This window comes from Rhinatrema bivittatum, chromosome 6, assembly GCF_901001135.1.
Source record: "Rhinatrema bivittatum chromosome 6, aRhiBiv1.1, whole genome shotgun sequence".
NCBI lineage: Eukaryota > Metazoa > Chordata > Amphibia > Gymnophiona > Rhinatrematidae > Rhinatrema > Rhinatrema bivittatum.
This window is the reverse complement of record NC_042620.1, coordinates 76,251,407-76,828,122: the sequence shown is the minus strand read 5'-3', so window position 1 is coordinate 76,828,122 and position 576,716 is coordinate 76,251,407. Positions and strand designations below refer to the sequence as shown.

Below are 576,716 nucleotides of genomic sequence, written 5' to 3'. Positions count from 1 at the left end.
TGTGTGCACATGCATGCATGGCAGCCTTCCTGGGATGAGCAGGAGGGGTGTGTGAATGAATGGGAGCCTGCCTGGGATGGGTGTGTGTGTGTGAGTGAATGGGAGCCTACCTGGGATGGGTATGTGTGTGTGTGTATGGGAGTGAATGGGAGCCTGCCTGAGACGGGGTGTGTGTGTGAGTGTGTATGTGTGTGTGAGTGAATGGGAGTCTGCCTGGGATGCATGTGTGAATGGGAGCCTGCCTGGGATTTGGGTGGATGTCAATGGGAGCCTGCCTGGGGTGTGTATGTGTATGCACCTGTGATGCATTCGTGCCTGTTCTTGCCCTCGCTCCACCCTCTCTACCTTTGTGGTGACTCCCTTCGGGTCTGACGGACAGATGCTGCCGCGGCTTCTTCTCGCCATACTTCCTGGAATCCCCGGGCTGGCCTGACGCTGCGGATCCGCCATGTTCCTGATGACGTAAAGGTGTGCGCGTGCGCTCCAGAGTTTGTACTGACAAGGGTGCGAACCTCAGGGGCGTCCCCCCATAGTGACGTCATCCGCTTCCACTTTAAAAGGTCTTTGCTTGCTACTTTGAATCGAGTTAGCAAGGGGAATTTTTCTCCTCTGCCCTGCCTCCACCACTTTACCCAGGGGTACCCGCTCCTCGGGGGCCTCACTCTCTCTCTTCTTGATTTCAGATTGTTAGGACGGAATCCGGTACTCGCTCCACGAGGGCCTACGTCCCTGAATGCTCAGAAGACTCCTGACTACCTGGAAGCGATCGCAGATATGAACACAGTGAGTTCTATTACAGATAGGAACCGGTACTCACTCGCAGGTACGGAGATCATGAGTCATTATTGTAAATTGCAGATAGGAACCGGTACTCACTCCATGAGAGCCTATGTTCCTAAAACCCTCCTAATACTCTCTTCTATTCTACAAGCCATCTCCTACACAGATAATGTGAGTTCTCATTTCAGACTGCATATAGGAACCAGCACTCGCCTATGACTCCTGTTCCTGAATATACTGAAGACTCTATTGCATAGAAGCCATTACAGATATCTACAATTGTGAGTGTATCATCTTCTACTGGTTATGTATCCAGCATACCCTTTCTACTCACTACCTAATGTCTCTCTCTACAGCTCAGCAACCCAGAGACCGCAATTCCAGTATTGAAGGGACTTCAGCCCTGCCGGGCTCATCAGCTCCTACTGCCATCTCTGGTGGTTCTACTTCCTGTCTAATAAAGAACTATCTGTGTTTGTCTCCATACTCCAGCCTAGCTGGTGGTCCGTCTCGGGATATTCTCCTGAGGGCGCTGTCATCTACCATCGGCCCAGGGATTCACCATTTCCTTTAGTGCCACTCCGTGGGAGCCAACCACTACAGACCACTAACCCCGCTTACGGAAGTATTATCAGATAGCTACTCTTCTTTTTATGGGACTTGTCAACAGCCTAACATATACAGAGTGCTACTCCGTAGCGGAAGCGTGATAGATTGCTATCCCTGTAGTGTAGTACAATAGATAGCGAACTCTGCCCTCCTGGCGGGCGCATCACTATAGATTGCTAGCTCCGCCCTCCTGACAGGGTAAGATTAACTCCTCCTCTCTGAGGGGTTGATCACCAACAGATTGCTATCTCCTCCTCTCTGGGGAGTAGTTCGCTACAGATTGCTAACTCCTCCCCTCTGGAGGTAGATCATTACAGGGTGCTGGGGTCAGCTGGTTTTAAGTGTGGGCCTCTGTGGAGATGTAGAGCCATTGAAATGAAATCGTTGCAGGCCAGCATGAAGAAGGAAGAGAAGTCGGAAAAGCAGCGGTCGGGGCAGACAGCAAGTGCCAGGGTCAGTTTCAGGCTGAGGTCAGAGGCAAGCAGCATTCAAGCAGTGATGTGGTCTAGGCAATTGTTGGGGCAGGTGGAATACAATCAGAAGCAGAAGCAGGCAATGGTCAGAGGCAGGCGGAGGTCAAGCAGCATTGAGGTCCAAACTGAAATCAAAAGCCAGGAGCCGAAGAAGAGAGAACAAGGAACCACAGTTCATACTTAAAGCAATAGGTAATTCCCATGTTTTCCTATGGCGGTCACCTTTCTAGGCATCTCTCCACAGTATGCCGAATCCACGGATGTCTTCTTTAAGAAAAATGCCAGTTCTCTACCTTCTCACAGGGAATACGATTGCGCAATCAAACTGTTACCCGGTGCAAAACCTCCTCATGGTAGGGTATATCCGCTGTCACTCCCAGAGACAAAGGTGATGTCTGAATACATCCGAGAAAACCTTGATAGGGGATTCATCCACATTCTACCTCTTCAGCCGGCGCAGGCTTCTTCTTCGTTCCTAAGAAGAACGGGTCACTTCGCCCCTGTATCGACTACCGGGGCTTAAATGCAATCACTAAAAAGGACCGCTATCCCCTGCCTTTAATCACAGAACTATTTGAACATATGCAAGGAGCGAAGATATTCACCAAACTGGACTTTTGGGGGGCCTACAATCTAAACCGAATAAGCGCTAATGATGAATGGAAAACAGCGTCCGATATGCAAGATGGGCATTACGAGTACCTAGTGATGCCCTTTGGGTTATGTTACACCCTGACAGTGTTCCAGAAAAGGATGAATGAAATTTTCATGGATCTTCTTTATGTCTATGTTGTGGTGTACCTTGAAGACATCCTCATTTTTTCCAAAGATCTAGCTTCTCAACATTGGGATGTTCGACAAGTATTGCAGCATCCCTGGGACAAACTGGAGAAGTGCCTTTTTGAAAAATAGAGCCTTTCCTTTCTAGGGTACATTGTCTCCAGTAAGGACTTCAGCATGGACTTGGACAAGCTCAAAAGTATTAAGGATTGGCCCCAGTCAAATGGGTACGAGCACTTCAAATGTTCCTAGGCTTCACCAACTATTACAGACACTTTATCGCTAACTACTCCAAGATCTCCGCTCCTCTCACTGCCCTCATGCGAAAAGGGGCTAACACCAAGTTCTCGTCACTTGAAGCCATAATAGCTTTTCGAAACCTGAAGGATGCCTTTTGCAGAAACCATGTCTTTAGCACCCCCTTCATTATCGAAGTGGATGCCTCCTCCGTGGGAGTAGGGGCCATCTTGAGTCAGCACTCCTCCAAGGGCATTTGCTACTCATGCTCTTTTTTTCGAAGAAATGCTCTCCAGCTGAACACAGAACTCTTGGCGATCAAATTAGCTTTGGAGAAATGGTGCCAGTGACTGAAGGATGCACAACACCACATAACCATATACACTGATCACAAAAATCTCCATCAGGCCCAACATTTAAATGCTCAATAGGCCCGCTAGTCTCTATGTTTTGCCCATTTTGATTTTGAGCTGAGATATTGGCCTACACTCAAGAATGTCTGGGCAGATGCACTTTCCCATTCCTTCCAGTCAGAGGATACTGAAGAACCTCCCAAGCATATCATTGACCCGGCTAGGATCCTCCTGGCCACTTCTATGACTGACCTACCAGGAAAGATGGTCATTCCTTGCAGACTCAGAGAAAAGGTACTAAGATGGTCCCACAAATCCCGGGTTGCAGATCACCCTGGCTGGGCTCGGACTCTCACCCTGCTTCAACAGTATTATTGGTGGCCACAGATGCAATGAGACATCTGAGCTTACGTGGACTCCTGTCCCGCCTGCGCACATCAGAAACCCTTGTTGGGATGACCTTGAGGGCTGTTACAGTCATTGTCAGCTCTCAAGGAACCCTGGACCCATTTGTTCACAGATTTCATAGTGGACCTCCCTCTCTCTAATGACTGCACTATTATTTGGGTCGTGATCAACCGTTTCTCTATGATGGCTCACTTTACTCCACTACCTGGACTTCCTTCAGCGCCAGAGTTGGCCCACCTGTTCACGCAACACATGTTCCACCTGCATGATCTGCCTAGACACATTGACTCAGATCAAGAAACTCAATTCATGGCCAGATATTGGCACTCGTTGTGTAAGAAGTTTGGCGTTTCCCTGGACTTGATGACAGCATACTACCTTGAGGGGAACGAGCAATCTGAATGGAACAACAGTACCCTCAAAACATTTTTCAGAGCATACATGTAGGAACCACTATGTAGACTGTGGACCCCTAGGCTGAGTTGGGGTTGACGCTACCTGAGGGGGAAACCCCCCGCAGGTCCCCAATGTCAGGAGGCGAGGCCAGAGGAAGACAGGGGCCAGCTGGAGCTTCACCAATGCCAGCCCATGTTCCCCGCAGGTTGAGCCCTTGGGTACTGGGGCTGGCTGTGGAGATGCACCGGCATAGGGTCCGAGGGTGAAGCTGGAGCGAGGTTCAAGGACAGATGGTTGGCTGGCAGGAAGAAGCCAGATCAAGGTCCGGGTGCCGGCGACTATCCAGAGAGGTGAATGCCTGACCGAGGTCAGATGGTAGGTGGCAGGCAGGCCAGGAGAGGTCCAGACCGAAGGCCAAGGGCTAGAGGCTAGCAGGCTAGGTGAAGTCCAATCTGAGGTTCACAGGCAGGCGGCAGACAAGCAGGGTGAAGTCCGATCCAAGGTTCAAGGGCAGGTGGCAGACAAACAGGGTAAAGTCTGATCCAAGGTTCAAAGCCAGGAAGTCCGTCCGAGGGAAAGAGCACTGGAAGCAGGAGACAAGGACCAGGAACTGGAACAGGAGTCAGATATTGGAACAGAAGTCAGATACTGGAACAGGAGTCCTTCCAGAAGAAGCGCAGGATCCTGAGAGGAAGCAATGCAGGAGACTCATTGCCAAGCCATCTGGGTACGGCCCGAGGGAGCCTTAAATAGGCCTGAGATGATGACGTCATCCTCCAGGGTGGGTGCAGGTTTCCCGCCGTAGGCTGTTTAAATAGTGACCGGCGCTGTATGTGCGCCTAGGGGGAATCCCGGATGGGGCTGGAAGCTGGTGGCGTCCCATGCACCGGCGAGGCCAAGGAGGCCCCAGCGTAGCCAAAGACCCAGGCATGCCAAGGAGGCGTCACCGGCATGGGGGTTCCGCGGATGGTGAGTGCAACCATATACTAATGAGCAAAAGGATAACTGGGCATCTCTCCTACCTTGGATGGAGTTTTCTCACAACTCGCACCCCTGCATGGCCACAGGATCCTCACTCTTCCAAATAGTCTATGGAAGACAACCGTTACTCCCCACCTCGTCCTTTAACCATTCTTTCACCAGCGGCCGAGTTGTCCGCTCGGGAGCTCCAGGATCTTTGGACCTGCACTCATGAGATGCTCCAAAGGGCAGCTCAAAAGGCCAGGAGGTTCACTGACATTCACTGGCAATAGGTCGACTCCATTTGGAGTAGTAGGCAATGGCTGCTCAGCATCCACATTCGCAGTCGTGACTACCTCTTTAATCCAGCGAGCTACTGTATCCCTCAAAGCTGGCTTGCCCTGTGTAATTCCACCATGGAAGACAAATAGGAGATCCATCTTCCTGAGAAGTTTAGAAACCTCCAGATACCTCACGATATATCTTTTGACATCCAAGCTTCACAATAGATTCCTCCACATCTCTCTCCCTATCCAGAGACAGCAGGGAAATGGACTGATTCAAGAGAAAATCCAGGACCACTTTTGGCAAAAAGGAAGGAACAATACACAGCTGTATCATCCCCGGAGTACTCCCAGGAAGACAAGGCCTGCAGCTCGGATACTCTATGCGCAGAAGAAATCGCCACAAGAAACTCCGTTTTCATGGTCAATAACTACAAGGAAAGGTTATGCATCGGTCAAAAAGTGAGGAGCAGCGCAGCCCACAGGGTACAAGAAGCATTGACCTCCTTTCTCATTCTCCAACCCCATCCCCACAAGGAGGTAGGAGCAGCAAACCTGGAAGCAAGAAGAAAGAGAAAGTCTGGTGGGCCCTAATTGTTACGGGGAGGCTGGGAAAGCAGTCCCCCTTAGAGGGAGTGTGCCCTTGGGCCCCTGGCACGATCCTGCGCCAAGGGTAGGTGTAGCATGGGTGGCGAGAGGCAGCCCGACCCCCAGCCGGACCTGCATGCCTCTGGAACCAACTGTGGAGTGTTGGTGATGAACAGTCCTCCGACCATTCCCGGACCTTTCGGACCTGCTGCTGGGATGGCAAGAGGCAGCAGGCCGGACTCAGGGCGTGGGCAGACGAAGGTTCAAAAACAGACGACAAGACTCAGGATCCATAGACTGTAGACGTAGACTCTGAAGCAGGATACTGTAGACGTAGACTCTGAAGCAAGTAGGGAAGTTCAGACATTGGCACTTCCCTCAGGGCGCCCTACACAGCCAGTACGACTGGTCTGGTCATGGACCACCTTGTCCCACATCCGCGGGAGTGGAACCAGCGCAGGAAAGGAAATATGCTGCACAAAGCAGTCCAGGGTAATGTACTGCACACCGGCAGTCTGAAGCAGGAGGCTGCCCACCGGCAGTCTGAAATAGGTTACTGCACACCGGCAGTCAAAAGCAGGTTACTGCACACCAGCAGTCTGAAGCAGGTTAAAACATCAGGGTCAGGAACAAACATCAAGGAACATCATGAAACATCAGGACGTGCAAGACACCGGACACCAAGCTGAAACAAACAACGAAGGCCTGACGGCGCACTTGAAGAGGAGACATCCAGAATCGTATAACTCCAATGCAAGGCAAAGCATGAGTCCTGGAGCAAAGCTTTTATAGCCCAGGAGCAGGCAACTCCCTGGGAGGAGTCCAGATGGGCCGTCCCTTGCTGGCTCTATAAGAGTGGAGAGGAGCCGCGGGCCTGCCCCTTAGGAGAAGGGAGTGGCCCACACCAGAGCATCCAGGCTGCAGTGGAGCAGGCCTCGAGTAGGCCCCGAACAACACCGAAGGCCTCCCAGGCCGTGGAGCAGGATCAGGACACATGCTCAGGCGAGGCCCTGGCTTCAGAGCGGCCTCCAGAAAAAGGTGAGATGCCTCCTGTGGCGCAGCTACAGGAGGAATCGTAACACTAATGGCTGAAGGAAGAGGTTGCTGCTCCTTTGCTTCCAGAAGAGAAAATAAAGAGCATATGTGTGAAATATGATTGTGCATGTGACAGAGAGCATATGAGCATGTGTGTATGATTGAACATAAGAGAGAGTATATGAGCATGTGTGTATGATTGAGCATGTTAGAGAGTGCATATGAGCATTTGTGTGTATGATTATGCATTTGAGAGAGAGTATAGGAATGTGTGTGTATGATTGTGCATGTGAGAGAGTGTATGAGCGTGTGTGTATGATTGCACATGTGGGAGAGAACAAACGAGCAAGTGTGTGTATGATTGAGCATGTGAGAGTGAACAAGTGTATGTGTGTGTTTGACTGAGCATGTGAGAGAGAGTGAACAAGCATGTGTGTGTGTGTGTGTGTGTGTGTGTGTGTATTAACATGTGAGAGAAAGCGAATGAGCGAGAGGGTATTTTTGAGCATGTAAGAGAGTGCAAATGAGTGTGTACGTGTATATGAGCATATGAGAGAGCGCACTGATTGTATGTTTGTGTGTGTATGATTGAGCATGTGAGAGAGAGCAAACGAACGTGTGTATGTGTGCATATATGGTTGACAAAGTACGCAATAATTTCCTCCCCTCTCACTGCTCATCTCAGGACATCTCATCTCAGGACATCTGGATACAAAATTTCCCAGGTATGGACAGCAGATTTATTTTATCTTTATTTTTAATTATTGGGTGTTTGATGTATCAGCTGTTTTGAAATATTTTATTGTCATTTGGAAAAGTTTAACATGAATTTTTAATTACTGGATGTTCTATTAGTCAGTTTATTAGAAATATTATAATTTTTATGAATATGGTTTTACTATTATGCTTTATATTTCTTGATTTTGCTGTTTGATGTGTTATGAGGAATAGTGATATTTCTGGTTTTCCATAGTTGTATTGCATATAGAGTCTGGCTTGTTGCAGTTTCCAGTTCAGTTTTTGTCTGCATATTTCTATTTACACTATATGGTCTCCTTATTTAGTATTTAGTGAGGGTCTGTCGGTGTTCTGCATGTGTGAGCAAGGGGAGGTGTTCTGCTATCATGTAGTTTCTGTGTTAGTATAGCCGGGTTTAAAAAGGTTTGGATAAGTTCCTGGAGGAGACGTCCATAAACTGCAATTAATCAATAGGGAATAGTCACTGCTTGTTGCTGGCATTAGTAGCATGGGATCTATTTAATGTTTGGTTCTTACCAAGTGATTGTAACCTGGATCAGCTACTGTTGGAAACAGGATGCTGGACTTGATGAACCCTTGGTCTGACCCAGTATGGCAACTTTTTATGTTCTTATTATCTTTAGCAGCCTGGCTTGTTCTATTTTTCTAAACAGAGGTATATTTGTGTTTTAGGGACTGGTGTAATACTTACAGCATTGCCTTTTCATAGGTAAGTTGTTACTGTTTGAGTGCTGGCAGTTAGTAGTGTTTTGGTATGGGAGATATATTATATTGCAATTCAGTTTATTCATGGCTTTCTGAGGGCCAAGCCTACACCCAACACATGTTACCATAGTCCTAGTACACTATGGGTTCCAAATGCCTTATTTTTTCATTTTTTTTGCAGGGTTTTCTGGAAGTGCTATTTTTACCTCAGAATGTCCTTGTTCATGTAAAATCTGGTATTATAAATGCATCATTTTTAATTGTGTGGGGAGGAGGCATGACTGGGAAGGAGTGACACCTAGTGGTTAGATTGGGGGCCTATGATTGCAGGGTTCTGAAGAGAGCCCTGGTGCATGGCCCCCAGTCCAGAACTGACACTGCAAAGCCTGGAGTAAATAAAGTTGGGAGAGGCTATAAAATAAAAGGGAAAAAGATCCCTAGCAGTTGTGAATGAAGGCTCATGGCTCCAGGATCACCCTATTGGTTCAGATTGAGCTGGAAGCCGAAAGGAGCAGGATGAAACTGCTGGATCAAAATAAAAATCAAAATCCCCTCCATGCAACAGAGTATCCCAGCCCCTTGGTGTTGTATGTTGTGTTAAGGGTGAGGGCGCCCTTTTTCATTTGGCCATAGGTGACAAATGGCCTGGCTATGACTCATGTTCTCTGCACTGGGATTGGAGGGGCTGGAGCAGCAAGCATAAGAACATAAGAACATAAGAAAATGCCATACTGGGTCAGACCAAGGGTCCATCAAGCCCAGCATCCTGTTTCCAACAGTGGCCAATCCAGGCCATAAGAACCTGGCAAGTACCCAAAAACTAAGTCTATTCCATGTTACCATTGCTAATGGCAGTGGCTATTCTCTAAGTGAACTTAATAGCAGGTAATGGACTTCTCCTCCAAGAACTTATCCAATCCTTTTTTAAACACAGCTATACTAACTGCACTAACCACATCCTCTGGCAACAAATTCCAGAGTTTAATTGTGCGTTGAGTAAAAAAGAACTTTCTCCGATTAGTTTTAAATGTGCCCCATGCTAACTTCATGGAGTGCCCCCTAGTCTTTCTACTATCCGAAAGAGTAAATAACCGATTCACATCTACCCGTTCTAGACCTCTCATGATTTTAAACACCTCTATCATATCCCCCCTCAGTCGTCTCTTCTCCAAGCTGAAAAGTCCTAACCTCTTTAGTCTTTCCTCATAGGGGAGAATGCTGTTCTACGCTGAGTGAGATTCAGCACAATTGGGAGGCAGCAAATCTTCAGCTGGCCTGCTGCCCCACAGACTTTTGCCACCCTAGGCACAGGCCTAGTGTGCCTATTCGGAAATTCAGGCCTGGGTGGTGGCAGTGACATTGTGCAGGGCTGCAGAAAGAGCTGCTGTACGCACCTCTTGCATTCCCCCTCTGCAGCTGCACAAGCCAGATAGTTTCAGAAAAGGCACAACCACTAGGGAACTGATGGGGGAGTTACACTTGCTCCGATTGCCTGGTGCCACTACAGAATAATTTCCAAGGCTGAAATGTGCGTGCCTCTACCTGGGTCTTGCATACGGCCATCTCTGATGTCCTGGAGCCAAATTATGACCTAGAGCCCCAGACTCTGGGCTAATCACAAGGACAAGCTCTCCTGCCGCACATTTTTTAGCTTTACGTACACCATTTCCTTTCAGATTCTGAGCTTCATTTTGGTATATATAAAATACAATTCATAGTAATGCACATACACTTAGGGCCAGATGTACTAAGTATTAATCCCATAGACATAAAATAAGAAAAACACTATAGTATATCGGGTCCTAAACCAGATGGGCATATCTCTGACCTGGGGAGTGAATTACAAAGCATTGTCTTCCATTTAGGGCTGGTGGAAGGGTATGAGGTGCACTAGGTAAACCTTCAATCTTGCACCCTCCCTCTTACACACCTAAAGGGGCAGCTGTGGCACAGCATTCCCCTCCTGCCCCCTGTCCAACATTTTTCCTCTCTTCTTCTCCTTCCCAGCATCCTCTTCTTTCTTCCCTTCATTCCCTGATCAGCACACCAACATCACCCCAATCGTTTTGACCCCCCCCCCTTTTTGCAGTATCCATCATCCTCTGTCTCCGCCCTCTACCTGAGCAGAATCCTCTTGCTTGCTCTCTCTCTCTCTTTCTCTCTCCACTCCACCCTCACCTCCCCAGCACTCTCCCCCCTCCCCAACATCTGTCCAGCATCCATTACCTTTTATCTTGTGAGGCTGTGCTTTAAAAGGGGGTAGGTGGCACCTAGAGATTTTTGCTGACCCTCCTATATTTTTGTGCCTTAGGTGACCACCTAGTTTGCCTAATGGAAGAACCGATCCTACTTCCATTTTGTTTTGTTTTGTTTTTCTCTTCTCACTCACACTTTGACTCTACCTTTAAAGGCCTTTTCTAATTTGTGGTTCTTGTGCAAAGGCTTCCTGTGGTCAGGCTTTTTATACTTATACCTCTCGACAACTGATCTTGTTGTCATTCTTGATCACTAAGGAGGTAATTTTCAAAATGATTTATGCACGTAAAACTGGGTTTTATGTGTGTAAATGGGCTTTTGAAAATTGCTACGATATATGCTACTTTTTAATGTGTAACTCCTTTGAAAATTCACTCCTAAACTAGTTCAGACAGGATATTCAGCAACATAATTTCTAAAATTACACCATTACAAGGTTTTACAAATGACTGGTGACAACCATTATAACTTGCTTAGGGTATGGATATGAACCGTGACTGGCACTTTTAAACCTATTTAAAAGAGGCAATTTTGACAGGTCATGAATGTGCATGTCTTATTGTCTGTGTCTGGTTGCCTTTACCTTTCTAGGTTTTGACAGCTTTTTCCCAGATCCCTCTTAATCAACTAAGGGCTACTAAATGCACCCCCTTGCTCATAAAGCAGTAATGTATCCCTGGGGCTTTGCACTCTGTTGATCATCCATCTGTTTCATGACATGGTTGACCATTATGTAGATGTTGATAAGGATCAGGTCAGAGCCTGATTATTACAAGCAAGCATGTTTCTAGTCATGTGATCTGTCACTGACGAAAAATAATCACTGCAGAGATTATTATGCAAAGCACCTTCTCTGGAGCCTACAATGTTCTACTGTGCCATTGTTGCCAGCAGCTTGGCAAGTGGCAGAAGTAGTTACCCTCTGAGGGATACATGTTACCTTCCAAAAATTACAGAAGCATTGGTTGAAAGTGGTAAATGCCTTTATCCCATTCATTCTTTTCTATGTTTTTTTTTTAATTTGCTTTTCATATTTTTGCAAATTTAAAATTATGCATTGGACTCCAAAACAGCGCTTTCTATGAAAACATTCCATGAGTATTGTAAATGATCATGCTGAAGGGTTCCTGTTTTATTTAAAAAAATAAAAAAAAAAGATTGGAAAAGGTGATATGGAAAATAAAAGAAGTGAAAAGGATATACTTGCAGAGCTTCAGCAATTCCACAGGCATTTTCATAGGGATGAATTGGGCAATATTAAATTCAAGGTTTCTTACAACATACATCATTGAGATCCATTTTAATGATGAAGGCTTCAGTTCTAGAGGTGTGCAAAAACTTTAAACACTGGAATAAGCCTTTCTGACCCAAATATCTCTTTTTTGCAGCATGAGAAAAAGATGCCATGAGTTGACTATCTGGATAGTCAAACATTTACAAGGCTTAAGAATTTTCTAGAACTGAGATCTATTTGAGCTGCTCCATGTTAATTGACTAGGAATGCCTCACACACTGAATTCTCTATTAACATAGTAACATAGTAATGATGGCAGAAAAGGACCAAATGGTCCATCCAGTCTGCCCAGCAAGCTTCTTATGGTAATATCTGCCGCGCCGTGCAGGATACCCACATGTTTCTCTTAAGTGTAGCAACTGCTGCTCCACGCAGTTATCCCCAAGCCATATGATAACTCATAAAAAAATGTACTGCTAGCAATATTTTTACTGGGTGAAGAGCCTTCTTGAAAATTCAGCCAGTACTGCTTGATGTGCTTTGCTTATGAACTTGGCCAGAGAAGCAGTCCTGAGCTTTTCCCCTTATGTCTGCATATCAGTATCCCAGACTGTAAAAGTCAGAGCCCATGTTGGTTGTCGTCTGAATCCCATTCCTCTCCTCCCCCTCACTGTCAAAGCAGACAGTGATGTTGCAGTTGCGTCTATCAGTTTCCCAGACCATAAATACCAGGGCCCTTGTTAATTGTTGTCTAAATCCAATTCCCCTTTCCCCCCCTGCCGTTGAAGCTGAGAGCAGTGTTGCAGTTGCATCAAAAGCATCAAGGCTTATTGGTTAAGGAAGTAATTGCTGCAACAGCAAGTTAGCCCCATGCACCCTTTTCTTCATTTCCATCCCTTAGCCTTTAGGGATCCACAGTGTTTATCCCATGTCCCTTTGAATTCTATCACTGTTTTTGTCTTCACCACCTCCTCTGGAAGGGCATTCCAGGCATCCACCATCCTCTCCATGAAGAAATATTTCCTGATGTTGATTCTGAGTTGTCCCCCTCTGCAGTTTCATTTTGTGACTTCTAGTTCTACTGTTTCCTTTCCAATGGAAAAGGTTCAAAGTTTGTGCATCATTAAAACCTTTCAGATATCTGAAGGTCTGTATCATAACTCCCCTGCATCTCCTCTCTTCCAGGGTATACATATTCAGATCTTTCAGTCTTCCGATACTGACTCCACACCATTTTTGTCACCCTTCTTTGGGCCACCTCCATCCTGTTTCTATCCTTTTTGAGATACAGGCTTCAGAACTGAACACAGTACTCCAAATGAGATCTCACCAAGGACCTGTACAAGGGGATTATCATCTCCTTTTTCTTACTAGTTATTCCTCTCTCTATGCAGCCCAGCACTCTTCTGGTTTTAGCTATCACCTTGTCACATTGCTTCACCATCTTCTGCTAGCCAGAGACCATCACCCCAAGATCCCTCTCTTGGTCCGTGCACATCAGTCTTTCACCCCCCATCACATACAGTTTTTTTGGATTACCGCATCTCAGATGCATGATTCTGCACTTTTGGGCATGGAATCCCAGCTGCCAAATCTTCGACCACTTTTATTTATTTATTTAACAGTTTTTCTATACCGATATGAGTAGACACATCATATCGGTTTACATCAAACAAAAGATGGAAAATACATTAGAACGGGGCAGGGGATAACAAGTGGCACTCTTCAAGCTTTCTTAAATCACTTTTCATTCTCTCTACTCCTTCCAGCATGTCCACTCTGTTGCAGATCTTAGTATCACCTGCAAATAGATAAACTTTACCTTCTGTCCCTTCCGCAATGTTGATCACAAAGATATTGAACAGAACTGGTACCAGTACCGATCCCTGTGGCACTCCACTTAACATGGCTCTCTCTTCAGAGTAGACTCCATTTACATTACATGCTGCCTCCTATCAGTCAACCAGTTTGTAATCCACGCCACCTCCTCAGTGCTCACTCCCAAGCTTCTCATTTTATTATTGTCTTCAAGATGGCAGAATCTGAGATTCCTCTTGAACAGTGTTGAAGATGTTAAATAGAAACATAGAACATGACAACACATAAAGACCGTACTGTCCATCCAGTCTGCCCATCACATCTCTTGTTCAGCGTTATAGACCCGTTCAGATCAGATTAACTAAAATACTAAACTCAAACAAGAGAATTACAGTTGTGAGAAATGATGATATACTTTAATACTAATACATTCCTGAATCAGTCACCTCCCAATGTGTATTCAAACTTTTGATGCATTGTTCAATATTTCAGTCAACAAAATCTTTCAAATAAAGAATCACCCCCCTTTTACAGTGATAAAAGGTTTGGGGAATTTGCATTAAAAGAAAGAAACCAGCAAAACTATTGGTGGATGACTTCCTAGTTAACTCAGGCAGCCATGTTACCTGCCTTTAATTCCTAAAAGACTCAGACCAAGAAGAACAGACAGGAGTGAGTGAGTGACATGCATTATGTACTGTATACATGTCTGGAAGGGAACAGAATTCCAGTACCAAAGAGACTCTGAAGTCACTTCAGTTCTTAAAATTATTCTATCATCTTTTTGCTTTTGGCCTAAGAAAATAATAAAAGAAACAATGCAATAAACATCCATAAATACAAAGTAAATCCAGTAAAGTACTATCAGTGCTGCCTTAATGTATGTGCAATATTAGTAGTAGTTTAAGGAAAAGAGTGTGTTCTGCAAGGCACAGCAAGCAAACACCAAAGAATGCATTATTTTTTTAAATCATTAATTTGTAAAAGGGACCACGGCCTTGCAGTGGATGCAATTCACCCCACTCCGTTCCCACCTCTTTTCTTCATTTCCCAGTTCCTCCCTTCTCTCCATTGTCCATCTCACCCCTCCCCAGCCACTTACCCCTCTTCCCTGTCTTCCTTACCCCTCTTCTCCCTGAGCTCATCCTCCCCTTCCCTTTCCTACCCTCCCTCCCCTTCCTCAGTATACCACCAGGATTTCTATCCACCTCAGGCAGGCCATAGCACTATCCCTCTTTCCTACCTCTCAGAGCACTTCCTAATCCCTCCTGTGGCCTGCACAGGCCGCTTCCTTCACCACAAGGGCCTCCTCTATCTTCTGATCTGCATGGGCTGGTGCATGTGTCTCCTTCTTGCCCGGATAGCCATCTGGCTGTGCCTTGCCCAAAAGTACTGTGATGTGTGCCGACTGTATGCATTCCAACACTGTGATTCAATGGATGGGATCCCATGTCATTATCCTGTGTGCATAATAGGGACAACCAGATACCATGATTTTTATATATAGGAGAATAACAAAAGTCACTATAACTGTTTCCTTTGAAACTAAAAAATATTTGTTTCCAGTACTGGTCTTATCCATGATTTCTTAATTTCTTTGCTAACAGTGCTAAATATATGGCACCTCTTATGTTCTTATGTTCCAGAGTCCCTAGAAGGTAGCTGTGAGGCCCCAATACCTAATGTACAGTAGCTATAGTGTGGTAAGGAAAAAAGATTATTGTAACCTGCAAAATACACATTTTATCTGAAATAAAGGTAAATACCTAATATCAACCTTTTCAATAGATAATATTTTCTCCACCCAGCAGCAGGTGTTTGCAGGACCTTTTGGAAGGAGAGAAATTCATCTGTCATAAGAACATAAGAAATTGCCATGCTGGGTCAGACCAAGGGTCCATCAAGCCCAGCATCCTGTTTCCAACAGAGGCCAAAACCAGGCCACAAGAACCTGGCAATTACCCAAACACTAAGAAGATCCCATGCTACTGATGCAATTAAGAGCAGTGGCTATTCCCTAAGTATAATTGATTAATAGCCATTAATGGACTTCTCCTCCAAGAACTTATCCAAACCTTTTTTGAACCCAGCTACACTAACTGCACTAACCACATCCTCTGGCAACAAATTCCAGAGCTTTATTGTGCATTGAGTGAAAAAGAATTTTCTCCAATTAGTCTTAAATGTGCTACTTGCTAACTTCATGGAATGCCCCCTAGTCCTTCTATTATTCGAAAGTGTAAATAACCGAGTCACATCTACTCGTTCAAGACCTCTCGTGATCTTAAAGACCTCTATCATATCCCCCCCTCAGCCGTCTCTTCTCCAAGCTGAACAGCCCTAACCTATTCAGCCTTTCCTCATAGGGGAGCTGTTCCATCCCCTTTATCATTTTGGTTGCCCTTCTCTGTACCTTCTCCTTCGCAACTATATCTTTTTTGAAATGTGGCGACCAGAATTGTACACAGTATTCAAGGTGCGGTCTCACCATGGAGCGATACAGAGGCATTATGTCCCAGCTCTCCCTGCTCCTTGAGGGTGTTCCTGGTTCCTGTTCCAGTTGCTTTGGCCCTGGCTCTGGTGTTTACCTGCAGACTTCCTGATGTCACCAGAGGCTGACAATAGGTAAAGGCCCGCTGCTTGTGGAGGCTGCCATGGAAGGGGCATTCCAAATACCAAAGGGGGTGCATTTCCCCTTTGGGACCTGCTTCAGGAGTGATCGGGAGTATGATTTTTCCTGTTCGGATGGGGAATTGATAGTGAGTGCTTACCTTAGTGGGAGAGGGAATTGATGTCTGTATGTATTGATATACTTTATAATATTTTAATGTTATTATTTTATTGTGTTTTGATTTATTATGCTGTGAGCTGCTCTGAGTTCTCTTTTGAAGGAGAGTGGTAGATAAAAATAAATTGTATTTTTTTGTATTTTGCCGGGGAGTCCAGGGAAACAGTGGCCACTAGGAAGAGAGAGGAGGTAAAGGTGGAAGCCAATATCTGCAGTTAAAGGGAGGTTGGAGAGAGGAGTCAGGTGGTATTTTGGGAAATTGGAAGAAGGAGAGAGCCATTGTCTGTGGGAGGTGGGGGCATTAGACAAAAGAGAAAGCTGATGTCTGGGGAGGGAAGTCAATAACTAGCTGGAGTGGGGAGCAAAGGAGGCCTGTGGCTGGTTGATGGTATCGGGAGGGGATAGGGGAGGGAAAGAAAATTAAAGGAGAGGCTGACAGCTGGATTGGGTGGAGAGACGAAGACACCATCTGGTGAGTGGTGAGTAGGTGAAAGGAAGATGAAGGGGGCAACAGTATCTCATGGGTGTGAAGCTCCATAAAAGAAATGGAAGGAATGAAATTGTTAGGATTTGTAAGTATGTGGGCCCTTTGGCTGAGGTGAGGGATGGAACCGCCCAGGGGGAGAAGCCCCGCTGAGCCTCACCGTCGGGAGGCGGAGTCTCGGCTGTGGGATGGAATACAGCAGAGATAGAGAGAGAGAAAGAGAGGGTGAACCCAGGAGGCGGGCCACGGAGTGACAATGCAGGTGCTGATGTCAGACTCAGCTCAGAAGACTGGAATCAGGCAATAGCTGCAGCATTACCCGAGGAGCTGGGGTGCCGGGAGATAGTTACAGTCACTGAAGTATACTGGGTACGTAGAGATGGTACACAAGAGGGTTCCTCGGTGGGGAATCATAGTAGTGGTCTGCAGAGTGGGGTACACCGGCGAGGGTCCCTCCAGGGATATTGCGGTCAGGTCCACAAAGCAGGGATGGCTCCTCTGATGATATCACAGCAATGGTCCGCAGAGCGGGGTACACCAGAGAGGATTCCCATGTAGATATCACAACAGGGTTCCACAGCGTGGTACTCACAGCGACTGAAGACAAGTAGAAGTAGTTCTATAGAAAGCCTCAGGAAGCAAGGCAGGCAGAAGTCCGGGTGAAAGGCCCTCCGAGGAGTGGATAGCCAAAAGACGAGGAAGGGCCCCTGAGGAGCGGGTACCCGATAGCCTCCCACCACGGAAGCAGGAACTGCAACAATGCTGAAGTGAGAGTAGGTAGATACAGCAAAGTGAACTCATTGCCAAGTCACCGGCTATCTGGGCTGGCGAGCTTAAATATTGAAGATGAGTGATGTCATCTGATGGGGACGCCCCTGAGGTTCCCGTCATGACGTGGTTAAAGCCGGTCAGGGAGCGAGCGTGAGCACCTAGGGAACCCCGAGGGTAAAATGGCGGTCGGCAGTGTCCATGCTGCTCAGGTAGGTCCTGGAACGGAGGCCGGGAGGCCGGTGGTAGCTGGCAGAGGCCGTGAGTACGCCCAATGGAGCCAAAGTAGTAAAAAAAGAGGTGAGCAGCAGCGGTCGCAGCCGTCTGCAGCCGCGGAGCGTAACAGTAGTATTAGTAGCATGGGATTTATTTACTGTTTGGATATTTGCCAGGTAGTTGTATCTTGGATTGGCCACTACTGAAAACAGGATGCTGAGCTTGATTGAACCTTGGTATGACCCAGATTGGCAACTTCTTAGGTGCTTATGTTTTTAAGTATTTGCAAATTTAGGCAGATATGCCACAGAATTTTACTCAGAGCTGCTGCAGAAAACTTGGGGCCTTTATGACGGGTTATATTTGTTAGGCTGGGCTTCCTTTCTTTACATTTGGCTGAAGTGGTAAGTCATGTGGTGTATCATCGGATCATCTGTTCTGTACTGCAGAGTTCTAGCAACAGTATTGGGTCTGGAATGAGCTAGATTCATTGCAGGTGTAAGAATTAACCAACAATATTGTACGATTTTCTTTAAGACCATATAGGTTCCTCTGCTACATTTGAGGTCTCAGAAAGTCACATATAACATCTTGGTTCACCGAAAGCTATCACTGCCTGCAGAGAATCCAGTTTTGTCCACAGCAATCTGGCCATGAGCATTCCATGCTACACATTTTATTCCTCTTCATGCCTCAAATAGCACATTAAGCTTCTACAAGAGAATGCCACTGCTGTCCATCTGTGACCTGCATGATAATGATGTTCCATCTCTTTCTCTATTGTTCGTAGCCACGTCTCCTCGGAACATCCCCTTTTATGATTCCTGTCTAGTATTCAGCAAAGGGTAGTTCTGAGGAGTGTATCAGGTGACATTTAAAACATGCCCAAGGAACCTCTGTCTTCTCCTTTTCACTATTTAGAGAATGGATTTTGCATTTGTCCTCTGTTGCAGCTCTTGATTTGAGTTTCTTCATGGCCAAAAAATCCCAAGGATATTCCACAGGCACTAGCTTGTGAGCTATTGTTGCCCTCCAGGCCATACCTATATATTAATCCAATGCATTGCACCATATGGCACCTGATTATTCACCTTTTTGGGGCACTCACATGCTCACAATCCAGAATTGCTCATTGCCTGTTCATTTGAATATCTTAGACTGATGTTAATCCTCTCATAGCTTGTGTAAGGAACTGCGAGAGTCTCTCTTGCCGTGACATAGCCTCGTAGGTAGAGTCCTGAGACCCATGCCAATAGTGGGTGAGCAAGTCTTGGTATGGGCCAGACTATCATAGATTCCAAAATTCTATACAAAGACCAATCTAAAGCCAGGCAAGGAGAAGAGTGACAGCTTGAGACAAGGCTGATGGCTTAAGGCAAGGCTGAGGGCTGAAGTAGAGCTGAAGACTGCAGCAGAGCTGAAGACCACAGGCAAAGACTGAAGCAAAGCTGAAGGCTGAGAAGATGTAACCAGGCAGGAACCAGGCTGGAGCTCAAGACAGGAACCAGGCAGAAACTAAGAAACAGACTGACATAGAAGGCAGGAACCAAGCTAGCACTGAAGGCAACAACCAGGCTAACACTTGTTACTGTTCAGCAAGGCTCTAGCAGGCTCCCGCGGTATACAGCTCAACGTCATCGCTCGGCTCAGCGCGGCACCGCACAGCGTGACACCACCCCCTCTTGTCATCAGCAGCCCGGCCAGAAGTTCCTGGGTAGCACGGGAAAAATACTGTATTTAAAGGGAGCTTTCCAGCAAAGCATCGCCTCAGCTACAGGCTTGCTTGTGCTGAAGCTTCGGTGGTTCCTGCCTACATTCTTGTCTGCTGTTTGTATTGACCCGGATTGCTCCTCGGACCTGCCTTACCTTGCTGCTGGCCTTTGGATCTGTTTGCCTCGGTACTCTTGTCAGCTGCCTGCCCCGACCCAGACTGGCTCTTGGACCTGCTTTGCCTTGCTGCCTGCCTTTGGATCTGTTTGCCTTGGTTCTCTTGTCTGCTGCCTGCCCCGACCCGGACTGCCTCTTGGACCTGCCTTGCGTTACTGCCCGCCGTCGGATGTGTTTGCTCTGGAACTCTTGCCAGCTGCCTGCCCCGACCGGACTGCCTCTCGGACAACCCTGATCATCTCAAAGAATAAGGTAAGGTGGTTCTCTACATTGGTTCCACTATCAGATCTGTAACAACACTGAAGGCAGGAACCAGGCTGGAGCTGAAGACAGGAACCAGGCAGAAACTGAAGACAAGACCAGGCTGATACAGAAGGCAGGAACAAGGCTGGAGGGCTTGAGCAAACCAGAATACTAGAAACAGGAGGAGTAGGAACCAGGAGACATTCAAACTGAGGCAACAAATCGAAGTCCAGGCAGGCTGAGTAGTCTTGAGCGTGTGACATCATCATCGGGGTGGGTGCCTAACTCTCCTGCCAATGTGCGCTGAATCGTGCACACCGATACTCATGCACATCCCAAGTGTCTCTGCCAGATCCTAGTATCTCACGCATTAGAACCTCATGGTGAATGTTCGTCGCCGAGGAGTCTGAGAAGGCAGCTGGATTCTAACAGTACCCCCTCCTCAAGCCTCCTCCTCAAGCTTCTTCTTTTCAGCTTCTGAGGAGATGAAGGTACTATTTTACCAACTGAGGGCTCAGGGATCCAGACCCAGGATCCAGAGATTCTTTGGTTTCGAGAATGGATCGAAAAATCATTCAAAGCAGAAGACTTAACCGAAGAAAAGACTGAAAGCTTGGACAAGGACTGAGACTGGTCCTGATTAATGGACAAAGGATTTTTAGCAGGAGAACAACACAGTTCAGAATTCACATAGGAACAGGATGTACACTGAAGCAGCAAAACCGGCACTTCAGAAGAGGTGGTTCGAAGTGAAGAGACTGGAGACAAAGATGAAACGATACAATGTTCTTGGCAGGACAGACCCCATTAGTCAATCTGTAAGGAATTTCAGTCAATAGATGGTTGATGAAAACCCAGCCAGGGTAGTCCAAGTACAAGAGGGCTGGATGCTTTAGATAATACATAGAACTGAATATTCTCTTGGTGAGACCCAATCTGCATCGTGATGGGCGAGGAAGCTGTAGTCACACGACCAGGTAGGGGTTCTCGTAGATGGACAAAATGACACAGGAGGTGGTTAAGCTGGTAGTAGGGAAACCACATTGATTTAGCAGTGAATCTTGAATAAAATTGTCCCCGGCTCCGGAATCTACTAAAGCTTTGGTCTGAATTGAAAATTTTCTGTAGGTAAGACACACCGGAACCATTAGTAGCAGAGAGGAAGTAGGATGGTGCAAGGCTGCCTTCCCGATCAGACTGCTCTTTATAGAGTTTTCCGGTCTCAGGGGGCACTGATGGACAAAATGATCTTGTACGGCACAGTAGAGACAAAGATTTTGCAATCTTTGCCTTTGTTTCTCATCAAGCGAAACTCGGGTATTACCCAATTGCATGGGTTCTTCAAAGGCAGCCACCTTCAGTGGTTCCAGGATGGTTTGTGAATGATTCGGAGGTCTGGGAACCACTAGTGAGATCTGCCGAGAGTTCTTCTTTCTCGAGCCTGTTCCTGGAATCTCAGGTCAATACGAATAGCCAAGGCAATGAATGCTTCGAGGGATGGAAGAAGGTCCCAGGGTGTAAATTCAACTTTTATTCTCTCAGATAATCCCTGCCAAAAAATGGTGGTTTGGTTGTCTTCACCCCAGCTGAGTTTGGAAGCTAAGGTATGGAATTCTACCACATATTCACCAACAGAATGATTGCACTGACGAATACGAAGGAGTTCTGTGGCAGAGGACATGACACACCAAGGTTGATCAAAGATCAGACAGAATTGCTGAATGAAATTGTCTAAATTCCTGAGGTGCAAATCATCTCGTTCCCACAAGGGAGAGGCCCAAGCGAGAGCTGGACCATCCAACAGGGATAGGATATACGTGATCTTGAATTGGTCGGAGAAAAAATGAGCCAACTGCAATTCAAATTGCAACTTGCACATATTAAGGAATCCTCTGCATGCTTTAGGATCACCCCCCCCCCCCCCCCAATCCGGATCAGTGCCAGTGCAGGCTGGAACTGCCAGAACTGCCAGAACTGGAACTGAGACTAATGCTGGAGATTGAACTTGTATTACATCTAAACGCTGTGAGAAGGCCCGTAATGAGTCTTTTACTTGATGAGTTGCTGCTGGGCTTGTTGTATGAACTGGTGCAGGGGACCAATCAATTCTGTTTTTTGCTCCTGCATCTGGGTAATCAAGGCAGCGATGGACCAACATGGAGACGCATTCGCTGAGCTCATGGCCTCAGCAAACTATAAGGAACTGCGTATATGTGAGTCCCTCTTGCCGTGACGCAGCCTCATAGGTAGAGTCCTGAGACCCACACCAATGGTGGGTGAGAGAGTCTTGGCACACCCCAGACGATGACAGAGTGCAAAATCTATACAAAGACAAGGCTTGCAGTTTAAGCCAGGTAAGGATAAGGCTAATGACTTGAGGCAAAACCTTTGGCTTGAGACAGGGCTTATGGCTTGCAAAAAGGCTGAGAGCTGCAGTGGAGCCACAGGCAAAGACCGAAGCAAAGCTGAAGGCTGAGAAGACATAACCAGGCTGGAGGGCTTGATCAAGACAGAAGACTGGAACCAGGAGACCTTCATGCTGAGACAACAAATTCAACTCCAGGCAGGCTAAGTAGTCTTGCGTGTGTGACATCATCATCGGGGCTGGTACCTGACTCTCCCACCAACATGTGCAGAATCATGCACACCAATGTGTACGCATGCCCTAAGCATCTCTTCGCGGGGGTCCTAGTATCACATGAGTCACAGCGTCCAATGGCAGCTTCCTGCCTCACGGTGAACGTCCACTGCTGTGGAGTCTGGGAAGGCAGCTGGATTCTAACAGCTTGCTCTGGAGGGTTCTCTACAATTGCTGGAAGCATCCAGTGCTGGAGCAGTCTGTGAGACTTTTCTTCAGTAGAGCAAGCATTGTGACATGAGGCTTTGAAGAAGGCAGCATTTCACTTCACTGAACAATTGGCAGAATGAATATTGCCCTGGGCAGGATAACTTTTAAAGGCATTTAACCAAATAAATAGGTCTTTACCTGTCTAAAATGGATTGAATGAAAATTGCCCTCCTCAAATGCAGCTAAAGATACATATGGGTTGCACAGTGTATGCACTTTATACACACAGGTTACACGGTGTGCGTACTTTGTACATGCAGGTTACACAGTGTGTGTAATTTATACACGTGGGTTACATGGTATATGTACGTTGTACATGCGGGTTACACAGTGTGCGTACTTTATATGCATGGGTTATATAATGTGTGTACTTTGTACTCGTGGATTACACAGTGTGGGGCGGATTTTCAGAGCCCTGCTCACCTAAAACCGCCTAAATCCGCCCGGATTTAGGCGAGCAGGGCCCTGCGCGCCGGTGCGCCTATGTTCAATAGGCGCACCGGGGCGCACAGACCCCGGGACTCGCGTAAGTCCCGGGGTTTTCCGAGGGGGGCGTGTCGGGGGCGTGTCGAGGGGGTGGGCCCGATCCACGCGGTGTTTTCGGGGCGAGCCATAGCGTTTCGGGGGCGGGCCGGGGGGCGTGGTTACGGCCCGGGGCGGTCCAGGGGCGTGGCTGCGCCCTTGGGACCCGCCCCCAGGTCGCGTCCCGGCGCGCTAGCGGCCCGCTGGTGAGCGGGGATTTACGTCTCCCTCCGGGAGGCGTAAATTCCCCGACAAAGGTAAGGGGGAGGTTTAGACAGGGCCGGGCGGGTGGGTTAGGTAGGGGAAGGGAGGGGAAGGTGAGGGGAGGGCAAAAGAAAGTTCCCTCCGAGGCCGCTCCGAAATCGGAGCGGCCTCGGAGGGAATGGAGGTAAGCTGCGCGGCTCGGCGCGCGCCGGCTATACGGAATCGATAGCCTTGCGCGCACCGATCCCGGATTTTAGCGGATACGCGCGGCTACGCGCGTATCTACTAAAGTCCCGCATACTTTTGTTTGCGCCTGGAGCGCCAACAAAAGTACACGAACGCGCCATGTTTGTAAATCTACCCCAGCGTGTTCTTTGTACACCTGGGTTTCACAGTTAGTGCAATCCTTTGAGCCACAGGAAGAAGAGGCATTCCTGTGGGTATCCTTAGGTCAGGAAGCAAAACAGCATGCATACATTTGATTTTCAAAAACATGTGCTCTGTTTTGCTCTTGTTGCGACCGTCGCTGCCCGACGTCTCCACTCCGCCCACCTTACCTCTTTTGCGACTCCCTCTTTGGTTGATGGAAGTTTGGCTGCCGCGGCGTCATCTTGCCGTTCTCCGGCATCCCCGGACCGGCTAGACGCTGCCTTCCGCCATGTTCTCCTGAAGCCTAAGGGCGCGTGCGCGGTGTAGCTCCGACTCAAGTACCCCTGAGATGACGTTACCAAGCCCAGATATTTAAGGTCTTTGTTTTTGCTAGCTATTCGAGTTAGCAAGGGGGATTCCTCCATCAGGTATCGCTGCGGATGGGATTCGCTCTCTGCATACCTTGCTACTCTGCCTCCTCGGACTTTACCAGGGGTACCCGCTCCTCGGGGGCCTCGCTCTCTCTCTTGCTTTTCAGGTCGCAGTCTGGAACCGGTACTCGCTCGAGGGCCCACGTTCCCGGACCTGCTACCAAATACTACTTCTGCCAGGAAGTCACCGCTGCTTACAACACCAGTGAGTTACCATCTCCCTCTCAGAGCTTTCCCTGGAACCAGGTACTTGCTCTTCGAGGGCCTACTTCATTCCAGCCTCTGGGCTGCTTCAAAGACTATTGTGTGATTGTGTGAGTGTTACCATCAAGGTTCTGTTCCTGAACTCTGCATACTCTGCCTACTCACTATATTCAGTTTCTCTACAGCTCAGCCATCCTGGGATCGCTGTTCCAGTGCCTGAGGGATTACAGCCCAGCCGGGCTCTTCCAGATCACTTCTGCCACCTCTGGTGGTTCATCATACAGTTTAATAAAAGATCTAGTGTGTGTCTGTCTCCCAACTCTGAACCTGACCGGTGGTCCCTCTTGGGATCTTCCCCCGGGGGCGTGGTCATCTGTCACCGGCCCAAGGATCCACCCACAAATATCACAAATAATAACAGCTCTCCTCCCCCACTGCCTGCACAAATAGAAAACGCAAAGTTCACGGATGCTTTTAAATGCTCAGAACTTGCACTCGCTCATTTTCAAAGAGAAATGCATCATTACTGTCTCTTTGAAAATTAGCATAAAGTGTGGGCATTAAAATCCCGTGTAGTTTGCAACTCCAAGGCAGGGACTGTGCAAGAGTATTGGCATCCTAGGCGAATCTTCGGCCATGCACCCCCTTCTCCAATTTACCTATTGGCAATGGCTCCAACACAGTTTTCCCTCTTACTAATGGTAGTGGCTCTGACACAGCTTCCCTCTGGACCCTGAGCTGGCAGAATTTTGCTGCCCCCAAAATGTTTTGTGCTCTAGGTGTTGCGGTCCTGACCGCCCCTCTCCTGATAAGGCTCAGGCCCGCCTGCCTCCGCTCCAGTAGTCGCCGGATTCCGCCCGGTCCGGGCCCCGGTGGCCTCTTTCCTCCCACGTGGCGGTCGCCATTGCGGGCCTGCTCCTCTCCGGTCTCGCGCGCGCGCGAGGACGTCCATCTTGTGCGCCCAGCTCCCGGAAGCTCAGCCCTGCCCTCGCGGCTGACGTCACGCCCAGCTCCCGATATAACCTGCGTTCAGACGTTCCCTAAACGCCTTGCAAAGAGGTTCCCAACTTCTTAGTTGCTTCCAGTTGCGTTCCTGTTGACCTCCAGCTGACTGCCTCTGACTCTGGTTTGCTTCTGACTCCGCTTCAGCCCGCTGCCTGCCTCTGACTCCGGTTTGCTTCTGACTCCGCTTCAGCCCGCTGCCTGCCTCTGACTCCGGTTTGCTTCTGACTCCGCTTCAGCCCGCTGCCTGCCTCTGACTCCGGTTTGCTTCTGACTCCGCTTCAGCCCGCTGCCTGCCTCTGACTCCGGTTTGCTTCTGACTCCGCTTCAGCCCGCTGCCTGCCTCTGACTCCGGTTTGCTTTTGACTCCGCTTCAGCCCGCTGCCTGCCTCTGACTCCGGTTTGCTTCTGACTCCGCTTCAGCCCGCTGCCTGCCTCTGACTCCGGTTTGCTTTTGACTCCGCTTCAGCCCGCTGCCTGCCTCTGACTCCGGTTTGCTTCCGACTACGCTACACGCCTGCGGCCTGCCTCAGACTCCGGTTTGCTTCTGTCTCCGCTGCAGCCTCCGGTCTGCCCTGCTTCCGCCCGACCTTCTGCTCAGCTCAGCCAGCTCCCAAGCCTACCCGGATATCACGAACTCTATCTCTCTCTGCCTGCCCTGGGTTCGGCATCCCTGCTGGTCCAGTCCTTCGACCCGCTCTTCCTCTGCTGCTGCTAGGCCTCCGGCCTTCTCTCCGCCTCAGCCTTTCTGGACATTCTCTAACAGCGCCTAAGTCCCAAGGGCCCGGGTCCCTACGGGCTCCTCCCGGGGGGTCCCCGGCTCCGGGTGAAGCTTTGCCAGGCTGCGTCTCCGCCTCCCGGCCTACCCTGTCACCCTCGGTAGGTCGGCCCAAGGGTCCACTATCCTCTCCAGCAGCTGCAAGCCGCAACACTAGGTGACTGCCTAGTTTGCCTAATGGAAGCACAGGCCTTGCTACAAGGGCTGTTTGCACATTGCCCCCTTGATCTCATAAATCTTCTACGCTGAAGGGACTGTCTGTCTAGAGCTATTTGTATGCAGTTCCTTGAAGTGTCTGCCGTGCCTTTGGTTGTCTGACTTCTGTGAGCACTCCATGAAAAAGATGAATGAAAGGTTATTTCTAAGTACAAAATACCACATCTATGTGCAAAAAAATCATTACTAAGTGTTCATGTCTATTGTTGCCAACTCTTTTATTTTTACATGGCTGAAGGAATAATGAGTAGATTGGCAAGCTTGGACATCACCAGTCTCTGCAGAGCGAGTGATGTCTGAGAAACGTACGAAGGATATCGTCATTATAGTTCACAGATCATTACTTCGTCTCGAATGTCTTACTGTATCCTGACTTGGAGAGATCAGGAGCTGGCATCTCCCTCCTGCTATAAAAAGAATAACAAAAAGCATTTGTATACACGCCAATCCTTAAAATTGTACACAGGAGGGCTAGATTTTGAGGGAACAGTCTTAACTCTCCATCCGAGATGCACTGAAGAAAGGGAACTTTTTCAGTAGAAAGTGGAAAGAGGCGAGAAAATGGAAAACAGGACAGATGTATTCAGTAGAAATTAGAGAGTCTCCTTCAAATGAATGACTTAACTCAACCTTTGGCAGGAAAGTAAGAGTTAGACAACCCCCCCCCCCCCCCAAAAACAAAAAAAAAACCTAGAGGTTTGGACTCTTGAATTGCAGGAGGCTTGCACGACTGACTTACTGGTAAATGCAGGCAGTGGAGGGGCAGAAAGTGAAGAGCAGTGCACCAGGCACCCACTGTTCAGGTATCCTCCTGACAAGATTCAGACCTGTCAGATAAAGTTCGTGCGGACTGTTAGATGGGGGGAAAGTTAGCCTTTGGCAGACTACGGTAAATATTTTCAGCATCAGCAAACTTTTTCCAGGATCTGATCCTAGGCCAGTAATGAGAATTATTTTTCAATCCTTCCACTCCCAGGGCAGATCCAACAGGATAAAAAAAAATAACAGAGGAAGTTGCTGCACAGCCTCCATGGGGTCCAGAGGAAAAGTAATGCTGAAGTATTATAAACATCTGCAGAACTCTCTGCAGGGAAGAACAAAGGAGGCGCGCGCTGCCGCTGCTCCCTAAGGGGCTGAAAAAATAAGCTGCACTATGCACTTGTTAGCACTAGTTTAGTGTACTGTTTTATAGTGCTAAAATTACCTTTGATGTAATAAAGGATTTTAGTACTGAAAAAAAAGGTGCGCTAAGTCCCGAAGCTGGCAAGTGTGGAAAAATATTGCACTTTCTATGCAAATGATGATGGAAATGAGGTTTACCATTAAAGTTAGGTACGACTTCATGTGTAAATTCAGTGGTAAATAACTTTGGGGCTTTTTTTACTGAGATAAGCAATTCCTGCGAGATTTACTAAAGTGCGGTACCTGAGTAATGCAGTTTAGTAAATCCTGGGGGAATTGTCCATGTGTTACTGTGGCCAGGATAATTGCATGTTCTTAGCTGTGGCAATATGCAGTGGCAGTTTCCCATCCCTGGGTAGCTGTCTTAAATGGGGTGTAAGGTCCTTTAACATGGCTCCCACCCACCTGGCCCAAATCCTTGTCGTCCCGGTAGTGCAAAGTTTCCAGGTATCCCTCCAACCTGGCACATAAATATTAATAAAAAGAGAAGTAAATTAAGTCCTCCTTCAACTAGTCCCACCCTGTGCTCAAAACTACACCCTGAATTAAATTTCCCCCTCCCAGCTTGGCTCCCCCAATCCCTTATACCTACTAGGGTCATCTTTCAAAATGGTGATGGCTTACCCCAGGCTCAACTTTACCCCTCACCAGTGAGGTAAAAGAGCCACGGGTCAGCTGGCATCATTTTGAAAGATGGTGCCAGTGAGGCAGGAGTAAGAAGGGATTGTTCCTCCCTTCACTTGACCACAAGAACAATAGAGTAAGCTGGGAGGGCCCTGAGGTAAAAGAGGGTGGCGAGACAATCTAAGTAGGTGGGAGTGTAAGCAAATTAAAGATATTTGTAGCTAGGAGGAGACTGTCTGTTCTCCCTCCCCTTCCCTCTCTGGGGGATACTGGCCATGCTATGAAAACTTACCACTTATTACCTTATATGTGATCTGAAAAGTCTAGGAAATGATACATGTTTATCTCAGAATCAGACTGCTTTACTTTCAGACATTTCAGGCTGAGCAGTTAGAATAAGATAACCACATGCCTCTAACATCCTTAATATAGCATAGGTTTATATTGGGTAAAGCTCTATCATTAATAAAGTTATCAGAGACTTTGACTTGCTTTGGCTATATTAATAAATGTAATTAGCTAACTACCCCCATAACTTGAGGAGATTATCTTCCATTTCACTCTGGAGCAGTCTCTGGCTGGAAGTCTCGTAGATGGTCTTTGCTGAAGAGAGTTTATGTTGTTGGTGGGCTGAGGAGGCTTGTCTCAGCCCTGGAGAGGAGCAGCCATGTAACAGGCAAGACTCTCTTACATTCAGACTTCTAGGACACAGGAGCTCTTCTGCTTTGCCACAGGAAGGGGCACGGGTTCGCTTCGGGCGTCTTCTGCTGGTGTGTATGGAATTCTTCTGCCAGTCACCCCCCCCCCCCCCCCGAGCCCTCTCTCCCCTGCTGCTTTTAACAACCCAGACATGCATATGTAAACAGTCAAACAGAGGGATGGATGGTGGTGTTTCTTAATTTCAGATCACTAGCCCCCCCATCCCATCAGGGGGGGTTTACTGCTCCTGCTGTGTGGTGACCACAGACCGTGGTACAATCTTGGTCTGGAAACCTCTTGTCCAGTGCTGCCCTGCTGTGTCAGCGCTTTTCTGTGAGCTGACCTGTCTGATAAAACTTGCCCTTTGGATAGGCTATCTTTCGTCTCTGTGCAGAATTGGGCTGTTTGCATGTATCTGACCTGTCCCTGTCCTGGGGCAGCTTACTTTATTATTTGTGGAAAGAAGCTATAGCCCTTAAGTTCACAGGCATAACGGATAACCTAGGCACATATTGTTATTTTTTTTCCAAAGTTCCTCATCTTGTTTTTCTATTGAAACATACATGTCAGTGTTCTTTATATGAAGTCGGCGTCCCTCTTGCAGAGTCAATATTCATATTTGGTTGCATACAGTAGTGAAACATCTGGTATCTCCTTTAGGAGGAATTTATATTTGGGAAGTAGTTTTGAGGCTGAAGCAGGACTAGTCGAGGGGGTGGGGCTTAATCTATAACAATTTTTATACATTTTTGTGTACCAGTTTGAGTGGCAGTGGTAGCCCAGGACTTTAGCTTTGCCCCCATGGGCCACCAGGGATTTGGGTCAAGAGGATGGGGAATAGAGATGTGAATCGGAACCGGAATCGGTTCCGATTCCGGTTCCGATTCACATCATTAATTTTTTTTGTGCGGCCTGATCGCGGTTTTGTTTATCAACTGCGCCCGAGCCGATAAACAAAAAAACCCACCCGACCCTTTAAAACTGTTCCCTTAGCTTTCCCCACCCTCTCGAACCCCCCCAAAACTTTTTACAAGTACCTGGTGGTCCAGTGGAAGTCCCGGGAGCGATCTCCCGCTCTCAGGGCCATCGGCTGCCACTAATAAAAATGGCGCCGATGGCCCTTTGCCCTTACCATGTGACAGGGTATCCGTGCCATTGACCAGGCCCTGTCACATGGTAGGAGTAATGGACGGCCGGCGCCATCTTTAAAAATGGTGCGGGCCAGCCAGTGCTCCTACCATGTGACAGGGGTCGGCCAATGGCACGGATACCCTGTCACATGGTAAGGGCAAAGGGCCATCGGTGCCATTTTGATTAGTGGCAGCCGACGGCCTGAGAGCTGGAGATGGCTCCCAGGACCCCCACTGGACCACCAGGTACTTGTAAAAGTTTTTGGAGGGTTCGGGAGGGTGGGGGGAAGCTAAGGGAACAGTTTTAAAGGGTCGGGATGGGTTTAGGGATTGTTTTGGTGTGCTATTTTTCCCGCCCTCCCCCAAAACAATAAGAGAACCCCAGGAACAAAATCATGGGGTTCTCTTATTGGGAGCCCCCGATTTCTGACGATTTTGAAAATATCGTCCGATATTTTCAATCGTCCGAAGCCCGATTCACATCCCTAATGGGGAACATGGTAGACTTTTACAGCCCCTTTAAGACATTTGGTCCAAGAGCATTGTTAGGCATCATAGCCTAGCATTACTCCCTGGACAAAGTTAACTACAACTCTTGAAGTGCAGATAACTTTCCTGGAGTAGCATGGCTCTGGTTGCCAAGGTAATAAGCTGCTTTGCATATATTTACATGTGACACAGTTCAGTACATTTACTTCACTTTGCGCCTTTTTCTTTGTGCTAAACTGTGAAATCAGCAAATAACGTATGCTATCAGGAAATACATTCTATTGCAATTTTGCAGCACAGTAAACTGGCCCCTTCGGAATTTACTATTGAATTTTTACTTTATGGTTGGAAGTGAAATATAGTTTAAAGCTGAGGTCTGAGGTGTGTGATTGACAAGGGACAGATACTATTGCTGTGCCTTTGTTGTAGTTCACTGAAATAAGAATGCTTAAAGCCAACAGCTGTAGAGAAAACAAACTTATTTTATTAAAATGCTACAAAATAATATACGGTATACCTTAAAGAAAGAGGCAGCATGCTATGCAAAGCACCAATATAACACTCTCTCTCAAGTGATTTTACTGATAGCAAGGCTATACATAGGATTTCTACACTTGTTTCATCCACCCCTAAACTAGATTACATAATTGCCAAAATATCTCTGATTAGTTTTCTATTATAAACAAATAATCTGAATGGACATATGGTAATTTGCTCTCTGCTTTCCTGTTAATTATCCTCATCTCATATGTAGATGACGTTATCTAAGGCTCACAATTAGAGGGAATGTTAACTGGCCTTGTTTCTGTTAAAAAATGTTCTATAACCTTGTAATTCAGCATCTTTTATCTAATTTACAGAGTCTTTTTGTCTAAGAAAACAAGTACAAGGCTGAAATTATAATATATAATATAATATAATATAATTATATAGTACTCACAAAACTGCTTATGATCAAAAATAAAAAACTTAGGAGAACAAGACTAATGACTTCATGTGTGACATGTCAAAACGTTTCACTACTTCTTCACCGCTTTCATGTCTGTGATGGGAACTTGTAAGCACCACAATACCTGCTGTTTTTAACATTTCTGCTGTGACCACTTTGTGACAGACATTGCTGGAGATTTTATTTTCTTGGGTAAAATGGATTACATTACCATTTTTATATTCCTGATGGAAATTTTGCACCAGGAATTATTATTATTATTTATTTAATTTATTTGTTTTTATATACCAAGGGTATCACATCAGTTTACATGATATTTAGTGAAATAGCGTGATTACAGCTCATACTATCTTTACATTGAGGCATTATAAATATACAGCAAAGTATAGTTTTGTGAAGGATAGGATTATAATACAGTGAAGAATAGTTTTGTGAGGGATAGGATTATAATACAGCTTTGTGAAGGATAGGATTATAATACAGTTTTGTGAAGGATAGGATTATAATTCAGCAAAGTATAGTTTTGTGAGGGATAGGATTGTAATATTGTAATAAACATTGTAAAGGATAGGATTATAACATTGTAATAAGACGGCTTATTTTCATGATAATAAAATAGCTTGACATTTGATTTGACTATTAAGATTACTCATTGTAGGATATCCGATTGGTATCGGTCATTGGGGATGCCGTGAAGTTAACTGTTGGCTGGGTAGGCTTTTTGGAATAGCCATGTTTTTAGTGATTTCTTGAATATTTGTGATGAGGGCTCCATTCTGAGATTTGCTGGTAGTTTCTTCCATAGTGTGGGTCCTGCTATTGAAATTGCTCGTTGACGAGTTACAGCCTAGACAGCAGACTCAGGCACCCCTAGCTTGGGCTCCCAGGAGGGCAACAGGGCACCCATCTTTCAGCCTTGAACCACACTACTGGGCTCCCAGTAGTGAACCAAGAGCCATACCAGCTCAGCTCAAGGCTGATGTAGATGTTATAATAGTTTGTGGGCGTGCTGTAGCAGGTCTGTTTAAACTACTGAGCAGACTGCAGTTTTTGGCCGCTGGATCTTTTCAGAACATTGTGGCTGTAGTGAATGGAATGGACCAGTCTATTTTCTCCTGTCACTTTATGCAGGTGCTACAGGCAATGAAAAGGCAGCTCTCTCAGTACGTTTTCATACCCTCAGGAGAGGAGGAAATAGTAACTGATGGAGTGGGCTATCTATGGTATTGCTGGTGTGCCTAATGTGATGGAAGCAATAGACTGCTTCATTTCATTTTTCATTTCATTATTAAAACTTAATATCCCTCTTGATCAAACAAGTTACCCAAGTGGTAGTACAATAAAAATACAATCATAATTACTAAAATTATCAAATATAAAACACATAAAAATATAATTACAAAAACAAAAAATCCCTAATCACGATTCCATCCTTGTTTAGGAGCCTGTTCTACATAACTTTAAGGCAAGCATATTAGACTTTCAACAGACAACAGATTATATATTCCATGTGGCTGTCGTGCCTCCTGCAGAGCAAGAGATGGCATAACAAAACTGGATGCATGTTAAATTCCTGAATGTTCAGGTCGTACTACATCTTCTCCCAGTCAGCAATTGGTGGAAATTTTGCTGAGGACAAGTGCAGCCATGGATGGGTAAGCACTTTATATGGATGGCTGATATGTCCTTCATGTACCTCGTTGTGGGGCCCACCTTCCATGTATCCAGGATTCCATCACTCAGCACCCCTTGTCTCCCAGAACCTGAGGGCTCTGGAAACAACATTTTCAGGCCCGAGTACACTGCAAACAGGATCCTCAGATCTGAGAGCACAGGAAGATGCACCCTCATGCATGGCAGCACCATTTGTCCCCTGCAACTCTTGATACAGCCCCCACTGTCAACAGTACATAAACAGGAGACAGTGAACCTTTTTTTTTTACCCATAGTAAATGCAGGCTATGGCTGGAAGCCATGGCTTCTTAACCTAGTTCCAGTTCCACATTAGGCTGCAGAAAGTAAATTCAACATATATTGGGTTGGTGGTGATTGAATGGTGTGTGAAGGGCAGCTGGAGAAGGGGGTGTTGTAGACACTACCTGCTGGAGTGGTGCAGGACTGGAACTGGGAGTGGGTGTCCGGTGTGACTGGAGCAAGAGTAAATACAGGCTGGGTTAGAGCTCAGGAATGGAGTAGAGTCTGTAGTGGAGGTCTGGACCAGAGTGCAGGTTAAGCAGGATTCCTGGAAGGCTGGAACACTGGATCTGAGTGCAGGTAAGGGTGAACTGGAACACACTGGAGCTGAGTGGAGGTAGGTGTGAACTCAGGAACTCAAAGGACAGACTGGAACAGAGGACACAGACAGGACAGAACATAAAACACAGAGCCAGAAGCTGCAACACAGGAACAGAGAAGCCTAGTAACATAAAAGAGAGCTGGGAGTCTCAGGGCTAGGCCAGGAGCCAGGAAACAGAGAGGCCTAGAGTAGGCCACAAGATAAGGAAGGGTTAGAAGGCCCGCAGGCCATAGAACAAGGCAGAAGACAATTACAATGAAAGGCAGAATTAGAAGGCCCAAAGGCCACAGCAACATGAAAGGCAGGACTGGGTACAGAAGGACCAGAGGCCATGAAGAAATGCCAGGGAAAGGCCTTGGAAGGCCCCAAGCAAGAGTGGCTAGAGCAGGGAGTCAAGGACTCTATGCCAAAGCATTGAGGCCTAGGAGAGACAGAGTTAAGTAGGGCTGGAATCTGGGTGTGGTGCAGGTGGGAAAGAAGGGCTTGCCCAGCCAGGGGACAGAGCTCTTGGAGGTCCCCTGCTGGCATGGAGACTGTAGGACCGGCTGAGGTCAGGAACCAGAGACATGCTGGAGAATGTAGTTCAGAGCCAGGCTCACTGGGGGTCCTCTGGTGGAGGGGAGGCTGCACAGCGACCAGAAACACAAAATTGAACAAAATTTGGTTGAAAAGCCAGGTACAGTGCTTAGATCATACTGGGGGTGCCCTGATATATGCACCAGAGAGGGTGACAGATATTGTGGTGGGGTGGTGCAAGCTGCACAGTGTAGCTCTGAACTATAATGACCCTCTGCGGAAGAAGATCTGCCCTGCTCATGAGTTGAAGCTGCTGACACCATGGTCAGCAGGAGGCTGAGTGATCAAAACTGTAGTAAAGGCAGAAAAGGAGGATGACTGGAGATCACGTAGGGCTTGCACTGACAGGACAACCAGACAGCCTGAATGGGACAAGAGGTCCTTACCTGTCAGCAGCTACTCTATGTCCTACTCTTTCTTCTCATCTGAAAATAATGGACTGCTGAAATTTCTGATTCATTAGGCAAAAAAAGAAAATCCCTTCCGCAATTTTCCATGGCAGCTGCCCCTGCATGCTTCTCCTTTCTGACAGTTTTCTGCAGAGTCTATAAACAAAGCTAGGGAAACTATTAAAATGTCTGTTCTCTTTCCAAAAATGTGAGCTGGAAATGATCAACAGTTTCCAGGTAAACGCTGAAAACAAAAGAAGAACGATGTGCCAGGTGAGGAATTAGCGAAGACCCAGTCCCCTTCCCCTCCTCCAAAAGTTCCTAAATCTGACAACAAGTCAATAAAAATGACAGGAAATAACATTACACATTTTTTATTTACAACACACTTATACACCTGCATAGCTATGCACATATAAAAAGTGTTTGTTTTTACAATTAACTTCAAACTAAAACTTTAAATTTAGACACCACTGAGCTTTTCATTGCAATATTCTTGCTTTGTCTACAGCACGTGCTAGTCCTCTTGTTATTATCTCTGCTGTACATAAGAACTACTCTAATATAATTCAATTATAATTGTTAGTTGACCTGCTTATTATTATACTATACTGTACTTGTTTGATCTAAATTTAATTATAATCCACCTTGAGTTCATTTTTGGAAAAATGTTTATAAGTTAATAAAGAAGTACTGTGATATTATCCAGGGAAGCCTCTTTTGTTAAAAGATCAACTGTGGCAAACCTTCCAATTATTACATTGCTAGAAACACCCATTTTAAAGTCACATTTTTGGAAATCACGTCAACAGTCAGATCTGAGCTCTTTGCTTGGTGGAAAAACCCAAATCCATGTACAGAGTCTTCATAAACACAGGAACCAACTTACCTATGTAGTCACATTAAAAAGGCAGAATTACCCTTATCCCTTAAGGATTCTTCTGAATTTTTGTTTTTAATTTAAAGCAAATTATATCTGAAAAATCAGGCTCCTTAAACTGTTACAGTAATTAGTTGACAGAGAATTCTCTATCCTAATATTATTAAAAAAAAAATAAAAAAATGCAGGCTACATCCTGGCTGAACAGAACCACTAACTCAAATCAAGAGAAAATAAAATAAAAATGCAAATAAATGCTCTGTAATTCATCTTATCGCTTTACTTCTGTCACTTCAGCCTCCTAATAGCAATGTTTGCGTAGAGTGATTGATCGTTAGATAGCACAGAGAATGAATTTTTAAAACCCCAGGTACAAATGGGGACGGGGGACCAGATGAAGTCAAGCCTTTTTCTCAGCAGCCAGCATGAGCTTGCCCCATGGACGGTGCCCATGTAGCAATATCGCCACCTGCTGATCGCTCCTTGTTATCAAGCACAAGAGGAAGCAGCGGAGAGATCATCCTTTAGATTTGAGTGTAAAATTCATCTTCAAAGCTACCTCCTTCCCAGTTTCCCAATACTATTAGAATGCATTTTATGATTCCTGAATATTTTCTGGTAACGTCAACTTCTACTTATTCCATTCTGACCTGAGCAAGGGACTATCAGCTCCCAAAAACTAGTCAAGAAATGTACTGTTAGTCCAAAAAAAAGCATTACCTTATATAATTTTTTTTTACTTTTATGTTAACATTTGTTTCCATAAATTCAAGTGGATTACCACGGCAACCACACTGCTTTGAGTTGTCAGATCATCAAGTGAATTAAGATCAGCTGTTTACCACTACACATCATTTCTTCATGAGACCCTCTTTATAAATGAAACTTTGCAATTAGAGGTGTATGATAGGAAAGTAAAATTCTACTATTTATATTTATAATATTCTACTATTTATAATAGTCCTCTACTATTCTTCACAATTTCCACCGTCTCTCTTATATTGATTATATTCTATTAATACAAAGTTATACATGGTATTGTATTCGTTCAGTTACTATGTTATATTGTAAAGCGCAATGCTGAATTATTGTTTGAATGTAAACCGAGGTGATGTTACTTACGTACCCCGGTATATAAAAATCTGTAAATAAATAAAATAAATAAATAAAATTCTGCATTTATAACAAATGTAGAAATGATTTCAGTTTTCAGCAAAGGTCTCCTGCCTCTCTATTTCCTCAACATTCTTCTATCTTCCTGCTTTTTCCTTTGGCACACTCTCTCCTGGTTTGGCCTCTGTTTCCAACAGAGGCCAAACCAGGCCACAAGAACCTGGCAATTATCCAAACACTAAGAAGATCCCATGCTACTGATGCAATTAAGAGCAGTGGCTATTCCCTAAGTAAAATTGATTAATAGCCATTAATGGACTTTTCCTCCAAGAACTTATCCAAACCTTTTTGAACCCAGCTACACTAACTGCACTAACTACCTTCTCTGGCAACAAATTCCAGAGCTTTATTGTGCGTTGAGTGAAAAAGAATTTTCTCTGATTAGTCTTAAATGTGCTACTTGCTAACTTCATGGAATGCCCCCTAGTCCTTCTATTATTCGAAAGTGTAAATAACCGAGTCACTTCTACTCGTTCAAGGCCTCTCATGATCTTAAAGACCTCTATCATATCCCCCTTCAGCCGTCTCTCTTCTCCAAGCTGAACAGCCCTAACCTCTTCAGCCTTTCCTCATAGGGGAGCTGTTCCATCCCCTTTATCATTTTGGTTGCCCTTCTCTGTACCTTCTCCATCGCAACTATATCTTTTTGAGATGCGGTGACCAGAATTGTACACAGTATTCAAGGTGTGGTCTCACCATGGAGCGATACAGTGGCTTTATGACATTTTCCGTTCTATTAACCATTCCCTTCCTAATAATTCTTAACATTCTGTTTGCTTTTTTGACTGCTGCAGCACACTGAGCTGACGATTTTAAAGTATTATCCACTATGATGCCTAGATCTTTTTCCTGCGTGGTAGCTCCTAATATGGAACCTAACATTGTGTAACTACAGCAAGGGTTATTTTTCCCTATATGCAACACCTTGCACTTGTCCACATTAAATTTCATCTGCCATTTGGATGCCCAATCTTCCAGTCTTGCAAGGTCGTCCTGTAATATATCACAATCCGCTTGTGATTTAACTACTCTGAATAATTTTGTATCATCTGCAAATTTAATAACCTCACTCATCGTATTCCTTTCCAGATCATTTATATATATACTAGCCGTTAAGCCCATAACAACGGGCTACATTAAAATAAATTTTCGGTCCATTCCCCCCCCCCCCCCACACCTCCCCACCTCATTCTCCCCTCACCCTTTATTCTCCCTCCCCCCTCCCCCCTCCCTCATTCTCCCCCTCCCTCATTCTCCCCCCTCCCACCTCATCTCTCTCCCTCACCCTTATTCTCCCTCCCACCTCATTCTCCCTTTATTCTCCCTCCACACCTCCCCCCTCTAGTCTCCCTCCCTCCTCCCCTCACTCACTCCCCTCTCCCCCTCCCCTCGGTCACTCCCCTCCTCCCCTCAGTCACTCCCTCCTCCCCTCAGTCACTCCCTCCTCCCCTCTCCTCCCCTCAGTCACTCCCTCCTCCCCTCAGTCACTCCCCTTCCGGATAGCACAATGGAAGATCTTCGGGGGAGGTCCTGGCAGCGCGCATGCCGCTACTGGTCCTTGCCACCGCCCCTCGCCACCGCCCCTCGCCACCACTCCAGGTCCTTACCGCCGCCCTCGCCGCTGTTCCTGGTCCTTGCTGCCGCTCCTGGTCCTTGCCACCGCTCCTCGCTGCCACTCCTGGTCCTTGCCGCTGCTCTTCGCATTCCAGCGCCATTTTTGTTATGGGCAAGCTCTGGCTGACGTGCTCGCCCGCGCATGCTCGGTAGAGTTGCTCTCTACTGCGCATTTGCGGCATGTCGGTCCGGGCTCCCTTATCTAGTAGATTGAAAAGCACCGGTCCAAGTACAGATCCCTGAGGCACTCCACTGTTTACCCTTTTCCACTGAGAAAATTGACCATTTAATCCTACTCTCTGTTTCCTGTCTTTTAACCAGTTTGTAATCCACGAAAGGACATCGCCTCCTATTCCATGACTTTTTACTTTTCGTAGAAGCCTCTCATGAGGGACTTCTGAAAATCCAAACACACTACATCTACCGGTTCACCCATTAGCCACATGTTTATTAACCCTTTCAAAAAATAAAGCAGATTTGTTAGGCAAGACTTCCCTTGGGTAAATCCATGTTGACTGTGTCCCATTAAAACCATGTCTTTCTATATGCTCTCACGATTTTGATCTTGAGAATTGTTTCCACTATTTTTCCCGGCACTGAAGTCAGGCTCACTGGTCTGCCGGATCTCCCCTGGAGCCTTTTTTAAATATTGGGGTTACATTGGCCACCCTCCAGTCTTCAGGTACAATGGATGATTTTAAGGTTACAAATTTTAACTAATAGATCAGATATTTCATTTTTGAGTTCCTTCAGTACCCTAAGATACATACCTCCGGTCCAGGTGATTTGCTACTCTTTAGTTTGTCAATCTGGCCTACTACATCTTCCAAGTTCACAGTGATTTCATTCAGTTCGTCTGACTCATCACCCCTGAAAACCATCTCCGGAACTGGTATCTTCCCAATATCCTCATTAGTAAACACGGAAGCAAAGAATTCATTTAGTCTTTCTGCAATGGCCTTATCTTCCCTAAGAGCCCCTTTAACCCCTCAGTCTTCTAATGGTCTAACCGACTCCCTCACAGGTTTCTTGCTTTGGATATATTTTAAAAAGTTTTTATTATGAGTTTTTGCCTCTATGGCCAACTTCATTTCAAATTCTCTCTTCGCCTGTCTTATCAATGTTTTACACTTAACTTGACAATGCTTATGTTTTATCCTATTTTCTTCAGATGGATCCTTCTTCCAATTTTTGAAGGATTTTTTTTTTTGCTAAAATAGCCTCTTTCACTTCATCTTTTAACCATGACTGTAATCATTTTGCCTTCCTTCCACCTTTCTTAATGTGTGAAATACATATGGACTTCGCCTCTAGGATTGTATTTTTAAACAATGTCCATGCCTGTTGAACACTTAATCTTTGCAGCTGCACCTTTCAGTTTTTTCTATTTTCCTCATTTTATCAAAGTTTCCCTTTTGAAAGTTTAGTGTTAGAGCTGTAGATTTACTTATTGTCCCCCTTCCAGTTATTAGTTTAAATTTGATCATGTTATGATCACTGTTGCCAAGTGGCCCCACCACCGTTACCTCTCTCACCAAATCCTGTTTTCCACTAAGAATTAAATCTAAAATAGCTCCCTCTCTTGTTGGTTCCTGAACCAATTGCTCCAAGAAGCAATCATTTATTACATCCAGGAACTTTATGTCTCTAGCAAGTCCTGATGTTACATTTACCCAGTCAATATTGGGGTAATTGAAATCTCCCATTATTATTGCACTGCGAAATTGGTTTGCTTCCCTGATTTCTCTTAGCATTACATCACCAGTCTGACCATTTTGTCCAGGTGGACGGTAGTATACTCCTATCACTATACTCTTACCCAACACATATGGGATTTCTACCCATATAGATTCTACTGAGCATTTAGTCTCTTGTCTGATCTTTATCCTGTTGGACTCTATACCCTCCCAGACATAAAGTGCCACACCCCGCCAAGTTGATCCTCCTTATCATTGCAATATAATTTGTACCCTGATATAGCACTGTCCCATTGGTTATCCTCCTTCCACCTAGTTTCTGTGATGCCAATTATGTCAAATCTCATCATTTGCTGCTATACACGCTAACTCTCCCATCTTACTTCTTAGACTTCTGGCATTGGCATACAGATATTTCAAAGTGTGTTTTTTGTTTGTTTTAACAACCTGCTTTTTAGTTGTTTGGGATAATTCGGAAATCATTAGCTTTGGTGATTTAGGCCTATGGACTATGTTTGCTTTTAATGGAACCTCTCTGTTGGGATGCCCTAACTCTCCTGTTTCATTAGTATCCTTCAAGGATACATTTCTCCAAACCATGCACTGCTGAGTGACTGTCGGCTTTCCCCCTTGTTCTAGTTTAAATGCTTCTCAATCTCCTTTTTGAAAGTTAGTGCCAGCAGCTTGGTTCCACTCTGGTTAAGGTGGAGCCCGTCCTTTCGGAAAAGTCTCCCCTCTCCCCAAAAGTTTCCCCAGTTCCTTACAAAGCTGAATCCCTCTTCCCTGCACCATCGTCTCATCCACGCATTGAAACTCTGGAGCTCTGCCTGCCTCTGGGGACCTGCATGTGGAACAGGAAGCATTTCAGAGAATGCCACCCTGGAGGTTCTGGATTTCAGCTTCCTACCTAAAATCCTTAATTTGGCTTCCAGAACCTCTCTCCCACATTTTCCTATGTCATTGGTGCCCACATGTACCTCGACAGCCGGCTCCTCCTCAGCACTGTCTATAATCCTATCTAGGTGACACGTGAGGTCTGCCACCTTCGCACCAGGCAGGCAAGTTACCAGGCAGTCCTCACATCCACCAGCCACCCTGCTTTCTACATGTCTAATAATCGAATCACCAACTATGATGGCCGGCCTAACCCGTCCCTCCTGGGCAGTAGCCCTGGGAAACTTGTCCGCAGTGCGAGAGGACAATACATCACCTGGAGAGCAGGTCCTTGCTACAGGATCACTTCCTGCTACACCAGGGTGATATTCTCCTACTGGGAGACCTTTCTAATCCAAGGCAGCACTAGGGCTGCCAGACTGGATTTGGGACCTTCACTATGTCCCTGAAGGTCTCATTAATGTACCTCTCTGTCTCCCTCAGCTCCTCCAAGTCTGCTACTCTAGCCTCCAGAGATCGGACTCGTTCCCTGAGAGCCAGGAGCTCTTCGCACCGAGTGCACACATACAATCTCTCACTGGCGGGTAAAAAAATCATACATGTGACACTCAATGCAAAAGACTGGAAAGCCCCCTCTTGCTGCTGGACTGCTGCCTTCATCTTTATTTATTTATGTATGTATTTATTTATTTAATTTATCTTTGTTTTATTGAGTTCCTAGTTAAATTTAGGATACTAAGGGAGTTGGAATGAGAGTAGTTTAAATTTACAGGTTTACTAATTAATCAGCTAGTGTCCTACAAGGGGATAATTAAACTTTCAATAAGGGCTGGTACAATAGTATGATTTAGATAAGACCCTGATTGATGTTTAATGAGAAAAGTGTCTCGTGCCTAAAAATCAGGGTTGAGTGGGTGGGAAAGACACACACTAGAATTAACTATCTCTGGCTTGCTTATTATCTCAGACACACACAACTCTAAAGAATATATCCCTTAATTTCACCTTTCACCAAACTTTATAAGCCCAAAAATTTCTGAAATCTATACTTACCAATCCTCTTTAAACCACCGTTAAATTAATCTTCACTCAGTTAATGGAAGGGTTTTGACTTCTGGACTCCTCTCCCGGGGGATGCTGGGAGCAGATGAGCCTTTCGGTCCCTCCTCTACTGCAAAGGGTGCGGGGCTTCTGGAAGCTGGGGCCTATGGTGTCAATCCCTGGATCACTTGCGGTGACTTCTTGACTCCTCTCCCAGGGGATGCTGGGAAGCAGTATGCAGATGAGCCTTCTGGTCCTCCTCTACTGTAACGGGTGCGGGGCCTCTGGATGCTGGGGCTATGGACGTCAATCCCTGGCTCACTTGCAGTGACTTCTGGACTCCTCTCCCAGGGGATGCTGGGAGCAGTATGCAGATGAGCCTTCTGGTCCATACTTTGTACTATATTCTTGCATAAATAGGGAGCCAGTGCAATGTTTCCAGAACTGGAGTGATATGATCAAAAATTTTTTTCACCTCTTAATAGGCATGCTGCTGAGTTTTGGCAGGACATTGTAATGGACAAAGAGCAATGGGAGCTGATGAACAGTGGCAAAGATAACCTTGCCTCAGCTGCCTATGCACTAGAGTGGGACGCTGCAAGAAACCATGATGAGGTTGGGCCAATATCACTGATTCAGTGATCTGTGAGTGTGGCATCAACTATCTTACTGGAGGTGCTCACTGCTTGAAGATACCTGCAAAATGAAAGACTGGTAGAGTGCAGTGAAAGAACTCAAGCATGTGTGGTAAAATGGGTGGGTGTTGTGTAGCCTCAAGAAGATCAATCAAGGTTTGCCTAGATCAGTGTCCCAACCCTCTCCTGGAGGCACACCTAACCAGTTGGGTTTTCAGGTTTGCCACAATGAATATGCATGATATAGATTTGCATATGTTGGAGACCCAGGGTATGCAAATCTATTTCATGCATATTCATTGTGGCAAACCTGAAAAACCCGACTGGTTAGGTGTGCCTCCAGGAGAGGGTTTGGGAACACTGGCCTAGATTGTATGGTAGGGTCGTTGTTTGACACTAAGCCATCAAGGACAAGCTAGGTCCATCCCCATTTTATAGTGGGACTTTTTGTTTCAATTTCAACCTCCTTTTTTCTTCATGACCTAGTGGCATAAATCAACCCTACTGTAATCTCTGGTATAGGCAACGGCTGCCACCTGCATCTCTTTACTTTTATGCTCTTTGCTTACCAGTTATTAATTTGTTTCCCTTCTCTTGTACAACAGGGTGTAGAATGATGGCTTTCATAAATAATGTACTAGGTTAGACATGGGCTGTGGATGTCAGAAATACAATTAAATCCTACATCTGCTGTAAGTGCCATGAGTATGTCATGGGAAGAGACATGCATGGCTCTTTGAAGGACAGATACAGTCTTTTAGACAGCTGATGTTACAGACTGTGTGGAATTGTGAAATGGAACATTTTCTCGTGGCAGTAAAAAAGGATGCCACGAGTTTTAAAACCTGTGGGCTGAATCTATTTGCACACAGATATACAGCTACATATTGAACTAGATGTATTAAGCATTGCTGTATTAAGCATTTTCCCCATAGAGCCTCTTGCTCAGTATGAAATAATTTAATAGAAAAGACTGAATCAATACATAGTTTTTTGGAAATGGGGGTTCCCACAAAATTAAGGCTACATGACTGCATACTAGATGTAGTGTTTGAAAGCATCAGTCATTTGTAGGTCCACAAGACATTAAAGTAAGTCCGGAAAATGCCAGGTTACCACAAATGCTCATGTTCATATATTAAAAGGGAACTGTACCATTCATAATTCAAGAGGCTGACTGTCTAGCCGGTAAAGGTACCCCTTTGCCGAAAAGTCAACTTACACTCAAGCAGCTTATAAGCTAGCTTACGTATAGAAGAGGATACCCTGCTGTTACTAAGAATATCCATTTTGAGGTGTAACCCTTTCCTGGGGAATGTGTCCAGTTCCAAAGGGCCATAAAAGACTCTATTAACCGTGGTTTGCACCTCTGTCCTTCTCTGTCCTTTCCCCAATTCTTCTTTCCCTCGGAGGGCGGGGGATCATCGTCTTGGCCCAGGCACAGCAGTGTTTATCCCAACGTGTGTGTGTTACAGCGGCTCTTCGGGACAGATACACTTACAAACCAGGGGTTGGACACTCTGGATGGGTGTTCAACTAAATTTACTTTGATTGAAGCTCAAATAAATCAGGAGATGCGACAAATGAAATGGCAGTTATATCCAGGGTCCTTAGATTTCCATGAGCCAGGATTTAGTTGATCCCTAACTCTGTGGATGTCTCCCTCCAGCGGGGCTTGAAAACTGGCTTATCCTCCTTGGCAGGGAATAAGTGTCACAAGGGGGTTGGGGGGGTACTAACCGTGACAGATACCCTACCCAGTAGCTGAGGTCCATGAAGAATCCCAAACCTGGCAGTGTCCTGTGTCCCGGGGTGGAAACTGTTTTCGGGGTCTCCAGATGTCCTCCTCCTCTTTTCTCCTTCCCATTCTGCTTTACAAACAGATGCAGCCCTCCTTGGAGGAAATTCCAGCTACTGAAAGCAGAACCTTCAGCTTCTAGCTCGGGGCAAGGAAGGGTGGCAAGAAAACAGCTTCCTTCCTTCTTGGTGGTAAAATTCAAGTCTTTTTATCAAAAACACTTCTTTCTGCACGGTTCATTGCAACCTCCTCTTAGACTGGGCAAAGAGGTATACAGCTCCCTCCTGACCCACTGAGCAGGGGGCTCTGCCTGCCAGAAGGCACAGGGCAAAACTGTGAAAAAAAAACTTCAGAAAAACTGCAAATATCCTTCTGTTTGCTCTCTTCCCTCCAGTCCTCTTCTGGGGGCATGGCAGGGCAGTGCCTGACCCTCTTTGTGCTGAGGGCCTAACTTTAAAGAGCACACTGAAAACACTCCCCCCCTTGAAATCAAATCTTCCACTGCCACGCTCTAATAGGGCTAACCCATCCTTGTGGACTAAGAGATCATCGTTCATAGACGGCCTCTGGAGGAGGGCCTGGGCCTATGCAGGGATGGCTGTCTCCACCTAAGCTGATGTACAATCCTAAGGGTTGAGAGCTAGGGCTTTGTGATGACTGACCGGGGGGGGGGGGTCAGTGTCAGAGGGGCGACAATGATGGCACCATGCCCCTCATTTTCCAGAATGGGCATGCTGACAGCATGCAGGTACTCTGATAAAATCCACAGGGTATTAGAATAACCTAGGGAAAGAACAGAGATTCTCTTGCCAATGTGCCAAGCCTTAAAATTCAGACCAAAGCAAGTTTTGACTAACAAGTTACATTTTCCTGAAGGTATATAGTCATCTAGAAAAAGTGCCCAGTGAGAATAACCTGCCATCTGAATTATTTAAATTTGGCGGCCATCACTTGGCTTGTCAACTGACAGTTTTTTTCTTTATATATGATGAAGGCAGGAGTGTCTTAAGATTTAAAAAGATGCTCCTATTATCCACCTTTGTAAGTGATCAAAGCATATTGTGATGCTCATCGTGGTATTGCTTTGCTTGACCCTACCTGGCAATTGTCCTTCTAAACAGGTTGTCAAGCATGTGACCACAAATATCATTCCTGAGCTAATGTGGCATCTGTGCTGGGAGAGGCAGCAAGGATATGATATTTACAAGCAGACAGTTTGCAGAAAAATGTAAACGAGCTATGCTGTATTTGTAGAGCTAACAAAATCCTTTATTCTATCAAGAGGGATGGATTTTGGCAGTACTTAGGAATACTGGCTGCCCAAGTAAATTTAGTTTCAACAATTTTTTTTTTTTTTTTTTGCCCAAGTACATTTATAAATGTTATTTTCCTTTTCATGAAGGCATGAGGGCTTGTTAGCTGAATGCAGGTGAGGTGATCAGAGGGTTTCCTAGTCTCAAATGGAAACAGACTCCATTTCTGTCTGGCATTTACTTCTGAATGGTACTGCTTCACTGACATCAAAAAACTACATTGGGCACCCTTATTCAATTTCATACTGACAGTGACATCCTCAACCATAGGCGGCTGCAAGCCAAAACAATGGGTACCCAATACTCTGGGATCCTCTTTTTGCAGATGATTGGTCCATTGATGGTTAAACAGCTATTTTAATGTTTTATGTTATTCTTTGGCATCTGAATTTGACTGTCAGTCTTTTAAAAAAAACAAACCAAAAACCAACCCAACTTGCTGGGCAGTCTGGATGGACCCTGGGTCTTTTTCTGCTGCCATTTACTATATTATTAAAATAACTGTTATGCATTAGTCCTTTCCAGATAGCAATCCACCTGGTGCCAAAGACCCCAGGTTAACAGCTGCTTGAAAAGTTCTGCTATCTCAGTAATTTCTCGCCTAACTCTGTTTTTCCCAATATTAGTCTATTATTGAGGCACCTTAGGGATCGTGGTCCCTGGAAATTTATCCCAATGCTCCCAGACAATAAAGATAATAATCCACAACACTAGAACCAAAATTGCTACCAAAACATCTAAAGGAAAAAACAAAAATCAACCTTTCCTCACCGAGTCCTTAATGTTGCGAATGTGGACCTTTGAGCCGAGACGAGGTTAGTGCTACCACCTGGAGAGGGCCCCTGTTGGTCCTCGTTGTCGGCAGGCGGTGCAGGCTGAGAAGACCCAACTGGAGCTTCACCTTTACCAGCCCTCGTTCCCTGCAGGTTAAGCCCTTGGGTACCGGGGTCGGCAGGACTTAGGTGCGGGTCTCTCGAGGCGCGGAGCCAGAGGAAGAGGCTGAAGCTGCGTCGGGCAAGGCAGAAGTGGAGGCAGGCGGCAGACAGACGGATCCAGGAACAGGCCAAAGGTCAGAACGGCCAGCGAACAGGCGAATACGTTGAAACAGGCTGGAGGGTCAGGGCAGGTGCAAGTCAAGCACAGTCGGATTACCAGGCGGAGATCAGCAGGCCCAAAACCAGGAGGTCCGTCCGGAGGGGCGAGGAGCAGAGCAGAGAGCAAGGCAGGAACGCAGGATCAGGAGGTAATGCAGAACTCGCACTCTGAAGAAGAGCAGGACGGCAGCAGCAAAGATAATACATAAACAGCCAGTCTGATGCCATTCTTCTCTCTTCCCTGGCTCGTGGATGGTAGCAGAGTAGACGCTGGTCTTTTCTTGCCCTCCTCCTCCTTTCTTTAAGAGCGATGGATTTGTTTCATTTTGATGTCACACTCATTGCTGTTTTTTTAATTATTATTTCTATACTTATTGGTGTATAATGCTTTTTATTGTAAAGCAGTATAACAAATTTAATAAACAAAACTAAAACCTCCTTATTTAATCATTTGAAAAAAAGCTATAGCGTGCCTGCCTTTAATCTCAGCTCTCTCACTGCTTCCTGCCCCTACCCATTCCCTCACAAGCAGCCTGCAAGAACAGGAGGGGAAGGGATGAGGCGAGTCCAGAGCAGACAAAGGAGAGAAGAGGCACTCTGCTTCCTAATTCAGCATCCTGAAGGAAACTGGGGGCGAGAGGTGAGGGAGTGAACAGAATGTTTGATCACGAAAGATCTCTCGAAATGAAACCAAAGATAATTTTGATATTATTCCTGGATAAAGTGATAAAATTATTCTAAATTATTCTAAAGGGACATCTTTATAAACCTGCAAATGTGGCCAACCATACACTACCTATAAAGACCTGGATGTGTTTTGGAAGTCTGCAACAGCTGGTATCCCACAGCTGACGACTGGCACTACTGCTCACAAATTTCAGACTTGTGCTAATTCAACCCCTTTTTATGTTTGTAACATGCGTCCAATATATTGGGATCCTGCTAGGTTTTTGTGACCTGGCTTGGCCACTATTGGAAACAGGATATTGGGCTTGATAGACCTTTGGTCTGACCCAGTATGGCAAGTCTTATGTTCTTCTATGTGCACATATTTTTCTGTGTAATTAACACAATACTAATAGCAGCTCAACTTTGGGGAGCTGGCCAGGTGTGTATGCATGACAAGCTTTCTCCTTAGGCAGCTGGTAAATGGTCAGCAATTGCAAGGCAGACAGGATCAATAACGCTCTGTGCAAAGTCAGTGGCCATGCACCACAGCCACAACCAAAGTTTTATAGAACTAAAGCAAGGCTTTATAGAGATGATCTTTGCACCCATAGAGGCAAATTGTTTTTGGGAGCCGTTTTTTTTATCTCTATCAGTTGTGGACCTGCTTTCACTTACATGCCTTGTTCTTTGTGAATAGGTGTGCTGGTTATCTGGATTTTCTTTAATTTATGGTTTTAATTAATGTTTATTGTGGTGAGTGTTGATCACTAATGCAGACCTTATTGCCAAACCATGGCCATGTTGGGTCTTATGTTTTAATATGTAGGTGTTACATTTTAATATACGTATATTGATTATTTAATAAACTAATGAATTTTACCCCCATTTTTGTATTTAAATAAGTAACTCCTGGCTGGGAAGGCTCCTTTACTTGGCACCCAAGACCACATAGAAAAATAAAGTAGAGCTGGTTCTTTTCTGCACCACTGCCCCAAGTCTCTATACAATTCCTTCTCCCTACTCTTGTATTTCCTGGCCACGGCAGGCCCGCAGCTGGCTCAACTCACCCCCGACGCCCAGGATCCGGACCTGGTCCTTCCTCCTTGGCAGCGGCAGGTAGTCGCCTACGCGCTCGCACTCCTGCTATGCTCCCAGGCTCCTCCGGCAGCTCCGCGGCCTCCTCCGGTTCTGGTCGGGTCTCCCCAGGTGCCGCGAGGGGAGACACCGCCATCTCCTAGTTCTAGCCTGCCCGCCTTAGGTGCGCATGCACCTTCGCTGACTTTAAAGGGGCCTCGGCGGGAAACCCCACGGCCCCGGAGGATGACAACTCGCAGTCTTACTATTTAAGGTAGGCTCCACCATTCAGTTTTTGCCTTGGCAACAGGATTCCTGGCTTCCTGTCGTGTGCTTAGTTGCTGCTTGTTCCTGTTCCAGTACCTAGAACAAAGGGGAAAGCCGACAGTCGCTCAGCAGCGCATGGTTCGGAGAGAGGTATCTTCAAGGGATACTAATGATGCATTAGAATTAGGGCATCCCGAGAGTGAGGTTCCAATTATAAGAAAAGTAGTCCAAGTGCCTGTAACTAAAAACTCACCTGAGCTAAAAAATTCTAACTTATCTCTATCAATTAAAAAGCAGAATGAAAATACAAACAAAAAACAATGTTTGTATGCTAATGCCAGAAGTCTAAGAAGTAAGATGGGAGAATTAGAATGTGTAGCAGTGAATGATGACATAGACTTAATTGGCATCTCAGAGACATGGAGGAAGGAGGATAACCAATGGGACAGTGCTATACCGGGGTACAAATTATATCGCAATGACAGAGAGGACCTCCCGGGAGGTGGTGTGGCGCTTTATGTCCGGGATGGCATAGAGTCCAACAGGATAAACATCCTGCATGAGACTAAATGCACAATTGAATCTTTATGGATAGAAATCCCTTGTGTATCGGGGAAGACTATAGTGACAGGAGTATATTGGTAGTGCGGTAATAATGGGAGACTTCAATTACCAACCAATACGATAGTGCAAGTAAATGTCAGAGACCCAAAAGCGTTCAAAGGGTATGCATTTTATTTTCACATTAATACACGGCAACTCCACTGACTTAGAACAACATCCTTTTCACAGGGGTCCCCCGACACGGTCCCGGGGAACCCCTGTGAAAAGGATGTTGTTCTAAGTCAGTGGAGTTGCCGTGTATTGATGTGAAAATAAAATACATACCCTTTGATGAACGCTTTTGGGTCTCTGACATTTACTTGCACTATCGTATTGGTTGTCACTTGCTTAAGTGCAGGTTTTGCTCTTTTTGTGTTTGAGACTTCAATTACCCCAATATTGACTGGGTAAATGAATCATAGGTACATGCTAGAGAGATAAAGCTCCTGGATGGAATAAATGACATTTATTTTAGATCTAATTCTCAGTGGAGCACAGGATTCGGTGAGAGAGGTAACGGTGGTGGGGCCGCTTGGCAATAGTGATCATAATATGATCAAATTTGAATTAATGACTGGAAGGGGGACAAGTAAGCAAATCCACGGCTCTTGTACTAAACTTTCAAAAGGGAAACTTTGATAAAATGAGAAAAATTGTTAGAAAAAAACTGAAAGGAGCAGCTACAAAGGTAAAAAGTGTGCAAGAGGCGTGGCCATTGTTAAAAATTACCATCCTAGAAGCACAGTCCAGATGTATTCCACACATTAAAAAAGGTGGAAAGAAGGCAAAATGATTACCGGCATGGTTAAAAGGGGAGGTGAAAGAAGCTATTTTAGCCAAAAGATCTTCATTCAAAAATTAGAAGAAGGATCCAACAGAAGAAACTAGGTTAATGCATAAGCGTTGGCAAGTTAATGTAAAACATTGATAAGACAGGCTAAGAGAGAATTTGAAAAGAAGTTGGCCGTAGAGGCAAAAACTCACAGTAAAAACATTTAAAAATATATCTGAAGCAGAAAGCCTGTGAGGGAGTCGGTTGGACCGTTAGATGATCAAGGGGTTAAAGGGGCACTTAGAGAAGATAAGGCCATCGCGGAAAGATTAAATGATTTCTTTGCTTCGGTGTTTACCGAAGAGGATGTTGGGGAGGTACCCGTAATGGAGAAGGTTTTCATGGGTAATGATTCAGATGGACTTAATCAAATCACGGTGAACCTAGAAGATATGGTAGGCCTGACTGACAAACTGAAGAGTAGTAAATCACCCGGACCGGATGGTATACACCCCAGAGTTCTTAAGGAACTAAAAAATGAAATTTCAGAGCTATTAGTAAAAATTTAAAACCTATCATTAAAATCATCCATTGTACCTGAAGACTGGAGGATAGCTAATGTAACCCCAATATTTAAAAAGGGCTCCAGGGGCGAACCGGGAAACTACAGACCGGTTAGCCTGACTTCAGTGCCAGGAAAAATAGTGGAAAGTGTTTTAAGCATCAAAACCACAGAACATATAGAACAGGGGTGGGCAGTTCCGGTCCTCGAAGGCCACAAACAAGTCTGGTTTTCAGGATAGCCCTAATGAATATGCATGAGAGAGATTTGCATGCACTCTGCCTCAGTTGTATGCAAATCTATATCATGCATATTCATTAGGATATCCTAAAACCTCGACAGGTTTGTGGCCCTCGAGGACTGGAATTGCCCACCCCTGATATAGAAAGACATGGAACAAAGTCAGCATGGCTTTACCCAAGGCAAGTCTTGCCTCACAAATCTGCTTCACTTTTTTGAAGGAGTTAATAAATATGTGGATAAAGGTGAACCTGTAGATGTAGTGTACTTGGATTTTCAGAAGGCGTTTGACAAAGTTCCTCATAAGAAGCTTCAAGGAAAAGTAAAAAGTCATGGGATAGGTGGCGATGTCCTTTCATGGATTACAAACTGGCTAAAAGACAGGAAACAGAGAGTAGGATTAAATGGACAATTTTCTCAATGGAAGGGAGTGGGCAGTGGAGTGCCTCAGGGATCTGTATTGGGACCCTTACTTTTCAATATATTTATAAATGATCTGGAATGAAATGCAATGAGTGAGGTATTCAAATTTGCAAAAGATACAAAATTGTTCAGAGTAGTTAAATCACAAGCAGATTGTGTTAAATTGAAGGAAGACCTTGTGAGACTGGAAAATTGGGCATCGAAATAGCAGATGAAATTTAATGTGGATAAGTGCAAGGTGATGCATATAGGGAAACATAACCCATGCTATAGTTACACAATGTTAGGTTCCATATTAGGTGCTACCACCAAAGAAAGATCTAGGCATAATAGTGGAAAATACATTGAAATCGGTTCAGTGTGCTGCAGCAGTCAAAAAAATCAAACAGAATGTTGGGAATTATTAGAAAGGGAATGGTGAATAAAACGGAAAATGTCATAATGCCTCTGTATCGCTCCATGGTGAGACCGCACCTTGAATACTGTGTACAATTCTGGTTGCCGCATCTCAAAAAAGATATAATTGTGATGGAGAAGGTACAGAGAAGGGTGACCAAAATGATAAAGGGAATGGAACAGCTCCCCTATGAGGAAAGACTAAAGAGGTTAGGACTTTTCAGCTTGGAGAAGAGACGGCTGAGGGGGGATATGATAGAGGTGTTTAAAATCATGAGAGATCTAGAACGGTTAGATGTGAATCGGTTATTTACTCTTTCAGATAATAGAAAGACTAGGGGGCACTCCATGAAGTTAGCATGTAGCACATTTAAAACGCACAATTAAACTCTGGAATTTGTTGCCAGAGGATGTGGTTAGTGAAGTTAGTGTAGCTGTGTTTAAAAAAGGATTGGATAAGTTCTTGGAGGAGAAGTCCATTACCTGCTATTAATTAAGTTGACTTAGAAAACAGCCACTGCTATTACTAGCAACAGTAACATGGAATAGACTTCGTTTTTGGGTACTTGCCAGGTTCTTATGGCCTGGATTGGCCACTGTTGGAAACAGGATGCTGGGCTTGATGGACCCTTGGTCTGACCCAGTATGGCATGTTCTTATGATCCTGTTCCAGCGTTCGTGTTCCTGTTATGGCCGTTGGCTACGGCATCCCGCGACCGGGGCCAGGCCGCACTGTCATGGCCGCCGGCTGACTCCTCCCCCTCTGTTTTACTAGAGCCACGCGCTCGGCTGAAGATATTATTTAAAGGGCAACGACAGGAAGTTGTCGTGGCTCCTTCCTGAAGAGATCCCACTGGCTCATGTATTTAAGGCAAGGTCTGCTCCTCAGACCTTGCCTTGGGATTGAGGCTCGTGAGGTAGTTGCCTGTGCTCCATGTCCTGGTTCCGTTCCTCGTCCTGCTCCTGATTCTTCTTGGACTTCTTCCTTGGCTTGGATCTTCAGACCAGTTGTGGTGTTTCCCTGGTTTGACCCTGGACTGGCTCCAGACCTTTCTCCTGATTTACTCCTGGACTGGCTTATGACCCTTCTTTGGACTTCGACCCTGGGACCAGCTCTTGACTATTCTTCGACTCACGCTCCTGGACTGTCTATGACCTGCTGGAGGTGCCAGCCATCCAGAATCCACGACCTGCAGCAGGCGCCTGCATCCAGACCTACCTTCAGTTTTCGGTGAGTCTTCTATGTCCCAGCGGCCGGGTTCCTACGGGCTCTTCCTGGGGGAACCACGAGCTTCCAGGGCAAAGTCTTCAGTCTACTACCGTATCCTTAAGCCTTGCCCTCTGACGGTAGGGACCAGAGAGGGTTGATTCTCTCTTTGGTAGCATTAACCTTTCCTCGGAACAAGGGTCCACCTCCGGACTTGTAACAGTTCCAGTACCTGATCCTGTTCCAGCGTTCGTGTTCCTGTTCCAGTACCTGATCCTGTTCCAGCTTCCTGTTCCCACTACCCTTTGGATGGATTCCTTGGCTTTGACCCTCGCTTGTACCTGACCTTGTCTCCAGCCACCTGCTTTGACTTCAGCTTGGACCTGACCTTGTCTCCAGCAACCTGCTCTGACTGCAGCTTGAACCTGACCCTGTTTTCAGCCGCCTGCCCTGACTCCAGCTTGAACCTGATCTTATCTCCAGCTGACTGCCTTAGGACTTGTCCTTTCTTAAGCACCTGCCTTCTCACAAGCCTGGACTGAACTTGTTGCTATCTGCTCGCCTGCTTCTGTCTGCCGGAATTCTGGAACATGGCCTTGTCTTCAACCTTGCTCATTCGGACCTTGTGTCTCCGCTGCTTCCTGGCACCCTGCCTTGGACTCTCTCTCTGGGATCAACCACACGGAGGCCCGCCTAAGACCAGCCGGCCCTGGTACCCAAAGGCTCAACCTGCGGGGAACAAGGACTGGTATTGGCGAAGCTCCAGTTGGCCTCCGCTTCCCATTCGACCCCGCCTCCCGCCTCCATCTCAGGCCAAGGGTCCACCTCCGAAACACCTACCAGCTTCAATCTGAGTCCAAGACTTCCAATATGTGGGGACGAACAATAATTCTTATATCCTGCTTCTTTACAATCAACTCTGTTTCCGTCCTTAGTTCCCAGCATCAATAATTATACAGTCTCAGCATCCAATAAACACACACACAGCAGAAGAATTGTGGTTTCCAACTTCTTTACTGATAGTTTGGTTAGATGATTGCATAATATTTACATGTCTTTCATTCAATTAGCAGCAATAAATAATAAGACAGCAGATAGACAGAATAAACTTGTGACTTCACATCTTCTAGCAAAGTCTCTTCTTCTGGTGGAAACTCTGTATTTACTCCCAATTCTTTATTTTCTTCAGTTGTGCAGGTTAAAGTTAGTTTAATCTTCATTTACCTCCCAATTTATTTCCTTCTTGCTCTTCCCACTGGAGGTGGTCAGAATATACAAAACTTTCTCAGTCAAAATTCAGTCCCAGATTTAATACTCTTCCAATCCTCCTTTTGCAGCATCTGACAGGTACTTTACTCTCTCTTGTATTTTCCTGAATTCTTTTCACACCTTAGGCAGTGCCAGATGGGAACCTCTCTCACCTTTAAATAACCTTCCCAATTAGCAACACATTTCTTGTTACCTTTATGTTGTATCTTCTTTGCTTCTCCTATCAGTGCACTGTACTGTGATCTCTTGCTTTAGATGTAATTTGTAACACCTCTGTATCTTTCTGGATAAAAGTCTTCCCCTCTTTGCTGACTCCCAGGTACCTTGAGTTATCAGCTCCTTGTGGGAAAACTATTAGTTGAACTCAATTAAGCAATTAGCAGGAAAGACAGAATAAAAATTCTGTGTCTCCAACATAAGAGATAGCTCAAAACAATTAATGCAAAAATATGCTTCCTCTGCAGCAGGTTACTGTCACTGTGCATGCTCGTTAGGAGACATAGCACAAGCAGGTCTTCTTACCCCACTTCCAGCCTTGAATACTGGGTCACCCCAATAAGGGGGATGGGCTCTCACAGGGAAAGCTAAAAAAAAATGAGCTTAAAAGAGTCCAAACAATCTTTAAAGATATGTAGACGAGTCAACGGAAGGCTGACCCCTAAATGGGAACTTCTTTACTCCTTTTCTTTCACATAAATTAGAAGTAAAAATTTGAAGACATGAGACAGAGAACTCCTACTCGAACAAACATCCTTACTATTCCAAAACTTCCTGAAAGTGTCTTAAAATGGCTGGACTAAATAGAGTTGAGGCACCCAACCATAGCCCTCCAGGTGGGAGTGACTGAGGGGATGAATAGTGTGTTCTATATAGGGTCAGCGACATCTAGTGGTCAACCATGGGGGAGGGGGGAGTCTGTTGTCACACAAGGAATCATTTAGTTGTTTTACTATGGCCTCGTCTTCCCTGCAAATCCCTTTTACCCTTTGATCATCTAGGCGTCCAAACGACTCTCTCACAGGTTTTTTCCTTTAAATATACTTGAGAATTTTTTAAAAATTTTTGCCTCTTCCGCAAACTTAAAAAAAAATATTTTTGACTTGCCTTATTAATGCTTTAAATCTAACTTACCAGTGTTTATGCTCTTTCGTTCATTTGGATCCACCTTCCATACCTTGTGTAAGGAAGGAAGGAAAACTTCAACTTCTCCAACCCTGACACACAAACTAACCAGACATGACGTCACTCATGCAACGCCTTTAAATTTCCCAAACAGTGATGACGTAACCACTCGCGCTTCTTCTTTGGCGTCCTCGTGACGTAGGTGTACAGCCAAACACGGTCACGCGCCTTCAGAGCGTCCTACTTCCGAGGACCCTTCGTGATCGGCTGTTGCCCGGCTCAGAAGCAAAGGCTGTCCGTGGTGTCTAGTGTATAGCCTGAGTCGTACCCTTCAGAAAATGAATTGCCAGCCTGAGCTTTACTGCGCAAGTTGCGGTACTTTGAATGGTCGAAAACAGTGGCGTCCTTAAGGGGCTTGCCGTGACGGCTCCTTTTGAGGTGACATTGGGTCAGGCGGGCGGCGGGCAGTCGCTCATTGCGGAAGTAGCAGTGGCGAAAGTTGGCAGGAGGAGGAAGTGGCGAAGCGGTTCAGCTGAGAGACTTTGAGCGAGCAGAGTGAAAATCGGCGTTGCGCTTCTGCCCTCCGTCGTAGGAAGTTCTCGTATTTGGAGCCCGCGGTCGCTGCCGCTAATAATAATAGCAGAGCGCGATGCCGCTCTTCACTCCCAACCCTTTCGAGCAGGATGTGGGTGAGTGTATAAGCGGAGGGTGGGCCTCTAGCAGCGGCGGTTTCTTCAGCAGAGCACCCGAGATCATCCCCCCCCTGAATATGCGCGGGGTGGAGGAGGAAGGGTTTGTGTGTTCCTAGCGGGGAGACATTGTCGGGCTGTGTGCGGGGATACGGATCTGCCCCCGACCTTCCCTCTGCTCTTCGTACTGTGCTGTGCCTGTCATTTCTCAGTCTCATCAGTCCAAGGAGAAAGGGTAACGTGAAGGGGAAATTAAAAACATAATATATTTTGTATAGTTTATGATCATAGTTAATGTGGGTCAGAAGACTGAAATAATTATATGACTAGATTATTTGAAACAAGCTGCTACTTAAAATGCAGAATAAAAGATGTTTTATTCATGACCCTGATCAGTTTTCACTTATTTCAATTTGAAATGTCATAACCAGTGCGAAAATACTGTTTTTATGAAATCTGGATAATACTTTTTCCACAGAGTGCAGTAGTAATGGGCCCACGGTTATCTTGACTTTAGTACTGCCTAGTCTGTTATCATAGGAATGCACTTGGACACCTCAAGGAAAAGCCACAAACAATTGGAGAGATTTTTTATTTCTCCATAGAGTTAAATTTATATTTTTTTGTGGCAAGTGCTAGAATGTTATGTGTGCATTTGTAAAGATACATGCATTTGAAATGGTCGTATTAGCCTTACTTCCAGTGCTAATACAGGTGCTGTTTAATTCCATATAGTTAAGTGGACAAAAACAAGTGGTATCATTTTTATTGGATTAGTTTTTCAGAAATTACCTTTCTCCTTATCTCCAAGCTGATTGAAACCTATACCAAATAATTTGGGCATTAGCAAATGGGTATAGGCCGCTTGGTTGCAATCTCATATCAGAAAATTGCATTCAGGAACACTTTGGATGTCTTGTTATATTTGAATATTGGGTGAGGTTTTATGGTGTGATTGTCAGTCTTGATTACAATGTGTATCTCTAAATATGTATGATAGAATAGTGTTCTAAAGTGGTTTGGGGAAAAAAGAAAAAAAACCCCCAAAACTTTTTTGACCAAAAAAATATTTTGGATAAGTACTGCCATTTAAATAGAAAAATTAATTCTTGGCATTTAGTTTAGTCACTAATTGTGTTTAAAAAAAATAATTTCTGTCTTTTTATCCATAATGCTGAAAGGTAAAAGTACCTCCTCTGGAGGGGAAGACCTTGAGTATACTACTGTGGGATGTGCTGACATACTTTGGAATTTAAAAAATACAAATATATTTTATATTCCGCACTGTCTTATAAACACATTTTCAGACAGACTACTGCAGCTCCCTTTTACTAGGCTTCCCCTCAAGTCTACTAAAACCACTACGGTTACTTCAAAATGCATCCGCAAGACTCTTCTTAGGGACAAGGAAATTTGAACACATCACTCCCGCCTTGATTGCCCTGCACTGGCTTCCTGTACAATCCAGAATTCATTATAAAGTGTTATCCCTAATTTTCAGTATCGATCCATGCTTATTAGGAGTGACACTTCAACCCTACACACCAGAGACTTAGATCACAAAACAAAGGACTTCTAATGATAGCCTCCACTTGGAACACACACCAAATGCAAATAAGAGACCAAATGTTTTCAATAGCAGGCCCCAAGCTGTGGAACTTACTTCCAGAGCCATTACGTTAGATAATGGAAAGAGTTTCAAGCGTGAACTGAAAACATGGCTCTTTAGAAGGGTGTTTGATTTATCGTAAAATGCCAATATGCTGATAATTGCAATGACAGTACTAGAGATAATGCTGGTCGAGCAAGCAATATATATCGAATGATGTAATGGGTATTGCAAGTAGAATTTGTATTTACTGTTGACCTAGAAAAAGTATTAATATGAACTAAATTATTTTGATATCCTAGAATATGTATGACTGAATATGTACTTGCTATGGTGTTGAATTACAAGGTGAATGTTGATACAAAACATATGATCATAGACCATGAATATGAATGCTGATACTGTAAACTTGTGATCTTCTTTTGGAACAACAGTATATAAAACACCTAAATAAAAAATACATATTTAAGAACATTTCTATTCTGCTGATCCTAATGTAAATTATCCTTGACAGTTTACAAACAATACAAATAAGGTAAAAACATTACAGTACAACATAAAACAAGCAGCATAACGCAAAGACTTAAAAAAATATATCCATAACATAGTAAACTAATAACCAAAAGGTTTAAATGACTGAATGTTTAAACTAGTTTTGTATAGTTTTTGGACTGAACAAGAAGTTTGATTTTTGTTTCTACAACTTCTTTTTCCTATAAAATTGTTGACTGAGATTAAATCTGAAATGGAAGTCATAAAATGAAGTGTTAAAAAAACTTCTTTGACAGGATTCAGGCAGCTAGGAGTGTTGCAGATCTGTAGAGGGATAAAAGCCAACAACAAGCTGACCTATTTTTTTTCTTTCTCTCATCTCTTAAATCTTTCCTGCCAGGCTTCTGCAAAATCATCCCTGAGTTTTGCCAAGTGAATTACTGGCATCTCGGTGGGTAGAAGTTCATTCCGTTTTCAATCGTTCAATACTCTGTGATTCAGAAATCCTATTACTCATCAGAGGGTTCTCTTTCTTCCTGTGCTTCTGGAGATGATTCTCGGCCCTTGCTGATGACATTGCTAGCTGCCCATTGTGGCAACCATTTTCTATTTCTGTTTTTGACTTAATCCCCACTGTGCCAGACTAACAAAGGTCATCTTTTATTAAATACCACAGTTATGCCAAAATGTACTTTTTAGTATTACTATATGGAAGTGGCCATGGTAACTGCTTCAGGTTTTTAAGAAGGCTGGGGTAACCTACATGGTGTAGCCATGGTTATAATCTTACCATTGACAAACATGGGAAGGTCAACTATTTTGCACAACAGCCTCACTAGTCTTAGTGGCTCTATGGCTTATTATAAAGTGTGGAGCAAGATCTTGGGCAATAGAAAACGTCTGACGATTGTGATGTATTTGGTACAGCGAGGTCCTTAATCTGTATGAATGTATGTATGTCTGTGTAAAATGTGTATATTTACTTGCACACACCTGTAACAATCACATTTTAGTCTTTACATTAGATTTTTTTTTTAGCCCATACTTATTTTGTAGTTATTGTGCTTAAAATTGAGAAATATTTATGTGAGTAACTTAGTGAATGATGGCAGATAAAGACCAAAAAGGTGAATCAAGTTTGCCTAGCAAACTTTTTAAAAACCATTGTGTTTTTTTTGAGTAGTAGCAGCTGCAGCTCCATGCAGGCTACCCCTAAGTCATAATGTAACGGAAAGTTACCCCATTTCTTTATTTCCATTCTCTAACTAGCAGAGATCTTCTGTGTTTGTCCCATTACTGTTTTTGTCTTCACCACCTCTTTGGGGAAGGGCATTCCATGCATCCACCATCTTTTCCTTGAGAAATATTTTCTGACATTGTTCCTGCGTCTTCCTCCTTGGAGTTTCATATTGTGACTCAAGTTTCACAGCTTCCTTTCCATGGACACAGATTTAATTTTTGTTCATCATTAATTTCTTTCAAGTATTTGAAGGTCTGTATCATATCTCCCCTGTCTCTTTTACCTTCCAGAGAATAAATATATGGGTCTTACTTGAGATTTTGAAATGTCTTTTGAGTCTGCCGTGGCTTGTATTTTCTCAAGATCACAGAAAAAGATAAATGTGTCTTGTAGTATTGTGCTATACTGTACATAGGCCACTGCAATTAAGGGTTTGTAATACTTCCTCATGAACTTTGTACCATTTGTCAGTCAATTCTTCATGCCCACTTGCTGTGGTATGCAAATGGTTTGAAAAGGAAGATTATAAACTAAACAATTTTTATTTTAGGTAGTGTAATCTCTTTTGGGCATATCGCATTTAATTGGACTATTTCCAATTGGTTAATGTGTCCTTATTGTAAGGAATAGTATTTTGTTCCAAGGTTACATCGTTATGGTTTTACTTTTGTTTTATTCTTTGTACATTGTTTTTGTTTTATTGTTTTATTGTATCACCCACCTGAGTTCTTTGTAAACCGGCATGATGTGCTGCACGAATGTCGGTAAATAAAAGTTAATAAATAAAATAAATAAATAAATAAATTTCATTTTTGCTTGGTATTGGTACTGCAGTTTGCTAGATACAGTTAAACTTCGAGCTCCATGCATATAATTTCTTTTTGTCATCAAATTCGTGAAACCCAATCCTATCAAGTAAATTTGAATTTAGACACCACAAGCACTACTAAATCACAAACTTTAGAAAAAATTTTTTTTAGGATGAAGGTGGTGGTTTCATATATTTCAAAGGTAAAACCATCCAGGTCAAAACCTTTTTATTTTGAATCATAAACTCACCATCCGACCTCCCGTGTATTAATTTTTGTTGTGCTCAAATGTGTGTCAATTCACCTAATTTAATATTTAATTTCATGGCTACCCGCCACTCCTGCATCTATATAGAGCCAACTAGGCTTCTTCCATAAATGGCCACCGCCGCCGCTGCAAAGTACTTAGCTTAGTTGGAAACAAAAGAAGTTTTCAACTAAGCTAAGTACTTTGCGGTGATTTAGTAGTGCTTGTGGTGTCTAAATTCAAATTTACTTGATAGGGTTGGATTTCACGAATTTGATAATTTAGGGATGACTGAGCCCAGACCAATGGATCTTTCTGTAGTTGGTTTGTCATATTTTTTTTTTTTTGTGACATATCATCTGTGCCAAGAGGCTTTATTATGTGAAGACGCATTTAGTTGTGACTTGTCAATTACTGTCCAGAGTATTTTTGTTCAAGAAATATTTTTTCCCCGTCGATAGCAGGGCTGAATTAGCCATGCTGTCATGGGAACTGTCAATCAGACCCGGGAGGCTGAGCTTCAAAGTAGGTTTCAGATGTTTGGCTCTGAGGCTGCGCGTGAGTTCCCGTGCAGGAAAACCAGAATCTCCTCAGTCTGTTTTTTTCCACATGCGGGAACGCACGCAGAGCTTAAGTCTCCTCAGACTTGAAAATTTTGTCTGTGTTTTTTCTCAGCGTTTCTTCATTTTTTGTGGGTAAAAGATTATGCCAAGGCCTTCTGGTTTTAAACCCTGCTCCTGCGGGAAAATAATGTCCATAACAGATGGACACGAACAATGTTACCGGTGTCTGGGTCTAGACCACAGGCAGGAATCCTGTCAGCACTGCGGAAGGATGTCCCCGAGAGCCCGCAGGCAAAGAGCTGATAAGAATACAGGCTTTGAGAGCAGCGGTGGCAGGATTGTATGCCCTCACTCTTCCCCGGGGCTTGTGAAATCAATGCCCTTACAGGTGCATAGAGCAGCGTCATTGGAGCTGACCGCCTGAAAGATTAAGAAACACGGCACCGGTAGTAAAGAGCGGGTAGATGCGTCAGAGCGTCAATATCTGAGCGTTCATGCATTGTCAAGCAGTGGGGATCAGACTCCCTCGACGCACAAAAAGGCCCATACCAAGACAAAGAAACCGATGCATGAAGCGTTGCGCCATCACCTCTCCGACTCAATGCAACAAGAGTCGGCATTGACATAGGCGGAGCCGGTGCCGGCAGCGCTTGTGTCGACTTCAAAATCATCGCACCCGAAGCAAGACCCGACGCCAAAAGCATCGGTGCCGAAGCACTTGGAACCCGACCCGAGGCGCCGTCAGCCATCTGCGACGCAATCCAAGAGGTCTTCGAAGCAGAGATCACTGACATCGGCGTGCTCATCGACACAGCTGAAACAGGCACCAAAAAGGTCGGCGCAATCAGATCCACAAGCAGCCAAACGGAGAAAGACGACATCCCATCAAAGTTCTTCTATGCAGGAACCCCTACAATCCACCGTAGGTAAGTTCACACAATCGACTCGTCCACAGTGGAGTCCTCAACACTCTGCAGGGTATGCATCCTCGTCTGAACATGACTCCGTGGAGGGATCTGATGCTGAGTGGGTGAGGGTAGCTTCTCACTCATCTGCGTCGTCAACTTCCTCTGTACAAGTTTATTCGGATTTGTCTTCCACTTCTAGGCACTGTGCCTCTGCTTATACCTTACAGGAACCATTGACAAGGAAACAAGAAGCAACGGGAGAGCTACTATATCAAAAATGTCAGCGTCCAGCACCTGACGCAGATATCTTGTCGGCAGCACTGCCACCGCAAGGCAAATCTAAGTCGGAGAAGAAGAAGATCATGCCTCCTCAAACCCGAGAAGTGTTTACACAGCTTTCTGAGGCTGTATCAGGATTTATCCACCTTTGATCTGACTTCCTCATCCCTGAGCACAGTAGTTCCATTGCCAGAACCCACGCGGGTTCCATCTCCTGATAGACCGCTATCTCCGGTAACCGGCCTGCATTCCCCTCCGCCGATGCAGCAGTGGGAAACCTGAGAGATCAGTCAACGACCACTTACCCTAACTTCTCCAGAAACGTCCACGGGATATCCTTCGGACACTCCAGATGAGCCTTCGGAACACTACTCTCCGCCGGAGGATTTGACATAACTGAAATTTTTGGAGAAACTCGGGTCCGTTCTTAATCTTGAAGTGTAAAAACTTCCGGATCCTAGGGCAGAAACATTGAATCTCTTAAAGATCTTTCATCTTCCATTGGAGCCCTTGTCTCTTCCCGCTCATAGTCTTGGACTGTGTGTTGGAGGAGTCATGGGAGACTCCATATACGATTCCAGCGGTCTCCTAAAAGACAGATCTCAAGTTTAAAATGAAGCAGTCTGCCTACTATTCAGTGAATCAGTTACCATACACGTCCATTGTTGTAGAATCAGAAATGCACAGAGCAAAAAAGACTCGACTGCACTCCGCCACTCCTCCAGGGAAGGAACATTGCTACTTGGATGAGTTTGCACGCCGTTCTTTTCAAGCAACTATGTTAAATGCAAGAATTAATCGTCGTCAGTTCTACATAGTGCAGTAGCTGCATGAATGTTTGCAAATGCTCAAACACCATAAGAACATGCCATACTGGGTCAGACCAAGGGTCCATCAAGCCCAGCATCCTGTTTCCAACAGTGGCCAATCCAGGCCATAAGAACCTGGCAAGTACCCAAAAACTAAGTCTATTCCATGTTACCATTGCTAGTAATAGCAGTTCTAAGTCAACTCAATTAATAGCAGGTAATGGACTTCTCCTCCAAGAACTTATCCAATCCTTTTTTAAATACAGCTATACTAACTGCACTAACCACATCCTCTGGCAACAAATTCCAGAGTTTAATTGTGCGTTGAGTGAAAAAGAACTTTCTCCGATTAGATTTAAATGTGCCACATGCTAACTTCATGGAGTGCCCCCTAGTCTTTCTATTATCCGAAAGAGTAAAAAACCGATTCACATCTACCCGTTCTAGACCTCTCATGATTTTAAACACCTCTATCATATCCCCTCTCAGCAGTCTCTTCTCAAAGCTGAAAAGTCCTAACCTCTTTAGTCTTTCCTCATAGGGGAGCTGTTCCATTCCCCTTATTATTTTGATAGCCCTTCTCTGTAACTTCTCCATCGCAATTATCTTTTTTGAGATGTGGTGACCAGAATTGTACACAGTATTCAAGGTGCGGTCTCACCATGGAGCAATACAGAGGCATTATGACATTTTCCGTTTTATTCACCATTCCCTTTCTAATAATTCCCAACGTTCTGTTTTCTTTTTTGACTGCTGCAGCACACTGAACAGATGATTCAATGTGTTATCCACTAAGATGCCTAGATCTCTTTCTTGGGTTGTAGCACCTAATATGGAACCTAACATTGTGTAACTATAGCATGGGTTATTTTTCCCTATATGCATCACCTTGCACTTATCTACATTAAATTTCATCTGCCATTTGGGTGCCCAATTTTCCAGTCTCACAAGGTCTTCCTGCAATTTATCACAATCTGCTTGTGATTTAACTACTCTGAACAATTTTGTATCATCTGCAAATTTGATTATCTCACTCGTCGTATTTCTTTCCAGATCATTTATAAATATATTGAAAAGTAAGGGTCCCAATACAGATCCCTGAGGCATTCCACTGCCCACTCCCTTCCACTGAGTAAATTGTCCATTTAATCCTACTCTGTTTCCTGTCTTTTAGCCAATTTGTAATCCACGAAAGGACATCGCCACCTATCCCATGACATTTTTGCTTTTCCCAAAAGCCTCTCATGAGGAACTTTGTCAAATGCCTTCTGAAAATCCAAGTACACTACACCTACCGGTTCACCTTTATCCACATGTTTATTAACTCCTTCAAAAAATGAAGCAGATTTGTGAGGCAAGACTTGCCTTGGGTAAAGCCATGCTGACTTTGTTCTATTAAACCATGTGTTTCTATATGTTCTGTGACTTTGATGTTTAGAACACTTTCCACTATTTTTCTTGGCACTGAAGTCAGGCTAACCAGCACCTGATCTGTCTACTTCCCTTCCTCAACCTATCTTAGATATGGAAGAGGGAATTCGCCACTTGTTGCGTACCGTATATGAGGCTTTCGAGACCTTATCATGAGCATCGGCCTCTGCAATTGCGGCACATTGGATGGCATGGCTGAGAGCCAGTGCCATAAGGGAGGATGTGCACGGTAAACTGGTGTACTTGCCTTGTAAGGGGGACAGTCTTTTCGGAAGCCGCTTCCAGGAGACAGTGGCTCAGCTGAAGGAGCAATCGGTTGCAGTACAATCACTGATGCATCCTCAATCCTATTCTACATCCTCCAGATGTTATGCTTCATCTTGTCGACAATCATTCCACCATCAACCATAACGCCGTATGCATTTTATAGGCCACAACCATACCAACTGCTGGAAAGGGTACCACAGCAACAGATACAAAACCGAAGGGGCCAGCCTCGAGCTCAGAGAACTCGGAGCCAACCACCTGCTTCTGCCCCCAAAACTCCTTCCTCTTTTTAGGAGTCGCTCAGCCACCACCATCGCCACAGTTGACCACGGGAAGAATCACATCATATATCCAGGAGTGGGAAAAGATAATTACCAATCAGTGGGTTCTAGATATAGTCCAATACTGTTACCAACTTCAATTTATAACATGGCCTCCACTCCCGTCGATATTCACCAAGGGGAGAACATCGAATCAGGACCAATTGGGGGTAGAAATATCATCCCTATTACGACAACGGGCGATACATCTCGTCTCCCCCTCTTCCCAAACTACGGGGTTCTACTCTCTATATTTCCTAATTCCCAAGAAGTCGGGCAATTTACGCGCCTTCCTGGATCTTTGAGAGCTGAACAAATATCTAGTCAAAAATTCAAGATGTCCCTCAAATCCATTCTCCCTCTGCTGCAGCACAACGATTGGATGTGTTCCATAGATCTGAAGGATGCATATACACATATTCCAATACACCAGTCTTACTGGCATTACCTATCCTTCCAGTTCAAGGCACAACACTACCAATACAAAGTTCTGCCGTTCGGACTTTCAGCGGCACCCAGTACAAAGTGCATGGCGGTGGTGTTGGCATTCCTTCGACAGAAGGGTATCAAAATATTTCCAAACCTGGACGATTGGCTCATAGTAGCCTCCAACCCGGAAACGTTACGTGTTCATCTGCAGGACACTATCGGTTGTGTGAACAATTTGGGTCTGATCATAAACTACGAGAAATCCAACCTCACATCCACACAACTGATACAATTCATAGGAGCTCGACTGGACACGACCAGGAACAGAGCTTTTCTCCCAGAAGAGAGGGAAGTCATTATATGACAGCTTCTACAGTCACTTCAAATCACTCAATCACCGTCAGCACGTCAGGTTCTGACAGTTTTAGGCCACATGGCCGCAGCTATTCATACTGTACCAACTACCAAACTACACATGCGCCGTCTACAGTGGGGTCTAAAGTGGCAGTGGAGTCAGCACTCTCAACTGTTAACATGGAAGTTATCCTTAACCTAAGAGATGTGGAAGGGCATATATTGGTGGCTGAACAAGACCACGCTCAACAAAGGCGCCCCGTTCAACCTCTTTCCAGACAATGCAGTACTAACCACAGACACCTCTCCCGCAAGGGATGGGGTGCACACCTCGACCACCTGGAGACACAAGGCCTGTGGTCCTTGACCGAATAACATTTCCAAATCAATCTGCTAGAACTCAGAGCAATTCGATACACATTGTAGACCTTTGTCTCCCACCTACGGGGCCGACGAGTCATGGTCTACACGGACAATAAAGTGGCCATGTTCTATATAAAGAAACAAGGAGGGTCCGGTTCTTTGAACCTTTTGCAGGGAAGCGATCATCATTCTAGAATGGGCAGCCCGTCATTCCATTCAACTACAGGCAACATATCTACCCGGAGTGGCCAACATTCGGGCAGACAAATTGAGTCGGATATTTCATCCCCACAAATGGTCGCTTCATCCACGAGTGACGCAAAGGATTTTTGCGACATGGGGAGTTCCGACCCTAGATCTCTTCACTACGGAATTCAACAGGAAAGTCACGCGCTTCTGTTCAATTTGGCCCAGCAACCAAAGGACAGCACAGGACGCTTTCCTCATTCCTTGGACGGAAAAACTGCTATATGCGTTTCCCCCAATTCCACTGATAACCAGAACAATTTAGAAGTGCATGCGGGACCGAGCACAACTCATTCTCATTGAGCCCGCATGGCCAAGGCAATCGTGGTACACACACCTCCTGCAGCTCTCCATAGACAACCCAATCCGACTGCCCGACCAAGAGAATTTCCTGTCTCAAGAAGAAGGAACCCTCTTTCACCCGATGCATTCCTCCCTCCACCTCACAGTGTGGAGATTGAACGGGTCCTCCTAGCGGAACAAGGGCTGTCGTGTGAGGTACAAGAAGTGTACCTCACACGACCAGAAGGAATTACTCCTTCAAATGGAAAAAGTACGCCGATTTTGGTGCAGATCCAGGGGCCTGGATTCATTACTTTGTTCCCCTGAACGCTTATTAGACTACCTTCACAAACTATACGTGGCAGGCCTAGCCACGTCATCAGTTAGGGTTCATCTCAGTGCCATTGCGGCGTTCCACAGACCACATCAAGGTCAGCCAATATCCGTACATCCAACGATATCTCATTTCATCAGGGGTCTAACACAATTAAGGTCTCCTGTCTCCAAACCTTCACTAGTGTGGGATCTGAACGTGGTCTTGGAACAACTAATGTTGTTTCCATTCAAGCCCTTGGACTCTGCTCACCTTAAATACCTAACGTGGAAAGTCGTCATCTTGGTAGCAGTAACGTCAGCGCACAGTCAGTGAGTTGCAGGCTTTAGTTCACTATAGCTCGTACCTTCAATTCTGCCATCACAAGGTCATCCTTAGGACACATCCATCCTTCTTACCAAAGGTGGTCTCACAATTTCACCTGCATCAGACAATAGAACTACCCATTTTCTGTCCAAAACCACACCATAATGACCGAGAGCGGCTCTTATACACGCTAGACTGCAAGAGAGCATTGGCCTGTTACAAGCAACGGACCGCTTCACCATCAAGAGAGCCTCACAGTTGTTCGTCTCTTTCAATCCAATTGCCTCTGGATTGCCAGTGGCAAAATGGACTATTTCCAGCTGGATTGCTCAATGCATCCAGTTTTGCCATCAGAAGTGGAATGTCACCCTCTCTGCTCCACCCAAGGCGCTCACCAAGTAAGAGCAGTGGCCACTTATTTTATTTATTTATTTAGAACTTTTTTATACCGACATTCAACTGACATGTTCAACCATTGGACATATGCAAAGCGGCTACATGGTCATCCCTTCATACATTCACGTCCCACTACTGCCTGGACCAACACACGGCTGAAGATGCTACGTTGGGACGGGCCATTCTAGATTCACTAAATACACGGTCGACTGCCACCTGAGCAGGATCATGCTTACAGGACTAATACAACTACAAACTATGGCGTGATTGGGAGTTTAGGACTCCCTTGACAGCATATCTTATTCAGCCCTGCTATCGACGGGGGGAAAAGCAAGCTTGCTTACAGTAATCGGTGTTTCCGTAGATATCAGGATGAATTAATGCTGACCCACCCACCTTCCTGTACAGTCAACATCACTCTATATCCTTCTTAAGCTTGCTTTCTTACAGTCTGAGGAGATTCTGGTTTTCCTGCTCTGGAACTCACGCGCAGCCTCAGAGCCAAACATCTGAAACCTACTTTGAAGCTCCGCCTCCCGGGCCTGATTGACAGTTCCCATGATAGCATGGCTAATTCATCCTGCTATCTATGGAAACACCTTTTACGGTACACAAACTTGCTTTTATTCCTTTTTTTTTTTTTTTTTTTTTTTAAATGGTATGTTACTAAGTGTTTTATTTGTTTTCTAGTTTAGAAGAAAAAAGAAAATTCTGTTGTGCTGTTAGCACCAAAAACCATTTGAAAATGGTAAGGTCACCGTATTAGACTCTCATACAGGTACAAGGATTACAGCTATAGCTCCTAATCCAATGTGCATTTATCCATCAGAAGCTGGACATCTGAAATCTCAGCAAGAGTGCTGGTTTTACATGATGCCACCTGACTTTGAATACTATTTTTTTTGTTTTTATTTTGTAGTTGGTCTTTAAGATAAACACGATGATGTGGACAATAAAGTGTTGGCCTGTTTTCTTCTGCCTCCTCCCATCCTCCTTTAGGCTTCTAGCTCAGTTATTTCCAGTCTGTTTTGGGCTACCGAACTATGAGCTTTCATACACAAGTATGGGGCAATTACCTCCATTTTTATATCTCCTCCCAACTCGACATACCCATCATAGTGACAGTCCTTGGCCAGGACCCATAAACCATGGTTCCCTGTAAAGCTTAACGAATGTGTACCCTAAGTCTGGCCACTAGGTATTACTGTTGTACCATGGCTAAGACACCTTCCAAAGACCGAACATTTTCTTCTCTGGCCAGTCTTTGGTAAAAGAGTTCTGGCCTGAGAATGAGACCTAGGTCCTTTTGCATGCACTTTCACTGAGCCATCAGGCTTGTCCTCATTCTGCATTTTATAAAAATGTTTGCACTTTTTCTGCTTGTAAAGACTTTTTGATACTAGTATCACAATTGGATGAGCATTTCTTTGACAAGACTCCATAGTTGTTGGAATTGTTTTGTAGTTTAGACACAAACTAGAGCTTGAAATCCAGTGTTGATGTCATGAGATGTGGTCTGTAGTAGAATTGCATATAATTAGGGGCCTTCATTTTTGGTTTATAATTTTTCTTGGGAATTTATCAGGGTTTTGTTGGCAGAAGCCAGAAAGATAAAACAGTATTAAGCAGATTCTTTCACTTCCGCATGCAGCAGCATTCCACTCTCTGCCCGCCCCCCAGTATTCATCCTTACCGGTGGTGGTGGCTCCAGGTTCCTCCTCCCTCTTTTTGGTAGCATGCTTGTGTGATTCCCATGCACTGTACTTTTGGTTTTGCTGGGGGCCCAGGCAGTGCTTCTTGTGAGGGATCTGGGGTGGGGGAGTCTGCTTCAAATACCGCCTCGGTGGCACCAGACAACACGTGCTTTGCGAGGTGGGGGATGAGAGTCGGGGCTTGAAACACATTACCAACAGCACTGAAGGGCAAGCTCCGTTGGCTGGTGGAACCTAATTCAGAGCACATGCTTTGCCCACACTGACTTTCAGCAGTGCTGGGAGGACTTGAAATGCTGCATCTACATCGCTAAATCTGTCTATAATCAGGCTAAAATTAGAGTGAAAATTGGTTTGTATCAATTGTTACTTCTGGAAAAATCTGGGACTTGAAAATCAGTTTAAAATGAAAATGAAGGACACTACATCTCTTTTGGCACTGTTTTTTTACCCATGTTGCTGCTATAACTTCCTATGACATTTCTCTAATCATTTACTGCACCTTTCAAATTATTTGTAAACCAATGTGATATGTAAATCGAACACTGGAATATAAAAACAAATAAAATTAAATAAAACTACATATAATTAACTTCAGAATCCTCCAACTCCTGAGCTCTGCAATAGTAATTTGCTTGATAGAACTCCAGATCTGTGCATTTTGTATGCATAATTATCATTACTGATGGTTTTAAGTCCCATAATTTTCTATGACCTTTGCCCTGATCCACCTTCAACCTTGAGCTATCACTGGCAAGATGTAGAATAAATCCAAGAATTTTATTTATTTAAAATGTATATACTACATATCAAAATTTCTATGCGGTTTACAGATGAATGTGTTGCATCCGTCTGTCCTAGATCGCTTCGCCCCGTTCGCCTCACCTTGTTCATGGCTCCTCCTGCTTACCTTGGGAAAATGGCTACCTCCGCATCTGCAAGCCACCCTCTCCGGCGTCCCCGGAATGGCTATGATGCTGCCTCCCGCCATGCTCCTCCCAAGGACCTACTAGGGTGCATGCTACCCTCATCTTTATTCCAGCTACGGCGCGAACCTCGGGGGCGTCCCCCTCAAGTGACATCACACTGTCCGGGTATTTAGCCTGCCCTTACGTGCTAGCTAATCGAGTTAGCAAGGACTGGATTCGGACTTGGAATCATCCGGTCTCCTCAGGGGCCCTCTGCTTTATTTCAGGTGCCTTACAGGGATCAGGTACTTGCTCCTCGAGGGCCTGTTCTCCCTGCCTCTGTGCCAGTACCATTTACTTCAGCCTGGTGGAATCGTATACCTACAGCTACCATCTAGTGAGTAATCTTAACTCTGTCTCATCTACAGCATTGCCTTGCTGGGAAACCTACACCGGAATTCCCCTATACCAACGGAGTTAGAAGGGTACCTTCTGCCAAGGGTCCTGAGACTGCTACATTCAGACTACCTTACTACTGCCACCTCTGGTGGTATACATCAAGCTGTACAATAAAAGATCTAATTCTTTGTTTGTGCGTCCTGAGTCTAGCCCAGTACTGTGGCTCCCCAAGGGGCTCCTCCCTGTGGGCGTGGATATCTGCCACAGTACCCAAGAATCCACCCAAACACCGCTTTACCATAACAGAATGTGCCATTCATAAAAACAATAAAACATAAATAACTAAAAACATTGAATAATAAACATAAGACAATACAGATAAAAGTAAGTCCTTTCACTCAATCCCACTAAATCTTCTCCCTGTTCAGATTCAAGTCAAAGTTCTCATTGCTATGCTTTTCTTCCTTCATTCTCCCTACTTCTATGACTCCTGTGTAGTCCCTCCTGGCTTGTTAGAATAGATGTTTGTTAATCCATCTCACTTTACCTACTTGTTTCTTCATCTCCTGTCAAAGCTTTTTGTGATCTGGTTTATTCTGTGATGGAGCTGTCATCCTGTACATTTGTTTATCTCCTGGAAATAAGGTGGAATAGCAATTTGGGAAGACTAGGTTTAAAAAAAAAAAAAAAAGTGAGTCTGTGCAGGAAGCCAAATAGTGATATTTTGTGGGATAAAGAATACCTAGTGAGGCTTTTGTGTCTTAGAGGTATGGCGTGCATCCTTAATATAAAATACATGAATCTCATGCCTTTTGAAGTTGGTCTCCTGTAGGAAAAACAGCAGTGGGCATATGCAGGCCATGGCATCAGTACAGACTAGAGGCAAGAAGCTTGAAACAGCTGCTCATGCTTCAGTGACAAGCCTGTGTGATTAGTATATGCTGTCCATGACTTATTTGTCCCCACTCCATGGAGATCAATGGGAGAACTCTGCATTCCCAATACTAAACTATTTAATCCCTCTACGGAACTGAGACGGTTAACTGCAGTTCTAAGCAAAAAATAACAGAATTCTAAAGCTAAGACGTAAAGGCCAGGGCGAATTAGACTGAAGTGAAAAAGACACCGCACATCAAAGGTTTACTCTACTTACTACAATGAGAGAAAAAGTGAATGGCTTAGCTAGCTGTAAATGTGTGGGGAATTGCCGGCATGTGTCTAAAATCACCTTTTACCATCTACACTTTGTTTATTCTGCAGCCATCATTGATGGCTGCTGTGTCCATAAAAGAACACCTTTCACTTTCTCTCTATCACTCTGCAATCCTTCGTCTCTGCATTGTTGTCATGATCTTATTACTCGGCTTAAGATGTGTTGTAGCAATTCCTGCCAGAAGTCATGGTGCTGGCAATAAGCATATCTGTAAGAAGAAAATCTTTCAAAATGTTCATGTAGCTATGAAAAAATGCTTATTTACTTCTATATTATAGCTTATCATGGTTTTGAAACATGTGCCATTGTCATGTTGTTTTTGATTTGAGTATCTTGTTAACTCCTAGCATATCTTTGTAAGACGAAACAGATCTCTTGCAGTCTGCACTGAGCTGGAAGACAGGATGGTGACCTATCGTCTACAATCTGGTAAATTGCTGGAGCTGAGGCAGCACAGATTTACCAGGGCAAGGTCTTGTCAGAGAGAGCTGATTTTTTTTTTGATTGGGTGACTAGAGAATTGGATCAAGGAAGAGTGTTTTGATGTGATCTACTTGGATTTCAGCAAAACCTTTGATACAGTCCCCATAGGAGGCTTGGGAGTGGGCACCAAGGTGGTGGCATGGATTACAGACAGGTTGACTGACAGGAGTCGGCGTGTAATGGTAAATGGAACCTACTCTGAAGAGAGAGCCTTTAGTGGAGTGTCACAAGGATCGGTTTTGGGACCGGCTCTCTTGAATGACATTGTGGCAGGGATAGAAGGTAAAGATACTAAGATCTGCAACAGAGTGGACATGCCTGAAGGAATAGAGAGAATGAAAAAATGATTTAAGAAAGCTTGAAGAGAGGTTGAAGATTTGGCAACTGGGATTCAGTGCCGAGAAGTGCATAGTCATGCATCTGGGACATGATAATCCGAAAGAGTTGTAGGAGATGATGGGATGAAAGATTAATATACACGGACTGGGAGAGGGAACTTGGGGTGATGGTGTCTGGTGATCTGAAGGTGGCAAAGCAATTGTGACAAGGTGAGAGTGAAAGCCAGAAGAATGCTGGGCTGCATAGAGAAGTGAGGCCTTGGTGAAGCTTTCATGGAGTACTGTGTTCAGTTCTAGAGCCCGTATCTCAAATGAATGACAAGGATGGAAGCAGTCCAGAAAAAGGTGACCAAAATGGTGTGGGGGCTGTATTGGAAGACTTATGAGACGAGGCTAAAGGATCTAAATATGATTACCATGGAAGAGAGGAGGTGCAGGGGAGATATGATACCAACTTTTAAATACCTGAAAGGTTTTAATGATGTACAAACTTTGAATCTTTTTCATTGGAAAGGAAACTTTAGATCTAGGGGTCACAAAATGAAACTCAAGGGAGGACGACTCAGAACCAACATCAGGAAATATTTCTTTATGGAGATGGGGTGGATGCCTGGAATGCCCTTTCAGAAGAGGTGGTGAGGATGAAAACGGTAAACAAATTCAAAAGAGCATGGGATAAACACTGGATTCCTAAAGGGTGCATGGGAGGTAACCTGCACGGAGCAGCAGTTACTCCCCTTATCTTATTAGACGGCATGGGGATTACTGCCCTTAACCTTTAGCCTTGATGTTTTTAATGCAGTTCACCATTGCTCTCCGGTTTGGCAGGGGCAGAAAGGGGATCTGGATTCAGACGACAGTCAATGCTGTGCCCCAAACTTTACGGTAGAGGGTACTGAAATGCAGACAGTCAAACACAGAACTGCTTCTATGGCCAAGTCCAAAAGCAAAGCATGTTCAAGCAGCATTATCTGAATTATGAAGAAGGCTGTCACCCCGAAAAATGTTGCAAGCAGTAATTTTGTTCAGAGTTTGATTTTGGTTGTAAATATTATTACCCTTAACATAAGGCTTGGGGATAATTTGCATGGAGCAGCAGTTAGTACCCTTAACAGAAACATGAGGTAACCTGCATGAAGCAGCAATTACTACCATAACTGTCTGGACCATTTGGTCCAGACAGTTTTCTGCCATCATTACTATGTTCACCATGACTGATAGCCAAATTCAGAAAGTGATCTTTCAAGTTTCATCAAATTCAACACTGTCAAGTTACGTCATTTTAGTACCTGCACTTCTTAAGCTAGGAAACTATCTGTTATTGCTGGGCGTTGTCTTCAAGCATTGGAATAGGATCACGCATTTTTCAGTTCGAGAGCAAGCTTGATTGGGTTTAAATGCCCAGCAAACTTTAAAAAAAAATTTTAGTGGGCTGTCAGAAGTGTAGGTTTTGACTTTAGTATAATTTTCTTCAAGGGCCATCTTAGCCAGCATGTTGTCAATCATTTAATTGAATGACTTTGCTCAGGTGGCAAGATTTGCCAAATTTGCCATCTTGTGTGCTCAGAAGTATGGTCTTTCAGAAGAAGGGAGTGTTGCTATTTTTCTTGGTACAAGCACTATTGGTGCAGCTGCTTTTACTTCTGTTTATTTTCAAAAAGTTAACAAATTTCACCTTTGCTAATACCCAGTCTCAAAAATCCAATAATCCTGCTGGTAATTTGAATGGAAATGGACAGCTTCAAGACAACTGTTCCATCTTGTAATTACTGGTGATGGTGAAGCTGCTGGCATATATATTTTTTTCTCTTGCAATGATTGGTGGAACAGTTCTTTGGGCAGGGCAGGCAGTGAATGCATGGCTCACAGCAATCACCAGTTCATTCACTTTTCCAAAGGTTTTCTCCAGCCAGGTAACACCTGCTGAGTTTAAGAAGATGCCCAATGCATGTCAGGTGCACTGCATTTAGAAAGTGCTATTAGACTTTGTTCCTGCATTTTGTTCTTACATATTGTGTTGTCAGTAACACAGTTGGGTATTTTTGAAAACACAAAATCCATCTATTTGGATGCTTACCTGCAAAAAGGTAAGCATCTATATGGATGCTTACCTTTTTGCAGACTAATTGACTCCTCTCTTGACCATAAAAACCTCTTTAAAATCTTTATAATCTTTGCCCTGCCACGTTCTCTGTTTTCTTAGTGGTTGGTTTGCAGTTTTATTCTTTTTCTCAAATCCATAGTTATTTTCAAACATTTCCTGCATAGAACTTTATTAAAAGACTCTCTAAACTGAGCAGATTGGTATTTAGTAGTAATATAAAAGGGAGCAAAAAAGAGAGGCATAGTTCGAAACTCATGAGTGGCAGTGAAGAAAGGACTGAGAGAGTGTCTATGCTGCTTTGTGGAGGAGGGATTGATTTAGGAGCTACCATGTTCAATGGTTTAACTTTTTTTTTTATTAAATAGAATCATTTCTGTTATGAAAAGGACTTCTTGAGGCTGCTTCAGTGGAAATCTGGTTTTGTTATAGATCCCATAATCTACCTTTTGTAGCTGTCATAACGTTATGTGGACATTGCTTTCAAGAATATTTTCTTGAAAGACACTGACTGGCAGCAGATGCTGCTGTCTCCACACTTCCAGCTTCCACCCTTCACATACAAGAAGGGCCATTATTCGCAGCCAGGTAAAGGTTATTGCCGTGCATCACCATATATGCTACGATATCTATCTCTGGTATTACCTTTTTAAAATATCCTTTTTTTTGCTAACCTTTAATTTCCATATATTCAGCTGACTAACATGGCAGCCACACTATGATATCCAAGAATGTTTTAGCAATTCCCATGAGAAGTCATTAAGTGTAAATTTCCTGAGCAGAAGACAGTTTGCATGCTATATTGTGGTGATCCCTGCTTGTTCCAAAAAAAAAAAAAAATCAAATTGCTCTTCCCAAAAGTAATAGCATAAGAGTGAAAAAATTGAGACAGATAAAAGAACATGATCTCACCTTACTGTTCTGATATTTCAGCTGTGATGCAGCAAATTCTACTATAGAAGGAAAAACTTTTTACCTGCTTGTTTCTTAGTTAGAAATTCTCCAGTTACTTAAGTTGCCAGACACTAAAACTTTATATGTGCTTTATGCCACGGAGTTTATATAATAATTTTTTTATTTTGAAACCATTGAAATAAAAATGCCAGTGTTTTAAGCAAGAGCAGTAGTTTTCTATGGCAAAAATAAGCCAAAATCATAGTTAAGGAGGTGAGCAGTTTGGTTGGACGCTTTCTGGCCTTCAGGATCCAGAGCACCCAGGTCCCTCCACGTGGCAACGTGCAGCACTTGCCATTGAGTTACTAGGGCTGGTCCTGAGATATTCTGTTAATACATGTAAAGCAGAGCTCTCGCATGAGACTAAACTTGGAGGTTTTAAAAACTGGATGTGACAAGAATAAAAGGAGCTCACTTTTTATTCTATAGAATGTAATAACCTGGTAAGTAAAATACTGGACCTAGAAATAAGACCCAAAAGAGGCCGCAGCTGTCAATGGTACAAAAAGCTTTTTGTTTTGAGGAAGAAATATTGCTACTCTGTGCTTTTACATCTTTCTGTTCTTTAATGTAATAGCGGCTACAGTGACATACTCTGTCAATTATTCTGCATTCTATGAAAGTTAATAAAATTGAATTATCAAACCCTCTTTCCTGAAAAAGGAGCACACTGAGTAAAAGCATGTGCAGAGAACCAGACGGGTGCCATCATTTATGAAAGAATCTGTTTAAAGTCTGCCCAGAATAGCGAGGCAGGAAATGCCCAACTTCAACACTTGAGTGCCTGATTTCAGTCGTGTTTTGTGTTTCTCCTGCCAGCATTAGAGCAACATCTTGCCTTGTTTGTAAGGTATTCTTATGCTTTAAAGAGGATTTCATTCATTAGGAAATTAAGCCATCTGATTGCTTGCTTGCTTTGAGGTTTGGATTTACTAAAGTGACTCTTATGCTCTACTTAAAAGCTGCTTGCCAGAAATGTTCAAGCCTGTTCTTGGTGGTGCATGTGAAAAGTAAGTTAGGAGTCAATGGGGACGTTTCCTTTTGATAACCTAAAGGAAATATGCATTAATGCTGCAAAGAGTTGGTTTTTTTTTTTTTCATGGTGTGTGTTGCATTACAGCATCCAGGACTCATCTGAAAAGAAAACCCTCTGGTTTCACAGACTATTACCATCTTTTAAGTTCTTTATACTGAATATTTTAATATGAATTTAAAGTGTTCAAAAATAGCACTGAAAGGAAAGAGTTTGTTTTTAAGAAACATATTCTGAATTGAAAGCAAAGTAGATAGTTTGATTTACTTACTAAAATTTGATTACACCGCTCTTCCCTTAATGCATCAAAATAGTACACAATAAAAAAAAAAAAAGTCCTTCTGCATCATGCATATAAAACAAAACTCCCTCCTCCCATCAATTTGTGCAACAAGATTTAGAGCATACATAAAAAGTCCCCTCTTCCCACTGCTTGCTGCCTTCCCCCACTGAACTATGTCCTGAACTCTGAGCAGCAGAGTCTGGAGCAAACAACTTAAAAAGGTCTTAGTTTCCTAATGTACCACTGACCCTATATAAAACCTAGACAAAAAAAGGGGGGGGGGGGGGGGGCAAGGAACACTATAATAATGCTTTAACTCCCTGTTACTGGCAGGATCTGGCCAAGCAGCCAGCCTTTCACTATTTTCCTAAAAGTTCAGATTGTCCGGAATATTGAATGGAACAGAATTTTACAGGACCAGACTAAAAAAGCTGAATGCCATCCATCTCGTTGCAGTTCGATGCAGGAACAGCAAGCAAAGTTTGCTGGGAAGATCTCAATCGCATGGCAGGAGTGTAGTGTAATAATTACTGTGCAAGATATTTTGGAGTCCCATAATGCAGGGACTGAAATACCTTGTGCAGCGATTATCATATGAAACCTGTGGGGTGGGTTAATAGTTTTGTTGCAGGAGCTGATTCCATGAACATCAGTATGTTTCCCCCTCAAATTTACTTTGATTAGTATAGTGCATGGTCGGTTCAAAATGTCCATAGAGATCTCTGCCTGAACACAAAGGATGAATGATTAATTGTCTATTGTTCCTCTCTGCAATGACCACATTATTGTACCCGATTCTGCCCTGTGTAGTTCTTTGGAAGTACCAAGGTCTTTTCATCCGTGCAGTGAGGTGCAAATGAGAGACTACTGCTTAGCTTGACCTATAGTAACAGAGCAAATGTGTGTGCTTTGTGTGTCTGGTGCTGTCATTTAGCTTCTTGTTTCTAAATTTTTTCCACTACCTCTCATTGTGAGTCAGTTGATAAAACCTTGGTTTAATTTGGTTTACTTTGTCGACAAAGTTCAGTTAAAAGCTTGTACAGCTTGCAGGAGTTTGTACAGGAATCCCGGCTTACTGGGGAGAATTTTTTCATTGTTTTTTTTTTTTTTTTAATAGAAAATAGATTGAATATCAGTATCTCTCTGACAGTAATAATTTTGAGTTTTAGTTGCATCGTCTGTTCAGGAATAAAATAAATTAAAAGAGAGCAAAATAATTGGCCAGAGCTGATACTTTGACTTGGCTAATGAATCTTTGAAGAAGTGAGCTGGCAAAGCTTTCTCCAGAAGTATGCCAAAAGCAAAACCACGTCGTCCCCTCAGACTTTTGGGTAAAGTGACACCGGGTGGTGAAACTAATTTACTGAAGTTCTGATGGGGCTGGCACTGAAATCAGAGCCCCTGGCCCCTAGTTCTTTGCGTTACTACTTTTGCTCATGGCCTGTAGCAGTTTGTCTTTTCCCTTTGACGAGATTACATTACATTTCATATTTGATTTATGTGCTGCCTTCTTCCAAGAAGGACTCGGAGTGTAACAGCAATAACATAATCGAGCATTGACCATTTCTTGTTATGACTTTCTGTGTAAGAAGTAGGGATGTGCATTCATTTTCGTTTTCAACAAATGTGCAATCCGCAATGAATAGGTCCCTGTTTGTTTGATTCGTGGGTTTGCGAAACGCATATTCTTTTGGTTTGCAGTGCTTTCTTAGTGGCCGTTTGAAATAGGAGAATGCCATGTGGGAGTATCCATAGCAACAACCAGCCCTTTCCTGTGAATCATAAGTGACCTCGCAGCCCTGTCATAGAGCAGGCGCGGGGAAAGGCGCTAGGTACTTGGAAATTGTGGAGGGAAGGGTGCCCTGCTGGATGGCTCTGCGTCCTGTGGGGCGGGGAGGAAGGCGGCCTCTGCCTGCCGATTTCCCCACCCCGGAACGTCGATCCGTCCGGGGCGCCGAGCAACCCGCCCGCCCCCTTTCTCCCTTTTGGGGAAGCCGGCGTTCCCTCAGCTCCTGGCTCCCTGGCGGGATGAGAAAAGGAGGAGGCAGGCCCGCCGGTCAAACGCGCTGCGTATCCGGAGGTGTGCGATGGTTGCCGGGGCTGCGGAAATGTGAGGACGTGGACTCCCTCTCTTGAGCTCCATGCTTGCGGCGGGTGGCGTTGCGGCAAGGTCTTGTGGTGTTCTTGCCACTATCATGATTCCTCAGTGTGTTGGTGCTAGTCTTTTTGCTGCTTTGTCCCTTTATCGGCGCCTTGTGGTTTTTTCTGACACTCTTTCTGCTTGCTGTGTTCCCCCTTCATTGTGCTGTAGGATGTTGATGCCACTTGTCTTGCCACTTTGCCTGTCGTGCTGCCTTTGAGGGTTCATGCAACTGTTATTGGTGCTCTCTTTTGAAGCTGTGGTGTGTTTTTGAAACTCTCTCTGCTGCTTTGCACCTCTGTTAAAGCACTCTTGCCACTCCTGGTACCCCTTTGCCCCTTTACAGTGCCTTAGGCTATTCATGCCACTTTGGTGCCACTTTGCTACAGTCTAAGTACCTTGGAGCTCTTTTCTCGTTCTGATGATTGCTCCCCAGAAGTTTCATCAGAATTGATAAAACCCCAATTCTGCAGCCAAAAATAGGCTGTAAATACTTCCCCCATTGACTTTAATGACAAGCGAAAAACGAATGAAACTAATGAACGAATTAGTTTTTTCCCCTATGAAACTATTGAAACAAATTTGGGTCCTGGCGAAACGAAAAACATCTTCAAATATCTTACAATAGCTTCAGTGATTTTCTTACATGCTGCTTCTCTTCCCTTTTTTGATGCTTTATGGTTTTTACCTCTTTTACTTCCAGAGAAAGCTACAAGTGAACATAACACCAGCGAGGACTGGGGCCTTATTATGGACATCTGTGATAAAGTTGGAAATACCCCCAATGGGTAAGGCTGACATGTGGCATTTCTTACTTTTTTTTTTTTTTTTTCATTTTGCTTTTGGTTCTCCCCCCCCCCCCCCCCCCTCCTCATTTTGTCAGCACAATGCATGTTTCAGAAAACATGCCACAAGCTGGAGCTGGATCTCTCCAGCTTTAATTGGCAAGGATGGAGAACTTCCCAGACAGAAGAGTGGTGGGGCATTTTTGGCAGGTTGCCAGTTTCCACACAATAGAATGGGCAGGACTCACAATCAGCAAGGGATTGTAAGTAAATAGAAATCAGCTGTATGTGTTTTTTTTCCTAGAGGAACAAGCTTCCAATCACTGGCTGCTTTTCCTTTTAAATTAAAAAAAAAAAAAAAAAGTTCCTGAGCCAAGGTCCGTGCACAGCTTGATCGTTAACCCGTAGTGCATTTACTGTCCTGTCCTGACCCTCATCCCCCCCCCCCCCCCCCCAAAAAAAAAAAATCTTCAGCTGCTTTTTGGTCAAGTGCTTGACTAATGGTTCTGACTTGCGCAAACAGGGTTAGTGTATTATTTGGATAATAATGAAAATATTCTGTTTTACAATGACCAAGAAGTGCAATGTGCAACTTTCAAAACTTTATTTAAAAAAACCCAACTTGTTTTCTAGGTCAAAAGACTGCTTAAAAGCCATTCTGAAAAGAGTAAATCACAAGGTCCCCCATGTTGCTTTGCAAGCACTAACTGTAAGTAGATTTCTTGGAAATATCTATGGAACATGTTATGCTAGAACCAGACAAGGTTGTTAGTTTTTACATTCTGAGAACAGTGCATATATTTGCAAGCTTACCTCCTTTTTTTTTTTTTTTTTTTTTTTTTGTGTGTGTGTTGGTTGATAACTTGATTGCTGTGTTTTATGACTCTTTAGCTTTTAGGTGCCTGTGTGTCAAATTGTGGGAAAACGTTTCACTTAGAAATATGTTCACGAGATTTTGCAACTGAAGTACATGGAATAATAAACAAGGTAAGCTACTGGGGATCTGGACCGCAGATGGCTCAGTTTTTTGTTGAAATTCATAATAGTGGAAGTGACAAACTAGGGCCAGCTTTCAAGAACTTCCAATATTAATATCTCATCAGGGATGAAAGAAAAGATAGAACCAGAGATTTTCATGGTTTTGTATGTTTCCACTGTCAACTGAATTGGTGTGTGGGGGTGGGGGCAGTTCTACCTGGAGTGGGGATGGGATGCAGTGTGTTAGAAGGTAAAAGGATTTGTGGGATGGGTTAGCGGAATGGGATAGGAGGTAATGGATTTGTCGGTTGGGTGGATTTGGAGATAAGGGATTTTAATAGGTTTTTAATATATATTTAATTGTGACTTTTGTTATATTTCTATTGTGTATGATAAATGTGTACGTTGCCTCAGGCTGGTGGTATGTACATAGGAGGGATAGCAGATCATTTTATTTATTTTTTTTGTCTTCCTCTGCTTACTTCCTAATAATTCTGCTTTAAATTATTGCACAAGGTAGATGGCTTTTTCTGACAAGAAAAGCGTGCTGAGTCTGCGATTTGATTGCACACTTTAATTTTAATTCAGTTTTCTAAAAGTGGTAGTCAACTAGCCATCATGTTCTGTGTCTGTGGAAATTGTTTTTGACTTCATTAGCTGCCTTCTGCTGCAGTTTGGAATGCAAGAGCTTCCTTTCCAGGCCTGAAGTTCTTCTTCTCCCAGCTTCCTTCTACAGAAAAATACAGGGGTCTTCACAGCATCACCTCAAGTCGTATTCAGCATGGTGGAAGTAGCTTAGAAGGAAGAGCATATAATAGCATTTTACTGTATCTCCTCAGGAGAGGATTCAAATTTGCTTGGAAAAAGGAAATTGTAATTTATTTTGATTTTAACTACCTACTGAATTATCTAACTGCTTTTATTGCTAGAATTGCTACTTTTTAATGAAGCATTTCAGACCAATTGATCCAAAAGTCAGCTGAGTTGAAATGCTATCTCGGGGCATATGCCACTGAAATAGAATTGTGTTTTCCTGAACATACCCAGATCAGTCCAGGCAAGTGGATTTTGCATTTCTTCCAGCAGATTGAGTCAGAGAAACAAAACTTTGAGGCACTGCTACATAAGAGAGTGCCACCTGCAGCCTTTTCAGTATTTTTCTGACTCCAGCAGATGGTAGAGGTGCAACCCTGCAGTCTGAGAGAGAGAAAAAGAAGCGAAGGCTAGTAGAAGATTCAGAAAAAGCTCCCTGAGGTGTTAGGCTCCTTGGTGGACTATCCCTCAGGTTGAGCTGGGTGTCCGGGGGATTGGGAAACCCCTGTCAGTTGCTCGCCTGCATCGTGCCAGCAATCTTGATAGCCAGGGGACTGGCTCCCTCAAGACTGCCCCAGGCCCTGGATCCAGGAAAGTATCCCTGCTTGGTTTTTGGTTGTTTTTGCCGGCAGGTAAAGGTTTTTTTTTTTTTTTTGTTTGGTTTTTTTTTTTAAAAAAAAGGAAAACCGCTTGAGAGCTGGAGGGCAGATGGCACGGCCTGCAGTGGTTCCAGGAGCCTTTAAGTAGCGGGAGCAGCTGGTTGAGGCAGACAGCGAGATGCATTGGGGCAGGTAACACGCCCGGCAGTCCCAGGAAGGAGTTGCACTGGTGGTCGGTTCAGCGGCACGGTGGCTTTGACATGGATGTGTTTTGGTTTCCCGTGCACCACTGGGCCTGTGATAGGTTCTCCTTGTGGCGGCAGATGACTTTTTATGTTTTTCCCCTACACATTGGTCCGTGTGGAGGGTGTGAGAGGCTCGGGGTGAGTGCTTAAGGCTGACCGATTGGGAGACTGCATGGCATTCGGCGGTGCGGGTGCAGGGCGACTGCGCCAAAACCGCGCATGGAGGCCTGCCACGCATGTGGCCTGTAGGCAGCGCACTGAAACTCCCTCTAGTCGGTTGAATTCTGAGGTGGACAGAGGCACATCCCAGTTCCGTGGTGCTGGTAGCACCTGAGTGGCCGTGGCGCCCATGGTTTGCAGATCGAGTGCATCTGACAGTGGGCAGACCACTTCGGCTGGCTCATCTGCCAAAGTTGCTGCGTCGGGGTCCCATATTTTCGGATCGGGAGGATCACTTTTGTCACGATGGCTGCATCTGAAAGGATATTCGGATCAGGTTGATCTCCACGCTTCTCTAGGTTCGTCAACCTGCCACTTCCTTGGTGTATGTTCACGTCTGCAGGGTATTTGAAGACACCAAGACTCAGAGATAGGTGGATCCCCTGTCAGTGGAGGTTCCTCTTATCTTGGAATTTTTGCAACAGGGCTTGTCTAAGGGCTCGCCTATACTTCCATTCGTGTTCAGGTATCTGCATTGGGTGCTCTTCGGGGCAAAGGGTGAGGGAGGTCCTTAGCCTTGCTTCCGGATGTGGCTCGTTTGTTTTAAAAGGGGACAAGCATTTGCAACCTCTGGTCTGGAAGTTATGCCCAGATTGGAGCCTTAATCTGGTCTTGCATATTTTTGTGTGGGGCTCCATTTGAGCCTTTGCGGAGAACGATGCTGAAGGACTTGATTCTGTTCCTGATGGCGATCTGTTTAGCTAGGCAGGTTTCGGAGTTACAGGCTCTGTCTTGCAGGGATACCTTTCTGTGAATTTCCATTGATGAAGTCTCCTTGGGAACGGTCCCCGTCCTTTTTGCCTAAGGTGGTGGTCTCCTTTCATATTGATCAGTCGGTGGACCTTCTGGCTTTCCCGGAGTGGTCTAAGGATTCCCCGAGGGACAGGGAACTACATCTTTTGGAAGTGAGGCATACTTTTATGTTTTCTGGAGGTGACAAATAGTTTCTGGTGCTCTGATCACCTTTTTTTTTGTCCTGTATGGGGTTAGGAAAAAGGGAGAGAAGGCCCCTAAGGCTACCCTTTCCAATTGGTTGAAGGAGGCTATTTGCACGGCCGATATTTGTATGGGCCATCAAGTTCCAGCGGGGCTGAAGGTGCATTCCGCAGGATAGCTGGCCCCTTCCTGGACGGAATGTCAGTTGCTATTGCCTCAGATTTGTAGGGTGGCGGTGTGGTCCATGCTGCATATTTTCACCAGAGATTACCGCTTAGATGTGCGGGCGCTGGAAGAAGCGTCCTTTGGTGAGTGTTCTGCGTGTGGGTCTTTCGGGTTCCCGCCCAGTCTAGGGGTGCTTTGGTACATCCCACTTGTCTGGACTGAGCTGGGTATGTCCAGGAAAGGAAAATTTGGTTCTTACCTGCTAATCTTCGTTCCTGTAATACCACAGATCAGTCCAGAGACCCAGCCCGTCACTGCTGAAAGACTGTTTTTTGTCAACTGGTGGTTCAGGTTGTTTGCTTTTCAGAGTATGTGGGCAGTTTTTGATCATGGGTTGGGTTTTTCAGGTTTAGTTTTTTGGGAGTGTTTTGAGCTCCAGTTTTTGGGGGTTTCCAACCCTATCGGTTTCCCTGTTCGCCCGAGAGAGGAGTTTCGAAGATACATCTTGGCTTGGGTACAGGTCAATACTGAAGAGGCTGCAGGTGGCACTCTTTGTTATGTAGCAGTGCCTCAAAGGTTTGTTTCTCTGACTATCTGCTGGTAGGGATGCAAAACCCACTTGTCTGGATTGATCTGTGGTATTACAGGAATGAAAATTAGCAGGTAGGAACCAATTTTCCTTTCTTCTTTTGCAAGATGTTTAACTTTTAAGTTATTCTTTTCATGATTTGAGGGTTGCTCCTGACTGCCTTCTAGCAGGTCCTTAAAGCCTCTGCTGAGCTGTCTGTTCCTGAATAGTCTTGGGGTACCACTGGGGAGAATACGAGGGTTCTCTTGTACATGGAGGAGGTCTCTCTTACTAATGTTTGCACCAGTTTCATTTTGGAGCATTGCATTTGTTGCAGACACAGCGATGTATCTTCCATCTGTAGCAGGTGTATATTTTACCTTCTGTTGTAGGTTCATCCAAAAGTATGTGAGAAGCTGAAAACACTAATGGTAGAGTGGTCAGAAGAATTTCAGAAGGACCCTCAGTTTAGCCTGATATCTGCTACTATTAAATCCCTGAAAGAAGAAGGTGTGACTTTCCCTACAGCAGGCACGCAGGTAATTCTGAGGAAGGGGATAGGAGGAGGGTGAGAGCTTTAATATGATTTTTTGTTATGCTTTGAGATCTCTTTAGCACTTCCTTTTTTTTGTTTTGGTTTGTTTATCCCATTTGTGACATTGACATCAGAGATGTCATAGGAGGGTCTAGCAGGCAAACAAACAAACTAAAAACATAAGTGCTGCCCATGGTGGAAGAAAGGAGCAGAAAAACCTCTGATCGGGAGGGCAGGCCCCACCCTGTCCTGCCAGATTGAAGAGGAGAGCTGGTGGTGGCTAAGGGGGAGAGGGATAGAAGGGGGGGAAAGTTATCACTTCCCTCCACACACCTGTCCCCTTGCCCAAACTCACACGCACATCTGGACTTTCTGTAAAAACATATGTACAGGTCATTGGGTCATAACTTTGTGAAGCACTGTGTACTCCTGGTAGCACTATACAAATAATAAATCATGCTCTTCAAAGCTGCTTGTTCTGCATGTTACACATTTATCTGTATAAGTGATTGGTGTAGTGAAAATATATACTGTGTAACAATGAAACAGGAATGAGAGAGCAAATTTATCCAGCTCTAGAAGGGTTAAGTACATGAATCTTCAAATTATGATTGAGTAGATAAGGGTGGGGCAATCTGAATGTTTATAGTATCCAAAAGTATGACTACCGATGTTTCAGCCACTGGATTATTGCAGAGAAATAAGTAGCTCGTTTATGGGGTAGAAAAATCACCAGCACTGGCGCTCCCCCCCCCCCCCCCCCCATATGAAATTGTATAGCTATTGATGAAGGAACTGACATGCAGGTAAATAAATTGCCCTGAGAAAAGTTTTAGGTAAGTACCCCTTCCCGGCGGCATGCCAGGTGACGCAAGTTTCCGTGCAGTGTGAGGGCTCACTTCAGTAATAGCAGCTGTCCGCCTTCCTTCCCGGGAGCGGGAGTACATCGCTTCTGCGACACGCTCGAGCTCGGTCAGACAAAAGGCTTTATTCCAATTCTCTTGTACAATAGGTCAAGTAACAGAGCCATTCAAGTGAGTACGTTTGTTTTTTTTAAAAAGATAATGAATCGGTTCTGCTGTTGTCATGGAATGCTTCCATCGGATCTATCAGAAATGGAAATCTGGGAAACGACAACAGTAGTTTTGCATAACATATATATATATTTTTTTTTTCACTGTGAAAGCTTATTACTATTTCTGAAATAGGGGCTGGTAATAAAGTGCCAAAAACTCTGCAGCATTTCCTAAGGAGATGTTGGCACACCAACTCCTTCCTGGGGTGGGGGTTTGGATACCTCCTGCTACTTCCGGCCAGCCGCCTGGCTAGCCACGCTACTCCTGCTCTGATAGTGATGCTGCATTCTTGGAACTTGTGGCCTGCCTCTGCCAATCCCACATGTCATAAGGTTAGCTTATCCAGCCTATGGATTTTGAAAATGAGGATTGCAGAGGGGGAAGTATTATGGTGCCATGCATGGTGTGTATCACCAACTCCTGATTTTAAAGTATTTCATAGCATTGGCTGGCATAATCATTGTGAGCGCCTGTTCAGGATTTTGTGTAGTGAATTTAATAGCCAATGATCTCTACCTTCTGTGCAATTTGTTACATATTTATTTTAACTAGAGCTGATTCTGCTATTGTGACTTTATCAACCTTCATTTTGTAGATTGGCTCAAATCCTACCAAGAATGGTACAGCACCTGTTAATAACAAAGAAGATGAAGATATCGCTAAAGGTATGTATTTATTTATTTAAGAACTTTTACTATACCGACGTTCGTAGGGCACATCACGCCGGTTTACAAATAACATGTAATGTAGCAAACTAGTAACGTTTGAACATTTAGTGCTAAAATGCAGGATTTTGTCTTCCATTATTTTGACCATTCATATAAAGCTGAAAGTTTAATTTATAATTAAATGCTGTACATCTTAATTTTGAATTTGGCCACAATTTAGCTTTTCTGTTTGGTCACAAGTAGTCCTGAGCTAGGGACACTAGACGTTTTAGGAGACATTTCCCTTAAAATGCAGACACAAAATCAGATAGAATTAACACAAGTCAATCATTGAGGCTTATTCCCCTTAAAAATATCAAAATTGTGTTTTATTTTTGGGAGGCGGTTCTGATGAGTATTGGCAATTGCCGTTAAGCTAGTCTCAAGCGCCTGGTCCTGTTTATGCCTTACTTGTCTCCTGGAATGCTGAACACCTGCAGAAACTTTTCCTAAAAGCCATGGGAAAATGCCCACTGTCTTTTTGAAAACCCATGGTGCCCTTTTCACTCTTGCAGCTATCGTCTCCAATAGCAACTGCTGCCCACCCTAAAACAGAGCTGCTGGTTCCAAATTTCAAGAGGTCCATGAAATTGTAAGCTAGGTGCTTCTCGGAGTACAACCTAGCGAAATGCAAAGTTTTTTATGGAGGCAGAACAGAAGCATGCACTGCTTATAACTTCTCGTGCAGGAGTGACCAAACTCACCTTGCAACCTTGGAAAGCTTTAGTCCTTTTTCTTATTTTTCCTCCTGTTTTTAAGGTGTTTTCTTTTCTTCCTAGGGTGGGAGCCTGGGTGGACTAGAGAGCATCATTTATTTATGCCCACTTTGCTTCCTTTTTCCCTTCTCTCTTACTCCTTTCTGAACCATAGCAATTGAACTCTCTTTGCAAGAACAGAAACTGCAGTCGGCGGAAGTGAAATCCCTGTACCCAAGTGTGGAATCGCAACACGATAATCAGAAGATGGCCAGGAAGGTTCGAGCCCTCTATGATTTTGAAGCTGTTGAAGACAATGAACTCACATTTAAAAGTGGAGAAATTATTATTGTGCTGGATGATAGGTAAATCACAGCCTGTTTTACAGGAATGCTCCATTTTTCTTTGAAATAAATCTGGTTCCATTTGCCATGCTGTACGTGTTGAGGAATTGGTGTGCAAGGAGTTTGTTTCTTTTTATTTCTGTTTCTTGGGCGTATTAGTCTATGCTTTAATCCTGGGTGCATGTAACATAGCGGGCACCTCCTGTATTCTGTCTGGACAGGAGTGAGGTATATTCCCTAGGTGGTGGTTTCTTTTTTTTTTTTTTTTTTGAAACAAGGTTAACTAAATACAGCAAATGAATCACATTACTAATACCTAGTTAAACCTGTTTTAGTAATGTGTGGTATGGTAGTAGGCATCCTCAATTGTCTATGGACATAGCAAGGGGGAAGGGATGGTTAGTGATTGGCATGAGAACGTACAGATTTTTGGGTTTAAATCCTGGCTGCTACTGAGTAAGGTCGCTTTTTTAATTTTTGTGTTAATTCAGCACTTTGTTTGCTTCTTTGGGCTTCCAATACAGAACTGGACTGGGATCTGGCTCTATGAGCCTTTATTCCAAACTAGGTGGGAAGATTTTCCCCCCTTCTTTTTCTATCCCTTCCTAACTCAACCAGCTCAGTAATCACAGCAGCAGTCCTTGGGGGCCCAGGGGGCCATACACCAGGGCCCTTTCCAGAATCCTGCAGTCTGTCTTTGTCACTTTTGTGAACCATGGACCGAAATTTAATTGAGTACTAATAATGACTAGTGCTAAAAATTGGAAGTACTTTGATGCGGTTTTGTAATTGCTTGCCAGTGATACCAATTGGTGGAAAGGAGAAAACCACAGAGGAATAGGGTTATTCCCATCGAATTTCGTGTCATCTACCTTGAATGTAGAACCTGAAGCAGGTATGTTACGTTTTGCTGAATGTTAAGCCCAGTGTTTTATTTCATTTTGTTAAAGTTTGGACAGTGTCATTTGTTGTTTCAAAACTTTTTGTAACTGTAGCTCCCTTAAGCTAAGATGACAGCACTTTCTCAAAGAAAATAGATAACGTGTTTAGAAATTGAGTTATGACTTTGTTTAGCGGCTGGTGATGATCAGTGTAGCAGAAATAATGGTACAGGTAAGCAGTTTCTTTCTGGTGATTGTAACAGACCCAAATGTCTAAAATTAAATAGAATGTTATTTTTAGAAACATAACTTCTCCCTTATTAGGTTTCCGACAATGTTCATTTAATGGGAGTACTTGATCATTGGAATGTTTGACAGGCTTTTATTCCTCTTAGCTTACGCTTGTGTGTGATGGAATGGAGTTGGAGCAGTTTTAAAGATGTCATCTAATATTTTTGGGGAAGACCAAGCTGCTTAGCTGCACTTCATGGTCTTTGCTTCTCTTGTACTTATCAGATAAATGCTTTCCCTGTACTTACCCAAATCAGTCCAAACTCCTGGGTTTGCTTCCCTTCCAGCAAATGGAGACAGCGAACGTTTCACAGACACTGCTTCTTAACCTGGTGTGCTACCTGTAGTTCTTCAGTGTTTCTCTTTCTCCAGCAGATGGAGGTGGTGCAAAACCTACTGTTCTATACCTGAGCTTAAAAAAAAAAAAAAAAAAAAAAGAATTTTTGTACGTTTTGAGTTTTTTCCTCCTAGGAGGTTGGTAGGTCCTGGTGGGGCCATCCCTCCTGGTAGCAGGATAAGACGAGCAGGGGTTGGGGGACCCTAAATTGCTTTCTCTCTCACGCTGAGGGTGAAAGCTGGTGGTCCAGTTCCCCTTCAGAAGGATCGATGGAAGCCTCTGTCACTCTTCTATCACGGAAGTGAGCTTTTTGTTTTTCTAATGAAGTTTACAAAAGGAAAAAGAGGAGCAGTAACCGTTTCTTTATTTTTCTTTCGGCTCTCTCTGTCACTGGGGGCAGACAGAGGTAAGCCGGTCAAGGGAAATCAGTTTTTTGGCTCTCCCAATCCTGTCTCTGTCTCGGCATGTGCCACGTGGTTGGGGTTGCGCCGAGCCATGCCAAGTGGGAGCCGCTGCTCCGAGTGTAGGGAGCACTGCTTGTGGCTCTCCAAGGCCGGCCGATGCCTCTCCAGTGCAGAGGGTACCTGGCGGGGAACTGCAGCGGCATCATCAAAGCAGCGCGGGCCTGGCAGGTCGCTGGCCACATTAGAGGAAGCGGCCGACCCATTCCCACTAAGCACAGGAATGGCGGCCATTTTGAAAACATTCACGGCTGCTGAAGAGAGGGTGGCAGGGGGAGGGGCTCTTCTGCCAGCACTGTCACCAGCGAATTATAGCCTCGATGAGGCGCGGGAGGGCTTGGAGGGGCAGTCAGGAAGGGATCCTGATCCCCTCGAGAAGGATATGTATGGTCCTTCCCCCTTTTCTCCAGAGTTTGTCCCTTTAATGCATGAAGCATATCTGGTGCGGCTGGTTAAGGGGTGGTGCTCCCCCAAGTGCAGGCCTTCTGAGGGCCCGCCCAGAAAATTGCCCAGATGTTCGGAGGCTTTGGGGGCTACATGGATCTGTAAGGTCAGAGGTCCAACGGTGCAGAGGGCCACTGATGACTTTTTTTCCGAGGAGTCCAACCAGGGGTTGCCCTTGGGGGATGGTCCTCGCGATGGTGTCCTGCCCAAGAGTGGTCAGGATCCGGAGGAGGAACCTGGAACGGTTCCTTCCATGGAAGGGGACGATCCCAAGGCGGTTTGCCTGTTTCAAAAGGAGGAGCTGGGTCCTGTGATCCCGCATGCCCTGGCGGAGTTGAAGATAGCGGTTCCATAGGATGAGTCGGACCAGGACATAGTGGACCCGGTCATGGCTGGCTTACGGGCATAGTCAAGCAATTGGTGGTCAGGGAGTGGGACACTCTGGAGAGTGGCCTTAAGGTTAGTAGAATCAGGGATATGCTAGTATCTAAAGTAACAATTTCTAAAATATAGCTAGTGTACATAAACTTCTACTTTGTTCAATAGTAAACATTTTTTACCATTTCATCTTTATTTCTAATTTTTGGTTTTTAATTTTTAATTTGAGATGAAGACCTCAACACTGGTTGAAAACATAACATGTTGTATGCAAACCAGTAGTTGCAATCATGGGTCTAAAAAACCTCTCTTTTATTCATATTTATTAAAAGTCCATCGTTCTTTTTTTTTTTTTTTTTTTTTTTTTGTTGGTTACATTTATTAAAAATTGTTTCACAGCTTGTTCCTAATTGTAATGCGACCCATTACTTCTTTCTTCTTTATTTTCACAGAGTTACTGCATTGCTGTGAACATTAACTCTTTCACAATATATTGAAACAAAGATTCCCCCAGCAAAATTGGCTCTTATATAAAATAGACTTCACAGCTTTGTACTAATCTCAGTGCCTCCAGATATTTAAATCTTTTTCTCTTTCTCCTGAGGATTGCTGCAATTCTATCAATTCAAGTATTTAAACGCTGACATTGCCAACATTTCATCAATTCTGCATCAGGGCAATCTATATAATACAAAAAATGAATAGTTCCAAAACATTTTTTTTAAAGGGCTCATAGTCTTTTTAAATAATTAAATTACTCAGTCGTCCTTAAATCTTAGAATAACATGTCTGCTTTCAGATTTTGTCAGGCTCGAATGTTTTTAACATGGCTAAAACATCTCTTATAAAAACTCCCAGGTACTACAATTTTGACCTATCACATCTCTTCCTTACTTACATGTGCACGTTCTCAAAATTTGAACTAAAAAAAATGTCATTACGTTCTCACCTTTTGACAAATCAATGCTTATGTTTGCTGGCGACTCTTCCACTCACAATTTCCTAACACATATTCACATTACCAAAATTCAAATTAATGAGCATCATTGTATTCTCTACATCGTTACAACAGTTATTTCTTATATCTGTCTGTATCTGTCAAAACTTGCAGTAATGATATTTGTCTAAATTCATCTTGATTGTATATTTATTTTTCAATATTAAAGCTTTCAATTACTTGTTATTTCAAGCTGTTCCACTTGATTTTACTATTTAATCCAAGTGGCCCTTCTGCTCGCAACCTGAAAATCCATTTCTGTTCCCTCAGATACAATGCTTGTTCCCAATCTCCTCCTCTACTGTTTTTGTATAACATGATCTATTGCAAACCACCATAAATCCTCTATTCAATGTTTTTCCTTTAAACAATGTTGCACTATCTGTGCAGTTTCTTTTGCATTGTATAGGCAGCTCTTATGCTCACTAATGCGTGGTCTTAAAGATCTTCTTGTTTGTCCCACATAGATATATAACAAAATTGGTTATGCAAGTAGGAAAATGTTGGAACTTGTAGATGTATTGTGTTGTCGGGCATGTAAATTCTTTGATTTGTAATGTTTGATTAATTAAAAATTAGAAATAAAAATGAAATGGTAAAACATTTTTAATATTGAACATGAAGTAGAAGTTTATGTACACTAGCTATTTTTTGGAAATTGTTACTTAAGGTTAGTAGAGCCATAGATAAGCTTTATCCCTTGCCCAGAGATACACTGGAACTCTTGAGGGGTGCCGAAGGTGGATGCTTCAGAGTTGGTGGTTACAAAGAGGACCACCATTTCAGTAGCTGGCATGGCAGCTCTGAAGGATTTGCAGGACAGGAAGTTCGAGGTGCACCTCAAGATTTTTTATGTTTCTGCTCTTGACATCAGCGCTGCAGTGTGTAGCAGTTTTATGCTTGCGGCTAGCTTGAGATGGGTGCAGCAGTTATAAGGTTCCAGGGATCTGTCACCCCAGGAGTCTGAGCAGGCGGAACCCTTGGAGGCAGTGGTTGCTTATGGGGCTGATGGTTTATATGATCTTATTTGCACTTCTTCCTGGACAGTGGTGTTCACAGTCTCAGCTGGGAGGCTCCTATGATTATGAAACTGGTCATAAGAACATAAGAACATGCCATACTGGGTCAGACCAAGGTCCATCAAGCCCAGCATCCTGTTTCCAACAGTGGCCAATCCAGGCCTTAAGAACCTGGCAAGTACCCAAAAACTATGTCTATTCCATGTTACTGTTGCTAGTAATAGCAGTGGCTATTTTCTAAATCAACTTAATAGCAGGTAATGGACATGGTCAGTGGACGTTTCGTCGATGGCTCAGTTTGGAGCCCTCCCTTTTAAAGGCAAGCTTCTTTTTGGAGACGACTTAGAGCAGCTGATAAAGCATGTGGGAGATAAGCTACTGGAGGATAAGCCCAAAGAGCCCAAAGGATTTCTGCTGGTTCGCTTTCGAGGGCAAAGGCATTTCTGTCAGAGCTGAGCTCTGGGCACGGGCCAGAGGCAGACCTCGGGGAGATCTCAGTCTTGGTCCCAGTCTTTTCATGGATGCAGAGTGAACAGAGAGGGTTCCTGCCAAGGGGCTGACAGAGCCAAGTCTGCACAATGAAGTGTGGCCAACCCCACTCATCGGGGGTCGGTTGACTCTTTTTACGCGGAGTGAGTCAAGATCGCATAGGAGCAGTGGGTTCTAAGCATGATAGGACAAGGCTGTGCTTTAGAATTTGCTCGGACCCTAAGAAACCTATTCATGGTATTTCCCTGTGCTTTGTTGCCAATGAAACTGATTGTTCATCAGACTATCCAAAGACTGAGAATGCTGGGAGCCATTGTTCCCATTCCCCAGGAGGAGCGGGGGATGGGACGTTATTCCATATATTTTGTGGTACCAAAGAAGGAAGGAACCTTTCGTCCAATTCTGGAATTGAAGAAAGTAAATGTGGCTCTCAAGGTTCCCCGTGTCCAGATGGAAACTTTCAGGTGTGTCATAGCAGCGGTGCGAAATGGGGAGTTCTTGGCTTCCCTGGATCTAACGGAAGTGTATTTACACATAGGGATCTGCCAGGATCATCAGCAGTACCTCCAGTTTATGGTCCTCGGGAGGCATTTTCAGTTTTGCGCTCTACCGTTTGGTCTAGCCACGACCCTGAGGACCTTCACCAAAGTAATGGTGGTGGTAGCGGCAGCTCTCAGGAAGGAGGGCGTGCTGGTTCATCCATATCTAGATGACTGGCTCCTCCTGGCAAAGTTGGAGGACCTTTGCAGTCAGGCGGTGGAAAGGGAGTTACACCGCTTGGGGTCCTTGGGCTGGATAGTGAATCTGGCCAAGAACCACCTTTCTCCTTCATAGGTCCTGGAGTAGTTGTGTGTGCGCTTCGATACCCGAGTGGAGAAAGTGTTTCTCATGGAGGCGTGGATTATCAAGTTACAGTCTCAAGTTCTGAGCCTAATGGAGGCCTGATTGCCCATGGTCTGGGATTACTTGCAGGTTCTCTGTTCCAAGGCTTTGACCTTGGAGCTGGTCCCGTGGGCCTTTGCTCATATGAGAGCACTGCAGAGTGTTACTTTCCTGGTGGGATCTGATGTCTGAACAGTTTCATCTCCTGCTACATCTTACAGATTCAGCCAGGTCTAGTCTGTTGTGGCTTGGTTGACACCATTTGGACTGCAGGGTGGACCTGGAGGTTCTGCAGTGGACGATAGTGACCACTGATTCTAGTCTCTCTCTGGTTGGGGAGCAGTATGTCAATCTCAGTTGGTGCAAGGCCAGTGATCAATGGAGGAAATGTGGTGGGCCATCAATTGTTTGGCGATGAGAGCTGTGCTCTTGGTTTTGAAGGAGTTTCTGCCCCTTGTGCGCAACCATCCGGTCAGGAACCTGTTGGACAACGTGATGAAAGTCACCTACATCAACCGCCAAGGTGATACCAAGAGTCTGGCGGTTGCTCTAGAAGCAGAGATGCTGATGGACTGGGCAGAGCAGCTTCTCGCCATGATAGCAGCTTCCTACATAGCGAGATCCGACAATGTGCAAGTGGATTTTCCCAGCAGTCAACAATTGGATCCCGGAGAATGGGAGCTATTGGAGAAAGCAATGAACCTCATTACTGGCAGATGGGGCATCCCTCATATGAATCTCATGGCAACTCAATGGAAAAGTTCTTTTTCACTCAACGCACAATTAAACTCTGGAATTTGTTCCCAGAGGATGTGGTTAGTGCAGTTAGTATAGCTGTGTTTAAAAAAAAGGATTGGATAAGTTCTTGGAGGAGAAGTCCATTACCTGCTATTAATTAATTAGTATTTGGGTACTTGCCAGGTTCTTATGGCCTGGATTGGCCATTGTTGGAAACAGGATGCTGGGCTTGATGGACTCTTGGTCTGACTCAGCATGGCATGTTATGTTCTTAAGCCAAGGCACCCTGCTTCTTCAGTTGCAGAAGGGGTCGATGCCCTGTTTCTTCCTTTGCCGCTCAACATCCTGATCTACATGTTCCCGCCATGACCTCTAGTGGGCAAAGGTATGAGGAGAATAATGATCCATCCAGGGAAGGTGATTCTCGTGGCTCTAGAGTGGCCTTGGAGGCCTTGGTTTTCAGATTTGGTCAATCTAGCAGTGGACGGCCCATTAAGACTGTGCCATCTGACACATTTACTAAGTCAGGGCCCCATATTTTCATTTCAAGCAGATTGCTTTTGTCTAGCGACTTGGCTTTTGAGAGGAGGCAATTAAGGAAGAAAAGAAATCACATCCTCAGGATATCCACTTACTTGCAGGCTCGAAAGACTTCTACTTCCTTGGTATATGCCAGGTTTGGAGGGTCTTGGTGTATAGAGCATGGGGTCGATTCTCGGCGAGACTCTGTGGTGCAGTTCCCTGAGAGAGTACAGGTGTCTGCGCTGGGCTATTTGCGAAGCAAAATCAATAGGTCTTCCCTTGTGTTGCATACGGATGTGGTATGTTTCCTCTGAGGGGGCAAAGCACTTGCACCCCCCCCCCCTATTCAAAAAGTGTGCCATTCTTGGATCCTTAACTTGGTCCTAATCTAAAAAGAGCCACCACAAAGGATCTCACTTTGAAGTTGGTTTTCTTGGTAGCGATTTGTTCCGCTAGACGGGTGTCAGAACTTCAAACCCTGTTGTGTCGAGAACCTTTTCTGAGAAGTTTAGATTCCGGAGTGTCTTTGCGGGCGGTTCTGTCCTTTTTGCCGAAGGTGGTTTCAGCATTCCACTTAAGTCAATCAGTGGAGCTTCCGGCTTTTCCAAATCTGGAGATTGGTATACCTCATGCAAAAGAGTTAAGAAGTCTGGATATCGGGAGGGCACTGTTAAAGTTTCCAGAGCTCACTAACAGTTTAAGATTGTCGGATCATCTTTTTGTGTTATGGAGTGGTGCAAAAAAGGGTCAGAAGGCATCAAAGGCCGCGATTGCACGTTGGTTAAAGGCTATAGGTTTCGCATACATCTATTGCGGTCATCCTGTCCTGGAGGGGTTAAAGGCTTGTTCTACCCGGTCGCAAGCAGCCTCCTGGGCAGAATGTCAGCTAGTGTCATCACAACAGGACGACTATTTGGAAGTCTTTACATATTTTTGCCAGACACTATCAATTGGCCGTCAGGCCTCAGATGTTGGCGATTTCGGTGAAAGTGTACTTTGAGTGGGATTCTCGCAGTAGTCTGGACTGATCTGAATATGTTCAGAGAAAGGAAAACTGGTTCTTACCTCCTAAGGTTTGTTCCTGTCGTACCACAGATCAATCCAGAGTCCCGCCTGGTGGGAGAGAGGAGATTTGGGGAGTCTGCTCGATCAGTTTTTTCTCTATGATAATTCTGAAGAATGGCACAGGTTTCTGGTTAGTCTTAATCAGAGTTCTAAAAGTGGTTATAGTTCTCAATTATACATTTTCCTCTCTTCTCTGCTCTTTGGGGGATATTATAGAATTAGCGTATTAGATGTTCTCACAGGACAAGCAGGATGGTAGTCCTCACAAATGGGTGACATCGAGGATGGAGCCCTGTACGGAAAACTTTTCTGTCAAAGTTTCAACAAGCTTTGACTGACACTGGCACACTGGGTGCACTGAGCATGCCCAGCCTGCAATTATCCCTGTGAGCCACAGGTGTCTCCCTCAGTCTTCTTTTTTCCGCTCTGCAGTCAGCATAGCGGTTGGAGCTCTGTGAGGATTTTTTAACTAATTACCTCATGGAAACACTTAACTTTTCACTTCAAAAAACACTTTTCCCTGCACAGGTCTCCCTCCGCGTACGTTTTTACGACGCTCGGTGAGTACTAATTCTTATTTTTCGGTCGGTTCCTGTCACTATCTTAAGGCTGTTAACTGACTGAAGCCTTCCCTTCCCCCATTTTTCAGTTAGCTTTAAACAGCTTGCGAGTATCTCTGTGACACTCTGCTTGCTTATGCTAGTGGGGTAGGGATTTTTTCCTTAACTTTAGGACTTCTGTAGCTTCAAGTCCTTCGTTCCCTGGTACCCTCACGCAGTCGATACCCTATCGCTACACCGGGACCCTCCTAAACCGCCCTGGGCTTTTATATGTCATCAGCGCCCCTCCCCCCACGGTGCCCTGATGCCTTTATCCATGTTTTTTGCTTTTCAGTGCTACCAGGCTTTTTCCTCTTACGCACTGTTTTTTTCCTTGGGCTTCCTCGGTGCCGTCCCTACCCGGATGCATGCCATTGACGCACACGCTGTTAGTCACTGCCATGCATACTCGGGTCGCCGCCACCGCTGCCCGAGACACTTTTTAACGATCCCAGGGTCACTTCATCGATGCCACCCCCCCTTTTGGGGATGCCATCGATGCCCCATCCTCCCCACCGATGTCCAGCCCTTTTCCATCGGTGGGCATCGGTGCCACATCGATTCGTCGGTGGGCATCGATGCCGGATGGTCCCCATCGGTGGACATCGGTGCCGGATGGCTTGTCCGTCGATGGCATCGGTGCCGGGTCCTTTTGCATCGATGGACACCGATGCCCAGGTGTTTCATCCATGGGCATCTATGTTAGAATGCATCCATCGAGGGCAGTCGATGCCAGGCTGCTCCCATCGGTGAAATTCGATGCCCAGGTGGGTCCCATCGGTGGGTATCCATGCCGGCTCGATTCCGTGGATGGGCGTTGATGCCAATGCCAGCCTTATGGCTGGCATCGATGCCCATGCCGATTCCAGGACTGGCGTTGATGCCGGGATGGAATTCATCGACTGGGAGATCCATGCCATCGATTCCATACGTGTCCATATCGATGCCACCGACACACGTGTCTGGGGCACCGATGCCATGTACACTTGGAAATCTGAGTCTGTCCAAATCGATACAGTCAACGTCTGTGGCCCTATAGTTGATGCCCGTGGCCATGCCACAAACGGCATAAATGCCCGCCTCCATGCATCGATGCCCTCGACACCTCCGTTTTCCTTCGGTGTCCTTGACGCCCTATTGATTCGACTTCGACTCAGTCGATGCCGGTATCTTTTTCAATAACGGCAATGTTTTTCGATTATTCGATTCCACATCGTTTCAAAGATACCTATGCCACTGCTGTCAGTGCCCGTCACTGTCATCATTCTCCTGGCCAGTCATCGACGATTTTTCATACCCATTTTGATGATATCCTCGAAGCCCCTTAGGTTGCCTTCAATATCGTCAATACCGACATAGCACCGCCACATAATACCCTCGCCTCCTCACATTGCTCCACGCTTTGGGTTCTTTTTTAAGCCCCGTATTAGCTTAAGACACTCCATTGTGTCAGGAGCAGAGCAGGCATGCTGACAGTTCGTCATCGATCGCCTTCCAGGACGACGAGGGCTTCCATCTCGGCGCTGGGGAAAGACCGGGCCGAGCACCGTGGCACCCATCATCGCCGACATCGTGATCGTCCGCCGCTGACGCCATCCAGCACATCGGTGCCATCCTTCTCCAGGCTGGACAACGCTCGGGCAGAGCGACATCACCACTGCCATCAGCACTGTTCCTACAGTTTTGGCAGTCCTTGGTGATCCAGAACTTCCGGATCCAGGTCCGACAGCTTCTGCATTGGCGTCACGACACATCGAGCCGCTGTGACGAGGGAAGGGAACATGAGTTCCGTTAGGGCTCCTCTGTTCCTGGCGTGCCCCACCGTCAAGTGGTGTGGGACTATGGCCATCTGTTACACTTAGCAGTCTAAACGCCACTCACGCCTGGCCTGTCTCCTCTGTACCTGTGCCACCATACCGGGTTTCAGAGCGAGATGGACGTTTACGTCCCCGGCCTTACCCTCGAGGACTCCGGAGACCGTCGGGGTCAACAATCTTCACCGGCTCGTCTTGCGGCGATCCACGTCGGATGGTAAGTACCCGCTTCGGCGGCATTCCCATAGAGTTGTGTTCTCCCATTCGGACCATGGTTCGAAAAGTTCTGGGTCATGTGCCTTTTAGAACTGTATTAGTGTCACATATCACTATGTTAGCTATGTTAGCCACAATATCAGGAGAACCCCTCTATCTTCTTGGGATTGCAGCAGGGCTTCTTCTCTTGTCAGTAACAAGTCCCTGTGCCGACCAATGCTCTGACTCTTGGTTCCCTCCCAACCAAGGTCCAGCTGCATTGGCTGATCTGTTAAACATGAGATTCAGCAACCATTGCCCCATGTACAAGTCCACCTTGAGGCCTGGCCACAGGTCTCAGTGTCTCCTTGTACAGCATACAGAAATGCAGGTACCACTTACCGCTCACACACCTGCAGGAGCCTACATGATATCCTCCATTGGGACACCTCCTGGTCTCCCATCTGGTCAGATATCAGAGCGGCCACCCCACCTTGTACCAAAGTCCCGGTACACTCCCCCAGGCGCTACGAAGTGCAGAGGGGAGAAGGGCGGGGGGTTGGGGAGTTTTAATTGCACTATTCTTTCTTTTAACAGAAAATAGTTACTCTCCGCACATCCTGGACCTAAGAAAATCCAACTTTCTTTAGACGTCACAGGTACAATGGTATCTTTGGTTACCATCACTCCATACTGCAGTAAGTACATTATTTTAATGTTTCTATGTGCTTTATGGTGAGTCAACATTACAACCCCAAGCTCTGCCGCCGGCACCAGCTTCGGTAAGTGAACTGTCTCTTGCATCACTGTTGGTGAATGCTGTTTTCTCTGCGGAGTGTAACATCATTCACTTTCCTTGCATAGACTACTGCTAACCACTTTCAGTACATGCAAGGAGCTCTCACTTTTTTCAGGACTCACTATACATTTACTAACTGGGATTACTGTCACTGCCATAAATCCCTTCTGTAACACTTCTGGACACCACAGTCTTAAGACCTTCTTGTCCAGCATGCGCACAGACATTCTGATACATTGTTATATGTCCCTGCGCATATTTTCCATAACCTCAACCTTTCAACTTTTCATGGTTGGGCTATGGGGTTTCTTCCCACTATGCATTTTTCTCATAATTCAAAACTGCTATGGGTTATATTCAGTGACATTCTATACTCAATGGACCTAAGTGGTTTCTTTGCTTTCGTCCCTGATTCTTATCCCAGTTCGAACTAGGACCTAGTCTCCTTCGACTCATGCTCGCAATTCCTTAGGGTTATAAAGTTTCTCCTGAAAGCTGTCAACCCATTATGCATCTATTGCACTCCAGCATAGTTTCTCATAAACTTCCTGGACGTTGCACCCATGAGTTATGCCCTTATGCCTTCCAATACTGCTTTTGCAACAATTCTTTGTGCATACAGACAGACAGCATAGGGACAATGTGCTTTCCAACTCATAAGCACGCACAACCTCTTAGCTGCTCTGCTAGACAGCTGCGCAGCTCTACCCTTGGCCCTTGTTCACTTCATGCGTCCTTGGGCCACATATCTAAGAGATTTAATGAACGCTCTATCTGACCTTCTCCACGTAGGTTCTATCCTCTCGAATGGTCTCAATTACATGTGTACAGGGCAAATCTTTTAACGCTGAGTTTAACTAAACTTTCCTCTGCGTCTGCATCATTCCATACGATGCACAGGTTCTGCTCCCTACACATGTTTCCTATGCGTTCCCTTAGATGCCTTTTCTTCCATCAAAGGCCTCTTCAATATATCTCTTCTGCTGCCTCTCGTAGCCAGCATTCTTCTAATGTTGAACTGGGATGGGGTTCAGTATTCTTTTCCCCTCTCCCTGACTGAGATCAGTATGCTTCCCATACTTCTCAATCCATCATATCAGTAACCTTTTATTCCCTCACCAGTCAGTCCCAAATCATAGACTTACTGATGTTCTTAGGTTCTGGTAGCGTCACAAAACCTTCTAAACATAAATCTTGCCGTTTAATATGGCAGGCTTTACCTCCTGACGCTAAAAAAAAAAAAAAAAAAGAGGTATTACCCCTTTTACTTTTCCACCATTTTTTCTTACTCCCTCGGATTCTGTTCTCCAGACATCCTCCACATAGATACACCTTTCTCTTAGGAGGTGTATCGTTTTGGGAGTTGGGTTCCCGTTTTCGGTAATCCTCTCTGAGTCGGCTTACCATGGATTATCCACTGATCAAGCCGCCTCTATTTCTCTAATCACGGAATGAACATATATATTCTCCTTATAAGTCTCATACATTCTACGTTTGAGCCTTTCCATTCCTCTCTTCCACAGTTTGGCAAGGGAACTTCTTTCCCTCTTAATGTCATTCCTGCCAGCAGGGTCCGTGAGTTATGCACTCTTTCCATACTCACCTGACTCCGTTCCTCTGCCACTGAGTAGTTCTACGCATTCAACTTTCTATCCTTTTCAGGTAGATGTTGTATCTCCTTTCCTCAGGAAATACTCTATTAATTTTTCCTAACCTCTCTCTCTCGCCCTAGGGAGAGACTGGGTTTTCCACATTCCTGGACAGTAATGCTGTGCTTACATTCTATCTACATTGCACTGCATTCCATGTGAATTCCACTTGACTCTTTCCTTCATGCAAGGGTCAAGCTGCTACTTCCAGTGGCCACACAGACCTAATCCTTCTGATTAAGTGGTCTATATTTCCTTTCCTACCAACAAGCAGACATTTCACTACAACACTGTGGGTATCCACATACTGTTGTGTCCGTCTTAGCCTTAACAGCTTCCCTTTGGTTACTGCTGCTTGTACTTTTTTATCAGGTTGCAGCCTGGAGTCCTCTCCATACCTTCGCAGCCTATTATTGCTTACATTTGACTAGCCGGCATGCTCCATGTTTGGCCAGTCCGCCTACTCTTACTTTTTTCAATTCACTACCCAACATCCTTCCACGAACCCATTATGGTGTTGCGGATGCCCTCCGTTCCCATTTCCACCTCAGTCGTTACGCCTTTGCGCATCTGCGGTGTATCTGGTGCATTCCCGGGCATCCTCAGCTCGGTACTCACCCATTTGTGAGGACTACCATCCTGCTTGTCCTGTGAGAAAGCAAATGTTGCTTACCTGATGTAACAGGTGTTCTCACAGGACAGCAGGATGTTAGTCCTCACGAAACCCGCCCGCCACCCCGCGGAGTTGGGTCTGTATACTTTTATTTTAGTTTCGCTTGCGCTTTTTAGCTATAAGACGAGACTGAGGGAGACACCTGTGGCTCACAGGGATAATTGCAGGCTGGGCATGCTCAGTGCACCCAGTGTGCCAGTGTCAGTCAAAGCTTGTTGAAACTTTGACAGAAAAGTTTTCCGTACAGGGCTCCATCCTCGATGTCACCCATTTGTGAGGACTAACATCCTGCTGTCCTGTGAGAACACCTGTTACATCAGGTAAGCAACATTTGCTTTTTTTGACTATTTTTTGCTTGGGCACTTAATAATACTGAGGAACTACAAGTGGCACACCAGGTTAAGAGGCAGTGTCTGCGAAACTTTCTCTGTCTCCATCTGCTGGAACTACAGGAATGAAAATTAGCAGGTAAGAAACAATTTTCCTTTTGTATGTTTTAAGATGCTGTTTGCTACATGGGGGCCTGTATTAAGGGTTTGCACCCATGGAGGGAATGAAGCCCACTTATAAGTCAAGCTTTAAGTACTTTGAGTCCCCAGTGTAATAAGTGCAGTAGGCTATGTTCACATGTTAGTGTATGGTTCTGCACATATTTTTGTGCATAGAACTTTATTCAGGAATTCTGCACACAAAAAATGTTAATGTGTACACAGCTTAGCGCTCCTCCATGCAAATCCCATGTTGTTCAAGGCATTAGTTATTACTCCCCAATGCAGAGAAGTGCACAGGCTTTTAACTTATATTTTCTTAACAATGGAAATTTAACTCGTGGTCAGAGATGGAGTGCATTTTCTATGGCTAGTGTTAGTCTGAACTTGGAGTTCATGATGCGGGGGTCCTGTGCTCAATGTTTATGCACATAAAACATTTATTCAGTTTTTTTGTGCTTTTAACTCATGCTTTATGCATGCAACATTTTTCCATGGATAAGCAGGGCTGAATTAGACATCATCTGTGGGTGATGTCATCAGGCGGTACCAAATGGACTTGTCTCTCCAAGTTTAGTAGAGCTTTGTGCTCTACTTAGTATGTGTGGGAGTTCCCATGCGGGTGTTGCCTTGAGAGCCTCTTCAGTCTTTTTTTGATTGAGCACAGCTTAAATGTGACTCAGTCTTGCTAGAGTTTTTTTTCCCAGAATCCTTTAAATTTGTATTCTTCTCTTTAATTTCTTATGTGGAGATTTAAAGAAATTCCCTTTAATTTGTTCCATAATAAAAATAGACAAATATTTTGCAGTGCAGTGAATTACCACTTTTATTTTTAAGCAATGTAATATATTACATGAGCAACATCACACTTCAAGCAAACTCTGTGGATATTCCTAAAATCCAATGCATACAATCAGGCTTATATATTGTCCTCAAAATCATGGTCAGCAAAAATATTTCAGATTGACTAATCCCAGTTTCACTTCTACACTTTGCTTCAGTTAGATGTCTTATATGTCTTAGATTAGGACCAGTTAACAGGTCAGCATGACTGCATTTATCTACAAGCACAGCACATTTTTGTTACCATAAGAAGGGATCACATATCATCATATCTGTTTTCTACTAAATTAATTCTTCAATTTTGGCATAGTGGTACTCTGCATATCTAAGGATTGTTTATACTTCAGTATGTTTCTTCATTATATTTTATAATGAGGCACTTGCAGCAGCCGTATGCAGACCACTCTAGGCAAGGAGCACGTTTTTCAAAAAATTGTATATCTTTTATTCTTATAATAATCTTTACAGATTCTTGCTATGAACATTTTTAGATTTTAATAAGTTGAATTGAACTATATTGAACAGAGAAACACAATAAAACATTTTACATTGTCACTTCGCTTTTAGTTGCCTCGCTGTTCTGCAGCACTCACAACAGCACTTTCCAGTGCTACAAAAAAAAAAATTGTGCTGCCTCAAAATAGCTGAAGAACAATATACATGGTAAGATGAAGTTCCTAATGGTAGGTTAACCCTGCTATGCTCCAAATATGCCAGTGAACTTCCTATGTTCTCAACCCTCCAGGGCGCCGCACATAGAGGAACTGTGGAAGTCTCTCAAGTGGTAGTAAATAATCCTCCTTCTGCATTGCAGTATCATCTGCCTTGTTGGGAAATGAATTGAGTTGAGCAATGGCTCCTCATTGCCTCCTCCATCAGCCTAAATCAAAGCCACAGAGTCCAGTGTTACAATTACTCTGCATCAAAGAAATATGTCAACCCGAGGAGCCACAGTGTGCCAATGGATGCATTCGAGGAGCGGTGCATCGGAAAGTTCGATGCAGCCTGCACCACAGGACATGGCTTGGTGCATGGTACATCGATGCATTCAGCACTGGATGCAAAGGAAACATCGAGGCACTTGGAGCAGCTGTATGCAGACCACTCTAGGCCAGCTGCTTGAAGGTCTTATCTACATCTTTCCATTACCACGGCCCTCATTTGTTCTGAGTTGACAGCGTAGGTCTTCTGACAAGAGAGCGAAACCTTCTATCGAAGTGCAGGAACCTATCCTTGCCCTCTGAGAGGATATTGCACCTTCTGTGCCAGGGCAGAGAGCACGTCGGTCACTTGCCCAGATCTCAGGTTTATTGTGAAATTTCTTTGCCTCTTTATTTTAAGAGACCAAAAAATTAAAATAAAATAATCAATGCTCCTCTTCAGCATCACTGCAATGATTTGTTAGACCAGCATCCTAATATCACCTATCGTGGTGAAAACTTCCTCAGAACCCTTGATACTGGGTTCTTTATCTTCTCACTCGACGGCAGCGGAATCAAACTAATCAGAGGTGGTTGTCCAGGGGTTTTCCCCTCTGGCAACCAGAAGAGCCCCTAGGTTCGCCTTCATCATTGGAGTCCTTGGTTAGTAAATCCTCACTTTCATGTTGAGGGTTCTACAAATACATTCGTAACCCATTTCCAAATACTCCTGATGGCACTGGAACACCTATCATATTCAAAGTATGTGGGACCGGTGGGGGCAAGGTTTACCGCCCTGATTTTCAAAATCATTTTCATGCTTTTAACTGGGTTTTATATGTGTACATACACTTAACCCATTCTAAATCACTTTCTAAAGAATGCCACAAGATATGCCTTTGAATTGTCCATATGTTTTACCTGCATTAAGTGCATTTAACATGAGTAAATAACTTTTCAAGCTTGCTCGATAATGTTGCATTTATATGTGTAACTCCTTTTTAAGATTCACCTGTTAGTATCAAAGATCCTTGAGAGAAATATTCTGATCTCTCCAGATATTGGATTGCTCGTCTGAGCCAGTGGCTCTCCCAGTCTACAACAATCTGAACTGATTGCAGATGAGAATTTTGTAACTTCTATCTCTGGCATTCTTACAGCTATAATACAAAGCTGAATCTTGAATGCAGAGTTCACACTCCCTGGGGTTCGGAGTTGTCTAACTGCTGCATTAGTTTATTGTTGTTGGGTCTGCCCTGAATAATGCTGATAGACATTCTTGGTAGGAAATCTTCCAAACCTCCATGTTGCTGAACATAAGTTGCTATGATGGGTCAGACCTAGGGTCCATCAAGCCCAACATTCGGTTTCCAACAGTGGCCAGTCCAGGATACCAGTACCTGGCAAGTACCCAAACATTAAATAGATCCCATGCTACTAATACTGGTAATATGCAGCATTGGGAGTTTCCTAAGTTAACTTGACTAATAACAGTTTATGGACTCTTTCTCCAGGAACTTGTCCAAATCTTTTTTTTTTTTTTTTTTTTTTTTTTTTTTAAACCCAGATTAGCTAACTACCTATACCACATCCTCTGGCAACAAATTCCAGAACTTAATTAAATGTGAGAATTTTCTCTGATTTGTTTTAAATGTGCTACTTGCTTACTTTATGGAATGCCCCCTAATACTTATATTATCTGAAAGAGTAAACAACTAATTTACAGTAACCAGTTCTGTTCCTCTCATGATTTTATAGACCACCATCATATCTCCCTCAGCCATCTCTTCTCCAAACTGAACAGCCCTAATCTCGCTAGCCTTTCCTCATAGGAGAGCTATTCCATTCCCTTTATCATTTTGGTCGCCCTTCTCTGTACCTTCTCCATCACAACTATATCTTTTTTGAGATGCGGCGACCAGAATTGTACACAGTATTCAAGGTGTGGTCTCACTATGGAGCGATATAGAGGCATTATGACATTTTCCATTTTATTCACCATAGTGAACTATTTTTATGTAGTGGTCTGACTCTATTATGGGTCCCCGAGCACATTCTGTAATTACCAATAATCATACTTTCATAGGAATCGGTTCCGGCCTCCTCAGCAATACCACCTTACCATCTTTCTGCCCAACATTAGCAACCACCTCCAGTCACTCCATGAAACCATGTGCGTCATCAGCCTAGTGTTACACGGCAGGCCCGGCACATGCCCAGGCCCAGTTTTTTATCCTTCCGAACTCTGTTCCGGAGGAGGACAGGATCCAAATGATTTTAGAGGCATGGTGCAAGGTAACAAAGGACCTCCAGGTTCTGTGAATCATGGAGTTTGGATAGAGTTTGTGTTTCTCCCAGCTCCTATCTTCTCCACACTGCTCAAATCTTGAGATCCATATCTATCTCCCTTGATGCGGTTTTGCTGAAGAGTGCAATCACTTCCTCACCTACAAACAAGGAAACCAGTCTCTGCGTACCAGCATGGATGAGTTTTCTGCCCCCCCCTCCCATATTTTCTTAATCACCAAGAAATTGGGTGGATCCAAGGCCCTTGAACAAACATCTGTTGATAAGAATCCAAAATGAATTCCCTTGGTAGTCGTCTCCCTAACATCCAAAACCAGATATGGATATGTGCTTTCGATCTGAAGGATGCATATGCTCATATACCCATCCATCCTTCCCATTGGCATACTGCCTTCACTTCAAGATGGATTTTTCCCTCTACCTGTACAAGGTACTCCAGTTTGCTTTATAGACAGCTCTGAAAGTCTTTACCTAAATGCCTTATAGTGGTAGCTGCAGGCCTCTGTCTCTAGGGGATTCCAGTTCTTTCTTGTACCTAGACAACTGGCTCAATCACATTAAGCTCTCAAGAAAAATCTTTTGTTTTCTCTGCCCAATATGACTGGTCTTCTATAAATTTAGATTTTTTTGGTCATTTTTGAAAGGACAGATCTAGTACTTGCTCAGATAATAAAATCCATTAGACCATGGGTAGGCTTGCTGCAGGAGAGAGTGCTTCTGATGACCGATTGTGCACACATGGTGATATCGCTCATGCCCAAACTACTGACCTTCCAGTGCGTGATGGCTGGAGCGATTTTCCTTATGTCGGGACATACTGTGGCACCTGTTGCACGTGGTCACACTGACTTTCCTTTATATCTGTTATCTACACGGAGGTCTTTATTTTCAATGGGATCAGTGGATCCATCCATTATCCACCACAGTCCAGGTATCAGAGACAAGAATTACTCTACTGGTGGTAACCCCTAGCATGGTTCAGGACTAGTCACAGCTTTGTACTTTTTCTTATCAGTTCTTGCTAGCGGCAGACACATCCTTGAAAGGCAGGAGGCACACTCATGAGATCATTTTGATCCTAGGGCACCTGGACTCGCAAATAGTCACTATCAGATCAATCTATTCGAGTTTAGGGATATTAGATACACTCTTTCAAAGTTCACCCACCTTCTTTGAAGGAAGAGCATCTTAATTCGAACGTCTTACCAAGTTGCTGTGTTTTATGCCAGGAAACAGAGACACAATCTCATAGCCTCTTTGTAAGGAAACATTCAAGATTGAGGAGTGCGCATCCAGACATTGGCCTCTCCTACGAGCTGCCTGAGAATCTTCAACATGCTGACTGATCACATCATCAAAAGTATTTCAACTAGGAGAGTGGTCCTTGTCACAATCAACTGGTGAACGATTAATTTTATAGAATTGACGCCTGTTTGCACAGATACAGAGTGGATAGAGTGGATTTCTACCCAGCAATCTGATTGGCTCAGGATGCTTTCCTTCTCAGTTGAGGGCGGGGGGGCGAGCCTCAGGGATGCTTTTCCACCTCCTCTTCTAATTGCCAGGCAGTGTGAAGGTTGCTGCAAGACCATGCTCACTTACTACCTATAGCTCCAGTATGGTGCAGACATTCATATTTTGCTTATCTCATACAACTTTCCTGCAGTGCACCTATATCCCTGGGGACAGACCCTATGTTGTTAATTCAAGATGAAAAAAATGCTCTGTCGTTCAGGTCTTCCATACTTCAGTCTGAGGGTTTGGATATTGAATACTCTGTACTTGCTCATCTTTTCTTGTCTAGCGAGATTGAGGACTTTTTAGTTCCAGCTGAAGTGCAATCCACCAAAAGTGGATTGGATATTCTTGTAGATTGGATATTCTTGTGAACACAAGCACTTGCTAATGTACTTGCTCACCCTTTCTGATGCAGGCTGCCGCACTGCTGATGAAATTACATCTGTGTCATAGTGGCTTACCACATTTCAAGTACACACTAAATTAATCTCTACTCATCCACTGATATCTAGCTATGTGAAAGGCTGGCCCCACTTTTACTCTCAGCACAACCACCTCTCCTTCCATGGGGCTGACTTTCAGTTCACTGCAGATTAATTCTCTTCAGTTTTGATATGAAAAATAGTGTTTTTCACTGCAGTTATCTCAACTACAAGGTTTAAGCTCATGTCCTCTATATACCACACATAACAATTTTTTTCTGTGATCAGGTGGTCCTTCCCACTCAATTGACATTTCTACCAAAGGTTGTCTCTGCTTTCCATATCATTTAATCCATCATATTTTATTCTGAGATCATGTGTCCATGAACGAGTAATAGTCTTTATTAATTTAGATTATAGAAGTGTCTTCATCTGGTATAAGAAAAAGCTTCAATCGTGATACCAGGCTTCTCATTTCTTGGTCACAATTAACATTAACCAACTTAATGTCCAAGTCGCCTACCATACTATCAGGTTAGTGGAATATGGTTAACACTGCTACATCTTAGGAGGATTGCAGATAACAGACTTGGTCGAACTTCATCAGCTCAAAGCTCTAGCGTCTACAGTTGCTTATCTTAGGGTAGTACCCTTCGAGTACGTTTGAAAAGCTGCAGCTTGATCACCAGTTCACACCTCTACATTCCATTGCTGTCTGAACAACCTGACAAGGGCTGACAGCAACTTTGAACAAGCAGCTTTGCGTTGCCTATTCTCACAGTAGTTTACTCTTCACAGAGGAGTCTGGGTTGCTTACCCAGTAAACACTCTGCTCCATCCTGAAGCTTGGGACTCCCCACAGATCATGTCTAATTCAGCCCTGCTTATTAATGGGAAAAAAGCAAGTTTGCTTACGGTGTTTTCCATAGATAGGATGAATTAGACAAGAGATGCCCACCTGCCTCCCTGGAGAGTTGTATACCTAGCTATATTTAACTATATATGAAGAGGGTCTCGAGGCAACGCCTGCATGGAACTCCTGCACATGCTCAGTAGAACTCAAAGCTTTACTAGCTTGAAGAGGTAAGTCCATTTGGTGCCATTGGATGATGTCACTCAGATCATGTCTAATTCATCCTTTCTATAGAAAGCACCATTTATAGTAAGCGAACTTGCTTTTATGCACACAAATCATGTTTTCTGCATACAATGCACATATCATAGTTATGCTGCTAAATCAAAATATACTCACAAAATGGAGTTTCTGCAGAAACGATGTCTTTTGCTGCTAAATCATGGTTTATGTAGAGAAATCATATAAGCATAATTTTTTGTGGCATTAAAGATGAGTTATGCATACTGCAGTTTTTTTTGCGCACATTTTTAGGTTTATATGCCGTTTTTTAACATCTGATATGTTTGCATATTAGCTTATTGCATCAGGAGCTAACAGTTTTTTTTTTTTTTTTTTTTTAAATCTCCTGAGTTAGCCTCCTGTACTCTAATTTTTTTTAAAAGTCAGCATTTGTGCCAAATTAAATTTGTGTTACAGAATGGAATTTCACATTTGGTTTTTATTCTTGACATTGGTATGACAGTAAAATTGACAAGAAAATGTTTGTTTTCAGTATCCTCTACAGCTGTTGTAGATAAAAGCAGGGTTGCTGAAGAAGAAACGAGTAAGACAGAGCCTGAGCCAGTTTACATTGATGAGGTATTTAAGCAATGTTCATACATGCTCAAATAAGCACGTCCAAACTTTTTTTTTTTTTTTGATAGATACATAAATGGGCTTTAAAAAAAAAACAACTGACAGCTGAAGAAGCAAATCTTGTATATTAGAATTTTTTTTCCCATATTTGTTTTATAAAGGAGAATAGTCTGGTTGCAAGTCAGAAACTAAATTTTACAATTCATTCAAATTCAACACTGAAAACATTTCCAGTATAAAGATATTCGCAAAGTTTGTCAACTAAAAATATTTGCTCAAAATAGTGAGTTGAAGGCCCTGTTCATTTCAAGATGACTAATAAACCTATGTTTTTGGATTTAGTATTTGCCCTGTGGTCTGTATTACAGAACTGACTAAGAAAAATGACGACTCACTATGTGAAATAATGAAAAGCTATATTTTCTGTATAATATATGTACAAAACAGTTGCTTATGAGAATACCTGAGACAAATTACAAAAAAAAATATATGCAATATATCAGCACAATTGGCAAAAGTAATTACCCCAACTAATAGGGTATAATTTATGTACAAAAGCGTAATGGAAGCTGTCACCTTTTCCTGAAAGGGTGTCTCCATGTCCACAGATGGGTGAATCAGCCAAGTGAGTTCTCATTTTGGAGACTAGTCAGCACTGGAGACTCTTAACCTTGGTTCTAGGCAGAGAATCAGCCTAGGGAATGATGGGCTGGGGTTTTTATGCCTTGTGGGATAGGACATGCGCAGTCTGGATCTTTGTGTAACGTTTCTTGATATATTGCCAACCTACTGATTAGGAAACTTTACTACGTATGTCTCAGGACCACTCATAAAAGGTTAAATTATTTTTTTTGTGCATATTCCTTATTTATCATATGTTACTATCCTCTAGATTCATCAAAATACGTTAACGCATGGATAATGCCCATGATAGAAAAAGGGGGGTGTGTAGCCCTGCGATAATTCCTATTTTGCATCTTGTGCAGACAGAGAGAGACTATGACTATCCACAAGGCCTTCATAGAAATAAAGTATTTATATCTCTATAGGAGGACCATCTAATAGCTTGAAGTGAGGTGTTGGTGGTGGATTAGGGTTTAGGGGACAGTTTCGTGTAGAGTGAGACATACAAACAGCACAGTACACCTCGGTGAAGATTTGATTTTATTTGGCGTGAGGAAGGTCTCACAAAGATGACATTTCTACTATGTTCTGTTGCCCTAGCTTGATGGACTCTGTAACAGGGTACCATCAAGCTAGGGTGAGATAACATAGTACAAAATTTCATCTTTGTGAGACCTTCTTCACTCCAAATAATATCAAAGTTTTGCCAAGGAATACTGTGCTGTTTGTCTCACGCTACATGAAAAACTGGCCCCTAAACCACCACCACCACCTCACCTCGAGCTATTAGATGGCCCTCCTATAGGCATATAAATAGTTGAACACTGTGAGGGCCTCCCTAGAGTCTTCTCCTCTTTTCCCCTTCCCAAGCCCAGAAATGGCTGAAATGCAATTCAAAAAATCTATCGTGAATTGCGTTACGGCCATTTCAGGCATATATCGCAGCTTAATGCCAGGAAAAAAGACGTAGTTATTTCTGGCGTTAAAACTGTGCGATAGTGTCCCTCATTTTAATAATTCCCACCCAAACTATTCCCTTATCCCGCTCCTTCCCGAAATTTGCATCTGCGCCGTGCGATAGCATTATCGCATGCGCTATGGCATTAATGCACGCGTTAACGCCATAACGCATTTTGATGAATGACCCTGTGTGACCACTATCTAAAATATTCATTAAACTTATAATCTGTTGTCAAAATAATATCTAGAATATTTGCATTAATATAAATGAAGCAATCATATAATTCAAGCAAGAACACTTACTAGTAAATCACTTAAAAAAAAAACAAAAACAAACAAAAAAAAACTGTAAAAACGGTATGCAATTCTATAAATATATATTTCTCAGTAAAAAGTTTTACTGAAACTAATCGGGGGTATATGCCAGGTGTCTCAGTGCAGCACTAGTGAAGCTTGGACACAAAACCTTTTAGCTCTCTATCTCTTGGCTCGCTCTAAACAAGTGGTTTTCTTATACTTTTAAGTCAAGTTTCCATTTTGTGCCCAGAATCTATCCGTGACCTTGGAGCTTGGATAAAAGGGGGAGGGCAGTGTGAAGGCAGTAAAATGTGGCAAGCAGCTTCTAGCAAAGGGAGGGGAAAAAGAGGAGGGAGGCTTCTACAGCCCACAAGCTTGTCTGGTATATTTACCTATGTAGTACACCCTACTAGCTATGTGCCTGCCTGGTGTGCAGCAGTGGAGTCTAATGAAGGCTGGAGGAGACTGCAAAGCACAAAGCAAGAACTGCCTCACAGTGAGACAAAACTATATGCAACAAATCATAATCATGACTATTTTTCTCTCAAAGATCAGAAAATTTCACACAACTTCCTATTTTTACCCTGGATCAGTCCAGACAAGTGGGATTTATTCGTCCCTACCAGCAGATGGCGGCAGAGAACAAAACTTTTGAGGCATTGCTACATAATCGAGTGTGCCACTTGCAGTCCCTCAGTATTTCTCTCTCTCCATCAGATGGTAGAGGTGCAAATTTGCAGTCTGGAGTTTTCATTAAAAAAAAAAAAAAATGTGTAAGGAGATTTCGGCTCTTCAAGGTGTTAGGTTCCTTTGTGGGCCATCCTTTGGGTAGAGCAGGGGGTTGGAGATCCCTGGTTTGGCTCAGCCCTCATGGGGGGTGGGATGAAAGCCAGGGGTCCTGGTTCCCTCATTCCCTCTGTGTCCCTGGCATCTCTGTGCTCGGCTTCCTTCAGAAGCAGGGAAGTATTTAAGTTTTCTTCCCTTCCCTGACCCTGTGTGTCTTTAAGTTTATTGGGAAAAATAAAGGGGTCTCAGGAAGCAGAAGAGCAGGGCTGAGGCAGTATGAGCGGCAGAAGTTGTCCTCTGCCAGGAGGCAGCTAAGGGTGCAGGGGGGAGGGCCTGGGGGCTGTTTTCAGCACCGAACAGCGCTGCTGTTCTCCTCGCATCGGCAGGGGCTATTTTTAGACCCGATCGCACCGGCATGCTGCCTTCTGTACAGTGCGGTGAAGTTTGTCGCGACTGTGGTCCTCTATTTGGCTGCGTTTTGCCGTGAATGTGTCACTGGGGGGGGGGGGGGCAGCAAGAGCATGAGTTCAGCTGGGTCAGCTCCAGGGCCCCAGAAGGGGTTGAGATGCTGGTGGCCATTTTGTCTTTTCATGCTTGGAGCCAGGCTGCTGTGTCAGAGCCTCGAGACTCCCTCTATAGTGCTGTTTCCTGCAGAACAAGACCCTGCTGGTGGCAGGGGAAGGGATCAGGTGCAGGGGGATGCGGATCTAGACCCTTCTTCGGATCCGGAGACTTTTTCAGTGGATTTTGTCCTTCTGCTCCGTAAGGCCTATTTGGCCAGGAAGGGAGCAGGGACCAAGAGTCCTTTACCGAGGATGTCCCAGGTGGCCAAGAAGCCTAGGCATGTGGAGTCCGGAGGGATCCTGCCGAGTTTGGATCTCGAGGACCACAGTGGAAGATGAGACAGATGATCTAGATAGATCAGATGCAGGGATGGCCAGTGGATCAGGGCAAGGGACCCTGTTAGCACATTGGTGGATCCGTACCAGGATCCTGTTGTTATGTTGGGGTCCACCTGTTCCGCAGGGATGAGTTGGGTCTGCTAATTCCCAAGTTCTGGAGGAACTGGGGATTAAGGTCACTCAGGAAGATTTGGATAATGAGGAGGTAAACCCAGTCTTGGAGGGATTAAGGGGGCCCCCTAAGGCTTCTCTATTGCCTAAGATGGTGAAAAGGTTGGTGGATTGGGAGTGGGAATCTCCCGAAGCGGCTTGAAGGTAGCCAGGGCTATAGCTAAATTATATCCCTTGCCGGAACAGACGGAGTCGTGGAAGATTCCCAAAGTGGATGCTGCAGTTTCCGCGGTTACCAAAAAGACGACCATCCCGGTGGCAGGGGCTGCCTCTTTGAAGGATATCCAAGATCGGAAACTGAAAATCCTCCTTAAGAGGCTGTTTGAGGTTTAGGCTCTGAGCCTTCATGCAGTGGTCTGATGCAGAGAGCCTGTTTGTGCTGGGTGCAGAAGGCACACAATAAGCGGTCGAGAATGCCCATTGAGGTGGCTCAGGCTGCCCACTTGGAAGAGGGAGTGGCTTATGTGGTGAGTGGCCCTGTATGACATGATTCGGACTCCCGCCAGAAGTATGGTCTCAGTGGTAGTGACGAGGAGACTCCTAAGGCTATGAAATTGTTGGCGGATGTTTGGTCTAAAGCCCAGCTGTCTTACCTTCCCTTTAAGAGAGAGCTGCTGTTTGGAGAGAATTTGGAGCAGCTTATGAAACAATTGGGGAAGTCGAAGGGTAATAAGTTGCCTGAGGACAAGAAAACCCCCAAGAAGTTTTTTTTCTCTCTGAACTCTATTCTGAGAAGTGAAGAGGTTTTGCTCTGGCAGGAGCCCTGTACTAGCAGCGCAAAAACAGAGTTCAGGCAGACAGCTATCCTTTCGAGTCCAATGCAGGCCTCTGAGGGACGGGGACCTCCAAGGGGGAGGCAGAAGTAAAATTGGTCAATGAAGGCTGATCTGCTCCTCTCCAGAGGTTATTGGAGGGAGGCTGTCACTCCTTTACGAGTAGTGGACCAAGATCATGTCGAACCAGTGGGTCCTGGAGGTGGTGAGAGACTGCTACGTGTTAGAATTTTCTCGTCCGCTCAGGGACACCTTTGTAATCTCCCGCTGTGTCTCCCGGGGCAAGTGAGAGGAGGTGCGGGAGACATTGCAACTGCTACAACTCCTGCGTACCATTGTTGAGGTGCCCCCTCTGGTGAGGGAGCAGGGTCGGTGCCAAAAAAGGAGACCTTTCATCCCATTCTCAATCTGCAGAGGGTCAATGCTGCCCTCCGGGTGCCATGGTTTCAGATGGAGACATTGTACATGTTGATAGCAGCAGTGCGCAAAGGGGAGTTTCTGGCATCGTTGGACGATGAAAGCCTATTTCATATCCCCATTTGAGATGAACACCGGAGGTTCCTGAGGTTATGGTCCTGGTGGAGCATTTCCAGTTTTGGGCCCTGCCTTTTGGTCTAGCAACAGCAACACACACATTCACAAAGGGTAATGGTGGTGGCGGTGGCACTCGGGAAGGAAGGTATCCTGGTGCACCCGTACCTGGACGATTTGGCTTGTACGGGCAAGATCTAAAGTGGAGTGTTGGTGTTCAGTTCAGTGTGTCTTGCAACTCCTGGATTTGTTGGGCTGGGTGACAAATTTGGCAAAGAGTCATTTGAAGCTGGCCCAGTTGGAATATCTGGGGACGTGCTTCGATACCCGGTTAGGGGAAGGTGTTTCTGATTATGGAAAGGGTAGTCAAATTGCAGTCAGATCCTGCTGCGACTGTCTGTTCCCAGGGTCTGGTATTATTTACAGGTACGGGTAGGTTTCATATTAGGAGCTACCACCCAGGAAAAAGATCTAGGGATCATAGTAGTTAATACTTTGAAATCGTTGGTTCAGTGTGCTGCAACAGTCAAAAAAGCAAACATAATGTTAGGAATTATTAGGAAGGGAATGGTTAATAAAACGGAAAATGTCATAATGCCTCTGTATCGCTCCATGGTGAGACCGCACCTTAAATACTGTGCACAATTCTGGTCTCCGCATCTCAGAAAAGATATAGTTGCGATGGAGAAAGGTACAGAGAAGGGCAACCAAAATGATAAAGGGGATGGAACATCTCCCATATGAGGAAAGGCTGAAGAGGTTAGGGATGTTCAGCTTGGAGAAGAGACGGCTGAGGGGGGATATGATAGAAGTCTTTAAAATCATGAGGTCTAGAACAAGTAGATGTGAATCGGTTATTTACACTTTTGGATAATAGAAGGACTAGGGGGCATTCCATGAAGTTAGCAAGTAGCACATTTAAGACTAATCGGAGAAAATTCTTTGTCACTCAATGCACAATTAAGCTCTGGAATTTGTTGCCAGGGGATGTGGTTAGTACAGTTGGTGTAGTTGGGTTTAAAAAAGGTTTGGATAAGTTCTTGGAGAAGTCCATTAACTGCTATTAATCAAGTTGGCTTAGGGAATGGCCTCTGCTACTACTGGCATCAGTAGCATGGGATCTTCTTGGTGTTTAGGTACTTGCCAGGTTCTTGTGGCCTGGATTGGCCACTGTTGGAAACAGGATGCTGGGCTTGATGGACCCTTGGTCTGACCCAGTATGGCATGTTCTTATGTTCTTATGTGTTTTGTCCCTAGAACGAAAATGTAAAAACCAAGCAAACAGATACTGATTTCTACTACCTTGCCACCATAGTGCCAGCCTGGTTCTTCCATCCTGTTTGATTATACTAGGGTGGTTGCTCCACTAAAGCCCTACATCTGAAGGAAGAAATACAGGCAGAACAGAAAACATACCGGTTAGGTTTGAAAGTTATCTGGCCGGATAACTTGCCACTTAACCAGATATCTTCAAAAGATATCCAATTAAATGGCAGCACAAAGACAGAAAATAAAAACAGCCTCAAGCTTTAAGGCCCAATCCCCAGCTCTACACTCTCTGAAAGGCTGCTTCACCTGATTTTTTTTCCCCTTTCTCCCTCCAATTTAAAAAAGAACCCAAACAGAGGGGTCTAGCGTTCTGAGGTGGGACTTGCTCTCTGGTATAGGAAAAACACAGTTGACCCACTGATTACCCCATTGTGGCAGCCTGAGTAGTCTTAGGGTAGCCAGAGGACAGAATCAGGCTGGACTCTGGCAGAAATCTTGCATAAATGTCTTTATTCTGTAACAGGTTGTCCTTAAATATTGACAGAGATCACATTATGCCCATTCTACAGGCCCTTCATTGTCTCCCAATTCATTGGCGGGTACAATATAAAACTGTGGTTTGTTGAATAACTGACTACCTTTTATTGCAGTTGCTGTTTGACAAAAACCCAATAATCTATTGCTGTTTGCCCTCTAGAGGCTGAAACGATTTTGACATATCAAACTTCTTTACAGTTTTGAAATGAATTTTATTAGATCAAGGTGTTTTAATTTCAGGAAAAAATGGACAGAACATTGCAGTTGCTGCAAAGTATAGATCCCACAGATCCTAAACCAGATGCATCAGAGCTTTTGGATTTAGAAGGTATGTTTATTTATACATTTTATATATTGTCATTCCAAAAGAAGATCACAACAGTTTACAAAAGTAACATTCAACACAATAGGGATTAATATAAATCTACTGTGATTTTTTTTTTTAATACATATTAACTAAAGGTCTAGGACAACAGGTTTTTGTAGTACAGCAGATCTATATATTTAACAACTGTTGATACTCATTTCTTCTATCTTAAGTTTAATAAAGCCACTACTGGGTTTACTTTCATTCCTCTGGTTTTCTACATGTAGTAACGAGGATTCACTTTTAATGTGGCAGGAGGTTCAAATTCCATTTCGTGATTTGTACACACTAATACTGGGAGTAGGGAGAGTATGTAAAGGAAACTTATTTACATTTCTGTGTGATGAATTTCAAAGTGATCTATTAGCAAGAGTTGATTCTGTAACTTTGAAACTTTTCACACCCACTATACCAGCAATGTTTGTGTGTATATAGATACAAATACTTGGCAATGTCTTATGATCACTGTTGAGTTTATTTTTAGCATATAGAAATTAGTAAACTGGTGGTGGAAGAAATATCACATTTTAGGCAGGATGTCTTTAAAAAGAGTTGCTGTTATGCTTGCAAAACTGTTATTGTTAAACCAACTCTAATTTCAAGTTGATTGATCTGCAGGGAACATGGCAATTTGAGTTAAAACTGATTTTAATGCCCCCTGTGGATTTTGGCTATCTTTTAAATATGCAAGTGTATGAAAGATTTTAAACACTGTACAGACATCCAGTGAATAACTTTTTTTTTTTAAATAACACAATTAATACATACGTGTAAGTTTCTTCCCCCCACCCCTGCCTTCGTCATCAAAATAAAAGCTACTTTTCAGTATCCAGCACCAAAGAAAGCAATGGGAGAAAAGAGGTATTTGGGGGGGGGGTTTAATTAAAAATAAAATGAACCTTTCATTGGACCTGATTTAATGATTAGTAACAGAAATTTGTTAAAACAATTTTCTGAATGGCTTCTTACAATTTGGAGTTGTGAAGGACACTGTATACTTCCTGTTTCATTGCTGACTATTAACAGTTTTAGCTGCTCTTTCAATGGATCAAAATGTATAAAACTGGCACCATCCGATTTTTTGCTTTTCCTTTTCATTTGGTCAGCTGTGGATCACTTTGCTTCTTGTTGAGGGGGACACTGAGGTTTGGTGGTTTCGTTTCTAGGATTTTCTTAAAGAATTTGCAACTATGTTTGTTGGGTGGATGATAAATAGAAATGTATTAAGAGGGGAAAACAATGGTAGTTTTCCTCTAGCTGTATCATTGGGAAGCAATAAATTAGCTTTGCATGTTTGTTTTGCAAAGATACAATATCAAAGTATTTCTCTCTGCAATTTGACAGATGTCTGCCAACAGATGGGTCCTATGATAGATGAGAAGCTCGAAGAGATTGATAGGTGAGCCATTACCTATTTTTAAAATTTTACTTCAAAGAGGGTGGTGATGGTAATTTTGTTTAAAAATAGATCATCCACCCCGTTGAAAAATATGAATTTCAGATCCATGCCTTTCTGATTATTCAGTGATATATCAGAACCTGTAGTGTGTTTTTAAGACTGTTTTTCTTAAGGCAGTTTGGGGGCCCAACCAACCAGTCTGTTTCAGGCTATCCACAATGAATATGCATGGGATAATAGCTGCCTTGCTGGGTTTGCAAAGTATGCAGACCTGTCTCAGGCATATTCACAATGTATTTGTTGTTGGTGCTCATTGCCCATATTGCAGGTATGATTTGTGATTAAAAAGCGTTGAAGAGGCAGTGAAACACTTTTTGACATTTCCACAAGAAGTCATTATTCTTTTTCTAAGTTTTTTTTTTTAATTTTTGATCATAAGTAGCTTCATCATTACTAACAAGTATTCTGTAACATCTTTGCTTCAGTTTTGCGCTTTGTTTTTGATAGGCATATGCTGCAGAAAGGGAAAAATGCTATATTAGCTGAAAACTGGACCATGATATTACAGAAATTGTTTAAAAACACACCAAGGTCATGCTGGCACTACTAGCTAGTTGTAGGACAATAGATACCTTGCTCACTTTGCATGCAAATGTTAACATACAGCCATTCAGATTGTTTATAGTAAAAAGCCAATCATAGAAATTCTGACTGTAACCTAGTACAGAAGATGGAAATGTACAAGTGTAAATCCTATACAGTGTCTTATCAGTAAAATCATTTGAGAGAGAGTTTTATACTGGTGCTTTGCGCAGCACCCTTTCTCATCTCTCTCTCTCTCCATAAAGTATGCCGCCTTATAACATTTGTAGCATTTAATAAAAAAGAAGTTTTTCTCCATAGCTGTTGGCTCCAAACATTTATTCATTGATCCACAACATATATCCCGACAATTAGACTGGTTAAATGTGCCTCCAGGTCAGGAAATAAATTGTCATTTTAATTTAAAAACACTGTTGCAACGGCAGTGCCAAATATTCTGTTTTTCATTTGAAAGCCTGACTGATGAAGTGGTAAACATTTTAAATAGAATGTTGTTCTAACCAATCAAAAATCAGAATTGCAAAGTTCCATGAGCTTGTAACTAATTATGAGGAACCTCAGGAACTGTATAAGCAGGCATGAGTCGGCCATAATTTGTGGGTGATATCATCCAAAGGCGCCGACCCTGCTCTCAGAGCTCAGTATTACTGAGTATGGGAGGGAGTTGCCATGTGCTCTGCTTTGTGACCCTCTCAGTCTGTCTACATCCCAACTACTGCATGGATGTGTTCCCACTATCTTTTTAAAATTTGTTTTGGCCATTCTTTGGCCTCCTTCTGCTTTGTATCTTTTTAATTTTGGCTGCTGCCTTGGCAGCCCCTCAATTGAATTTTTTCAGTTCCACAAAAAAAAAAAAAGCAAGCATGGAGAAGCCCAAAGCCAAGAAGATTGTGGTTGATGGTTTTAAGGCCTGCATTTGTGTGTGATGAAAGTCAATTAAGCATACACATTCCGTTTGCTATTACTACTTGTTCTTGGATCCACCATACATCCAGTTGCTACAATTGTGGAAGGATGTAGGCTAAGAGAGAATTTGAAAAGAAGCTGACCTTAGAAGCAAAAACTCATAATAAAACTTTTTAAAAATATAGTTGAAGCAGGAAGCTTGCAAGTAAGTCTGTTGGCTCATTAGATGCTCGAGGGGTTAAAGGGAAGATAAGACCATCCTGGAAAGACTAAATGAATTAATTGCTTCAGAACTTACAAATGAAGATGTTGGGAGGTACCATTCTAGAAACTATTTTCAAGGGTGATGATTCAGATGAACTGAACCAAATCACAGTGAACTGGAAGATGAAGTAGGCCAGATTGATAAAATGAAGAGTAGCTAATCTCCCAGACCGGATGGTAGAACACCCCATGGTTCTGAAAGTACTCAAAAATGAAATTTCAGATTTATTACTAGTAATTTGTAACTTATCATTAAAATCGTTCATTGTGCCTGAAGACTTGAAGGTGGGCAATGTAACCCCAATATTTAAAAAGGGCTCCAGGGGAGCTCCGGGAAACTATAGACCGGAGAGCCTGACATCAGTTCCAGGAAAAAAATCGTGGAAACTATTCTAAAGAACAAAATCACAGAGCATATAAACAGACATGGTTTAATGGGACACAGCCAGCATGGATTTACCCAGAGGAAGTCTTGCCTCACAAATCTACATTTTTTTTGAAGGGATTAATAAACATGCATAAATGTGAGCCAGTAGATATAGTGTATTTGGATTTTCAGAAGGCATTTGACAAAGTCCCCCCATGAAAGGCTTATGAGAAAATTAAATCATGTGATGGGAGGCAATGTACTTTGGTGGATGGCAAACTGATTAAAAGACAGGAAACAGTGTAGGATTAAATGGTCAGCTTTCTTAGTGAAGAGAGGTAAATAGTGGAGTGCCTCAGGAGTTTGTACTTGGATTGGTGCTTTTTAATATATTTATAAATGATCTGAAAAGGGAACAACAGGTGAGGTGATCAAATTTGCAGATGACACAAAATTATTCAGAGTGATTAAATCACAAGCGGATAGTGATAAATTGCTGGATGACCTAGTAAGATTTGGAAGATTGGGTATCCAAATGGCAGATGAAATATAATATGAACAAATGCAAGGTGATGTATATAGGGAAAAATAACCCATGATATATTACATGTCAGGTTTGATGTTAAGAATTACTATACAGGAAAAAGATCTAGGCATCATAGTGGACCATACATTGAAATCATTGGCTCAGTGTACTGCAGTGGTCAAAAAAAGCAAACCATGATTAGGGAGGGAATGGTGAATAAAACAGAGAATGTCACAATGTCTCTATTGCTCCTTAGTGAAACCACACCTTGAGTACTGTGTTCAGTTCTGGTCCCTGCATCTCAAAAAAGATATAGATGCACTGGAGAAGGTTCAGAGGAAGGTGACCAAAATGATAGAGGATGGAACGGCTCCCCTATGAGAAAAGGCTAAAGAGGTTAGGGCTGTTCAGTTTGGAGAGGAGACTGATGAAGGGGGATATGATGGAGGTCTGTAAAATGATGAGAGGACTAGAATGGGTTAATATGAATTGGTTGTTTACTCTTTCAGATAATACAAGGATTAGGGGGCACATTTTCACCCAACACATAATTTAGCTCTGGAATTTCTTGTCAGAGGATGTGATTAAGGCATTTAGCTTATCTGGGTTTAAAAAAGGTTTGTACAAGTTCCTGGAGGAAAAGTCCATAATTTGCTATTAGTCAAGTTGATTTGGGGAATAGCTACTGCTTATTACCGGCATTAGTAGCATGGGATCTATTTAACATTTGGGTACTTGTATCCTGGATGGCCACTGTTGGAGACAGGATGCTAGGCTTGATGGACCGTTGTCTAAGTTTTTAAGTTCTTATATATATATGCAAGGATGCATTAACACTGCACCGGTGGAAGATGCTGCCAGGTAAGTGCCCGAAGCCTTGGCTCAAGTAGAGCAGCAGAGCTGCTTCTCTTCGCAGAATGAAGCATCAACAGAATCTTGGCATAGGAATTTGATGGGATTTTTTTCTCTCTCTTTCCCCCAAGCTGGGAAGGCTCCCCACATGGTGCTTGTTCCTGTGTCTGTCACAGCTCAGGGGTGGAGTGCAATGCAGAACATTAAGGTGCTGTACATGTTCAGTAAAACTCATACTGAGCTCTGAGAATTAGGTTCATCTCAGCATTATTGGGTAATGTCACCTACTTGTGATGTCTGATTCATCTTTCTGTCTATGGAGAATCCTGTTTACAGGTAAGCAATCTTGCTTTACAGTTCTGAACATTAAAAAAAAAAAAGTTAGAGATTTTTTTTAAATATTAACATGTAATAGCTAAGCAACAATTTAGAATAATATACAGGGAGGGATCAATTATGTATTTTTTTAAATAATGTATGGGCTTCCATTAGCAAATTCTTGCACAGTTGTATGGATGAATATTTAATATCTAAATATTTTGGCCAGTGCTGTGTTTTTCTCATACTGTATATAGTTTGGGTCAGTCTGGGCTATATTCAGTTGTATTCTATATTGGATTACTCCTGGCCATGATTTTTGCACGCTTCTGAATTTCACAAAGATTGTAATACGTTATCTGTCTAAAGAAAATCCTATTATGTTTAAATAATGTACTGCATATGTTCTTTAGTGCTTTTGTTTTTCAATAGCGTTACAGCTTCCTTCTGCTCTTTTGGGCTTCTAACTCAATGAGAACCATCTTTTTACGTAGATTATAGTACCATGAGCCTTCATTTTCTATTACTGGTGGTTTTCTTCCATTATTAAGTTATACTTCCCATCTAGGCCAGCCACAACAGCAATCGTGTTTGGATAAAGGATTCCACTAGAGCAGTGATGGCCAACCTTTTGAGCTCAGTGTGTCAAAATTCATAAAAAACCCGAGCATAACTCGGGTGGTGTGTCACGTCTAGAAAAATCCATAATTTTGTGATATTTGTAGCTCTAATTAATAACAAAGTTATAATTTTAATATGTACTGTATTTTTTAATAAAGCAAAAACAAATAATTCTTTACCTTACCAGCTTAGTGACTTTTTTGTTGCTGAATTTCATTGATTAAATCTTCAATTAAAGGTTGGTATTTCGTACACTTCAAGCCCAAGCAAGAGTTACAAACTTCATCTGTCAGTCTGTTTCTTTTATTGGCTCCCATTCATTTTCACACCACTCCCTCCCCATCCCCCAGGCATGCACACATTCATTCTCACACACACAGACCCCCAGGCAGGCACCCATGCATTCACACACATACACCCCCAGGCAGAGTCCCATTCATACACATGCACACACTAAATGCAGACCCTCCTCTCTCTTGCCAGCAACCTCGGAACCTCTCTCATTCCTCTGCTGCCACTGTCACTGCTGCCACATGGCTATTGGGGAGGCGCCGATTGCTGCTGCTGACACTGAAGTCCATTCTGCTGCCTCCTCTGTGCAGGCCCTGTGGGCTTCAACTTTCTCCATGCTGATCTCGTACATTGTGAGATCCGTAGAGAAAGTGCTATTCTTGCACATTCCCAAAGATTACATGTGCCAATCACTAAAAAGTAATCTATTTTTTTTTTTTTGCCTTTGCTGTCTGATCTTAGTTTTCTAATTGGTTGGTCACAGGCTTTTTTTTTTTTCCACCTTCCCTTTCTTATTTTTTTTGCCAATTCCTTTTATATTGTCTCTCTTTCTGTTTCTACAATCATTCATACACACAATCTCTCAATGGCACTGCTGTTTGACTTACACACCCAGGCTCTCTCTCACTCACACATGCTCAAGCACAGGCTCTCACTCTCACATGCTCTCTCTCATACAATCATTCATACACACAATCTCTCACTGGCACATGCTGTCTGACTCTCACACACAGGCTCTCTCTCTCTCTCCCCCACATGCTGTCTTGCTCAAGCACATGCTGTCTCTGCAAATATTCAGTTCCTCACTCTCAAACACAATCTCTCAACTCATCTCATACATGCGTATACACACACACACACACTCTACAGACCCTCAGCCTCTCTCTCACCTCTGGGCCTCCTCTTCGCGGGTCGCCGCAGGATGGGCCCTGCAGCGGCCCTGCTACCGGGCCTCTTCCTCTTCTTGGGCCGCTGCGACTTGGAATTGGCGGCGGCCCATAAGCACAAGTGCTGCTCCTCTTCTGCACGCGCTGATGCTTCACCTCCTTCCTGCTCACACGGCTCCGGCAACGTTTACTTCTGGGGCCGCACATGCAGGAAGGAGGAGGAGCATCAGCGCGTTTAAATGCGATCTGTTTCTTTGGGCCGTGGTGACGTGAGCCTCACCACGGCCCTGCCTATCGCTGCGCCGAATGAGCCTCCCTGCGCCCGGGGCCATTGGGGAGGGAGGGTGGGGGGATACTAAAAACCTAATTTTAAAGGGTCGGCGCAGCCGAAAAAAAAAGGCTCGGCACAGCCAATTAAAAAAAAAAATTCCCGATAGTCCATGAAACGCTGCGCGTGCCAGCAAAAACGTCTCGGCGTGTCACCTCTGACACGCGTGTCATCACTGCACTAGAGCCTGGCTATGCATGTGTCTGTGGCACATTTGGAGCCTGTTATGCATGCATCTAGAATCTGGTCTGTAGGTGTTGCTGTTGAAGAATAGCAGGGATTCTTGTTGCCCAAGGACTGTGATTGTTATCCTGTGGGTCAGAAGCTGGGCTTGTGAAAAGAGCCTAACTGTCTTCACAATTCACATGGCTATTCATTAATGTGAGATTTCGGGGTTTTTTTTTTTTACTTTATCTCGTGGTATTTGTACAGATAGTGTTCCCATGGATCTGCACAACATTGCCATCTGTTTAAGTTCACTGCGTACGTTCGTAAATAGATTATATCCTTAACAATAAGAACTTTCTTTATATTTTGAAATGTATCTTCAAGATTGACTTTGCAGTATTTTTAAAGTGGAAATTTCTGCTGTGCTACTACATTATACTTGAATTAATTACTGGGGAAATCTTCTTATTGTCTTCATTGACAGGCAGTATTAAATCAGCCATAACCAGCGAGTGATGACATCTGCTGGTGCTGACATTGACCCAGCTCTCAGCCCTCAAATGTTTCTGAGTATGCACGGGAGTTCCTGTGTGCGGTCACTCTCTTGTGAGCCCCTCTTTGTCTGAGCTGCCACATAGATATATATATTTTGGTGTTTTCACTATTTTCAAATTTTGCAAACTTTCTTTTTGTATCACTGCATCAGCTGGCCCTCAGAAAGAGCTTTTAATTGGTACCCAAAATGAAGAAATGAAAAAATCAATATAGAGTAATCCATGGCGGAGACCCATACATAAAAACATAACAAATTTCCATGCTGGGTCAGACCAAGGGTCCATCAAGCCCAGCATCCTGTTTCCAACAGAGACCACACCAGGCCATCCATACCTACAGGCCTTATTCCATCTGGTACTGCTGCATGATACTTCTAATTGTTCAAATTGTGTGAGGATGTCTCCATGAGAGCTTCAGACTTGCACATGAAAGATAGACGGCTTGTGAGAGTCAGTATCTGTCAAAAGCCCAGAAGCCTTGGCATGATGGCAGGCAATGTAGCCACTTCACCTGCTTGAGTGAGGCCTCTTCACAATCTCACTTTCACAAGAAGCACAGGAGATTGCTCCAGGAGTCTACTTTCCCCCTTTTCCTGCAAATCTACTGGGAAGGCTCCCCCCCCCCCCCCTTGCATTTGTCTCCAGAGTCTAGAATTTGAGCTTTGTGTATTGGTTTAAGGTGCATGAGGAGGCACAGAGAAGAGCGAGCACCTAAATGGCAAGAAATACCTTATGGGACTGGCTCTGGGCCAAAGAAGATGGCAACATTGGTGTTAGGTACTGCTGGTGTGGTCTCTAACTCTTCTGTTGCTTTGACAAAGAGCCTTTTGGCTTAGATGGCAGCAGTCTTCACAGTACAGATAGCTTCCATGGTGCTAGGCAGTTTATTATTCCCGGATGCTCCAGATTTGGTGCCGTCCAGGGCACCTTACGTTGGATCAGTGTGGAGCATACCAGAAATAGCCATTGTGATGCCCAGAAAAGGACAAACCTATCTGGGTGTCAGAAGGATGTTTCCCCACCTACTTCACTGCAGATGGGCCCTCTGCAGATGGTGGCCCAGCTGTCTGTGATGGTGAGGAATTTCTTTGCCTTCTACTTGCTGAGGGCCAGAAAGGAACTCTCCTTACCAGAATGGAGAAGTTTTTCCAACACAGCAGTATTCAGGAGAGTCCCTGAGATGTTCAGGTGTCCCCTTGAGAAGCTTCACCAGCTGGACTGAGTCCACTTGGCATCATGGCTTCCCTTCCCCTCAGGACATCTTTCCCTAGACCTTTGGAGAGAGAATGGGTGGAATTGATATATTTAGAGTTTTTGTGGTCCTGTCTTCATCAGACCACCAAGGATTCCCATTTTCGTTGCCTTCCTCTTCATCTGATTCATGGGTAACTGTACTGGATTGTTCAGATGATGAAGGGTCTATGCAGTTTTGACTGGATCTAGGAAAACATAGTCAGTATCCCAGTGTCCATTCCAGATAATCTCCCTATTGGGGAAGCTAAGGATTGACATATCTGTTGGCCCACTATAATCTCAGACAGATTCTTGCCATTTGCAACAGGTACAGTCTTCACCTTTTGAAAATTTCACCGGATAGATTCTTCGTGGGCAATCACTATGCCTGTCAACATCAGAGGCTGCTAAAGGAGCTCTCCTCCCTCTTGGAGACCAAAGTGGTCTAACTAGAGGAAAGAGGGTGGAGATTTTTCTCCAAGTATTCCTCATCCCAAAGCAAACAGGAGGACTTCTCATCCTATACCTAAGGGCCTTGAACAAGTATATAGTAAAAGAAAAGTTCACGATTTCCCTGGGCACCCTATTTCTTTCTTCAAAAAGGGAACTGCTGTGCTTCCTGGATTTAAAGGATTTATACATCCACATAGAGATAGAGAAACATCCATATCACAGGAATTATTTCAGATTTGTAATAGCACTATCTCCAGTGCCACGTACAGCCCTTTGGTCTAGTGGCTGCACCATGAGTAGTCACAAAATATTTAGCAGTGTTTCATTTATGCATACAGGAGGTACATGTGTTTCCTTATTTGGCTGACAGGCTAGTCAAAATCACTTTTTAGAAAGTGGCAAACTAATCATCAGGCATCACCACGATGGAGTCAATGGGATCCATCATAAATTATCCCAAATCACATTCAAGGCCATCTCAATTGGAATTCATAGGAGCTGTGCGTGATATGACTCGAGCAAAGGCTCTGATATCCTATGTGGAAAAAATAGTCAGCATGTTGGGTCTAATGACATAAAAAAGACATGCAACAGCCTTGTTATGTCTCCACAGGTAATAAGACCAATGGACACTAAGGTCACAGTGGTTTCAAGCCATTCAAGATCTTTGAGACAACATCCAAGTCACCCAACAGGTCAGGGACTCACTGTTCTAGTGTCTGATCCAATCAAATATAAGAGGAATCCCCTTCCAAGTTCTTCCCATACAAATTGTCCTAACCATAGATCCAACCTCAGATGGAGAGCTCATACAGAGGGGGGGTTTCATACATAATATATTGTTGGTCTTTTCGGGAAAAATGTCATTCAGTACATTTCCTGGAGCTAAGGGAAATTCTGAACATTGTAAAGGTTTTCAGAGATTGGTCAGCAAACAGTTATTCTAGTCCAGACAGACAACAGGATAGCTGTTTTACCTAAACAATAAGGAGGAAACAGGATCATGTCTCCTGTGTTTGGAAGTGGGAAGGATGTGGAACCAGGTCATCTTACAAGGGATGATGCTCAGAGACACATACCTGCCAGGAAAGGGGAATGTCCTAGTAGACAAACCAAGTGGTCATTGGACAGAGGAGAAGCAAATTATTTATTTCCTGAGTTGGGTGCACCAGACATGTATCTGTTGTCTCCTTTGAACAGGAAAGTACCTCATTAGAAAGACAAACTAGCTTTGGATGCTTTCTCCCTAGATTTGAGACGGGGAAGGTCTTCTGTACTGATATCCTCTAGTTCTTCTAGTATTAAAGACTCTCCTGAAACTCAGAAGGACGGGGCACCATGGTGCCATATTATCTGAGACAGATTTGGTTTCCCACTTCTTCAGGACTTGTCCTTCAGGGGTCCAGTTCAGTTGGGGAATTCTCCCACACTCATCACACAAAGTCAGGAAACAGTTACTCCATCTCAATATCCAGCCCCAAACCCTCGCAGCCTAGATATTGAGGGGGTAGTACTCTGCCCCTTGAATTTTCTGGATGAGATGTCTCAGGTCCTTCTGGCTTCTAGAAGAGATGCTCCTAGCAGGTCATATAGCTTTAAATGGAGGAGGTTTGCCTTTTAGTATGAGGGATTCATCTGTGATTTAGTGAGAGTCAGGATTCAAGAGTGTTAGATGCCAGTTGCACTAAGGTAAACCCTGTCACCACCATGTAGAAGATAAACTCATCTCTTTACAGCCTTTAGTTGTCCGATTCATGCAAAGTTTACTTTAATTAAATCCTCCCCTAAAACCTCTAACTATGTCTTAGGGACCTTATTGTGGTTCTATCTCAGCTGATTAAAACTCCCTTTGAGCCACTAGACTCCTGCGAGCTGGAGTACCTGACTTGGAAGATCTGTGTGTTTTTTATGGTGGTCACTTCTGCATGCGGAATTAGTGAGCTCCAGGCTGTAGTGACATACCTATTTAAATAGTGGTTCTGCAAATGCATCCCAAGATACTTCCTAAGGAACTGTCTGACTTCCATTTTAACCAGTTAATTGTCCTTCCTGCATTTTTAGCCAAGCCACATGACCATAAAGGTAAACAGGCCTTGCACAGTTTAAATTGCAAGAGAGCTTTAGCCTTCTGTCTGGAGCAGACTGAAATCCTTAGTTCTTACACCCAGCTTTTTTTTTTTTTTTTTTTTTTAAACACTCATATGGATGTGGAATTACTATAGCCAAACACACACTGTATCATTGGATAGTAGATTGAAATTCAATTATGCCCAGGCAGGCTCGACTCTAGAAGGGCATGTCAAATCTTAGTGTTAGCACCATGACGGAGTCCATTGAAGACAATTCCAGACTTTGTACTTTCCACCTGGTTGCGCCATGTGCTTGGAATAGTCTTCCTGAACTGGTGCTTCATGCTCTCTCTCTTGCCATGCTTAAATCCCATCTAAATGCTCACCTTTTTGAAACCACTTTTATATTTAAATCTTTATTATTAACAAATAAGCGATAAACAATGAACTCCAATAGTGCAAATTGTAAAGAATCAAAGGTGCAACCTGTTGGTTTTGATTCTGAACACAACAGGAGCATAGTATATTCTGACAAGAAACAAAAATGAGCAACGTAGGAACCCCCAATCACCCATCGCCCAAAAAAACACAGATGTGAATCCAGAATCAACCATCAAAGGTCCATCTGTAAGTGTTTAGAAGCAAGCTTCTAGCCCATGTAGGTAGAGGTCCAGATAAGGAAGCCATATATTCAAAATTCTTCGCTTCTTAGTTGGGTGGCTACTTTTATCCACCACCAGTTCCATAATTAACAGGCAATGGATAACATTTCTCCAAAAGGCAAAAGAAGGATCCACTTCTTGTCTCCTGTAATGCAAAATAGTAGAGTGTGCAACCAGAAAGACCTTAGTAACCCACATCCTTTGCTCATCAGTGTAGACTCTTGCCAATGGAAAAAACCCAATACAGCAAGTTGGACAGAAAAAGGTAATTAAACAGACAGAACAGCATCCATGTAACCAAATACCTGTTTCCAGAAAACTTGAACATTGCTGCAATTGTAAGAAACTGAACATCACAATATTAATGTCAGGAAATTTTGGTTGCACAGAGTCTAAAGAAAGCAGTCTCCCCTGTTCGTCAAGAGCATGAGACAAAGAAAAACCCTGCGTTCCAGCCCCTGTTGAAAGGCCAAATTACCAAGAATAGGCAAGAAGGGAGAGACCGTACATGTTAGACCCATCTTGGAGGCAATCCAATGCCTCGCTTTCCAAGCAGGTGACAAAAGGATATGAGCCTCCAAATATGGAGAAATCTGCAATCCCTTAGTATGTAATATAAAGCAAAGTTGTAAAGGAAAAGTAATAGATGCTTCATAAGCATAATCATAGTAAAGACGTGGCCATAAGCCAGTCCCCTATATGGCAAAGATGAACCCTATAATTATATAACTGAATATCAGGCAAGCCCATCTTTCCCTATTTGCTAGTAGTCATCAATTGGGTCAGGGGTATCCTAGGCTTCTTTCCCTTCCATAAATAGCGGCGGAGCTCCCCCTGCAATCTACAAACATCTTTTCCAGTAATGATTATTTTGGTGCAGATGCAATATTTTGGTGCAGAAAGCAGGCGCTGAACAGTCGGCACTCGCTTTCTTAATGCGCCCCCCTGGGGGCACCATGCACTATTTAAATTAGGGGTTGCGTTAGCAAGGAGGTGCTAGGGTCGTTTGTGTGTCCCTAGCGCCTCCTTGCTAAGGAGAGCCCGAGTGCATTGGCTCTCCACCTGTTAGGAAAACCGATGCGGATTTTATCGGCATCGGTTTTCGTAAATGTCGCACAGCCAGGGGTTCAGGAAATGAGTGCTTCTCAATTGAGCATCCGTTTCCTGCACCCGACTGCTGGCACTTTTTTTTTTTTTAATTAAATTACTTTAGTTTTTCCTCCTACTTAATATTGCAATGATATTAAGTAGGAGGCAGTACAGAAAAGCTTGCCTGCTCCAGGCAGGCGTTAATTTCTGATCACTAAATGTGTGTCCTAGGTGCACTTTTTTTTTTTTTTTTGCATAGGGAGTGAATAGCTAATAGCCTCATTCACATGCATTTGGGATCCAAAAACCTAGATATTTTAGTTTGTGTTCTGTTCATTTTAAAGGGAATGTGCCCACCCAATCCTGCATGCTCCAGCGGCCAATAGCCATAGCTTCGGACTTCTCTAAATTCAGTTTCAAACCATACTGTGAAATTGTCTGTCTGTAACAGAATGGAGAGATGGGCTCGCGATTTGCAAGGTGGAAAAGCAGATCGTCAGCAGAGGCTGCAACTTTAAAAGTTTAACACCAGGAATGTTTTCATGTAGAAGTACAGTACGGATAAGTGTATCTAAAGATTACACAAAAAAGCAGAGAAAGTGGGTAACTGAATATGGATATAGTCCAAAAGATTACCTTGAATCCCATATGTCCCTAAAACTGCAAACAATTCCATTTGACCCTATCAAATGCTTTCTCAACATCAAAAAAGTGAGGACTATACATTGGGTGCATAAACACTTCTTGTAAGTATACGGTGTCCAAATAATTGTCCCTCTACAAATTATATACCAACCTTCAGGGTCTTGCATACTTTGTGCTGTTGGAAATGTAAAGGTTTATGTATCAATATTGCTATGCCAACCTTGTGTGTAGTAGTAGAGGCGTGATACACTTGCCCAACGCATTCTTTCTGCAATTTGGCATGTTCAATAGCAGTTAAATATGTTTCTTGAAGGAAAGCTATGTCAGCATGAAAGCGCCTCATGGCCTGTAACAGCTTAAAACGTTTCAGGGTTAAATTCAATTGCAATTTTTTTTTTTACTATGTTAATGATCAGAACATTGTATTTATTTTACTCAGGAAACATTCAGAGTTCTCCGAATTGAATCTGAAAGTTCTAGAAGCCCTAGAACTGTACAACAAACTGGTGAATGAAACTCCTATGTATTCTGTTTATGCCAAACCACCAGGCCAGGCACATTACCCATCTACGTCATCTGGAATTCCAGCACAGGTCAGTCTTTCTGGGTACACAGTCTGAGAATATTGTTTATAGGTCATGGTAAATTGAGAACAAAGGGTCCTTCCTGTCTTGAACTTCACTGGGTGATGATGCATTGCTGCAGGAATCTTCCTGCCCAGTTTTGCTTTGGTCTCCACCATCAAGACCCTATGTGTCTCTCTCCTTTCAGCTTTGACAACAAAAGCTACAGTAACTATCCTTAACATAAAGCTTGGGGGTAACCAGAAAGGAGCGGCAGTTACTACCCTAAACACAGACATAGGGGCCTTCACGGAGCAGCGATTACTATCTTATGAAACTTGCTGGGTAGACTGGATAGTCTAATTGGTCTTTTTCTGCCATTGTTACTATGTAAAGTGTTGACCAAAGTTCTCATTTTTCTAATAGCTACACTAAAGGCCTAATTTTCATAAGCCTGCAAGTGTAAATTTCGGGAGTTACGCACCGGCCGGGCCCTGTGTGCGCCGAGGGCATTTTGGAAAGGGCTCGGCCACATGCGTAACCCCCAATATGTGCAGAAGTGCTTGGTCTAAAGAAAGGGGTGGGGTCTGGACGGGGTGGGGGTCAGGCCAGGACAGCGCCATTAGACACTGTCCCGGGGAAACACGTGCCAGCTTTACTTCTGCTACCAAGTAGCAGTAAGTATAAAAATAAAAAAAATTGGGGATAGGTCGTGTTAGTTTAGGGGTTGGGAAGAGTGAGGAAGGATAGGGTTAGGGGTAAAGTTTCTTCTCAGTCCTTTTCTTAATTGGAGTGGACTGGGGAAGGCCCTGTTGTGTCTCCGCACGTTTTTCTAATATTCCCCCCATTGTGTGCATTAGAGGAAACCTGCCTGCACATATGCGTGCGGGAATTGTGTATTTTATTACGTGCGTGCACACGTTTTAAAATCTACCCTTAAGAGAGCAGAATACACATGGTATTTTCATTCCGTATTTAAAAGACATTCTGATCATTCTTGCCTCTAGAATCATAAGATTTTGGATAATTAACTGGGGGAAAAGGTTTCCTAGGTCCATATCAAGGTTTAAATCAAGAATCCGATTTTGTACTTGGATGTAAATAGTACATTAGCGAAGGATAAAAATACAGGATCTTATGCATGCCGTAGGATAAAAATACAGGATCTTATGCATGCATGCATTGTGGTCTTATGGTCTCCTTTTCCAATTTGTTTCCATGGTCAAAACTTTACTTCAGAACTCTTCAAAATTAAGCTCCTATGAGCATGGCCAGTTCCTAGAACAGATCTATCTTTTCCACTAAAATGAAATTCAGAGGTGAAGGACTTTTTGATGGTGGCAAATAAAGAATGTATCTACTGCAGGATGTTCTTTTAACAAGTCTTGTGTGGATTTACATAGCTATACAAAGCATTCAGAAAGTATTCAGACCTCTTCGCTTTTTCCATATTTTATGTTATAGCCTTATTCTAAAATAGGTAATATGCATTTTTTTCCTTCTTCAATTTATACACAATACCCCATAAGGACAAAGCGAAATCAGGTTTGTAGAAATCCGTGCAAATTAATTAAACAAAACAAAATGCTAAAATATCACATTTATGTAAGTAATCGAACCCTTTGCTCTGCCACTCAAAAGTTGAGTTCAGGTGCATCCTGTTTCCATTGATCGTCCTTGAGATGTTTCTCCAGCTTGATTAGAGTCCACTTCTTCAAAATTTCCCATGTTGCTTTCATATGTCAAAGATCCAACACTTCCCAAAATATTTTCAAAGCATCGCAAGTCCTGACATTGATGTTTCGAAACTAATCTTCATCAGGAGACCTGCACCTTAGATAGTCCTTGGTGCAGGTCTCCTGATGAAGATTAGTTTTGAAACATTGATGTCGGAACTTGCGATGCTTTGAAAATATTTTGGGAACTGTCAGATCAAACTTCAGCCAACAGTAGTAATATCTGTATCTCCATTTTGACTATGCATGCCCTGATTTCCAAATAGAAATATCTCTTGCCGGACCAATTTGGCTTCCTCAAACTTCATATATTCTTTCTCTAGGTCCAGTTTGGCATCCTTATCTCGCATATCTGAGCCTGATACCTTGAAAATGGAGAGTTAAAGCTTATTCTGAAAGTTTTAATGAGTTTACTGTCTTCCAAAAAAGACTTGTAATAAAGTTTTTGTAACTTTGTATGGAACAGATTTGAGAATGTGTACTTAGTGAGATTTTTTCTTCAGTGAAAATTATAAAAGTTTGAGTACATATTGCCAGTATTACAGTAGTAAGGAGAAATATTTATGAGACGCATTTTGTCACAGACAGATATGAGAATTTTGAAGGTCAGTGTGTTAGCAAAGCTAAAGTGGTCCATATTTAGTAGGCCTGAAAGTGGCAAATTTCCCAATTAAAGTTAAGTGGGTAACTACCTGATATATTCAATGGGACAAGTCTGCTGCTGAATATTCTAGGTCAAAGTTATCTATGTAACTTTGCTCACCAGCTTACTGAATATGGGGGGAAAAAACCTTGCAGGGCCAGCATTGGTTTTATTCCCCGCCCCCCTCTACTCAACGCCCCAAAATAATAATAAAGTGTAGCAGGGCCAGAACGATCTTCCCTCTAGCGCAGGGGTCGGGAACCCATGGCTCGCGAGCCAGATATGGCTCTTTTGAGGGCTGCATCTGGCTCGCAGAAAAGTGTCGCCACACTTTCCCGCTGACCCAGCTGCTCCCCGGTCCTCCACCCGGGCGGAACGCGGCAGGACAGCTGGAGTCAGCGGCACCGGCGTGCTCTCTTCTTCCCGCCCCCCCCCCCCCCCCCCGCGGCCCGGAAGAGGAAATGGAGAGTATCGGGTGCCTGTGCGGCAAGAAGAGGCCACGCTAGTGCGCTCGGCATCGGCCCGAAGAAAAGAAGACTGCAGCGCGACTCGGAGGAAAATGAAGAGGTTCAACCGCGGCCGATGGGACTCCGCCTCCGCGAGGGCTGAAAATGAAGAGGTTAGTGTTGGGAGGAGGCTGCTGCTGCCGCAAGTTGTGAATGAGCGAGCAAACACACATGCTTGCTCGCTCATTCACACTCTCTCTCCCCCACCCCCACCCCGGGAACTCGCGGCAGCAGCAGCCTCCTCCCAACACTAACCTCTTCATTTTCAGCCCTCGCGGAGGCGGAGTCCCATCGGCCGCGGTTGAACCTCTTCATTTTCCTCCAAGCCGCGCTGCAGTCTTCTTTTCTTCGGGCCGATGCCGAGCGCACTAGCGTGGCCTCTTCTTGCCATGCAGTCACCCGATACTCTCCACTTCCTCTTCCAGGCCGCGGGGGGGGGGGGGTGCCTGTGTGTGTGTGTGTGTGTGTGTGTGTGTGAGAGATTGCATGAATATGAATGATTGAGAGCTGGGGGGGGGGGGGCCTGTGTGTGTGTGTGAGAGATTGCATGTATGTGAATGATTGAGAAGCCTGTACATGTGAAAGAGAGTGTCTGTGATTGAGAGCCTGCCTGTGAGAGAGAGAGCATGAATGTAAGTTTACAATTGAGAACCTGTATGTGTAAGTTTGTGATTGAAAACCTGTTTGTGTGAAAGAGTATGTGTGTATGATTGAGATCCTTTGTGTGTGAGAGAAATCATGTGTATGTATTATTAAGAGCCTGTGTGTATAAGTAAGAGAGAGATCATGTGTGTCTGTGTGTGATTGAGAGCTGATTTAGGTGAGGGAGCATGTGAGTATGTGATTGAGAGCCTGTGTGTAAATGAGAGAAAGAGGACATGTTTGTAAGCATGTGAATGAGAGTCTGTGTGTGAGAGAAAAAGACAGCATGTATGTGTGTGATTGAAAGCCTGTGTGTGTGTAAGCGTGAAAAGATAGACAGCATGTGTGTAAATGTGTAATTAAGAGCCTATATAAGTGAGAGAGAAAAAACATGTGTATATGTGAGTACTGAGAGCATGTGTGTATAGGTGTGTCATTGAGAGCCAGTGTGAGAGAGAGCGCTGGTATGTGACTGAGAGAGGAGAAAGTTCCAAGCAAACCACCCCACCTCCTGCTAATTCAGAACAATCTCAGGACACCTGGATATCAAACGTTCCCAGGTATGCAGAGCAAAAAAATTTTTGTATCCTTATTATTTTTCATTACTGGGTCTTTGTGTCTGCTATTTTGAAATATTTTGTTGGTATCTGGAAATGTTTTATATGAGTTTTTAATTATTGGATATTCCACTCATCAGCTGTTTCGAAATATGTTCTTTTTGTTAGTACAGTTTTACTGCTGATGATTTTATATTTCTTGATTTGTTTTATAAGGATGGGTGATGTTTCTTTTTTCCTTTGTTACACTGCATACAGAGACTCTGGCTTGTTGCAGTTTCCAATTCAGTTTTTTCTGCATGCTTCTTGTTATGCGTTTTGGTCTCTTTATTCTATGTTAGGTGAGGGACAGCACGTGATTCAGGTGAGGTTTTCTGCTGGCGTGTAGTTTCTGTGTAGGACTCTATAGCAGCCTGACTTGGTCCGTTTTCCTAATAGGAGATGTATTGGTGTCTTAAGGCCTGGTGTAATATTTTCAGAGACTTATTGTACTTTAAAAGTGTGATCTTACATAAAATGCACACATTTACTTGTATTTAGTTTTAAACATATTGTATGGCTCTCATGGAATTACATTTTAAAATATGTGGCGTTTATGGCTCTCTCAGCCAAAAAGGTTCCTGACCCCTGCTCTAGCGGCTCCAAAAAACAAAAAAAGTGTAGGTCCGCAGTCTGGTCCCCCACCCCACAAGTAAGTGAGCAAATGCCTACTACCGCCTTACTGCCAGAGATGGCCTGGAAATCTATCGGGAGGAGGATAGGCTTGTGCCTCCCCCCACTGGGCTTCATTCTACGTGCTGTCCCTGCACTTACTTATTTTGCATTTCTTCAGTTCACTCCACCTCTGATTTGCTCTGTTCAGTGACAGCTGTCTGCTGTCCTGGCAGGTAGACTGAATCCCAGTGGGGAAAGCTACAAGCCAGAGTCATCCTTGCTGTGTTTCAGAACTTTGGAGGGATAGGGGTGGGTGTTTGCTCCTTACTTGCTAGGGTGGGAGATTGGACTGCAGCCCCCCTATACCTTTTTGCAGCTGTGGGTGGGGGAGCTGCTCTGGCCCTACTATACTTTAAAAAAAAAAATTGTTTTGGAGGACAAGGGAGGGGGATAAGGCTGCTGCTGGCCTGTGAGGGGGTTTTGCTTTTTTTTTTTTTTTTTTTGCCACAGTTAGCCAGATAAAGTTTAGACAGCCATGCCCCTGGAATGCCCCGCCGTATCATTTTTTAAAAATCCAGCTAAGTTTTGCTGGGTAATAACTCACCCGGTTAAATCTTGGCTTTTTGTGTGGGTGGGATATTTAAAACCTCAGTTTTCTCTAGTTGAGTCTTGAGTTTAGGTGGATTAAATGCTTTTGAATACCTCGGGGTTCTTATGTTTGATTTAAATCTGGCCTTGAACTGTTTGATGCGTTCTACCTTTAAACCATTAGGTTTCACTATTTTTTTGGCTACCAAAGTTGCTGTTTTGGTTGCTCTATGTTCAGCAAGACTAGCTAATGAATTAACTTCATCTGCAATGTCTGTTTTTATACAGTTTTTTTTTTCTTAAGACAAAAACGTATTACACACTACTTATCATTGGTTCTAAAAATGAATTCTGTTTTTCATTTAAATTGAGTGATTATAGTGCCAGTGCTGTATCCTTATCCTAGTCTAAGAAGGATGGATTTCATTCTTTAGATTTAAGAGTTCTAAAGGTTTATTTACAAAGAACACAGTCTCTTAGAAAATCTGAGCAGTTATTTACTCTTTAAAGAGCAAGCAAAAAAGGGTCGCAAGTCTCAAAGCCATCAATTTCTCGTTGGATTAGATGTTTCACAAAACCATATAAAAGATCAAATAAGCCTGTTCCTTGGTTTATTAAATCTCATGCTACCAGATTGGCAGCTATTTCCTGTGCAAAATAGGTACAGGTATCTGTGGCAGAAAAATGCAAAGGTGTAGTGTAGACTTCATACATGCCTTCACTCATTATTACAGAATAGATAAGTGATCATCGGTTGATCATCAGCTGTGTTTGGAAGATGGGTTCTACAGGCTGTAATCAACTTAAGACCCTTAGTGGAGACTGAGAAGGTGAAATATAACTGCAGTTTTGTCTTACCATCAATTACAGTTCTATTAAATCCCTGCCAAACAGCAAACACATTTATTTTTTGTGTCATCTGTTACATCTTTTGTTATTCAATTGCACACACTTATCTTCTGAGTCGATAGCTGGGTAGAAAGCTCTCTGTAGCATGAAATCTCCCATCTGAGATTGAGCAAGGTGGGAAGGTCTCAAGCCCTAACAGAGCAGGAACCTTAGATCTTAATTTCTCTGAGATCTGTATGCAGTATTTTTGGTGCAGGCTGTGTGAGACTGAATAGAATGGTAAAGAAAATTCCCATTTTCTTCCATTTTTTTAAAAAATGTTTTTCATCTCTTCATTCACCTGAGCTTTACTCTAATAATGTGGACTTTGCCACTTCTGGAACAATATTCAGATCATATTGGAATTGGCTGTTTTGCATGGTTACTTACAGTGTTGGGCTAACAAAACACCATTTTCTTAAAGAGATTTTAGTGTTTTGCACTAGAAAGATCTTGAATATTTACTCTGCAGAATAGCGCTGCTATACACTGAACCAGCATCCGAATTATCCCCTGATGCAGCCCTATTGATAGAGGGCGAAACTCGGCTGGAGTCGGGCTCATTGCATATTTTGATTTTAGACAATAAATTTTCTTTCTGGACATTAGGCTGCTTATTGTGTATTGTTGCCCCTACTTACAGTGTTGGACAGCTATAGCACTTCTGCAGATGTTTCAAGTGTTTTAATATTTGTGCCAAAATGTTGCTATTTTTATATTATACATATTGTAAACTAAGAAGGCATCCGTTTTTAAAAAATAAAGAGCAAAGAAGATTGTATGTATTTTAACCTTTTATAAATTCGGTTTCAGGGTTTAACAATTATAGTCTAATTTTGAAAATAATGGGTCCAATATTGAAATGCTACTTAGCTGGATAAGTAGTAGCTGCTGAATATCTGGCTAAGTAGACAGCCAGATTTCTTGGGGATGGGCAATGGGTGGATTGAGGCGGGGCAACTTATCCAGATATCTTAACCAGATAAGTATCTGTATATAGCCGTATCTGGGTAATTTAACCAAATGAGTTAGACCTGCTCAATAGAAGGTGTAAAGTTATCTGGATAAAAATTATCTGGCTAACTAGAACCTACCTGGTTGTATTCAGCAGCATAGCCAAGCTGCTGAATATCCCTTCTAAGTTATCCGGATAAATTATATCTGGATAACTTAGATAACTGGAAATCTTTGAATATTGGGCCCATCTTAGCTGCACCAACAAACACACTTTCTAAAAAATAAATAAATAAATAAAGAGTATTTAGCATAGCTGATCATTTTTCTTATTTGTGTTTCATTTTTAAACAATATCCTGTCAGTATATGCAAGATGTTACATTATGACAACATAGTTAATTTTTATTAGTTCAACAAGAAAAAAAATGCTGGACAATGAGTGGAAAAAAATATAGGCTTTATTAGTATTTGACTGAAGGATTTTTATCTGAGAAAAAGTTATAAATTGTAGCTACATGTGTGAATGTCTGAAGGAGGGTGTGGGGGAAAAAAATAGGAAAAGTAAAATGTGCATTTTACTGTATTGCTTTCATTAAGAAAGAATAGTTAGCATAGCAGCTGCCAAACTGAGAGATGACACATTCTCAGTATGCCATTTAACATTAACACTGAGTAATTGATAACCGTGGGGGTGGAAGAGCGTGCTGGGAGCAAGTCATACCAGGAAAGTGAGTGAGAGTTCGTCTTAGTGCGTTGATTTCATTTTGCCAAAACATTTTCAGAAATACTCTGAAATTTGGTTGGTTGGTTGGTTGTTGAAATCCTGGATAGAACTGAGTATGGGAGAGCCCCACATCATACTGTGAATGAACATTTTCCAAGTGCTTTTGTGTTTGTCACACATTCAGGGTAATTGGCTCTTCTTACCTTTTCCCCTTTGACTCCTGCTGAACAAGGCAGAGAGCCTTTAGCTGTTATGCTCCCAAACTCTGGAATGAGGTACCACAGTCCATTCGCCTTGAATCATGCTACTTCTCCCAGGATAAGCAGGATGGTAGTCCTCACAGATGGTGCCATCATCAGATGGAGCCCTGTCATGGAATAATGTTGAAAAGTTTCTGGAACTTTGTCTGGCACACTGAGCATGCCCAGCATGCCACTAACCCTGTGGCCACACGGGGTCCCCCTTCAGTCTCTTTTTTTTTTTCCGCGTAGCAGTTGCCTCGTGATTTAGGAGCTGTGTGAGAAATTTCCTCACTGAAAAATTCAAAGTCTATCTTCGTTATTTCACTCACCAGGGTCCCCCATCACGCTCTGTTTTCTCTGATGCTCGGAAAGTTTTTCCCGTGGTTTGCGGTCAGTTCTCGACAGCATACCCCTCGGTGTCCAGCCACTGACCGCGCACCACTTTTTTTCGACATGGCAACTGGGTTTAGAAAGTGCCCCGAGTGTCCGAGGACTATGTCCATAAAGGACCCGCGCGATTTATGTGTTTTGTGCCTCAGGCCTTTCCATGACGTCCGTCGCTGCCCCAGTTGAGCACAAATGACCCCCAAAGGCCGGTGCGCTCGATTGGAAAAGATGGAGCATTTGTTTGCCTCAAAACGTTCTGCTCCATCGACTCTGGTACAGAGTGCACCGAGCCGAGAAGTTCCATCTACCTTGGAGATGCCCCACTAGGAAGACCGTGGAGTGGGTGACCGTCCATCACCAACGTCCACCCATTCTAAGACATCGGCATCATTGTCCTCTGTGCCGGAGAAGGACCGGACCAAGCACCGTGGGAAACACCGGCACCAACATGCATCCCCGCCCGCTGTCGGCACAGACACCGCAGCGGCATAGACTTCCACGAGCCACCTGAGAAAGAGGACCCAGGGAGAGGAGCCCCCATCCTCCTCTGGACCCAGGACCCTGAGGCGTTCCCCACCGATATCGGTGCTGGGTACTGAGCCTCCACAGACTCCTGTGGAGACTCCGGTAACGCCTAGCCTGCCTCCTACCCCCGGCGCAGTGCTATCCATGCCAGTCTTCAGGGAGGAATTGGACAGACTGGTCAAACAGGCAGTGCTGAATGCCATCCGGGGTTTCCAATCGTTACCAGCGCCGGCCTCATACCGGCACCGGCGCCCTCGATGTTTGCACTGCTCCTTGAGCGCTTGGACACCCTCATCGGTGCCCTACCAACTCAGCCGATGCCATCTGTCACGCTGGCATCGAGTCAACCATCGATGCCTCCACAGATCCCGATTCCCATTCCAGGTTCCTCGGAGGAGGAAGAGGCGGCCTCCGGCCCAGTCCCTGCACGGGACCCACCAATGCTGGAACCCTTTCCAGGCCCATCAGGTTTATCAGTGCCTAGGCGCACCTCATTTACCTCTGTGCCAGCACCACCTCCTTCGATACCGGTGCCGCCTCCATCGATGCTGCCTCGCCATCCATCGATTCCACCTTCCCACCCTCTCGGGTTTGGTGGTTTTTCTCCCTCTGGAGGCCCGGTGGTTGAAAGGGAGACTCCCTACGATACATGGGAGGATGCATCCTCTGACCATTCCTCACAAGCTTCTGAGGAACTTCTCTCGGAGCCTTCATCCCCGGAAGAAAGGCGTTGTTCTCTTCTGGAAGACCTCTCCTTTTCCAGCTTTATCAAAGAGATATCTGAAACTGTCCCATTTCAACTGGAAACGGAGGAAGACGCTTGCCACAAAATGTTGAAGGTCTTACAACTCGTAGATGCTCCAAAAGAGGTAATGGCAATACTAGTGTGCGAAGTTCTTCTCGACCTCTTGCACCGCCTGTGGGACCATCCAGTCAATAGAAAAACTGATGCCACATACCTGGTTCAACAAGCCCCAGGTTTTCAGAAGAGCCAATTGCCCCACCATTCTATAGTGGTGGAATCAGCCCAAAAGAAGGCTAAAAGATCCCGTCCACACTCCTCTGCTCCTCCTGGAAAGGAACAGAAGGCGTTGGCTGCATTAGGCCGCAGAGTTTTTCAAGACTCCATGTTAATAGCTTGAATAATAGCATACCAACTATACATGACCCAATAATAGGAATCTCTGGAAGCAAGACCAAGAATTCTTAGAGACCCTGCCACAGCAGTATCAGGAGAGTTTATCCTCCATCCTACAAAAAGGATTGGATGCTGGCAAACACGAGGTCAGAGCAGCCTTCGACTCTTTCGAGACAGCATCCAGAGTCTCGGCAGCGGGCATCAGTACTAGACGCTGGGCCTGGCTCAAGGCCTCGGACCTATGCCCAGAAGTGCAGGACAAATTTAGCAGATCTCCCCTATACAGGAGAATACCTGTTTGGGGATAAGATCAAGGATGCAGTGGCCCAGCTTAAGGACCATCATGAAACCCTGCGTCAACTGTCAAATATCACCTCAGATACCCCTTCTGTAGCCCGAAGAGACACTAGAAAACAATTTAATAGCCCACGTAGGTACTACCCTCCTATGTCCCGAGCTCGGACAGCTCAGGCTCCTCAGAGAGGACATACGCGCTAACCGAGGACTCCTAGATTGCAGCCAGCTCTCCAAGCTGGACCTGCAGCTGGATTTTGACTCCTATCCAGAGAGCAGCAGCCACCCCCCCCCCCCCCCCCCCGATCCCAAAATCCAGTTCACCAGTAGGAGGCAGCCTCTGCCACTTCGCAACCAATTGGCACCCAATCACCACAGACCAATGGGTACTGTCCATCATAACCCATGGTTACCGTCTTAATTTTTCAGCTGTACCCCTGGACTCCCCACCCATTTCAGCATGGAGCTGGGATGATCGAGTCAGAACTCTCAAACCTTCTGCATACCAAGGCTGTAGAACCAGTTCCCTCAATTCAGCAGGGGAAAGGGTTCTACTCCCGGTATTTTCTAATCCCAAAAAAGACTAGTGGCTCCGATCTATTCTAGATCTTCGTGCCTTGAACAGATTTCTCCACAAAGAATGGTTCAGAATGGAATCCCTGGGCAACATGCTCCCTCTCCTACAGCAGGGGGATTGGCTCTGCTCTCTGGATCTTCAAGACGCTTACGCCCATATTGCAATCTCCTCCTCATCGAAAGTACCTACGATTTGTAGTCAGACAAAGGCACTATCAATACAAGGTACTGCCATTCGGCCTTGCCTCAGTACCCCGAGTGTTCACAAAATGCCTGGCAGTCGTGGCAGCACAGTTATGCCGCAAGGGCATCCATGTCTTCCCTTATCTGGACGATTGGCTCATAAAAAGCCTGTCCAGAGAAGGAGCTCTCGACTCCCTCAACATCACCATACGACTTCTCCACCCATTTGGGATTTCTGATAAACTACCCGAAATCCCACTTGACACTGTCTCACCATCTCATCTTTACTGGAGCAGACCTGGACACCACGGTGGCCAAAAGGTTCCTACCCAACGACCGCGCAACCACCCTTTCCAACCTTGCCGGCTCGATTCGTCGTCTGCACGTAGCCTCAGCTCATTACCTACACATGTTGCTAGGTCATATGGTGTCAACGGTCCACGTCACCCCAATGGCATGTCTAGCCATGAGAGTGATGCAATGGACCTTGAGATCTCAGTAGAACCAAGCCACTCAGCCACTCTCGTCCCTAGTCCACATTACCAACCAGCTTCGTTTATCTCTTGCCTGGTGGATGCACAAGACCAACTTGCAGAAAGTCTTCCCTTCCAGCAATCGGCTCCTTAAGTGACCTTGACCATGAATGCCTCCAACCTAGGTTGGGGGAGTCCATGTTGAAGGCCTACAAACCCAAGGGATATGGACAAAAGCCGAAGCAAACTGTCAGATCAACTTCCTAGAGCTTTGAGCAATGCAGTACGCCCTTTATGCATTCCGGGACCGCCTGTCCAACAGTGTTGTCTTGATTCAAACAGACAACCAAGTAACAATGTGGTACCTGAACAAACAGGGGGGCACGGACTCTTACCTGCTCTGCCAAGAGGCGGTGCAGATTTGGATCTGGGCCCTGTCGCATTCAATACTATTGTGTGCCACTTACCTGGCAGGCACACAGAAGGTAGTAGCGGACCACCTCAGCCGGACATTCCAGCCCCACAAGTGGTCTCTGGATCCCTCTCTTGCAAGCAGAATCTTCCACCGGTGGGGTCAGCTGGACATCGACCTATTTGCGTCCAAGCAGAAGGGCATTAATTCCTTTTCTTGCCCCATGCCGCAACTCCTAGTCTATCTCTGGCATCTCTTGGAATCTGGTCTCCAGATTTCCTCCATACGAGTATACCTGAGTACCATCTCTAAATTCCTACCTAAGGTGGTAACTGACTTTCACTTAAACCAGTCTATTGTCTTGCCCACTTTCTTTCCAAGGCCTCACACTCACCCGGGTGAGCGAGCTCTGCAAACCTTGGACTGTAAGCGTGCGCTTGCGTTTTACTTAGACTGCACCGCAGTCCACAGGAATCCACCCAACTCTTTGTTATGACAAAAACAAACTTGGAGTTGTGGTGGGCAAGCAGACTCTCTTCAACTGGTTGGCAGACTTCATTGCTTTCTGCTACCAGCAAGCAGGCCTGAGGGAAGAGTGAAGGCGCACTCAGTCAGGGCCATGGTAACGTCAGTAGTATACTACCGATTGCCAACATCATCTGCAGGGCCACAACGTGGAGCTGTCTCCATATCTTCGCAGCCCACTACTGTCTCAACAAGGCTGGTTGGCAAGACACTGTCTTTGGACAGTCTGTCCTACGGAATTTATTCCCAGTGTAAAAACCCAACTCTTCCTACCTTAGCCTGCTGTGAATTTCAGGCTGCCTCTTGCTTGCCAACAGCACCCTAGTTGTGCCTGTTGCACATTTTTGGGTGCTCGTTGAACCGCTATGTTCTAAGGCTATTAGGCTATGTTCTAAGGTGAATAGCTAGCTATTCACCCATCTGTGAGGACTACCATCCTGCTTGTCCTGGGAGAAAGCAGAGTTGCTTACCTGTAACAGGTATTCTTCCAGGACAGCAGGATGTTAGTCCTCACGAAACCCGCTCACCACCCCGTGGAGTTGGGTTCGATACTGTTTTCTTTTATTTTTCACTCATACTATTTTGCTACAAGAGACTGAAGGGGGACCCCATGTGGCCACAGGGTTAGTGGCATACTGGGCAAGCTCAGTGTGCCAGTCAAAGTTCCAGAAACTTTGACAAAAGTATTCCGTGACAGGGCTCCATCTGATGATGTCACCATCTGTGAGAAACCCATCTGTGAGAACTGATATCCTTCTGTCCTGGGAGAACACCTGTTACAGGGAAGCAACTCTGCTTTCACCTTCTGTAAGAAATCTGAAGCATGACTGTTTAGCCAGAGCTTCCATCAGTCCGATTTAAAAAACAAAACAAAAAACTATCTTCACCACCTAGGTCCCTTTACTATGAAGGAAATATAATCATTTGTTCTGTCTGTACTGGCGAATCCATTCACCATGAAGGAAATATAAATTCACCCATGTTCTGTTCTGTTCCATTGTATATGGCCTAACCATTCTGTAATCTCTAATCCACTTGGAGACCGTTCTTGGATTAGTGGATTATCAAATACCAATGTTTGGCATTAATAAAAAGGCTCAGAATTCAGGTGACCTCTAAATTGTGCAATCAGCATCCAGGTCGCCGCTGTGCGACTGCAGTTTAAGTATTATGTTATGGCTGTTCATATATTCCTATAGGGTTTTTTTGTTTGTTCTATTAATTTGATATCTGATTGTTTTTTTTTTTTATAAAACATACATCACTTTTGGAGATTTATTGTAATCTGTAAGGCGATTCATAAACATTCCTAAATAAAATTTCAAAGGAAAATGTAAATGTAGCATACTATCATAGCAATTTTCAAAAATCCATTTACCCGCATTAAGTGAACTTTTCTTTGAAAATGATTTCCATTGTGTGATTAATTTTCTAATTTTATTAGGTATTTAAAAATAAATTCAAGACCAAACTTGGGGAAAATGAGGCTTTCATGTATTCCTCATTGGAAAGTAGGACCTGTGGAAGTGAAACATCTATAGGGACGGATGGGTGGATGTGGTGTGTTGGAGAATACTCCTTTTCTACAGTACTGTGAAATTTTGGTGACTGCCTAAACTGGACATGAAATGCTGGAGTCTGGGTCAGAAATGCATGTATATGAAGTTTGTAGCATCCTGGTTGGAAGAACGGACACTTCTGATCTCATGTTAGGATACACTGTGTCAGCCTGAAAAAAAAGCAGAAACCTCTAACCTAAATCTTGGCATTCTGCTCTTGATCTCTGCATAGTAACTCCTTGCTCTATTGTACAGGTTCAAAGCTATTTTAAATTAGGATTCTTAAAATGCCTGCATCTAAACTGCTGTGCCTGAGATGAATACATCTCTACTATGGATGAATAGTACTTTAACATATGACTGCATGCCTTTGCAAAGAGGGAATTTATTCTAAATAAGTTTTCAGGCTCTTTCCCTTCACTGTACTCAGAACATTCTGCTAGCTCCTATCAACCTGCTCCCTGGTAGTTCAAAAGATAAAATTTTCCTCTGAGTGTACAGTGCTGATTAAGTACTTTCAGACTATGGGTGGCTTTTCTAATTATAATTAATAATTTGGGGATTTTAGCCTGTCTTTGCAAATGAGGCTCAAGGCAGCATACAGCATTATTAGCCCCAAAGAGCTCACAGTCTAAGTGGATACTTCAGGCAGTAGAGAAATAGTGACTTTGCCAAAGTCAAAAGCATAGTCACTGGGGGAAATGGGATTTGAGCCCTAGTATCTCTGGTTCTTAACTCTTTGCTCTAATCACTAAGCCGCTTCTCCCCAAATAGATTTTTTATTTTTTTTTTCATAAATATTTTAAGATGCAGTGAAGATGTGTATATTAACATAAAAATCATGACCATGCTGAAATGCTAATCTGAAATTATACTTCATAAAATTATTCTACTTGCATTTTTATGCAGAACTGAATATGAAGAAAGGTTTGAGGGTCACGTATGATTAGAAACCGTATGCAAAGATAGGCATTAGTTTACTTAACCATTTATGGAGATATGCAGATATATGCAATGGCTATAACCACAAAGTAATGGGAATTATTTTAAAAAATTGGAATTCTTTAAAAAATGACTTTAAATCAGTGGTTCTCGACCCAATCCTTGGGACACAGCTAGCCAGTCAAGTTTTTAAGATATCCATAATGACTATGCATGAGAGCACTTTCTATACAATGGAGGCAGCACATGTAAATCTCTCTCATGCCTGTTCATTGTGGATAGCCTGAAAACATGACTGGCTTGGTTGGGAATCCCCTGATTTAAATAAAAACACTTTCCAAAAAAAAAAAAAGTGCCTGAAATTAAATTCTACATTACATGCAAATTTGTTTAATATACTCCCCCCCGCCCCCCCCAGGAATTCTGGACAGTAACCCCTCCTCCTTTATTGAATACATAGCCAAAAAACATAACCATAGACACCCCAGCCATCATTCTAAGTGATCTCAATCTTCATGTTGACAGTACACCACGAACCCCCTCATGCGTCACCATTCTCGAAGCTCTGAATGCCATAGGCTTTAAACAGATCGGCAACCTTCCAACACACAGAGCGGGTCATTCCCTTGACCTAATTTTCACCAACTCCCATATACAAGCGGACCCCCCAACTTGCATGCCCATCCCCTGATCAGACCACTACTTTATAAGAACCTCCTGTTCCATAAAGAAGCCCCCTGCCCCCTCTAACTCAAATAGCACCATACACTTCAGAAAAACATGTAAAAGGGATGACTTTAACTTGGCCTGTCTAACACTGTCGACAACTTAGATCTGTCGAATGCAGATGCTGCCCTTTCATCGTGGCACAACCTTACAAATACTGTGGCCAATAATGTCTGCCCCTTGCTATCAAGACAAAATTCCATTATAATGCAAAAAACACCTGGTATACACAGGAACTAAAAGACATGAAACATAATCTTAGAAAAATAGAAAAGAATTGGCGCAAAGATCCGCCCCCCCCCCCCCCCCCCCCCCACACACACACACACTCCTAACCCGATACAAATCCTCACTACATTGCTATAGAGAAATGTTAAACAATGTCAAAAGGGACTTCTACGGCACCAAAATACACCAATTTCAATTTAATCCACGAGCCCTCTTTGAATACGTTGTCACGCTAACTAAATCAGCACCTACTGTTTATACCTGAAGAAGAAGCCAAAGCCAAATGTGAGGAACTCGCACTTTACTTTCAAGACAAAATCAATAAACTGCTAACACGCTTCCCCTCATCTTCCCTATCTACCCACACCCCTCAAAAAGCCCCCCTAGCCCATCCAAAAAAACCCTTCACAGGCCTAAACTCCTTAGAAACCACCACTGCTCTAGAAATCGAATCAATACTTAAGAAAGCTAGACCATCCTCCCACCCCTCAGACACAATCCCCACAAAACATCTCCTTTCCATCCCCAACATAATAGCCCAACCCATTGCCAATATTAGAAATGCCTCCATCACCCTAGGCTCAGTATCCAACCCCCTTAAACAAGCAATAGCCAAGCCAATACTAAAAAAAACCTAAGCTTGACTCCACCGACCTGTCCAATTACCGCCCCCATCTCAAACCTTCCGTTCATCTCAAAATTCCTCGAAAAAACGATCAATCAGCAACTCACTGATTACCTTGAAGACCATCTACTTCTCTCTCCCTCTCAGTATGGTTTTTGTAAATACCATAGCTTGGAAACCCTCCTCCTACTCTTGACAGACCATTTTTATTTATTTATAACTTTTCTATACCGATATTAGTGGGGACATCATATCTGTTTACATCGAACAACAAAGCATAAAGAATGGAAATTACATAAAACAGGGAGGTGTGGATGGAGAGATAGGAACTGTAAGAACGTAGGTTGAATGTACATAGGAATCAGGCTACTCTGAAACATATGAGAGCCAAAGAACTTTGGGATTATATTTGTATAACCAGATAAAAACAACACAAATAACTATATATAAGGGTTCGGAATGGATTTGCATAGAAGGTTCAGAAATATTTGCATGGTTCCGGTGTGTTTGCATGGTGGTGAGAAGGGTGTTATTGTTGATGGGCTTGTTTGAAAAGCCAGGTTTTCAAGTTGGCTCTGAATTTAGAGGTACAAGTCTCGAGTCTGAGATAGGGGGGCAAGCAGTTCCAGAGCGTGGGTCCAGCAATAGATAGGACTCTTTCCCTTGTGGTAGTAAGGTGTGCTTTTTTTAGTGGGGGTATGTGGAGTTTTCCATTATTGGAGGCTCTGGTGGATTTGTTGGAACTTACAGGGCAGAATGGCTCAATGATCCAATTTGAATTGTGTGTGTATAGCTTTGTGGGTCAATGTTAGAGTTTTATATATGATGCAAGAGGGGCTTGGGAGCCAGTGCAAGTTCATGAGAAGGGGAGTGATGTGGTCGTATTTGCGGGCATTAGAGTAAGTTCTTGCTACTGCATTCTGCAGCATTTGGAGGGGTTTTATTGTAGAGTAGGGGAGGCCAAGGAAGAGGGAGTTGCAGTAGTCCATTTTTGTTGAGAGTAGCTTGAATGACTGGCATGAAGAAGGGGTTTCAGTTTCTTCATGACATTAAGTTTGAAGAAACCTTCTTTGAGGATCTGATTGATATGCTTTTTTAGGTTCAGCTCTTGATCTATCTGAACCCCCCTAGGTTTCGTGCACTGGGCTGCTTCAAGAAGGTGAAATAGGCGGGATCATTTGCAATGGCTGGTTTGGGGGGTGATTGTTTGGAGATGAGGAGCAGCTCAGTTTTTGAAGCGTTTAGTGCTAGGTGAAGGTTGAATAGAAAGGCATTGATGGAGGCAAGATAATCTCTCCAGTGGGTCAAGGCATTTGTCAGGGTGTCTTGAATGGGTATGATGATTTGCACATCATCAGCGTATATGAAGAATTTGAGACCAAGGTCGGCTAGGTGTTGGCAGAGGGGGGTAAGGTATATGTTAAAGAGGGTGGAGGAAAGGGAGGAGCCTTGGGGAACTCCCTGTGAGAGCACATGGTGGGCAGATTTTGCATTGCCTATTTTAACTTAGAATTTTCTATTGGTGAGATATGATGTGAACCAATGGAATGCTGTTCCTGAGATGCCAATATGTGCTAGGCGGGTGAGGAGTTGTTTATGGCTTATAGTGTCAAAGGCAGCAGATATGTCCAAGAGGGCTAGAAGATAGCAGGTTCCTTGGTCCATGCCTCTGAGAAGGAAATCGGTAAGGGAGATTAGGAGGGTTTCTGTATTAAGGTGTTTACGGAATCCAAATTGGGAAGCGTGCAGTATATTATTTTCCTCCAAGTAGTCAGATAATTGACAACCCTTTCCATAATTTTTGAGATTAAAGGGAGATTGGAGATGGGGTGGAAATTGGCTGGGTCATCTGGGTTCAAGGATGGTTTTTTTAGGAGGAGTTTGACTGCAGCATGTTTGAGAGAGTCAGGGACAATGCCAATTGATAATGAGCAATTAATAATGTCTGCCAGTGGTTTAGCTATGGTGTCAGGTATTGTGAGGAGGGCTTTGGTGGGGACAGTGTCAGAGGGGTGGGTGGCTGGTCTGATCTTTTTGAGGATAGTGGCTATTTCCAAGGAGGATGTAAGGTTGATGGAGTTGAAGGAGGCAGCTGTGGGGCGTGGGCAGGGTGAGATGGGTTGAGGGTCTGGAGTGAATCAAAGGAGGATGTTTGCTATTTTATTATGAAAGTAAAGAGCCCGTTCTTCACATTTGCTGCCTGCCTCTTTGTCGGGGATGAGAGGAGGGGTTGGTTTTGTAAGTTCAGTGACATAGGAGAAAAGGGCTTTTGGGTTGTAAATGTAATCATGAAATTTTTTGGCGTGGAAGTCTAGTTTGGCATTGAGGGTGAAGGTTCTATATTGGTGCAGTGCTGATTTGAATGAGGATGTCTTATGTGGCAATGGGTCTTTACGCCAGGCTCTTTCCTTTTGTCTGAGGCTGTTTTTCAAGTGTTTTAGGTCAGTCGTGTACCATGGTTTTTGATTTTTGGTAGAAGAGTTAAGGTTACGTGTGGTGATGGGGCGTAATTTGTTTGCAATTTCCAGGGTGAGGGAGCTCCAGGAATTTATAGCATCATCAGAATTGGAGCAGTTGAAATTGGATAGGGCTTTGGACAGGGCAAAGCTAAGGTCCTCGCTTGGGCAGGATTTTCTGAAGGTTATAGTGTTGGTGTCTGGATGGTGTGTTATGGGTGTCTTAATGGAGAGGGAGGTTTTGATGAGGGTGGGGTCGGACCAGGGAACTGGGGTGCATGTGGGGGTGTTGAGAGAGTTAATGAATAACAGGTCCAATGTATGGCCTGCTTTGTGGGTAGGGGAGGTGATAATTTGCTTGTAGCCAATGGCCTCGAGAGAGTTTAGAAAGGCTTCGCAAGATGAGGGGTAGGGCGACGACATGGAGGTTAAAATCTCCTAGAATGATGGTGGGGAGATCAATATTGATGTCATTGATAAATTCGATGAGGGGGGAAGGGTTTAGATCTAGAAGGTTAGGGGGAGCATAGACAAGGCATATTTGTAGTTCTTGAGATTTGTAGAGCCCTATCTCAAGCCTGGGGGGGGGGGGGGGGTTTCAATGTTGATAGGCTTAAGGGTAAGTGCTTTTTAATTGCTAGGAGGAGACCTCCGCCTCGTTTCTTGGATCTAGGGGTGCTGTAGATATCGTAGATATGGTTAGGGAGTTGCTGGAGTAGGGCAATGTCGGTGGCCTTAAGCCAGGTTTCTGTGATAGCACATATGTCTGGTTTACAGTCAGTAAGTCGTCGAGGATGATGGGTTTTTTGGAGATGGATTGAGCATTGAAGAGAATTATGGAGAGGGTTGCGAGTCCTATAAATTGGGTAAGTGGGGAAATGAGGATAGATATAAGGGACTTGTGATGGACGGGAGCATATTGAAAGGAGGGGGGGGGGGCGAAGAGGTCTGTGGTGGGGGAAATGAATGCATGGGATTGGGGAGCTTAAGTAGCTTGTCATGGTAGGAGTGTAGGGGTGCAACGAGGGTGGGTAAGGATGTGGCAATGGGGTGTTGGGGGGGAAAGGGTGTTTAGAGGGGTGGGTATTGGAGCACCTTGGATAGAGCAAGGGGGTGACATGGCTAAGGTGCCAAGGTAAGATAAAGCTGTACATTAAATGCTGAGTTTGTATACAGGTAGAGATAATAGGTAAATTTGCATACAATGTATAAATAGTTTGTAAGTAGTTTGTATACAGGATAAATAGTAGGTGTAGTACATACAGTAATTGCTGAGCAGGCAGAGGTAGATGAGTAGTCAGGAAGCAAGATGAAGGCAATGATTATGCGGTTTGCTGGATTGGAAGTCCAGTGTAGAGAAGCTTGGTGGTAGTTGCTGAGAATTTAGGTAGAAAGGGGCGCACTAAGGGGCAGGCCCCTTTTGGTCGCGCCCCTTCGGAGCGCAGCGCAAGGCGCGTGGCACCGCTGAACGGGGCCGAAGTTGAGGGCTGAAATGACCGACCTCCCAGGCGTCAGCAAGGACGCGGCTCCCTCCTTGATTGGAGGTTCGGGAGCACAGGGAGGGTATGTAGGCGGCCCTGAGCGGCGCGTTTCTTACTTTTCTCTCTTAATTCTTAGTTTAGAGGAGGATGGCATCTTTTTGTGTTCCCGGTGGGGTTTCTTCTTTCTCAGTGTCTCTGTCTGGGTCTATCTCTCACTGGAGCGATGAATTTTTCTCAGTTTCTCGGCATTCCCTTTCGTTGTCTCAGCTTTTCTCTCCCTCGCCGACTCTTCCGGTGGGAAGGCCTAGATAAAGGACAAGTGTATATTTTAGCCATCTTCGACATCTCTTCGGCCTTCGACACCACAGCCATAATATCCTCCTTCAGCGCCTTAATGAAATTGGAATAACTGGAGTTGCCCACAGTTGGTTCAAATCCTATCTCAGCAATAGAAACTTCAAAGTCAAAATCGGAAACCATGAGTTCAAAGCAATTCCCCTTGACCAAGCTGTTCCGCAAGGTTCCTCCCTGTCATCTACCCTCTTCAACATTTACCTCCTACTGCTCTGTCACCTCCTATCTGATCTCAATCTTCCCCACTATATATATGCAGATGACGTGCAAATACTTATTTCTGTAACTGACACCCTTCCTAAAGCCATTAACATCTGGGAATCCACTCTGCTCTCAGTCAACAAGCTCCTAACTAACATTCATCTTGCCCTTAACACTGCAAAAACTGAACTTATGCTCATTTCACCACAAAGTTACCCTAATATCCTCCCCCTGCACCACTCACTTTCACCCCCAATTTCGTTCTCCCAACAGGTACGAGATCTAGGGGTCACCCTAGACAATCAAATCAACCTTAAGAAATTCATCAATTCAACGTTGAAAGAGTGTTTCTTCAAAATACACACCCTAAAAAAACTAAAACCCTTGCTCCATCCTTCTGACTTTCGCATGCTACTACAAGCTATGATTTTTTCTAAAATTGATTACTGCAACTCACTTCTCCTAGGTCTACCCAAAAACTCCATCCACCCACTTCAAATTCTGCAAAACACTGCTGCCCGGATCCTCACCAATACACGCAGAAATGAGCACATTTCGCCAGTCTTAAAGGAATTACACTGGCTCCCAATCGCATCCCATATCCAATATAAGACCCTCTCTGTCATACATAAAGCACTACACAACCCCAATATGAAATGGTTCAATGATTCACTGCTACTCCACTCCTCCTCTAGACTGATCAGAAACCAATACCTTGCCACGATACGTACACCTTCCCCCAAACTCACCAACCTTGCAACCTCAAAAGCACGTGCGCTCTCCATCGCCGGTCCGGCCTTATGGAAGCAATGCCAGAAGATCTACGTCAGGAAGCTTGCCCAAAGAATTTCAAGCAAAAAATAGATGTGGCTGTTCACACAGGCTTACACCTAAACCTACCCATCCCAGCCACCCAGCTTCCTCTATGGACCCTTCCCTTATGATGTCTATACTCTATATACGTATACAATATTCTCTCATTGCTAAGCTGCATTGATCCAAATTTATTATTTCTGTACTATATAATTCATTAATTCTGTACCATGTAATTTCGTTTTAGTTATTTTGTAACTAATAGGTAACCTTCACTTTAGTTATTTTGTAATTAATATATATAGTTCTGCACATATCCCTTGTTCTATGTTTTGTATATTTTATTTTTACGTTCTGTCAAGCGCTACCCAAGCGTAGTTTCACGTTTAATGTAAACCGATGTGATATCCCCAATGAATATCGGTATATAAAACCGTTAAATACATTTTTTTGAATGTTCTCCATAGGGAAGAAAAGAACCCTAACCTAATACATTACTATTTTAGATTTCCTGTGACTTGCACTACAGTGAGGATGTGTTTGGATTCTGTATTTTCCTGTTGGTGTACACCAGGGGTAGGCAGCGCCAGTCCTAGAATGCCACAGACCAGTCTCGATTGCAGGATAGCCATAGAGAATATGTATGTGGTATATTTGCATGCATTGCCTTTGTTGCATGAAAATATATATCCTGCATATTCATTCACTGTACAATTGATCTTTTTATGACCCTTTTCCTGATATTTTGTAATGTAAGTCTTCTAACACTTAGATGAAGGTACTAAAAGTTATTTTCATGGTTCATTCTAGAAATTTGTGCATAATGTCTGTATTTGCATACTTTTATGAAGATCAATACCAGTTTGAAGGGATTGATTGTAGAAATATTGTTAAAGTTTATCCTAACTTACACAATTTAACGTTAGCAAAGAATTTGAGCAGTGACCCCAGGGGCCAGTGTAGATCACTATTTCATGGGGAGTTTTCTGTTTTTGTAAACAGGCATATGTGGGACAACCACAAGGTGGGAGCTACATGGTACAGGGTGTTCATCAAATTCAGCAGGTCCCTCTTCCCCAGGGATACAGTCTAGGACCTGATCACCAAATTGGCCCTTTGAGGTCCTTGCCTCCAACTATAAACTCAGCAGGAACAACTCAGAATGCTCAACCACCATATTTAAGGTATTTCCTGAATATTTCTTACCAGCAAAAAGTCACTTTACTTATCTTTGCTATTTTTCAAATCTGCTGTTTCCTACAGAATTGAGAGAAACTAGTATTCTCCTGGAAATTTTAAACTTTCCTGTCTGTAAGGTTAATAGTAGGCATATCCTGGAACATTTAAGACTGTTGAAGCATTATTTTGTTTGCTTTAGTGCAGTCTCATATTCTAAGATAAACCTGCTGAGAGAGAGAAATTGCTTTTAAATGGCTTGCTATTATATAGCACTGCAATGTAAGAGTCTGAAAATATGCAACAGTCATAATTTTCTTCCATCCTTGCATGTCCTTGCATAGTGCCATACTTGTTTTGAGATAGTCACATGGTACATTTGTGTAATGTTTTTTTCTCACAGGACAAGCAGGATGGTAATCCTCACATATGGGTGACATCATCAGGATGGAGCCCAGTCACGGAAAACTTCTGTCAAAGTTTCCAGAACTTTGACTGGCCCCTACTGGGCATGCCCAATATGGCACTAACCCTGCAGCCAGCAGGGGTCCCCCTTCAGTCTTCTTTTTTCCGCGCAGCAGTAGCTTCGCGGTTTAGGGGAGCTCTAAAGTGATTCCTGACAGGAATTATCCTCACGGAATTATTTAAAGTTAAATTGCCCCACAGGGGTCCCTCCTCTAACTTTTCTTCGACCGCGGTACTCCGGTAAGTTTTTCTCCGTTTTTCCGTCGATTACCGTCGAGTGTGGCCCTTGCAGCCTACTGGCCATCGACTGTACCGCGGCCCGATTTTTTTCAATGGCCATGGCGTCGGGGTTCTGTCGGTGCCCAGACTGTACTCGCACCATGTCTATCACAGACCCCCATGGAGTCTGTATAATGTGTTTAGGCCATGAGCATGATGTCCTGACTTGCACCAAATGTGCCCTCATGACACCAAAAGGTCGCAAAGCCAGAATGGAGAAGATGGAACTCCTCTTCCGTGCTCAGACCCCGACTCCATCCATTGCATTGACGTCATCAGAACCGGCACCGTCGACTTCGCACCAGCATCGACCACCGGCCGGTGACCAACCACCATCGACGTCTTCACGGCCATCGACATCCGCTACCTCCCCCTCAGGATCACAGGGAGCGACATCGACATCGCAAGACTTGGACCGTCGAGGGAGCGAAGTCATCGACCTCGCCACCGTCGAAGAAGCCCCGTCCAGGAAAGGCACCGACTATTCCTGCAACCGGGTCATCGAGGCCATCCTCACCCGATCGGGGTTTGGGAGCCGCGATTCCGCCTGTAAAGGTGGTCCCTCCGGCTGTGCCTCTGCCTCCCTCTTCTGTTCCGGAGCTGGGGTTGCTTGCTCCAGGTCTCCGAGAAGAACTGGACCGGCTGGTTCAGGAGGCCATAGTCAAGGCAATGCAACATCTCCAGGTTCCTCCGGCACAGATTGTGGAACCTGTCATCGACCCGATTCCGGCAGCACTGGCACCACTGCTGTCCAGGTTGGAGGCGCTGATGGCCGCCCTTCCACCGATGGATCCCGGGTCTCTGATGGTTCCCATGCCCTCCCCAAGGACGGCTTCATCGGGAGGAGAAACACCGTTCCACATTCCTCCATTGGGAGTTTTACCTCGGCCATCGATGCCAATACGTCCCTCGCCACCGATTCATCCATCTGTGCCAATACGTCCATCGGTGCCATTGATGCCATCGATGCCTTCCATGCCATCATCTGTGCCTCCGGCGATTCCTTCAGTTTTTTCAGAGCCTCGCCCAGGGCCTTCAGGTATCCAACCCCCTTCTCATCCTACAGGACAGTCTGCTGATCCTTATGATACTTGGGGTGATGATACTTCAACAGACACCGATGACTTACCTTCACCACCTTCTCCTACTGAAAGTAGAAAGCGTTCTCCTCCAGAGAACCTCTCATTCATAAATTTTGTGAAGGAAATGTCTGAGTTGGTTCCTTTTCAACTTCAGACAGAACAGGATGACAGGCACCAAATGATGGAGTTACTCCAATTTCTGGATGCCCCCAAGGTAATCACCTCCATTCCCATTCATCAAGTACTTCTTGATCTTCTCAAAAAGAACTGGGAAAATCCTGGGTCAATTGCTCCAGTTCACAGGAAGGCTGACACTACTTACTTAGTTCAGTCAGCCCCAGGTTTTCAAAAATCCCAGCTTGACCACCACTCAGTTGTGGTAGTCAGCTCAGAAAAAGGCGAAAAGGTCAAAACCTCACTCATCCACCCCACCTGCTAAGGAACAAACGTTCCTAGACAACATTGGTTGACGAGTGTTCCAAGGAGCCATGCTCATCTCCAGAATCGCTGCCTACCAGCTTTATATGACCCAATATAATAGGGTCATCTTTAAACAGATACAGGATCTATCTGAGTCCCTGCCTGAACATTTCCACGACCAGCTACAAACCCTTGTTAACAAAGGTTTTGAGGCAGGAAAAGATGAGATTCGAACATCTTATGACATATTCGACACCTATACCAGAGTGTCTGCAGCTGCCATTTCAGCAAGATGGTGGGCCTGGCTTAAATCTTCTGACCTTCGCCCAGAAGTGCAAGAGCAGTTGTCCAACCTGCCGTGTGTGGGAGATAATCTGTTCGTCGAACAGATTCAACGAATGGTGGCTGAATTAAAAGACCATCATGAGACCCTTAAACAGCTGTCTTCGATGCCTTCAGACTTCTCCTCAAGACAGCCCTTCAGGAAGGACTCTAAGAAGTCTTTCTACCATCCAAAAAAGGCCTACCTACCACCAGCAAGGTCCCATACTACGAGACCTTATCAGAAACCTCAACCTTGCCAAGTCCGAAAGCAGAAACCACAAGCAGCTCCCCAGCCAGGACCTGCTTCAGGTTTTTGACTTCTGCTTGGAGAGCAGCAGCCAGATTCCTCTTCCAAACAAACCAGTAGGAGGTTGATTGTGCCACTTTCTCAACATGTGGCAGTCAATCACAACCGACCAATGGGTATTGGCAATCATTACTCAGGGTTACCATCTGAACTTTCTCGCCAAGCCACTGGACTCCCCACCTCTGCAGACGTGGAGAACGTCCGCCTACTCCATTCTTCTGGAACAAGAGGTCTCCCTCCTTCTCCAGTCGAGCAATAGAACCCATTCCGTACTTGCAGCAAGGCCTAGGTTTCTATTCCCGGTACTTTATGATCCCCAAAAAATCGGGGGGTGTTCGTCCCATCCTGGACCTACGTGCTCTCAACAAGTACCTCCAGTGGGAAAAGTTCAAGATGGTTACCTTGGGATCGCTTCTACCTCTTCTACAAAGAGGAGACTGGCTCTTCTCTCTGGACCTCCAAGATGCATACACACACATTGCGATAACTCCAACTCATCGTAAATACCTGAGGTTTTTAGTAGGCCCCAAGCACTGTCAATACCGAGTGCTTCTGTTCGGCCTGGCATCTGCGCCACGAGTCTTTACCAAATGTCTCATAGTTGTCGCAGTTTTTCTCAGAAAAAAAGGTGTTCGTCTGCCCCTATCTGGACGACTGGTTAATCAGGGCCCCAACCCAGCAAGCGGCTCGGTCGTCCCTCGATTTGACTCTACACACTCTCATTTCAATAGGATTTCTCGTCAATTACGGGAAATCCTATTTAGTCCCATCTCAAACCTTGTTGTTCATTGGGGCAGATTTGGACACCTTGCAGGCAAAAGCTTTTCTACCTCGACAACGAGCGTTAACTCTCGTGTCTCTCGCTCATCAGTTACAGTCTCAAAATACTGCGACTGCACGCCAATTTCTCGTCCTTCTAGGTCACATGGCGTCCTCAGTCCATGTCACACCGATGGCCTGCTTGACCATGAGACTCATACATTGGACTCTGAAGTCACAATGGATTGAAGCTGTTCAGCCTCTGTCGGCCATTGTCCACATCACTGACTCACACCGTCTGCTTCTCGCTTGGTGGAAGAATCAGAGCAATCTCCTCCAGGGATTGCCCTTTCACGTGCCAGAAACTCGTCATTCTCACCACCGATGCTTCCAACCTCGGGTGGGGAGCCCATGTGAATGATCTGCAGATGCAAGGATTTTGGTCTCCAGAGGAAGCCAAACACCAGATAAATTTCCTGGAGCTTCGAGCAATGCGATATGCTCTCAGAGCTTTTCAGGATTGCCTTTCCAATCAAGTCATCCTGATTCAGACTGACAACCAGGTGGCCATGTGGTACATCAACAAGCAGGGAGGCACAGGCTCCTTCCTTCTGTGTCAGGAAGCTGCGCAGATGTGGGCGGAAGCTCTCTCCCTCTCGATGTACCTCAGGGCCACCTACTTGCCAGGAGTGGACAATGTTCTAGCAGACAAACTGAGTCGTGTCTTCCAACTGCACGAGTGGTCTCTCAACCCCTCGGTAGCAAATTCCATCTTCCGACAATGGGATCATCCTCAGACAGACCTCTTTGCATCCCCTCAGAACCACAAAGTGGACCATTACTGCTTCCTCATTCGCAGCAAAGGCTCTCAGCCCAGAGATGCATTCTCCCTCTCATGGGCAACCGGTCTGCTTTATGCATTCCTCTTCTCTCGAAGACTCTCGTGAAGTTACGTCAGGACAAGGGAACCATGATCCTGATAGCACCTCACTGGTCACGCCAAGTGTGGTTTCCAATACTACAGGATCTCTCCATCCACAGGCACATTCCCTTGGGACAGGACCCGCTTCTGATCACTCAAAACAATGGGATCCTACGCCATCCCAATCTTCAGGCCTTGTCCCTGACGGCATGGATGTTGAAAGGTTAATCCTTCAACCACTTAACCTTTCAGACCTAGTTTCCCGTGACTTGATTGCTTCACGGAAACCTTCCACGAGAAAATCTTACTCCTATAAATGGAAAAGGATTACCTCATGGTGCACTTCTCAGTCCCTTGATCCCTTTTCCTGTCCAATCCCACAGTTTTTGGACTATCTGTGGCATCTGTCAGAGTCTGGTCTCAAGACATCTTCCATCAGAATGCATGTCAGTGTAGTAGCCGCCTTCCATAAAGGGGTCGGGATGCCCCTATCTCAGTACAACCCCTTGTAACACGCTTTCTGAAGGGCTTGCTCCACATCAAGTCACCTTTACGTACTCCGGCCCCTTCTTGGGACCTTAACCTGGTTCTTGGTCGGCTCATGAAACCACCATTCGAGCCTCTTCACTCCTGTGATCTAAAATATCTCACATGGAAAATGATTTTCCTTTTGGCTATCACCTCAGCTCGCAGGGTTAGTGAGTTACAGGCCCTAGTTACCTATCTGCCTTACACTAAACTCCTGCAGGACCAGGCGGTACTCCGCACTCACCCTAAATTTTTACCTAAGGTAGTTTCGGAGTTTCACATTAATCAATCCATCATACTATCTACCTTCTTTCCCAGGCCCCATTCCAATCCAGGGGAACAGGCTCTGCATACCCTTGACTACAAACAGGCTCTAGCTTTTTATCTAGACTGTACAGTTGCCCACAGGACAAGCACTCAGTTATTCGTCTCGTTCCACCCCAACAAATTAGGGCAACCCGTGGGTAAGCAGACTCTCTCCTCCTGGTTAGCGGACTGCATATCTTTTTGCTATCAGCAAGCAGGCATTCCTTTTCAAGATCGTGTTAAAGCACACGCTGTGAGGGCCATGGCGACTTCAGTAGCACACCTGCGATCGGTGCCACTTCCTGACATTTGCAGGGCTGCCACCTGGAGTTCCCTCCATACTTTCGCAGCCCACTATTGCTTGGACAAAGCTGGAAGATAAGATTCCATCTTCGGCCAGTCTGTCCTGCCTAACCTATTTCCAACGTGACGTACCAACACCCTTCCGCCTGCCCGGTGGGGTTCAGAATGCCCTCTACCAAATTCCACTCCAGTTGTTGTACCTGTTGCACGCCGTTGGGTACATTTGGTGCTTGTTCGGACATCCTCAGCTCGGTACTCATTCATATGTGAGGACTACCATCCTGCTTGTCCTGTGAGAAAGCAAATGTTGCTTACCTATAACAGGTATTCTCACAGGACAGCAGGATGTTAGTCCTCGCGAAACCCGCTTGCCGCCCCCCCGGTGTTGGGTTCGTAACATTTTGTTGTTTTATTTTTCGGCATTGCCTGTAGCTTTCAAATAAGACTGAAGGGGGACCCCTGCTGGCTGCAGGGTTAGTGCCATGCTGGGCATGCCCAGTAGGGGCCAGTCAAAGTTCTGGAAACTTTGACAGAAGTTTTCCGTGATTGGGCTCCATCCTGATGATGTCACCCATATGTGAGGACTAACATCCTGCTGTCCTGTGAGAACACCTGTTACAGGTAAGCAACATTTGTTATATCATGAAAGACCCCATTACATTCTCTCAGAAACATACATACAGCCCCCTTTGGGATGGAAAGTCTGCCTACCCATTTTGGTTCTTGATGTAATCAAATCTTATATCAGTGTTTCCCAACCCTCTCCTGGAGGCACACCTAACCAGTTGGATTTTCAGGATTGCCACAGTGAATATGCATGAGAGATCTGCATACCCTGGATCTCCAGTGTATGCAAATCTTTCATGCATATTCGTTATGGATATCTTGAAAACCTGACTAGTTAGGTGTGCGTCCAGTAGAGGGCTGGGAAACACTGGCTTATATGATGGAGGAAGCTGTACATTATTACTCAGTTAGAGCTAAGTAAATAGAAGAACAGAAAGTGACATGTCCAAGTTGGGTTGGTGAACAAGCTGCTTTAAATTTGAAATTCTAGGAAGTCTCCTGACTTTGTTCACTATCCTATCCACTAAACCACCCATCTTGCCCATAGCTGTGCAACATAAAATCACAGCTACCATTTACAGTACTATTTTACATTGGTGTCATCTACGTAGCAGCACACCACAACTATGAACATGTATACAGTAAAAATGTCTGTTATGAGAATGTGTCCTTTTTTTTTTATTAAGATTTCCCATGTATACAATTCACAATAATTTCTACTTGTTAATTGTGCTAGTCTTTTAATTTACTAAGTTAGAATTGTTTTGTGTTTCTTTTATAGCACGGGGCACGATACGATTGCAAACACCACGTATATAAACCAGAGCTCGGGTCTTCAGTCGACAGTGGGTGCAACTGCTTATGCCCACCAAATGGGAATGTCTGTAGATATGTCAGCTTACCAGAACACTACATCGAATTTGCCTCAAATAGCCAGCTATCCTGTGTCAATGCCAGGCCACACGGCTTCTCAGCAACCTTCAAATTATTACCAACAGCCCCTTCTTTGAAAACAAACCTAGGCCCATATTCTTGAAAGCCGACTTGCTCTCCTAGTCGTGTGACTAATGTCACCAGAGTAATGCTAAAAATAGGAAAGTCTGCTCCCTGTGGAGGAAGACCATAAATTAACTACCCTGAACCTATTGCACTAGAATGTGAAGTTGAAGGTATTTTGTCCATGGCTGAGGATTGTGTTAACAGATTCTTTAAGGGAATTCGAGTTTATTCTAATACAACACCTGTAATGTCAGGCTAAATAAGCTCAAATGTACATTGTTGTCCTCCATTTCCCCAAACCATACTTGGGTTTTTGGTTTGTTTTTTTGGTTTTTTTTTTTAAACGACGATCACTACCATTACTTGTAAATCACGAAACTAGCCCCTTTGCACTGGGGTGGTTATCTACTATTTTAGTGCTGGTACCAGATTCTGCTGTAAGCAGTTCTTATTCCCAATACTCGCACTTTTCCCCTGGTATTCAGTGCCCCTAATCTGCTTCTTAGCAGCGATAAGTGCTGTACAGAAATTTTCTGTTCCATGAGCCAAGGCAGCTCTCCCTTTTGCAGTCGTACGTCAGCTGTTTCCCTCATGGTAAGGGTATAATTTGCAAATTTCCCACCACATTTCCAAGAAAGCTCTTTCCTTCCTCTGAAATATGTCCAGGGATTCCTTATCGTATGTAATGCACTGGGGTGCAGTGAACCCAGGAAGCATTTCAGTGGTAGTAACATGAGGAAACTGCTCTGGGCAGAAGTAGTTGTTTTAGGAAGTTCTCTGGGATACCCCTCTCTTTTTAAAAATTTACCATCTCCTTCATAATTGATGGGCTTGCCAGGCAAATCAAACCAGCACTGATGGGTTAGAACCCTACTTAAGTATACTTCAATTTTGGTTTCTGATGTGCCTTTTTGTTTGTTTTAATTCTTAATGTTTTTCTCCAAAGAGGTTCTTTTCTGCTGTTCTATTTCTTTTGTTCATAATCCTTGCAATTACATCACTGCCTTGTCTTTGTGTTAAGTCCATGTGAATACAAAATATCCTGGCTATCAATCCTAGCATTTATTATCCTATGGAAAGGACATATTTCCAAGTCTTTAAGCTGTTTCCTTGCCCCTAGTATTGAATGAGAAATTCAAGTCTACTGGGGGGAAGAGAAAAGTATTAATGTAGACAGCAATAGGATGTAAAAAGGTACTTTGCGGCATGCTTGGCTGCATTGCTAAGACTGCTGTCTTAAGGGGAAAAAAAAAACAAAACACAAGTCAGCATTCCCATATCATGACTATATACACATTTATTATTTCATTGTAACATGTCAGGGTTAAAGGGCACAATGTTGATCACCAGTGATATGTGCCTGGCTTACTACCAAGTCCCTATCTGAGGAATTAGATCAGGGAATTACCGTGTTGATAACTCGGGCTGTGTGGTTTGTATGGGCAAATGCACCTGGATCTTATTAAACCATATTCCTGATTGTGTCAGCACAGAAAGGCGTAGGTCACTTAATAAACCATGCCTGGTATTGGCAACATTGCAAAATGCTGAGGCTTTATAACTTGACCCCAAATTTTGTCCTACAGAGAAATGAAGTAGAAGGCTCATACAACTGTAGTTACCAATATGACCATTTGCATAGTGGTGGAAAGTACTCAAATAGTAACGTTTATCCAGTTCTTCATCCAGTTGATAATCTGAATTTCATGTCTGAAACGAATATCCTTTTTTTTATAGTATTTAATACCTGAATGTATAGCATTTTTCTCTGTGGTCATCCCAAAAATCCATCCATTCATCAACCCACATCTGTATAATAACCAAATGTGAGACATGTTGCACATTGTGTCTTTTGAAAAGCTTGGCTCTTTAGCATGTGTGCATGTGGAAACATGTTTGCTTTGGGTTGAGGAAAAAAATGTTTTATTAATACTTTAATATCTGAAGTGTTGCATAGAGGGCCCATAAAGACCAATTTGGGGCTGAGTAGAGGGGCTTTAAATGTATGTAAACCACAAATTACCTATTTTAATGGTTTGTGTTTTGTGGCCATAAAAATAATCCCACACAGCTAAAGGTTTCTCTCTGAATGAAGTGTATAATTAACAATTAAACACCAAGAGGCTGATATTCAGAAGACATCTGGAAGGATAACTAAAAAGTTATGTGTAAATGACAAAGTGGCGATATTTGAAGCCGATTTATTCAGAGGAGGTCCGGGGTGGACAGAGTTAGCCGCATAAGTTATGTGGCTAACTCCGATATTTGGAGTTATCCGCTCAATCTATGTGGCTAGCTCTGGTCACGCTGTAAACCTGTCCTAAAGTTAGCTGGATATACTTATCTGGCTAGCTGTAAGTTAGCCAGGTATATTTGGCGGTGCGGCTGTGCTGCTGAATATCCCCGTTTAAGCTAGCTAGCTATATCCGGTTGGCTCCCCGGCTGAATATCTGCCCCCTACGTGTTGCATAACCCCTTTCGAGAATATGGGGATTTGATTCTCTTTGTGTTGGGTGTGTTAGCTCTTATGGATTTCCACATGATTCTGCTCCATTTCCATTGATTTGACTTGAAACCTAATCACCTTTATATGTATATTTTAAAACCTGTGCTAGAAAATGATGATAACTTTGATACACAAAGCTAGTTTATGTACGTGAAAACAAAACACATTTCTACACGTGACCTTTCTGATGAACTTTAGAAAATCCCTTTTGTTTTTGAGGGTGCGTTGTCTGGTCTTGTTTCCAAAATTGCACAGTTCATGCTGTCTTTCTATAAAAGATTCCCTGAGGGTAACTGCACCTTATTCAGTTCTTAGCTCATGTGATAATACCCCGAACTCTACGAAACAAGGTGCAGCCAGTACCTGACCAGCATTACGGGGAAAAGAAGAGCAGTGAAAACTCCTTGTGGCATCCTTGTTTCATCTCCAGCAAAGCAGATGCAAAGGAACCCTAGTTTTTGTTTATGCTTGGTGTGTACCATTTTGTTTATTTACGCAGCAGTTTCCTTTTACATGAAGCTGTTAAATAGATATATAATGTACTCTAAATAACATGGCATCTTACATAAATATTTTAACATAGAGGTTCAATTCTTAATTTCAAAAGCTGCTGTTCGGAATATCTACTGTCTGGAAATCTGAATGCTAGACCTTACATATATTGTTCCAAACCCTATGTTTGTTTAGGTTTCTCGTGAAAACAATTTGTCATTAAAAGATATATAAATAAAGTTTAATTGGATTCAGTTCTTGATACAGCATCTATAGCACCTGGTACCATTAGATTATTTTGAGACAACTTGAGTCAAAAGAAGATTGAATCATATATAAATTTATTTAGTCATTTATTATATATAAATAGTGTATATAGACATTTGTGAAATTTTATATATACTGATGATATTCATTTTTCTTCTTTGAAAGTAATTAAAATTTGTATATATAGCAGCATTTGATATCCTAACATTTCTTTCTTATAATGTTGATCTTGTGGTTTTGGTGTTTGTTGGTGTTCATCCTACAAGAACAAAGATGACTATGACATTGTTAGTTTATCTGGTTTCTGTGAGTGGCTAATCACATCAATTAGTGCATTGAACAGTCTGTGGCACACTGGCTAGGAGATGCTATGTTGGTTTGCGTCCTCTGCAGCAGTTACAAAGTTTCTGCTGCTTGGACTTCTACTCAGACTGTAGTGCTCTTATGAATAAGGCTTTGTCAGATGGAGCAGTCATGAGCAAGATTCTCTCAAGACTCTGGGTCAATCCTGAAATATTTTAAAGATGACCATAAGGGAGTCCTTGATAGCTTTTTCTGCCCCTACTGAGAGTGCTTTTCCTCCTTTGGTTCACCAGAGAAGATTTTTTTTGGCAGTTGCTCATCTAGCATCCTGATCTATGATGATTTTTTTTTTTTATCAGCAGCATGTGGATGCTTGGAATGCAGGCCATATCAAAATCTCACTATCTGGGACCTTGTCTTGCCATCTCATCCTCAGAAAGTTTCAGTTTCAAAGCATGACATCTAAACACTGTCCAGATTTCACATGCATACAGCAGGGCTGGCAACAGAACAGCATTGTAGACCTTCAGTTTTATTTTTTGGCTGTTCCTATACCAAAAAAAACACACTTATTTTGGTAGTTCTAGTATAGATTTCATCATCAAAGTGGACTGCACGTGTTAGTGTGCTACTGAGGTTGTTGACCTTGTCTATGCTCATGTGGGTTTGGTCATTCATTATGATCATAGCCTCTGAGTAAGATTTTTCTGGTGTGGTACTTCTATTGTCTTGATGTTTGATGAAACCAAAGTTATAGGAAGCTGAAGAGAAATTATCTATATTCTTGCTGCAGGTTAGTCACAGTTTTTGGCATTTATGGAACAATTATTAGGAAACAAACTATTATGAACAGTCACTTCCTCTAGCTTTGTTTTTGCCCCTTCTCAAATGGGAGATCTTACCATCAATACCAATAGGTGACATAAATCCCAATATTACAGACATAAAAGCCACCTGTAAGCATGGCAGAGAGCATCATATTGAAAAAGGCTGGAGCCAACACACAGCTTTGCTTGACATTGGAGGCTGGAAAGGAATTGGACAATGTACCCTATCATTCATAACATGACCAAGCTTGCCAGCATGAAATTGCTTAAACCACTGCACTAAATTTCTTTGGGCATCCAGATTTCCTATAATCCTTTCAAAGGTCTCCATGACTGACTGTATCAAATGCTTTTGTCAGGTGTACAAAAGTCATGTACAGGTTGGAATTTGCTCCTGAAATTGACAAACACCAAACACCATGTCTTTTCTTGAAGTCTCACTGACACTCAAGCAGGAGCTCTTGTTAAGGTTCTTTTCCCCCATTCTGTGTCTATGTGGGGGAAAAAGCTTAGCAAATCAAGCCCTCTTGTGTTATACAAGGGAATTCATCAGAATTCTGGTAAAGATTTTACTAACTATTGACAGTGAAGAGATGCCTTAGTGACAGGCAACAGACTGTCCTGTGACATTCTGCTTGCACAAATGGATGATGCTAATCTTGTAATGTATTGCAGACTAAAGGTGGTGTAACATTTTAATTTTGCTCTGTATTGGAAGGGGTTCCAGGTGTTGAACCAAAAAATTTCTGTACATTTTTGTATTGATTTCTGAAACTTGGTCATGATTAAACTTTGTTGCTCAAGGAAGGTGTTGGATTGGTTCATATTTCTGGATTTGAATATGCTTTATTTAGTGGTAATCACAATATCACATTTTTAATCATTTCAGTATGTGATTCCTTCTGATATGTTAACATGAATGCATTTTTATTTCTTGAGCGCTGTACAAACTACCACTCAGCCAGATCTTTGCTTGAGGTGTTATATGGAATTCATTAAAGATGGGATCAATGTGGTCTCAACAGTTTATGGATAGCATTAAGAGTGGGTAATTCTTAGGTGGATCCAAGGTAAAGCTTCCAAACATGCAAAAAACTCCAGTTTTCTCCATGATCAGTGCTGCTTCTTGAAGCATGAAGCTGTGCTCGTTTTACTTGCATGTGGGGATGCTGTACAGTCCTTGTTTTCTGCATTTCTTTATCTTATGAAACTATTTTATACAGACCCTCTGGTGCAAAGCAAAAAAAAAAAAAAAAAAGTATCATGGGCAGCACTGTCTTTTGTTAAAAGCTGATTTAATATGGTATCAGCTGTTTATTGCACATGTTTTTACTGGATAAGGTTAAACCTTCCTAGTCAGGCCTTTTCTAGCAAGTAACTGTTTTACTCTGCTAAGTAAGATTCTTTTCTATCAGACTTGACCAAATATGATTTTAAAAAATGTATTTTATTAATTATCTGTACCGGTGTTAGCGTAAAGAGTGCTGTAGCTGAAGACTTCCTAATGAATGGGCATGAAATATTTACATCCATTGGAAACCCAGTATATGCAGTTGTCTCATGCATTGTAGATAACCTGAAAAGCTGATGGGAAAATAGCATAGATGAGGAACTTCTGCTTTAGCATGCAAGCTGCTGCATAAGTTCATTTAAACTGTACATCAAAAGGGTTCCCAGCGCTAAGGAAGAAGGTGCTATAATGAAGTTAGGCTGGTGCATCCTCAAGAGGAGGACATTGTTCTAGGAAGACAAAAAGGAAGCGGTGCAACGTGGTCTCTGTCCTCCAGGGCTGGACCTAGGCTGAGGCTCTGGTGGAAGGAGCAGGCCTGGGCTTGTGCTGAGGCGCTGGCATCAGGACTGGGCCTCTGGGTTGGGATTGAGCCTACAAAAAGGCCAAGGCTTTTTGGTACAACTGTAACATTGCTCTCCACAATAAGGGTTGAGGTCTGCCGAGGGAGAAATTTTGCTGCCTGTGTAGATATCCTGGCCTGGTTGTTATAGAGTATAGGAGGGGAATACATGATGTGGGTCTGAAAAGGGAGTACACATTTATAAAAGATCAAATACAGCTCATTTAACAAAAGTATATTAGGTGGTTTAATGTGCCCTATATCCATGACTACTATAAACTGCAAAAAGGTTAATGCTAACTTTATCCTATTTTCTCATATAGTTCCTCTAAGCACCTGCTCCTTGTTACTGTCTGAGCCAGGATGCCAGATAGGTACATTATGGTCTAACCCAGTTTAGCAGTTCTTTTGTTTGGAACCTGTCTGCAAACATCTGGTATTACAGATAAATTACACATGGTTAAAAAATGGGTAGTTTTTTGTTGGAGTTGCAGATTGGTGGCCCAGCTGGTCTACAGGGACTGTGTGCCTTGAATGGAAACTGGCCCCAGTTTAGACTATTCATGTGAGCTGTAAAAGGCAATAAACCTATAATGGCAATTCAACTAACAGGGAACGTGCCATTTTGCTTATGAGTGGTGTGATAGGTACCTGTGTAATGTGAGCATAAGTCCAGCCTTTTTTTTTTTTTTTAATTGCTGTATGGATCTGATTTTATTCTAGTGCTTTTGATTGACAATATTGGATTCTAAAAGTCCTCCATTCATAAAATAACTGGTAAAGGAAAAATCAGTGCAAGCATTCCTACACTTCACCCTTCTACAGCCAAACCATTTTTAAGAGTGAAAGGATTGTGTATTTCTTTAAAATATTTGTAACAAGCTGTATTGTTAGAGGGGCTCAGGCCACAGCACAGCTTAAATTAAGATAACTCAAAATCACATACTGATGCAAGATAAGCATCAAAACCTAATTAACAGAGTAAATAAAAAGGGTAATCTAATATAAAAAAAATTGGCAAATGGTGGTAATCCAGCATCATAAAATATAATTAAATAGCAATGATATAAAATATATGAATAATATAAATGAAACAAAAATTACAGGGCAGACAAGCAATTTAATAAAAGAATGCAGGGACTGTGGACTCATCCTAGAGCACTATAGCTCTGTTCTAGGCTGATGTGAAGTTTGGAACTTACTGCCCTAATAGCTTTCAGACAATAATGACTTTTGGTCATACTGACATGAGCTGGATTTGAGCTTGCTACTGTACTCTACTGTGCTGATTCCCTTGAGATATCTCTCTCCCTGACATCCACTGTTAAAGAAATCAACATAAACAAGACTGAAAATTAAAGACTAGTTCAGAGAGGTTAGACTCAACTGAAACCTAATGGATTTGGTACCTGTCATTTCTACTGCAATAGCTTTTCATGGGACTGGAGACAATGCTCTGCTATAAGGAAAACCTGAGAGTCGCTCCCTAAGCTGTACTAGAAATGACAGCTGTTACATAATTGGACCCCCTTCCCCAATCTGAGAACCGAGTTTGGGGGGGGGGAGATGTCTACTGTCATACCCTGCTTGATGCTCTTATTGCTTGCTCTGCTACCTGTATGAAAAATTGACTGGTGTGTGCATGAGAGGGCAAGTGCATCAAACAGTGCATTTTGGCATTCCCTCACCACCCTTCATGAGGTAGACCTTCATTCACTTCCCTTTCCATTTTTGCATTGACCATTAACGATGAGCACCACCCTACGACCCCCTGATCCGCAGTTCTCTCTTCCCATATGATGCCCACTCCATGATCTCTCGCTTCCCCCCTCTGGCTCGTTCTGGATTCTGATGGGCTCCTTCTCCATCTTTCCTCCATTTGAGCTCCAGTGCACTCCCGCTCCGCCTTTGATAGTGGGCCTGTGGTGACAGAACTAGGCTGCACCTAGTGCTCCTCTGCTGACAGTAGGGCTGCTGCAAGCGTCTCAGGTACCCTAGGCAGAGCAAACAGAATGCCCCCGCTGCTTACTTCCCGCATGCGAATCCAGCCACGGCTTCTACTCCGCTTCCGTCTGGCCCCTCGGCACAGACTTCTTATGACTGTGCCAGCTGGTCACTACTAAAGGGAGCCATAAGCCATAGCTCCCAAACTTCCAGTGCTCCAGGCGGTTATCTTGTCCGCCTAGTACTTCCACCGGTCCTGGCCGTCAGCTCTTCTGCACCCGTGCCAGGGCATCAGCAGACGAATAAAGCCGATTGGCATGATGCCTCTCGGCACTGGTTTGAGCAGAGATTACATTATCAGATTGCTGCTATATCCGGACATCGTACAAAAAAGCCCCCATGACCAGACTGGTCCAAAGCTGGGCACTTAGCAACCCTAAACCAGATGGGGATGCTGCAGAGGCAGCATTAATAGGTTGCTCCCCCCATGCCAGAGGGTGTCCCAGTCATGGTGCAACAGTGACACCTAGTGATCAGTTTGGGGCCCATAATTGCCATGCTCCAGAAGGGGCCCTGGTCTGTGACCCCTGTAGGCCTGTCAGATGCCATAACGGGGCTGGGGTTGTGGGAAGGGAATGTGAAATAGAAAACAAATCTCCACCTAGTTGCATGGCACAGGAATCTCAGACCCGGTTCCGATTAAGCCGGAAGCCCAAAGGCGCAGAACAAACCCCCACGTCTCTTCAGGCTGAGTCTGGCCTGCTAGCCGCTTGCACGCGCTGCGGTCGCCCCGCGCGCACTGAGCTGGGACGGCGGGAGCCGCCATGCGCTCTCCATCCAGGAAGGTGAGACTGAGGCGCGGGAGGGGCTGCGCTCGCTCCCGCCTCCCCGAGCTGCTGCCGGCGGGGGAGGGAGGTGGCGGCGGCGGCGGCGAGCGCTGACTCCGGCGCTCTGCTCCTCTCCTGGCAGCGGCGGCGGTGGCGATGCCCTTGTAGCCATGTCCAGGAATTCCTACGGCAAGAACGGGATCGCGGACGGGCTGCACGCGCCCATCTTCCAGGTAGCGTCCGCGCCGCTCCCGCCCGGGGGGGGATCAGAGCCGGCGGGGGCCCGGGAGCCGAGAGAGATCAGAGCCGGCGGGGGGGAGGAGTGGGGTGGGGTGCACGGCCGGCCGTTTCGGGGCTGATGCGGGGGGCGGGCGAGATCCTGAGGTCTGAACCTCTTCTTTCGCCTGATTGAGTGCAGGTTTCCCGGGGCACGACGTCCAGGAGGAGCCGGTTGAAGCGATCCGATGGCAGCACAACTTCCACCAGCTTTATCCTAAGACAGGTAGGAAAGAGCCGGGCGCTGGTGCTTTCTGGACCTCCGAGGCGGGGAGGGCTGGTTGTAGGCTTCGTTTGTCTCCCTCGTTAAGGCGAGGTAAAAGGAAACAAAACCTCTATTATTTTTTTGATGCATGACGCGTTTTCATGTGAAGAGAGATCAATTTGAAAGTTTGACACCTCGAGTAAGCCTTATTCTGTATCTTCCAGGCTGATAAGTCAGTAATGGGGAGAATTTATGTGCGGATCTTTGATTTGATTTGATTTTTTTTTTTTTGGTCATTCTCTTGGAAACTATATAGTAATGCATCAAAGTCTTCATGAGGAATCGGTAGCTCAGTAGGAACCCCCCTCCCTTGGTAGAGAAGTGGTGCCGGCTAAGGTTTGTTGGTAGGGAGCCTTGTGAAGTGGGATCAGGCTGGAAAGTTTCAGTGCTTGCCGGGGACAGGGCTTCAGGGAATCTGAACAGATCTATAGAGCCAGGTGCTGCTTTGATCACGTTTTGCACTGGCTGACGGTGAAATTGGAATGATCTATCCCGTAGGCATGGCACAAAGAGACATGAAAGAGATGCTGGAAAGATTAAAAAAAAAAAAAGAGGATGAACTGAAGGCTGGTGTTCGACAATATCAAAACCTGCCTGCTGACCTACTTTGGATGGGGCTGGAGATTCAGCTTCGGATCCTAAATCTATAAGAAGACATGGGGATTGAAAATCTGGAAACAGAAACATGCAAAATCTAGCTTAACTCAAAACATATACTAACACTGAAGGATAATAGGTAATTTTAGGACTTTTTTTTTAGTATGATTTAAGGCTTATTGGCTTTCTAAACCCAGATATTCGGTGGTTATTGAGATACCACCTTTTGTAAATTGCCAACCAATATTCCTTTGACTTGTGGAACTATCTGCTCAAGTTATTCCTTTCCAGTTTTGTTGTCTTGTGGAAATCTTTTCTTTGCTGGCAGATCACTTCTCCGCTCTTTTTAGGGCTTGTGCTGTGAGCTAAGGCTTTTTTGGCGGAGATTGACAACCTGTACAGTATGGAGGGCAGCAGCGGGAATACCACGCCACCTGACTCCATTGGGGGGGGGGGGGGGTGATTATATTCTGAGCATCGCCAAAGCAGGTGAATGAAACTTTCTGTTAAAATTGTGTTTTTTCCCCTTAATTTCAGCAGCTTGAGAGCTTTTACAATATAGTGGGTTAACACCTTGTCACCCGACCCGATTATGTTATGACCTTTACCAAAGCTGGAGGGTTAAATCTCCTGTCAAATGTGATCAGTCATTTTTATAAAGAAAAATCTAAAACAATGCACACAGTTAAAGGTTTCTTTGTGTGTGTGTGGGGTTGTTATATTCCCAGGTTCCAAAATAATGTAAAACCAGTAAATGGTCCAGTGCTTCCCAGACACATTTGAATTGATTTTCTGACTATTTGCTATTTTTCCTGTTTTTGGATCCGAGGCTTGCCTTATGTAATGTATGATGATAACAAAGAATGAGAAACCGTCTGGTGAGAAACAAATGCTCCTAATTAACTGTTCAGAAAGGAAAAATGAACGCAGCATTTTCTTTTATGAGCTGTAATTGAGAGCGATTGAAACTTGTAACTTGGGAAGAAGCAAAAGGCCTTCTGCAGAATGGGTAGCACAGTTTGACATAGAGCAGTACGGATTCAGTAAAGATTTTGTATTTTTGTTTTTTCATAGGGCCCAGGATGGGGGGTGGGGACACAAGTCCCTTTTAAATAAGGCCCTAACAGTATATCCTGGTAACTGTCGTCCTTGGGAACTCAAGGTCGTTCCTAGTAATATGTGAAAAGCACAGCATCCAGTAAAAAGTGAGAGAAGAAAATGGAACAGACACAGGGAAACCCAAAATCAGAAGGTGACTGTGTTCACAAGGCTTACCTGGATGATTCTCATCGGGGGCTGCATTAGCCTACGTAGGTGCCTGAACTGAAAAACCTCTCCATGAATTGTTTCATTAGCAGTGGATGGAAAGGTAAGCTGTGATTGAATTCTCTGCGTGTGGCTCTAGTCTTGGGGGCTGGGGAAGTGGGGGATTCTCAGCATCTCCCCCTTGGAATAGTCAGCAGATGTGTTCGCATGTGCTGGATGCAGTGGGTGCACATTTCTCCTGCCTGTATCCCTGCTGAAGGTCTGAAAACCAGACCAGTTTGCAGCCTTCCAGGACCAGAATATGCCATCGCTGCTCCGGACCATAACTGGGCAAGTTGGGCTGAGGGTCTCTATCTATGAGAAGTAGCTTTCTCTGTGGGCAATATTGCTATTAAGGTCTGTAAGCTTTATGCTGGTGATTAAAGCAGGAGCTGCTGCAGTTAGCAGGGCTCAAAAAATCCTGTGCTCTGCTCTCCTAGAAAAGATCTTCATAAAGCAGGGATTATTTTGACTGTGGCGGCAAAGCTGATGGGCACTGGGCTAGCGTAGACCCCTGCAGCTCCTCTGCCGCGCTGTGCGTACCAGCAGGTACGTGAGAAAAAGAAGTGGAGCACTTTTTGGTAATATTACCACTGTAAACCTTTTATAGTCTTTTTGTGGCTTTAGAAACAAGGGTTGCTATGGGGATTCTTTTTTTTTTTTTTTTTTTTCGGTCAGAGGCAGCTTCCAGAACTTAATTGCCTGAAATTTTAGTCCAATCAAGAAGTTTCATTCTCAGCTGAATGCGCTGTCAGGCTTGCAGCCCGAGACCTGACGGCAAAAAGGAGGCAAACAGTAGTGGATGTCTGGTTGGATTTATCGTGCCCCATGAAAAATCAGGCGCTCTGCCTCTTAGCTAGTTGCAATTGTGTAGTTATTCCTTAGATGCATAGGTTGGGCTTTGTATGTGCTCTTCGTAAAGAGCTGTCAGGATCAGGGTTACCACCCTGTTAAGAGGACTTTCCCCAGTAAGTAGAAAAAAAAACCGCCTGGTGTTGGGAGGGGCCAGTTAGCGTGAGCGGCTTCCCGAGGTTACGTCACATTAAAATGTCGCCCCCTGCGTCCCTCCTAAAGAAGATGATGTTGGTTTCTGCTCCTGGCTCCTCAATTACCTCCTCCTCCTCCTCCTTGGGGGGCACGGTCGCAGGAGCCCACCTCACCAGGGGCCACAGATTGCGCAGATTCTTTAGGAAACCCGTCTGGCCATTGAGTGATGCCAGTGTGCAGTGGCTGTGGCTACCTCCCCCTGCCTGGGACCGGGAGCAATATCTTCGCAGCATCCCTGCCCCGTCCGCTTGGGACTCGAACTCGGGCCTCCCGCCTGGGGTGAGTCACTGGGACGGCCCAGAGAAGGTGACTTTTTTTTACAGAAATAATGATTTGATTTTTGTGAGTTTGGTTCTAACACGGGCTTAAGTACCCTACGTGAACATCTAGAGATATTCAGTGTTGGGATTTTTCTTTCTTGTAAAATTATACAGTATTTAGCTTGGTGTGTTAGATCAGTGGCTCCCAGCCTGGGATCTGTGGCCCCCCCCCCTAGGGATTCACAAGACCATCACAGGGGGGGGGGGTCCTGCTGGAAGGGAAACAACCAAAGTGCAGCTGCTGAGAAACAGAGCAGGCCACCTTCACCTTTGAGGAGCTCTGCTCTATGACTGCTGCCTGATCCCGCACCGAAAGGAGCCTCAAGAGGCCACAACCAGCCTAGATTAGTGGCAGGGAAGAATGCCACGGAGAACCGCCGTGAGGAATTCTGCTGAGAGGAAGAGGGAGAAGAGTGCTGCTGCCATACGTGACCAGAGGAGGAAGAAGCAAGCAGGGTGATAACCCTGACGAACATTTTCTGGCGACCGCTGCACGTGCTGTGCTGCCCTGCTGGTCTGACAGCGAGGGAGGAAAAAACTGCACTGAGTGAGTCTTATGGCCATGGGGGGAGGGGGGAGCTGGAAAGGAGGACAGCACTTGGGAGGAGGCAGAGAAGGGAGGAGAGGGCAGGAGTGAGAGCACGCAGGAAGGGGGGGGAAACATGGCAAGAGGGAAGGTACTCTAGAAAGGACAAAGAAGAGATGGAAGGAAGGATTGCAGATGGGACACTACTCAGGAAGTAGCCATGGGGAAGGGCGAGCACTCAGGAAGGGGTCATGAAGGGGAGGGCAGAAAGGAGAGAACCAGAAAAGGCACTTGGGAAGGGCCATGGTGGGAGGAAGAGCACAGTTTATATCAGTAAGCATTCTTTAATATTAGGTTTTATACATTACAAATTATTCAGGAATGCAAACTGTTATTTGCTATTCCATTATTCAGTTTTCCATATGGCATTTTACTGCATGTAAAAATTGAGAGGCACATGGGACTCCACAACATTTTTGGAGGCTGGAAAAGGGTCCACAACCCCAAAAAGGCTGGGAACCCCTGTTTTAGATATTCACCGGGGACTTGCAAGAATATTCAGTGGCCGTCATAGGTGCCCTGCTCACTGCCTGGACTTCATAGTGATGCTGCCGTATCTCCCAGGAGCTTCCTGGGCACCACACACACGAGCCTGCAAGCTGAATACGTTTATTCCTCCCTGAAGCACACTTAATCGGTACTTCAGCTGCATAAGTGACATGCCGATTTCCACATACAACAAAGGAGAGTTCACTGCGACGTCGTGACCACCTCAGGTAGTAAACAGGGGGATTCTTTTCCTCACGACACTTAGAGCGGTAGAGGAATAAAAGGAATGCAGTTCCGAGTGCTGAAATGGGGGAACGGTGTGTCGAGACGTTGGCGTACAGTTGCCAAGGTGGCCTGGCTCTCCTAAGCACAGGAGCTGACGGTGGCTCTTTCTAGGACTAAAATGTCTTTTTGTTTTGTTTTGTTTTTTATTTGTCTGGGAATGCAAACTATTAAGCTTGCTTTTCAGATCCATTTGGATGCTTTTGATGGTCTTTCAGGAGTGCAGACATGAAGCTATAAGGACTGGTGGTCAGATCTTGATTCAACAACAGGGGCAGGAGCTCTGTATCCTGTTGAATATCCAGGGACTGACTGAGCCAACCAGACATCCGGAAAATTCCCAGTGGACCAGTGAGTTGATAGGAGCAGCCAAAGAATGGCCCAAGGGCTGACCTTTTCATAAGAGCTTGCCTGACCTCTTCTCATCCTTCCTTATCCCCTCCCCCCCCCCCCCCCCCGAACTCCTTTTTCCTGTCCCCTACAGATCTCCACGTTTTTCACCCAACCAGTAATCACATTGGGGAAGTGGCAGTAGTGGCAATCGGTGAGCGTGGGGCTTGTGAGCTGACGTCGCTCACAGGCCCCCCCATGGCTGTTCTGCCCCTTTGCTCCTGCACAGGTTTCCAGTCAGAAAGGAAACCCTTGTGGAGAGGGGGTGGTGTGGGCAATACAGCGGAGCCGATACTCACTCACTGACCGCTGCTGAAGGTAAGAAAAGAAAGGGAGGGGGAAGAGGAGAGAGAGAGAGAGAGAAGGAAGGAAAGGATAGGAGGGGAGGGTTTACGATATGGCGGGAGAGGCAGTCCTGGCATTTAACCCTTTGCATTTATAGACTTGGAGGTCCTGTCTTGGGATTTCGGAAGTACAGGTCCCTGCATGCACTGAGAGTAAAACCAGGACTGGCACTGGGAATCCCTGCTAACCTGGAGCTATAAGGAAACATTTGGATAGGATGGGATGAGATAAAGGTGGTGGGAGAAATAGGCAGACAGGAGAGGGCTCTTAGAGGAGGCAAGACGGGTGGAGGGGCAGAGGGAGAGAGAGGATGGTAGAGGGGCAAGACTTGGGAGGGGGAGGAAGGTAGGCAGGTGAAATAAAATTGAATGATAGAGGAAAAGTAAGCATAAAAGAGAGATGTGGGAGAGGATGGGGGGGGGGGGGAGAGTTGAGAGGGCGAGAGATTGGAAGGCTTGGAAAAAGGGAGAATATCCATACTTTTTTCCTCTGCAACCACTGGCCTGCCCCCCCCCCCCCCCCCCCCCATGGCTCAAAGGTACGAGCTCAGTGCCCGACCCCACCACCAGCACTGACAGGAACAGGAAAAGGTTAGCGCCAAAAAAAGAGGGTCCAGAAAGATGGGAGGGAGGGAGGGTGGGTGAGCGCCAGGGAAGTGGACGATGGAGGAGGATGGGGAGGGCCAAGAATAGAAATGAAGAGGGGGAGACATAAGGAAGGCAGGCTAGAAGAAGTAAAGGTGAACTGGAAAGCGAGACAGCTAGTGGGACAGGGAGGAGGATTAAACCTGCCACCGGTACGATTCCGAAGTAAATTCAGAGCAGGAAACACCGATAAACGTGTTTATCCTCAGTAGGCAAATAGGAAGCAAGACAGACCCGTCGCCTTAGGTATGGATTGTTTTATTCGCACATATATCTTGATAAAAGAGCCCAACCCTGGCCGAGTTTCTCACAAGGCTGCTTCGGGGGCTTTATGAGGGATGATGTTATGATTCGATTTTTCAAGATGTAAATATGGTAGAATATGCTGAATGGAATCGCTGCTGATTAAACCTCAGCCGTGTGCTGTGTACATCAGTATCTCGGTTCAAAGAATGGTGCAAAATAGCGATCGTCTTCACCGGCGTTTACTGACTTTAAGTTGACACATTTACCTGCCAACGGTACGATTCAGAAGTAAATTCAGAGCAGAAAAGACTGATAAATGTGTTTATTCCCAGTAGTAGAGAGGAAACTCCCAGTAATGTCGCAGGGCGAGTTAGGGGCAGAGGGGAAGGGTTTTGGACACACAATGGGGAGAGGGGGCTGGTTTTCTGCCTGTGCTGACGGAGAAGCTTTGGTTCCAGTTGGAGCTCAGCTGCAACTGAAGTTGTTCCAGTCTGGTTCTGGTTCAGGACAATAAAGATTAAGTACCTTGGTACAATTGGTCATGAACTACTTCGCTAAATGACGATGTCTAATGATATATTGTAACCGAACCTTTGACGGCACCTGTTAGAATGTACTATAGTACGCTTTTACCTACATTAAATATGTGCCTACATGTAAACCGTTGCGATGGTATTTAACTTAGCAACGGTATGGAAAAGTTTTTAAATAAATAAATAAATAACTGTGAATCCACTGCTTCGGTTCTGGTTCTCATGAAATCGTTGGAATATAGTGCACATTATAATGGTCATTTGCAAAGTGGGACAGAGCAAGCATTGTTTGTTTCACAAGTACTTTATTTATATAAATATATATATATATATATATATATATATTGTTTTTTAATTGATTTATGTTCTGCCTTTCATGTGCTTCAGAGCGGATTATAATATATATTATAATATATATTATAATATATATTATAATATATGTATTGAGTAAATATGTAAAGTGAACTATATTATCTGTGAATGATGTATAGACAGAGCAATATTTTTGTGGGGGAGTTGTTTCTATGTAAATATTTTATATTTATATTTGTTTAGGAAATCACTTAGAGCATTATGATGCTGTAGTGATAAATACATGAAAATAAATACTTAAGCCATAAACTTGCAATGCTTATTTTATTCACACTGTCAAATCCAAATGGTAACTTGTCGCATACCTTGTTTGTATGTGCTCATTCTGCGTCTGGAGACAGTGTGTATTATGTCAGGTTATTTTTTTCAGTTAAACCCTTAAGCTGATCCGGTAACCAGAATTATTTTTTTTGCGGGTTCGTTCCATTTCAACAGAGGCTTGCTTTCAAATAATGGGTCAGGTTCTGTTCCAGTTCAGGAAAAATAAAGGCTTGATCTGATTTCTGGCTTAGGATTGGTTTGACTCGCTGGAAATGATTCACCAGCAAACGTTCAGGTGAAAGCTTTGTGAGCAGAGATATTTTAATAAGCGAGAAGTGAACTTGCCACATTGGGGCTCCTCACCTTTAGTTTCTCCCTGGAAAATGACGTCGGTGATACTGCGCCTCCATGATGAACTCCTTTAAGAGTAAACTCTGCAGATCCTTCCGGTGCTGCGGGCATGATAGCAGGTCTGAGCTATCTTAAGGACCACGTGTGACTGCACTTCCCTTTAGCTGTGTTTTAACTCCTTCACTTCCCTGTAAGCCACCTCCATTCCGTATATCACAGTCTGGGTCCTGCTTCCAGGCAAGTTCATGGCCCTAGTGTGCTCCTCAAAGTAGAGGGTCCACCTGCTAAAGATAAATGTGACTTCCTGTGTGTCGCACTCCGGGAGATGTGAGTCCTTGGGCCGCTGATGGGTTGATACAGCCTGGGGCATGGGAACACCGACCAGGCACCAGCAGGTGGCAGCTGACGTGCCACAAGGCAAGGACTTTTGCTTAGCTGGCCTCCTCCCCCGTGGCTTGAGTCCACAGGTTCTGGGCCGGCAGGACCTCTCTGGCGGGATGCAAGGAACAAGGAGACAGGCAGGACCAAGGTGGGCTGGAGTCAGGGCCAGCAGAGCTCAGGCAGCGTCAAGAACAGGCAAAGGTCAGGGCTAAGAGAGAATCCAGCAAAGTCGATGTCCAGGCAGGCAGAGATCAAGCAAGGTCAGAAGACAGTTCAGGTCAGCAACAGAAGAACAATCCGAGGAAAGGCTGAATGGAAGAAGAGGCAGGGCAGGGCCGAAGCATGAGTAGGCAAGGCAGGAACACGGCATGGCCAGGCATCATAGCACCAACAACCAGCACAGGAGGACCTGATGCTGGGCTGCCGGCTGGTCATAGGGGACTTCCTTATATACCTAGACAGGATGTGATGGTATCAGCCAACGCCTCAGGCAGTTCCTGCTGCAGGGCCTATAAGAGGAGCTCAGTAGTGCAGGGAGGACTATAAACGATCCTTGGATGCAGTAGGGCGCGGGACGCTATGTCAGAAGCACTTAGTGGTAAGGGGCGTTGCACTGTGTTTTCTTTTCTGTATTTGGATTGCTTGCCAGTAGAGCATGTTGTCGTTATATTTATTTACCGCCTTCCCAGTCTTTAGAAGATCACCCAAAGCAGTGTCCAACATTAAAAACCAAACAAATCGGTATAACAGTGATACAGAATGTGTGCCCTCCGATAGTTGGGACTTGGTCTCCAGAGAGCAAGAGGCTTGGCTCAGGTCATGATTTCTATCGGGGTTGCTCAGCTTCAGATAAAGGGGGTGTCCAAGCTGGTGGTCTCCATCCCTTGATCTGCCTATCCTATCACCAGGGTGGGACTTGTAATTCCCTGGGTGATCAGGGCTAGAGATTGATAGCACAAGTTGGTGCTTTAGATTAGCAATAAAAAACCTGATGGAACCCCCACTAATAGAAGCTCCCAAAGCAGTGGCCGACCCCCCTTTGGTTCACCTGCTTGGGGATGAGCCGCCCTCAGAGGCGAGTTTCAACTTAAACATCAAGCCTTCAGGCCTCTTTCATAGGGAGTACAAAACAGTCCCCTCCTGGCTCTGTGGGACCTTCTTCTTAGTCAGCATCTTCCAAAGTCTTTTCTCTCCTTTTCAGATGAAAAGAATTTTTAGCAGTCATTTGTTTGCAGATTTAGTCTGAAGGACTGGAAAGTAAAGGCAAGCCTTTGACTGTATAGACTTGCTTGCTTGCTGTGTTAAAACTCACTCTTCTATCCTTTTTTTTTTTGAGTGCTGTTGACTTCTTTTTGTATGAAGTCGTCTTGTGCATTAAAGTGAATTTTAGCGAACTGGGTGGCATACGTGCATTGAGTTGACCAGTACCGTGCTGTACGCTTTGCGCTTGCTGGATGTCTAGCAGCATGAATCACGACATGACATGACTTGCTGGGTAAATCTGACAGCAGAACTTTTATTGATAGCACTATGACTGTACTCCTGCTAGCCTCGGATTAAGCATTGGACTTGGTACTTTCAGAAGGGTAAGCCCTAATTTCTAACACTGCTTTCTGTATTCCTGTTGGGAATTGATGGGCGCCAGTACCGCTCGGTTAGTATTTGCAGCTTCCTTCAAGGCCCTGTCAATAATAAAGAGATCTGAGAAGATAGTGGGTTGGTTGGAAAGTTTTCTCTGCTTAGACAGTTACGTTAGCATTAATTGTGGTTTACCTTTACTGGTTTTGCATGCGTTTTGAATGTTATGGCACGCGTTCATTAAAAATATAAGTGCAGAAAAATGTGATTGTTCCAGTTCACATTGGTTATCTCAGCTGTTAGCTTAACCCTGGCAAAACTGACCTTCCCTGCCTTACATCCTTCCTCTGGTCCTGATTATGACTTAATACTCATGAATGATTCAAGAGAAGGAAAAATGTACATTAGGGGTGAGAGACATGAGGTGAGGAATCTTGGATTTCTAAATGTTTTCATCGTTGACTTTTTTTTTTGTTTGCCGTCCTTTCACCTTGCTCACATTCTCCAGTCCAAACATGCAGCTTGTGAGACTGTGGGCCCTGGTCTATTAAAGGCATTCTCTCCTTTTCCGTGGGAAAAGTGCTTAGCACGTTGTTTCCCCAACTAGTAAGCCTTCAGCTGTGATCAGGTGTTCCTCGGAAAGGTCACCACTTGTCTGATGCTCGGATCCAGACCAGCACCTGGGCTCTGCTCTCGGTACCTCGCAGCAGAGTCTCTTAAACATGTAGGCACTCCTGGCTGAGAAAATGGATAATCTTCCCAGCTACATGGCTTCTTGAAGGGAGCTAATATAAACGGGCAGCAACAGGGCATGATATCTGGGCCCATTTTGTTTGGTGCACCCGACACCACTTCATCTTTCCCCCTCCTGACCTTCCTCCTTTTGAGTCCTTCGAGCCTCTGCCTTGTCCCCAGGCTGAGCGAGACAGGGAGATTTGCACACTGAGCACTGGATATGACTCAGTCTGAGTGTTGGGAGCAGTGGAGGAGCTCTGGCAGTCACCTATACCAGCCAAGGTAACAGAGATGGCTGTCCCTATCATTCAAACTTCTCCCTGTTCCTGTACTGGCCCATCATGATGAGTTCATGTGTCTCTGTGCCCTCTCTTTCTTTATTTTGAAATCTGAAAAAAAAGACTGGTGGGGGTTTTCAGTGCTTTCCTAGCTCTTCTTTTGGCCATGAGTCCTCTTGATGTCTGCATTGCCTGCCCCCCTGGAGGCTGGGGTGCCACACAACATGCTTGTTAATGTAGCTGTGCCTTGTGCTGCAAAAGGTTGGGAAACGCTGACTTAGTACATAGAATCCACTTTTTTGAAGTAGTTGCCACTATCTAGACTGAATGATAGCTGCTGCTATTTTCTGTGCTTGGCTGTTACACAGCAGCTTTTGAAGCAAAGAAAGGAGGATACAACTATAACCCCCCCAACCTCTGACCGGGGTACATAAAATGATGGAATGGGACTTCCATGTGAGAAGTGGTCGTCCCTTCCAAATTTGTTTTATGGGTTCTTAACAATGGTCATGCAGATGTTGAATCGGACCTTGATGGTGACGGCGTGCTTTAACCCGACTCTCTCATTTGGGCTGCTAGGACAGGGAGGAAACCGCCTCACTCTCCCCTCCGTGATCTCTGACGCCACCCATAGGAATAGGCTGGCATAATCATGGAAACTGGCACATTTGTATCAAATTCCAAACCAACAGCAAACTTTATTTTCTGGAATATCCAGGCAACCAAAACTATGTGCCTTATTGAGAAGGTGTTCCAACAAAGTTACTGAACAAGTCAGAAAATCATGGGCTTCCATATCTGGGAATACTACCACAATTGCTGATCAGACAAGTCAACCTGTTATCCTCTCCAATGTCTTTTCTCTCTTTCAACTGTAAGGATGGCTGGTTTTTTGTTTTTTTTTCCAGACCTACCCATATCAAAATTCTCATCCAGTGGGAACCAAATACATAATCACATTTCCCATCACATTACTTACACCTCCTGTGGTCTTGGACCGTTTTTTTTTTGTTTTTTTTTATTAATCTCCATTTCACCATCCTCTTAAGACGTGGTTGTTTAATCAAGCCTTTCCAGACCCCGACTGAATCTCTGTGCAATGACAACCGCAGTCAGACATTCTTAGCACATTGTAAATAAGTGCTCTTTCTATTAATTTCCTTTAGACTTTCCTTCCTCACCCAGTTTTGGAACATCCCTGTTTTATTGTGACTGCAGATTTTCTGTTCACTTGTTACAGTTTTTTTAGTTTATTATCATTTTACACCCCTTGTTAAATGTAAACCAGCAGGATGTGATTTTTATCTCGAATGCCGGTATAGAAAACCGCTAAATAAATAAATAAATGAGTGTAGGTTTCCCCGGACACATCTGGCACGCCTTCACATGGACTCGTCCCACTTGTGGCCTATTTAATACCTCTCTTGGGAGGAGGAAAACACCACGCCATGCTCTGGCCTCTCGGTTTCACCAGCCCAGTAAGCTCCTTGGCTGGGGGGGGGGAGGGACGAAACTACTCCTTACTCTCTGTGCAGGTTCTCCGGACCTCCACACATCAAAGGGGACACCCTGGGGTGCTCCCAGTTTTGTGACTTCGCCTCACCCCTACACTTCTCCTCCTTGCTGCATGGTAGTTCCTCTGGGGAGAGAAAAACTCACTTCTTGCCGTTGTGCAGCCCCCATCTTGTGGCTTCTCCATTCCGGTCCAAACTCCATGAAGGAGGTGGACGCCTCTCCACACCGCCTTGGCCTTAGGCCTCTCGCCTTGCGGGAACGAGCCCCATGCAGGGTCCCACTCCTCTTGGAGGGTCCCTGGCTCGATTACATAGCTGGAGGTCCCTAATCCCCCCCCCCCTATACTGGCACAGGCAAAACCCCACCAAATCGTTTGCTTTTATGCTGCCTGCTTAACCAATCCGAGAAACCCAAACCTTTAAGGAAACACAGGCACATTTTTCCCAAATCACATCTTTGTATTGCTCGCACATTCAGCACGCCATCCTGTGGTCTCTAAGTGGTATTTGCAGCAAATTAAAACTTTTCACATTTTCCCCTAAAATTGCCAACCAGGATAAGTTTTCCTGGGTCTCCCCCCACCCAGACTCTTCTGTATGGTCCCAGGCTCACCCAAAAGGCAGAAATAATTGAGGACCTCCCTTCACAAGGAAAAAGTAGTTCCTTCTACCTGACTCTTGAGCAAAATGGCATGCAGGCAGGTAAATTGATATTCAGAGTTTGATGTGTGATTGATGGTTAGAAGTGAGATTTGGCGCATTCGCTTCCTACTCCGATCCATTTTTGTCAAATCGGAGGAGGAGGAGACTCGGTGATCTCCTATCTCGATCCCCAGCTGTATACTAAAGCTGCCTCTTCCGTGTTCATATTTCTAAGGATTATTAGAAAAATGCTTTTAAGAACATTTTTTTTCAGGATCCAACTGAAAAATGGTTGCCTGTGCATTTCTCAGAATTTTCCCATTTGGATCCATATCTCTGCTTTTGCCTTATGCAATGCTTCGGTGTTCTGCAGTGGGGTTTTTTTAATTGGCAAGGGTGAGGAGCGAGAGCTAGGGATATTTCAGAAATGGAGAAATAAACATGACAGCCTCAAACATTAGTAGGACTGAAAAGGACATAAAAGAATTTTATAATTAAAAATGACCCCCCCCCCCCTCAAAAATCAGAAGAAATAACCAGAGAAATCTGTTTCTGGAGATAAGGAAAGTCATTCTAGCCAGTTTTGGGCTCTGTCTCTAGGACGACCTGCTGCTCTCAGTTATGTGCAAACAAACATGTAGGGCTAGAGCCAAGATATTTTGCTTGTTTGATCTGAAAGCAAACGAAAGAAAGTTTTTAACACCTTAAACTGCTAAATCTTTGGCAACTAGAAAAATGATCTAGAAAAACAAAATTACAATCGAATCAAAAGGGTAAATGCTTGGTGTGTTACTGTGGGTGACAGAAGCTCTGGGTCCGTCTTGTAGAAACCAAGATGGTAACTTTAAAAGAGGCGCAGGCACCCATATACATGTGCATATGGGTGTGCGGCCAGATGCACTGCAGTTTTTTTTATCCTGCATGCAGGTATGCACACACATAAAATAGGCTGGGTGAATGTATGTGGGCTCCATATTTTGTGTACACGCATACAGCAGGGAAATGGCAAGTGAGGGAATTTTCTATCATCTGCGCATCCAGGATATGACCAGTTTCACCATTTGATCCACAGTTTGCCCAGTCTACAGCTAGGTCCTCAAGACCCCCCCTTGATCTTTAGCTTGCAGTCTCCCCAGTGACCCCCAGACCCCTCAATCGGTTTATATGTGGCTAGAAAATGTTTTATTCTAACTTACACCTCATCTATAGCAGAAGTAAAGTTGCCGCTGAAATGGACCTGGGCATATCTCTTGGCCCCGCCCCAGAATGCCCCCTTTTCCCCCGATGTGAGAGATTCGCACGTGGGCAGTTGTGCGCGTATGTGGCTGGTTTATAAAATCGGGCGGCCGTGAATAAGCGACACGCGTACGTCCATCTCCTGGTTTTTGCGTGGGTATCGTTTTAAAATTCACCTTTATGTCTCCAGACCCGGCCATACCCCAGCTGGCTCTGGCACTTCCTCACCCTGACGTCTCACGTCTCCAGATGCGTGGTAAATGTCGCCCCTCCGGTGGAAACCTTGATGGGGGACCTCGGCGTGTATGTGTACGCGTGTGCCGCCCGCAGATGTTGTGGGGGGTGGCTTTTATTTTTTGCTCGTTGTGGGTTGTAAATTGCTTGCAAGGGGACACTCGTGCCCTCCCTGCTGGAAATCTTGGCAACCCTCGGCACGCCCGGTGCTTTACGTTCTTTTTCTCTGCACGCCAGTGCCTGTTGCGAGCTGCACAGGTTCTCGGTTACAGAATGTATTCGTTTCTTTAGCGGATGTGCTGTCTCCATAGCAACAATGTCTCTTTAGTTTTAAAAACAGCCTAAACCCTCTCCCCGACACACCCCCCCCCCCCCCCAAATAAAAAGGGCATGTGTTTTAACAGGGAAACAAATGTAGATATGAGCAATTACTGCTCCTGTAGATATTGTGGGGGGGTTTGTGGTCATGGAGCACTGTGGTGTTGCTTTGTGCTGTCAGCTGAGCATGCAGTACTGAGCGTTTTTTAGGGAGGTTTTTAGACCAAAGACTGTGACAGAGGGATAGCACTGGGAACGCCTGAGACCCACTGCAGTCTGTGTCATTGCATCAGGATTGAAATTCGGCAGACTAAATGGGGCCTTATGCTCCTTATCGGCCATCATAATTTCTGTTTCAGTGTTGCTACATTTTTTTTTTTTTCTGATGTAAATCCTTAAGAACCCCTCCCCCGTCGAGCGACCAGCCCTCTTGGCTCGTTTATTGTACCCCACTAGTGTGCCATCCTTTCAATTGTGCAAACTCTAGCTTGCTCTGCCTACTGTGTCAGGCTGAAAAGCCCCATTACACATTTGCTCCAGCAAAATTGTACCAGACGTTCACTTTTTAAAGTTTCCCTACGATTTAGCGTAGAGCTTCCTTGAAATTCAGAAACGTAGCCAGTTGGTCACATAAAATGGTGGCGAGGGTCTGCTGCCGCTGTGTACCTAGTACCAGTCTCTCCAGATTTAGGGCTCAGTAAGGTGGGTCGAGGCAGCTGGATCAGGGAGTCCCTCCGCTGTGAACTCCCCACCAGGATCCTCACAAGTGTCCACCACGCTCAGTTATATTTCAAACAATTAACTTTATTTGGGGGAGTAACTAGCTAAAGGAGATATATATGCAAGGTATGAATACATGGATCAGAGATCGTGCTTAGTAGTGTTATCAGACTTTCACAATCACTATCATATGTGACCTGCATCAACCAGGGACTCCCACCAATACCAGAGTTGCCATGCAGGCTACCCTTGGTAGATCCAGAGAGTTGCCTCTCTCTCTCTCTCTCTCTCTCTCTCTGAGTTTATCGATCCTATCTTTTGTAGGCCAGGGTAAATGTCAGTCTTTTCCCCTCCAGGAACCCTGAGAGTTTTATTCCCTAGAATCTCTCAGTTCCCTTATAAATAAAATTCCCAGAGCTCTCTTCCAGCACCACCTCATGTAGTTCTGCCTCCTGTACAGACTCTTCACTGACTGGCCCCTCAGGAGCCTAGGGAGATTTTCTGGATTATCCCCTCGCCTCACAGAAAATGAGGTCAACTCCTTCTCCCTTTTCTCTGCAGACCTGAGTAGGATCTCCTGGTAGTGTCCCCTCTGCAGGAACTCAATGAAGGGAGCTCCTCAAATATCCTTAGTTTCCACTCCCGCCAAACCCATCTATAACTTTTAATAGGCTCCTTGCACATCTCCAAAATGGCCACCTTACCAGTTGCCTTAAAGGAACCAACATGTTTTCCCATACAGAGACTTCCCATTGAATCAACAGAACATGCAGAACCTGAATGTAATCCACTTTGAAGTGTCTGAAAGGCAGAATATAAATCAAATAAATAAACAATACAAAGAGTTTTATAACCATGTCTCAGGCCATCTAGTGATGGTTTACTTGTACTGCATACAGGGATTTTTTGTTTGTTTTTTTCCATAAGAGACACCTTTAGGACTCCCCCCACCTAAAGTCTCTCCCAGTGCCAAAACTCTTGGACATGGACCCAAACTGTGACCCCCATCACATAAGCATTAGAAACGTGGGGAAAATGTCAGTTATATAAAATTAAAATATCTACAAATCAGTTGGTTGCTAAGTTTGAATAAAGTAAGATGGCTACCAGATAGGGCCTGATTTATTTATTTTAAAAACTTTTTTTGGACCACATGATCCAAATACATTTTCTATGTGCTTTACACAAGCACATCTGTCATCAAATTATAAAATATCACAACATTAATAAGACAAATCAAATTACAACAATATAAAACCAAAAAATAAAATCAACTAAAATACACAACAAATATTTTATCAACTCAATAAAATCAGTTAATACATCAGATGTTACCAAAGGCTTCAATGAATAATAAAAGCTTTGAGCTGCTTGTGAAAAATATCAGAAATAGATCACAGATCTTTAGGCAGAAAATTCCAAAGGCTTGGGCCAGTAATGGAGAAGGCTCACAAGTGTGCCCTTACTAATGTGGGCTCTTTTATAGCTGGAATATTCAATAAAAAGCCAACTTGGCATCTTAAGCTTCTAGCTGGAACATTTCACGTGAATAGCTCAGATAGATGATAAGGACCTTTACCAGAAATAGCTTTGAAAACCAATACTAAGACTTTAAATCTAATTTATTAATTAATTTATTTGCCGAAACTTTGGCACAAGACAATTGGTGCTGCTGCTCACAAGTTTCAGACTTGCGCTAATTCTGTCCCCTTTTTGTGTCTGTTGTCATACGTCCATTATATGCGTACTTACCTGTCCCACAGACAGAGAATGGGAGCACGGCGTCAGTGACGCAGGCTCTTAGACAGGTAGAAGTAAAGGTGCAAGCTTGAAATAGCACAGCTTTTGCCCAAGACTAGGAAAAAAAAAAAATAAAACCCCTTGCAGAGGCAGCATTGAAGCACTTTTAGCTAATCCTCGCATCTCAATTCAAAGAGCTATTCTGGTAGCCACCCTGTGTGGCTTTTCCTCTTGGTTTTTTTTAATGATGTATAGCGAGATGCGCTTTGTGCCTGGGCTGAAACAGGTGTGGGGTTTTGGGGTTTTTTTTTTTATAAAGATACCAACGTGCTGAATTAAATCAGCTGAGATGCTAAAACTGGCTGCTGGGTCCCATGGGCTGGCATCGATGATGTAGGTGACACGTGCCTGCCTGCTCCTTTCTCTGCAGTGCGTGCAGAAAGCTGTCGGCTCATTCACACCTGGGTATTGTTTCAGAGTCTTCCAGGCTTTTCGCTTCCTCTGCTTTCCTGTTGAGCACGGAACATTTTGCTTTGGGCTTCCTGATCAGTTACATTAGAGGGAAAAAAAAATATTCAAGAAATCTATTTGATTGCTGGCCAAGTAGCCAGTGCTGATAACTTGCCCCACTCTTTGGGTCAGGGGTGATTTTCTTTAAAAAAAAAAAAGCCATAGGAAAGATACGGGTTTGGGGCCAGGTTTGGCTCGGGATGGCGGAAGATTGCTGCACTTCAATAAGATTCTGGGGCAGTGACCTGGCAGATGATCGGTACTGTCCAGAATTGTTTGCCAGCTACATAGCAGAGTGGTTGATGTGCCCTGTAGTGCAGTGATACCTAATGTGTTTCATCTAATCACTGCCAAAATCTGACCACGAGCACCATAAACAGCATGAGTCCTGTGCCCGTGCTCTCTGCGCTTTTGATCTTTTCTGCATAATGAGCACACATTGCCCATTGATTAGACAGCAGATCATACCACGGGCCAAGTGTTTTTTCCATTCGCCGGCCATCAGAATGACATCTTCTCTGAATCTGCTTTGAAAAGGACGTTGTAATTATTTGACTGAAAAAATAATTCTTGCACTGGATGTTATTAATAATAATAATAATAATAATAATAAACTGCTCATTGTAAGTAGCTAGGTCATTTATCTGTACCAGTACTGACATATTACTGACTAGTCAGCTTTTCCAGGACCATGATCATCATTTTTTCCCCTCCAACCAGCAAGAACATATCTTCTTCACAAACCCCCATTTTCCATACCACTACCTACTTCGGTATCTAATCTCTTGCTGCAGGACACTTGAGACGTTCTCACTTATACGTTATAATTTTTATGCTCAATAAGACCTGTCAACTTAATTGTTTAAGTCTTTTTTTTTTTTTTCTCCTTTATCTTTTGGTCATCAATGTTACAACGTTATCATTAAATTTTGAACTTATGTACACTGTTCCAAGTTTCATAACCTTGTTCTATGTAATGCCTTTTGGCAATTTTCATGTTCTGTTTCAATGTAAACCGATGTGATCTTTATTTCATATAGGAACACCGGTATATAAAAATCTAAAAATAAATAAATAAATAAATAGTCAGAATGCCAACGGGCACAGTCAAAGGTCTCTACTGACAGAAGATTTCAGTGTTAGCCATGGGGCTAGCTAGGTAGGGAGCAGCAGGCTCCAACGCACCAGAAACCAACCAGGTTGATGGTGGTCAGTTACCATATAGAAGATCCTGGCTAGATGTTTGAACAGCCTCACTGGTTTCAGTAGTTTTGCATTTGAAATGAATTACTTGCCTTTCTGAACCCGTGCTCAGTTCAAGGGACAGTAGATGGGTTCCTGCCCCGGAGAGCGCTTACAGTCTAAGAGCCTGATTCACTACGGCATTTCTCCCATTCTGTGTTTAAGGGAAAATACCTTGATGAATCGGGCTCTGAGTTGGTACCTGGGGCAATGCTTGGATTTTGGGAACTTCTGTATTTATCTGCTTAGAGCAGTGGTCCCCCGACCCTGTCCTGGAGGGCCCCACCAGCCTGTCGGGTTTTCAGGATATCCACAATGAATATGCATGAGAGAAAATTTTCATGTTATGGAGGAAGTGCATGCAGATTTTCTCTCATGCATATTCATTGTGGATATCCTGAAAACCCGACAGGCTGGTGGGCCGCTAGGACAGGGTTGGGGGACCACTGGTTTAGAGAACCAGAGAGGAAGGCATGTATATAGTCCTCAGTCACACAGCAATAACAAAAAAAAAATGGATTTGCAAAACTCGGTAGCAAGGATTACTTCAGGCATGCATGGTGTAAAACGTTCAGTTAATGCACGGTAGATATTCAACAAGCTGTGTTGACTTGACGAAAGCATTCCACAAGGCTGGCCCAGTGACAACGCTGGCATGCAAGAGAGCAGGCTTAGATTCTGGAGCCTGACTTTTGCTGCTGGGTGTTAAGGATGCTGTGGAAAGCGGGGGAGGGAGTCTCAGCCACCGGATAACCAGGGGTACCACTGTGAAAGAGGGCTGCTCACCTGCCAGGGGAGAACATCCACACCGTCGACTTCCGAGGACGCTGGCTTGCGATCTCACGTTTTACATCTGCTCTCGGTTCCTTTCCATGTCATGCGGTTCAGTGCCAGGTGAATGGCCTAGTTGCCAAGGTTACTGCATATTTCTCATGGCACGCTAGCATGAATAACCAGAGGAGACGTGCTCAGATTCCTGACACAGAACTGCTGCTGCAATGGTGTGGGGCCTCTTAGCTCGCCCACGGTCGGCCTTCTTCCTTATTTGACTTCACAAGATGACATCACTGGTATTGCGCCTGTGTGGGGAAACTCCTAACAAACCCAAGAGGTATTAAAACGTTACCTCATAGAGATGCACACAGCTGAGAAAAAGAGCCAGGGCTTAACTCACTTAAGACATGAGAGCCTGGGAGTCGGCCTGCTCTGGTATTTTCTATATCTAGACCACCTTTACAGTTTTAACTCCAGGAGATTTCAATGTTCTTTTTTTTGCCTGGAACAATAAATCCCTGCTCCAGGGAGCTTACAACCTAAGTGGGTACCAGAAGCAATGGGGAGATTAGTGACTTGCTCTCAAGGTCACAGTGAATATTGGTAGGGAAAATTGGATTTGAATGCTGGTTTTCAACAGCCCATTCCTCTAACTACCAGGCCATTCCTTTCTTGCACACTGCATGGAGAATTGTTTTGAAATAAGAGAATGAGGAACCGGTATCTGCAGCAAGTAGCAAGCATCTCTCCTAGTGGCAGAGCACTGCCTCCTATCTCGGGTTGTAGGGTATCACAGATGGCGCAGGATCTGCAGTCACTCCTACTGCCTCGCCCTTCCATACTTATTAATAAGCTAACAATCAGGAGACGAGCATTCATCAAAATGCAGAATAAGTCTTCATAAATGCATATGATTTAACATACTCTATCAATATGCAAAAAACTACAATATTAAAGAACACAGTCAATGTTAGAAGAATGAATGACAAGAAATGAGTGATATAAAGTACCTTAAAACAACTCACTGACTAATGTATGAAGACTATTGAAACAGAAGTTATGTAGCACAATTTCTATGTGGACCTGTAATATGAATGTCGATTTTGTAAACCGTTGTGATCTTTTGGAATGACGGTATTTAAAATGCTTACATAAATAAAGAATGGACTGCGTGACTGAAGCACATGGTAAAAGTGCAAGTGTGTTTGTGCCAAGTTTTCTCAGCTCAAATGGCTGTCACTGCAGTGATACGCCATCACTCTGGAGAGAGACCTGTGCCGATGCCCGGGATAAATAAGAGGGAAGCAGTTTTAAGAGGTGCTGAGAACTGATTGGCCATTGCCTTTTTCAATGACCTTATGGACTATAGATGTATTTTGAGTGACTACATTTCTTTTTTTTTTTTTAACTTTTTATTTAAGCATATTTATTATACAATATCCAAGAAAATTTCTTGAAGCTGGAACCAGACATACAGAATAAGAAAACTGGAAATAAATCAGTTAATGATACTTGTGTTTTCCATCCAAGTCCACAAATTAAGGCATCCATACACTATTCCAGGACAATAAGGTAAAAAGGAAATAAGCAACATTCAAAACCGAGACTGTATAATAATAAGGGCTCTTTCATTAACCAACCAAAAAGAAACTCAAATAACTGCGGACTGAGGAAGAATATCATCATGAGGCGTCTTATCACTTGGAAACTGAGACAACTGAAGGGGTTAATAAACATATGGATAAAGGTGAACCAGTAGATGTAGTGTATTTGGATTTTTAGAAGGCGTTTGACAAAGTCCCTCATGAGAGGCTTCTAAGAAAACTAAAAAGTCATGGGATAGGAGGCGATGTCCTTTTGTGGATTACAAACTGGTTAAAAGACAGGAAACAGAGAGTAGGATTAAATGGACAATTTTCTCAGTGGAAAAGGGTCAACAGTGGAGTGCCTCAGGGATCTGTATTGGGACCTGTACTTTTCAATATATTTATAAATGACCTGGAAAGAAATACGACGAGTGAGGTAATCAAATTTGCAGATGATACAAAATTGTTCAGAGTAGTTAAATCACAAGCAGATTGTGATAAATTGCAGGAAGACCTTCTGAGACTGGAAAATTGGACATCCAAATGGCAGATGAAATTTAATGTGGATAAGTGCAAGGTGATGCATATAGAGAAAAATAACCCATGCTATAGTTACAAAATGCTGGGTTCCATATTAGGAGCTACCATCCAAGAAAGAGATCTAGGCGTCATAGTGGATAACACATTGAAATCATTGGTTCAGTGTGCTGCAGCAGTCAAAAAAGCAAACAGTATGTTTGGAATTATTAGAAAGGGAATGATGAATAAAACGGAAAGTGTCATAATGCCTCTGAATCGCTCCATGGTGAGACCGCATCTTGAATACTGTGTACAATTCTGGTCGCCGCATCTCAAAAAAGATATAGTTGCAATGGAGAAGGTACAGAGAAGGGCTACCAAAATGATAAAGGGAATGGAACAGCTCCCCTATGAGGAAAGACTAAAGAGGTTAGGACTTTTCAGCTTGGAGAAGAGATGGCTGAGGGGGGATATGATAGAGGTGTTTAAAATCATGAGAGGTCTAGAAGAGGTTAATGTGAATCAGTTATTTACTCTTTCAGATAATAGACTAGGGGGCACTCCATGAAGTTAGCATATAGCACATTTAAAACTAATCGGAGAAAGTTCTTTTTTACTCAACGCACAATTAAACTCTGGAATTTTTTGCCAGAGGATGTGGTTAGTGCAGTTAGTATAGCTGTGTTTAAAAAAGGATTGGATAAGTTCTTGGAGGAGAAGTCCATTACCTGCTATTAATTAAGCTGACTTAGAAAATAGCCACTGCTATTACTAGTAACAGTATTCACTATGCACCAACTAACCTCTTTCCCTCGATGAAATTATTCTGCAACATCCACTGATTCAAGGGAAATCCCTGCTCGGTGGTTTTCTTTGTACGGAAGCTATATTAAAGGATAACCACTTTTTAGTTATCCCTCGTATTAGCCCTGTGTATTACTCTATATTATTCACAGTTATCTTTTTTTCTTTTTTCACTTTTACTAATATTATCCCTTCTCCCTGGCTGCTTATCCGACCCAGTAATTCATTTTTCTTCTCATATTCTTATCTAGGCTGCCGCCCTCATTACTACTTATGGGTTCGGATTCGCCTGCCCGACATTGGCCATGTTTCGGCACCGCGTGCCTGCTTCAGGGACTGCGGGAGAAAGATCTACTGTGTCTGATCCGGGTTCACAGTCTAAAAACGTTTCTTAAACACATAAAATCGAACACAATGCTTTACAACTAACCTCCAACGTAAATGCAATTCCTACCACCTCTCAAGTATTTAGTACTTACTTTTCTCTCTTGTACTGTGTGTTTCAAGTGAGCGACGCCCTCAGTTCAAGACTCCAGCGCCACTGACTATTCTACCTGTTTTTAAAGCTACCACGGGCTAACAACTCCCTGTCCTTCCCAGACCGAGGCTACCTCAGGTGCAAACACTTAATCTAAATTATCACCAGTACTTTCTCCACACTTTCCCACTATCCAACTCCCAATCACATGCCCTCTCTGCGAATTTTCATTTTTTATTTTTTATTATTTTTTTATCAGTTCCACCCGCCGAATTCAATTCTTCCCGCTATTGTGATTGTCGGACCTTACTAAAGCTAAAAACTTGAAGGACCTGGTGGTTCATTCCAATTTGTTACCAATCAGCACTATAGTAAATGACCAACAAGGAAGCCAAAAGATTTGTGGAAAATGTAGTGCATGTGCTTATTTGCACGTTGGCACCGAATTGGATATCCCAGGACGAAGGACATTTTTCTTCAGGGATCAATACACGTGTGACTCTACAAAGGTGGTATATGCTTTGTGGTGTCCCTGTAATAAGGTATACATAGGCAAAAATATGCGGAAGATCAAAATAGGATACAGGAACACGTAAGTCGTTTAAGACATTTAATCGAAGGTGCACCATTAACTGACCACTGGCAAGAAATGGGACATTTACCAGAAGAGTTCAAAGTGGCGGTGATTTTTCAAATACAAGACCATCCACGAGGGGGTGACATGAATTTGAAACTGATACAAATGGAGCAAAAATTTATCTATACATGGGACACTGTATCTCCCAAAGGGTTGAACTGAGAAATTGATTGGTCAGTATATCTGTAGGGAGAGAAAAATTAAAATTAGAGGTTTCTGGGGGTTGAAGACACACATCCCAGAAATACACTCTAGCAGGAAAAAGAGATATTAGGGGACAGTGGAGTATCAGTTAAAAATAATAGCAGGGGAGACAACACCCCGGACATCGGGAGTACTGTGGTGTTTTGAAGACAATACACCTTAAAGAGCATATAGCGGTATTTTTAACTAATGGTGTAAAGAAAGAAACATGTAGTGGGATTCAATGATGTGCAGTTTAGGATTCATTTTATTGTGCAATAAGAGTGGTCCAATCAAGAAATAGGCCCCACCCAGGTCCAAATAATTAAGACGGGGGAAGCAGTAACTAGTGAATCACTGTTCAGTCTTGAAATAAAGACTAGAAAATAGAGCTTTGTATATAAGGTAATTGATATGGACACATACATATAAAGTGGATAGGAGATATGGAGCAGATACTCTGATTACGGTGATAGTGGTGATCGTAGCGGTCAGTGGGTGGGGCCGCGTTAATCAGTTCAGCGTTGCAAAGTGGGACTACATATAAGATGCGGATGTGGTGGTACTCAGTTCCCCATCAGGTCCGCTGTATAATAGAGTACAGTGCGGAAGGGGCACTGCAGGGAAGGGGCCTCAACCAGGTCCGACAATCACAGTAGCGGGAAGAATTGAATTCGGCGGGTGGAACTGATAAAAAATAATAAAAAATTAAAAAATTAAAATAAATAATGAAGATTCGCATAGAGGGCGTATGCATGGGAGTTGGATAGTGGGAAAGTGTGGAGAAAGTACTGGTGATAATTTAGATTAAGTGTTTGCACCTGAGGTAGCCTCGGTCTGGGAAGGACAGGGAGTTGTTAGCCCGCGGTAGCTTTACAAACAGGTAGAATAGGCAGTGGCGCTGGAGTCTTGAACTGAGGGCGTCGCTCACTTGAAACACACAGTACAAGAGAGAAAAGGAAGTACTAAATACTTGAGAGGTGGTAGGAATTGCATTTACGTTGGAGGTTAGTTGTAAAGCATTGTGTTCGATTTTATGTGTTTAAGAAACGTTTTTAGACTGTGAACCCAGATCGGACACAGTAGATCTTTCTCCCGCAGTCCCTGAAGCAGGCACGCGGTGCCGAAACATGGCCAATGTCGGGCAGGCGAATCCGAACCCATAAGAAGTAATGAGGGCGGCAGCCTAGATAAGTATATGAGACGAAAAATGAATTACTGGGTCGGATAAGCAGCCGGGGAGAAGGGATAATATTAGTAAAAGTGAAAAAAGAAAAAACGATAACTGTGAATAATAAAGAGTAATACACAGGGCTAATACGAGGGATAACTAAAAAGTGGTTATCCTTTAATATAGCTTCCGTACAAAGAAAACCACCGAGCAGGGATTTCCCTTGAATCAGTGGATGTTGCAGAATTACTAGTAACAGTAGCATGGATAAGACTTAGTGTTTGGGTACTTGCCAGGTTCTTATGGCCTGGATTGGCCACTGTTGGAAACAGGACGCTGGGCTTGATGGACCCTTGGTCTGACCCAGTATGGCATGTTCTTATGTTCTTATAACTGGGCAGCCTGAAAAAACACAGAAGATGCAGCTCTACATTTAACACAACATTTACAAGGATATTTTAGAAAGAGAAAGGCACCTGTCGGAAGCACCACAGGACTCATAACCAGAAACTGCTGCCTCTTTTTCTGAGTTTGTCTAGTCACATCTGGAAAAACTCTAACTTTGCAATTGAAAAATGTCTTGGCACGATGTCTAAAAAAAACCAACGTCATTATCCAGCATCTATCTGGCTCTAGCACAAACAAGACAATTAAAGTTGCAGGAATTACTCCTTCCCTATCTGAGGCATCCAGTATAAACAGGATATTATCCAGTTCAATTGCAGGAGTTGTAGAAACCCCTACAGGTACACCGGTGTCACGTTTAAAAGGAGGTAAATAATAAGCCTTAGAGATTGGAGGCAAAGCTTGTTCAGAAACCTTTAACATTTCCAGGAGCTATCTCCTAATCATATCCTTAGGTGGAATAAGAAGCGACGAGAAAATTGATGAATCTCAAACTCCTGGCTCGTACAGAATTTTCAACATTTTCCACCTTATTTGAACAAGACTGATTTTTTTTTTTACAGTAGATTGTTGTAGTGATTTAACGGAGTCCAATTCTTGAACACAAAGATCAGATTGCTGCTTAGTATTTATTTTAAAATATTCCAAAGCTTGGAGCCAAGCTTTCAAATCAGAACATTTAGAAACAAGAGGATTTAGCTGAGCCGTTTAAATAAAGCCCCATCCCTTCTATTTAGCCTCTCAAATGGATTCCAAAGTATACTGGGCAGGTCTTACCAAGGGGAAGCTTAGTGAAGGAGCCGAAGTTTGCTGAAATTCAAAAGGTTTCACCCACCAATGGCTGCAGCCATCCGCATTCACATTGGACTTAAATGTAACTTATATAAAACAAATTATCTTAAAATATGTTTGCTAGTGCAGCTGCTGTAATTTAAAAGTTTCTGCAGTGGCCTTGTGTGATTTCCGGTGGAACACCATGAAATAAAATGCAATGACCCAGTTTTGTGTGCCGGATCTATTGTAGGGGTGTATGACTGGTTTTTATTTCCCCTCCAGCTTTCTCGTTATCTAACATAACAGCCGTGTTTGCAGTTTTTGGAAGAGGAGAAGACGCGTGCATTAGAATCGTTTCGGGAGAGTACAGAATTTAAAATTTGAGCTATAATAGTAGCACATAGGTTACTGTCAGTGAGCTGTGCTACAGCTGAGAGCGAGGAGCCAGCTGAGAGCTTTGCACATGGCAAGTATACTGTAGATACTTTGGAGCTGTTGTATGCATGGTCTCCTTTGGGAATTCTCTATGCCAGGTCTTTGGAGTGCCACAAACAGGTCTGGTTTTCAGAATATCTGCAGTGAATATGCGTGAGGTATAGTTGCAGGCACTGCCTTCACTGTATGCAAATATATCTGATGCATGTTCATTGTGGATGCACTGGAAACGAGAGCCGTTCTTTGGCCCTCTGGAACTGGGGTTTACCTCCGCCCTGTGCGTATCTCTTATGATCAGCCTCTTCTCTCTAGTGACTGAGTTGCACCAAAATCCCTCCTCCCCACCCCCGCCGCTGCAGTCTTTCTCGCTGCATTGTTACACAGTGCTGAGGAGCCATAGTGTATGCACAAGTCTTCTTTGTGCTCTTGTATATAAAACCTAGTTCTCTACAGAAGTCTTGTAAATATTAGAACAACCAAGAGGAACTCAAAATTGTACCAAAAGAAAATTAGCAGGGATTGGAGATGGAAACAAAATCTCCTACACCAGTCCTCGCCGTGTCCTCACTGCTTGCTCTGTAGAGGCTGGTGTGCCACACAACGTTTTGTTAATATAGGATGTGCCTTGGACTCGAAAAGGTGGGAAACAGTGGTCTAGCAGCAGCTGTGGGGGTTAAAGGTCACTTGCTGGAAATTTTAACTTGGGGGGGGGGGGGGGGTGAAGTACGATAGTTGCTTGCATGTGGGTCCTTTTTCAGTTGGGGAAATTTGTGAGTCAGAGAACCAGAAACCCTTCTGACGTTTGTCCCCTGCAAGTGCAGATTTTTCCTTAAATAATGCAAAGTTCTGCATTTGGGGTGCAGGAATCGAAGGGCGTGATGCACGATGTGGGGTGAGAGTCTGAGGTTCCCCAGAGCAGGAAAGGGACTCCAGGGTGATTTGTATAGCCACAGTACAGTCGGCAGAGCTGGCAAGATGCTAGGTTGCATAGGCAGATGTGTAACGAGTAGGAAAAAGGTGTCGCCAATGTTCGAGTCACTGGTGATACCTCACCTGTGTGGAGTTGTTTCAGAAAAGGGAGTCTGGTGCAGAGTCGTCCGCAGAAGCCCTATGAGATGACTTGGGGATCTAAATATATCTGTTCTAGATCAGTGCTTCCCAGCCTTTTCAAGTCCAAGCACACCCTATATTAACAAAAATGTTGTGTGGCACCCCAGCCTCTGTGGAGCAAGCGGTAAGGACACGGCGAGGACTCATAGGGCCAAACGAAAAGTTAGGGAAGTCCTGAAAGCTTAACCAGTTTCTCTCCCAAACTTTCAAATAAACAGGCTGATACAGTAAGGTGCGGTAGAAAGAGGTGCGTTAGTGCCGGGCGCACTCGCGTTTGCCGCATGCACACTCTGGATGACATACCGCTCGATACTGTATTTAAATGGCTTGCAAATGCAAGCCGCATCCAACGCGCGTCCATGAAGTGCCATCCATTTTACTGTATAGAGCGCTATACAACGCCTATACAGTATCCTGGGTGCGCTGGTACCTGTCATTTCAAATGACATTTGAAATGACAGGTACCAGGAAGTGGATACAGGAGAAGGGCTGACTGACCCCCTAACTCCCCCCAAACTTTCCGCCAGCCCCCGCTCACCTGCCCTGGCCGTGTCCATCTCCCGCGCTGACAGCTCCGGAGCAGCCCCAGTCCTCTCTCCCCTCCTCCCGAGGACAGCCGTCGCTCCCCATGGCTCCCTATTCTCTAAAAGGAAATGAGTGCACGCCGTGACCTCGGACGTCGCACGCCGTGACCTGAGCACCCGGCTGGACGTCAGAGGTCACGGCATGCGACGTCAGAGGTCACGGCGTGCACATTACCTTTTAGAGAATAGGGAGCCATGGGGAGCGCCCGCTCTCGCCGCCGGCTGTCCCCGGGAGGAGGGGGGAGAGAGGACTGGGGCTGCTCCGGAGCTGTCAGCGCGGGAGATGGACGCGGCCAGGGCAGGTGAGTGGGGGCTGGCGGAAAGTTTTCCCGATTCACTTCGGTCTTGTCCCGGGGAGTGAGGGGGTCAGGCAGTGAAGTGGGGCTGGCTGGGGCTGCTCCGTGGCCCGTGAAATTTCGTCTCGGCTTGCCTGACGCTCCACACTAACGCAGGGGTAGGGGTAGGTGGTAAATTAGCAGGTTAAATGCGCGGCAAAACTGCAGGTTTAAAAAGCGATAATCGGGGCGCACGTTACTGTATGGGAGGGAATAGCTAATCCGATCGTTTACATCTCATATACATGCCGCGGGCGGAAAGGGTTACCCGTTGTTTTAAAGAAGCGGTAAGGATGGGTTAAAAGGGATAGTGAATTGCAGGTTGGACTAACGCGGCCAAATTGTGAGTAGAAAGCGGGTTAGAAGCAGGGTAACCGCAGCCGCACTTTACTGTATTGGCCTAAAAGCGAGGATGGGGGGGGTGTGTGTGTGTGTGTGGGGGGGGTGTGGAGACATGCATGAGCTTATTACAAGATGCCAGCTCCTTCTATATGCCAGTGCAGGAGACAGGAGGAATGGGTGTGGTGCGGGCAGCCAGCTCAGTTAGCGTGGCTGCCAGCGCTCCGCCACTGCTGCTCCTCCCAACACCCAGAGGGGCCGATGCAATGCTGTGTGCTAGCCGCTGCGCATGGCTTAACACACAATTGGATGTGTGTTTTGGACGTGCATCCATACCCCCGATCCAATGATAAGCGCATCCAAAGCACCGTGCAGCTAATAGTGCTCATCACGTGTAAATTCACGTAGCTGAGGCTATTAGCTAATCCCCCACAATTCCATACATTTTCCGCATGGCCAATGCTCCCTTGCAACGTGGCAAATTATACGCCAGCCCAGGACTGGCGTAAAGGTATTCCACGCTCAAGGGCATATTGAAAAAATAGAAAAATCCTGCTTTCTGTGAATCCTCCTAATAGTATCATCACGATACTAAGTAGGAGGAACCAAAATAAAGCAGTATTTAGTTTAAAAAAAAAAAAGGTTTTTGAAAAAAAGAATTCTGGACGCACAATACACACAAGATACATGGCCTGGACCGTGTATCTTGTGTCCCGGTAGTGGGAGAAAACTGATGCTCGTTTTCTGTGCACAATTATTGCATTGGCCCCAGAGTGAGCCACATCCAGCGCTCAGGGCACACTGTCCCATCTCACTCAATGTGGGAGTAAGCCAGGGGCTGAAAACACTCAAAGGAGGAAGCTTAGGAGGGGGAGGATGAGGAAGTGTTATGTGCACTGTGCCAAACAAAGCAGGGCCCAACTATCCATGCGTGCCATGCGCCCATTAATTACTAAACTCCAGGGCTCTTGCTGTAGCTCGGAAGAGGAGCCATGAATGATTATGCATGTTCTCGGAAAGGAGCTCCTACATGTTTAAGAGCCACTGCTGTTATCTGTTGCTGTTGTGATGTGCTGAGAGCAGGGCCGAGATGCTGATCGGGATCTGAGCATCAGACAGTGGTGACTTTTCCATGGCACACCTGACCAGGCCTGAAGGCACACCAGTGTGCCATTGGTCCACCGGTTGGGAAGCACTGCCCTATGAGAGCCATTCAGCAAGGAGTGCTGGGGCTGCCAAGACGAATGGGAAATTGGGCAGAAACGCGGGTGACTGTGCAGCCACGCCCGTCTGGCAGGCTGCAAGCGCAGTAATATCGAGAAGCCCTTGGGGTAAATGCAGGCGCTTAGCCGGGTCTGTGTGGCAGGCTGTGCGCTCTTCGGGTTGACCGGGTTAGTGCAGCAGGTTGGTGGTGGGGGGGCCATGCAGAAAGGCCACGGGGAGGCTGGGCGCTCGGGCAGCGGCCACGCCTGTGTTGGTGGCTGTTTTGGATTATGGCGTGGCTTTGCGGTTCGATATGGAAGGCGTGCTGGGAAGCTCGCATGCTCGCCAACTCAGGAGAAGGGGAGTGCAAAGGAAGAAGATGATTAAAAACTGCCTCGGATAAAGAGGGATATCCTGCAGGCTGTGCAGCTGGCAGCTGAGGAGTATCCTTGGCAGTGTGAACTGGAATGACTGGGCAGATTGGAAGGGCCGGTTGGTCTTTTTCTGCCACCACCTACTATGTTGCGATGTAACAGTTGTTTTGTTGTTCCCTATGTTGTCCCTGGTGCTGTTTTTTTTTTTTCATCATTTTGAAATGATATGCGGCATTGGGAAAATGATGTTAATTAGAGGAATGCTGGCTGAGCCATTGCTGCGATTGGGATCTGGCTTGCTTCGGTGCTGGCAGGCCTGCAGGCTTGGCCCTTTCCCTGCTCTGTGCAGAGCGGTTCCTGCACTTCTGAACATTGCCACGCGATGGTGCATTTACTTGTGAGTTTTAACGTGACCATTTCAAACACTCACAGCGTAGGAGTTTAACTTGCCTCGTTCTTGCTCCTGTTTTGAGCATTTTTTTTTTTGCTCTTCCTTTGGTAAGGAATGCACGCGGTGGCAACCGAATCAGTTTCAGAATCGCAGGTACAAACGTTGAGAGTTGCCGTACACACCAAGACGACCCAAAGAAACGACTGTAAACAAAGACTGAGAATGTGAACAGTGAGATCTGCAGGGAGCTGCAGTGCCCCTCACATCATGAGAGGTCACGCCTTGTTTAAAGCAAATGCTTCTTTGCCCCAGGGTGCAGCTCGCACCTACTTCCTAGTTCACACTTCTGTCCAAAGTATGCTGTATTTTCCGATTCTGTCAAAATCAGATACTGAGCTCTTTAAAACTGCAGGCAAGCAGCTAGGCAGTGTAGGAGTTGTCAGCAGATAAGGACGTCTACCATGTAACCGCAGCCCCCGCTCCAGTGGAGCGCACTGTTAGCCCGTGTTTGGACGCGTGTTTTCGATGCGCTAGCTTTACCCCTTATACAGTAAGGGGTAATAGCGCGTCAAAAACGCGCGTCCAACCTCCCCCCCCCCTCGAAACTAATAGCGCCCGCAACATGCAAATGCATGTTGCGGGCGCTATTAGTTATTCCCCAGCGATTCAGAAAGTAACGCCTGCCCATAGGCTGGCGTTAATTTCTGCCGGCGCCGGGGAAGTGTACAGAAAAGAAGATAAAACTGCTTTTCTGTGCACCCTCCGACTTAATATCATAGCGATATTAAGTTGGAGGCCCCAAAATTTAAAAAAAAACACCAAAAATTTAAAAAAAAAAAATTTAAATCGGCCGGCAGGTCGGAAGACGGACGCTCAATTATGCCGGCGTCTGTTTTCCAAACCCGTAGCTGTCAGCGGGCTCGAGAACCGACGCCGGCAAAATTGAGCGTCGGCTGTCAAACCCGCTGACAGCTGCCGCTCCTGTCAAAAAGGAGGCGCTAGGGACGCGCTAGAGTCCCTAGCGCCTTTTTTTACCACGGGCCCTCATTTGCATGCGGGCCAATACTACATCGTGCGCACAGGAGAGTGGCCTGTGCGCACGAGAGTGGCCTGTGTGCTTGCCTGCTCTCCCGCACTTTTTTCTGTATCGGCCCGTTAATGGGGCCGTGAAAGTGTTTCAGGATTCTTTGTGGGTGGGAGAAAGACTTATCTGCCAGGTGACAGGGGTGACGTTTGCTTTTCCTGCACTGCCGGGTCGATGCGGTAACGGCTTGCGAAAAGCGGGCACCCATGAGTGCACGCCCGCTCTCCTAACGCGCGCCCAGCCACCTCTCCTGGGCGCGTGGCGTGTTATTTAAATGGGGGGGGGGGTGTTTCGCGCTAAAAAGGACGAGTGAGAGATAAATTGTGCATCCCTAGCGCTGTCCATGGCATCGGGCGCCCAGGAGAAGTGGCTATGTGCCGGGTAGGAAAACAAATGCTCAATTAATGTGCGTCCGCTACGCTAACCTAATCGCCGGCAAGATTTTTTTTTTTCATGCCGCTTTCTGAGGTTCCTCCTACTTAGTCTCCTACCATGAAAATGCAAAATCTGAAAAAACAGCCCAGAGGAAAGCCCCTGCCAGCCAGTGAATGGACTGGTAGGAACCCCCTCCTGACCTCGCTTAGGATCCCTGGGGCTGGCATTAAGTTTTCCGTGTTTAAAACATGCGCATTGGGTATATGGCAATTTTTTTTTTTCATCAAGGGGTAATGGCTAATAGCCTCATCTACGTGCATTTATATGTGAGGAGCTCTATTAGCTATGTGCTAGTTTGGACGCATGTTTTGGACGTGCTAATCTCCTTATTGCATTAGGTGTTAGCCTAGTGCATTTAAAACGTGCTTGCAAGAGCTCGTTAGCCTGTGCGCTAGGCTCAGCGCGCGATTATAGCATCGACCTGTGTGTGTGTGTGCTGAAAGTGCCAAAAAAATGACACTGGAGCCACTTGTTGAGTGTCCAAAAATAAAATCTTTACTGATGTGTAATCAGCTGGAATATGTCTCAATTAACTCAGTCCTCGGCACCACAGATGCACTCCTTAATTACAGGGTTTACCCCTTTCTGTGCATGGATCTCTATTGCACGGCAAGGGAAGCATCCACCGTCCAGGGCTTGGCTAAGTAGAGTTCCCAGGTGGGCAAGGTATCCTTGATTGGGCAGGAAAAAAACCCTTCCAGTTCCTACAAGAGAGGCTGCAGTATAGAGAGTCAAAAATTCTCTCTCTCCGCAGGGGCGAAGACTCCAGATGGATGTCCTCAAAGGGGCCAAGTGGTTCTTACTCACAGGTAGCTGATCTTCTTTGTTCCCTTTCTCTCTCTCTCTCTCGATTGATCGAATCCCTGATGGGAGGGACAGGGCTGGTGCAAGGGTATTAAGTACCCTAGGCAAACCTTACACCTTGGCACCCCCTCCCCCCACCTCCCCACACGCAATTTTAAATTATGCATTTAAAACAACAGGTTTTACATGAAAAAGAACATTCTGAGGTAAAAATAATATTCACATTGTTGTGATAGTTACATGAACTGTTGGGATGCCAGCAAGAAAACTCTGCAGCTTGGAATTCACATGGCATGAGACCTATTGTAACATGTTTCGTGTCGGCATGGTCCTCCTGTGCCAACACTCAAAACAGTTACAACCCCACCTATGAAAAGGAATACCACAAATATTACACCAGAATCTAAAATATCAGTACACCTCCTATCAGGAAAACAGATCCCTACAGAGAAACCACATGCCAAAAGAATGCTTCATCTCAGTCTCGCATGCAGAACACAAACCCTCACCAAATACAGAATAAAGCCATCATAAAGTATAAATAGAAATGTACAGACAAAAACTGAACTGTAAAACACAACATGCCAGACTCTATAAAGTGCCACAATGGAAAAACAAAAATGTCACCATTCCTCATGAGTGTAACCTCAGATTCAATAGAGTAGGACTTAAAATTATGGATGAAAAGTATTGGGAATGAACCAGTAGTAAAAATTAATCCAGTGCTCTTCACCTTAAACAGGATATTATAGACGCTGCACAGCTAACAAATATCAGAGATGACCATCATACTAGGCTTCCTCGTAAGGGCTTTCGCCTATTCAACTCGGCCTTATAAATAATCATAGGTCATATTGATGAAACTAATTTTTTTAAATATTTTTTCTTATGCAATTAAAACTCGCAAAATCATAGGCTGTGTTCAGCCCAAAATCATATTATGCTTTGTGCAAATCCATCATTAGAAATTTCAACTTATCTTGAACACTTCGATGTGTGAATGAAAATTATCAGTCTTAAGCCATAACGATAATCGCAGTGCTGATGACCCGACACGGAGCCGTGTTTCGGACTGCTTTCACCATCTGCCAGTCCTTCTTCAAGGGTGGTAATTCTGCGTCGAAACAATGATTTGCATTAAAATTGAGAGATTCATAGCTGATCAATAAAAATTTGTGAGTGGACAATAGTTATAATAGAAACAGCCGTATGACAAAAAAGTACTTACACAGTTGTTGAACCTCTTCAAAATGGCGCTTCAGCGTTTTTTTAGGCATTTCCGGTATCTCCCGGAACCCCTGCTTTAAATAGAACCTTGACGTACTACAACTCCTCCTACCTGGCAATGACAAACGCCACGCCCCTGAAATTAAATGAGCGTGTACCATTCAATGGAGGCATTAAGCCCGGCTGGGCTGACGGTGTTCAACCTGAAAATCCACTGCTGTTCTTTTGTATTAAGAACTTTATTGATGTTTCCTCCTCGAGGGTGATGGTGGATTTTTTCTAAAACTCTCCATCGCAACGTATCAAATGAATGTTGGAACTCCTTACAATGCATTACCACAGGAGCTGTCAGTTTTTCTGTAGTGATACAGCTGCGGTGTTCTATTAGCCGTGTGCGGATCATCCTTTTTGTTCTACCTACATAGCAAAGTCTGCACGGGCATTCAATAAGATAGACTACATGAGTCGACCGACAATCAGTATAATGATGAGCAGTATGTAAATACCCTCTTGCCTCTGTCCAGGTTTCACCAGTAATAGCTTGATTACACATCGAGCATCCTGTACACGGCCAAGTGCCGTGTGGTAAAATGTCTTCTAATGGTTCTTGTAAAAACGAATGTGTTACTGTATCCCCAATATTACGTCCTCTACTATAGGCAATAATAGGGCTATTCTGAAACAGATCATTATATAATCGTAAAACAGACCAATGATGTTTAATCGAACGTGCAATAGAGGCAGCTCTGTCGGAGAAAGGAATTGTGCAGACCAAAGGGGAAGGATTGTCATTGGTTTTATCCAGCAATAACCAACACCGTTGTGCGTTTGTGGCTCTTTTCCAAGCAGTCTTAATATATCGGATTGGGTATCCACGTTGTAAGAGTCTTATAGCTAATTGTTCTGCTTGTAACTGAAATTGCTCTCCAGTACTGCAAATTCGTTTTAACCTCAAAAACTGCCCTATTGGCAAATTTTTCAGCAGATGATGAGGTTGGAAGCTGGAGAAATGCAACAGGGTATTACGTTCACAAGATTTACGAAAAATCGTAGTTGCCAACTTGTTAGCATTCTTAGAAATGTGAATATCCAAGAAGTCAATCTGCTCCTGATGAAATACCATAGTAAACTGTAGATTACTGTCCAGTGTATTAATCCAATTCAAAAATTGCATAAGTGTATGTTGATTTCTGTGCCACAAAAAGAACACGTCATCAATGTATCTAGTCCAATGTGAGACGTTTTGAAATTCCACAGCATCATATAAACAAGACTCTTCAAACCGCGTCACATAAAGATTTGCCAGACTGGGGGCCATAGTGGCCCCCATCGCAGTTCCGTGTATCTGCTTGTACCACGTTTGTTGAAACATGAAAAAATTTTGGCAGAGAGCTATCTCTGTCAACTGCATCAGAAATATGGTAGGGATACGGTGTGGCCGTACTCTTTTGTTTAAAGTAGTCTCGATGATATTAAGAGCCGCCCGCTGGGGGATGCTGGTATACAATGCTTGGATGTCCATTGTGACTAATAGGGTGTCCTGCACATTATCCATTTCATCAAGTTTCACCAGCATATGTTTTGTATCTTTGCAAAAAGACTTAGATTGAGACACAAAAGGCTGTAACACTACATCAACAAATGTAGACAAAGGCTCCAGGAGGGAACCAATAGTGGTTACTATTGGACGTCCAGGGGGGTCCCCCATGTCTTTATGGATTTTGGGGACCATATAAATCGTAGGAGCCGTAGGATGTTCAACAACTAAATAACGCGCTTCTCTAGGGGTGAGACAGCCCAGATTTAGAAATTCGTTAACCAATGTCGTAATGTGTTCCTGCAATTCAACAGTGGGATCCCTGCTCAACACTTCATACTTGGTTGGATCTTGTATGTGTTGTAACACTTTTGAAACATAAGCTGTTTTACTTAAAACAACTACTGAGCCTCCTTTGTCGGCTTTTTTAATAATAATAGATTGTTCTTTTTTTAAAGACAACATTGCAGCAAATTCTCCTTTTGTAAGATTGAACCTGGGACCAATATGGATTGATTCGATTTGAACTACATCTGACAGAACCAATTCCATATAGGTTTTGATATGTGGATCTATTGGGCCCGCTGGTAACCAATTAGATCGGGGATGAACTATAGAGCAATCAGCCTTCGGGGGATTAAGTGCAAAGAACAATATAAGCTGAAGTTTGCGAAAAAATCTGTACAATGCTATTCTAGTGTAAAATGCATCATACCGATGATAAGGAATGAAAGTTAGACCTTTATGTAGAACTGATACTTGATCTTGAGTCAGCTGAATCCCAGACACATTTACGATGTTGTATTCCGATTCTGAGATCTGGTGAATGGTCTCTGTTCTAAATCTGGAGCCGTAGGTTGACGGGAATACCGAAAAAATCGTCGTTGTTGGGGGCGAAATGATCGGTAAGTTCCTCTACCCCTGTAATTTTGTGTAGTACTGGCAACTGGAGGGACTTCCTCTTCTGAGCCAGACGAATCTTCAGAAGAGCCGGCAAAAGCGACTTTTCTCGGTTGATTAGTTTGTGTGCGCCTCTGCCAGGGATAAATACCTCCAGAAACATAATCTTTCTCGTCTCTTTTCAACTTGCTGATTTTACTATTCTTTAATTCTATCTTAAATTTGTCAATAGTAGTATTAAATTCATGTAATTTTGCATCATACTCTTCCAATGTGGAGTGTTGTTGTAAATATGATTGCATGATCTCACATTCCGGTCGAATAGTATCTGCAAGTTTGTTAGACTCAATCAGAAGGAGCATAAGATCTAATGCACATTTATTCAAAATGGCAATCCATCGCTGCACGAACTCTTCATTATCTGGGTATATTGAGGGTTCAAGGTTAATTCGGAGACCCCTAGGGATCCTTTCGGTCTTAATGTACTGCAACAATGTAGCAGAGTGTAACTCTGATCGAATAACCCGTTTTTTCAATTCTAAAAATTGTTCCCACGTATATGTTTCACTGATTTCAGCATTCTCATCAAGGAGGAGGGAACCCTCTAGTGCGGCGGCAATTTGTTCTTCTGAATAACTATAAACATTGGTCCACATCTTGTAACAACCTATTCAATGCCTCTCATAAATCAAAAAAGTGTAACCTCAGATTCAATAGAGTAGGACTTAAAATTATGGACGAAAAGTATTGGGAATGAACCAGTAGTAAAAATTAACCCAGTGCTCTTCACCTTAAACAGGATATTATAGACGCTGCACAGCTAACAAATATCAGAGATGACCATCATACTAGGCTTCCTCGTAAGGGCTTTCGCCTATTCAACTCGGCCTTATAAATAATCATAGGTCATATTGATGAAACTAATTTTTTCCTCATGAAAACATTTAGACAATAAAATCAAGATATATAAATCATTAATCATATTAGTAAAATCATATTAAAAAAATAATTTTAAAACAGCTGATGAATAGAATATCCAATAATTAAAGACTCATGCAAATTTTGAAAGCTTTCTCAAACACCAATAAAATATTTCAAAACAGCAGACACACCAAACACCACCCAATAATTAAAAATACGGATAAAAAATTTCCCACTCTCCATACCTGGGAACTTTTAATTTTCAGTCTGAGTTTGTCATAGATTAGTGGGAGGAGGCAGTGGCTGCGATACACAGACTTTCTCCTCTCTCTCTCTCTCTCTCTCTCTCACATACACACACTCCATCACATGTATGCTCACTTACACACATTCATATACACACACACACTCACTCTTTCCTCCACATGCTCTTTCTCACACACACACACACACACATGTTCTCTTCTCTGTATGCTTTCACATACACGTGCTCTCTTACACATACACTTGCTCTCTCTCCCCTACATGCTCTCTCAAACACACACACACACACATGCTCTCTTCTCTATATGCTTTCACATACACATGCTCTCTCATACACATACACTTGCTCTCTCAAACACACACACATGTTCTCTTCTCTATATGCTTTCACATACACGTGCTCTCATACACATACACTTGCTCTCTCTCCCCTACATGCTCTCTCAAACACACACACACACACACACATGCTCTCTCTCCCCATATGCACTCACACACATACACCTTTTAGTCTCCCTCCAAAGTATAGGCAGTCCTTGGACTTCCATGGCATCAAGAGGCCTCCACTGTCTTCCTTGTTGAGCAGGGATGCAGCCTCTCTTCTGCCGCCCAGCCTGGCTGACACTGCCTCTCTTCTGCTGCGCGGCCCGACCGATGCTGCCAATCCTGCCTCGCTTTTGCCTGTCTGGCGCGGCCAATCTTGCCTTGCTGCTGTCGCGTGGCCCGGCCCATCATGCCTCCCTTCTGCCGCGCAGCCTGGCTGATCCCGCCTCGCTTCTTCCACGCAGCCCGGCCGAGGCTGCAAAGTTACTTCACAATTCTGAGTAGGTCTGATGGAAGCAGTTAGGAGGCTGCTGGGCTGCCCCTAAATCTTTGGCACCCTAGGCTGTTGCCTAGTTCACCTAATGCTTCCATCGGCCCCGGGGAGGGATCCTGCCTGGAACGTGCAGCCTTTGATGTTCTCCAGAAGTCAGGAAGATGTGCAGCGGAAATCTTCCTCCCAGCTCTTCAACCAAAAAGCCTTTCTCCCAAAAATGAAGTTACCACCGGAGTTTGTCCCTTGCCTCTCAGGTCACCACTCTACCTCCTTCCTTCGGGTAAAGAGGAACAAGACTTCCCTACCCTGGACACCCCAGATACAGGATTCCTCGTGCCCTGCATCCAGTAGGGTTCTCTCAGGTCTCCTACCACGAACATGCAGAATCCTGAAAAAACAGCCCAGAGGAAAGCCCCTGCCAGCCAGTGAATGGACTGGTAGGAACCCCCTCCTGACCTCGCTTAGGATCCTCCGAGCAGGCCTGAAAATTCAACTGCCACCAACTCTCCAAAAACCTAAAAGCACTGCCCATGGGCTCTCAGTAGAGAGCAGCCTGTTCAGGGAGACGGCCATTCCAACACCCTCAAATGTTACCTCCCCTAATTACTAACCTCACCGCCCCTAGCTAAAGGAAGAAAGCAGGGCCTTATTAGTAATGGGCTCGAATGATCTATTACAGTAATATTTTTTATTTTTTCCATCTTTATTTCATGAAACACATTTTCCGTTCGCTTCATCCTCTCGGCGTGATTCTTTTCCTTCAGTTGGGTTTGCCTCCTCGTTTGCTCTGGGTTTTTCAGGCTTTGCTTGTCTTAGCATTCTTTTCTGTTCGATGTATGTAACTTTTGTTACTGCGGATTTTGTTTGCCTTTGATTTATGTGCTGTTTTATGGTTTTCAGCGCGTAGCGAGGGCAAGTTTTTAAAGCCATTTCCGCACGTAAATGGCGATTTGCGTGCAAAATGGGCCCTCTGTCGGTGCGTCCGTGTATTCCAGACTGCGTGCACTTTTACCCACGTGAAGAGAAGGCATGCCCAGGGGAAAGAAAACGATGCGTGTAAGTTTAATGTTCAGATCCAGGCATGCTGTTTGTCTTGAAAAAAAAAAAAAGCACCTGCAGAAAAAGCAGGTGCAAAGGTCAAACAGATACTTGGTACCCCCCTGGCGAATTTCAGAGTGAGAGTAATGCCTCTGCCTTTGCTTTGAAAAATTGTGGCAAAGTCTACAGGTAAAAACAAAAAAAATGTGGACGTTTTCCCTTCTTACTTCTGGAAATCATATTTAGAATTTAAACCTCTGTGCGGGGTATTTGCGAAGTGAAAGTTGAGCTTTCTTTAAATTTTCTGTTTTCTCTTCCCTGCATAAACCCTCATCTTTCTCACTTGTAGCCAGCTTTCCACAGACAGCCACCATATGTGGCCTCCGGTATCTTCTCTGGCTTTTCACACGGTGCTTTTCATGGGGTACGGCTGCCTCTTCTGGCAGTCAGCAGGGTCGCTTTACACTTGGTTTTGGTGCTGTTTTCTGGTTGGCCACTAGGTGTCAGTATTAGAGTAATACTTGGCTTAGCTTTCCTGTATGGGATGCAAAGTTCTGCTTAGACAGTTTTAGTGGGAGAAAAAAAAAAAAATATATATATATATATATATATATAGCTGCAGCCTGGAATTGACCTCAGGCAATGTTCCCTGTAAGGTACATTACAGCAGAAATTTCTAACCTGAAAAGTAATAGATTTCATCGTATAAACTTGCCTGAGCAGTTGTACCCTTGAGAATATTGGAGGAGCAGAAGTTCATCGCCAGAAGCAAGCTATATTTTGGCAGCTACCTACCTACATATAATTAATCTCATTTCCTTCCTTGTGGCGGGAATACAACTAATCTCGCCTCCTAGCCTCACCTCCTCACCTAACCCTTCTCTCACATCCCCCCCAGCTGATCCCCTCTCAACGGGCAGACCCAAAAGGACGGTGAGAGGTTCTAGCGAAAGACATATCCCAGTAAAGCGCTAGATCCAGAAAAGAATTTCAGACCAGTATGTTTGTACCTTGGTGACAAGCCCTCCATATGTGAAAGAAGGTTACCTTTTCCTCCGCAATCCTGCTGGCACTTATCATGACCCAAGAGGCCCATCTTTTTCAGTTCATCAAGTGAGTACGACCAGTGATATAACAATATCTCTTTTCTTGAGTGGTTACACAAATAGAATTATCTTTGCTAAATCTACAAATCATTTTTTGCCAATAGTTATCCAGGGTCTCATGACCAATGCCTTTTGCTTATCAGTTTTTCACCTTTTCAAGGGATTCTCAAGATCCCTCTCTAAACTTCGGGAACATTTTTTGAAATAAGCCCTTTATTTTGAAATGGCCGGAAGCCCAAAACTTCAAAACCAGTGAGATCTTTACTGCAAGCCTTTCTTTAAAAAGGATTTAGCGAGTAATTCTTTTAGCTGAAAATGTATGGAAATATCGTAATTCTAGTTGTCCAATCTCTCCTGTTAATTTGCTGGATAGATAATATCGCCTCTTCCTCAAACATGTGCTGGACAGCATGGATCCAGAGGTTATACCAAATAGGGAAGTTACCACGGGGGAACAGTGTAAAAGGAATGGAAGGACATCCCTTTCTTACCCAGCTTTTTCCTCCAAGTATTTTAAAATTACATCTACAAAAAGGTGCGGTGCTGCGGAGTTAGCTTGAGCTTTTGTGGATCTCCAGGGAAACGCAAACATTCTCCCACGCCCAGATCCTTTCCAGTCTTTATCTCATGCACCTTTGTGTGAGGAAATAATACTTTTTAGAGAGAGAGCTTTCTGGTAACGCTGAAAATTGAGGTGCCCCAATCCACCCTGATCTTTAGAGGAGGTCAGTATATTTAGACCTTTCACCTATCCATACAAATTTGAATATTGCAGAGTTTAAAAGTATTAATTAAAACAACGGATTTGGAATCCTAATAGCCCAGGGCTTCTCAAATGTTTAGCCAATGTAACCCCATTTTAGCACTTGAAAATTCACAGGACCCCAGATGATGACCAAAATAAATTAGTAGAGGGGCGGACCCCTCCAACAGCCTCTCTACACTCATGCCGATCCTTTTTCTCAATCTCTACCCCCTCCAAAGGATCCCCTCTCCCAGCTGATCCCCTCTTAAATCCCCAAGCTCCTCTCACCTTCCCAGTCTATCCCCTCTCACCCCCTCCAGGCCTTTTTGCATCCTGCCAGCTGACCCGCTCCACCCTCAAGCCCTTCCTATATAACCTGCCCAACTGACCCTCTGTCATTTCTCCCTCTCATCTCATAGCCTCACCTCCTCCCCCAACCCGTCTCTCACATCCCCCAGTTGATCTTCTGTCATTCCCCTCTTTCTCACCCTGCTCAGCCAATCCTCGCCCATCCTCACCCCCTCTCCCACTGATCCCTGTAAGGGATTTTCTGCAGTTATGGGTTATCTGAATTTAAAGACGGATAACATATGGCCCAAGCTCGCGCAAAGAAAGCAGAATGCTTTCAACGTTTAGAGGTAAATAATAAGTGTTTAGTGTAGCAGCATAAAATATACAGTGGCTTGATATATTTATTTAGACATTGTATATCCGTCATTCCATTATATAGATCACAGTGGTTTACAAATTGACATTCATAATTATAACTCAATAGACAAACAATGTTTGGTTACATGACGCAAAGAGTGCAGAAAATGAAGTGGTAGTTTTTGCATCTTATTCTGTGGGTTGTTTTTAGAATCTTACATTGTTTTAAGTTTCTGTTCAAAAGCATAAATCACTCTGGTTACAAAGGTTATGAAATCCCCTGTGTCTAGCTCAAGTTAGCTTGCACTTCTCAAAACATTGCAAATGGACTATAACCAGCTTAAAGCAGTAATTTTACGCTGACCAGGAGGACATGAAGATGTCACACAGACAATCTCAGCTCTCACTCTCTCCCTCTGCTGCACTCAGGTCATTCTTCTGTAGGGTCAGGCTCCGCAGGACGGAGGTTAGCCAGCTAGGCCTTTGAGAGGTAAACAACAAATGGACACCACTGTCTCAGGGTGGCAGTCCCAGAACTTAGACACCTCTGCAAGCTGTGAAGATACTCTGATACTCTGTCCTCACTTGGATTTTGGGACTCTGTCCTGTCTTGGTTCTCTTCTTACCTCTCCCATTGCACTTTTAGTGTTTCCTCTGGTGGTTCTTCCTCTACTGCCATTCCACTAGCAATAGGTGTGCCTCAGGGCTCCGCCTGGGCCCTCTTCTCTTTTCCCTTTATACTAATTCCCTTGGGGCTCTGATTTCCTCTCATGGCTTTCAATGCCATTTTTATGCTGACGACTCCCAGATCTACCTATGTACACTAGAAATTTCACCTGAAAACCAATCCCAGATCTCGGCCTGCCTGTCTGACACTGCTGCCTAGATGTCCCGCTGCCACTTTAAACTCAACATGGCCAAGATGGAGCTCCTTATCTTTCTTCACAAGTCCACCTACCCTCTTCCTCCTTCCCTCGTCCCTGTCTCATCAGCTCGTAACCTTGGAGTACTCTTCGACTCCTCTCTCCCCTTCTCTATGCATATCCAAAACACTGCTAAAACATGTCTTTTCTTTCTTTATAACATTGTCAAAATCCATCCTTTCCCTTCTGAACACACTACCAGAACCCTTATCCACTCTCTCATCTCCTCCCGCTTGGACTATTGCAACCTGCTCCTCACAGGTCTCCCGGCAAGCCATCTCTCTCCACTGCAATCTGTCCTAAATTCAGCTGTGCAACTTATCTTTCACCAGTCGCTATGCTCACAGAACCCCTCTTCTGAAGTCACTGCATTGGCTCCCTATCCGCTCCTGCATACAGTTCAAGCTCCTCTTTCTCACCTACAAATGCCTTCTCTCTGCAGTGCCTCACTACCTCTCCTCTCTTATTTATCTCTACATCCCTTCTCGTGTATTCCGCTCATCGGATAAGTCACTCCTATCTGTATCCGTCTCCTCTACTGCCAGTTCCAGACTCTGTGCTTTCCACCTGGCTGTGCTGTGTGCTTGGAATAGTCTTCCTGAACTTGTGCTTCATGTTCCCTCTCTTGCCTTGTCTAAATCCCATCTAAACACCCATCTTTTTGAAACCATTTTTAAATCTTATGCCTGATTGCCTACTTTTAGTCTTGACTAACTTTATTTTTTTTCAACCAAGTCTGTTGTCCTGTATTTTTGTCTTATTAGCTTGCAAGCTCTATTGAGAAGGGACTGTCTTTATGTATGTTTGATTAGTGCTGTGTATGTCGTATAGCGCTATAGAAATGTGTAGTAGTAGTAGTAGTAGTAATAAGATTGTCTTGGTTTGCCAGGGATTAGGAAAAGATGAGATCAGCAAATAGTCCAGAGTTAATGCAGCAGGGTGCCCAGCCTCGAAGCTTAGGCTTAAGCTTATTAAAAGTTTTGGATGCAGAGTTCCCAGATGTGAAGTATGTATGAACGGCAACAAGCAGTGCAGCTTGTCCTAAATCTGTAAATCCAAAGTCTCTTTCTTTTCTCAGGACTTACTATGCATACGATCCAAAAGTTAATATTGATTAGATGTTACCACAATCCACTGGTATAGGATTGGTGGGCTTCTGATATGACTTCTTCTTAGCTGGCATGTACAGTATATGCATATTCTCACAAAGATGCTGGCGTGAATCAGGAGACATCTGTCAAACAATTTTCGGTCTCATAATTAGATACAAAGTTTGTCAAAGCCACAAATGGCAAGTTTGGGCCGGCAGTATCAGCAAAATTGTAAAGTTAACACAGATTGCTTGTTATGAAATGCAATAGCAGCAGCTTCTCTCACAGGCATTCTCATTAAAACTGCAGGGGCAATCACATGCCTTGACTTCCATCTTGTGTTGCTCAGGCCTGCAAAGTTTGTTTCAGTTGCACACTCCTTTTTAGGGTGAGTGACTTGTCCCTTCATCTCCCTTCTGAACCGCGTTGTCAGCTGGCTCCAGATTTGCCTGACAGAGTTGATCCAGTCCTAGGTTTATCCCATTGCATGTAGGGACTTGTAGTCTTACTTTTCTTAGGGAATGCAATAGGAAATCAGAACTACAAGTCCCTGCATGCAGAGGAGTAAACCCAGGACTGGATCAGTTCTGTCGGGCGAATCTGGAGCCAGTTGCCATCCCTACTTCTTAAGCCCCCAGCCAGCTGTTCTAACCCTCAAAACCCTCTTGCATTTGTTCCCCCCTCTTCCAAATAGCCCCTGGCCAAAGTCAGTGGTAACGTTTTCCTTTAACCTTGGGCCAAAGATGCATGACAGCTGGTGGGAAGAGAGGGCAAGTTGATGACAGGGGCACAATTTTTCTCTTGTCTGGGTTCAGTGGTGAGTGAGGAGAGAGGAACAGTGGCAATCTCCAGCAGCCCATGCACACTCGGCCCTCCCATCTCCTCCCTTTCCCTCATAGTTAGTTTTGAGCCCTACAGTGATCTGCAAGCAGGAGCATTCGTAATGCAAGCCAGCAAAGAGCCTCGGAGTTAGTGCAAGCTCACGGGCTCTGCAGTGGCCCTGATCCCTCCTCTTGCAGGGCTTCTTGTTAACATAGAAACTCCTATGAGGGCAGGACCACTGTAGGGTCTGAGAGTGCGTGCTGGCTCATCTTTCCCGTGCTACGTCCACTACTAGAGATGTGAATCGTGTCCTCGATCGTCTTAACGATCGATTTCGGCTGGGAGGGGGAGGGAATCGTATTGTTGCCGTTTGGGTGTGTAAACTATCGTGAAAATCGTTAAAATCGTGAGCCGACACACTAAAACCCCCTAAAACCCACCCCCGACCCTTTAAATTAAATCCCCCACCCTCCCAAACCCCCCCAAATGCTTTAAATTACCTGGGGATCCAGCGGTGGTCCAGAACGGTGGCGGTCCGGAACGGCCCCCTCAATTGAATCCTGTTGTCTTCAGCCGGCGCCATTTTGCAAAATGGCCGCCGCAAAATGGCGGCGGCCATAGACAAAAACGATTCGACGCAGGAGGTCGTTCCGGACCCCCGCTGGACTTTTGGCAAGTCTTGTGGGGGTCAGGAGGCCCCCCCAAGCTGGCCAAAAGTTTCTGGGAGTCCAGCGGGGTTCAGGAAGCGATTTCTTGCCGCGAATCGTTTTCCGTACGGAAAATGGCGCCGGCAGGAGATCGACTGCAGGAGGTCGTTCAGCGGGGGTTCCGGAACCCCCGCTGAACGACCTCCTGCTGGCCAAAAGAAGCTTTTGGCCAGCTTGGGGGGGCCTCCTGACCCCCCACAAGACTTGCCAAAAGTCCAGCGGGGGTCCGGAACGACCTCCTGCGTCGAATCGTTTTTGTCTATGGCCGCCGCCATTTTGCGGCGGCCATTTTGCAAAATGGCGCCGGCTGAAGACAACAGGATTCAATTGAGGGGGCCGTTCCGGACCGCCGCCGTTCTGGACCACCGCTGGATCCCCAGGTAATTTAAAGCATTTGGGGGGGGTTCGGGAGGGTGGGGGATTTAATTTAAAGGGTCGGGGGTGGGTTTTAGGGGGTTTTAGTGTGCCGGTTTTCCTGCCCTCCCCCTTCCCCCGATTTACGATTTTTTAACGATAAATCGGGGGAATTGGTATTGTATCGTGGCCCTAACGATTTTTGACGATTTAAAATATATCGGATGATATTTTAAATCGTCAAAAAACGATTCACATCCCTATCCACTACTAATGCTGTTGCTGCTGACACTTGAAGTGCACTGAAGGCACTTGTGATCCTATTTGGGGTCTCAACCCATAGTTTGGGAAGCACTGAAAAAGAATTCTGGGCAAGAATATTCATTTATGAAATCTAGTGTAGATTTCCAGGTGTAGACATTCTCAAGTATTTAATGACTTCCTGGAACCATTTAAAAGGAAATCTCCTTGCAATTTCAGATCTTAATTTACAGTGCTAATTTTGATCTCCAGAATTTCCATTTTACCTCAATTACCTGCACGATGGCTCAAAAGGAGAGAGCTGGGTCTCTGACACAAAATCATGCATCATCTGCAAAGACAGCAAGTTTATGCTCCATACCTTTCGGGCCGATACAGTAAAGTCCGCGGGAGAGCGCCCTTCGCCGGTGCGCGTGATTCTCTATTTAAATTAGGTGACGCGGTAAAAACGGGGAAAAGGAGGCGCTAGGTACACTAGCGCCTCCTTTTTGACAGGAGCGGCGGCTGTCAGTGGGTTTGACAGCCGACGCTCAATTTTGCCGGCGTCTGTTCTCGAGCCCGCTGACAGCCACGGGCTCGGAAACCGGACAGCCGTGAGCCGAATTCAAATTTTTTTTTTTTTTTTTAACTTTTTGGGACCTCCGACTTAATATTGCCATGATATTAAGTCGGAGGGTGCACAGAAAAGCAGTTTTTACTGCTTTTCTGTGCACTTTCCCGGCGCCGGAAGAAATTAGCGCCGACCTTTGGGTCGGCGCTAATTTCTGAAAGTAAAATGTGCGGCTTGGCTCCTTTGGATACAGTACACTGCGCTCCTTTGGAGCGCAGTGTACTGTATCAGCCTGTTTGTTAGTAATAATCCCCTTAATGTTGACATCTGATCAGATCTTAGCTGCAAGTGACTTAAGCACTAATGGAAAAGGAATTGGTGAGAGGGGTCGGCCTTGCCTTGCCCCCCTGCCTAATGAGAGAGGCTCAGAAAGCTCTCCATTTACCTTGAGCTGGGCCTTAGGATTATGGCACTTACTTCTAAATTGTTTTAAGAAAATTTCCCCAAATTCCCAATCTTTCTAAACTATGAAATAGGTATCCCGCACCCTACTTCAACTGATCAAATGCTTATTTTTTGGCATCCAAGGCGTCTGATAGGTTATTTCTGGCCATGTAGATTAAAACTATAGTACTATTTCCACAATATCAGACCCTGCCTTTCCATAACAAAAACCTATTTTGTTTTTTTAAATTCATTTTCCAAATGCAAATCAAGACTAAACTTAATTTTGTAAAAAAAAAAGCATCAATAAAAGAAACTGATATGCACACATAAGCACAGGCCTGCTTCTATGGCCAAGTCCTAAAGGGAATGAAGAAAGCAAGCATGGGGGTAACTTGCTGGTTCAGCGGTTACTACCCTCAGCAGAAGGCATGGAGATTACTACACTTAACCAATAAGCCTTGGTGCTTTTAATGCAGCTTCAACATTGCTCCCCGCTTTGATGGCAGAGGGAAAAGAGGAACTGGATTCAGACAACTACCAAGAGGGGTCCTAACTTTACAGTCTGGGGTACTGATACACAGACATTAGGGGAAAAGTGTTAGAGTTGTGGACCCTTGTGTTGGAGTTAGGTTGATGCTACCTACTGGGAAGGCCCAGTAGGTCCTCACTGCCAGCTGGAAGAAGATCATGCAGAAACTGAGCTGGAGCTTCGTCTATACTAGCCTCTTTCCCCGCAGGTTGAACCTTTGGTTTCCAGAGGCCGGCAAGTCTTAGGTGATGCTCTCTGGTGAAGACTGAAGAGAGTTTCTGTCGTCAGGCTGTGGGCAAGGCTGGCGGCAAGCAAAGATGAATGGTGATCACAGGCTATGGTCAAGGTGGGCGGCAGACAAGGATGGTCAGGTCACAGGCTAAGACTGAGGCAGGTGGCAGCCAAGGATGGTCAAGTCATAGGCTAAGGTCGTTTCTAGAAAACAGTCCAAGGGTAGGCAGGCGGGAGGCAAGGAAGGCTGGACGAGGCTGAAGACAAGACAAGGCACCGAAGCAGCAACTCACACTACTGGGATGATAGTCGACCTGATCTGAGTGTTGCATGGGTTTAATTATCCTGCCACGTGATGTCGTTAAGGAGCCCCAGAGGACTGGTTTCCCAGGCGGACCCTTTAAGTGCTGGCATGTGAGCTTAGGGGTCAGGTTAGACGAAGAGGACAGTGGTGTTCCCAGCCGCATGGAGCGGCAGTGCCGGGCCGGTCAGGTGACGCAAGTTGGCAGATGTAAGAAAAGCACAGGACTGCTTCTAAGGCCAAGTCCATAAACAAAGACCATCAAACAGCACTGTCTGAATTTTCTAAAAAGCTCATCATCCAGTAAAAAAAATGTTGCTAGCTGCAATTTTTATTGGTTATCATAAGGCTTGCGGATAACTGCAAGTGACAGTTACTACCTTAAGAAGTTTGCTGGGCAGACTGGATAGATCATTTGGTCCTTTTCTACCATCATTACTATTTTACTATGTATATAAGGACAGCAATCACAAATCCCCAATAACTATTAATGATGCTGTAAATAGCCCACTATCAGGCCAATACAGTACAGTGCGCTCCAGTGGAGCGCTGGCATTTGGACGCGCGTTTTCGACGTGCTAGCTTTACCCCTTATTCAGTAAGGGGTAATAGCGCATCGAAAACGCGCGTCCAACCCCCTCAAGACTAATAGCGCCCGCAACATGCAAATGCATGTTGATGGCCCTATTAGTCATTTCCGCGTGATACAGTAAGTCAAATGTGCAGCCAAGCCGCATATTTTACTTTTGGGTAGGCGCTAATTTCTGCCGGCACCGGGGAAATGCACAGAAAAGCAGTAAAAACTGCTTTTCTGTGCACTCTCCGACTTAATATCATGGCGATATTAAGTCGGAGGCCCCAAAAGTAAAAAAAAAGTTAAAAATAAAAAAATTTAAAAATTTAAAATGGGCTCGCGGGTTGAAAACCGGACGCTCAATTTTGCCGGCGCTGACAGCGGGTTTGAGAACCGACGCCAGCAAAATTGAGCGTCTGCTGTCAAACTTGCTGACAGCCGCTGCTTCCGTCAAAAAAGAGGCTCGAGGGATGCGCTAGTGTCCCTAGCGCCTCTTTTTACCGCGGGCCCTAATTTAAATAAATTAAGTTACTGAATCGCGCGCACAGGAGAGTGGCCTGTGTGCGCGCCGGGAGAGCGGGTGCTTGCCCGCTCTCCTGCATGGTTTACTGTATTGGCCCGTATATAGGGAAGGTGAGCCATCATAGTATATTAAGGAATAAAAAAAGCACAAGAAAAAAAGATGAACAGGAAGGACCCACCAAATATAATTGCGAGAGACTAGTAACTAGGAGAATTCCATCACGCTGATGGTATTGGGGAGGATGTCAGAGGGAGTTTTACAGCTGACCCTATCTTAGCCCTGAGAAAGATAGTGACTTGCAAAGAATAAAATATATATATATTTTAAACCTTGATATTTAACAGCATATCTAACCAACAGGGTCATTTATCATTTTGCAATAAGGGCTTAAGGCTTTTGTTATGGTGCTGATGTGTGTGTTAATTACCGCCAATTGCTAATATGCAAATTACACATTTTTTATTCATGTGGGAGGAGTTAGTGAAGTTTATGGAAATGGTCAGCTCCTAACAACAAATGTGATAGGATAATGCCCATGGGAATGTGTTTTATTGCTGGAAATAACTACACCTGCATTGTCCCTGAGATAGGGACCGGTCAGTTTATTATTTATATCAGTGTAAAGGTGGAACTTTAAACTTGGGGTGGGGGTGTGGAAGGCTTGTGGGGGCAGTGTAAGATACTCGTTTACAGGTATGTGTATCACAGTACCGGTGTCATTAGGAGTGCTGAAAGTTGAAATAAAAGTAGGTTTGTTGACTGTACTCTCTACCTATTCTGTCAAGCTGAGTCGAGAGTACAATGTACAAATCTCATCTTTGTGTCCCTTTCCTCACTCCAAATCACATCAAATCTTCACTGATGTGTACTGTGTTGTTTGTACCTCTGACTGTGCATGTATAACTGCCCCCCAAAACCTAGGCCACCACCAAAACCTCACCCCGAGTTACTAGTTGCCCCTCTTACAGTGGTATAAATAGATTACTTATATGAGAGCCTTATAAAGAATCTCTCTCTCTCCAGCCCTGCTATATTTATAGCAAAATGATAAATCTAGGTCTAAGTTAGCCAGACATAATTTATCTGGCTAAATTCTAGTTAGTCTGAAAAGTAATATCTAGCTAATTTTAGTCCTTGTATTGAGCAGGTCTAACTGAACCAGATAAGTCGCCTGTCCTGATCCGCCCATTGCCTTCCCCCAAGATATCTGGTTATCTACTTAGCTAGATAAATACTTATCCGGCTACTTGGCAGCTGCTGAACATAGCCTGATATTCAGTGGCCAACACTTAGCTGCCTAATTAATGCTAAGTATTGTTCTCTGTATGTCTTTATGAGAAGAAATAATAATTTCAGGACTCTGTTTCTAACACAAACTTGACAATGTGTGTTGAAAAATCAGAGGCCTCTCTCTTCTCCTTCTCCAAAACATTTGGAGCATCAAAATTCAGATAGCTGCGGAGCCACAGCTTGGGCCTAGAACCTTCCTGTTTAATTGATGAAGCAGGTAATAAGCCTTGGAAATAGGAGGGCAGGAATTTTCTGGAATTTTCAATGAGATAACGCTTTAACAGTGCCAAAGTAGACAACTTGGGAAAATTCACAAAATGTAATGTCCAGTTTTCTAATCACATTTTCTAGACTTTCCTTCTTATTACAAAGCAATAACTTATCTTTAACCAAACTATATTCTTCATCTTGAATTTTCCCACTATTAGTCCCAATAGTCTCCAAACATTGTCTGTATTTCTTTACTTCCAATTCCAGTTCTCCAATTTTACTAGGAATCTCTTGTATCTGGCCAGACAAAGATTTCTCCGTTCTCTGAATTGCCTCCCAAACACCTTTCAGAGCGACCACTTGTGGTCTTACCAGTGTGGAAGACTGCATGGCCAGCTCCCTTCTCAGAGGAACCCTTCTATAACCTTCACTGTAGCATTTCACCTTGCTTGATAGTAGGTCCTTATGCCATCTGACATTACTCAGCTCCTAAAACGGCAGCGACTGCAGTGGCTTCCCTCCCGCGGCTTCCCGGTATCTGACTATCCCAGTCTGAAACATGAGAATCCATTGGGCCAACAGGTATTACAGCCTCTGAGGCAGCAGGGTAGGTCTGGGGCTTTACTTTGCATTCAACCATCGGTTAGATAGAATACACTGAGTAGTTCACAGAACTCACTGCTTGTCATCCACCATCTTGGCATGCCCCTATTTTGACCTTTGTGAAGTAGTTGCGGCAGTGTGTCCTTGAGCTAGCGGCAACAAAGCAGAGAAAGTATTAGCTTATTGTTCAAACATATTTGCTTTGTGCTCTGTCAAATAACTCCTGACACACAATCAACGGACACAAATAACAAATACATGTAAGACCTTTGTATCTTGCTATAAAAATGTATACACGTCAGAAGTATGCTACCAAAGGGAGCAAAATAAGGATTTCTTCTGAGATATTCTCTTGAAAACATTAAATTCAAAAGATGCTATTTCTCTAGATGCTAATATACAGTAACTAATCAGGAAGATGAGTGGGCAAGTACAAATCTAAATCTGGGGAAAAGCAGAGTGTCGGTATATAAAAATAAATAAATAAACTCATGATGTCCTGTTAGAAGCCCACTTTCCCAGTACAATGTTAATAGCTAAAATTATAGTTTTCCCTAAGGAAGCTAAAGATTTGCAAAACTATTCTTCCTACAGGCCCATCTTTCTGTTGAATAAAGATGTAAACATATTAGCTAAGATGTTAGCAAGCGGGCTCAAGGCTACACTGCTACAACGAATTCACAAAGATCAAACAGGGGCGTGTGTACGATGTTATGACCAAGTTAAGTGTTGAGGGTGTTTTGGTATCCCCCACTGGGAATACCCAGTATTTTTCTGTAGTGGTTGGTGTGGAGCATTGCATTGGAGCCCTCCTTAATCCTGCGTGATCTCTGCAGCCAGCCAGTGGAAGGGACATTCAGGCCCATTGTTCCCCCACTCTGTTGAGTGGAAGAGGTCAAGGGTGCCTGTTTGTTGTGGGGCCTTCCTCCAGGAGACTGTGTTGAAGTAAAGTTTGCTAAAAAGAAGGTCTGATTAAAGGTTTGGTGGTTTCCAGTGCCATAAAGGTGTAGGTAAATGATTTGCGGATGATCCCAGCCATCCTGTATTGGAAAATGATAAAAGTGCATGGTTCTTCCTAAAGGAGAACTAGTAAAGTGTTGAGTAGTAAATTTATTGTAAATGTTGTAATGGTATTGTTATTTGAAAAGTGTTACTGAAGACCCTGGGCTTCAAGTCTACGCAGGTCGGAGGCTGCAGTGGGGGTCTGCGCCTCATGTGGTTGTACAGGTGTTGGCATCATCTTCGCTAATGTTATGTGTTTATTATTTCTTGTAACTGTTCTGTGTACATGTCCCATCCACATCAAAATTATTTTTTTTGCATGGGAGGGAAAGAGTGTAGAGATCCTCTAGGTCTCCACTAGATAGCCGAAGATCCCTGCCCCTTAGTTAACCAGCTAGGAGGGAAAAACCATTTCTAACAGCACCTTCCTTAGAGGACGATTGTGGTGGTTTAATCCCAGTCCGGAAGGGCTGGGCGAGGGGTACGTATGGTCATTTGAGTTTGGCTTTTGGAAGTGAAGGCGCAGTTTTTCAGTGCTCTTAAATTCAGTTAGCCCCGCCCCCTTGCCTCACTGTCCTTTTTGTGAGGAGCAGCTTCCTCAGGGCACCCCCCTTGCCTGTCAGGAAGTGTCTCCAGTTTTCAGTGAGGAGACTTTTCAGTGAAGTTCTGAGATTTTGGTTGCACCCTGGGGAAGACCGTGGCTTGTGCTGGTGAGGGACAAGCCCCCGAATCCAGAGGCCAAGGGGTGAGAAGACCTGGGTGCTCCTTTCCCTGCACGTGGAAGGGACTGCAGTGACTCGTCACCTCAGAGGGAGTTTTTGAGCTGTCGAATGTATTTCCCTTCTGTTTGTGAGGAAATTTTCCACCACCCTTCCTCGCACTGGAGCTGGCTCCTTTCAGCATCGGGCCTTTCCCCACGAGAGCTCACATCAGGTGGAGTCTGGAGAGCAGAGTAGAAGAGATCAGATCATTTGGAGACCCATAACGAGTTCTTCGCCTCTGGGTCACAGGGCACAGGCTGGGGTTTTGCAGAGCTGGACTCGTGTGGAGCACAGGCACGATTTTTTGGGACTAAGGGGATTCCCCTCACAACTAAGATTTCCTTGTCCTGCTGGGACACTTGCCTGTTCACATCAGGGAGGGGTAAGCATCGTCCCAGAAGTGGTACCAGGAACCCATACCCAAAGGAAAGAAAAGAGAAATCCAAAGCATAAATACAGCAGTGTGAGCACAGTTGTAACTTGGAACACCTTAGCTGCTTGACTGGACATTTTTTATTTCTAAAGAATCACAGTAAAATTAATTTCAATACCCAAACTATGTCCTATCTGTTCCCCGCAGCACAGCATCACCTAAAGACGTTAGTGACACACAAGTGAAAGTGATTTCATTGAATTGCCCGGGGCTAGAAAGACATCCTTCCCTGCTAGAAAAGAACTCACTCCTTGGGACTAGATTTGGGGAAGTGGCAGAAGGGGTAGCCCCAGAAATAAATTCTTTTATGGCCCCATAGGCGCAGCTTGTCCCTTGCACCGGTCCTATCTGGCAGCCTCTGTAATCAGATCAGTACCTCATTCACAGTACCTCATTCAAGCCTTTGTCTAAGGCAGAGGTTCCCAAACCTGTCCTGGGGACCCCCCAGCCAGTCAGGATTTCAGGATATCCACCATGAATATGCACGAGATAAGTCTCCATGCAATGAAGGCTGGCTGGGGGTCCCCCAGGACAGGTTTGGAACCTCTGGTCTGAGCTATGTAACAAAGAAAGTCGGTGATGAGTTGGGGGCCATTAGCCCCCCTCCCCCCCCAGTTTACTGGGTTATCCCTGCCTGCACAGCTCTAACTAAGGATATAGTTGAGCTGTCAAACATACAAGCTTGACTAACTTGCAGGATATTTAGTTACCATCCTGGAACTGAGAACTATATCAGCTCATTTTTTAAAGTGGTTTACGTTACATTGTGAATTACTGTAAATAAAGTCAGACTAGCTGACTGAGTAGTCTGCTGTTTTTAAAGTCACAGAGCAGCCTCTGAAGCTTTGTCCACAGAGAGGGATTTCTCCCTTTTCAGTGAGGGGCCACCTGAACGCCACTCGAATATCTGGTGGACATGAATTTTCCAGACCCTTATAGTTCTCCAGTAATGAGGAGCTACCTGAACTCCATTAGAATATCCAGTGGACATGAATTTTCCAGACCCTTATAGTTCTCCAGTAACGAGGGACTACCTGAACTCCACTAGAATATCCGGTGGACATGAATTTTCCAGACCCTTATAGTTCTCCAGTAATGAGGGGCTACCTGAACTCCACTCGAATATCCGGTGGACATGAATTTTCCAGACCCTTATAGTTCTCCAGTAATCAGGGGCTACCTGAACTCCACTAGAATATCTGGGGGACATGAATTTTCCAGACCCTTATAGTTCTCCAGTAATCAGGGGCTACCTGAACTCCACTAGAATATCTGGGGGACATGAATTTTCCAGACTCTTATAGTTCTCCAGTAATTCCCCTTAAACTTAAGTTACATCGAAACATTTTTAAAATGTCTAAACTTGAGAGAGATTTTATGTGTTCTGTAGCCTCATTTATTTAAAGAGATTTCTTTCTTAGCTGAAAATAAAGAATTTTTAGTCCTATAAAGTGACCTATTAAAGCTGCCTGTTTTTCTGTGAAGTATTTTGATAAGGTAAAAATGTATTTCCACTTTTAATTAATTTGTTGAATTTGTAGATGAAGTTGGGTGGAAAACATTCTGATTTTAGCTAATTGGTTTAATTAATAGAAAAAAAATCATGTGGAGGTGGTAGAGACGAGGATAGTATCTGAATTCAGGGAAGCGTGGTACAAGCACAGGAGATCTCTGAGGGGAAGTGGTAGGGGACTGGGGATCTGCGAAATTGATATGGATGGGGAGAGTAGGTAGACTGTATGGTCTTTATCTGCTGTAACATTTCTATGTTTTAATTGTTTGCATATAGTCAAGGACATAAGAAAAGCCTTCCTGGCTCAGACCAGTGGTCCATTGAGCTCAGCATCCTGTTTCTGTAGTGACAGGTCCGGGTCACTTGGAAGCACCTGGCAGATCTTAACGGGAAGGTCCCTTCCCCGTTGCTTGTTCTCCAGACATAGGAGGTAGTGATCCCCAGGCCTGCCTGGCTAAAATTGTTAATGGAGCTGCTCTCCATAAGTTTGTGCAAACCTTTTTTTTTTTAAATCCATGTATACTATTAACCTCGACAACATTCTCCAGCATTAAATTCCACAGCTTAAATATAAGTTGACTGTAAATAAACTATTAAGTTTTGTTTTAAATCTAGTACCAGTTTCATGGAGTGTTTCCTAGTCCTTAGAATTATTTGAAAGGGTAAATAGCCATTCCCCAATACAAGAACAGCAACAAAAATAATCCACCAATTTTTATTTTTTTTTAATAGAGCTTTTTCCTTTCCCTGTGTTACAGAGTAAACTGTTCCCAAGGTTTGGCTATGGGGAAATAATTCTAGCAAGGCATCTCCTTCTAATCCAGAGGAGGGGCGGGACACTCCAATGAGATGGGTGCTTTACCTTTATCTTTTTTTTTCTCGACTCTTAACCAGTATTTGTGCTAATGAAGATGGTCAGAGACGTTTTTCTTTCAAATTGCTTAGGACACTTCAGGGCCAAGGCATCCATTAGGCAAACTAGGTGGTCGCCTACAGCGCCAACATTTTGGGGGCAGCAAATCCTGCCAGCATGAAGCTCAGAAGGGGTGCTCTGCCTGAATCAATACAGCCAAGGAAGGGAGCCCTGGCTGCAGCCACTGCCGCCAATTAGGGGGGGGGGGGAGTACTGTGCTGGAGCTGCTGCCAATAGGCAGCTGGGGGGGGGGGTGCATGACCGAAAGTTTGCTTAGGGCGCCCAATACTCTTGCAATGGCCCTGGGACGCTTTCTTTGGTAATCGAAGCTTCTCCAGTAATCATCCGTTTCTCTGGTAGAGGCAGTTCAGATGCTGTGTAAGGATGCTGGTTGCCCTGTGGCCCTCCTGCCTGGAGGGGTCCTCAGTAGGCTGCAGCTGCACAGGCTTGCCTTGAAGGCAGATGAGTTAGCACTGCCTCGCCTTAAAAACCTGCCTCGCTCACAGCTGTCTGCCTCATCTTGGAGTCTAACTTACTCCCTTGCTGTGGTTACTCTAGTGCCTTGCCTAGGTTCTGGTTTTGCTACTGTTTCTTGCTGGCATTCTTAGTGGCCTTCTTTTTCCTTGTGTGTGTGTGTTGTGTCCTTCTTGTTTGGCCCTAGTATTGGTCTTTTGGTATCCTGTTTGTCTGGTCCCTGCCTTGCCTTGTACTCTGTTTCAGCTTAGTCCTGTCCTTGTCTTGCCATAAGAACATAAGAAATTGCCATGCTGGGTCAGACCAAGGGTCCATCAAGCCCAGCATCCTGTTTCCAACAGAGGCCAAACCAGGCCATAAGAACCTGGCAAGTATCCAAACACTAAGAAGATCCCATGCTACTGATGCAATTAATAGCAATGGCTATTCCCTAAGTAAACTTGATTAATAGCCGTTAATGGACTTCTCCTCCAAGAACTTATCCAAACCTTTTTTTAAACCCAGCTACACGAACTGCACTAACCACATCCACTGGCAACGAATTCCAGAGCTTGTGCTTTGTTTAGTCCTGTTCTGGTCTTGTCTACTTGTTTGTCTGTCCTTTTGGTGTATTCCTTGTTCCTTATCTTCTGTGCCCTTCCGCCAGCTCTGCCTTATTGGGTGCCCTCCTGTATCCCTGTCTCAAGTGCACCTCCAGCTAAGTCCTGCTGGTCCCCAGAATCTGTGGGCTGAACCCAAGGGAGAGGTGACCAGTGAGGTAGAAGACCCTGCACTGCCCTGTTTTTGAGTTCTGTGCTGTTCCTTCCCAGGGGATTACCTCTGAACGTCCTGCACAACCATGGCAAGCTGAGTTGTATGGATGGAAGTGTAGAAAAATATTTTCAACGAAAGCTAACTGCGTGAACATGTTGTGGTTTGTGATGCCTTCTAAAGGAACAATAGAAAAGCCATTGTAGTATATCAGCTTTCATGACCACACAGGGTGACTATTTCAGATGGATTGATAAATGTACCATTTTGCATTAACTTTTCACTCTAAAATTTAAAAAAGCATATAAATGACCAAAAGATTTTCCATTTTTGTTGGTGAGAATTTTTCACAATTCTCCTTTTCCCTAGACAGTGTATTAATGGATGTTGGTATTTCCCCTGGGTTGTCTCTCGCTCTCTCTGTTCATGTATGGCTATATTAATACCTTCTACTCTCCCCAGTAGTTTGCTAATTGCTTGTAAGTTCTGCCAGAAAGATTGTATTCAATTAGCTCATGCTGCAAAGCCCAGCTGGCTTCTTGCGAGGCCAGCTGGGAGCACAGTAGGCATATAGTGCTATGCAACATCCTTGCCTTCTGTAGCTCTGAGCCTGACCCTAATCTTGAAAGCAAGAGTAAGGAGATGACCAGCCTACAGATGAGCCTACACAGTTACAGCCTTCTTTGCTAAGCATTTCCCCCCATAGACACAGCATGGGGAAGAAAGCTTTAGTGTAACAGGGGCTCTAATCGAATTGGATCCATGTCAGACACAAGTGATAGCAGCAGATTATTATTCGGTTGTTTGTTTGTCATGCATTTTGCAGAAGTTGGTAATACTAAGGCCTCTCTAGTTACACAAACAGCATGATTGGCATCAGTAAATGGGGGAAGGAGGTTAGGAGTGTTTAGAGGGTAAGGGGAGCTTCAGTTGCATAAGATGTGTTTTCCGTTGCTGGTCCCATTTTTTTTGGGACTTTCTTCCTGAACAAATCAGGTTAACTACATGCCCGAAGCAGTTCTGGAAACAATTAAAAGCCCGTCTTTTTATCATGGCTTTTGTGAAGCCTCTTTACCGCCTGTAATGTGCTGCCTCTCAGGTAGAGGTTTATGGAATGTCATTTTCAAGCTGCCATAGTGTTTGTCCCTTCTGTGAGCTTGGTAATTTTTAATTTTTTTTTTTAACAGTTGTGTATGTTTTATAATTGTTATCCTCCGTGCACGCAGGATACGTGCAGAATATGCATTTAAAAAAAATATAAATAAATAGCAAGGAAACTGTAAAGCATTAACAGCTTATTTAGTTGGGAGTCGAGGTACTGCACTGCGGATTCCTATCACAGCAAGCTGTGAGGACCCTGCAAAGAGGATCTGCCATACAACACTAGTCCTTTTCAATTCTAATAAGTAAAATATACTGTACATGTTCAGTTACTTTAAAGCAGAACTTAATTTACTATAACAAGTATAACCCCTTTTTCCTGAGGGTACACAACATTTATTTCTGGGGCTAACTCTTCTGCCACTTCCCCAAATCTTGTAGTCCCAAGGCGTGGGTCCTTTCTGTGGGGGGGCATTATGCAGAGCCGTAGCGTGCCTATGCCAATATGGCCTCTGCCATAGGTGCCGCTACCGAAAGGCGCCATAGCGCCGCCATATGGGGCCTCAGTAAGTGGAAAAGCAGCACGGCCCACTGGCCACATTGATGATTCTGGTGGAGCCGTGCTGCTTTTCCACTTATAGATGTCAGAATGGTGGGGGCCGGCTGTTGACAACGAGCAAAGCCACATTGGTGGCAGTGGTGACGGCACCCGATTTCCTTAATGCTGCGGTGCTACCACAATTCCCTCGCTCCCCCTTCCTGCTCCTGAAGAAGGGAAGGATCACAACCTTGCAGCACAGGCTGCTGCTTCTTCCTTGGGTGTTGACACCAGATGATGTCATTCAGGCACTGGGAGGGAGGACGCAACCTGCACTGCAATCCTTCAATACTTCAGGAGCCAAGGAGGGTGAGGGAGGGGATCACAGCAGCACCGTGGGGGTAAGCATCATTAAGGAAACCATGCGTTGGCCACCTCTGGTGGAGGGGACTGTGGGTGAGGTGTGGGAGGGTGAATAAGACTATTGGGGTCTGGGATGGGAGAAGCATCTGGAAAGCAAGACTACTGGGGAGTGGGGAGTCTGGGGGGAGAGGGGGCTGTGGAGTAAGACTTCTGGGGAGTAGGGTTTCTAGAATGGGAGAGGAGTCTGGAGAGAGAGACTGCTGGGGAGTGTGGGTTATGGAAGGGGAGAGGGGGCTGGGGAGTAAGACTGCTGGGGGGGTGGGGTGTCTGGGAGAGGGGAGCAAGACTGCTGGGGAGTTAGGGGTCTGAGAGGGTAGACAGGGCATGGGAGCAAGAGTGCTGGAGGGGGGGTCTGAGAGGGAAGAGGAAGTTGGGACCAAGAGTGCTGGAGAGTGGGGGAAAGGGAGCAAGACTGCTGGGGAGAGGTGTGGGAAGAAATGTGCTGGGTGTGGGAGGCTGTGGAAGAAGACTTCTGGAGAGTGGGGGTCTGAGAGGGGACTTTGGAGCAAGAGTACTGGGGAGTGGGGTCTAGGAGGGGAGAGAGGACTAATAAGCAAGTCTGCTGGGGGTGGGCGTATGAGAGTCTGTGTCCGTGTGTGCATGTGTATGAGAGCCAGAAGCCTGTGAGTATTGTATGAGACAGAGCAGGTCCTCTGGTGCGAAACAGTCACTGCAGTCCTTTCACTTACAGGGAGAGAGGGCTCCCAGGATTATTGATCTAGGGGAGTGGTTCTCAATCGGTGTGTCGCCACACGTCCTGGCACCCCGCTGATCCAGCTACTCCCCCTGCCCCAGCGAAATGGAACTCTTCCTCCACCCGGGCGGAGCGCAGCAGGAGAAACGGGAGCCAGTGGCACCACCATGGCCTCTTCTTCCCACCTTTGTGGCGTGGAAGAGGAAGTGGAGTGCAGCAGCCATGTGCGTGGGAAGAAGAGACCGTGTCAGGTAAAATGTGCGCAGCGCAGCGTTGGCCTGGAGCAAAGCGAGTACCCACAGCCCTCCCCGCGACCAATGGGACTCCTTTCTCGAGGCCACCAGGGCTGGAAGAGGAGGAGGCTGTTATTGCCGCTGGTTTGATAGGGAGAGAGTGACTGAGTGAGCATGTGTGTTTCATATCGTGTGTGTGTATGTGTGTAATTGTGTGATTGAGAACCAGTATGTGTGAGAGAGAGCATGTGTATATATGATTAAGAGCCTTTGTTAATGAGAGAGAGCATGTGAGTAAATGTGTGATTGAGAGTATGCATGTGTGACTGAGAACCAGTATGTGTGAGAGAGAGCATGTGTATATATGATTAAGAACATAAGAACATAAGAAAATGCCATACTGGGTCAGACCAAGGGTCCATCAAGCCCAGCATCCTGTTTCCAACAGTGGCCAATCCAGGCCATAAGAACCTTGCAAGTACCCAAAAACTAAGTCTATTCCATGTTACCATTGCTAATGGCAGTGGCTATTCTCTAAGTGAACTTAATAGCAAGTAATGGATTTCTCCTCCAAGAACTTATCCAATCCTTTTTTAAACACAGCTATACTAACTGCACTAACCACATCCTCTGGCAACAAATTCCAGAGTTTAATTGTGCGTTGAGTAAAAAAGTACTTTCTCCGATGTGCCCCATGCTAACTTCATGGAGTGCCCCCTAGTCTTTCTACTATCCGAAAGAGTAAATAACCGATTCACATCTACCCGTTCTAGATCTCTCATGATTTTAAACATCTCTATCATATCCCCCCTCAGCTGTCTCTTCTCCAAGCTGAAAAGTCCTAACCTCTTTAGTCTTTCCTCATAGGGGAGCTGTTCCATTCCCCTTAACATTTTGGTAGCCCTTCTCTGTACCTTCTCCATCGCAATTATATCTTTTTTGAGATGCGGCGACCAGAATTGTACACAGTATTCAAGGTGCGGTCTCACCATGGAGCGATACAGAGACATTATGATATTTTCCGTTTATTCACCATTCCCTTTCTAATAATTCCCAACATTCTGTTTGCTTTTTTGACTGCCGCAGCACACTGAATCGACAATTTCAATGTGTTATCGACTATGACGCCTAGATCTCTTTCTTGGGTTGTAGCACCTAATATGGAATCCAACATTGTGTAATTATAGCATGGGTTATTTTTCCCTATATGCATCACCTTGCACTTATCCACATTAAATTTCATCTGCCATTTGGATGCCCAATTTTCCAGTCTCATGAGGTCTTCCTGCAATTTATCACAATCTGCTTGTGATTTAACTACTCTGAACAATTTTGTGTCATCTGCAAATATGATTATCTTACTCGTCGTATTTCTTTTATAAATATATTGAAAAGTAAGGGTCCCAATACAGATCCCTGAGGCACTCCACTGTCCACTCCCTTCCACTGAGAAAATTGTCCATTTAATCCTACTCTCTGTTTCCTGTCTTTTAGCCAGTTTGCAATCCACGAAAGGACATCGCCACCTATCCCATGACTTTTTACTTTTCCTAGAAGCCTCTCATGAGGAACTTTGTCAAACGCCTTCTGAAAAGCCAAATATACTACATCTACCAGTTCACCTTTATCCACATATTTATTAACTCCTTCAAAAAAGTGAAGCAGATTTGTGAGGCAAGACTTGCCTTGGGTAAAGCCATGCTTTGTTCCATTAAACCATGTCTTTCTATATGTTCTGTGATTTTGATGTTTAGAACACTTTCCACTATTTTTCCAGGCACTGAAGTCAGGCTAACCGGTCTGTAGTTTCCCGGATCGCCCTTGGAGCCCTTTTTAAATATTGGAATTACATTTGCTATCCTCCAGTCTTTAGGTACAATGGATGATTTTAATGATAGGTTACAAATTTTTACTAATAGGTCTGAAATTTCATTTTTTAGTTCCTTCAGAATTCTGGAGTGTATACCATCCGGTCCAGGTGATTTACTACTCTTCAGTTTGTCAATCAGGTCTACCACATCTTCTAGGTTCACTGTGATTTGATTCAGTCCATCTGAATCATTGCCCATGAAAACCTTCTCCATTATGGGTACCTCCCCAACATCCTCTTCAGTAAACACTGAAGCAAAGAAATCATTTAATCTTTCTGCAATGGCCTTATCTTCTCTAAGTGCCCCTTTAACTCCTCGATCATCTAATGGTCCAACTGACTCCCTCACAGGCTTTCTGCTTCGGATATATTTAAAAAAGTTTTTACTGTGAGTTTTTGCCTCTACAGCCAACTTCTTTTCAAATTCTCTCTTAGCCTGTCTTATCAATGTCTTACATTTAACTTGCCAATGTTTATGCTTTATCCTATTTTCTTCTGTTGGTTCCTTCTTCCAATTTTTGAATGAAGATCTTTTGGCTAAAATAGCTTCTTTCACCTCCCCTTTTAACCATGCCGGTAATCGTTTTGCCTTCTTTCCACCTTTCTTAATGTGTGGAATACATCTGGACTGTGCTTCTAGAATGGTATTTTTTAACAATGACCACGCCTCTTGGACATTTTTTTTACTTTTGTAGCTGCTCCTTTCAGTTTTTTTCTAACAATTTTTCTCATTTTATCAAAGTTTCCCTTTTGAAAGTTTAGCACGAGAGCCTTGGATTTGCACACTGTTTATGAGAGAGAGAGTATGTGAGAGCATGTGAGTAAATGTGTGATTGAGAGCCTATGTAAGTGAGAGAGAGAGCTTGTATATGATTGAGAGAGAGGAGAAAGCTGTAAGCAAACACTCCCCCCCCCTCCTAATTCACACCAATCTCTGGGCACTTGGAATCGAACGTTTCCAGCTTTGGATAACAGAACATTTTTTTTATCCTTATTATTTTTAATTATTGGTTCTTTGTATCTGCTGTTTTGAAATATTTTATTGGTGTCTGGAAATGTTTTATATGAGTTTTTAATTACTGTATATTCCATTCATCAGCTGTTTTGAAATGTTCTTTTTATTAGTATGGTTTTACTGGTACTGATTTTATATTTCTTGCTTTATTTTATGAGGGCTGGTGCACCGCATACAGAGACTGGCTTGTTGCTGGTTTCCAGTTCAGTTTTGGTCTGCATGTCTCTTGTTTATACTTTATGATCTCTTTATTCTTTACTACGTGAGGGTCTGCACATGTGACTGAGGGAGGGATATCTGTTGGCGTGTAGTTTCTGTGTAGGGCTCTATAGCAGTCTGGCTTATTCCATTTTCCTAATAGAAGTATTGGAGTTTTAAGGCCTGGTGTAATATTTTCAGTGTTCCCTTTCTTAGGTAAGGTGGTTACTGTTTGAGTGCTGGAAGTTGGTGCTATTCTGGTCTGGGACGTTTACTATTATATAATTTATGTTTAGAGAGAGTACTCTTATTTTTCCCTTGTGTTATTCTTAACAATAAAAGTAATATGGGGAATTTTTTTTTTTTTTAATATTTCCGCTGTAGATGTCATGAGCAGTGTGTTGCGCATGTGAGAACCATCTGTCAGGTGTGTCCCGACCAAAAAAAAAAAGTTAGGATATGTGCCTCACCAGGGTTGGGCCAGGGACTCACTAGTCAAAATCCAAAAATCAACCAAATTCTAACAGGCAGGAAGTGTACCAAAAAGTATTTTCTCTTCACAAAAATGCCAAATTAGGTTGTTAGGCCCTAAGTCCGACAGGGAAACCTAAAAGATATCCTCACTTCTCAAAAGCTAAACCAAAATGACCACACTCTACACTGACCCAGCCATCCCCCCCTCCCCACCGCTTTTGAGGAGGTGCTGCGCAGAATGGTACGGCCCTCTAAGCTGGTTAACTAAAAGGCAGGTATTTAGGGCCATCTAGTGGAGACACAAGTATAGCAAGGGTTCTCCCACAAGGGAGAACCCTTGCGTGTGGGAGTGGCATTCTGCTATCCCTCTTCTCTTTCCAGGTTTCCACACACCTAACAACTTTACAATGTCTGTAAAAACAACAACAACAAAAAGAAGACTGCGTGCACTATTGTGTATGGAAGCCTTGAAAGTAGCCAGGTGTCATCTCTCAAATCTCAGCTCATGGCTGGTTGGCCTGCTGATATTGATACTAGGTCACAGACTAACAGACATTTGTCTTTACATAAGAAAACCTAAAGAGGGTATAAATCAGCTGCAGACCAGCACAGCTCTGGTTCATTTTTTTGACAGTAATGCCCTTATTATTTTATTTTATTTTTTTTAACATTTTCTGCCCCAGGCAGACGTAGGTTGCAAATGTGGATGTTTTACCTCTGTGCACTGGTTGCTCAAATATCTACGGATAAGCAGGCTAAAGCACAAACAAACAAAAATAGACTTCGTTTTTACAAAATTTGTCCTGCAGGACACCAAAAAAGGTCTTGCAGTAATAGAAGGCAGCAAAAGAGTTTCAGAATTATTTTCCAAATGCAAAATTTTAAAGCAATATGCCCTCCAAGCTAGCTAAAAGACATCGATACAAAGCTGCAAGTATCAGTTAATTATATTTAAGAAATTGGCAGGCCTGTTGGTTAGAACAGTGGATTGAGAACCAGGGAAACTTAAGGTTCAAATTCCACTTCCCCCACTGATACTCCTTGTAGGCTTGGGCAAGTTGTTTCATCTCCCATTGCCGCACATACCCACGCAGGAGTGAATTTTGAAAGCCCTAAGCGCACCAAAGCAGGGAGATATGCACTGAGGCTGGGCCTGGATGTGCCGCGCGGATTTTAAAAGAATCCTGTGTGCGTGCGTATCTCCTGGTACGTGCACGGAGGGGCGGGGCAGGGGCGTTCCGGGACTTTAACATGAAATGTGCGCATAAGTATTTATACGCACAGGTGCACGCCGGGGGTCCCCTGCCGCGTAACTTTACTACTGCTTTGGATGGCGTGTAAGAAATAAAATAAAACAATTATGCTAGTCAGTGGGGTTTTAAGCATTGGTGCTCACAGGGTAAAAGAGAGGTTATTTAACTAGGGGGGGTTAGGAAGGCCTATCCATTACCTGGGCGAACTGGGAACGAACTGGGAAAACTTTGATCCCCCCCCGACTAGAGCACCCCTTGACCCCCCTCACTCTACCCCTTCTCACCTTGATGGCCCTCTGGACCTCGAATCCTCCTACTTACATAAATCATGTTTGACATGTGAATTAATGTACTTAGTCACAGCTCTTGTAAATATTTCAATTTTGTACCCTGTATATAGTTACCTTATAGTCCTCTTGTTACGCCCTCTAATATCTCTTTACGAGTTACGCTATACATCCTACTGCTCTACTTTTCTTGTGTAATCTGGACGTTTTATGCTCCCCTCCCCCATCCCTGTTCATTGTACTTTGTTTCTAAGCTGTCAGTTATTATGTAAACTGGCATGATGTTTGCACACTAATGCCGGTATATAAAAGTTTTAAATAAATAAATAAATAGAAATTGTGTCTGTGTGCGTGTGTACTAAAATCCCCCCACTTACACAGTAGAGCCAGCATTTGCGTGCACATGCACGCGTCTGTATAAAATTGTGCGCACGTGTACACGCTTTTAGCCTATTATATACATGCGCACATATTTACACTAAATTATAAAATTCCCGTGCCCTTTGGCGCTGAGCCGGCATAAGTGCGTTCATGTGCACCTGCGCAGCTGTGTAAAAGTTACCATCCCTGATTGTAAGCTTTTTGAATACTTCTCACCATTGTACAGCAATGCCTATGTCCGGTAGCAGTATAAAAATAAGTAGTGTTTTTTTCTTTATTTGTGTGTACTTTTTTATACAAGTTAAATTTCCGAGCAATTTTTAACCATGTTTCAGATGCTGCTGTTTTTTTTTTTTCTTCAGCAGGCCTCTGACTTGCGAAAGCTTATCTGGGAGCTGAAGCGCAGGGAGCCTCAGGCCAGTGATTGTGCGCGCGCGCGCGTGTGTGTGTGTGTGTGTGTGCAAACATGTGTGGGTGTGTGAGTCATGAGGTAAGCAGTGGCTCATTCCTGGCCTAGGACAGATTTTGGAAAGAAGAGGGGGTGTGGTGCAGAACGCCTGCAGCTGTGCATTCCAGTATCAATAATTCCTCAGACCGTTTGCTTCATAAGCGGTGTTAAGTGCTGAGTTTTTTATTTTTCTTTGCCAGAAGAAACTTCTTTTCTTGAAGTGGCTATTTTACACTGAACATTAGTCATACAAATATATATATATATTTTTACCATATAAAAATAAATGTAAATGCTTCCAGCAGCTAGAGGATAAGATTTGGGGGTATTTAATTAAGAATTTTTTAAAATGTTTTTACAAGCCAGGCACTATTTCCAATGTCTGCTAAAGGCTTGCATGTCCGCCTTTGCTATTTAACTGTTTGATCCGTCCTGTCTGCATGGCATATTAAACTCTCCATTTCCATGTTTTATAAACAGCTCCTGGATGTTTCACCCAATTAAGCTGTAGAAAAGTTAGTGATTATATGGAGTCTAGGTACCACCTTATCACTAGAATCCTTGGAACAAACCTTTACCTCCATCGGGAGCTTGGTGGAATGCGTCCAATGCCCGTCAAATCCTTACACAGGATTTATACATACTCAGTCTGGGCCCATAAATCAGGTATGGCACAATGTGGACAGTTGAAATGCTTCGACAACCCTTACACACCCTCCCCTCCCTTTTCCAATTACAAGGGATCACGCAGCTTAACGTTGGATAAGTTTATTGGTTGGAATAAATAATGGCCGCAGCCCTCGAATACAATAACAGCAAAATATAATACATCAACAAGCTAACATAGCATAAATAACCCAACTTGTATAACTTTCTATAAGTTAATACTGAATTGGCTCTTGGTGACCAGCGCTACCCCTTGCAAGGAAGTGCTAAGCTTGAAAACCAGGCAGCTACCTGACCTGACCGTAAAAGTCAGAGTTGTTGGTTCTGAGTGCCTTGGCTCCCTCATCCTCTAGGCCGTCAAAGCCTCGAGGATCTGTGCGAGACCTGTTGGGCTGCTGGCCCCAGCCAAGGCCGCCTGCTTCAGCCCTCTGGGTGCCACAGGCCCCAGGGCTGACCCTACTGAACCATATGCGGGGATGTGACTAGGCTGGTCACCTGGCCACGGATCCCAGTAGCGGTACCGCTTACCGGGAAACCCCAAAGCCACGTACTAGGCTGCGGCCAAAAAGTGGTAAGATTGCCTCAATCGCATCCTGGATATCAGAATTGAAAATATCCCACCCAATATCAGAGAGGTGTGTACCATCTGGCCTGAATAAACCCAGGCTCTCGTCCAGGAGCTCGTGTTTAATACAGAAGCCATCGATAGTGGGCAAGAATTTAGTGATCCATTTATTAATTTTGTGTCTAACTTTATCAATAGCTCGGTGTGAGCGCTCCCCTCTCTAAAACCTTCGGGGGGCGGTAATATGGGACCAAAGAAGGACCAAGTGTGGGAGTAAAGAGCGAAAAGTTACTAAATCACCTTGAATTTTGCGAGTGAGCTCAGTGCTCTTAGTGATGGTAATGTCATTACCCCCAAGATGTATGATGATAGCGTCTGGGGGGGAATGAACCTTTAATAGCTCAATGACTGTTGGCAACAGCTGGTCCCACCGCATCCCTGATATACTTTACCAAAGCAGCAATACCCGCCGTGTAGCGAAGCCCAGGTGTTCTCCCTGTGGGTGCTGAAGGGCCCTCTTATGCCCCAACGCACAAAAGAGTGGCCTATAATCCAAATGACACACATTCGTGAACTGCGATCTGTTGACAGAGAAAAGAAGTGTTATGAAGTGCAGTTAAAATACGTGGGCGGCCTAACATAGCAAGAAAACCGTCCTGAGCGCCATCAGCCTATGGCCATTATCTCCCTGTCAGACAAACCCAAGCTTGCCGCCGTGGTTGTGGCCCCTATCCAGAAGGAGTGGGAAGAATAACCCCGTACTCCGACTCCTGCAGACTGCAGAGCCTTGTGGAGGACGCGAGTGAATTGCTAACGGGTTAGCGGATCCCGCTCAGCGTGTATCAGCAGTTGGCCAGCACACAAAGGGCGCAGACGCAAGTATAAGCTGGTACAAAGCACTGGACAAGTGTCTTCCCCCGGCCATTCATTGAGCGTAATGTCTGAACCGACACCGAATTGATCAGTCTTCGACCAACGGATACAGATGTGAAGTATTTTGCCCTCGAGCGTAGTGTGTTCTCTCAGCAAGCAAGCGGGGGAAGGCCTATTCGCAGAATGGGCCGTAAGCTCATTCACGAGTAAGGCAGCATAAAATGAGAGGGAAAAGGCACATTTAAATAAATTGGCTTCAAAGGTATCAGCACAGACGGCGTCCAGTGACCTGAAGATCTGTCTCAGGATGTCCAATGTTATGGGCCTCCTAATGTCCTTTGTCGTTGCCGCCTCCCTCCGCCAACCCATCATAGCTCTTTTGATCGGGAATAATGAGGCGCAGCTGGGAAAACCCAGTATTCTTGAAAAGAAGAGAAGGCCTGCTAGGCGGCTAGCTACTGCTGCTCTGGATTCACCCTCCCTCTTGCATTGTAGTATGTAACGCAATAGGGAGGACACAGAGATAGGCCACATGTCATTGTTAACATATTCAATGTCCATGAAGCTGCAGAAGTGCAGCAAGGCATTTCGATAAACCCGATGGGTATTCTCGGATAAGAATCCCAAGATTAAATTCCAAACTTCGGGGGGCCAAGATGCCACACCTCCTCGAGTGTGGGGGTAGGTAGAAGATCTGCTGTCGGGGTGTGGCATCGGAAAGCTGTCAGCTGTAATTGGAAGAGAGAATCAGCAATATAATTATGTACACCAGGGATGTGCTTAGCATGGCAGGTAATGTTAAAGTGCAAGCAGATGAGAACCAGCCACCGTATGAGGGCATTGGACTCAAATTCAACCGTTCAACAATCATTGCACGCAACAAATCAACAAACCTATCACTCTATCGTCCAGCAATCTTCGCCTTCACACACGCAACAACCATCGCACTCAACCACTTTACAACCCAACACAACCCCAACAGTGCTCGACAAGTTCGAGCCCACTTCCACACTAGAAATAGAGAATATCCTCAAGAAGATTAAACCATCCTCTCACCCATCAGACCATATTCCATCAAACACCCTGAGTCTGATCACCAACACCATAGCCAAACCTGTCACAGACATCATCAACTGCTCGCTCACCCAAGGCCATGTACCTAACCAACTCAAGTTAGCCATGCTCAAACCGCTCCTTAAAAAACCCAACCTTCCCACCTCAGACCCAGCTAACTTCAGACCCATAGCAAACCTCCCTATGATAGCCAAAACTATGGAGAAAGTTGTTAACAAACAACTCACAGAATTTCTTGAAGAAAACAACATCCTCACCCCAAACCAATTTGGTTTTCGTAAGACTAGGAACACCGAATCGTTATTAGCCACCCTATCAGACACTATTATCTTTAATCTAGAAAAAGGCCAACCTTGCCTCCTCGCTCTCCTCGATCTCTCATCAGCGTTTGACACAGTAAACCACCAGTGCCTCCTGCAACGACTAACGGACATAGGCATTACAGGAACAGCATTCAACTGGTTCAAATCATTTTTGGAAAACAGATCATACAAAGTCAAGATAAATAACAAAGAGTCTCACGCCATCGAATCCAAAAGGGGAGTACCGCAAGGATCATCCCTCTCCCCGACTCTCTTCAATATATATCTTCTCCCGCTCTGTCAATTACTCACCAACCTCAAGCTAACTCACTTTCTATATGCGGATGACATACAAATCCTCATCCCTATAGAAGACTCACTACACAAAGCTATGTCACACTGGAATAATTGTCTGTCAACTATCAACAATCTTCTCTCCAGCCTCAACCTTGTCCTAAACACAAACAAAACTGAAATTCTCATTATAGCACCGGAAAACTATGTCCCACCCACACCTCTTAATGCTAGCCAAAGCCAAGATACCTTTTCGCAACAAATAAAAGACCTGGGAGTCATCCTAGACAGTGGATTCAGCCTCAACAAATTCGTTAATAACACTACAAAAGAATGTTTCTTTAAACTACAAACCTTAAAGAAACTAAAACCACTCCTCCTATACAGAGACTTCCGCATGGTACTACAGGCCATCATACTCCCAAAACTGGACTACTGCAACTCCCTCCTTCTAGGCCTACCAGCATGCACCACAAAACCACTTCAGATGGTCCTTAATGCCTCAGCAAGAATCCTCTCAAATGCCAAAAAAAGAGATCATATTACCCCAATCCTTCTTCATCTCCTCTGGCTCCCGATTAAATTCAGGATCCAATTCAAATCCTTAATGATGATACATAAAGCTTTGCACAACATCGCACCGCTCAAGTTAACATTCCAAATTCAACTACACACATCTACAAAACCGACCAGAAGCGCTTATCAAAACAGACTAACCACCCAACCGGCTAAATCCTCGCTGAGGAAACGCGCTCTATCCACAGCGGGCCCTTCACTCTGGAACTCGCTTCCTCCAGACCTTCGCCTTGAACCATGCCACGCTACATTCAAAAAGAAACTTAAGACTTGGTTATTCAAACAAGCATTCCCATAGAACCAAGAGCAGGAAGATAATCAGTCACATATTTTCCGATTACCCCAGCATATTTCACATAACCTTGTTATTTAACCATGTTATTTTCTCATTAACCCTCATGTTATTTTACCAACTGCTATTGTATTTTATTTATTGTCATTTTTTATTGCCACTTTTCATTGATATTTATTGTTGTTTATTAATTATTTATTAATTGTTATTGCATTTATTTTCATTTATTAATTGTTATTTATTAATTGTTAGCATTGTTATATATATATATATTTTTTCTCTGTTTCTTGGATTAACTATGTTCATTGTAAACCGCTAACTTGAAGCGATAGTTACTGTTCATTGTAAACCGGGGTGATATGTATATTATACAGGAACCTCCGGTATATAAATCCTTAAATAAATAAATAAATAAATGTGCGAGCAGACAAGGCATTAATAATTTGGACCACAGCTAAATTGTCAGATCTGAAAACAATGTGCGGTCTACTTAGTAAAGGACCCCAAATTTCAAGAGCCACAATGATTGGAAACAATTCAAGAAAGGTAAGATCCTTGGCAATCTTGTGTTGTAACCAATGATGGGGCCATTGTTCAGCGCACCACACCCCCTGGAAATAGATGCCGAAGCCAATGCCTCCTGCCGCATCGGTAAATAGCTGTAGGTCATCATTAAGCCTGGGGGGGGTCCTGCCAAAATGAAACACCATTAAAATCCCTCAAGAATGTTTCCCAAATGAGTAAGTCATTTGGTCCTGTAATAAAAACTGCAGCTTTTCTGAGATAGTGTTTGAAGCCCTGGGATGCTTAAGCATACTATAGTTAAATGTATCCATCTATGCATTATTGACTCATTACAAAATATTCCTATTGCATGGAAATTTGCCAAACCATTTCTCTGCATTGTTCGAACGTGCATTATGGTTTCACTGGTCAGAGCCGCTTCTTCTGCATATTGCCTCATGGAAGATCCAGTTACATCAAATAATGCTCATGGGATGGCTCTCGACTAAAGGAAGTGTTGCCAAGAATTCAGAACGATTTCTCCAGCAGACCTGGTCTCCATATATCGATTCCTTACCACAAAAGGCCAAGAAGCCTTTTCCCAGCTTTAGGGTAACCTAATTGTGCTTGTGAACTTTGAAATTTCCTTGGCAGTCCAAAGAAGTATAGAGTAGGTGTGGCCTGCTTATTCCTTCTTGATTTTCTTGCATAGGAAGCAAGGGTGAGGGGGAGCCTCACCCAGTGCAAGATTTGCTTGCTCCCCATTGACATAAGAACATGAGAACATAAGAAATTGCCATGCTGGGTCAGACCAAGGGTCCATCAAGACCAGCATCCTGTTTCCAACAGAGGCCAAAACCAGGCCACAAGAACCTGGCAATTACCCAAACACTAAGAAGAACCCATGCTACTGATGCAATTAATAGCAGTAGTGATTCCCTAAGTAAAATTGATTAATAGCCATTAATGGACTTCTCCTCCAAGAACTTATCCAAACCTTTTTTGAACCCAGCTACACGAACTGCACTAACCACATCCTCTGGCAACAAATTCCAGAGCTTTATTGTGCGTTGAGTGAAAAAGAATTTTCTCCGATTAGTCTTAAATGTGTTACTTGCTAACTTCATGGAATGCCCCCTAGTCCTTCTATTATCTGAAAGTGTAAATAACCGAGTCACATCTACTCATTCAAGACCTCTCATGATCTTAAAGACCTCTATCATATCCCCCCTCAGCCGTCTCTTCTCCAAGCTGAACAGCCCTAACTTCTTCAGCCTTTCCTCAGTTGCTTGCACTAATGACTGACTGTGTTCTCTTTGTGGAATTATCTCCTCTTGTTTTTCCAGGGAGCTGTACATTTCAATGACTAATTTATAGCAGTAAAATGATTTAAAGATCAAAGTATACCCAGATTTCCATGTAGAGGCCGGTGATGCTTAAGCCCTGTCCACATTCCATCTCTTTGACCTTATCTCAAGTTGTAAAGAGGTTGGGTAGATAGTGAAGCTACAGCAAGCTGGAGGAGAAACTAAAAATAGCAGACCTGGGAAGTGTGTCTTGGCTGGCATTTCAGCTCCTCTTAGGAGCCCCAATCAGGAAGCATTTTCTCTCAAGCTGAGCCCATAGCCTAAATCCCCCGTTGATAAGAGTTCACCTCCCCTTCAGTCAGGGAAAGTTAAACATGCAGGCAGCTCTTATGCAGAGCAAAACAAAAACCATTATATAATGCTTTCTGTGATAGGACCCATGCTTTGTGAAATAGATGCCTTCTCTAAAAATTCAGAGAGAAATTTCCTACTGCCAGTTCTGCAAACTGAAATTAAATGCAAAGGATAGGAGGGAAAAGAATAATTTAATCTAAAAGCTATTACATAAAGTCTATACTATTTGTAAGTTAATAAATGATGAAACTCCTTGTTTTTTTCTTTTCCCAAGCTACAAAGCTTTTAACGTCGTCCCCCCCCATTCAGTTCAGGTTACTATGGCAATCGGTCGAATTCTGGAACCAACTTTGTTTCACTATAATTGCTTCGTAGTTTTGCATAAACAGCTGAACCCTGTTCCTCACTCCTCACATAGTCGTGATTTTTCCGAGCTGAAGCCCTGTGATGTAGCAGACAATCCCCCAACAGCAATGAAGCTGCACCATCTCCACTGTGACACCGTCTTTCACCATGCACCATGACCCTTGCTTGCAGCTCTCTCTCAGCTCTTCAGGCATTATGAGTCACGGCTCTTCCATCTTAAGGGACCTTGAAATACACTTGCAAAGGGTTGATTCACATGCAACTCCAATACATAAATCAGGTGGGTCACCACATTTAGATCCATGATTAGCACTGAAAAACAAACAAATCTGTTTTTCTTTTTTCCTAAGAAAAGGGCAGAAAAGATCAAACACATGCACCAAGTCATTTGCTTCTTGGTTTGACCTATTTACATCACCAGATCGGATATTTCAGTTAGTCTTCGAGTGCAGGACAGGCCTCTCCAGAAAGACTACTACAAAATAAGCTCTGATTACGCAGAGCCGACAAGGAGATAATAAAGCACAATTGTACTTTTGCTTTTTGGTGATTTTGTCATCTTTCAGGTGAGGTTTTCTGGTTTGGTTTTCTCTCTGTTCATCGATGGCATCCAAGTAATGTATTTATAGCACAGAACAAAGAACAGGATTCCATTTTAACAGATAAGCAGACAGAGAAATGAGACCAGACCCTCAGTTCCTTCCACTCATACCGCTACTGCCATGTCATGATTAGAAGAACTTTTTTGAAAGGGAATGAGTGCCAATAAAATAGTGGTTCTCAAATGGGGTCTCAGAACCAGTCAATGGGATCATGAGAAGGCAAGGGCTGCCACCTGCACAGACTTCTACTCCTCTTCTCTTTCCAGATATCCACTCTGACCTGCAATCAGCTGCAGCCATCGGTGTGCGCTTGTAGGCCCCACCCCCTGTTAGTGTCTTTTTGTGAGTGTGTGCTGCTTTGCAGGCCCCTTCTCCCCTCCTCCTACATGGGTTTCCTGTTAAAAGTTCAGTCTGTGAGCTCAGCAGACTCTCAGGCCTCAAGCTGACCGCTGCTTCCCTGTTTTGTGTGAGTAGGGGATGGGGAAATCCTGGGTGAAGGAAGGGAGAGAGAGTGAAGGTCTGCTATATCGTTTTTGTAGTCCGTAGCCGGAGACTTGTGAATTTTGGGGTCATATTGTCTAAAAGTTTGGAAAGTGCTGCAGTAGAGAATGCAGTAATAGTCTTTAATGACAGTGTCTTCCTAACCTCAAGCACCTGTGCTAGACCGGCACACCCCACCCCGGTGTGCCGGTCTAGCACAGGTGAGGCCATAAAGTTATTTATACTCCTCGGGGCAGGGACCCTGACTAACTCTTGCACCTCCTCTACTTCCCAAGGTGTGGATTCTCTGGGCTGGGAGAAGAAAGAAGGCGTCTCAGTTCCCGCTGTGAAAGGGGTGGTTTTCTTACACATTCCCTTGCGTTTCCCGCTGGGGAGGAGTTGTGAGTGCAGTGAGTGCAGAGATAAATACTCTGGAGCCACTTGGTTAGTGTCCAAAACAAAAAGCTTTAATGTTAAGCACTGATGGCGAGCGTCACAAAACTCAAACTGTAGCACCACAGAAATCTCTCTTCAGTTCCTTTACAGCCTCTATCTGTGCTGGAGTCACTTATAGCAGGGCAAGGGGGCACCCACTCTTCCTGGATTAAGGTAAAGTGGAACTCCCAGGTGGGCAGGGTCTTTAGGATGGCCAAACCCCCTTCCAGGCTGATAAAATTAGCAAAGTCTATGGCACAGAGAGTAAATCCTCTCTTTCTCTCCCCAGGGCGGTGAACACCGGATGGGCATCCCCAGTGATGTTACGTTCCTTTACTCACGGTTAGCAGATCTTCAGGATCTCCTTGATCTTGTGCAGTCTCTTTAGTACTCTCGCTGGATCCTCGATGGAGAGGACCCTCTTTGAAACAAGCAGTTCTCTTGCTTCTAGCAGGAAGGAAGGGCCTCAAAACCTTCCTTCTGGATCTTCTAACAAAAGTGTTCTTTCCCCAAAACCCTGACATTAACACCGGAGTTGTTCCTTGCAGCGGGTCACTGTCACCCCCTTCCTCACCCAGGTTATGGAGGGCAGGTCTTCCCTATCCCTGGGCATCCCAGACACAGGGCTCCCCCAATCCCTGTGCCCAAGAAAGGCCCAGGTGTCTCCTACCACGAAAAATCTCAAAACCCTCAAAACAACTTGAAGGGCTGTCCCATCCGGCTAGTGAGTAGACTGGAAGGAAAACCCTCCCGACCGTGATCAGGACCAACAGACTGGGCTGGCCTGCCTTTACTGACCGGGCCTGTAAAACAACAAAAGGTAAACTCCAAACACCTCTGCACTCTGTGCTAACAGAAAGGAACTGCCCCTAAATAGACTTCCAGGGGGACGGCCATTCCAGACTCCACAGGAGGAGGAGCTGCATTTGAATGGATCCTCCCTTTACTTTAACCTCCTCTCTCTAGCTGAAACAGGGACTCAACCAGGTCTTAATGGTGACGTGACTGTGGGGTCCGTCACATTTCTATTTATTAATATATTTATTTTTAAGGTACTGTTCAGGGTAAACATGGAGATGCACTCCTTACTGCATGAATTGTAATAGGGTTACATTACAGGTGGTCAGGATGTTATAAATAAGCCTTAGGGGGTTATTTACTAAAGTTTTCTTTCATTCTGTGCCTGTGGGAAAAATACTTAGTAAATAGTTTGAATTATTCAAACTTTCACATTTTCTGATGCTGTTCTTTAAGCTTGTTTGTCTAAGCCTCTTAAATTCCTCTCTGCTTTGCAGGCTTATCTTCTTTTTGACATTTTATTAATGTTTTAACAGACATTTACCATAAATGAGTTACGGAGGGTTAATGAACACTTGTAGCAATCTCCTGTCCATCCTCTGGGCATTGACTTCTGTCTTTGGGAGCATTTAAAATAAAAATACAAATTTACAATTAAAATCATAACTATCAAGGTTTATTTTCTTACCTGATTATGGTTTAAATATAATTTTATTTCAGATCTCCTTTTAATTCAGTTTGATTATTTTTAGAGACTTAAGTGCAAAGATGAGCGATCGTGTGTTCTTAGAACAATGCTGGTCTGAAATTTAGAAATGGATTTTGTTCCTCATGTGTTCAGTATTACGTCCTACTCTAGTTCTCTCTCTAAAACAATTAAATGCCTAATACCCAGCTACGAATCCCCTCCTTCAGATTGATTTTGCTCGCTGTACACCTATTTATATACAGTTTCTTTACTGAATTCTATACAAAGACAAACTATCCCTATACTACATTTATTTATTTATTTAAACATTCGTATTCTGCATAATCCAGAGCAGATTACAGTCAGTTTATAAGTAATGACAAAACAATACAGTGAAAGACCAACCAGAATAACCCAAAAATAAAATTCTGTTATAAAAATGATCTAGATCAACAAGAACCAAATGCCTGGGAGAAAAATAAACCTTTAACCTTCTTCCGAAAAGATAATTAGTTGGCTTCCTTCTCAAGCTCAGATGGGAGCCAGTTCCACGCCACAGGAGCTGCAATTGGCAAGGCCATGATATGACTTTCTTGGAGCCTGTGCTTATATTCGCTTATTACTTAGTACTGTTTTTTAGTACCACTATGACTCCACAACATCTGCAGCCTAGTTTTCATCCGAGACGGACGAGAGGCACTCTTTCACACACAACCTGCCCTTGCGCAGTCTGGCAGGTGTCAGACAGCAACTGAACAACCAGGGCCTCTTCAGCATTCTGTGTGCCAGCTTTTAAAGGCTCCCCTCAGAGGGTCAAGACCTCTGGCTGGCTAGGATAAGTCCTCAAAGTTCCCACAGACAGCCATACGAGACCCAAATGAAAAAATCCAAATCAGAGTGAGGGAAACCATAAACAAAGGGCTGGCTTTCAAGTTAGACAACTGTGGGGATTATTTTACATGCGCTCAAAAAACTGTCTTGTAAAATATGTTTCAGTAGACAAGGTGGATGATTGGGAGGTTCAGATTATTGGTCACGCCGACGGGCTTGCTGACACCTTTCATCTAAATTTAGTAGTAACTGCCATCCATATTCCTTTATCTTTGTTTGTGGTTTCCCTCACTTTGATTTAGAATAAGTCCCTCTACATTAAACAAAACCCTTGATTGGCTGAATCACTACATTCCGCATAAAATTCTCTTACACGCATGCCACACGATTCCATACAGTGAAATTACTTTACGTTTTGCTGTCACAGTTAAGATCTCCTCCATTAAAATAATTCAGCATTCTCCCCTCTGCTATTCCAATGTATTAAAGTTAAAATCAATAAAAACTGTTCATTCTGATTTTTAAAAATTTTACCTTAACAAAGCAAGTTTTTATAAGAGTTTACTGCAAGTTCTCTGCAACTCTCTACTCCTCAACTTACCTCTAAACACCATTCAACCTCTACAAATCCTGCAGAATGCAGCTGCAAGAATCCTCTCAGGTGCCAAAAAGCATGACCACATCACCCCAAACCTTATATCACTTCATTGGCTGCCAATAAAATACAGGATCGAATATAAAGTCCTTTCCATCCTTCATAAAATTATATATGAAGAACAGAAAAATTGGCTAAGCCCCTACATTCACATTCATATACCAAGTAGAAACCTGAGGTCAGCAAATAACGGTCTCCTAAAAACCACCACCAACGCACTCAAATCAACTCACCTCTCCTCAAAATAGAGCGATATCCCTTGGTAGCCCAAAACTTTGGAACTCCCTCCCGACTAAACTCAGAATTCAAGAAAAGCTAAAAACATTTAAAAAAGAGTTAAACACTTGGTTGTTCAACAAAGCATACCAAACCACCCAAAGAATCAACTAAACATCACCGCCCTCCAACACAACCTCATGATCAATTGAAAATCATCTCATCTATGCTTTACTAAAATAAGAAAGAACTCATTTATTGAGCCTAAGCATGGCTTTTTACTACTAAGCCTTATAACATGTTTGTTTTTACATCCCTTGTCACCCCCCTCTATCCCTTTAACCTACATCCTGATTTTTGTAAACTGTTATGATGGCGTTACGTTGACGTTTTGAATGACGGTATATAAAACTCATTAAATAAATAAATAAGTATAAATTGACTGATTACAAATATGAAATTATTACAAAATGAAGCAAAAATATGATTTCACCTCTTCCTGCTGATAATGGTTTCATGAACTTTACAGAACTGCTTTCACGGTTTTAACCCATTTCTGATCTTAAGAAAACTGAGTTGAAAATTTTTCTCTAAGCCACCTTTCATTTGTATTTCTCCCATAGGATTCTATATAACTTAAGTCTGGTACCACAATCAAATACTTTGAAAAACACAACATTTTAAAACAAAGCAGATGTCAAAACAGGCCTTGGGGGGGCCTGTGCCCCCTCATAGTTGGCTCAGACGCAGAGTCATGTCACTTCGGAGTCAACCCTTAAAAGGGGCAGCAGATACAGGGCCCGGAGGCATGGAAATCGCTGCCAGTCCATGATCCCCTGTGCCTTATAAGGAGGCTAGCTTGAACAGAGAAACACTGCTCCTGGACTAGACCTGTAAAAGGTTGAGGACTTTTGGCAGGTAATTATTCCCCCCTCTGGTCAACCTCTTTTTGTTCAGGAATGCCTGGCCTAGGTAGAAGCCTGTTTATATAATTGCTCTTCAGCCGTTTGCATAAAGTGGCTGCCATAGCCACAGAGGGAGAGCGAGAAGCAGTAGAGATAGGCAGGGCAAGGGGAGAGAGAGTGAGGAGAGGGAAGATACAGAGTGTAGCCAGAAATTACAGAGTTTTATAGCTTCTGCTGTGAAGGCCTACATGGGATGGGGTTCGGGAGGGCTAGCACAGTGCCCAGCCATGTTAACATTGGGCTCCTTTTCTTATTTTGAAAGTCTCTTCTTGCAATATTAATTCTTATTAGTGTAACCCTGGGTGGGATAGGACCCTGATACCGGACCTGAGGGCACATAGGAATAAAATAGACCCTATTTGCAAACAGTTCTCCATGGATAGCTCTTTATTTCTGAGGTCCAAAGCTCTCTAAGGGGGGGGGGGGGGGGGGGCGGCCAGAGCCATAGCTAGATTATGGCCGATATGGCTTCAGCCATAGGCGCCATGAAACAAGAGGCACCATCTCTCTCACAATTTATTTGAAGAGCTGCCTTCCCCTCCACCCAATACACAGCTTTTCGGCAAGAGCTGCCGTGCCTGCTTCAGAGCCCCTCCTGCAGTCAGAAGCAGGGCGCCCAATCTGATCACAAGAAGAAACATTGCACCCCCCCCCCCCCCCGGCCCCAGCAGTCAGAAGGTGCAGCCCGTGGAGTTGCAACAAACAGCATCAGCCTCCCACACTCCCCCACTAGCAGCACCGACCTCCCACCCCGGCAGTGAAGAAGAGTGCGGATTTTGAGGCTAAAAGCAGAATCAGCCTTCCACTCCCAGAAGAAGCCTGGCCGCGGAGCAGCCCTGGCTGAGACCCCCTAACCTCCTTTCTCACTTCAGCAGTCAGAAGGAGCGCGGCCTGAGAGAAGCATCAGCATCCCCCCCCCCCTCACCAGGAAGTTAGGAGCATGGCCTGTGGGCAGAAAGAACCAGCATCAGCCTCCTGCTCCTCCTCCTCCTCCTCTTCCTCACAATCATAAGAAGGAGCAGCAGGGCCCGGAGTCTAGAAGCAAAAAGGAAGAGTCTGGTGGCTGTCCGGGCTGAAGAAGGAGACTGCTGCGCTGCTGCCCTTTGTTCTTCCAGAGGGGAAAACAAGTGAAGGAACATGAGAGACAGAGCATATATGTGTATGACTGAGCATGAGACAGCGTTTGTGGGTGTGTTTGACTGAGCATGAGAGACCGCGTGTGAGTATATGATCGAGCATGAAGACAGCATATGTATGTGTATATATGAGTGAGCATGAAGACAACGTGTGTGTGTGTATATATGATCGAGCATGAAGACAACGTTTGTGTGTATATATGATCAAGCATGAAGACAACGTGTGTGTATATGACTGAGCAATAGAGACAGCGTGTGTGTGTATATATGATCGAGCATGAGACAGTGTGTGTGTGTACATATGATCGAGCATGAGAGACAGCATGTGTGTGTGTATATATGACCGAGCATGAGAGACAGCGTGTGTGTATATATAACTGAGCATGGAGTCAGCTTGTGTATGTGTGTATATGACTGAGCATGGAGTCAGCATGTGTATATATGACAGCATGAAGACAGTATGTGTATATATGACAGCATGAGAGACAGCGTGTGTGTATACATATGATTGAGCATGAGAGACAGCGTGTGTGTATATATGATTGAGCATGAGAGACAGCGTGTGTGTGTATATATGATTGACCATGAAGGCGGCATGTGTGTGTATATGACTGAACAGGAGTCTGCATGTGTATGTGTATATATGACTGAGCATGAGAGTCAGCATGTGTGTATATATATGACTGAGCATGAGAGACAGCATGTGTGTGTGTATATATATATGACTGAGCATGAGAGTCAGCATGTGAGTGTGTATATAAGATTGAGCATGAGAGACAGCATGTGTGTGTGTGTACATATGATTGAGCATGGAGTCAGCATGTGTACGTGTGTATATGACTGAGCATGGAGTCAGCATGTGTATGTGTATATATGACAGCATGAAGACAGCATGTGTATGTGTATATATGACTGAGCATGAGAGTCAGCGTGTGTGTGTATATATATATATATATGACTGAGCATGAGAGACTGTATGTATATATATGATTGAACATGAAGACAGCATGTATGTGTGTATATGACTGAACAGGAGTCAGCATGTGTATGTGTATATATGACTGAGCATGAGACAGCTTGTGTGTATATATGATCGAGCATGAGAGACAGCGTGTGTATGTGTATATATAATCGAGCATGAGAGACAGCGTGTATACGTGTGTATATGACTGAGCATGGAGTCAGCATGTGTACGTGTATATATGACAGCATGAGAGACAGCGTGTGTTTATACATATGATTGAGCATGAGAGACAGCGTGTGTGTGTGTATATGATTGACCATGAAGACGGCATGTATGTGTGTATATGACTGAACAGGAGTCTGCATGAGTATGTATATATATGACTGAGCATGAGAGACTGTGTATGTATATATATGATTGAGCATGAAGACAGCATGTGTATGTGTGTATATGACTGAACAGGAGTCAGCATGTGTATGTGTATATATGACTGAGCATGAGAGACAGCATGTGTGTGTGTGTGTATTTCATAGAAATAGAAATGTATTAATAAATAAATACATTTCTCTGGTGTTACATGACATGCAACATCTGGCTTCTTGGGCTTTCCAGTTGAGTTTTTGAACGAAGGCTCACGATGCCAGAATCCTACTGGTTCCAGTTGAACTGGAAGTCTAAAGAAGCAGGTGGAAACTGCTTGGTGAAAATAAAAATTGAAGCTCCCTGCATTTAATAGTCTCTCAGCTTGTGTTGCTGTATGTTGTGTTCAGGGTGAGGGTGCACTTTGTCACTTGACCATAGGTGCCAAATGACCTGGCTATGGCTCGGTGGGGAGCCTAGCTTCCAGCCCAGATTTCAATTAACCAAAATACCCAGCCATTTTACCAATTCCTTTAAACAGTACTGATAATCTCCACATTCTACAGCAGCAATAATCACATTGAGAGGCAATGTGGTTTCCTCCTCTTTTACTGATAGTTGATAAATTGTCTGAAGATTTTTTTTACAGCATTTAAAGGTGAATTTTCAAAAGTTGCGCATGTAAAAAGCACGAGTATATGCTATTTTAAAAATCTCAACATATCTTCTTTAAATCAGGGCTGGGATTAAATTTATACAAAAAGGGGTGTTCCAGGAGTGTTCTGGGGAGGGGACAACATTTACGTGACTAAGTTGCTATTTTAAAAGCAATTTATACATGTAAATGTGGCACCTTACTGGCATAATATTTACTTCTGCTTAATATCAGGAGTAAGTGATCATAAACATCTTAAAAGTGAAAAAATGACTGGGTACGCAGACTGGGCGAAATGAGGGGACTTCAGGTTAAAGAACCAAGAGGGTCTTTACAAGCTGCAGATGGACTGGGAAACTAGTAGACTAATTGGTAAAACTGGTTATTTCATTACCACACACATGTTATAAAATCCCCTGATGCATGTAAAAGCTGATTTAGGGAGGTTAATACATCTAAGTAAAATCTACTTGCATATCCCTTTAAAATTTGAAGTGCAAATACAAGTGTATATCGTTTGCGCATATTTATCCAGCTAAATTCTGACTTATCCAGCTAAGTAGCACCTTTGCTGTTAATTAGACAGACACATTTGAACTTATCCAGATAAGCAGTGGCACTTATCCAGCAATATTCCAATTTATCTGGCCAAGCAGCAGCAGGTGCTACTTAGCCGGATAAGTCTGAAAAGCGCTACCTGTCCATCTAAGTAGCACTTTTTGAGCTTATCAGGGTTAAGTAAGATAGGCAGATAAGTCTAACAGCTCTCCTTATCCGGTTATCAGATTTAGCCCTTTATGTAACTTTTTTTTTAGTTTTGTTTAGTTATCTGACTTAGCTGGTTAAGTAGCATTTTAAGACTTATCTGGCTAAGTATTGCTTTTTTTTTTTTTTTTAGATTTATTCGGCTATCTTACTAAGCTGGATAAGTCTGAAAAGAGCTACCTAGATAGACAAGTAGTCTATCTAAGTAGCTAAGTGGTGCTATTTAGCAGAATAAATCTGATCTTATCTGTGTAAATCTGAACTTACGCGGCTCGCAGTTTTTAATACATTAGTATGTATGCTCGCATTTGTACTCATATTTTATAACCTACACTTATCATTTGTGCACAGTTTATAAAATACCGTAGCAATTTTATTCGCGCTCATATACACGCAATTATGGGCGCTTGCAAGCAGTTTTGAAAGTTATCCTTCCTGGTTTTAAATAAATTTGATGAACAACAATGAAGAATAAAGATTAATAAATTAGTAGCCTTACTTTTCTAGTAAAGTCTCTAAATTTATGGAAGCCAATTCCTTAACAATTTACCTCCTCCTCCTGTCAATTATTCAATACCTTCAACCCCTTTCCTCTGGTAATGGACGGGAATCCATTCTTCAAAGATGACTCCTTTGTTCTTCAGGTTCTTCCTTAGGTAAAAGACACCTCTTCTCCCAATAGTTTAGAAACTGAGGGCACTCAGTCCCAACAGGAAAAAAATAGACTGACTCTAAAGGGGGAAAAACAAAATAAGAGTCAGGAAGGGTGGAAAACTTCCTTGTCTCCCAAATGAGAAGATACTCACTAAAAACTCAAACTTGAAACTCCTCTTCATTGGGTCACTGACTGATCTATCCACTGGAAGTGAGTTAGAGAGCATAGAAGGTCTAGGGGGCACTCCATGAAGTTAATAAGTAGCACATTTAAAACAAATCAGAGAGAATTCTTTTTCACTCAGTGCACAATTAAACTCTGGAATTCATTGCCAGATGATGTGTTTGACAGTTAGTGTAGCTGGGTTTAAAAAAGGTTTGGCTAATTTCCTGGAGAAGAAGTCCATAACCTGCTATTAATAGGGAATAGACACTACTTGTTGCTGACATTAGAGGCATGGGATCTATTTAATGTTTGGGTACTTGCCGGGTATTTGAGATTTGGATTGGCCAGTGTTGGAAACAGGATACTAGGCTTGATGGACCCTTGGTCTTGATCCAGCATGGCATATTTTATGTTCCTATATTCATCCAAATGTTCCCTGCCTCTTAGTCTAACCTTAGACAGGGACTTCCCAAAACCCCTGTGAAGGAGTACCAAGGCTCTCACAGAGAAGGTTTCCAAAAATGGATCAAAAAGAGTAAATAAGCCAAAATACGTTAGACAAAAGACAGACCCCAAGAGGGCAACTCAGGAGTCCTAACACTGACAAAATAACAGGAGACAAAAACTTCTGGCACTCTGAAAGGTTAACTAAAATAATCCACAGAAATCCAACTAAAAATTCACTGAGGTCTAACTGAAAATCCACCAAAAGTCCACACCCTAAGATGGTGGCAAGGGTTTATATACTGCTAGAGCACACCATCTGCAGCTCTCACTTGGGGAATCAAAATCGCAACCTCTCTTCACCAAATGTCTGCTAACCTCCCCAGCTAGATAATAGATTCCTTTTGGTAAGGAAACCCAAGGTTGCTTACATTAGTAACTACTCAGAACTACAGGCCTAATTCTGTGATTGGTCAAGTTATGACCACTGTGCCACGCCAAAGCAAGCTAAAATTTGTGAGAATTAGCTGGTCATCTTCTCAGGTGATCCATGATGACTGTGCATGGGATATCTTTGCATACATTAACCTGAGTCTAGATCCCTATCCCTTCTCCATTTTCTGTTTTGCAGGACTTCACTTCCCCATGCAGATCAAGTTAAAAACAAAGGGGGACGGGGAGGCGTCATGTTAATCACACGTTATTTTCCCTTATGCAGTCAGGAACTATGACACAGGGGATAGGTCCACAGTCCTGGTGCTTATGGGGGATGCAGATAGATCTGGTTTCCAGACTGCCCACAATGAATCAGGCATATTTTCTAACATTTGGGCTGAGAACCAGATTAATTTTGCATGGCTTGTATATAGCCAGATCTTTTGGCGGCTCTCAGGGGTCCATGGTTGTAGATCAATGCTTTCCAGCCTGGTCCTTGAGTCTCACTTAGCACAATGCTGCCCTGAATGTTCTTCGGGCATCCTTAACTGGTTTGGATTATAGGATTTCCTCTGATGCTTAGACGTGACGTATATTTGTATACATCAGTTTGGTTCTTAAACACAGTGCAGACACATAAATTGCATATCTATGCGTTAGGTCAGCCGTGAGAAAGCATTTTTGCTTCTGAGGCCTAAATAGGGGCCCAGTGAAGCAATGAAGGTCTCGGGGGAGAGTCTTTTCTCTCCCTTCAGAGTTCTAACCGAGGATCTGATGGGGGAACTCCTGGAGTTCTGGTTGAATAGTAGGGCAGTTACAGGTGAGAGGCCTGCGTGAGGCTTCCACGTGGCCTGTGGATGTGGCTTCTGGATGGAGATGACACGCCGTTGCCACTGTGGGCCGTACAGAGAAGCCACAGGGTCAGATTGCCAAGCCCTGCATAGAGTTATCCTGAAAACCAGTCCAACTAGGGAGAGCTGAGGATTAGTTTGAGCAACAGTGACCGAGGACTGCATTTACTTTTCTCCATTGTAAATGTGCGATATATAAATTTGTATACATTAGTGACCTGGTATATGCAAATATCTCTCCTATTTATTAGTTGTGGATATTCTGAAAACCATGTCAGGTTAGGTGAGACTCCAGGAACCGGCTGGGAAATTTACTGCCTAGGAAAAAGAGGGAGAGAGAATATCCCGCTGACTGTAAGAGTTTCTCAGTGGTGGTGAGCAGAGCACTGCAAGACATCTGGCAAATATTAGCAGTTTGTAATTGGGCAGGCTGGGTCTCCTTTAGTCTCAGAGGTGTGGATAGTGCTGACTTTAGCACAGCAGTGGGGCCGGCAGCAAATCCTTTCCCTTTTATATGTTGCTTCAGGAAAAGTTCCTAGTTTTTTACTCTCTCCTTGTACAATACCTTCTGGATATTTCATTTATTTTATGAACACTGGATATTTTATTTGTTTAAAGCCTTTAGTGTATATTTAAAAATTCAAACAAGAAAAGCTTCACATACTAAAAGGAAACCTACAACCTACCCTGCCCTTTTTACTTACTTAGAGGTTTCCTAATATACTGGTCCTTCGGGACTGGTGGATAGACCCCCAGCTATCTGAGTTCTCAGCAGATCCCTAAGGATTATGCAGGAAACATATTTGCATACATAGGAGGCGGTGTATGCAAATATACCTCATACATATTCATGGAGGATATCCTGAGAACTGGACTGCCTAGAGAAGGGGGTCCTTGTTTACATAACGAAACAACAGTTTAGCCAGTGGAAAAAGGTAGCAGCTTTAGGCAGCTTTAGCAGAGCTGGAGATGGTCAAGCTAGCTTGACCTTCACTCTCAAAAGTGAACATTTCCCAGCTCAGGGCTTCCCAAAGCTGTCCTGGTGATCCCACTGACAGTCAGATTTTTAGTATATCCACAATGGATATGCATGAGATAAATTTGCATTTATTGGGTCTCCAGTTTATGGAAATTTATCTCAAGCGTATTCATTGTGGATATCCCGAAAACATGGCTGGCGGTGGGATCTCAGGGACAATGCTGGGGAAGCCCTGTACTAGCTGATGCTCTGATAGCTGCAGCCACAATGTCCAATGTAGTTGTTTGCATGTTTTAGATTATAGCTGCCCTGTCTCCTCTTAACGAAGCCGGAAGTTTCTGCCTCTGCAGCTGCACGCATGGAAATCAGCTCTACCGATTTCTGCTCTAGCTTTGCTTAACGCTGCATCACAGACTCCTCTGCAAAGGCAGTAACTGGTTAGGGCAGCCAGCACCATGTTTCCTGTTACCATGACCATACCTCCTGCCTCAGCCCTATCTGCAACTAAAACAGTTTATCTTGTGGTAGGCAAAACTCCTCCTTTCACCTCAGAGGTTGGCGAAGCAATAGCTGGAGAGTTCAGCAATGCCACTCTTGCTGTGTCTATCCTTCAGGCTGCAGTAATGCATTGTACAGCTGTTGTCTTAGCTCTCATCCCTTCTCCCGTCAACACATCCACCTCCAGTACTGCAATAACACTACCTGTAAGAACTTATTTAGTGGTTGTCTGATACAGTAGCTGGTGGCTGTACTGGGGGGGTCAGTGGGGCAAGACTAGTCAGATGCACAGCCAAGGGGTAGGGAGGGCCTTTGTCAAGACCCATTTTGAAAGCTTTGGGTTGTGGGTCTTGCAGTCACTGAGGTGACCAGCTTGAATGTATTGCAAGGTAGTCTGTTTCCTCTGTACACTTACAAGGTCATCGTGTGTGGTATCAACTAGGAGAGCGTATTTTTGCAAATGTACCTTCTAGAGCAGGGGTGGGCAATTCCAGTCCTCGAGGGCCACAAACCTGTCGAGGTTTTAGGATATCCTAATGAATATGCATGACATAGATTTGCATACAACTGAGGCAGAGTGTGCATGCAAATCTCTCTCATGCATATTCATTAGGGATATCCTGAAAACCAGACTGGTTTGTGGCCCTCGAGGACCGGAACTGCCCACCCCTGTTCTAGAGGCTCCTAGATAAAGGGTGGTATATACCCAATGTTTTGCTGCTGGGAAACCTGTGTGCAGTAGGAGAGATCAAGTTACCCATGTCAGTCTCCCTAGGATACAAGGACCAGGCAATGCCCCATTGCCTATCAAATGGTAGGTGACCTGTAAGCTGCCTTTGTGATGGGAAGAGATAGAGGACTCCTTTCTTCATCCATTAGGAGGAGATTCTCTATACCATCTACTATAGCTCGCTGGAGGTAGGACAAAAAAAAAAATCTCATCTGCCACTCACATGCCTCCCTGTCTGCAGCCTTTATATCTATAGTTACTAAAGTCAACTCAGCAGTTGTGAAGCCCTTCATCTTAAACATTATCTGTTTGCAGGTTGTAACCCTGGACATTTGACTCCTTGTTTCTTGATCCTTGAGCCCTGGACATTTGCATTACTGGATACTGACACTGACATTCTTGAGGGTGATAACATGTACAGGTGCTGAGCTATGTTAGATATCAAATGTTAGAGGTTTATGGCGATGTTTATAAGAAAACCGATAAAAATGATCACAAACAAAACATTATCTGTGCCTCCAGAGGTCCCATAACACTTCCAGATATACTAGTGGAGACAGTATCTGTCATTTTGATGTCTCCCAGTTTCCATCGTTGAGGAGAGGGCAAGTCTTTCACAATTAATCACGCCATCTTGGGACAGTGAGGGACTCATGAAACTGAGGACTGAGGAGCAGTTCCCTTCCTGAATGGGGGGAAGTAGGTGGAGAGGATCAGATGGTAAGTCTGTAGGTATTGCAAAGCCTGCACACCAGGAGACTCCTGTCATCCCTCCACAAAAAGTTTTCCATTTCTTGGAGGAGACTGCATCAGAGAAGGATGTTAAAGTTGACTCTGGAGAAATGGTCTAGGCCATTCGCTGAGGCAAACTGGAATGGGTGAGCATGTCTGCCCTGGAAGTTTTATGATTCCACTTTTTTATTAATCACCAACAAACACAGAAGTAAAATATAAAGTACAGTCTTACCATTTGTGCCAATGAGTTATTCCCTATTATTTCCAAACAGTCAAACAACTAAGAATTTAAAATGGAGAGGTCAAAAGTGACAGTCATGCAACAATTCAGCCATATCTTGGTTGAATTGTTCTGAAAAATGGATCTGAGAAATTATCTAGTCATCAGGCAAAGCAAGTAGATACCACTTCCAAATATGACAGAAAGTAGCATATGCTTTTTCAAATTTCAGAATAGCTGTTTTATACTCCATATATACAAATCTGCATTTGGGTCTTCCAATTCATTAGATCAGGAGGTGTTTTAGTCAACCAAGCAAATAAAATACGTCTCTTTGCAACTGAAAAGGCCTTGACAAAAAATAACCTATGAAATTTTCTGACAAAAATGTTTGTCCAACTGATTTAACAAACATAACTCAGCAGAAAAAAATATTTTCTTGCCAGTTACCACACCCATGTCATAAGTTATGTTTTACCAAAAAGACTGAATTTTTGGACAAACCCATAAACAGTGGTATTAAATACCTCTGACAACGCAATTAAAACAACTATCAGATTGTACAGTTCCAGCCTTACTAACCCTTAGTGGTGAAAAAAATGTTTCTATGAAGAATACAAAATTATAACTCGCTTAATTCAACATTAACATAATTTTAAATACAGATGCATTATACTTACAAAGGGCAATTTTCTTGAAGTCTGAGCTAAGATCTCAGCTAGTGCCAGCATAATTCCTCGAGGCTTCAGGCTAAGAAAAAATTCATATAAACTCGAAACAGAGATAAACACCATGTTCAAACAGATCTAAAAAAATCAGATTTTGGTGTGTTAAACTGTGACACTTGTTGAGTACAAATTGTAGTTATGTAGTGTTGAATTTGACGATACACAAAAAAATCCTCATTTCCTGATAATTTAGAATCGTTTTGTTTTTAAACTATTTTTATTAATAGATTCTTCATTATTGATATTCCATCTTAAACTAATTTCTCATATATTGGATATAACAACTTAGGCTGAAATGAGGGATTGCTTACAGGTAGCAAAAAATGAAGAGACATGGAGAATAACTTAAAAATCTGTATATGCATGTCCATATATGTGAATATATGGGTGCACACAAATTTAATACTCTCTTTTATAACCTTTATAAGCATTTAAACTTGCGTTGCTTATGTATAAACCACATGCCACACAAGTTTGGACATCAGGATAAGTAGTGGCACTTATCCGGCTAAGTTCCGATTTAGCCAGCTAAGTAGTGGCAAAACTGCTACTTAGCTGGATAAGTCTGAAAAGCACTATATAAGTAGTGCTGTTTTCATATTGAAGTAAGATAGCCAGATAAGTCTGAAAAAAGCACTAATTAGATAAGTCTTAAAATGCCAGTTATCCTGCTAGGTCAGATAGCCAGATAAGTCTTTAAAAGTGCTACTTATCTGGCTAAATCAGATAGCTGGATAAGTAACACTTTTTAGACTTATCTGGCTATGTGACTTATCCGTCTAAGTAATGCTTTTTTCAGACTTATCCAGCTAACTTACTTAACCAGATAAGTCTGAAAAGTGGTACTTAGAGGAACAAATAGCACTTTTCAGACTCATCTGGCTAAGTAGCAGCTTTGTCACTACTTAGCCAAATAAATTGGAACTTATCTGGATAAATAGCAACATTTATCCTGATATCTCTGAACTTGTCCGTCTAAGTAATGACAAGGTGCTATTTAACTGGATAAGTCAGAATTTAGCCAGATAAGTGTGCGCAAATGATATACCTGCATATTGTTACTTCAAATTTTAAAGTGATATGTGAGTAGATTTTATACACATAACTTAAGATGCATTTACTCCCTGTAAATCGACTTTTACACATGCAAGTCAGGATTTTCTAACATGTATGTGGCAATGAAATTTCCAGTTTTACTAATCAGTTAATCAGCTTGCCCAGCCCATCTGCAGGTCCTAGAGACCCTCCTGGCTTTTCAGCCTGAAGTTTCCCCATTTCACCCAGACCCCCCCCCCCCCCCCACCTTGTAATTTTTGTAATCTTCCTTCAGCAGGTGAATGGGGCTCACTGTTCTTTAGTGAAGGAGTGCAAGATCCAAATAGATTCAGGCCAAAAATACCTCTACTGAAGCTAAATATCTAGGATCCCCTGGCAGGTTGAGCACAGTGAAACCCCCCCTTCTAAAAAAGGGACTATGACTAGGCAAGGAGGCCTCACTAGGGAGGCACAAAAATCTACATCTTTCCTTTTCTGTCTCATCTGATCTGAAACTAGCCACACCTTAAAATGTAAAATAGCTGGTTATAAGGGCATGAGTAACCAATTCCAGCTTTCCCAGGTGGGAAGAGGGCAAAAGGGATGGAGAACTCTATAGTTATTACATCTCTGGAAATAGAACTAGGGCATAAAGTGACAGACTGGGGGTTCCGGTTGTATACATGTGCAGATTTATTCATGGAGCCTGATGTATGTGTGTGTCTGTGGAGGTTTCAGAAATACCATATACTTATGTATGTGGAACTGCTATTTTTTTGTGTGTGCAACGTTTGAAAATTCATCCTACAGTTCTCAAAAATCTCCTCATTGAAGCCACAAGAAGATTACAGGTCACTTCAGGCATCAGCTTAACTCTATCCACATGTAAATTATATTTCAGGTTCAAGGGAGAAACAATTTCTTTCCAAATCAGTAAAATCATTTGTATCTGACAACCAATCCCCTAATAACCTAAGGAAGCATGCAGTATTATATAGTTTAAAATGTGGAAATCTCAAACCCACTTCCTTCCTAGGCAGGATCAACCTTCTATAGGTCAGATGGGGCTTTTTTCCCTACCAAACATATCTAGAACAAAGCTGGTTAAGAAGTTGGCTTTAGCAAAACATACAACAGCTTTGGTACAAATATTTTTCCAAGGCTATTCTCCCCCGAAGAGATAATGGAAAGCGTATCCAACTCTAAATTTTTGGTAAAACCTTGAATAATAGAATTTGTTTATACAATGCTGAAGGTGACTTAGTTATCTAAACACCTAAATATTTAATTGAGTCTCCAGTCCATCTAAATAGATAATTGTTCCAATTAGTCTCCTGTAACATCTAAGGCCCATGACTTAACTAAACTAAGTTTAAATTCCCAAAATTGCTCATAAGACATCAAGATCTTGAAGGCTATCATAAAAGAATGATTTGCCTCTGATAATAGCAAAACATATCAGCAAATGATTTAATAATAACTTCATTTATAGAGATACCTAGGACAATTTTCTTTATGTATAATGGGTTCCAAATCAAAATGAAGAGGAGACAAGGCATCCCTGCTTAGTTGTTACTCCTTTCCAGGTGAAAGGAAGAATTCAAGCATCCATTGACATTAACTTGTGTAATAGGGTTTGAATATAATACTTGTATAAAATCCATTATCAAGCCCTGAAAACCCATCTCTTTTCATGGAATATATCAAAAAGGCCCAGGAGACCCTATCACAGGCTGTTTCTGTGTCTAAACTGTACTTGCCTCTAATGCTGCATTCAGCTTTCTTACATTGAGGCTAGATTTCCAATCTTGTACAATCCTTACTTGGGTTGGTGAAATAATGGCAACATGTTTAATTATTTTCAATTATTTTGGTAAAGATTTTGTTTGACTCAACAAAGAAATGATCCTGGATTAGCTAAGTCTCGTCCTGGTTTAGGTACAATAGTAAATTTAGCTCCTTGCAAAGACTTAGATACTAGTTTTTGATTTATCATTTTAAGAAAAAGACATTGTAAAGCATGGGTGGCCAACTCCAGTCCTCAAGAGTCGCAAAATCAGATCTGATTTTTAGGTTATCCATGTACTACCTCTATTGTTTATCCATGTACTACCTCTATTGTATGCAAATCTATCTCCATGCATATTCACTGTGGATATCCTGAAAACCACGCCTGTATCCATGGCTCCTGAGGACTGGAATTGGCCACCCCTGAGATAAAGGTTCACTAGAATTCAATTTTGTATAAATCAACATTTAAGCCATCTGGGCCTGGAGATTTGAACGGAGGGAGAGATCCAATCACCTGTATAGTTTATTGTCAAGAATCTGGAGCATTGAGTTTTTGTAAATGGAACTGAGACAGCTGAGTACTAAATATTTCATTTGCATCCTTAATTGGAATAAATTTAGAATCTGATTGTGTTCTAAGTAGCTGCACCAAAAGCTTCCTGGATTTATCACCAGATAGAAAAAAAACCATTTTAAATTTTGCAAGGATTGTGCTCTTTGTTGCAACATATTGTTTAATAAATACGATATCTCAATAAATGTTTCCTTGTCAGCTCCAAATTACCTTCGGTCCTTTCTCTTTTACGTAGAATTGGAAACAAATCTCTGATTTCTTTGCTAAATTTCTTCCTTCTGATAATAATGTAACTCATTTGCAAGCTACGTTTCCCAAGAAAGAATGGACTTATTTATATGTTGTGAATTATGATGATTATAATCCTCCCATTTTTTAATAATAAAACCTTTAAAATCTTTGTCCATATCAAACCACAAAAGAATTCTCCAAAATGTATCCCTAAAAAGTTTCAATAACATACGTTTCAGTAACACAGGTAATAGGTGAGTGGTCCAAAATAATTAGGGCTTCAATATTTACCACTCTGACTTTAGGGGAAAACATTAAAAAAATTAGTATGTAATCTGTACGAAATTGTATTGTGTGTATGCTCTTATTTGGTAAGTAAAATCTCTGTTCATCAGGTTACGTAATCTCCTTACATCTAATAATTCTAGTTGCTTACACAGGAAAAAAAATACCTTTATCTAACCCCACAGGTCTTTGTGGAGAACTAGGATTTGTGGAGAACTAGGATTTGTCTAAACTGATGCCAAAAACACAATTATAATTGTAGGGTATTGTTCTAAGGATAAAATTGTGGAAACAATTTCTGTCAAAAAAAAAAAAAAAAGGAATGGGAATAAATATTAGGTGCATTTATTGAGGCCAATATGGCTGACCTACTACAGAGAAGGAGTATTACAAATCTGCATCCCATATCAAGAATAGATCTTTTAAATTGGAAAGCAAGACTTTTGTGCAACAAAATTTCTATGCCACAACTTTTAGAATTGACTGAGGCAAAAAAAATCTTGAGACTCATTTACGCCTTAATTTAATATGTTCCAAAACAGATGAGTTGCTTGCAAAAACCGATGAGATGTTCCCAACGTTCATCGGTATATAAAAAACGCTAAACAAACAAACAAACAAATAAATAAATAATGCTAACTTTGCTGTCAGTTCCCCAGATAAGATAAGTTTTTCCTTTTTATTGGAGTATTAAGACTGGCCACATTCCAAGTGACTTATTCAAGGTGGGTCACCATCCCTCAATAACCATATCAAAGGTAAAGAAAAAAAATGGTATATTTAACCTACCTGCTGCTTCCCTGCTCAAGCAGCAGCAAACCTAGAAACATATTTCACAACAATACTAGTCTGAGGTAGCTATCCCAGTATGTCATTATTCTCTCCCATTCATGCTTCCAATCCCTCCCCACAACCCCTTCCAGACCACCCCATCCAACAACCTGCAAACCCCCAAATCAATAGGAAACTTCAACCAAAAGCAACAAATGCATTTCTGAGACGAACGTCCAGAACGACTCACGAGTCCAGTTAACTAAGCATCCGGGTGTCAGTTAACACAATGTAAAAGAGAGGCAAAATTAGCAAAAAATAAAATAATGTCCTCCATGTCTACATGGTAATGAGATTATTTCAAATTATCGCCAAGAGATTGACCTTGAGTCTCCTATCAAGATACTTTTTCAGCAGCATAGCATTCAGTATTGCTCTCACACCAGAACTATCTAACTGATGTTGCAATTCTCTTCCAGTTCCAAGAAAAGTATAATGTCAACTACAGTGTTCAGAGATAATGTGAACAGAAAATGTCTCTCAGTCACCTTTCTTGTAAAAGAATAAAGTTTGGTGGCTTATTATGTACACATCTTATTATCCACCAAGATTTCTAAACACATCTTGATGAGGGTGTACAAAAGAGTTTGCATTTGCTGCAGAATAAAAAAACGTGGTTTGTCCATTGTGCCACATTTTCAGTTGGGCTGGATATTGCAAGGAGAATTTAGTCTTCTTATTGAACAAGTTCAGAACAAAGAGGAGTAAAATCCCTTCACTTGGCTGAAATTTTATTAGAGAAATCCTGGAAGACCAACACTTTTTGCCTTGAAAATTCAGCTCTTCCTTCCTGTTTGCTTAAAGTATGATCTCTTTATAATTAAGAAAGCATGCTATCACCACATGAAGTTTGTTTTGTCCATGAGGCCTAGCTCATAAATATCTACGCATGCACATTGGCATTCAAAGCGATGACAATGTTACAAGATCATACATAAAATCAACAAGGATAACATCATAGCAGACATCAAAACAACCATTTCTGGTATATTTAACTCTATAGCAAGCCGACTTTCTAATGTGCTCACTTAAGGCCTGATTTTAAAAAGCATTTACATGCTTAAAATTGGGTTTTACACTTGTAAATGCATTTTACCTATATAAGTGGGCTTTTGAAAATTGCTACAATATATGCCATTGAATTGTCCATAGAATATTCACATGTAATTGGCTTTTTAAAAAACTGCCATGATAGTATGTTACATTTACATGTGTAACTCCTTTAAAAATTATCTCCTTAGATAGTAACTTTAAAACCTGTGTGTCCATGTACTCTGGAATTTTATATCCTGTGTGCAGCAATGTGCACATTTTATAAAATAGGCCTGGCGCTTGTATGTGTACTCCTAATTTTAAGCATGTACAAGCACAGCAGGGATATGTCAGCATTTCCACACACAAGTGAGGGAATTTTATAACATGCATGTATCCAGGAAATCACCAGTTTGATCAGTTCGTCCACCAGTTGGTCCAGTGTTGAGCTAAGTCCTCAAAACCCCCCCTGGTTCAATAGCCTGCGCTCCCCACAGTTAACCCAGACTCCCTCAAGCAGTTCATATATGGCCAGAAATAGTTTTATTCAGACAAAACTCATCTATAGCAGAAGTAAATTTGCGCTGAAATATACCTGGACGTGCGCCCATGCATGTAGTTACATAACCGCATATCTCTTGGCCCCGCCCAGGAATGCCCATGCCCCGCCCACATCCCGCCCCTTTTTTCCGTGATGCGAGATGTGCTTGCATCGGTACTTGTATGCATATGTGGCAGGTTTGTAAAATTGCATCTAGATGCATGTGCATCGCCTGGTTTTGGCACACGAAAATTCACTTTAATTCTGAATCAGCCACATTTTCATCTATGCTGACAAAGCTCAAATTGTTGTGATGTGTTCAAGATCATCAATTTTATCATTTATTTCACTGTTTTGTGTCATAGGTCTTCACTCTTGGACTTTTAGTTCTTTTATGTCCTCTTCCCCAGCAGAAATGCTGTTCCACCAAGTCACTGCGCTTGCCCACATCGTCAAACAATGCATTAAGCACTCCAAACTGTGCATGAATTTATCAAAGTCAATTTTTCGTGCTACAGCTACCGGTTTGGTGACCTTTGCAGTTAGGGTCTCATCCAGTTGTCATCATTGGCCATCTTTATTTCATCCAGCTGCAGCTTATCTTTGTCTTGCTTCACGTTCCTTGTGATCATCACAGCCTTTATTTATGTATTTTTTTAAAGAGTTTTGTGGTGTTCATGAATAATTTAAATGTACTGGCACTATTGTCCAGAGAAAAGTTTTCTGGAGGTCAATGCAGCAAACACAGTAGGGATGATGCTTGGAGCGCAGCAGCAGCAGCGTAACTGTTCAGACTCCCAGCATCATGTGCAGGGCCAGTGCAAGAGTATCTGGTGCCCCAGGCAAACCTCCGTTCTTGCACCCCTTTTCTCTTAGCTTTACGTATTGGCAGCAGTGGCTCCAGCACAGTGCTCCCTTCTTTAACAGTATTGGCTCTGGCCTAGCACTCCCCTGTGCCTTCTGCTGGCTGGATTTTGCTGCCCCCAACATTTTGGCGCGCTAGGCGACTGCCTGGTCTGCCTAATGTGAGCACCGTCCCTGATCACATAACTCTGCTCTGGAGGTTTTCCATTCATAAGTAGTCCTCCAAGTAAAGTCTTGGCAATTTCTCTCACAGAGGAAGGTGGTTCACATAGGCGCACAGTCCGTGGCTGTGTAAGGAGTATTTCCAGAGGCTCCAGGTGCTCACTTTTTTTTTTTTGTAAGGGAGGGAAATGCTAAGAGTTTTCTCTAGAAAACCCATACAACCGGCACATGAAGTCAATTGGCTGCTATGGTAGTATGATGGTGGTTTCTTCGGTTACCTCATGTCTATATCTTTGCTGACACTTAGCAGCCTGAGATGCTGTATGAAGTTAGCATGGGGCACATTTAAAACTAATCGGAGAAAGTTCTTTTTCACTCAACGCACAATTAAACTCTGGAATTTGTTGCCAGAGGATGTGGTTAGTGCAGTTAGTATAGCTGTGTTTAAAAAAGGATTGGATAAATTCTTGGATGAGAAGTCCATTACCTGCTATTAATTAAGTTGACTTAGAGAATAGCCACTGCTATTACTAGCAACAGTAGCATGAAATAGACTTAGTTTTTGGGTACTTGCCAGGTTCTTATGGCCTGGATTGGCCACTGTTGGAAACAGGATGCTGTGCTTGATGGACCCTTGGTCTGACCCAGTATGGCATGCTCTTATGAGAAAATAATCATCCTGAGGCAACAGTTGCACATCTAGATCTGAGAGTGAAGTCAGGTTCTCCAATTCATAAAACATTTTTTTTTTTTTTTTTACTGACAATCTGCCAGATTTATACTGATATCCTAACTTTTTTACTGACACACATTTTACTGTTGGCATTTTTTGCACAGCTGGACTTACTATGCTGCGTCACCTCTTTATGCATTGTGGGGGTTCCCTGTCTCTGTATCAGGAGTCTTTGGGAATAAGTTTCAGCCAATGGACTGCCACAGCAGGTTCCTCCCAAACATGTTATGAGATTCCTTCAGTCAGGTAGGCCTGTTCCTATTTGTCATAGCTTAACTCAGTTCTCTGACTGGGCTAAGACTGACCGGATCAGCAATAGTATGTTTTTTGTTCCCTGTTTAATGTAACTTTATCATCTATACAGTTGTTAAATGGTTTCCCCCTGTTCAGTTGTAAACCGGTACGATAAGACTTGGTCTTGAGCATCGGTATATTAAAAGAACTTAAATAAATAAATAATAAATAGTAGCAAACACAGCTGCTGAGGTGTGAATGATTTCTAAAGCTTTTTGGACTCTTGCTTCTTTTTAGCCACCAATTGCTGCTGCAGAAGCCATTCTTGCCTCCTGTGGTACTGCATCTATTGGCAGTCAGATGTACTCTACTCAGAAGGCCAAGAGGCTCATGTGCAGGAGCAGATTGCAGGAAAATATCAGCCTGGGGAATTTTTTTTCAAAACCAGCCCACTGACTCCCTTGTGCATTTTCCTTGGTGCCTGGAGCCTGGTAGAATTGAGCCAAAAAAAATCTCCAACATAAATTTCATATTTTGTCTAAATAACTAAGTAGTATAACATATCCTAGACCAGGGGTGAGCAAACAGAGCTGCGGGTCCTCATCCATCCATGCAATCGGTAGCCATCCACCCCCAAGTCTGGTTACATCTCTTATTATTATATCTTTGATTCCTGGTGTGGTATTAACATCTCTTGCCAATCAATCAGATCTTGATCCAGTTGCTAAATAATATGACAACCACACTGCTAGCCAGTGTGAGACACACACAGTCTCTCAGACACACACACCCCCACACACTTTCAGATACTCACTTTTGGCCCGATTTTAAAAGGGCCATGCACGTAATAAATGGGGGTTACGCATTCGGCTGGGCCTTTTGCATGCCATGCGCATTTAGAACGGGCCTGGCCACGTGCATAACCCCTGTTACGCGCCGAAGTGCCGGGTCCTGCAAAAGGGGCGGGCCGGGGATTGTGTTCTGGGTGGGGAGGGGCAGGGCGTGGGCCAAGAATGCGCCATTAGCTGCTGTCCCGGGGAAGCGTGCGCCGATAGCCGGCCAGCGCGCAGAGATTACTTCTGCTTCCGGGGAGCAGTAAGTATTAAAATAAAAAAAATTAGGGCTAGGTAGGGTTAGGTTAGGGGTCAGGGAGGAGAGAGGTAGGAAGGGTAAGGTTAGGGATAGGAAAGTTCCCTCCCAGTCCTCTCCTTAATTGGAGCGAACTGGGGGAGGCCCAATTGCATGTGCGCATGGCCATTGGATTTTATAATATGCGCACGCTGGCGCATAAAAATCGGCACGTCCATGTGCACATGCCGGGAACTGCGTGCACAAGGACATGCGCATGAGGGTCTTAAAACTGATCCCTTTGTGTCTGAGAGTGTGTGTGGGTGTCTCCCTGACACAAACACACACACACACTCTTGCTGTCAGTGTATGGGTGTGTCATAGGGAAAGAGTGTGTATGGGTGTCTCTGTGTCAGGGAGAAAGACTCTCTCTCTCTCTCTGGATGGAAAACTGACCAGAGGCATTTAAGAGTTCTGCACCAGATAAGCTTAAGAATAGATAATTAATCTAACTTTCTTCTAAATGTTTTCCTGGTTTTTCTCACTGTGGATTGGGACTGTTCTTCTGGTGGCAAGATTGGTGTTTTTCAGTAGAGGTTTTAGTTTTCTGCTGTGCTGTAAGCTATATGTGTGGTTAGTTGAATTAAGCTAAACAAAAACAAAAAAACCCAAAACCTCCTGTTCGGACATTGGTTTTCCTGCTGTCCTTTCTCTGGGTTACTGCTTGAATTTAGTGTTTGCTAGCTAGGTGAAAATATATTTGCTATTTAATATTTTAAAATCCAAATCTGTGATTCACTGGGGTGCTCAGAAAACTGGTTTAAACTAGATAATTGGGGGAGGGTTGAGCTAGAGCTACCTGGCTGGGGGGTAGTATTCCTAAACACATGATGTCCTGGATGGAAGACTGACCAGAGGCAGTTTACAAGAGTTCTGTATCAGATAAGCTCAAGAATACATAATCTAACTGTTTAGTAATCTCAACTGTTGAGTTCACTCTCTCCCTACCCCTCTACCCACCCACCCCTGGATTTACTTTTCTTATATAGTCTTCTACTCCTAGTTAATTAGCTTCAGTTATTTCTACCATTACATAGTATTTCCTTACAGCTCAGATAATAAAAACTTAAACTGTCTTCCTATTATTCTTTACTAGCTAACATAAATACTTTTAGTCTTCACTTCAAATACCTAATAAAAATCCTTGCTAGAGCCTAAGTTTTACCTTACCTTATTTAGTTGATTTAAGGAATTAGTGATAAATTAATAAAATGCCTTTCATTCAGTGCAATAATTGTGGAGCTTATGTCCCAAGACCTATCATTTGGAGAATCAAAGGTTGTCCCTTTTGCCTTCAGCTGTCTGCAATTAAAATGAAGCTGATTCATCTAAGGGATGAATTGTCTAGGTTTTAATTAAACTCCTCTTCCTTGAACCATGCAGTATCTCTCGTCCATCTTCCACAGGGATTGCAGAAACGCAGGAAAAAATGGTTTACAGTGGGCTCTGGTAGAACAAGACATGTGACAGACAGACACCCACCTTCCCCAACTTTTCAGCATCCTGTGCATCAACCCCCACTCCCACAGAGATGTCAGACATCCAGGATTCAAAAACCCAGGAACAATTGGATAACAATGGGCTCTGGCAGAATAAGGCCTGTGATACACACCCACTCTCCCCACTGTTATCCCTACATAATGGTTTTTCTGCATTGGAGAATGAAGAAACCTCAGCAATAGATATGGAAGTGATTTCTAAAAGTGAAGTCACCCAATACACCCAGAAGCCCTGCAACAGAACAAATTGTCATAAAAGAAAGCTGCTTCTGCTAGAAGACTCTATCATTAGAGAAACCAAATTAGGAGCACTTTTTGATGGTGACATAAGAGTTAAATGCATTCCAGGATCCTCAGCTAGTAAAAATGCAAACCAGATAGTCCAAGTCATTGAAGAAGAAAGTAGGAATTTTGATATCCGTGTTATCATCTATCTGGGGACCAATGACCTCAATAGAAATGGTATCCATGAAGTACAAGAAGATTTCCAAAATCTAGGCAAGATAAGACACACTGCAAAGACTATTGCTTTTTCAGAAGTAATACCTGTTCATGGAAAGGGAAATGAGAAGCTATGCCATATAGATCATTTCAATTCCTGGCTCAGAACCTGGTGTACTGAAAATGGTTTTGGATACATTGGAGGCTGGGATCATGTATGAGCAGTAAAAGGTTTATATGGTAAGGATGGCCTACATTTGTCTCTAGCAGGACTGAGGATTCTAAGTAAGAAATTCAGAGCATATTAGACATTTAAACTAAAGAATGGGGGTGGCAGGAGATGGCTAATGAAATGGGCATGCCACGCCCAAGCAAATAAAGATGTATTACTTACAACAATAACCCTCATACGGGAGCCCACTCTTAGTGCATAAGATGTGTATATTTTCTTTTTCACTTTAAATCCATGGGATTTTTAGCCCAATCCAAAGTGAATAGCTCACCATATATATTAAATAATCATTGGGTTTATTTGCAGTAGTGAACCCTAACCGTTTTTTCTTCTTCTTTTTCTTTTACTCTTTTTTTTTCCTGATTTCTTATAATTCACAATTTTCTCTTATTTATAGAGTTCATACTTCAATTGATTTTTTATGTTCTTCACACAAAACTTTTCACTGAAAAATATATCCACAGATAACAAAAAACACTTATCGTGATGTTGAATCGTATTGCAACTCCATATGTCCTTCTTAAAACGCCCAGTTCTGTGCCACAGTTTCGAACTTGAATTGCTTTCACCACAGCGCCCAACACAGCATGTGTTTCGTTTAAAGAACTCATCAGGGGCTCGTCTGCAAATCAAATTTTACTCTGCGGATAAACTTCCTCTTGGCGTTTCTGGTATACTTCAAAAAATGGAGCCGCCCAAATAGGAAATAGGAGTGGTGCCGAGAGCAATGGTGGTCCCACTTCACAAGAATGGGAGTAGAGAGGAGACTAGAAATTACAGGCTGGTTAGCCTCACCTCAGTGGCGGGAAAATTAATGCAGTCTCTGCTGAAGGAAAGGTTAGTGAACTGTCTACAATCCAAGACAGCATGGATTCACAAGGGGAAGGTCCTGTGAGACGAATCTGATTTTTTTGATTGAGTGACTAGAGAATTGGTTCAGGGAAGAGCTTGTGATGTGATTTACTTGGATTTTAGTAAAGCTTTTGATACGGTCCCACATAGAAGACTCGTGAATAAAATGAGAAGCTTGGGAGTGAGCACCAAGGTGGTGGTGTGGATTACAAACTGGTTGAAGGATAGAAGATAGTGAGTGATGGTAAATGGAACCTGCTCTGTACAGAAAACTGTTAAGTGAAGTGCCACAAGGATCGGTCTTGGAACCGGTTCTGTTCAATATCTTTGTGGGCGACATTGTGGAAGGGATAGAAGGTAAAGTTTGTTTATTTGCAGATGATACTAAGATCTGCAACAGAGTGGACACGCCGGAAGGAGTAGAGAGAATGAGACGTGATTTAAGGAAGCTTGAACAGTGGGTGAAGATATGGCAGCTGGAATTCAATGCCAAGAAGTGCAGAGTCATGCATCTGGTGTGGCAATCCAAAAGAGCTGTATCTGATGGGGGGGGGGGGGGTGAAGGGCTGTTCTGCACGGAATAAGAGAGAGACCTTGGGGTGATAGTGTCTAGCGATCTGAAGATGGCGAAGCAATGTGATAAGGCAATAGCAAAAGCCAGAAGAATGCTGGGCTGCATTGAGAGAGGAATAATCAGTAAGAAAAAAGGAGGTGATAATCCCCTTGTACATGTCCTTGGTGAGGTCTCACCTGGAGTACTGTGTTCAGTTCTGAAGACTGTATCTCAAAAGGGATAGAGACAGGATGGAGGTGGTCCAGAGAAGAGCGACCAAAATGTTGGTGGGTCTCCGTCAAATGACTTATGAGGAGAGGTTGAAGGTCCTAAATATATATACCCTGGAGGAGAGGAGGTGCAGGGGAGATATGATGCAAACCTTCAGATACCTGAAAGGTTTGAATGATGCACAATCATCGACAAACCTTTTCCGTTGGCAAGAGGATAGAAGAACTAAAGGTCACGAAATTAAACTACAGGGAGGATAACCTGATAGGCCTGATTGACAAACTGAAGAGTAGTAAATCACCTGGACCGGATGGTATACACCCCAGAGTTCTGAAGGAACTAAAAAATGAAATTTCAGACCTATTAGTAAAAATTTGTAACCTATCATTAAAATCATCCATTGTACCTGAAGACTGGAGGATAGCAAATGTAACCCCGATATTTAAAAAGGGCTCCAGGGGCGATCCGGGAAACTACAGACCGGTTAGCCTGACTTCAGTGCCAGGAAAAATAGTGGAAAGTGTTCTAAACATCAAAATCACAGAACATATAGGAAGACATAGTTTAATGGAACAAAGTCAGCATGGCTTTACCCAAGGCAAGTCTTGCCTCACAAATCTGCTTCACTTTTTTGAAGGAGTTAATAAACATGTGGATAAAGGTGAACCGGCAGATGTAATATACTTGGATTTTCAGAAGGCGTTTGACAAAGTTCCTCATGAGAGGCTTCTAGGAAAAGTAAAAAGTCATGGGATAGGTGGCGATGTCCTTTCGTGGATTGCAAACTGGCTAAAAGACAGGAAACAGAGAGTAGGATTAAATGGACAATTTTCTCAGTGGAAGGGAGTGGACAGTGGAGTGCCTCAGGGATCTGTATTGGGACCCTTACTTTTCAATATATTTATAAATGATCTGGAAAGAAATACGACGAGTGAGATAATCAAATTTGCAGATGACACAAAATTGTTCAGAGTAGTTAAATCACAAGCAGATTGTGATAAATTGCAGGAAGACCTTGTGAGACTGGAAAATTGGGCATCCAAATGGCAGATGAAATTTAATGTGGATAAGTGCAAGGTGATGCATATAGGGAAAAATAACCCATGGTATAATTACACAATGTTGGGTTCCATATTAGGTGCTGCAACCCAAGAAAGAGATCTAGGTGTCATAGTGGAAAGCACATTGAAATCGTCGGTTCAGTGTGCTGCGGCAGTCAAAAAAGCAAACAGAATGTTGGGAATTATTAGAAAGGGAATGGTGAATAAAACGGAAAATGTCATAATGCCTCTGTATCGCTCCATGGTGAGACCGCACCTTGAATACTGTGTACAATTCTGGTCGCCGCATCTCAAAAAAGATATAATTGCGATGGAGAGGTACAGAGAAGGGCTACCAAAATGATAAGGGGAATGGAACAGCTCCCCTATGAGGAAAGACTAAAGAGGTTAGGACTTTTCAGCTTGGAGATGAGACGACTGAGGGGGGATATGATAGTGATGTTTAAAATCATGAGAGGTCTAGAACGGGTAGATGTGAATCGGTTATTTACTCTTTTGGATAGTAGAAAGACTAGGGGGCACTCCATGAAGTTAGCATGGGGCACATTTAAAACTAATCGGAGAAAGTTCTTTTTTACTCAGCGCACAATTAAACTCTGGAATTTGTTGCCAGAGGATGTGGTTAGTGCAGTTAGTATAGCTGTGTTTAAAAAAGGATTGGATAAGTTCTTGGCGGAGAAGTCCATTACCTGCTATTAAGTTCACTTAGAGAATATCCACTGCCATTAGCAATGGTAACATGGAATAGACTTAGTTTTTGGGTACTTACCAGGTTCTTATGGCCTGGATTGGCCACTGTTGGAAACAGGATGCTGGGCTTGATGGACCCTTGGTCTGACCCAGTATGGCATTTTCTTTTGTTCTTAACCATTGTCAGGAAATGTTTCTTCACAGAAAAGGTGGTGGATGCCTGGAATGCCCTTCCAGAGGAGGTGGTGAAGAGAAAAACAGTAAAAGATTTCAAAGGGGGGCATGGGATAAATACTGTGGATCCTTTAAGGCTAGATGATGGGAATGAAGAAAAGAGTATAAGGGGCTGACTTGCTGGTGTGGTATCTACTACCCTTAACCAATAAGCCTTTATGCTGTTGATGCAACTCTATCATTGTTCTCTGCTTCAATGCCAGGGGGAAAAGAGGAAAAGGGGAATTAGATTCAGTCAGCAACCAACAGAGACATTGAATTGCACAGTCTGGAAAACCAAATAAGCATGGGAGTAACTTCCTGATACGGTGGTTACTGCCCTTAACCAATAAGCCTTAATGCTGTTGATGCAACTCCATCATTGCTTTCTGCTTCAATGGTAAGAGGTAACGGGGAATTGGACTCAAACAGCAACCAACAAAGGTCCTGACTTTGACAGTCTGGGAAACTGATAATTATAAAGATGGCTTGTATGGCCAGCAGTTACTACCATAAGCTTGCTGGGCAGACTAGGTGGACCATTTGGTCCTTTTCTGCTGTCATTTCTATGTTTCTATGTATATTTCTCTCCCTCTCTCTCAAACACACATTCTTTCATTTGCTGGTGCTGATGCTCATGTGCTCACACAGTGAGTAATCCCGCTCCAGTACTGCCACACATTATCTAAAAGGTTTTTGCTTGGTGTCAGCCCTTCCCCATCCTACAATAGCCATCTCCCATTCCCATCCTCATCCTTCTTGGTACACCCACTCCAGGAGCCTCACTGGTTCTACAGGAGGAAAGCCCAGCCTAAAGAAGCCTCCCCGACACTGCATAGGCAGTTCCTCTTGGTTCACCCCATCCTTTTTGTGACTGTAATTTGCCTCTACTTCTCTCTACCCCCCTCCTCGCCACCATTCTAGTGCATTCCCATTGGTTGAGTGCTACAGAGTCTGCTGCTTTTATGGTTCCCCAAGCACTGCACTGCCTACCTACTGTAAAGAAGGGGCAAGGAGGGGAGACCAGACTAATCTAGGCTGTTCCTCCAGGGCTTAAAAAGAAAAATGAAGTCCTGGCTGAGACTGGAGAGCCACAGGATCCAAAGCAGCAAAGCTCCAGAGTCCTGCTTTCCCACATGGATCCAGTGCAGCCAGGGCTGGTGCATGGGTATTACAGTAGGCATTATAGGTAATGCCTTACAGCTTTGTACACCTTAGCCCCTCCCTCCCCATACACAATTAAAATTATGCAGTTATAAAAGTTTTTACATTAAAAAGGCCATTCAAAGTGCCTCTTATGTGGTAAAAATATCACTTAGAGCATTTACATGCACTGCTGTGCAAAATAAAATATGGATCCCATATTGTATTAAGCCTATTGTAACACATGTTAGATGTGGGTACAGCTCTCTGAAAAACTAGGGTAAACTGAATTACAAATAAAATATAGTAAGACTCCAATAACAAAACAGCAACAGCAGCCAGTATTCAAACAGTGACAACTTTACCTATGAAAAGGCAACACTACAAAGATTACCCCAGACCTCAATTTAGTTTAGTTTAGCTTATTGAGTTTTATATACCGTCATATCGGGTATTCCATCACAACGGTTTACAATATAAAAAGAATAAAATACAATTACAGGTATAGCATCAGTAAAACAGGTTTAAGACAAATATATACCTCCAATAGTAACAAAGTAAATAAAGATTAATACAATATTTAAACAGTAAAAACAATAGAAAGATAAAAAAATAAAAGATGATAAAAGATAAAAAACTCAAAAGGTAAAAACCGAGGGTTAAGAAGGCCGTTCTCAGTTGGGTTCTGCATAAGCACAGCTGAATGGTATGAGCTCTGTCCTGAATGTTTTGGTATCGGATTGTAATCTCAACTCCACTGGCAATGTGTTCCAAAGTTTGAGGCCTGCTAAAGATATTGCACGTTCTCTCACTTGACTAAGGTGTGCTGAGTTCACTGAAGGAATTGTTAACAGTCCCTTATTGGCTGACCTAAGGTTCCTTTGGGGAATATATAGATGGATAGCCGCATTTAACCAGTCGGTTTGTACGCCATAAATAGTTCTATGTAGAATGCAAGCTGTTTTGTATTGTGAGCGATATTTGACAGATAGCCAGGGCAATGAAATTAAAATGGGTGTTATGTGATCACATTTTCTGCTACGTCGAAACTCTGGCGGCTGAGTTCTGTAGCACTTGTAAAGGGCGAATTGTGGATAAAGGATGACCAAATAGAAGGGAATTACAGTATCCATACTGGAAAAGATCAGTGATTGAGGTACTGTTCTAAAATCCTTTTGTTCAAGTAGAGGTTTCAGTATTCAAAGAGTGAGGAGTTTATAATAGCCCTCTTTCAATTTGATTGATATATGTTTTTTAAAACTCAAATCTGTACCTAATGTGATTCCGAGATCCCGAACAAAGTCAGTTGGTTTTATGTTTGTCTATTTATTTGTTTGTTTGTTTGTTTATTTGTTTGTTTATGTTGTTCTCCACTGGTAATTGGCAGAATTTCTTTGTTTCTACATTTACTTTCCAGCAAGATGATTTTGGTTTTATCCACATTTAGTACAAGTTTCATATGGGACAGGAGTTGCTTAATAACATTGAGGTAAAGTGCAATTATATTAAATGCATTTTTAATTGGAAACCATAATGAGCTAAGGTGCTGTAGTTCCCTACACAGAAACTACATGTTAGCAGAACACTTCAGTCACACATGCAGAACACAGATAGACCCTCACCAAATACAGAATAAAGGCACCAGAAAGTATAAATAGAAGCATGCAGACCAAAGCAACTGAAAACCAAAGAATGGAAAAACAGAAACACTTCTCATAAAACAAAATCAAGAAATATAACACACAAATCATAATAATGAACCATACTAGTAAAAAGCGTATTTCAAAACAGCTGACAAATTAAATAACATCTATTAATTAAAACTAAAGGATAAAAATAACCTTTAAACTCCAAACATTTCCCAAAAGGAAAAAGATTTTCAGAGTAGCAGAAGTATCTAATAACATGCAATAATGAAAACGAATAAGCCTAAAGAAAATCTCCGAGCTCCTTACCTGCTAACGTTTGATTTCCAGGCAGCCTAAGATTGTTGTGAGTTGGGGGGGAGGCGGCACCCAGACTTCCTCCTCTCCCTCCTATATAAACAAATGTGCTTATATAAATGATCTCTATTCTGGGCTTTGCCAGTGGTGCAGTGTGCAAAAGATGTAGGAATGGTTATGTATGTGGTGTGAAAGGAGGGGGGGGGGGGTGAGGTGGGACGTGTGTATGTATGGCTGGGAGCACTTTTCCCCTTACACTCTCAGCTTTGTGCCTATTTCCTCACCCCATGTGGAGTTAGGAGCAAACTTGCAGTGGCGTTGTGCTCGTGTGTGTGTGTGTGTGTGTGTGTATATGTGTGTGTGTGTGTGGGGGGGGGTTGGCAGCAGTGATGGTAAGAACATAAGAACATGCCATACTGGGTCAGACCAAGAGTCCATCAAGCCCAGCATCCTGTTTCCAACAGTGGCCAATCCAGGCTACAAGAACCTGGCAAGTACCCAAAGCCTAAGTCTATTCTATGTTACCATTGCTAATAATAGCAGTGGCTGTTTTCTAAGTCAACTTAATTAATAGCAGGAAATGGACTTCTCCTCCAAGAACTTATCCAATCCTTTTTTAAACACAGCTACACTAACTGCACTAACCACATCCTCTGGCAACAAATTCCAGAGTTTAATTGTGCGTTGAGTGAAAAAGAACTTTCTCCGATTAGTTTTAAATGTGCCCCATGCTAACTTCATGGAGTGCCCCCTAGTCTTTCTATTATCCTGTTGGAAACAGGATACTGGGCTTGATGGACCCTTGGTCTGACCCAGTATGGCATGTTCTTATGCTCCTGTGCACCTCCCTCACCCACGTGGTGGCCTTTCCCTCTGGCGGGTGAGACAGGCCGCAGGATTGGAGACAGACGCTGTGAGACCCTGCAGTGGCACGACTCTAGTGCAGGACCGGCCCACTATCTTCCCACATTTATGATCGCGGCCCACACCTTGATTAATTAACAGATATGGTGCATTGATGATCAAATAACACGGGAAGATGGTGGTCTGGTCCTGCACTAGAGTCGTTCCGCCCTAGGTGTCTGCAATGCAAAACTTCAGCCACAGTCGTGACACCTTTTTTATTTATTTATTTATTTTTTTTAAGACTAGACTAGGCAAATCTACAGCAATTTTACTCGGTTGCACTCACAGCTGAAAATCTTTAAGAGTTTTGCTGCAGCACAGGACCAACAACATTATGTGAATTGTGGAGCCAGCTTACCTGTTTGCCAGGCCAGTCACCAGCTTTTGGGGGTAAGCAGAGCAGGATTTAAAAAAAGAAGCACTGAAGCAATCTAGTCACTGTTTGCTTTGCCTTGAGTGTGCAAATGTGCTGTGCAGGCAGTACACTTGCTCGCCTGTCATCTCTGCAGCGCAGGGGACACAGCCGCAATGCAAGGAGGAGTTGGGGAAGACCATGTGACCATTTAGACCGGCCCACCAGGGCATGGCCAATCCGCCCCTGTTCAGGTGGATGGACACAGAGTACCAAAATCATGCACATATCAATCAGTGCATGATTTTGGTACTCTGTGTCCATCCATCTGAGCCTCTTGGCCCTCTGTGATTGATATGTAGCATCACATAGCCTGATGTACAAACTTGACCACTGCTTCCCAGTAGGGATGTGAATCGTTTTAGGACGATTAAAATTATCGTCCGATAATTTTAATATCGTCTTAAACCGTTATGGAACACAATACAATAGAGATTCTAACGATTTATCGTTATAAATCGTTAGAATCGTGAGCCGGCACACTAAAACCCCCTAAAACCCACCCCCGACCCTTTAAATTAAATCCCCCACCCTCCCGAACCCCCCCCCCAAATGACTTAAATAACCTGCGGGTCCAGCGGCGGTCCGGAACGGCAGCGGTCCGGAACGGGCTCCTGCTACTGAATCTTGTTGTCTTCGGCCGGCGCCATTTTCCAAAATGGCGCCGAAAAATGGCGGCGGCCATAGACGAACACGATTGGACGGCAGGAGGTCCTTCCGGACCCCCGCTGGACTTTTGGCAAGTCTTGTGGGGGTCAGGAGGCCCCCCCCAAGCTGGCCAAAAGTTCCTGGAGGTCCAGCGGGGGTCAGGGAGCGATTTCCCGCCGCGAATCGTTTTCGTACGGAAAATGGCACCGGCAGGAGATCGACTGCAGGAGGTCGTTCAGCGAGGGTTCCGGCGCCTCGCTGAACGACCTCCTGCAGTCGATCTCCTGCCGGCGCCATTTTCCGTACGAAAACGATTCGCGGCGGGAAATCAGCTCCCTGACCCCCGCTGGACCTCCAGGAACTTTTGGCCAGCTTGGGGGGGGCCTCCTGACCCCCACAAGACTTGCCAAAAGTCCAGCGGGGGTCCGGAAGGACCTCCTGCCGTCCAATCGTGTTCGTCTATGGCCGCCGCCATTTTTCGGCGCCATTTTGGAAAATGGCGCCGGCCGAAGACAACAAGATTCAGTAGCAGGAGCCCATTCCGGACCGCTGCCATTCCGGACCGCCGCTGGACCCGCAGGTTATTTAAGTCATTTGGGGGGGGGGGTTCGGGAGGGTGGGGGATTTAATTTAAAGGGTCGGGGGTGGGTTTTAGGGGGTTTTAATGTGCCGGTTTTGCGATTTTACGTTTTTTCGATTTTTTACGATTTTTCACGATTTTTCACGATATTTTACCCCCCAAACGGCAACAATACGATTCCCTCCCCCTCCCAGCCGAAATCGATCGTTAAGACGATCGAGGACACGATTCACATCTCTACTTCCCAGAGACATGGACCTTTTTGCTTGTGATGCTTTTACTGACACTGAATTATTTTTACAGGCGTCATTTTTTTGCTGCTTTTTTTTTATTGAACATGTTCTGGTTGGCCTGGTGGTGGAGGTGGGGGGCAGCAGGAGGTACACTGAAGGAAGGGAGAAGGAGAGTCCTTGGGGTTGGGGAGAAACAGAGGGAAGGGAGTGAAGGTGTCTTTAGAGACTGGGGAGAAGAGCTGGGGGAGGTGGTGAGCTGGGAGAGTGTTGAGACAGAAATAAGAAAACAGTAAGATGTTGAGAGAGATGGAGAAATAAGTAAGCTGCTACTGCTAGAGGAAAGAGGCACAGAAGAGAAACAGATGGAAGGCAGGAAGAAATGGTAAAAGGAAGAAAGACAGAAGAACAGGAAAGAAGGATCAGGAAAACGATTCATGAAGCAGAAAACTGAAAGCAAAGGGAAGGGGAGAACAATGTGATGAAGAAAGACAAAAAGGTAGAAAGCTCACTTATTTTTAAATTATATTCCAGATTGTTATCTTTGATAGTTTTCAATGTATTATTTTTTTTTTATGGGTGATTCAATCCTCCTGTTTCGGCAGTGGTTGTTACATCATTGTATCTCCAATGGAGTCAAGTGGCAGGGCGTTAATTCCCTGTATTGCACAGGTTCTCAGTCTCAGCCAAGAGGCCAAGGAGTATGTGGCTCATACCTTAGATTTGATCTCCCCTGAGCTATTTAGCAAAGGCCCAGATTCTAGCCTGGATTGAAACCCAGGCCTCCTGGTGCCCACCATACGATGTGGACGGTGAAAGGTCGGATTCTGGTGTTCTAAAGTTTCTCCCAAGTCAGCAGCTCGGGGTAGAGGTGAGCCGGGAGCAAGCTGAGAATATAATGAGGGAGGGTGAAGAGAGATCATGGCCAGAGAGGTGGTAAGCGCAGGAAACGGAGAGCTCAGACGTGGATGGGAGAGGGAGGGGTAAGACCAGATGGTCAGCACCCTGATATCCCTCACTAGGAGCAGGGAGGGGATATAAAGAGGAGATGATGAAATGGACCATCCAGTTGACAACTGGTCCCAGTTACAAAATCCCTTGCTGCGGCACTTGTGGCAATGGTGCAGCAGGGTTGGGGGCTTGCGCCACCTGCAAGAGAGGCACTAGGCTGCACCATGGGAGTGGGCAAGGTACACGGGCATTTTGATATGATTTGCATCCTCCCCCTATCTAATTTGCCTTCTTCCCCCCCCCCCCCTCTCGTTTATTTTTATCTGGCGATGCCACTATTTAGGAGGTTGGATGTTTGGGTAATTAGATTATTGCAAAGCTTGTATAGAGAGGGAGGGGGTTTTGAATTAAGTACGGGGATCCTGTCTATTCATCTATCTGGGAAGGTACAGCACCAAGGAGGAAGAAAACAAAAAACTTTTTTTTTAACCATTTTTTACTGGTTTTATTTTATGAACTGTGTATGTGGCTTTGTAAGCCACCCCGAACATACTGGAGGCTGCGGGATATAAATAATTTTAAATAAATAGTGTGGACAGGAATAACCAGGTAGACTGGATGTGCCTATTTGTATTTTTCTGCCTTTACCTACTATCGGGCCGATGCAGTAAAGTGCGCTCAGGCCGAGCGCACCTTTAGCCCCCGTCTGGACATGCGTTTTCGATGCACTATTTTTACCCCTTATATGGTAAGGGGTAATAGCGCATGGGAAAACGTGCGGCCAACCCCCCTGAAACTAATAGCGCCCGCCACATGCAAATGCATGTTGATGGCCCTATTAGTCATTCCTGCGCGATACAGAAAGCAAAATGTGCAGCCAAAGCCGCACATTTTACTTTCAGAAATTAATGCCTGACCAAAGGGAGGAGTTAATTTCGGCCAGCAGAAAAAACTGCTTTTCTGTGCTCCGACTTAATATCATAGCGATATTAAGTCCGAGGCACCAAAAGTAAAAAAAAAAAATAAAGAAATGTAAAAAAAAAATTTAATTAAAATCTGCCCACGGGTTGGAAGACAGACGCTCAATTTTTCCGGTGTCCGTTTTCCGAACCCGTGGCTGTCAGCGGGTTTGAGAACCGCCGCTGATAAAATTGAGCGTCAGCTGTCAAACCCCCTGACAGCCGCCGCTTCTGTCAAAAAGGAGGTGCTAGGGACGCGCTAGTGTCCCTAGCGCCTCCTTTTACTGCGGGCCCTCATTAGCATATTTTTTCTTACTGAATAGCGCGCCCAGAAGAGCGGGCGCTCGCCGGCTCTCCCGCGGGTTTTTCCTGTACCGGCCCGTATGTAACTCTGTACATAAAGAAATTCATCGGATGATGTATCCTTCTGCTGTGACTTCATTTAAAAAAAAGTTTACCTTTTCTTAACAGACCCAAAAAGGAGTTGAATTTGCACACGTTTGAAACTTGTGAGAGCAGTAGCACCAATCGTCAAGTCTTCGGTCTCAGCTGCTGGCTATTCATACATCTTCCATAAGGTCAATTTCCTAAAGTCAAAGACAAATAAAAATATCAGGCCCAGGGTAGCCGAGTTAGAACCAACAGGCTGCAACGCTCCAGAAACCAACTAGGTCGATGCCGGCAGGTTGGAAGTGGCCGGCTGCCCTCCTGTGAGGCCACAGAAACCTTGGCAGCTTTTATGTCTTTTTTTTAAAACTATTTTTACTGTTTTTATTTTATGACCGTTTAGGTGCGGGATATAAATAATTTTAAATGAATAAATAGTTTTGGTAGCTGCTTAAACATTACAGAGCTCGATGGTAGAACATGAGGGTGAGGGGCGTTGGATTAAGTATGGGAACGTGTATGCCCATCTCCCCCAGATGTTAGAGAGCCAAAGACTGGAATAATTGAGCAGGCTAAACAGGGCCAAATATCTGCTGTCATTTACTATGTATCAAAAGCAAAGGTACATATTTAATTCACTCGCTGATTGATGAGACTTAACGGGCATGCTGGTGCTCAGGTTTTTAAAAGCTTGCATTAGGAAATTTTAAATTTCAGTAGAGAACGTAGCTTTGCAGGTTGGTGAAAATGCCTGGAGATGGGGGGATACAGTCAAGAGGAAAAGCACCTTTTAAATTATTATTATTTTTTTTTTACCCAGAAAAGAAGCTTTCCTTTACATTAGTTATTCCAAATATAGCAAAAGTATTTTAGTGTAGAGGGATTGTATTCTCATGCTCTGCATTTCTTTTTATTGGAGAGAGATCTGTATGTATATACAGTAGGACAAAATGTTCTTGGCAGTGATATTTCTAGAGCTCGTGTTAATTTCATTATAAGGGGATTTTGTGTCTGTGTGTGAGTAGGAGAGGAAACCGGGGAAACGCTTGCTGCAGTGTACAGTAAAAATCCTTCTACTCCTCATCTACTATGAAAGAGAATTGCATTTCCAGCTGACTAAAGCAGGGCCTGCTCAGCCAATCGGAGGCTTTTTCCTAGCACTGTCATCAGTTCTTGGTTGGGGAAGGCTTCACTTTTATGCTCTGTATTTGGAAGGCTGATAAAATGCCAGGTCTGGACTGCCTCTAGGGATAACCTTCCCCCTATAATGTGAATGAACGGCATCTTGACTGGGGAATCCGCAGAAAATTGACACGGCAGGCTCAGCTCTTCGGTGCAGGCCTCTTCTGCCTTCTTATCCCCTAGCTGTGGTTTTTGTAGCAGTTTCTTTTTTTTTTTTTTTTTTGCACCGAGCAGTGCTTTGGATTATTAGACCTCCATGTACGACAATTTGTATCTGCATGGATTTGAAGATTCGGAGGCGGTGAGTGCTTTCTGGGCTAACGTTCATTTGGAAGACTAGCAGAATATGCAAAGGGACGGGGGAGCTGACCCGGTCCATTGTTTTTGCATGTGTGTCGCTTGCTGCTTGGTGATGTGTACACAGTTTAGAGTCACCTGAAATAATCCTCCATTACACAATGTCTCGTGGCACAATGCAATTTAGGGGTTTTAAGAAAAGCTGGAAATGCTGCTGTGTGCCACAGTCTGCAGTTTACATGGAGGGACTTGAAATGGCAGAGTTCCTGGGCTCCACAATTCTGTGTGTTGTGGGAAATCTGGATTTTGAATGTAGCAGTCTAGCCGAGAAATGTTTTAGTGTGTCCTGCTGATTATTTATGGAAACCACGTAGATTGAAGTTCTGTAACCCAGCATCGGTGCAGTAGGCTTTCCTGCCAAATGATCAGTGCAGGCTTTTTCTTTCTTTGTTGAGGAAACCAAATGCAAGTTTGGATTTTAATGACTTGGGGTTTTTTTTTTTAAGCATTACAGTTGGCCGTGAATGAAGAATTGTTTTACATTGTTGAACTGGAATTTCATTCTTTGCAAATAATAATCACTTACTGCATTTCATGACCATGACTTCTAAAAATGGGTTTGCAAGAGACGCTTAAACCTAATTTGGTTTCTAAGACAGGATATATTCATTGTCAGTGCCTTTGCCTTTTTTAGCTACTTATTTAGGTACCAGCTGATCTTTGGTGAACTGGCATCTTTTTTCTTTTCTCCGTGATTACCAAGAAACCAGAGAGAGAGGGGGGAAAGATGGTAACATTTCCCCTGTGTTGGCTTCTCTACAGTACTCTGAACAGAAATGTATCGCATAATAATAGCACACTTGCTGTCATGCAATAAACAGATTATAACATAAGTGAACAGTATATACGTCAGTGCAGGCACTGGGAGGGGGTGTGGAATGATAAGATCCCATGTCAATTCAGATAAGACATTTTTTCCTCTTCTGGCAGTGAGCTCTTATCGGACTCCAAACTACAACTGTGAAAGTGCAACCTGTCTACATGTTGTGTAACTCCGTGCGAGATAGTAGCTGGCATATGTATGTCAAATTAAATGATTTTGATGCCCGTTACCAATTTAGGACATGATTAAATGAAGCCCATCATACTGGAAAGCACAAACGAGAATGTAATTGAATAAAACTGTTTTCTGAGTTAATAACATTCAAAACATTTTCCTCCTGTTCCTTTACCTTTTGAATCATTTCTTGTTCACTTCTGGCGAATTTGTCTTTGTATATGCAGCCTGCGATGTTAAACTTGGGGGTACTGAGTCTTTGTATACAAATACTAGAGGTAGAGTACTTTGTTGTAATTGTAAACCATTTCATGAAATGCATTTGGCTGCTCTGTAACTCATGGGCTAATGTATAAGGCCTGCTGTTCTTAAGAACTGTGTTTCAATTCTTAACGTGTCTGCTCTGAAGGGAGGTCATTATGAATGTAAAGAAGTGTTTTCATTCTCAACAGCAGCAGAGGCCCCTCTAAGGAACATAATCAGCAGTGAACTGACCTGTGTTTAAGGGGGACTGTGGTTTATACCTATCTGTACAGTGCTGCGTATGCCCAGTCGCACTTTAAAAATGATTTGTAGCAGTAGGGGCAGTGGCTTTCTCTTGCTGAGTTGTACCATGGCTGATTTGGGTGCCTGCAGCTGGAAGGTCCCGGTCATAAAGCGGACCTGTAAAGCGGTGAATCAAAAGGACTCCATTGAATAAAAATACACTGTTTGTTAAATGTCAAAAAAGCCTTTCGACAGGACAAGATTTCAGCTACCAGAGCATCTGTTGCCTTTTGGGGGTTCATGGCGTTCTCGCAGTTGACAGAAATGGTTTTTTTTGGTGAGCTTTTTGCAGAATATTTACTGTCCTATCGCTGATTTGTAAAAAATAAATAAATAAATAAATAAAAATCAGACTATGCATTATATAAACAAACATCAAGATGGCTTTAAATTGAGCATATAAATCAAGGGCCTGTGCAGCCTGACTGATGAACTAAAAATAGCGAACTCCCGAAGTACTAGGTCCTCTGCTGTCATTTTTCTGTGCAGATGCACTGATGTGTGAACTGAAAGTGTGTTTGGATAAGGGGGGGTGTGTCTTTAAGAGAAAGGAAAAAGATCAAATGGTTTGACAGGGAAAGTACTGCATGCAGGTGGAAAATACAGCAGTGTACAACTGTGTACTTGTCCAGTTAGTAGTTTAGGTTTGTATGTGCCTCGGACAGTATGGGGTTTTGTTTTTTTTTTATTTTAAACTGTGTTTGTCACTGTACTTTGAACATAGCAAGTATGTGATAAGGTAACAAAATGCTTGAATTTTCTAATTTTTTCTCATATTTATTCATGTACTGATTTTTTTTTTTCAGCAAGGTCACCCTAGAAGGCTTGATCGAAGATGTACCCTTAATGCTTTAACTGCATGATTAGAATTGATTTAATGGTGGTTGGGGCAAACTTACTCATTAGTGCTTAAATACATTATTTAAATGCAGTCAGCAAGTCATTATCATTTTTACAGGAACACTGTGGCAGTAAGATTTCTACTCAAGTGTGTTTCTTTACACGTTTTTACTGATTTGTTCCAGTCAGAAGATTTTAGCAGTTTTTTGCAGGCTCTGAGCTTCTCGAGGCCAATCTACAGTGTTAGCATTTTGAACTTTTGGTCTGGGAGCAGCAAAGGCATCAAAACCCTTTGCAACACCACCTGTATAGTCGCTGGTATTAAAGGCGAGGGAACCGATTTCTATATGTTGAGTTTAAAAAGTGCATGGAGACCAAGAACGTGGCATTCACTTAGTATGGAATCAACTGTCCAAACCCGCGCTGTCAGTTTTCATCAAGAAGAATCGCTTCTTTAAGTTAGTCATCTGAAATATGCGCTTATGAAAGCCAGAGAGACCCTGATGCTTTTGGGCAAGTTCATGGCGGGGGGTGGGGTGGGGTTGGAAATGGAGCTAAGAGAAGGCGAAGTGTTTTGTGATGCAGCCCGGAATAAGGGATATGGTGCATTTCTTCTGGCGAATTGTTGAAACACACAGTGGATTGTTTAGCTACAGAAATGAGCTTCCCCCCATCTCTTTTCCAGCCTTACTAACTGTGATGATTAATGTTAAGTGGGTGATGTACTGGCATGAAGCTGTAGGAGGAAGACACCTATCTGCTTTGGAAAATGGAGAAGTCTTCTTATGTGGGCTGAAGAGAGGCTCGGAGGGGATGGCTGCAAAGTGATGCCTGCAGCCACTCCGCTGTGAAAGAAGGCAAATCTCGGAAAAAGAATGCAGCCCTAAGAGGCAGGCAAAAGATGTGGCAAAATTGAGAAAAGTCATGTACACTTTTAAATTGATAACGAGGTCTCATGGGAAATGAATCAGATGGCTATTTTTTTTTTTTTAAATAGGAGGGGAAGACTAGCTACCTTTTGTATTCTTGGAGTTTTAAAATGTTTTCACAAGGCTGAAAATCAGAATTATGTCCTTTGCTGGGGGTGGGAGAGAAGCAGAGGAAGAAGGGCCGTGAAGAGGGTCCAGAACCTGGACTGTAGGGATCCAAGAGTTCAGGAGCACCCAGAGAGCCAGGAGAGGAGAATCTGTGGGCGACCTCATTACCCAGCATCCCAGCATTCTGGGCCACGCCCTTTGGCAAGCAAAATAAGGATTCATCCCCCCTTTTCTTGTCAGGAGCACGCTGATTCCCCCAGTGCTATTGTAAGCTGTTTGCTGGCCTCTGCGAAGAGTTTCCCCACTAGACAAAAAAGTAATAAGCTACTTTTTGTTAGACTGTTTCCCGTTGAAATGCCCCTTGAAATAAGGCTGCACACAGTAAGTGCACATACCTTGTGTAGTTGTGTGCACATGTCGGGGACAGGTTCTGCAGCGCGCTCCTTTTCTCTGTGATGTACAAAAAATAGCTTTCTAGTCATTTTTTCAAATCTATTATTGAAAGAGTAAATAACCGATTTACATGTACCTGTTCCATTCGGCTCATGATTTTCTAGACCTCTGTCCTAACCCACCTCTGCACCCATCTGGTTTGCATGGAGTTTTAATAGTCTGCAGACTTTTATGTCATCTGAAAGGTAACATCTAGGAGAACCCAAGTGATTCTAAAGTGCACATGAAAGACCTGGTTTCACCGGGTAACGATGATATGGACTGGCTGCATGTGAATGGTATTTGATTTAGTTTATTTGCAGTTTAAGGGCTCCCCAGAAGTGGTGTCTTATTTAGTTCATATGCTGGTAAGTTTAAGACGTGTCCTTAATGCAGACCCCTGTACAGCGGGACTGAACTTTTCATACCTGCTCCACTTTAGCTGCATGCCAGTTTCAAATAAGCTCAGTCAAATGTCCTGTAACCCTGAACTGTAAATTGTGCCTTCACTTTCTTCCCTATTGCTTTACCCCTCATTATTTTTTTTTTCCTTTCGGACAGCGAGCCCTGGCGGCTTGAGTTCCTTCACTGACCAGGGAATGCAGAAGCCTCCTCCCAAAAGGACCCCTTCAGTGCTGCTCCTGCCTCTTCTCCCTTCCTTCCTGCTGCCTCCTTTGGGCTGCAGACTCAAACCAGAGTCCTGCACTGCAGTGCTACAGCCAAGCCATGGGGGCCAGACCTATTCTAAGATGTTTAAAAACAAAAAAAAAATTCCTTTGAAATAAGAGCCACATTTAGGGCCATTTGTAGCTGAGTAACACTAACCTAAGTAGATCTCATTTCAGTAAGACTGAAGGATATCTTTCTTAAAGATTTCTCATTATGTAGCACATAAATAGGGCTTTCTGGACCCTGGCTAAAGGTGTGAAAATATCTCAAAATCTATTTTAATAAACTAAGAACATAAGAATTACCATACTGGGTCAGACTGAGAGTCCATCAAACCCAATATCCTGTTTCTAGCCGTGGCCAATCCAGGTTACAAGTACCTGGCAGGATCCTAAATAGATCCCACGTTGTTATTGTGCAGTAATAAGTAGTAGCTATTCACGAAATCTATTTGGTTAATAACAGTTTATGGACTTCTCCAGGAACTTGTCCAAACCTTTTTCAAACCCAGCTATGCTAACTGCCTTAACCACATCCTCCGGCAACGAATTCATGTGCTTAATCTTGTATTGAGTGGAAAAGAATTTTCTCTGAAGGTGCTACTTACTAACTTCATGGAGTGTGACCCCCTTGTCTTTCTATTTTTTGAAAGAGTAAATAATCTTCGATACCTCCGCCTTTGATTCTGAATGTTATGAAATTCTTCTGTCCAGACTACAGTAACTTGGAGGAAAGGTTTTAGCCTGGTTTAGTTCCTACTTGTGGGATAGCCAGCAGATACAATTTGCTGACACCTCCTCTGATTGGTATACAAGCACTGCTGACGTTCCACAGGGGTCTGCTTTGTCAGCGGCTCTGTTTAATGTTTATAATGCAACCTTTGTCAAAAATGTTGTTGTCACTTGGTTTGCCCTTTAAATTTTATGCCAATGTCCAATTTTATATTCCCAGTGTAAAACTGGTGAATTCCCACATTAGAACTTTAATAGATCTATTTCGTTAGTAAAACCTCTGTTTTGTGGCTTGGGAAGAAAGAACCTCCAATGATTTCTGACGATATGCTTACTTGTGGTTTCACAGTTGAATTATGTAGTGAGGTTAGAAACTTAGACATTATACTTGACTCTAAGCTTTCGCTTAAGTCACAAGTCAAGAAAGTTGCTAGGATTGCTTTTTATAAGCTACAAATGCTTAGACCATTACGTGCAATTTTGCCAACAGAGGATTTCAGGACAGTGGTATGGGTGATTGTTCTTACCCACCTTGATTATTGCAATTCCTTATATATATATGGGTATGGCAAATTATTTGGTACATGTGTTAAAATTATTGCAAAATGTGGCCATTATAATATTTGGCCTGCATTGGGGTACAAGTGTATCCCCATATAGGAAAGTCTTGCATTGGCTTCCACTCTCTGCCCAAGTGCAGTTTAAGCTATTGACTTTGAACAAATCAATTCATCTTGACAAGTTTTGTTTAAAGGAAAGATTGAATTGGTATGTACTCTTGCATGTTTTAAGGTCATCTTCCTAAGCGTTTTTAAGTCCGTACCGCCTGCAAGAAACAAGGAAAACAGTTTTTAGTATTGATGCTTTTTGGTTTGTGGAATTATCTTCCTTTAATTCTCCGTGGTGAGCGTGACTGTTTGTTTGTGCTATAGGAAACGATTGAAGGCAAGACTATCTGCACAGCCATTTTCTGCTTGATTAACGTTCTCTGAAATAAACAGCTTCTTTGTAATTTATTGCATTGTATTATTCTTTGTTTCACTTGTTTTTATTATTCTGTTTTTATATTTGTGTATGTGTTATGTAATCCGTTTTGAATATCGAGGAAGTAGTGGAATCGAAGTTTGAATAAATAAATAAATAAAATTGATTTTCATTTACTCATTCTATTCTACTCATGATTTTTTAGACCTCTATCTTAACACTCCGCCCCCAGCAGTTTTTTCTCCAAGCTGAACAGCCCTGACCTCTTTAGTCTTTCCTCACAGGGGAGCCATTCCAGCCCCTTTATCATTTTGGTCACCCTTATTCCAATATATCCTAATTGAGGAATGCAACAACAATAAACAGGAGAAAACATTAAAATAAACATCAAGGCAGTATTCCTACCCAGATTTTCCCCCATACATAGTCCCATCGCCCCATCCCACTCAGATGCTATTGGTCACCCTTATGTGTACCTTTTCCAAAGCAACTATATTTTTTTGAGATGCATCGACCAGAACTGGACATAGTACTCCAGGTGTGGTCTCACCATGGAATGATACAGAGGCGTTATGATGTTCTCCGCTTTATTCTCCATTCATTTCCTAATAATTCCTACCATTCCATTTGCTTTTCTGACCGTCACCACACACTGAACCAAGAATTCAAAGTACTAGCCATTATAACGCTCAGGCCCTTTTTTTGGGTGGTAATTCCTATTATGGTTGAGGTCCCAGCTCGGCTGGGGAACCCCCATGGGAACAGTCCAAGACTCCAGGGCAGGCTAGATTAGGGGATCTTTGGCCTATACCAGCCACGTTTCCCTGCAGGCTGAGCCCTTGGGTTCTGGTTGCCGGCAGGACTTAAACAAGGGAGGAGACCTAAGGCTAAAACTGGACTGGAATCCGGAGGGGAGAGGAGCAAGCTCAGGTGAAGCTGAACAGGCCTGGGGATGCAGGCTGCAGGGCTGGAGACAAAAGTCAGACAGGACTTGAGATGCAGGCAGGTTGCAGGCTGATGTCTGGTGGGTCTGGCGCTCAGGCAGGAACCAAGGTCAGGGGTAAAACACTGGAACAGTGGGTTAGTAATACTGGCAAGCTTGGGACAGAAGGCTAGAGAGCCAGAGGGCAAGCTTTAGACAAAGGCTTAGGGAAGCCAGAGAGCAAGCTCAAGACAGGAGGCTTGGGAGCCAGGTAGCCAAGGAACAATCTTGAAACAGGAAGGGAAAGGGAAGCCACAGAGCAAGCTTTGAAACAGGAAGGCTTAGGAAAGCCACAAGGCAGAAGGCTGCAGAGAGCCACAAGGTATACAGAGAAGAGGGGCCAAGCAAGGAGCCGAGCAGACTCAATGACAAGGCGCTGAGTGTAGATGGAGCCAGGGTTAAATAGGCAGCGATTTGCCGAGTCATGAAGACATCAAGACTCAAGCTGAAATGAGAGTAAGCGCAGCTCCCAGAGGACCTCTTGTGGTTGGGAAGCTGCATGACAAGCAGAATTGCAGAAACTCCTAATATGGAAGCTAACATCTTGTAACTGTAGTGTGGGTTACTTTTCCCCATGTGCATCATTTACTTAGATTTATATTCCACTTTCACAGAGCTTCAAAGTTGCACTTGTCCACATTAAATTTCATCTATCATTTGAATGCTCAGTCTTCCAGTCTCACAAGGTACTGCAATTTTTCCCAGTCCTCTTGTGATTTAACAATTTGGAATATTTCTGATTTGTCTGCTGTTCTCCTTTCCTGATCATTTATAAATATATTAAAAAGCACCGGTCCCAGTATAGATTCCTGAGGCACTCCATTGTTTACCCTTCTCCACGGAGAAAACTGACCATTTAGTCCTACTTTCAGTTTCCTGTATTTTAACCAATTTGCAGACCTCAAGAGGACATTGCCTCTTATCCCGTGACTTTTTAATCTTCTCAGAAGTCTCTCACGGGGCACTTTGTCAAATGCCTTTTGAAAATCCAAATACTACGTCCACCAACTCACCATTTCTGTATCGGAGTAACGCGCACAGAACGGCAACTGCTACCCCTAACAGAACACATGGGGCTGACCTGCGCAGAGCAGCAGTTACTACTATTAACAGAATGCATGGACGTAACATGCACGGCAGTTACTACCTTTAACAGAACGCATGGGGTAACCTGCACAGTGCGGCAATTACTACCATAAGCTATTTGCTGGGCAGACTGGATGGATCATTTGGTCTTTATCTGCTGACATTACTATGTTACTATATTACCCACATGTTTTCTAACCCCTTCAAAGAAATGTAGCAGATTGGTGAGGCAGGATTTCCTTTGTGCAAATTCATGCTGGCTATGTCCCATTAAACCATGGTTTTTTAAAATATATTCTGAGATTTTGTTCTTTAGAATAGTTTCCATGATTTGTCCTGGCACTGAAGTCAGATTCATCAGCCCGTTGTTTCCCAGATTACCCCTGGAGCCCTTTTTAAAAATTGGGGTTACATTGGCCACTTTCCAATTTTCGGGTACAATGCATGGTTTTAATGATTGGTTACAAATGAATATTAATAGATCTGCAGTTTCATTAGTTTGTCAATCTGCCTTATTACATCTTCATGCTTTACCATGATTTGTTTCAGTTCTTCTGTATCATCACCATTGAATACGGTTTGTGATATGGGTATCTCCCCAACATCCTCTTTAGTTAACATCAAAGCAAAGAATTCATTTAGTCTTTCTGTGATGACCTTATCTTCCCTAAATGCCCCTCTATCCCTTTGTTCATCTAATGTTCAACCAATTCCTTCACAGGTTTCCTGCTTCGGATATATTTTTTAAAGTTTTGATTATGAGCGTTTGCCTCTATGGCCAGCTTCTTTTCAAATTCTCTTTTTGCCTGCCTTATCAATGTCTTACATCCAACTTGCCAATGCCTATGCTTTTTCCTGTTTTCTTCAGATGGATCCTTTTTCCAGTTTTTGAAAGAAGTTCTTTTATCCAAAAGAACTCACATTTTAACCATGCTGGCAGTCGTTTGCCCTTCCTTCTGCATTTTTTAATGCAAGAAGACATCTGGACTGGGCTTCCAAGATGGTAAATTTAAGCAGTGACCAAGCCGGATGTAAATTCTTTACCTTCATAGCTGCACCTTTCAGTTTTCCTTATTTTATCAAAGTCTTCCTTTTGAAAGATAAATGCTATTGCTGTAGAATTACTTAACGTCCTCCCTTCAATTTGATAACATTATGATCACTGTTGCCGAGTGGCCCCATCACCATTATTACTTCTCGCCCCAAATCCCGACTAAGAATTAGGTTTAAAATGGCTCCCCCTCTTATTGGTTCCAGACCCAACTGCCCCATTTAATTTTAATTTAAAAATTATTTATAAGCCGCAATATCCCATGACCTAGGCAGCTCACAGCAAAACATCCATAACATTAAAATGCAGAAAAGACAGTAAACAATATGAAGCAGTTGCTTAGTTCATCTAGAAACATTTCCTCCCTAGCATGGTGAATCATTTCAAACATTTAAGGAACCTACACTACAGGAATAATATTCTAAAGGCAGGGACTCTCATGAGACACTACCCGTGGCCAGCCTCAAACACTTGCAGAATCACCTGAAACAGTAGCCTAACTAACAGGCCAATACAGTACAGTGCGCTCCAGCGGAGCGCATTGTTAACCCGTGTTTGGATGCGCGTTTTTGACGCGCTACCCCTTATTCAGTAAGGGGTCAAAAACGCGGGTCCAACCCCCCCGAAACTAACAGCGCCCGCAAGATGCAAATGCATGTTGATGGTCCTATTAGTTATTCCCGCGCGATTCACTAAGTAAAATGTGCAGCCAAGCCGCACATTTTACTTTCAGAAATTAGCGCCTACCCAAAGGTAGGCGCTAATTTCTGCCGGCGCCGGGAAAGTAAACAGAAAAGCAGTAAAATCTGCTTTTCTGTACCCCTTCCGACTTAATATGATAGTGATATTAAGTCAGACGTCCCAAAGTAAAAAAAATAAATAAAAAAATGTAAAATCGGCTCGCGGGTTGAAAACCGGACGCTCAATTTTGCCGGCGTCCGGTTTCCGAAGCTGTGGCTGTCAGCAGGTTTGAGAACCAACGCCGGCAAAATTGAGCGTTGGCTGTCAAACTCGCTGACAGCCGCCGCTCTTGTCAAAAAAGAGGCGCTAGGGACGCCCTAGTGTCCCTAGCGCCTCTTTTTACTGCGGGCCCTAATTTAAATACTGAATCGCACTCTCCCGTGACTTTTACTGAATCGGCCTGTAAGCTCTTTGGGAAGCAACCACTTTATTTTGCTTTTAACATCTGTTCCTTCACAGACCATAACCCAGCTCCTTGCCTCCGAGAGGCACCTGAGGTCACTTCAGGCATATACAACACATATTTTAAATACAGATTGGCATAAACTCCGTGCTGCAGACAAGCACTTATTAGGACTGTCTCACCATGTGGTTAATCCTTAGCAACAGGCTTTCTGGAGTGGCAGTTGTCATCTGATCTTCCTCTGCTTCCTTGGAAGTCCTCTGCCTTCCTTGCAGTCTTCTAACTTTTCTCTGTAAGAAAGTCCTTAATTAGTTTCACTTGAATTAAGCACTGTCCACTGCTTTCCTCCAGATAAGACTTCCAGCAAAAACCTTCTCTCTTTTCCTCTTGGGACTTCAGCTCCCATCAGCCTCCAGTTCTTAACTTCTCTCTCTCTTATAGCAGCATTACCTCTGGTTTCCTCTTCAGCATGCCCTCTGTCTCTCTTGCTGGCTACTTTCTCCCCTTCCATCTTCTGTTCCTGATTATCGGGCCGATACAGTAAGGTGCGGTAGAAAGAGGTGCGTTAGTGCCCGGCGCACCCGCGTTTGCCGCACGCACAGTTCGGATCACCTACCGCTCGATACTGTATTTAAATGACATGCAAATGCAAGCCGCATCCAACCCGCGTCCATGAAGCGCCATCCATTTTACTGTATAGGCGCTATACAGCGCCTATACAGTATCCTGGGTGCACCGAAATTGACGGGCACCCAAGTCAGCGAAAGCGTATGAACGTACGCCGTGATGTCACGCCCGCCCGTTCATGCGCCTTTGCTGACGAGCGCCCATGCACTACGGGCGTGCGTTCATCCATCTTTGCCGGCGGGGACTGCTGGAAGCCGGCAGCAGGGGAGCCGTGGTGCGCGCCTCCGGAGGAGGGCAGAGAGGACTGTAAGAAAAAGTAAGTTAACTTTTGTTACACTTTATTTACAATATTTTAATAGCATGTCGAGTCGCTTTTCGCCCTGCGCCTTGCTTCGCGAGGAGGGGAGAGAGGACTGGGACTGCCCCGGAGACCGGCGGCCAGGGCAGGTGAGCGGGGGCTGGGGGAAAGTTTGTTGCCTACCCTTACCCCTGCCTCTAATGCAGGGGTAAGGGTAGGCGGTAATTTAGCAGGTTAAAGACGCAGCTAAACTGCAGGTTAAAAAGGCGATAGTCGGGGCGCATGTTACTGAATGGGAGGGAATTGCTAATCCGATCGTTTACATATCATATACATGCCGCGGGCGGAAAGGGTTACCCGTTGATTTAAAGAAGTGGTAAGGATGGGTTAAAAGGGATAGTGAATCGCGGGTTGGACTTACGCGGCCAAATTGTGAGTAAACAGCGGGTTAGAAACGGGGTAACTGCGGCCGCGCTTTACTGTATCGGCCCGTATGTGAGGTATCAACCTCATCACAGGGGCAAGTGATTCTCAAACTGGATTAGACTAAATCTGTTCTCTAAATCAGTTGTGCCAGCGTCCAAGTCCTGCATACAGTGATTGGCAAAGAGTCCATCCCTTGAAGCTGACACAGAAATACCACAATCAGTTATCCCAAGCTAGAAGCTCTTTCAGTGGAGGCAATTTAAAAATAATTCTTTCATCAAGAATATAACCTCATACATTAAGGAATCCTGCTCCTGCTCATCTATGGGAACTTCTTTTTTAGCAAGAATTATCAGGAACTTCATTCACAACTGAATGACAAGTGATTTTAAAGCACAACAGGCTAAAATTTTGAGATCCATATAAATCCCGAGATGGATCCATATAAATCCTGAAGTGGTCAGTTACCCACATTCTGGTGAACTGCATCCCGATTGTTGAGCTGCCAACATCAAGAGAAGCCAGAAGGGGTTGCCACAATAGGAATGCTTATTGTTCAGGCACTCTCCTTCTGGGAGATTTGCTATCACACCATTGAGGACCACTGCTGGCACTCCAGGGATTCATAAAAATAATCCTCAAATTCCTATCATTCTTTGAAACCAATAGAGATTATACACTCCTTTAATAAAACCCAAAAATATACGTAAAATACATTTTTTGAACCACCTCTCACTACGTAGAGAATTCCACTGGGGAAAAGTTAAATCAGGACTGTGAAATTTGTACAGATGGAAATTTTGAAAATCTTTGAGATAAGTCTCTCTGTATTAGATATGTGCAGAGGCAAATTTTTTATTTTGGTTTGTTAATTTGTTTTGTGTCACCTCCATTTGTTTGGTTAGTTTTAAAAGTAACACCAACTCGGCATGTGTAGCTTGCATGTTTGGGGGCCATAATGTTATTTATATTCTCTTTGGGGCAGGGACATTGGCTGGCTCTTCTGTCTCCCTTATCTCCCAAGGTGTGGATTCTTTTGACTGTGGGAAGAAAGGAGTCCTCTCAGGTCCCAGTGTGGGATGACTGACTTCCTCTCTTAAATTCCCTGGGTGAGATGAATTCCTAATCACTGAGTGTTGTGTGCTGTGGATTGAGTGCCCAAATACGACACAGGGACCACTGGATTAGTGTCTAAAAAGAATACTTTACTGTAAACAATTCTGGATTAATGGCTTCCACTTTCTCTCTTTCTTTATTTACAATTCTATGTCCTCTATCTGTACAAGAGTCTCCTAGCAAGGCTGGGGATCCAACCACCTTCCTGGTCCACTTTGGTTAGGGGTCCTTGAGTGGGTGGGAAACCCTTCCCAGATAGCAAAAATCTGTATTTCCACAGAGAGCAAATTTATCTGTCTCCCCAAGGTTTTGTGAAGGCTCCGATTGGGTGTCCCCTCTTATGAAAGATGATTTCTTACTCATAGTTAGATATACTGGCTCTTGATTAGATCCCTGGTGGAAGGGATCCTTGATGGAGCTGCAGGTTTCAAAGGTCCACTGATGGGGAGGAAGAGGGGCAGAAAACTCTTCCTCCCAGATCTTGGAAATAAACTTTCTTCTGTTCCAAAAAAGTAAATAGCACTGGATCTCCTTTGAAGTGGGTCACCACCTCGGATGGGCAGATCTTCCTAACTTGGGCGTCTTCATCCAGGGTTCCCCAGTCCCTGTGCCTCGGAAAGTCCCAGGGGATACGCAGGGCTCCTGCCAAGCAAATTGTCCAAAGTCCAAATTATTCCCTGGACATCTTCTGTATCTCTGAAGGAGAGCACAGAGAAATGCCCAGACCCACTCTGGAGGATCTCAGATGGCTTCCAAGACTCCAGGTAGGCCCAACATGTAACACAGGAAAAAACTCCAACTCAAACCTTCAACTAGGACTGCCTCCAGAGCCCTTTGCGAAGCTTTGCTATAAAACTTCCTGCAAGGGATATCCATTACACCCCACAGTGGGAGAGCTGCCAATGAATGGATCCTCCCCCTAATTATCTTCCTCTAACTGTACTACTCTGTGTGATTCCAGGGCTTACTGGTAACTTGGAACGGTGCCCGGGTTACACAAATGAAAAAAAGCTTAATTTATTTTTTTCACTTGTTTACCATTAAAGTCAAAGGGGGAAGCACTGCAGTTTATTCTGGGCTCCAAAATTGGGGTTTTCTAATCACTTCTAATGCCACCAAGGATCCGGATTGGTCCTCTGGAGGCGTAAAAGGGGCTGCTGGGAAAAGCACATTGTTTAAGCATCTAGATGGCTGAGGGCTGCATGTGGAGCAAGATCCCCCAAGGTGGTACATCTAGAGAATGGCAGGTAGAGAGTGTGTCAGAAATACATAGAAACATGATGGCAGAAGAAGACTGTGTGGCCCATCTAGTCTGCCCATCCATATTATCTAGCCTTTACTATTCCCATCACTCCCTCAGAGATTCCCTGCATTTATCACATGCTTTCTTAAATTCAGATACTGTTTTTTTCCACCACCTCCACTTGGAGGTCATTCCATGTATCCACTACCCTCTCTATAAAGAAATATTTCCTAAGATTGTTCCTGAGTCTACCTCCTTTCACCCTCATCCTATAACCCCTTATTCTGGAGCTTCCTTTCCATTGAAAAAGGCTGGCTTCCTGTGAATAGAAACCTTTGAGATATTTAAAATCTGAATCATATCTCCCCTATCTCGCCTTTCCTCTAGGGCGTACATGTTTAGATCTTTGTCTGTCCCCATATGCTTTAGAACTAAGACCACTGATCATTTTAGTAGCCACCTGCTGGACTGACTCCATCCTGTTTATATTCTTTTGAAGGTGTGGTCTCCAGAATTAAACAAGTATTCTAAATTGTCTCATCAGAGATCTATACAGGGGCAATATCACTTCCCTTTTTCTTCTGACTATTCCTCTCCCTCTGCAGCCAAGCATCTTTCTGGCTTTTGCCATTAATTTATACACCTGTTTGGCCAACTTAAGATCATCAGATACCCCCAGATCCCACTCCTCTTTTGTGCTTAGAAAAATTTCACCGCCAATATGTTACCTCTGCCTTGGGGTTTTGCGGCCTAAATGAATTACTCTGCATTTTTTTTAGCTGCCAGTCTCTAGACCATTCCTTGAGTTTAGCTAGATCCCTCCTCATGTTTTCCACGCCATCCTGTTGCAGATTTTGATATCAATGGGAAAAAGACAAACCTTTCCCGACAGTCCTTCCACTATGTCACTCATGAAAAGACCCAGTCCCAGAATTGATCCCTGAGGCACTCTGCTAGTAAGGTCCCCTTCCTCAGAGTAAACTCTGTTTACCACAACCCTTTGTCGCCTCTCACTCAGCCAATTTCTAACCCATTCGGTCACTCTAGGTTCCATACCAATAGAGCTCATTTTATATAAAAGTCTCCTATGCGGAATGGTGTCAAAGACCTTACTGAAATCCAAGTACAGCGCTCTCTCTTGATCCATCTCTCTGGTCATCCAATCAAAGAAATTGATCAGATTTGTTTGACTGTAGGGAGGATAGTTTTGTTTCTAACCCTCACCTCCCTCGATGTATGTGCCTTCTATTTACCAGTTCATGGTTAGAAAATTACACGACTATCGGAATAAAAATAATAATGGGAGGAGGAATAGCTCTAGTGATTAGAGCAGTGGGCTACGAACCAGGAGACCAGGGTTCAAGTCCTGCTGTCGCTCCTTGTGACCTTGGGCAAGACACTTTACCCTCCATTGCCTCAGGTACAAAACTTAGATTGTAAGCCCCCTGGGGATAGGGAAATACCTACAGTACCTGAATGTAAACCAATGTGATATCTTAGATATATTAAAAAAGTAAATAAAATAAAAATAAATCTCCTTTATTTATAGCTTACACAAGGCTAAGCTTAACAATTCGTCAGGCAATATACACACAGGCCATTAGAGACATAGGCTGAGATTTACTTTTGAATGCTAATAAGCTCTCCCTTACTAACCCCCAAGGTAGGAAATGGAGCCAGATTCTTACCAGGCGACAGGTAGTAACTTCATTCTTGGGCTGGTTGGGGGAGGTCACCGATCTCCAGCACAGATACAGAGAGGACAATCATGGCCACCAAAGCAACAGACTGCTCACTCTCAAGTCTCTTACACCTGGTCTCCGCAAGTCAACTCAGCCCAGGATGCACAGCAGCACAAGGGGGATGGAAAGCCACAGCACGCAGCCGGGTTGCCTCCTTCTCTTCAGAGGGTTAATGATGGACTCCTGAAGGACAGCGAGCGACAGGCAGCGGAGGATGGACCCACAGGGCTGTTTCCCTTTTTCAAGGGCTCATCTATGCATATTCAATAGCTCAGGCATAGTCAGGTAAATGCACAATTAAGGCGTTTAATTAGCAGATTCCTGCTTTTTTCTCAACCCTTTGTTCTCTCTGGAATTCAGTATGTGGTCAGTTCTGACGAATAAGTGTCACAGATCTGACACAACTCTGATAAACTCTGATCCTGTATAGATATTAGGACTATAAAAAAAAAAAAAAAGGCCCCGATAATATCGCAGTACCGATTCTCGCACAGCACCATCTACCTCACCCAGAATGAAGCTTCGATTTTCATTTCATTTATTATTCTTAATATCCCGCTTGTTAAGCGTGTTATCCATGCAGTGTTACAGTTTTAAATACATAAATAAAATCCAACAATAAGTATAAAAATTAAAATAAATTAATAATCTACAACCTAATAGATATACACTTATACAGCAAACATACAGAATCTGCTGGCCAGTTACATAACCAGAGGAGCCTCCTGGTTGCCACAGCTAAGTCCACCAATCAGGAAGAACTCAGGAGCAGATCGTACAAGACATCAGCTAGGAAGACTGTGACAGACTCCATTCTGGCTGCTTCCTCCCCTTCTGGGAGCTGTTGGATCCAGCACAAAAGTGCCCACACCCCCAAAGTGGTACATCTGGGGCTTGGCAGCTAGGTAGAGTGACAGCTGTAGTTACCATTTAGAACCTGCCTGCACCTATTGTTGCTGAGCACAGTCATAGACTTGAATGGGCCATAAACATGAATGGGGAAACATAAATGAATGATCGCCTTCCATTTGTTTTAGGGGTCCACAAATAAAATAAAACTGGACTGATTCATTGTATTTTACCAATTTGTTTCAAATGAATGCACATCTTTACTCTGTGTTACCTGCTACTACTTATTGTTTATTGCATTTCTTTTAATCTTCTATCTAATCATCTTTTTAATGCAAATCTGAAAGATTTAGGGCTTTGCATTTTATATATCAATGACAGCTGTTGTGCAGTAGCAAAGGTATGCAAATTGAAATCAGGGAGACTGAACATCAGCTCATTAGAAGCTGGTTTTGAAAGATGAGTGAATCATATTGTTTCAGTTTGCAAAGTGCTATCCTTATGCAAATAATAGTGGCATCTGCTCCCTTGCCTGGAGGAGATCTGTACCTCACCAACCTAAAGATGGCCCTGGCATTGCTTTTGGAGCATAAGCCACCCTTGGAGCTCTTGACTCAAGGGGATCCTAAAACCTAGAGAGATGAAGAGGAGACTCTGTCAGGCCCCTGGTGACTTCTTCATGACAAGTTTGACCCTTCCAAGTGTAGGCCACTTGTTGGTTAGGTATAATATAATTAATGTGTGGTCTTTCTTTGTACTAGAGGGGTTCTTGATTATAAGTTAAACTTTGGTACAAAAATTGGATTGTACCCTTCTATCGGTGATTGTATTTATTTTATTCTTTGGAGCTGATGATTTCTTTGCCTTGGGACTTGACCTGATTAAGTGGGTGACTTTAAAGAGCTATACGTCAATCTCTCTCAGATAGAAACTCTGTGCGTGCTTTAAGCTGGTATTATTCCGCTGTTAGATTATTTGCAATGGCTCTGTGATCTATATTATACTATTTTCCAATGTTTTTGTCTTTCCATTTATCAGTTTGTAATGTGGTAATCCTAAGAAGACAGGGTGTTTGTTTGCAAGGGAAAGATTACTTTTCATTCCTGGACTGAATAATTGATGCTGTATCACTCTCCTTCCTTGTATCGTTTTCTTACCTTTTGTTACATCCCTACAGAAAACATGGACACAGTATTAGCTCTGCAGGAATTTGGAAGCGTCCTGGGAAGAAGAGGCATACAATGCAATACTCCTAAATCTAATTTGCATAGATCAAGCTTTTATTCCCTACTTTAAAACCTTAAGTAACATATGGAACCCCACCTCAGTGTGCAACTTTAGCATGGGTGAGGCCATAAACTATTTTGTAACTTTTTGGGGTAGGGACCCTGGCTAGCTATACTGGTTCCCTTCCTTCCCAAGGTGTAGTGTGGGGTGGCTGACTCTCCTCGCCAAACTCCCCTGGGTGATATGATAATTAATGATATCATGTGTGCTGAAAGTGCCAAAGAAGTCCCCGGAGCCACTTGTTAGTGTCCAAATAAATCATTACTGTTGCAAATGGTTGTAAAATGTCACAACACTGATCCACAGCACCGCTGAATATGTTCCTTACAGGATTTTCCTCAGTCTGTGCAGCACCGGGGAACTATGACTCTCCAGGGCTTGCGACACTAGAGTCCCAGGTGCATGGTGTCCCTTTCATGCCAGGTCACCACTTCCAGCTGGCTTGAATACCAGATCACTGTCTCTGCACAGAGAGATAAGTTCTCTCTCTCCCCAGGGTTGATGGAAGCACCAGCTGAGTGGCTTCACTGATGTTAGGCCTTGCCTTATACTCACAGTTAGTTGAATTTTAAAATTCTTAAGTTTCGGATGCAGATCTTTTCCCTTTTGCTGATGTGACTCCTGATGGGAGGGATCCCTGAAGCAGGCTCTCTGGGCTTCAGGCAGGAAAGAGGGGCAGGCAATAGCTCCTCCTGGATCTTGAACTTAATTTCTTCAAAAACCGAAATTATCACTGGAGTTGTCTCTTTACAGTGTGTGTCCACCACTTCTCAAAGGCAGGTCTTCCCTAACCTTGCACAGCCCCAGACCCAGGGTTCCCCCACTCCCTGTGCCCAGGAGGTGTACAGACTCCAGTAAGGCTCCTACCAATCAAAAAGGTTTAAGTCTTAAAAAATGTGCCCAAAGGAAACAATCCAAACCAGCCAGGTTGGGGACTGAAGCAGAATATATCCTGTCGACCCTGGTCAGCACCACCAAAGCAGGGCATGTTTGGCTCCTCTGACTGGGCCTGCAAAACAATAAAAACCAAACCTGTCTCTCTACCTCTGTATTTTGTACTAAACAAAAGGGGCTGCCTCTCGAGCTGCAGCAGGGGCGCGGCTATATATCCCACCCAGGGGGACGGCCATTCCAGACCCTGCACTAAAGTGGCTGACGCTAAACCCAGGGCTTACTGGTAACTGAACTGAGTGTCTGCTACACATAGATAATACAAATTTTCCCCCCTTGTATTTTCCTCTTCTGTTTGGAACATCTCCTAAATTGTGTAGGACTCCCTTCCAGGCCTAGCTCTTGTGCAAGGGAAGGAACTGATGGTAATCTGACGTTATTAAATACAAGCAGGTTAATTAATATTCAAATGATTTTAGCCGGGTAAGCAAAGACCGGGTAAGCTTTGAAAATTGGCGTGTCCTAACTGGCTACATTTCATTGGACAGCAAAATTTAGCTAGGCACTTTCTGGGCAGGGACAGAAAGATGGCTAGCACTGATTTTCAACACTGGCTGCCCAACTTGGCTGGACAAATGTATGCGCTGCAATACGAGTCCCTTAAGAAAATAAAAAAATGCCCAAGATATCTCAAGCTGTTTCCTCCCTGCAGCTCCCGGGACATCCTAGCTCCCTCCCTCATTCCCATCCACTCTTGAAAATGTGTAAAAAAAAAAAAAAGAAATCTGCATGCAGTGGCTCCTTTCCTTCCCTCCCTCTACCGTTTAAAAAAAAAAAGAAAATGTCTTTCCACTTGCTTCCCATCCTCCATCCTTCTAAACATGAAAAAAACTGCAGAGGGGACCCTCTCTTCTTTTCTTCCCACTCTTCCTTTCACCTGTCAGAAGTGGCTGCGACAGAGAATCTGTCTCCCTCCGAAAAAGGGCGGTGATGTTGGGGAGGAAATTCCCTTCCCTTCCAAATCCTGATTTGTGTGGGGACATTTTTCATTTTAATGTTCAAGGATAGTGGGAGGGAGGGAGAGAGTTGGAATATCCCGCAGACTAGTTTTTAAATTATTATAAGGAGGGAAGTGAGCTCCTTTTTTTTTTAAAAAGAGGACCTAGCCAGTTAGTGCTTGATTTTCAGCACTGGCTGGCTAGGGTTAGCTGTGGAAAAAAGCTGCAGTAAATCTTAACTACATCAGGCCCACTCCCCTCCACCCCCAGAGCAGGCGGTGGAGGCAAAAACACTAACAGACTTCCAGAAAGTATGGGATAAGCACAGAGGATCCTTGGTTGCAAAGCCGTGAAAACTTAGAAGAAGCACAATGAAGTGACACTCCAGGTCATGCAGGTAACCGGGTGGTACCAGCAGGCTACAACTCGAGAACAAGGCTGAAAAGGAAGTGTGATTTAGTGGACTGCAAATTAGGAGGTTAACTGAGTCGGTCTGGCAGGCCACGCAGAGCTAGAAGTAATCAACTTGGCTTAAACTGTAGAGAATGAACAGCACAGACGCATACAAGTGGGATCTTGACTGCTGTATATAGAAATGTAATATGTTTGATATGATTCTTTTTCATAATTGTTAAATTTAGAATAATGTAAGTAAGGCTAAAACTCCCCAGAGACCAGCCAGATCAGTGCAGCGGGTGGATAGTAGCAGGGTACCATCCGGAAAGGCCATGGGGATTTAAGGAGTTAAATATTCCGGCAAAGCCATGCTAATATTGGTAGCTATTTAGTTTATTACAAAGTTTGGAGTTCGACACAGGAAGAAAATGCCAGGTATAGCTCTCTGCTTCAACGGCAGGGGAGAAAGACTGATACTTCACGCATTTCCAGCATAGCTCTCTGCTTCAACGGCAGGGGAGAAAGACTTATACTTCATGCATATCCGGCATAGCTCTCTGCTTCAACGGCAGGGGAGAAAGTCTGATACTTCACTTTCAATGCATATCCAGCATAGCTCTCTGCTTCAATGGCAGGGGGAATGAAGAAAAGTGGATCTATATACAGACAACAACCAACAAGGGCTGAATTACATAGTCTGGGTAAACAAATAAGCATGGGTGTAGCTTGCTTATTGCGGCGGTTACTACCCCTAACTAATTAAGCTAGATATTCACTTAGATGCAGTTCCAACACTGCTCTCTACATTAATGGTGTGAGTGGAAGGGAAATAGAACCAAAAGGTTACTAAGGGCCAAAAGTAACAGATAAATATGAGAAAAAAAAAAGAGTGCGAAAGCTTGCTGGGCAGACTGGATGGGCCGTTTGGTCTTCTTCTGCCGTCATTTCTATGTTCCTATGTTTCTATATAAACAAAATTGAGAATCTAGTAGGCTCATCTTTCCAAGATGGTAGCATACAAAGCAGAAATATGACAAAACCTTTCTTGGATAAGAAGGGACTTCTTAGTCATGCTGTGTGGATTGGCAGCTGGAATTTTATTTATTTTAGTTTACATAAATATTAACTATTAAAAGCAGCAGTAAAAAACAAGTTTTGCAAAACTTTCTAAAACTCACATTATTCCTTGTGAGCCTTGTCTCTTGAGTAAGAGCATTCCAGAAATTAGGACCCAAAAAAGAATATCTGTTTCTTTGTTATACATATTTGGCGTCAGATGGACTAGGAAAAGACATAATGGCATCTTGGGATGACCACAAGGCTTTGGTTGGCATTTTAGAACTTAAATGTATTCCTCGGGTGTTGCGGGCCTGAGCCAAAAGCATTTTATGCACAAGTGAGAGGATTTTAAAGGAGATTCTAGAGGTCACTGGCAACTAATGAAGTTTCTCCAATGCTGGGGAGATATGTTTAAAGAGTTTCGAGCCAGCAAGAAAAAGGGGGACTCATCACATTCCACAGATGCCTGGAATGTACCATGAATTGGCTTTAACAGACCAGTTAATAAAAGTTTCACATGTATAGATAACCTCTGTACAGAATGCTTAGGGCTAGTATTAACAGGGTGCTGCACTTATATAATCATATCGCTTGCTATAAAGTCTTTTTGTTTAATTTTCAGTGTAATAAAATAAAGCTTAACAGTATCACAGACTTCTCTGTGCTAGATTCTTCATTCATGCTAGTGTTTCCTAAAAGGAAGTCCATGACACTAAGCAACAATAACAATGAAACATATTCTGGAGTAGTAAATTAGCTCAACAGTCAAGCCAACCTGTACTGCCCAACACCGCCAGTGTTTCAGCACTTTATTTGCCAGCTTTGGGGGCCAAAACGATTTCAACTTACCTCTAAACACTAATCGCCCACTACAGATCCTACAGAACGCAGCTGTAAGAATCCTCACTGTATCCAAAAAGCACGACCACATCACTCCAATACTTATTTCACTACACTGGCTACCAATAAGATTCAGGATTGAATAGAAAGTACTATCCATCCTTCATAAAATTATATATGAAAAACAAGAAAATTGGCTAAGCTCATCTATAAAACTACATACTCCAAATAGAAACCTCAGATCAGCAAACAAGGGACTTCTAAAAACACCACCTACGAGTTCCAATCAACTCACCTCAACCCAAAAGAGAGCAATATCTCTAGGTAGCCCAAAACTCTGGAACTCTCTACCAATTGAACTCAGAACTCAAGAAAACCTAAAAAATTTCAAAAAAGATCTAAAAACATGGTTGTTCAACAAAGCATATCAGCTCACCCAATGAACAACACAACATCTTCACCCTCCACTTCAACCTGAAGATTAAATGAATAAATGAATTTATCACAACTATGGACTATAACTAAGAAGTGAAACGTAAAACAGAACAGTAATTAACTAGCATTTGATACCCCTATGTTTAACAAAAGTTTGAATCTTTTTGAAGCCCTGTTTATCCCCCTTAAAATTGTAACCTTCATATTTGTTGTAAACTGTTATGATGGATTTATGATGATGAATCCGAATGACGGTATATAAAACTTGATAGATAAATAAATAACTGCAGAACTCCATAAAAATACATCACAATTAAAAAGAATTATAGTGTCATTTCTTTCATTATAAAAAAAAAAATGTAGGAGTAACTTTAAGCATTTTCAAAGGGACATGACATTTCTATATTTACAAGAGGACCCAGGATTCACTGCAATATTTAAAGGGTTTCACCGACTTGTATACAAACCAGTGAAGTTTAAGGTTCCTCCCTCTCCATGATGAACATATACAACAGCCAATCATTGGCCAGTATTAGACAACTGTTGATCTGACAATGTCATGGAATGCACAGGTGATGACACAGGGCTACTTTTATCCAATGGTAGAGGGCCCAGCACGAAGTACAGTTTGATTAAAGGTAAAGGTCATTAAACATTATCGCAGTGTGAAAAAAAAAATCAGACTATGCCTATGGTAGTTCCATTCTATGAAAATATGTCAAAAGGTAGTCCCTCAAATAAACACAGACCACTTGGTCTCCTAGTTTCATCCATGCGCCATTACAGTATTCAATGTGAAAATCCACCTTTGTTCACATTATAAAAATATCCATAGTACCCTCCACATGCACTAGGATGTGGACGTGAATTTCAAGCTCATAAGGACATGGACTGCTCTGTTTTGGATGTTCTGAAGTGTGGTAAGATATTTCTTTTCCAGTCCCACAACTAAAGCATTACAATAGTCCAGTTGCCCTGGTATCAGGACAGGGATACCCTTAACTAAATTATTCTTAGGTAAGTAGGGACGAAGATTATGGATAAATCCTTAGCCGTGTGGAGAGGAGTAATGAATAGATTGGTTCTGCCAGTTGGTCTTTTCATACAAAGATATGTCATGGCCACAGAAGGGTCATCCAGCTATCACTTGTTCGTGTAGTGTATTGCTGTGGCATGTTGGCAGTGCACAGTAGGTGTCCCATGATTAAAGTTAGTCATCTCTTTTCTTCCCTAGGTGAGTTTTTAAACTTTTTTTTTTTTTAAACGACACTTTTACATAACCGTTGTGTGCACTCTTAATTACCTTTCTAGCACTGTATGACACATACTTCACTGCATGAGTAAGTGAAAATGTGATTGCAATGTGTGTGATTGGTTTTCTGATCATCAGGCATTCTTGCTGTGAACGTGCACATCTTGTTATACACAGTTACCACAGTGCACAAACCCCACTAGAGACGAACACCATAAGATCATAAATAGGTGGACAGGATGCAAAACAAACAGAAAAGGACAAAATGTAGCATTGGCGCCATGATGCCTATTAGTATTGAAAAAAATGTCAAGCTGAAAAAGACAAAGATGTTCCAGTGGTGGTAGTTTCGCAAAATTAGGCTAAGTAAAGCCACCCAAGAAATAAATTCAAACAATCAAGCCGCAGAAAGATGCCCAGCTGTTTGCAGAACTCTGCTTCAATTCCAGATCCAGCATGTTTAACTCCTTATCCCACATCAGATACTTCAGAACTTATGAATAAATTAAAAAATGACTGAGTCCTCATACGGCAGTTGTTAGTGAGATAAATATTTATTCTATCTTTAAATAAATATATTTAAAGATAGTATAAAGCTCCAAAAAGTTTTTATTTTGTAGATTTGTATGCCAGCAAAAACTGGCAAGCTGCCAAGCTAAGCATGCTTTTATTATGTTATGTGCTTCACTTTTTGCTGATGGTTGACATAATTATCACAGATTTAAAACTTTTTTTTTTTTAGGGTTTTGTAATAATTACCTTCTTGTGGCATTTATTTCTGGATGAATTTGTGCACAACAGTATCTGTAGTGACTATTGTGCAGTTTGCACGTCCTAGATGTAGGTGGAGCATCCTGAAATTCTTTCAGTTGAAAACTTTTTGAAGCAACTGAATATTTACAAGTAAAAGGCCATCAAAGAGGAGGTGATGGCAGCAAAAACAGTAATAGGATAAGCATAGATGATTGCCAGTGGTGAAGAAGTAAATCAGAAAACCAGAGACCAGCTGGTTTCTATGGCATTGAAACAAAAGACAAATGAAGTGGACTAGATGGGCCATATGTTCGTTATCTGCCATCGTATTCTCTGTTTCAAGGCAGAAAACTTAAATGGGAGGTTGCATGGCATGCGAGATGAACTGAGTTTTCTGCAGGTAAAACTTCGGAAGCTTTTTGAAAGGTAGATAAATGGGTAAGGACCACTATGAAAGCTTTTCTTAAATGTGAAAAATATCGATTCTTGGTAATGCTTAGAAGATGGTGTATCAGTACCACAGATGGACTTTGTGATTTGGAAGAGTGTGCGGTAGATGACTGATGTTTTGGAAGGCCAGATTTAGGCATAGGCAACATAGGCACGCGCCTAGGATATCAAATTCTAGAGGTATCCACAAACTGGACACCTCTTGCTGCTCTTTGATTTCCGGGAACAAACCCCCCCTTCCCCTGGTTTCCGCTTGCAGGCTCTCTACTCTTGAATCTAGCCCTGGTCTCTTCACCTGAATGACTGTTTGTAGTCTGCAACCCTAGCTAATCCAGAGAAACTTCCAACATCATTACACCATACCCCCTGTTATATGTGAGATCTGTGTTGCTGGAGGGGATCGAGCGGAAAGCTTGCTCTGACATAACCTCTCTGTTGGAGCTCCAATATTGTAAAGGACCTAAAGGTTCCTTACCGACGATTTTATGACTCCCACCTGGGCCACATATAAGAGAGAAGTAGAAGGTAAAAAGACTGATATTCAAAAGCCATTTGGACGGATAACTGGCAAGTTATCCGTCTAAATGGCTAATTTAGCCAGATACAAAAGGGGCGTTCTAGGGACCGGTTCAGTTATCCGGCTAACTTAACTGAATATCTGATACATCTGGCTAAGTTAGCCGGATAACTTTAGGCTTGCTTTAAAGTAGGTCTAAAGTTATTCAGCCTCTTTTAACAAGTAGCACATTTAAGACTAATCGGAGAAAATTCTTTTTCACTCAACGCACAATTAAGCTCTGGAATTTGTTGCCAGATGATGTGGTTAGTGCAGTTAGTGTAGCTGGGTTCAAAAAAGGTTTGGATAAGTCCTTTGAGAAGTCCATTAACGGCTATTTATCAAGTTTACAGAGGGGTAGATTTTTTAAAAAAGCACGTTCGCGTACTTTTGTTTGCGCAGCAGGCACAAACAAAAGTACGCTGGATTTTATAAGATACGCGCGTATCTTCTAAAATCCTGGATCGGCGCGCGCAAGGCTGCCGATTTTGGGCAGCCGGCATGTGCTGAGCCGCGCAGCTTGTCTCCGTTCCCTCCGAGGCCGCTCCGAAATCGGAGCGGCCTCGGAGGGAACTTTCTTTCGCCCTCCCCTCACCTTCCCCTCCCTTCCCCTACCTAACCCACCCACCCCTATCTAAATCCCCCCCTTACCTTTATCCACGGATTTACGCCTCCCGGAGGGAGACGTAAATCCACACGCGCCGGCGGGCTGCTGGCGCGCCGAGACCCGACCCGGGGGCGGTTCCGGAGGGCGCGGCCACGCCCCAGGGCCGGGGGCGTGGCCCCCAAAATGCCGCATCGTTCAGCCCCGCCCCCGACATCCCCCTTCCAAAAACCCCGGGACCTACGCGCGTCCCGGGGTTCTGTGTGCGCCGGCGGCCTATGGAAAATAGGCGCGCCGGCGCACAAGTCCCTGCTCGCATAAATCCAGGCGGATTTACGTGAGCAGGGCTTTTAAAATCCGCCCCTTAGGGAATAGCCACTGCTATTAATTGCATCAGTAGCATGGGATCTTCTTGGTGTTTGGGTAATTGCCAGGTTCTTGTGGCCTGGTTTGGCCTCTGTTGGAAACAGGATACTGGGCTTGATGGACTCTTGGTCTGACCCAGCATGGCAATTTCTTATGTTCTTATGTACTTACCCGGATACCTTCAGAGATATCCGGGTCAGTAGTGCAACTTAAAAAGAAAAACACAAGCCAAAGGCCTCCTGGCCTGATCCCTCCCCCCTCCACCTCCACATGTCTCTAGCCCCTTCCTCCTCTGCTGTTCCCAAAAAAGGTGTGCAAACCCTAAGAAAAAGCTTTTAAACTTCCACAACATGATCACCTCCACTCGGGTATCCCACCTCCTTCCCCTCTTAAAAATCTTTCAGTTTGCTCCTTCTGCCTCCTCCCACAGCAGATGGGGGCCCCCTTACTGGCAAGGACAAGGAGGCCACATTTAAAGGCAACGGGTGGGTGGGGAGGGAGTCAGCCTGGGGTGGGAGAGGGAGGGTGGCTGTGGGGGGAGGCAGAAGAAGCATATTGAAAGATTTTTAAGCGAGGAGGGAGGGGTTGGCCCGGGGCGGTGGCAATCATGTTGTGAAAGTTTAAAAGCTTTATGTTAGGTTTTGCACACCTTTTTTGGGATAGCTGAGGGGGAGGAGGTAGAGATATTTGGTGGCAGTGATAGGGCATCAGACTGGAAGGCACGCAACTTTTTAATTTTTTTTTAAATATGTGCTACTTACTCAGATATCTCTGAAGATATCTGGATAAATAGCTAGTTATCCGGCCACACGAAGCCGGATAACTTTAGATTTAACTGGCTATAACCAATCGCCAGTTAGGGTTAAAGTTATCCGGCTATATGTAGATGGATAACTGTAAACAGATATATTCAGCGGGATGTTTATCCTGCTGAATATATTGGACAAGTTAGCCGGATAACTTGTCCACTAAACGGCCTACTGAATATTGGCCTCAAAGTATTGCCAGGTTCTTGTGGACACATTCCAATGGGTGATGTCTTGGGAATGGAGGAATAATAAATGTAGAAGCTCAGAATGTTCTGGACCTCTTTTAAGTTGAATCCAGGAGTTCCATGAGGGAGTCTCTTGGTTTTCAAAGGGTAGGTTTCTGAAGTAGTTTGTGAAAAGATCTGAAGTAGTTTGCAAAAGAGTCTTAGAGAAACGGAGTGTAGAAGACATTTCAAAGCAGTATTTCAGTGATTAATATCACAAATCCCATTACAGGCAGGGGGAGGATAGGGGGAGAGAGAGAGAGCCTATGGGCAGGCACACATATTAGGCAATGTTTTATACCACTGTAAGAGAGGGCATTCTGAACTTGGGGTGTTGATGGTGGCCTGTTTTGGGGGGCAGTTTTACATGCAGTCAGAGGTACAAACAGCACAGTAGACATCAATGAAGATTTTATGTGATTTGGAGTGATGAATGGTATTAAAAAATGAGATTTGTACAATGTACTGTAGCTTGATGCACACTCTACCTAGCTGCTACCAAGTTAGATCGAGAGTACAATGTATAAATCGCATCTTTGTGTACCTTTCATCACTCCAAATCACATCAAGTCTTCACTGATGTGTACTGTGCTGTTCATACCTCTGACTGTGCGTGTTAAACTGCCTCCCAAAACCTAGCTCATCACCAAAACCTCACCTCAAGTTACTAGTTGCCCTTCCTACAGTGGTATAAATAGTTTACTTATATGAGAGCCTTATAAAGAGTCTCTCTCTCTCTCTCACTATTGATTTCTGATACCATTTCACTTTTCTAGGTTAATACAGTTTATATAAAAATAAATAATTTTTTGTAAAAATGTTTTGGAATATTTGGTGACTATATTGTTCCTATACTTCTTTATTTGGATATTTTGTTTAAACACACCTAGAGAGAAAACTGATAGGCGTTATTTCTCCCCCGCTAATGAACAGCAATCTCAGGGTGACCCCCAGCTCAAAAATTCGCTGATATGACCATGATTAAAAATCTGTTAAAAGTGCTGGCTTCTACCATCTCTGCTGGTAGGCCATTATAGACCGTGTCATCTTGAACTTTGATTCTTAAAAGACCAATACTTCAACACCCAGTACCCTTTCCAGGTCTTAATACAGAATCAGGTTTTGCACTAATCAGCCACGGTCATCAAAATTAGTGAGGCTGTTGTCCAAAACAATCCAGCCCCCCATGCACATTGACATTTAGGTCTTAAACGTATTTCCTCCATGGAAGTTAACTCAGCCCTTCGAAGCCCAATAAAGTCATACCACCACTAATTGAGGTTAATAATTTGATCTGTATGATCATATTCACAAGCAGAGCTGCCTTTTAAGCTTCCATGAGTCTGAATCATTGTTTTCTCTGCAGATCAAAACTGGGAACTTCCTTCATTGGATCATTTAACATTTATTGGGAAAGTTGTCACTCGCCCACCCTGTCTCCAGTAGTCCCTTAGAATAAAACGTCTAGTAATAAGCTCTTGCTCTGTTGAAGAAAATAAGTTATGAGAGCATAGTTTGTCTTGATAGGGACAGTTCTATCATTATGAAGGCTGGTCACCTCAGGCACAAGTGCCCCTAAGCTGCCCCTGTGGTGGCTGCTTCACAACATCCAGACTAGCAGAACTAGTATGGCCGTTGGGCAGTAGGCCATTCCTGAATGTTATCCACTTTGAAGCGCTGAAAAAGTTCGAAAAGCAGAATATTAAAAAAAAAAAATCCAAATAAATAAATAAATAAATCTTGATAAAGCCACACAGTACAGGGGTAGTTCTCCTGAGTTTTGGCCCATGAACTGAAAGTGAAATCAGCAAGATGACCTGTTTGGTTGGAATCAAGCACAATGATATACTACTGCCTAGCTGCTTCCTGTATGAAGGCAGTGCAGATCCATCACTGCTTTTTGCCACAACTCAATTTTTGCAGTGCAGGGCCAATGTTGCTATACTGAGCCAGCATATTTATTTATTTATTTCTACAAACCTGATGGCATATTTTACAATAGTAACCTAAGTGATGTGCAATAAAACATATTCCAAATATAAATTTGAAACATATCAATAATAATTAAAATAACTAATCATACATCATCAAACCCAAACAGAGCAATAAAACCTATACAATAAAAGTATAAAATAACATAATAAACAAAAAAAGTGAATCATAAATTAATCACAGTCCCTATAAATTATTAATAACAATAAAATAGTAAACATAAAACAAACCTGATAAGTAAATTAAGATGAATAAACTCTAACAAAAAATCTTTCAAATAAGCTGACTAAAACGTAAAAATTAACTAGATGGAAAAGCTTGCAGAAAAATAAAGGTCTTCAGGGGATTTTATGAATTTTTAATAATTTTTCTCTAAACTTAGATCTAAAGGAAAATAATTCAAAAGAATAGGAGTGAATTCAGAAAAAACATATTCCTTGGTACTCTTTAATCAGCAGCAGCAGACAGTAGCGGGCCAGCAGCGATCGCAGCATTGGGGAGTTTGAGCAGTGGCAACAGTTAAAGCAGTTGTGATCTTAGCAGCAGTAGTTATAAGAACATAAGAAAATGCCATACTGGGTCAGACCAAGGGTCCATCAAGCCCAGCATCCTGTTTCCAACAGTGGCCAATCCAGGCCATAAGAACCTGGCAAGTACCCAAAAACTAAGTCTAATCCATGTTACCGTTGCTAATGGCAGGGGCTATTCTCTAAGTGAACTTAATAGCAGGTAATGGACTTCTCCTCCAAGAACTTATCCAATCCTTTTTTAAACACCGCTATACTAACTGCACTAACCACATCCTCTGGCAACAAATTCCAGAGTTTAATTGTGCGCTGAGTAAAAAAGAACTTTCTCCAATTAGTTCTAAATGTGCCCCATGCTAACTTCATGGAGTGCCCCCTAGTCTTTCTACTGTCCGAAAGAGTAAATAACCGATTCACATCTACCCGTTCTAGACCTCTCATAATTTTAAACATCTCTATCATATCCCCCCTCAGCCGTCTCTTCTCCAAGCTGAAAAGTCCTAACCTCTTTAGTCTTTCCTCATAGGGGAGCTGTTCCATTCCCCTTATCATTTTGGTAGCCCTTCTCTGTACCTTCTCCATCACAATTATATCTTTTTTGAGATGCGGTGACCAGAATTGTACACAGTATTCAAGGTGCGGTCTCACCATGGAGCGATACAGAGGCATTATGACATTTTCCGTTTTATTCACCATTCCCTTTATAATAATTCCCAACATTCTGTTTGCTTTTGTGACTGCCGCAGCACACTGAACCGACGATTTCAATGTGTTATCCACTATGACACCTAGATCTCTTTCTTGGGTTGTAGCACCTAATATGGAACCCAACATTGTGTAATTATAGCATGGGTTATTTATCCCTATATGCATCACCTTGCACTTATCCACATTAAATTTCATCTGCCATTTGGATGCCCAATTTTCCAGTCTCACAAGGTCTTCCTGCAATTTTTTCACAATCTGCTTGTGATTTAACTACTCTGAACAATTTTGTGTCATCTGCAAATTTGGTTATCTCACTCGTCGTATTTCTTTCCAGATCATTTATAAATATATTGAAAAGTAAGGGTCCCAATACAGATCCCTGAGGCACTCCACTGTCCACTCCCTTCCACTGAGAAAATTGTCCATTTAATCCTACTCTCTGTTTCCTGTCTTTTAGTCAGTTTGCAATCCACGAAAGGACATCGCCACCTATCCCATGACTTTTTACTTTTCCTAGAAGCCTCTCATGAGGAACTTTGTCAAACGCCTTCTGAAAATCCAAGTATACTACATCTACCGGTTCACCTTTATCCACGTGTTTATTAACTCCTTCAAAAAAGTGAAGCAGATTTGTGAGGCAAGACTTTCCCTGGGTAAAGCCATGCTGACTTTGTTCCATTAAACCATGTCTTTCTATATGTTCTGTGATTTTGATGTTTAGAACACTTTCTACTATTTTTCCTGGCACTGAAGTCAGGCTAACCGGTCTGTAGTTTCCTGGATCGCCCCTGGAGCCCTTTTTAAATATTGGGGTTACATTTGCTATCCTCCAGTATTCAGGTACAGAGCTGCAGCTCTTGCCTGGGGAGGTGAGATGAGTTGAGTGAGGGAGACTAGTGGAGGTGAGATAGAGGGAAATTGGTGGGGACATGGGGATGGAAGGGGGTGAGAGAGATAGGGATGAGAATGGAGGGGTGAGATAGATAAAAATAAAAGCAATAATATGACTGCATTGTGCTTCCTGAAAAGTATGGGGTAACCTGAATATTATGGTATTATAGTAATTAAAAAATTTTTTTTTAAGAATGTCCTCTCTGATGTCTTAGGGTGAAAGTTGAGTAATCAAGTGTTATATAAACATAAATAAATCCCTTTGTGAGTGCATTACATTTGGGTGCTTCCATTTCATGCCTCATCTCAGGCAGCAGATTGCTTTGAGCCGCTCCTGTATCCTGAGGAAGATCTTGATGTACTGCAAGGTCCAAGTTCCTTTGAATGCATGTGTATTCATTAATACAACGTTCAAGATGGTGAATATTCTACATCACAGGGACCCAAAGCAATGACATAGGGTTCAAAGTGCCAGTTACAAAAAGGCATTGCATTGTTCAGGATGACATCTAAGTGCTTTGTATTGCTGCTATTATTCCACACTGATGCACAATATTCTACAATAGAATACACTAAAGAAACAGTTGCAGTTTGAAGTGATCTTGTTTAATCAGCAGTCTTTTGTAGATAAGAACATAAGATATGCCATACTGGGTCAGACCAAGGGTCCGTTAAGCCCAGTATCCTGTTTTAAACAGTGGCCAGTCCAAGTCACAAGTACCCAAACATTAAATAATCCTCAAGCTATTGCTTATTAATTAATAATAGTTTATGGATTTTTCCTCTAGGAACTTATCCAAACTTTTTTTACAGCAGTTACACTAACTGCTGTAACCACTTCCTCTGGCAATGAATTCCAGAGCTTAACTATGCGCTGAGTAAAAAATAATTTTGTTCAGTTTGTTTTAAATGAGCTACTTGCTAACTTCATGGAGTGTCCCCTAGTCCTTCTATTATCTGAGAGAGTAAATAACCGATTTACATTAACTTGTTCAAGTCCTTTCATGATTTTGTAGACCTCTATCATATCTCCCCTCGGTCGTCTCTTCTCCAAACTGAACAGCCCTAACTTCCTTAGCCTTTCCTCATGGGGCAGCCGTTCCATGCTCCTTATCATTTTGTTTGCCCTTCTCTGCACTTTCTCCAGAGCAACTATATCTTTTTGGAGATGCAGTGACCAGAATTACACACAGTATTCAAGATGCGGTCTCACCATGGAGCGATACAGAGGCATTATCACATCCATCATTTTATTTGCCATTCCCTTCCTAATAATTTCTAACATTCTGTTTATTTTTTTGATTGCCATAACACACTAAGCCGCCGATTTCAATGTATTATCCAGTGTGACACCTAGATCTCTTTCCTGGGTGGTAACTCTTAAGATAGAACCTAACATTGCATAACTACAGCAAGGGTTATTTTTCCCTATATGTATCACCTTGCACTTGACCTGTTAAATTTCAACTGCCATATGGACACCCAATCTTCCAGTCTCACAAGGTCCTCCTGCAATTCATCACAATCCGCTTGAGATTTAACTATTCTGCATAATTTTGTGTCATCCACAAATTTGATCACCTCACTTGTCGTACCCCTTTCCAGATCATTTATAAATATATTAAAGCATCAGTCCAGGTACAGATTCCTGAGGCACTCCACTGTTTACCTTTTTCCACTGTCAAAACAGACCATTCAATCCTACTCTCTGTTTCCTGTCTTTTAACCATTTTTCAATCCACAAAAGAACATTGCCTCCTATACCATGACTTTTTAGTTTTCTTAGAAGCCTTTCATGCTCAGGAAAAGTCAGGCTACAGTTCAAGGTGACTCCTAAATATTTGGGGAAATTCTCATTCCTTACTTGACTACTGCAGAAGGTAACTACGAGTTAGATGTAAAACAGTAAAAAAGCAGGCCAAGAAAGAATTTGAAAAAAGCTTGCCATAAAAGTAAAAAAACAGCAATTAAAACCTTTTTCAAATACATGGGAGGAAAAAGCCTAAGAGGGAGTCAGTTCGAGCTCTATATGACCCAAGTGGTAAAAGTGGTGTTCAGGGAGGACAACGATAGCAGAAATACTAAATGAGTTCTTTGCCTCATTCTTTAATGATGAGGATGTTAGGGCCATACCAACCCAGAAATGTCCTCTGGTGATTGTGAGCAACAAAAGCAAATCATTGTCAAGCTGCAGGATGTGATAGATCAAATTAACTAAAGATTAGCAAATCAACTGGACTGGAAGGTATTCGCACTAGAGTTCTGAAAGAATTCAAACATGAAATTGCGAACCTGTAACTAGTAATCAATCATGTAAAACAACCACAGTTCCTGAAGACTAGAGGGTGGCCTATATAACTTCAGCTTTTAAAAAAGGGCTCCATTGGTGATCTGGGAAGCTATGAATTGATGAGCATGACATCAATGCTGGGCAAAAAAGGTAGAAGCTGTTCTTAAAAACAAAATTACTCGCCACATAGATAGGCATGGCTTAAGGGGGAAGAATCAACATGGTTTTAGGAAAGGGAATTCTTGCCTTACAAATAGATTATATTTTTTTGAAGGTACAAATAAATGTGGCTAAAGGTGATCCAGTTAATATAATGTATTTGGATTTTCAGAAGGCATTTGATGAAGTCCCTCATAAGAGGATCCTCAGGAAATTTATAACTTTTTTAATAATCTATTTTATTTAGCTCATGCCTTTTCATTGGTAACTCGACAAGTTACTTTCAGATACAGTAAACAATTTGTCTCCAGAGGGCTTACAGTTTAGGAGCCAGTGTCCTGTTGTAGATTGGTAACTAGTTACAATATATGAAACAGAGAGTAGGACTAAATGGTCTGTTTTCTGAATAAAGAGAGGTCAATAATGGGAAATGTGATGTTTTCCAGATCATTTATGAATATGTTAGAGGGAGCACCAAGTGTAAATATCAGATTTTCAGTTGTCAAAAAATTATTCAAAGCTGTTAAAACAGCAGCGGATTATGAGGAAATGCAGAAGGACTTTGCAAGAGTAGGAGACTGTGTATCTAAATGGTAGATGAAATTAAATGTGGACAAGTGCAAAGAGATGCACATAAGAAAACCAATAATCTCAACTACAGGTACTCTATGCTGGGTTCTATATTATTTATTTATTTACTTTTTTATTTTTATATACTGACATTTGATCTGAGATATCACATCGGTTTACATTCAGGTACTGTAGGTATTTCACTATCCCCAGAGGGCTTAGAGTCTGTTTGTACCTGAGGCAATGGAGGGTAAAGTGACTTGCCCAAGGTCACAAGGAGTGACAGCGGGACTTGAACCCTGGTCTCCTGCTCTAACCACTAGGCTATTCCTCCTCCCTAGAAATCACCACCCAGGAAAAGAGCCTGGGAGTCCTTGTAGACTCTACTTTGAAATCCTCAGCAGGTGAAGGTGATCAGAAAAGCAAATAGAATGTTAGGAATTATTTGAAAAGGAATGGAGATTAAAATGGAGAGCATCATAATGCCTCTGTATCGATCCATGGTGCGAATGCTGTTCTGGTCATCTCTTCTCAAAAAAGACATAGTAGAACTAGATAAAATACAGATAGGGCAATAAAAATGATAAAGAGGATAGAATGGCTCCCTTCTAAAGAAAAGCTAAACAGGTTAGGGCTCTTCAGCTTGGAAAAGAGATGACTGAGAAGGGATATGATTTAATTTTGATTTGATTATTTACCTTTCCAAACCTGAGTTCACCCCCATCATACATGACCTCCTTACAGACAATCTCCCAGATCTCCTATGCATCACCAAATCCTGGCTCAAAAAATCTGACACAGCACTAATAAATCAACTCCCTCGCTCAGACTATGACATCTTCTCCCTACCCAGACCAAAAATAAAGGAGGTGGCCTACTCCTCCTGGCCCAAAAAAACCTCAAACTCAAACTCACACATCACCCTATCACCATGACACCCCCCTAGAAATAGGCTTCTTCAAGTCAAAAAACCTTCAAATACTGTTATTATACTCCCCACCAAAATGCCTAGATCACAGTCTATCCAACCTTATTGAAACCATATCATCCCTCATCAACACTGACCTACTCGCAATCATCTTTGGAGATTTCAACCTCCACATCGATGCGCCCCCCCCCCCCCCCCCCACGTGCATCCTCCTCCTGGACACCATGACCGCAATGGGTTTCAAACAAACTGTCAACTCACCAACCCAGAGATCAGACCACACACTGGACCTCATATTCATCAATGAAAAAGCTACATCCACACTCAAACCACCTATGACAACCAGCATTCCTTGGTCAGACCACAAACTAATCCACACCACATTTCGACTGAAAACCTTCCACGCTGAAACTGACCAATCCAAAAAATACATCGGATTCCACAAACCATGCCCCAGCAAAGAACTGATAGAAACTCTCCCCAACGCCCTAACCTCCCTCGACCTCAACGATGCAAACACCTCCATCAACTTGTGGATCTCCATCAATGCAGAAATAGCCAAATCCAAGTGCCCGAAGATCTCCAAAATGATCAATACAGACAACCCACATAAAACTCCCTGGTACACCTCAGAACTAAAAATCACCAAACGACGTCTCAGACAAGCGGAGAAAAGATGGTGAAGACATCCTACTGCCCTCCACCTTGACAGATACAAAACATTGCTTCACATATACAGAGCAGACACCAACAAAGCCAAAAGAGAATACTACTCAAAGAAAATCCACCAACACCAATACAACCCCAGAATTGTTTTCAACTTTGTCTCCAACCTAACCCAACCAAGCCTCAACACATTGTCAAAGGAAGACTCAACGAAGGCATGTGAGAAACTCACCCAATACTTCACGGACAAAATATCAAAATTAATACCAACCAACTCACCAGCAAGCCCAGATAGGCCGAATCCTCACAACACAGCATCTCCTACCTGGACCACATTTGACCTCATCGCCTCAAAAGAAGTCGAAAAGATCATTCAAAAAATCAACCCAGCAGCCCACCCCCTGGATCCCATCCCAGTAAAAACCCTCAAGCTAATCCCTGAAGTTATCGCTAAACCAATAACCAATATAATAAACACATCCCTCGACCAAGGCCTCTATCCTGACACCCTCAAATGTGCCATAATTAAACCCATTCTAAAAAAATCAGAACTGAATAACTTCCGACCCTGCAAACTACAGACCCATCTCGAACCTCTCCTTCATTTCAAAGATCTTAGAAAAAATTGTCAACTGCCAACTCTCGGAACACCTCGAAACACACAAAATCCTCTTCCCCACTCAACACGAATTCAGGAAATCACTCAGCACTGAAACCCTACTACTATCCCTCACAGACACTGCCCTGAGAGAACTTGATGCCGGACACTCCTACCTCCTAATACTACTGGACATTTCTGCTGCATTCGACACCATCAACCACAACTCTCTACTGTCACAATTAACAGAAATCGGATTTGGCGACAAAACTCTTAAATGGTTCGAATCCTACTTATCTAACAGATCATATAAAGTGCGACTAAACAACAGCGAATCAAAACCCTTTGCACTCCCTCATGGCATCCCACAAGGCTCCTCCCTATACTCCACCCTATTCAATATATACATGCTCCCCCTCTGCAAACTCCTCTCCAGCCTAAACCTCCACTGCTTCGTCTGCGCAGATGACGTTCAGATACTACTCCCCATGAAAGAAAACTTACAACGCACCCTACTGCAATGGGAAACCTACTCAGCCCCAACACCTCCTCACGCAGCGTTCCTTCACACTCAATCACTCAAAAACTGAAATACTATACATAACAAACAAACACCGCACAAAGAACATCCAAACTCCCAAACCCACCCAACCACCCAGCCGATGCATTACTGAAGTAAAAGACCTTGGCATTACATTGGACTCCGAGCTCAACCTAAAAAAACACATCACCACAACAATAAAAGACGCTACTTCAAGCTACAAGTCCTTAAGAAAATCAAACCCCTCCTCTTCAAGCAAGACAACAGTTCAGTACTTCAATCCCTCCTATTCTCCAAACTGGACTACTGCAACTCCCTTCTATTCGGACTCCCTTCATCCACCCTCAAACCCCTGCAACTACTCCAAAATGCAGCAGCCAGATCCCTAACAAACAGCAGTCAATCCGCCCACATCACACCCATCCTCAAAGACCTTCACTGGCTCCCAATATCCCACAGTATCCAATACAAAGCCCTTACCCTACTACACAAATCAATACACAATAAAAACATAGAATGGCTGAAAGACGCCCCCCACTACCATCACACCCAAAGAAACCTCAGATCTAAAAACACCGGCCTGCTAAACATATCCTCCGCCAAACAAGCACACCTCACTGCAACCAGAGAACGCGCCTTATCAATAGCTGGCCCTTCTTTGTGGAACACACTCCCTGAACAACTCAGATTGGAGACTTCCACCCAGTCTTTCAAAAAAAACCTTAAAACCTGGCTATTCCAAAAAGCCTTTCAGCCCTCAAGCCTAACCCCCCTACCTATCCCCACCCCAACCTCACAATAAAAATGGAAACGTCACAATCCTAACTAATCTTTAGACATGCCAGCGTACCTAATTAAGCCCCAATATGTCTCCTATGTACAGATTTCCCCATGTAAATAACTAGAGATGCCCCCCCCCCCCTTGTAACTATACGTATTGCCCTATTGAGCTGTTTGAATCAAATTGCACTATTGAGCTGTTTGAACCAATTGTCTTTCAATGTTCACCACTGCTAAAATGTAATTGTATTAACTGTTGATGTGCCTCAGTTCCATGTAAAAATAATAGGATACGTTTGTCCTACTATTTCTCCACGCTAACATGTAAACCGATGTGATGTATCCCAATGAATGTCAGTATATAAAAGCAAATAAATAAATATTCAGATATTTCCCTGCTCTAAAGGGCTTACATTCCAAGGGTGTCATTTAGTAAATTGCATTAGGACTTTATCATATGGTAAAAAGCATTTTTACTACTTGATAAATGCCTTAGGCTTTTATTGAGATTGTGGTGAGTACAATGTTTGGGCCTCTCGAGCCTTTTAAAAGATGGCAGTCCCGGGCTGTGGGGCCACTATCAAGTGCTGATGAGTAGGGGCTCCTAATCAGCAGTTTTTTTCTGAACGGTAAAAATACCTCAGGATTCACTAAGCTGTGATACCAAGTTCTACGGATTAATCCATACTGTGGTATTTTCCCTTCTGGGAAAATAAAGCACCGCTTAGTAAATAGATCCCTAAATTTGTACCTGAGGCAATGGAAGTTGAAGTTACTTGCCGAAGATCATAAAGAGCATCAATGGGAAAAGCAAGATTTTAACCCTGGCTTCCCTGGTTCTCATCCCACTGCTTTAATCACTAGGCACCTCCTCTGGTACAGATTAATAAAATTGAGAGGGGAGTAATAAGTAAATAGGAGATAGTTATTTACCCTTTCAAATAATACTAAAACAAGGAGATACTCCATGAAACTAACAGCAAGCCGATTAAAAACAAATTGTAGAAAGTAGTTTTTCACTTTGAACAATCAAGCTGTGGAATTTGTGGTCAAGGCAACTAGCATAGCGGGATGTAGAAGAGGTTTGAACAAGTTTCTGGAGGAAACATAGAAATGATGGCAGAAAAGCACCAAATGATCCACTCAGCCCAGCAAGCTTATGCCAGTATTTGCTGCACTGTGCAGGTTACCCCCATGCTTATCAGTTTACCAGACTGTAAAAGTCAGGGCCCTCAGATGCTGTTTGAATCTAATTTCCCTTAACTGTTGCCATGAAAGCAGAGAGCAATGTTGGAGTTACATCAAAAGTATCAGGCTTAATGATTAAGGATGGTAAAAGCCGCATCAGCTAGTTACCCCCTTGTTAATTTGTTCCCCAAACCATAAAATTCAGGGCCCTCATTAGTTGCTGTCTGAATCCAATTTCCCATTTCTCACTGCCGTTGAAGCAGAGAGCAATGATGGAGTTGCATTAACAGTATCAAGGCTTATTTAAGGGTAGCAACTGCACACCAGCAAGTTACCTCCAGTTACCCACATGCACTCTTTTCATTTCCATCCTCTAGCCTTTAGGGATCCACAGTGTTTATCCCATGCCCCTTTGAATTCCTTGACTGTATTAATCTTCACTACATCTTCCGAAAGGGCATTCCAGGCATTCACCACCCTCTCTGTGAAGAAATATTTGCTTCACTTAAATAACCAATACTCGTTAACTGTACCCAATATTGTAGACGCTTCAGCTTGTGAATGACATTTACCACTTTTGAAATTTGACCTTCATAATAGGCATCATCGTTATTGCTTTCGCGTATTTAAACTCTGCCTTATATTTAATCATGTGGTCAATTCAGTTCATTTTGAGAATTTTTAACCATATTTTTGAAAAATATGGTTAAAAATTCTCAAAATGAACTGAATTGACCACATGATTAAATATAAGGCAGAGTTTAAATACGCGAAAGCAATAACGATGATGCCTATTATGAAGGTCAAATTTCAAAAGTGGTAAATGTCATTCACAAGCTGAAGCGTCTACAATATTGGGTACAGTTAACGAGTATTGGTTATTTAAGTGAAGTTGTTATTTTCCGATACAGTTGAATCCAAAACATCGAGTTCTCACTCTGCATTGGTTGAAGAAATATTTGCTGACATTGGTTCTGAGTCTGCATCCCTGGAGTTTCATTTCATGACCCCTAGTTCTATTGATTTCTTTCAAACGGAAATGGTTTCATGATTGTGCATCTTTAAAACCTTTCAGATATCTGAAGGTCTGTATCATATCTCCCCTACACCTCCTTTTTTGCAGGATGTACATATTCAGATCCTTCAGCCTTTCCTCATAAGTTTTCCAATGCTGACCACTCACCACTTTGGTCACTCTTCTTTGGATCACCTCTATCCTGACTTTATCATTTTTGAGATACGAGCACCAGTACTGAACGCAATACTCCAGGTGAGGCCTCACGAAGAACCTGTAGAAGGGCATTATCACCTCTTTTTTTTTCTTGCTGATTATTCCTTTCTCTATGCAGCCCAGCATTCTTCTGGCTTTAGCTATCGCCTTGCAAGATGCTTCACCATCTTGAGATCATCAGACACTGTCCCACCAAGGTCTCTTTCCCAGTCCATCCTCTTTAGTCTTTCACTGCCCATCACATAAAGCTCTTTTGGATTGCTGCACCCCAAATGCATGCAATTTGCACTTCTTGGCATTGAATCCCGGCTGCCAAATCTTCGACCACTCTTCAAGTTTTCTTAAATCACTTTTCATTCTCTCTATACCTTCAGGCAAATCCATTCTGATGCAGATCTTAGTATCATCTCCAAATAGACAAACTTTACCTTCTATCCCTTCCGTCAGGTCGCGCACAAAAATATTTAACAGAATTGGTCCCAAAACTGATCCCTATGGCACTCCACTTAAACAGTTCTTTCTTCACAGTAGGTTCCATTTACCAATAAACCTCTCCTGTTAATCAACCAGTTTTCAATCCATGCTACTACATTGGCACCCACTCTCAAGCTTCTCATTTTATTCACGAATGTTCTATGTGGACCATATCAAAAGCTTTACTAAAATCCAAGTAAATCACATCGAACTCTCTTCCCTGATCCAATTCTCTAGTCACACAATAAAAAAAAAAATCAATCAGATTTGTGTGACAGGACCTTCCCCTGGTGAATCCATGCTACCTTGGGTTGAGAACCCACCAGATTGTAGATAGTTCACTATTCTTTCCTTCAGCAGAGTCTCCATTAATTTTCCCACCCCTGAGGTGAGGCTAACCGGCCTGTAGTTTCCAGCTTCCTCTCTGCTCCCACTCTTGTGAAGTAGGACTACCACTCTTCTCCAATCTTGCGGCACCACTCTCGTTTCCAGGGATCTATTGAACAGGTCCTTCAGTGGACCTGCCAGTACATCTCTAAGCTCCTTCAGTATCCTGGGTTGTACTTCGTCTGGCCCCATAGCCTTGTTCACCTTCAGTTTTCGTAGCTCTTCCCATACATTCTCTTCTGTAAACGGAGTTTCGTCTACTCCACCCCTCATCCACAGTCTTGTTAACTAGTGACTGCCCTTCTCCAGGGTCTTCTTTAGTTAACACCGAACTGAAGTATTTCTTTAATAATTTGGCCATTTCTTTGTCTCTCTCCACACATTGATCTTTGTCAGCTTTCAATTTCACTATACCACTTCGGACCTTTCTCCTTTCTCTGATATATCTGAAAACCTTTTTGTCACCTCGCTTTACCTTTCACAATCCTTTCTTCCGCCTGACTTTTTGCTTTCTTGATTTCTTTCTTCGTCTCTCTCAGTTTCACTAGATATTCTTCTCTGTCTTCCTTTCTTTGGGATCCTTTATATTTCCTGAATGCTGTTCTTTTTGCTTTTATTTTATCAGCCACCATCTTTGAGACCCAGATCGGTTTCTTATTTCTCTTATTTATGTTTACTTTTCTAACATATAGATTTGTTGCCTTTGTAATTGCTTCTTTTAGTTTGGTCCACTGTTACACCTCTCTCATTTTCTCCCAGGCTTCTAGTTCTACCTCCAGGTACGTCCCCATTTCGACAAAGTCCGTATTTTTGAAATTCAAAATTCAGGTCTTCATGTGACTTCTTTATATCTTATTTGCGATATCAAACCATACCATTTGATGATCACTAGTGCTGAGGTGGGCACCCACCCAGCATTAGAGACATTATCTCCGTTAATGAGCACTAGGTCGAGTATAACTCCCTCCCTCATGGGCTCCATTACCATTTGTTTGAACAGAGCCCCTTGCAGGGCATCCACTATCTCTCTACTTCTGATAGATTCTGCAGAAGGGATTCTCCAGTCTTCGTCCGGCAGATTAAAATCTTCAACAATCAACACTTTTCCCTTCTTTCTCACCTTTTGGGTGTCTTTGACCAGATCTCAGTCTATTTCTTCCATTTGAGTTTGAGGCCTGTAAACCACTCCAATAAAAATGGATGCACCATTATCTTTTCTTTTTAGTTCAGCCCATCATGCTTCTTCTCTACTCCACATTCCTTGCAGTTCAGATGCTTGGATTTTGTTTTTGACATAAAGAGCTATTCCTCTCCCTTTCCTGTCCTCTCTGTCCTTCCTTAACAAATTATAGCCCGGTATGGCTGTATCCCAATGATGAGAATCCGTGAACCATGTCTCTGTAACAGCAACAATTTCCAAGTCCACCTCCACCATAAGGACCTGCAGGTTTGGGATTTTATTGCCCAAACTATGAGCATTTGCAGTCATAGCTTTCCAATTTTTCTCCCTTGATTTGTTGTACTTCATAGACACCTTTTCTGCTTTTTTGAGCTGATTGATTTTATTTTCTCCTCCCACTTCTTGTATTGTTTGGGGGTTTGGGGGGTGACATGTCAATTTCATTGGCCATTTTCTTCTACCCCCATTCATTAGTTTAAATGTCTGATAATATATGATCTGACTTTCTCACTTAACATTCATTATTAGCCAGGTAAACTTGGGAAAGCCATTATTTGTCCCTGGAAGAGACCAAAAAGAAATAGATGTACTTTTTGGAATCTGTTGGGTGTTTGCACCGCAAATGGCCACTGTGAGAGATAGGATGCTGAGCTCAATGGGCCTTAGTCTGATCCAGCATAGAATATCTTATGTTCTTTTGTTCATAAGTTCCGCATTTGCTAGTTTATTATTAAGCATTGACGGTGGTATTTTCTGGGTTAAAATGAAGTAATTTTTTTCTGAAATATTCTCCCCGTCCTTTCAGATCTTGAATGAATGGCCTTCCAATTCTGTTGAAATCATCTTCTTGCACTGCAAGAATGATGCCATCCATGTATGCAAACTTCCTTGATACAGTTTGAGGCATATTGCTGGTTTGTAAGTTAAAAATGCCAGGCCTGAATCAGATCCCTGTGGGAGATAATTTTTCCATTTTTTCATTTACTGCACTGAGCTCTATGCCATACATCAAAGAATCTGTTTATTATTTATTTATTAAAGGCTTTTATATACCGACTTTCTTGATACAAATCAAATCAACTCGGTTTACATAGAACTAAGCAGTAACTATAACCAACCAGTCAACAAGAGACAATTTAAAGGAGCATAAAGTTACATTATAACAAGGATGCCTTAACTGGGAGAAGGAAAAAAGAGAGGGAGAACGAAGATAAATTACTATATACAATGGAATATGGGAGGGAGGCAATGAGCCGACCTCATGATGACTTGTGAGCATAATTAGCGTTTGTTTATTTACATGAGTGATGGAATAGTTCTAAATCAGGCTGTTGGGCTATTGGCGGGGAAGGCTCGGCAGAACAGCCAAGTCTTTAGTTTCTTTTTGAAAGTTAGTAGGCAAGTTTCCTGCCTGAGGTTCCAGATGGAGGGACCTGTGATAGAGAATGTCCTGTCTCTGATATTTGAGTGGTGTACAATTTTGATTGGAGGAACATGTAAGGATCCCTTGTAGGCATCCCTTAAGGGTCTGGCCGTCGAGTGCAATTTGAGAGGGTGAAAAAGATCAAGTAGGGTCTGATGGTGAATATTTTTGTGGATAATTGTCAGTGATTTATGGAGAATCCTGAAGTTCACTGGGAGCCAGTGAAGATCTTTTAGAATGGGGGAGATATGAGCTCTCCGATTAGTATTCGTTAAAATTCTCGTTGCTGAACATAGAGGATAATAGCCTCGGTACTAAAAGGTAGGAGGAAACTACTCCTCCCCCTGCCCCCCACCCCACCTCCAAAAAATTCCCTGCATGTACATGCATGCAAAGTGTACAGATAGTCCTGGATCAATATGTCCTGAAAAAATGGAGCCAGCTGAAAATCCTAGATAGTAACATAGTAAATGATGGCAGAAAAAAACATGCAACCCATCCAGTTTGCACAGTTATTCTGTCCACACTGCTAAGAATACATCCCAGTTGCTAGCCAGAGCATGACCTCATTAAAGAATTCTCCTTATTCAGGACAGTCTTTTTATCTTTCTCCTTTATATTCCATTATCTTAGGAAGAAGAGCATACAAGATCCCTGCTTAGTTCCCTTCAGTTCTCACCCATCTCATGCCTATCTAAATAGACAGCAATACTAGCATAGCCATTGCCCAAACATCCTGCCTCCTAAGTCCTCTGTGTGGCCTACCACATAGACCTGGCTATCATGACAGTATGATATAAATAACTATCATTACTAGTGAACCTTCTATGTCTCTTGCATAACCTGCCAGATAGACTTGTCTACATGAGTGCCTGTAATTCAAGTTATTACAGAGCATGCAGTTTTCCAGACAGACCTATTTTGCTAATATGATTCTACTACTGCAACCTGTTGGATGACTGAATCACATGGATGCCCATGTTACTGCTAGGACTTTTAACATTTCATATTAACCTCTTTGCTGCACATTCCGGTGGTTCCAACACCCATTGTTGAATCGGACAAGTATAGCACTATGAATGCTAAAATAATATGTCGCTAGTTCATACTTTCTGCTCTCTCCACATTTAGCAACTAAGAATCCTCTGTGCCTGTCCCATGTTACTGTCTTAGCTGCCACCCTTTCCATGAAAAACTATTTCCTGATGTTTCCTTCAGTCCACTTTCTCGAAGCCTATCATGACCCTTTGTTTTACAATATCCTTTCCCTTGAAACAGTGAGGGAAGAGGAGACATACATGAATATGTGTGCGGGAAGAGAGACCTTGTACCACTCTACAGTTGGCCCTGCCTGTGAACATCTATGTTCTCTGTCAGTTTCTGTTTGGGGAATAGAACTGTTTGGGGAATAGAACTGCATGCGTTGATGGAATATATATGATGATTATGCCTCCTGCATGCTCCCAATATCTTTTTCTAAACCTCAATGAATAGCTGTCTACCTATCCTGAATATTCTTCAACTAACCATTTTATGACAGTTGACATTTAGCAAAGTCCAAACATCTGGTGCTATTCGCTAAGTGGAGGCCCAAAATAGTGGGGATAAATTGACCCCTTTGTGAATAATGAATATGAGTGTTATGTTATGCAACAAAGCAACGTTATAAAGAGCATAGACAATGGAGTACATGATCCATAGTTCAGAATAGATTATGATGTTGACTGTCTTAGAAAAACCGATGTTCTCCATACACTTTCATTTACAAATGGGTTTCTTGTTTTGCATCATATTATCTATATACAGCATCATAAATTACAAGGTCACAATGAATTATGCATTCCAGGGCAGACTTTAAGTATCCAGTTAAATATATTGCAGCAGTAAAATATGAAAAAGGAAGTCAATGACGATAGTATTGCCGCAGTCTTTGAATCTTGACGCACCAAAGTGCTTCAAAATATGCTTGCAAATCAACTCACTGCAAATGCATTGCTATATTTTCTGTAGGTGGCCTTTTCAAAGGCTTTTTTTTTTTTTTAAACTTACCAGGATAAATTTGCTTCCATAAGTAGTTCTTTTCTGTGGTGCAACTTCACCACATTAATCTGTGTTTTGGACTGTATTGAATGTAGATTGTACCATGGACTGAGAAAGCAGGTGATTCCATGTGTCATTTTTAGCAGACCAAAATCCTTAAACTGGCAGGTAACAAGATTCTGTTTGTACCAGTTTGCCAGTAGGTCCTGATTATGGTAATCCACATACAAAGAGAACTTGTTCCATTACGTGAGCATTTGAACGGAACCACAAGCATGGTCGCTGAAGGTAGAGGTGTAAGTTAGATTCCACAGGCTAGTTAATTTTATTTCTAGGACAATTGAGGAAAAGGTAGGTTCTTTGGCAAGTCTTTTTCATTTCTTTCATTAGCTACCAGAAGCTACCAGCAACTGAAGGATTGCTGGAAAACATTGTATCGCCAAACCTATCACCGCTGTTACCAGTACTGGTGCTGTCCAGAGAGATGTCTTGATCCACAGTGAGGAACCGATTCAGTGTGACAGATGGCTGCAGATCAGCTCCCTCAGAAAAGAGGTGGCAGAACTCAGAGGAGGTGGTGAGACTGAGAAGCATTCGGGAAAATGCGGACTACATCAATGAAATGTGTACTAAGGGTTCTAAGATGGAGAACTCAAGAATGGAAAGTGAAACTGGTCCATGAAATGACAGCGGACCCAGATAACTACAGCTACTGTAGTTATGGCTTCGATTTCCCTTGAACTGGATAACTAGTATGCAGACATGGAAGTGGAGGAGGAGATATCAGTCCATGATGAGGAGGAACCAAGACATGCAAACCTCAAAGCTGCGGGTACAGCAACTACTGCACTTAAGAGGTGGAGGGTAGTAGTTGTTGGTGACTCACTTCTGAGGGGCATAGAGGCATCCCTCTGCCAGCCAGATATGTTGTCTTGGGAAGTGTGAAGTCTGCCAGGTGCCAAAATCCAAGACACAATGGAAAGATTGCCGAATATCCTCAATCCTACTGACCGCTGTCAGATGTTGCTCATCCATGTTGACACAAATGATACTGCTAGGTACCACCAGATCATATCAAAAGTGACTTCATGGCTCTGAGAGAGAGGGTAAAGCAGATAGGTGCACAGGTGGCATTCTTCTCAATCCTCCCAGTTAAGGATAAAGGCCCAAGCAAGGAAGCTCGCATTCTGGAGATAAATGAATGGCTGTGTAGTTGGTGTCCTGGATCATGGGATGATATTTCTAGGATTGCTAAGCAGAGGTGGGATCCCCTTGTTGAAAAAGGGGTGCAGCATTTTACAACACAGAATGGCAAACCTACTAAGGAGGGCTTTAAACTAGAATCATTGGGGATGGGTGAACAAAATCCTAAGGCAAGTAAAAAATTAAATACTTATATAGAAATGGGAAATATGGGAGAAAAAAGGCAATATTTTGAAAGCTATGTACACTAATATTCACAGTATGGGGTATAAAGTCCCAGATCTAGAGGCAGGCATGGAAAAAGCTGATTTAAATATAGTAGCTGTCACAGCGCCCTGGTACACAGAAAACCATGACTGGGATGTAGTCATACCCGGCTACTATTCAGGAAGGACTGGGTAGGGAGGAGGCATGGCATTATATATAAAGAATAGAATTAAAGAAACAGCATTGATGGGCTTATGAGGTAAGAAGGAGCCACTGTGGGTTCATTTAGAAAGAAGGAATGGAACATCTGTTTATATTGGTGTAATATATAAATTCACCACAGAGGAGATGGATAGAGATCCCGCAGAAATCGGGATCTCAGGAACTGCCTTACACTGGTTCAAATCCTACCTGGAAAACAGGCAATTCACAGTCCAAATCGCCAACACAGAATCTAAACCCATCCATCTCTTCCAAGGAGTTCCCCCAAGGATCGTCCCTCTCATCGACCCTCTTCAACATATACCTCCTGCCCCTCTGCCAATTCCTCTCAGACCTCGGCCCCACCCATTATATCTACGCAGACGACGTACAAATCATCATCCCGATACAAGAATCCCCACACAAATCTCTTAAAACCTGGGAAAACTGCCTCAACTCCATAAACTGCCTCCTCACCAACCTCCACCTTGCTCTTAACACAACGAAAACTGAACTCATCATCATCTCCACTCTCAATGACCCCCACCCCCTATCGACCTCCATCCAGCAAAATGTACGAAACCTTGGTGTCATTGTCGACAATCAAATCAGCCTAAAAACATTCATCAACACAACTATAAAGGATTGCTACTTCAAGCTCCATGTACTCAAAAAGCTCAAACAATTCCTCTACCTCAATGACTACCGTACAGTCCTCCAATCCACTATATTTTCAAAAATCAATTACTGTAACTCCTTGTTACTAGGCCTCCCCGCCTCCCCGCCTCAACCCTTAAACCCCTCCAAATGCTACAGAATGCAACAAGCTACAGAATTCTAACAAGCACCCGTAAAACAGATCACATTACCCCCATCCTCAAGGAACTTCATTGGCTCCCAATTGCCTTTCTTATCACCTACAAATGCCTCTCTGTTATTCACAAAACTATCCACAACAATAACATTCACTGGCTTGACAATTCCCTCCGCCTACACACATCGAACCGCCCTACTAGATCCGCCTATAAGGGTACCCTTCATGCCCCTGCCCCCAAGTCCACGCACCTCTGCACCACAAAAGACTGCGCCCTCTCACTTGCTGGACCCACTCTCTGGAACTCCATGCCGACAGATCTTCGACTAGAGCCAATTACACAGACATTAAAAAAAAACTCAAGACGTGGCTATTCAAATAAGCTTTCCCTGAATAGCACCACTCCGCCCCCCCCAAATGCCCCCCTCCGCCCCTCCCTCCTCGATATCGGACCCTTGTAGAAGACTTGAAACCCATACCACTTCAATGTACTCGTTTTAGTATTTCTGTAAATCTCCCCCCTTAACTCCCCTATCACTGTACCATTATTAGTACCTCTGTCATTCTCCCCCCTTTCTCCTCTACACTGTACCCTTGTATTCCCATAATTTATCTCCCCCCTATTTGTAACAATATTGCTCCGTAATTTCTCCCCACTGTATTTGCAATATCTCTGTACCTATGTAGATACTTCCGTAAATTTTCCCCACCTCAATTATATTAATACTGTACCCATGTATCTATCCTCCCCACTCTACCTCTTTAATACTGTATTTAAACCCCCCAAGTTTAACTCCCTGCTCCAGTACCTTAAAAATACTGTACCCATGTATATTAACAATTCTGTGCCCTTGTATATATTCTCCCCACCTTATTTCACTAATACTGTTCAAGTTCTACCCCTGCCCCCCCCAAGTTCCTAACTCCCTGTTCAATGTACTTCCGTTGTTTAGTTCTATGTAAACCGATATGATGTTTCGACGAATACTGGTCTATAAAAGTGTTTAAATAAATAAATAAATAATGGAGGATATTCACAGGATTGCTGTGAAAAGGGATGTGCTGCTGCTGCTAGGGGATTTCAATCTTCCATGTTTGGGATATAACAACTGTAGTATCTTCTAGAAACAAGGAGATCCTGGATTTTCTGCAAGGAGAACTGTTCTGTCAACTGGTAATGGAACTGTTAGGATTGTGCTTGTTTTCACAGGCTCATCGACCTGCAGTGATGCCTTCTCACAAGCAGAGGCCTCCTGTGAATTCCATTCAGAACTATCAAAGCTATCTCTTCACTGGCTGCCAGACTTAGCCTGTGGTGTAGCCCTCTCTCCACTGGGGGACCTCAGCGAGTTTAATCTCCAGCCTTGCCAAGCTCCTCCTCACTGCTTGCACCATACCCAAGCTCCAGCTCTATGTAACCCAATCTTGCCCATTCATCTTTGCCTCTTCATGGAGTCAGTCTTGGCTCTCTGACCTGGCCACACTTAACTTGCTCCATGCCTTGTGGCCTCAGGGTTGTCGTACATCTTGCTCCATGTCTTGCAGCACACCTAGGCCATACCTTGCCTTGTGACTTCTGGGCCTTCTCACTCCTCGCCCTTACTGTGCCTTGCAGCCTATGTAGGCTACTCCCTGCTCTTACTCTGTGGCCTACTTTAGGCCTTAACTTGCCTTGTGGCCTTCAGGCCTGCTCCATTCATATACCCTGTCATGTGCCCTATCCAGGCCTCTCTCTATACCTAGGAGCCTTTGGGCCTACAGCCTCGTTGCCTACGGGACTCCTGCCTTGTTGTCTTCAGGCTTCTGTGTTCCTTGTTCTGTATTGTCTTGCCTTGGTCTTGCCATGCCCAGTCCAGTCATGTTTCTAGTATTCTTTCCCTGCCTTGTCAGTACCTTGTCTTGCCCCAGCCTGGATAAAGTTCCAGTCCCTGTTCAGTACCTTGCGTTACCTGTGTCTTTCCCAGTCTTTGCACAGTACCTCACTTGTCTCTGTTTTCACTCATCCTAAGTCCTTGTTCTGAGTCCAGCTCCAGTATCTGGTCCAAGCCTTGCCTTGTCCTGCCTGTTTCAAGCCTTGCTAAGAACAGTCTGCACTCCATGTCCAAGCCCAGCCTACACTCTGTGTCCAAGCTTCCATCCTGTGTATGTATCCAGCCTTGCTCCAGTCTGTCCAGCCTTGTGCCAGCCTGTACAGCTTTGATCCCATAGTACTGACTGACTATGATGTACTGCCGCAGAAAAGACCTACTGGCCCCCAAAACCCAAGGGCTTATCCTACGGGGGAGGGTGGTGGCTAGGCGGAAGATCGGCCCTAGTCCTGTCCAGTGTTCAGCTTTGTAGTCCTGTACTGCTTCTGGGGTGGTGTACCCCGAGCAGAGAAACCATGACAGGAACCCACACAGGAGGGGATGATACTGGACCTGGTGCTTACCAATGGGGACAATATTTCTGATGTAGTAGATGATCATCTGGGAACCAGTGACCACTTGATGGTATGGTTCAGTATTAGGATGCATGAGATGAAGGTTCATTCTAAGGCGAGGATCCTAGACTTCAGGAAAACTAACTTTCTCAAAATGGGGGAGTACTGCAAGGAGTCGTTAGCTGGATAGGAAAATGTAGGGGAAGTAGAAAGGCAATGGGCAAAATTTGTTATAATTAGTGAGGTTTGGGTGGACCCTTGGACACTGTGGCAGCTGACCACGCCTACGGGGGAAAGTCCCATGAGGGGCCACAGGTCAGGCTCAGCTTAAGGCACACAAACACAGAGATTGATCTTTTATTAGACAATGTGATGAAGCCATCAGAGGTGGCAGTGGTGAGCAGTAGAAGTAGCCCGGCTGGGCTAGTATCCCTCAGGCCCTGGAATAGCGACTCCTCCGGTAGCAATGCTGTAGTGGAAAGAACTGAGAATGAGTTCAGTGGAATATGCACAAGCCCCAGTATGGAGAACCCCAGGATAGGGAGAGCAGGCCCTTGAGGAGCGAGTACCTGATCCCTGAGAGGCTTGAAGGTGATGTACTCACACAGCGGTTCCACGTAGGAGATGGCACCAGGGCTGGAACGGAGGCAGGCCCTCGAGGAGCGAGTACCTGGTTCCAGGGAACAGCTCTGAGGTGAAGATGGTAGTACTCATTGGTGTTGAAGATAGCGAATCCTTCCAGGCAGAAGAGAAGGTATGAGCAGGCACTGAGTCAGGGAACATGGGTCCTCGAGGAGCAAGTACCGGTTTCCTGATAGCGACCTGAAAAGCAAGTGAGGCCCCCGAGGAGCGGGTACCCCGTTAGTGTTAAGAGTCCAATGGAAGACTGGAGGCAGAGTAGCTGGGTACGGAGAGAAAATCCCATCCGTAAGAAATCCCCTTTGCTAGCAAATAGTGTAGGCTTTAAATATCCAGGCAGCGTGACGTCATCACAGGGGAACGCCCCTGAGGTTCGCGCCAAGTAGGAAATAAGAGAGAGGGCCACGCGGCGCGCACGCCCTAAGGTACTAGTGGAGCATGGTGGGAGGCAGCGCCCAAACTGGTCTGGGGACACCGGAGAGGACGGCAGGCAGACGCCGCGGTAGGCAGGCATCCATCCGCATCAAGAGGAGGAGCAAAGAAAGAAAGGTAGGCGGAGTGAAGCCGTCGGGAAGGGTCAGTTGCAACAAAATTAAAAGGAGATGATATAAGGGAAAATAATATCTTAGTTAGGAAAATAAATAAAGGGAAAGAGAAAAGGAGAAAGAGGCTATTATGATTTTCTAAAGAAATAGCTGAATAGGTAAGTGAGAAAAGGTTAGCATTCATAAACTATAAGAGATCATGGAAAGAGGAAGACAGGAGACAATATCTGGAAAAATTAAGAGTACCTGGGAAAGTAGTCAGAAATGCAAAAATTGAAATAGAAGAAAAAAATAGCAAATACAGTTAAACAGGGGGGAGGGGAGAGACAAGCCGCTTTTTTTTTTTTTTTAGATATGTTAGTGATAGAAGGAAGTGAAAAAGTGGCATTGTGAGACTCAAAGGTGAAGTGGAAGAATATGTAGAGACTGATAAGGAAAAAGCAAAATTGCTTAACAAATATTTCTCTTCGGTGTTCACTGTGGAAGGGCCTGGAGCAGGACCACATAAAACAAAACAAGTAAGATTGGAAGTGAGGTAAAGCTCAATCGATTTCACTGGTCTACATTTGAAAAAAGGTTTTCTGCTGACCTAATTATTTTTGCTGATTTTACCCAAATGAAGGGTGCTGATTCCAAATATGAAGTCAAAAAATATGCAATTTGTCACATTTTTCACAAATGAGAAATGTTTGATTAAAGATTATAAAGTCGAATATCAAAGGTAATAAGTTCTGAAGAAGCAATAGCAAATAATATATTTGTTTCATGCAAAAAAACGAGTCTATTGTCTAACCAAGAGAGCAATAGTTGTGTAAATTTTAACTGTCAAGGAGAAATTTTCTCTCCAATGGTTTTGGGGCTCTCGCCACACCATTGGAACTCCAAAGCTGAGACTTTCTCTGACCTTTAGTCCACTGTCTCAGGTTTTCAACACATGTCCTGCACACTTTATGTGGTGCCCAAGGTTTGTCCTGGTCACCCAGTTTAACCCTGAAATGATAAGTTTTTCGTACAAAGTCAGATATATTTGTCCTTTATTTGGGTGTTGTAAAACAACCACATATGTAACAGAATATATCAGGATCATTCTGGCACCGTCCACGAACTATTCGAGTGTTAGATGACATATTCAACAAAAATAGATTTAACAGAGTTAAATTTGCTGCGACTTCTAAGCCTCCTAACAACTAAATGCTGCCGTCAGTTTCATGCTGCTTATATAGCCATAAAATGCTGACATCAGCAGTTTTAAACTGTTTAATAAGCAGTCTTCCTATTGGTTATACCGATTGCGTATTCAGCCTGTCTTTCTGTGCATTAATTATCTGTTTGTGTATTCAGCATATCTAAATAATAATGTTATTGCTATAAGAGTTTATGAGTAGACAGCGTTTTGCGGAGAAACCGGACATGACTGGAGGAAATGGATGTGATTTTTGGATTCAGCACACTAAAATACATAAAGATCACAGGTTATCTTGTAGTCAGCAAAATTGATGTAGACCGGTGTTTTCAGAACAGTTTGTTCACGAGGAGCTAATTTAACTTAAAGTAGATAAGGCGATGGGGCTGATGGGAAACATCGAGGGTATTAAGGGAACTTTAGAGATGTCCTCGCAACTCCTCTGGCTGACTTTTTCAATATTTCTTTAGAGTCTGGAATACTTTTGGAGGAATGGAAAAAGGCGGATGTGGTTCCTATTGATAAAAGTGGAAGTAAGGAGGAGGCTGGGAACTGCAGGCAAGTTAGTCTGACCTTTGTGGTGAACAAACTAATGGAATAACTGCTAAAACAGAAGATAGTGCAATTTTTTGGAATCCAGTGGATTGCAAGATTCAAGTCAGCATGGTTTCACCACAGGTAAATCTTGTCAGACGAATCTGATCAATTTCTTTCATTGGGTGACTAGAGAGTTGGATCAAGGGAGAGTGCTAGACATAGTTTACCTGGATTTCAGCAAGGCTTTTGACATTGTTCTGCACAGAAGACTTATAAATAAATGGTGTGCCCTTGATGGATCTTAAAGTGCCTGACTCGGTTAGAAACTAGCTGAGTGGGAGGCCACAAAGGGTAGTGATAAATGGAGGGGTTTTTTTCCACAGCAGGAGGGGCCTCAGGAATAGGTTCTTGGACTGGTTCTTGTCAACATTTTTGTGAATGCCAATATGGAAGGATTGTCTGGAAAGGTTTGATTTTTGCTGATGATACTAAAACCTACAACAGGGTGGACAGCCAGGAAAGTGTGGAAAACACAAGGAGGGATCTAACAAAGCTCGAGGAAATGATGTAAGGGCTGGAGCTAAGATTTAATACTAAAAAATGTAGAGTAATGCATTTAGGATGGAAAAGCCCAAGGAAAAGGTATAGTATTGGAGGTTAAATTCTTTTAAGCACAAAGGAAGAGTGCAATCTGGGGGTAATTGTATCTGATGATCCTAAGGTGACCAAACAGGTGGATAAGCAATAGTAAAAGCCAGAAGGATGCTTGACTACATAGGAAGAGAAATGATCAGCAGAAAAATGGCAGTGATATTGCCCCTGTGTAGGTCCCTGGTGAGACCTCATTTGGAATACTTGTACAGTTCTTGAGAATGCTCCTTCAAAAGGATATAAACTGCAAACAATAAAGAAACTCAGACCCTTACTTCATTTCAATGATTTCCGCACTGTCCTCCAAGCTATTATTTTATCTAAGATTGACTATTGTAATGCGCTCTTACTTGGCATTCCTGCAACACACACTAGACCCCTCCAACTCTTACAGAATGCCGCCGCTCGGATATTGACAAACACAAAGAAAAGAGATCACATCACCCCCACACTTATTCAATTACACTGGCTCCCTATACAGTCACGAATTCTTTATAAAACTCTCTCGATCATACACAAGAGTCTAATTAACTCCAACCTCAACTGGATTAACCCCCCCTTCTTACCCCGTACCTCCAAGAGACCCACCCGTCTTGCACTCCAAGGAACACTCCATGCCCAATCTATCAAACCTTTTAAACTCTCCTCCACCATGAACAGAGCTTTTTCCCTTGCCGGCCCAACCATATGGAACTCACTGCCACATGATATTCGCATTGAGACCCATACCCCCGCCTTCAAAAAGAAACTTAAAACCTGGCTCTTCCAGCAAGCCTACTCCATCTCACCCCCCATTACGTAACTGCCCCTTACTAATTGTTTATCTGATATCCTGGTATGAACGCCTTTTTGCCTGATGATTTTGTACTGTGCAATAATCTGTATATAGGTTCTGTTAGAGCTCAATCCCTTAGCATATACCCTTAGCATTTCCTCTTTGATGTTTGTATTTAATGTAAGAGCTCCTTCCAAAAATTTTTTTTTTTTTTTTCTTTTATATATGTTACCTAGCTACTATATTATCTGTTTTTTGTAAGGGCTCCGCCCAATGGTTTTTTGTTCACTGTAAACCGATGCGATGTGCGAACGGACATCGGTATATAAGAAATGTTAAATAAATAAATAAATAAAAATAAATATAAACAGGATGGAGTCGGTCCAGAGGGTGGCTACTAAAGTAGTGAGTGGTCTTAGTTCTAAAACATATTGGGATAGACTTAAAGATCTAAACATGTTTACTCTAGAGGAAAGGCGAGATAGTGGAGATATGATACAGACATTCAAATATCTCAAGAGTGTTCCATGCACAGGAGGTGAGCTTTTTTATGCAATGAGGTTGAAAGGGGGTAGACTCAGGAGTAATCTTAGGAAATATTTTTTTACAGAGAGGGCGCTGGATATGTGGAATGGCCTACCAGAGGAAGTGGTAGAGACAAAAACAGTGCCGGAATTCAAGCAAGTATGGGGTAAATACAGGGGATCTCTAGGGAAATGATGAGAATTATAATGCTAAATTAATTGGATGAATGGGCAGACTGAATCTGGTCCCCACCCTTCCGTAATTTGTACAAAGAAGTTTCTCAACACTAAGCAAATAATTTTCAAAAGGTTTTATGCACGTAAATGAATTTTGAAAATTGGTACTTTTATGTATGCAACTCCTTTGAAAATTTGCTCCATAGGGCTGAATTTTCAAAAGGTTTTATATGCATAAATGAGCTTTTGAAAATGTCAATGATATAGGATATTTTTATGTATGTAATTCCTTTGAAAATTCACTCCTAAGATTGGAATCACTCCATCAACTAAAAGGTTCTGAGGTAATGAGGTAGCTAAAATAATTTTTACACATCATCAATACAAATTCACAGGAAAAAGATGTCATAGAAACAGAGAAACATGAATGCAGAAAAAGACTATATGGCCTATCCAGTCCGTCCATCCATCTGATTAATTTAGCATTATAATTCTCATCGTATCTCTCCTTCTCAGCTTTCAACCTATATGTCCCAAACTCCTCCTACTTAGCATTTTCACATATTTTAGGTAATGCTGCTTATGTCACATGATTTTTAATGTTAGATCCCCTAGAATAAGCAATTGTAGGTGCTTCTAAAAAGCAAAAACATGCCAGTGTATATAAATTGAGGCCACTTTCGTGATGATTTATTGATATACTGAAACACATATATCTGTTTTTGAGTATTATCAATAACCTTGCAATATAACAAGCTGTCACAGTCTGAATAGAGAGCCCTACGATAAGCAACTTTAACAGCTGTAAAAGATACTCCCTTTAAAAATCCTTTCTGCCAATATTTTAGTCTGATGTTTAAAATCCTCTACATTAGAGTACAGATGGCAAATTCTAAAAAAAATTGGCTAACTAGAAGACCAAATTTTAACAATCTCAGACGATAGCAATCAAACTTCAAATAATGTTCCTCTCAACAGGCTTTCTGTATACAGTGGCTTGTAATACAAAATTGTTCAGAGTAGTTAAATCACAAGCAGATTGTGATAAATTGCAGGAAGACCTTGTGAGACTGGAAAATTGGGCATCCAAATGGCAGATGACATTTAATGTGGATAAGTGCAAGGTGATGCATATAGGGAAAAATAACCCATGCTATAGTTACACAATGTTAGGTTCCATATTAGGAGCTACCACCCAAGAAAGAGATCTAGGCGTCATAGTGGATAACACATTGAAATCGTCTGTTCAGTGTGCTGTGGCAGTCAAAAAAGCAAACAGAATGTTGGGAATTATTAGAACGGGAATGGTGAATAAAACGGAAAATGTCATAATGCCTCTGTATCACTCAATGGTGAGACCACACCTTGAATACTGTGTACAATATTGGTCGCTGCATCTCAAAAAAGATATAGTTGCAATGGAGAAGGTACAGAGAAGGGCAACCAAAATGATAAAGGGGATGGAACAGCTCCCCTATGAGGAAAGACTAAAGAGGTTAGGACTTTTCAGCTTGGAGAAGAAACGGCTGAGGGGAGATATGATAGAGGTGTTTAAAATCATGAGAGGTCTAGAACGTGTAAATGTGAATCGGTTATTTACTCTTTCAGATAATAGAAGGACTAGGGGGCACTCCATGAAGTTAGCATGTAGCACATTTAAAACTAATCAGAGAAAGTTTTTTTTCACTAAACACTCTTAAACTCTGGAATTTGTTGCCAGGGTATGTGATTAGTGCAGTTATTGTAGCTGTGTTTTAAAAAGGATTGGATAAGTTCTTGGAGGAGAAGTCCATTACCTACTATTAATTAAGTTTGCTTAGAAAATAGCCATTGCAAGCAGGTCTTTCTGTTTCGAGTTCTGATAATGGGGATTTTGTAGTGTTTCCTCTGTTGTTTTTCTGCCTTTACACAAATGCTGAGTTGTGGTGAAACGCTGTTTGTTGGTTTGCGTTGTTTTATAACCCTTGACTCAATAAAAAATTATTTTGCAAAAAAAAAAAAAAAAAAGAAAATAGCCACTGCTATTACTAGCATCAGTAGCATGGGATAGACTTAGTTTTTGGGTACTTGCCAGGTTCTTATGGCCTGGATTGGCCACTGTTGGAAACAGGATGCTGGGCTTGATGAATCCTTGTTCTGACACAGTATAACATGTTCTTATGTTAAACTTTTTAAGAAAGAAAGCTGCTGTTTATCCCAAGTCATGGCAAATATCAAATTACTATCTATTGTGTTAAATCCATGAATTGAATGCTTGCAACTCATCAAGAAATGCACTCCATTCTGATGATATGTAAATCTGTTTTCTTCAGAACCGGGAGTGTATAAATTCACTAAATTTGGAGCCATAGGAGAACCCATGGCTATACCATGTGTCAGAAGATAGAAGTGTTTTTGAAAAGCAAAATATTTGTTAAAATAGAACCCTTGCTAATGCTATAACAAAATCGGGTGGTATCCATTGGTGGACCAGGTCTCTTCTTCAACACATATGTAACTGTTAACAAAAATGCATCTTGAGTTATTAGTGTATAATGCTTCAATATCTATTGAAACAAAAAAAATCTTCAGTACTTATTTGAGCCTATTGTAGAATTCGTAACAGGTGTGCAGTATCTTGAACATGGATTTCCCACTGACCATCTCATTTTTCAAAAATTAATCAACAAAAGCTGATAATGGTGGTAAAATAGAACCATTTCCAGACATATTAGGCCTTGCTGGAGGCTTTTCTAAAGATTTATGATCTTTCAGTATGTTATAAATCACTGGAATCTTAGGACGTTCTACAATCAAAAATGATTTTTTTCTTATTGGTCAAAAAACCTCGCATTTCAACTTCTTTAATCATTTCTGTATTAATATCTATAACCTTGGTGTGGGATCTTAGCACAGATCAGTCAAGTAACCCTCTAGATCTTGAATGTAATTAACTAATCTTGTATTACTTTGTCTGCTGGCTCAGTCATCAAAGATTCTCTTGATAAATGCTATAAGTAGTTGTTTTGCATCAGAACATGAATTTAAAAAAGTTTTGCTTGTATGTGCCTTGATCTTCTCCAAATCTTGAAGTGCCAGATCTCCAAATGTGGCGATGTAGGGTCTGTGGGTCCAGAAGGGTCCCACTTGGGATCAGCCTTTGACAATAGATACATTCACTTGATCTGCTAATTTATCTGAAGAAAATAAGTTCATTTGTAAAGTTCTAATGAACCAACAGATTGATACTCTATACCAGAGCTTTCCAAACTTTTCATGTTGGTGACACACTTTTTAGACAAACATAATTTCGGGGCACAGTAATTCAGTCTACTAGTAAACCAGAGGTTAAAGGTTAAACGAACGAAACATATTTCGACAATTTATGTATGTTTCCTTAAATATATACATAAATAAAATGTTTCACGACACAACCTATCTCATGAAAACCTTAAATTTATATTAAAAATATATATTCCAAGATTCATGTTATTGTTATAATTTATGAGAAACAATAATAAAACAAATTGTCTGTCCCCCACACACTCATATCTCTCCTCCTCCCAGCACATGTCTGGCCCCCACACACTCATATCTCTCCCCCTCAAGCACATGTCTGTCCCCCCAGCACGTTTGCCCCCCACTCACTCATCTCTCTCTCCCCAGCACATGTCTGGCCCCCACACTCATGTATCTCGTCGTCTTTATTGTTGCCAGTTAAGTGCTTCACTCCCTTCCATGATCACCAGACACTGCTGCTTGCAGTCAGTACTCCTCATGGCCAGGCCTCATCGGCAGCAGCAGCCAATGCAAGGATGGCTGGGCTCGTTCCACCCACCAAGCCCCCCCAAAAAACGAGATTGACAGCAAAAATCACCCAATAATAAGCAACCCATAAACTGAAAAAAAGAAGTGAATCTCTAGGGAAAAAAAAGCCCAAACTCGCATCAGAGTTGACCGGGCTTGCGCGACACACCTGCACACTGCAGGTGACACACTAACGTGTCCCGACACACAGTTTGGAAAGCTCTGCTCTATACCTTAAAGGGTCTTGGAGCACATTTGGTATAAAAGTAAGCCTCTAATTCAACATAACACCTTGTGAAGATGGTAATACTGGACAAATGTATTAACTGCTGTGCTTTTCTTGACTGAAAATGAATAGTTGGACTGTCCCAATACATATCCTCCTGTGCCATGGTTGCCTGATGATCTCTGAATGGACTGTCAGGAATTAGTCTTACATGATTTTACTGCAATTTACTTTAGATAAAATAAGCTCCAAGTTCATGTAAAGAGAGCAGAATGTCTGCAGCTTTCTTGAGGGAGATGATGATAATAGCAGCACAAAATATACAGTGGTTTTATAGAAGATAAATATTGATTTAAGTTTTGTTTAACAGAGTAAATCACTCTTGTTACAAAGGTTATGAAGACACCTGTGTCTAGTCCAAAGTTAACATGTGCATCTCACACATATTGCCAATTAGCTACACAGCTTAAAGTAGTAATTTAGCCAATTAGCTCACGCTATTCAAGGGTGCATGAAGACATCTTAGGGATAGTCTCAGGCTCTCTCACTCTGCACTGCAATTGGGTCATGCCTCTGGAGAAAAGAGGCAGTCAGCTGGACCTCTAGCAGGCAAATGACAGTTTAATTCCACAGTCCTAGGGCAGGCAGGAATGAAGATTGGCTTGGCTTGCAAAGGCTTGTTCAAGTATGAGATTGGTAATACTTCAAAATAACTTTTTCTTAGCTGGTTCACGTATACAGATTCTTATGTGGATGATAATGCGGGCTAGAAGACGTCTGATAAACAGAATTGTGTGTCATGACTAGATACAGAGGGGCCGATGCAATACAACCCTCAGTTGGATGCAGGTTGTATAGGTGCTGATTCCCTTGTGCAATAAGGGGATTGCCTGTACAATGCATGTCCAACAAAGAGTGAAACTGGAGGAGTAGTCTAGTGGTTAGAGCAGTGGGCTATAAACCAGGAGACCAGGGTTTGAGTCCTGCTGTTGTTCCTTGTGACCTTGGGCAAGTCACTTTACCCTCTATTGCCTCAGGTACATACTTACCCCCTCATTTATCAAAATGTGTTAAGGTGTTTTTGCATGCTTTAAGGGCTTATCGCATGCGAAAATGCCTTTAATGCATGCGATAGCACCATATCGTATGGTGCTATGCAATTCTGAAAAAGAGGAGGAGTTAGGGGTGGGAGTGGGCTGGGTTTACTGTTTTGTGAAGCCCTATTGCACGACGTAAACACTGAATTTAGCTACAACTTTTTCAAGAGTGTTAAGCCGTGTGATAGCTTGCTTTATGGCTGTAACACCTGTTGTGATGTTTTTCACGAATGCTGTTTAGGAAGTTTGAAGCGCCCAGAGCTTCAACCTAGCTATCAGGGACCTCAGATGAGAGAGAGAATGAGAGAGAGAGAGAGAGACTGACACGGACTAGGTAGCCATAATGCCCTGACCCTAGATAGGTATTTATATCCCTATGGGAGGCCCACCTAGTAACTCGAGGTGAGGTTTAGGTATTAGTGTAGGGGGTTAGGGGCCACTTTGACATTCAATGTGAAATGTACGAACAGAACAGTGCTCTCTTGTGAACATTTGATGACCTTCGGAGTGAGGAAACTCACCCAAAGATGAGATTTGTGCCATGTTCTCTCAACCTAGCTTGATGTTACCCAAGTAGAGAGTCCATCTCTCTCTCATTCACATGCAAATTTATGTGAATGAGGCTATTAGCTATTCACTGCCCGGAGCAGGCGTTAATAGATGAGCGCTCTTAAAACTAGTACAGAAAGCAAAAAAAACTGCTTTTCTGTACTGCCTCCTACTTAATATCAATGGGATATTAAGTAGGAGGAACAATTCTTTAAAAAAAATAAAAAAGCCCCTGCAGTTGGGTGTAGAAAGCGGACACTCAGTTGACAAGCGTCCGTTTCCTGAACCCCTGGCACATCCACAGATTAGGAAAACAGACGCTGAATTTTCCGAACCTGACTGCCTGCACCAGAAGAAGTGTATAAATCAATATTAAAGTGTGGGGCACTTAATATTAATTTATACACTCCTTCACTTATTGCCTGTTGTTTTATTTATTATTTATTTAGAATTTCTTTTTATATTCCACTTTTCACAGCACTTCAAAGTGGATTACATTCAGGTACTGTAGGGTATTTTCCTATCCCTGAGGCAATGGAGGGTAAAGTGTCTTGCCCAAGGTCACAAGGAGTGACAGTGGGACTTGAACCCTGGTCTCCTGGTTCATAGTCCACTGCTCTAACCACTAGGCTCAGCACCTGCTTTCAGCACAACTTTTTTGCATTGGCCCTAGAGTTTGGAAAGGCCATAAGCTTAGCAAGTTTGTGTCTGGCAGTGCCAGATAAATTATAAGGTGAAGACATATTGCTTGATATGGACAACAATAGAAGCTTCTCCTCAGTGTGGTTCTCACTGGCGTTCACATTAAAACTTTAGGAGTTATCATGCAGTTCGACTTGCGTCCTCTGTTGTTCAGTCCTGCACTCATTTGGTTCAGTTGCACACTCCTTTTTAGTATGACTGGCTTATCCCTATAGTTCCCCCCTTTTAAGATGGAATGCTCAACAAGGGACACGTTACCTCTTAAACTTAACTAGCAAATATAATTATGCAAGTTGAACTAAGAGCAACACAAGTTAAAACAATAATAAGCAATGATATAAAAAATAAAATCAATGTATAAATAAATAAGCATAATCAATGGACATTTCTATTGGAATAAATGGGTGCTGTAATATAGCGTCAAAATGTAGTATCTATTGATGAATATACTAACATATGTGATAAAAATAATCATGCATGAATAAAATCTGTGTCCCTCTTTGAGAATTTATCTCTTAATTGTATAGGGAATTGGCTGGTCCACTGGATGGGAAGTTTAAGCACAAGCAGGCTTGGGAAGCAGATGGGAGTAGTGTATTAGATGATGAGAGGCTGGATATACATTGGAAAACTGCTAAGATTTCAATATCCACCCATCTAGCTGAAAATTATTTTAAATTGTATTTTAGGTGATATTACATACCTGCTAGACTGAAGTGTATTTATCCCTCTGCTTCTGGGAAGTGCTGGAGATATTGCGGGGGTGAGGGAACAGTGGGCCACATTTGGTGGACTTGTGAGTATATGATTCCTTTTTGGGGTAAAATCAATGTCACAGAGTGCCCTATAGAAATCCTCAGAACACCTTAAGAGACCAGCCCCAGCAGTCTGGGCCTGGTTCACCTTAACACAGGGCATTCTGGATGCAGGGTGTCTCCTCTGAACAGGAATAAAGTGTAGGTTCAGAGGAGAGCAAGTCAGGCTCCAGGGAGAAGGAGAAGGCAGTTCCTTAAACATAACTGACCACCTGAAGTTCTTTTGCTGTTATACTGCAAGGTAAGCAGTCTTGTATCCTGTTTTGGTGTGTTAAGCATAACGTTGTGCAAGAGGAAAGCTGGAGTCCAGACTGCAATTCTGTCCCCCAGCCAGCCAAAGACTGCTCGTGCTCTGGGACATGCAACAACTTATTTATTTATTTAACAACATTTCTATACCGGTATTCGTGTGAACATCATATCGGTTTACATCAAACAAAAGATAGAAATTACATCAAACAGGGTAGGGGGGAACTGGGACAGGGAGGGAAGATAACTAGGGGGTGAGGCAGAGAGAGGTTAAAGTTAACAACTAAGGCATAACAATGAGGTCAACAACAAATGCAAGGTAATTAAATAGTTAAATAGTAAACTGAGAGTGTGTTACAGATAGATAGACAAGGCAAGGCAAGGTGATCATATCCGAGTCAAAGCAGAAGGGGGGGGGGGGGGGGGGAGAAAGAGGCTGGAGTGGGTCCTATTCTGGGTATGCCTGTTTAAGTAGCCAGGTCTTTAATTTTTTTTTGAAATTTTTGGGGCAGGGCTCAAGACGGATGTTTGGAGGTAGTTTGTTCCAACAGTTGGGGCCCACAATAGACAAGGCTCTGTCTCTTGTTGAGGAAAGGTGTGCTTTTTTGAGGGAGGGTATTTGGAGCATACCCAAATGATTGGTTCGAGTGGGGTGGCTAGGTTGAGCAAGAGTGAAAGGTTCGCCTAGCCAGTTAGAGTTATGTGTATAGATGGATTTGTGAATGATGGTCAGTGTTTTGTGGAGGATACAGGAGGGAACGGGGAGCCAGTGTAGGTCTTTAAGGATAGGGGTGATGTGGTCTGATTTGCGTGCATGGGCAATGATTCTTGCTGCCGCGTTCTGCAGCATTTGTAGGGATCTGATGGTAGTGTAGGGGAGGCCAAGGAGGAGGAAATTACAGTAGTCGAGTCTAGATATGAGGGTTGACTGAATGACAGTGTGGAGATCTTGGGAGTGGAGAAGGGGTTTAAGCTTTTTCATGACGTTGAGTTTAAAAAATCCTTCCTTCAGTACTTTGTTAATGTGTTTTTTAAAGTTTAGGGATTGGTCAATTTGGACTCCTAGGTCTCGTGCGCAGAGTTGAGTGGCAATGGAGTTGAAAGTGGGGTCATTTGCAAGTGCCGGCTTCAGGGTTTGATAGTTGGTTATGAGTAGTAGCTCTGTTTTTGAGGAATTCAGGGCTAGTTGGAGGGTTGAGAGGAGGTTGTTTATCGAGTTGAGGCATTTGTCCCAGAAATTGAGGGTGTCTGTTAAGGAGTTTTGTATAGGGATGACTATTTGTACGTCATCGGCGTAGATGAAAATTTTGAGCCCCAGATTGGTTAGGAGGTGGCAGAGGGGAAGGAGGTAAATATTAAATAGAGAGGATGAGAGGGAAGAGCCTTGTGGGACTCCTTGAGAAAGGGGGTGGTGGGGGGACTCAGCATTGCCGATTTTAACAGAAAATTTTGAGGCAAACCAGAGCAGGGCTGTACCAGAGATGCCAATCTCGGCGAGGCGGGGAAAGCATGAGGTTGTGACTGATGGTATCAAATGCGGCGGAGATGTCAAGGAGTGCCAGAATGTAGCTTTGTCCTTGGCCCATGCCTAAGAGAAGGGTGTCTGAGAGGGCAAGGAGGAGGGTTTCTGTGTTTAGATTTTTTCGAAAGCCAAACTGGGATGGGTGGTGGATATTGTTATCGTCAAGGTAGTCCATGAGTTGAGTATTAACCACTTTTTCCATAATTTTGGCGATAAATGGAAGATTGGAAATGGGGAGGTAGTTCGAAGGGTCTTGGGGGTTCAGAGAGGGTTTTTTGATGAGGGGTTTGACAATTGCATGTTTCAGAGAGTCTGGGACTAAGCCCGAGGTTAGGGAACAATTGATAATGTCAGCTAAAGGTTTCGCTATGGCGTTGGGAATAGATAAGAGCGTTTTTGTGGGGATGCTGTCAGTGGGATGGGAAGCTGGTTTAAGTTTTTTTAGGATCAATTCTATTTCCTTTGAAGAGGTAAGGTCAAGGGAGCTAAGATTGGTGTTGGTAGTGGTGGAGGTGATGGGTACGGGAAGGGGGTTGTTGGGGAATCTACGAAGGATGTTTGCTATTTTATTGTGGAAGAATGAGGCAAGCTCTTCACTTTTTTGGGGGGCTTCCTTGTCAGGGATGGTGGGGGTGTAGGTTTCGTAAGGTCAGAGACGAAGGAGAATAGAGCTTTGGGGTTGTACATGTAATTGCATATTTTGGCTGCAAAGAAATCTCATTTCACATTGAGAGTGGCAAGTCTAGAGGTGTGTAGGGAGGTTTTGTATATGGCCGCTAGATGCGGGGAGGGGTTTTTGCGCCAGTTTCTTTCTTTCATACGGAGATTGGTTTTCATAGTTTTGAGTTCAGGTGTGTACCAAGGGGTTTTTTTTTTGGGTACAATGTGTTTCTTGGCTGATAAGGGGACATAGTTCATTGGCTATGTTAAGGGTGAGATTGTTCCAGGAGCTGAGGGCAGCTTCTGGGGAGGAACAGTTGAGATTTGGGAGGGAGTTGGAGAGGGCTGTTATGAGGTCCTCAGAAGTGCAGGGTTTTCTGTAGGTGAAAGTATGTCTGGGGCTGGTGTTTCTAGGTTTTAGGGTGTTTAAGGATAGATGGGTGTTGATGAGGACATGATCTGACCATGGTACGGGGGTGCAGGCAGGTGAGTTAGGTGTGGAGATGCTAGTTGATGAATATGAGGTCTAGAGTATGACCGGCTTTGTGAGTGGGGTTTGCAATGATTTGTCTAAAGCCAATGGCTTGGAGCAAGTTGAGGAAGGTGTCGCATGAGGGGGATAGGTGGGTGGAGTCTACATGGAGGTTAAAATCTCCGAGTATGACTGCTGGGATTTCAATGTTTATGTTTTCTGAAATGAATTCTATTATTAGTGATGGGTCGTGCTCTAGTAGGCCTGAGGGTGTGTAGACCAGACAGACTTGGATTTCGGGTGATTTGAAGAGGCCCAGTTCATGTTTGGGAGGGTTTTTTATACTTATGTGTCTGAGATTGAAGTGCTTTCTTGCAGCAAGGAGGATGCCTCCTCCTCTTTTTTTGGGTCTAGGGATGGAGTGTATGTCATAGAGGTGTGAAGGAAGCTGGTTTATTAGGACTGTGTCAGTGACCTTAAGCCAGGTTTCGGTGACTACACAAATGTCAGGTTTGCAGTCTATCAGTAGATCATTGAGAATGGGGGTTTTTTTGGATAAGGATTGAACATTGAAGAGGATGAGAGAGAGGGTGGTGATTCCTAATAGCTGAGTGAAGGGGGAGGTGAGGATGGGGAGGAGTGATTTGCGTGAGATCGGCTGTGTGATCAGGGGGGACAGGGGGGAATGGGAGATGGCGGGGGTGGGGGGAATTCGGGGAATGGGGTAGTTTAGCATGAAGGTGCTGAAGTGTGAGAAAGGAACAATGGCTGGGAGTAGGAGAAATGGTGGGGTGAGGATAGTTTGGGGATACAGCACTGGATGTGTAAAATTCACGGAGGATTTATATTACAATACAGTATGGGGTTGTATCATTGACAGTGGCAGTTGTAGAGGTCCAAATATCGAAAGCTTTGTTTCATACAGCTTTATATAGAGTTTTGTGCAGCATGAAGTGGAGAGACCAAGGATGTCTCAGAGCGCACGAAGGGGAACTGCGTCGCAATTTAAAGCCCCTTAATAGCGCCTATTGAGGAAGAGGCCACCTCAGAGGCCTTACTATTGGCTGGAAAGGGGAAGTAGGTGCGGCTTCAGGGTCTCCATAGCCAATGAACGTGGAGATGATTGTGGGCTGGAGCTCAGGGAGGGTTGCTGGGAGCTCGTTGGGGGGTTGCGGCAGCAGGATCACATGGGCGGCAGCGGCGGCGGTGGTTCCTGGGTTACGGCAGGGTCGGCAGGAGGAAGAGGGCCGCAAACGGAGGGCTCGTGCCCCGAACGGGCAGCGCCGGAAGCGCGAGCCGGCTGGTGAGCAAGAAAGAAAGAACCGCGGAAGCGAGCTCTATTTTAAAACTTTAAAGTCCCACCTCCCAGGCACCTACGTCAGCGTCGGTGCAGCTCCCCACCTGGAGGTGATTGGTGGGCTGGAGCTCAGGGAGGGTTGCTGGGAGCTCGTTGGGGGGTTGCAGCAGCAGGATCACGTGGGCGGCAGTGGCGGCGGTGGTTCCTGAATGGCGGCAGGGTCGGTAGGAGGAAGAGGGCTGCAAACGGAGGGCTCGTGCCCCGAACAGGCAGCGCGAGCTGGCTGGTGAGCAAGGAAAAAAGTGCAGTGCAGTTATATGCCTAACTTATTCAAGACATGACACAGATTTCCTTGGACTGTACTCTGACAGTTTTCCTGCTTAACACCCAGGTGGACGGGATGCCAAGGTCTGCTCACAAGTTAATCATCCAAGTCCTTTTGGCAGCGAAGCGTGAGATAGCTATGAATTAGAAGTGGAAGGATCTTCCTAACATGTTGGCAGTTTACAAACGGCCATGGACTGTTTATCAAATGGAACGGCTTATGGCTATACAATGGAATATTGTATCCTCCTTTACATGTGAACAAATTTTCAGCAATGAGATAAAGATCTTTCATAGGATAGTCTGCTGATGTAAGGAGAGAGAGTGAGGATGAGAAGAGGGGGTGGTAGAGGGATGATGATGTTAGTAGCTAAGCATTTATTTGCTGATTGTAGTTTTTGGAAAGTTTAATAAAAAAAAAAAAGAAAAGAAAATTACACCTATGACATGGAAGTTAGGAGTATAACTGCACTGCACTTTATTTTATTTTTTACTGTGATTATGTATTTGTATATAAATTTGTGCAATTTTGATGTTTTAGTATAACAAATTATGAATGTAACTTGGGTACTTCGCCTCATGCCTTAGTTGAGGCGATTAACACGTTTTAATAAACCTAAAATTTAAAAAATTGTGAATGCATATATTTCACTTAACATGTGGCTTTGGGAAAATCAAAATAAAAAAGGTTTAGGATGAGCTAAGTGTGTTATATCAGCAAGTGGGAATTTGATCCTTCACAAGGGTTACCTATATTGTTGTTTAGCTTTCTAAGAAAGTAATCCGTGAGAGCTTAGATAAGGGAAGAAAAATATGTTCCTTATTGAACACTAAGAATATACAAATTATGTCCATTCTGTTCAATGGCTTGTAAATATAAATTAACTAAAGTGACAGTATCACTCAGTATTTTACCATAAGCAGTTAACTGTCTCTGTTGATGTTGTATCTGAACTGAGGTACTTTGCATGTAAGCTTGTAACTCTCAAACACTATACTATAGGTTTTCACAGAAACAGCATTTATAATAGACATGTAGGAATCAAATAAAGAACTCAAAATGGTAAAAGGAATTAATCCCGGGAGGCCCGCAAGGAGAAGAAACTGAGAGAGAGATTCCGGGGGGCCTACCGGAGGTAGGAGATTGGTGCCCCTGCCTTGACGGGGTCCGACCCAGAAATTGCCTGACGTCAGTTAAGTGGGACATACTTGGAGCCTTTAAACATCGGCTCAGTTGCGGCGCGCGGCTGTTGCCGGTGCGCTGCCTAAGCCGTGCGCTCCGAAGGGGCGCGCAGCTGTTGCAACCGTCCCTTCCCGACTGCTTCAATCCACCTACCTTTCTTTCGTTGCACCTCCTCTCGCTGTGGATGGATGCCTGGCTGCCGCGGCGTCTGCCTGCCGTCCTCTCCAGCGTCCCCGGACCGGCTTGGGCGCTGCCTCCTGCCATGCTCCGGTGGTATCATAGGGTGCGCGCGCCGCGCGGCCCTCACTCTTATTTCCTACTTGGCGTGAACCTCAAGGGCGTCCTCCTGTGATGACGTCACGCTGCCCATATATTTAAAGCCTACAATGTTTGTTAGCCTTTGAGTTAGCAAGGGATCTCTTATAGATGGGATTCGCTCTCCGTACCCAGCTACTCTGCCTCTCCAATCTTCCGTTGGACTCTTAATGCTAACGGGGTACCCGCTCCTTGGGGGCCTCACTTGTTTTTCAGGTCGCTATCAGGAAACCGTTACTCGCTCCTCAAGGGCCCATGTTCCCTGACTCGCTGCCTGCTCCTACCTTCTGCCTGGAAGGATTTGCTATCTTCAACACCAGTGAGTACTACCATCTTCATCTCAGAGCTGTTCCCTGGAATCAGGTACTCACTCCTCAAGGGCCTGCCTACGTTCCAGCCCTAGTGCCATCTCCTACGTGGAACCACTGTGTGAGTACATTTCCTTCAAGCCTCTCAGGGATCAGGTACTCTCTCCTCGAGGGCCTGCCCTCCCTATCCTGGGGTTCTCCATACTGGGGCTTTGTGCATATTCCACTGTACTCATTCTCAGTTCTTTCCACTACAGCACTGCTACCGGAGGAGTCGCTGTTCCAGCGCCTGATGGACACTAGCCCCCAGCTGGAATACTTCTACTGCTCGCTACTGCCACCTCTGGTGGCTTCACATCATTGTCTAATAAAAGATCAATCTCTGTGTTTGTGTGTCCTAAGCTGAGCCTGACCTGTGGCCCCTCACGGAACTTCCCCCCGTGGGCGTGGTCAGCTGCCACAATGTCCAAGAGTCCAGCCAAACCTCACTAACAGATTGCTAAATCATGGATCCGGCACAGCTCAATGTCTTATAGGCCGTCCCTGCCCTGTGCCTGCGCATCGCTAAACAACAAGATGCATTGGAGAAACTCACTTCAGCGTTTCATCAGCTACAAGCACAGAATTCGCAAGGCGCTACTTCCAGTAATGAAGGCCAGTTACCTGAAGTAACTATAAAGACTATGGTAGATCTGGCTGCTCCAGTTCATTTCTCCGGAGAGATTCAAAGAACTAGAGGTTTCCTAAACCAATGCTGCATGCATTTTGCATTGCAGCCTGCACACTTCCCCACAGCCTACGCCAAGACTACTTATATTCTATCTTATCTTGATGGAAGGGCCTTGTCCTGGGCTTCAACGCTGTGGGAACGTAAGGATCCAATCCTGCAGGATATTGATGAATTTCTAGAATTATTTAAATCCGTTTTTGATGATCCTGCTCAAGTGACTGTTGCTGGTTCTGACCTGGTGGACCTGAAGCAAGGCATATGACCACTGGCTGATTTTGCAATAGAGTTCAAGACTCTTGCTACAGAATTGTGCTGGGAACCTAGATGCCTGAGAACTCTCTTCTTCAGAGGTCTGAATATCGGCTTGAAGGATGAGCTTGCCGCTCGTGAGACACCTGACTCGCTGGATGAACTAGTGGCTTTGGCTACTAGAATTGACCACCGGCTTCATGATAAGGTGAAAGAACTCAAGCCTACTAAAGAACTGGTTCAGAAGGAGACTCGTGCTAAACTTGAATCTCGGATGGTTCCAGCAGTACCTGTTGCCAGTGGAGAAGAACCGATGCAACTTGGTCGCAGTCATTTGACTTTAAAAGAGAGAAGACTTCGGAAGAGGCATGTTTTATGTATGTACTGTGGACAAACTGGTCACGATGTCCCAACATGCCCTATTCGTCTGGAAAAAGGACGGGCCTAAGTCCTGCAGGAGGACTGTTCTTAGGCCTTACCTCGCCTTCTCCTTCACTCTCTCTACCAGTCTACAATCCAAACTCTTGCCCTTGTGGATTCGGGGGCAGGAGGTAACGTTATACTTCGATGCCTAGTGGAACATTTGAGGATTCCCCTCGTTACTTTAGAAGCTCCACTACTCTTGTCATCCATCCATGGGGAGCCTTTGCCCGGTGATGTGACTTGTCGCACCGGATCCCTCCATATGGAGACAATCCCCTTCTTTGTGTTAGAGAAGGCCATGCACCTTATCGTTCTGGGGTTACCCTGGTTGCAGTTGCATCAGCCTCAATTCGACTGGTCCTCCTTGGAACTCTCCCACTGGGGCCCAGGTTGTCATGGCAGTTGCCTCAAGGAAGTTTCTCCTGTTCTCTGCATGCCTACAACTCCAGTGATGGCAGGACTGCCACCTCAAAATGCATCATTCAGTGATGTGTTTTCCAAAGAAGCTGCTGACATCCTCCCGCCCCACAGATCTTACGACTGCCATTCGGCTGAAACCAAACACTGAACCTCCTAAAGGACGTCTCTATCCAATCTCTGCAATAGAGAATAAGGCTATGTCCGAGTACATCGAGGAGAATTTACAGAAAGATTTCATTAGACCTTCAAAGTCACCAGCCAGCGCAGGCTTCTTCTTTGTGGGGAAGAAGGACGGAACCTTATGTCCTTGTATCGACTATCGAGATCTGAAAAAGATTACGATTAAAGACCGTTACCCCCCTGCCTTTAATCTCAGAACTGTTTGACCGGCTTCAGGGGGCCAAGATATTTTCGAAACTTAACCTGAAGGGGGCCTAAAACTTAGTCCGGATTCGCAGTGGTGATGAGTGGAAAACGGCTTTCAACACTCGAGACAGTCATTTTGAGTACTTAGTAATGCCCTTTGGCCTGTGCAACACACCCGCCATGTTCCAGAACATGATGAATGACATTCTGTGGGGTTTGTTGTACAAGAGTGTCATAGTGTACCTAGATGATATCCTGATATTTCCTCAGAATCTGTCTACTCATCTGGAAAGCGTCAAGCAAGTTCTACTAAGACTCCGAGAACACCGACTCTATGCCAAGCTATCCAAGTGCAAATTCCATAAAGACTCCGTGCCTTTTCTTGGCTACATTGTGTCTAAAGATAGCTTCCAGATGGATCCCCAAAAATTAGAAAGTATCAAGAATTGGTCCCAACTTACCAGCCTGAAGGCCCTGAGACTATTTTTGGGGTTCACCAATTAATATAGAAGCTTTATAAAGAACTATTCTACTTTAACTATGCCCTTGACTGCTATGACCTAAAAAGGGGCCAATGCTTCTAAATGGTTTGCGGAGGCGATTTCCGCGTTCAAAGATTTAAAGACTGCCTTTTCCATGGAACCATACCAAAGTTATCCGGACCCCAACAAGTCATTCATCGCAGAGGTCGACGCCTCTGATGTTGGTGTGGGAGCTGTTCTGAACCAGTCTGGAGATTCCAAATCCTTACGTCCCTGCTCTTTCTTCTCACGACGTTTCTCTCCGGCAGAGAAGAATTATGGGATCGGTGACAAAGAGCTCCTGGCTGTTAAGTTGGAATTCAAGGAATGGCGGCCTTGACTCGAAGATGCTCAACATCAAATTACCGTGTTTACGGACCATAAGAATCTGGAGTATCTCTGCCATGCGCAACGTCTTAACCATAGACAAGCTAGATAGTCCTTATTTTTCAACCGCTTCGACTTCGTGCTCAAATATCACCGTAGAGACAAGAATACCAGAGCTGATGCCCTATCACGGTCCTTTCTCTTGGAGGATATTCCGGAAGAGCCGCAGCACATAATCGACCCGAAGAAAGTCATCTTAGCGGCTACTTATTCTGTGCCCACTGGTTAAACCATTGTGCCAAAGCATCTCAGAAAGAAAGTGCTCTATTGGGCGCACGATTCCAAGCTGGCTGAAGCTACAGAAGTATTATTGGTGGCCAACTATCAAGGAAGATACACTCTCCTATGTGGCATCTTGTGCCAACTGTGCCAAACACAAACCTACTTCTGGCCAACCGTGGGGATTGCTGCAACCGCTTCCAGCTCCGGAACAGCCCTGGATGCATATCGCTACTGATTTTGTAGTTGATCTACCCCTTTCTGGAGGTATGAATACCATCTGGGTCACAGTCGACTGCTTCAGCAAGATGGCCCACTTTGTGGCACTGCCTGGCTTACCCTCAGCCTCGGAACTTGTGAAGCTCTTCATAGTCCATATCTTTCGCCTCCATGGCCTACCGAAGCATATAGTCTTGGATCGAGGATCACAATTCACGGCAAGATTCTGGAAGGCCCTGTGCAAACTCTTTGACATCTCTCTAGATTATACATCTGCCTATCATCCTCAATCTAATGGCCAAACAGAATGGATGAATAGGACCCTGAAACAGTTAATTCGGGCCTATGTGTTGCTGTCAGAATAACTGGGCCGAACTGTTACCAAGGGCTGAATTCGCCATTAATTCTCATCCAGCAACATCAACTGGATCAACACCATTTGAAGTGGTGTATGGACGTTCACCATCACCACCACTTCCACTGAAGCTGTCAGTGACGTCCCCAGCAGCTCAATCCACTGCTGATGAAATCCATCAATTATAGACTCAGACGAAAGCAATGCTACTCAAAGTGAGTGTTCGAGCCAAAAGGTTTTATGACGCTCATCATTCCAAAGCGCCTGTCTTTCAACCTGGTGACAAAGTCTGGCTATCCACTAAACACCTTAGACTGAAGATACCCTCCTCTCGATTTGCTCCTCGCTACGTTGGACCATTGCCAATCCTCCGACAGTCTAAAGTTACCACCTGGATTGAACATCCATAACGTTTTTCATGTCTCACTTCTGAAACCACTCATCATCAGTGAATTCTCTTCCAAATCTCAGGAACCATCTCCTATCAATGCAGAAGATGACCTAGAATACAAGGTGAAAGCCATTCTTGATGTTCGCAAACGAGGCAAAACCTGGGAATACCTTCTTTCATGGGAAGGTTTTGGCCCCGAAGTAAATTCTTGGGAGCCTCTGGCTAATATCCTTGACAAAGAGATACTCCATCAGTTTCATCTCTCGAATCCTTGGAAACCAAAACCTGGTACCTATAGAGGAGATCACCCTTTGAAGGGGGGTACTGTTGCAACTGTCCCTTCCCGACGGCTTCACTCCGCCTACCTTTCTTTCTTTGCACCTCCTCTCACTGTGGATGGATGCCTGGCTGCCGCGGCGTCTGCCTGCCATCCTCTCCAGCGTCCCTGGACCGGCTTTGGCGCTGCCTCCCGCCATGCTCCGCTGGTACCTTAGGGCGTGCGCGCCGTGCGGCCCTCACTCTTATTTCCTACTTGGCGCGAACCTCAAGGGCGTCCCCCTGTGATGACGTCACGCTGCCCGCATATTTAAAGCCTACAATGTTTGCTAGCCTTTGAGTTAACAAGGGATCTCTTACGGATGGGATTCGCTCTCTGTACCCAGCTACTCTGCCTCTCCAATCTTCATTGGACTCTTTAACGCTAACAGGGTACCTGCTCCTCGGGGGCCTCACTTGCTTTTCAGGTCGCTATCAGGAAACCGGTACTCGCTCCTCGAGGGCCCATGTTCCCTGACTCGCTGCCTGCTTCTGCCTTCTCTTCTGCCTGGAAGGATTCGCTATCTTCAACACCAGTGAGTACTACCATCTTCACCTCAGAGCTGTTCCCTGGAACCAGGTACTCGCTCCTCAAGGGCCTGCCTCCATTCCAGCCCTAGTGCCATCTCCTACGTGGAACCACTGTGTGAGTACATTTCCTTCAAGCCTCTTAGCTCTCAGGGATCAGATACTCGCTCCTCGAGGGCCTGCTCTCCCTATCCTGGGGTTCTCCATACTGGGGCTTTGTGCATATTTCACTGTACTCATTATTCTCAGTTCTTTCCACTACAGCACTGCTACCGGAGGAGTCGCTGTTCCAGTGCCTGAGGGACACTATCCCAGTCAGGCTACTACTACTGCCACCTCTGGTGGCTTCACCACAATGTCTAATAAAAGATCAATCTCTGTGTTTGTGTGTCCTAAGCTGATCCTGACCTGTGGCCCCTCATGGGACTTCCCCCCGTGGGCATGGTCAGCTGCCACAGTGTCCAAGGGTTCACCAAAACCTCACTAATTATAAGCGACTTTGCCTCAAATTTCCTGGATTCTGCATAAAATAAGGTATTGTCTCTCTAAATGTGCTAAATTTAATGTTCTCTATAATTTGACTCTTGTGATCCTCCATATTGGTGCTGGACTGATCTAAGACTGCGATTAAAGCAGTGTTGGGGAACCTCGGAGTTCTTTACTCAAATACAATGCCTCATACTGCTCGTAAGCGCAGATCAAAGGAGAGGTTGGACCCTGCCGATCCCCTGACTGCTCCCGTATTAGGACCTATGGATTCCCATGTTCAGCGTATAATTAAATCGGAGGGGTTGCTTGTGGAAGATGAAAGATTCCAATCGCCTACTCCACCAGACCTATCAATGTCACTCTCCCCGATTTTTTTAGAGCACCACCTGCTAATCCAGCATCCTCTAGGGATCAGGAATCACTGTCGGAGGGATATCAAGCTGAAGTCGCTGAGATGACCCCACGAGCAGGGTCGGTCATCCCTGAAGAATATAGAGGAGATAGACGGATGGCCCCTATAGAGAGGATAGCAGCCTATCATTAGGAGAAGATAATCAACTATCTCAGGAACAATCTTTTTTGAATTAATTTCAACCCCCTGGTAATGGAAAAGCCCAACATAGTAACGTTGGATATAATCTGGGAAGCAATATCTAATTTGGGAACTTCTATTGCAACACAGTTGAATCCTGTTGTAAATAAAGTCAATAAAATACAGGAAAGAGTAACTGATTTGGTGAAATTTAAATCGGATACAAAAAGAGAAATTGAAAAAATCAAGATGGATTGTGTAAAATGGAAACTGGTCCAGGACTCAATAATAATGGAAAATAAGATCTTACAAACAAAAATTGAAAATCTAGAGAATACAAATAGAAAGAAAAATTTAAGATTCATTAATTTCCCTAGATTACCCAACTTGACACCTAAAGAGATGTTTAAAAAATACCTTACTGAAGTATTTAATATATCTGAAGAATTGGTTCCTCCATTAGCTAAAGCTTATTATATACTTCCATATAAAAAACAAGAGGTGCCCAATTTAAATCAGGAGGGTAAACAAGTTATGGATACAATATCTGCTAACTTAGATATATCTCAAATTTTGGAAATATCTAATATTGATTTAGTGAAAGCAACAACTTTAATTGTAACTTTTGTTTTAGAACCTGATAGGGATTGGGTATTAAGGATGTTTTTTAAATATCGTCTTGTGGAATTCTATAATTTGAAAGTTAGGGTATACCCAGATGTGTCGAAACAGACACAAAAAAGGGGGTGTCAATTCTTATTATTAAGATTGAAGGTCTTACAGATAGGGGGGTTGTTTTTACTGAAATATCCATGCAAGTGCTGCATAATGTATAAAGATATTTCTTATGCATTTTTTTCCTTCACAATTATCTATTTTTTAAGTAATAAAATGCCTTTGATCAAGGAGATGTAGAAGATTATAAACTCCTATATAATGTATAGGTTGCTCTAATAGGAAATAGATCGCTGTAATTACTGCTTTGATAAATTGCAAATATGATTGAAATATATTTTCCTTAAATAATTCATAAACCTTAGATCAGTAATAATAATATTGTGGACTACTTATAGAAAAGAAAGAGAAAAATTTATTTTTGTGTATACAGTATTATTAATTACTTAATACTTTTTCTTTTTTTGTACAAGAATTTTCTTGTAATGATTTGTTTAAAAGTGAATAAATAAAGAATTAAAAAAAAAAAGGAATTGATCCCACAGCACATCCTACAAATGTCTTGGATATGTATTGACCTTTCCTGTTTAGCTGAATGATAACCTCTGTCTCAGCATGTTTTGCACATTTGCAGTAGTATAGTAAAAGTGTTTTATTTTCAAACAGTTATTCCTCACTGACTAAATCGTGAAATTGAGTGGACTGTTTTTTGTGATGAAACCAACTTTCCTGTGATGCAACCTACCTTGTCTTCTTGATTCGTGACGTCATTAATGATGTATCATTTATTTACTTTTTATTTATTTAACATATTTATATACAGTTTTACCAATCAAAGATTGAACAAAGCAGTTTACAGGCATAAAAATAAAAATAAAAATAATAATAAATTCAAATAAACTAAAAATATAAAAGATAGAATAAAAAATACAAATAATATCTTGATCAATAAAATTATCAGTCAGGTATCCTTAAAATACTGCACATGCCCAGCGCCAAGTTTAAATGGTTGCCTGACAGTGCACATCACCGCTTGTGTCCAAAGTTTCAGACATGTTCTTCCTATTGTGAGTAGCTGCTGAATAATCCCGATATGTTTCCATTACATCTGTATATGTATATATATAGCGAAAAGAATTCTTAAAATTATTATTCTCTTTTTCTTAAGCGACATTTTTGGAGATATACCTTCGTGCTGAAAAGAAGCCGTACCGGCAGGCCCCTTAGGCAGCTTGAGCGAAATGTGATATCATGTCGGGTTATGCCAAACGGGGGAAGTATATAAAAATTCTAAAAATCCTTAAAAATATATATGCTTTTTGAAAGTGCCTACATGGACCAATGATTAAAGTGTACCCACAGCGGTGAAAAGACTGCAAGTTCAGATTGTAACTCCAGTATTCGTGGGGTGGTATGACGGTTCTTAATAACAAAAAATTATTTGGTTAAAATTGTTGATTTATAAAAAGGTCTCTTTTTGCTAAAGTGAAAAGTATTTATATTGACGTATTTCTATATTGTTATCAACAATGGCTTACAAAGGCCTGTGATGTCGGCAGTCAGAGGTTACGTTGGCAGCCTAGGGAAAATAGCGTGGCTTCAATGATCACCAATTAAAGGAGGAGCAGTGGGACAGGAAGAAGGGGAGCATCGCCCAGTTAGAATCAGCTGTGCATTGACAGCTAAAATAAAGAACCCTGTGCAGTCGCTGTGCACTGGCAGCGAAGAGGAGTAGAAGCCATCAGTGGACCTCATCCCACTGCAGTGAAGAAGAGAAGAGGCCCAAGATGCTACCAGTGGACCTCATACCATCAGCGGCGAAGATGAGGAGAGGCCCGAGAGGTCATTGGTGGACCTCATTCCACCAATGGCAATGAGGAAAAGAGGCCATCAGTGGACTTCATCCCACCAGGGATGAAGATGAGGCGAGGTCTGAGAGGCCGCCGGTGAACCTCATCCCATCTGCAGTGAAGACTAGGAGATGCCTTGATAGATCTCATCCCACCTACGGCGACGGCGAGGAGAGGATGCTGGTGGATCTCATCCCACCAGCAGTGAAGGCGAGGAGAGGACGTCGGTGGATCTCATCCCACCAGCGGTGAAGAGGAAGAGAGGCCTGTCTCTTCAGTTCACCTGGTAGTGCAGAAGTTGTGCATCTGCACCGCTGGGTGAACTGAGCCTGTCTGTCGTCGCAGCAGGCCTCAGTATTAAAAGCTTATGAGGGCAGCATTTTCTCTGTGCTGATTTCACGATACATGAGATCAGCATGCAGAAACTGCTACACATACAAATTTTGTATACCACGGGACCAGCAGAGCAGTGGGCTTCTGGCAGGATGATGGATTGGCATGTGGCAGTGAAGGCTCTGAGTCTGCCTTGTGTGTGTGAGAAAGAGAATGAATGGGTGCCTGTCTAGGAATCTCTGTATGTATGTGTCAGAATGAATTGGTGCATGCCTAGAGGGGGGGGATATGTGAGTGTTTGTGTGTAAAAATGAATGAGTGCCTGTTGCAGGTCAGGATGAGTATGAAAAAATGAATGAGAACTTTACAGGGGGGCGGTGTAAGAATGAATGGGGCCCTGCCTTGGGGTCTGGGTATGTGTGAAAGAATGAATGGATGCCTGCATGGGGATCTGGGTGGGGTGTGTATGTGAGAATGAATGGGTGTCTGCCTAGCGGGGGGAGGGGTGGTGTCTGTGTGTGGGTAAGAGAAAAGCATATGTGTGTGTGCAACAACCCCCCTTCCTCTCTGCTTGCTAATGCTAATCCATGACAATCTTGGGGCATCTGGAAATCAAAAGTTCTCAGGTATGGAGTGGGGAATATTTTAAAATCCTTACTAATTTTAATTATTGGGTATTATTTGATGTGTTTTGAAATATTTTATGGGTGTTTGGTACATTTTTATGAGTTTTTAATTATTTGATGTTATTCAGTTTAATTATTCTTTTTATTGGTATGGTTGCTGCTTTGGTCCTCTCACTGTAGGGTATACTTGCCACTGTAACATCCCCCCTCGCTCATAAAGTTCTAAGTGAGTATTCCCTCCCTCCCCCCCAGCTCACAGGGACCTGGCTGTCAGCTTCCATTAGCACCAGTAATGTGGCCCTCTTTAAAACGTTTGCCCACCCTGCTTTAGAGGTAGTCCTCAGATCGTAATAGACTTATCCAGGTTTCTTTAAGCCAGTGGTCCCCAACCTTTTTTGCACCAGGGACCGGCTTCAAGCAAGACCATTTTTCCATGGCCCGGCAGGGCAGGGTGGGGGTGGGGCAGGGGCGGGGCTTTGGTCATATGGGGGCGGGGTTATGGAGGGGGTTGGATTTTAGTGCATACTTATTTAATTATGACATTTATAATGTGAATGTGACTCAGCTCACCATAGGTTCTCACATGCATGACACACTGACCCATGATCGTCACGGGGCTAGATGTAAAAGTACAGTTTGCATCCACGGGAACCCCCCTGACCCACAATAATGGATGTAAAGCAGAATTATGACATTCCCCATACAACTCACCCTATAAAAAAGATATTCTGGTTCTGGTGTCATCTCAGAAACAGCAACTCAAACTCCTTCTACTTCCAGGCCCAATAGCCCTACTTATGAAAAGACAGCAGTTTACCATCAATGCATGTCCTCTTGAGAAAACACAACAAATAAGACTGTTAAAACGCTTACATGCTAGTAAAATATCTCATCTCGGTAACAGACACAGACACAGAACAGACCTAACATACTCCCAGGATCTGTAGTAATGCACATAAACTAATCTGCACACAGTTACACCTGTATTATGGAATACACTCAAACAGGAGCAACCCTATCTATGAAAAGACAACACTACAAATATTAAATCAGGCCCTAAAAACCAATACACCTCTTATTAGGAAAACAGAACTAGCAAGCAGCTATAGATCCCCACACAGAAATAATTGTAAAACTATACTAATAAGCAGAATACATGTTATAAAACAGCTATGAACAGAATAATATCCAACAATTAAAAACTCATAAAAACTATTAAAAATTCTCCAAATACCAATAAAATATTTCAAAAAAGCAGACATCACATAATTAAAATGGCAGTCAATCAAGAAAAATAAACTTAAAAAGCCACCTTTACTTACCCCCTCCAGCAGCTCTCCTACTCCCCTTCCCTGCAGGCCGTGGCACACACCAGAAGCAGCAGTAGAGGCTAAGCTCTATAATCATGGTCCTCTTCCTTAGTGCCCATGTCTCTCACACACACACCATACCAGTCATGCCCCCATGACCAGTTTCTGTCTCTCACACACCAATCATCTCCCAAACAGTCTTTGGCACACACACACCAGTCACCTTCCTGAACAGTTTCTCTCATGCCATACACACACACAGGCTTCCCACTCCTGTGTTCTACTTACATATATGGGCTTCTCACTCTCATAATCACTTTCTCTGCCTCACACACACACACACACACACACACACACACACTCACTCACCAGTCTCTCACTCCCATGTTTGTTCTCTCCACATGCACAGGCTTCTCATTCCCATAATCACTTTCTTTCTCTCTCTCACACACACAGACACACATACAGACATACACACAAACACACACCAGTCACCTGATCTCTCTCATGCATACACACACACACACACACACACAGGCTTCTCCCTCCCATGCTGTGTCTCACACACACCCAGGTTTCTCACTCCCATGCTCACTCTTCACATGCACAGGCTTCTCATTCCCATAATCACATTCTTTCTCTCATATTCACACACACCAGTCTCTTTCTCTCACACACACCGTCACCTTACCAACCAGTCTCTCTCTCTCATGCATGCACACACACACAGGCTTCTCACTCCCATGCTTTCTTTCACACACACACCCCCCTCCCCAACACCAGGCTTCTTACTCCCATGCTTTCTCACATACCCAGATTTCTCACTTCCATGCTTTTTCTCTCTCACACACATACACATCAGTCAACTTCCTGAGCAATCACTTTCATTGTCTCTCACATATACACACACATCAGCTCTCTGGCCAGTTTCTCTAATCACACACATGCTCTCAATCACACACAGGCAGGCAGGTTGGCTGATTCTCTCTCTTTCTCTCACTCCCTCCCTCCCCCCCGAGCACAAATGGTAGCTGCAGCAGCCTCCTCCTCCAGCCCCCACAGGCCAAGAAAGAAGAATCCCATCGGCTGCGGGAGGCTCATGCTGCTGTCTCCTTTCCCGATTACCGGCTGCTTCGATTGCTTGGGGGCCGATGCTACTTTTCCACGCGGCACGGCCTTTCTCTTTCCCGTGCACCGCTCTGTGTATCACTTCCTGTTCCGGGTCGGGGGGGGGGGGGGCAGGCGCGGAAAGAAGAAAAGGCCAGCCAAAGGTGCCCCAGCTTCTAGCGCTGCCGTTCCCACTGGGCTTGAATGTGCTGATAGCCCGGCGGCAACGACAGCAGGGAAGGAAGAGCAGCAGGAGAGACCGGGAGCACGCAACACACTGCCGGTGCTTGGCGGCGCCGCGGACCGGCAAAAAACCCACAATGGCCCGGTCCTGGTCCGCGGACCCCTTCTTTAAGCAATGGCAAAGGTATTTTGCCGGTGTTGCCTTTGGGTGTGTCAGACGAGAACTTTTGGTGTCCCTTTACTCTGGCCATACTGGGCAGGTGACTCCTTCAAGAATATCTTCAGGCTATCAGCACATAGGGGTAGATTTTCAAAAACCGCGAATAGGCGTACTTTTGTTGGCGCTCCAGGCACAAACAAAAGTACGCTGGATTTCAGTAGATACGCGCGTAGCCGCTGAAATCCTGGATCAGCGCGCGCAAGGCTATCGATTTCATATAGCCGGCGCGCGCCGAGCCGCGCAGCCTACCCCCGTTCCCTCCGAGGCCGCTCCGAAATCGGAGCGGCCTCGGAGGGAACTTCCTTTTGCCCTCCCCTCACCTTCCCCTCCCTTCCCCTACCTAACCCACCCGGCCCTGTCTAAGCCCCCCCCTTACCTTTGTCGGGGGATTTACGCCTCCCAGAGGGAGGCGTAAATCCCCGCGCGCCAGCGGGCCTCTTGTGCGCCGGGACGCGACCTGGGGGCGGGTATGGAGGGCACGGCCACGCCCCCTGACCGCCCCGGGCCGTAGCCACGCCCCCATACCCGCCCCCAAAATGTTGCCGACACACCCCGAAAACGCCGCTGCACTCGGTCCCGCCCCCGACACGCCCCCCTCCGAAAACCCCGGGACTTACGCGAGTCCCGGGGCTCTGCGCGCGCCGGTAGGCCTATGTAAAATAGGCTCACCGGCGCGCAGGGCCCTGCTCGCCTAAATCCGCCCAGATTTGGGCGGATTTAGGCGAGCAGTGCTCTGAAAATCCGCCCCATAGAGCATTGTGAGTTATTAAATCTTTTTTGATCAAGATAACATTCTCATTCTCCTTTGCTTTCTCTCCAGTTCCTTCATAGCGGAGCACTAAGAGATTAGGATCTGCTGACTTCTGAAAATGAATTCTGATAGAGGTGACCTTAAATTCAATAGATCAAGGACTTTTAACCTTCCCACCTTGCTGAATTTGGCAAAAGGAATAGGATAAGCCACACCTTTCCAGTGGTTTTAATGTACTATCCCCATAAACTGTTAGGGATTGGTCACAGGGAATTACCCTGCTTCTTGATCTTCTCCTTTAAAGAAGCATTCATTCTCTGAAAGAGGCTGTGGGTAATCAATGTAAACTTGGAAGCTGTAAACACAAGGCCCTGGTGTGAGAAGACACCCTGCAATTTAATGGTAGTAGTGTACTTTTATCCCAGAGGCTTAAGTTTACCCAGGAAATATTTGTGCTTTCGGGGTACTGATCTCACTCAAGGGAGTTTCACTTCGGACAGTTGATGTATTCAGTTCAGGTTTGACAGACAAAAGATAATTCTGTACACTGGAAGTGGATGCCTGTAGACAAGATAAAGAATCAATTAGTCATTCCTTATTACCAGAAGTAAAGAGGATTTGACCTTTTCTACCCTCAGTGTTTGACACTGACTTGGTCCAAGGCCTAGTTGTTCTGGCTTGGCTTTTCTGAGGTTCTTTAGCAGTAGTGACAGAATTTGCAAAACCTTTGGCAGCTTAACTCTGGAGGGCAGCTTGGATTTCTCCAGGCTTATATACAAGAGTCTGGATTCTTTTCCAGTTCTGGTGTCTCTGTTTAAACTGTTGGCCTTCTGACTTGGCATCTGGATAATTGGATGCCTATGCTGGTTCACTAATATCAGGTTTATTCTGTAAATCAGAAGATTTAGAATTGTCCTCTGAATGCAAATGGGAGCTATGCACAAAATGGACCATTTGTTCTTGACCTGCAGATTTATTACTATTAAGCCTGCTTTTATCAGAAATGTCATAGATGTCCTCAGCATGTTCAGTGGGCTTTAATAGAAGGACTCTCTTTGGAAAAATACTTTAACTTGTAAGCATATTCGCATGGACTCTGCTCTTTATCACAGTTCATTCCATATGCAGCCTATATGGAATTGGCATATTGCCCATAATGGTTTTTCAGGACCTGTTCCAGAGAAGCTAGATTATGCTGAGTAGTCTCTTTCAGATTTAGAACAAATTTCTGCCAACTGTTGTCTAAAGTCCATGGAATCAGTTCTGTGAGATGCTTTTCATTCTAAACTCCTAAAGCATGAAAAACATTGTGGAACTTTCTAAAATGCTCATTAACATGCCGCCGATACGGAACGGCGTGCTCTGCCAAGCGCACCATTTAGCCCCCCTTTGGCCACGCGTTTTTGACGCGCTATCATTACCCCTTATACAGTAAGGGCTAATAGTGAGTGGAAAACGTGCGGCCAACCCCCCCCCCCCTCGAAACTAATAGCACTCATCACATGCAAATGCATGTTGATGAGCCTATTAGTTACTCACCCAAAATACAGAAAGTAAAATGTGCGGTCAAGCCGCACATTTTACTCTCAGAAATTAACGCCTACCCAAAGCAGGTGTTAATTTCAGGCAGCACCGGGCAAATGTACAGAAAAGCAGAAAAAAACTGCTTTTCTGTACACCCTCCGACTTAATATCATAGCGATATTAAGTCGGAGGCCCCAAAAATTAAAAAAAAAAAAAATCTGCCCACGGGTTGGAAAACAGATGCTCAATTTTGCCGGCGTCTGTTTTCCAAACCCGTGGCTGTCAGCGGGTTTGACAACCAACGCTGGTAAAATTAAGCGTTGGTTGTCAGACCCGCTGAAAGCCGCTGCTTCCGCCAATGAGGCGGCGCTAGGGACGCGCTAGTGTCCTTAGCACCTCCTTATTAGCGCGGTCCCTAATTTAAATACTGAACCGCATGCCCAGGAGAGGTGCCTGGGCACGCGTCAGGAGAGCGGGCGCTCACCTTAGAGTGCCCGCTCTCCCACGGAGCTTATTGGATCAGCCTGATGGAGATTTTGGTCTCTTCTGACAGGTATTACTAATGCTTTTAATTGCTTGAGAATTTCCATAAAATCAATAGAAGGATTTCGCTGTTTACAGTTTCTCTCTGTCTCTATCCTGGAGAGAAATCAGAATTTATTTTTCCTTAGCCCCCTCTTGTGGCAGCAGGTAATATATGCTAACAGACTCTGGTGGGTCTTTCATTCCCCCCTCGGCAGGCTCTTTGGCCACATGTCCAGGCTTTGGCTCAGTGCACCTCTTTGAAGGGAGGTCACTCTCCTGTAGAAGGAGGTGGATAATCCACTGTGGACTTCAAATTGGAGAATCTAAACTCAGCAGGGATTTTTTTTTTTCACCTTGAGAGAGCTGATTCTGTCTACAGAATTCTCTTCACTTTCTAATTGTTGTCTGTTTTAAAATATTTAATTCTCTACCAGGCAGTGCTTCACAGTCAATTTTAATGTCCATGTTTAATGTTTGTTCAACTGTTGTGGATTTTGGACATGAGCCAGTAGTGAGTGCAACTCTTTTAGCTGTTGCTGAAGCAAAGATATCTCATCTTTCTGTTGCTTAATTAACCTCTCAAGCTCTGTATTCCTTTCATTTAAAATTTCAGTTGTCTCCTCATTTATGTAACAGTGGTGTATTAATAAAACAAACTTAATTAAAATACTTTGTAAATTACATTTGAGAATCATCAAAGTCCACACTTGATTTTCCAGGTAACAAAGCTTGAAATGCAATTGAACTGATTTTGAATTGACTATAAAAATTATGAGAATAACACATCTCACACTAGAATACCAAACCATATGGTAGAGTTCCAGCTTTAATCGGTCAATTTCCTAGCTTCAGAGTCTCACAAAAAAATCATTTCACTAATGAGGCAAACGACATTTTTACAGAAGAATATATTGCTGTGCCTTGCATGACTTTACTTTTGTTTTGAATGTACTCTGGGAAAAATAAACCTTCAAGTTTTCCTAAAACTTAACTGTCTAAAAGACATAATTCTGATGTAGTTGGCATGACCAGACGAGGAAGCTCGAATGGCCCACACATAGCTGGCTGACTTACCCTGAGATGGGACTGATAGGAGCTTCGCCTATATCAACTGTCTCCCCCCACAGGTTGAGCCCTTGGGATCCAATGGCTGGCAGGTCTTATGAGGGTCCCTGGGGTAATAGCATGAGAGAGAGTCCAAGTCCAGGCAAAGTTCAGGGCATGCAGTGAACAGCAAGAATCAGTAGGCAGGTCAGAGGTCGGGGCAGGCAGCAGACAGCGAGAACCAGTAGACAGCCCAGAAGTCAGGGCAGGCAGCAGACAAGCAAAGGCCAGGTCCAAAGCAGAGGGTTAGATCCAGGAGGTAATCAGGAGGGTTGGAAAACAAGCCAAGGTCAACCAGGAAGTCAAGCCAAGGGAGACAGGGAAGACAAAGACCAGGATAGGGATAGACCACTACAGGGAGGACCAGGACTAGACTGGAGAGACAAACCAGAACACAGAAGTATAGCAGGAGGCAGGAACATTGTCAGACAAGGCAGGGAGAAGCAACATGCACTGAGGAGCAGATCACTCAGGACACCTGTTACTGAGGAAAGGAGTGCAGAACTGAGTAGGTTTAAATGTCTGGAGTGAGTAACGTCATCTAAGTGTGACTCATGCACTTTCCTGCCTAAGCGTGTACATCATCATGCACTTGGGCTTGCATCTGCCTAAGGCTCCATTGCTAGTTCCTCGCTTGAGACATGTAATGGCGGCATTCTACTGTGAAAAGGGAACTGGACGCCAGTAAGTCAGGCAGCTGGGAGAGAGCAGTCGGGGACCACAGTTTCTAACACAAAGTTTGTCAAGGTCACAAGCTTATCAAATTTTTGTCTGGTGGTATCAGTTAATTATAAGATGCTCAGTGTGGAGAATAACAGCAGCTTCTTCTCAGTGCGGTTCTCACCGGCATTCACATTAAAACTGCAGGGGCATCACGTAGCTTGGATTGCATCTTATGCTGCTCAGGCCTGCACTTAATTTGGCACACTCCTTTTATAGGGTGACTGGCGAGTCCCTTCAGCAGAACTGGGTTTTCTTTCCCAATGTCCTTATGCTTAAAACGAAGATGATGCAGAGAAGGGACGACTATATCTTTCTTCTCCATATGGTACTGAATGATGGTGTATGAGGCCCTTTAAATCTTGTGTTCCACTAGAATTATCATCAGATGACAAACCAAAAGAAACACTTTATTCGTAGATAGCTCGCATTCATTAAATGCCTGCATATACACACAATAATGCTGGTAATCCCATTTGTCTCTACCAAATTTGGCTACTTATACTTATTTAATAGTAACATAAAACTATCCCATGGCCACTTTTACATTTTTGCAAAAATGTGTTGAATGCTACTCCTGTGAAACTCTCTTGAATCTTAGCCAAAGACTTTTTGTATGTTGATTTGTCTGTTAATTTATTAATATATTCTGTAATCAATAAAGTCTAATGAGCATTTGTTTAATACAGCCATCCATTTACTGATAAATTCCTGATTGTCTGAAAATAACTTAGGTTTGTTAATTCTAAGCCCCCAAAGAATCATTTGCTGCTTCATATATTCCACCAGCACTGCACTGTGTAATTTGGCTTGCACCAACCTCTTATAGAGTTTCTTGGGGTCAGACCACAACTCAAAGCTATCTCCCACTTGCACATCTTGAAACAAACTTACTTGCATATATCTGCCTCATGTTCTTCTGAATAACTAAAAGTCTGTTTCCACTGTGGCTGACTGTGAAACATGGATTTTTGATCAGATATTCAAGCCCTTATTTCCCTTGTATTACATGATTGTAACTCTGTGCATTTGGGTTTACCTGTGTCAGCATTAAGAGCTTTGCAAGATTTGCAGATACTGCTGCCTGGCTAATTTCAGGACATAATATGAAGGAGCGTATTACCCCAGTTTGTGTGACCTCTACTGGCTGTCAAACCAGTGGAGGATCAAATACAAAGTTGCATTGCTTGTGCACAAATTACTTTCACTATTTTCTCTTCCATGGGTTAATTCTATGCTCCATATCTGCAGTCCCACGAGAGCATTACAGCCCTTTCAGAGGGGGCTTTTGGATGTCACTTTTGTGTGCCAAGCCTGATTATAAGCGACAAGGGAATGAGCATTCTCAGTTGCTGCTCCAATTCTTTGGGACTTGCTGCTCCAGGAGATATGGCTTGTGTCCTGTTCTAAGACCTTTAAGGGCCTGATAAAAACTTTTCTGTTAAGGAGTGCATTCCTGTGAATGAAGTTGCAGGACTTTGCATATGGTGGGTGATCTTATTGTACCACTTTATGTTTGGTAGGATTTATTATTCACTTCCTTGCCTGGCAAGCATCTCGCGGAAATTTACCTGTAGGTCTTTGTATGATGTGTTTCAGACATGTACAGGGCTGTCAGTGGTCTATTATTGTATTATTAATTATCGTGCTTATTTGTTTTTTTTATTATGTATGTTTTATTGTATGCCACTTAGATCCTCTGCACAGGTGGCCTATAAATATTGTAAATAAATAGATAAATAAATGCTATATTAAATGAACCACTCAAGGTAGTACCATACAATCGCCTAAAGAAATTATCCACCTATGTTAAATTAGTTTTTTGGGGACCTTCATATATGGCTACCACATACCATAAAATGTGATATGAGTGCCTTCATATATAATCATCAGTCACCCTAAGTCCATTTTTGTCCAATATTAATTTTTTTTATACATTTTGGTTTAAATGCAAATAAAACACCCATTCCTTTTCTACCTGCTCTACTAGTCTGATTCCACAGCTGATGGTGACAGAAAACACACCTCTTTTATGACCTCACTCTAGTCCTATCCAGAAGTCTCAGTCTCTGGCAACCGTGCAGCCCTTTAATTGGGAATAAAAAAGGGCCAGCAGGACTGTTCCTCTGTCTTCTTTACTTCTCTCCACCCCTTCTTTCTCTGCTTGGCGGAGGGTCTCAAAAAAACCCACCCAAGCTAGCTAGCTTGACAAGCAGAAGTGAGAGGAAGTCAGGACTCCCTTAGCAGCCAGCAGAGACAACTCCCGATGTGGTGAGTAACGACTGGTGCCATTTGTTTGGAGGAGGGAAGATTATCATTGGGAATGTTTGCAGTGGCAATGCTGAGAATTGAAAGCATTGGCAACTTGCTGCAGTACATCTGAAAAAGAGCAGGGCTTGTTAACTGCTGGGGAGAGGAAATTTACTCACCATGGCAGTGTTTGTTTTCTTTCTTGTAGGCTCCCTGGGTTTAGCTGCTGTGCATAGAAGGAGGAATTGTACCGTATGCACGAGGCCAAGCTGGTCCCAAGGGTTGCAGGGTGCTCCTGCCCAGTCTGTGAAGGAGAGCTAAGTAGTGAGATGCAGGTAGACAATGGGAACTTAGCACCTCCACCAAGGGAAGAGCAATTGAGAGCAAATTTCCTCATTGAGCCAGGACAGCTGCCTTTGGATTAAGGCAGTTCTGGTCCTTCGGGGGGGGGGGGGGGTTAACCCTCCTCCCTTTGAAGTCATGCTGGGTACCCCCAGTGGAAGATCTCTGATAGGAGGTGCCTCGCCTCCCTGAACAGTCCAAGGGGGTGCTAAGGACCCCTGGCAGGAAACTATTCCACAGACTTTATTATGGCTATGCATAAAGCCTGTATGGCCATGCGCAGACCTGCAGAACCAAGGACATCTGAATCCTCGTGAGGATGCTGGACAGAGCCCTGCTTGCTCTGCTCAAGGAACAGAGTCTTCTCTGGCAAAGTCCCGTACCGATGGAAGACCTGTCACCATTTTCTCTTATGGCTCGGTCCTTGAGAGTGCGCGTCAGTGCAAGAGCAGGCACTTTTCCTCAATAATCTCAACTATATTACAGATGTGGAAGATTTCCTCCACCCTGTCCATATCAGGGTTTGGCAAGTGTGAGGATTGTTGTGCCAAGCAGGACTGATCTCACTGGAGAGTGGATATCTCACAAATATTAGATATCCTGTAAGCAGGTCTGGACAAAGATCTGGTACTTGGGTCCTTGAAGGTCCAGGTTACAGCCATTGCATGTTATAGGGACAGAAAGTTACCTCAGTAGCAGTGCATTCGAACATAGGGCATTTTCTTTAAGGGGTAAAATGCATTAGACCAATGTTCCACCTAGTTGTACCCCAATGAGATCTCAATCTGAGGTAAAGGGCATTAGTCAAACTGCCCTCAAGCTGTTAAAGCAGACAACTATTAAGGACTTGCCACCGAAGGCTTCCTTCCTTAGGGCAATCTACTCGGCCAGGCATATCTCAGAGCTGCAGGGATCCTTAGTATTTTTGCAGGATTTGGTCACCTTTCATCCAGTTCTATCATTCATACCTAAAGTGTTTTCAGCATTTCATATAAATCAGGTGGTATCCCTTCCAGCCTTCAATAGTGAGGACTATCAAGAGAAGGACAAGTCTATGCCTATTAGATCTGTATTGGATTTTGTTGAGATATTTAAAGGTGACAAACACTGGCCACCATAGCCAGGTAGATTAGGGAAGCAATCACATTGGCCATTTGTATTAGGTAAACAGACCATGGCAGTGCTCTGGGTTGATTCTACAAGGGCCTAAGCATCATCCTGGGCAGAGGTAGCTTCAGCCTCCTTGGAGGAAATTTGTAAGGCATCTGCCTGGTCATCTATGCATTCTTTTGTTAAGCATTACAAGTTGGACATACAAGCCAACAAGGAGTAGCTTTTAGAACTCCCATATGTGATGACTGGTCTACCAGGAAGAAAAGGAAGATTAAATTATTCTTACCAGTCCAAACCTACCCAGGAACACAGGGGTTAGGAGGAATCAAGGATAAAGCACTTTTCCTGTCTCCCTAAAAGGAGAGAGATGGTCAGCAGAAAAAGGGAGGTTATATTGCTCCTGCATAGGTCCTTGGTGAGACCTCACTTGGAATACTGTGTACAATTCTGGAGATCACACACAAACAGGATAGAGTCAGTCCAAATGGTGGCTACTAAAATGGTCAGTGATCTTTGTACTAACGCATATGGGGATATACTTAAAGATCTAAATATAAATATGCAGGAGGAAAGGCAAGATAGGAGAGAGATGATAGAGACATTCAAATATTGCAAAGGTTTCCATGCACAGGCTTGAAACTCTCTCAACTGAAAATAGGCTCTAGAACGAGCGGCCATGCAATGAGGTTGCAAGGGGTAGACTTAGGAGTAATCTTAGGAAATATTTCTTTACAGAGAAGGTAGTGGTTGCATGGAACAGCCTCCCAGTAGAGATGGTGGAGACAAAAAGTGTATCTGAATTCAAGAAAGCATGGGGTAAATACAGGGGATCTCTGAGGAAGTGATGGGAATTATAATGCTAAATTAATTGGATGGATGGGCAGACTGGATGGGCCTTATGGTCTTTTTCTGCCATCATGCTGCTGTGTGTCTCTGTTTCTATTCTCTCTTTTGATACTTATACATCTTGCTCACTCAGAGCAGTCTTGTGGGCCCTGTCATGCTTTTTTTTAATGTTAAGGGGGGGAATTGATCACAATTCTCTAGCAGTAGGATACTGTATTGGGCCAGAACCACATCTCCCTTATAGCCCAGAGTAAGTTCATTTAAGAGGTGTGGAGAAGGGGATATCCCATACATGATGACTGGTCTTGCAGGACTCGAGGAAAGAAACTTATCAGGTAAAAGAATAATTTAACCTACTTATCATGGCTTGATGTCACTCTTAGAAATGTCAATTATGATTCATACAATGTCTATGCTTATAGCGACGCAGATCCGCATTTAAAAAAAAACTCTCCCTCAGGAGTTACTTTCTGCCATTATGGATTTCCAAAGCCCTGCACAAAAAGTGACAACCATTTTATATCACATTTATGTGACCAAAACTAGCAGTGGGGAAAAAAATTGGTCCGACCACCTGTTTATTTGCATGTGTAACCCCTGTGATGGCTGAACCCTGATAACAGTTCTAGAGGCCAATCTCTCACTTCTATTTAGATGGAAACTGTAGCTCTAGCATTAGATTTACTTCCAGGGTTTCCTGTGCGGGGGAGGGGGAGTTACCTTTCAAGGCCTTCACTCTGCTGTTTGCTTTTCCCCCTCTCAAATCCTTTTGCACACAGCACAGACAATTCCAGCTCAAAGAATAATAGCGTCACTACTCAGTGACCCACAAGGAGAGTTGTTTGGTGGTTTCCAACATTTCTCTTTTCCTGATCGGGTGCAAAACGATGATTTAAAGTCTCTGCAGCTGTGTACTTCATTACAGATGGTATATAAATGCTTTTAGTAAGTTTGTGACTTTTTTCAGTCTTTAAATAAATCAGATGGTAAAGCCAACTGATGTAGTTCTTTAAGTAAATGACTTCTCATAGTCTGTCTTGAGATCTCGATGTTAAGGCAATTAAATTTATTTCACAAGTTGATTTATATCTTCCCATTGGATACAAAGACTAGGGGCAAAAAAAAACCAAACTCCTGCACTTCCTCCGACTCCAAAAATCAACCTGCACTGCCCCACCTTTTAGGAGGAAGAGCTGCATTTATAACCGCGAGGGGGAATGCCCGTCCCAGCACCCTCAAAGGGAAGGAGCTGCACTGAGCGGTGCCTCTTCTGATTTACTTCCCTGTCTGTCCGTGCTCGAGGAATTACTGGGGCCTTAGAGGTCCTTACGTATTTATGAGGAGACACTTTATTATTGGGCTACCAGTGCATTTCTTAGCTAGCTTGTGGGAGCTAATACTCCTGTTGCCAGGTCAAAATAAAAGCAAGAGAGGATGGTGCCTGAAACTGAAGTGAATCAGATTATTTCTGGGCCCTGAAACCATACAGGCCAGATAGATGTAAAAGATAAGGTAAAAAGAAGAGCAAAAAAAGCTCCTGCAAAAAGACAAGTCAGTCAGTTTACGTGCATGGTTTTGAGGTAATCACCTTTTGCCCCTGATTTTAGTTTCCTGCGGCTTCAGACAGGGACACTTCCACAGGAAGCGGTGTGCGGGGAAACACGCTGGCAGAAAGGTTTGCCGGACTTCTGGCCAAGCGTGCTGAGCTTAAGGATCAGCCTGCTCCAAAGCAAAGCCCACTGCTGTTTAGCTTCTTCCGCGCAGCTCAGTGTTTTAAAGTTGGTTTTTTTCCTGCTATAGGAGGAGCCTTTTCATCGCCAAGTTAAGATGCGATTTTTGCTGCTTTCTTATTGTGAAGCTGCGGTTAACCTCTGTTTATTTGCTCCTGTTCTAATATGCTGTAAACCGCTTTGGGTGAATTTCGTATTCAGAAAGTCTGGCAAGTTTATCTAAGTAAATAAATAAGTTTTATGTCTGTTCGAAGAAGTCTATTTCTCTAGTGCGAGTCATGTTCCACAGAGGGCTAGAAAAACTGAATCCCAAATCCCTGAGCTCAGCGTTCACGAATACTGGACCATGGCCTCTGGATTTTGGATCGGAACTTCGCTAATCGTATTTTAAGCAGTTGCGGTGCCCCGAGAGCACTGCTGACTTTTCTGAACTTGGATGAATACCATGAAATAGGACCTGTGTCAGGGCTCCAAAGGAGAAAAAAAAAAAAAAAGATTGATTATTGACCTTGTGGGTATCTGAGCTGCCAAATGTGATAACAGAGAATTTAAAGCGTATATTGTACCATCAGTTATCTGTCCACTAAGCTGAAGATTAATGATGCTCCTCTTGAGCCATTAGCCTTCCTTCTCAGAATGAATATTCCTTTCCTTAGCAGAAGGCAGCACAGTCCTCTGAATGTACATCTTGTGTGTGATAAGGGCTGGGCTGCATTACAAATGTCTGCACATGTTTCTCAGTGCAGTGCCATGCTACTTACTGGCCAGCTCTTTGCTGAGCCATCTGTTCAGGTTTCAGAAGGGATGGGTAAAGTCGTTTTCCCCCATTTATCTGAAAGATCTAAGCACGTGTCTCCTTCTCGTTAGGAAATTAGAGTTAGGGGACAGGAGACTGTGTCCTATTGTGGATTGGTAACCGGTTAAAAGTTAGGAAACAGAGAATGGGACTGAATGGTAATTTTTCTCAATGGTGAAAGAAAGATAGTGGCATGCCCCGAAGATCTGTACTGGGACTGGTGCTTTTTAATATATTTATAAATGATCTGGAAAAGGGAACAACGAGTGAGGTGATCAAATTTGCACATGAGACAAACATGTTCAAAGGAATTAAATTACAAGCTGATGGTGAAGAATTGGGAGAGAAGTTTGCAAAACTTGGGGACTGGGCATCTAAATGGCAGATGAAATTTAATGTGGCCAAGGGGAAAGTGATGCATATAGGGAAGAATAGTTACACAGTGCTGGGTTCCACATTAGGCATAACCACGCCTAATGTGCTTGGTGTGCAGCGGCGGTAACAAAAAAAAGCAAATGGAATGTTAGGTATTATAGGGAAGGGAATGGAAGATATCACAACGCCTCTGTATCAGTTCACTGTGTGACCACACCTTAAATATTGTGTGCGGTTCTGGTCATCCTAGCCGGATAAGTGTAGCTTCTTCAAAAATTGGAAGAAGGATTCATCTGAAGAAAATAGGATAAAGCATAAGCGTTGTCAAGTTAAATGTAAAACATTGATAAGACAGGCGAAGAGAAAATTTGAAATGAAGTTGGACATAGAGGCAAAAACTCATAATAAAAACTTTTAAAAATATATCCGAAGCAAGAAACCTATGAGGGAGTCGGTTGGACCCTTAGATGACCGACGGGTTAAAGGGACTCTTAAGGAAGATAAGGCCATTGCAGAAAGACTAAATGAATTCTTTGCTTCCGTGTTTATTAATGAGGATGTTGGGGAGATACCAGTTCCGGAGATGGTTTTCAGTGGTGATGAGTCAGATGAACTGAACGAAATCACTGTGAACCTGGAAGATGTAGTAGGCCAGATTGACAAACTAAAGAGCAGCATATCACCTGGACCGGATGGGATGCATCCTAGGGTACTGAAGGAACTAAAAAATGAAATTTCTGATCTATTAGTTAAAATTTGTAACCTATCATTAAAATCATCCATTGTACCTGAAGACTGGAGGGTGGCCAATATAACCCCAATATTTAAAAAGAGCTCCGGGGCGATCCGAGTAACTATAGACCAGTGAGCCTGACTTCAGTGCTGGGAAAAATAGTGGAAAGTATTCTCAAGATCAAAATCGTAGAGCATATAGAAAGACATGGTTTAATGGAACACAGTCAACATGGATTTACCCAAGGGAAGTCTTGCCTAACAAATCTGCTTCATTTTTTTTTTTTTAAGGAGTTAATAAACATGTGGATAAAGGTGAACTGGTAGATGTAGTGTATTTGGATTTTCAGAAGGCATTTGACAAAGTCCCTCATGAGAGGCTTCTAAGAAAACTAAAAAGTCATGGGGTAGGAGGCGATGTCCTTTCGTGGATTACAAACTGGTTAAAAGATAGGAAACAGAGTAGATTAAATGGTCAATTTTCTCAGTGGAAAAGGGTAAACAGTGGAGTGCCTCAGGGATTTGTACTTGGACCAGTGCTTTTCAATATATATATAAATGATCTGGAAAGGAATACGACGAGTGAGGTTATCAAATTTGCAGATGATACAAAATTATTCAGAGTAGTTAAATCACAAGCGGATTATGATACATTACAGGAGGACCTTGCAAGACTGGAAGATTGGGCATCCAAATGGCAGATGAAATTTAATGTGGACAAGTGCAAGGTGTTGCATATAGGGAAAAATAACCCTTGCTGTAGTTACACGATGTTAGGTTCCATATTAGGAACTACCACCCAGGAAAAAGATCTAGGCGTCATAGTGGATAATACTTTAAAATCATTGGCTCAGTGTGCTGCAGCAGTCAAAAAAGCAAACAGAATATTATGAATTATTAGGAAGTAAATGGTTAATAAAACAGAAAATGTCAAAATGCCTCTATATCGCTCCATGGTGAGACCGCACCTTGAATACTGTGTACAGTTCTGGTCACCGCATCTCATAAGAACATAAGAAATTGCCATGCTGGGTCAGACCAAGGGTCCATCAAGCCCAGCATCTTGTTTCCAACAGAGGTCAAAACCAGGCCACAAGAACCTGGCAATTACCCAAACACTAAGAAGGACCCATGCTACTGATGCAATTAATAGCAGTGGCTATTCCCTAAGTATAATTGATTAATAGCCATTAATGGTCATTTCCTCCATGAACTTATCCAAACCTTTTTTGAACCCAGCTACACTAACTGCACTAACCACCTCCTCTGGCAACAAATTCCAGAGCTTCATTGTGCGTTGAGTGAAAAAGAATTTTCTCTGATTAGTCTTAAATGTGATACTTGCTAACTTCATGGAATGCCCCCTAGTCCTTCTATTATTCGAAAGTGTAAATAACCGAGTCACATCTACTCGTTCAAGACCTCTCATGATCTTAAAGACCTCTATCATATCCCCCCTCAGCCGTCTCTTCTCCAAGCTGAACAGCCCTAACCTCTTCACCCTTTCCTCATAAAAAAGATATAGTTGTGATGGAGAAGGTACAGAGAAGGGCAACCAAAATGATAAAGGGGATGGAACAGCTCCCCTAGGAGGAAAGGCTGAAGAGGTTAGGGCTGTTCAGCTTGGAGAAGAGATGACTGAGGGGGGGATATGATAGAGGTCTTTAAGATCATGAGAGGTCTTGAACGAGTAGATGTGACTCGGTTGTTTACACTTTCGGATAATAGATGGACTAGGGGGTATTCCATGAAGTTAGCAAGTAGCACATTTAAGACTAATCGGAGAAAATTCTTTTGCACTCAACATACAATAAAGCTCTGGAATTTGTTGCCAGAGGATGTGGTTAGTGCAGTTAGTGTAGCTGGGTTAAAAAAAGGTTTGGATAAGTTCTTGGAGGAGAAGTCCATTAACGGCTATTAATCAAGTTTACTTGGGGAATAGCCACTGCTATGAATTGCATCATTAGCATGGGTTCTTCTTAGTGTTTGGGTAATTCCCAGGTTCTTGTGGCCTGGTTTTGGCCTCTGTTGGAAACAGGATGCTGGGCTTGATGGACCCTTGGTCTGACCCAGCATGGCAATTTCTTATGTTCTTAATATTCGGCTGGGCACTTACCAGACACTAATCACCAAATTACAAAAAAAAAAATAAAAAAAAATTTCAGGACTCTGATATGGCCCTCCCCTAACCCACCAAAACCACTAAAGGCCTCACCCCAGAATGTGCTGGGGCTAGGCCGGTGAGGAGAGGAGGGGGAAGGGAAAGCTGAGGTGAGGTTGGGGAAGGGGGACCAGAGTGCGCTGGGTACAGGCCGAGGAGAAGGGCAGGAAGTGCTGTGGAAGGGAGTTCTGGGTTTGGAATGGAGATGAGGAAAGTAATTAGGGGCCCCCATGGAATTTCTGCAGGTTTCAGCTGAAACTCCAGTCCTAAACTTAACTTTCTTAAACACAGGGACAATGCAATATGCAGGTTCGCTTCATCACAGGGTTTCAAAACTTAAATTCTAACTCTCCTTGAGCATGGATTATAACAAAACATATTGGAGTGGAGTAGAGGCCTAGTGGTCAGAGCAATGGGCCTGGAAGCAGGGAAGCCAGGGTTCAGTTCCCACTCAGGAAGTGCTAAAGGCAAATGACCTCTCCCTCCCTTTGGCAAAATATTCAATTTCAATTTCAGAGTCCATCCAATCCAAGTAATTATACTTGGATTGGATGGACTCTGTTTTTGGATTGGATGGACTCAGTCTTAGAACTGAACAGGAATGCTTTCAGCATTCCTGTTCAGTTCTAAGCATCCAATACTTGACATTATCTCAAGTGTTAGGGTGTTCTTTGGGCTGGCAGCATGGTCAAGTAGCCATTAAGTTGCTGGGGGGGGTGTCTTTATTCCCAGCAGCTCCTTTTCTAGTCCTCTGATTCTCTGAGGGTGGGATCACTGGTTTTCCTGCACATACAGATCATTTTACATTCCTTACTGTTCTCCAGTGGCTCCGAGGGAAAAGCACCAGACTCCAAGCCAGCCTGGCCAGCTCTGACACACGGAAAGCATATGGTAGCCAGAATTGTGACTATTAATATTGTTATAGAGTAGTTAAAAAAAAAAAAAAAAAAAAGGCATATTTCGAGACATGACCCACTCTCTAAAGTCTTCCTTAAGTTGCGCTATAGAAATATCTACAATCACTACAAACCAATATCTAAAATCACTACAAACCAATCACTACAATGTTCTAATTCTTATTAAACTTGTTTATCTTTCCTTTAACTCTAATCCCAGTTAGAATAACCCCTGTTTATTGTAACTTTCTCTTCCGTGCACTTGTTTTATACTACTGTAATGTATACTCTTATGTTTTAGTTATGTATGTTATAATGTATTGATCACCCCTTGTTTTATGTAAACCGACATGATACGTACTCCCGTGAATGCCGGTATAGAAAAACACAAATAAAATAAATAAATAGATGTTTAAAGGCATTTATCCCAATAACTTGTGCGTTATCTGAATAAATGCCAAGTTTTGAATATAGTTGTTACTTATCTGTCAAAGGAATGCTGGAAGCCATCAGGATTGTAGTATGAGTGTCCTGTGATCTCATCGGCACAGAGAGTTTTGGAGGGTCCTGGGTGGGGCAGGAAGGTGGGGGGGGGGGGGGGGGGGAGGGAGGTAAGAAGAGTGAGCCAGAGGTAAATCTTTTGCTAAACTGGGTTGTGAAGGGCAGCGGCAGCGATATGCTACATTCTACACTAACTATTTCAAAATCTTTGGGGGGAAAGAGGGGATTAGATCGGCAGGCCCAACATTTGGCTCACTCGGGTGGGAGATTGGACTGCTAGACCCACTTTTTTTTTTTCACTCTGCTCGTCACTCAACTGGCTATATTCTTTAAATGTAGCTGGTTAGTGTCCTCAGATAACTCTGAAACCTAACCAGTGATATTCAGACATAGCCTGTTAGGTTTCAAAGTTATTGTAAGGATTTCTCTCTCTCTTTCTGGGGAATATTGGCAAGGCTACAGAAACTTACCACTTATAACCTTATACACAATCCGAGAAGCCCATGAATAGATATGCATTTATCTCAGAATCAGACCTTTATTTTCAGACATAGCAGACCTGCTACTCAGAATAGTACACACAATTTACATAAGAACATACTGGGTCAGACCAAGGGTCCATCAAGCCCGGCATCCTGTTTCCAACAGTGGCCTATCCAGGTTACAAGTACCTGGCAAGTACTTAGGTAAGAAACGTATACTACAATCCTTAACCCAGCGAGTACTTATAATGATTGAAGTATAGCAGACAGGCCTGGCTGCTCCGTGAAGGTGCTATGATCAGGAGCCAGGGATGGAAGATGGTTGTCATTTTGGGAGAGTTCCCTTCCAGCCCTTGGGTGGCTGCATGACCCAAAGCCACCTGGACATGCCATCTGGGGAGGAAGCGGGGACCAAAGATGGATGACGTAATGGGAAAAGTAATTGTTAAATGAAATTACAGTGACTTAGGGCAAAAATCAGAAAAAAATTGAAAACACTTGTGATCTTGAATATAAGAACGTAAGATTTGCCACAGTGGGACAGAACAAAAGTCCATCAAGCTCAGTATCCTGTTTCCAACAGTGGCCAATCCAGGTCGCAAGTTTCCTGGCAGGATTCCAAGGGGTCAATAGACTCCATGTGGTTTGTCCCAGGGTTAAGCAGTGGGTTTCCCCAGGTCCACTTTATAATGGTTTATGGACTTCTCCAATTTGTCTTAAATGTATCGCCTAGTAACTTCATTGAATGTCCTCTAGTCTTTGTACTTTTTGAAAGAGTAAACTGATTTGTGTTTACCCGTTCTGCTCCACTCATTATTTTAAAGACCTCCATCATATCCCCCCTCAGCCGTCTCGTCTCCAAGCTGAAGATCCCTAACCTTTTTAGCCTTTCCTCATAGGGGAACTCATTCCCTTCTCCATTATCGTTTTGGTCACTCTTTACTGCACTTTTTCTAATTCTGCTATATCTTTTTTTGAGACACGGTGACCAGAATTGCACACAATACTCACGATGAGTTTGCGCCATGATGCGATGCAGAGGCAGCATGATATCCTCTGTATTATTCTCCCATTCCTTTCCTAGTAATTCCTAGCATTCTATTTGCTTTCTTGGCTGCTGCTGCTGCACACTGAGCAGTGGAGAAATATAAAAATTGTGGTGTCAGTAAAGAAGTTGAAACCCTTTTAAGAAACAAATGAAAATGGTCTTATAACCAGACTTGGAGGGTTTACAGTAATGAATGTTTTGCTCTGTAGAGAATTTGTGGTTAAATTTAGACTGCAGTGGTTTTTATTAATACTTATTTTATGTAATTATGAGTAGCATTCTATGAGTACTACAGTCATTCTTGACTATAATAAGGTTATTCGTCACTATTTATATGATTCATATATATATGTGCTAAATGATGTCTATTTTTTAATTGGTGCTTAGAGAACTCTTCATGTAATAGGTACTTATATCGCATAAGTTTATTTCTGTTTTTACTTAATTTTGACTTGACTGCGATTAGATTAATGTATTGATAAGCACTGTCATTACCAGCCTCAAGTATAATAAATATGGTATTTTCTTTGGCACTGTACTGGGTGCAGTAATTTGTAAAACATTTCCTGACAGGTTTGTATTCTGAACTTCTCTTGCTTCTTGGAGAGATTTCTTAAAGTTAAATAAGAAGGGCTGTACATAAGTTGCTGTCAGGGAAGTTACTATGCTCTGCGATGGAGAAGGTACAGAGAAGGGCAACCAAAATGATAAAGGGGATGGAACAGCTCCCCTATGAGAAAAGACTAAAGAGGTTAGGACTTTTCAGCTTGGAGAAGAGACGACTGAGGGGGGGATATGATAGAGGTGTTTAAAATCATGAAAGGTCTAGAACGGGTTAATGTGAATCAGTTATTTACTCTTTCGGATAATAGAAAGACTAGGGGGCACTCCATGAAGTTAGCATGTGGCACATTTAAAACTAGCCACTGCTATTACTAGCAGCAGTAACATGGAATAGACTTAGTTTTTGGGAACTTGCCAGATTCTTATGGCCTGGATTGGCCACTGTTGGAAACAGGATGCCGGGCTTGATGGACCCTTGGTCTGACCCAGTATGGCATGTTCTTATGGGTCATAGAATGGGAGTACAGTTGTGTATATTTTTACCTTAGTTTTGATCATGTCCTAATGAAAACTCTATTCTGAAGGCTGAACTATTTTTTTTAATTTGCAGGTACCCAAAACTTCTCCTCCTGCTTATTCTGGCTTCCTACACTTGTATACATTGTCACATACTGATTCATACCTTTAATTTAAGGGTCCGTTACTCTGGTCCTCAAGATCATAAACAGACCTGGTTTTCTGGATATATCCACAATGAATGCTCATGAGATTTATTTGTGAGCTGTCCATTGCGAACAAACCTGATGAATATTTCATTGTGGATATCCCAGTGTTTCCCAGCCTTTTCAAGCCCAAGGCACACCTACATTAATACAAATACTGTGTGGCATGCCAGCCTCCACGAAACAGGCAATGTGGTCATGAAGAAGTCTTATATGGTCAAAAAAAAGAGCCATGAAAGTACTGAAAGCCCCACCAGCCTCCTGGGAGAGGGGGACAAAGACAAATGAATCTGTCACGATAGACCAGCTTTCTGTAGATTCAAATGCAGGATAAGAGAGAAAAGTCTGCGTGGAGCAGGCAGCCAGCTAACAGCTCGATCCAGTATCGTCCGCTCGAGGATTGCCCGTCTGTAACGTGCTCGTAGCGCACAATTCGGGCGCGCAAGGCAGTTCGGCGATACAGTGTCCAGTTTCACGCGTCCGTATCGCTTCTGAAAACAGACGCATAACCCTTTCCGCACCCGGCATGTAAATGAACGAAAAAGCTGTATAATGAAGGAATTAGCTATTCCCCTGCGATACTGTAACGGGCGCTGATATTATCTCCTCCGTAACCCGCTGTTCTGCCGCGGCCTTAACCTGCTAGTTTACCGCCTCCCCCTAGTAGGAGTTAGTGTAGTGTAGTGTAGGGTAAAAACATTGCTTACCCGCCCTGGTCCTGTCCGGTCTCCTGCAGCCCCGTCCGGACCGGACGGGGCTGCAGGAGACCGGACGGGACCAGGGCAAAAAAAAACAAACGAAAAAGTAGCAAGGCTCGGGCCTGCTATGTGGTAAGTGTAAAAAGTGTAAAAAACAAAAAACCTGTGTGTTATATAAAAAAATAAAACAATTTTAAATACCTGTCGGAGGGCCGTGGGTCCAGGCGGCCGGTGGGCGGCGGGCAGCCATCAGCGGCATCCGGTAGTCCCTTCTCCCTTCCAAAATCGCCAAAATCGCCAAAATCGCACGGGCGGGTCGGCAGCGGCAGCAGGATCCGGGAGCGGCGGGTAGGCAGCAGCGGGGTCCGGGGGGTCCGGGGCAGCGGCAGCGGGGGGGCGGCAGCAGGATCCGGGAGCGGCGGGGTCCGGGGGTGGCAGCGAGATCCGGGGAGCCAGCAGCGGCAGCATGTTCGATCGCGCAGGCAGGTAGGTGGCAAAGTAAAGATGGCCGCCTGCACGGGAAAATCGTGCAATTGGCCGCTGAAGACGTGACGTCACGACGTTTGGCGTCACGGGGTGTGACGTCACGTCTTCAGCGGCCAATTGCACGATTTTCCCGTGCAGGCGGCCATCTTTACTTTGCCACCTACCTGCCTGCGCGATCGAACATGCTGCCGCTGCTGGCTCCCCGGATCTCGCTGCCACCCCCGGACCCCGCCGCTCCCGGATCCTGCTGCCGCCCCCCCGCTGCCGCCCCCCCCCGCTGCCGCTGCCCCGGACCCCCCCGGACCCCGCTGCTGCCTACCCGCCGCTCCCGGATCCTGCTGCCGCCCCCCCCCCCCCCCCCCCGCTGCCGACCCGCCCGTGCGATTTTGGCGATTTTGGAAGGGAGAAGGGACTACCGGATGCCGCTGATGGCTGCCTGCCGCCCACCGGCCGCCTGGACCCACGGCCCTCCGACAGGTATTTAAAATTGTTTTATTTTTTTATATAACACACAGGTTTTTTGTTTTTTACACTTTTTAAACTTTTTTACACTTCCTGGTGCCTGTCATTTCAAATGTCATTTGAAATGACAGGTACCAGCGCACCCAGGTTACTGTATAGGCGCTGTTACAGCGCCTATACAGTAAAATGGGTTGCGCGGGCATAACCCTTCCCTAACGCTTCACAGCCGCGGCATGCATTTGCATGCGATTAGAGGAGAGTATCGGGGAGTTAGTGAAGAGAACTGTGCGTGCGGGGAGGAAGGGTGCGCCTGACACTACCTCACTGTTTTTACCGCGGCCTTACTGGATCGAGCCGTAAGTTAATTACCTCAGTTGTCGTAATTGGCTGCTGCTACTTCCAGCACTCAGAGTAAGACACATTCGGTGATCACTGGACACTCTGCCCCATCTCACTCAGCCTGGGGATAGGACAGAGGCTGAAAGGACTCGGAGGAGGAGGAGGAAGATGAGGAGGGTGTGCTATGTGCAACGTGTGTGTGCTGCACAAAGCAAGGCCCAGCTGTCCGCGTCCTGCATGCTGCCAATTAATTACCACACTCCAGAGCTCATACTGTAGCTAGGAAGAAGTATGCAGGATGATATATCTTCTGAAAAAGGAGCTCCTTCACATTTAAGAGTCTCCACTGGTGTTTCTTGTTGCTGCAGTGTGCTAAGGACAGAGCCCAGGTGCTGGCCTGGATCTGCGAATCTGGCAGAGGTGACTTCTCTATGGCTCACTGGTTGGGAAATGCTGGGCTATCTCGTGCCACAAGACCTGTTTGAGGCCCTCGAGACACCTAATCCAGTTTATCCAAACTCCCCGCAGCTGCTCTGACTCTGCCTGATTATTTGCCCGGGCACTGATTCCTGCCACCTGTCACCCCTGTATGCTAATCATTTTATAAACAAAATGAAAAGCAGAGGCTGCAGTACAGATCACTATGGCCCTTCATGTGCCATTAACCATGTGGGGGAACCCCTGACTGTGCCCTGTTCTCGTTTAGTAATTCAAGATATTTTGGGTGTGGGTGATCCTAAGATTTGTCTTTTTTTTTTTTTTTTTAAGTATTATGAAAAATATTTGACTATTTAAAGCTTCATTCCTGGTAAATGTTCTCTGGATAGCATTTGGTTTGATATGGGATTAGTGGGATATTTTAAGGCAATGTATGGTTAAGGGGTTTTGGATGAAGCTGTCCCCTTAAGAGTAATCGGAAGACATGAGCGGTGAGTACCTGGCTGGGAAGGTATAAATTCTGAGTGAAACTGGTGGGAGTTTCCCTTTCTAGGTTGGAACATGGGAAGAGAGGGACCCTAGAGCACTAGAGTAGCCGGCCTGTGGACTGGTGACAATCGGGGGACCCTTCCATTATGGAGTGGGCCCTCTCACCAAGGGAAAAAACTTGAGGCCAAAGAGTGCAGAGCAAGCAATTCCTTCCTCTGAGGAAAAAATCCTAGAGAAGGAGGTGCACTGGTGAGCCACAAGGGAGAGCTCAAGGAGGACTGGAGTGTGGAGGAAACCAGGGATGCCTGCACATTGCCAGAGGGAGAAGCCCAGATGGAGAGAGAGAGAGATGCCTAAGGTCGAGAGGTGGTGAGTAGCTCATGGGGGTGGGTATGAGTAGCCTCAGGAGATAATTGGGGATTTGAACTCCATGCCCCTAGAGAGAGAGAGACTTGGAGTATGGAAAGGGGGTGTCTGTGATACGGAGAGTGGACTGATGGATCTAAATTCTGTTCAGTTGTGGACTGGGAGTATGGTATTCCAAACCTTCAGAGTACCAGATAGTTTTGATATAGTGTATGGTTTACTCTGACTCTGTCTCCCATGAACTGTGAGAATTCAATGCAGCCTGTTTACCCTCTCCTAAAACGTACCTAGTTGCTGGCTGGAATATCAATAAAAATAAAGTTAGGGGTTTAGTTAAGCCTGAGAATGGTGTGATTTTGTTTGTGAAATTTTAGCGCAAATTGAGAAATGGGGGAACCAGGATCATAGAGGGGAGGATAGGCAACACTCTCCCTGGACCAGCCAGAAAAATGTATTCTACCCACCCTTCTTCTAACAGGGTCCACTTCTCCATCTGCATGCCCCAAATTGTCAATCTCACAAAATAAATTAGAGAAACTGACCCTCACCACATGGGGACAGATCCTCTCAATATTTTATGTGCCCGGTTAGTGGAATTACAACTGCTAACCTGTTTACAGGCCAAATGGACCACATCTTTTGTCCTGATATCAACCATGCAATTTATTTTACTAACTTTGCACAAGAAACCATATAAGATGCCTTGGCCAAGAAAGAGAGAGATAAATGATATCTACATTTAGTGCCTCCATTTGTTGCCTAATGACCTGTCAGCTTGGTTTCATATGATCTATTTACCCTATACCCATGCTGTGTCTCTGGACTATCTCCATTAATCTCTAAATGGATTGTTCTTTGTTCTATTATAACAGTTTGGTATTTTCCCCTGTAATGGCATCAGAACGTCTGGCCCATATTTATTTATTTATTTATTTATTTCAGCATTTTATATACCGTCATTCCAGAAGAAGATCATAACGGTTTACAAAAATGACATTCATAATATTGGATAACAAAATACTAACTACATGTTACAAAAGTGTCATTCATATTATAGGTCAACAATACACTTAAAACATTTAAAAACATGTTAACTTGAAGGTTTATATAGTAGTTTGTGCTACATGACTTCCATTTCAATTGTCTTCATATATTAGTCAAGGATTTTTCTTGGGACACTTTGTCATTCATTATTTCTCGTTCATATTTCAAAAACTGACTTTTTTTTTTAAAGTTGTACTTCTCTGCATATTGATGTGTTATGTTAGATCATATGCATTTTTTGAAGAGTTTATCCATCTTGGTCCTTTTTTTTTTTCTATTTTCTATTGTAGTGTCCGTTTCTTTCCTTTCACAGCTGTCTCGAGAAAGATTCCTTCTACATAATATTCATCAGCTATTACCTTCCTTTACTTCACGGAGACCTTTGGGAGCATAGGCACATTGAGGTCCGTGTTCAAAAAACATTTCGATGGTTAATGTAAAAGTTATCCATGTAAATGGCTTAGCCGGCTATATTCAGCCCTTATCCGGCTAAATTCTAGCTGGGTAACATTTCCCCCCCCCCCCCCCCCCCGTTCCCGTCCCCCGTCGAAAGAAGAGAGTGATGTTGCAAACTGCTGATAGTGTAAATACCATCATGACAAATTTTTCCAAACTGGAATGCCATTCAGATCACTAGCTATTTTATATTATCTTTAAAAATATTGTACACAGTGGTAAAAGAAAAAACAGCAATGGTGTTGTCTGTGGAAGGATCTTTTTTACCAGATAATATATACTGTCAGCCCTAAACCTGACTGGATTTCTCTGTTTTATATCATAATTTTGTGTAACCCCTGGGGTGATAACCACCCTATGGAGTCCCAGGGGTGTAAGGAACAGTGTGAGCGTGAGCTCTTAGTGCTGCGGTGCAGTTGATGTTGCCTCGGGGGGGGGGGGGGGGGGGGGGGGCGGAGCTCACAAGGCCGGTGCCGACAGCTGGGTCAGCTGGAGAGCGTGCTTTAACACAGGCCAGGCTAGGGCTTCACCTGAACAAACCGCCTCCTCCGCGGGTTGGATTACAGCAGCCAGCAGGTCTTAGGTGATTCGAGAAACGGAGTCTACAAAGCAGATCAAGAGTCAGGGCTGGCGGCAGGTAAAACATGGTCAAGGTCTGAAGCTAAGGTCTGATCCAGGGGGGCAAGCAAGGGTTGAGTCTAAGTTGAAAATTGAAGTCAGAAGTGGGATTGGAGCTATTCCTATAGAAATATCTAATAAGTGTTTGTATGAGATGAAAAAAATGGTTAGCTGGTAATGGTCTAGCACTAAATGTTCCAAAGACAAAATTATTGTGGGTGGAAAAGAACATCTTTGGAAGAAAGTCCTGTGATTATAAATTTTGAGGGAATAAACTTTCCTATTTTATCTGAGATGAAAAAGTTTGGGAATGTATATATAGATTCAGAATTTAGTATGAAGCCTCATATTAGGCATATAGCAAAAATGGCATTCTACAAGCTAAAATTGCTTAGGCCTTTAAAATACTTGATTCCAATAGATGTGTTTCGGACTGTATTGCAGTCTCTCGTATTTGGTCATTTGGATCATTGTAACACTGTCTGTATAGGTTTGCCTGACAAACTATTGAATGTGTTTAAACTAATACAGTATTCAGCCGCAAGGGTTTTACTTGGATAAATTCGTAGAGAAAAAAATCCATAAACTGCTATTATGGTAATTAATAAGCAGTAGTAACCTGTGGTTTATCTAATGTGTAGGTACTTGCCAGGTACGTGTGATTTGGATTGGCCACTGTTGGAAACAGGATACTGAGCTTCATCTTATGTGCAAGAGAAACCCAAAATAAATGCTGTACCTCCAGTTCTGTAAATATATACTCTGTGATTACAGACTACCACACAGCCCTCTAACAGTGGGGGCAGAGCAGGACATGTTTCCCTACACCTCACCTACAAAAAAATTCTGGTGTCATCTAAGTCAGTGGTTCTCAACCTTTTTTCGGCCGGGACACACCTGACAGATGGTTCTCACATGCGTGATACACTGAACATGTGACCATCACGGGGCTAAATGTAAACATGCACTCTGCATCCATGGGAACCCCCTTGACCCCTAACAATGGATGCAGAGCAGAACTAGGGCATTACCCATAGAACTCACCATGCAAAAAAAGATATTTGGTTCTGATGACATCTCAGTAAAAGCAAAACAAACTCCCTTTACTACCAGGCACAATAGCCTCCCTTATGAAAAGGCAATAATTTACAATTAATGCATATCCTATTGAGAAAACACAACAAATAAGACTGATACAATTGCCTACATGCTAGTAAAATATCTCATCTCGGTAACACACACAGAACCTACCTTCACCAAGTACTGAAAAATAACAAATTATAAATATGGAGACAGAAACTGGAATTGAAAACCAAAAAAGCCACTCTGCATGCAGTGCGAACCTGGAGAAATGGAAAGAGAAATATAGCACCTAACATAGTCCCAGGATCTGCAATAACGGACACAAACTAATCTGCACAAAGTTATACCTGTATTATGGAACACATAGCAACCCTATCTATGAAAAGGCAACACTACAAGTATTAAATCAGGTCTTAAACACTAATGCATCTCCTATTAGGAAAACAGAACAAGCCAAGCTGCTATAGATCCCCACCCAGAAATAGTTGTAAAACTATACTAATAAATGTTTCAAAACAGCTGATGAACAGAATAACGTCAAAGCATTAAAACTCATAAACATTATTAAAAATTGTCCAAATATAAATAAAATATTTCAAAACAGCAGACACATCACATAATACTCAATAATTAAAATGGCAATCAATCAAGAAAAAGAAACTTAAAATGCCACCTTTACTTACCCTCTCCAGTAACTCTTCTACTCCTTTCCCTTGAAAGCACATACTAGGAGCAGCAGCGGCTGCTGAACTTTGTCCTCACGGTCCTCTTCTTTAGGGCCCACAAGTCACTCACACACACACACACACACCTCAATTAAACCCTATGATCAGTCTCACACACAGACACCAGTCACCTCCCTAACCAGTCTCTGTGTCGTACACACAACCCAGTCACTTCCCTGCCCAGTCTCTCTCTCTCTCTCTCACACACCCCAGTCACCTTCCTGCCCAGTCTCTCTCTCTCTCTCTCACACACACACTCCAGTCACCTTCCTGCCCAGTCTCTCTCTCTCTCTCTCTCACACACACCCCCAGTCACCTTCCTGCCCAGTCTCTCTCTCTCTCTCTCTCTCACACACACACACCCCAATCACCTTCCTGCCCAGTCTTTCTCTCTCTCTCTCTCTCACACACACACTACAGTCACCTTCCTGCCCAGTCTCTCTCACACACACCCCAGTCACCTCCCTAACCAGTCTCTGTCTCTCACATACACCCCAGTCACCTCCCTGCACAGACTCTGTCTCTCACAGACACCCCAGTCACCTCCCTGCCCGGTCTCTGCTCTCACACATACCCCAGTCATCTCTCTGCCCGGTCTCTGCTCTCACACATACCCCAGTCATCTCTCTGCCCAGTTTCTGCTCTCATACACATCCCAGTCACCTCCCTGCCCAGACGCTGTCTCTCACACACACCCCAGTCACCTCCCTGCCCAGTCTCTGTCTCTCACACACACCCCTGTCACTTCCCTGCCCGGTCTCTGTCTCTCACACACACACCCCAGTCACTTCCTTGCCCAGTCTCTGTCTCTCACACACGCTTTGCTTAGAGCCCCAATGCTGTATTCCCCTTTAATTTCGCAGTGGCAGATTTCCCACAGCACTCAAGCCTTTCTTCTGGCTGTTGGGATATCCCTAGGCTACCGCGGACCCCATCTGCCTGCATTTATGGCCGCTGGGAGCTCCAATTGCCCCATCTGTAATCAGCATGGCTGAGTGCCACTTTTACTTTAAACGCGGTTCTGCCGTGTTCACTATTGCATGGGGGGGGGGGGGGGGAAGAAGAATCCCCGGAGCAACCGGCCTCTTCGTGCTTGCAACTCACTGCCTCTTTGGGGAATCTCTACTCTATCGCGTTTCCTGGCGTGGTTGGCCTTTTTTCTTTGTGACTCGCCGCTGTGTTTAATTTCAGCACTTCCAGCCTGTGGCGGCCACAGGGTCGGGCTTCTTCGCCGCCATGGGCCTGGACACTGTCACTCCTCCAAGCCCTCCCTCAAACCACCCCACCCCCGGGCTATGAGATGCCCCCCTTCTTCCTGCCTCACTGGCCAATCAGAGGCTTCCTCCTCCCACTGGCAGGAAGAAAGGAGACTTCTGATTGGCCCGCGGGGGCAGGAAGAACGGAGGAGGCTTCCTATTGGCCCACGGGGGCAGGAAGAAGGGAGGAGGTTTCCCATTGGCCCGTGGGGGCAGGAAAAGATAAAGGGAAGTATAAATGGGGCTGTGGGACACTGGGAGCCATGACACACCAGCTGCTGCTTGGTGACACATTGGAATGTCGTGACACACCAGTTGAGAAGCGCTGATCTAAGGAACAGAAATAAATATTCTCCACTATCAGGCTCATTATGAAATAATACAAAATCTTGGAAAGTAAAACACTCAGCACATACGTAGCTTACCTGCCATACTACAAAACAGTAACTGACAAGATTCCATGCAAAGATTACACCAGGCCCTAGAAAACCAATACACCTCCAGTTGGGAAAAAGACTGCCGCAGATCCCTACACAGAAACTGAGGTGTATGTGAGAAAAGCTGGAAGGCTATGAGCACAAATGCTCGTAGTTTGGGCAATAAAATCCCAGATCTGCAAGCCCTAATTGTGGAGGCGGACTTGGACGTTGCTGCTGTCACAGAGACATGGTTCACAGAATCTCATGATTGGGATACAGCCATTCCAGGCTATAACTTGTTAAGGAAGAACAGAGAGGACAGGAAAGGGGAGGAGTGGCTCTTTATGTCAGAAACAATATCCAAGTATCTGAGCTGCAAGGAAGATGGGGCAATGAAGAAGCACTATGGGCCGACCTAAAAAAAGATGATGGGGCATCCATTTATATTGGAGTGGTTTACAGGCCTCCAAATCAAAAGGAAGAGCATGATAGAGATCTGGTTGAAGACATCCAAATGATGGGAAAGAAGGGAGAAGTGGTGATCGTTGGAGACTTTAATCTGCTGGATGTAGATTGGAGAATCCCTTCTGCTGAATCTAACAATAGTAGAGAAATAGTGGATGCCCTGCAAGGGGCTTTGTTCAAACAAATGGTAATGGAACCCACGAGAGAGGGAGCTATACTCGATTTAGTACCCCTAACTAATTTTCAGGCCGATACAGTAAGGGCGCGTAAGAAAAAGTGCGGCAGTGCCGGGCGCCCGCTCGTTTGCCGCGCGCACAGTTCGGATCACATACCACTCGATACACATTTTTTAAATTAGATGCAAATGCAAGCCACGTCCATGAAGCGCAATCCATTTTACTGTATAGAGCGCTATACAGTATCCTGGGTGCGTTACCTCAGACGTCCATCCGGGCGCTCAGGTCACGGCGTGCGCTCATGCGCCTTCGCTGCCTTGAGCGCCCAAATTGGACGTGCGTTCATGCACCTTCGCCGGCGGAGCTGCTGGAAGCCACTTTCGCTGCCGGCTGCCCCCGGGACGCAGGGGAAGCCACGGTGGGTGCCTTGGGAGGAGGGGAGAGGACTGGGGCTGCTGGAAGCATGCAGTAAGTTTACATTTGTTACAATTTCTATTTGCTTTAATAACATGTCGAGTCTATTTTCACCCTGCGCCTTGCTTCGGGAGGTGGGGAGAGAGGACTGGCAATCCCCGATGCCCGAGCGTAGGAGAACCAGGCCACACCATGTTACTCGCTTGCTCCAACCCACCCAATTATTTGACCGGAGCCTGCCTATTGCTGTCACATCCCTCTAACGCCAGGGTCAGGGTAGGTGGTAAATTAGTGGGTTAAAGACGCGGCAAAACAGTTGGTTAAAAAGGCGATAATCGGGCCGCACGTTATTGTATGGGAGGGAATAGCTAAATCCGATCATTTACATATCATATACATGCCGCGGGCGGAAAGGGATATGTGTTGTTTTTCCTGTTGGTGGTATGAGTATGGGTAGGGGTGGTGGCAGGAGGGAGAAGAGAGAGCAAAAGGAGGGGACGGGAGCAGGGGAAAGGAAAGGAGGAGAGGAGGTGGAGAATGGAGACCAAAGGGAGAGGTAATAGATTTATCAATTTTATTATCCGCAAAATCCAAAGATCTTGCAGAGTACAGATAAAAAAAAAAATTTCATAATCTAAAAATAAACACGCTGGGAAACAATAAAGCAAACAAGAGCCTCTGCAAAAGAATGGAAAAAAGCTGGAGGCCTGCAGCCCACAGCAGCAGAAATAGAGTTTTTCTGATCCAGGCCTCAACTAAGGCACCATCCACTTGAACCTCTCCCTGGTGAGTCAAATTCTGTAATGGAAATTGTAACAGGGCAGGCCGAAGGGAACAAGGTTGGAGAGAGACAGGGACTGAGGGGAGAGGCTGAAGGGAGAAGAGGTGGGTGAGGGGAGAGGAGAAGGCTGGGAGCAGGGGGGAGAGAGAAGGAGAGGCCTGTCGCCCCCCCCCCCCCAAAGAAAAACAGTGAAGGCTTGGTGACCCCCAACATAATACCCCCTCACAAAAATAACCAGGCCTCTCTTCTTGGCCCCCTCTTTTTTTCTTCCTGCCCCCAGCCCCTTCCCCTCCAGCATCCCACTTCTCTCTCTCCCCTGACCCCTCTTCTCTCCCCCTATCCCCATAATTGGTTGCTCTCATCTCCTGCCCTATCCTTTCCCCTCAGCCCCGCTCTCTCCCCCTCCCCCTCCCCCCCACTCCCATCTCCCTTCCCCCTAATCTCATTCACCCCTTTATTTTCCTCACCCCCTCACAATCCCCTCGTCTCCTTCACCCTCTCTCACTCATCTCCGCTCCCCTCCTGGAAGAGAAGCCTCACAGGTGGCAGATGGGACGGCGCATGTATTTTCTTTCTGCACCTCCCGGCCCTGCTGCGATCCCTTCACTCACCCTCCAAAAGAGTCAGAGGGATCTCGGCCTTGCAGCGCCTCGACTGTTGGTGCCTGATGATGTCATTCAGGCGCTGGCTGCCGAGAAGAAGGAAACAATCCGAGGCGCTCTGAGGCTGCGATCCTCTGACTCTTTAGGAGGGTGAGTGACGGGATCGCAGCAGGGCCGGGCTGGGCATAGAAAGGAAATACATGCGCCGTCCCACCTGACACCAGTGAGGCTTCTCTCCCATTGCCGGTGGAAAGTTTTGGGAGGCTATAGCCCCTGCTGCCCCCTCATTCTGACACCTGTGGATGCAAACATGTTTGCGAAACAGCCACAGGTAGCCTCACACTCACTGGATATGGTTAAACTGTACTGCATATGTCGGAAAATATTACAGGAGTGAATACACCCGCCTCCAGAGGCTAGTAATCACAATCTCTTTTAAGTCTGCCAACAGAAATAATTGCTGTATAGGAAAAAGAACCCCACTTTCCTTTCATAAAACAGTAAACAAACATAATACTGTGTGCACAAGACATCCTTCACCTCTGATCTGGACTCTTTAGGACATCTTCGAATGTGCAGTGCAAAATCTTAACAAGGAAATCTGACACAGTCCACGTTTCAGCTTATTGCTTACTGCATGGAGACAAAGAGAAGCTGAAAACATAACAATGAGATTCACAATGTGGGTAACCACATCTCTGGCACTTTTGGTACCACACTCCCAGCAGCTAGGAGATCGTTAGACCTGAGCATTATCCAAGAACATTTTTATCCAGGCTGGATGATGTTGCAGCTGACCAAGCTTCATATTATCTTAAACTGAGCCAGCTGAATGTACCACACAAACTGTCAAACTATTTACAATTGTAATAGAGGGGTGGGGGGAGGTGGAACTAGAAATTTGCTTCTAGTCCTTTGAGCTTCCAGCTCATTTGGAACTGGCTCCTGCTGGGGGCAATGGCAGTATGAGCCTTCATTCATAGTTACCTCTAATTTTCTGCCCCCTGCTATCAAGCCCAGTTGTCACAGTAACAGTCACTGGTCAGAAACCACAGATCATGATTCTCTCTGGAGCCAGGTACATGTGTACGTGGAGAATGGCTATTATATATCACTGCCGCGTGATGGATCAGCAGCCCACACCACCACCACCACACCTCCCTACAGCATCTCCAGTCCTGGTGAGTTAGGGGAGCAGAAATTGGGCTCAGGAATCAAAAGCAGGTCTCCCACATAGCAGCACGCAGTGAAGCTACTGTGTCATCAGGTCAGCCCTGGAAATCATAATTCTTATGAAAGTCGTACACCAATGGCTCCTACCCTTGGTCCCTGAAGCCCTCGACAAGGCTGGTTTTCAGGGTTATCCACAAGGCACGTTCATGCACGGCCTAAGAACCAAGTTAATTTGCATGATTGAGATACCATGAAATCCAGAGCAGGTTGAGCGCCTCGAAAAACAAGTCTGGAGATCACGTCCGTAAGCCCTGGTTAATGCGTACTTTATCACAAGGGTGTGCATCCGTGGAAAGCAGGCGCCATTAGTTCAGAGTGGGACTTCTTTAGTATACAAATAAAAATAAATTCATTGGCAAACAAGAAGCTTCACTCACGGCTAAAGGAGTTTGCTTTCCGGGATGCACACGCCTATCTGCTGCAGGGCCAAATTTAAGATTTTGAGGCCCTTAGCGGGGGAAGGGGGTACCCCTGGAGACTGTAGAGTGAGGAGGAAGAGTACCAGTGACACTGGGGCACAGCCCTTACAAACGGATCATTTTCCACCCAAACATTTGGTGCTCTCAACATTTGGCACCCTAGGAAGTTGCCTGGGTTACATATACCCCAATCCAGGCCTGGCTCGCTGTCTGTGCATCTGCACGGATCCAAATAAAGCCCACCCCTGGCAAATCAACCTGGGCGAGGGTTTGTGCAAAAAAGTATGCACGAGACACGATTTTGGGTGCATTTTTACCCACACGTGGGGTGCAGCGTTGGGACAGAGGAAGCATTTACATGCAGACTTTCAATTTTTTGAAACTTGTGTGCATAAATGTACACGCAGAAAATGACATCTGCTCCAAGCCAGGGCGTGACTTTCTGTGTGCAAGTCCGTGGGCTTTGCAGGACAACCCAGAATTTTCACAGTGGATTTATGCGCGTAATCGTACTTCGAAAATCCAGTCTAAAGTCTCTGGGCAGGATGGTACTGGAAGACTTAAGCTCTGTGTGTGCTGTTTGGAAATGACCCTCCCTATGTGCCAGATGAAAGGAATCTACTTCCCCGGCTTGGCTGCTGGCAGCTCCTGGGAGGTATAGTGAAATCTCTGAGCTACTCTCAGCACCATGAGTACAGCGGGCATCGATCATTTCAGCTGTAGGAAGGAGTGAATAAAAGCTCCCAGAATGGGAAACAACTGGGCAGGTTCAGGATCAGCAGCCTGCTGAGATTTATCTCAACCTCTGTTTCAAGAGCTGGGTGGAAGCTGGACAAGAGCCACTATACAAGGTCATTTTTATTGAAGATAAGCTTCATTAGCTATTGGAGAGTCCTAGGACTGTGAAACTCATTCCACTGGTGAAATAATATACCGTGCTGAACGTTCAGAATAAATAAATCTGACTTGTTTGGGAACCATACTGAATTGAAAGACTTGTTTTATTAGGAAAGTAAGCCAGCAGGGGCCACACGCGGGCTACTAATGGGACTAATGCTCATAAATGAATAGCCATCTCAGGTACATTTCAACAAACACTGACCTACCAAGAAAGAACCCTAAGCTGTTCAAGCCAACCCTGACCAACAGGCTTCATATATTTGTAATCCCTTTTGGAGGATAGTTCCTCCTAAGGGCACACAACAAATTTATATCCTGGTGCTGCTCCGGCTAGCTTGTTACTTCCCACGCTGACTCTCAGTCCATGGGGAGGAGGATTCTTTTTACAGGGGGGGAGGGGGAGGAAACTCTTACTTATGGCCCACAGACAATGAAAAAATGTTGCCAGTGTGTATGTGTACTGTAGTGGTGCTTCCCTTGAGATGAGAGGCTGTAATAAGCAGACAGGACCAGGTCTGGGTGTTAAATAAAAGTTTACTGATTAATAATGATAAATTAAAGTCCATTATCCAGACGTGTGAGTCTACATCTGACTGATGGTACATTGGTTTCTCCTCTGTAGGTAGGTGACCTTAATCCAGACCCCTGGGTAGAGCCCATGGTGATTTTAAATGAGCATAACTCTCCCAGCGACTCTATGGGAATCCTAGTGGAGGTGTCCCCCAACTTTACTGAAAAATCCTACCTTTCGACATCTTCATCCTGGACACCTGGCCTGTCCCTAGTCCCTCGGGTGGAAATCCAGATGGGATCTCCTGATCTTGTTCTTCCTTCCTTTAGTCAGTTGTTTTTTCATCCTTCTATTCTCTGATGTTTCGGGGGGACGTCTCTTAATGAGAAATCAGTGGGATCAGACTGTTACCTCTGCACTGAAAACCCAATGGGGCAGGGGATCCAAAAACCTCCACAATTAACTCAAGACCAAAAGATACTTTAAAGCTTAACTGGATACATCTTGCTAGACTGGCATTCATGCTGTCACGGGTGCTTGCCGCATTCAGGTTGGGAATAGGCTCACTGGTCTTCAGCCTCTATCTTCTGAGTACAGCCGGCGAGGATGACTTTAGCCAAAGAAACAGGGTGAAATAGTCCCTTCTAAAACAGGATTCCTCTAGCCTTCTCTGTCTCATAGAATAGGCTCACAGGTCTTTGGTCCCCTGGTGAGACTCCTTTTGCCCCCACACACCCCTAAAGGGTATCAGGCTTAAACAATCTACCTCTCTGTAACTTAAAGTGAGAAGGACCCTCTGGCAGAGTGCACGATGAGGTATCTCTTCTAAAAGAAACTCCTTAGGGCAAGGCCAGGACGCCCTACCAGAGTGTGGAAAAAATGCATCTTTACTCTTACTGCTTCCTTATACTGAGCCCACAGTGTATTAACATGGCTCAGCTAACTAGCAGTGAAACATCCAATCCAGAGCCACCGGCTGGGAGGGACTGAGGGGTATGGATGGCTTCTTACAAAGTGTGTTCTAATGCAGGGACAGTGACATCTGGTGGCCAAACCCAGTAGGGGTGCCCACATATTGCTGAATCCCCTGGATATGGTAATCCCTGAAAAATTATTTCCTGAGATTTGCATATTTTCTGTTCAGTCCCGATGCTTGGCTCTGTTTGGAAGGGCTGGCTGATGGTTCAGTAGTGGTACTGTGCACTGCTTTGCGAGATTTCTGTGTTTGATTCCTGGGTCAGGTCTTCTGTTCCCCGTGCCAGTCGCAGAGACAGAATTCTCAGTCATGTTTCATCAGTTCAGTCATTAAACTATTCAGTCATTTAACTATTAAGTTCACTTAGAGAATAGCCACTGCCATTAGCAATGGTTACATGGAATAGACTTAGTTTTTGGGTACTTGCCAGGTTCTTGTGGCCTGGATTGGCCACTGTTGGAAACAGGATGCTGGGCTTGATGGACCCTTGGTCTGACCCAATATGGCATTTTCTTATGTTCTTATGTTCTTAATTACACCCAGAAGTTGGACATTGGGTCCATGTTAGCTGGGATTTTTGGAGGGATCTGCAGTTTGTGGCCTTGGTCAGGAGGGTTGTCACTCAGATGATGGGTTTCTCCCATGACCTGTCCCAAATACTTTCTGAATTGCATGAACACAACAGTCTGGTCGAGGCCTTGCAGCAAACACAGTCTTCGTTGTCCTTTTGACATCTTTTCCTTTTCAAATGCACAGAGATCATTTTCCTTTTGTTGACCTGCCTTACACCTAGATTTGCTGCCTTTTCAATGCTCCCTTTCATTCCTGACCAAATTTCATCCACAACCCCTCTGGGCTTGAATTCCTGAAAGGGCATCGATAGTATCATTCATGCTGGAGGCCGGGGCTCTAGTTCTAGTATAGTTTAGGTCGTAATATTGTTCCCTATGTCACTGGACCCTAAGTTTCCCCCTAGCATGATATTTCACAACTTTACTGCAAAAGATTTTCTGTCTCCAATGCATTTCTGTTGGAGATGAAGATATTTCCATCTTTCTTTAGCCAACTCACTCTATCCAGTGCTTTCAAATGCCAGGATACAATGCACTTGACCACTACCTGGAACAGATGTCTGGCACACATGGCGTGAGAGTGTGCTGATGGGGAAGAGGGCTCGGGGGCTGCTTGCCTGTCTGACCAGGCCTGCTTACAGTTATGAAAGCTGACATTTGGGACAAGCAGTGAAGTATAATTTCAGAATACTTGCCACAGTGTGAGAAGGAACAAAAGTGAGTGAAAGAGACAGATTATACCTGGAGAATGGCCTGTGCCCATTAATAGCTCTCCAGAGAGATGAACTGATATGCTAAAGCTTGAATGTACAGATTTGTAAATAAAGTTCAAGACTTGGACCTTCCCGCATCTGATGAGACTTATTTTAATGACAGTACCAGTGATTTTGGCAAGTGAAAATTGAACAATCCGATAAGCGTGCAGCCCAGAACCAACTGCCCCAGGGTCACTGGATCTGCTGAGAGATTTGGATCAGGAGTGGGTGGAATCCCAGCTGTGGAGAGTGTGCCACCGCCAACGCTGTAGGTAGGCATGTCCGAGGGGGATTAACTCATGACAGCCTGAGAGTAAAATGTGACAGGCAAAAATTGGTGCCTGCATAGCGATAAATATTGTTTTTGCAGTAGAAGCTGTTTTATTTAGGTTGCTACTGGAAACAAGAGCTGACTAAGAAATGATTCTCAGAAATAGTTTATTCTACATTTATGCGTCTCTCACAGCAGCATATTACAGTCATGACTACTGGTTGTTGCCTTAAGTTGCAGGTAATTTTAGTGCTCAGACTCGGTAAATATTGTACAGAAGACAATGCAGTTTGTACCAGTTTTGTTCATGTTCCTGAATACAACACCAGAGAAAGGACCAATTTTCAAAAGTTGTAGCTGCCTAACTCTGGGAGATAGGGGGCTAGACTGGCACCTTTGAAAACTGACCAGAGATGAGTGGCTAAATGTAGCCACCTAGTGTCACTAAGGGATCAGTTTTCGAAAAGTCTAGCTGCTCGACTCCTAAAGCAGTGGCTCTCAAACCAGCCAGTCATTTTTTTTCCAGAATATCCGTGAGATAGTTTTGCATGCACTGATTCCATTGTATCTAAATCTATCTCATGGAAACCAGACTGGCTGGGTGTGACTAAAGGACTGGGTCTTAGATGTAGATGGCTAGATTTGTCTCTTTGAAAATTGACCAGATCTGAGATGAAACTGAGGTGGTTAAATTTAGCAGCTTAAAACATGAGAATGGAGGGGGGGGGGTGCAAGATGGCTGCCTGCTAAGAGGTTAGGTGTGGGAACTCTTTCTCAGATCTGTGCTGATTTCCTCAATTATGCCTCACACTAAACATAAGGGTAAAGTCAGGGAGACATCCCCAGCTTCTCCCTTGACTGACTCCACTCAACCGCGGATTGAAGTGTTCCTTACTCCAATGTCACTAAGTTGTTCAGGTGCTAGATCCGTTGTGGAGAATCCCACTGAGCAAGCAGCGCCATCACTGGACGATGAGACCTCACTTAGTCCCAGAGCGCCGAAGACTCCGACTCCTCCCTCTTGGATGACATCTGTGGGAGAGGCCCTGTGCTCAAACTGCCCGTTGTCAGTCGGGACTCAGCAGCACCTGGGGAGGTCTCCTTTCCCACTATTTCGGGATCCGGACAGGTGATCTCAGTGAAGGTTTTCCCTTTACTGGGAGATTTTGTTGCTTCTTCGGTGAAAAGAGCTGTGAAGGAGAGTTCCCTGTTCCAGGCCTCAACACCCATGGAAGCTGCTGGAAATAGCGCCAGTGAGCAGGACTCCAGCAATGAGAATCGGGTGAGAGCTATCAGTGTGTTACATTAGCCAAACTCTCACTTATTACTTTGGACTCAGTATAAACTGCCTTAGTTTCTTTACAGTCTTCTATTTCTTCCTTAATTGATGTTTACATTAGATACTAATTGTCGTATTCAGACTACTGAGGTTTTGGTTGCTTCTCACAGTGAAAAACTGGATGATTTGGACAAGTGTGTTACACAGATTCAGAATACTCAATGTAATTTAGTTCAAAGTGAAACTATACACGTTAAAAAAAATTGGAGAACTTGGAAAATTCTATCAGATATTTGAATCTCAGGATACTACATTTTCCCAGTATAAATCTTGTCACACCGGTAGATCTCTTTTAAAAAAAAACAGAACATAAGAACATAAGAAAATGCCATACTGGGTCAGACCAAGGGTCCATCAAGCCCAGCATCCTGTTTCCAACAGTGGCCAATCCAGGCCACAAGAACCTGGCAAGTACCCAAAAACCAAGTCTATTCCATGTAACCATTGCTAATGGCAGTGGCTATTCTTTAAGTGAACTTAATAGCAGGTAATGGACTTCTCCTCCAAGAACCTATCCAATCCTTTTTTAAACACAGCTACACTAACTGCACGAACCACATTCTCTGGCAACAAATTCCAGAGTTTAATTGTGCGTTGAGTAAAAAAGAACTTTCTCCGATTAGTTTTAAATGTGCCCCATGCTAACTTCATGGAGTGTCCCCTAGTCCTTCTACTATCCGAAAGAGTAAATAACCGATTCACATCTACCCGTTCTAGACCTCTCATGATTTTAAACACCTCTATCATATCCCCCCTCAGTCGTCTCTTCTCCAAGCTGAAAAGTCCTAACCTCTTTAGTCTTTCCTCATAGGGGAGTTGTTCCATTCCCCTTATCATTTTGGTAGCCCTTCTCTGTACCTTCTCCATTGCAATTATATCTTTTTTGAGATGCGGCGACCAGAATTGTACACAGTATTCAAGGTGCGGTCTCACCATGGAGCGATACAGAGGCATTATGACATTTTCCGTTTTATTTCTGAGACTTTAAAAACTCCTGCGGAGGCAATGCCTCTTATTTCAAAGGCTTATTACCTCCCTTTGGGTTCTAGAGGAGATGTTGGAGATCAAGTCCAGGATTAAAGTTTTAATGTAACTGATTTCTTGGAAACTAAAGGAGGCGTTCATGTGACTAACAGAGGTACACTTTTGGTTTCTTTTCCTTTCACTTGATCGAGCTTCTGTGTTGAGACTTTTTCTGTGTAATAGATGTACCTTGTTTTATGGTCAGAAAAATTGGATTTATCCTGACATAATGAGAATCACTCAAGAACTCAGGAAAATATTTTTGGCCGTGTGTCCAGAAGTTCAGGCACTTTTTGCATGACTTACTTTGCGCTACCCATGTAAATGTATTGTGAAATATTGTAGTGCAAAGTATGCCTATTTTGAATCATCTCAATTGAGATTTTTCTTGGATCTCTCATGTTAATGACTTGCTGTCATATAGATATTTGGCATTGTGAGTAGAATGTGATGTTATATTTCTAATTTTTTCCTTTTTTATTATTCTTTATTGTTGTCATTCGCTCTGAGTCTTGCTCCCCCTGATTTTTTCTAAAATGAGAATGTGTATTTGGATTATTTTTACTTTTTGCATATTTTAGATGTGTGCCTGTATTGCTTTTGCATGCTCTCGGTTTTTCTGTTGTAAGGCTCCTTGTGTTAAAATATACAATTTCAATAAAAATGAAGATTAAAAAGCGAGGGCAGGGCTTGGTAGGGGGAGGAAGGTTAGACGCATAGCACAGATTGTGGGTGCTAGGCACCTGTTATAAATCTGATGCTCGGAGTTAGCAATCTGTTATCGAGCTCCTCCTGTAGAGGGAGGAGTTGGCAATCTGATATGGATCTCGTCCTGAAGAGGGAGGAGTTAACAATCTGTTCTCAATCCCTGCTGCTAGGAGTAGCAATCTATAGGAACTGCTCCCCCGGGGCGGAGTTAGAATCTGTAATACCTTATCCCACCACGGGGAGGCGTTGGCAATCTGTTATAAGTCCGCCAGGGAGTTAGCAATTGGTTATGGATCACCCTGCCAAGGAGAAGAGCTAACAATTGTAATACTCCGTAGACGGAGTTAGTGTTCTGTAGTGGGTTGGCTTCCCACAGAGTGGCAGTCGTATAATACCGCTCTAGTAGTGTAAGGAATGAACACCTGAGGTAAATTGGTGAATCCCTGGGCCGATGGCAGATGACAGCGCCCTCAAGAGGATGTCCTGAGAGGGACCATCGGCTAGGCTGGAGTATGGATACAAACATAAATAGTTCTTTATTAGACAGGAAGTAGAACCACCAGAGGTGGCAGTAGTGAGCTGATGTCACCGGCAGGGCTGAAGTCCTTCTGATACTGGAATTGTGGTCTCTGGGTTGCTGAGCTGTAGAGAGAGACTATAGATAGTGAGTACCCAGGGTATGCTGGATACATAACCAGTAGTAGATGATACACTCACAATTGTAGATATCTGTAGTGGCTTCTATGCAACAGAGAGTCTTCAGTATATTCAGGAATAGGAGCCGCAGGCGAGTGCTGGTTCCTATGTGCAGTCTGAAATGAGAACTCACAATATCTGTGTATGAGATGGCTTATGGAATAGAAGAGGGTCTTTGGAGGGTTTTAGGAACATAGGCCCTCATGGAGCGAGTACTGATTACTATCTGCAATCTATAATAGCAATGCACAGATATAGATATATGATAGCTTCTGATATAGAAGAGAGTTGAGAAGGGATTTAGGAACATGGGCCCTTGTGGAGCGAGTACTGGTTCCTATCTGCAATTTATAATAATGACTCACGATCTCCATACCTGTGATAACGTCTTAGACAGAAGGGAGTCTTCGGAGATTAGGAATATAGGCCCTCGTGGAGCGAGTACCGATTCCTATCTGTAAAGAACTCACTGTGTTCACGTCTGCGATCGCTTCCAGGTAGTAAGGAGTCTTCTGAGCATTCAGGGATGTAGGCCCTCGAGGAGCGAGTACCAGATCCCGTCTTAGCAATCTGAAATCAAGAAGAGAGAGCGGGGCCCCCAAGGAGCGGGTACCCATAGGTAAGGTGGTGGAGGCAGAGCAGCAGAGGATGAAGCGGGTCAGAATGATCCCCGCAATCAAACCCCTGTAAGCAAAGACCTTTTAAGGTGGAAGCGGATGACGTCACTACAGGGGGATGCCCCCGAGGTTCGCGCCCTTGCTGGTACAAAGTCTGGAGCGTGCGCTCGCGCCCTATGTCATGGCGGATCCGCAGCGTCAGGCTAGCCCGGGGATTCCAGGAAGTACGGCGAGGAGAAGCTGCGGCAGCACCTGTCTGTCAGACCCGAAGGGAGTCGCCACTAAGGTAGAGAGGGTGGAGCGAGGGCGAGAACAGGCACGAATGCAACAGCACCTAATGTAGATTCACAAACGTAAGGTGCTCCAAAGGCAAGCCTAAATAGAGGCAGCTTTGTCTGTACCCTGGTACTGGGTGACTTGCATCCCTTCTTTCTCCAAAGCCCCAATGCTGAGACAGTTACAACTTGTGATCTCTCTTCCAGCTCAACACACACCCAGCTGTCAAATCCATCCCCCTGCCAGACCCAGCACACCCCCTTTTCTCACCCGACACTCAATCAATGAAATCCTAACCCCTCCAAGGCCAGATCGCCCCTCCATCCCACTTGACACCCGATTCCACGAAAACCTTGCCTTCCCCCTCCCCCAAGCTATGCTTGTCTTTCCCTCCTATCCTGAAGAAAACATCTTCCCAAATTAAGATTACTTTATAGGCATGACAGTTTTATATGTGTTGCCAAAGTAATACATATAGACGGAAACTTTAAAATGTGTGTGAGGGCCCATATCTGTGCGTATGTGCGTGCGAGTGCGCATCTGCTGGAATTTTAAATTGTGCACGCGTGTGATTTAAAATTTTCCTATTGCGCACCTAATTTTAAGTGGTTACTCAAGCAAACGTAATTCACTTATCTTCCTTAGGAATGAGTCGGCTTTAACATGCATAGATAAGCGGTTTTAAAACATGTTTATGTGAAGTACATTCCCAGTTTTGTGTGTTTTTTTTAATTATAATTTTTATTGGTCATCATAAAAAGAAAATACATTACAATGACGAAAACATGATGACAAAAATGTTCTTAATATACAGAACATTATAATCACTTAATTAAAGACCGAGTACTACTTATGAGTTTTCACAGGTTCAAATAAACAGACATAGGTGATACACCATCAACAGAGAGCCCTGGGGCATCTTTATGAATCGGTTGCTTGCTCTTTCTGCCATGTTACTCTTGTTGCTCTTTCTGCCATGTTAACTCTTTCTGCCATGTTAACTCTTCCAGGTTAAAGCACCATTAAGCTTTTAACCCGTACGCTCCACGGTAACACTTTATATTATTCCTGCGTCATCTTCTTTCCAGCTTATTGCAAGCTTCCAAGTTCTCCTTCCCTGTTGATTGTAACTTTGACTTATTCCACCTATTGTTTATCTTTCGTTTACTTGAATTGTTACTCCAGTTATACCCTTGTTAAATGTAAACCGATCCGATATGGTTATTTACTATGAAGGTCGGTATAAAAAACTGTTAAATAAAATAAATAAATAAAATGTTATGTAGGGATTCCAAATCCTATAAAATCTGGGTAGGCTGTGATTTTTGTTATCGCAGTCAATTTATACATTAAACAATTAAGCTCTAGGTGGGTACCCACATCCACCATTGTAGGGAGGGCGGTCTGTTTCCAGGATAGAGCAAGCTCACATCTTGCCGCTAGGATGATTTGGTGAGCCAGCAACCACTTTGTGGTAGGTACATCTGGTGGCATATTAAGCAAAAAATGATCAGGAGCCTAAGCTATGGGTTGACCAATAACGGCTGTAAGAAAACTGTTTTACCAATTAGTCCACTAGTTTACCCAGTCAGTCTTGAGGTCTTCCAGACGGTTCTGGTTCTTAAACCTACATTCCTCCCAGTTTACATAGACCCTCCCCAAGTCATTTTAGGACTAATCAGAGATTTATGCAGGCTCACACTGGATTTAAAATACAGATTTACGGGTGTAATTGTTGGCCCCGCCCGGGAATGTCCCTGACACGCCTCCCCCCCCCCATCTCCTCCCCACTTAATCGCGCATGTGCATATACGCCATAACTTGTGACTATTAAAATACAAGTTGCTCGTGCTTTGTCCATAGACTCGCGTATATGGGCCTTTTACCGCGAGCAAATCTTTTAAAATTCACCCCATAACAATTAAAATAAAAAGATAAGATAAATGGACACAATAATTACAGAAAAGGAAAATTACAGTTTGCAACAACAGGGACAAGTCTCAGGTTTTCATGCTGATCCCTCGTCTCCCTGGTCAGATTACATTTCTGGCCTGGTGGCAGAATAACACATTTTCTGCTGCTGCTGCTCTGTATCCCCTAGGATTATACAGTTTTTCCTGCTCATTCTTTTGTGGGAAGTCTTAATTTTCTTTGTCAGCTTTGGGAAAAGTGCATCTCTATCTTTGTATTTTGCATAGCACAGGAGGAAAAAACATTTCTATTTATGTTTTTCCAGTGTTGTATTCGGTCTGGCTTCTTGGGGTTTTCAGTTCACTTTTTGTCTGAGTATTTCTGTTTCTGGTCTGCATATTTCTGTTTGGCATTTGGTGAGGGTCTTTCTAGTCTTGCATGTGTGACTGAGGTGAGTGATTCTGCTAGTGTGTAGGGATCAGTAGCCATCCAGCTTGTTCTATTTCCCAGCCTGCACCTCCAAAAAGGTATACTTGTGTTCTAGGGCATGTAGCAATTTTCTGGGGTTGCCTTTTCATAGGCAGGGTGTAGATGTTTGAGTTCCGGGTATTACTGCTGGTTTGATGCGGTTGGCTGTTACACAGGTACTGAGTGTTTTTCAGGGTTTTGTGTTACTTCACAGAGAGCCTTGTAGTGGAGAGAGTTTCTGTCGGCTGTTATTGAGATGACACCAGAATTTGAATATTCTTTTTTTTGTATGGTGAGTAGTAAAGGGAAGCTCTGCACCTATTATTGGGGTGTTTCTGTGGACATGGAGCATCTGTTTGCAGAACTGGAGGTGTAGGATTTCTAACAGACACCAGACCTCACCATATAAAAAGATTGGTTGAATGATACTATTGAATAATGCTAATAGTAGTTTTTGTGGGGCTTGTATTGATCCAGAGGTTTCTTTGTTGCTTCCCTCTCACACCAAAGCCCAGCAATGTCTTCCTGCTCCTTTGAGCTTCCAGATCAATTGGAGCTGACCCCTGTTGTGCACTGGCACCATAAGACGTTAGTTGTAACTACCTGGGGTATCTCTCCTACTTTTATAATCTTTCTTATAGTACATCCCCTAGTTCCGGGCAGTAGGTGTCACCATCGAGCAATAACTTACACCCCTCTCTCACTGGGGACTGTGAATGATGCCTCAGCCACATCCGCATCCCTGGTTGATCTGGGGAGTGAAAACTGAGTCTGGGAATAACTTGGGGTCTTCCATATGTAAAGAAATGTAGAACCTGCGCAGTCCATAATATAGGAAAAGCCCTTTGGGTTGCATCATTGCACCTAAACGCCTCCCTGGGGACCCTTTATTAAGTTGCAAATGGATTTTATTTTGATGCCACCGGTGTTAAAATGAAAATACATTTAGCATATTGTTTGTGTGTTTAGTGGGTGGACTGAGGTGTTTCCTGTAACTAAAGATGATGCCAATACTGTGTAAAGAAACTGTTAATTGAGTTCATATTGTGCTTTGGAATCCCAGGAACAACTGAAAATGATAGGGGAACACATTATACAGGAAGGTAATGCAAGAACTTTGAAAGGAATTGGGGGTTAAAACTCCATTGAACAATTAAATAAAGTCCTGAAGAATAAATTGGCCAGAAACACATGAGACTTCCTTGAATTGATGGTCTGCTCTCCCACTTGTTCCTGCACTCCAGAGTCCTTCTAACCACATTCTTCCAGACGCCTAATCTAGCAACTTTATCTATTATGAAGTGTTCCAGAAAAGAAAACCTGTTTACGGCCTAAGTGGAGAGGCCCTTACCAAGTGCTGTTGGTCAGCTGCTCAGCCTTAAAATTACAGGGACTTGATCAATGGGTGCATGCCAGTCACTGCAAAAAAGTCTTGCAAACCACAGCCACAAATCTCAGTAAAACAACCAGAGACGTTATATTCAACCCACTGACCTTTTAAAAGCAACTTTTGCATGGGGAAATGTAATCAGTGGTTAAAATTAGAAGGTTCTTTATCTGCTAGAGTAAAAAAGGAGGATTGTCACAGCTTTCCTATTTTCCCCAGGTTGAAAAATATCAAAATCAGTCCATTAAAAAGTAATGGCGCTCATGAATTGAACCTGGGTCTCCCACACAACAGAAAGCAGCTACCAATAAGCTACTGAGATGAGCCCTTATTGTTCTGTTTATGGGTACTGAGGAGGTGTTTTAATTTTTTCAGTCTTTGGGTGGGCACCCATTCCTCCATGGACCCCCAACACTAAGTCTCAGATTTTTAGCTGAGAAGCAATACAGCAAATCTTGCTATCATTAAATCAGTTTCCTCATCCTCACATGGTCACCATACCATGCACTAGGAATAAAAATATCTTTTTTTTTTTTGGATTTAATAGGAACATTTATTGGCACTGTCAAGCAATTTATTAATGTATTTGTTTGAGTTTTTTTTGCGTGCCAGCTCTGCAGCTATTTGCTTTTTATTTTCTGTGGGCAGCCTGCCATGAAGCAAGCACAACAATGGAAGTTAAGCACATCAGGAAACAGGATTAGTTTACACTTTTGCCAGCTACACAGAATAGACCTGCATACTGGGTACATGGTAACCCATGATACATTTACAGGACAAAGGAATATTTTTAGCATACACAAATAAGTTGAACAGGCTAAGTGGTAGTATTGTACAATGCTGTGTAGGAGGTCCCTGATTCGATCCCTAAGTCTGGCCTTCCATTCACTGGCTGGACTGGGGATGTTGTAGAAGCAGCATTCACAGTCCCTGAGGAGAAAGGGAGAGGAAGTTGTGGCCGCTGCTTAATGACGACACCCAGTGACTGGATTCAGGGCCCATGATTGCAGGGTTCTGGAAGGAGTCCTGGTGCATGGCTCCTGGCCCAGATCTGTTGTTGCAATGACCAGACAGGCATGTTGGAGGTGGGAGACAAGGAGAGATATAAAATAGGGGCACAATCCCTGGGTACTTGTGAATGAAGTCTCTTGGTGCCATAACCCACTCCAGCTTCTGACTGAGCTGGGAGGAAAATCCCAAATAAGTTAATTATGCGTTTGGACCTCTCTAACTTGTTTTCTCTTGTTAGATTTATGACAAATATTTCCATTTGACGATGAAGTAGAATATTTGTATGAAGAAACTTGGAGGGTGACGAACAATATTTTTTGTATATAAAAAGTAAAGAAGATAGCTGCATGCTGCTAAGTGTGCTGAGTTCTCTCTCTGGAAAAGGGTGAAAGGCCATCAGGGAGTCCAAATCCTGATCTGTGGGGAAAGGTTTGGACTGGGATAGGCTTGAGCCAGTGCGTGTGTTGCATAAAGAACTTTCTAGCCTTGAGTAAGAAATAGACTTTGGGAGTCTGTAGGGAAGATTATTTTATCTGACTTGACTCAAACAGCATGAGAAGATAGAGAGCGCTTACTTTTTGGATTTGTGATTTCTGTAAATTTCTTTTAACTGCTGAATTTTTTTGGTTTTTTTTGCTGATTATTCTTGAGACTTTGGAATTTTTTTAAAATTTGGAACACCTGGTGTGGGCTTATTTTCTCTCTGGTGATCTCCTTGGCTTCGTGAATGAATCCTGCTCCTCACCGCGCCAAGTCATACTTTTGCTGGATGTTGCAATGAGTGGTCAGGGCTCAGCAGTCTCTGAAGAAAAACCTTTCCTGGTGGGGTGGGGGAAAGAGGGCTACCTATGAAATGAGGAAGAGAAAGGGTAAAACACTGTAAGATAATTTTCTTTATCCTTTTTGGCAGATGTCCTTTATGAATTCCTTATGAATGCCACCCAAGCAGCAGCCTCATACATGGCAGCAAGGAGGCCACTGTGGTTTTGAAACTGGGCAGCTGACAAGACATCAAAATCTCATTTAGGAAAATTGCCTTTCATGGGGGCATGTTATTTGGAGAAGAATTAGAGAAACTTGTGTGGAGTCTAGGGGAAGCTAAGCCTCTGAGATTGCTAGAAGGCAAACCACGATGCAACCTTAGGAACCTGAGATGTCAAAGACTCGGGGGCTATCAGAGATACAGGCCCAACAACTTTGGACTCCAGCGACCTCAAAAGTCTAGGCCCCCAGCCATTTTGAGGAATCAATAAGTTAAGGAGCGATTTTTCACAGGTCAACAGGCAGTAGCTGCCCACCACAGTGACAATCAATGGGTCCCTCTGCAGATAACTCCGGTAGATGGTTGCCTATGTCAGTTTTACTTGAGTGGACCTGTATTACCTCAGACCACTGGGCCCTAGAGGTTATTCAAGAGGGTTATGGTCCCAGGCTAGTGAAACCAGTTCATCAAACCTTTATAGTCTTCCCATGCTCACCAGCAAAAAGGGAAGCAATAGAAACCACCTTGAACAAACTGCAGCTCCCCCATGTGGCAGCTGGTGAATGGTATCTCCCTCTAGCACTTAGAGCCAAGGCACCATTTTACCTTGTGGATTTCCCTTTTGGGTTTGGAGATGCAGCATGTCCTCTGCTATTCTCTAATTTTTTCTATTGATTGACTTCTGACTCCATGGAACATATTATTTGGATGGGAGTTCTTTCCACCCTGCCACTCCATCTTAAAGACTTTACTTAATTTATTTAAGTTTGGAATGACCAGCAACTTGAGACTCGATTAAGCTAATTTACTATAACCTGGGAGAAGTTCCCTTCCAGCAAGAGGAATCTGATATCACCAAGATCTAAGGAGAGGAAGAAGGGATAAAGGAGAGAGAAGGAGAGGAGATGAGGAGAGAAAGGTATCACCCTTGATACTCCAAGAGGAGGTAGGAGATAAAAGACTAAAACTTTAAAGCGCACTTTTTGATACTTCAAACACACCCATAGGAGGGAAGCAGAAAAGTGTTGCTCAGAATCCAATGAGAGGGAAGATATAAATCAACTTAAGAAGGAAATTAGATTGCTTTAACATCTTGAAAATGAAAGACTATCGGACGCCTATAACTTACAGAACTGAATTAATGGCTTTAATATCTGAGACTGCTTAAGACTGTAAGAAATCACAAACTTACTAAAAGCACTTGTAGCAACTGGAAAGTGAAATGCACAGCGTAAAGACTTTAAATCATCATTTGCCCCTTGTCAGTAAGAGAAAAATGTTGAAAACCACTAAAGCTGCTCTTTTTGAATCATTGGGTGGGGCCTTCATTATTCTCTGTGCTGTGATTATCAGTGCTGTGTACAAAAAGACCTAAAAGTGGGAAAAACTAAGAGCAGTGTGAGGGCCCTGAAAGGAAGCTTTCTCACAGCAGAGGAAACCTTGGAGTTATAGCTTGTGTTATAGTAACAGTGTGACAAAAACCTGAAGGTAATCAAATGTGACAAACTATCAAATAGACAATCAAACACTGAAGAAATGTCACATTGTACTTGTATACATCTTTAATAACATATATTGAATTACAAAACCACAAAGCTACTAAAATGTGTTAACACACCCTCTCACTAAAGAGCCCAATCTCTTACAATTACTGACACAGCACCTAAACCTGTCACAAAACACACCAGACTAGGACCCTAGTTTCAGCGGCACTTTGCCGTCTCCATCAGGGGAACAGTCATATACATTTAAATCATGTATACCCATATAATTACAAAAACTGATAAGATCTTTTAATCATGCAAGATTTTATATATAATGATTATAAACTCTGGATGCAAATTTTCATAATGCTGTCTGTATCAACAGCTGCAAAAACAAAACAGTTTGATTATATTAATACATCTAAAATACCTCATCGATTGTATTGTATCAGTTTTTGTTGTATATAAAGTTAAACAATTATAAATGAAATGAATAAATATAACTCTACTTGTGACTGTTCCCCTGATGAAGACAGCAAAGTGCTGTTGAAACTAGGGTCCTAGTCGGGTGTGTTTGTGAAGGGGGTGTGTTATATTAACAGTGTCCATCTAAAAATAAAATGAGATATGGCCCCTTGTGCCTGGGTACAACCAACAAAAGGGGGTTATACACTTCCCCATTGACCTCCTCCCCAGGAGTTTATCAGTAGCAAGCCACCAATTAAGCACCCAAGCTTTCTCACGCTTCTCCCAAAGCGGCATGATTATTGACTGATCAGGGAAGCATGTTCACATGAGGAAGGTGCTCACAGATCCTGTATCTTGGTGATCTAGGACTTTAATTTTATTTATTTATTTATTTAAAAACTTTTCTATACCGTCGTTAAGTTAAATAACCATCACAATGGTTTACAGAAGGGCACGAGAATGAAAAATGGATGGTATAGCTAACAAATTAATCATGTGCCATCTGGTACGGTAACAATTTAACATAATAAACTAATTGTGTAAGTTAAGCCTGTTTGTTAGGAACATATTAGGCGGGTTGTTTTGAACGTTAATTTGCTTTGTAGGTTACAAGTAATAACTTCTAGCTGGGTGCGTCCTTATCCATCAACTGTTTTTCTCCTTCTCCTTATCTTTATAAAAAAAACTTGTTTAGAAAGCCAGGTTTTCAGATTAGTTTTGAATATTTTCAAATTTCTCTGCAGCCTTATTTCAAGCTTAATCAGGGACACAGCAATCGGAAACTCTAGACACGTCTAGCATAGGTCTCCAGGCTTGCTCACTTGCTGCCCCTCACTCCATTTTTTTTCTGGGGCTAGATCTTAATTTCCCTTCAGGAATCTTTCTGCGTTCTCTTCTGGCAGAGCTCAGAGAGCTTGCATCCAGAGAGATACACACGGTCACTGAGTGAGGATCTGAGTTTGTCTTAAGTAAGGCCCATTTCCTACCAGGGGCAGGCCAGCGGCTCCAGAAATGTTTGTTTGGAGGAGGGGGTAGAGGGGACACAGTGAATTCAGGGCAGGCAAGCTTCAAATGCAGCTGGAGAGGGGGCAGCTTCTTGTCTGGAACGGGGGTCCTCTTCCCTCCTCCTCCTCCTGTCCCCACTCTGGAACCACCCTTACAAGACATTAAACAGCTTTTTTTTCTTGCTGCAGTGCCACCCTGCTTGAAGTCCCCTGCAATCTGGTTCTTAGATCTAGGGCCTGATTTTCAAAAGCATTTATGTGCTTAAGAATGGGTTTTACACGTGTAAAGTGGGCTTTTGCTACAGTATATGCCATTGAATTGTCCATAGGATAATTATGTGTAAGCGCACTTTATGCACAGTAATGGCTTTTGAAAATGGCTACAATAGTAGTTGCATTCATGTGAGTAACTCCTTTGAAAATTCACCTGCAAATCTATAGACACACATGCATAATGAATATTCATTGTGGTGTCCTGAAAGCCGAACCTTTTTGTGGGACTCAAGGACTGGAGTTATTCATCCTCTAGTAACTTCTAATCAAGCGTCTACAAATTATTCATTCATGACTATATTTTGGTGTGAAAACAGACCCGAAGCCCAGAGACTCAAGTTTCTTTTGCTTTTTCCACTTAACACTGATGGCCAAGGTTAAGTCACCTCCTGTCTTCATACCTCAGGCATCTACTTAGATTGCAAGTTTTTGGACGCAGGAATTCATTGATAAGTTGGTGTATAGCGCCTGGCTTAGGATGTCACTTCTATGTGGCAAAATTAAATAAACATAAATACTGTATAAAAAGGTCTCTATTATTAAAAGCACCCTGTGTTCAACTTTTGTTTTGCTGTGAACGGCAAAATAACATTGTGAGGAAACGAAATGGGGGCATATTTTTGCTGCTGCTGCTTATTTTTTCACTGAACGTTTATTCATAGCAAGTAAATAAAGATGCGCCGGATGAACGTGGAATTAAACCAGAGAATGGAAATGAAGTAACTCATTTTGGTTCAGAAAAAAAAACCGCCCGGATTTTAAAAGTCCTGCACGCGTAAATCCCGGGCCTTGCATGCATCGGGCGAATTTTCAAAGGAGCCCGGCCACGCGTGTAAATCCTGGTACATGCACAAGTGCCAGGCCTCTTCAGAGAGGCAGGCTGGGGGGACGGGGAGAGGCAGGACGGAGGCCGGCCGGGACGGCGGCCATTAGCCGCTGTCCTGGAGAAGGGCGCGCTGGCAGCCGGCCGGCATGCCATAAATTACTTCTGCTCCCAAGGAGCAGCAAGTAATGAAATAAAAAAATTAAGGTCAGGTAGGTAAGCTTTAGGGGTGGGAAGGAGAGGAGAAGGGGAAGAAAGGTTAGGCAGGGGGGTCAGGGAAGTTCCCTCCCAGTCCGCTCCTTAATTGGAGCGGACTGGGAGGGAACTGGGGTGGGCCCCGAATGTGTCGCCATGCAGAGTTTGCATAAATTCACCCCCCCCCCCCCCTTGCGCACGCCGTCTGCACATGTGCGCGCGGATCATAAAATCCGGCGCGTGTCTGCACGCAGCCACCCGATTTTATAACACGCGCTTGCTGGCGTGCGCGTGTTATAAAACTGGCGCATCCATGCGCGCGTGCAAGTTATAAAACTACCCCTGTGATTTTTATGTTCTCTCTGTATTTCCTTGGCCAGTCTGCCAGATAACTCATTCTCCAGGATTTTCTGGTGCTTTGGGAATGCGAAAGAACCTAACCCTTTTTTCTTGCACTCCTGCAGGGATCAGCAGACTCGTACACAAGCAGACCATCAGATTCCGATGTATCTCTGGAAGAGGACAGAGAAGCAATCCGTCAGGAGAGGGAGCAGCAAGCAGCCGTACAACTTGAGAGAGCCAAGGTGAGGGGGTTATGCCTTTTAATTCATAAAAGACAATTGATTGCCTCGTGTACAGAGGTTGCCAGGGGCGGATTGCTGGAAAATATCAGCCGGGGAGGGGGGGGGGGATTTTTTCAAAACCAGCCCACTGGATATCTGACTCACTCGTATGCTGTGCAGCACGTGCTTCAACAGCTCCCGAAAGCGTTGAGAGTTATCTCCACATCACCTGGAGCTTGGCAGAATTGATACAAAACAATTTCCCAACATAAATGTCATGGTTTTCCTAACCAACCAAGCAGAGCACATCCTAGACCAAGGTGACTGAGCTGCAGTCCCACTTCTATCCATGCAATCGGTGAGTCTCTCACCCCCCCAGTTTGGTTACATCTCTCATATATCCTGGATTTCTGGTCTGGTGTTAAAGTCTTTTGCCAGTGAATCAGTTCTTGAAGCAGTTGCCAAGTAATGAGACAACCATTCTGCCAGCCAGTGGCCCTAACACACACAGACAGACATTTGCTGTTGTGCTGCTGCTCATGTGCTCATTCAGTGAGTACTCCCTGCCCCAGCACTGCCGCATCTTTATGTAAAATTTGATGCCTGTTGCCAGCCTGAAGCAGCCCCCTCCCTTTCCCATTTTCAACCCTTCTTGGCACCTTCACACTCAAGGATACTCACTGGTTCCACAGCCTGCTGCCCCTCTCAGACCTCAGCCCAGCCATTTCAGACAGAAGCCTCACTAGCACTGCACCAGGTACCTCCTTCTGGCTCATCCCCTCCCTTTCTATTACAGTAGCTTGCCTCCACCACTCCAGCCAATCTCATTGACTTTTGCTACATAGAGTCCGCCGCTTTTATGGTTCCCGAGGCAAGTATTGCCCAATTTTTTCATACCCAAAGCAAACCTACATTAACAAAAATGTTATGTGAACTCACCAACCTCCATGGAGCAGACAGTGAAGACATGGAGATGACTGCTATGGCCAAAAGGGCTAGGGCACTGAAAGTCCCAGCAGTCTTTCTTCCGAAACAGAACAGAGGTGGCAAAGACCACCTGTCACAATGTATCAGCTCCCAAGCGAGAGGGGAGAAATTGGTGTTGTGTGAGCAATCGGCTCAGTTGGTTACCTTGGCTGCTGCATGTGAGTGACAGAGCTCCTTTGCTGCTGCTCCCAGCACTGAAAATGAATCACACCCAGTGCTCAGTGCACACTCTCCCCGTCTTATTCAGCCTGAGGATAAGACACAGGCTTCAAGGATTCAGATGGGGAAGATGAGGTAGGGGCTAGGTGCACTGTGTCTGCTGCACAAAGTGGGTGCCAACTATCTCTGCCCTGCCCTGCATGCTGCCTACTAATTACCATGCTCCAGGGATCACGATTACACATGTTCTCAGAAAGTTCCCAGCAGTTTAAGAGCTACTGCTGGTGTCTCTTGATGCTGGAAGATGCTGAGAGCAAGAGCCCAGGTGGTGCCCTGGATCGGAGCACCAGGTCATGGTGACTTTTCCGTGGCACCACCTGATCAGGCCTGGGGGCAGAGTGGGTGGGAAACACTGCCATAGGCCCTGCTCTGCCTCCTGACTCTTGGAGAGGAGGAGTACCAGACGGGATCCATACTTCCGGCTTCCTCCAGGGTTTAAGAAAAAGAAAAGTGAAGGCCCTGGCCAAGACTATATGTATCACTACTAGGGAGAGCCTGGCCTATGACAGCACAGCTCCAGATGGAATTCTGCTTTCTCACATGGAGCCAGGGCATCGGGCACCCTAGGAAAACCTTATAGCCTTGCCCCAGCCCAACCTCCACCCTCCACACATCCAATTAAAAATGATGCATTTGTAATAAGATTTTACATGAAAAAAGTACATTCATAGTACAGTCTTCTGAAGTAAAAATATTACATGTTTACTGTATTTACATGCACTGCTGTGGTGCCAACCAGAAAACCCTGCAAAAAAAAGTAAAAAGATGCTTGGAACCCATATGGCATTAGGCCTTGTGTAACACGCACTGAGTATGGGCTTGGCACTCAGAAAGCCAGGAGTAAATTAAATTACAATTACAATAAAGGAAACCTCCTATACCAAAAAAGAATTAACTGCCAATACTCTAACAGTAACAATTCTACCTATGAAAAGGCAATACTGCAATTATTACACCAGACCCTAAAACCCCAATACACATCCTATTAAGAAAAAGATAAAAAGCCATGCTGCTATAGATCCCAAAACAGAAACTACACCCTAACAGCATACCTCAACTCCATCTGATACAGGCAGTCCCTTACCAAATATAGAAAAAAGAGACCATAAAGTATAAATAGAACTGAAAATTGCCAAAATCCAGATTCTGTATGTAGTGCAACAATGGAAAACTGAAATATCACCATTCCTCATAAAACATCAAACAATACGATAAAAAAAATATAGAAACATAGAAACACAGAAACATAGAAATGACGGCAGAAGAAGACCGAATGGCCCATCCAGTCTGCCCAGCAAGCCTCACACATTTTTTCTCTCATTCTTATCTGTTTCTCTTAGCTCCTTGTTCTATTCCCCTTCCACCCCCACCATTAATGTAGAGAGCAGTGATGGAGCTGCATCCAAGTGAAATATCTAGCTTGATTAGTTAGGGGTAGTATAAAATATAGTAGTAGTATAAAATATAATAGTAAAACCATACTAAAAGAAATGAACAAATATTTCAAAATAGCTCATGATAGAACATCCAATAAATAACAACTCTGGAAATTTTTAAAATATTTCTCAAACACCAATAAAATATTTCAAAACAGGAGACATTAAATAACTAATAAGGATAAAAATATCCACCACCTGGGAACTTCTGATTCTAATCGCCATAAAATATAAATTGAAATGAGCGAAAACTGAACTGGAAACCACAACATGCCAGACGCCCTACATGAAATGCAGAAACATTATAATTCCTCACAAAGCATCAAATAATAAAATCAAGAAATATAAAATATAAAGTAAAACCATACTAAAACAATGAACAAATATTTCAAAAAAGCTGATGACTAGAATATCCAATATTTAAAAACTTGATTTTTTTAAATTTACTGTTTTGAAATATGTTTTTGGTGTTTGGGAGACACGTCAAATAACACCCAATAATTAAAAGTAAGGATAAAAAATCTCGTGCTCTCCATACTCGAACGTTTGATTTCGTCATCCTAAAATAAGAGGTGGATGCACAAATGTTCTACTCCCTCCCTCTCTCACACACACACAGACAGAAGCATGCTCTCCACTCTCACACAAAAGCATGCTCCCTCTCTCTCACACCCCCCAGAAGCACGTCCTCTTTCTCTCTCTCACATAGCCCATTCCCTCTCTCTGTCTCACACACAACCCACTCCCTCTCGCTCACACAAATTCACACACACACACAAACACAAGCACATTCCCGCTGTCTCTCACACACATAGAAGCAGGCTCCCTCTCTCACACTGTCAAGCAGAAGCAAAAAGCATACTCCCTTTCACACACCCACAGCAAACAAAAACACCTCCCTCTCACAATTGTGCCTCAGCTTTTTCTTCACCTCACAGTCTACCACCTTCTCCTTTCTTCAGCCCCGCTAGCCTGCAGCTCCTGTCTTCACCCTGCTGGCCTCCCTCAGCTGAGCAGCTCTTTATTTTGCTTCCTTCAGCAACCCACAGCTGTTTTTATGGCCCTACCAGCTTGGGCTCTAGCGGTTTCCTGCAGCTTCAGTTTTCGTCCTTGCCAACGGTCTGCAGTCTTTGTGCCTGTGGACGACCTGCAGCTTCAGTCTTCGCCCTTGCCAAAGGCCTACAGCTCCGGTCTTCAGCCCTGCCAGCCTGGGCTCCGGTGGTGGCCCTCGGCTGAGCATCAACTTTTTTCATCCCCCCTCCGGCAGCCCACAGCTGTTTTCTTCATCCACGCCCCGCCGGCAGGGAACAGAGAGGCAGGATGCTAGGCGAAGAGGCAGGAGTGTGGTGCTGCATTGGGGAGAGGGGGGAGGAAGTGAAGAGAGTAGGGGCAAGTCCCAGGCCCATGCTGCTGCCATGCACCCATGCTCATTGAGGAGAGAGGGAAAGCAGGCCCCCATGGCCACCAGACCGAACATTGAGAGGCAGCCTTAAATAGAGAGAAGAGCTGCTGCAGGTTGGAGTTGGTCACAACAGCTCCACGACCATGAGGCCGCTGTGACCAACACCAACCACGTGGTTGGGCTGACCGGCTCACCATGCCCGAAGCCCCAATAGACTGCAACCTTCAGGGGTGGATTGGCCCATGTATGTTGGGTCTGGTCACACTACAAATGTGTTGTGGAACCACCTCCTAGTTATGTAATGTAATAATCTGTAAGATGCCGACCCTCCTCTATCTGGTTTATTTATTTATTTATGAATATTTGTTGTTGGGATGGATGATTTTCCCTTGGAATAATGTTTCCACTGTTGGTAACAAAGCTTCTATAATTCCGATATTGTTAATGTTTTTAAAAATAAATAATGACATGAAATTAGGAAGTCTAAAAGCCTAAACAGAGTTAGCTTAACTTTAGAAATGTGCTTAGGAGGAGGCAGAATCCATTCTCAATTGGATTATTCCCATATATATTCAGGCCGATGCAATATCGGTGTGCGTAAAACGGGCGCTCGTTATTGAGCACCCGGTCTCCTTATGCGCGCTGATCCACCTCTCCTGGGCGCCTGATTTAATATTTAAATTAGCTGCCATGATAAAAGGGAGGCGCTAGGAGAAATTATACATCCCTAGTGCCTCCTCTGCATCGGGCACGCAGGAAAGGTGGCTGTCAGCACGGGTTAGGAAATGGACGCTCAAGACAAGCGTCCGTTTTCTCCCGCTACCGGCACAGTATACGCCCACAAAACACATGGCCTGGACTGTGAATATTGTGGGTGTATATTGGGCACCCAGAAATTATTTTTTTTTTTTACATGATTCCATTTTCTGTGGTCCCTCCTACTTAGTATCCCGACGATACTAGTAGGAGGATCACAGAAAGCAGGAATTTGGGGTTTTTTACATTGGACCCTTGAGCACGGCAGCACTCGGCTGGCGTAAAATTTGCTGCGTTGCAAGGGCCCCAGACAATTGCCTTGCTTTGTTCCCCTTCCCACCCCCGTGCCAGCCCTAAGGGGCAAATTAGTAAATTCCCATCTTTGTCACCTTTTTGGGCTTTATCTTTGCTCCCCATTTCTCCAGTTGACAGATTTTGGTTCGAGTCTGGTAGAGACTAACATGGGTTTTACTTTGTTTTTTGAAATCTGGGAGCGCTGCTGTATGCTAATGATGTGAATTTATGTGCCCAGTCTAAACCTGTAGCCTTTGCCGTGAAGACTAATGTGAGTTACTGCGGAGCTCTGGATGAAGATGTTCCTGTACCAAGCACTGCCATCTCTTTTGATGCCAAGGACTTTTTGCACATTAAAGAGGTAAATACAGGAGGTAATTCTTGATATACCTGCCAACTGCTAAAACCTCGGCAGTCCGATCCTGAGTCAGCGGAGGCTGAGAGGGAAAGTGACTGGCAGCCAACCTTTGCAAGCACTTATTTGATTAGCTGCGATGTCCAGAATGTTGCATTCTCATCAAGGTTTTAGCACCATGAGACTGTGGCCTGTGCCTTCGAAAATTCTTTGCTACTGATGCCCTTAAAAGTACAATGACTTGCCAGGGCTGTTTTTGCTGCATGCTGCTTAGGTGTAGTCGTGCTGCATTGGACAGAACAGAGAATCCTACTAAAGTTATTCCATTGCACTTTGCATATTAAACTATTTGGTTTGGAAATTAGATTTGGCAAAGCGAATTCTCATTCATCAAAAGATGAGGGAGTTCCAGCTGTAGATACTGAACTCTCAGTCATTGCAACAGGTTGCGAAATTGAAGACAGTAACCATTATTGTGTCTCTGGTACTGCTGCCTTGACCTCGATTTTTTAAGCTTTTGCTTACTTATATATTACATGGTTACAATAGCTTGAAAGCAGTTTGTTTGGTAGATTTTTGCCTTTTGTGATTGAAAGAGATGATGCATTTTAGACTGCACACTCTCATGCAGATACATCACAGTAACAGCTAGTTGAGGGCAAAGCAGCAGAATAGATTATGCCGGGTAACAGTAGTTACTTCTAGTTTGGTGGCACTTTATTCTATGCACTTACGGCCGAATTTTAAATTGGCTGCCCGCGTAAAAATCTCCTCTTCCGCACGTGGCCGGGCCCTGTGCACACCGCGCGCATTTTCAAAAGGGCCCAGCCATGTGCGGAAGTGGCGATATGCGCACAAGTGCCGGTCCCTGAGAAAAGGGGCGGGGTGGGACGGAGGCCTGTCGGGACAGCAGCCATTAGCTGCTGTCCGGGGAAGTGCGTGCTGGCAGTTGGCCAGTGCACGTAAATTACTTCTGCTCCCGAGAAGCAGGAAGTAATAAAATAAATATAATACTGGCAAGGTAGGTTAGGTTTAGGGGTTGGGGAGGAGAGAGGAAGGAAGGTTATGCGCGCATATTATAAAATCGACATGTCCGTGTGCACGCGCTGGAACCACGCGCACATGGATGCAAGTATATATGTTTGAAAATCTACCCCTTTATTGCTGAGAATGTGCATGAAAAATGTACTTTGCCGCAAGTGCATTATGAACATACTGAAATATAAGCCTCATTTTTTATATTTTAGGTGGTTATGTTGTATTTTGAGTAATTTCATTTGCAGGCTCTTTTTATTCATTTTATTATTTGTAAACCGGCTTGGGTTGATTGTAGAAAAGGCAGTATAGAAATTGCGGTAGATAAATAATTGATAAATACTCATTGGCGGAGGAGGGTGATAACTTTTGGATGGTTATTTTTGGGTGGTCTGCATTGAGACATAGACTACGAGTACTTTTTACTTAACGGACTTTGCATCAATTTTCAATAAGAAACGATGAGCGTACTTTCACTGCTCGCAGATGTTTGCGCCTGCTTTTTGTGGGGGTAGATTTTCTTTGGAGAATAATGGCTAAAAGTTGTGCCCGATGTCATGCCTACTTTTAGCCGTATTGAAGGAGAGCAATTTTGAGACTCTTCTTACATACATAAATGCCTTTGAAAATTGTCCTTTCTGGGAACACTTTTGACTTGGCCAAATAGCTAATTTTGAAAGGGAGACTTAACTGCATGCTTTGCATCTACAGTTTCTGTAGGTACCAGAACCTAATGTGCATACATTTGAAAATCAAATCTACATGTGTTTTGCCTCCCCTGACCTAACTCTTCCCTCAGCTGAAATATATGCTTTGTAAAAGCCCCGGCACTTGCTTTCAGCCACTCTGAAGGGGTCATTTTTTCATGTCGAGGAATCTAGCTGTGTAATTGAGTTACCAGGCTAACTCCCTCTAAAAATGATCCTTTGGTGATTATAGGCCTGATTAACATAAAATGTGCCACTTTGGGTTAGGCTGAAGGTCTGTTGAGCCAAGCATCCTGTCTATCAGTAGACAGTCAAAAAAAATATTTTTTGTTATGTTATGAATGTTTAATAAATTTTGTAATCAGTCAAAAGAAATGGGGGAACAAGCACAGCAAATCTAGAAAAAAGGCTAGCCTTGACCAAAGAACTTTTTTTTAATAAGTACAAGGCGTCACTTAACATAGACCACCCGGACATATCAGTCATTCTCCTTGTTTGGGAATTTTTTTCAAAAATACTTTTTCAATGCAAATAAAAATGTCCAAAATGGACAACAGTCACTGTATATTTAAATAGCCCAACATAGCCTTCTGGAGAACCAAAGGGAAAACTATCATCTTTTAAATGTTAAATCATGTCAGTGGACATGATGTCGTAAAGCTACCGCTGTGAAAAAAAGAGATAATGCTAGAATCTCCAAAATGCAATAAAATAAAATAATTCATCCAAGAAAAACACTTAGGTCTAATTCTGCATTCAAACTTTTGGGCCCTGACTTCTATGGTTCTGAGTAATGATACACTGACATTTGGGAAAAAGCATTATTTATTTATTATTTTTATATACTGACATTCAATCAAGATATCACATTGGTTTACATTCAGGTACTGTAGGTATTTCTCTATCCCCCGAGGGCTTACAATCTAAGTTTTTATACCTGAGACAATGGAGGGTAAAGTGACTTGCCCAAGGTCACAAGGCGCAACAGCAGGACTTGAACCCTGGTCTCCTGGTTCATAGTCCACTCCTCCCTTTGCAGTATAGGACTGCTTCTATGGCCAAGTCCAAAAGCAAAGCAAAGCATGTTCAAGCAGCATTGTAATTTTGTTATAGGTTTGACAGTTGTTTGTTTTTGGCTTGGGGGTAACTGGCATGGAACGGCAGTTACTGGCATGGAACGGCAGCTGCTATCCTTAACACAAGGCTTGGGGAAACCTGCAGAGTGGCAGTTGCTACCCCAATAGAATGGGGGTAACCTTGATAGTGGGTTTGGGGGTGGTCTGCACAGAGCAGCAGCTGCCACCCAAGTATAGCTTGCTGGACAGATTGGATGGACGCTTTGGTCGTCTTCTGCTGACTGTTACTATGATACTATGAACTTTTGAAGCTGCATCTTTAGATGTGACCCAGAAGACTGTGTAAAGCTCATGTGCAGTATCTTTGGATTCGTTTTATGATGGTCTAATTAAATGGTATCACAACTTGCACAGAATTGCGTTCTCTTCAGAACTAATACAGCTACCAAAACTGTACGCTACTGGAGGACAGAGGCATAGCCAGATGAGTTCTGTTTGCTGGTACTTTTCCTTTAACATGTGTTTCAGTGTAAGCACCATGAATTACAGTGAATATGGAAAGATTTTAGTTAATTAACTTTTTTTGTGTGACTTACTGTGTATTCTTAAAGGGGCGGATTTTAAGAGCCCTGCTCGCCGGTGCGCCTATTTTACATAGGCCTACCGGCGCGCGCAGAGCCCCGGGACTCGCGTAAGTCCCGGGGTTTTTCGAGGGGGCGTGTCGGGGGCGGGGCCGATCGGCGCGGCGTTTTCGGGGCGGGACGCGGCGTTTCGGGGGCGGGCCCGGGGGCGTGGCCGCGCCCTCCGGAACCGCCCCCAGGTCCCGTCTCGGCGCGCTAGAGGCCCGCTGGCGCGCGGGGATTTACTTCTCCCTCTGGGAGGCGTAAATTCCCCGACAAAGGTAAGGGGGGGTCTAGATAGGGCTGGGGGGGTGGGTTAGATAGAGGAAGGGAGGGGAAGGTGAGGGGAGGGCGAAAGCAAGTTCCCTCTGAGGCTGCTCCGATTTCGGAGCAGCCTCGGAGGGAACGGCGGCAGGCTGCGCAGCTCGGCGCGCGCCGGCTACACGAAATCGGCAGCCTTGCGCACGCCGATCCAGGATTTGCGCGGCTACACGCGTATCTACTAAAATCCAGCGTACTTTTGTTTGCGCCTGATGCGCCAACAAAAGTACGCCAAATCGCGCTTTGTGAAAATCTACCCCAAATTGTATTCTTCCCACGTATAGATTTTCACTAAACACACACACACACATACACTTCAGCCAATGAGAATTCTTTTTTTCAGACTTAACCAAACAAATCTACTTCCCTATTGAGATCTCATGTACCAGGATTCTGGTCAGTAAATATATTTCTCCGCAGGAGCACAAACACTGCTGGTTTATTCAAAGCTGAGGGTCCTGGACTTCAGAAAAACTAACTTTGTTAAGGAGAGGGAATACTCCAATGAGCCATTAACTAGATGGGATAAGTTAGGGGAAGCAGAAGAGAGAAGAGGCCACCGTGGTTTTCTAAAAAAAAGTTAGTATTTGTAAACTACAAAATTGCAGAAAGAGGAAGACGAGAATATCTGGAAAAGTGAAGAGAAGCTGGGAAAGTTGGCACAAAAGTGCAAATTGATGGAAAAATAACTAATATAGTAAAGGGGGGGGAAGACCTTTTTGGGATATATTAGTGACAGGAGGAAGTGCAAAAGTAGGATTGTAAAACTCAGTGGTGAAAAGGGAACTATGTAGAGGCTGACAAGGAAGAAGTGGAATTTTGCTTAACAAATATTTCTGTTCAGTGTTTACTGAGGAAGGGCTTGGAGTAAGACCACAGAAAACTGCCACAAATAGGTACTGAAGTGAAGTAGACTGCAAAACATTTTCAGAAGACTGTGTCTGAGAGGAGCTAGCAAAACTAAAAGTAATTAAAGCAATGGGGAAGGACAAGATACATCCAAGGGTATTAAAGGAAGATTTGGCAACTCTACTGTATGATTTTTTCAGTGCTGCTTTAGAGTCTGAAATATTTCCAAAGGTCTGGAGACAGGCAAATGTGATTCCTCTTCGCAAAAGTGGAAGAAGGAGGAGTCTGAGAACTACAGGCCAGTTAGAATATGATAGATGAATTAATGGAATCACTGCTAAAACAGAAGATAGTGCAATATCTAGAATCCAGTGGATTATAGGATATGATGCAGTATGGTGTTACCAGAGTTAGATCTGATCAGATGAATCTAATCTAACCAGAAAGTTAGATCCAGAGAGAACACTAGATATAGTGTTCTTGGATTTCAACAAGGTCTTTGATATGGTTCTGCATCGTTGACTCTAGGTATGGGCCCTAAAGTGACTGACTGGATTAGAAACTGAACGAGTGGGAGGTGACAAAGGGTAGCAGTAAATGGAGCTCATTCCAAGGAAAGTGGGTTACCAGTGGTGTGTCACAGGGAGGAGTCCTCTGTCCAATTCTGTTCGACACTCTCGTAAGGGATATTGTGGAGTGGCTATTGGGAAAAGTTTGCCTTTCTGCACAATGATACCAAAATCTGCAACAAAGTCGACACCCTAGAAGGTTTGGAAGGCATGAGGAGGGATCTAGTGAAGCTTGAGGAATGGTCTGGAGTCTGGCAGCTAAGATTTAATGCTAGAAAATGCAGGGTCATGCATATGAGATGCAAAAACCCAAGGGGGACAGTTCAGTATAGGAAGTGAAGTTATTCTGTGCACAAAACAAAGGGTAGGATCTGGGGATGATCATATTTGATGATCTTAAGTTGGTTAACAGATAGATAAGGTGACAGAAAAAGCCAGAAGGAAGCTTGGGTGCAGCCAGCAGGGAAAAGGAGGTGATATTTCCTCTGTATAAATTTCTAGTGGGACCTTATTTGGAGTATTGTGCACAGTTCTGGAGGTTGAACCTTCAAAGGATATTGACCAAATTGTCTGGAGGGAGGACAGCACCTAAAATGGTCAGTGATCTTTATCATAAAGCATAATTGTTTCAAGTCGTAAACCAACAGTGGATTGTGAGGGAACTGCAGAAGGACCTTGTGAGACTAGGAGACTGGTCATCTAAATGGCAGATGCAGTTTAATGTGGACAAATACAAAGTAATGCACATAGGGAAAATAATCACAACTGCAGGTACACAATGTTGGGTTCTGTGTTAGGGGTCACCAGAGAACAAAGCTAAGAATATTGGGGTAGATTTTCAAAAACCGCGAATAGGCGTACTTTTGTTGGCGCTCCAGGCGCAAACAAAAGTACGCTGGATTTCAGTAGATACGCGCGTAGCCGCTGAAATCCGGGATCGGCGCACGCAAGGCTATCGATTTCGTATAACCGGCGCGCGCAGCCTACCCCCGTTCCCTCCGAGGCCGCTCCGAAATCGGAGCGGCCTCGGAGGGAACTTTCTTTTGCCCTCCCCTCACCTTCCCCTACCTAACCCACCCGCCCGCCCTGTCTAAACCCCCCCCCCCTTACCTTTGTTGGGGGATTTACGCCTCTCGGAGGGAGAAGTAAATCCCCGCACGCCAGCGGGCCGCTAGCGCGCCGGGACGCGATCTGGGGGCGGGTCCGGAGGGCGCGGCCACGCCCCGGGTCCGCCCCCGGAACGCTCCCGACACGCCCCGAAAATGCCGCGCGGTTCGGGCCCGCCCCCCGACACGCCCCCTCCGAAAACCCCGGGACTTAAGCGAGTCCCGGGGCTCTGCGCGCGCCGGTAGGCCTATGTAAAATAGGCTTACCGGCGCACAGGGCCCTGCTCGCCTAAATCCGCCCGGATTTGGGCGGATTTAGGCGAGCAGGGCTCTGAAAATCCGCCCCTAAATGTCTTTGTGTAGACCCATGGTGAACCGCACCTTGAGTACCATGTGCCGTTCTGGTCACATCTCAATAGAGACATGGTGAACATAGAAAAGGTACAGAGAAGGGTGACAAAAATGATAAAGGGGATGACAAAGCTCCCTTGTGGAGAAAGGCTAAACCGATTAGGGCTCTTTAGCTTGGAGAAGAGATGACTGAAAGGGGATATGATTGAAATTTATAAAATCATGAGTGGGGTGGATCAGGTAAATTGGAAGTGGTTATTTACCCTTTCAGATAACATTAGGACTAGGGGACACTCCATGACACTAGCAATTGGCAGATAAAATACTTCCTACAATTTTTTTTTTAATCACCCAGCATACATCAAGCTATGGAATCTGTTATCAGAGGATGTAGTCAAGGCAACTAATATATGGGTCTATCCTGTACAGAGCGGTAGAAAGAGCTGCGTTAGTGCCTGCGGCACCCGCGGTTGCCGCACGCACAGTGCAGCACAACTACTGCTCGATCCTGAACATTAATTTTATGTAAATGTAAACCGCGTCCGTGAAGCCTTAGGCCCGCGCAACCCATTTTACTGGATAGAGCGCCTATACAGTATCCTGGGTGCGCGGGCCTAATGCTTCACGCCACACTGGTATCTGTCATTTCAAATGTCATTTGAAATGACAGATACCAGGAAGTCGGGACTGCCAGTCCCCCCTCCCCTCCTCCCGAAGCAGGGCGCGAAAAGCAGCCTTGCTCCGGGAGGAGGGGAGAAGGGACACTGACAGCGGCGAAGCAAAAAAAAAAAAAAGCGAAAAAACCAAAAGCTAAAAGTAAGTTGCTTCACCGCTGTCAGTGTCTCTTCTCCCCTCCTCCCGGAGCAGGGCGCGAAAAGCAGCCTTGCTCCTGGAGGAGCAAAGAATAGACACTGACAGCGGCGAAGCGAAAAAAAACCAAAAGCAATTTTGGTTTTTTTTCAAAATTTTGTTTTTTTTCCAAAAGCGACAATTTTGGTTTTTTTCCAAAAGCGACTTACTTTTGGGATCTGTCAAGATCCCAAAAGTAAGTCGCTTTTGGACGCCTGCACAACTTACTTTTTTTTGCAGCCATCAGCAGGAACACATGGCGATCGTGGCTCCGGTAGCTCCTCCCGACGAAGATGGCCGCCTGCACGGGGGAAAGCGTGCAATTGGCCCGCTCAAGACGTGACGTCACGACGTTTGGCGTCACGGATGTGACGCCACGTCTTGAGCGGCCAATTGCACGCTTTCCCCCGTGCAGGCGGCCATCTTCGTCGGGAGGAGCTACCGGAGCCACGATCGCCATGTGTTCCTGCTGATGGCTGCAAAAAAAAGTAAGTTGTGCAGGCGTCCAAAAGCGACTTACTTTTGGGATCTTGACAGATCCCAAAAGTAAGTCGCTTTTGGAAAAAAACCAAAATTTTGAAAAAAAACCCAAAATTGCTTTTGGTTTTTTTTTCGCTTCGCCGCTGTCAGTGTCTATTCTCCCCTCCTCCCGGAGCAAGGCTGAAAAAGCAGCTCCGGGAGGAGGGAAGAAACTGACAGCGGCGAAGCAACTTACTTTTTGCAGCCCCCTCCGGACATCGGAGGGGGGCTGCAACGTTTTTTTCGCTTTTTTTTTTTTTTGCTTCGGGAGGAGGGGAGAGGACTGGGGCTGCCACGGAGACCGGCACCCACGATCGCGGCCGGGGCAGGTGAGCGGGGGCTGGGGGAAAGCTTGCCACCTACCCTTACCCCTGCCTCTACCGCTGGGTCAGGGTAGGCGGTAAGTTTGCAGGTTAAACGCGTGACAAAACGGCAGGGAAGATAGCGATAGTCGGGGCGCGGGTTACGGGATGCTAGGGAATAGCTAATTCGCTCGTTTGCATGCAATATCCATGCCGCGTGCGGAAGGGGTTCGCCGGGGATTTTAGGACGCGGTAGGAGTAGGTTATAGTGGATTCGGGATCGCAGGAAGGGATATCGCGGCCGGAAAGTGAGTAAAACGCGGCTTAGGAGCAGGGTAAACGCGGCCGCACTTTACAGGATAGACCTGATAGTGGGGTTCAAAAGAGGTTTGAACAATTTCCTGGAGGAAAAATCCATAAACAGTTATTAGTCAGGTAAACTTGGAAAAGCCAGCGCTTATCTTTGGGAGTGAGATGCAAGAAATAGATCAACCTCTGAGGATCTGACGGGAACTTGTGACCTACATTGGCCACGATTGGAGACAGGATACTGGGCCTGATGACGTTGGTCAACCCAGCATGGCATTTCTTATGTTATGTTTATATGGGAACAGAGGTCTAACTGTCTCTACACTGGAGGAAGGGAGGGAAAGGGGAGATGTGATAGAGGAATTTAAATATCTCCAAGGAATTAATGCACAGGAAGTGGGTCTCTTTCAATGGAAAAGAGAGTCTACAATGAGGTGTCATGGTGTGAGAGTGAAAGGAGGTAAACTCGGGAGAAATCTAAGGAAATATTTCTTTACGGAAAGGTTGGTGGACACATGGATCAGACTACCTGTGGAGGTGGTGAAGACAAGAACAATATCAGAATTCAAGAAAGCATGGGACAAACACAGAGGATTTCTGAGGGAGAGGAAAGATCTATAATGCTGAGCAGGAAATGTGGCTGAGTAGACTGAATGGGCCATATGGACTTGCTGTTATGTTCTGTGTTTCTATGAGCCATGAAATAGAAATGCTTACAGATCTTTATTATATAGTAGCATAATTATCACTGTGATGCCAACAAATCAGTATCTATTAATATTCCTTTCCAAGATATGCTGCATTAGTGACACGTAACAGTTTAATAGGAAGGATTATGGTTAGAAGCTGCTAGTCCTTAAACTGAACAGGAGAGAAATTACTCTTCCCTAAACATTCAGATCAGGGTTGCTTGGAACGTCCCACGCTCACAGGAATCGGGGGGTTAAATCTGGACCTCAAAACATGTCTGGATGCAAATTTAACAAAATGTATTAAAAGTAAAATGAGCAGTATCTTGAACACATGCAGACATACTGATCATATCCTTTACACTTGCAGTTTTATAAATTCTTTCTTTGCAGGCCTTTACCTTGATCACTCTTTTTTGATGCCCATCCTAGTAGATGAATACTCCTTATGGTGAAATTGACTCTCTGGCAACTAGAACAACGTAGTGTTAATTTGAATATTTAGCCTAGACAGCCTCAAATTCCTAAGTAAATATGTTTTATATTTTTCTGCTGTTTTTTGTATGTATTAATATTTTTATGTATTGATGTTGTTACTGAACTATTTTTAACTTTTTGTATAGAATTTATTTACATATATTGTTTTATGCCTTTACGTTGTACCCTGTCTTGAACACTTGTGGAAAGACAGGTAAGAAATCCAAATAAATAAATAAAATTGTAGAAGGAATATCTTATAAGTAACCCTTTTAGCCTGGCAGTAATCCTCATCCTTTTGCTTTTGATCCAAACAGCTGCTTTTGTTTCATCTCATCCAATTGACCGGTTATACCCAGAGATACGATATCAGCCATTTTTTGTGGCATTCATTGTAGACTATGGTTCACTACAGAGTTTGTTTTTTTTACCTAAAACGTCCTCTAGTATGGATGTTATAAGTAAGGGCACGTGAGACTCCAGTTTTGTTTTTTGTTTTTTTCTTAAAAATTTCAGCAGAAAACATGGGGAATAATGCCAAATCTTTGTCATGAATAGTCCTAATTCAGTGAAAGTTAATGCAAAAATAATGTGAAATCGGAGGCCAATATTTAGTAGCCCATTTAGAAGATAAGTAATCTGGCTACAGTTAGCCAGATAACTTGTCCAGTATATTCAGCAGGATAAACGTTGTGCTGAATATAGTTGTTGAAAGTTATCTGGTTACATATAGCCAGATAACTTTAACCCTAACCAGATTGAATATGGCCAGTTAGGCCTAAAGTTATCTGACCTCATGTGGCCGGCTAACTTGGTAAGTAGTGCATCTTAAAAAAAAAAAAATGTTCAGGCCCCCCAGCCCGATTCCCACCCCTATACCACCACATGTCTCTACCCCCTCCCCACTCCACAGTCTCAAAAAGCTGCCCAAAACCTTTAAATCTTTAAAACTTCCTAAAAAAGATCACCGTCCCAAGCCTCACCCTCCTCGCTGCTAAAAGGACTTTAATTTTCCCTCTTCTATCCCTCCCCCTCCCCCATCCCAAGCTGATACCTTCCCACCCACCCGTTATCTGTAAAAGTGGCCCCCTCCTTTCTGTGCCAGAATCACTGTTCTCTGTGATCCTGGCCATATCCTGGGCAACTTAGGTCATTACCTACCTAACACTTCCAGTGTTGTGCTGGCAGCCTACTGATTAGTGTAAAAGTGCATGTTTGGTGCTCTCCAGCTAAAATGATGCTTAACTCTGGTCTGAGAAATCACAGATGAATTTATCCACAGATATTCATCGGGAGCTTATGCGTGTAAGTCTTGCTGAATATCCAGGAAAAGATGCGCATATAAAGCGCATATAACTTTACCCATATAAAGTTGCCACTTCCCGGCTTAGTGAACACCGACCTCTCAGTATGGAAATATGGAAGAAAACTATCTGCTGTCTTAGTGAATGCTTATTATTTCATTATGCAATGGTGTTTATGTGACTTTAAAAGGATGCAGTCTTCTACTAGCCATTTAGTCAGATAAGTACCGATTTACCTTGTCTGAAAAATGTCCACTCTTAATGCGGCTAAAAGTATGCCTGTGGTTCCACGATGCGTGCATTTCCATCTGCATTAGGTAGAGGCCTTCCTGTGGGTGTGTTTAGATCACAACCTTTTTGAATTCGCTTCCTTTCCCTGCCCTCAGCCCTCCCCCTTCCTTTAGGAAGGTGGAGGAGACTGCTGCTGGACCTGACCCGCAACTTTGATGTTTAGAAAATTATCACTGAGGAAAATGCATGTAGATTGCGTTTTCAAATCTATGCACATTACTTTCTATGGAAAATGTGTCTGCGGGTACTTTATGCCTGTGTAAAGTTTCAGGGCAAAAGTCCTCATTTGAAATTTGGTGCAGAGACTGTGGATAAAGAGTTCCCACAGACTTTGCTGCAATGCGGGCAGTTTGAGGTTTGTTCTGTATGGGTGTACGTGTTTAGCAGGGCACCTAACTGGCTCTCCACACACCTACCTTTTAGCCTGCACAGATCCTGGGACGATTATTCCAACACAGGGTTCTCACGTATTTTGTGTTTCCATATCGGCTTGTTGTGTGGCTGAAAATATGTGGGTGCCCTTCTACCCTCTAAAACAATGCTGAGAAATGCCTGCATACATAGACTTACACTCTTATGCCTTTGTTAGAACTTCTCTAGGATAGTTTTAGATTTTATTACTTTTTTTTCTAATTTGGTTTGTGAAGTTCCATAAGAAATATTACAATAATTGTACATGAAGGAAGCCTGAGAAGATACATTGACTGTTATTTTAGTCATACCCGGCATACAGTGGGGTATTCTAGGAGCGAGAGTGGGAACAGAGAAGAGGCTGGTAACTACAGACCGGTCAGCCTCACCTCCGTGGTGGGAAAAGTAATGGAATCACTGTTGAAAGAAAGAATAGTGAACTATCTACAGTCGCAAGAATTGCTGGACCAGAGGCAGCATGAATTCACCAGGGGAAGATCCTGTCAGACAAATCTGATTGACTTTTTTGACTGGGTAACCAAGGAATTGGATCAAGGAAGAGTGCTCGATGTCATCTACTTGGATTTCAGCAAGGCTTTTGATACAGTCCCGCACAGGAGACTGGTGAATAAAATGAGAAGCTTAGGAGTGAGTGCCGAGGTGGTGGCCTGGATTGCAAACTGGTTGACGGACAGAAAACAATGTGTGATGGTAAATGGAACTTACTCTGAAGAGAGAGCGGTGTTAAGCGGAGTGCCGCAGAGATCGGTGTTGGGACCGGTCCTGTTCAATATCTTTGTGAGTGACATTGTGGACGGGATAGAAATTATGTTACTGGTTATCTATTGGCACCTCTGTTAAAGTACTAACATTATTTTGCCTATTTGTGCCAGCCTGTAAACCGTTATGATGGTAAATATTAAGTTATTTACCACCATAACGGTCCTTCTATAAATAAATAAATAAATAGAAGGTAAGGTTTGTCTTTTTGCGGATGACACTAAGATCTGCAACAGAGTGGACACGCCGGAAGGAGTGGAGAGAATGAGACGGGATTAAGGAAGCTGGAAGAGTGGTCGAAGATATGGCAGTTGAGATTCAATGCCAAGAAGTGCAGAGTCATGCAAATGGGGTGTGGAAATCCAAAAGAACTGTATTCGATGGGAGGAGAAGGGCTGATATGTACGGAGCAGGAGAGAGACCTTGGGGTGATAGTCTCTAATGATCTGAAGTCGGCAAAACAATGTGACAAGGCGATAGCTAAAGCCAGAAGAATGCTGGGCTGCATAGAGAGAGGAATATCTAGTAAGAAAAGGGAAGTGATAATCCCCTTATACAGGTCCTTGGTGAGACCTCACCTGGAGTACTGTATTCAGTTCTGGAGACCGTATCTCCGAAGGGACAGAGACAGGATGGAGGTGGTCCAGAGAAGGGTGACCTAAAAGGTGGAGGGTCTTCATCGAATGACTTATGAGGAGAGATTGAAGAATCTAAATATGTACACCCTGGAGGAAAGGAGGAGCAGGGGCGATATGATTCAAACTTTCAGATACTTGAAATGTTTTAATGATCCAAAGACAACGACAAACCTTTTCTGTTGCAAAAAAAATCAGCAGAACCAGGGATCATAATTTAAAACTCCAGGGTGGAAGACTCAGAACCAATGTCAGGAAGTATTTCTTCACGGAGAGGGTGGTGGATGCCTGGAACACCCTTCTGGAGGAAGTGGTGAAGACCAAAACTGTGAAGGATTTCAAAGGGGCGTGGGATAAACACTGTGGATCCATAAAGTCTAGAGGATGTGAATGAAGAGAAGAGGCATGGGGGTGGCTTGCTTGCGGGAATGACGGCTACTACCCTGGAGATTAATATTCTTATTCAATAAACATACACACGGTTAATGCGACTCCAACATTGCTCTATGCTTCAACGGCAAGAGGAAATGTGGAAAAAAGGATTTGCATCCACAAAAAAGCAGGGGGAGTAGCTTGCTTGTTACGGCGGTTACTACCCCAAACCAAATAAGCCTGATACTTCACTTTCAATGCACATCCAGCATAGCTCTCTGCTTCAACTGCAGGGAGAATGAAGAAAAGATGATTTATATTCAGCATCAACCAACAAGGAATGAATTACATAGTCTGGGTAAACAAATAAGCATGGGTGTAGCTTGCTTGTTATGGCGGTTACTACCCCGAATCAATTAAGCCTGATACTTCACTTGGAATACATATCCAGCGTAGCTCACTGCTTCAACGAGAGGGGGGAATGAAGTAACGAGGATTTATATTCAGACAACCGACAAGGACTGAATTGCACAGGCAGGGTAAACCAACGTGGGAGTAGCTTGCTTATTACGGCGGTTACTACCCCAAACCAATTAGCTAGATACGTCACTTAGATGCAGCTCCAGCACTGCTGTCTGCATCGATGGTGGGGGTGAAAGGGAATTGGAACCAAAAAGTTACCAATAAGAGCCCTGACCTCAGCAGTCAGATTAACAGATAAGTATGAAAACAAATAGGTGTGAAAGCTTGCTGGGCAGACTGGATGGGCCATTTGGTCTTCTTCTGCCTTCACGTCTATGTTTCTATGTATCTCTTTAAATTATTGTGGATAAAAGTATGTACCTTGTGGAATTACCAGCACACATCTAGCCGGCTGAAAATCCAGCAAGGCATATTCGACCATTCTATCTGTGTATCCCCTTTTTTACCCATGCAGTTCCTGACTAATAAGCCTTTGAAAACTTAACCCAAAGTGCTGGATGCATTAGAGGTTTTAGTTCCTGTTTTGTGTCCATGGGAAAAATACATAACGTGGGAGAAGCCTACATGGTGCCTTTTCAGCAAACAAAATGAAGAACACTGCAAGCTTTGTAGGTACACTGGGAGGCCTGTTAAAGTTTATTTTACACACTTTATATGTTCCCAGGCTGTGCTTCTGAGCCCTTTTTTCACAGTCTGGCAGAAATCCCAGCCTGAAAGTTGACTTGTGTAACGCAAACTCTGACCTAAGTACTCCCATGTAATAAGAGAGAAATAAAAGTGTGACTGTTAGGGCAGGCTCCTGATAATCCCTCTCTTGGTTCTGTTTATTAGTTTATCCCATTTTTAAAGGACCACTTATCAACATATCCTTTCTATCAATGGCTTTCCAGCCAGGCCTCAGGAAATGCCTGGCTAATCAGGTTTTTAGGATATCCACAATGTATCTCCATGAGGCAGTGCACGCAAATGTGTCTCACGCAGACTCACTGTAGATATCCTGGAAACCAGACTAGGTAGCTGCGGCCCAGGAATGTAGCTGAGAACTATATATAGCTTGTACCCATACAGCACACAAAGACTGAGAGATACTGTATGTTGGAGAAATGTCAGTTTCCTTCCAATGCACATTATGTCAAGGCCTCTATTAAACAGTGTGGCTGCGTGATTTAGATTTTTCCAGCAAGGTATTGCATGCTGATACTCTGGCAGATTTATAAAAGTTTTGTTCCAGTGCATACATTGATTCCAGAAGCATCAATTAAATTATTTAAGTGTTCTCACTGAGGAAAGCTCGTGCTTTTTTAGTGCTGGAGTAAATCTTGGATGAATCCCCACTCCATGCTCTCTCGCCCTCCTTATATACTATAGGTAGTTCTTTTGTAGAGACTTCACTTTTCTTAATTAGACATAAGTGTGTGCTTAGCATAGCATATAATGCAATATCTGGGACTGATGATCCTGAATGTTGCTGGCTATGTTGCATGTTTTCAGTTCCTATGAGCATGGTTTACTGCTTTATGCCAACATATCAAGGACGGAGCAAGCCACTTTATACAAAGAAACCATGGAGGCTTTTCTGATGCACTGTAGTACCATATTTTAATTACCATACGGCTCTACATTACTGAATGCGCAGAAGTGCAAGAATTAAGGGCCACGGTTTTAACTTATTTCTGAACATGTTCCTTAGATTGCATTAAGCAAGTTTCCAAGTCCTGAAGAGAGCCAAGTGGTAAGGAAAGGGATGTCCGAGGCAAAGTTAAAGCGGATGTGTCAGTGAGCATTAGAGATACAGCGTATGAAGCATGCAATCAGTTGGCCATCAGAAGGGTTCATCGCTGTTTATTGTGGACTGAATAATCAGTGAAATCTAAAGCATCAGCCAGTGAGATCTAGTGGAGAGAAAATGTTCTCTCACCGATTGGGTACATTTAGAGTCCCGACTTTACGAGGACATCAGATACAGCCGCTCTAAAAGTGGTTGGCTGCAGATACCAGCAGGGTTAGATGGCTAGTGCTGATTTTAAGCCAGCTAACCCTGAGCGACCAAAAGGCAGCCTTAAATCTAGCCGGTTTGATTTTGGCCAGTTAGGGTTTTTGAAACATTTTATAGAGTTATAAATTACAGAAAGTATAATTTGTACTGAGCAAGCAATCAATAGACCAACAAAATCTATTACAAATCTCTCTCAGAGCATCTTCAGTCATAAGGCATCCAAGAACAGGGGAGATTCCATACAAAATTAATATCATCTGAAAAGAAAAAGACGTTGAGGGAAAACCAGACTCCAAACTGATCATTCTCCATCACAGCCAAAAATAAGCAAGTATATCATATAATAAACACAATTACAGGCAATCTATTCATCGATTAATAATAAGTCTGCCGATACTGCTTCTAATAAACATTGCTGCTGTTCCCTTAAAAATTCTCTTAGTTAAGATGGATCAAAAAACAAATAAGCTTCTAGGTTTGGGATAATTTTCGGCCGCCATCAGTTGCTGCTTAAATTGTGCTTAACTTGGCTAGTCCAAATCTGCTACGTCGGCTGCTCTTTAGGCTTTGGAAATTGCCTATTATCTCTTTTGCATATTAAATAAGAACATTCTTGCAGTAAACAAATCCAGGTGCAGTTGCATAAACAGAAGGAATTAACCATGTTCTGGGATAAGATGCAGGGAGGAGGGCGGTTAGGAACAGTGAGGCCCACATCCAGGGAGTGGGTAAGTTATTTGAGGAAAGTTACCTGCATACGTTGACTCGTAGATTCAGAGGAACGCAGCCAGCTATGCGCTGTGCTGAATGTACCCAGATAAAGTCCAAGCTATCTGCATAACTTTAGAACTGCTATTCGACACAACCAAATTTACCAGTGTTATTTGGTAAGTTAGTCCTGCCCCAGTTAGAACTCTCTGGGAATGCTTCCTATTTATCCGGGTAACTTTTATCCACTAGAAACTAACCCAGAAAAATCATCAGTAGTTGGTGTAGTGGGAAATTCAACTCCTGTGGTTTGTCCGGCTAAGTCTGAATTTAGCTGGATAAACTGCTTTGAACATGGACCTCGGTGTGAATAGCAAGTGAATCTCAGCCCAGTGTGACTCTGTCATTCTCACTGGGTTGGTCTTCAGGTATCAGTGCTATGCCTTTTGAGGGATTCTGATCTAAAGCTAATACTATGCTATTTGTCTGGCTCAGAAGTGCATAATCCTGGTCTTTAAGGGCAGCAAGCAGGCCTGGTTTTCAGGATATACACAGGCCTGGATTTAGGCATCGGCAACACAGCCCTGTGTATATTTTGATGGGTGGAAGTTTGCCGCAGTTGCTGTTACTATGGAAAACGCATACATATGTTTCTATGTATATTTTGATGGGTGGAAGTTTGCCGCAGTTGCTGTGCTTCCATCGGGGCCTGCCTGCTTCTCAGCTGCTTTCTAAAGTGGCGCTGTCCTGATCTCGCGGTGGCAGCAGCAACAGCATCCTAGAAGAAATTCAGCGTGGGGCCCTGCAGCCTTTGGCCTCATGCTCAAGGCTCTGCCTCTTGCATGGGTTTCCATAGTAACAGGAAGCCTGCGCGGGAGGAGGGGGCAGGACTATGAGCATTTGTATGCGTTTTCCATAGTAACAGGAAGCCTGCGCGGGAGGAGGGGGCAGGGCTATGAGCATTTGTATGCGTATTCCATAGTAACAGGAAGCCTGTGCGGGAGGAGGGGGCAGGACTATGAGCATTTGTATGCGTTTTCCATAGTAACAGGAAGCCTGCGCGGGAGGAGGGGGCAGGACTATGAGCATTTGTATGCGTTTTCCATAGTAACAGGAAGCCTGCGCGGGAGGAGGGGGCAGGACTATGAGCATTTGTATGCGTTTTCCATAGTAACAGGAAGCCTGCGCGGGAGGAGGGGGCAGGACTATGAGCATTTGTATGCGTTTTCCATAGTAACAGGAAGCCTGCGCGGGAGGAGGGGACAGGACTATGAGCATTTGTATGCGTTTTCCATAGTAACAGGAAGCCTGTGCGGGAGGAGGGGGCAGGACTATGAGCATTTGTATGCGTTTTCCATAGTAACAGGAAGCCTGCGCGGGAGGAGGGGGCAGGGCTATGAGCATTTGTATGCGTTTTCCATAGTAACAGGAAGCCTGCGCGGGAGGAGGGGGCAGGACTATGAGCATTTGTATGCGTTTTCCATAGTAACAGGAAGCCTGCGCGGGAGTAGGGGGCAGGGCTATGAGCATTTGTATGCGTTTTCCATAGTAACAGGAAGCCTGCGCGGGAGGAGGGGGCAGGGCTATGAGCATTTGTATGCGTTTTCCATAGTAACAGGAAGCCTGCGCGGGAGGAGTGGGCAGGGCTATGAACATTTGTATGCGTTTTCCATAGTAACAGGAAGCCTGTGCGGGAGGAGGGGGCAGGGCTATGATCATTTGTATGCGTTTTCCATAGTAACAGGAAGCCTGCGCGGGAGGAGTGGGCAGGGCTATGAACATTTGTATGCGTTTTCCATAGTAACAGGAAGCCTGCGCGGGAGGAGGGGGCAGGGCTATGATCATTTGTATGCGTTTTCCATAGTAACAGGAAGCCTGCGCGGGAGGAGGGGGCAGGGCTATGATCATTTGTATGCGTTTTCCATAGTAACAGGAAGCCTGCGCGGGAGGAGTGGGCAGGGCTATGAACATTTGTATGCGTTTTCCATAGTAACAGGAAGCCTGTGCGGGAGGAGGGGGCAGGGCTTGGAGTGTGTGGGCCGCAGACTGCAAGCCCCGCGTTGGATTTCTTCTAAGTTGCTGCTGCCGCGGGATCAGGACAGAACCGCTTTAGGTAATGCGACTAGGAGTTGACCCTCCCTGCATCTCAGAAGAAGGGACAGAAAGTGGGGGGCCCTCCACATCCCCCTTCTGGAGCCTTTTGGCGCCAGCAATGGAAATCCCGTCCTGGATATACACAATGAATATTTTTCGGGCATATTTGCATACATTTGGTCTGAGAATCAAGCTGATTTGTAGAATTTAGTTAGTCAGAAAATCAGACCTGTTTGTGGCCCTCAAGGACCAGGGTTGTGCACACAGGCGTGGATTAACTGAGGAATAATGTGTGGCTGCAGCCAAACAGCCGCTATTGCTTTATGTAGGTGTAATTTTGATGCAAAATTATTTTCGCCTGCAGAAAATTAGGAAAAGTGGCAGGAAAAAAGCTTCTTCTATTACTCTGTCAGATAACATCACCAAAATTATGTCCTACCCTCTATTTTTAAGCACTAGTTATAGTTTTCCTTGTAATAGATGGTTTGAAAAAAAACAAACAAAAAACAGTGCAATCTTTTCTACAGGGGATCACAGCGCTTGCCTTTTAAGACCTATTTTGTCATATGCTAACACTAGGATGTCACCTATAACATGCACACAATCTTTTATCCTCATCTAAACCTACTTTTTCTTTTTTTTTTAATTTTATTTTTATGCAATTTCAACAAAATTACAAGAACATCTTGCTTGGAAACCTGAGGTATACAAGAAAAGAAAAAAGTTACATAGTTCTTTCAAAGGAAAAGGTTGTAAAACCCCATACATTTTTAGGAAAAAGGGGAGGGACAAGAGAAATATAAGCAGACATTAATAAAGTAGAAATAAAGAAAAAAGAAACACTGAGGAGAAAAAAAAGATGCCAGTTACATTATACTCACCGGATATATTACAATGGAGAATCCAAAAGTGCCCAAAGCTTGAAACGGCTCAAAAAAATATAATTAACATTGTTATATCTAACAGAGCAGTTACAGGGGTAACGCAGTGTGAACTGACCACCCTTAGAAAGCACCTCAGAACATAGATTGAGAAATTTCTTTCATTGGAGTTGGATAACCCTAGAAAGATCAGGGTATACCCACACATTGTGACCATAAAATAATAAAGAACGGTTACAAAAAAAAAAAAAAGTAAGACATTATCCTGATCCGAGGAAAAGGCAAATATCACTAACATCGTTCCATGATGTGTAACTTCAACCAACTGGGAACTTTGAAGAAAATCTTCAAATCCAATGGAGGCCCTGAAGAAATATTATCACCACAGGCTTCCTCGGTTTGAACTTGAGGCAAAAAATAAGCCTTGGTAATTACAGGCATCATGGCGTTTGGGATTTTAAGAATTTGAGAAACGTAATTCTGGAATAATTCAACAGGAGACAATTCTTTAATGTCTGGAAAATTAAGTACCCTCAGATTTAAAGAGTGCATCATGTTTTCAATATTCTTTATTTCTTAGGGTAAATTATATCTGATTGTACTAAATGTTGCTGGGTTTTTTTCCAAAGCAGTTAGTTGAGTGTCCAACTTCAAAATCTTAGTTTCTTGAGCAGACAACATATTGGAATTGAAATAATTATTCGTTTCCATAACTGCTGTAGTTAATGTGGAAATAGAGGATTGCAAATTGGCCAAAGCGTTCCAAAGAACTTCCAGGGTAATTGTAGGTAGTTTGATAACTTTAAATTTACTAACCTGGGCACTTAATTCATCTCCACAAGACTGAGGGGAAACTATACCTGTCCCAATGGGGGAAGTCAGTTTCGAATCAGAGGTCAAAGAGGAGACCACACTAAAATTCCCCAAAATGGGGACTTTCTCCTCAACGAATGCCACCACCATCGCGGCTAAAGAAGCAGCACTCCCCTCCACTTCCAGATGGATTGCTGGGGGAGGCAAAAACCCCTCGGGCACCCTCCAAGACATCCATCATAAGCAAAGTTCCATGCCGAGGAGGAGATGGGGCTGCTGGCGCTCCTGGGCTAAGGGAGATCCCATCGGCCAGCAGAGAAGAATTCCGCTCTCCAGCTTTCTCTGCAACGGCCATCTTGTTGGGTGTAACTGCTGGCGTTGCCCCAAAGAATTCCTCAATCCGATATTTGATCAAGCCAGGTAAGGGAGAGCTAACAACATTACACTTAGGGCCGTATTTTAAAAGGGTTACGCGGGTAACCCTTTTAAAACGCCCCTGCGTGCGCCGAGCCTATTTTGCAAAGGCTCGGCGGTGCACACAAGCCCTGGGACATGCGTAAGTCCCGGGGCTTGCAAAAAGGGGCAGTCGGGGATGTGTTCGGGGGCGTGTGGGCGGTCTGGGGGCGTGGTCGGGGCCTGCCGCGCCAGCAGACAGCCGGCGCGCATAAGTTACTACTGCCTGGAGGCAGGCGTAACTTTTCGAATAAAGGTGGGGGGGGGGAGGGTTTAGATAGGGCCGGGGGGGTGGAAGGAAAGTTCCCTCTGAGGCCGCTCCGATTTCGGAGCGGCCTCGGAGGGAACAGGCAGCGCGCGCAGGGCTCGGCGCGCGCAAGGTGCACAAATGTGCACCTTGCGCGCGCCGACCCCGGATTTTATAAGATATACGCGGCTACGCACGTATCTTATAAAATCCAGCGTACTTTTGTTTGTGTGAAAGATGCTTTGTTGTTATGCGTCCAGGTTTTATGATCATAGGTCTGCCTGAATGTATTGATGTTTTTAGCAAATTTTAAATTGCAAATTAAAATCAACTTATCTTATAAATCCATGACAGTTTCCGTAGTGAGTTTAACAATGTGAGCCTGTCACTGCCAAAATGGGGCAGATTTTAAAAGGGTTATACGCGTAACCCCGAAAACCTGCTCTTGCGCGCGCCGAGCCTATTTTGCATAGGCCCGGCGACGCGCTCATGTCCCAGGGCTTGAAAAAATGGGCGGGGCGGGACCGAGGCCTTCGGCACAGCGGCCGTATCGGGGGATCGTGCGTCATCACTTAGCCGGCGTGCGCAACCTACGCCTGCCCAGAGGCAGGCGCAACTTATTTAACAAAGGTAAGGGAGGGGTTTTAGATAGTGCTGGGGGGCGGGTTAGGGAGGGGAGGGCGGAGGGAACTGGGAAAACCATTGGGGCTCCCCTAGGGCTTGGCGCATGCATTGTGCACAAGTGTGCATTCCCTTGCGCGCGCCGACCCCGGATTTTATAACATGCGCATGGCTGCGTGCGCATGTTATAAAATCAGGCGTAGATTTGTGCATGCACAAGTCTATGCCCGCGCTTATGTCTTAAAATTTGGCCCAATGTTTTGAAATGTAGTTTCTGCATCAGGGGCACAAAAAACCAACGGAGTTAATTACTTGTATCACGATAACACAGTTCAAGTAAAAAGTATACACAAGAAGCATAAGGAGAAGTAATCGCACCAAATCTTTATATCTTACAGAAGAACTGAAGAAATACATTGTTACTCACATAATTAAAGCTGCTGGTTAAGGTACTGTCAGCGTCTATTTATATCATAGATGTGCGAAGTGTACCAAAGCTGCACTTTGTAGGAGCCATTTTTAAAGGGCTAAGGGCGGGAAATTCGGTCATCACTCACGGAGTTGGGGGTCAATGTAAACCTTTAGGTCAAGAGATATCTTCTACAGTGTAGATTCGTTAAGACCTGTTGGAGCTACTGTATTTAAAGAGCATATGCAAAATTGTTCATGACGACGGAGTATAATGGATGTATCGCCTCCCATGGAAAATCTGGTCCAATGTAGGTCTTGAAAAGAATGTTGTTGATCCAAACCGCATTTCACAGTAGGAGCTGAGAGTTTACGGGTAATACAACAGCTGCGGTGTTCAATAAGTCTGGTTTGTATCGCTCAGCTTGTATAATGTACACTACCGATCTAGTTGTGCAATGCGAAATAATGTGCATGATGTACAACATATCCTGGGCGTGGATGTGTTCATTTTGTTCCAGTGGGTGTGGTATCACATAGATCACAATGCTGGCAGCTAAAGTGACTATGTTTCAAAACACTGTAGCAGTGTCGGGCTCATATTCTTAAACTCACTACGCAAGCTGTCATAGACTTATAAGATGTGTTGATTTTTACTTGCAATTTGATAACGATAAATTCAGGCAAACTTATGATTGTATAATCTGGATGTATAACAACAAAGCATCTTTCACACAAATTATGTGTGTAGTCGGCATCAACTTGACAGTCATATGACTGCCATGCCTTTTCTGTAATCTTTATAATGTAAGTGATTTTTTCGTCTTTTTAGAGTAATTTTCATGTGTGGTTATTTTCAATTTATCACTCTCGGAGGCTCTTTCAATATAGTATTGTCACACTCTATAATGTGTACCCACACACAATTATTTAATCATAGGTTCCCATGTCTATTTTGTTAATTTTTATAGGCAGGAATACAGACTTTTGAAAAACTGAGTGTCAAACATATAATCTCATAGGTCCCAAATGTCTCATACACAGTAATCACATTATATCCCACAGCAAATATTAATGTTAGGCGTGCCGGCCGTGGCAGACCCGCAGCCCGGCCCCCTTACCTCTCTTCACAGAATCCAGTGCCTGGTCCCTCGACTCTGGCGGCAGTAGCCGCCAGTTCCATTCTCGGACCGCCCCTGGTGCCTCCAGCTCAGCAGCATCTCCTGGCATTCTGCATCGGGCCTCTCTGGGAGGCCCGCAGGGAGAGACGCCGCCACGCAGCGTTGCACCCTTCCTTTATGCACGTGCACCACTCTGCCTTATGTTGGTTCTGCGGGAACCAAGCCATGGCCCCAGATGATATCAGCGGAGCTCCGGTATTTAACTCCGGGCTCCGCTCCTTCAGATTGCATTTACAACAGGTCCCCTCGCTGGTCGAGTACTTGTTGCCTCTTGTGTTGTTCCTGTTCCTCGTTTCCTTGTTCCTGCGTTCCTGTTTGCCTACTCATCATTGGATTGCCTCTCTCCAGACCCAGAACTCTGCTTTGCCTGACCTCGCCATTGCCTCTCTCCAGACCCGGACTTCTGCATTGCCTAACCATGCCATTGCCTCTCTCCAGACCCGGACCTCTACTTTGACTGACCATGCCGTTGCCTCTCTCCAGACCCAGACCTTTGCTTTGCCTGACTACGTCGTTGCCTCTCTCCAGACCCAGATCTCTGCACTGCCTGACTACGTCATCGCCTTTCTCCAGACCCAGACCTCTGCTTCTCCTGACTACGTTCCTGCTTCTCTCCTCATCCAGACCTCAGCCTTGCTTGCCACTGCTTCCAGATTGCCGCCAGCCCCAACTCCTGTTTGCCTAACGACGCTCCTTCAGTCTACGTCCTGGACTCGGCCTACTCAGGCTGTGGCCTGTTCTTGCTCGGGCGCCCCCTGTCTGATTTTGGTTCCTTTGGCACCTGGGGCTCCGGGATTCTGCCTTGTCCAGAATAGACTCTTACTCTCCTCTGTTGCTGCCTCAGGACTGACCTCGATCCTTCCATCGATGACGATACATGGAGGCCCACCTAAGTCCAGCCGGCCCTGGCACCCAAAGGCTCAACCTGCGTGGAATGAGGGCTGGTATTGGTGAAGCGTCAGTCGACCTCCATCCATCAGCCCTCTTCCTGCTGACGGTGGGGACCTGTAGGACCCTTCCTACGGGTTGCGTCAACCCCACCTCGGCCCAAGGGTTCACCTCCAGCACAACAATTAATAAACCAGTTGGGATACTTCCTTGTAGAAGAGAGGAAACGAGGACTTCAGAGAAATCACCAATCCAAAACAGCAAATCCTGACACTAGCCATGTTTTGATATCAAGGGACCGAGTACTATAGTCCTATCTCATATATTGCACAGACCCAAAATCTATCCATGATCCTGTAGTCTGCACCATGGCCAATGCCGAAAAGAAGCTTAAACCGTGGGAATAATTTAAAATGGCACAGAGACCAGTCACTCAGAACACAAATCAGAGCAGGTGTATAGTATGAGCCAATCTAAAAATCCAGCATTTTAAAGATAATAAACCAAAGTAAAGTGACCTCAGAATCTCTATTAGGGAAGGGGCATCTTTGATAGCACCATGATATTGGCATCACAGTCACGTCATAGGGGGCAGAGTCCTCTTGCCGCGGCAAGCCTAATGTTGTAAACCATTGATTCACTGATACAGTGCATGATACCCAATATAATGTCTATTTAGGAATGTCCCAATTCATTTTGTTTATATGTTCTTTTTGTGTCTGTATGGTTATCGGTATACATGACCACTTTTTTTTTTTGTTATGCATTAACTTAAAACAGATAAATGTAATTATTTACAGAAAAAAACCAGACATGCAGTCCAAGACTTTTGGCTGCTTGAATGCAGGCTCTTCACCAGGGTCATGGAGTAGAATTGGAGTAGGTAAAGTGCATTTCAGGTCATGGGGTGTTGAAGGACAAGGTCCGAGGAAGAGGATCATCTCATTCCCTATCCCCTACTCGTCGCTCTGTAGAGTCAGTTCTGCACTCTCAGGACATCCTGTCCTAGGAGGGGTGAAACAGAGACTGCATTTCTAAGTAGTAACTAGAAAGCATATGCTGTTTGTGGAGGAATTGTTTTTCCTTGATATGCGGTGCTGCTGATTAAACAGTGAGGACAAGGCAAAGAGCAGATTTTGCTTTTTCTTTTTCAGATTTTTTGCATACAGGATCAAAATATTTCTATCTTTTTAATTTTTTTTTTTTTTGCATTTATTACTATAGAGTTGGGTCAAACTCATTTTGATTATATTTTAAGTGAGGCAGCTTGATGATTAAAGTATGGGCAGGCATTTTTACCTTTAGCTTGGGCTGCCTTAACAGTAGGAGGAAGATGAGTGGACATCCTACTTCCAGTTCGATCTATTAGTGACCTCAGGAGACTAACTGCATATTTGAAAAATAATAAGGGTCAATGCGTATTGTAGGAAAGCTGATATTGGGCCATTGCAAGCAGGAAAGCCTCTGTAAAGGGGTTTATATTTTTCAGGTTTTCTCCAATAATCAAGACCTCAGAGTCATTCCAGCATAGGATGTGAAGTTTTGTTTTTTGCCAAAATTAACAATTAACTTTCTTGATAAAAGTTTTTGAAGTTGTAAATTTAGGGAAATTGAGTCCGAATAGAAAGGAAAAGTCTACCAATCGTCCGGAGTCAGGATCATCAGTACAACAAGTCCACTGACCTTTCCATGAGCATTAAAATTCAAATTTCATGTCTTAGTGACTATTAAATATATGCTAGCATTGTCGTATTGTAAAAATGTTCAAATATGTTCTCTAAAATGGATACAGTAACTGCTAAGATGATGTTGTATGATTTGATCTGTAGATTTCTTTGAAGTATTGCACTTGGTTTCATCAGGGTTGTGCATGAAGGGAAAATTTTTCATTTTGTTTTCCATTTATTTCATTTCATTCAGTTTTTTTAGCGCATGCAAGCTTTTATGTTGCTTACTTGTGCGAATAGTGCTCACTAAAACAATTTAGCACACGTCAAAATGCTTTTGCACGCAGTTTTGCAAATAGCTCACACTGAAACAATTTAGCACATGTTAAAATTACAAACAAGATTTTTGTTAGTTCTTGTTAGTTCTTGTTTCATTTCAGATGGACTGAAACTAATCTCGTTGAGGTTTTCATGTTGTTCCCATCCCTAAGTTTCATACAGATTCACCTAAGTTTCTTTGAAGGTTAAAAGCTGCATAAACAAATATTGTGCCTGAAATAATTTATGAAAGGGGCTAGCTAATTGACTTTTAAACCAGATGATCTTTCTTAAATGACCAAAGATACAGTTAATATAATAATTACTGTTAATCACAAACAATAATTAGCCAAAAAGGATCTATTATAGGTGAGTAACTGCATTTAGTTTTACTGATACCACAGATTTTTCAGTTTAAAACCAGTTTCTTAAAAATCTGTAATGGCACAATTGCAAGAGTTTGGTGTTGACGCATATAACATTGATTGCAATCAGAGCCCTGTATCTGCCTGTGTTTCAGAAATATAACAATGACTGGTGGATAGGAAGGCTGGTTAAAGAAGGCTGCGAGATTGGTTTCATTCCAAGTCCACTCAGACTGGAGAATATCCGAATTCAGCAGGAGCAGAAGAGGGGACGTTTCCATGGAGGGTAAGTAGTTCAGACTGAGAAATGGATCTAGAAGAGACTTCACAATCCTCATAGATGTAAAGTGGAAAGCATCTCTTACTGAAAAAGAACCTCACTTTATGGGGTATAGTTTGTTAATAACGTTGTTTTTTTTTTTCATGGGCACAGAATGAGGGAAATCCTTAATAAATCTGGGCCTTTGTCTCTTGAAATATGACATGCCTGAAACCAAGTAAAAAATTACAACCTCCAGGGTGTATACTGTGCAGCTTATTGTGTTACTGAAGCTGTCAATCTCACTCCAACTATCTAATTATAATAAGGAGAAAGGTTGCACAGTGCCTGCATCATCATACGGAAATTGAGCTCTGCCCCCTCTCTGTATGGAAGTTGAGCTCTGCACTTTCTGTCCTTGAACTCTCTAGCTCCGTCCCCTCTCTCTGTATTGTCCATACACTTTCTACTACCATATATGGAAAATGAGCTCCGCCCCTCTCTCTGAACTCTCCAACTCTGCCCCTCTCTCTTTGTATTGTCCAATCCACTCTCTGCTACCACATTTGGAAATTGAGCTCCGCTCCTCTCTCTGTTTCTGAATTGTCCAATCCGTTCCCTACTACCACACCGTACACCCAAACTCAGCCTGTGCTCTCTATTACTACACATCTCAATTACGTATTTCCTACACTTCACAATATTTCCCAGTCCTTGGATGGGCTTTTACCACTCATCTTGTAATATTACACACAGATATTATACTTTTCAATTATATCAGCACTGGTTTCTCCAGTCAAAATGTTTGTTTCACATTCTGACTTGTTTCTTGTACTGGCCCCATGGTATTTTTCTCTTGCCCTATTGCTTCCCTTGGGTCATGTTCTTTAAATTCTCAGTGACACTGGCTGTTATGGATGTTCCGTATCAGTGGAAAAATCAATGCAAATTTAAATAAATTAAAAAAAAAAAAGCACCAGCAGCACCTGCAACCTCACTTATCTGCTTGGATCATCTTTCCTGAATTTCCTTGCTGTAAAGTGGAACAAAGAATCCGCATATTTAAAAGTGCTTCCCACACATCAGGAAATTCTGAACCCAGCAATAGCCTCCAGTATTTACAGTTTCCAATCCACTCTGGACTTTCAAATAATGCTGACCACAGATACCATTTGTAATTGGAGTATTCAAATTATCAATCATATTTAAAGTCAGGTAGCTCAAATTTTCATATACATTGCAATTGGAATTAAAAAAAAAAAGATAACTATTTAGTCTTGCAGGTATTTTCTTTCAAAAGAAATCACTGTGAAAGGATTTAAGACGCAGTCTTTTCCTGGTACAATAAGTTAGTGCTTCGTTTATGTCACTGAGGTTAAAAATTGTACAGGAAATGTTACTGATTTGTATCAGAAAGGCAGGTAAGCAAATAAACTAAATTATTAATTATTGTGATCAAGCAAATCTCATTCCCTCAAGCTTTCTTCATAGGTAGAAAATGAGAAAAGTGTAAAAAATTTATATTTTAAGGTAGTTAGATTACTTTTGCAAATATAGGGCTGTGTGTTCCAGAGGCTGTCTCCCCTGATCGTAGGCCTGATTCATCTAGGTATTTCCCCTTAAATATCTAATGGGAGAAAAGCCTTAATGAATCGGACCTTGTTATGTATATGCCGAGGGAAAAATGTCTAGTACCTCTGGCCCTTGGAATGCAGTGGCACTTGTAAAGTCTTGTCCAAAAATGTAATTGTTTCTAGTGATCATGAACTGAAAGAAAGCCATCTCCCACTGTGTGAGTAACTGATATTTTAATCTATCGCATTCTGCTGTAAATATTACAAGGTCAGTTTATACTTTGCTAATCTGCAGCAATAATGCTGCAGATTATACTTTGCTAATCTGCAGCAATAATGCTGCAGATTAGCTGCAATAATGCAGAAACTCTACTTCTGCATTCAGCAGACTAAAAACTTAACAATATCCTAGGGGCCAAGTCACTAAAACCTGCTCTCACAGGGACGGTAACTTTTAAACAGAATCTCGGGTGCACATGTACGCGCGTATGCCAGCTCATGCCAACGGATGCAGCCATTTTATAACAGACGCACATGTATGTCTGCATGCTATAAAATAGGCTGAACGCATGTACATGTGCGCAAATGCCACATCTACATAAGTGGGGAGAATTTTATAAGGGACATGCACCAACGCAATTACCAGTTTCCCCAGTTCATTCCCAGTTCGGCCAGATAATGGATAGGACTTCTTAACCCCCCCTAATTAAATAGCCTCCCTTTTACCCCCGACCCTTAAAACCCCGCTGACTCACCTATTTTTAAATTTTATTACTTACACACCATCCATAGCAGTACTAACGTTAAACAGCAGGGGAACCCCAGCGCGCACTTGTGCACGTAAATATTTACCGCACATTTCATGCTAAAGTCCCAGAATGTCCCATGTCCCATCCGTGCCCCACCCAGATGACGCCCGCGCCTTGGGATTGTGAGGCGAATGATATGAGCAAAAGCAGCAGGAGAACCAGAGGTCTGGCGGGGGATCCAGGAGGTTATAGAAGGAGGCCAGCCAGGGACTCTCCTGGAACACCACAGAGACTTTGTCTCCCTATATTTCTTGATATGCTGGGCACGACACCACTCCTTTATGTAACATTTCGACAGCCTTCCAAACCAGTTCTGGATTTCAGAATAATGGTGGGGTCTGTGAGAGGCATAGAAATATTATGTCTTTAGGAGTCTGCTTTCTTGATCCCAGCCATGGAAAGATTACAGGTCATAGGATTCCAGCTAGTCGTCCTTTCTAGGGGTGACCATCTACTCTCAGGTACTCTCGTGGTGCAGAGAAGGCTCCTACTTTTGTGCTTGTGTCATCCCTTGCTGAACTGGCGTCTTAGGTGGGCTTTTTTGCTTCTTCTAGCTTCTTTGTTCTTGTTGCCTTTCTTTTTGTCTGGCTTTCTCCGTCCCTCCCCCCTCAGCACCTCTGTAACACTTCAGTCTCATGGGTGCCTGGATGTGTGAAGTTGAATAGAATGCGATGTGATGTGTTGTTTGCTGTGTGATCCACCGTGCAGAATGCTGATTCGAGGGATATTTTTAGAAGAGCTGATTTGCATCCCTTATGCTGTGCTTTATAACTTAAAAAGGAGTTGGAATGCATGCTGGACAGGACACCTGTAGGGCAAGACATTCGGGTAAAAGTCCTTTAGTTGAAAGCCTTTTTTTGGTTTTGTTTTGTTTTCTCCTCCTGTAAGTTAGATTGAAGTTGCTCGATGATTTAAAAAAAAAAAAAAAGAGAAGTTCTACATTTAGTACGCCTCCACAGATCTGACTGTGAACAACTCCATGACAAGCCGGCATCGCTGGATTGCATTAGGTGTCCCTGACCTCTTATGCGTTACTGAAAGTATCTGTGCGCAGATAGCCTAATCTTGAAAAAAGTTCTGCAGACTGTTTGTTACCAACAGGCCTTCGCCATTAGGCAGAGAGACATTTTCTTCCTGCCAGTTGCTCCTAGGGGTTAGTTTTCTGAAAAAAGTCATCTACCCATTCAAATATAATGAGATCCTAGCCACCTGAAAAATCAATTACACCAAAATTCTCCAGTGTGACTCAAAGGCTGAACCGTTTCTTCCTCTCCTCCCCCCACCCGCTTTCCCCCCAGTACATTGACCTCCTTCGGAAATCTCCCTGAAGCTTGGTGGTCATTCAGTTACCTACTGATAAAAGATGGGGGGCTGCATCATTACGTATCGCTTCCGCCGGTCACTGCCTTTTCTGATGAAGCTGGGCCGTCGCCGCTCTCTGAGTGCGAGCGAGCCACGTGGTGCTCGCGCCCCTGCACTGTTCTCGCGGTGCCTGCTGCAGTCCCTGAGCGCGGCGTGGAGTACGGGTTCCGCCTGGCTGCAGCTTTAACTCAATGAGCAGAAATAGCTGTGGTGGCCCGTGCGGGGGGAGGCAGGGCCCAGAAAAAGAACAGGCCGCGATGCTTTTGGGGTGGGGGAGGTCACACTGAAGACAGAGGAAAGGGTGCAGGAAGTAGGAGTTAATGAGTGCTCCAGGACAGAAGGTGGAAAAACCACAGGAGCACTGCACTGGGGGCCAGGAGTGGGGAGGGAGGGAGGAAGAGCAGAGGTGGAAATGGAGAGCTGGGAAGAGCAGCAGACACGGAATCCACTCATCTCTTCCCGCTCCTGCTAGGCTTCAGCCTGGTTTGTCTTGGGGCTCCCTGGCTAGGGATGTCCTTTGAGGTCGGTAGACCAACAGGGTCCTTTCCCTGCGTCTCAGAGAGCAGCGCAGTGAGCCCGCCTCGACAGTGTACTGCAAACTCCCGGAGCTGTGCTGAGGAGGGTGGACTTGCTGCTCCTTTCTTTGAATTTAGGTTTGGTTTTTTTTGGTGGTGCAATCACACCACCGCACCTACACAAAAGCTGCCGCTGATCAGGAGACTACTGAGACAGTTTTGGTTTTAATTATGCAGTTTTTCAACTCATTTCCATTGCTTCTGAGCAGTTACAGTTCTCTGTGTGCTTTTGGAAGAATGTCAGGTCAAATATCGTTTAAAACGCACAGGGGCTGAGATTCAGTGTCTGCACTTGTGGGAAAGAAGGCGCATGAGTGCGTTTTACCTACTGATTTTGCACCAGTTTTCAAGGATTAAGTACGCTTGCGCTTTAGCTTTGAAACTTGCCCTGGGTATAAAACTGTTCACAGATATTTCCATCTGCTTTTCGTGTGGTAGGTTTTTTTTTTCCAAGAAAATAAAACAGAAGTTGATTTTAAAAGCACTGCTCCCGCGCACGAGTAATGCGGATTTAATAAAATCACAGAATACACGTGTATGTTCCCATGTGCACATGAGAAATAAGGGGGGCAGAAAAAGGGTGGGGCGTGGGCATTGAAACCGAAACCCGCAGCACACGTAATGCTGCGCAGCCGTGTAAATTTACTGCTGCTCCGGATGAGGAGCAAGTCTGGAGATCTCAAGTTTTAGGGCTTACAGGACAGGGTGAGGAGTCCGGATCAAGTGGGCAGCCTGCAGGATGAAGAACCAGAGGGGTCTGAACGTCCTCGCTATTAACTGGACAAAACTGGTGGACTCGCGGGAAAACTGGGAACGTGCCTCGCGCGAACGTGTTTTAATATTTGCTGACATGCGCGCGTAAAAGCCAACAGGGTCCTGTTGAAGGACACACAGGCGCTAGCTGTGCTGGAGTAACCTCTGGGGCGGATTTTCAGAGCCCTGCTCGCGTAAATCCGCCCAAAACCGGGCGGATTTACGCGAGCAGGGCCCTGCGCGCCGGGAAGCCTATTTTACATAGGCCTCCCGGCGCGCGCAGAGCCCCGGGACGCGCGTACGTCCCGGGGTTCTCGGAGGGGGGCGTGTCGGGGGGCGGGGCCGGAGCGCGCGGCGTTGCGGGGGCGTGTCGACAGCGTTTTGGGGGCGGGTACGGGGCGTGGCCGCGCCCTCCGTACCCGCCCCCAGGTCACGGCCCGGCGCGCAGCAGGCCCGCTGGCGCGCGGGGATTTACGTCTCCCTCCGGGAGGCGTAAATCCCCCGACAAAGGTAAGGGGGGGGTGTAGACAGGGCCGGGTGGGTGGGTTAGGTAGGGGAAGGGAGGGTAAGGTGAGGGGAGGGCAAAGGAAAGTTCCCTCCGAGGCCGCTCCGATTTCGGAGCGGCCTTGGAGGGAACGGGGGGAGGCAGCGCGGCTCGGCGCGCGCAGGCTATACAAAATCGATAGCCTTGCGCGCGCCGATCCAGGATTTTAGTGGATACGCGCGGCTGCGCACGTATCTACTAAAATCCAGCGTACTTTTGCTTGAGTCTGATGCGCAAGCAAAAGTAGGCTGATCGCGCTTCTTTTAAAATCTACCCCTCTGAGAATTAGGAGCATGCTTATGAGCGGTGGCATTTTAAAGCACACGCACGAAAGGCCGTGCACAATTAAAACTTCTGGTGTATCCCAGCTTGCGCAACAATGTGTGCGTGTATGGGCACACGCACGCTCGTTTTAAAATCAACCTGTCAGACGGTAACCTTAAAATGAGCATGCCGGCGCCCATACGCAGGAATTTTAAATTGGGCGCACGGTTGCATGTTCCCTGTACGTACCCGGATCAGTCCAGACTCCTGGGTTTTGCCCCCCTCCTAGCAGATGGAGACAGAAGTTTACAAACCAAACTCCGCCTTAACTAGGCTGGTGCCACCGGCAGTCTGGCAGTCTTCTTCTGTCTCCTAGCAGGTGGAGGGGGTGCAAATCCTACAGTCTGAGCTGAGGCCTAGTTTTCTGAGTAAAAAAAGATTGAAAAAAAAAAAAAAAAAAAAGTAAGAGATCAGATTTTTGATTGGTAGTTTGATTTGAGAGTTTTTAGGTAGGTAAGTAGGGGCTGAGACCGCAGTGGGGTGCCTGCTGGTCCGCCCGTCCCTCTTCCCAGGTCCCTGGGGGGTTGAGACCGCTGAAGGTGGGCTGAGGGCCCTTGCCAGCGTGTTGTCTGCCTGGGGGTGATACCGGGGAGCCCGGCTGACTCCCCCCAGGTGGTCCCGGAGCCAGAGGTATTTAAAAAAAAAAAAAAAAAGTTATTTAATTTGTGTGTTGGTTTACCGTGCTGGCCGTCTTTCTGTTGTCTTTTTCTGTCCCTTCGGGCGCGCCGTTCGTGATCGTGAGGGCGAAGGGAACGGGGAGCAGCTGCGTTTTTGTTTTTTGTAGTCGCTGGGAGAGTTGGGAGCATGCCGCGGCGTCCTGTGTGCAGGGCCTGCGGCGCGGCCCGGCGCCTCTCCCGTGACAGCCTCGGTTCCGGCTGTCTCTCGGGGGGGGGGGGAAGGTGGCTCAGCTACTCCGCCGCCGCGGAGAGCACAGCAGGCACGAGCCGAGGCTCCGGGAAGCTCGTCGGGGGTGAAGGCTGGCCCGTCCCTGCGCAGCGCGGGAACGGGCGCCATTTTGAGCCCGGCGACGGCGGCGGCGGGAAAATCCGCCATTTTGTCCCCTGCACGGCCGGGAAAGGCGGCGTCCGAGGCAGGGAGGGGGAGGGAGGATTTACCTCCCGCGTTGTCCCCACAGCGGTCAGTCCCTGAAGGGGGCGCAGAACCGCGGCCGGCGGTGGAGAGCGTGCCGGGGGAGGACCCGGATCTTAGCTCTTCAGACTCCTTTAATTCGGAGTTCGTGTTGGTGATGCACAGGGCTTTTAGAGCGCGGCACATGGCCAGGAAAACAGCGCGGGGTTCGCTGCGCGCAGACCAGGGGTCAGAATCCCGGAAGAGAGTCCGGTCCACTCCGGTGTCGGATCCCTCGGGGGTGGTCCGACCATTCCGGTTGGGAGCGCCACGGGGGGACCCGGATACCGAATCTGAGTCAGATGAACCGGACGAGCAGGATCCGCCGTCCCAGCCGCGAGGCATTGAGGGGGACGAGGATCCGGGAACAGTTGGTCCCAGTATTGGCTACGGGGACAGGGATGACCCTAAGGTAGTGCGCTTGTTTCGCCGGGATGAGCTCGCGCCGTTGATTCCGGCTATCCTGGAGGAACTAGCTATCGAGTTGCCGCAGCAGGAGTCTTGGCTCGGTCGCACGGATCAGTTTCCGTTGCATTTTTCAGCATCGAATCTGCTGTTTAAGGAATGGGACACCCCAGATTTGGGGTTGAAGGTTGCTAAGGCCATGGATAAATGGTATCCGCTTACGGAGGATGCGCTCGAGTTGTTCAAAAGCCCGAGAATAGATTCGGCAGTGGCGGCCGTGTCAAAGAGGACCACCATTCCGGTGACTGGTGGGACGGCCCTTAAGGATTTACAGGATTGCAAGCTGGAGGTGCAGCTCAAGAAGATTTTCGTGGTCTCCGCTCTCGGGGTTCGAGCGGCTATTTGCAGCAATTTCTCTTTGCGGGCAGGACTTCGGTGGGCTCAGCAGCTCTCCGCTAAGGAAGCTCTGTCGCGGGAGAGGGCGCTGCAGGCCGGTCGTTTAGAGGCGGTGATTGCTTATAGTGCCGATGCGTTTTATGATTTGCTGCGCACCTCGGCACGTGCCATGGTGTCGGCGGGGTCGACGCGGCGCTTGTTATGGCTGCGACATTGGGCGGCAGACGTATCTTCTAAAGCTAGGTTAGGGTCCCTACCGTTTAAAGGAAAGTTGCTCTTTGGGAAAGAGTTGGAGGATTTAATTGAGTCGGTGGGCGAGAACAAGGTCCATCGTTTACCGGAGGATAGACCGCGGACTAGGGGGGCCCCAGTGGCGAGAGTCTGCTTCCGGGGTGGTCGTAGACCACCTAGGCAACAGTCGTATGCGCAGTCCTTTCGAGGGCGCCGTTTTGGCAGACCGGGCGCCGGTACAGGGGCGCCGGTCAGTAAACTTTCGCAAGGATGGGCGGCAGGTCCACTCCTCGGTTCCGGAAATCGGCGGCAGGTTGGGGCGATTTTACGGGGAGTGAGCCAGAATCACCTCGGATCAGTGGGTCTTAGAGGTGATAAGTCAAGGTTACGCGTTAGATTTTGCACGGCGGCCCCGGCCGTGTCTCATGGTGTCGCCATGCGGGTTTTCGGAAAGGAGGCGAGCGCTGCGGGAAACGATGTGTCACTTGCGGGAGCTAGGCGCGATCGTTCCGGTGCCGTCGCACGAGCTTCGTAGCGGTTGATATTCAGCATGTTTCGGCCTATTCTAGACCTCAAAGGGGTCAACAGGTGCTTGCGGATTCCCCGTTTTCGGATGGAAACTCTGCGGTCGGTAATTGCCTCGGTGAGACAGGGTGAGTTTCTGGCGTCTCTGGATCTCGCGGAGGCGTATCTGCATATCGGAATCCGCAAGGAGTATCAACAGTACCTCCGATTCGCGGGATTGGGTCAGCACTTTCAATTTCAAGCTCTACCGTTCGGATTGGCAACGGCTCCGCGGACGTTCACCAAGATCATGGTCGTGGTGGCTGCCCACCTTCGCAAGGAGGGGTGTCTGGTCCACCCGTATCTGAACGATTGGTTGATCCGGGCGAAGTCCGAACGACTGTGTCGGTTAGCGGTCCAACGGGTGGTCGGTTTACTGCAGAGGCTTGGCTGGGTTATCAACCTGGCCAAGAGTCATCTGGAGTCTTCGCAATCACTGGAATTTTTGGAAGCTCTGTTCGGCACTCGGAAAGGCATGGTGTACCTAACGCAGGAGCGAATGATCAAGTGGCAGGGACATGCCGGCCGGTTGTTGAGCAAGGCCATTCCAGTCGTCTGGGATTACGTACAAATGGTGGGGTCAATGACATCCACCCGAGAATTGGTTCCCTGGGCGTTCGCTCATAGGCGTCTCTTACAGTGGGCGTTGCTGTCCCGTAGGAATCCAGTGTCGGAAGAGTTTTATCTCCCCTTGCCGCTACCGCAGTTGGCGCACTCCAGCATGGCCTGGTGGCTATGTCCAGGCAACTTGGTACGGGGAGTTTCGTTGGCAGTTCCCTCGTGGACGGTGGTTACCACAGATGCCAGCCTGTAGGACTGGGGCGCGGTGTGCCTCAGACAGTCAGTCCAGGGCACGTGGTCACCGACGGAAGCGTCTTGGTCCATCAATCGGTTGGACACCAGGGCGGTGCGTTTGGCTCTCTGGGCGTTTTCTTCCACTGGTGCAGGGTAGGTTCCTGTCGGACACTGCGACGACTGTGGCGTATCTCAACCGTCAAGGCGGTACTCCGAGTCAACCGGTGGCCGCCGAAGCTCGTCAGCTCATGCACTGGGCCGAGAGGTCTAGCGGCGTCACATATTGCCGGAGTGGAGAACGTTCAGGCGGATTTCCTCAGTCGTCATCGTCTAGACCCCGGCGAGTGGGAGCTCGCGGACGGGGCGTTCCAGCTCCTTTGTGCTCGGTGGGGAACACCGGCCTTGGATCTGATGGCGATATTTCAGAATGCCAAGGCTCCACGGTTCTTTGCTCGCCGCAGGGAAACGGGAGCACAGGGCGTGGACGCCCTGGCACTTCCCTGGCCGACGGAAGTACTTCTTTACGTGTTCCCGCCATGGCCGCTCATCGGACGGACAATCCGACGCATAGAACTACATCCGACGCCCGTTGTGCTCGTCGTGCCCGAGTGGCCTCGGAGGCCGTGGTTCGCGGATCTCCAGAATCTGGCGCTGGAGGATCCCATCCAGTTCCCATATGTGCCGGACCTACTCCATCAGGGGTCCGTTTGTTTCGACCGGGTCGAATGCTTTTGTCTAGCGGCATGGCTTTTGAGAGGCGTAGGCTGAAGGCACGGGGTTATTCGGATGCGGTCGTTTCGACGCTGTTACGATCCCGCAAGGCATCCACGTCGCTGGCGTATGTACGCGTTTGGAAGGTATTTGAGTCGTGGTGTCTTGAGCAAAGATTGCGGACTACGTGGACCTCGGTGCCGGAGATTTTATGTTTTCTCCAGGCTGGTTTGTCGAAGGGGTTGTCTTGTAGTTCCCTTCGGGTTCAGGTTGCGACGTTGGCGTTGTTGCGGGGCCCAGGCCCAGGTGGGAGGTTATCCTCCCATCCGGATGTTGTACGTTTTCTTCACGGAGCAAAGCATTTGCGTCCGCCGCTCCATTCTCCATGTCCGTCGTGGAACCTGAATTTGGTCTTGAGGGCGTTGTGCGCCGCTCCCTTCGAGCCCATTCGTAAGGCTACTGTGAAGGATTTGACTCTAAAGGTAGTGTTTTTGGTAGCGATTGTCTCGGCAAGACGGGTGTCAGAGCTTCAAGCTTTGTCTTGTCGGGAGCCTTTTCTGCGGATTTCGGACTCCGGTGTTTCAATTCGTACGGTGCAGTCCTTTTTGCCTAAGGTGGTGTCTGCTTTTCATCTCAATCAGACTGTGGATCTCCCGCGGATACATCTGTTCCGGGTCAGCGTGACTTACGTCGGTTGGATGTGCGAAGGGCATTGTTGTATTATTTGGAGGTTACAAATGCTTTTCGTGTGTCAGACCATCTCTTTGTTCTGTGGGGCGGTCATCATCGGGGTCAGGCGGCGTCCAAGACGACTATTGCCCGCTGGTTAACAGAGGCGATTGGTTCGGCGTACCTTCTCCAGGGCAGGTCTCTGCCAGTGGGCTTAAGAGCCCATTCGACTCGTTCCCAGGCTACGTCCTGGGCGGAGTGCAACCACATTTCTACGGAAGAGATTGGTAGGGCAGCAACGTTGAAGTCGTTGCATACATTTGCTCGGCATTATTGCCTGGATGTGCAGGATTCCAGCACGAGCAATTTTGGTGCCGGAGTGCTCAGAGCGGGACTCTCCGGTTCCCACCCCAAGTAGGGTAGCTCTGGTACATCCCAGGAGTCTGGACTGATCCGGGTACGTACAGGGAAAAGAAAATTAGGTCTTACCTTGGTTAATTTTCGTTCCTGTAGTACCACGGATCAGTCCAGAGTCCCGCCCGTATCTGCTATGATGAGGGAGAGTCCGTTATCGTGCGGTGTTCTTTCTCTCTGTCCTGTTTTGGTTGTCTGTTGGTGTTTATCAATGGCTCGGGTTCTGGTCCCATTTGGGGGATAGGTGAGCCAGTGGTTGGTTGGTAGGTTCCTATATATAGTTCGTTTGTGGTGAGATTTGGGGCTTCATCTGCTTTGACATTAAGTAAGACTGCCAGACTGTAGGTGGCACCAGCCTAGTTAAGGCGGAGTTTGGTTTGTAAACTTCTGTCTCCATCTGCTAGGAGGGGGGCAAAACCCAGGAGTCTGGACTGATCCGTGGTACTACAGGAACGAAAATTAACCAAGGTAAGACCTAATTTTCTTTTTATGATTTAAAATAAGCCTGTGTCCCCCTGATTTTAAGCGGTTACTCGACCTAACGTGTTTTGCGCATCTTCCTTAGGACTTTGTCGGCTTTAACATGCACAAGAAAGCAGATTTTAAAACATATTCCCTTGAAGACCATTCCCAGTTTTACCAATTAGCCCACCAGCTTGCCTAGTCCGTCTCAAGGTCATCCAGACCCAGCCTGCACCCACCCCCTGTTTACCTGGACCACTTACCTGTTCATTTAGGCCTAAACAGAGATTTATGCAGACTTAACACCTCGACAAGAGCAGAAGTAAACATGCATAGCTAGGAGCCCGCCGTGTGCTGCAGCCGCCGGATTTAAAATACGGATTTATGCGTGTAACTCCCAGCCCTGCCCTGCCTCTGACATGCCCCAAATCTGCCCCCCCCTTTTTTTTTTTTACCTCACGCATGCACATATATGCACATAATTTGCGGCTTTTAAAATACGAGTAGCTCACGTGCGGCCCATATCCTCGTGTATATGAGTCTTTTAACACAAGCAATGCTTTTAAAATTCACCCCTCAGACTTGAAAATGCATTCTGAATGTGTTATTTTCCCCTCTGACCAAAATTATGCCACTGGAAATACTTCCTCTAAATGCAGCTAAAAGTGCCCAAGTTGTGAAACATCTCACATGCTTTTAGCTATGATGAGGAGGAACACTGTATATCGCGCAATATTCGCAGTATTGTGTGTTTTTAAGCAGAAATCTGCCACATTACAATTAGCTGTTTTGCATGCATTTGCATGAATAACATCACATAATACATGCAAATCTGCTAGTGCATATTCAGTTTTATGTAAATAGAATAATGCATCTGACTTAGAAAGTTTTCAGCCACTTTATTTTATTTACACCGTTTCGGGAAATGTTATTCTATTGCGGGACCCTAACACGGGTCCCGATGGTCCCACTCTAGAATTAAAAGGCCACGTGGTCTGATAGGACTCCCCCCTGAAAAAAATGCAAAAAAGCCACTGGAGGTGCTTTTATAACCCCCACCCCAACCCCGGGGCCACCATTCAAGGTGAGCCGCAAAAAAAGCGGGAAAATAGATAAAGTAGCCTGCCCAGCAACGCCCTGCCCTCCTGCCCCAAACCCTTCCCCATTATTTCAAACACCCCCTGATCCAGTATACACCCCCTTTATTGAACCCCCCCTTACTCCCAAGATGTGCAGCCCTGGCTCCCTTTCCATTCATGGATAACCCAGGGAGGGTCCCCCAGAATTACCCTAGTGAGTTAGTGCCCCCTACTCCAGACACCCCCCACCCCTACCTTTAAAATGGTCATTGGTATTCAGGGTGCCCCCGGGGGCCCAGTCGATGCCATTTTCCAAAATGGTGCTGACTGGCCTTTGCCCCTAGCACATGGGGACACTAGCTCATCAGGGTAATTTTGGGGGATGTGGGAGGGGGGACCCCTACCTAGGTTACCTATTAAGGGAAAGGGAGGGTTGGGGGGGGGCAGATCTTGGGGGAGGGAGGGTTTAAATAAAGGGGATGTTTTTTGGACCAGGAGGGGTATTTGAAATAATTGGGAGGGGTTTGGGGCAGGGAAGGTGGGGTGTCGATGTGCGGTTTATTTTAATTTTACATATTTGTTTTGTGGGACCGCCTTGTGGGGGCAGCTCCAGGGTGGAGATTCTAGTAAGACCCCCAGTGGCTTTTTATATTATTTTGGGGGGGGGGGTTATTTCATGTTGGGCCGCATGGCAATGTCTCCCCCATGCTTTGTGGGGCTGTCATTACACATTTTGTAGGCCTCAGCCGCGTTCTTTTCTCTCCTAGACCTTTTCTGCAAGACAAAAGAACGTGGTGATGCTACAGCAATGTTTTGTCAGGGAGGGGGAAAATGTTGCGGGACTGCCTCCCCCATGATATTGGGCCCCTCCCGGAATAAAAAAAAAAATCAAGGTTTAGTAAATAACCCCGAAGCATGCATTAAAAAAGAAAAGTCAGATATATAAGTATCTGTGGCTTCTCACTGTAACATGAAGGGATCTATACAAGATGACAAAAGCATTGTGCATCACTCAGATCATAATGTACAGGCTGAGAATTAGCATGGCTGTATATTTAATCACGGTCAAGGATCATTTCAAGGGAAGCCATCTGGGAAAAAATCTTTAGGATAATTGAGCAGCATCGACTCTGATTTATCCAAATTGTTTTCATAGCTTGAAACAGTGCCACAGTTTTTTGATATTTTTAATGGACAGGAACAGGCTGACACTGGGCTCAGAGAGAGAGAGAGGAAAAAAAAAATGAGACCGCAGTCTGCGAGGAGCAGCTCCACTCTTCATGGTATCCCAGCTTGAGGTAGATGTGAATGGTGCAACTGCCCCAGGCCTGGTACCTGGAGGGCCCTGCCCAAAGGGGAGCCATGCACGCAGCATCCTCAGCAGTGCCAGAGTCAGGCAGCCCAAGGATCACGAATGTACTGAACCCCCTAGATGCCTGTATGCTCTTGCCTTCTGAACTTGGACCTCACGGCCTAGAAGTGCATTGTTGCTGGCCACAACAAATGCACACATACTCCCCACTCTCTGCGGCATTCTTTATCCCACTTACCATGGAGGTTGGGGTGGGTAATGGTAGTGGCTGGGAGCTTGCTTTTGTCCCTTCGTGCAAGCTGCTACTTGTGCTACTGCTGCTTGCACTAATTTCTATAGCGCTAGAGGACGTTCGCAAGCTGTCTTGCTGCTGCTGCTGCTGCTAGCAGAGTCTGGAAATGGGAGGGATAATTGTATTGGGGGGGGAGGGGGGAGGAGGGTAAGAAGATGGTAAAGGTACACATGTCTGTCCCTCTTCCCTCCCTGCCCCTCAGGCTGTGAGTTAGGCGGAGGCAGCAGGAAGGGTCCAACAGTCTTTATTTTGTATACGCAATTCACAACTAACAGGAAAGCTGCAGGCGGAGCCAACTACTCACAGTCTCTGTTTTCAGTGTCTCCCCAAAGCCCACTTCAGTTTTTTGGTGCTGCCTTTCCCACAGCCCTGGCGATGCTGGCTTCATCTAGCTGGTAGTGGCTGATTTGCTTGTGGTGGCGTTCAGGCATGGGCACTGCCAGATACCCCCAGGACCTTCCTGGGTGCAGCTTCCCCTCCTGGTCTTGTTGCTGGCCAGCCTCTTCACCGGGGTGTCTGCCCGCACCTCCCAGCACAGATTTATTTATCTAGGTGGAGGGACCTCTTCTTTAGAGAGCCTCAGCCGGGCACCTGCACAGTTTTAGACTCTCCTGCATCTGTCTAACACTGACAGTTCTTAACTGCCTCCACATACACAATAAAACTAAGAACACTTAAAAACCGATGTCACTGTCCCTGTAATTTAACGCACTCGAGTGAGAAGCCATCCAAACCTCTCAGTCCCTCCCACCTGGAGAGTCTGGATTGGATGCCTGAAGACTGTTTAGCTCAGCCGTTTTAAGACACCGTGGGATTCAGTTAGAGAGAGGTCAGAGAGCAAGATGTATTTTTTTTTTCACACTCTGGTGAGGCCTCCCAGTCTCACCCAAAGGAGTTTCTTTTAGAAGTGACACCTCCCAGTGCACTCAGGGCCGGTGCAAGATTATTTGGTGCCCTCGGTGAACCTTTGGTCATGCACCTCCTACCCCTAACTTACCGCTCCAGCACTGTGCTCCCTTCTTTGGCAGTATTGTAGTTCCCCTTTTGGGCCTTGCACTGGTGGGATTTTGCCAGCCCCCCCCCCCCCCCCCCCCCAAATGTTGGTGCTCTAGGCGACTGCCTAGTTTGCCTAATGGACGCGCCGGCCCTCAGTGCACTCCCTGCCCAAGGGTCCTTCTCCTATTTTACAGAGAGAGAGATTTTAAGCCTGATACACCCTTGGGACCAAAGACCTGTGAGCCTACTCTAAACCCTAGGTAGGCAAGAACCAGTGATGGGTCCTGCTGTGAGAGACGGTGAGGGCAGAGAAGAGATCCAGTTAAACTTTTGGAAGTATTATTTGGACATAAGAAGAGTGGGAGGCTTTTGGATCCCCACTTCCCCACTGGTTTGGCAGAGCTGAGATCTAGCCTGATCTCAAAGACTTTTCCCCAAGAGAAATCCCCTGAAGTAACAGCTAAAGTACAAAAGAAGATCAAGAGCAGGAGGCCCCAAAGGGATCTCCACCAATCCCAAGGGATCGAGAAAGAAGATAAGCAAAGGGTAGGACTTATGAAGTGACATGGGGGACTCCTTGAATAGGATTCCTGGACAGCGGCTGGGAGAGTTCTGTGCATTTAAAATCACCATAGACTCTACCCAGAGGTCTGGACAAAGGACACCAACCTACTAAGGAACATCATGAATATACCATCAGTCAGATGTAAGCTCACACTTCTGGATAATGGATTTCATTTAATCATTATCAGTCTGTAAGCTTTATTTTAACACCCAGATCTGGGCCTGTCTGAGCTCTTACAGCCTCTCACCTCATGGCACGCATCAAATGACTACACGCACACTGGCGACCTTTTCTCTTCATCTAGGCCATAAGTGAGAACTTCTCCCCATAAAAAGTGTCCCCCCTTAGGGATTAAGAGTCAGTGTGGGATGGAATGGTTAGCTGGAGCAGCCCCAGTAGAAATACATTAGTTGTGTGCCCTTAGGAGCAACTATGCTCCAAAAAAGGGGTTACGTATAATTCGTTTGTCTTTCTTAGGTTCCTCAGGTGCTCTTGTGATGCTTTGTATCATACACCCTCCCCACCTCTCCCCCAGCAGGTACTTTGCTGTGTGCACATGCTAAGCGGGCAGGTTACAGGAGCTGAGACTCCCGTTCTGCTCCAGGGGCTGAGTGTGCTGCCCAGCCGGTCTGGGAATTAGAACTAAGCCTGGGAATCAAACAGTACTGGTGGCACTATCTCCTACATGCTGCTTTTTTTAGCATCATAGGAGGAAGAGGGAAAGCGCAGATAATCTGCTTGGGGTAACTCTCTCTGACGTCAATACTGCAGATGAGCTGTCAGGGAAGTAGATGCTGCTCTGGCCCTGGCCCACAGCTGGACAAGCCAAATCCAAAGTGTTGCTGGCCTGCAGAGATAAAGCAAATAATGAAGGCAGAGGAGCCAGCCTGCAGAGAGAGGGTCCTCACATCATTACCACACTTGGTCCTGCTCTAGGCCAAAGATGACTTCTGTCTCCCAAACAGGCCTGGTATTCAGAATAACCAAAATAAACCAATTAACCTGGCTCTCGGACCTAATGCGTGCAATTATTCCTCTTACTTATCCTTTGTGTTTACCCTGATAACCTGCCCTGTTTGCAGGTCTCAAGGATACGAGTTGAGAATCACTAATAACTGAGAGACATTTTGCAGACAGCTTACTTTATTTTCTCTTCTGCAGATGAAAATTGAAAGCTGGTAATTAACAAGCAATTACAGATTGAGGGAATAATATAATGTTTTTGTTTTGTTTTAGTGAAAAAAATGATGCATTCTTTAATGGTGTCTATCATTTTTCTAGAGCAGGGGTTCCCAGCCTGTTTGGAAGCATGGACTTCCTTTCAACCTCCAAAACTTTGGACCCCCACACGTTTCTCTTTAATTTTTACATGCAGTTATATGCCACATATAGAAAAGGTATTAGTGTAATAACAAATAAATAATTATATGCACATCAGAATCATTCATAATATATTAGTTATTAAATAATGCTTGCTGATATAAATGGAATACATATAATTGCAGAGCACAGCAGTAAATGTACAGGAATGTACTCATATTCAGTAACTTACATACAGGCCGATACAGTGGAGCACACTGTTAACCCACATTTGGACGCGCATTTTCGACGTGCTAGCTTTACCCCTTATTCAGGGCCCGCGGTAAAAAGAGGCGCTAGGGACACTAGCGCGTCCCTAGCGCCTCTTTTTTGACAGGAGCAGCGGCTGTCAGCGAGTTTGACAGCTGACGCTCAATTTTGCTGGCGTCGGTTCTCAAACCCACTGACAGCCACAGGTTCGGAAACTGGACACCGGCAAAATTGAGCGTCCGGTTTTCAACCCGCAAGCTGCGAGCTGATTATACTTTTTTTTTTTTTAATTATTTTAAATTATTTTTTACTTTTGGGACCTCTGACTTAATATCGCCATGATATTAAGTCGGAGGGTGTACAGAAAAGCAGTTTTTACTGCTTTTCTGTGCACTTCCCGTTGCCGGCAGAAATTAACGCCTACCTTTGGGTAGGCGCTAATTTCTGAAAGTAAGATGTGCGGCTTAGCTGCACATTTTACTTACTGAATCGCACGGGAATAACTAATAGGGCCATCAACATGCATTTGCATGTTGCGGGCGCTATTAGTTTCAGGGGAGTTGGCCACGCATTTTCGACGCGCTAGCTTTACCCCTTATTCAGTAAGGGGTAATTGCTTTTTGGAAACCGGACGCCGGCAAAATTGAGCGTCCGGTTTTCAAGCTGCGAGCTGATTATACATTTTTTTATTTTTAATTATTTTTACTTTTGGGACCTCCGACTTAATATCGCCATGATATTAAGTCGGAGGGTGTACAGACTGGGAGAGAAACTGGCGGAGATGGACTGACAGAGGGAGAGAAACTGGTGGGGATGGACTGAGAGAGGAGAGAAACTGGTGAAAGGAGCGAGAAAGACTGGCTGGGATGGACTGGTGGCGGGAGAGAGGGGGCCTGGTTGGTATGGACTACATAGAGAGAGAGCGAGAGAGTGTGTTGGGGAAAGAGGAAGAAGGGATGTTTTAGACAAGCCCACATCACTAAAAGGAAGAGCTGGAGAGAGAGGTTCGGTGTACAGATTTCCTTCTCCTCCCACCTCCCCCACCTCCCACCTCCCCCAACATGCTTTTTTAAAAGAATATCCTCCCAGGCTTTCTCCCATGGCTCCTTCCTAAATGTGGCTCCTCTCTCCTTGGCCCCTTCCTTAAGTGCCTTTTCTCCTGCCTCCCCCGATGGCCCCTTCCCTCTTGCCCAGCTTCCTCTCATCCATGGCTCCTTCCCAAGTGCCTTCCCTCCTGTTCTGTGTCCCTAGTCCTCTCCCTCCTGCCTGCCCCCTTCATGGCCCCTTTCCTCCTGTCCCTCTTCACCTCACCAAGGGCCCCTTCCTGAGTGCTACCCTCTCTGCCCCTTCCCTAGTACCTACCCTCCTGCCCCTTTTCCCTCTTCCTGTCCTCCCCCATGATCTCTTGTAATGTGCTTTCCCTCCTCTGCCCCATGTGGTCCCTCTCCCCATCCTCATCCTCTTGCCCTCCCCCTATGGCCCCATCTAGTGTTGCTGATGCCTCCCCCCCCCCCCCCCCCCCCCCCCCCCGCATTCTCATAGTAAAGTTATTATTTACTTTCTCCCTCAGTTTGTCAGGCCTGTGGGGACCAGACTAGCTGACCATCTGTGCAGAAACTATTTTTGGCACTCCTCTAGGCCTCTACTCAGCACAGGACCGGGCTCTCAGGGGCAGCCCTTCTCCTCTTCTCTTCTTGGTGCTCTGCTCCTCCTTTCTTAGTGTGGGCTGTGCTTTCCACGCATTCCAGGCCTCTCCTTCTGGCGGGACCAGGTTTTCAGCAGCAGCCGGCCTCTTCTTTCCTTGGAGCCCTGCCCCTTCCCCTTCCCCTTCTTAGCCTGAGGGCGAGCTGCTGCACCCTTTCAGGCCTCTCCTCGTGGCAGAGCTGGGCTTTCAGCGGTGGCTCTTCTTTTCTTCTTTACTTGGCATCGACTGGGCTCCTGGCAGCTGTTAGCTTTGCTCCTTCCTCTTCTTAGCAGGCTGGACCGGGATCTTGATGTGGGGGATTTCCTGCCCTCCTGTCTTCTCCTCACAGAGGCAGCATGAGCAGCTGCACTTCCCTTGCACCCCCCTGATGGTCTGGGAGACCCCTAGGGTTCTGCAGATCACAGGTTGGTATCCACTGTTCTCGAGATTAAAACATATACAATGCATTTATTTCACTACTTCAGAAATGCCTCTACTCCTTTAGCTAGTCCCATTAGAAACAGGAAACATCTGTAATAGAATTGATCACTTAGGCATGCAGTTTAAAGACTGAAGAACCTCTCCTCAAAATCCGCAGTGTTGTCATTAATAGCTACAGTAGCTGCTGTGTCCCAATGAACAGTCAGAAATTGAACGATTCAGCCCAATTAGAGCTTGTGGGGATTTACACATCAGAGAAGTCTGATTGGCCAGTTCACTTTCTATAATACATGAAGTTCTGTGTTAAGGATACGCTCCAGGCCAGGAACTTAAAATCGGGCCAACAAAACAATTATTCACTTGATGTCAGCTGCAGGCCTGGTATGTGCTAAGAATATTGTGTGTCAATGTTCATTCTTTTAAACTCCATAGGAAATCGAGTGGAAATTCTTCTTCGAGTCTTGGAGAAATGGTGTCCGGCACTTTCCGAGCCACACCGCCTTCTGCTGGTGAGCTCTACTTTTTTTTTTTTTTTTTTTTATTGAAGAATTATACAGTATCATGGGAAGCAGAACAGCAGAGAAACATGCACACAAAAGAAATTTGCAGTGATGGTGCTTCCCATTCTTCGAACTAAAATGTTAACTGGATCAATATGGTTTAACAGTTAATGAACAGATTTTCAAGACGATTAAATATTCTTCCCAAATAATTTCTAGATTTGAAAGTGAGATTACTGAAACATTAACTTTGCAAATGTTTGTGAAACAAATAGCTTGGGTCTGAGTGGTACCAATAAGAAGTGATGCCTGAACTCATTCATTATTGGGGCTTTACTCAGTAAGGATATTGTGTGGCCTGTAGACAGTATATCATTTTGTGTAGCTATAACCTTGCAGAGTAATCTAAGCTCCTCTTCATCCAGTCAGACCAGTTCTAACAAATGGGTTATGCCCACCGAACAGCAGATGGAGACAGAGATCAATAGGCTCACTGACGTCATCACTGATGTCAATCACTGATGTCATCTGTATTGTCGCCAGCCTACCAGTATTCTCTGCCTCCAGCAGATGGTAGGCAAGCTTCCCATACTATGGACAATGATCTGGTAAGCTGCAAAGGAATTTTGATAAAGACTCTTGAGTTGAAAGAATTTCTTCCCTCCCTCAGATGAACAAGATTCTTAGTCATTCAAAAATAATTGGGTGGATTAGCTCCTGAGGTGAAAGCCTTGTGCTCCCTCCCTCACTTGAGCAAGGCGGGTCCACAGGGGGTCCAGTAGGCCACCCTTTCCCTATTTTTTGTTTCTCCACCTTCTGTATTCCATCCTTGCTGTCATCTAGGCTCTTCCCCACAATTTCTGGTGCTGCTTCTTTAAGTCGGGGCTGTTTGTAAGTAAAAAAGAAAAGAAAAACCAGAAGCAAGTAGAGCTTCCTGTGACCCCAAGGCGGTGCTTATCGAGATTTCTGCCTTCAATAGGGATTGTGCCTGGGCGAGTGACCGATTTGGAGAAGAGTGAAGGTTTTCTTTTACTCAATGACTGTGAGTTGCACATGGCAGGGAAGGTGTGGCTGAGTGCAGGCAGCATGCTGCGTTGTTAAGCGCTTGTAGCCTGAGAAAGATACAGGTGGGGGGGAGATGGCAAACATTGACTTGATAGTCAGACGGCTTGGGGAGAGCTCTGAAGCACCAAATTCATAGCCGCTTGGGGGGTCCACGGCTCCAGATGCAGCATTACAGCTTTTTTCTGCTGAGGCCCAGGGGCTGGAAGGAGCTCTGGAGGCCATGGAGCAGTGAAAAAGAATTTGAGCCCCCTTCCCTAAGCCCTGTTGGGCATGTGGGAGAGGCCACGTGGGCGCCTCCATCGGCTGCACCAGATGCTGCTGCACTTCAGACTGCTACTAAGTTCAGTGTTTCCTCATTGCCCTGGGCTACCATTTCCAGGGAATGGTTAAAGGGCTGCCAGCTTTTTGTATGGGGCAGGAAATAGGTCAGGGCCCTGTCTTTGAGCTCCCCTTGCCTTCAGTTCCTGCTGGGGCCAAGGAAAAAAGGAGGCCAATGGCAGAAAAGGCTATGAGAATGGAGGCTGCCTCAAGGGAATAGTGAAGATGACCTGGAGAAAGGGGGAATGTCCTCCAAAAGATGTGGATGATACCTCAGTGTTCCATCTCTTTCACAAAGAAGAGTTAGCATCTCTTAATTCCCATTCCATATGTACTCTGGGTATTGCAGAGGTAAAAAAGGATGAGATGTCCAGTACCACTGAGGACCTTATTACGATCAGTATTAAGAAGTCTTCTAAATGTTTTCTGCTCCATATGGTGGTCCAGAATCTGATTGATCTGGGGTGCGCGTATCCAGAGGCAATTTTAAAGGAGGTTGTGCACTGGCCAAATTATATCCCTTAGATCCTGTCCAAAGTGAGGGTGAATATATTGGTCTGCTCAGTGACTAAGCGGACGACTATTCCTGTGGAAGGCACTGCTCCCCTTAAAGTTTCTCAGGGCAGGAAGATAGAGTTGGTTCCTAAGCAGGCCTTTGAGGCGGTCAGCATGGTCCTACAGATTGCAGCCTGCAACTATATTGTGATGAGGTCTGGATTACTTATGGTGCAGCATGCGCAGGATGGCAATTTAGAGAACAACTCTCAGTTGGAATCTGGAGCAGCATAGTTAGCTGACGCCTGTTTGATTTGATGCTTTCTTCGTCTGGGGTGGGGGGGAGGGGTTTGCAAGAAAGCTTCTCTGGCTAGAGAATTGGTCAGCAGACTCTGTTTCAAAGACTAACATAATGAAGCTCGCCTTTAAAGGGAGAGGGTTTGGGGAGGATCTTGAGAAAAAAGCAAAAGCTTAGGGGGACGCCCAGATGACAGGGTTAAAATGTCTTCTCTGTCTTTTCTGTATTGCAGTAGACTTTGAGACTCGAGGTGGTACAAGAACAAAGGACAGTCAGTTTATCCAGATAACAGTCCTTATAATCTAAAAGGGGAGGTAAGGAAGATTTCTCAGAAGCAGGATCCTCTCAGACTCCATATTGGGTCCTTGGGGGCTCTATCTCCACTTCCACAGACAGGCAGCCATCTATCTCAGTTTTTTCAGAGATGGGCCCAAGTTACTACTGATCAGTGGGTGTTGGACATCATCTGAGAGGGTTATATTCTGGAATTCTTCTGGCACATTACAGACGGTTTATGATTTTTCCTTGAAATTCCAGCAAAAAGAAGGAAACAGTAAAAGTGACTCTGGGAAGACTTATTGTCTCAAAAGTGGTCATTCCAATTTCAAAGGGACAGGATCATCTGGGTTGGTACTCCATTTATTTTGTAATTCCGAAGAAGGACAGGTGCTACGATAGCTCACTGGATTAAGGATGTCATCATGGCGGCTTATGTACATTCCAGTTTTTCCCTCCATAGACAGGTGAGGGCTCATTTCACGAGTGCTCAGGCCACTATGTGGGCTAAAAGCATTATCTCTTGATGTGGAGGTCGTCAGGGAGGATGCTTCCGTTGCCTCTGAGGTGTTGAGATTGGGCTTGGCAGCATCCCGCCCTAATGTCAAATAGCTTGGGTGCATCCCATTCATCTGAACTGGTCTGACTAGATGAAGAGGAAGGTGAAATTAGTTCTTATCTGATAATTTCCTTTCCTTTAGTCCAGTCAGTCAGACCCAACCAGGACCCTCCCTGTCCTGCCAAATTTGCACATTTCTGCAATTTCAGTTTCATCTTAAGATGATGGTGAAGAGCAGGTGAGTGTTTTTTCTCTTTTCATTATTTGTGTGTTACTGTGTTTTAGCATTCTTACTCTTCTGGAAGTTCAGTGATGTAAAAAAAAAAAAGCGTATAATTTCCGGAATCTCGGGTTGTGTAATTAGTTTAAATTCAGCTTGTCCACAGTTAATTTGTTACAGGAAATACTGGCAGGCTGGTGTCACTCTGTAGACATCCATGCTAATAACAGTGAGCCTGTTGCTCTCTCTCTCTCCCCATTTACTGGTCAGTAGGTATAACCCATTTGTCTGTACTGGGCTGACTGGCCTAAAGGAAAGGAAATTATCAGGTAAGAACTAATTTTACCATCTCCTAAACTAGCCATCAAGGCAGGAATATAGCTAACCAGCACTCTTCACTTCCAAGAGGACATTTTAGCAAATCCTTTGATTATTTAATGACATCTAAGTCACCTATTTATAAGTAATAACATAGTTTAATTCTTTTCTTCAGTTCGAAGTCAACCTTTCTATAATTTCTGCTCCAATCCTGAACTGAGGACTGTTGCATCCAGTACTCTCTCTAGAATGAGAGTCCGCTCATTATCAAGAGTAGACATTTATTCAGGGAGTCTCGCACAATTTCTTGACTGAAAATAATTTGTAGCTCAGAAACTTTTCTGCTAGGATTAGCATTTTTGGTTTTTGCTCTTTCTACTAGACTTGAAAACAATTACATTATCGTGCTCTCCACTAGTGCGCTTACACTTAAAATAGCATGTCAAAAAGTTAGGCGATAAAGATATTAGTAATTCATTATTTTTCCCTTAAAGTTGGGGTTTGATGTGCATTAGATTAGTGCCTTCTCCATCTGTGCCATGACCCCCTGCAGAGGCTATCTAGGAGTTCATACCACTAGAGATTCTCCCTGATAAATCCTATAGGGAGTTGGATATGGAAGTAAAACTGCATAGTATCTGGAAAAAAGCCCTGAAATCACTGAACAGATTTAGAGACTGAAGTACTAAAGTGTGTTTGCATTAGCTGTTAATGTGCATGAACACGGCAGGGGGAGGGGGGTAATATTCTGTAGGCCATTTAGTAGACCAGTTATCCAGCTAAAGTAAGCTGGATAACTTGTCCTGTATATTTAGCAGGATGAACAACGTGCTGAATATAATATCCTAAAGTTACCCGGCTATACAGAGCAGGATAACTTTAACCCTGACCAGCCATCTATGAATACAGCCAGTTAGGCCTAAAGTTATCCGGCCTTGTATGGTTTAATAACTAGCTACTTAATTGGATAGCTTCATATCTGGTTAAGGTAATGTTCCTTTAAAAAAAAATAAAAAAAATTAGCAGGCCTACCAGATCTATTCACCCCCCCCCCCAACTCCCCCACCACAAAAGTATCAACCCACCCGCTGGCCAGGCCCCCTCCCTCCAACTCCTTGAAATGTTTAAAATAAAGAGATAATAGTGCCACCGGGCCTGGCCTTCCAGCTTGTCAACCCTGTCATCAATAAATAGTGTCTCCCCTCACCTCCCCCTTCCAAAGACATCATGGCTGACACTGGCACACCCCCCCCCCCCTACTCCACTAGTAATCTAAAATCATTGGGTATAGTACTCCCCCTTACCTGCCCTCTTCCCATCCCCCAATATCTGAAAAATCGCATTGGCCCCCCCGACCTCCAAAATTCGAAGGCAATCCCACAATGGAGCCCAGGACCCAAGATTGTGGCCTAAGCTTGGACCTAGGCCAAATGAGCACCAGAGTGTGGTAATTAATGAGCAGCAGGCAGGGTATAGCTAGGTGGACCCTGCTTTGTGCAGCACACACTTTGCACTTAGCACCTCCTCATCTTCCCTGTCCTGAGCCTCCTCCTTCCAGCCCTTCCAGCCTCTGTCGTATTCCCAAGCTGAATGAAGCACAGAGAGTATACGCTTGGCATGGGACGTTACTCACTGTGAGTGTTGAGAGCAGCAGCAGTGGAGACGCTCTGGCAGCCACATGCAGCAGCCAAGGTAACTCACTGGGCCCTCTGCCCATATCACACTGACATCTCCTTTCCCCGACAGTTGTACGTAGAGGGAGCTGGTCCATTGTGACAGGTCCATGTACGTCTCTGTCCCTTCTCGTGTGCTTTGTTTTAAAATTTGGAGGAGAGACTGGCGAGGCTTTCAGTGCTCTCTCTCTCTGCTCTTCTTTTGGCCATATGAGTTCTCTCCAAGTCCGCAGTGCCTGCTTGGTGGAGGATGATGTGCCACACAACGTTTTGAAAATATTGGAAAACTCTGCGTTAGTAAATCAACCCCAAAGTCTTATTTTTCCATCTCCAAAGGAGTAAGGAGTTATATTGTAGTGTTCTGCACTTGCTGAGGCCATTTCAACCTAAGTACCTGATTCACTAAGGGTTTTCCCCATAGTCCCAGAATGGGAGAAAAGCCTTAATGAATTTGACCCTTAGTTTGATGTGCTGCTCTGTTCTGGAAAAAAAAAAAAAAAGCACTGTAGCATGGGAAAATGTAAACTATTTTACTGTGCCCCACTGCAAGAGAAATGTAGCTTTTTCTGGGAGTGATCGTTGAAGGAGAGAAGAGGGTTTTTTGTACTTGAGGTTAGGACTTTGTAACCTTTCTAAAAGGATAGTGCTATTTAGTTGGTTAAAACATTAATGGGAAATAACAGTTTTCATTTATTTCCCTCAGTGTGTATTTAAAGCAGAACTGAAGTGGCTGATAAGAAATGTGGAATTGCCTGAAATAAAGACCTGACCCCAAAAAAAAAAAAAAGGGGCATGATTTTATTATTACTCTGAGTTTCCAGGAGATTAAAATAAAATATCAACTCTGCATTAGCTTCTTGCGAATCTTTTACTATAAAATCAGACCAATCGCTGTATTTGGACTTGTAATATTTTAAATATTTCTTTTTTCTTTTTAATTTTAGCAAAACAGAAGCAAAAAGTGGTAAGTTTTATCTGCTTCTTGGGTTTTCCTATCCCCCCTACCACCACAGGACTTCCCAAACCTGTCCTGGGAGCCTCCTAGCTTCTCAGGTTTTCAGGATATCCTCAGTGAGTTTGCCTGAGATAAACTTGCACACGCCGATGTGTCGCATGCATATTCCTTGTGGATGTCCTGAAAATCTGATTAGCTGTGGGGTCTCCAGGTCAGACTTGGCAAGCCCCTGCCCTGCCCTATAAGTTGCAGAGCTGATGTTGTGTTGATTTTGCTGACATGGTATTTTATTCTTTCAGACAGAACACGTTCCTCCTTATGACGTGGTGCCATCCATGAGGCCTGTTGTATTAGTGGGTCCTTCGCTGAAAGGTTATGAGGTAGAAAACTTAGTTTGTGTGTAACCGTGTGTTGCTTCCTCGCCAGTGTGATAATTCAGTATTGCCTTTCCAATGTAACCAGACGCTGGTGGATTCACTCACCCAGTCTGCGCTAAGGTATTCCAGTTATTAACTGTGAGAATGCAGGATGTATGGAGCATTACATATGGCCCTGCTGCACCATGACTAGGAGGAGATGGATCAAAGTTTTGTTGAGCTTCCAAAATTGCTCTGGTTTTTTTTTGCTGCTATATGCTCTACTAAGTACTAAAAAAGGACATTTTCATTGATACATTTGAAGCAGTTTTGCACCAATATCTGCCCCCATATCTTTCTAAAATCACTGAAAATCTTCCTTAATTTTTACTATAGAGATTTAAATTTAATTTTACAGATGATCTTTTTCCTCTCCTAAGCTTTGTAGAGATGCATTGCATTCAGCAGAGCTTGGGAGGAATCCACAAAACTGTGGCATGGAGCGAGTGGTATTCGTTGATCTCTTGTTTCCTGGCGCTCTACAAGGACATGCTAAATCCCAGCTGAATGTTAGTGGGCTAAAAGAAGTGAGATCAAGGACAGGACAGCGTGAACACGTGCCAGCCAGAGAAACCTGGGGGCCAGGCCATGTGACTGGAACTGCTTCTTGGTTTCAATAATGCAATGCAAAAATCTTCAGCAGTGATCAGGAAGCAGACATTAGGCATCATTACTTTATAAACTGCACTGCAGTGCCGTGCATTTGGCTGATTAGTTTAAGTGCGATAAAGCTTGATTATGCTTTAGCCATTGGTCTGTTGTCAAGCAGATCCTAGGAGTTTGTTCGCACACTGCAGCACATGTCTAAATAAAGTATGCGTTTGGGCAGACGCACCTCCTTTACAGTCGTCTTGCTTTGCAATGTGCGGAGACGCCCGTGCCAGCAAGAAAGCAGCCTGTGAACAGAGTAGGATGTAAGGAGAGGAGCCCAGTAAGCATTCACATTTCCCTTGGGAGCCCCATAAGCATAAAGAATCTCGAGGGGCAATTTTCAAAGGCATTTCCGCAGGTAAAATGGGATCTTTGAAAATTGCCTACACGCTCCTGCGCATGAAAAGTATGCTTGCGGTGCCAGTTCCCGTGTACTTTGACTCGCATGAAAGGAGGCGATCCTGAGGGGCGGGGTCAGGGAGGGGTGCACCCCCCCCCCCCCCCCCCCCGTACACATAGCAGGGGCAGATTTGTGCACAGACTTTTCCCCCCACCCAGTTTTCAAAGGGAAAGTTTTGAGGTAAAATTGATGTAAAGTCGGTGGATAGAAAGTACCCGTCGCTGACTTTTCGCTGCTGTGCACAGTTTGAAAGTTGCCCTCCTGATGTACCAGGACACCCACACCTCTGTGTGTAGCACCTAGGGATTGAAATAGGGGGAGTGGGGGTCACCTGCTGAGCAGCTGGGAGGTCTGGCAATCCCTTCTGAGTTGAATATCTGCTGTGATCATTTTTCTGGGCTTCAGAGTTGATCAATAATAAGTAAAACGCATGTAGACAGAGTTCTGTAGTGACACAGGGGAGCTTCTCCGCATTAAAGCTCTTTTCTTTTCCTGATTCCTCGCATCACTTCAGATTATTTTCAGTTTTAATCTAGTGAACATGGTAAGCAGAAAACGCATTTTTGTGTGACCACCACCTCTGCAAAGCCCCCTACCCTCAAGCTCTCAGAAAAAAGCCTCCAGCATACTTGTTTAAAAGTTACACGGAAAATGAAAAAAAATAGCATCTGCTGTAACACCCCTCAGCACGTATTTGCATTCTGTATTATTATTATTATGTGCTTCCTTTAAAAACTTTGGGATTCTCTTAATAAAATTTTGCCCCAGTGTTTACTCCATTGAAAATAAAGGAGTTTTTTTGGTTGATAAATGTGGTGAAACATTTGCACCATTGCTTTAATACAGGTGCCATGCACTTCATTCCCCCTTTCCCCTTGATCAGAATTGCTAAAGAGTGTGATGCAGTGAAAGGAAATAGTCTGGGCAGTGTTATCGGAGCGTGCTTGTTAGATGTTATAACAACTTTGCCCACATGTGTATATTTTTATTGTAGAGAACAGTACTCAATTCCAGTCAAACTACCTGTTTTTATCAGTCCAGCATTACCTTGTAAAGCAGAGGGAGTGAAATTCAAAGGATTTAGGATCCTAACTTTAAGAGTTAGCCTCCCAGATTGGTCCTTTTAAAAAATCTACCAGGGCTGAGTTCCTAAATTTAGATCCTAGTTTCACTAGGCCTGTAAATTTAGGGGCATAAAAAAATCGGTGGCCACAGGGGCACTTAGGGCAGTGAGAAATAGTTAGGAAGTTAGCACTGATTTTCAATATTAGGCACCAAACGTAGACCTAGATTTATCACTTCGCTATAATTATAGCGAAGTGATCGCCTGCAGTAGAAAAAGGGGCGTGGGGAGACAAATGAGCAGCCGGCCGCATCGCAGCGTACGGTGACGCACGCAGTGTTGTGTTACTGAACGCGGTGATATCGGCTGTGCTAGGCATTGTTGCCCCTGTAGCGCCCTGGGAAAAGGTGTAGTTATTTTCCGTGAAATTGCCCACGCTAGGGCTGGCAGACCCTAAACCCCGCCCAAACTCCTCCCTGCTTAATAGTACATTTTAAATTTGCATACGTGAATTGCGATAGGCCGTCATTGTGTGCGATGACGGCCTATCGCAAAATGATGATAGACCCTGTTAGAGAGAGATTGAGCAAGCCACGATATTTTATTGAGGGGCGGGGGCCAAATACTGCATGGGAGTCCCTGCAGTATTTCGCACCTGCCTGACAATATATTGCAGTGCAATTTTTTATCACAGCAGAAATGTGCAACAAAAAAATCATGCCGTGATGTAGGCTCTACTCGCACGGTGGCAGCCCACCTTGGCCAGGGGTGGGCTGCCACTGTGAAAGTAGACCCTATTGTATTAACGGGCTGAGCGGTTCAAATCTCCCTCTCCCCAAAACTACATAATTTCCAAGAGAGGTCTTTGGAAACCATTCCCTGCCCTCCCCCCCCCCCCCCCCCCCCCCCCCCCCACACACACACACCATTACTGCCACCTTCCAAGGTGGCTCTGGCCCCTAGGAACCAAAAATCAATTGCTTTCCTAAGTTTAGGCCCCTAAAATTAGGTGAATCTTCAGCTGAAAGCTTAGGCTTCTAAATGTGGCTGAAAATAGGTATCTAAAATTAGGTGCTCAGTTTTTTTTGTTTTTGTTTTTAACATCGGCCTCGTGTTATTTTGTCACTGTTTTGCATGGGGCTAACATTTTAAATGGAAAAAATTGGAGGAAGTGGTTACAAATGTGCTAACTATTGCTTTTTTTCTAAAGTGCTACTCTATGTATGCAGCCCATATAATGATTCATTAACCTTCTGTCCAAAATTAAGATTGCATTATATTAGGTCTTTTTCTTAATAAGCATACCAATATTTGAGAAATCTATTTGTGCTTCCCGTGAAGTGAATTGTACCTTTTTTTGATGAATATAGCATTAATATACAGGGTAAAAGAAGCGTTGTGTTTGGATTATTAAACTAAACCACGGTGGTTCTTTGTATGCATAAATCCCACCTAGACTTCTTCCGAGCACAATCTAGAGCAGACGTAGTCTTCATGCGGCTTGGTCACGATGTGAGTTAATAGCAGGCCATTACAATTTTAGAAAGCGCTGTGTGTCAGGTGCCTTGAAAAGCTGACACCTCGCATGTTCCTCACATTTCAACAAGTCTCCCAGAGGCTGAAAGCACCTTAAGAATAAGAGCTGGAAATCTTGCATGAATGTGTTGCTGAGTGTTAATTGATTCTTTCCAAATGGGGATTTAAATACCGTATCCAAATGTGGTAAAGTAAGAAAAGCGCCGACGGCCTAGAGCCTTTGAAAGAACGCCATCCACTTTAAGGGTTTTATTTGCTAGAAACGTTCTCTGTCTTTTGCCTTTTTTTCCCTCCTCACTTTTGCCTTCTTTTCTCTCTCTCCTGTTGCTCCTCTTTGCTCAATCTCCCTCGCTTCTGGGAAGGTGACAGACATGATGCAGAAAGCCCTTTTTGACTTCCTGAAGCACAGGTTTGATGGGAGGTGAGAAATAAAGTACATTTTTTTGCAGGGGGTGAGGGTTTGATTTCAAGCAATAGATTGGATGGGGCGGTGCAGGACGGGGTGAGGGTGGGTGGTAGATCTCAATCAGCCTCTCGTCTCCAGGGGCACAAAGACACTGATGGAAAATCTCCTAAAGGGATTTTTTTTTTTTGTGGCAGAGATTAAAAGAAAGATTTAGATCTATATTCATGGATACATACCTGTTGTACATTACGTAAAAGCGTGTACTCAGCAGAATTATAACTGTAGATTCCTGTCATAGCTAGAATGAAAGAATGCCATATCCTTTATGTGCTGTGCGGTACCTCAGGAGTACGCACGGCAAGTGATAATAATCCCTGTACCAACCATTAGGTTTTTATGATTTTTTTTAACATATTAAAGCTGTTTCCCACAATTCCCCGGACCTTTTGCAAGCAGCTTGCACTTGCAAGAGCATATCCATCACACATTGGATTAGATAAGGTAAAGATGTGCAAAAAAAGTACAACTTTTGTTTCATGAGCATTCCGCACAATTCGCATTTAGGGAAAAAAAAACCGTTCAGCCTGGACTTTAGGGTATAAATGTATGCATGCTGAGGGAGCCTAGTTCTGCAATGTTTTACTGTTTTAAACAAGGAGAGAAGTAAAAACGCAAGCTTATTCCACAGCAGGGTAAGCTGCTTGTTTTCTATGGACTTATCGTGCCCTTGTACGGGCAAAAGTGCTAAAAAAGGAAAGAAGGGGAAGTTGCAAAAAACCCAAAACAAATATATATATGAGTTTTGCTATTCAATGCCGGTTTTATTTGTGTTCTTATTAAATTCTATGGTGAAAAAATTAATTGATGTTAATGTTGTTTTTACAATATTTTCTTTATCCGTGAAATCACTCATTTTAGTTGTCTTCACTGCAAATATTGTTTTGCACCTCTGTTTCGACTGGTCCACATTAGCTACATGACAGTTTCCCCTGTTCACACACAGAGGAACGATGACTTCCAGGCAAGAATACGATTAAATGGGGCAGTTTGGACCCTTTACATTAAAGCAAAAATCAACACCCCAAAAGTCCCCATAGAGCAGACAACCTTTGCTTCAGGTCCAGCCCCAACCCCTAGCAGTGCAATCCTGTCTCGGTTCTAGAAAGGCCCAAATTAACACACAGGCAGCGTAGGCAGTTTATATTTTTTATTTAGGGTTTTTATATACCGGCATTCGAGAACGCAGTCCCATCATGCTGGTTCACATTAAAACAAGTGTGCATCGTAAACAAAACTAAAACAATGGTGCGGAAAAAGGCAGTTACAAATAACAGGGAGATTAGAACTTGGCAGAGAGAGAAGAGAAAGGACAGGTTATTAATTCAAACATGTAACGATAGTGTAAAATAATATAAAATTCAAACAAGAAGGTTTGAATTTATTTAATCTATCAGTTCCCGCTGATAGATTTTGAAGGCACCATCTGATCCCCATACTTGGAAACTCTGGTTTCCCTACAGAAATACACTGGGATAGCCCTGCCGTTTACTACTCCAGGCCCTCACTTTCAGGACCTTGAAGGGAAAAAAGGAGGGCAGGGGCTGGAGAAGGGAGCAGAGTAATTGTTTTCTGATCTGCGGTTTCTGCTTCAGCCTCCCCCTTGATCTCACAGGAGGGGAGGGAAGGGAATGAGGCTGGAGCAGATGCTGCAGGCAGCATGTGAGGTGTGACACATTTATTTATTTATTTATTTATTTATTTATTTAAAAGCTTTTATATACCGATGTTCATGTACTGGTACATATCACGTCGGTTTACATAAAACCAAAGTTGGAAATTACATCGAACAATCGAACATTATATCAAACACATGAGGGGAGGGGCTGGAGAAGGGAGCAGAGCACTTGTTATCTGCTCTGATGTTTCTGCTCCAGATTTACGCCCTCCTCTCCTGCATCAACAGGGAGGAACAGGGAGGGGAGGGGCTGGAGCAGGGACAACTTAGCTCTCCATGGTGTGGTGCCAGCACAGTAGAAAGTTGGGCAGCTCTCCTTAAGGTGGTGAGAAAGATGCAGTTAAGATCACATACATTTTTCAGTAGTAACCCTTACTCTGTGGAATAAGCTGCCTTGGGAAATTTGAAAAGGAATAGAATATTTAAGGTTCCATAAAAAGGTTGAGAGATGGCTTTTCCCTTGGTTTCAGGTAGATGAAGTGGGTTACAACATCAGTTGTGGCAAAGTCTGTTTTGAGGGCTCTTGGGCAGAGCAATATCCTACGGTGTTAATATATGATTATTCTGTTATAGTTTATTTTGGTCTGCTGGTGTGCTGTGCTACTGCACCTTCCCAGTCACCAGTTTCTACTTGTCCTGAGGCTGAGGTCCCTGCTTGGTAACAAGATATGGAAATGTCACCCCAGACCACCTAGAGCTTGGTTGAATCCTGACAGATGGTTACAGTTACATTAGGAGTCATGAACAAGTGATGTACAGAAGAGAGAAGACACATAATGTGACCAGGAAAGATGAAAGACAGCATGGCAGACACTACCCAGGGAATAAACAAACAGCACATACCTTTCATTGCATACAATGGACTGTACCCAAAGCTCAAAAAGGAATCAGTATCCCAGCACAGATGGACAGGAGAGATTAGGCAAACTGTAAGTTGGTTGTCAAGAAAGAGAGAAACAAATATAAAGGGAAGGCCAACATTGAATAGTTTAAATAAAAATATCTGATGGCTAAACAATCACTTAAATAAAAAATTATTATAGTATAAAAAACTGAATAAATGGGAAATAAATAAAGACAAATAAATACTAACAGACACCCAAATGGCTAATTCCCTGCATCAAGAGTGAAACCTAACTAATCTTATTATAACAAAAATGCACATAAAAACTTATAGGTTCAGGACACAAAAAATGTGAAAAAAGGTTAAAACATATATCACAGCACATGTATGCACACAAACAGCAGAGAGGGATAGAAGGAGAGGACAGGCACTGTGTAAGCTGGACCAAGTGACAAACCCAAACACGACAGGAGAACGTAACGCAGCACTTCACCGGCACACCAACAGCGACAGACTTCATATGAAAAGTCGCCTGCAGACGCACATTCTCTATTCCATGACGCAGAACAACAGACACGGAAAGGAAAATATCCATGGGGTCCTCCAGGTTCTCATTCCCCTTAATGGTTCCTCTTTCAAACCATGACGTTCTCTGCTTCTGCCTCCTGCCTCAAGGGACGTTGTGTATCTTTTATTTTCATTCCCATTTACATTTCACATGAGTCTGCATATCTTCTAATGATTCTTCCGCAGAGGAAGGATCAGAGAAATGCTGATTGCAGTAGGAATTAATTACTATGGGAAAGCCTCCTTTTTTTTTTTTTCAATTATTTTTTTTTATTGATTTCTTTATAAAACTTAACATTTTAACAGGTTCATTTGGAAGTTACAGTCATGTGCATTTTCTCATGTCTCTTAATTGCATAGTGATCAATATTTTAAAAACATCTTAACAGATAAGTTATCCAGCTAAGTTTAGCCTGATATATCCCAGATATTCAATGGGATAAACATCCCCTCTGAATATCCTTGAATAAAGTTATCTGGCTAACTTTAGCTGGATATCTTTAAATCTAACAGGCCATCTTTTGAATATCCATGATTAGGTTTAAAATAATCAGATAAGTTTAACCTTAACCAGTAATACTCAAAAGAATATAGCCAGCTAACTACAGAGCAGACAAGAAAAAATCCCAGAACAAACATGGGGAGGATAACTTTGAAACATGCACAGGCACACCAATATATGCGTGTATATGACCGCACACAATCCCATATACGCATATTATGAAATGCGCACGTTTACAGCGCATGCGTGCATATGTAGGTCTATGTGTGGATACATAATTTCCATGCATTGAAACCACATATTTCAATGCATTGATCACATGTCTGGGAACTCGCCTGTGACATTTCTAAACATGGCTGCTGGCATGTCGAGCCCTCACCTATGGAGCCTCTCATCATAGGGGAGCCGTTCCATCCCTTTTATCATCTTTTTTTTGCTCTCCTCTGCACGTTTTCTGGTTCTGCTGTGTCTTTCAGATGGGGGCAACCAGAACTGCATACAATATTCAAGGTGTGATTGCATCTTGGATTAGACGACTGCCAATATTGGGCCCTGAGTTTTACGGTCCGGGGTACTGATACACAGACATTAGGGAAACAGCACAGGACTGCTTCTATGGCCAAGTCCAAAAGCAAAGCACGTTCAAGCAGCATTGTCTGACTTATCAAGAAGGCTGCTCTCCCTGTAAAAATGTTGCTAGCAGTCATTTTGTTGTGGGTTTGACAATTGCTTGGTTTAACATAAGGCTTGGGAGTAACCTGCACGGAGTGGCAGTTACTACTTGCTGGGCAGACTGGATGGACCATTTGGTCTTTTTCTGCTGTCATTACTATGTTACGTGTACTTTACTCACCTATTTTAAACATATATACGCATATAATTTATGCATGAAAATAAGCGAGAGCTCATTTGCATAAGTCCTGATTTGCACACGTAACTAGGCCAATTTTATATACTGTGTGCATTGAGGAAATTGGCAGTTTTATCATTTAGTCCACCAGTTCACCCAGGCAGAGACCCTCCTGGTTCTTCAACCTAAATTCCTCCCAGACCTGTCCCACCCCCGGTCAGTACTACACAATAGGTTTGAAAGTACAATCCATATGCGTTATTTCATTTTCCAACCTAAATGCTCCTCCAGAAATGTTGCCCCCTATGTAAAAGTTGTGCATCTCTGCATGCACTTCATATATTTTAGCTGGGTTAAGGGTGGGCACTTTTCAGACAGCCTTTTTACCTGGGTAAATTGGTAAATTTTTTTTTTTTAATTGCCCTCTTAAATCCCAACTTTCAGAATTGTCTGCAGAATTTATTTGTGCATGTAAGTAGATGGGAAAAGCACAGTTTATAAATGACTGCGTATTTCTGTCCTGGGAGCACACACATTAAGGATGTGCATTAATGTTTTCAAACCAGAATGAAAGAAAAAACAACCAAAATTTTGTTGGTTTTCCTCATTTTCATTATGAAAAAAAATAAAAAAAAGAAGTCGGTGTCCGGTAGGACTGCAGCCTCGCCGGTGGCCTGCCCCGGAGCTGCCTCTGACCCCTCCCTTCCCTCTTCCTCAAATGATGCAGGGGCCGGAAACCACTCAGATAGGAGGGGGCCCTTTATTTTACCTTGAAGGGTGGCACAAGGGACTTGCATTACCAGTGAAGTAACATCAGTGCATTACCGCCTCCAGGAAAGCAGGCATTTGCTCCTGCAAAACCCTGTTTAAGACCCTTTAGTCCACTGGGCACTTAATGCAGGGTTTTCTGGAAAATAATGCCCTTAAACCAGGAGGAAAAAGTGCTTCACACGACTACTGCAGGTTGAATGTAGGACAGGCAGCCTCTAAAATCTAAATAGCGAGTACGTTATTACATGGAAAATCTACTTTAATGTACTCTTAGTGACATTCTGGGAGTAGTTTTCAGCCAGTGTAAAGTCTGAGAATCCTTTTACCTGCAGGCATTACACTAATTTTCAAAGTGATGGTCGGCTTTTACTTTTGCTTAGAAATTTAACTACCCTCCCACATTCACACCTCCTAATGTGCACACGTTGGTTCTATGGCAGAATTTATGAGCATTCTTTGTAACATTTAAATCGTGAATGCAAGTCCAGTCCCTGCCCAGACTCCGAACGCTTCACTCATACATGGGGAAAAATACGCACATTCACCTTGCGCGCACATCTTTCTCCCCACACATCGTGCAGGCAATTTTACAAGCACATCAGGCTCTTTTAAAGGGACCCTCCCTGTTATGATTTTAGGGAGAGAAAAGGAAGGTATTTTTCTTTTCCATTTGTTCATTTTTGCAGAAATCTTGGAGCGTATTGCAGATGCAAACAATATATTTTCATTTATGGTTTCTTGTAAACACATGGGACTGCAGTTTTGCTTTTTGCCTGTGGCGTTTTCTTAGGTGCAGCTTCTGTTCTCTGAACTACAGTCACACTGCCAAACTGCACAAAAAAAAAATTTTCACTGCCCTAGAGTAGGGCAGTTTATAAGTACGAAAAATTAATTTGTATGAACGCTCGGCTTGCTAAGGGCCCAAGAGGTGAAGCCAGTTTCATAGTTACTTGTGCCTTGCCTTCACATGCATTTCAAGTGCTTTACGCATCCCTAAAAAATGTAGTTCTAGTCATTTACATGGTTTTCTGGGATTTTTGGCCCTTCAGTTTCCTCCTCCTTCCTTTGGGCTTCCAGCTGAATCAGAAATGGCCTCCATTGCTACCCAGGTTTTTAACCCATTTTATAGCACTCGCCCCCACCCCCACCTACTCCAGCCAGCATGGTGGCAGTCCTCCGCCAAGTGCCATGGACCGTGGTTTCTTTGTGAATTTGATATGCATGCATCCCGAGTCCTGGGAGCAACAGTCAGGCCCAGTAATCAAACCCAGGTCCCAGTCATTTATGCAATTAGAAACCTTAAGTCTATTTCTGTATAACTGAGTTTTATTTCAGGGAGAAGCATTCAAACCTTAGGGGGAAAAAAACTGCGTATAAACCATTTATTAATAACTTGTGCTTCTTTTAGCTGAAAATTGGAGATATTTTTTAAGGTGATGAGTATTTTGTGGGGACAAAATATTAAGAAGGCTACTTAATTGTGATACCTTGAATTTGGCCAGATTTTTAGGATTGTGGTGATCATAATCCCACTGTCGCTCCTTGTGACCTTGGGCAAGTCACTTCACCCGCCATTGCCTCAGGTACAAACTTAGGGCTGGATCCAGCGAAAAAGGGGATGGGGGGCAGGCCTGCGAAAGGCCACAGCCGTTTGCATCACGGTGGTGTGATTTCACTGGCCGCGGTGCGGCCGGCTGCAGCCTTTCACACAAATAGTAACACCATAAAAGGTGGTGCTATTCGCTGTGCTACTGCCGGTGATAATGTCCCTCACATTATCGCCGGCAGTGGTGCCGTGGCCGACTCCCCCCCCCCTCCCCGCCCCGACTCCTCCCCTCCAGCGTATTTGCATCCTATCGCACGCGAAAAGACCCTTTTTGCACGCAATAAAAGTTTAGAAAATAACCTCCTTAGATTGTAAGCCCTCTGGGGATAGGGAAATACCTCCAGTACCTGAATATAATCTGGTTTGAAGTGCTGAAAAAAGTGTGAAAATTGGAATATAAAAAATAAACTAAATAAATACATAGATGGAGCATGTTTTAAGGGCAATTTTAAAAGGAGTTACACCTTAAAGTCAATAAATAAGATATCACAATATAGTAACAATTTTAAAAATCCATTTACATGTGTAAAGTACACTTAAACGTGAATATCCTATGGAAAATTCAATGGCATATATTGTAGCAATTACAATATATGCATTTGTATAGTGCATTTACAGGTATAAAACACAGTTTTATGAGTGTCAATCCTTTTTAAAATTACCCCTGTCTGTACATTCAGAAATGTTCCAGTTTTAAGAGAAAGCACACTTAGAAATTTACAATACTAAATTCCATACAGGTAAAAAGTCATTAGGGCTTAATTTTGCCAGTTTCAACAGTGTGAAGGGAATCATGAGTGAGGATATTGTGCATGACCTATGAGAGAAACATTTTGCATGGCTGTCTAGTGGCTTGTAGGTAAGTTTTAGGGGTTCAAGAACCTTGTATGTTATAGGGCACTTCTGGTTCCCCTCGTACCTCACTGCACGATACTAAGTTCAGGAAAAGATGTTTTTCTCCACAGAATTAGACTTTTATTTATCAGATTTTGCAGGATTAGCATTTAGAAGATAACAGCATATGTCTCTAGCATCCTTGCTACTGAGTACCAGTTTACTTTAAAGAAAGTTCTGTACCATGAGAGGTTTAAAACATGCTATAAACCTTAGCCTGCCTAATATATTAATATTTATGGCTAACTTACTATCCCAGACCTCAACTTCAGGCGATTTCCCTCTGATTACCTGTGAAGCAGTATCTGGCTAGAGGTCTGGAGAACCATCTGAGGAGGAGGCTTGCTTCCCGGTCTGGTCCTGGCTGAGCTGCCAGGCTTCTCTCTGCTCCTGGCTGTCTCAGATTCTGCGCCACTGTCAGATCCCAGGCAGGGTCTTTCTTCTCTCAGGTCTCCTGGCCACATCTAGTCTTCTCCCTCCTCGATAGCAGAGGGTGCTGGGGCTGCTTCAGATCCACTGTTCTTCCTTATCTCCTTATTTGCCCCCATCTTATAATTTCCAGCAGATAAATATGCATAAGCTTGTGCATTGTCATGCAGTGGGTGAAGGATCTTTGCAGGTCTCTTCCCCCTCCCCTTTTTGTTGGGGGGGGGGGAACCTGCCATATCTGGACCAGTGCTATTGGCCATGTCAGCCTTTTCTCTATTTCAGAGTGCTCACCCTTCGTCCATAGGTGGGGGCACTTCTGTCCTTTCGACATTCTTTGGCCAGACAGTGGCTTCTGCTTTTTGAGCTAAAGTTGCTGCATTGTCCTGCCTTGGTTTATTTACACGGAAGCTTACAAACAAGCAGATCTTGATAAGTATTCTTCAGTTCTGGTTAAAATTCTCATTTGGGCAAAGTTTTGTTTTTTTTCAGCTGAGACCGTGTTTTTGTCCTGTCAGCATACTTGTCAGCATCTCTCTTTGGCTATTATGATTCATATTGGGTGCTTTCAGTGGTTAAACATGGGATATCTCCCTACAGGTTCAGTGGCAGTATTGTGCATTGTCACATGGAGGAGCTGGGTTTGAGTCCTGGGTCAGGTCTTTCACTTCCTGAGTTGGCCTAGGCTGAGCATGCTGCAGAGATAGTGTTCACAGCCCTTGAGGAGAGGGAGGCCCAGTCATCATGCAATGACATCTAGTAGATGGATTTAGGGGCCATGATTGTAGAATTCTGGGAGGAGCCTTGGTGCATGCCTCCCCTCCCCCCCCAGCCAAGGACTGTCACTACAATGATCTGGTTAGGTAAGTTGGGAGATATAAATTAGGGGGGGGGGAATCCCCAGAGAGTTGCGAAGGAAGGCTTGTAGCATTAAAAACCAATAGAAGCTGGTTCTGATTTGAGCTGGAAGTCCAAAATATTAGAAGAAAACTTCCAGGCTAAAAACCACAATTTTGCATTATGAGTTAAAAAAAAAAAATAGGGCTAAAGGAGTAATGAGTATTTCAGCTGAAATGTAACTGGGGGTTAGAGGCTTACAAGCCTGACCATGATTTTAACTGCAGAACATATTTTTGATATTTATTTCATTCTCACCTGACCTCTTTATCATGCGGCGTGCGCATGTTATAAAATCTTTGGGCTGCACATGCCTGGGGGGTAGGAATTATGCAAGTTTCGGCACAGCGATAAATCATCGCCCTCCCAGTCTGCTCCAATTAAAGAGCAGATTGGGAGGGAACTTCCCTACTCCCTACCCTAACCTTCCTTCCCCTTCCCCTCTCTTCCCCACCCTCTAAAACCTTTCCCTTCCCTTGGGCATGCCAGGATTCCCTTCCCCAGTACAGCAGCAAATGGCCTCTGTACTGACCACCTCCAACCCTGCCCCGCCCCCCAGACTGCCCCTTCCTACCCCCCCCCCCCCCCCCCCCCCCGGATTGCACCCTTTACAAGACCCGGCACATAATTGTGTATCGGGGTTTACATGCGTGGCTGGGCCCGTTTGAAAATTGGCCTGGTGCACATAAGGCCCAGCCACGCGCGTAAACCCCGGGGTTTATGCATGGGGCCGATTTAAAATCTACCTGTATCTGCTTTGGGTTATGCATTCTTCTACCCTCCATGACATCATATATATTTTGAGTAAGAGTGGAGGAGACTACTAAGCATGGCCCAACTGGTGAAAGTGAAAAAAAAAAGCCAAAACAACAGAAAATGCATAAGCCTACAGAAAACCAGAAAAATGTAATAAATCTCTCATAATCTATGGTTCTAAAGGAACCAGATGAATTATCATAAGCCCAATGGAAAAGAAAAGAAAACAGAAAACAACCTTTATATTAATATATAAACACAAAAAATTGTGGCCATGTTTTGGTGCTTTCCTGCCTGTTTCAAAGGGACATTTTTTATTAATTGTATTGAAAATATGAGAAAAAAAAAAGGGAAAAAAATCAGTCTGTAAATAATGTCACTTAGCTGACAGTCCTGTATATCTTTTCAGGCTCATCCTCTTTGGAGGCTGATCAATTTGGAGATCATCATGTGAATTTTGTTTTTTTCATAGGATAACTTATACAGCTGCTACAACCCCCTTATTTCTTTTTTTTTAAATATTAAAGGCAAGCCACAATAATAATTTATAAACCACTTTTCCTATCAATATTACAACAAAGTGGTGTACAGTTAAAACATCAATACAATGCTTGAAAAATGTCTGGCAAACATAAACCAGTATAATGTTAAAGCAATGCAATATGAGACACAAAACTATGCATAATAATAACAAAATTATTGCACATATTTTACAATAATACAGAAGAGGGGGAAAACATATCAATGCAGCAATAAACAAGCATTTAGACCTTCTCTGAAGGCACTGTAAATTGATTTTAGCCTCAAGGCTGATTCCAGAGAGTGGGGGCTGAGGAAGGAAAGCCCCTGGATCAAATTCTGGCACGTGGAAAAGAGCTTTGAGATGGAACAACTAAAGAAGCCTCTTGATTGGACCTTAAACAATGTCCAGGTTCATGCCAGGCTAGCCTGTCACTTAGATAAGGAAGCCCTGTCCCTCTTATGGCCTTGAAAGTTCAAGTGAGCAATTTGAATTTAATTCTGGCTAGGATGGGAAGCCTTTAAAGTTCAAGTGAGCAATTTGAATTTAATTCTGGCTAGGATGGGAAGCCTTTAAAGTTATTTTAAGAGTGAGATAGTACTCTATGTGACTTCCCTGGATTCAGGTGAGCAAGAGGGCTCTATATTAGAGATGTGAATCGTTTTCCATATCGTCTTAACGATAGAAATCGTGTGGCAGGGCAAGAAAATCGTGTTAGGCACGATTTTTTAGTTAAAAAATCATTAAAAATCGTTTTTTCCGATTAGTGCGCACTAACGGGAGTTAGTGCGCACTAACTGAAAATGATACAATTTGACACTTTTCAGGTCAGTTAAGGTCAGTTTAGGAATGAATATGTATTCCTATTGGCTGCCCTCTTATTTATTCATGTTACCAAGCTTCCCACTGACAGTATATGTGGGATGGGAAATGGAAACAGTTGGTAGCTTGACAAAACAAGTAATGTGATCAGTCAATGTGACTAGAACTTGTGCCCTAACACTGATACCAGGGGTATTGTGATCTTCCTGCACACAGTGCCCTATCCCTATTAATACCAGGAGTGTTGTGATCTTCCTGCACACAGTGCCCTAACCCTGGCACCAGGGGTGTTGTGATCTGCCTGCACACAGTGCCCTATCCCTATTAATACCAGGAGTGTTGTGATCTTCCTGCACACAGTGCCCTATCCCTATTAATACCAGGAGTGTTGTGATCTTCCTGCACACAGTGCCCTAACCCTGGCACCAGGGGTGTTGTGATCTTCCTGCACACAGTGTCCTATCCCTATTAATACCAGGAGAGTTGTGATCTTCCTGCACACAGTGCCCTAACCCTGGCACCAGGGGTGTTGTGATCTTCCTGCACACAGTGCCCTATCCCTATTAATACCAGGAGTGTTGTGATCTTCCTGCACACAGTGCCCTAACCCTGGCACCAGGGTTGTTGTGATCTTCCTGCACACAGTGCCCTATCCCTATTAATACCAGGAGTGTTGTGATCTTCCTGCACACAGTGCCCTAACCCTGGCACCAGGGGTGTTGTGATCTTCCTGCACACAGTGCCCTATCCCTATTAATACCAGGAGTGTTGTGATCTTCCTGCACACAGTGCCCTAACCCTGGCACCAGGGGTGTTGTGATCTTTCTGCACACAGTGCCCTATCCCTATTAATACCAGGAGTGTTGTGATCTTCCTGCACACAGTGCCCTATCCCTAATACCAGGGGTGTTGTGATCTTCCTGCACACAGTGCCCTAACCCTGGCACCAGGGGTGTTGTGATCTTTCTGCACACAGTGCCCTATCCCTATTAATACCAGGAGTGTTGTGATCTTCCTGCACACAGTGCCCTATCCCTAATACCAGGGGTGTTGGGATCTTCTTGCACACATCCCGGTATCAGGGATAGGGCACTGCATGCAGGAAGATCACAACACTCCTGGTATCAGGAATAGGGCACTGTGTGCAGGAAGATCACAACACCCCTGGTATTAGGGATAGGGCACTGCGTGCAGGAAGATCACAACACTCCTGGTATTAATAGGGATAGGGCACTGCATGCAGGAAGATCACAACACCCCTGGTATCAGGGATAGGGCACTGTGTGCAGGAAGATCACAATACCCCAGAGGAGTGAGGGTCAGGCAGCTCCCCCCTGTCTGTGAAGCCAGCCTCTCACTAGTAATGCAGGGAGGGAGCTGTCTCAGACTTCACCATCCTCCCCCCCCCTCCCCCACACACCATTCACTAGCTGGGACATGGGGGAAGTCAGGAGTGAGGGTCAGGCAGCTCCCCCCTGTCTGTGAAGCCAGCCTCTCACTAGTAATGCAGGGAGGGAGCTGTCTCAGACTTCACCATCCTCCCCCCCCCCCCCTCACCCACACACCATTCACTAGCTGGGACATGGGGGAAGTCAGGAGTGAGGGTCAGGCAGCTCCCCCCTGTCTGTGAAGCCAGCCTCTCACTAGTAATGCAGGGAGGGAGCTGTCTCAGCCTTCACCATCCTCCCCCCCCCTCACCCACACACCATTCACTAGCTGGGACATGGGGGAAGTCAGGAGTGAGGGTCAGGCAGCTCCCCCCTGTCTGTGAAGCCAGCCTCTCACTAGTAATGCAGGGAGGGAGCTGTCTCAGACTTCACCATCCTCCCCCCCCCCTCACCCACACACCATTCACTAGCTGGGACATGGGGGAAGTCAGGAGTGAGGGTCAGGCAGCTCCCCCCTGTCTGTGAAGCCAGCCTCTCACTAGTAATGCAGGGAAGGAGCTGTCTCAGACTTCACCATCCTCACCCCCCCCCCTCACCCACACACCATTCACTAGCTGGGACATGGGGGAAGTCAGGAGTGAGGGTCAGGCAGCTCCCCCCTGTCTGTGAAGCCAGCCTCTCACTAGTAATGCAGGGAGGGAGCTGTCTCAGACTTCACCATCCTCCCCCCCCCTCACCCACACACCATTCACTAGCTGGGACATGGGGGAAGTCAGGACTCAGGAGTGAGGGTCAGGCAGCTCCCCCCTGTCTGTGAAGCCAGCCTCTCACTAGTAATGCAGGGAGGGACCTGTCTCAGACTGGTATCAGGGATAGGGCACTGAGTGCAGGAAGATCACAACACCCCTGGTATCAGGAATAGGGCACAGGTTCTAGTCATATTGACTGATCACATTACTTTTTTTGTCAACTACCAACAGTTTTCATTTCCCATCCCCCCAACCATCACCTCAGTTGGAACCTTGGTAACATCAATAGAGAAGAGGGCAGCCAGCCAATAGGAACACATATTCATTCCTAACTGACCTTTACTGACCTGGATAGTGTCAATAATTTGTATCATTTTCTGTTAGTGTTCCTGAGTTTCCATTTCCATTTCCCATCCCCCCAACCATCACCTCAGTGGGAACCTGGTTAACATCAATAGATAAGAGGGCAGCCAGCCAATAGGAACACATATTCATTCCTAACTGACCTTTACTGACCTGGAAAGTGTCAATTTGTATCATTTTCAGTTAGTGCGCACTAACTCGAGTTAGTGCGCACTAACTCGAGTTAGTGCGCACTAACTCGAGTTAGTGCGCACTAACTCGGAGTTAGTGCGCACTAACTCCCTTTAGTGCGCACTAACACGATTTAACGATTTTTAACGATAAATCGTTAGAATTTCTATTGTATCGTGTTCTATAACGATTTAAGACGATATTAAAATTATCGGACGATAATTTTAATCGTTAAAAAATGATTCACATCCCTACTCTATATTATCTCTAGTTTCCTGACTAATTTAGATGTTAATGCTACCAGAAGACCATTAAAACAGTCCAGGTGCAAAATCACTAAAGAGAGAGCTTTAAAATCAAGAAAAAGACAAATCGTCCTTACCATCCCCAGTTTCACAAAGGCTTTACTTAATATATCATTTATATGTGATTCTAAACTAAAGGAGTTGTCCAAATATACCTTCAAATCTTTTTTTTTTTGTTTTTGATATCTATACCAGTGAAACCATCAATAAGCCACATGCAGAATTTGCAAGAGTGGGCAAGATGGCCACAGTCTCATAATTTCAGTCTTTTGCACGTTCAGTTTCAGTAACCAGTTTGAAATATCTGTCAAACAATCAGTGAAGATACTGCTATAGTTTCCTGCTTCAGGCTTGGATTGCATAATGAACTGCAGATTGATCCACCTCCAGTGATTCACGCCATTCGGCCCCAGAGAGGATGAACCTGAAAAAAGACATAGAGGACTATCAGCTAAGTGACACTATTTACAAAAGGATTTATTTCCTTTTTTGGTTTTTTTTCTCTCTGATTCTTTTCTCTTATTGTTGTCAGTATAATTTAAACAATTTCTCTTAGAAATAGACAGGAAACTGCTGAAACATAGAATATGACATGAGATAAAGGCCATATGATCCATCCAGTCTACCCACCTACATCTTCTCAGCTTTATAGTCCCTTCTTCTCCCTAGGAAATCCTCTGAACTTATTCCATGCTCCTTTGTATGCTGATTCTGTCTTTGTCTCCAGCACCTCTAGAGGGAGGCTGTTCCTTGCGTCCACCACTCTTTGGAAAGAAATATTTCCTTAGATTATTCCTGATTCTACCCCTTTCACCCTCATTCTGTGACCCCTTGTTTCAGAACCTCCTTTCCGTAGGAAGAGGCCCACCTCCTGTGCATTTATTTTTTAAGGTATTTAAATGTCACTATCATATCCCACTTTTCCTCCTTTCCTCCAGCGTATGCATGTTTAGATATTTAAGACTGTCCCTACATGCCTCTATGAAGACCGTTGACAATTTTAGTAGCTACCCTATGGACGGACTCTATTCAGTTTATATCCTTTTGAAGTTGCAGTCTCCAGAATTGTACATGGTACTCCAAATGAGGTCTCATTAGAGACTTATAAAGAGACAATATCACCTTTTTCTTACTGGCTATTCCTTTTCCTATGCACCCAAGATTCCTTCTGTCTTTTTCCATCCTTTTTCTACCTATTTGATCACCTTAAGGTCATCAGATATGATCATCCCCAAATCCTACTCCTTTTTTGTGTACAGAAGAACTGTTCCTTTGAATTTTTGCAACCCAAATACATAACCCTGCATTATTTTAGCATTAAATAGTAACTGCCAAACTCTGGAGCATTTCTCTAGCTTCACTCAATCCCTCCACATATTTTCCACATCTTCCAAGGAATCTACCGTGTTGTAGATGTTGGTGTCATCTGCAAAAAGGCAAAACTTTCCCAATATCCCTTCCATAATGCTTACAAAAACCTTAAACAGAACAGATCGAGGACTGATCTAAGTAGCATACCACTGGTAAACCTCTTTTCTTTGGAGTGCATGCTGTTTACCCTTTGTCACCTCCCATTCAACCAGTTTCTAACACAGTCATTTTAGGGCCTATAACTAAGGGCACTCAGTTTGCTTATAAGTTGCCTATATGGAACCATGTCAAAGATTTAAAAAAAAAAAAAAAAAAAACATCGGCCATGTTAGGGTTTTCACATTTTTTGTTGTTTGTTTATATTTCAATTAAAATTGTTTTCTATATCTCATCTTTCTTTTGCCATTGGGCCTAAGATTATACATTTGGTTCCTTTAGAATGCCTAGAGGATAAGGAGGGAGTAGAATCTTCCTATTCATAGGAGGACTATATTTGATTGCAGAGAAGAGCAAAAGGAGACAAAACTCCCTCTAATGCAGGAGAGGGATGGCTCCCCATTTGTGGAACATTGCCTGTAGTGTACCGAATGCAAGCTACTTATCTGACCTTCCATAAAAAATCTTAGAACTTGCTTTTTTTGGTCAGCTCTCCAGATCTTGGCTGGTTCCTGGCTCCGGCTGGGATTCTCGTGTTTTTATAGACCTTTGTTGAGGGTTTAGGGAAGCTTTTTCTCTATTTTATTATTTAGGAACCACTAGCCACTGGGGAACTTTCTGCTACTGATGGCGTATGAGAAAGATTTAGTCTGTAATGTATTGTTTTTGATATGAAGATGTAGACCTCCTCCTTTTTCCTAGAACTGTAACTTCTATTTTATTGTGTATTTTATATGTTAACTTTTGAATGAGTGGGTATTGATTCTTCCTAGGAATGGCAAAATATAAATGCTATGTTAAATTCAATGCTTTATTTATTCATTGGCCTATGATTATACATTTGGTTTCTTTAAACCCCTTGGGTGATATGACAGCCCATTGATTGGATTAATTTATTTATTTAGGGGGCAACAATCAAACTGCCCACACTGGTACAAATATTGGGGGTACTTTCTACCCCCAAAGTTTGCACCTATAATCAAAGCAAAATTACACAAGTAGTTTTACTTTGATTAATGTTGCAGCAAGGGTATTTGTGCCTGCCTTCTGTATAGACAAAAATTTAAATTGCAATAAAGAGTATAGATTTGAAAAAGCCATCTACGCCCATTAGTTTCCTTTCCTGACCTAATCCGCCCTTGATAATGCCTTCTGACAGTGCAGGTAAAAAGTACATGCATTGTAAAACAATGCACATGCTTCTACTCACATTGAAGGTGAGCGATTTTCCAAACATTCAAGTTAGGCAAGTAAAAAATAACATTTTTCATGGTAATCTGTTTTCAAAATTGCCCCATTTATTTTTTTGGTTTCCTATAGCCATATACACTTTTTGTTTTTTTCCAGTCACTTTCCAATGATTCAGCATTGTTTTTGTGATTGGCTGCCTCTCTTTTGTTTTGAACAACAAAATGGACTAGTGTTAAGTATCAAAATACTTCATTACATTCATCAAAATTGTCAAAAATTCATTGTATGGAAAGGGGTGGTAGTTTCATACCAGGCTCCACTACTGATACCCTCCGCATTATCAGGGCTGTTATCATTGTAATCATTAACTGCCAGCCTCCTTCCAATAACTGACCATTTTTTTGAAAATTTTCATAAGCAATTTAGAAACAGTATATACAGCAGAACAAAATATGGAAAATCCAAAATTAAAGGTTAATAGTCTTTTTCTAATAAACTAAAAATATTTGTGAGCATTGATGGAGCAAATGTGGAATAAACCACCATAGCTCTAGGTGATTCGCTAAACAGTTATCTTTTTAAGTCCCCGGCATCAAAAATTATTGTGTTATCTTACTTCCCTCCCAACGTAGCCACGTTTCCAACAAATGTCCTTCATCAGAGGATGTCACTCCTTTAACAGTATGCCAGCAAACGGGATATTCCAACTGTGATAAACAACTTGCTAGCTCAACAGCTCATACACTGCAGAACATTTAGTTCAATATAAACCCAGTAAAGACAATTCACGGTTGGTTTGTATTTTAAAGCAGATTATTACATCATCTGCCTTTAGAGCAGCTTCCATCAGAAAGCACTGGCATACTTTAGCATTGCATGATACCTTCAAGGAACCTCCATTAATAGCAATGTCACATGGTTCAAATATACGGGACAGGGTAGTATAGTCTGATCTATTGAAAAACACAGTTTCATATACAGAAGGATAGCATAAAAAATGTAGTACTTGAGGCTATTGTGGGAATACAATAGAGGACACATTTTAGCAAGATCCAATTATGGGTTATCGCATTAGAAGATCTCAAACAAATTATCTTTCGGCTAATGCAGAATATATGGTTATCTGTCCCTGTCCTAAATTAAATGTGGGTCGCACCATTCGTTCTGTTAAGGTGCGCCTCACGGAACATAAATCCCACCTACAAACACAGTCTAAGCGCATCGATGGTACAACATTGCAGTGAGCTTGGTCATACATTTGATTGTTTGAATGGACGGTCATCGAGCTAGTATCAGGTTTTATATGCAGAGATGATGTACAGGCATGCTTAAATTATCGGGAGTGATTTTGGATTTATACTCTCAATACAATTGCCCCATCAGGTATGAATGAGGAGTTAGATTGGCTATCCCTGTTTTGAGGGGGGCGTTTCATCTAACAGTTGATATTAGTATGGCACTGGATATATATCAATTTTATGCAACTCATATGAGGTTTGTGAGCATTGATGAATAGTACAGAATGCATATTTTCTTTCGGAACCCATGAGATGTATGCATGCCATCATGATTGGTTATTTGCATTTATTATGTTTGGCCTGCCGTGTTCTTTATATCTGGTAGACTTCTTCCAGGTCACATAGGTCATTTAAAAGAAATGGATGCTAATACTAGTCATTCTGCAGTGTACGAGCCATTGAGTTAGCAAGCTGTCTACCGCAGTTGGAATATCCTATTCGCCGGTCTACTGTTATATGAGTGACATCCCCTGATGAAAGACATTCATTTGAAATGCAACCATGTCGGGAGGGCAGTAAGATAATACAATAATTTTTTGATGCTGGGGACTTATAAAGATAATGTTTATTGAATCACCTGGAGGTATGACGGAATATTCTATATTTGATCCATCAACACTCACAAATATTTATTTGTTTAGTTTATAGAAAAAGACTATAAACCATTGATTTTGGAATTTTTATTATTATTCTGTTATATACACTGTCTTTAAATTGCTTAAAAAAGTTTTCAAAATAATGGTCAATTATTGGAAGGAGGCTGGCAGTTAATGATTACAGTGATAATGGCCCTGATAACCCAGAAGGTATCAGTAGTGGAGCCTGGTGTGAAACTACCATCCTTTCTACACAATGATTTTTTGACAATTTTGATTAATGTAATGAACTTTTTTTTTATACAACACTAGTCCATTTGATTGTTCAATAGGGTTGTTTTTTTTGGAATTTAACTCTTTGGTGTCATACCTTCAAGTGGAGATTTAGCGGTTTGGTTTCTTTTGTTTTGGCCAACTGATGATGCCACTATGAAGGAAGGATATGAAGCTGCACTTGACCTATTTTCACATCTGGGACTATCCAAATGTGATTGCTGTATAGATGAAGTGAAAAAGTCTTTCTTAAAGACAGCATCTACTCCTTTAAATTTGAATTGTAATTCAAGTTGTGGGTTATACCCTCTGATCTTACAGTAGCGCTTGCTCATCTTTGCTCCTTAGTTATCTGCGCACCTCATAGAATACGTATTAAGTGGAATGTTAGCTCAGCTTGGTAGTTTCTTTCTTTCTCTCAATTTCTTTACAGACACACTAATCTGTAATGTCCATCTCATTGGTTCTGTATCATTCTTTTCTTTGTTTATAGGATATCCATAACCAGAGTTACAGCTGATATTTCCCTTGCTAAAAGGTCGGTCTTAAATAATCCAAGCAAGAGGGCAATAATCGAGCGATCAAACACCAGATCCAGTTTGGGTAAGAAATTAGTTAAATCTCTCAACATATAACTGCAAATCTATGTGTAGATCAACAGAAGAAGATGAAATTATAAAGCTACAGTGCCATTAACTGAATCACTCTTTTATAATTACTTTATACTTTAAACTTTTTCTCTTAATTAGATATTGGGACTAATTTGGATTATACTGTCTGTTTACGGAGGCGATTAGGAATTCTCTACTATTGTAGATCATGATGAAGGCTGCAGCCAATCACATTCCTTTATAGGAGACCCTTGTTATTTCAATCAGAGGATCTTATGAATAAGGTATACTTAAATAATAGTTTGCAAAGGTGAAAAATGGCAGAATCATCTGTGTTTAGGTTCATTTCGATGGTTCTCCACAACCATCAATAATATATTACTGGAGCTCTATGAGACTTCCTTGTACTGATAACATTGTCTCACTTGCCTATTTTCTACAATTCCTGCACCAAAGTAATGCACTCTTACTATCTGAGAGCATGTAGTAAATAGAACACTTGTAATGCAACATTCCAGCATTTGTAATAGTTATAATATTGTGCTTTATATACTATGTAGTGTGCAACAAATATTTGAAAAACAGTTGTCATCAGTGAACATTTAGTTTGAAAATACATTTTCTTGTCTAAATAAAGATAGAAAGGTTTTGGATGTGTGTGCTCAAGCATGTGTTATCTCTGTTCTCTTCTTACCTTCCAATGTATCCTGTTAGCTGAGTTCTTGAAATAGTATGTGATCCAAAAAATTTAACACCTGGTCCAAACCACCCAGTATGTGATAAATAGCACAAGGAGGAGAGTATACTGTGCTATTTAGTGCATGCTTATATGCAGGCACTAAGTGTTCCTTCATTTATATGTATGTATATGCTAATTTTAGCATGCACATGGCTTTTCGGACAGGTTTAGCATGCATGCTAGAGCCTTTATGCATAATGCACTTTTTAGTGTGCACACTAATCAAGGCACATAGGCCCCTCAGTCTGATTTCCTCTCCACCCAACTCCTCCTTAGCATACGGTAGTAACCTAAAGAAGTTTCTTTGTGTATCCCGTTTAGTAGGATGGTGAGGTTTATTATGGACTTTCAGTAAAAGATGAACCGTTAAGAACCAGTGTTCTTTCTGTGTAGGATGATTTAAGGAACAATGGTCAGAAACGTAACATACCAAAGGTGACTGAAAGTTTAAACAGGCAAATTTCTATCAGAAATTGGGGTAGATTTTCAAAGGGTTACACACGAAATATACACGCGTAACCCCGAAAACCTACCCCTGCATGCGCCGAGCCTAGTTTGTATAGGCTTGGCAGCGCACGCAAGCCCCGGGACGCGCTTATGTCCCAGGGTTTTGAAAAAGGGGCGGGGCGGCGGGCCGGGGGCGGTCCCGAGTCCTCCTGCACAGTGGCTGTGCCGGAGGATGGCGCGTCAGCAGCCAGCCAGCGCGCGCAAGATACGCCTGCAAGAGGCAGACATAAAAAATAAAATAAGGTGGGGGAGATTTAGGTAGGGCTGGGGGGTGGATTAGATAAGGGAAGGGAAGGTGGGGGGGCGCGAAAGAAAAGTTCCCTCCAAGGCCGCTCCAATTTCGGAGCGGCCTTGGAGGGAACGGGGAAAGCCATCGGGGCTCCCCTAGGGCTCAGCGCACGCAAGGTGCACAAGTGTGCACCCTCTTGCGCGCGCCGACCTTGGATTTTATAGCATGCGCGCGGCAGCGCATGCATGTTATAAAATCGGGTGTACATTTGTGCGCGCCGGGTAGCGCGCACAAATGTACCCCGCGTGCGTAGGATTAAAAATCGGCCCCAAAATTGTTAACCTCATTTCTCAATTATTATTTTGTAAATGGTATCACTGTAGAATTTTTTCCTGTGCTTAATATAGAGAGGGCTATAATGAAAGTCATTTCCATGGGTAAAAATGCATTTTACGTATGGAAATGGGCTTTTTAAAAATTCCCTTGATGCAGGGAAAATACGCATATTGTTCTATGATGTGAGTACATCTTTCTCTGTATTTTGTTAGATGCATTCCCTGGATGGGAAGATGGTGGGGAATCAAACAAGGTGCATTGCTTTGATTATTCAAAACTAATTGTTTTAGGCAAAAAAAACAAAAACAAAAAAACTCAGCTGTAGAGAAAGCAGGTGCAAATCTCTTTGAGTAACTTTTGAGGGCAATAATCAAAACAAAACTGTCTGCATAGTTTTGCTTTGATTATTGATGCAAAGCACAAGGATAAAATTTACCTATGGGGTTTGCACCAAGACGAGTACTTTGATTATTGCCTCCTAATGTAATAAGTATTTAACATATTACCATGCTTTTTCCTAAAATGTTGCCAATGGGGTGGATATTAGTCCGTGGCCAGGGTTTTGGTGAGCACAGTCCAAAATAAAAAAAAAAACAATGCAGGAAAATCCGTTAACATAGCAAATACCCTGGTGATATATTTGGATAATTTGGTGGGGTTTGTGATCATGATCCAGAAGAGTTATTCAGCCCATTATTAACTGCTGATTGTGATTTTCAGCACAGCACCTTAAAGCAACTGAAATGTATTAATCGGCTAAACACTGACCATTCTTATGTAGAGACAAAATAGAAGGGAACTATTACTAAAAAGTTCTCTTAGGGGCCTATTTACTGAGTAGTATAAATGCAGAATTTGGCATTTATTGTGTATTAAAATTGTTTATTTATTTATTTTAAGGCTTTTATATTCCGTTTATATCAAAATATGTGCTAAACGGATCACAATATTGATAAAGCACTATTGATATCATATAAAAATCTATCCAAACTTGGTAAAAATGACCATACTGCATTGTGTACAGATGCATGCAAAGCAACTTATTAATATTACAAAGACTTAATGCAGATTGTGATAGATTTTGCAATTTGCGATAAGCCTCTAAATGTCATTTTTTAGAGATGAGTTAACCTTCCCAATGAGAGTATCAGCAGGCAATCAAGCCTGTTGAAGTTGTTAGCAACTCCCCATAGAGGTAACAGAAAAGGGAGAGGAGTAGCTCTTTATGTAAAAAAATAATATCAAAGTGATTGAAATGCTTGAGAAGTGGGATAAGGAGGAGGCATTGTGAGCCGTCTTACAGGCCGATACCGTACAGTGCGCTCCAGCAGAGCGCACTGTTAACCCGCGATTGGACGCTCGTTTTCAACATGCTAGCTTTACCCCTTATTCAGTAAGGGGTAATAGCGCGTCGAAAATGCACGTCCAACCCCCCCCCCCCCCGAACCTAATAGCGCCTGCAACATGCAAATGCATGTTGATGGCCCTATTAGGTATTCCCGCGCGATTCAGAAAGCAAAATGTGCAGCCAAGCCGCACATTTTACTTTCAGAAATTAGCGCCTACCCAAAGGTAGGCGTTAATTTCTCCGGGCACCAGGAAAGTGCACAGAAAAGCAGTAAAAACTGCTTTTCTGTGCACCCTCCGACTTAATATCAAGTCAGAGGTCCCGAAAGTTAAAAAAAAAAAAAAAAAAGTGAAATCTGCCCACAGCTCATGGGTTGAAAACCGGACGCTCAATTTTGCCGGCGTCCGGTTTCCGAACCCGTGGCAGTCAGCGGGTTTGAGAACCGACGCCGGCAAAATTGAGCGTCGGCTGTCAAACCTGCTGATAGCCACCACTCCTGTCAAAAAAGAGGTGCTAGAGATGCGCTAGTGTCCCTAGCTCCTCTTTTTGCCGCGGGCCCTCATATGAATACAGAATCGCGCGCATGGAGAGTGGCCTGTGCGCGCGCCGGGAGAGTGGGCGTTCACCTTCTCTCCCGTGACTTTTACTGTATCGGCCCGTTAGAAAGAGATAATGGCACTTCCATATACATACAGTAGGTGTGGTCTACAGACTTGCAACTCGGGCAGAGGAACTAGGCAGGACTCCAGCAAAGGACATCCAAAAGGTGGGAATGAAGGAGGGTGTTGATGGTTGGTGACTTTGATGTGCTGGATATGGACTGAATTAGCCCATCTGCAGAACTGGTAAAAAGTAGAGAGCTCATAGATGCCTCTGAAGGAGTTCTGCTTAAAGAAATGGTGATGGAACCTATGAGGGAAGGGGCAATACTGGACCAGGTACTCACAAATTTAGACAGTTTCTCTGATGCCTAGGTAGAAGCCCATCTGAGCACCAGTAATCGTCAGACTGTATGGTTTGATATAAAGTCCAAGGTGGTGAGAAGTCACACAAAGTTCAAAGTCCTGTATTTCAAAAATATTGACTTTGTTAAAATGGGGAAGATCCTTGAGGAGAAGCTGAAAATATAAGAATTACCTTGCTGGGTCAGACTAAGGACCATCGATATCCTATCGCCGACAGTGGCCAATCCAGGTTGCAAGTACCTGGCAAATCCCATAAAGTAGAACAGTGGGATAAATTAAAAGGAGCTATAATAAGGGTAACAAATATTTTTGGAAGATGAGAAAATAAAAGAAGGAAGGGAAGCTGATACGATTCTGCAAAGAGGAGGCTGAAAAAATAAATTAAAAAATCAGCATTCAAAAAGTACAAAGGATCTAAAAAAAAAGGAACACAAGAAAGACATTACGAATGAAATCAGCATAGCAAAGGCATGTGTGGGAAAAAAAGATTGATAATGAAGTAAAGCAAGGTGGTAAAACCTTTTTCAGGTATGTTAGAGAAAGGCGGGAAAGCCAGAGATAGGAGATGAGGAGAAATGATCACGAGAGATGAGGAGAAAGCAGAAATGCTAAACAAATACTTCTGTTTGGTGTTCACTGAAGAGGACCTTGGAGAAGGACTTCTTCTGGTTGGTAAAGGTTTAAGTTAGTTAAAGGCCCAGATAGTTATATTCCTTTTTTTTTTATATAGACATTAGTAGTTGTTAATTTTTTAGGTAGATCATTTAATCTTGTTTTTCCCATTCCTTTCTTTAAATTTTGCTGGCTTCTAACAGAAGTCCTGCTTTCCTCTAAAAGCGGACTCTCCATTTGTATTGTCCATTATCCTTAGTTTCCTGCTACTCTTTCTCCTCTGTGTGGTAACGAAAGAGGGAAAGACGACTTTTCTTAGGGCAGATGGGTTAGATAATCACAAGCTGAACTGCTAATTAGGTAAAGATGGTGAATATGTCAGAAGTGTACATCGGCGATCATCAGCTCATCAAAGACGGACGTGTAAAATTAACATCCTGTTCACTTTTCAAAGTACTGAATATGTAACTTTGGTGAGTGAGTTGCATCAAATCCCAAACCTCAGAAGCCCCAGGCAGCCGATGGCAAGTAATCTGCTGAACTGGAAAAGTTTCAGTACCTGGCATAAACGGTGCCAGTTATGAAGTCACGTTTGTTTTGAAATGCCAATAACTATATATTTCTTGCAACAACAACCCTCATACAGGAGCCCAATCTTGACACTTGGAAATGTGTGTGGTTTTCATTCACTTTAAATATATATGGGATTTATAACCCATTACAAAGTGAATAGCTCACCATATATATTATATAATCATCGGGTTTGGTGCAGTAACTTATTATTCAGAAACGACTGAGGACCTTGACAATTTTTTTCTTTTTTTTTTTTTTCCTTTTTAAAGTCCACACAATTTGTTCATTGCAAAATGTATCCACAGATAAAACAAAAAAGCGAAAATCCACTTATTGTGATGTTGAATCGCGTTACAACTTCATGTGCCCTTCCTAAAACTCCTGAACCGCAGTTTAAACCTTAAACTGCTTTCTCCCCAGCGCCCGACACAGCGTATGTTTCGTTTAAAGAACTCATCAGGGGCTCGGGCTTCAGGTTACATTTTTACTCTGCGGATAGAACTCCTCTTAACGTTTTGGCATGTTTCTGAAAATGGAGCCGCACTTTATCTGTGGATACATTTTGCAATGAACAAATTGTGTGGACTTTAAAAAAGGAAAAAAAAAAAAGAAAAAAAAATTGTCAAGGTCCACAGTCGTTTTTGAATAATAAGTTACTGCAACAAACCCGATGATTATATAATATATATGGTGAGCTATTCACTTTGTAATGGGTTATAAATCCCATATATATTTAAAGTGAATGAAAACCACACACATTTCCAAGTGTCAAGATTGGGCTCCCGTATGAGGGTTGTTGTTGCAAGAAATATATAGTTATTGGCATTTCAAAACAAACGTGGTTTATCATAAATAAGATTGTATTACTATTACCATAGTTTATATCCAGTTGTTAAGATACATTGCCCCAACACGTTCAAAAAAAGACTCAAGACATGGCTATTTGGTCAAGCATTCCCTTAACTTACTTAGTCTTCCACAGCTCCCATAGACTGTTTTCATACTGTTGACGTCCAGAACCTATGCTCATGTTTTTACTCATCAATAAGAAATTTCTCCCTCCTCCCCCCCTCCACGAACAACCTTCCTTCCCCCTCCCCCCCCATTAGCAAACCTCCCTCCCCATGCGCTAGTTTCGCTCTAATAGTGCATACTGCTACTGTTCCTAGTTATGTTATATTATCCAAGTTGTTCACTCCCTTGTTCATTGTAAGATATATGTTGTCATTGTTTTCTACTTGTTATAATGTAAACCGGAGTGATAAGTAATTCTGTTACCTGAACTTCGGTATAAAAAAAAGTTATAAATAAATAAATAAATAGTTATGAAGTCACGGCAAGATTTCCACTGATTGAGCCGGGGAAAGTTATACGCAACTAAGAGACAGCTTCTGAAGAACCTGCTTACTAACCAACTCACACACACAAGGCTGTGCATAAGTGCAGCAGTAGTTACTGTAACAGTGCAATAACAGCCAGCTATAAGAGAGATTCACAGCACTAGTAACAAGACTAACTACAACGGACACACAACTGCTTTAGCATCCAGACACAGAGAGAGAGAGAGAGAGACCGGCATGAGAGAACTTCAAGGCAGATGGCCGCTGGCAATTCCCAGTTTCAGCTTCTGGGTGAGAAATTTCCATGAAGGGAGGGATTTGTATATGTTGTTTTCCTATTTTAAGAAAGAGCTGGCCACTCATTAATAGGGCAATCGCAAGGAGTTTTAAGATAACAGGCTACCAAAAGAAACTTACTGTATGGTTCGGTGATAAGTTTGAATTAGACTGAGGGCGCTGAGATTATAGTACAGTGATAGGTCTGTGCATGACTGGGATTACTGAGATTGTTGTACAGTGATAGGTCTGTGCGAGACTGGAATTACTGAGATTATAGTACAGTGATAGGTCTGTGCGAGACTGGGATTACTGAAATTATAGTACGTGATAGGTCTGTGCGAGACTGGGATTACTGAGATTATAGTATGGTGATAGGTCTGTGCGAGACTGGGATTACTGAGATTCTTGTACAGTGATAGGTCTGTGCGAGACTGGGATTACTGAGATTATAGTACGGTGATAGGTCTGTACGAGACTGGGATTACTGAGATTATAGTACGGTGATAGGTCTGTGCGAGACTGGGATTACTGAGATTATAGTACGGTGATAGGTCTGTGTGAGACTGGGATTACTGAGATTATAGTACGGTGATGGTCTGTGCGAGACTGGGATTACTGAGATTATAGTACGGTGATAGGTCTGTGCGAGACTGGGATTACTGAGATTGTTGTACGGTGATAGGTCTGTACGAGACTGGGATTACTGAGATTATAGTACGGTGATAGGTCTGTGCGAGACTGGGATTACTGAGATTATAGTACGGTGATAGGTCTGTGCGAGACTGGGATTACTGAGATTGTTGTACGGTGATAGGTCTGTGCGAGACTGGGATTACTGAGATTATAGTACAGTGATAGGTCTGTGCAAGACTGGGATTACTGAGATTGTTGTACAGTGATAGGTCTGTACGAGACTGTGATTACTGAGATTGTTGTACAGTGATAGGTCTGTGCGAGACTGGGATTACTGAGATTGTTGTACAGTGATAGTTTTGAGTCAGCCTGGGGTCACTGAAAATGTCATAATGATGTGTGATGATATATCTTATCTGCTATTTTGAAATATATTTGGTTTATTGTCAGGAAGTTTTGTTAATAAACCTGGGTGACTTATCTGTTTGTGCCTACCAGAGTGTTTTGTTTTGTTTTTCTTGTGTTTGGTAAAGGGTGGGGCCTTGACATAAACAAGGAGAAATGTATCAGGGTAGTCTTACACCAAATGAGGAAGAGATTTGGGGGGGGGGGGTGAATTTAGGATAATTCATCAAGGTTTGTTCCCTAGCAGTTTACAAAGGTGCATATGAGAGTAGGGTAGATACCACGCCATTTACAAGAAGAATGTGTTTGCACGGAGCCAGCATAACTGAAAATGGACAAAGCCGTAGGGATGGATGAGAGAAATCCTAGGGAGCTCAGAGAGGTTACGGCGGGTCCGTTGAAGGACATGTTCAGTAGATACTTAGAAATGGGAGTTGCTCTGCGAGATTGGAAAGGGTGTCTGTGGCCCTTCTTTTCAAAAGTGGTATCGGAGAGGCGATTGGTAACTAACTACATACCAGTCAACCTTACCACGCTAGCGGGAAAATGAATGGAGTCTCTGCTGAAGGAAAGGGTAGGGAACTATCTGCCCTCCAATAGGCATGGTTTTATGAGAGGAAGACTGTATCAAACAAATCTGATCAATTGTATTGGATTGGTTGACCAGAGGATGTGCACCAGATGTGATTTACATGAATTTCAGCAAAGCTTTTGATATGGTCCTACATAGGAGACTCGTGAATAAAATGAATATCCCGAAAAAGGTGAGACAGAAATTGGCTGACTGATAGATGGCAGAGGGTAGTGGTAAATGGAAATCACTCCGAGAAGATAAAGGGGATTAGTGCGGTACCTCAGGGATCGGTTCCGTTCAATAACTTTGTGAGCGATATTGTGATAGGGTTAGAAGGAAAAATTTGTGTGTTTTTGCAGATGTCACTAACAGGTGAACTTTCAAAGGAATTACGCATGTAAATTTAACATACTATCGTAGTAATTCTCAAAAGCCATTCACCCATGTAAATGCATTTTTTGCAGGTAAAACCTATGGACAATTCAATGGCACATATTGTAGCAATTTTCAAAAGCCCACTTACATGGGTAAAGTGCATTTACATGTGTAAAACCCAGTTTTAAGCACGTAAATGGTTTTGAAAATCAGGCCCTAAGAGTGGAGAGTATGAGAAGCGATCCAAAGAAGCTTGAAGAGTGGTCTGAAAGCTTGGCAGTTAAGATTCAGTGCCAGGAAGTGCAGAGTCATGCATTTGGGGTGCAGACATCCAAAGGAGTTGTAGGTGCTGGAGGTTGAGAGACCTCGGGGTGATTAGTATCTTATGATCTGAAGAGAGCGAGGCAGTGTGACAAGGCAGTGACTGGGGCCAGGGGGGATGCTGGGCTACACTGAGAGAGATTCACAACCAGCAGGAAAAAGGAGGTGATAATGCCCCTGAACAGGTCACTTGTAAGGGCTCACCTGGAGTACTGTATTCAGTTCTGCAGGCCATATCTTAAAAAAGGATAGGGAAAGGATAGAAACAGTCCAGAGAGAGACAATCACCAGAAGAATTATGAGAGGAGACTTGAGGCTCTAAATATGAAACAGGAGGGATATGACACAAACTTATAAATATCTGAAAGGTATTAGAAAAGCACAAGAGTCCAACCTCTTCCAACAGAAAGGGAACTGTAGAACTAGGGGTTATGACACGAAACTCCAGGGTGATAGATGCAGGAAATAGTTTTTCATGGAAAAGGTGGTGGATACCTGGAATGCCCTCCTGGAGGAAGTGATGAAGACAAAAATGGTGATGAAATTCAAAAGAGCATGGGATAAACACAGATAATCCCTTGTAGCAAGAGGACAGAAAATAAAGCACTGGGGTAAGGTGGTAATGTTTCTGAATGTGAAAACTTATATGGAGCGGCATTTATAATCTTGAACAAGATGGCAAGGGGTTAACATTCACAGACAGAACACCTTACTGGACAGAATGAATGGACCATTTGGTCTTTACCTGCTATCATTTACTACGTTAAAGGGACAACTAGCCATGAGTGAGTTTCTCCTTATCTCTGACGCAAACTCCGCAGCCAAATTCACCCCCAAGAAAAGATTTCCTATTTCTAGCCCTGGCACATCGTCTCCTTCTCTCCACCTCCTGAAATAGCCATGTCCCCTGACTTTAAACCCTGTCCCCCCCCCCCTCCCCCGCACCAAATCTGGCAAAAAATCCCCATCCCTGCCTCCCCCATACTGCTCCTGGAACCCCTTACCTGTTGGAGCCCCCAGATCCATAATTGGACAGGGGTGATTCCCTGTCACCCCTGCCCACCAGCACTGTGATTCAGAATGGTAGTGGCTGAACCAAGGATCTCCTTTGCCCCATCTGAAGAGCAAAGGAGACTCTTGGGTCAGCCTGTGCCATTTGTGTGCTGGTGGGACAGGAGCAACTGTGAATCTTTCCTGCCCGCTTTGCATCTGGGGACTCCAGTTGTTAAGGGGCGGTCCAGAGGGAGAGGTGGGGATTTGGGGGGAGCCAGAGTTGATGGGGAGAATTTTTGTGGGATTGAGTAGGGGTGGGGTTAAGAACCAGGAGGGTGGGTAGAAGAGGGTAATGTGCTGGCAATGTGTATTGTTGCAGTTGGGAATGGGCACTGCTGCACTTGGTAGAAGATAAATAACTACTTTTCTGGTTGCAGCAGTATGTTTTCCTGGCACGAACATGGGATTCACTAAGGTCTTAACATCCATTAGTAAATCTTGCATTCACAGAGGGGAGGGGGCATTACAAAGTATTGACACCATGTCTTTTTTATGTTCTTAGTAAATAGGCCCCTTAAGTAGATGAAACTGAACATCACTAAGGTTTATCATGTTTGTGCATAATGAGAATGGCATAGGTGCTGTTTCGAATCGGTGGTCTAGAACTGGCATATTGTGTCATACCAAAGCTTCAACTAGCCCATCATCTTGTCTGTGATACTGGCAAGCAACAGGATGCTTAGAGGAAACATAAAAAACAGGACATGTTTTAGCATGATTTGGTGATCAATGCTGAGAACTAGAACTCAAAAGCTAGTGATTTTGACTCTTTCCTCTGTCAAGGACTTTCCAGTTGACCTTGGGATAAGTTTGCTCACTTCATGGACCCCTGTTCATCCTACAATGATGACAACAGCAGTATTCTCTCTCTTCACCCCTTTACACGTTTTGTAGGATAAGACTCGCTTGCAGTGGCTGCTTGCACATTTATGAAGGGAATGTGATTGTGAAGCATGTAGGCTTCACATTTGAATGAAAGATTTTGGATTAGTCAAAATTGTAGCCATGCTGTAATGAGAAACCTAAAGGCAGAGACCATCTTTCTTTAATTTTTTTTTTCTTTTTTTTTTAGCTGAAGTACAGAGTGAAATTGAAAGAATCTTTGAGTTGGCAAGATCCTTGCAACTAGTTGTTCTGGATGCAGATACTATAAATCACCCAGCACAGCTCATCAAAACATCACTAGCACCAATTATTGTGCATGTGAAAGTATCATCTCCAAAGGTAAGATATGGATATATATGCATACATATATACATATGCCTATGAAAATTGCTTATACGGTTAAAAGAATTGAGCAATTTACTTTGAAAGTGTAGTTCACAAGTTTCAGATTTGCATTAATTCAATTCCTTTCTGTTTCTGTCTGTGATCATGTATCCAATAGATGTGCACAAATTATTCTTTGAAAATGTGAAAAATCAAATTTTAAAAACCTGATGCAGTAGTATTTTGTACTAAATGAACCATATTAATTAAAAATGGTAACACCTTTCATAATTTTTAAAATTTAGTTTATACAATTAGGGATCATCAAAATTATTTTTTTTCTCATTCTTCTCTGAACATTAATGGGGAAAGTTATAGAGAACGTTTAAAGCTTGTTTGGGTTGGTTTTTTTTAACACAATTTATCTAATAACTTAGATAAATTGTGTTAAAAAAAACCAACCCAAACAAGCTTTAAACGTTCTCTATAACTTTCCCCATTAATGTTCACCTCAACTGGCAATCCAAGTGATGCACATCCAGTTCAAAGTATGATAAAAGGTCAACTGACAACATTTTGAATTTTACTACCTGGAAAAATGTCCAAAAACAGTTGATGTACTAAAACATATTAAAAGTCAATGCATAGAGAAATGAGTATAGACTGTTGTATCATTGACTGTGCTAAACTTTATTTCAAAGCGGACTATACTGAGGCTCCAAATACCATGCATAGAAAACCACACTCATATTCTATATAGTCATAGGGGATTATCAGATCTCAACCATCCATTTCCCTCATCAGTCCCATTGTGATGTGTTATTTTTCTAAGTTTTGAAAAATGGGAATAAAATCAATGAAGTTCTCCTTCTCATGGATTCCTTTGATGTTTTAAGCAGACGGTCTGACAGTCAGAACACGCCGATTTCCTGTCTTCATCCTTTTATCTGTGCTGTGATGTGACAGTGTGCTTCTCTCTCTTTTCTTGTCTGTATTGTTAATCTGAAATTAAGTTGATTTCATTTTGGGCCTGATGTAAAAAGCAATAGGAGCTGTTGGGTACTTTAAGTGTAAGTAAATTTGTACAATCCAGCATTTATTTCTGGACCTTTTGTAGTTTTCATATAGAAAATACAGCAGATGTTTTCCTGGAAGCTTGGAAGTCCAATAATATATTCAGAGGCTGCTCATAGCCTAACTTTAAGCACCTAAGGTCTAGAACCATCAATGCATAATGTTTTGTCACAGGAGGCGTTCCCTGGGGGGGGGGGGTGTCACCATGATAGTGAGCCCCCCCCCCCCCCCCGTACCTAAACATGCATCTCAGTTGGCTTCATTTTACAAATGTTGGCTAGGGAGCGCCAATTTGTAAAATGGTGCCGATTGGGCTGGGTGCAAGAGTGCACCCGGCCCCAACGTGAGATGCATGTTTAGGTATGGGGGGGAGGACAGGGGGAAGGGGGTAAAAGCTGGGACTCTACCTTTTTTTTCCTTTCAGGGGGTAGGTGGGAAGGGGCCCGGTTCCTGGGGTAAGGTCCGAGGGTTTGAACCCAGGCCACGTGGCCGAGGTCCAGTCCCTGGACCTTACCCCAGTCACATGGCTGGGGTACGGTACATTTGGTGCCATTTTGCAAAATGGCGCACACCTGGCCGGGTGCGAGGGTGCACCCAGATCTGACACAGGAACTGTGTTTAGGTATGGGGGTGTGGGAGGTAATCAGGGGAGGGTGGGGACTGGGATACTACCCTTTTTTTTCCCCTTTTTGGGGGAGGGTGGGTTGGGATGGAGCTGGCCCTCTTTTTTTTTTTCATCAGGGGGTCATCAGTATCACTTGGGGAGATGGGGGTTAATGACTGTCAGGTGACTCATCAGTGTCACTTGGGAGAGTGGGGATAGGAAGGGGGCCAGGGGGATTGGGGGGGGGGGGGGGGGGGGAGGGGCCAGGGCCATCGCCCATTGGGTTCATTTGTTTTTATTTGCATTTTGGGGGGGATTGGGGCCACCTCAACTGGCTTTAAATATGCGGCAGGAGCCTTGAGAACCCTATTATGGACCTGGGCCTCCTGCCACACATCTAACACATTTCTAATAGGTGGTGTTATTTTATCCCATCTGACCACATTCTCGGTTGTCCATGATAAAATATTTACATCAAATTAATGCATTTGCATTATTTATGCATACAAATCGCATGCAAATCAGGTAATTGTAATAGGGGAGGGTATCTGGGTGGGGAGATGCAAAATATCATGTATATTGTGCAATATATGAAATATAATACACATTAGAGCACTAACCTGACGTGATTCATCACCCTCTAAGTTGGGTACCTGGTTTAGGCACCTTAATTTGGGGCTGAATATAGATGTCTAAATGAAATTATAGGCACCTAAATTTAGGATTACCATTGAGTCCCCTAAGAATCTAAGTTAAGGTTTCAGCACTGGAAATCAGTGCTAAGATCCCTAACTTCAGTCCCCTTGTCTGCCCACTTTTAAGGTACCTGAATTTAGGTGCTCAGATAAGGCATAAACTCAATATTCCAGATCCAGGTGTCTAACTCTTAAAGATGGAGCCTAGATCTTTTGAAAATCAGCCCATTGGCATGTTAAATACAGAGAAGTGTTTCACCCCTGAGAATTTTTAAAGCCGCACAAAATCAAATGGAGTAATACATAGATATGAAGGTTGCAAGGAAGATAACCTCTGAATATGATTCTTGGAGATTTGGCGCTCTGTTAATGGATTCAATTAGAAATTAGTGTATCACTAAAATGAAATGCATCCCAGTCTGATCCTGTGCTATGTGAAGGTATCATGGCTTTTTCTGCAAGATGTGTAGATCTTAACAACTGTAGGGCATGCAGCAGATATGTAACAAATATCTGAAATATTCCAGTATGCTGTAGTGTCTGCATAAAATTGAAAGATGCACTTTCTTGTTCCAGGTACTGCAGCGGCTAATCAAATCCAGGGGAAAATCGCAGAGCAAACACTTAAATGTTCAGCTGGTGGCGGCTGATAAACTAGCACAGTGCCCCCCAGTAAGTGCAGATGCTTTCCTGGCGTCCATGATTTTCTTTGTAGTTCACTGGCATTCACCAGAATGAATAATGAGTGAGCAGTAAGTATAAGCAGCCAGAGTGCTTTGCAGAAAGGGAACCAAAATGGTTACAAATCCCTGACTCCAGGAAGTCAGCGAGTCTTTCTTTTCTGTTACCATCTTTATATCTCCAGAAGAATGGAAGTTTGGAACAGAAATGCACCATGAAAGATTATACAAATTTTGCTTCAATTCTAGTTGGAGCTACTTCCTTGAAAATTCAAAGAAAGAGACCATCATCTCCAGCAAACAGATGAAGAAATGTTCTTCTGATTGTGCTGTGCTGTATGCATTGGAAAGCACAGAATGTACATCCTTTTAAAATGGTCTCTTCCCTTTCATTTTTCTTGGTTTTCTTCTATAAGCCTTGAAAATGTTTACAATAAATTACAAGCAACTTCAAAAAATATGCTAGGAAGCCCATGTACTCTACTTGTTACCAGTTTCTCACTGAAACGAATTAATGTTCATTTTTATTTTGGAAAGTGCAGTCCACATGGTCTTTTCTATCTAGGTTGCTTAACCATGGCTATGGATTGGAAGTGTCTGAAAATCCATACTGTATCATGACAGTTTGGTGACCAAAATGATATGATTTCATGACGTCAACTCAGCTCTCAGGAGGTGGCAGTTTAGTTGGTACCTTCAACAGCGAGATCAAAAAATAAATGGATGTAATCACTAAATTACCATCTCACTCCTACAGTTAGTCTCAAACACATACACCCCATGCTAGATCAGACCTGACGCACATGATGGAGTAGCTGAGATACTATCGATAAATTGACTAACCTTTGTTGCATGGTTTGACCAGTCAGATGTGATAGTCATAAATGATGGCTATTTATAACTCATAAAATAAAATATAAACAGGCATATAAATCCTAGAAATGATGTATACATTGGAGGTAGTCACTGGCTGGATTACAAAGCTATTTATTTATTATGATTATATTCTGCTTGTATGACAGCCATTGCAAACAGATTACAATGCATACATAAATCTAAATAAAACATTATAACAATAAACATATACATAATTAAAACAATACAATTCCATATAATTATGTTCAAATATCAATTAAAAGATTCTAAAAACAAAAAGTCCTTAGCCAGATAAAACAGTTAACCAGATAAACTAATACATCTAACTTTGGAGGGATATTTAGTGCTGCAGCTGCACTATTGAATATGGCTGGACAACTTTATTTGGCTACCTTAAGGCTGCTCTATGACATGTCCAGATTTATCCAGATAAGTTTTACGGCTAACTCTGAATATCTGAGGTAGCCAGATAACTTATCTGACTAACTTGAGTTATCTTGCTAAATACCTCTGAATACTGACTGCATTTCATATAGTATATGATAACTCACTTCCAGTAAGTGCCTATTTATCTACAAGATTTTTGTTGTTATTTGTGAAACCAAAATGGACAGTTAAGATATATAGATCCACAGACTAACAACTCAATTTGCTTACTTGTAGATCATGCAAAACCTCTTTGAGCTAGTAAACAAATGACAATCGCTTAGAATGGCTAAAAATACCACATAGTGAATTGGCTTTTTGAAACATTCATAGATAGTTTAGGTCTTTTTCATATCAAAACTAAAGCCTTGTTCCTGGAATGTCAAGGATGAATAACACATTTAAAAAGGAAAAATTGCTCATGGAGCGGAGAAAGCAGAGTTACTTGTAACAGGTGTTCTCCTAGGACAGCAGGATGTTAGTCCTCACACATGGGTGACAGCATGCGATGAAGCCTGGTAAGGAAAACTTATGTCAAAGTTTCTAGAAACTTTGACTGGCACACTGAGCATTCCACCATCCACGCATCCATGCGGGGTCCCTCTTCAGTCTCGTAACATAGAATTACGAAAAAATAAAATAAACATAGGAGAAACCCAACTTTGCGGGGTGCCTATTTATCTACAAGATTTTTGTTGTTATTTGTGAAACCAAAATGGACAGTTAAGATATATTAAAAGACCGACAAGCGCCTGCGGGGAGGGCCCCATTAACAGGGCGCTTGCCGGCCGGTCGTCGACCCCCGCTCCCCCACCCTCGGAGTGGTCTTACCTTGGCCGGGTGGAGGGGCGGGGGAGGGGAGGAGAGCAGCACGGCGGAAGGCCGAAGCGCCGAAGATGGTGGGAGGCCCCGGGAACCCCATTGAGGCGCGATGGCGCCGGCGCGCTCCAGCGCGATGACGTCATTGGGGAAGCGCGCGCAGGCGCGCGGGCCTCGGCCCGGGGTCTCGCGAGACATCGGGCGCGAATTCCGGCCCGAGGTCTCGCGAGACCTCGGGGCTTAAATGCAGGGCGAGCGCCGCGCCAGGCCCTTTTTCGCTGGCCGGCGCTCGCATTCGATTACGGAGAGGCTCCGCAGAGGATTCAGCGGCGGGGCAACACAAAAAAAAAAAAAAAAAAAAAACGAGCGGACTGCAGGCACTCCGGGCGTTCGCCGAGAGGACCCGGAGAACCGCGACGGTGGCCTAAAGGGCACAGACGAACGCTCTAGGAGCGGAGAGCGAGGCGCGGCCACGTGGGGGCGGACTCTGGAGGCAGCCAGCGGCACTACAAGGCAAGGCAAGGCAACGGAGCATTTCAACCGGCTACAAACCAGCACGTCCCCTTCTCCACGGGGAATCCTCTACAGCCAGGAGGCACTGGGAGGCGGCGCTTGGAGGCGGCCGGAGGAACAGCAAGGACCTGGCCAGAGGGCGGAAGCCTGGAAAGCTGCATCGCAGGTTTCGGATGGGCCTCAGCAGCTGGTGACTAACTGTGAGTACAAACTTTGTTTTCCGCCGATTGGGGTTCGGCCGGCCAGCCACGCAAGGGGACCGCGGGAGGACACAGAACTGGGAGTTGCGAGAACTCGAGGACAGAGAGGCCTTACCCGCGATTGCAATCATGGCTGGTAAAGGAGTGAAAGCAGGACCGCAGACGAGGCAGACAAGGGGGACGAACCGGCAACCTCGGACGGCGGAACCAAGGCCAGGGACGCCAAAGGGACCAGAGCGTCCGCGAGAGAGAGGCGCAGACCAGGGAAAACGCCCCAGGACGACCAGCGCTCAGCCGCGAGGAAAGGGGCAAGCTCAGGCCAGCAAGGGAGCCAGGAAGCAGACGGTGAAGAACCAGAAGGGGCGGTCACCGGCGGGGGAAGTCGACACGGCCGGGAAGAGCGGAGGAGCGACCGGAACGCAGCCGGAGGCGGGGCAATCCAGCACGCCCCAGTCGAGCTGGCCCGCAGGAGCGCAGCCGGGGGCAGGGCAGTACAGCGTGCCTCCCTGGGGCTGGCCCGCATGGCCTCCAACGGGATCGTCAGCACCGCAAGGCCAAGAAAGTAATCCTTCCTTTCACAACGCATGGCAAGCCTCAATGTACCCTCCATGGTGGCAGGTACCACCGCCATGGTACACAGCGCCAACGGGCAGCAACGCCACTGCGGGAGCAAGCACACTGGGAGCGGAGGCCGCCGTGCAGGTGGCGACGGAGAAGGACACATCCAGCGGTGAGGCCGGCACCGGGAGCGGACACCGGCCCCCGGCACCGCGGGAAGCGGTGGAGCGGGCCGAGGAGCCGGGAAGGCATCACGAAGCAGCGGCGTTGTCGGCAGACGCAAAAGGCAAGGGGGCTAAACGAAAGAGAAATACCGGTGACTCCAGTGAGGGATCCTCCGAGGAGGAATCCGATGAGAGTGAGGCAGCGGCTGACTCCCCGGTCAAAACACCGCGGGAGATAGCGTCGGCCACTGCGGCAGCAGTAGCCCTCCCCAATTTGGCCGAACTGTGGGAGAGCGTGCCAAAGGTGTTGCGAAATAAGATAAACAGGCGTGAATACATCGATATTTTCTCGATATTGGAGGGCAGGAAAGGGGCGGCGGAGAAGAAAAAGGGAAAGAAAAAGGAAGAGCAGAAAGAGGGGGAGGTAAAGGTGCCCAGGAACATAACTAATTGGACCAGGGCATTCTTAAGAATGATAAGCATCATAGGGAGGGAGGACCCATCCCAGTACGCCCCGATGCTGAGTTATGCAGATTCCATATTGGAGGCCTATAAGGAATATCAGGGGTGGTGCTGGCTGAACTACGACGAGAAGTTCAGGGATAGAATGGAGGAGAACGGGAACTTGTCATGGGCAGCACAGGATGTGGGATTGTGGCTACGACAGATGACCAGTAAGGTCATGGAGACAGGGGCGCCGCGAAAATCGGTTAGGCCGCATAACGGCGCGACTAGCGCGGGCAGCAATTCGTGGGGGGAAAGCGGCAATAACAGGGTGTGTTGGCGTTTCAATAAGGCGGGGTGCAATTTCCAAGACTGCAAGTTCAAACACATATGTTCATTATGTGCAGCACCGCATCCGGCTGCGAAATGTGCGAGGAAGGGTCAGGGGACGGCAGCCGGGAGTAATGGGAAGGGGAGGTAAGGAAGTATTTGAAAAGGCGCCGTCCCCCGTGTGTTTGGCAGGCATGCTGGGGTGGTTAGCCATATACCCCAGGAGACGGGAGGCAGAACAGTTGAGAGAAGGATTCGAGCAAGGTTTTAGGATACCTTTCCAAGGGACGGTTAAGGGCATAAGTTACGGGAATTCCTCATCGGCAACAAGACTGGCAGACATAGTGCAACAGAAAGTGGATAGGGAGATCGATTTGGGCAGGATGGCGGGACCATTTGCGGACCCCCCGTTCGCGGCGATGATGTTATCACCTTTGGCAGTAGTGCCCAAGAAGGAGCCGGGGGAGTTTCGGTTAATACAAAACCTCTCCTTCCCGACGGGGTCCTCGGTGAACGATGGCCTCCCAGAGGAGACGTGCACCGTTCAATACACGTCCTTCGACGAGGCTGTGGCACTGGTCAGGCGTTGCGGGGAAGGGGCTCTAATGGCTAAGGCGGATATTAAGTCGGCCTTTCGATTGCTCCCCGTGCACCCTGACAATTTCCCCATATTAGGCTTCCAATTTAGGGGGGCATACTTTTTCGACAAGTGCATGCCTATGGGGTGTTCTGTCTCCTGTGCTTACTTTGAAATGTTTAGTTGTTTTTTGCAATGGGTCTTACAAAAAAGGGCAGGGAATTGTAATGTGGCACATTATCTAGACGATTTCCTATTCGTGGGCCCAGCCGGCACGGATACATGCCAAAAAACATTGGCGGCATTCCAGGGCATGGCGGCCGATTTCGGGGTCCCGCTAGCGGAGGAAAAAACCGAGGGCCCAGCTACGACCCTATCATTCTTAGGGATCGAACTGGACACGCAGGCTATGACATCGCGGCTTCCGCTTGAGAAGTTGAACAAATTACGGGCTATGCTCCGGCAGGCCCTGGCCAGCAAGAAGACGACTTTGGTCGGCTTACAATCTTTAATCGGGAGTTTGAACTTCGCATGCCGGGTCATCCCGATGGGTAGGGCGTTTCTGAGGCGGCTGGCGGACGCAACAAAAGGGGTTAGGCGGCCGCAACACCGCATCAGAATCACGAGCCCAATTAGAAAGGAAGTGGCTATGTGGTTGGAATTCCTGGACAATTTTAACGGGGTTTCCATGTGGCAGGAGGAGGCGAGGTCGAGCCAGGACCTAGATATACACACGGATGCATCGGGCGGATGGGGATTTGGGGCATACTGCCAGGGCGCGTGGTGCGCTGCACCGTGGCCAGAGGAGTGGAGGCAGAGCGGGTTAGTGAAGAACATAACATTCCTAGAGTTATTCCCGATCCTGGTGGCCATCACGGTCTGGGCACATAGGTTGGGCAACAAAAAGATCATTTTCTGGTCGGATAACATGGCCGTGGTGACCGTGCTTAACAGGCAGGCGGCGCGTTGCTCTAAGGTGGCCGCGTTGTTGAGGGAAGTGGTCCTACAGGGCTTACGAACGAACATGACAATAAGAGCGAAACATGTACCAGGCATCCATAATCAGGTGGCGGATGCATTATCCAGGGCTAATTGGGATCTCTTTCGCCAACAGGTGCCGGAGGCGGAAGCGGAAGGAGTTCCCATGCCAACGCAATTATGGCAGATTGGAATGATACGGAATGGGGGTTGCTAAGGTCATCGGTGGCCCCAGCAACCTGGAAAGCATACTGCAAAGGGTTCTCTAGCGTACAAACATTTTTGCAAGGGCAGGGATGGCAAGGGGGGCGCATAGAGAGCAGGTTCATAGAGAGGTTCGTGGCATGGGCGAAAGAGGAAGGGATGTCCAGAGGATCAACGGTGAATCAACTGGCAGGTTTTGCATTTTTTGCAAAAGCGCAGGGCTTGGGTGACCCCATGGATAATTTCATGGTCAAGAAGCTGCTAGCCGGCTGGGCCAGAAGCACGGTCTGGAAGGGGGACAAGAGGCGGCCAATAACCCATGAGATATTGGTAAGTCTATGGCACGCGGTAGCGCAGGTAGCGTCAGAGAGATTTGAGGTGATTCTTTTCAGAGCCGCTTTCTGTACAGCTTTTTTCGCAGCTCTGAGGGTCAGTGAATTGGTGGCGGCGTCCAAAACGGATGAAGGAAGGGATGGCATACTTCATACTAACGTCACAGTCCAGGGACAGGGCATCACCATAAGGGTGCATAAATCGAAAACCGATCAGAGGGCGAAGGGGGCGGACATAAGGCTAGCTAGGGTGCCAGCACAGGTAACCTGTCCGGTACAAAACATGGAAAATTACTTACAAATCAGACCACGAGGGGGTGCCCACTTGTTAATCCATAAGGATGGGGTGCCGTTAACCAAATTTCAGTTCGCGGCAGTACTGCGGAGGGTAGTGGAAAGTGTGGGTTTGAACCCGGAGGAATTCAGTACGCATTCCTTTAGAATTGGGGCCGCCACGAGTGCGGCGCAGGCCGGCCTGCCCATGGAGGTAATTCGAAGGATAGGCAGGTGGCGATCGGCAGCAGCAAATAGGTACGTGAGGCATGAAGGGGTTGGGAACGGGCAGTAACGTAAGAATTCATATCTCGCCCGCAGGTCCATTCTCCCGGAGGAAGGTAGTATGGTTGGTGGGACACTCTTTCGTGCACTGGGCGGCTCGGCGGGCTCGGGAGAGACCATACGGAACGCACCTGGGATTGGCACCACGGGGAGTCGGTGTAACCTGGATGGGAATCCGGGGCATGAAGTGGGGTCGGCTGATCCCGGAATTGCAGAACAGCTTGCGCGCAAGGCAGAAGCCGGATGTCATAGTCGTTCATTTGGGGGGCAACGACTTGGGGGAAATTACAGCTAAACAGTTGATTGATGATATAAAAAGGGATTTGGAGGCGATAAGAGAGATGGCCCAGGGAACAACCATAGTATGGTCGGAGATCATACCCAGGCTAAAATGGCAGGGCGACAAGCTATGGTGCAGAGGGCGCAAGAAGGTGAACAGGCAGATCGAAGTCTGGGCCCGGAAGGGGGGCATAGCGACGATTCGGCACGATTGGGCAGATGAGCCATGCCTAGGTCTGTATAGACCGGACCTGGTACACCTGTCGGATGTCGGGTACGACCTGTTCAACAATGCGATGCAGGAGGCGTTGGAGAAGGCGCTGAGCGAAGTTGGGCCGCAGTAGGGGATTGGGGGACCCTGGTGATGGGGGGGCCCGGGACAAGTGTAACACTATCCCGGTCTGGTGGCGGGGGTACCCGAGTTAGGGGGGCCAGGAGGGGCCCGGACGACACGGTGGGAAAACCGTGGCCACAGGAAGGAGAAGTGCGTAGAGGTGGGCGTGGGCTGCCCGGGGGATGGCCCCATGGCTTGGACATGGCGGGGGGCCGGTTAGAGCGTATGGCGGACTGGCTAAAATGGCGGACGCTGGTACGAAGCCCGGTATAATAATATTTGACGAACGCACTAATACTCGGGTACCGAAAAGTTGGGGTTTTATGTTAATAATTAATAAAAGCTGCGGCCTATTTACACCAATACTGGAGTATGTGTGGTTAATGGATGGTGATAATGTAAGGGGGGAGGGGGGAGAGAGCAAGGCGGTGCAAGCTGCCACTGTTAAGATCCACAGACTAACAACTCAATTTGCTTACTTGTAGATCATGCAAAACCTCTTTGAGCTAGTAAACAAATGACAATCGCTTAGAATGGCTAAAAATACCACATAGTGAATTGGCTTTTTGAAACATTCATAGATAGTTTAGGTCTTTTTCATATCAAAACTAAAGCCTTGTTCCTGGAATGTCAAGGATGAATAACACATTTAAAAAGGAAAAATTGCTCATGGAGCGGAGAAAGCAGAGTTACTTGTAACAGGTGTTCTCCTAGGACAGCAGGATGTTAGTCCTCACACATGGGTGACAACATGCGATGAAGCCTGGTAAGGAAAACTTATGTCAAAGTTTCTAGAAACTTTGACTGGCACACTGAGCATTCCACCATCCACGCATCCATGCGGGGTCCCTCTTCAGTCTCGTAACATAGAATTACGAAAAAATAAAATAAACATAGGAGAAACCCAACTTTGCGGGGTGGCAGGTGGGTTTCATGAGGACTAACATCCTGCTGTCCTAGGAGAACACCTGTTACAGGTAAGCAGCCCTGCTTTGTCCTAAGACAAGCAGGATGGTAGTCCTCACACATGGGTAAATCCCTAGTTACAGTCTGTCCCCGAAGACAAAACGACCAACAGGGACCTAACCACGTGCCAATGGGCAACACAACAGTGGTGCTGTTGGTAACAGAGGGGAGACAGCCTGAACCCGATAAAAGGGCCGTAGGTAAGAAGAATTGAGTTTCCCAGCTTAAAGAGATTCCAGAGGACAGACTGACCAAAGCTGCTGTCGTGTTAGCCATCCCTGTCCAGTCAGTAGTGGAGAGAACTCCATGTCACAGCCTTGCAGATCTTGTCCACGGGGACTGCCCTCAAGTGGGCCACTGAAGTTGCCATGGCTCTGACGGAATGAGCCTTGACGTGGCTGCAGTCCCGCCAGAGAATAGCAGGAGTTGCAGTCTGCCAGCCAGTTGGACAGGGTCTGCTTAGCAACCGCAACTCCTAATCTATTCCTGTCAAAAGAGATGAAGAGTTGCGCAGACTGCCTATGGCCTGCTGTATGCTTCAAGGAGAAGGCTAAGGCTCTCTTGCAAGCCAGACTGTGCGGTGCCCATTTGCCCTGGAGCAAATGAGGTTTGGGAAAAAAAGATGGGCAGGACAATTGACTGGTTAAGATGGAAATCCATCACCACCTTAGGCAAGAATTTAGGGTGCATGCGCAGAACCACCCTATCATGGAAGAACTTCATGGGTGGACCATAAGCTCTGGATGTAGAACCCTTCCACATAGGCACCCCATCCCAGGTTTGATGCATCCATAGTGAGCACAATCTGGGTAGAGGAATTTTGAAAGGGCACCCCCTGCTCTAAGTTGGCCAGACTCTGCCTCCAAGACAGGGAGTCCTGGAGAGGCGGAATAATGCAGATGCGAACGTGGAGGTTCTGGGCGGACTGCCACCACTGGGACTGCAAAGTTCATTGAGCTCTGCACAAATGTAAGTGAGCTAAGGGAGTAATATGGACGATCCCAAAGTCGTAACATGCGGCGAGCCAAAATCTGCTGGCTCTGGTGGACCACTCCTGCAATGGACACCAACATGATCGCCCGATCACAGGGAAGATATGCTTGGGCCTGAGCCATGTCCAACCTGGCACCAATGAAGTTCAATTCAAGCAACGGGTCAAGATGGGACTTCGGGTAGTTGATGATAAACCCCTGGGACTCTAACACCCGAACGGCCAAGTGCAGAGACTGCACTGCTCCCTCCTGGGTTGGGCTCTTGACCAGTCAATCATCCCATTAGGAGAACACATACACCCCCAACCAGCAGAGGTATGCCCCCACTACAGCCGGGCACTTGGTGAAGACACGGGGGGCCGAGGCCAGGCTGAATAGCAACACCCTGTACTGAAAATATTGCTCGCCCTCCACAAACCACAAATACTTTCTGTAACTTTGGAAGATCTCGATGTGGGTATAGGTATCTTTTAGATCAAGGGAGCAATCTCCTCTTTATAGGAAGGTAATCAAGGTACCCAGAGAGACTATCTTGAACTTTTTTCTTCTTAGAAACTTGTTCAAGGCTCTTAAGTCTAGAATGGGATGGAGTTCCCCTGTTCTCTTCGGAATCAGGAAATAGCAAGAGTAGAACCCCCACCATCTCAGAGGAACGGACTCGATGACCTTTGCTCTTACCAAGACTGTAAGCTCCGCCCACAGTATTTCCTGATGCAAGGGCTGACCCTAAGAGGGGCACGGGGAGAGTCCGGAGGGACACCCAGGAAGTTCAGCTGGTACCCTCAATGCAAGATGGACAGAACCCACTGGTCCAACGTATCGCTGGGCCAATGGTCCAGAAAGAACCGTAACTAGCCACCAACCGGAGGGTCCTGTGTCGAGGGTATGAGTGGCTGGCTTACGCTTCCTCGCAGCCAGTCAAAACCCCATAGCGGAGCTTGTCTGGAGTGCCAGCTGAGGTCTGGAGTTCCGCTGCTGTCTAGAGCAGCCCCTAGGGCCTACCCATTGGGCCCGGCTGTGGGAAGCAGGAGGGTAGTATTTCCTCTCATGGTAGAAGGGCCTTCTCGGACCCTGAAGCGAGGACTTCCTGGCCAAGGACGGCGGGTCTGATGTATTAGCCAAGAGATGCTGCAGGGTCTCATGATGATCCTTTAGCTGAGACACAGCATCCCTCACTTTATCACCAAAGAGGTTGTTGCCAGTAGAGGAGATAGGTCTGTGAGCCTCTCCTACACCTCCAGGCAGAGATCCGAGGCCCTAAGCCAGGCTATCCAGCAGGCACCAATCCCTGCGGCTGCCACCCTCACCACCATCTCAAAAACATCATAGGTGGAACACACCTCATGTTTGCCGCATTCCAGATCCTGCTGGACGACCACTGAAAAAGCATCCTGCTGCTGCTGCTGAGGCAGGTACTCGGTCTACTCCTGGATCTTCTTCCAGAGGTTCCGAGAATACTGTGTCATGTAAAGCTGGTAGGAGGCGATCCAGGCAATCAACATGGCGCCCTGAAACACCTTCCTTCCCAATGCATCCACTGCCCTGTGCTCCTGTCCTGGAGGGGCAGAGGCGTGGGTGTGAGAGCGCTTGGCCTGCTTAATGGTGGAGTCCACTATTGACTAGTGTGGGAGCTGATCCTTCTCAAACCCTGTAGCATGCTGGATTAAGTACACTGCATCGGCCTTCCTGTTCACCAGGCATGGAGATGGGGTGTTCCCAAATCTGAAGGAGTAACTTCTTGAAAATCTCATGGAGAGGAACTGACACCGCCTCATTTAGGGCATCTACAAACTGGAGGACCTCCAGCATCTTGTGTCTGCCATCCTCCTCCGTAAGAAACTGGAATGGAATGGCTTCAGCCAGAGCCCACACAAAACCAGCAAAACTTTAGTCCTTAGGCGTGGACTGGTGCCACTTCTCTGGAGGAGATAGGTCCGAGGAAAGGTCACTAGAGTCCTCTGAAGAAGACTTGGAGGTATCATCTTCCCACAGGTCGTAAGGGGCATCATCATCGCTAAGATCACCCAGAAGCACCCGTGAGGGGGGGGGGAGGGCACCGAGGGCATTGATGGCCTCGAAGGAGCCGGAGCCAGACCGGGCAACACTAGCCACAGAACCGAGGGCCTCAACAGCCCCTCTGGCTTTAAAGCCCCCTCCTAATTGGAGGACCCCACAATGAGGATCGCATCGGGGGGAGGAGGAGGCACCGGTGGCTACTGGTATCGGTAGCCACCGGTTCTTCCCACACAGCCGGTTCCCACACAGCCGGTTCTTCCCACACAGCCGATACCAGTGGCACCCTGGCCACTGGTATCGGCTGTGTGGGAAGAACACAGAGCAAAATGACAAGGCACTTGAGGAAAGGTGTCAACATCGAGGGTGCCAGCTCTGGCACCGGCAGGGCCGGCGGCTCGATGCCCTGCAGGCTCAAACAACTGCCAACTGCACCCTGCGTTCAAGCTTCTCCTTGAAGGCTGCCGACAACAGGGCAGCCTGAGGAGGAGGAGGCGTAGCCAGATTCCCCCCCCCCCCCCCCCCAGAATCTGTGGGGAACACCTTGGACCCCCGGCCTTGATGGAGGGTGATACCTCCTCACCGCAGGGTCACTTCAGGGGCATCACAGCAGAAGCCAGTACCAGCCTGAGCCTGACACCATGTAAAGATGGAGGCTGGAGGCGATGTTTCTGGGACTTCCCCCAGTGCTCGGCCTGGTCTTTACCCAGCACCAAGGAGATGGTCCCAGAAGTCCTCAAGTGAGAGAAGACTGATGAAGGCTGATCTCTGGCAGCCCTCTCCACCAGAGGAGGGGTGGACACAGAGGGGTTGGTGTCCATCGGTTCCCCTTGCTCCTTCAGTGTCGATGTTCCTGATGCCGCTGACGAGGGTTCGGACTTCCTGGACCTGGACAGCTTCTCCATTTTGTCCAGGTGGGCAGCCCTGAATGTCGTGCAACGCCCCCAGGCAAAGGATACACGCTTTGTGTGGATCCGTCAGGGACATAGTCCGAGGGCACTGGGGGCATTGACGAAAACCAGTCGATGCCATGATAAAAAATGGATGGCGAACGGTCGATGACTGGCAGACACTGAGGGATGGCGTTATTGGGAATTGACCGCACAGAAGGCAAAAACTTACTTCACCGCCTGCTAACTAAAAGCCAGGAAGAATGGAGAGGGACCTGGCACAGGGAAAAAATGTTTTCCGAAGGAAAAAAAGAGCATGAGCTTCAGAACCGCGAGACGATAGCTTCGCAGAAAAGAAGAAACTGAAGAGGGACCCCGCGTGGACAGTACCATGGTGGGCTTGCTCAGTGTGCCAGTTTTTAGAAACTTTGACATAAGTTTTCCGTGCCGGGCTCCATCGGACGATGTCACCCATGTGTGAGGACTCCCATCCTGCTTGTCCTAAGAGAAAAAATAAATATGGATGTGGGCTCTCTCCAAGAAACACACTTGTCAAGTTTGGAACAAAGCAAACTTAGGGCGTCATTTACTAAGCCATGGTATTTTCCTCTAGAGGGGAAAATACTGAGGGGATTTACTAAGTTTTGGTACTCAGTACCAAGCTTAGGAAATCACATGGTATTTCCCCCTATGGTAAAATACTATGGGGGAAAAATACTGTGGATTAAAAGGCCCCAAAATCTGCATGACGGCAGCCCCTTTGCCCAGGGTCACCGACTTTTTAAAGGACTATTGCAGCCTGATTGATACCCCCCCGTGTACAAACCTCCCCCCCCCCCCATGAGACCCCTATCTCTTGAGTTGGTCCTAAGGGAAAGAACCCCCAAAACAGTGTTTTATATCGTCTGACAAACAACCCTCTTCCTTTCCAATGCCGTCCCTTTTCAAAAACTACCTCCCAACAATTGACTCATCTTAGTCACCCCCCCCAGGCATACCTCTAAGACCTGGTGGCCTAGTGGGGTCTGGAGCGCCCCCATAAACTACTGGCTGGCTGCAGTACAAGTTATGCTTCTGCCATGTGATCTGCATGAAAAGCTGCTCATTACTCGCTAAATGCCTAATGCAGCTCGGTAAATATACCCCTTAAAATGGTTACAAAAAATGCTTCCCTTGTATAGGGGGAAAAGGACTGGGAGGGCAATGTTGGTAGCAAAAAGGGTAAATGTATATGTACAAAGGAGAGTTTGCGATCCTGAGGGTGGTTATGTATTGTTACAAGGAATTCCTGATGGAGTAGAGGTTACTTTGATAAATGTATATGTAAAAAGGAGAGTTTGCGATCCTGAGGGTGGTTATGTATTGTTTCAAGGAATTCCTGATGGAGTAGAGGTTACTTTGATAAATGTATACGTACAAAGGAGAGTTTGCGATCCTGAGGGTGGTTATGTATTGTTTCAAGGAATTCCTGATGGAGTAGAGGTTACTTTGATAAATGTATACGTACAAAGGAGAGTTTGCGATCCTGAGGGTGGTTATGTATTGTTTCAAGGAATTCCTGATGGAGTAGAGGTTACTTTGATAAATGTATACGTACAAAGGAGAGTTTGCGATCCTGAGGGTGGTTATGTATTGTTTCAAGGAATTCCTGATGGAGTAGAGGTTACTTTGATAAATGTATACGTACAAAGGAGAGTTTGCGATCCTGAGGGTGGTTATGTATTGTTTCAAGGAATTCCTGATGGAGTAGAGGTTACGTTGATAAATGTATACGTACAAAGGAGAGTTTGCGATCCTGAGGGTGGTTATGTATTGTTACAAGGAATTCCTGATGGAGTAGAGGTTACGTTGATAAATGTATACGTACAAAGGAGAGTTTGCGATCCTGAGGGTGGTTATGTATTGTTACAAGGAATTCCTGATGGAGTAGAGGTTATGTTGATAAATGTATATGTACAAAGGAGAGTTTGCGATCCTGAGGGTGGTTATGTATTGTTTCAAGGAATTCCTGATGGAGTAGAGGTTACGTTGATAAATGTATATGACCCGCATGCCGAGTCAAAATCCTTTTTTTTTTAGGACCTGCTGCCATGGCATGAAGAACTGTTCTGCTTGGGGAGAAGAGATTACTGTAATGTTATCCTGGATAAGGGCCTAGCTCCCAGCACGTTTGTCAAAACATATAAATAAAGAGTTGAAGAGATTCACATGTAGTGGATATATGGAGTACATTCATTTTTCACCTCCCCTGTAATGCTTATAAGAGAACAGATATGTGGTGTCAAACAGCTCAGAGTTGTGGAGGAGGGTGGAGAAATGTGTAATTGGAATTATAAATATCTCTCATTATGCGCCTGTTTCTCTCACGTTGGATTGGGGTAGAGGCTCTGGGGATATGCAGTGATGAAAATTTAATGTGTCCCTACTCAGAGATTCACAGATCTGCCAAAAGCTAAATGAAAAATGGACTGAGTACGTGGATATAAATGATCAAGGTGAAAAAGGATGCAAGAACCCTAGAGGAAGCAGGAAAGGGCCCGTATGTGGGAGCGGCTTATTGTTGTGTAGTGCGTAAAACGAAAGAGAGAGAGAAAAAGATTAGAGCTGGCTTTGTAAGTTCAAGGCTGGGGGGGGGGGGGCAAGGTCCCGCCTGCCATCATTAACGTGCTGGCGGGCGGGTATTTGCCCCGCTACCTTCCTGGTGGCTCAGCAGGGGTGGGGTAGGAATCCCTAGCTGGGAGGCTTCCCGGCTGTTTGTTTTTGAAGGGAAGGGTTATATGCACTGATTGGCAGTCTGGCCAGGGTGTAGGTTGGGCTGGAGGGGGCCATGAGTTTGCACCTTTTTCTTCAGGTACCCATTGGAAGGCATTGCTTTCCCCCCTCTCGGCGGTGCAAGGCTTGTCTGGTGCTTTTTGCTCCCATCCTCCCTCCCCTTTGTTCATATTGTTTATTCGGAGTTTGCTGTTATGTCGCAGTGGTGGTAAACCCGAGCCTATGATTGACTGTTGCAAAAGGAAGAGCTTATGAGCTGGTGGGGGTTATATGTAGCTGGTGGTGCTGCTACACGAGGCAGTTTATGACAGTGTGGGTGCTGGTCAGCATCTCCAGGGAGGGGGAGGGTTGTCATATACCACTGCAGATGGTGGTGGTAAATGGCTGTGCTGTTATCATGGGGGGGGGGGGGGGGGGGTGAGTTCCTGAAGCATAGAGCAGTACTGGTGAAAGCCCGATTTCAAGTTCCAACTAATTTGACCTCACAAGGAGTTGATATACAGAGGAAAACCTCCTGGACAGATCTTAAAGATCAAGCAGGAGTGTAATATTGTAACTATTCACATTGCTGCATAATTAGTTACCTGTAGAATTTACACAGCCTTCAAAGTGAACTTATGTATATAGGTTCACTTTGAAAAGTACCCCAGGAAAACTATTTGCACACATTTACACCTGCTAATTTGTGTGGGTAGTTTTTCAGGGAAAAGTACGTGCTGCCTTTTCATCTAGCCAGACTAGTCCAATTGCATAGGTGGTGTACCCCAATCAGCAGATGGAGACAGAGAGGTGGAGGTCCATATTCAAAAGCCATTTAGACAATAACGTAATAGTTTTCAGTCTAAATGGATTACCCAGCTATATTCAGCCCTTATCCAGCTAAATTCAAGCTGGGTAATTATTTACCCAGCTAGAATTTAGCCAGATAAAAAAAAGGAGCATTTTATGGACATTCAGGGGAGGGGTTGAGTTATCTGGCTAACCTAGCCGAATATCAGGTATATCCAGTTAGGTTAACTGGATAAATTTAGACCTGCTTTTGAGGAGATCTAAAGATATCAGGCCTTGCGTGGCCGGATAACACACTTCTTAACTGCATATCTTTAAAAGATATCCGGTTAAATAGTACTGTCACCCTATAAAATAGCAGGTTCAGATAAGAGGGCGGCCAATCCTCCCCCCAACCAAAGCGTGATGCTAAAGCTGTACCAGGCCGTAGTCTCTTCCCCCCCCCCCCCCCCCGCACACCCTCCCCATTTTAGCCAATGCCTTTTTATCTATTCCGGGAGCTTGGGATCCTCTGCCCTTTTCCTGGTGCTGCTCTGACAGCAGCAGCGCTGAAAGCGTAAACTTCAACAAACGCTTAGGCATCCAGTGTTGCTGCTTTCACTCCCCCAGAGATCCCCTGTGTTTGTCCCATGCTTTCTTGAATTCAGATAACTTTTTTTGTCTCACCACCTCCATAAGGAGATGAAGTCAGACAGTAGAGGGTTACATATATAAGCTGGTTTGACAGGATCAATGCAATTAGAATGGTTTGGTTATTACAGGTTTTGTATTTATCTGTATTATGGCCCCCATTAAGCCCTGGTAACTCCTAGTTTCAGCTAGTGTAGAAATATTTGGTGATTAGGGGGAGGCACCATTCATATGCAGCCCCTCCCTTTGAGGGAGCTGGGATGGTCTTCCCCCTTGGATGGGATTTATAAGCAACTTTCTCCTGAGAGCTATGGGGGCAGTATGGTTGCGTTTTGAGGTCTGGAGGAAGTCTGGAAGCTTTTTCCTGTTTTGGATTTTTGGCCTACCTGAGGACTGTGGCTTCATCTTGCCTTTGGTCAGGTTGGGGATCCCACTCCTTACGTGCAGGGTGGTTTGTCTAGGGTTATTTTGGGGTTTTGATGATTTTTATTGGTAAGACTCAGAGACCCCAGGGTGATGGCTTGGGGAGAGGTCTTGGGGAAGCCTCTTCCTAGGGGGAGCCCTAAACAAGAAAGACCTGCCCCACTGAGACCTTCCAAGAAAGCAAGGGGAATGGTGGTGACCCACTGCAGCGGTTTCTGGTATTCTGAATCAGTTTTGGGCAGAGGACATTTTTTCACTCCTAGGGGGGGGAGAGAGGATTTTGAGACTCTGTGCAGAGATCGTATTTTTACCAGTTTGGAAGGGGTTATCCTTCCCAGTCAAAGGTACCCTACCAATCTGGAAACTCCACTTAGCCAAGCCCTGAAGGGTGGATGTTTTCATGGCCCTGGTAGTAGAGATCCGTGCATAGATAGAGGGAAAGGACTGTAATCAAAGAGAAATTCTGTGGTGCTGAAGACTGAGTTTTGTGCCATAATTGACCTGCTTTATCACCAATAAAGTATTTTATTTTTGGGCATTCAATCAGTGGCTCCAGTTTTTATTGTTTGGCACCTACAGCACACACACAGGCCGATTCAGTAAAAGTCGCAGGAGAGCGGGCGAGTGCACAGGCCACTCCCCTGAGCGCGCGATTCAGGGGGGAAGAAGATGCAAATGAGGGCCCGCGTTAAAAAGAAGCGCTAGGGACACTAGCGCGTCCCTAGCGCCTCCTTTTTGACAGGAGCGGCGGCTGTCAGCGGGTTTGACAGCTGACGCTCAATTTTTCCAGCGTCTGTTCTCGAGCCTACTGACAGCCACGGGTTCGGAAAACTGATGCCAGCTAAATTGAGCGTCCGTCTTCCGACCTGCGGGCTGCAGGCATATTTACCTTTTTTTTTTTTAATTTTAAATTTTTAAATTTTAAATTTTTTTTTTACTTTGGGGCCTCCGACTTAATATCGCTATGATATTAAGTCGGAGGATGTACAGAAAAGCAGTTTTTACTGCTTTTCTGTACACTTTCCCAGTGCCGGCTGAACTTAACGCCTGCCTTTGGGCCGGCGTTACTTTCTGTATCGCGCGGGAGGCCATCAACATGCATTTGCATGTTTCGGGGGGGGGGGGGGTTGGCCGCACGTTTTCGACACACTATTACCCCTTGCTGTATAAGGGGTAAAGCTAGCGCGTCAAAAACGTGCGTCCAAACCCGGGCTAACAGTGCGCTCCACCGGAGCGCACTGTACTGTATCGGCCCGAATGTGAGGATAAGTTCCCCTCTCCCAGGAAAAAGAAAGCACAAAAGAGAGTCACATGATGTGGTGAGCCAGGGAGGACTTATTGTCTTTGGGCTCTGAACATCACCCCCTGAAATCCTTTTAATCTGACACCATCCTTGGACACAATTGTCTGAATATAGCAAGGTGAACAGGACTTACGTCTATCCATAGATATATGAATAAATCACCGGGAGATGTGCCCATAAAAGTGGGTAAGCGCGATAAAGAAAAAGTGACAGGGGTAGCTGACAAAAATGGCGGCAGCTTCAGCACTGGCAGCGGGGCCTGCTCTCTCTAATGGAGATATCTCTGAATTAACGAGCGTGGTGGTTGCAGCCTTAATGGATCCAACTAAGTGCGATTTCCGAGCAGATTACCAATGTTAAAATAGGGCCACGAATTGACCAAGTAGAAGGCAGGTTTTCTGTGGTGGAGGAAGAGACGGTAGCACTAACTGGGAGAATTGTAATGCTGGAAAAACAGTCAAGAATTAAAACTGGAAGACTTGGAAAAGCACTCCTGTAGGAGCAATATAAGAATAATTGGTCTTCCTGAATCTATAGACGATTGTAGCTTGCCTGCTGTCCTGGAAAAATGGCTCCTGGAAGCGTGAGATATGCTAGGTCTACAAAGAAGCCTGGTTATTGAATTCGCCCACTGATTAGGGAATCGGAAAGATGAGGAAAGCAAACAGAATTTTGTCATTGCAAAAATTTAGAATTTTGCACACATGCAGGCGTTCTGTAAGTGTCGGGCTATAAAGTATCAGGAAAATGGTGTGCATTTATGTCAGGATTATTCTGTCCATGTGGCTTCAAAACGCAAGGAGAACACGCCGTTATGTATGGCCCTTGTGGAAAAACGGGTTAAATGTGTGCTGCAATACCCGGCCTGCTTGCGCATATGCCACGCTGGAACCACGCATATTTTTGATCAGTCAGAAAAGTCTCAACAATTTATTAACTCACGAACAACAAGTTAAAGAAAGCACAAGCGACACCCCCCATCACTCTGGGCCCAGGAAGATAAATTCCTCCCCCCTCCCCCCCCCCCCCCCCCACCAACAAACTACTCAAGCCCTGGAAGAGACAATACAAGAGCTAGCCAGGGTGGTTTCAGCCCCAAAGAGACATTAAATTCTACAATTAAAATGTCTAGATCCATTTTGGCCTTTCTAAATAAAATTGTACTGAAGGAAAAGTCCATAAACCTTTATTAGCAAGGTAGACTTGGGAGAACCGGCACATATCCCTGGGAATGAGATACAAGAAATAGATCAACTATTGGGGATCTGTCGGGTACTTGTGACCTGGACTGGCTACTGTCAGAAACAGGATGTTGAGCTTGGTCTGACCCAGCATGGCACTTCTTATATTCTAAAAACAAAATTATCTATTGAGGGAAAACTGCAAAAAGCAGAATCCAAGATCTAAATACCCTTAGAAACCGTTAAAAAACTGCGGGAATCGGTATCAGAAATCTTTAGTGCTGCAATCTCATGGGCTCTTGCCCCCAAAGGGCTGCAACCCCTCTCTTGTATAGGCACTTTTTGTTACGTCATCTACCTCTTCCCGTTCCGTTCCGTTTTTTTCTTTTTCTTTTTTCTTGTGAAAAACTACTCTATTTCCCGTTTCACACACCCTTTTAAAATGTCATACCTCAACTTGCTATTAATCACAAACAACTATAACTCCTTTCATCTGTAATATACCCCTTGGTCGTCTGAGCACCATCTTTTTACCTGAGAGAAATGCTGTAAGAAGCTGGGTCTAGCTAAAACAAATTCTGTAGAGTGCCCCTGAAGCAGGCGTGAGTTTCACCCCAAAACATTGCCAATGTCGGGCGGGCAATAAACAAGCAACAGCAAAGATGGTGACAGCAGAAAAGATAAGTCATAGAATGTGACACCAAGGGGTATATTATAGATGAAAGGAGTTATAGTTGTTTGTGATTAATAGCAAGTTGAGGTATGGCATTTTAAAAGGGTGTGTGAAACGGGAAATAGAGTAGTTTTTCACAAGAAAAAAGAAAAAAACAACGGAACGGGAAGAGGTGGATGACGTAACAAAAAGTGCCTGTACAAGAGAGGGGTTGCAGCCCTTTGGGTGCAAGAGCCCATGAGATTGCAGCACTAAAGATTTCTGATACCGATTCCCACGGTTTTTTAACGGTTTCTAAGGGTATTTAAATCTGGTATTCTGCTTTTTGCAGTTTTCCCTCAATAGATAATTTTGTTTTGGGGTACATTAAATTGAGGGTTATAGCCATATTTTTTCAGAAATTTGGGTATATATTCTTGACTTCTTATATTCTTACATTTATTTGGAAGTTTGAAAAGGCTTGACTCAGTTTGAAAATATTGCAGAGTTGCAGGGACAGGGGTGGAGTTGGTTGTTTGGAATTTTGTACTTATCTAGCTACATGGTGTAGTCTGATCGCCCAATTGAGCTCATCCAGGATTACACAACATTGGGTGGAAATGGAAATTGGGGAGTTCGGCCCTCTAGGAGGCATTCGTCCCTAGGGTCCAGGGGTGATAAAAGTGCCAGAAGGGCTTTCTGGCAGTGCTGTTAGAAAAGATCAGATGGTCAGCTCTCTTCTATAGCTCTGATGTTGGGATATTCTGAATTGATAAGATTGTGGTCTGGTTTTCTTCTCCCTCATCACTTCTTTGTAGCTCTTATCATTTAGAGCAGGGCTAGGCAACTCTGATCCTTGAGTTCCGTAAGCCGGCCAAGTTTTAAGGATATCCCTAAGAACTATGCATAAGATGTATTCCCATGTAGTGGGGGCAGGGCAGGCAAATGAATCTCAATCAGCTTTTTATACTTGGGACTCAATTTCAGGAATAATTTTGGCTGCATGGTTCCCCCTTATTTTGCTTTTCTGCTTTGGTATTTGGCTGTTTTGCTACAAGCCTCAGGTAAGCCTACCCTTAACCGCACTAGAAAGGGTGCTCTTTAAATTGTATGGTTGAAGGAGATGTATTACTTGAATTTATTAAACTATTAGAAGTGATAGAGAGGCTGATATTCTTTAGTAAATGGGACAGTGAATTGAGAATGAATGGTCTAATATCATTAGAGGCATTAGCAGATCATCTATATTAGTTGAAATCTGTAGGGAATCTTGTAAGGGTCATGCCTTACTCCTGTCAGATCAAAGGCAATTTATCTGATTCAGTGATACATGTTGGGGGGGGGGGGGGAGTGTGGGGAGAAGGCAAATTTCAAAGCCGTTTACTCAGATAAAAGTAATTTAAATAGGAAAATTGACTTGTTCAATAATTGCCCTCACTCAGTCCAACTAAAAATATCTGTGGGATTCCTTACCGTGTAAATTAGAACATTATATGCAAATTAGGCTTTAGTAGACATTGTCCTCTGTGCGCTATCTAAATATAGATTGAAAATGCCCTGATCTTCAAAGATGAGATATATATATATATATATCAGATTGAGCATTATCAACAGGCAGCAAGGCAGGTATCTATGGGTGGCACAGTGGGAGAGGAAACAGGAGCTGATCTTTTTCCATTGGTTGCCACTGCTGCTCTTCTTTGTCCCCTCTATGAGCTTATCTTGTATGCAGGAGGCAATAGGAGTCAGCAGCACCAGAGTTTATGAATGAGTGAAGGCAATACTAAGCTTTCCTGCATGCCCTTGCCCAATTGCTACTGCTGCTCTAGGTTCCATCCTTCTCCTCCTCCTCCTCCTCCTCCTCTGCTGCTGCTGTGGGCTGCTAGATCTCGTTATTTTTTCTCACTTCTCCTTTACTGTGAAACTGGCTTCCTCCATCTTTCAATTGCCGCTTTGGATTTTTGGCCACTTCTGTCACCTCCCTCCTGGCTGTCTCTTTGGCACCCTCACCCCCCCAGTGTTTTGGCTTCCTCTGGGCCCACTGCAGTTACCTCTGACCTCCTTGCACTCTTTGCCTTCTACCCATCGTCCTGTTCTTATGTAGGATAGCAAAAAAAGATATTGTGCCAGTCCTGTGTATACTATGTGTAAATGCATGTAGCCACTTACGCCAGGGTGTATTCCTGAACAGATATAGAATTCAGAATTTATTGGGTCACTCAGTCATAGTGGACCTTGGTTGGAGACTTGCCATAAAGGAATATTCTTCTCTGGTGCAAATTTTGTTATGCAACTTCAAAAAAATCATAGACTGCTAGCTAGAATGGCTCCAAACTGGTCTGAGTTTATTTACAAGACGGTAGTTACACAAGTTGAGGTAGTTATTCAGCCACTATCTGGCTGAAAGAATTAGCAGTTCTAACTTAGCAGGCTAGCTTAACAGGATAAGGCTAAATATCAGCACTAATCATGCTAAATTAGCTATGATAAATAGCTATGTCCTGGAATGCTCCTGTCCAACCCATCATTTAGCTGAATAACTGTTTATCCAGATAAATGGTGGCCACTGAATATGACCAAATAGTCAAAAAACACCATATAACCTGATAAGTCTGGATTTATCTGGCTAACTGGAGCTGAATATCGACTTCCCTATATACTGTATATATTCCACAAGAAACACTGAATAGTCAGTTCTCATTTTCTGTGAAGAGCAGTTAAACCATGATATAAGACTTCGATGAGGAACTCCTTAGAAAGGGCTATGCCAGCTTGCACTTGTTCCAATAGAATAGCTAGAGGGATTTCAGCATGTGGCTGATTTTCTGTCTTCATAAGTAGGATTCCCTTTTTCTTCACAAGGGGTTACAGTTTACACTCAACTCCCCGACCTGGGTTGAAAGTTACTTCAAATTTCGACATCTGCTGGGAAGGAACTCACGGTGCTCACGCTTCTAGGATATTACTTAGACAAGATCCTTTAGTGTAAAGGTTCGATAAGGACGTTCTGCATAAGCTTCTCCAGGAACTTTAGGTCACTCACCTACGGAGCTAAATGGTTTTCACCTGCACAATGCTGGTTGCTTGCTTCTGTACATTCCCTTTGTGTTAATCTCCAGACTTCTACTCATTGCCCAGTTAACCCTGGGCTCTACCACTAGTGGTCTGTAGTCAGGGGGCTAATGGGATATACCACTTTAACCAGGAGCTATATACATACATAATTAGGTCTGTATTCAAAAGCTAAATTCTATCCAGATAATAAGTTAGCTGGCTAGAATTTAGTCGGATAAGTGCCCAAATCTGAGTTATCTGTCTAAATGCTTTTGAATATGGACCTCATTATGTATATAGCTAATTTATTATCTGGCTAGAATTGAGCCGGATAAGTTACGGGTGTTTTGGGGGTGTAACTGGAAGGAGTTATTAGCTGGAGAAATTAACCTGGCTAACTACAATCTTCAGAGTTAGCCAGGTAAGTTATTGGCTAATTCTGGTTGGCCTGGAGACCTGTCCTAAAAGCCAGCTTTATTCAACAGTGTGGCTGCATTACTGAATATACTATCAAAGTTAGCTGGATAAGTTTATACGGCTAACTTTGGTATCCGGACTGTTACTGAATATGGAACTTAATATGTTAAATAGAGAGATATTAAATATTGTGCCAACAGCACAGAAGTTGAATGGACTTCATAGCATATTTCTTCCAGTTATCTAATGATCTACTGATGCAGATCAAACTGTTTCTTTCCACATTTCAATTATTTTTTTTTTAGTTGCTGGCACTCTGAAGACATTTTCTAAAACACTGTAATACACTCCTTTTCAATCACCTCCTGATGTTGCAGTGTTCTACCTTTTGTGGCTTCCCAATAGGTCTGAGGCATAATCTTTACATTTTATTCAGGTTGTAAAGCCTTTGTACTGGACCTTCTCTATCTTTTATCTTGCAGTGAATCAGCACCTGTCTTTTTCTTATTAACAGGAAATGTTTGATGTTATTTTGGACGAAAATCAGCTGGAGGATGCTTGTGAACATTTGGCAGAGTACCTTGAGGCTTACTGGCGTGCCACACATACTACCAGCACCACCCCCATGACTCCCCTTCTTGGAAGAAACTTGGGTTCTACCGCACTTTCACCTTACCCTACCGCAATCTCTGGATTACAGGTACAAAGATACATCATGGTTCCAGCTAACTTTGCAGGGTGTTTCTTGATTAAAGGCATAAGCATATATTACATAGCAATTCTAACTAAGCTACAGGCAAATTAAATTTACCTTCTTAAATATGAAATAATAGTATGGTAAAAATCTATTACCTATGAAGCAAGAGCAACACCTGGTAAATTCCACATTTGTCATACAGATTCACATTTTTCATTGATTTCCTATTAAAAAAATAAAATAAAATAAAAAAATAAAATAAAAAAAATCTAAGGCAGTTTTGCCAATCCCTATCCTAAGCACCTTGAACAGACTGTTCTAGGTTGCAGGTTCACATGATTACAGAGTGTTCTTAACTAGCCAAGAAAAGTGGTGAGTGTTGCACATGGGAGAAAAGTTTTCAAAGCCAGTTACATAGGTAAAAAGAAAAGCATTTTACCCATGTAAATTGGCTATTCAAAAATTGCACTCCCTCAGCATAGCTAAAAGTTTGTGTGTCGTTCCCAGGGGTCGCGTTTAGGCCAGGGAGGAAAATAACACGCATAGGTTCTATTTTCAAATCTATGCATGTCATTTTCAATGTAAAAACACAGCCATTGCAAAAAGCAATTGCGAATGCCCAGGAGTACTGTGTACCTATGGCAAGGCTCAAAGGGATAGTATGCTGTAACTCTGCTTTGAAAACTGGTACAAAGTCTGCAGGTAAAAAGTACCTGTGGACTTTGGCCCATTACAGACTATTTAAGCATTACCTTCCCCCAAGTTATTTTTCAATATCTGTTGGCTTCATTCATTTTAATTTGTTATACCAATCCAGTGTAGAAGGAGTACAGTTTCTTCAGCTGTGACCTACAGGGTTGGCTGCAAAAGCATATGATCGCTTTCATTTATTGACATTTTGTTCAGATTGGTGAGCAGTCCCTTGTTTTCTTTGGGGAGATTCTGTGCTGGTAATTGCCATTGACTTTCTGGGATAAAATCAAACATACAGCGGTTTACCCAATGGTCCACGGGCAGTGCTGCAAGCTGCTTTGCAGGTGATTGATGTTGGATCTTTGGACCTGATTTCTGTCTTGTACTTAGCAGTAGATGGAAAGACTGCAGAGATAGGACTGGGATGTTGTTAACTGTACCTCAAGGTACAAAACATTAGAATATTGTCACTGCAAAATCAGAGTTGTGTAGGAAGATTTGATGAGGGGAATGAAGACTAAAACAACTAGTCAGCTAGGAGAGAACACCCCTCATGCTCTCCTCTAAACTCTGAACTTGCAAAGAAACCAGGGGAGGCGGTCATTAGACTAGAACATGAGCACTGGGAGGAGGCTAGCTGACCAGCACAGGGATATATATCCGAAGCTTCCAGAGGCCCCGTACCCTTTGTAGTAGAAGAGGACTGGAAGCACGCGCCGTGAGGCGCGCAAATCTCAAACCCTTCAATTAACTGAGTGAAGATCAATTTAATGGTGGTTAAAGAGGATTGGTAAGTATAGCTTTGGGAAATCTTTGGACTTATAAAAGTTTGGTGAAAGGTGAAATAGAGAGATATATTCTTTAGAGTTTGTATGTGTCTGAGGTAATAAGCAAGCCAGAGATAGTTAATTCTAGTGTCTGTCTTTCCCACCCACTCAACCCTTGATTTTTAGGCAAGAGACACTTTCTCATTAAAAATCAATCAGGGTCTTACCTAAATCATACTATTGTACCAGCCCTTATTGAAAGTTTAATCATCCCCTTATAGGACACTAGCTGAGTAATTAGTAAATTCACCTGTAAATTTAAAGTACTCTAATTCCAACTCCCTTAGTATCCTAAACTTAAATAGCAGATTAATTAGTAAATACTCCTGTAAATTTAAAGTACTCTAATTCCAAGTCCTTTAGTATCCTAAACTTAACTAGGAACTCAATAAAACTAAGATGAAGGCAGCAGTCCAGCAGCAAGAGGGGGACTTTCCAGTCTTTTGCATTGAGTGTCACATGTATGATTTTTTACCCGCCGGTGAGAGATTGTATGTGTGCACTCGGTGCAAAGAGTTCCTGGCTCTCAGGGAACGAGTCAGATCTCTGAAGGCTAGAGTAGCAGACTTGGAGGAGCTGAGGCAGACAGAGAGGTACATTGATGAGACCTTCAGAGACATAGTAGCCAAGTCCCAAATCCAATCTGGCAGCCCGAGTACTGCCTTGGATCAGAAAGGTCTCTCAGTAGGAGAACTTCACCCTGGTGTAGCAGGAAGTGATCCTATAGCAAGGACCTGCTCTCCAGGTGATGTATTGTCCTCTCGCACTGAGGACAAGTCTCCCAGGGCTGCTGCCCAGGAGGGAAGGGTTAGGCCAGCTATCATAGTTGGTGATTCAATTATTAGAAATGTAGATAGCAGAGTAACTGGTGGACGTGAGAACCACCTGGTAACTTGCCTGCCTGGTGCGAAGGTGGCAGACCTCATGCGTCTCCTAGATAGGATTATAGACGGTGCTGGGGATGAGCCAGCTGTCGTGGTACATGTGGGCACCAATGACAGGAAATGTGGGCGAGAGAGGTTCTGGAAGCCAAATTTAGGATTTTAGGTAGAAAGCTGAAATCCAGAACCTCAAGGATGGCATTCTCTGAAATGCTTCCTGTTCCACATGCAGGTCCCCAGAGGCAGGCAGAGCTCCAGAGTTTCAATGCGTGGATGAGACGATGGTACAGGGAAGAGGGATTCAGTTTTGTAAGGAACTGGGGAAACTTTTGGGGAAGGAGGAGACTTTTCCAAAAGCATAGGCTCCACCTTAACCAGAGTGGAACCAAGCTGCTGGCACTAACTTTCAAAAAGGAGATAGAGCAGCTTTTAAACTAGAACAAGGGGGAAAGCAGACAGTCACTCAATAGTGCATGGTTCAGAGAAATGTATCCTTGAAGGATACTAATGAAACAGGAGAGTTAGGGCATCCCAACAGAGAGGTTCCATTAAAAGCAAGCATAGTCTGTTGCGATCCCGGGCCGTCCCCGGGACCGCCACTCACCCCGGCGCGGTGCCTCTCCGGTTCCGCTGCGTTTTCGGGCCGTGCAGGCCCCAGGAGCGGCGCTCCCACGCCGCGCTGGTTGCCGGCGTTCTCCGCGGCTAGGCCCCACCCCCTAGCCGCGCGCGCGGCAGGCCCCAGCTCTTAAAGGGGCCAGCGCGGGAAACCTCTGCACTGCCCCCAGGATGACGTCAGACGTTCAGGGTATTTAAACCCTGCATCGAGATACCTTCCTTGCCTTGCAACGAGGTTCCAGGTTTCCTGCCTTTAGTTGCTGCATCCTGTGCTTCTTTGGTTTCCTGATTCCTGATCCCGGACTGGCTTATGACGACCCTCTGGCTCCTGATCCTGATCTGGCTTACGACGACTCCTCGGCTTCTGACTCTGGACTGGCTTACGACGATTCCCTGGCTCTCGACTCCGGACTGGCAAGCGGCGATTCCCTGGCACTCGACTCTGGACTGGCAAGCGGCGACTCTCTGGCACTTGACTCTGGACTGGTGAGCAACGACCCTCCGGCACTCGACCGCGGATCCCGTCTGACTCTGCCCCCGTGGGCTCTCCTAAGTCCCAGCGGCCGGGTTCCTACGGGCTCCTCCTGGGGGGACTCCGGCTTCCAGGGTGAATCTCCTAAGTCCCAGCGGCCGAACTCCTACGAGCTCCTCTCGGGGGAGGCTCGGCTTCCAGGGCGAAGACTTCCTCACCACTGTGTCAGCTCCATCCGTCTTCCTCTCCCTTGCCTAGCCCTTGGTCGCAAAGGGCTTTCCAGGGCCTTCCTCGGGCCAGCCACTTCTCCGTCCTTGCCGCCTCCCGGTCGGGGCTACTGCTACTACCTCGCAGTACTCCATCTTCCGGTCCCGACCGGCCCAAGGGTCCACGAACCCAACAGATTGCAAGGCCATGGACCCGGCGGACCTGGCCGGCCTCAAAGCCATCCCGGGCATAGCCCAGAAACTGCAACAGCAACAGTCCTGCCTCGATACTCTGATGTCAGCAGTCCAGCGCCTGGCGGATCGCGTTGAGGGGACCTCTGCAACTCGCCCTGTAGCATCCTCGTCCCAGGCCAGCGCCAGTTCGCCTGTCCCGGTACAGATGCCAGCACCGCCTAGATATTCCGGAGACCCGAAGGCGTGTCGGGGGTTTCTCAACCACTGCTATATCCGCTTTGACCTTCTGCCTGCTCAGTTCTCTACGGACCGGTCCAAAACGACCTACATCATTTCTCTCCTGGACGGGAAGCCCTTGACCTGGGCTTCTTCCCTCTGGGAGCGCCAAGACTCCCGCTTGAATAACCTTGTACTCTTCGTCAAGGCCTTCCGGAGGATTTTTGATGAGCCATCCCGAGCCTCCACGGCCGCCTCAGAACTCCTCCAGTTGCGACAAGGTAATCGCACCCTAGAAGAATATGCGATGGAGTTCCAGACCCTGGCCACTGAGCTGGCCTGGGGGGAGGACAGCCTACACGGGATATTCCTGGAGGGTCTTTCCCCTCGGCTCCAGGATGAACTCGCGGCCCGGGAGCTCCCGGACGACCTCCAAGAGCTCATCGAATTGGCTGGACGAGTGGATCGACGCATTCAGCTCCGTTTCTGAGAGCGAAGGTCCGTGCAGGGACCGGTCGCCCGTCGTACCACGCCACCTTGGGCCCGACCTTCACCCTCTGTGACAGCTGCCATCCCGCCGGAGGAACCCATGCAGTTGGGCCGAGGCCCTCTCTCGGCTGAAGAACGAAGGCGTCGACGCTCGCAGGGCCTATGCCTCTATTGTGGTGGTAAGGGGCATTTCCTGGCTCGCTGCACAGAGCGTCCGGGAAACGCCAGAACCTAGAGTCTAGCGGGGAGTTGACTCTAGGCAGTATCTCTCCAGACTCCCCATGCACTGTTCCAGCTAAACTCTGTCTTCCTGGAGGAGGGTTCGACACCCTGGCGCTGCTCGACTCTGGGTCCGGGGGGAATTTTATCCTCCGTGATCTGGCGCAACAGCTGCAGCTTAAAATCCTGCCTCAAGAACCTCCTTTGCGGGTATCATCTATCCAAGGGGTTCCCCTTCCAGGGTCCATTACTACTGGTACGCGCCCTCTCCAGCTTCAGGTCGGGCTCCTTCATAAGGAGGAGATCTCTTTCCTCATCCTCGAGAGATCCATTCACCCGCTCATCCTCGGACTGCCCTGGCTAAGGAAACACTCGCCAGTAATCGACTGGCACTCGCTTCAGATCACGTCTTGGGGACCAGCCTGCTCCCACAGTTGTCTTCCGGCTCGTCCGCTTCAGATCCTTCCGCTTCTGACAGCTCCGCTGACAGTACCACCACAGTACCAGGCCTTCCGGGATGTCTTCTCTAAGGAGAAGGCTGAGTTACTTCCCGAGCATCGCCCCTTCGACTGTGCGATCGACTTACTGCCAAATACCACGCCTCCGCGTGGTAGAGTTTACCCTCTGTCCTTGCCTGAGACCAAGGCCATGTCTGCTTACATCAAGGTGAATCTAGACCGAGGATTCATAAGACCCTCCAAATCCCCCGCAGGCGCCGGCTTCTTTTTCGTGGCCAAAAAGGATGGGTCCCTTCGGCCCTGTATCGACTACCGGGGTCTGAACCAGATCACCCGACGAGACCGCTATCCGTTGCCCCTGATTCCGGAACTCCTAGATCGCCTGCAGGGGGCCCGTATCTTCACCAAATTGGACCTTAGAGGGGCATACAACCTCGTACGGATACGACCGGGAGACGAGTGGAAGACCGCCTTTAACACCAGGGACGGTCATTATGAGTACCTCGTCATGCCTTTTGGTCTCTGCAACGCCCCAGCCGTGTTTCAAAATTTAATGAACGAGGTACTGCGCGACCTCATGTACACCTCAGTCATAGTCTACCTGGACGACGTATTGATTTTTTCCCGGGACCTTGAGGAACATCGCCAACACGTGCGCCAGGTTTTGCTAAGATTACGAGAAAACCGACTGTATGCCAAACTGGAGAAATGCCAGTTCGAAGAGGAATCCTTGCCCTTTCTGGGGTACATCATCTCCTCGACTGGTTTCCGCATGGACCCCGATAAAGTTGCAGCTATCCGGAAATGGCCACAGCCTATGGGGGTAAAGGCGCTCCAGCGGTTCTTAGGCTTCGCCAACTTCTACCGCCACTTCATCCCGCAGTACTCCACCTTGGTGGCTCCTCTTACGGCTCTCACACGCAAGGGTGCCGATGCCCGGAATTGGACTCCAACCGCCGTAGAGGCCTTCCAGACTCTAAAGGAGGCTTTCCTTCAAGACACCTGTCTCCAGCACCCGGATCCGGTACGCCCGTTCATAGTGGAGGTGGATGCTTCGTGGCTGTAGGGGCCATCCTGTCCCAGATTTCCAGAGACGGTAAAGCTCGACCATGTTCCTATTTCTCCCGGAAATTTTCGCCTGCCGAAAGGAACTATGGTATCGGGGACAAAGAACTACTGGCCATTAAATTGGCCTTTGAAGAATGGCGCCAGTGGTTGGAGGGGGCCCAACATCCAATCGTAGTGTATACGGACCACAAGAATCTGGCGTACCTATCCCAAGCATAAAGACTCAACCCCCGACAGGCACGCTGGTCACTCTTTTTTAGTCGGTTCGACTTTTCACTTCGGTACCGACCGGCGGCCAAGAATATTAGGGCGGACGCTCTCTCACGCACTTCAGAAATGGAAGACACCTCTGAACCCCCTCAGTACATTCTGGATCCAGCGAAGGTCCAATTGTCTGCCACCGACTTAGCACCTGCCGGGAGGACGGTAGTCCCACTCCGCTCAAGGAAAAGGGTCCTAGCTTGGGCGCACGACTCACTGACGGCGGGTCACCCCGGGATCTCCCGGACTCTGGAACTACTAACCGAGTTCTATTGGTGGCCACGGGTAAAGGAGGATGTCCGTCTTTAAGTCCAGTCTTGTCCCACATGTGCACAGCAGAAGTCCTTACCAGGCCGTCCCTGGGGTCTCCTCCAGCCACTCCCTGTACCCACGGAACCGTGGACGCACATCTCCACGGATTTTGTGGTAGAGCTGCTCCCCGTCCCAGGGTAAAACGGTGGTGTGGGTCACCATTGACCGTTTCTCGAAAATGGCTCACTTTGTGCCTCTGGCCAAGTTACCCACGGCCCCGGAGTTAGCTGAACTGTTTATCCAACACATCTTCCGTCTGCACGGCTTGCCGCAGCACATTGCCTCGGACCGAGGGCCCCAATTTACGGCGAAATACTGGTGGGCGCTCTGTAGAAAATTTGGGGTTCAGTTAGACTTGACCACGGCATTTCACCCCCAGGGCAACGGCCAAGTGGAGCGCACGAACCGAACCCTGAAGGCGTTCCTCCGGGCTTTTGTAGGGGAACAGCAGGACAACTGGGCTGCCCTTCTTCCGTGGGCAGAGTTCTCTTACAATCGCCATCGACACTCTGCCACGCTACAGTCTCCCTTCAAGCTGGTTTATGGAAAGGTTCCCAAACCGCCACTACCGTTATCGATCTCTACATCCTCGCCAGCGGCGCAATTGACGGCCAGCCAGATTCAGCAGCTTTGGCACTCCACACAAGAAAAGCTCCGTCACACCGCCGCACGCTTCAAGGCTTATGCGGATAAGTCTCGGCGACCTGCCCCAGTGTTTCTGCCTGGCTCAAGGGTATGGCTCAGCACCAAGAACATCCAACTTCGTCTGCCCTCCATGAGACTAGCGCCTTGTTACATTGGTCCTTTCCAGGTAGCCGAACGTGTTGGCGCGGTTTCCTACCGCCTGCGTCTTCCCTCTACCCTTCGCATCCATGACGTCTTCCACGTCTCTCTCCTCAAACCGGTGGTCCTCTCCCGCTTTCGACCCTTGCCTCCGAAGCCCACTGCTGTTACTTCCGACCCGGGAGCCACATACGCGGTTAAAGAGGTGCTGGATGTCCGGTTCCGTCGCCATCGCTGGGAGTACCTCCTGTCTTGGGAGGGCTACGGGCCCGAGGAGAACTCGTGGGAACCTTCCTCTCATATCCTGGATAAGGATCTCCTTCGCCGGTTTCATCTGGCTCATCCGGCCAAACCCCGGCCTCCTGGGAGGGGGCGCAGGGGGGGGGTACTGTTGCGATCCCGGGCCGTCCCCGGGACCGCCACTCACCCCGGCGCGGTGCCTCTCCGGTTCCGCTGCGTTTTCGGGCCGTGCAGGCCCCAGGAGCGGCGCTCCCACGCCGCGCTGGTTGCCGGCATTCTCTGCGGCTAGGCCCCGCCCCTAGCCGCGCGCGTGCGGCAGGCCCCAGCTCTTAAAGGGGCCAGCGCGGGAAACCTCTGCACTGCCCCCAGGATGACGTCAGACGCTCAGGGTATTTAAACCCTGCATCGAGATACCTTCCTTGCCTTGCAACAAGGTTCCAGGTTTCCTGTCTTTAGTTGCTGCATCCTGTGCTTCCTTGGTTTCCTGATTCCTGATCCCGGACTAGCTTACGACGACCCTCTGGCTCCTGATCCTGATCTGGCTTACGACGACTCCTCGGCTTCTGACTCTGGACTGGCTTACGACAATTCCCTGGCTCTCGACTCCGGACTGGCAAGCAGCGATTCCCTGGCACTCGACTCTGGACTGGCAATTGGCGACTCTCTGGCACTTGACTCTGGACTGGTGAGCAACGACCCTCCGGCACTCAACCGCGGATCCCGTCTGACTCTGCCCCCGCTGGCTCTCCTAAGTCCCAGCGGCTGGGTTCCTACGGGCTCCTCCTGGGGGGACTCCGGCTTCCAGGGTGAATCTCCTAAGTCCCAGCGGCCGAACTCCTACGAGCTCCTCTCGGGGGAGGCTCGGCTTCCAGGGCGAAGATTTCCTCACCACTGTGTCAGCTCCATCCGTCTTCCTCTCCCTTGCCTAGCCCTTGGTCGCAAAGGGCTTTCCAGGGCCTTCCTCGGGCCAGCCACTTCTCCGTCCTTGCCACCTCCCGGTCGGGGCTACTGCTACTACCTCGCAGTACTCCATCTTCTGGTCCCGACCGGCCCAAGGGTCCACGAACCCAACATAGTCCATATGCCTATATGTAAAAAATCACCGAAGCTAATGATTTCTGAATTATCCTTAACAACTGAAAAGCAGGTTGTTAATACAAACAAAAAACACACACTTTGAAATGTCTGTATGCCAGTGCCAGAAGTCTAAGAAGTAAGATAGGAGAGTTAGACTGTAAAGCAGTAAATGATGAGATTGACATAATTGGCATCACAGAGACTTGGTGGAAGGAGGATAACCAATGGAACAGTGCTAAATCAGGGTACAAATTATATCGCAGTGATAGGGAGGATCAACTTGGTGGGGGTGTGGCACTTTGTCTGGGAGGGTATAGAGTCCAACAGGATAAAGATCATACAAGAGACTAAATGCTCAATACAATCTATATGGGTAGAAATCCCATGTGTGTTGGGTAAGAATATAGTGATAGGAGTATACTACCGTCCACCTGAACAAAATGGTCAGACAGATGATGAAATGCTAAGAGAAATCAAGGAAGCTAATCAATTTGGCAGTGCAATAATAATGGGAGATTTCAATTACCACTATACAGAAACAGTTAATAAGTATTGTGCAACGAACCACACTTATCTCACAACACACGTTGCAAAAGATTTTTTAAACTTTTATGTGCAGAAATTTATCTCACTATGTGGACCATCATACCACCCTTGGTTGATTCAGGCAGTAAGCCACGCTTTCAACCACAATGGGTCACTTTTAATCATCGGTCCGATACAGTCTTTTGAATTGCTTCAATTTTCTACTTTATTTAATTTGCTTTTTTTATTCATTTTTTGTCCATTTATAATAAAATGTCTTTTAATGATGTTAGAAGCGGAATTGCCTTACTTGAGCGGAGCACCGCCGCGCTTCCGAGCTGTTACCTTCACTCACTTGTGCAGAGCGTCACTGCGCTTCCAAACCTCTATTTTCAACACTGCCGTGCTTAGTGGGCAGGGATTTCCGATCAAAGGTGCTCGTGTAACTTAGAGCTCCTAAGTTTCTGCACATAAAAGTTTAAAAAATCTTTTGCAACGTGTGTTGTGAGATTTCAATTACCCCAATATTGACTGGGTAAATGTAACATCAGGACTTGCTAGAGACATAAAGTTCCTGGATGTAATAAATGACTGCTTCATGGAGCAATTGGTTCAGAAACCAACAAGAGAGGGAACTATTTTAGATTTCATTCTTAGTGGAACACAGGATTTGGTGAGAGAGGTAACGGTGGTGGGACCACTTGGCAATAGTGATCATAACATGATCAAATTTAAATAATAACTGGAAGGGGGACAATAAGTAAATCTACAGCTCTAACACTAAACTTTCAAAAGGGAAACTTTGATAAAATGAGGAAAATAGTTAGAAAAAAACTGAAAGGTGCAGCTGCAAAGGTTAAAAATGTTCAACAGGCATGGACATTGTTTAAAAATACAATCCTAGAGGCGCAGTCTAGATGTATTCCACGCATTAAGAAAGGTGGAAGGAAGGCAAAACGATTACCTTCATGGCTAAAAGGTGAGGTGAAAGAGGCTATTTTAGCTAAAAAAAAAAAAAAAAAATCCTTCAAAACTTGGAAGAAGGATCCATCTGAAGAAAATAGGATAAAACATAAGCATTGTCAAGTGTAAAACATTGATAAGACAGGCGAAGAGAGAATTGAAATGAAGTTGGTCATAGAGGCAAAAACTCATAATAAAAACTTTCTAAAATATATCCGAAGCAAGAACCTGTGAGGGAGTCGGTTGGACCATTAGATGACCAAGGGGTTAAAGGGGCTCTTAGAGAAGATGAGGCCATTGCAGAAAGACTAAATGAATTCTTTGCTTCCGGGTTTACTAATGAGGATGTTGAAGAGATACCAGTTCCGGAGATGATTTTCAAGAGTGATGAGTCAGACGAACTGAACCAAATCACTGTGAACTGGGAAGATGTAGTAGGCCAGATTGACAATCTAAAGAGTAGCAAATCACCTGGACCGGATGATATGCATCCTAGGGTACTGAAGGAACTAAAAAATGAAATTTCTGATCTATTAGTTTAAATCTATAACCTGTCATTAAAATCATGCATTGTACCTGAAGACTGGAGGGTGGCCAATGTAACCCCAATATTTAAAAAGGGCTCCAGGGGCGATCTGGGTAACTATAGACCAGTGAGCCTGACTTCAGTGCCGGGAAAAATAGTGGAAACTATTCTAAAGATCAAAATCATAGAGCATATAGAAAGACATGGTTTAATGGAACACAGTCAGCATGGATTTACCCAAGGTAAGTATTCCTTAACAAATCTACTTCATTTTTTTGAAGGGGTTAATAAACATGTGGATAAAGGTGAACCGGTAGATGTAGTGTATTTGGATTTTCAGAAGGCATTTGACAAAGTCCCTCATGAGAGGCTTCTAAAAAAACTAAAAAGTCATGAGATAGGAGGCGATGTCCTTATGTGGATTACAAACTGGTTAAAAGACAGGAAACAGAGTTAAGGATTAAACGGTCAATTTTCTCAGTGGAGTAGGGTAAACAGTGGAGGGCCTCTGGGATCTGTACTTGAACCGGTGCTTTTCAGTATATATATAAATGATCTGGAACGGAATACGATGAGTGAGGTTATCAAATTTGCTGACGATACAAAATTAGTCAGAGTATTTAAATCACAAGTGGATTGTGATTACATTACAGGAGGACCTTGCAAGACTGGAAGATTGGGCATCCAAATGGGAGATGAAATTTAATGTGGAAAAGTGCAAGGTGTTGCATACAGGGAAAAATAACCCTTGCTGTAGTTACACGATGTTAGGTTCCATATTAGAAACTACCACCCAGGAAAAAGATCTAGGCATCATAGTGGATAATACTTTAAAATTGTCGGCTCAGTGTGCTGCAGCAGTCAAAAAAGCAAACAGAATGTTAGGAATTATTAGGAAGGGAATGGTTAATAAAACGGAAAATGTCATAATGCCTCTATCGCTCCATGGTGAGACCGCACCTTGAATACTGTGTACAATTCTGGTTGCCGCATCTCAAAAAAGATATAGTTGCGATGAAGAAGGTACAGAGAAGGGCAACCAAAATGATAAAGGGGATGGAACAGCTCCCCTATGAGGAAAGGCTGAAGAGGTTAGGCCTGTTCAGCTTGGAGAAGAGACAGCTGGGAGGGGATATGATAGAGGTCTTTAAGATCATGAGAGGTCTTGAACGAGTAGATGTGAATCGGTTATTTACACTTTTGGATAATAAAAGGACTAGGGGGCATTCCATGAAGTTAGCAAGTAGCACATTTAAGATGAATTCGAGAAAATTCTTTTTCACTCAATGCACAATTAAGCTCTGGAATTTATTGCCAGAGGATGTGGTTAGTGCACTAAGGGGCAGATTTTCAAAGGGTTACGTGCGTAACCCCCGAAAAGCAGATTTGTGAGGCAAGACTTGCCTTGGGTAAAGCCATGCTGACTTTGTTCCATTAAACCATGTCTTTCTATATGTTCTGTGATTTTGATGTTTGGAACACTTTCCACTATTTTTCCTGGCACTGAAGTCAGGCTAACCGGTCTGTAATTTCCCGGATCTCCCCTGGAGCTCTTTTTAAATATGGGGGTTACATTAGCTATCCTCCAGTCTTCAGGTACAATGGATGATTTTAATGATAGGTTACAAATTTTTACTAATAGGTCTGAAATTTCATTTTTTAGTTCCTTCAGAACTCTGGGGTGTATACCATCCGGTCCAGGTGATTTACTACTCTTCAGTTTATCAATCAGGTCTACCACATCTTCTAGGTTCACCATGATTTCGTTCAGTCCATCTGAATCATTACTCATGAAAACCTTCTCCAGTATGGGTACCTCCCCAACATCCTCTTCAGTAAACACTGAAGAAAATAAATCATTTAATCTTTCCGCGATGGCCTTATCTTCTCTAAGTGCCCCTTTAACCCCTCGATCATCTAACGATCCAACTGACTCCCTCACAGGCTTTCTGCTTTGGATAAATTTTAAAAAGTTTTTAACTGTGAGTTTTTGCTGTTCTTATGTTTTTGCTGTTCTTATGTTCTTATATTAAGAGAATTAAACATCCAATAATTTAAAAATGTTATACATTTCTCAAAATACCAATAAAATATTTAAAAATAGTAGAACATCAAATAACACCTAATAATTAATTAAAATTAATAAGGATCTAAAAATTTGCTCTCCATACCTGTGACCTTTTAATTGTTCTGTATTGGGGGAGGTGGGGGGCTCAACAAACTTTATCTTCTCTCTCTCACACACAATTACACATTCATTCTCTCATACACATGCCCATACCCTCACATATACTCCCTCTCTCTCCTTTGCACAAACACTCACAGGCTCTCATGCACACATTGTGTGTGTGAGTCTGTGTGCAGGTGTGTGAGAGCCTATATGTGACACATAGGCTTACACATACACACTTTCATTCTCTCACACATGCCAATGTGTGTGTATGTGAGAAAGTGTATGAGAGTATGAAAGAGCCTTAGTCTATGTATGAGTGTATGTGTCACAGGTACTCTTACACACGCAATGGGGCGGATTTTAAAAGGCCTGCGCGCGTAAATCCTTCCGGATTTACGCGCGCAGGGCCCTCACATGCCGGCGTGCCTATTTTGCATAGGCCGCCGGCGCACGCAAAGCCCCGGGACGCGCGTAAGTCCCGGGGCTTTGGAAAAGGGGCGGGGAGGGGGTGTTTCGGGGGTGTTCCCGAAACGACACGGCGTTTCGGGGGCGTGCCGCAGCATTTCGGGGGCGGGCCCGGGGGCGTGGTGCCGGCCCGGGGGCGTGGTTGAGGCCTCCAGAGCAGCCCCCGGGACCGGAACCCGGAGCGGGGATGCCGGCCGGCGCGCGCAAAGTTACGCCTGCTTTTAGCAGGCGTAACTTTGCCGACAAAAGTAGGGGGAGGTTTAGATAGGGCCGGGGGGGGGTGGGGAAGGGAGGGGAAGGTGGGGGGAGGGTGAAGGAAAGTTCCCTCCGAGGCCGCTCCGAAATCGGAGCTGGGCTCGGCGCGCGCAGGTTGCACAAATGTGCACCCCCTTGCGCGCGCCAACCCCGGATTTTATAAGATACGCGCGGCTATGCACGTATCTTATAAAATCCAGCGTACTTTTGTTCGTACCTGGTGCGCGAACAAAAGTACGCGATCGCGTATTTTTTTAAGATCTACCCCAGTGTGTGAGAGAGCCTATGTGTGTGTGTGTGCATGCCTGTGAGAACCTATATGTGACACATTCGCTCACACACAGAATTAGGCTGTCACACACACTTTTTCACATACATACACATACTCTTACATGCACACAGGCGCGCTCACACACACATATACATACAAGCTCTTTCACACACACATTCACATGTGCTCTCACACATGCACATGAGCTCACACATGCACTCACTCTCAGGGCCTTTCCACCTCCTCAGGCCCCAGCAGGATGACTCTGCCACATGTCAGCCTTACTTCTGTGTTCAGACCATGGCAGGATGGGCTCTGTCACAGCTTCGTCAGCCTTCCTTCCATCTTTGGGCCATAGCAGAAGAGGATTTTTCGCAGCCCCACCAGTCTTCCTTCTTAATTTGGGCCTCAGCAAGATGGGCTCTGCTGCAGCCCTGTTGTCCTTCCATCTTCAAGCTATGGAGGGATGGGCTCCACCACAGCCCCAATGGCCTTCCTTCTTTCTTTGGGGCTGAGGTGGGATGAACTCTACCATGGCCCCTGCTGGTCTTTTTTCCATCTTCAGGCTACAGCAGGATAAGGGTTGCAGTGGGTCCATCAGCCTTCCTTCTATCTTTGGGCTGCAGCACAAGGCAGCAAAAATGCTAGCACGAGCCCTGGTGAACATCCAAATTTTGAAGAATTTGAATAGCTCTCAGACAGGAGAAAAGAAGCCTGGCATAGAGAGAATTTCAGTAATCCAATGTGGTAAGCATGAATGCCTGAAATTACTCTTATCTAAAATATCTCAGATGACACAACAAGCTCAACTTAAAATAACCTGTTTATAAAACCATTTGAATTTGTGGTTTGTAGGAAAGACACAAATCAAAATGGAAACCCAAATTCTGTGCAGAATCTGAAAACTGGAGTAAGCTCCCATCAACAAATACAAATTTTCCATGTAAGACAAACTTGACTTTTGTGAGAAGCAAAGAACTTCTGTTTTTAATAAATACAAAAGCAAGTTACTAGCACATACCCAAGAATTGATGCCAGACAAACAATTTGTAATAAGATAAGATAACTCAGTAAAATAACTCAGATGATAAGGAATCCGTTACAGCTGGATGTCATCAGTGTATATTATAAACTCAATTTTTAACTGGTCTAACAAAGGACAAAGGAGTTACATATTAATATTAAACAATATGGCAGATAATACTGACTCTTGAGGAACACTATAATCGCAGAAGAAATCAGTTAGACCACTCATCATTAAAATGAACCTGCTGTTCTCATTCTTCAAGATAGGATACAAACCATTGACCCACAACTCCTCTGATGCCCAGCTGCTGTAATTGTTTTAATAGTATTGAATGCTTAATACTATCATATGCTGATGTGATATCCAAAAATACAGCCACAACTGTCTTACCAGCATCGATCTATCTGAGAAGAAAATCTGTCAGTGAAAGAGTTTCTGTACTATGATTATGATAAAAGCCACACTGGTGAGGGTGCAAGATATCTGAAAGGAAGCTTTCTAACTAAGCATTGGAGATAGGGTGATAACCTGAGGGGGAATCCACAGGCAAGTTGCCATTCTGCAGAATAGGCTGGGCAAGTTGCCCTTCTGGAGAATAGGCCGGGCTTGTTTCAACCTACTAGAAACCCTACCCTTGTGCAATGATAAATTAACCAGTTGAGTCAATACATCCAGAAAATCTTCTCTAAGCAAGGATGGGCAAGGATCTAACAAATAAAAACAACTCTTGGCATAAAAATATTTCAACTTCCTCAGTCCTAACACTCTGAAATGGTTCCCACTTGACACAATGGGAATCAATAACAGGTCAAAAAGAGAATCCGTAACTATGGACTTCTCACTCAAATACAAAATACCGTGAGGGTCACCTATATCCCCCTGCAGTTTATCCATGACCACAGAACATTTCATAACACTAAAGTCTGCAAACATCTGAGGATCTTTCAATAATTTATGAATAGTGAAAAAGAGCTCATGAGAGTGACTTAAAGATTTAAATAGTCGAGCAGAAATATAGTCCTTCCTCGGGGACTCAAAAAGTATTCTATACTTAAGAAGCATAGTGTATTGTATTGTGAATAGGTAACTGCTGATGGGTTCTTCCGCCATTTCCTTTCCGACTGACACATTGATTGTTTTTTTAGCTCTTAAGTCACTGTGTGGGAGGAGCAATTTTCTCAACAGTACTTGAAAGATAAAGAGGGATAAAGAGTCAGATAATGCATCCACTGACTCACAAGACAGATTACATTTAGCCTGAATCCATTCTTCGTTGAACCTAGATGGATCAATCATCCCTCGTCTAGTCTTAGAAATAGTTCTAGTCACACATTAGAAAGAACTTAGGACTAATTTAAAGTGAAAAGAAATGAAATAATGAGCTAACCAAGGCAGAGTTTTTACACTGAGATTATGAAAAAAATATTGTTTATGATAATTTTTGGAAATAGTAAATTGATGTAAGATGTGGCCAGCTCTGCGAGTAGCAAACGTCAACAACTGGACAAGATACAAAGCCATCAAGTACACTTGATAATCCTGAAAAATATTTTTAGGCTTGCTCATAAATATTGAAATTTCCTAAGAATAATACTGTGTCAAACTTCAACAAAAAAGAAATGAAAAAAATAAGAGTTGGGAAGATCTTGACAAATTATATCTGGTGGATATTAACCAATGACCAGTCCCAAAACTAAACTACCAGATTCTCACAACCATTCCCCAAACTTTAAACTGAAAGTTTATAGATTAACACCCCTCCTCGTCTCCTATCATCTTTAACATGCTGGGAGAAAGAGTAATCATTTGAACAAAGAAAATTGAGTAAAGGAATATCAGTTTGTGTAAACCATGTTTTACTAAGACATAAAGGGGTAGATATTAAAAAATATATCCATTTAAGTTAGCCGGATAGAGTTATCTGGCTAACACAGATGGATATTCTGCAGCACAGTTTTGCCGCTCAATATCTCTGGATAAATTGCCACTTAGCCAGATAGGTATTACCCAGCTAATTGAGTAGGTCTAACTTAGCTGGGTAACTTAACCGGCTGAGGCTCAATATCACTGCTTATCTGGCTAAGTAGCGCCACCCTGTTATGCCCATTGCCTATCCCCAAGTTAGATGGGTAAGATAGCCAGGTACGTAACTTAACTGGTTAAGTGGTGGCCATTGAATATACAATGGCCAGTATTTAGCTGGTTAAGTTTGACTTAACCAGCTAAGTGCCATTTCAATATCAGCCTCATCATGTCTAAATTTATTTATTTATTTTATTTATTTAAAGGCTTTTATATACCGGAGTTCATGCACTTGTGCATACCACTTCGGTTTACACAGAACAAGGAACAGAAAATTACATCAAACAGATTGAACAATTAAACAAATATACAATTACATCCAACAATTGGGTATAAATAACATGGCTAACTTAGTAGGAACTTAGAGTTTGAGGTAAAGGAGAGAAATAGTACCAAGTGGTAACAGAACAATGTTAATAGCTAAATAATAAATATAAATAGTAAATACAAATTCTTATAATAAATACAGGTGTTTACAGATTACAGTCTTCATGAAACGTTTACGTCTACAGAATAGGGTTAAGTAAATAAGAACTGGCGGTTATTTCTATAGGAGTGAAGACTTCAAAAACTGAGGTTACATCTGGATTAAGAGGTATTGGTGTAGCATGCTCAAATATTTAATGATTTGGAATTGTGAGACCAAGGATAAAAATTAGGAGTTGTTTGATATGATTATAAAAGCGAGAATGATTCAAGTTCTGGGATGTGGTTCTGAGCTAGACCTTTAAGTGTAGGCTTTTGTAAAGAGCCAGGTCTTGAGTTTCTTTTTGAATGTTCGAGTACACGTTTCGAGGCGAATGTCCGTGGGGAGGGCATTCCAATGAAGGGGGCTGGCAGTCGAGAATGCACGTTTCTTGAGTGAGGACTTGGCTGAAGGTACGTGTAAGGTGCCTAAGTATCTGTTTCTGATTGGTCTTGAAGACTCGTGTAGGCGAAGTGGAAGGCTTAGATCTAGCGACGTTTGTGAATGGATGTTCTTGTGTGTTATAGTTAGCACTTTGAAAATGATTCTGGATCTGATGGGGAGCCAGTGTAAGTGTTTTAGTATGGGTGTTATGTGTTCACTTCTGCTGGTGTTAGTAAGAATCCTTGCGGCGGAGTTCTGCAACATTTGTAGAGGTTTTGTGGTTATGGTTGGAAGGTCTATAAGCAGAGAGTTGCAGTAATCGATCTTGGAAAATAGTATTGTTTGGAGGACTGTTCTGAAGTCCTGAAAATGCAGGAGAGGTTTCAGCTTTTTCAGAATATGTAGTTTATAATAGCATTCTTTCGTTGTGTTCTTGACAAATTCTTTGAGGTTCAGCCTTTTGTCTAAGGTGACCCCCAGGTCTCTTACTTGAGTGGAATTGATCATTGGTGGTGAGGTTAGGTTGTTGGTAGGCTGAAGGTTCTCATCTGGAGTGATAAGCAAAAGTTCTGTTTTTGACGTATTAAGTACTAGGTTAAGGCTAGATAGGAGTGAGTTTATGGACTGTAGACAATTGTTCCAGAAGTTGATGGTGCTGGAGATGGAGTCAGTGATTGGTAGCAGAATCTGAACATCGTCTGCGTATATGAAGTGTGTGACCTTAAGACTTGAGAGTAGATGACATAGGGGGAGAAGATAGATGTTAAAGAGGGTGGGGGAGAGAGAGGATCCTTGGGGAACTCCGAAAGAGGATTTGACCGGGAGGGAATCCTTGTTGCTGATTCTGACCTTGAAAGTCCTATTGTGTAGGAAGGATCTGAACCATTCCAGGGCTGATCCTGAGATGCCTATGTCTGAGAGCCGGTCGATCAGGATAGAGTGTTTTACGGTATCAAACGCAGCTGATAGGTCGAGGAGAATCAGGAGGTATGGGGTCTTTTTCTCCAGACCTACAAGGACTCTGTCAGTTAGAGAGGTTAGGAGGGATTCCGTACTAAGGGATTTGCGGAATCCGAATTGGGCTGTTGTGAGTATTTTATGCTCTTCTAGGTATTCAGATAACTGTTTGTTGACTATCCTCTCCATAAGTTTGGCTACAAATGGAAGGTTAGCTATGAGGCGAAAATTAGCTGGGTCTGTAGGGTCCAAGTTGGGTTTTTTGAGGAGAGGTTTGAGGGTGGCTAGTTTCAGGATGTCTGGTACTAGTCCTTGGGTTAGCGAGCTATTAATTATCTCTGCTAAGGGCTTCGCTATGATGTTCGGAATGGTGAGTAGGAGTTTAGAAGGGATGGAATCTGTCGGGTGAGTGGAGGGTTTCATCTTTTTAAGAGTCATTTCGATTTCAAGTGAGGAGATAGGTTCGAATGAATCTAGGTTTATGTTCTGGTTGCGTGAAGGAGTGATGATAGAAGGAGGTACTGTGTTACTGGTTGCCAGAGGGGCCATTAGCTTGAGAATTTTGTTTTCAAAAAATTGAGCAAGCTCTGTGCATCTTGATTGTGCTTGATCATCTGGGATAGTTGGTGAGGTGGGTTTTGTGAGCTCTGAGACATATGAGAACAGTGCTTTGGGATCAAAGGAAAAATTGTGAATTTTGTGGGCATAAAAATCTTTCTTTGTGCGAAGGATGTTGTTTCTGTAGTTGTGCATGAGGGTTTTGTACTCATTCAGTGTAGTGTTGGAAGGATTCCTCCGCCATGCGTGTTCTTTTTTTCTCAATTCTAATTTGATGGTTTTTAGTTCCTGCGTGAACCATGGTTTTTTGGTTTTGCAGGCTGGGTTGATTTCTTTGGTTTTTTGAGGGCAAAGTTTTTCTGCCACCTTGTTCGTAATGTTGTGCCATGACGAGGTGGCTGTTTCTGCGTCTGAAAGGTCAAGATTGGCGAGTTCCGAAGATAGGAGAGAGGTGAGGTCCTCTCTAGAGCATGAGTTCCTGTAGTGAATTGTGGTTTTGGTGTTTGGAGATATGGGGTTGTCCTTGATACAGAGATTAGTTGTTATCATCAGGTGATCTGACCATGGGATAGGGGAGCATTGTGGTGGGGAAGATTGTGAAAGGCCTGAGTTGATGAATATAAGGTCCAGAGTGTGCCCTGCTTTGTGCGTGGGACCTTTAACAATTTGAGAGAAGCCCATAGCCTTAAAAGAAGATAGTAGCATATCGCAATTGGCGGATAAAGGGATCACGTCTGTGTGAATGTTAAAGTCTTTTCATGATCAATGTGGAAATAATATCTATCTTTTTTATGAAGAGATGAAATGTTAATGTAACCCACGGACAAAACTGTATTGGGAAGCTGATTACTAAAATAATCAAAAGCATTTCATGGAGGATAAACCAAAAAACTTTAGGGCCGGATTTTAAAAACTTACACGCGTAAACCCCAGGGATGCGTGTAAGTCCCGGGGTTAGCCAAAGGGGCAGTCCGGGGGCGGGGCTAGAGGCTGAAGAATAGGCCGAGCAGATAACCAGGAATTCCCAGATGCCTCTGCTGTAATGTGGCCTGTCAGAGGTGAATGAACTCTGAGAGACTTTCTGACTATCACAGATTCGAAGGATGTAGAAGATTTAGGAAACTTGTAAGTTCTGCACAGAAGGCCAGAAAAGCATCAATGACTATTTGCACCACAATACAGAGATACTGGGTCCAGGCTGCAGGCTTTTGTCTTGCAGATGCCTATTTCAACTGACAGGAGCCAGGTAAATGAAGATGCCCCTGAGGGTGCAGCTTTAATTAAATCCTGGTGCCACAAAACGGAATTCATGCTGAGCTTCTATTCAAACACCAGACTTGTTACCTGTTTATACAACAAAGAATATCAAGAGAAGAACAGAAGAACAAAGCCAGCAAAGTCATGATTGATAAAGGAACTTTTTTATGGTGGGAGGATATACAGGTTTAGTTGGTTAGGAATTCTCAGAATGGGGGGAGTGATCCTCACAGGCATTTCCTATACATGATAGATTGTCATGACAACAGCATAAGGTATCTTTGTAAAAAAGTCTTTGGGCAGTCACGTCATTCATTCTGGAAGCTTCGGGAATGTTGTATTTTGATTATATAAGTCAGGGCATGTCAGAGATTCACTGAGATGCAAGTTATTACTAATAGAGGGCAGTCATATTGCATCTCCCAGAACACTTGTCTTGGTCTTTCTTATAAACAGCTGAATAAATTATATTTTAAAATCTTTTTCTGAATCGAAGTGTTCTGATTGCCCTGTCCCTGTGTACAAAAATTATATACAAGGCGCCCGGCACAGCGCCCATTTGCCTTAATTGGAGCGGACTGGGCAGGAACTGTGGAAGGCCCCAATGCGTCACCGTGCATACTTGCAATAGTCTACCCCCCCTTGCATGCGCCAACCTGGCATTTTATAACATGCGCGCGCCAGCGCACGCATGTTATAAAATCACACTTCCATGTGTGCGTACCGGGTAGCGCACTTAACATTTTAAAATCTACCCCTTAATGTACATTTGTTCAGCTTACCCAAATGGTGGGGTGGAATAGACAAAGGGTTATACTGAACTTTCCCAAAGATTACAGGGATTTGTTCTTTATTTATTTATTTATTTTTAGTTTTTATATACCGATCTTCTTACATTAGATGCAAATCAAACCGGTTTACATAGAACAAAGAGAAACTTGCCTGATGGCATTACATGAAACAATGAACATTTATGCAACTTTAAATAACATTTCCCATTAAGAAAAAAAAGATAAATCTCTACTAATAAAGGTCCAGGCAAAGGGGTATGGCCCTTTGCTGTGGTCCTTCCTTGGCTGCCCCTCTGCAGGCCTGTGTTTTTAATGGCCCCATGGGCCTCCCTCACTGATTTAGGCAAGTGAACAGAGCTTACCACTGCTATTGGGATAGTTGAGTTTGATTTCTGAGCCTAGCTCCTGTCACTTGAGTTAGTTTGGAGGCTAGAACATCATGGACATCTAATGGCCAACAAGGGAGCTTTGGTCCTTATGTTTGTTTTTACTGTAAAATTTGGCCTACCAAGAGGGAGATACTACTGTAATAACTATAGCAAATGTAGGCTCCTGGCTATTCATTTCTGGGCCCTTTCCGTCAATAGAGGTATGCAGGCAAAACCAAAGTTTTTTGTTTCATCTGGGGGGGCAGGGGGAGGCAGGGATTTCGTGTCATTTGGTGTTTTTTTGTTTCATTTTATGTTGTGTTTTAGTATGCACTAATCAAAATGAAACAAATAGCAGCACATCCCTACTCATCAACATGTCAGGTGACGAGGTTGGAGCAGCTTTCTATTGAGTGGAAAGCAAACAGGGCTAGCCAGAAAACAAATAAAAAAGAAAAGTAAGAAAGAAAAACATGATAGTTCAGATCTTCAGAGGGACAGGTGGTGTAGCAAAAATGACAAGAGGCAGAGATGGCACCTTATAGACGAACCAATTTATTGATGCAGGAGCTTTTGAGGACTGAGGTCAGAGTCAGTGCATCTGATACAGTGGACTCTGTCCTCAAAAGCTCATACCTCAATAAATTGGTTCGTCTATAAGGTGCCACCTGCCTCTTTTTTTTTATGATAGCTCGGGTTAACTACTCTCAGTCCTAATCTTGAAAAAAATGTTTTGTTTTGTTTTTTTAAAACCTTTTCTAGAGCCAACGCATGAGGCACAGCAATCATTCTACTGAGAACTCTCCGATTGAGAGGAGAAGTCTGATGACCTCCGACGAAAATTACCACAATGAAAGAGCTCGGAAGAGCAGGAACCGCTTGTCTTCCAGTTCCCAGCACAGCCGCGATCATTACCCTCTTGTGGAAGAAGAGTATTCCGACTCCTATCAGGACACTTACAAACCCCATAGGAACCGTGGGTCGCCTGGGGGATATAGCCATGATTCTAGACATAGGCTTTGAGTTTAAGAACCTGGGGAAAAATAGCATTCATTGGTTAACGATTTGCCATAACATAGCTAGGAAAAACAAATCATGTTTTTTGCGAAAATGTAACACAGTTGTACTGTGCTTACATGCTGCTGTCAATTGTTGCTAAATAAAAGGGCAACAGTATATATATCATGCCCTAATATATTTAGGTGAAAATTAATTTTGCTCAATCTCACAGGGGTTTGTTTGTTTTTTTTTGGTGTGGAATTTACATTACAGCAGTATCCTATTTTCTCATTAGATATTAGACATAATAATTTGTAATTTAGGGAACTTATCAAGGCATATATAAGGTTACAATTTCCTGTGCTGGAAATTCCAAATGAACAGTTCCAGTTGGAACCAATTTATACACCAATTCCTGTTGGAATTTGGGTTAATTGACTGGAAAGTCTGCTCAAGCATGTTGCAGTCATGTAGAAATAAAACAAAACAAGTGGAATTATGACAAATAAACATAATTACTATACCAGTGTAAATCAGAAAACATCCAAAAAGCTTTTTAGTTGCTACTTACAGTAATCTAAATTTATATTTAGGTTTGAAATACATAAATGTTTCTGTACAATGACATTTCTGGAATGGCTTTTTTTCAGACTTACCGAATGTAAAACTTGACTAGTGCCAAATATCCAAAATGAATGCAGCAGTTCCACGGTAATTCCTTATTGATGTTTCCTGGCATGACTGAGCAAGTCAAGTCTATTTCTGTTGTTTGGAAACTATTATTTCTGTAGTAGTCACCAAGAGCTTTTTCATTTCAGAGACTGAGAGAGGAAAAAATCTGAAGTATGCTCATAGTTAAAAGAGTCTGAGGACAGACCCATGTCCTCTTTTTGGTTCACTGGTGCATGCCCCCATTTTAAACAATATAAAATTTTAAGAATATGCTGTCTTTCCTCCCATCCCCAGTGCTTTAGTAGGTGCCCTCTGGCTAAGTGGCATCATTTCTCCGTCACTTCTTTTAACACTTTTTATACTAATAACATGCCCGTACAGTGGAGCATCTTTGCACGATTTCATTTCATTTCTTATTCCATCTTCACACTTCTGAGGTTTCTGCTTACATGGAGAAATTCTTAATTGCCACAATTAAAACTGGCTAAATAAACTAAATTAGCTTTCAATATAAATCTAAAACATTTATCTTTGTGCAACATGATTAATAGTAAATGAAAAACAAATGTATAATTTAAAGTTGGCATGAAAAAGTTTACTTTAAAGTAAGTAAAAGGGGGGGGAAAAACCCCACAAGGCCAAAGCATTTCCATTCTGTGAAATTTAGAGGCATGTAAAAAAGTATGCAGAGGAGTAAATCTTTGTGCGACAAAGCCAAATATTCCATTCCAATGAACATTCACTTAGGAGGCTCAGGAATTTTGCAGAACAGAGGTCTAAATGTATTAAGGTTTTTGCCATAGCAAGAAAATGGGTCTGATCCTTGAGGCCTCAATTCTGCAAACATTTTGTGCTGCATAAATGGTCAACTACATGAAGATCCAGCTTCCTCAGGAGATTTACTCCTGCCACAGAGCTGCCAGGACCACTATAGACACATCACTATAGACATCTGCAAATGTATCCATTTGTTATGTCAGAACATTATTCAGTAGATCAGCCAGCCAGTCCCCGGACATGCTTCAGAAATTAATAATCTGAGACAGGAGTAAAGCCATTTAGAAAAAGGTCAGCTGCAGATCAGTTCAGTTTAGGTGAATTGTTGATACTGTCATAGATTGCCAAACTTCTATACTTTTCTTCACTCATCCTTCTTCATTGTTACACTCACTGCTTTCTTGTTACGATTCCTGCCCGTGGAGCTACTCTCCGCGAGCAGGCCTCTCACCTCTCACGCGGCTGGGAAGCCGCCGAAGCTCATGCGGCCTGGTTCACCGCGCTGCCGGGCCCTGCCTCCGTCTTCACGGCCTTGCTAGTGCTGCTGCTGCCAACGCCAGGACCTCCGTGGTGGGGCCGCCGCCGCCGCCATCTTCATGTGGCCTGGAGGCCGCACAAGCCAGCTCCTCTCGCGGCAGGGAGCCGCGAGTCAACCTCTTCTTCGAGCGGCAGGGGAAAGCTGCTACTGCTCTGACGTCAGCTCGAGGCCTGGTCGCTGCCCCGAAGCCTGCCTACTCCTTTGCGTCTGCGCTGCAGGGCGTCGCTGTCTGCGGTGCTGCTTCCTGCTTTAGACGCCAGCACGCGTCTCTTCACTTCATTTAAAGGGTCCGCAGCCGGATATGCCCCGGGCTCCACCTGATGACAACTTCCTGCTTTAGCCCTATAAAAGGGGTTCCTCTTCAGTCATTTCTGGCCATCGGATAGGGTTCCACAGTCATCTGTGTCTTCTCTCCGGTCCAGGTTCTCCATGGTCTTCTCCTGCTTTGACGGCTTCGTCTTCATGTTCATGATGTCCCCCGTCCAGGTCTCTAGTTGTCTTCATGTTCCTGATGTCCTTTGTCTAGCTCCCCAGTTGTCTTCTTGTTCCTGATGTCCTTCGTCCAGGTCTTCAGTTGTCTTCATGTTCCTGATGTCCTTCGTCCATGTCTTCGTGTTCCTGATGTCCTTCCTGATGCCTTTGCCCTCGCCTCTGCCTCCATACCCTGGATCCTTGATGTCCACTTTCCTGGCATGCTGTTGTCGTGGTCCGCAACCAGTCCCACGGGCGGGATGTGTAGGGTGCCTCACGGTACAAAGGCCATCTTCAATTCCGCAGTGCAACCCTCTAGAAGACTTCTGCTTCAAGCCTAAGTTTTTTAATCCTTGAGAATCGTGAATCCTGTGCTTGAATCTTGTCCCTGTCTTCGGAGCTTATTGCAATTCGTGTTCGTCCATGTCAAGACTCTGTTCGACCCTGCTCCGCACCAGCGTGGTCTGCGACCAATCCTGCGGGTGGACTGTGTAGGGCACGCCCCGGTGCAGGCCTCTTCAGTATCTTCTTCATGTTCCGGTATCAGTTTCCACTATCCCTCCTGGAGTCTGCTTCGAGCCCAGCGTGGTTGGCGACCAGTCCCGCGGGTGGACTGTGTAGGGCATGCTGCGTCGCAGTCTTGACCCAGCGCTTTGACCTCCTTGCCTTTGTCTATAGTGCCTTGATCCTTGCCTTCGTCTACAGTGTCCTCGCTTCAGTCTACGCCTACAGTGTCCTCGCTTCAGTCTTCGTCTACAGTGTCCTCGTTAGTGTCCTCGCTTCAGTCCTCGTCCAGAGTCTTCTGTGTTCTAAGAACTCCGTCTGCCCTCAATCTCTGTCTGACCTGCTGCCTTTTGCTGTTTCCCAGCGGCAGGTCCGAAAGAGCTTGGAACAGTCGGAGGACTGTTCATCGATCAACATTGCGTTGTTGGTCATCCTGGGGCGTGCATGTCCGGTAGAGGGTCAGACCTTGTATCCTTATCTTCGCTTCAGCCTTGTCCTGCTCCTTGCTACCCATGCTTTCACCAGCTCACCTCCCGCGGTATGTCTTGGGGCTCCTCCCTGAGTCATGCCGTGGCCCAAGGGCTCACATCACCTGCTTTAGAAATGACCGTGCCTCCGTGCCCGTAACAATAGCCGAAGGCCTCCAAGCCCTTGGTTTGGAACAGCTGCCGGAGTCCGCGCTCGTAACAGGATCCAAAGGCCTCCAAGCCCTTGGGTCGCAACATTTCTATAATGCTGCTTGACAGATGGTATAATATCACCTTGTCCTTCTTTCTTCGTGTTCTGTGATCCTTCTCTCTTTGCTTGTGCCTTCCCCAACTTTACAATAAGCCAAATGATCAGTGAAACGTCTTGCATCCTTTTGTGTATGTTGTAAACTCCCAGCACACTCGCCGTATCATCCAAATCCAAATAGTCTCATCCCCCATATTTTCCTTTGCTCACCCTGACTTGTCTCATTGTCCCTCACCACTGCTTTCCCCTGCATTTGTCCTCCAACCTTTTCTTTTTCTCCGGATCCCAATTAGACCATACTCCTCTTTCTTTTCCTTCATTCTAACCCACAGCTTACATAAGACACATTTACCTGTATACCACCACTATTGCCTAACTGCCACCTGTCCCTGCACAATCTTACCCGCCTATCATCCTTATCTACCTCTCCAGTCCAGCCTCTCTCTCCCAGTCATCAAGTCTGCACACATCATGCTCAGACAGGTACAATATACACACAGAAAATCCATCAATATCCAGTTCCTGAGATTTGCCCGGCTCAAGTCTGATACTGGAAAAGTTACACATCCCTAGTCAAAACATCTACACTGAATATGCATGAAATATATTTACATTGGATCTAAGGACCAGGTTGATTTGCATATTTTGATTACTCTGAAAACCAGCGTGGTTACAAGTGCCTCCAGAACCCTGTTAATAACCACTTCCCTAGACCATATAGATGCAAGGATTATTGTGCTTGATCAATTATATATATCCCACTAACATCTTCAGAAAAAAATCTATACAGCATGTAATTTGCAACCACACTAAAAGTAACTAAACTATGCATAGAACCATATTTTATGCTGCTGTGCATCATGTAAGGTACTGTTTAAATGATAAATGATTTTATTTACTTGCTTCTCCTTCCACAGCCTGATAGACTGGTTCTAAAAGCATACAATGTTTTACCAGGAGTAGGCAATTCCTCTGCTCCAAAGCCACAGACAGGTCTGATATTCATATAATAAAATATATGTTTGCATATGTCTGAACCAAACCTGCTTGCCGCGTTTGAGGACCAGCATTTTGAGTACCTACATAAATCATTTCTTCCTTCATTTCCCCAATATTATGGCCGCCTTGATTTCTTGAAACAGCACTTTTTTTCCATTTAGTCCACTTACCTGCTTTGTGACAATAACCGCTAGAAATGTAGCTCATCTGTGATGCCTTAAAGTAATAAAAGGCTTATTTTTCACAAGTCAGGTACAACGCTGTATTTTTCTAACCATTTAGTCGCAGTTATAGTAAATTATCGCAGTTTGACCTGATTGGTGCCAATCATCAATGGCTAACAAATGGAAAAACGGCTGGCCAGTTGTAACAGTTGACCAAAAAATTATTATATTCAGTGAGAAGTGGCATGTGGTTATTTCTAATGTTATACCACCATGAAGCAGCCTCCAAGAATTTTGCAAGCCTTTGTTATGCATAACACAAACATTTTCATGAGAAAGGAAGCATTAGGAATAGAATTTTCTGTAAACTTTAAACACTTTCTTGTACATGTGCATTAATATATTAATTGCAAACAATGCACTGGGGTAGCTAAATGTAGAACAGATCGCTTTTTATTTTATTCATTTGGTAGTATTAACAATCCTTTTACCTGTTTGAATAATATTTTATGGCAAATGGCTGCAAAGAATTGAGATATATATATATATATATATATATAAATATATATATATATATATATATATTATGTATATTGCTTTCAGCCTTTCTAAAGCTAAAAAAGAATTTACTTTGAAGCTTTGTTTTTTGAACTCTTCCGTGCTATGATAGAAAAGGGAAAGCCTGACTGTAATACATCCGCACAGCATGCGTCCTGTTCAGTGCCAAAGCCCCTTTAGGTTAGTGTTTGCCTATGAAGCATTTCGAAAGGAAGTCAGATGTTAACTTAACCTGTGTGTGTGTTAGGTAGTTTCTTCAAAGGGTTTCTTCTGCAATTTTTGCAGGTTTTCCCAACTAATCTGCCTCCTGCCTGCTGTAGGATTCAGTTCGGTTTGGGCCAATGAATAATTATATATAATGTTCAATAAGCTGTTAATTGAGTCTTTTTGAAAAAGACCCTAAACTGAAGATGTAAAATACGGATGCAAAGAATGCCTAATTACAATCAGGCGCTACCATTACCTGCTTTCTTAATATAGAAAAGTGAATATATGGAGTTTTTAAATTACTTATGCTGGAGTATTATCTTAGCTTAAACGTAATGCAGTTTTCTAACAATCGGGACACTATCTAAAGATGCAGTGTTAATGAGTCATTTTGACTTGCAGATGTATACCGGTACTTCATGTAGCTGACCATGAAAAATGTTAAGTCACCAGCTTTGTGATTTATTATTGCAGTGTCCTCATGTGAAATTTTGAAACTAATGTAACCGTAATCATGAATAATTGGAATACAGATGTTTTTATTTAATGACAATTTTCATACGGACCTAGATTTCCCAAATTTGTATTTATTTATTTATTTATTTATTTATATATATATATATATATACCGACATTCGTGGATACATCACGCCGGTTTACAATATAACTGAAGGAGGAAAATACAAATGGGTGAAGTAGGTGACAATACAAATGGTGAAGTAGAAAGCTACCTTGGGCTGTTGGGATGAAAGGAGTGCTTCCTTCCCCCTCCCCCCTCCCCCATCAGTATTTCCTCACAAGCACCGCTCACTCAGCCTGAGCAGCAAGGCCTGGTCAGACCTGTCCCTTTAAATACACAGGGGCTTACGGGCTGGCAGCATTCGGAGGACTGTGAGCTAGAATTGCTATCAAACCACACACACACACACACACACACACACCCCACCGTGCCTTTAAGGGGAAAGGCATTGCCACTCAGGTTAAGCGGGGCTGCCAGCCCAAAGCAGAGGAGGAGATTTGGTGCCGCGCATGTTTGCTGGAAGATCCCGCCCACCACTGCCATCCCCCATTCTGCACTGCGCCCATGACCATGTTCATTTACCATTTCAAGAGTTATCAGGGTAGGTTGCTAGATTTTGGTACAAAAAAAAAAAAAGCACTTGGGCATTGGGAAAATGACTTGATGGTTCTTCATTATCGTCCTATACTTTTAGCTGAGAACATTTTTTTTGGTGATGGTATAGGCTCTGGCAATCTGTGCTTATATGACAATCTAAATGACAAGATCAGTTTAATATATTCCATTTATTTTGTACAATTTATGCTACCTCTTCAATGCAGAATATCACCATCAGGAAACACATTTGCCATGAGAACACTGATTTTTTGACAGTGTTAGAAATAGAAAGATGCATTTCATGATCTGTCATTTTTCCCCAGGTTTTAAACTGTATATTTGTATTTGGGCATTTAGAATGCTTTTCTCCATTCCTTGCCTTTTACTTTCCTTTTTATCAATTAATTTATTATATACAGTGGATTGCAAATGACAGCTGGGGATATGGAATAGTGCATGATACAACCACAGGGTGACTGAGCATTCTCTTCTGGGTTTTTTTGTTTAATTGCTTCTGTTGGGTGTGCAAATAAATGGTAAATTTAATTGTACATAAGGATCTGAATAAGCTGTAACTCTCTGTCTGAACTAGTCAATTTGCTGTGCAGGCATGGAGGAAGCACCTATTTTGCTCCACATTTCACAAACCCTATCCACATGTTGATATGAGCTCAAGTTGTTCTTGATATTTCCCTTTGAATGACAAATGATATATACCCTAGCATGTGAATAGAAGATAAGGGGGACTTGTGCAATATCTACAACAATCTCTTTTTTTTTTTTTTTTTTTTTTACCAACTAATCAGGGCCTTAACTAACTAATGACAATTCAAAAGATTTACTTTTCCTTGCTAATTATTCCCCAAAAAGCCTACAGAGTTCTACAATAACTTTTACCCAGTTGAGTTCTCAATTGTAATCATTTCAGCTCCACAGCTGATCAATAGTTGACATTTGTTCACTTTCAAGTGCTAGTGACCTGGCCCCATTTCCACTGTTTGAGAGGATTCATCTGTGCAGACCTAATAGGTGAAAAGATACCTTTGAACTCAGATGTTGGGAAACAGACTACTGGCAAAAATATATATACATATATATATATATATATATATATATATATATATATATATATATATATGTGTGTATATATATATATATATATATATATTATAGAGGGGTAGATTTTAAGACCTACATGCATGACCATGGGCGTGCACTACCCTGCGCGCACACATGGCCGCTGAGCCGGGCGCCTCTGGCTCCGCCCCTTTTCCGAAGCCCCAGGACTTGCGCACATGGCCGGGCCTTTTAAAATCCGGGCCATGCTGTATATATATATATTTGGTCTAAGTAAAACGATGCAACATAACTAATTGCTAATACAGTTTGTGAACTTGTACCACCTCCTCCCTCTCTACAAACAATAATCGCTCTACAGCATCTTCCTTCAAAGAAGTAATTATCTCCTATAGCAACTATCAAATGAGCATTATCTTACCATTGCAAATGTCCAATATATTCCAGAATCTTTTGCAGAAAAAGAAGGGTATGTTTTTAACAATGTGTAAGAACAAGGTTCTCTTAAATGGGCTAGAGAAATGTTAACTCTTAACTCATTGAAAAAATTATATCGCAGGCAAGGGAGTGGCTTTCCTGTTTTCTAACTTCAATACAGTATGTTCTAGGGAAAGAAAATGTGTAGAGTTAATAAAAGATTGGTCACTTATCTTTGTTCCCGATACAGTGCTTTGGGAAGGAAAAATATAAATGCAGTCCCATAATACAGTTCTGGAATAATTAGGGCTTGATTCACATAAGGTTTTATTTCCCAATTCTGTGATTATTTGGGGGGGGGGGGGAGAATGGAGAGGAAGCTTAGTGAATCAGGCCTTTTGTAGCTATTTATTAGGAACTGTAATTGTAGAGATGGGAAAAAACATTTAAATCCAAACAAGCTTTGAACTTTTGCTGCAGGCTCTAGTGTTGCATTATTGCTGCCTTGGTGCTGCCACTAAAATTCTTCACTGATCAGGAACTAAATGGACCATTTCAAAGTCATACAACAGTGTTCTATTTCTCATATTAATATGTACAAGTTTGCCTTAGAAGTATTTTCTGGGACAATATTAAAAAAAAAGCATTCTATTGCCAAAACGAACCTTCATATTTGCATATATTCTTGTCTTAGCACTTGAAAATCAAAATAATGTAGCAAGAACATATATTGTACAGTACTCAAATAATAGGAAATATATATTTTGCCTGTATTATAAAAACGATATATAAAGAAAGGAGAAAGCACATTTATAATAGCACAAGTTTCCAACAAACTTCATTGTTCAGTTTGGTTGCTGTAGTTTCAACAAAGTGTTGCTAGCTCCAGTTTCATGGCTTTATTTTTGATTACCACGCTTATCACCTCTGTTTGCTTTTTACCTGACATAATTCAATAGTAATTATTTAAAAGCCTTGCAAACTATGGGTGTCATTGATTTTCTCCCCCTCCCCCATTAAAATTATCATGCTGTTTTCATGATTTATAGCGTGGAAAAGCAACCTTTTAAAAAATACATATAGAACGTATGAGTTTTAAGCCAGTTATTTTTCCCCAGAACCTATAGAATTATATGAATGCAGGTGAAATGTTAATTAGTGCTGCTCATGTCTTAACTTTAATTTTTGGCATGTATTAATGAAAAAAATTTAGATCTGTTTGTAGACCAAGGCCTGTCCTGTTGACTGAACTATCCAAAACAAAAAATGCACCAGGGCTCTGAATGTCAAATGTTTGCACACTGGAAACAATACAGTTTCAAAGCAACTTGACGTAAAAGTAGGTTTGTAAGAAATTCATTTCATGTGCTAAAAAGATTATCCTGTGTGGTAACATAACCTGGTGAATTTAGTCAGTCCAGCGCAGGTTTGTGAGGTTGGGCTGTATAGCGTGCAGCCCGCCCCTATATTTGGGATTAAGTGGTTGAAGAAGAATTGCCTTTACTATACCAAAATAGTATCAATTTGTCAATTGTTTTTTGCCGATTTCTCCCTCCTGTTTTTCCTTCTCTAGATAGGTGTAGCATTCTACGAGGCATGCTGGGTAAAACAAAATACTATGCAAATGTGTACAGTGTTGCATGTTTTGCTCTCCATCGGCTTTAGTGGCTTTCAAGGGACAAAAAAAAAATGTGGTGTTATTTTTGTGAACAGAAATATTTAACAGAGAAATGCAGACTGCATGCTTTCAATATCCTAATTTCTATGGATTTGTTTTATGGAATTTAGATGTGTGAAGAAAACTGCATTAAAATATTTTTTTCTACAATAAATTAGACTTCTGTAAATGTGTTTCATTTCTACCATTTTTCTCAGCACCAGGCTTGTGTAACCGTATATAACATTACATATCCGAAGGACCGGGTCCATGTGATTGTGGGAGCATAGGAAAGAGCCGTGCCGTTTAATTACCTACAGTACCTGGATGTAATCCGCTTTGAAGTGCCGAAAAACAGAATATCAAAATGAGATAAATAAATAAACATCAGTGAGCAGTCTTTCACTTAGGGGTGAATTTTCAAAGATTTTGCGTGCAAAAGTGAGCATATATGAGTGTACGTAGCCTCTACTCGCATATTCCATATTTTATAAAAGTCGCACATGCGTGCATATTTTCACTTTCACGCGCATATGCACGCATGTAAAAAAGAGGCATTAGAAACTCTCTAGTAAATTTTAAAAGGAACGTGCGTGCGCCCATAAACGCGCATGTTGCAGCGCAGGCAAAAATACGCCTCATTTTATAAAGTACGCGTGTAGCATTTAAAATACTGTTGCCACACGTACTTCTACAGCCTTTACATGCGCAGTGATGAAAAGTCTAACGAGGAATTGATTTGTACACGCAGTGCCAGCTGCTCTGTACAGATCTACTCTTTTTCATCACTTATAAGGGCCATAATTCTTTACTGATGTCAATTTTACTATGAATACCTCTGAATGTGTCTGGAACAACCCTCCCCCCCCCCCCCCCAACCCACCTCCGGAAA

General features: G+C 44.1%; 2 protein-coding genes across 5 annotated transcripts; both read left to right on the top strand.

Annotated features, from left to right (window-relative positions):
• The first annotated feature begins 55,954 nt into the window (after positions 1-55,954).
• On the top strand, positions 55,955-168,440 carry STAM2 (signal transducing adaptor molecule 2). Of its 2 annotated transcripts, none has more exons than XM_029605498.1 (14): positions 55,955-56,150; positions 80,353-80,437; positions 81,068-81,143; positions 81,326-81,421; positions 85,350-85,496; positions 87,164-87,233; positions 88,146-88,335; positions 89,115-89,209; positions 110,674-110,759; positions 117,847-117,934; positions 119,318-119,372; positions 132,648-132,801; positions 155,808-155,989; positions 163,025-168,440. In XM_029605498.1, exons 2-14 carry the CDS (start codon positions 80,400-80,402, stop codon positions 163,251-163,253), a joined length of 1,506 nt encoding a protein of 501 aa, XP_029461358.1. In that variant the 5' UTR covers positions 55,955-56,150; positions 80,353-80,399; the 3' UTR covers positions 163,254-168,440. The 2 variants fall into 2 exon arrangements, with proteins under 2 accessions (XP_029461358.1, XP_029461357.1); XM_029605497.1 differs by lacking the exon at positions 55,955-56,150 and adding an exon at positions 56,176-56,401.
• Positions 168,441-172,341: 3,901 nt separating this feature from the next.
• On the top strand, positions 172,342-568,538 carry CACNB4 (calcium voltage-gated channel auxiliary subunit beta 4). 3 transcript variants are annotated; one of them, XM_029605493.1, is made up of 14 exons: positions 172,342-172,491; positions 172,677-172,760; positions 420,964-421,083; positions 426,395-426,517; positions 453,362-453,492; positions 473,552-473,628; positions 479,786-479,805; positions 480,096-480,176; positions 484,225-484,283; positions 503,813-503,922; positions 515,292-515,443; positions 518,378-518,473; positions 542,670-542,855; positions 565,695-568,538. In XM_029605493.1, the coding sequence occupies exons 1-14, from the start codon at positions 172,429-172,431 to the stop codon at positions 565,953-565,955; spliced, it is 1,563 nt and encodes a 520-aa protein (XP_029461353.1). In that variant the 5' UTR covers positions 172,342-172,428; the 3' UTR covers positions 565,956-568,538. The 3 variants fall into 3 exon arrangements, with proteins under 3 accessions (XP_029461353.1, XP_029461356.1, XP_029461355.1); XM_029605495.1 differs by lacking the exons at positions 172,342-172,491; positions 172,677-172,760 and adding an exon at positions 287,256-287,518; XM_029605496.1 differs by lacking the exons at positions 420,964-421,083; positions 426,395-426,517.
• The last annotated feature ends 8,178 nt before the right edge of the window (positions 568,539-576,716 follow it).

Bases quoted from the DNA above. Each gene is read 5' to 3' on its own strand.
- STAM2 (XM_029605497.1), top strand. From the start codon at position 56,362: ATGCCGCTCTTCACTCCCAACCCTTTCGAGCAGGATGTGG. The intron at 56,402-80,352 runs GTGAGTGTATAA...TTTTACTTCCAG, and splicing joins CCCTTTCGAGCAGGATGTGG to AGAAAGCTACAAGTGAACAT. The intron at 80,438-81,067 runs GTAAGGCTGACA...CTTGTTTTCTAG, and splicing joins GTTGGAAATACCCCCAATGG to GTCAAAAGACTGCTTAAAAG.
- CACNB4 (XM_029605493.1), top strand. From the start codon at position 172,429: ATGTCCAGGAATTCCTACGGCAAGAACGGGATCGCGGACGGGCTGCAC. The intron at 172,761-420,963 runs GTAGGAAAGAGC...GCACTCCTGCAG, and splicing joins CCAGCTTTATCCTAAGACAG to GGATCAGCAGACTCGTACAC. The intron at 479,806-480,095 runs GTAAGTTTTATC...TTATTCTTTCAG, and splicing joins CAAAACAGAAGCAAAAAGTG to ACAGAACACGTTCCTCCTTA.